Consider the following 423,639-nt stretch of genomic DNA (forward strand, 5'->3'; position numbering starts at 1 on the left):
GTCCAAGCTGCAGCAGTAGCAGCTCTGCTGGAGAGCACTTCCTTTGCATGCAGTAGGTGCCAAGGCCAGTCTCCAGGTGGGGCTGGGAGAGCAATTAACTGCTATTAATTTATTATAGAATCATAAGAACATAGGAAGAGCCTGATGGATCAGATCATCAGACTGTCCAGTCCAGTCGTCTGTTCCCACAGTGGCCAACCATATGCTCCAGAGGAACCCCAAAGGCAGGACCTGAGGGCAACAGCATCCAGTATCCTGAGGCGGGGCTGGCCCAAGATATTTTAGCACCTGAGGCAAACCACAAAATGGCCCTCTCCACCCGACAGGGAAGAACAGGTGAGTGAAGACCTACATCAGGAACAGGGGGTTGGGGATAAATATGTACTTTGGGAACAAGGGCGGAGTAAAGCAATGACAACAGTGGACAGTGCATTCCTTGGAGGCAAGATACGCTGCCCTTGTAGATCTTGTGGCCTGAAGCAGCTGCCTCGCTTTGCCTCATGGGTAGGTCGGCCCTGTCCTGAGGTATACTGCCTCTGACTGTGGCAGCAGAACATGGCCATTGTGGATAAGGCTTGTTGATCATAGAGTTGTAGGCTTGTATCCTGGCTAGCCATATCCTCTGCTCCGTGGAGGGAATCCAGAGTCATTGTGTTCCCAAGCTCTTTCCTAGGCCTCCCAGGAGAGAGAGCCCACCATCCTTCCAGGGAAGCGGATCCCTTGGCCAGCCACTCTTACTCTCATGAAGTTTCACCTAATGTTCAACCCAAATCTACCCAAGCTCTTAGATCTCATCTTGCCCTCTGGAGCAACAGTAGAAAATAAATACGGATGACGGAAATTGTAGTTATGTATTTCAGCCCCTCCAAGTATTCCTATTTTTCAGGGACAGTCGGGTTTACAGAAGCTGTCCCGTTTTCTGATTTGATCCCAGAATGCCCCACTTTTCCTTAGGATGTGGAATTATGTGACCCCTGAGCCAAGGAGATAAGTAACTATAGAACCTTTAGAAGACATCTGAAGGCAGCTCTGTATAGGGAAGTTTTTTGACGTTCAATGTTTTATAATGTTTTTATATATGTTGAAAGCCACCCAGAGTGACTGGGGCAACCCAGTCAGATGGGTGGGGTATAAATAATAAAATCATCATCATGATGGAATAAGCTGTCTCTGTTTCATTGGTGAAAGGTTGGAGGACTTTATTTATACACACACACACACACACACACACACACACAGGGCTGTACCCCTGCTCACTCAACTCTCCAACCCTCTCAGCCATTTCTCCCACATTAACCCCTAGAGTTTCCCTTTCCCACCCCAAGCAACTACTAAGCTCACTTTTCCTGGCCTCTTGGGTTTTTCTTCATGGAAATCCAAGATTGTGGTGAGGCACTGCAAATCGTCCAATGGGGGCTTCCTTCAATATGGGCAGTTCCAGGCTGGGGAAGGGAGTTCTATGGGGCTTCTGTTTCCTCTGACCACAACAGGCTGGCAAGTATTGTGTCTGCCTGATAAAGAAGCAGTAGTGTGTCCAGGAGTTATGAATAGCAACACTGCTGCTGTTTACATGTTGTGTGCAGAGAGTGCTGCTTTACATGTTGTCCTCCTTCTCGTCCTGCATCGCTCCATTCTTTCAATTTGTCTTCAGAGGCTTGACGTTTTTCATCTTCAAAAACTGGACGCAATACTCCAGATGAGCCCTGACTAATCCGAAATAAAGGACAACTCTGACTTTCAAGTTAAACTTTTATTAATGCTGCTGAAAATCCCATCCCATAAACCATTTTTTGCAGCCACATCATACTACCGTCTCCTGTTCAGCCACTGATAAGACAGTCCCAGAACATTGCTCATATAGACTATTGCCAAGTAGTACTTGTAAAATAAATAATAAATTATTATTATTACTAGAAGCTTTTATTCCACTAAAAAAAAGTCCCTGATTGATCAGGTGAAAGTACCCTGACTGATCCAGCTTTTACAAATATTATTTTTATCTCAGTTGTTTATTTTAAAAACCACTGCATAAAAAGAAGCATTCCCTTTCCTCTGTCAAAGGAGCAAATGCCTCTTCTATCACAATGCAAGCAGGTTTGTTTGTTTGTTTCTTTGGCTTTCGAACTCTTGACTTACAAAATTAATCACTCAGTTAATCCCCGTTGGCTTCACTCATCTGCATATACTTACATGTGAGTGAGGCTCATTTAATAAAGTAGGACTTGATTCTGAGTAAAGTGACATTGTCTCTCCAGCTGCTTGGGACTACAACTCCCATCAGCTCCAGTCAGCATAGCTGAGCTGGCTGGGGCTGATGGGAATTGCAGTCCAAAACACCTGGAAGGCACCAGGTTAACAAGGACTGAGGCATAGAATTGCTTTAGGAGATTTATTTATTGGGTTGACGACCCTATTCATCCCCACCCACCCCCAATCCCTCAGGCACTCTAATTTAAATTGGGTTTCAAATTGTAATAAATCTCAATGCAATTATTTTGTCCAACAGGGTGGACATTGAGACTCCTTGCTGATATTAATTGGTTGCTTGTTCTGTTTGATGTTGTTTCAATCATTTTTATTGCACCCAGGATTGGTTGTTTTATGCTGTTTTTATTGCATTGCCTTCCACATTTTATTAAAGAAATGGGACAAATAAATTTCATTTTATATTCATTTTTGGACCAGTGCTACTGTATATCACAAAATACATGTTTATTTGTACAATCTTTTTGACTTTCAGCTCCTCAAGAGCTTCAACCATAGCCCTATCAAAATTGTATCCATTTTACAGCTAGGGGTTAGAAGACAAAGGCAAGGTGAAGGGAGTGCACATGAACCCAGGGCAAAACTTAACGCTCTGTCTAGTGCTCTGTGTACCTGCTTGAGCTTGCTTTGGCCCAGCCCACAGGCATGCCTTGGCTTTTGAAATTTTGGAAATATCATTCCTTTGCAAGTGGCTGAGGTGTTTGAGAAATTGAGAAATAAATGAAAATAAACAGTTGCTGCCTAAGGAAAAGCCTTGGGAACTGAATATTCCATTTGGCTTCCTCATACCAAATTATAAGCATCTTGTTCATTTCTTTTAACTTAAGGTAGGGCTCCTTTCCCCATCAAAAAAATTTGAAAGTGGCTATATAAAAGAGGACACTAACAGCGTTTGCTTTGCATTGGCCAGGCCACTACATCTTCATAAGGCCTCCGTGACATGCACATGAGCACACAGACCAGGGTTGCCAATCCCCAATTTAGGGTCCTGATATGGGCCCCAAGTAATGTTTTTCCAGACCACCAATTTTGGCAACCACAGCAAGAGGAGAGAGGTAGCGCTAGGTGATTAACTCCTCTCCTCAGCTTATCTGAACCCATCTGCTTGGGGGTGGGCTGTGTGCCTGTGTGTCTGTGCATGTGAAAGTGTGAGATGACTACACTCGCCTTGGGACACAGCCAGTTTGCCATAATGAATGTGATCCTCAAGCAAAAAGGTTTAGCCATCCCTGACCTCTTGTAACCATGAGGTCTAGCAACATAGCACAGTCTTGCACTCTAGTTCACAAAAGCCTTGTTGGCCTAATCAGCTTAATTGTCTTGTAGGTGCCACAGGACCTTGTTTCCACTGCCACAGACTAACACAGCAATCCCACTAGAAATGCATTTTTTAAAAATGAAAGTCTCCTAGATTGCATTTGTGGTCAAAGAGGCACACACACAGGTGATGTGACAGGTCGGTCCCAAGGGGCCTGTGTTAGTAAAAAGATGCTCCCATATGCTTGGGCAGTCAAAAGCAACAGACTGTGAAAGGTTGTGCTAGGGTTAGGGCAGGGATCCATCCTTGACTCCACTTCCTCTCCCCCTCTCTCCCATCAGTCATGATTTATACTTAGCCTTTGGCTCTCTCCAGCCTCAGCCCGGGGTGTGGGGTTGCTTCAGAAATGCTTATTCATGAACTTCCTGCAAAATTATGTCCCAACGCAGCTGAGAATAAGAGAGCTTGCATCAGCAGCAAGAGAAAAAGAGTACAGCGCTTCAAGATCCCCAGATTAGAGTCCTAAGAGGTCCAACCAGGAGATCTATTACCCCAAGTCCCGTGTTTTGAAACATACCTTAAGAAGCAGCTGGCAGCAGCCATGTTCAGAATTATGCCTGCTAATTTTTAAAAAAATGCATACACTGCGTGATTGCAAATATAGTATCTAAGCAGGTTACAAAAATATTTGTCCTGACAGTGTGGCCAAGATGTTCTGAGCTACAAAGAACTGCAACCAGGTGTAAAGGGGGTGGGCATGTGTGCACCCCCGTCAGTGGAAGCTCCCATAAAATCTCACCATCACAGTCTCCCCTGTTAGACTGGGACTCTAAGCCCTTAATGTAGTTACCACAAAGGTTCATCCAGCCCTGTTGCAGTTAAAAGGTACCTGCTGGAGAAAAGGTACCTGCAGGATTTTTGTTGAGGGGGCAGAACCGCAGATTTGTACTGATTTGGGGGGGCAGCTGCCCCCTTGGGCTAAGCCCATGGTTGGATGATGGGAGGTTGGCAAGAAAGAACCCATGGGCAGCTGCCCCCTAGATCCACAAAGCATTGAAAGTACTCAATTATCTGAGGTTCTGCCCCCCAACTTTGGCTGCCCCCGCCTAAAAGAAATCCCCGCCCATGCCCCCACCCCCGCTGCCCTGGTCCTGTGCAATTATGCAAGAAAGAGGTCCCATGTTTGATACCCATCACCCCAGGGCTGGGAGAGACTCCTGGACGAATCCCTGGAGACCCAGTGCCGGTTCCTGGACTCGACGGACCATCAGCCTGACTCGGGATCAGCTTGCTTAGACCAGGCAGAAGAGATATTCCAGGGGGAGGGTTATTTATGAATGTATCCTTGAGAAGGAAAGGTGGCGGCGGCGCGGGGGTGGCGGCAATGAGAGGTTCAACAGGGAGGAGGAGAGAGAAGGGGGGGAAACACAGGCAGAAAGGGGAGGGGGAGACACTTCAAGGGTGGGGAGACGTAAGCTAAGAACTGCCAATTCCAATTTGAGCGGAAAAGCTGGTGGTCGCCTGGCAGGCAATCCCCTCTGCGCCCTCGCCGCGCCCATTCCCGGTCCCACTCGCTATCACAGTGTTATGAAGCTCCTGGTTGCATCCAGTTTGCGTCTGCGCCCCTAGCTCTCCCTCCCCCAGCCATCCTTGCCAGGCGCCCCGAGACAGGAAGAAGCGCTTCCAAAGCGCTGACACGAGCAGCTGGGGAGGCGCCAGCAGCAGAGTTGCTGTCCAGTTGCTGAGAGCTGGTGAAGAGCTGCTGCTCCCTCGCTGACAAAGGCGCCATCAGCCAAAGCAAGGGCAGCTTTGCCTTGGTACCAAGGCGCGCGTGGCAGCCAGAGGGGAGCTGTCCAGTAGGAGGAGGAGGAGGAAAGAGAAAGGAGAAACCCCCGAATCCAAGGATGCCAGGACACTGGCGGGCAGCCAGGGCTCAGACAGGTTCTCTCCGAGGTTGTCAGTGTCAGGAAAAGGGTGTGGCCAAGAATTCGTGCCATCTTTCAGTCTCGCGAATTTTCACTCTTCCGTGAAAGCAAACGCCCAACTCCGATGTTTGGCACGAAATATTACTTCCTCCTTGGGAATATAAGGACACATGGAGGGACCATCTGGATCAGATCCCCAAAGACCCAGCTGGTTTAAGACCCTCTTTCTAACACCTGCCTGTCAAAGCTTCCCATAAGACCAATAAGCAGGACATGAAGATAATTGCCTTCCCTCTTATTTTTTTCCACCCCCCCCCAACAGATAGTCACTGCCTCTGAACAATAAACTAGCATATTAGCCATGAAGATTAGTAGTCACTGACAGGCCTCTCCTCTTCTCCCAAGAATGGCTTGAATCCCTTTTCAAAGTCAACTTGGCCAGCGGCCACCACTCCCTTACAATTATGCTAAGTGGGTTTTACATGCAGAATCCTTTGGAAGATCAAGGTTTCTACAGGTTTGGATGAAGCGACAGAGCTGGGGCTGGATGCTGTGCCACCCAACTGAGGCAGAGCACCAAATGAAGCTGTCTGGCCACACCTGCAAGCCCAGCTGCACAGTCCTGGTCATGCATGGAGCCGGCTTTCAAGAACCATCTGGTGACAGCTCAGTGGGTAGATCAGAGGCCATCCACCCCACTGCCACCTGAATCGTCTTCCCAGAGAACTGAAGCAGGGCCAGAGATGAATATTTGCCACAAAGGTGTGGTGTGGCATCCTCATGGATTGATGCCGGCTTTGTCTATTCCAATCCTACTTTTCTCTTTTGATGGGTTTGCTGAATTTACATCCACAGCCTGATTTTAATAATAATAATATTTTTATTTATTTATACCCTACCCTCCGCGGCCAGAGCCAGGCTCAGGGCAGCTAACACCAATAAAATTACAATAAAACATATGGGGGGGGGGGACAAACAAAAATAACAAAAAAACCAGTTTATTAAAATACAATTTAAAATGCAGCCTTATTTTAATAGTAGCCCATAAATCAAAACCATAAGGGGAGGGAAACAAAAGGGTCAGACTGAGTCCAAACCAAAGGCCTGGCGGAACAGCTCTGTCTTGCAGGCCCTGTGGAAAGATGTCAAGTCCTGCAGGGCCCTAGCCTCTTGTGACAGAGTGCTCCACCAAGTTGGGGCCAGTACTGAAAAGTCCCTGGCCCTAGTTGAGACCCTAGTTTTACCCATACTGGGGGAGCAGAGGGTGAAAGGTCAGTGGGGGCTGCTACAGCTGCTGTCACCCCCCACCATCTACTGCTTCACTTGGGCTGGCCCTGTTGGTAGGGCCAGCCCTGGGAACAAGTGCACCAAGACCCCGTTTCCCTGACCCAGCTCCATCATCCCTTCCCCTGAACCCCCACTTGCATTGATTGTGAATCTCCACTACTCTTTTGCAAGTGGCTGAGTCGCTTGGGATGGGTAGCCCCCAGTTCTTTTCCAAACCACCACCCATTCTATCCAGTGCAACCTGAACCTTGCCAGGACTTTAGCTCCTAGCACTTCACCAAGTCCTACCTTCAAAGCAAGAATTAAAACCAATAGGTGGCTTTTCCACTGCACCAACGCTAGACTGAGACAGGAGCTTTTGGCTGCAGAGGTCCATTTCATCACCAACACATCCTGTGCCCACTCCATCCATGCAAAGGAGGTATCAGATAGTTAGCAGAGGTAGCTGCTATTGGAAACATGCAGGCCCCAGATCTTTGCTGTACCCTCAAAAAGCAACAACTGTGACTTGGCACAGGAGACAGATTCTTAAAGAAAGGGAATAAATTTCTTTTGCCTGGTGGAACATGCGTGTAGGGCCAGCCTGAGTGCACAATAACATCAAGAGACTGTTTTGAATTACTGTTTTTTAAGGCGGGGGCATTGCAACTGTACATCTAGCAAAGGTGCTGCTGAGTGTTGCAGTGTCAGATATGCAAGTGCCACAGTCGGCTTGGTTCACATGCTGGCATTGCAAAAAATTGTGGGATGTGCCTCTCAGATCATGCAAAGCAGCTACCCGGGTCTGCAGGTAACTTGCTTTTTCTACCCATGGAATGAGAAGGTGGTTACGCTGAACATGCTATGTAAGTCCCTAGCCAATTCAGGACCATAGCTCAGTGGTAGGGCACCAGCAGAAGCTTCTGAGTCTAATTCATATTAAGCATCCCTAGTTTAAAAAAAAAGATCTAGGGGCAAGGTGATGGAAAAGACCCTCCTCTCTCCCATGATCCCTGTGGAGAGTTGCCACCAATCAGAGGAGACAATGCTGGGCAAGGTGGATGAATAATCTGACCTTTAATAAGGCACCATTGAGCAGGTTTTAAACAAAGGTTGCAATTTTTAACTGCAAAATGCACATTTTGTAATAAGTCAAAGCTTTCCACTGCCTCAAACCCAGAGATCGAAGGCAGTTTGTGAACTTTACATTGGAAACGGTTCAAACATTTCCCATTACTGCAATGAGCTAAACTCCTTTGCAATGCAGATTGCATTGATTTGGTTTATGTAGCTGCTGAATGCTGAATGATCTCCTGTACAATTAATCTCAAGTGATGCTACGCATGTTAAAATCACTGATGCAGGGGATCAAGATTACGGTGCCAAGCTTAATGTAATACCATGCACACAATTTCCCCTTTCTGCATTATGACCAGCTGAACATAGCAAACCTGAGCTTTATTTCCTGCATTATCTATCCTTTAAGTGTCCTTTGCAGATGGAAGTAGGTGCAGTTCTTCTATGTTAGTAGGAGTGAACAACTGCAACTTGCTTCCATGGAGTGGATGAGCTCCAGAATTAATGAATCTTCTGCAAATCAGTTCTTTTTTTTTAACCTTCTGTATATTCTTCAATATGTACTACAGATCTAATGCCCAAATACAGTACAGTGGAACCTCTACTTATGGACATAATCCATTCCAGAGGTCCGTTTGTAAGTCGATTCGGGTCACTGGTAGAAGCACCATTGTGCGCAGGCGCATTCAGCGGCAGCGCACTTCTGCGTGTGTGTAAATGGCAGAAGCCGCTTCTGCATGTGCACAAATCACAACAAATCCAGTATTTACTTCCAGGTTTGCTGTGGTCGCAACTTGGATCAGGCCCAAGTAGAGGCAGTCGTAAGTAGAGGTTCTACTGTATCAAGTTTAGAATTTTTAACTCATTATCTCCTAACAAAGCAAATATGTAACTGTTTTATTCTGGAAAATGTTCCTCAGGATAAGAGGGGCGGTACATTTGGTATACAGCTGATAACAGAACACAACATGAGAAAAGCAGGTAATGAGGTACAAATGTTGCAATGTGATGATATCGGATTGGGGGGAAACTGTGCCTTGAGGACAAAAGGAATGGCAGCTTCAAAACGGAAGAGCAGGCAAGGAAAAGAGCGTCCTTGTCTGAATCAGATTGCATTAGCGTTTCTTCTGGTGAAAGCTGAGATTTAACATGTCCTGGAGTACTTTACTCCCCCCCGCCCCCCGCAGATGTGATAGATCACAGGTCTTGCCTCTTGGATAATTTGCTACATCAAAATGAATGTAAGAAGTTGCCCTCAAACATTTAACTCACTGGTGTTTTGTCTTTGGAGAGGGCAATTCCAACAAACGCACATTGGAAATTTTTGCAACACACACAAAAAACAAAAACACAGCATACATCATGGTGAATATCAAAACCCAAAATACAAGTGCATAAGCAAAATGCTGACCATAATGAGGTTTGAAAATATATACCCACACACAACCCTTGAGTAAGAAACATGGAGATCTGGGCCGAACATGGAGATCTGGGCCAAAGGACCAAAGGACCACAAGGTAGTATAAAAGCACAGCAGAGTGATTTTTCAACATGATACAACTAACTTAACTGAAGAGTACATTTCCAAAATAATGTTGAATATGTTGGTGGAAACAGCAGTATGGCTTATAACTCACTGGGAGCAAAGTACTGTCCCCCCTTTTCCCTTTAATAATATATGAAAAGACATCTAAAGCTGTCCCAGCAGGCTTGTCTTCGTTCCAGGCAGGTGATGAAGGCAGGGAAGAAGAAGGGAGGAGGAGAAACCAAGAATTAGGAACATAAATTTTGAGAACAGAGCCTCCATAGGCCTATCCCAACAGGACTCAGGAAGCAGAAACATGTGGTGGATGGGATGAAATATATTGGAATGGAATAAATCGCACAGGGGAGGCGGAAGAACATCAGGAATTACAGCACAAGTTTGACCATATTGACTCAAAGGACAACAGATGACTCATTTTCTAGAAGTCTTGAAATCTCTATAGTTTGCCCTTCCTTTTTTCCTAGAAACCAGGATGCATTTTCCCTGAGGTGGGTTCCTCTCAGATCAGGTAATCCCGGCATAATAGGTGAATGACAATGTTAAAGAATCCGCTATCCAAATGGCAAATGCAAAATGTGAAAACTTTGCAAAGAGACTTAGGCTTGTCTCTGGTTGTGCAGGAGCTGATGTTTATGTGTGTCAGGAATTCACTTGACCAAACAATGGTATATATGTCTACTTCAGAAGCAAATCTCTTTGTGTTTAAATGGGGCTTAGTCCCCAGTAACTGTGTCCAGGATGGCAACCTAGGCTTTGGTTTAGGGCCATCACAGGGGAAAACAGGGTTATTGTGCCTTTAACAGCTGTATCTCTGCCAGCAGAACAAATCTGATTTCCCATCGTAAGCATGAGCTTGGCTAGAGCAGGGGAGGGGGAGCAGCAGTATTGACTGCACTCTCAAACTTTTGAGTTATGCCTGCTGCCCACGGCAACCATGTTTGGCCTGCCATCTCTACCTGCCGCAGGGCAGCCATTTTGTCACTCTCTCTAAATCTGAAATGTGCCCCCTGCTGAAAACATTCCTTTTAGACAAACCTACCTAGATGCTTTACAAGGGACGGGGGTGGCGCTGTGGTCTAAACCACAGAGCCTAGGGCTTGCCAATCAGAAGGTTGGCGGTTCGAATCCCTGCAACTGGGTGAGCTCCTCTTGCTTGGTCCCTGCTCCTGCCAACCTAGCAGTTCAAAAGCATGTCAAAGTGCAAGTAGATAAATAGGTACCGCTCCGGCGGGAAGGTAAACAGCGTTCTGGTTTGTCAGAAGCGGTTTAGTCATGCTGGCCACATGACCCGGAAGCTGTACACCGGCTCCCTCGGCCAATAAAGCGAGATGAGCGCCGCAACCCCAGAGTCGGTCACGACTGGACCTAACGGTCAGGGGTCCCTTTACCTTTACCTAGATGCTTAGAAACTTGAGGTCATTTTAAACTGTTTCAGTATTTTTTAACTTTTTGTATGTTTTTAAAGTAGGGCTATTCATTTTTCTAGATTTTGCTGTTTGCTCAAACCGCTTTGAGGGTTTTCTTTTAAAAATCAAGCAGTTTATAAATGTTGTGAAATAAATAAATAAATTGACTGCTCCCCTCTGGGCTAAGGTGTCCTGCTACCGGAGGGGGGGGGTGGCCAGAAGAGCCCAGGGGTGCCATTGACTAAGTCGCTTTGATCCTTGAGAGGGGCAAGGCAGGGGAGGCAGGATGTGTTTGCAGAAGGACGATGCAGCAGGTGCCAAGGAAAGGAGGCTTCTTCCTCTGGCCTTCGCCAGGAGATGAGGGCTGCTGCCCAATCACTACATTTAACTGATTAGGATCAAATGTTTGCCAAATGCACCCAACTCTGCAGGAGAACAGAGACTGGTGGGAAATGTAGCTTGTCAAAAAGGAACACCCTGCAGCCTGCTTTTGCTTTTCCTGTCCGCTGCCCATGATAGAAACAATCTTGTGTCTCTTTGCAAGAAAGATCTGGGGGCTGGGTTGCCCTCAAGGGCTTCGAAGAAGAAGGGGGAGGTTGCTCTCACCTACACAGCGCCCAAGATCAGCTGGCTGCCTGGGTGCACCTGGAATGGACACCATCCCTACCTTATCATCCTACTCCTGCTCCAACACCTCAGTTTCCTGCCCAGCTCTTTCCCCTGGATCACCAGCTCTGCACACACTGGTCTAACTTCTTATCTGCAGTTAAAATACTAATGGAGTCAATTTTTTTCCTCTAGAAATGACACCTCATATCCCACAGTCCACTCCTATCTTGGCTTGTACGTGACAATTTATAGTGCACCAAACGCGTCTGGGACTTCATTGTGGCTTCTTCCTGACTTCGGAGGATCCAGAGTCACCAAGCAGCTACACGAGCCTTTCTGGTCTGTGCTTGCGTATACGTTGGGGGTAGAAAGAGCCCCCGAGACAAAGTGTTCAGTTGTGCAAGAGCTGCGCTGTTAGGCACGTGGAAATCTCAGTCCGACTCCCGTTTCTGTTTGGTGAAGTTAAGATATACTGCTCCTCCTCCTCAAGAGATGGTGAGGTGCCGGCCGGCTGGGAAGATCTTCCTCGTGGTCACTTTCACAATTGCGCTGGAACAAAGGAGAAACTAGGTGATGTTTCAGGCAGGGCTCAGCATCTGCAGACTTTTCCTTGCCCCTCTTTTTATAGACACAATTATTATTATTATTATTATTATTATTATTATTATTATTATTAACAACCATCTGAGGAACACAGGGCAGTTTAAAATATAAAAAGACCTAACATAGTAATAAACAGTAACAATAACCCTGTCCACCAATGGAGGAACCAACACTCCTGGAGAGGAGCACTGGGCCCCTCTGGGGGTACTGGCATGGGGGGGCATGCTCTCCCCCCGGGGCAGGTGGCACAGCACATGTTTTTTGTGTGCTACCATCCCTGGATCCCAGCCTTGCAAGGCTAAGGGGGGGATGCGACAACCTTGCGCCCTTCGATCCCAGCATTGTGCAAGGCTAGGATCAAGGGGTGCATGGCTGCCACATCCCCCCTGCAGATCTGGGGAGGGTGGCATGTGGAGGGTGCAACAGCCATGGCTGCCAGGGCTGGTGTCACTCCAGCTCCAACAGGGGCTGGACAGGTGCAGTAGGGTCCATTTGTCCTCAGCCCCTCAAGCCGCCTCTGGAATGGGGACATATGCCTGGGTGCACCCACCCAACCTAGGCAACATGGAGACACGCTCCACTGCTGGGTGGGCAGACTTCCAGCTTGCACGATCAACTTTGTTTTTCATTACAAAACCCAAGGTCCAGCAAACAGAGAAGGTACAAAATAGTCACTTAAGGGGATGAGCATTGAATTGCAGATCCCGGTGCCTTTGCACACACACTCAGCTCAGGAATCTCAATCTCTCTCTTTCTCTCTCTCTCTCTCTCTCTCTCCCTCACACACACACACACACACACACCCTACATCAGCTCCTTTTTCATCCCTGGTTGTCTTGAAAGAATTGATGCTTTTGAATTATGGTGCTGGAGGAGACTCTTGAGAGTCCCATGGACTGCAAGAAGATGAAACGTATCCATTCTTAAGGAAATCAGCCCTCAGTGCTCACTGGAAGGGAAGGACAGATCCGGAAGTTGAGGCTCCAATACTTTGGCCACCTCATGAGAAGAGAAGACTCCCTGGAAAAGACCCTGATGCTGGGAAAGATGGAGGGCACAAGGAGAAGGGGACGACAGAGGACGAGATGGTTGGACAGTGTTCTCAAAGCTATAAACATGAGTTTGACCAAACTGCGGGAGGCAGTGGGAGATAGGAGTGCTTGGCGTGCTCTGGTCCATGGGGTCACGAAGAGTCGGACACGACTAAACGACTAAACAACAATCTAGAAGGGGAAAAGCCTTCTCGTTACTATGGTTAAGCTACTGAGAGTGGAGAACTTTTGCTGCTCTACTGCAAATCACTCTGTCATCTTCCAGCAGATCCCCATCTGTCTTCTGTCTGCCCCTGCACTGAACAACCCAAGCAACAAAGACGTTCCCAAGTGGGGAGATGGAGGAGTGGGTGAGAGGTAACTCTTAAATGGCTCGGGAGTGCAGTACCTCAAGGACTGCCTCTCCTCAGTCACCTGCGTGGGGGCGCCTGCTTTGTGCCCCCTCAAAAATCCACGCACAGGGCCACAGCCCCTCTGGCACCCCCCACGCTATGCCCCTGTACCCACCACTTGGAGAATCTAGAGCTCTGCTCAAAGCTCTTTAACTTTGCTTTGCATAGCTAACCATGATGTTCAGGATCCGTAGCAGCAGTGCCGAGGTAGCATTTCTGTATTCCTCAGCATTCGCGAGAGAGCATGCCAATATCAACCTCTTGTTCCTCAGCAGCCCTGTTTTGGCTCTATTTCGGGTGGCGCTCACCTCCTGGTGTCATTATTAGGGGGAGCGATGGCTCTATGCAGCCTCCAGGCACAGGGACATAAGGCCCCTGAATGACAAATGCTAAGAAGCAGCAACGGGAGAAGGGCTATTGCATTGCATAGGTGTCTCAGGGGTTGGTTGGCCAGCCAGCTGCTGAAGGAAGCAAAATGCTGAGCTAGGTGATCCTTTGCCTGATAGAACAGGGCTCTCCAGCAACATTTGGAAGGCATCGCATTGGCTGCCCCTCCTCTGTCGCAAACAACTGGACACGTCGACTTTCCACTTCCTTTGCCCCCATGTACTTACCAAGCTTTCATCTTGCATTAGGCGAACCTTTCTCACCAAGGTGCGAGATAAATGGTTGCACAGTGCAACAATACTGTAAGTAAGCTGGAGGAACAACAAGGATATTGTGGTTATACTCTTGAAAGGCAGAAGGTGACCCTGCAGAGCCACTGATGGGATGTCCCCACAACCCCCAGTGCATTTAATGGGCACAACCAAGGGGCACCTTCAAGAACTGCCCTGCCATCAGCCTCCAATACACAGATGAGGTTTGGAAGCAGCACCAGGGAGACCTTAAAAAGCTGCAGGGGGGATTTAGTGAGCTAACAAAACCAGGAAAATGTTATACGTTAAAATGCAGCAATACAGAAAAGATTCAGATGGACCCTATTGTCTCTGGTTGACCCAGTTCACTGTGAGCTCACCAGGGTGAGAAGAAGGCAGATCTCAGTGCTTAGACAAAGTGCTCAGTATAGCTGAAATGATTATCGGGGACTAAATGGGGCTGACCCTTGAAGACAGTCTGAACTGGGACAGGCAGCTGTGTTCCTCAGCAATAAGAGAGGGTTGGGAAGCCACCCATCCCCTGCTCCTGAGAGCTGCTTACCTCTGTGGGGAAGGTGACCAGAGGCCAGTAGTGGGCAGGATCAAAGCATGCACACACGTTATCTATCCTGTTCTGGGCTGAGTCATACTTCCCCCAAAGGAGCAGGTACACAGTGTCAAGGTGTTCCTGTGTCCATTTCGGTCATTATAGGCTCAGCTTTGATATCAAGGAGTGCTTATTTCCTGCTCTGGCTGACTTGCCAGCTATGGCCATTCCTGGTTTGATGTAGCCTCCCATCTTGATTACTTAGGGACTACCCTTGGATACGGTTTGAAAACTTCAGCTTGTGAAGAACAGGCCTGGTGAGAGCTGTAGTCCAACAAGATCAGGAAGGGTGGCCTAGGCACCTATCCTAATAACACATTAATGTGTAGTTTTATGTTGAGCTGCAAATTGTTTTACTGCAAGCTGCTTGGAGAACTTTATCAATGGGTAATCATATAAATTTAAAATAATAATCAATAATGTTGATGTTAACAAGACCGGCCTGCACTTACTAGCTAGCTTCTAGAGAGAGAGAAGCCAGCTCTGCAGATAGCTCTGAAAGGTATAATTTATGTCACTTTAAAAAAATAATGTTGTTTCTTTAAAATGGCGGTTGGGGAACCTGTGGCTCTCCAGAAGTTGCTGGAGTAAACAACCACCAGCTCCAATATCATTTGGAAGACCAAAGGCTGTCCATCCCTGCTTTAAAAGAAAACAAAACAAAACAGAAGTCTTGCTTCTTTGTAGAGAGCACCACACATGCATCAGCAACCACACTCCAAGTACAGTACCTTCCACCGCCTCCGGGCATATTGCTTTTTGAAGTTTTCCAAGTTAATGACCGACTCTCGCCTCACCAATGCCTGGCATTTGTCCTTCGGCTGGGAAAGACAAGAGAGAACAAGGTCAGTGCTTCACAAAGCCTGGGCCATTAAATATACATTATGTGGGTTGTGCACTTTAAGTACAGGGCGGGGGGGGGGGCAATTGCAGTGCCATCCAGATGTTGCTGGACTTCCATTCCCATCCATCCCAGGCAGCACGGCCATGTATCAGGGAGCTGTAACTCAACAGCCAGGGGCGCCGACTTATAAAAAATATTGGGGGGGCCCATACCGGGGTCCTGCCCCGGGAAGTTTTCTAAATTTTAGATGAAAATTAGTGAGTTTTAAAGTTTTTAAAAAGTATTTTAGAGTCATATGATCAACATTAGAACCCCGAAAACTTGACTCTCTATAACTCCACACTCCGGGAAACTTGACAAGCCTGAAACACTTTTTGGCTTTGAAAAAAGAAACAAAACATAAACACGCACGGTATTTTCGTAAAAAGCTAATTTAATTTACAGTAACAATTATGCTTATAGACTATTACAGAGCAGTGAATATATAGCTCTGAAAAGACTGAAATGATATTTAAATAAATCCTAAACTATCATTAAAAGAATAAAACATAAAATATTGCTGTCGCACAGTAATAGCACTTTGATTAATAAGTGAAATAGCTAATTTAAGCTTACTTTGAATAAGGCTGAGGGTTCATTAAATAAATATAATATCTCAAAGTTAATGCTTTAATACAGTTAATAAAGTTAATACAGTATGCCTAATACTGTATGTAAATACTGTAATACTGTATGTAAATAACGGGCTTTAATTGGGTCTTACACCCTAAAAATATTTAAGTATTTGAAAATAACTAATACAGTACTATAGTAATATAGAAATACAGTACTAAACTAGTACTAATATTTCAAAACTGAAAATTTAACATTCTGTATGTATTTAATTCTCTATTTTATAAAGATTTTTAATATCTGACAGTGAGTTTGGAGTAGCCCAATGCAAAAATCCCAAGGATCCATGTGGATCCATGCTTTGTAACCACGTTTTTGCACCACTGTGACCCTAGGCAACAGTGGGTGCGTGATTTTTTTGGTGCAAGATGTAGCCATGGACATGCTATGTGATCTGATGGTGAATTTGGGGTGACCCAATGCAAAGATCCTGAGGATCCATGTGGATCCGTGCTTTGTAACCACGTTTTTGTAACCACTGTGACCCTAGGCAACAGTGGGTGCGTGATTTTTTTGGTGCAAGATGTAGCCATGGACATGCTATGTGATCTGATGGTGAATTTGGGGTGACCCAATGCAAAAATCCTGAGGATCCATGTGGATCCGTGCTTTGTCACCACGTTTTAAATGGGGAGGGAAGGAAAAACACAGAAGGGACAAGAAGCACAAGAGGGGTGTGCGGAGAAGCAGCTGGCTAAGAATGCAGGGGAGGAGTTTAACGGGGTGGGGGGGAGGAAAGGAAGGCAAAAGTCCCCCCCCCCAAGCCAGCCCTCTCTCTCTCTCTCCCACCTGCATCCCTAGAGCAGGGAGAGGAGGAGGTGGTGGGCTGGAGCCTGCACGCAGTGTGACTAGGAAAGAATTAGAAGCAAGGACTCGATCCTTTCCTTAACCCTCTGCTTGCCAGGAGGGCAGGGGATTCCCTGCTCTTTGTTGAGTTTGAGCAAACGCAGCAACACAAGCGGGTGGGCAGTAAGACCCTGAGGCAGAATGCAGGAAAGCAGCAGCTTCCGCCTTCCCTCCACCCGACCGACCAATCTTATTTTTGCCTGATTTTTGCTCTTTTTGCCCCTGCGCTCCTTCGAGTCAGCTCCAGGGACCACACATTCGCTCAATAGCACGCACAGACATTTCCCCTTACTTTTTAGGAGAAAAAATCTGTGTGTTATAGAGCGAAATTTACGGTAATAATTTTCTTAAATTATTGGGGGGGGCTCTGCCCCCCCAAACGAATTTTTGAGGGGGCTCGGGCCCCCTCAGGCCCCATGGAGTCGGCGCCTATGTCAACAGCATCAATCAGGCAGGCCACAGGCTCTCCATCTGGACCTCAAGTCTTTGACGTTATCATCCTCTCTGTCTGAAGTTTGACAGTGATGAGACTGGCACAACTAAGTGTAACAGCAATCAAATGGTAGCAAATAATTTACATCTTAGGACTTAGCTGGCTCCAATGGGACACCAGTTATGCAAAATTCAGACAGGCCTCAGGGTACCTACCTTATCTCACACGAGTGAGAGCTTCCAAGCATATCCAAAGCCGACCCACGTGTCAGTTTGGAAGCTACTTTCTTCAAACCTTGGAAAAGGCTGGACTTGCTGGACTTCCCTGGCTTGAACCCAAACCAGTACTTAGCACACCCCCTCCATCAAGTGACAGCCTCACCTTGCTGAGACCATCACTAGAAACAAATCAATAGCCAATGGGCAAACACTATTCACTCAACCAATCCTAGGGTGCAGGGTTTGGGACCATCAAGAAAAGGTGAGTAAGGGGCAACATGACAGAAGGGCAGAACATTATGCATGGGATAGCGAAAGTAGTTAGAGAATTCCGTGCCTCCCACCCCACCCCGGCCCCGCCAATAATACTAGAATTTGTGGGCTTTCAACTGCAACTGAATAATAATAATAAGTATTTCTTCACACAGCACATAGTTAAACAATTATGGAACTCCCTCCCACAAGAGGCAGTGGTGGCCCCGAATTTGGATGGCTTTAAAAGAGGATTAGGCCAATTAATGGAGGATAAAACTAGGGATGCGTGTGGCACTGTGGGTTAAACCACAGAGCCTAGGACTTGTCGAACCGAAGGTCGGCGGTTCGAATCCCTGTGACGGGGTGAGCTCCCGTTGCTCAGTCCCTGCTCCTGCCAACCTAGCAGTTCAAAAGCACGTCAAAGTGCAAGTAGATAAATAGGTACCGCTCCAGTGGGAAGGTAAACGGCGTTTCCGTGCGCTGCTCTGGTTTGCCAGAAGTGGCTTAGTCATGCTGGCCACATGACCCGGAAGCTGTATGCCGGCTCCCTTGGCCAGTAAAGCAAGATGAGTGCCACAACCCCAGAGTCGGCCACAACTGGACCTAATGGTCAGGGGCACCTTTACCTTTAAAACTAGCCACAAAGTCTATGATCTGCTTCCACAATCAGAGGCAGTAATGCTTCTGAATACCAGTTGCTGGAAACCACAGGAGGAGAGAATGGCTCTTGTGTTCAAATCCTGCTTGCAGGCATCTGGGTAGCTGCTCTGAGAAGGACCAGACAGGCCATTGACCTCATCCAGCAAGCTCTTATTATGTTCTTTTGTGTAGCATACGGACAGATGGTGCTGCAAGTAACCACACTGTATTAAATAAATATTTATTGTCTCTATAAGTGTGGAATTAGTTACACATTTGAGAAGATCATTGCTGCCCAGGCAATGCTCTTCTCTTTCAGAGGCAGGAACAAAAATGTGCATAATTCAATTATAACTCACCCCCCCACACTTTCCCCTTCTAATAATCTGAATCAAAACAGCAACAAAAACAAAGTCTCAGGTTCCACAATAGGAGTCTTCAGTCCTCTGGTTCCTCCACTGGACCATGTTCTTTGCTTGAGGTGGGGTAGACTGTCAAGTCTCTTGACAATGCCTTACGCATCACCCCAGTCAATATGCTGAGCGTAGAGTTGATGTTAGAGCTCTCCATTCACTCCGTAACACATTCACAATTCTGGTTTTCAACTGAAATGCCTGCCACTGTTTGAAGTAGACTGCGGTCAGGATTGCAGAGGGTGCTGTGGGCAAGAAAGAGCTTCTCCATCTGAATCCATCACTATTAAAAGCACCAGTCATACTGAGTTTCAAATCAATGCATTCTTACTGCTGACTCTTTCACAGGACAGCAATAAAGGCTGTTAAGGATGCTTAACTATCTACAATCAGGTATTTAGGAGGTATCTCATGGTAACAGTAAGCTGCTTCCATCTTCCAAAGTACAATGACAGCAAAGGCTTTCACTTCTAAATGCAAAGTATGCTCCAAAAAGAGAACAGGGTGTTATTCAAAGTAATTTCAATTCATTTCTCACTGGCAAAATTCACAGCCTCCCTGTTAAAAAGGGTAAAACAATGGCAAGAGTTCATATGCCCTGTGTCGTGGAACATATATTTTCAGAGTTCCAAAAGTCAACTGCGACAGTGACTGTCAATTATGTTTTTCAGAAATAAAGTGAACAAGTGGGGTGTCACCATTAGTATGCAGGAATCTTGAGGTGGCATGAATAGATAAATCTGAAACTCCATTTTAGACAGAGTTACTGACTTGATTTTGCAACACCTGGGTTCAAGGCAGCTAGGAATTCTTCACAGCAGGATCTATTTAGCAGCTCCCTAAGAGAGTCATTTATATCTTTGTTAAAGACGGAGCCAAAATTTCCAGTCATGTAGGCGTCACTTCCATCTTCCAGCTGAGAGCTGCCTGTAAATTCCTGAATCCACTTGAGTTCTTCGGACAATTCCTTACTCAAGGACTCGTAATGTGACTGCCGGTTCATGTACTTGCTGGCAACCCCAGTGAGGCTGCTGCCCACAAGTCTGATGTCCTCCTGCAGGTGCTTCTTCAGAGATTCAATCTTGCGATACTCGTACTTCAGCTGGGAAAGTTCATGTCTCACGTTTTCATGTTCTTCTTTGTACCAAGCTTCTTTCTCGTTGTAGATGGAAACGAGGGCGTCAATGTCCTCCTGCAAAGCATCATGGGACACAGCCAGAGCACTGAAGTTCTGCTCCATCCTGGAGATGTCTTCCACCACATAGGCAAAGCGCTCAAAGTTGATGTAGGTGTTGTTGGGTGGCATGCTGGAGTGGCACTTGATGGTGTACTCCTTCAGGCGCTTGGTCTTCAGTTGCTGGTTCTCAGCCCTTTTGCTTTCTGGGACCTTCGCTTCTTCCTTGGGCTGGTGAGTCTTCAGACAGAAGTAGTAGGGCATGGTTATTACTGATCCGCAGAATCATGCAAACTGCTTCTATAGACACCACAGCATCAACCACAACACAGCAGGCAAAAGAAAGGCAAACACACAACACATATCCATGGTGCTGGGTGAAAACAGGATTCCTTCATGCATGTCACAGACATTATTTTATTTTCACACAAAAAAAGGTTGGTGGAGCAAAAACATCCCTGTGAGCACTATGACTGACTGCATGCTGGCATCTGTGCATTTACACTTTCAAAAGTGGTCAATTTTTGTAAAAAATTGAAAATATTTCAGAAAATACACTATTGAGCATTCTCTCTCTCTGTGTGTGTGTGTGTGTGTGTGTGTGTGTGTGTGCGTGTGTGCGTGTACTGGGGTCACCGAAGTCTGTAGCCCTCCTGGAAAGCAAGTTATGGGACAAAACGAACAGGTCCTTTCTAAGTCATTTCTGTGAAATGAGTGCGAGTGTTGTGTGGCTATTTTTCCTGTTACTGAGGAATGCTCCCTGTTGCCATTCGAAAGCAAGAGTGTCAGTGTGTTTGTGTGTATTTATATATATAATCAATATTGTGTGATCTCAACAATCACAGCCAGAAGTACATGGCTGACTTCCCACAGTAAGCGTAAGGTTGATGGGGCTGGCCGACTCTCTAATTTTGTGCTATGCCCCCCACAGCAGCTATTTGCGACTGGCGCCCCAGCACTCTCTCAAAATGTGCCCACTGATCCAAAAAGGTTGGTAGCCCCTGATTCATTGTGATGTGAAAAAAAAATCTTAAGGGTCCAGCACTTCAGATTCCAGCATGCAAAGACAAGCTGCATATATTCCAAATTACAATGGACGTCCAGCACTGAATGAATGTTTTGAGTTTCACCTGTAAATAATTGGCTATTCCAGATGAACTTAATGGATGCCCCATATTAATATTGCATATCACTGTGTTCTCAATTCTTCACAAAATTTGTCTGGAGTCTTCGACATTCAGATGTGAGTATTGGCACTGGGCAAATGTAGGACATCCACTGTATCTTCTACACAGCAGAACACCACAAACACAACACAAAGAAAGACACAGAGAGGCGTGTGGTCCACTGGGTTCTTCTAGGCTATAGCCACCCTTGAAAAGTTCTACAAATGCAATGGAGTGTCTTTTGCAACCTCCTATAGATTTCAAGGTGGACTGGATGGAGCAAATTCATACCAGATAGAGCCCAGCCAAACACAGTTGGAACGTGATTTATGTCTGTCCATGCAAACAGTAGGCAGATGTATCACCATCACACAACACATTCCATGATGGGAAATTGTATGCTTGTCAACACGTATCTCAGCATTGCATATTTTTTATCTCTTGCTTAAGACAAGAAAGCATTAAAAAAGGCAACATGTATTATTGTTTTATTTTGCAAAGATTCTGACAATGTTTGGCAAAAATTAATCTCTCTCCCCCAGTGAGGTTAAAACTGTGAGAAACCAAACTAGAAGGTCATTGTCATGCTGCCATAATGTTTAAAGTCAGATATGCAAAAGCAAATGAGAATTATGTCAGGTGACATTTCAGTGCCAAAATGCAGAACTCCATACAAAGCTCTGTCCGAATTAAAAAACACCCGCTTCACCACATGCCCCATTTCCAGGCTTACCGTGATCCAGGGGTGAGTGAGAGCTTCTTGGATGGTGAGGCGTTTCCTACAAAGGGAGAAAATTCGTTAAGTATGCAAGCCCCCCTTGCAGGGAAGAGCTGCTGGTCACAACTGTTCTTGAAGCGTGTTGCATACTGGCTGCAGAGACAGACCTGTCTGTCTCCCTCTTTAAAAGCATCCTTAGTCTAAAGCTACCACAAGAGAGGTCGGAGGATGAGTTGAAGATGAAGGAGACATGGAAAGAGAGCAGATCTGTGCCCGTGAACTGCCTGGATGGGAGACCACCTGAGAAGAAGATGGGGAGCACTCTCTGGAGGAAGTGCCCTTGGGCTGTGGTTCTCAGGCACCCAACAACCAGCTGTCTGCTGGGGCACTTGAGACTTTGACAACTGGGCGTGACAACCCACTTGTCAATCATCTAATGCCATAATGATGTCAGGTGATTGACAGGTGGGTTGTCCCACCCACCTGCCACAATTCGGCCCACAGAGGTGCTGACAGATAAGGATTTAGCCTGCTGGGCCCAAAGAGGTCCCCATCCCCTGCCCCTTTACAATGGTCCACAAACTACAGCTGGCCTGGAACAGAGGCACAAGATTATTAACTGGGACAATATTTCACTGTGCTCTGTAATATAATAATAATAATAATAATAATAATAATAATAATAATAATAATAATAATAATAATAATAATAATTTATTATTTATACCCCGCCCATCTGGCTGAGTTTCCCCAGCCACTCTGGGCGGCTCCCAATCAAGTGTTAAAAACAGTACAGCATTAAATATTAAAAACTTCCCTGAACAGGGCTGCCTTCAGGTGTCTTTTAAAGATAGGATAGCTGCTTATTTCCTTCACATCTGAAGGGAGGGCGTTCCACAGGGTGGAATTTCTCGCCACTACAGAGAAGGCCCTCTGCCTCGTTCCCTGTAACCTCACTTCTCACAATGAGGGAACCACCAGAAAGCCCTCGGTGCTGGATCTTAGTGTTCGGGCTGCACGATGAGGGTGGAGACGCTCCTTCAGGTATACAGGACCAAGGCCGTTTAGGGCTTTAAAGGTCAGCACCAACATTTTGAATTGTGCTTGGAAACGTACTGGGAGCCAATGCAGATCTGTCAAGACCAGTGTTATGGGGTCTCGGCAGCCACTCCCAGTCACCAGTCTAGCTGCCGCATTCTGGATTAGTTGTAGTTTCTGGGTCACCTTCAAAGGTAACCCCATGTAGAGCGCGTTGCAGTAGTCCAAGCGGGAGATAACTAGAGCATGCGCCACTCTGGCGAGACAGTCCGCGGGCAGGTAGGGTCTTAGCCTGCATACCAGGTGGAGCTGGTAGACAGCCGCCCTGGACACAGAATTAACCTGCACCTCCATGGACAGCTGTGAGTCCAAAATGACTCCCAGGCTGCATACCTGGTCCTTCAGGGGCACAGTTACCCCATTCAGGACCAGGGAATCCCCCACACCCACCCGCCCCCGTCCCCCAAAACAGTACTTCTGTCTTGCCAGGATTCAACCTCAATCTGTTAGCCGCCATCCATCCTCCAACCGCCTCCAGGCACTCACACAGGACCTTCACCACCTTCACTGGTTCTGATTTAAAGGAGAGGTAGAGCTGGGTGTCATCTGCATACTGATGAACACCCAGCCCACGCGACATTGGCTCCCAGGTTCATTTCCAGACATAATTTACCTTCAAATTACATTTTAAAACATCTTAGGACTAGGTTACCTGAAAGACTGCCTTCTCCAATATGCACCCTGCCAAAGCTTAGCTCTCTTTCGCAGGCCGTGTCCTGAGTGTTCCCTGTGGCCCATGCAACCAGCAGGGAGACAGCCTTTTTGGTAGTGACCATTCCTCTCAGCTTATGGAACAATCTTCCCAGGGAGGCTTTCCTGGCACCATCCTTGTGGTCATCTTGGCTCCAGAAGAGCTTTCTGATCACTCAGCCCTTCTAAACAACTATGTAGTAGTTGTGGCTTTTAATTTTTGGGTTCAGTCTGCTTTGGGTCGCATTTTATGTACTTAGGACATTTGTGGTTTCATGGTGAACTTCATATTTACTTTTATTCCTGCTATTTACTGTAAGCTGCCTGGATAAGTTTATGCTATGAGGCATAAACCAATCAACCCAACCATGGTGGGCAGGACCAGGAAGCTGGAGGGCCTATCTGTACCTCAGTTTAATCCCTCTCGCCTCCTCGTCCATGCGGCTTACAGCTTTCGCAGCACTCCCCTCCAACTACTGCTGCCCCACATTTTCTCCTCCCTAAATCCACAGATACCCTTTGCTTTGAGGGTTAGAGTTATGCTTTCAGGGGGGTTTTTTTGCTGTTGTATTCTCAAAAATTAATAAACATATATTAAAAGAGAAGAAAAAGAAGATGCAAATATGAGAGCGACATTGATTACATAGGGGATCTGTGGGCTAAGGGAGCAGAGAGTATGAGATGGCAGTAGTTGGAGGAGAATTCACTGTGGAAGAAGGGGAATGAAGGCGGCATGAGGGGATCACCATCCACGCTAAGCCAAGGTATGGGTCAGCTCTGAGATTGGCCTTCCTCTCATCCTCCTCCTGGCGGGTCATTTGGGGCTCACCGGGTATCTTTTACCAGGAGCTTGCGAATGAAATCTTTGGCGAGGTCACTGGTGTGGCTGAAGAACTCTTCGTCAAATTCATAGTTCACAGCTGTGATGTTAGCCAGCGTCTCCTGTTTGGTATCTCCAAGGAATGGCGAAGCCCCGCTAAGCCTAGAGGGACCATAGGGAGAGAGAAGGGTCATTAGCCTGCAGGGAAAAACAGGGGAAATTGGTCTCATTCTTGACCCCATAGCAGAGAATGCTATGCCTGCAGTTTTTCTGCCTGCTTTAAAACGGACCATGGGGGGGTGTGAATGGTACAGTGGTACCTCGGGTTACATACGCTTCAGGTTACATACGCTTCAGGTTACAGACCCCGCTAACCCAGAAATAGTGCTTCAGGTTAAGAACTTTGCTTCAGGATAAGAACAGAAATTGGACTCTAGCGGTGCAGCGGCAGCAGGAGGCCCCATTAGCTAAAGTGGTGCTTCAGGTTAAGAACAGTTTCAGGTTAAGAACGGACCTCCAGAACGAATTAAGTTCTTAACTCGAGGTACCACTGTATTGACAGCTTCTGAAGGAAGGGAGAGGGCAGGCTGAGCCCATCAAGCTCTTAGAGGCAGACTCCATCGTGGATTAAATCTAGGGTTTTATGAAGAGCTACGAAATAGGAGACAGAATGATCTGATCTTATAGGGCACAACACCCAGGGAATTTCTCCTGTGAAATAAATGGGAGCTCCCCAAGAGCAAAACATTCACTTGTGGGGCTCCCATTTATTACTGAGAGCCAGTGTGGTGCACTAGCTAGAGTGTTGAACTCGGGCCTGGGAGACCAGGCTTTGAATCCCTACTCAGCCATGAAGCTCAGTGCGTGACTTTGGGCCTAACCTACCTTGCAAAGTTGTTGTGAGGATAAAAGTGGAAAGAAGGAGAAGCATGTATGCAGCCTTGAGCTCCTTGGTGGAAAGGCAGGATTTAAATGTAAAAATAAATATATAAAATAAATAATGGGGTTTGCACGGAAATAAATCACCAGGGGATTGTGCCCTATGTAAGTTAGTGCCATTTGGACTTCCTATTTCGGGACAAAAATGTCTTGGGCTCCTCCTACCCAAAATTCGCTCAAGACAAGGGGTAGGAAAGATGCAGTGAAATCAAATCCGGGAAGCCCCTGGTGCAGGGAGGAAGTTATTTTTCTGAAGGTTCAGCAGCTGGCCTTGTTTGCAAGGAAAGAAGGCCTGCCTGCCAATAATGCAGAGGGTGCTCAGCAGTCTTTATTTAGCCTGGGAGAGGAGCCTGGCTTCTTTCTCAAACGCCCTTCACTGTAAGCGACGTCCTTTGCTTACCTTCTTTTTTAAATAAAATGTGTCATAGCACTTTCTTGTCTGTCTTTGAAGAGGGATGCTGAGTTGTGAAATCAAGAGACAGGGAAATGCTGCTCCTGTCCCAGGGGCTGAAACAGTCTCCCACTTCCAGGTCTATAACAGTCACCTTCCATATTTAGGCTGTGCGGCTTAAATGCTATTTATAGGGACGGACCTTAGCTCAGAGGTGGAGCGTCTGTTTTGCATGCAGAAGGTCTCAGGTTCAGGCCCCACAACATCTCCAGGTAGGTATGGGAACATCCCCTGCCTGAAACCCTGGAGAGCTGCTGCCAGTCAGTGTAGACAACACTGAGTGAGAGAAACCAATGGGTTGGCTCTGTATAAGGCTGTTTCCTACATCCCAACATGTTTGTGGCAGCATTTCCTGACCATAATGTAGGAATAATGTCCCTTTTAAAGGAAAGGAGGTCAATGTGGAGGAGTGGACAGAGGCTTCATCTGGAACCAGGGAGACCTACTCATTATTATAATAATAATAGTTTATTATTTATACCCCGCCCATCTGGCTGGGTTTCCCCAGCCACTCTGGGCAGCTTCCAAAAGAATATTAAAATACTGTGATACATCAAACACTGAGGAGAGGGATGCTTAACCCTTCCCCACTGAGTCATATTCTCACTCTGCATCAATACAGAGCTTTGAATACATTCTCAATAATTCGGAAGGATTTTTGTGCTGGTCGGTGTAATTAATGGGAGTCTATTTTACTTTCTGCATTGCAATGCATTATTTCCAGGGGCATACCTGAAGTTATTCACTATTTTGCATAGAACTGAGCTGTTGTTACACTTAAAAAACTGTCCTGCATTTGAGATTTTGGAAGACTTTATGGTATATTGTTGGTCTTATTTCTGGTCAGTTGTCCATAATAAACTGGTGTGGATGACGCTATCATAATTCTTCTTTACTTTATGTGCTGTTTTACTGCAGTTGCTTAAGTGCATCAATTGTTCTTTTTCTGATTATGTAATTTGCTTTGTAGGGTAGGCCAGTCTCGGTATCTGCATATTGCAGCTGTTGGAGAAGGAGGCAGAGAAGCAGACACATGGTTCAGCTAAGGTCTCAGGGCTTTGTGGCAGAGGCAAGATTTGAGTTGAGGACTTTCTTACCACTAACCAACACTAGTTCCATTTGAGCAAGGTTTTTTTTGTGGGAGGGGGGGGATTTGGGAGATGATAGGAAAAGAACTCGCAGGAAAAGACTAGACACCGGGGACACACAACTTCATTGAGACTGAGGAGCATCCCAATAACACAGACCCGCTTTCTGCAGACTCCCCCACAGTGACTTTGCACAAATTCTACATCCAGCCCAAGGACAAGGGTAACAACAGCTTGCATCAAAGTGTTCAAAGCACTCAAGAACCTAGTGCTGATTTTGGGGGTGGGGGTGGGGGCACAGAGCTCAGGATAGGAAGACACTGCACTGCCACCTAGCAAGCAGCCTTGGCAACTGCATTGTGGAACTGGAATTTGCCAGAGGTGGCAGGCAGGCAGCTGTGGCTCAAGCAGATTCTGAACTGGGGACTAGAGAGATGCTGGGCTAACAAGGGGGGTGGGGTGGGGGTGGCTTCCCCTTGCCCCATGGAATCCCTGCCAATGGCCTGATCTTGGATATGAACTTGGGGTGGAGGAGAAGGGGTGATTCCAGGGAGGGACTGCTCTTTATCAAGGGTAAAATCGACTGAGTTCTACCTAGCGTTCTCTGCAACAAATCCAGTAACTGGGAGTGACTTCTACTTTAATTTGCTGGGGGCCAATTTGTGCGGATAAAATGATGGGGTGGGAATCATGTATGTCAAATTGAGCTCCCTGGAGGAAAAGCAGGGCATAATAGCAATACAAAAACAGAGATATAATCTAGTGAAGTACTTACAGAATGTAAGTGATAACTCCTATACTCCTGAAACAAAGCAAAAGAAAAAAGATGGAAATATTTAAATTAACACCCACTATTGTGTAATCTGCTGGCATATGCAGATGGAAAGTGGGAAAAAGAAAGCCACATTGGGACCTAACTTTGACACATAAACACATTTTATACCATGTTTGGTTGTTTTTAATAATAATGTAAGAGAGTGTTGCCATTGCTGGTGTTTTTCCATAGAACTTGGCCAAACTAGTTAAGAAGGTCTTGAATATTTACCAACTTATAAAATCCCAGCAGTGGCTCTTTCACTTGACGCAACCAAAGCTTTAGATAAAGTTAATTGGGATTTTCATAAAGAATTATTAAAATTTCAAGAATTTGGCACCCAAATTTTATAGGCATTATTGATCAGTGTTATAATAGCAATTTAGCACATATTTGAATTAGTGGTAGAGATTCTAATCAATTTTCAGTCTATAAGAGAACAAAACAAGGTTGTCCACTTTCACCCTTTTTATTTGGAACCACTGGCTGAACTAATTAGAAATGACCCGATAATAACTGGAGTTCAAAGCAGTGACATGCAACACAGTATAAGAGTGTTTGCAGATGGTATCTTGCCTTTATTGACTGATCTCGAACCATCAGACAAGAAGTGATGCTATACTGGAAGGGAATGGAAAGAGGGAAATCCTTACCACATATCTGCAGCCAGCCCAAGAGGCTCGTAGTTCACTATTTCTGGTGCTGAAAGGAACAGCAAGAATCAGCAAGAGGGTGCACCAAGGATTTTAAAGGCAAGCACAGAACCACAAACCTAGAAGACAGGCACACTCACACACACACACACACACACACACACACACACCCTCTGGAGCCCCCATAACACAATTCCCCTCCTCCTTCCCAACCCGCACTCTCAGCGCCACTGCTCATGCCCCACCTCCACAAACAACAAGAAATTCCTGGGGCATAACTCACACCAAAGGCTGGTCTCCTTTGGAAGGAGGTCATGGGAGGGCTTGCTGGCTTTTCATAACATTTGAGAACATTTTCAGACTTGCAGGTGGATCTAGGTGAAGGGGGCAAAGCTTAACCTAGGAACGGAAAATGTGTGGCCTTCCAGGTGTTGTTGGACTTGGGGTAGCCTCAGCCAGCAGAGCCAATAAGCAGGGAGAATGGGAACTGTAGTCCGCCAGCATCTGGAGGGCCACAGCATCTCGACCCCTCCAGTGTAGGGACCCCCACAGACCAGTTTCCATGAAGCACAGACCAGTTTCCATGAAGCACACATACTTTTCAGTCTAAACAAGTGGCAGCCATAAGGAATGCCAGAGACTGTAGTATAAACTTGGACTGACTGGTTAAACAATCAACAACTAACAGTGAAATGGCTGAGACTTACCCACAAATTCTGGTGTCCCAAAAATATTTTTAAACTCAACGCCATCTTCTATTTCATGAGCCAGACCAAAATCAATCAGTTTTATGTGCGGGATGGGGATATTCTTTTCTAGCAGCATAATATTCTCAGGCTTATTGGATAACAGGGAAGACACACATACAAAGAAATAATAAAGTCAGGTTTGTGGATTGATCCAGCCCTATTTTTTAACAGGAATATAAGAATCTGCCTCAGTATTTTCTACACTGATGTGCGGATTGCTTTCAGACACATACTCCACCCACCCCCACCCTGGAAATGCCAGGGATTCAACCTGTGACCACCTGCTTACAAAACAGATGCTAAACCACTAAGCTACAGCCCTTCCCTAACCTAGATTCAGGTGGGCCTATAGAAAAGGGCTCCTCTGATTGCCCTAAAACAGATGCAAAATGCAATTGAATGCACCAAAGCAAATGTCGCTGTGTCATGCTGAGTCATGGTCTGCAGCTCTAGCAAAGGACTCAGATGACAGCTCCAGGATCATATATTAAGAGACTTATATTTTGACAGCTGTCGTAATTTCAGTTTACACTTTCCCCCTCAACTGCACAAGACAATGGCAATACAAAATCTGGCAGCTGCAGAGTTTCATAAACGGAACTTAGAGACAGGACACCTGCTTTGTATACAGAAGGTCCCAGGCTCCATCTCTGGCAGCATCTCCAGTTAATAAAGGCTCGGTTGCCCAGAGATGGAGAAGACTCTCTTCTGCCTGAGACAAGCATGGAAAGCCCCTTGCCAGTTGGGGTAGATTAGCAAACAGACCAACCAGCTGCCAAAAGGCAGCTTAAGGTTCTTAATGATCTTTTCCCAATTGGTAGTTATGTTATTCATGTTACAGGCCTCTCTCTTGAATGCTTAAGACTTGGGGTTTGTTTGTTTCATTTTCTAGTACATGCAAAACCATTCCCCACCACTCTTTTTGATCAAGTACCCCACTAGCTTTTCCAGTCTGAAACAACTGCCACCACTTGAAAATTCCCAGTCCTACATGAAAAATTCCCAGTCCTACATTCCCTAACGAAGGTACTGGTGGTTCCTTTCTCCTTTAAAAATAGAAAAGGGTGGGGAGAGATTTGATCCTCAGTCCTAAACACAAATCCCATTTAAGAGGGATAAAAGTGGTTGGATAAATCAAGCCCCCTGATTCTCCTCTTGAGGAGGTGAGTTGCAGACTCTTAACCTCTGTGAAAAGATTCTACGTGCTCAGTCAGAGATACTGAATCACAGAGGGAAACCTGGGTGCACAGTGGTGGAAACTGCAGTGGAGCATTGTGTGTGCGCACATGCAGAGTTACCCTATTCACCTGCCCCTTCTTACTTCTTACTCTGAGAGCTGCAATCAGGATTCCCTGCCTCCCTGCCATTTAACCTGACTTTTCTCTTCCTGAAATGCAAAGGCACTGCAAGGTCCAGGTGAGGGAAATGCCAGAGGTGAGACAGAAGCAAATCACATTAGCTACCTTTGTCCTTTTCCTAGTTCAGTTTACAGGGTGGAGGGTTGCTACACAAGAGGCAGGTCAGTCCCCAAAGAGGAATCTTCCACCATTCACAGCACAGCAAAGGGTGGGAGGAACTCAGATTTTGAGATTAGATTACAGGCTGTGCTTGCTGTGACAGTGAGCACAGTTCCAGTGTATACAAATCAGCTGAGCTCTGGTTTATTTGTTTATAGAATTTCTTACTTGCCCTTTCCCCAGAAGGTTGCAAAGGCTTACACGTCCACATGGCACAGGACAGGAGCCACAAAAACCAAGCATGTTTAAACCACACCCCAGCCTTGCCTTTCCCAACCTGGTGCCCTCCAAATGTTCTGAACTGCAACTCCCACTAGACTCAGCTAGCACAGCTAAAAAAGGCTGAGGGCTGACTGGGAATTATAGCCCCCAAATATGGAGGGCACCAGGCAGCTGAAAGCTGGTCTACAGTCAGCTGCCAACAGGGTCGCCGACTTGGGACCCAGATTATGGGTGCCCAGAGGCACATGTGACATAATGTGACATCATGATGTCACGGTGCGCTGTGACATCATGACATCACATTACGTCACATGTGTTGTAGAGCTGCCTGGGAATCTTGGAAGTTCTGTCCAAGGCCCTGTGGTGTGGGTGCCAAGCATCCACAACAATTTTTTTGTGGGTGCCCGGTCTCCCAGGGCCCCCTAGAGCTGGCATCAGTGGCTGCCAAGCCCATTCTGCTTACCTTTAAATCAAAATGGGCTATTTTCTTGTCGTGCAAGTAGCTGACACCATCTAGGATCTGCTTAATGAACTGTGTGGCTTCCTCTTCACTCAGCGACTCCTTCTGGGCCAGGAAATCAAAAAGTTCTCCTCCAGACACACTACAAAGCCAACAAGAAAGTATTGTGATAGCTGCATTAACACAAAAGGATGCAGATTCATTGTACTATTCTGCTTCCGGTTCCCTGGATTAGTCTAATGGATGTTTCTAACAAATTACTACTGCTGTTTGTTGAATAGAGTATTCATCCTGAATTCTTTGCACAAAGCTTATGAGGTGGTTAGACTGTGTCCAATCTTTATTTTTATTTTGGAAAGTCTCTGGTCTTTATTGAGCATTTGTTCCAATTTGTTTAAGCAGTGATTATATGATAATGAGCACTAATCCTGCATTCCTCCTGAATTACTTGCTGAGCATTTATACATAATCTGGTTAATCATTTATTCACCCCACATTTTTAAATGCATTTGCCCATCACTTTCCAAACTGCAAAAAGTCCATTTTTAAAAAATAAGATTTGTTGCCCTAGGGCAATGCAGCATTTTAATCTGCTTTAAATGTACAGTCCTAACATTCTGGTAGGCTCTTGAATACCTCTCACAAATTACTGACAGTCTGGATGCAACCCTGGGGAGCCAACAGCTGCACTTTGTGGATAAGGCTGGGGGGGGGGGGAGATTTACAACACTCTTTTTATTTTTTGCTTTGTCACATAGTTAAATATATTTTGATATACTACATATGCATATCACTTATGCATTTATTTAATTTATAATCCTCACCTTCTATCCCATATGAGACCTTTCTGGAAATGAATGGTCAATGGCATCAGCAGCATAATAAAATCCTCAAACCAATTACTGCACAGAAAGGACAACTGGGATGTACCTGAGCATGCTATCAAGACTGCTGCCCCTCCACCCTAAATTGGCACCTTGCCAATTATAAGTTTGTTCCTTTAAGGATCTAACTTTCTTAAAATCCAATTTGATTTATGTCTTATGCTGCAAGTGTTTCCTATTGCAGCTCAATTCTTGGTTTAGAATAGATGAACAAACTGATTCTATAGCCCCTGTGGTCCACGAACCTGGATATAAGGCATATAACGAAGCAGTTTACTGCCCTGAACAATGAGCCAGGAATGAGGTGTGTATGAGACTCATCCACACACCAACACTGATATATATGAACTTTGCCTTTGCAGTTACTCAAAATCCAACGTGCCACCAAAGCTGGTCACTGAACCTTGAAATTCTGATGGACAGCTAACATGTTGCACACAAGTTCTCCACAAGGTGGCCCTCAGCACCAACACAGTTTTCTACACAAAATCCCAAGAATCTGAGATTGCTGGCAGGGAAAACAAGAACAGAAGAGTCCAATCCCAGTTGTGGTTTTAAGGGCTAGAGGGCTTGGAATTCTGCACTTGATGAGCTCAAATTTGCACACAAACAAAGGAATAGACGGAGCTGACTGGATTGCTTTGCAATTATTCAAATAATTTGCACACTTTCTCTCTCTTATTAAGCATAATTTAGTCTGGTTTTACTCTTCACGGGGAAACCCTTACTCTCTGCCCACGATACTTTATTCAGCTCCCCAGTGGGCTTCTGATATTTCAACAGACATTGCTTGTGCATATTCTAGCTTATCTTAAGAACTAGAAACTTTATCTATTCATTTGTTTTAAAAGTGCATTCCTGTGCATCTCAGCACATACGCAGCCTCTCCTACTCACAGCTCGAGGATAAGGACCACATCAGTCTTGTTCTCATACACGTCATGCAGCTTGATTATATTGGCGTGAAGGATCTGCTGCAGGATGTTGACCTCCCTTTCGATCTCCTCTCGCCGGACTCCACGGCGGCTGGCACGGCTCTGTCGTTTCTTGATAAATTTGGCGGCGTATTCCACCCCCGTGACCTTCTCCCGGCATTTCTTCACGATAGCAAACTGGCCACTGCAAAGAAGAAAGAGGAGCTGAAGGCAATTCTCCCACACCAGGGAAACTGGCGATCCTTTGGAAAGTCAGGAGTGGGTGCAGGAGACGGGTTCAAATTCCTGGAGTAGCCCCACTTCTGGCTACAGACACAACAAAGATAGTTGGATGCCAAGCTAATATGCTAAAATGCATTAAAATGTCAACAGAACCCTAATATTAATATTAATAAATTATTTATATCCAACCCACTCTGGGCGGCTTCCAACAAAGTATTAAAATATAGTAGTCTGTTAAACATTAAAAGCTTCTCTAAACAGGGCTGCCTTCAGATGTCTTCTAAAAGTCTGGTAGTTGTTTTTCTCTTTGACATCTGGAGGGAGGGAGTTCCACAGGGCGGGTGCCACTACCAAGAAGGCCCACTGCCTGGTTCCCTGTAACTTGGCTTCTCACAGTGAGGGCACCACTAGAAGGCCCTTGGTTCTGGACTTCAGTGTCCGGGCAGAACGGTGGGGGTGGAGACGCTCCTTCAGATATACTGGACCGAGGCCATTTAGGGCTTTAAAGGTCAGCACCAACACTTTGAATTGTGCTCGGAAGCATACTGGGAGCCAGTGTAGGTCTTTCAAGACAGGTGTTATATGGTCTCGGCGGCCGCTCCCAGTCACCAGTCTAGCTGCCGCATTCTGGACTTGTTGTAGTTTCCGGGTCACCTTCAAAGGTAGCCCCACGTAGAGCGCATTGCAGTAGTCCAAGCAGGACTAGACATAAGAATGTAAGAAGAGCCTTGCTGGATCAGGCAATGGCCCAACTGGTCCAGCATCCTGTTCTCACAGCAGTCAACCAGATGTACCAGTGGGAAACCCGGAAGCAGGACCTGAACACAAGAGCCCTCTCCCCTCCTGTGTTTCCCAGCTATTTGTATTCAAGCATCACTGCCTCTGAGCTTGGGGGGCAGAGCACCCACAAAGCACCAGGAAAAGATTTAAAGCTTTGAGTCTGCTTTCGAATAATGCTTATTTGGTTTGTCTAAAAAAAGAAATCAGAGCATAAAAAGGGTTTTCTTAGCTCAGAGTTTCAGGGCTCCAAGAAGTTAGCCTTGGGTTAATGTACCCTTTTGGCTCTAGGCAAACTTATTTAAAAAATAAAAATAAAAAATCTCCAAGGCTTTTAAAGTATTAACTTGTAAACTGTCCAGATTTGCTATGCATTTCTGGCTAGTTTTTGCTATTATGTTTGTGTTATTTATTACACTATATAGAAATTTATAAAACCTTCACAAACCAGTGAAAAATCTTTATGAAATCCTGATATGGCGGGAGGGGGAGACCTCCTAATACAATTTTTTAAAAAACTGATTGCAGAGTTATGAAGTCTACAAATGCAATTTTTTAAAAAACCTTAAAAGTTACAGGAGGGATTATCCCACCTCCCAGTCAAACGCCTTTATTTACTGTAAATGTTTTAGTATGCTACAAACTTTTACAACTTGAGACTATTCTTAAATGTCAGCTGGCCTGACCTGACCGCAGCTGCTGCATTTCAAGGTTATTCTTCAACCACCAATTTTAGTATTTCCTCCATAGCTCAGAAAAAGGAAACAAGTGCTGCATCCTCTAGTATTTTAGTGTGATGGAAGCCCCCCCCCCCCAGATCCAGGTATGAAGTAATTAGTCAGCAGAGGAAGGAAGCAGAGAATTCCACATAAAGTACAGTGTGGATGAGATCACTTTGCTGCTTCCTGTCTTCCTCTCGTACATTCAACACAAGGTATGATTTGAATGCAGAGCAGGTGTTGGAGGGGAGAGAGAGAGATGGCCTTCTCACGATTTCCAGGCAATAAACCCAAGACAGGCGAGGAAAAGAGGCCTAATTCACATGATGCTTTACAGCAGACTTTCCCAAAACTGGTGCCCTCCAAATGTTTTGGACTACACCTCCCATCAGACCCAGCTTGGGGAAAGCCGATTATTATTTTGCATTTATACCGCACAAAACACATTGAATGTTGCACTGGAGAGATACCGACTCCTCTTTGACTGGGAAGTCAAGGAAGAGGAGGTCACTGCATCAATGATAAAGTGGTCACAGGACTTTGGATACGTTATATCAATGTCCCAATGGGAAAATCTCTGGAAGAAGAATTGGAAATTTACTACCTGTTATGCCATCAGGGAGAACTTCCTAAAAATGCAACACCAATGGTATCTAACACCTCAGAAACTAGCCAAAATGTATAAAGGAGTAAAAAGTAACTGTTGGAGATGTGGAGTACAATAGGATCCTTTTATCATGTATGGTGGCAATGCAATAAAATCAAAACGTTCTGGGAGGATATCCACTTAGAACTCAAAAAGATGTTAAGAATCTCCTTTAACTTCAAGCCAGGGGCATACTTACTGGGTATTCTTGATATGGACTTTCCTAAAAAATAATAATGATATTTTCCTCTACGCAACGGTGGCAGCGAGGGTTCTTATAGCTACAATGTGGAACAGTGAAAAAGTTCCCTCAAGACAAGAGTGGGTCAAAAAAATGATTTACTATGCTGAATTAGACAGCCTATCCGAAAAATTAAAGAACAAACCAAGGAAAGAATTCATTTCAAAATGGGAAGTATTTAAAATATATTTGAAAATTAATAATACTGACTTAAAGTCCATAGCGGCATTTGAATAATTCCAGCAATATCGTTCACTAGTTATATGACGTAACATATTTTGAATTGATTTGAGATGACAGTAATAACATGTACTGGCAACAAAGAACGGTAATTTGATTTATGTAGAAGATGGGAAGTCAGGTTTAAAAAGAAGAGGCCATTACAGTATATGGATTATGAAATTTATATTAATTCTCTATGTAAGGCGCAACTGATGGTTTATTTTGTCCTTTTTGTTATGTGTTGAGCAAATAAAATAAAATAAAAATTAAAAAGGGGGGAAAGAATGTTGCATTGGAGAGTAACATAAGCAAAACAGAGGGGCCCAGATGATTTTACAATCTAAATGTTCACAGTGGGGAAGAAAACTGCAATGGGGCATAGATGCAGCGGAGATATGTGTCCTTAGATTTTGTTTCTTTTGTGGTTGGGGACATGGGTTTGAAGCCAAAGGCTTTGTGAAAGGTGTAGCAGGTACCATGGAGGGAGAATGCAGGACAGGGCAGCTCTGTGAAAGAGTCATGGCACTGTGTGCCAGAGAAGAAGAAGAAGAGGATTTGATATCCTGCTTTATCACTATCCTAAGGAGTCTCAAAGCGGCTAACATTCTCCTTTCCCTTCCTCCCTCACAACAAACACTCTGTGAGGTGAGTGAGGCTGAGAGATTTCAGAGAAGCGTGACTGGCCCAAGGTCACCCAGCAGCTGCATGTGGAGGAGCGGAGACGCGAACCCAGTTCCCCAGATTACGAGACTACCGCTCTTAACCACTACACCACACTGGTGGAGGAGCAGCAGCAGCAGGGCAGTCAATGAGCTCCACCTGCTCTGAGAAGGAAATAAGGAGGCTTCCAAGCTTTACTACTGCTTTACTACTGTTTATGATCCAGCGCACTGGCCTTCAACTGGTGGTGGTAGGGTGTGGGGACCCACAAGTAGGTTGTGGCCTGGTGCAAGGTGGGTCGCAACAGGAGCATTACTATCAAGATTACGAAATGGATCTAATAATAATAATAATAATAATAATAATAATTTATTTGTACCCCGCCGATCTGGCTGGGTTTCCCCAGCCACTCTGGGCGGCTTCTAACAAAGATTAAAAATACATTAAAATGCATGTTTGGGTCAAAAGCAGGTCCTGGCTCTGAAAAAAAGGTGGAAGATACTTGACCTAGAGAAAGTTAGGGGATGGGTCAACACAGCTTCCTGCATAATGGGACACTGTGGGTGTAAGTACCAGGGTGGGGGTGGGGGTGGGGCTGTCACGACAATAATTTACCATTCCACTACTGGGAAGAGGCCAGCCTGGAGAAAGAATTTGAAGAAAGATATAACTGTGCTTAATTGATTGATTGATTGATTGATTGATTGATTGTTACTTATTTATTATGCATTTATATCCCATCTTTGCTCCCGACAGCTCACAGTGGTATGTGTGGTTCTTCACCCTACCTTTTTTCCTTTAAAAAAAAAAAATCTCACAGCAATCCTGTGAGGTTGCACCACAGAAGCAATTCTGCGACAGTTTCAGGTGAATGGATGCATGAAAATATGAAGGGTTTCCTCCTTTTGCATCCATAACTCGACTCACAGGCAGACATTCTACATGTTGTTTGGAATAATCCACATATTCAGATCTGCAGGTAGAAAATCTGCTCATCAAGAAGATGAAGCAGCCTGAGGAGAGCTTTCTCCAAGTTCAGGGAATGGTTTTTTTGTCCTCCTCCTGTCACTTAGTGCCAGCAGGGGCTGTACCATTCAGGATGCAGAAAATCCCCCCTAGGGCCCCTCTCAACAGAATCCCATTCAGAATTCCAGACTGATTAAAATTACAGGGTTTTGTTTACACAGCAGAACCTCTGAGCTATAAACTTTCCCTCTGTCATTAAACACATTACAAGTATAGTAATTATAGTCTATGTATGCAGAGGGCATACATTATGTGGCATATCCTGCAATTAAATGCCATATTTCCCAATGTAATACTAAGAGTATTATATAATTAACAGAGAGACCACAGCCAAAGTCAGGTCTAAAGTCTCTCACACGTCCATAAAAGCCCAGAAATCCAGAGATAAGGCTCACACTTGACCTTCACATGGCCTGGAATGCCTTAGGATTGCGGTACGGACCCTCAACCACTAATTTTAGTTCTGTGATTGCTAGCCTGATCTACACACAAAGATGGGTTATAATCTGCAGTGTCATTCCAAACCATTTCATCGAGTGCTGGGGGGATTATGGACCAGGCGAGGGATCTGCCTATACATCTTGGGATCTGGGTATTTAAAGAATTGTATGATCCCATACAATTGCCAAGATCTTCCACTGAGGGTCTTCCCTGAGTACCTCCATTCTCCAGTTTTAGGAACACATGAAGTTTCCTTACATCAATTCAGATTGTGTGGATAATGTCATTATATGATTTAGGCACTAGGTGGCAGTGGACCTAAGTGTATTTGGGTGGAGTTGGGTTTTCAGTGCTATGCTGTTCTTCTTGGAGACAACAAAGTGCTTCTTTAGCTTCCCAGCATGGCAAAGGGTTATGGGAAACAAAATCTAAGATTTGTTTTTAAGACTGAGGTAGGCTTGATGTTTGGTGTGAATTGGAAATCGTCATTTGATGCCAAATTGTCAACTAGGGGCACAGCTTCAAAGCATCACCCACATCTCCCAGCTGGCTGGAGAATGTGGCAGAGCAGCTCCACCTGAAACCAACACACCTGGCTTAGCCTATCTGGATGAAGCCAGAATACTTGAGAGGTATTAGTATGGTAATATTACAACTGCAACAGAAGGTTCCAAGAATTTCTGTGTTTGATCAGGCGCTTCCATAGGACTTTGGAACTTGCAGCAATTTTGTTCCCTTCCATATCTTCAATTTTGTTTAAGGATGAGACAGGAATTTGATCCCCACAATTGTTTGTGCAGCAGCTGAAATGTTGGACTCCAGTGTGGGAAGCCCACTCAGCTATGATCCCTCACGAGGCTCTTCTGGGGCAGACCATAACTTCTCAGTCTAGCTAGTGCAGCTGCACAGTCCTGCCTCCAAGTGTAACAGGACTCAGAAAAACATTCATCCATACACACACACTACAAGGAGCCTTGTAAAATGTCAAGGCCGCAGCTGCACTATGGATTTAATGTAGTATCATACCACTTTAAACACTTGCGGCTTCCCACAAAGATTCCTGGGAACTGTAGTTTGTTAAGGGTGCTAAGAGCAGTTAGGACATACAATTCTGAAAGTTCCTGGGGAAGAGAGACTGGTTGTTAAACCATTTTGAGAACTGCAGCTCTGCAAAGCAAACAGAGGTCACCTTAACAACTCTCAGCACCCTTAGGTAAAGGTAAAGGGTCCAGTCGTGGCCGACTCTGGAGTTGCGGTGCTCATCTCACTTACTGGCTGTGGGAGCCAGTGTACAGCTTCTGGGTCATGTGGGCAGCATGTCTAAGCCGCTTCTGGTGAACCAGAGCAGCACACGGAAACGCCGTTTACCTTCCCACCAGAGCCTATAACTACTTGCACTTTGACGTGCTTTCGAACTGCTAGGTTGGCAGGAGCAGGGACCGAGCAACAGGAGCTCACCCCGTCGCAGGGATTCAAACCGCCGACCTTCTGATCAGCAAGTCCTAGGCTCTGTGGTAGCAAACTACAATTCTTTGGGAGAAGCTATAACTGTTCAAAGTAGCATGATACTGCTTTAAATGTATAGTGCTGATGGGTCCTCTGATATTATTTTTTTATGTGTTTAATTAATTATTTGCATTTCCTTTTGCATTTGAGTATAAATCAGCATTAATTTGACATTTTGCATCAGTGTAGATAACTTTATTATCACTTTTTATTTCTGTCCATTTTTATATGTATCTATATATGTGTGTATGCATGTACAACTTTTCTAGTTTTTCATCTTGGAATTTATTGGACTATATGAATCATAAAAAGAAACAAACGTTAACAATAAATCATAAATGAGTAATGTATGGATGTGTGAGGGTGAAAACTAAGCTATTTTATAGTTTAACAGACTTCTACAAGTAAAGGAAGGCATTCAGTCCTTTTCCTGCAGAATATTTACCTTGTACATGATTGCTTTTTGAATTATTCCTGTGAAAGGTCCTGTTCAAATGTAATTGTTGGACTCCAACTCCCATCAGCCCCAGCTAACAAGCAGTCAATGGTCAGGAATGATGGGAGTTGAAGTCCAACAATATCTGGAAGTCCATCCTTGCACTCCTGCACCCACAGTAAGTTCAGCTCTACCTTGGGGGAGAAAGTTTGAGACACCCACATACCCAACTCAGCTGATTTGTTGGACTTCTCTCAGAGAACATGCTTATTTCTTTGGCATGCACAGGATCAACAAACAGTGCCTAAGAAGATGACAGCACATCCCTGTTGTGAAGTACGTGGTCCTGCTTTGGTCCTCACCTTTGCAGAAGCCCCCAAATCATAGCAGGACAGAGGAAGGACTGGAGCTGCCTGGAAGATTCCCCTGACACCAAACAGCATCCTGGTTTAATGACTTTCAGAAGCAGCTGCTCAAAGGGAAGAGACGAGAGGGAAGGAGGGAGTGTGTGCATTTGCAGGTCAATCCTTAAAGAACTTGTCAAATTATTCTCAGCTTGGAAGCTGATAAAATATGATGCGCAGGGCAGGAACTTTGGGAATTTTCTTACACTCCTCTTGTGGGCCCTCCTTCCTCTTCGCTTGCAGATAAATGGACAAAGGGCATGTTCAGCTGCTCCACCACACGCTGGGGGGGGGGGGGACGGGGACTCACCAATCTCCATTTAGTGATCTAAAAAGGCAACTACCAGGCACTCACCATCTGCAATGGAATCTTTATTTCTTGCTGGTGATCTTTCACTGGTGATCTCAGCAAAATGCCCAAGGGGCAAACAAATAAATATTCTGGTTACTCACTCACACACTAGAAAACTGCCCTGCTCATCTTCACTGCTTTCCCTCCTAGTCCTGGAGACAGAGCACAGTCAAACTAGGCTACTGGCTGAACTCTAACTGGGATGAGACCAAACAGAAGCAAGCAGGCTGTTGGGACACTTAAGGTGGCTGAGGAAGCAGAAACGGAGGGTGAAGCGTCCAATATATACAGGTCCAGCACTGGAGCAGCATGGAAAGGTTTGGGGAAGAAGAGAGAGCAGGCTCTGTAATGCTTACTCTGAAAGCAATATGCCCACCTCCATATCCTGGCTTCCTGGACAGGGTGCACTTTCTCCATCTAACTGAGGCAAAAAGTCTGTAGAAAAACACATCATGAGCTGGAGGCAGAAGCAACTGATCCACCATCAAGGGTGGGAGGAAGGGAGTGGCTTTCAGAAGTGGCTTCAGCTCCCCTCCTCATCTGGACTTTAGGAAGCAGAAATGTTGAGCATGTGAACATTGTGGGATATTAGCAGCCAAACCCAACAAATGCATATTATGGCTACTTAGCATGAGAAGGGGCTAATACCACAGAGCTGATACAACTACGCTGACCCAAGAGAAGTCCTTTAAGTCACAGCCCAGCTACAACAAAAATGGCCGCCTAACCCCGACGCTCTGAAGAAAGCCATCAATCAACAATGCCTGTACAACTCTATAATGCCACAACATCCAAGAACCACCACACCAAAACACCGAACCACAACATCCCCCCACTTCAAAAATACACAGACTGGACCACCAAGACAATTGAAATGGCACCAACCAAGGAGATGGCGAACGACAAAGAGATCGCAACATCCTCCATGATGACAACTGCCCAACATCAAAAAGGGACCTGAGGGAAATTGAACTGAGAATAGCAGAACTTTTGAAGAAAACAGTGACTCCCCTGAAGACAATAATCAGCTACCTGACCTCCAAAGTGGAAACCCTCACTGTCACCATCTCCACTCTAGGAAAAGAAAACCAGATGCAACTTAAACAAGTATAGCAACTCTGAGAGGAAAACACATGTCTGAAGAACAAATTAGCTGATATGGACAACCGCCAAGAAAGAGAAAGCATGGAAGTGAGAATTAAACTAGCAGGCCTAGAAGACTGCAGCAGACGCTGCAACATCCGCTTCCGCAATTTCCCTGAGAAACTCATGTAAAAACATGCTGATTCCCAGACCATCCGCGGGCTGGATTTAGAAGGCGATTGGGCTGGATCCAGCCCCCGGGCCTTAGTTTGCGAACCCATGAACTAAAACAACAGCCCCCACCCCAATACAACAACTAGCAAACAGGCTAAAATCTGACAAGTAACTAACATTATGGTGGTGCCAGAGCATGCCAATACTCACGTCCCTACCTTATACCTCAACAAACCAATAATGCTATTAATGAAACTGACAACATTGTTTATAAATCTTGTGCCACAAAGGCACTTGACACGGTCTCACTGACTGACCCCTATCGCAAGTGAAAGGGGGAGTGGCCTGTTCTCAAAAAAGGCCCTCCATGCCAGCTGAGACACAGGACCAACCCGCTGGGAGCCAAATGGTCCAAGCTACTCCAAACAAACACCTCTACAACTACATATAGGTGACCCTCTATAACCTACACCCCAATCCTCAGCCCATCTCTAACTCTAACCCCCCTTCCCCCACCCACCACATTATATGTCAGCACAACACACTGTGTTCGATAGACAATACAAGGTGAGAGACACAGGGCAACCCAGACGGGTTGGCAGGGAATCATCCTATAAGGTAGATAAGTAAGATGGCGAGCTTCAAAGCAATTACACTAAATGTGAGGGGCTTAGGAAGCCCTATCAAAAGAAAACACATCACCTCGTACATAAACACCATGAAAACACACATTGCCTTCCTACAGGAAATACACAACCCGCCCAAAGGAAGCAAACTCCTGAGCGAACCCCGCTTCAGTCATCAATGGGTGGTACCTGGCTCAGGAAAGGCACACGGAGTAGCCATAGTACTCAGTAGAGACCTACATTATAAAGCCACAACGGTGCAAAAAGACAAAAGAGGCAGATTCGTTTTCGCCAAAGGGATACTAGATGGCAAACTAAATTGACAATTGGCTCCATCTATGCTCCAAACAAGAAGACACTAAACAGTCTCCTTTCCTTCTCCAAAGGGAAAGCAATCCTAGGAGGTGACCTCAACCTAAATATGAGAGGCACCTCCCTAAAAGACATGTATCCTACAACCCCCTGGGCAACCTTCCTCAGAGGGACAACTAGAGACTCTTACAAACTACTGAAAATGCTAAGAAATGGAGGCCTTTATGGTATCTGGGAAGAAAAGAACCCAGGAGATACCAGCCACACATTACAGTTTAGATGCCACAGCACAATATCCAGACTGGGCAGTATTCTGCTCACACAAGGCCTGATCCCCCTGGTAGAAACAGCAAACATTAGTAACATTAAAATCACAGACCATGCCCCAGTAGAAGTTACCCTCAAAATAGGAGAGGAAACAGAAACTACACCATCATGGTCCTTCAGCCCCATCCTAATCACAACCAACTAGCTAGAAAGGGTCTCTTGAAAACTCTCCAAAACTACTTTAAGGACAATGATGTGGGCAACATAACAACTCCCCTCCTCTGGGACACAATGAAAGCAGTCACCAGAGGAGCCTTCATCAAGGAGACAGCATCCCTTAAAAAACAAACCTCCTCAAAAATTGGTAAATTAGAACAATAAATTATTACCCTCTATACACTATAAACAAACAGGAGCCAAAAAACTCCTTAAACTCATGAACAAAAAAGAAGGGAAATTGACTCTCTAGAAATCAATAAAACAATGATTAACATCCTATACTCTAAACAACACTTTTACGAATAAGGAGGGAAGAACTCCAGACTATCAGCAAACAGACGCAGGAAAAAATCACTCAAAACAGGTCACACCTTTATTCCCAGTCTTTCTACTATTACAAACTGGAAAAATGCTCATCTCAGCCTCCTGCACGAGGTTGCCAACTTTTTAACCAGCCCTTGCAGCTATGCCTTTAACAGCAGAGTACATAGATCAACGAAATTGACTTTTAGTGGTACTTGTGCTTAATGGTTCTATTGTATGATGGCATGAATTTTCTGTATCCTGCTCTTAGTACAAGCAGAATAAAAATAAATGTTCAGCATCATGTACACACACACGTGCATACACAGAGGGAGCTGCAGAGCACAGCTGCAGAAGTCACTTGAAAAGTTGGCAGCCCAAGCTATTTAGGTGTTCAGCTACAGTGTCACAGCCTGGCTTGCTCTGGCTTCTGAAGGAGAATGTGCCACTAAACAACTAAGCTGGTAGTAATAAACTAATACTCAAAGATGAAGCTGTGGAGCACCATGTAAGGCAGAACTTTCCAAACTGTGTGTGTGTGACACATTAGTGTGTCAGCTGCAGTGTGTAGGTCACACAAATGTTCCTGACCCTCCTCCTGGGTCTGGAAAGGAGTTAGCTTAACCTCTGGTTTGCTAGTATAACTGTGTCACAAAATTATGCATGTCTAAAGATTGTGTCACCAACATTAGAAGTTTGGAAAGCTCTGGTGTAAGGAAAACCAGCCCAGCCTAAGGTATTCCTAAAAGGAACAGAGTGGGGTCCTGCCTTCCTGAGCATTCCCTGGTCAATGAGGGCTGTTGGAGGACATGAGCTTGTCACTGCAGCTGTCAGGAGCAAGGTGTCAGGAGCAGGTCAGCAATAAATCACACAGCATCAATGAGGTTAACTCTTTATTCAAGGAAATGAGTTCGACTCAGGAGGCCAGGCTTAGTGAGCACAGCAACTCGTCTTAATAGAACTTGCTGCTATGATGCAGTTGCCCAAGTCTACACATCCTTTGGGTCCTTCCCAAGCAATTGGAGACTCTATTGTCTTATCTCTCTTTGCTCCTCCCTCTTCATACCTTTTAGGGTTCTAGAAGACTAGGGGGATGAGGAGCTGGTCTCAGCAGGAAGGAGAGACCCCCTCTGGCTTCTTCAGCAGCCTGCTTCATCTCTGCCTCTTGACCCCCTCCCCCTCTAAGCCTCCACTTCTGCCTCTGATTCTGGACTGCCCTCTGGCACAGCCTCTACCTGATCACTAAACCATGTTACCTCTCCAGCTTCTGACACTTCTTCCTCCCAGTCTGCTCCCTCTTCTCCCTCTGATCACTCGTCATCCCACCACCCCTCCCTGGGCTCTGGGCCTTCTTCCCTTGGGGGTTCCCCAGCTGGTGCCCCCCATCGCTCCTCTGCAGCCAGCCAGTCCATGATAGCAGCTGTAATGCACACACACACTCCTAAAGTGGCCTGCCATGTCATCTGCACACACCCTCCCACCTGCTGTGTTCAAGCACCGGCTTCCAGCAACAACAGATTTGTGCCCTCTGACTGAGAAAGTGAGTGCGTGGAAAGTGCAGCTTGCTAGCAGCTGCCTTTTAGAGACAGACTAGGTGACACCTCCCTCCCCGGTGGCCACTGGTTTTTGTTGTTTGGGGTTTTCCTCAGCAAAGCCAGAGTTAATTTCCTCTTGTCCCGTGGTAGTTCCTGTTTCACTGCATAGCTTTCCTAAAGATAGAAAGGGAGCCAGAGCAATTATGCCTGGAATGACAAGCAGCTGCCTTTGACGCCACACAGATACAAGGGGGGGGTGCAGCTGTGTGTGTGTGTGTGTGTGTGTGTGCGCGCGCAGAAGTGACATTTAAGTCCTGGAGAAAACTGGAAAGTGGATGCCGCTTGGAAGCGGGTGGCAGAATTTGAAGGGGTGGCTGGTGCCAAGAGGGGGGGTTCCCTTGAGGTGCAAACAAGAAGCTTCAGAAAGGCGGATCTTTTGCAGCTGGAGGGGCAGAGAAAGAGTTGTGCCCCCACCCCACTCCCACCCCTCCAGTCCCAAGGGCACTCAGAGGCTTTGCTACATCTTCTGTATCCATTCAAGCAGAATATTTACATTAATTTCAATTATTTTGGAGGCTTCTGCCCCGCCCTTAATTAATAGATTCCAGGGTGGGGTTCAGTACACCATTATAAAAGACTAGCTATTATAAAAAGAAGTTCAAACAATCAAAAGTCATCATACAACAAAGAGGCACCAAAGGGGCCTCAGACACCCTAACTAACCCTGGTGACCACCAAGGCCTTCCATTCAAAACCAAACCAAACTAAATGTTCAATTTTTTAACTTGCTTTCCCCCCTTTTTGTTTTTTGGTGGTAGTGGGGGGCTTGTCTGATTGTGTCTGTTTTATTCATTTGGGAGTGTGTAGAAGTGTTTTCTCTGTTTGGGGGAAACAGGAGGTTCTGAGCACCACTAGTTTTTTTTCTCTGGTGAAATGGGTATTTTGTACCACCTATGACCATTTCTTAAGGTTTCCGAATGTGCCCTCTGGCCCAAAAGGTTAATGAAGGCAACTAAGATAACAAGGAGCCTGGAGAACTGTTAGAACGGCAGGGCCGGCTATGGATCATCCAACAGAATAAAATCTTATGACCTGGAAAGGGCCTGGGCAAACAGATACATTTTTGCTCAGCGCCAAATGCTATAAGTGGGATTGCACTCACGTCATTCATGACAGCCCTGACTATTTTATCAAACAGTTCAGTCCCCCAGAGCCTTTGGCCCAAGATATCACAGGCGCGCTGAACTATTTCTAAAAGCAGCAGTCATTCAGAGGATCATAGACCCACCATGGAGGTGGGAGGAGAGGTTCGTGCTTGTGGTAGATCATGACACTGGGGGGGGGGGGGCTTCCATTCAGTCCTACTGAAAGCAATGTTTTCAGTTTGCTCACTTGTGGCACCATTCTTTTAAGCCCTGCAAGGCTCAGAAGGCTGCTTGGAGGAACTGTCCTTTTCCTCCTCTCCTGATGTGGCTTCTGAGCAGACAGGGAGCTAAAATAAATGACCAAAAGACCAACCATTTGCATAGGGACATGCAACAATTGCTTTCCTTTGTTGTGATGATGCTACTGCCCGGAGGCACTTGCACACTTGCAAGTGACCTCGAACAGCGCTGCCCATTCTGTGTCTCAAAGGCTGCCTTTCGCTGCCCATTCTGTGTCTCAAAGGCTGCCTTTCCTTTCAACAAAAAACGCTTCTGTGACAAAAACAGCCCCACCCAGCACCTGTGGGGCAGGAAAACAGCTCCCAGGAGAGCTGATGGATGTGGATTTTTTTGCTGAAAGGTCCAGGCAACAGTCTGGATTCCTATTGTTATTATTTTTAAAGATACAAATGTAGAAGTGCAAAACATTCAGCTTGCCCTAGCAACATGATGGATAAGGCTCTGCGCACACTGTCCTCTATCAGAGAATCCTTCTACCCAGAGACATGACCATTTTCAAAAAGCACTTCTACAGATTTGTCCTCTGCAATAACTGCTGATTCAACGAAACCTTTGGGCCAGTATCCTTTTGCCCTTGCCTCTCCCATGAATATCACACCCTGCCAATCCACTCAGCCTCAGCCACAGATGCTTCCTCAATATGAGACAGATTTTTCTTGACTGTGGATGACTGACTAGCTATTGAGAGGAGGGACTTGAAGTCTTGGAATGTCAGCTGTTTCAAAACCCTAGTATGAAGGTCTGGCACAAACCATACTTTGTTGGCTTGGATGAAATGGAAGATTAGGTTTCTATGGAAGTGGAAGTAGCTCATAAAAGCAGTGCACACAAATGGGATGGTGGAAGAGCATATGAGCACAGGACAGCCAGAAATGCCAAATCAGCTTGTGTGGAATCGCATTGACTCACATCCATCCCAGGCCCACTTTTTTTATTATTGTCAAGAGCAGTGATATTGTCATTTTTCGCTCATGCTGTTCTGCAAGGGAGGGGGGAGGCAAATGCAGCTCATCAAGCTTATCGTGCCCTCAGGATTCCCTTCAGAATCACGCCCTCACTGGTCCTGCTCCACAGCCTCCTAAACTGCACTTGCATGACTGCAAATGTGTCACTGAACCGTGACAATGTCTCCTGAAGGGGACACCTGAAGGCAGCCCTGTATAGGGAAGCTTCTTAAGGTTTAATGTTTTACTATGTCTTTATATGTTCTGGAAGCCGCCAAGAGTGGCTGGGGCAACCCCGTCAGATGGGCGGGGTACAAATAAATTATTATCATCCTGCATGCCTGGAGTGTAAGTGTTTGAACTTTTGCATGGCTGGAATGTAGCCTACTGTGCAAAGGTGAGGAGTCACACAACTGATGCTCCACCCACTTTTACTTTTGGCCCCGCCCACCATTGGCCTGAGGTCCCTGTAAGGGCCCATGAGGGAGTGCAGCCCTTGGGCTGAAAAGTGTTCCCCACCCCACTGCTGTAAAGCTTTGTGTTTGTTGGCAATCATTTGAATGGATTCTTCATCCAAGCAAAGGACCCATAAAGTCGAGCTGTGATTGTACATTTCACAGTAACTTTCTCTCGCTGCTTTCACATTCTCTGATCCCCAGCAGGGAAACTGTGTTCTAACATGGCCTCATGCCTTATCTTCCCTCAGTCAGTTCCTCCCTTCAGCAATATGTCACACTTATCTCCACTTTTGGTTTGCCAGGTCAATATTTACCCAACAATCTCACTTGTGCGTGTATTACACATCGTTGGTCAAAGTTTCATTCGCTCCCCTTCAACAGCACTGAAGATCACCAAGTTGATTTATATTATCATCCAAAGAGTGAAGCCACGCAAAAGGGATCCCAGTGAATTCAGCATCAGTTACTGTGTGGGAGCAGGAGAAGAAGGAACCTGGTGTCTTCCAAATGTGGATGGACTACAGATCTCATCATCTCCGAGCATTGCCCAGGCTGGCTGATGAGAACTGGAATCCAACATCTTCCGGAGATTCACATGTTTTCCAAGTCAGCTCTGCACCATCCAAGATCCAGCAAATGCAGCAATCAGAAGCACTGAATTAGAATATGATTTCCACACACAAAGGTTTTGCTTTACTGCAGATGTACCGGAGTTGGGATGATATCCCCATCTATGCATGGTGTGGCTTATTAGGCTGAAAATAGGGATCTCATTTTAGTTACAGGTGAACGCCTAGTTGAGAGATATGAAGATCATGTACTGCAGAGAACAACTTATTACTTAATATGGGACTCCTGGCTGAACAGGCGTGAGAAAACTTAAACACAGATAATAAATGCCCTGCATGATGCATTAATCTTGTTGTAAAGTAATTATGTTTTGTGTATTAACTTGGAAAATATGTAGAGTAAAACAACAACAGCTCCTTCTCTTATTACATATTATTAATCACTTCTAACTGATAACAGCACTATGCAGCAATTTAGTTATGTATTACATATTTAAATAAGCAATGTATGTATTATCTACCAGGTCCCGATCCATACAGGTGCTTCCCTTTCTCTCAAACAGCCTCACAGGCAGCTAGCCGGGTACTTTGGCTGAAGCTCCTGTCTCACTCACTGTCCCCCTCTGCTCCCAAGGCCTGTGCAAGCCCAGAGTCCCACATGCAAGGCACACAGTCCATTAACTCTCTACTGACACTAAGTAGGTTTTGGGACAGTCAATATCTAGACGGGAACTCCCATGTTTTATTATGTTTTTATATTCTACTGGAAGCTGCCCAGAGTGGTTGGGGAAACCCAGACAGATGAGTGGGGTTATTATTATCATCGTCGTCGTCGTCGTCATCACCATCCTGAGCTCCATCGTAGAAGAAAGATGGGCTACAAATTAATTATACAAGTAAATTAATCTCTCTCTCTCTCTGTGTGTGTGTGAGAGAGAGAGAGGGGGGGGGGGTATCCCATTACAATTTACCAACTCAGGCGCCAAAATGTCTGAACTGGCCATGGAGCAAGTTTTATCCTGTAATAGGATTTCTGCTTTTCAGAGATGAGGGAACATCAATTTGTCAAACATAGGACACAATGCTTATGACAGCAACTGACACACCCTCCCTTTTACCGCAAACAACTCGTCAGCAGAAGCTTAACCCCCCAAAAGTATTACAGAACCTCTGGGTGTCTGCCACTGGCATGGCTGCCAAATAAGGACTTCTAGGTAGACGGGACTTGATGACGGGGCTGGAAGATGATTTTAGATCCCAAGGCATTAGTCCTGTCCAGAGCTGACAAATCATGTCAAGCTCCCAGGCACAAGCATCAGTCATTTCAATGCTGCTGCGGCTGCCACCGCTATTCACAGCCCTCCTGACTTTTCGTTCCAGACACTGTAAAAATCAGCTATTAGCTACTCAGAGAAGTTGTCAATATTTCCAAAATATTAGTGCAATGGCAAAAGCAATTATTCCATAAACATTGGGCCTCAAGAAGCCATGCCGCTGGAATATTTTTTTATTTACGGGCTGAGTGGCAAAAGAGGATGCTTTGATTCCTCTTTCTGCTGCTTTATAGGACATCAGAAAAGCCCTGAATTAGCTGGATCAGGGCCAAGAGACTCCATCTAACCCCGCAGGACTCAAGTCTGAAACATGTGAAGGGCACCAGGTTGACAAAGGCTGCTGCTGAAATGGAACGAGAATCAAATCTTTATTGTTGTTTCTTGCTTTAGACATTTTTAGAAAACTTGTTGTAAAAAATCCTATTATTGGAAAGAAATTAAATATGGCTCATGCCACCTTCCAAATCAAATTAAGGCAATCATCTCTCCTGGCTAGCCCTCTGCTTTGTCGGGGAGTGCATACTTTTATTTAATTAAGTTTATTGTGCTTAAGTGAGCAGATTCTACAACAGTTTAATTGACAACCACCACCTTGGGTGCTTTTAGCAGAAAACTCAGAAGCAAAAAAGCAAACAATTAAGCCATTTCATTTCTGATAGGCTGATTCACTTGGCTGAATCAGATGCTGACAGACATCTCAGCAAGATTACAAGTTGAAAGGGCACTTCCTGCCACAGCTTCAGCAGTGATGTCCTGTGCAGAATACATGGCTGAGAGGATGAAGCTTAGAGGGACCAGGATCTGATCTAAGGCTGGCCTGGAACATGAAGCTGCCACAGGCAGAGAAGCATCAGAACAACTCCAGCCCCCTGCCCAAGATCTCAGGGCTCACTTGCCCAGAGTAGTAGCAGTAGTAGTAGCAGCAGCAGCAGCAGCAGCAGCAGCAGCAGCAGCAGTAGTAGTAGTAGTAGTAGTAGTAGTAGTAGTAGTAATACAGAATCAATGACAGAGAAGCTGCTTCTGTGACCTGGCATCTTGGCCATCCGTCAGCCCTAGTTAAACCCAGTGGCCACAGGGTCACATCCACATCTGTTCTCTTGGTTGCACAAACCACATGATTTCAACCTTTCGGAGTCCACGGTTCACTTGACAAACTACATTTTTTCTGCAGCACTCCTGTGGGGCTCAGGAGCCCAGTTATGTCACCCATTTTTGAACACCCTCCCTTGTGGAGTGTTTCCTCAGTCATCTCTCCCATCCCCTCTCCTTGGGAGTTATCCCAGCAGCCCCCCACCAAGAGAAGTGCCTTCTCACACTGCCCCAGAGGGGCCTGGCAGAGGATGCCCCCATCCTTAGTGGCCCAACGGTGACTGGCCCAAGGTGAATGTGAAGCCAGCACCTTATTCACCTTGGGAGGCAGCAGTGACAGCAGCGGGCACTGCTGGGTCTGCATGGCGGAAGGGCTCCCCTTTGGCACCAGGCACTCAACTCCCAGGCAGGCCTTGCACACAGCAAGCACAAGAAAGGCCAGAGCAGCACCCGCTTGCCTGCCTGGCCTCCCACTTGTCTGTCCATTCCCAACAGCAAGGGCTGGTGGACTGACTTGCTTGCTTCCCTCACCCGCTCACTTGCTTCCTCCAAGCCCGCCTCAGCTCCTGGAAACCAGCACCTCCTGGTATCATTCGCCTGGGGATCTTGTAGCCAGGGCTGCTGCAAGAAACAGTCGCACAAGCCTTTGCGAGGCAGAGATGCGAGAGGCATCAGAGGAGAGAGGAAAGGAAAGAGGGACAGAGGCCAGTGTTGACCGTGGCACCCCAACCATCATTCAAGGCACCCCAGGGTTCCACGGCACACTGGTTGAAAACCACTGGCATAGAGCTATAAACATCTCCACCCACACCAGAGCAGTGTCTTTTTTTTTTTTTAAGGAATCTTCTTGCAGCGGTGTCTTGGGGGAGACAGGGGAAAATAACTGAAGGCCACATCAGCCCCCCCCCCCGCCTCAAAGTGAGGTTTCAGCATCCCTGATGCAAGCTTACTAGGGAGGAGCCATGTCACATCTATACAGTAGCCAACACATAACTGGCCTTAAGTAAATCTTAAATAAGCAGCATGAAAAAGGAAAGCTGCAGCCCTTCCCTTCCTGCAAGTGGCGGCAGATCAGTAGGGTAGCAGTTTAGTTCTGCCTGTAGAACAACAAGATGAAGCGGGTTTTTATAATCCCTGACAACTGTTTTACCAAAAACCTGTTTTGTTCCGTGCAAGTGATGCATATTCTGAAGGTATCTTGACATAAGTCTCCTTAACCACCAGACACACCTGTCAGCACCTTGAATAGTTTCAGATGCAGAGTGAAGAGGCTGTGACCTGACAACAACGTAAAACAATCTTGTTTACAGAACTGAAAGTATGAATGAAGCAAGCGACTGCTTGCCTCAGTCACGCCCTGTACCCTCACAGCGCGTCTCAAAGTGGACCTTTGTGACTGGGTCCCTGCGCATCGGGAGAGGAAACATGGGGCTAGTTCACACAGGCATTCCCTACTGCTTGACGCCAAAGTTATATCACAGGTTGTGAATGAGAGATGGGAAACCAAAGAGCCAGAATTCCAGTCCCCTCAAATGTAGTTGATTCAGTGGAGTGCATTCCCACAGGTGAGATATCAAGCGATACCTCTTGTCCCACAGAGTTTGCTTGTTGGGACCCAAAGATTCTTAAATTATGACTAATTTACTCTACGTTTATGCATTCATATTCTGCCATGCTCAAGTCTACTTCAGAAGATAAAGCCACCACAAACCTTGATGAAATATGTCTGACTGTGGCTTCAGAGAAAAGCTGGGCAGACTAAAATCAGTTTATCCATCCTGACTTTTTAAACAGGTAAGCAGGAGTGAACGGGAGCTTCCACACACCTGGCCCCATACAGATAGCAGGCAGTGGGTCCCTGATGCAGAATAGGACTGCAGCAGGGGGCAAAGGGTTGAAGCCCCCTCCCCTTCACACCATGGTCCCAACCCAATTTGTTCTCTCTCTCTCTCTCTCTCTCTCTCTCTCTCTCTCTCTCTCACACACACACACACACACACACAGCCTCCATGTGACTAAAGTAACATATTCTTTGGCCCTCATGCATAAACCAACTGGTGTTTAACCAGAAATTGAAATGGAGTATAAACGGTACACCTCTATGCAATGTATTTTACTGACACTGCCACAAACTTTGTCTAATGTTAGAACAGCACAGTTTGCATCTGTTTGTGAACATTCCATGACATCTCAGCAGTGCAGCCAATGGCTAAGGGAGCTCGCATGTGACATTTGCACAGGAGTAGGAAAAGTTCAGGCTTACCTTCCTAGCTCTTCGCCAATTTCATAAATGTCCTCTACTTTCTGTTGTTTAAACACAGACATGCCTGGACTCCTCATTGATGTACGCTGGTTAATTTAGCTGGGAAATGAAATAGAAACAGTCAGAGAACAGCTCTGTATACGTACTGTGGTCAAAGACTGCTAACCACAATTTCTAAGAAAAGAATGATTATGCACCACATTGCTCTCAGTGCCCCCCAAATATTTCCAGTCAAAAAGATGTTGCAACATATAACCAGAATCAAAGCACAGTATTGTATACCAGTTAATTAAAATGCCTTTTACACACACACACACACACACACACACACACACACACACACACACAGAGTGTTTTCTAGATCTTGTGTAAAAAAAAAAAAAGGTAAACGACCCCTGACAGTTAAGTCCAGTCATGAACGACTCTGGGGTTGTGGCGCTCATCTCGCTTTACTGGCTGAGGGAGCCGGACTTTGTCCGCAGATAGTTTTTCCGGGTCATGTGGCCAACATGACTAAGCCGCTTCTGGCGAACCAGAGCAGCGCACAAAAACGCCGTTTACCTTCCCGCCGGAGCGGTACCTATTTATCTACTTGCACTGCGTACTTTCGAACTGCTAGGTTGGCAGGAGCAGGGACAGAGCAACGGGAGCTCACACCATTGCAGGGTTTCAAACCACCGACCTTCCGATCGGCAAGCCTTAGGCTCAGTGGTTTAGACCACAGCGCTGTTGTAGCTCAGTTAGACAGAGTTCATGATCTATCAGCTGTTCATTCCTAGGTTGTTTCATTTCAGTAGTTAAAGATCTCAGGGTTTAGAGGAAAGGCTGGGCTGGGCCTTCCTTGCACCTTGAGGGTGTACAATTGAGTGGTTTATATGGTTGCATCCCACTCTCTGAGCAGGGGTTCTGGGCACTTACCCGGGGTTCCTGTTTCCTTTTGGAAGGAGGCACAACAGAGACTGTAGTGTCTTTATGATATAGGGTTTGTTTTCACATATACACAACCTGAGCCTACAATGGAGGGGCTCACAGCATCAAGCCCCCAAAACGGTCCTGCTTCTCGTACAGCCCCAGCTTTGGATTCCAGCAGAAATCTGGCTCTCTGTCTGACTTTGCAGCCAGCAGCTTTTGCATCAGGCTTCCAGCTCACATAACTCCACTCTGAACTCTGACCTTTTGTCTTTCTAACTGGCCAGAGAGGGAAGCCCACCCATTTGTCCTCTGGCACAGAGCCACTCCCTTTGTTCCCTTAAGGACTCATATTCAGCAGACCATTACCAGGCAGGGCTGGCTATTCCAGCAACTGAATCCATGCTGGATCCAGGCATTCAGCCTCACCCCTCTTCCCCACCCCAGCTCATAACAAGATCATTCTTATGAAATAAATAAATAAATTGCAGCCACAGTTCCTTTTGCAGAAATACTCTCAGGACCACGTCATGTTTAGATGGATAGATCAGCAGGAAAGTGCCTCCACTTTTGCAAGGCATTGTTCTGCAACAGATGCTGCTGCCACCAACACACCTGTGGACTTGGCTTCCTCATTAGGGAAAGGTGTGGATCTTTAAAAGTTGGGGGCCGGGCAGAGAACGCCTCTGAAAGAATGTACCACATCATCCTGGAAGGGAATATATGTTTTTTTTAAAAAAAACAAGAGAGTGGTTTATAAGCCTCCTGGGAAGTTGGCTGATTGCTCTGTTGACTCACTTCTCTAGGGCTTTTTGGAGGAGAATGAAAGGATTCCCGTTTGTCATATTTGCATAAACCTCACACATAACAATGCTTAGCATTTATATAATGTGTCTTGGTTTTTTGAGTCAGATTATTCCACTTCTGTGCCAATTTTGGGTTGCAAGAATACACATAGGAGGGAGTTGTTTGTGATGGGCTGCCGCACCACCGTGGAGCTCCCTCCTCTTAGGGTCACTACAAAGTCTTGTCTAATCAGCTGGGCTTCTGGGGGCTGGGAGAAGGCTTTTCACTAGGCGGGGGGGGGGGGCTTTTCGCATGTCTGGATTAAAATTTTGATATGCATTTTCATATTGTGACCCACCACAAGTCCCAGGAATTGAAGAAGTCTAAATAAAAATAAACTAAGGATTGTATCCAGCATTAGTCATAAATGAAACTGAAATTATTAATCAACATGGTTAAGTTAGGTCCATTAATTTTAACCAAATCAGCCTGAGTAGAACATAGCTGGGTTCTGTGCACCTTTTGGATCACTGCATTGTACAATGCAACCACATAAGAACTAGGAACTTAACTAAAACAAGGGTCTCTTTTTTCTGAGAAAAGCACAAGTAGCCAGGGAATATGGAGCACACAAAACACGAAGTCTTAGGTTCCCAATCCATAATCTATAAAGTGGCCATTTGCCTGACTTTGGAGAGGACAGTCCTCTATTTGAAAGGCTGTCAATGAACAGTTCTCTGTTTGAAAGGGTTTTGCATAAGGAAGGTAGGGAAAGCCTTGAAGTGGCCCCTCCTTGGACAGCAGACTAAGTAGGTCCCTAATGCCTAATGTCTTCTCCACGAGGGTGAGATGGATTGTATGTCTATTTTAAATTATAGCAATTACCGTATTTTTCGCTCTATAGGACGCACTGGACCATAGGAGGGGGAGAATAGGGGGGAAAAATCTCCCCCCTCTGCTGAGGGCCCCTTCAGGAAAGCGGCAGGAGAAACAGAGCCCCTTCCATTTCTCCTCCCGCTTCACTGAAGGGGCGCTGCGCAGCTCTCCCTCTCTGCCGAAGCCAGGAGAGTCTTGCTCTCCCGGCTGCAGCAAAAGGAACCCAAAGCCTTCGGAGAGCAGCGCGAGTTCCCGCTGTGCAAAATATGCAAATTTATGCAGTGATGTATTTCCCCATTTTTGGCCACACGTAAATCTATTCAGCAGTATTTTTCAAAGCTGATGAGGCTCAGTTCCAGGAAGAGAGCGCCATCAGCTCAGGCACTGTTCAAATCTACTTCCTTTCCCAAGGACTTTATAATCTAATATCTAACCCTTGATATGCTTCCCTTGGCTATAAAAAAGCAACTGCGAACATTCTTTATGGCTCTCTCTCTCTCTCCACATAATCCTCCCCAACAGAATATTGAAGATTTTAGCCAGGATCTGCTCTCATTCACCTGACACCCCCAAAACAGTTCAGATTGGACAAAGTAAGTTTCTAAGGCTGCAACCCTATGCCAAGTTACCTGGGAGTGAGCCCAACTGGATTCAATGGAATGTATTTCTGAATAGGCCTATATAGTATTGCATGGGATTCATTGCATAGGATTGCATTGTAAGAAAGTGCAACGATGCTTTGTTTTCGACTCCTTTGGAATCAAATTTCTCATGGGAGACATGAACTTGCTTAAAGGGAATTATTTACAATAGGAATAGGAAATTATGACCCTTATATCTATATGTCAAAAAATATCAGACACAGAAATTGAAAAGAGCAATATATTTTAGTGCAGGCATGTCCAACAGGTAGATCGTGATCTACCGGTAGATCACTGGACGCCTGTGGTAGATCACTGACTCCCCCCAAAAAAGCTCAACAAGATTGCCCTGCACCCCTAAAAAACAGGGCTTTCCTTCTCCCTAAAAAAAGCTCAACACTGCCAGTTTTTAGGTCTGTGAGTAGATCGCAGTCTCTTGTTTTAGTGGACTGACAATACAAAATCTTCCAGTCGCAGAGGGTTATTTATACCAGATATCTTCAACCTTTTCAGGACCCATGTTTAACCCAAACATGGACCCATTTCTTAAGCATTTACCATATATTTGCATGGTGGTAGCGCTCCTCTTGCAACCCACCTTGGATCAGGCTAGTTGAAGACCGATTTATACCACCTAATGGGAATAAATCCGGGACCTAATTTTCTCAGCCTCACTTGCCCAATCTGCAAAATGGGAGTGGTTTCATAGCCCAGTCTTACCCAATCTAACACCCTCCAGATGCTTTGGAGTGGACTAAACTCCCATTAGCCCCAGTCAGTCAATGTGGGAGTCTATGGGAGTTTTATTCCCAAACATTGTGAAGGCTGTACCCACTTTATAAAACTATTTTAAGGATTATGGTCTGAGGTGCAGAAGGTCACATCTGCCCATAAATGTAGACATTAGCTTTGGAAGCACAATCCTATACATCTCTTCGCAGAAGTAAGCTCACTGAATTCAGTGGGGATTATTTCCATGTACAGGACTGCAGCTGAAAATGTTTTTTCAGAATTTTCAAAATGTTTCGTCAGAGCTGGGTGAGATTCTGGCAGCTAGGAATACAAGGAGTCCTGTGGCACCTGAAAAACTAACACACTGATTACAGCAGAAGCTTTTGTGGACCCCGTTTTGTCAGACAAAGTGGGCTCAAGTCCAGGAAAGTTTGTGCCATGGTAGAATTATGTGGTTTTAGCCTAAAACAAGTAACCACATAAGCTAAATGGGAGGGAATTGCATCCCCAATAATTGTTTATTTAATTTCTAATACTTGTTAAGTCTCCCTTCTGCAAGAATATTCAGAGTTGCATACAGTAAAGCAATGAATATATCTGTTGAAAATAAAAATACTTTTTCAAACAACAATAAACTATCAATTATTATTATTATTTAAATCTAAACTTTCCCCATTAGATGTGCCATCTCTTTCTTATTCTCTCTCTCTTATTAAAAATGTATTTTACTAAGATTTGGGTGTTTATTAAGATAAACACCAGGTATTTAAAAAAAGGTAAAGGACCCCTGACACTTAAGTCCAGTCACAGACGACTCTGGGGTCGTGGTGCTCATCTCGCTTTACAGGCCCAGGGAGCCAACATTTGTCCACAGATAGTTTTTCCGGGTCATGTGGCCAGCATGACTAAGCTGCTTCTGGCAAACCAGAGCAGCGCACGGAAACGCTGTTTACCTTCCCGCCAGAGCGGTACCTATTTATCTACTTGCACTTTGATGTTATTTTGCTTTTGAACTGCTAGGTTGGCAGGAGCTGGGACCGAGCAATGGGAGCTCACTCCATCGCGGGGATTCGAACTGCTGACCTTCTGACTGGCAAGCCCAAGAGACTCAGTAGTTTAGACCACAGTGCCACCCACGTCCCAGGTATACATACATTCAAAGAAGATTTAATCTAGAGAATCATCACACCTTCAGCAACATAATTACTGCATCTACCAAAACACATCTGGCTTTCTGGTGCCTTTCACCCAGCAATTTTAGGGCCTTTCACAACTGTGTTGTGTTCATCAAACTGGAAGGCAAGCAGAAGACCCAAGGAGTAAAATTTAAGTTACTTCCCCTTTTGCCCACTGGTTCCTAAAAATGTTATGTTCAGTAGTTATTTTGCGAGTGTGCCCCTCAAAGCAGGGCGGCATTGCCCAGCCAAGCTCCCCACTGTCGGCCAGGCAAGTGGCACACTGCAGCCCCATTTAGCTTGAGTGGCTGGGGGTCGTTCTGACAGTGCACCCCATGGTGCAACGTGCCCCATTTGTGCACCAGCAAGGAAAGCTTTGCCAAAGCCCCCCACAGCAGCCATTTTCTACCTGGCGCCCACAGCACTCTCTGAAATACACTAACTGGTCCAAAAATGATCAATTATGGGATGCTAGGAACCATGTCCTCAGATGTGGGTGGCCAGGTTGGGTAGGAAGAGAAAACACCCATCATGGAGCTGATAGGATCTCCTAAGAAGGCTTGGGAAGGCTGCCCATCTGCACGTTCCTCAGTAAACTCTTCAGCACCGTCACATAAATCCTTTAGTAATCATGCAAACATTGAGGAGATTACTGCAAGTCAAGGCACAATGAAATTAATTAAGGCTTCACATACTATGAGGTCACTCCAGGTAAGCAAAGAGGTGCCAAGGCAAGTACTTGATTGCAAGTGAGGAACTCTATCTGCTGCATCACCATGTGAAACTTCTAGCCCCAGTTAAGTTCAGCAGATGATATTGCTTCATATAGGAACACAAGGAAGCTGCTTTATACCACGCAGGGCCATTGGTCCATCAAGTCCAGCATGATCTGTTTTGAGGGTGCTTCCAAATTGAAGGGATCAGCCCTCAGGCATACATGTTTTCTGAAGCGTCTACGCATTGTTGGCATCGAAATGCCATCCCATTTCCCCTTCCAACACCACTGCTTTTAATATGGATTGGAGATTCCAGGGACTTTTTATACAAGCTGAGCCTAAGCAGCTGTTGAAAAGTAATGTCACTCCAAAAGCAACAATAACCCTTACATTCGTTGAAAAAGACAAGCATCTCATTCTCTAGTCAGATTTGCACCAAAAAATTCTCCTTCAGCAAGTCAGGTATGTGAGAGACACATTTCCACCAACTTTCACTCAAATTCCCAATAGCCACCAACTATCAGAGATTTTAAAGCAACCACCTTCCGTTATAAAAGCTTTAGTTGAGTCAGTCCAGTGCTTATCATTGGGCCTGATCCAATAACTGCATGCCATATTTAATTTTTCAAGAAGAGCTATTTTATTGATTCATTTTACTGTTTCATTTTCAGAAGACAGATTTGTTCTAATTTACTGAAAGGCTGAAATAGTCTCTCATGTGTTGTTTTACTGTAGTTTTTAATAATAATAATAATAATAATAATAATAATAATAATAATAATAATAAAAAATTTATTATTTATACCCCGCTCATCTGGCTGGGCTTCCCCAGCCACTCTGGGCGGCTTCCCAAAAAATATTAAAATACTATAATCAAACATTAAAAGCTTCCCTAAACAGGGCTGCCTTCAGATGTCTTCTAAAAGTCTGGTAGTTGTTGTTCTCTGTGACATCTGGTGGGAGGGCGTTCCACAGGGCAGGCGCCACTACCGAGAAGGCCCTCTTGCCTGGTTCCCTGTAACTTGGCTTCTCGCAGTGAGGGAACCGCCAGAAGAGGGAACCGCCAGAAGGGGGTTGGAGAATGCCTAATATATCCTCTCTTATGATAAAGTATCCTGGCCAATCCTTAGAGACCCTTCTAAGTAATTTCCTTGAGGAGACCAATTATTTGATGACCAAAATATCTGTATCTTCTCTTGTTTCCTGGACCTGCTTTGATCATTAATTTTTAGCTTGTTTCTTTTTTAAAAATTGGTTTTATTGAGGTTGTTATTTTGTATTTTATACTTTGTATTTTGCCTCATTGGCCAGCTGGCTGTAATCAACACAGGACTGATAATAAAAGTGAGCAAAAAAAGCCTATCAAGGAAAAAATTACATTTTGCCTAACAAGGAGACTCTGCTGTGGCTTAGTTTCATCTTGAGAACTCTCACTGCACTGTTGTATTTATAAAACCATTTTAACACCACCATATCATAAAATATAAAGATGGTATAATATGTCAAAACATAAAACACAATTTTAAATATAAAGATACAGATAATCACTAAGATGACTGGCCAGTCAAAAATAAAAATTAAACAGGTGCAAAAGTCCTGTCCACATAAGAAGGTCTTCAAGAGACACTTGGAAGGCCAAAGGGAGGCTTGTGTCTGTGACAAGTCTCTGCTGGAGGACAGTTCCACACAGCATAGGACTGGCAACACTAAGCCCCCAACTTCTAGCTGAATTCGGGCAGACATCTGAGGCATGGGAAACAACAAAGCTCCTCTGGATGATCTCAGATGATCAGGCTTGGATATAAGGGTGGTCCTTAGGGCATCCTGGACCAAAGTTGTTCAGGGCTCTGTATATCAGCACAAGAGCCTTGAACCAGGCACTGACTACTGCCAGGTGGAGCTTCTGGATCAGGTCCAGGGATGGTCCTACACAGACCACATTGCAGTCATCCAGTCTCAAGGTTACCACTGCATGAACTACATTGGCTAAGCCATCCTGATCCAGATATGGCTATAGCTAGCATTCTTGGAAACATGTATCAAGGTCGATTCCACTGAAGTTCACATAACACCACTTTATGGCAGAGTGTCCTTTATTGCCAAAGCATTTTCAAGTGGCCCTAGTTTTCAAGCATTCCACTCCCAGATTCCTGTATGCAGGCTACGCATCTGCTTTTGCAGCCACACCTCTTTCTAAAGAACATTTGCTGTGCTCAGCATCAATCTCACAACAGGTACGCTTGGGCCAGGGCCAAGTATGCTTGGGTCAGTCAACTTGGGTCAGGGCCATCAACTGCTGCCCCCTATTAAATGCCTCAGAATGTTATCTTACACAAGTTCCCAGCCCTCAAGATTACATATCAAAACCTGGAAATTTGATTTGCCTGTCTACTATTTTTTTTAAGTTTATATCCCAGTTCTGCAGCGTTAAAACTACAGATCTGAAACAGTTACTGATGGCAGTGCCAAAATTGTGGAATACCCTTGCTGAGGAGATTCATAATTTTAAATGGCAGCAAAACAAAATATTAAACTCCTGTATGAATCAAAATGTTTTCCCACAACAAACACTCTGTGAGGTGAGTGGGGCTGAGAGACTTCAGAGAAGCGTGACTGGCCCAAGGTCACCCAGCAGATGCAGGTGGAGGAGAGGAGACGCAAACCCGGTTCACCAGATTACGAATCTACCGCTCTTAACCACTACACCACACTGGATCTGGACAGGCCAGCTACCACCAAAAGCCCTTCCACTGTGCACAGAGCTGTAGTGCAGGGGGAATGCAGAGCAAGGATGCTCTGGTGAAAAACGAGGCTTTTGAGCATTGATTGTAGCAGATCAGCATAAGGGAGACCAGAGAATCTAGTGGGGCTGCATTTTAGATTCTCCAGGGGCAGAGGGCACCGTTATGGAGAACTCATACGTTTCAAAACTTACCACAAATACTTGCCACCCATAATGGAGAGAAAAAGAAAAAGGTAAACTCTGGGTCAAGCAAGGCTGGGTTGGACATGACGCTTACCCAAAGATATGCATCACATCAAAGACTGGGAATTCCTCAGACAGACAATTTACTTAATGTGCCGTGTCAAGGATTCTTGTGGCTTTGGTGTGGAATGTGAGGTCACCAAGGGGCAGCCTTTGTCAACATGATGCCCTGCAGATGTTTTGGACTTACGGCTTCCAATCACTTGGTCCAACAAAAACATCTGGAGGGCACCAGGTTAGGGGCATATTCTCTGAGGTTACTCTTCAGAGTCAAGGTCAGGCAGGCAGGAAGCTTTTGTTCAGTTGCTCAGGGAAGCCATCTTTGTTAAGGGCAACCTAGTCCTCCTCTCCTTTGACTCTTCTCTGCAACTAATTCTCAGCCAGGGGGACCAACTATTTGCTGGGGTTGCCACTATAAGCGATACCCAGGCCTTCAGAGGCCACAGGCTCTGGTGGGGATTAAAAGCATGTGTTCCTGGGATAGAGGGAGAGGGACAGCCCAAACAAAAGAAAGCTCAGGAATGTCTCCCACGCTCTCAGAGTGGGCCTCCCTAAATCATTCCAGTCTCCTCAGCTGCAGCCAACTTGCCATTGTACCATGGAAGCTTTTGGACATGGTACAATGGCAAAGTGAAGTGGCATAAGCCATCTTTCTCTCTGCCAGGAATCCACCAGGAACTAATGCTGTGCGAGGAGAGCTAAGGACCCCCACTGGAGAATTTTCAGCAACCCCAGCAAACTATGGTTTCCAGGATTCTCTAAGGGAAACCATGACAGTTAAACTGGTACAAAAATGATGTGAGTTTGTGGTGTAGTCCTCATGGCAATTAATTATGATACTAGGCAATTAAGCTTAGAATAATGTCGGGAAATAGCTAATTGGTCTCTCCCTGTAGCACAGATTACCCCACTGTTGTAAAAATGACATATTTCCAGACACCTGAAATTATGCTTGACCTCCTTCTCCTTGTTCATAAACTGCGGCATTGAAAATAGTTTAAATAATAAATGCCTTTTCAAAAAAGGGCACAGGGGGCCGTGAGCTGTAGTGTCCTTTTCAAGGTGTCCTACAGCTGGAGGGCAGCGTGAGAAGGACACAACAGGGCAAGGCGCAAAGGGAAGACGAGGATGAGAAAATGGTGATTAACGGAGTGAAGGAAATTTCTACCTTTCCCTTGTCATGATCAGATGATTACTGGTGGGGGTTTAGATTCTTTGGAACTGAGAACCTCTCCAGGGGTGGGGGACCAGTTAAGATGGTCTGCCCCAGAAGTTTCCTATTGCCTTGGCAGGTGATTCTGTCAAAGCCCTGGTGGATCTCTGGAATGGTGGTTGACATGATCACTCCTCAGCATCCCCTCTCATGAAGTGAAGATGAGAGAAGTTGTCTGGAGTTTTGGGGTTTGGTGTCACCAGGAAGCTGTCTCAGGAATGGATTGGATGAGGTTGAACAAATTGAAAGTTAGTTCAGACAAGACAGAGGTACTTTTGGTCATTTGGAAAGGAGAACAATGACTAAGAATTCAGTCTGTGCTGGGTGGGGTAACTCTCCCTGTGAAGGCACAGGTTTGCAGTTTGGGGCATGCTACCGGACTCCACCCTAAACAGGGGTGTCCAGGTCTCTGCAGTGGCCAGGAGTACATTTGCACAGTCAAAGCTAGAGTATGTCTGCACTGGGAAAGTGAGTGGCTCCCTCCTTTCTATCCTTGCACTGGCAGGTGAAGTCTTTCTTGTTCTAACAGGCTTTTGGGAACTGACTGCTCTTAATGAAAGGGCAGGTGCTGTGCTCTTTTTATTGTAATTATTTGTATGTTTTAAACAGGACTTTAAATATACGTGTGTAGTTTTCATTCTATCAATGTTTTTTAATTACTGCTTTTTCTATTATTGTTTAGCGGTTCTTTTCTATAAACTGCCTTGAGTCCCGTCAGGGAAAAAGGCGGGGTATAAATAAATGTATAACAATAGTAATAATGAGATGGCAAGGGGAAGAAATGGGTAACAGAGAAAGACAGACATAAAAGATAGGGGGGAAGAGAGGGCAGTTGGTTGGAGAGAAAGATGGGCAGAAAGAACTCAGCAGGCTTCAGCATCCCTAGCTGTGCAGAGAATCTTGCTCCTTCACAGCCACGAGTGACCCACTGGCCCCCCACTCCCCTTATTCTGAAAGTCAGGTTCAAAACACTTACAATGGATTTCTCTGTTTGCCGAAAAGTATTGTTTGATCCACCCACACTCCTCTTGAACAATAATGAAAAAGGAGAGCAATGAAAAATGGACAATATGCAGGAGTAACAGTTGCTCAGCAGATTGGCAAAATGACAGTGTAATTAACTTACATCATGCCTACTTGAACCAGTCTCTAACATAGCATTATTCTTTAACTTCATTCATTTTGATTTGCTGCACACTTATCATTCTACTGTGACCAAGCTGGTAATTTTATTGATGTCAACTAAATCACACACAGAGAGATATACTGTATATATAACGATGGTTGATGATGATGTTTGTGCTGCGAGTCCGAATAATCCCATGTTTCTGAATGTCTGAAAATTCATAGTCTGTTACGTCAACAAACACAAAAATGCAGGTCCCTGCCCACAAGAAGCTTACAATCCAGACACCACTGAATGGTACAGCAAACTGTCACAAAATGAATGACAGCAATAAATAAATTCCTTCCTTTTCATCATAAGACAGCAGGTCTTATTAAATATAATTACCGATGTTCATAAACCATCAGTAAGCCAACCAGACCTAAGCAGTATTTTCTCATTACCTCACTAACACTAACACACACACACACACACAAATGGATATAACAAGCTCAGTCTGGTGCCTTTCAGCCATTTTGAACCACAACTCCCATCAGGGGTGATATTAGTAGTTATAGTAGTTATTTTAATTTCTTGCTCATCCTTCACTCCCATTACATTAATTAAAGCATATTGATAAAAGCAGTTAAAAACAACGTACAGTAATACTTAGAGGGCTCCAGGCTGGGGCAGAATGGTTTATTTCTTTACTGTCCTACTGTTTACTTAAAAAGAGAAGCAGCACCATTCTGTGACTGCACTCCTCCTTGGAAATTCGCAATCAGTGGGTCTCCTAGGCTCATGTTACAAGGACTCCAAACGCAAGGAATGATCTTCAGTCAGTAACAAGAGCCAGAGCAACTGTGGCTTAGTGGCGGAGCACCTGCTCTGCGTGCAGAAGACCCCCTTTTCCCATCTCTGACATCTCCAGGTAGGGCTGGGTATGCCGCCGGCATGAAACCTCATGACAGCTGCTGCCAGTCAGTGTAGACAATGCTGAACGAGATGAACCAACAGTCCAACTCAGTATGAGGCAGCTGAGTTCCTATGGAGCCCACTCAAGCTTTGGCCCGAGAGATAGGAAAAGATTCCCTTCAAACATTAAGGTAAAGAATCTCTAATAACACCCCCATCCCCGTTTACTTTGAAACACCACCAAAAGAAAGAGCAGGTCTCTTTGCTGTGCATCCCGTTATTGGGTAATCTTTTTTGCAAGCTAAGAATAAATTGATCTGCTTTATGCTGGCTCAAACCTTTAGCCCACCTAGCCCAGGCCCAGCTGCTGTGACGGTTCTTTCTGAGCTCTGGGGTGCCAGGATTGAGCCTGGCATACCAGCACTCCAAGCCTGTGCTCTGCTAGTAGGGAACTCCAGGAAGGAATCACAGTTGCTGGTGCCGCCAATCAACTGGAAAGTGCTCCTAAAATGGAATTCGTCTAGAATCAGGGTTAATAAGATTCAGTTTTCAGAAGTCAATTTATCTCTGGTGTACATTTTATAAGCATGTACATGAAATCAGGATTCCTGTTCTTATTGTTGCTCCTTTTCCCCACAAGGGACAAAGAAAATGTAATCAGAACTTTGTGTAAACAAGGGTGCTCTTTACACTGACAAGGGCAAGAGTATTTCCTGCTTCCTGTTCCAGCATTCTTCAACCCGGTGTCCTCCAGATGTTCTGGACTACAGCTCCCATCAGACCCAGTCAGCACAGCTGTAGATGCCAGGGCTGACAGAAGCAAAGGTTGAGCTTTTGGGGGGAAAGTTGTTTTGGGGGGAGGGGGCTGGACGGGCTTGGGCAAAGTTGTTGAGCTTTGCTGGCACAGTTGTGCTTCTGTTAGGGTTGCCATATGTCTCGATTTTCCTGGATATTTTTGTGATTTCCGCCTGGACACCGCGGCTGAGCACGGAATTCTGAATATGTCTGGGAAATTCCATACGTATGGCAACCCTAACAGATGTACAACTGTGTCAGCTGAGACTGATGGGAGTGGAAGTCCCAAACATCTGGAGAGCAGCAGCTTGGTGAAGCCTGCCCTATTCCAACCCACAGACTTCCAAGAAGATGGCAACAGGAACAGATGGGTGGATCCCAGGCCCACCTCAGGATAAGATCCAGTTCACATAACTGTGGTGTCTGCTAGCTTAAGTTAGCCAGATTGATTTATATGTTGTCAGGGGTGGAGTGGGGGGTCGGTCATTGTCTTGGCAACCATTCCCTTGGCCCTCTGATCTCTCAGTCTGCCTGCAAAAATAAGACACCCATCCACATGACACTGACAAAAAAAAGCACCACTCATACTTTGCAAAGAAGGAAAGTTTATGGTCTCTCTCTTTTTTAAAAAAATAATTTTTATTAACTGGCCAATCACATCAAATTAAATCACATCACATAAATTCCAAATTAGAAAGCCAAATTTTGAATTTTGTTGGGGGGACCCATACTTCAAGATCCAAAGGGGGATTCTAATCAGTTTATGGTCTCTCTCACCCCTTTCTACTTTTTCTCCCCTCCATCTCCCCATTTCTCTTACCCCACCTCAAACCCCACATTGCCTACAACAAAAATGTCCTAAGTTGACTGTAATTGGCCTGTAACAGGAGACCAACTCCTGGGGGCTGAGTTGTTTTGCCCTCCAATATATTTTGGGATGGAGCCAGGGCCCCCCAGTGTTGAGGGGGTGGAGAAGGCTGAGCACAGGGCCCAGCATAGTGTGGTTCCAGTGGCTGCTCCTTCTCTTCTTCCTGCTGCTGAGGAGGAGAAGGAGGCTTTGAAGCCGGGCAGCCACCACATTTGGCTCTGCCCCAGGGCTTCTTCTGACAGTCCTGACGTTAGGTGTGTGACGTGGCCCCCCTAATCACCCTTGCAAGCTGGTGCCTCTGACCTCTACAATCTACAATTTGAAATTAGAGATGCTGAATGTACTCTTTCTACTGACGGAAAATCTTTTAATAAAATATTGTTTTTAAAAAATCAGTGGCATTTGCCATTCGTATATTATCTATTTAAAGAAGATCAGGTCATGAGTTAAGTCCCACAATTCATGGTGAAGTGGACGACTCGGCATGCAGTGCAAACAACACCAGCTCCTCATGCAAGAAACTATGCCTCATGTGTACATCAAGGCTACAATCCCAAGCACATGTGCCTGAGGGAAAGCACAACTTAATTTTGAGTCAACCTATACGGGACTGTAGTGCAGATTTCTTTCCACTAATCTGCTAATCTCCAGTGCATTTTCAGGCAGCCTGGTGCATCTGAGAGTAGGGTTGCCAAAAAACTGAATTTTAACAAGTCTATTACATTTCTGCCTCATATTTGCTTATCAACAACAAGGGAACGGAGCATTCTCGCTAACAAACCTCTGTTAAAGCCAGTGCCCTAAAACTCAAGCATCCAATATCTAGATATAAATACCCAGTTGATCACTAACTGAAGATGCAGTAATTATCAAGGTCCCTGAGAGAACAAAAATTCCAATACATAGAAAAATATCTGATATATACATTTACCTTGGAACCCAAAGGAGAGTTAGGCAGTGCTCCGAAATGCCTCCCTGGGCTAAGGATGGCTAGGGAGCTGGATGCACTGAAAAGGATTTGACGTGAAGAAAGAGCAGAAGGCGAAGATGCCCATTACTCTTAGTGGATGGGGGGAAGTTAGGAGGCATCTATTAAAGCACCCATATTGATAGCTAAAGTATAGCCAGAAGTGCAGGCTAAGGACCCCCCCCTTTTTAGAAAACCCTCCCCACTGAAATACACTTTACAAGTCCTTTTGCAGTCATAATTAGAGTTATGAAGGCATTAAAAGGGGCAAACACACCCACACCAAGTATTGATGAGTGAAACGGAAATCCACATTAGAGATCAGCTAATTAACTAGTGGACATGGGATCACCGTTAGAAAACGGGAATTGCAAGAGCACAATCAATGCCATAGCTGGATCAGATCAAACAAGGCCCGCCAAGTTCATCCTTTTTCCTCCCTCAATGGCCACAACCAGATGCCCCGGGATGCCCCCCTGTAGGTCTCCATTGCTCCTCCTCAACAACTGATACGAAGGTGTGCTGCCTCTGATACGGGATGCTCCACACAATATCCATGTGTAACCTTCTCCACCTCCAGGACATGGCCAGATCCTTTTTTAAAGCTGCCCAACTCTACCAGTGGCGTAGCGTGGGTTGTCAGCACCCGGGGCAAGGCAAGTAATTTGCACCCTCTAACCCGTGGATTTGCGCCCCGTAACCCGTGGATTTGCGCCCCCTAACCCGTGGATTTGCGCCCCCTAACCCGTGGATTTGCGCCCCCTAACCCTAACCCCCAGATGTTGCGCCCGTGCGGCCGGCCCCCCCTGCACACCCCACGCTACGCCACTGAATTCTACAGCTCTGGCGGCAGCAATTTCCATAGTTCAACTGGACCCCGCATGAAGGAGGTTTGCCGCTTTTCTGCCCTCCATCTCCCACCCTTTGGAGAGGGCGAAGAAAAGCTTCTCTCCAGCCATTTTCTCCGCACCGGGCATCGCTCTCGTCCCGTCGCGTGGAGAAGAGGCTGGGAGCGCGGCGCCCGGAGGGGCTGGCGAGGAAGGGAAGCCGCCTGGGCTCGAGGGGGCTGATCCTGCCTGGGGCGGAGGAGCAGGGCAAGCGGGCGCGCGGCTGGAGGAAAGGGGCTACTCACCGGGGGAAGCGGCGACAGGGCGCGCAGCTGAACGGACGATCGGGCAGGCAGGCAAGGGCGCACGGCGAGGCTGCCTCCGGGACAGGAGATCGTGCGCCGGGCAGGCGGGGAGGAGGCGGATCCGCCGTTCCCGGCTGCTGGTCCTGTGCTGCTGCCCAGTCCGGGGCGCCTCCTGCCGGCTTTTGGCGGAACAATCCCGGGCGGCCGCTGCCAGCTTCGCGCTCCCACCGCTCTCCTCGGCAGACGGCAGGCTGCAAGTCTCCGCCCGCTGACCTGGAACCAAGAGGCCCGGTGGACAGCGCAATGGGTGGCGATCCCGAGGATGCCCTAGAAATAATATAGAAGTGCGTTTTCCTTCTGGGCATCCTGCAGGAGCCTAAGCTAAGAAACCAGGGAGAGGCTCATCTTTGGAAAGGGTGAAGAAAGTGATCAGGGGCGGGTGGGTGGGAGGCTGCGACTCCCCTATGAAGAGAATTTGCAGCGTCTGGGGTTTTTTAGTTTACAGAAAAGGCGAGTAAGAGGCGACGCGATATAAGTTTGTAAAATTACACATGCCATGTGGAAAGTGGATAGAGAAAAGTCCGTGTCTCTCCTAACACTGGGACTCCTGGGCACCCAATGAAGCTGAAGGTTGAAAGATTCAGGACAGAGAAAAGAAAGTCCGTCACACAGCACTTAGTTTTACTCTGGGCCTTCCTCCCCAAGGATGAGACAGATTCATGGAGGGGCATAGCTGTCAAGCGTCCCTTATTTGAAGGGACAGTCCCTTATTCCAGCGCCATGTCCCGCTGCTGTCCCTTATTGATGGATGTCCCTTAAATGTCCCTTAAATTTCAAAGGAAGCAGCTCCTCTCCCTCCCTCCCTGCCAGCCAGGGAGGAGGGAGGCTCCAACTGTGTTGCTTGACTGTGTTGCTCACCCAATAAGAAGTCTAAGAACGACTGGGGGGTGGAGCTTGCATGCCTTGTGCTGATCAATTCGGCTGCGTTGCCTGGGGATTCGCCTTTGCTCAGCGCTTCCCAGTGGAGAGGTGACGTGGTTTTCCTTGAGGCTTCGTTTGGCTGTTGGCTGGGCTTTCTGCCTCTGGCTCAGAGGGGCTCAGAAGTTGAACATACCTGTGCTGAGTGCTCGGATCAGAATTGGATGGATATGTCATCGACGGCCCACTCACCCTTGCCGGCGAAAAGGTCTGTCTGGAGTGGGGGCACATGGTGGGGGAAAAGGAAAGGAGATCTCGTGGGAGGGGGGGCTTTTGAATTTGTTTTGGAGGCTCCTTCAATTGACTTATGAGGGAAAAGAAAGGATCTGGTTGACTAAAATGGTGGGTGACTGGCGATCTCGTGGTGAGGGGGGGAGGCTGTGTGTGTGTGGCTAGTTAATGCAAGCTGAGGATTTTTTTGGATGCTGGACGTCATTTTGTTGCATGTGCTGCTGCAAACTTTGCAGTGTAAAGCCAGGCCGGGGAGCCATCTTAAGTTGAGGCTGCATAGGCCTTGTGGTGCATGTGATTCAGATTCTATTCAGCTGAACCTCTGGTTACAAAGTTGGTTGGACAGTGTTCTCGAAGCTACCAGCATGAGTTTGACCAGACTGCAGGAGGACAGGAAGACTGGAGTGCCTGGAACAGGTGAGGCCGCAGGTCCCTTATTCTGGCTGCTGGTCCCTTATTTTCAAATCTGTAAGTTGACAGCTATGTGGAGGGGGCGGCTACTGGCCTTGATGGCCCTGCCCGGCCTCCACCGCTGGAGGCAGCAGTGCTTTTGAATAGCAGTTGCTGGAAACCAGAGGTAGGGCGAGAGCTCTTGTGGTTCCCACAGACTGCGAGAAGAGGATGCCGAACTGGATGGGCCTTCTTTGGCCTGATCCAGAAGGTTCTTCGTATGCTCTTATGTTCATCAATTTGTCTAATTCGTTTAGGAAGCCACCTAAGCTAAGGGTCACCCATTTTAAAGGATGTCCTCACAAATTCCACCTAAGTACAGAATCTCTCTCTATCCACCGTCCCCCAGGCCTTTGGTTGCTATTTTTTCCAAATTATCTGCCTCCCATAAAAACTGCTCCAGTGCCCGGAAATGACTGGCAGAATCCGAGACCTGGGAGAAGAGGTGGTGGAAGAAGACTGGAAGAAATTTAAAGACTATTTGCGGAAACACTGTAAAATTAATGAATGTTAAAATGATGTTGGATTGAAAATAAGTGGCATTAGCAACAAAGTTATTAAGAATATGCAAAAATGAATCGATAATGGATGGAAATATAGAGTTATAATATGTTAAGATATAGAGTTAAGATAAATGAATGAGGGTAAGGATTTGCTGATTTGATTATGTAAATGGGATACAAAAAGGGGAGGTGAGAGGAGGTCAACGAAATAAGCAAATGAGTTTAAAGTTATAAAAAATGGATTTGTTTTTAATTTTTTCTTATTTTCTTTTTGTCTTTTGTATGTTGTATGTTGTATTTTTATTTTTTATTTTTTCATGTATTTTTGTACTTATGTTTTTGTAAAACTTTAATAAATATTTCTTTTTAAAAAAAACTGCTCCAGTGCCCAATCATCTTGATCAGACTGTTTTCAACATAATAAAAGTTGCTTCTTGCTTCAGAGCAATGCTTATTTACCTGTGTGCAAATTTAAGCTATTAGCGGTGCAATTCTAGACACGTCTTCTCAGAAGTCAGACCCATTAGTTTAGACTTCTTTCACATTTACATTATAAATTTGCATTTATTTTTACTGTTGTTGTTGGCATGTCCCAGCCACCTTTGCTGTGCTGGCTCCGAAGTGTGCCTCTCACCTACCCAGTGATAATAAAACCTGCATTGCTCATAAGGAGGAAGCCTCTTCATGAACTCTGAGTTGAGTCCACCTGGCAGATTCTCCTAATTCAAAAGGAAGAATCACAATATGACCATCATTTGTTACCAGCGGCGCAATGTAGTCTGCCATTGTGCTGGTGTGTGGGCACCTGGTGGGGCACGGAGGGTGAACGGAGCCCGCCGCGTGAGCCCAGCTCTTGCTGCTGATGCAGCCGGAGGGGACACCCCCCCCCCCCGAACCAAGCAGGGCCATGTTGTGCCACCCACACAGGTGGGAGCCCAGCGGGCAATGCAGCCCTTGGCAGGCAAATCTCAACCCCCCCCCACGCCCGTGGAAGGAAGTACCAAGTCTGGGGCCTTGCCTGCCTCCCTCCTTTCACGCTTGCTTACTGCCCAGGGAGCGTGTCCAACGAGGAGCAAGCAGTGAGGCCAGGCTGGGCTCTGGGGCCAAAGACCCCTGGCAGCAGGCTGGGAAGGACATGGGGATGGGGCCCGTTAGGATACACCTGGGTGGGGCTGGGATCCCTGTGGAAGCCACACCTACATGGGGGCACCTGGTTTGCGCCTGGTCAAAACTGTGCACCCGGAGTCATGGCTCCACCGCATGCTATGTCCCTGTTTGTCACAGTAGGAAAGTCTCAAAAAGCTTGTGGTCACCTGGAAAAGGAATTCACCTTACAGAAGCCAGAAAAAATAGGGTCTCCCCACAGCACTCTAGCACAGCCATCCTACCATAAAAGTAAGATATGGCAGCTCTGGGCACCACAAATAGTGGCAGAGTGTATAAAACCATGATATTCTCCCGGCAGCCCCCAGTGAAATGAGTGGGCCTCTGTCTGTCCTATTGCAATTGGGCAGGGGGTGGCTGAGGGTTTGTGGCTTGGATGATGCCACACAGCAGGTGAAAGGCTCAGGTGATGCCTCAAGTGGGGTTTTCGCCACCCAACACAGCCTCACAGCAGCTGTTGTGGATAGAGCATACAGATCAGCCCCATAACCTTCTGGCATCATTAAATTTCCTCTCAGTTAAAAATGTCAATGTTCACTGCTCTGCTAGACCAAACAGCTGAATTGTGCAGTCAATTCCATTAAGAAAAGTCATCCAGTTCCACAAAACTGTTCTCACTTTAAAGGATGAACAGCAGCACACACACACACCCCCGCACCAGTTATGGGATAGCAATTATACTGAGGTTTTCCAGTGCAGCAAAACTTTATTTCATATTGATAACACAAAGGAAGTGTGTGACTGCCCTCAAGTATTTTTCCCACAGAATAAGCAGAAAGGTTAATCAAGGGCAGCCAAGCCACTGAAGTAAAATTTCAGCAAGGGAAGATGACTTACAAAATCACATTTTAATTTTCCAACGTAACAGGCACAATTAGTGTGCATCTGTACGTAACAGCAAAAGCACACATCTTTGGCATATGCTGCGAAGAGATCCTGAATTTTGGAAACTGGCTGAGACACCTTGATGCCCTCTTAATTACTTCATCCCATTTCACTGTCTGCTTCACTCATCTAAGGAGTGAGCTGGCTGCATGGACAGAGCCAGGGGGGCCCAGGAGGGGCACCTGCCCCCCAAAAAACTTAGTAATAAAAAATACATAACTAACTGAGGTTCTGCCCCCCCCCAAAAAAAATCCGGGCTATGCCTTTAGTTGGCTGGCTGATTAACGTTAACATGCATATAAAAGTCAGGAACAATGTATAGGATAGCAAATCATGTAACCAATCAGACATATGAAAAATAATACATTTTTACCTAAGTTTCTTTTATATAATAGGAACATAAGAAGCTGCCTTATACTGAGTGAAACCATTAGTCCATCTAGCTCTGTACTGTCTACACTGACTGGCAGCAGCTCTTCAGGATTTCAGGCAGAAGTCTCTCCCAACCCTACCTAGAGATGCTGCGGATTGAACCTGGGGCCTTCTGCTGGCAAGGCTGGCCCTTCCCATAATCACTTCTTTCTTTCTTTCTTTCTTTCTTTCTTTCTTTCTTTCTTTCTTTCTTTCTTTCTTTCTTTCTCTCTCTCTCTCTCTCTCTCTCTCTCTCTCTCTTGTTTGTTATAAATTGCTTCTAAACTGGTCTACAATAAGATAAAATACAAAAGATTACCAACTCAATAAACTGAAAGCGCTAAAATAATTTCTACAGCTGCCCGATTAATATTCCAGGGGAACCTTCTTAAAGAAAAATGTATTTAATAGCTACCTACAAGACTTACACAATTATATTCTTATTATAAGGCAGGGAGTAAAGGTCTAATCATTAAAGTACACAATGATCAGCCATAAGGGTCTCTTCTTCTGTGGCTTATGAGTAACCATGGATTTCATATTAATGTTCCTATCCTGAAATGTATTTTCTCCCAAGAAAGTATTTTCACTTTGATAGGGTTAATTTTCAAATAAGCTTGATTAGGATCACATCCTTATATTAATCTTCAGACACCCACCCACCCAGAGATAGATAGAGAGAGAGAGAGAGAGAGAGAGAGAGAGAGAGAGAGAGGAGAGAAAGAGAATTACAGTTATAATTTATAAGTGAAAACTGCCTTTTTTAAGCAAACCACACAGGGCAAGCAACAAGGAAGGTGGGGAGGACAGAGTAGCTGCTCCTTTGGGAGGCCCTTAACCCTTCCTGTCACCAATTGGGTGAGATTAAGAGACAAAACAATACATCCTGATGGCAGAGATAAATCAAGTGCGTTCTATATCTTTTGATCTTGCTTTGCAAAACAGCTTCTCAATCTGTGTACATCTTTGTGTAGGAAGCATGTTTAGCATGGGAAACTGTTGGATAGTGTCACACCCAGCCATTAAAATGCCAGAGGGTTTTTTAAATACTCACTGCCCCACCTTTCTTTACTTACCTGGTTGAAGAGGAATGTTTCGCCTGGCACCTAAAATATATAATGAAGGTGCCAGGTGAACTTCTCTGGGGAGAGCCTTACATGGTTTCCAGATATCTTCTCCTCTCCACAGAAAGGGCATCATCACACAGCTCAGTGGTAAAACATCTGCTCTGCCTGGGGAAGCCCCCACCTTCAATCACCAGCATCTCCAGGTAGGGCAGGAAAAAGGCTCCCATCAGAGACCCATTGCCAGACAGTGAAGACCATTCTGATCCACCATTGTTGGACTCAGGATAACTAAGCTGCTTCTGTCCATGCGTTTCCCATAGGTTGCCCATCCCTATTTTAAATTCACTCAGCTTTGTCACAGTAGGGTTGTTTTGTATTTGCTGCTAAGAAACTAGTCCTCTGAAACAAGCTAGCTTCAAAAAAAGTTTTTTTTTTTAAATCCAGCCAGCTTTATTCAAGTATATTATGAGTTACATATGGTATTGTGCTCTGCTTCTATTTAACCTAAAAATTCTCATGAGGCCGCTCACAACATATAAAAATTACAACCAGATAGTAATAATAGTGAATGTCTAGGTGCTGCTAATTGTTGACAGGAAACTCTAAGTCCCTTCCTGTTCTTCCTTCTTTTTTAATATTTGTGTAGAATTTTTTCTTACAAAATATGTCCACCCTAAGACACAAAAACTTGAATACAGCCAGTTACAGCTACAAAGGCATGAGGCATAAAAGGCCAGATTCTTGCATTTCATAGTCACGGTTTGGGTGGCAAAGGGAGGGCTTGAATATCCAGGTTGGTGAGAGTGCCTTAAAAACAAAACCACATTTTTTCTTTAGAAGACTATGCATGCAGCTTGCATGTTTCAGCCTGGCAGGAGGTGATGGCAATTATTGCATAAGAATCTTGTGTTGGGAAGTCTGCCTCCCTCCCCTCCCCAAATTAACCTCCGTCTCTAGAGCTCAGCGGTGAGAGGGACTGCAGAGGAAGAATCACCAGGGACCACCTTCTTGGGATGCTCCTGACCTGAAAACCCTAGTGCAGGAAGAAGCGCTGTTGCTAAGCCACAAAGTACTTCCTTGTGCTAATGGAAGTACGGTACTTTGTTGGCTACCATTTCTTAAACTGGGCTTGAACCAGAGAGGGCTGTTCTCTGTAAAGTCGGGAACAATAGGCAGCCTATTGCTTTGCATCTTGGACAAGCTCTCATAAGCCCTCCCTTCAGGGCCTTTTTTGTGGTGGCATGAAAACTTAGCAAAACTTCCTTCAGAAGGAGTCTTGCCAGCCTTGTTCTACTAGTTTTTTAAAGAACTAAGTGAAAGGCCTGGGGAATATGTCTCGGCCTGAAACTCCAAAGTCACCAGAAGGCTGGAACGAAAATCCCAGTGTCTTAGCATCAAGAAAATGCTGGGCTGGAGACCCCACTTGGCATATCTTTTAAAATGGTCCACCAGCCCCACCAAATTAACTGGCGCTACTGAAAAACAAGGCGTGTCAATCATGATGGGAAGTAAAATGGCAACGTTACTGCCATCACTGAGATGGCAACCCTACTGCTCTAGGGTTTCCGGGGCACCCTGACCATCACCAGCATTTAGATTGGATCACTCCTTCCCGAGTCTCCTCTCAATGGCAGCAGGTAACATTCTGGCACTGGGCAGAGAAGTTTAATGTCAGGGACTGGCTGGACAAGGAAGAGTGGTGACAGCCAGTGGTCCAGGAGGCACCTGAGGGGGAAGGGGATTCTGAACCAGGTTCAGACTGGTGGGAAAGGGAGGAATCATCGGCAGAGAGTGAGTGTGAAGGGGAGAAGTTTGAGGTAGCCACAGACACTGGTAAGAGAAGGAGCAGGGGTTGCATCTCCTGCTCTGCAACAGAGTCCTGATTCCGCTCCTTCCCTCCCCCACTCTCAGCACAGGAAAGAAGGGTCGAGAAAATGCTAGAACATGGCTGTGTGAAGAATCTCAGGCTTCCTCCAAAAGGATGTATATGCTGGTCTTCCGCCCACTGTCATCACCACCGGCCACATCAACTGCTGCTCTTCAGACCAAGCTCTTCCCAGGCAGAGTAATATTTTGCTCCTATTGGTACTAAATGAGGCTTAACTACCCCCCAGAACCTTCCAGCCTGAAGGCCCTGGAAAGAGTCCCAGAACACCCACGCAGGATTTAAAATCGCTATTAGTCTCAATTTTAGCAACAAAGTCAAACTAAAGCATTACAAAATTACTGATTTTTATTGTTTTTGGCAAAGATTTCCAGTACAGAACCAGGTTACATTTCAAGGATGCAACCCATTCATTGTGCCGCATCCCTGGTTGTTTCTAATACATAATACTTCCCAAGGGATGAGTTAAGAGCTGTACAAAAGTTTAACAACACCAAAAGAGAAACCAAAAGAGAATTTCTTCATGAGGGACTGAAGCAAAGCATGATTATGAATGTGTTTGTCAAATTGACTACGTAGTGGTTTGTAATGGCTCGGACAAATGACAAGCCTAATTCCTCGTGCTAATGTGGAAGACAACTACAATGTAGCTGTAGGAAGAGGAAAGAGTTGTTCAAGTTCAATGTTTAACAAGGGACTTTCCACTAGGAACATATTCCATGTAAGCCCCACTCAAAAGAGGAAGGCTCATCCACACTTCCTATTCATTTTAGCCAAGCTTGCACGAAAGATGCTCCAGATCAGCCCTGGCCAACTCAGCGCTCTCCAGATGTTTTGGACCACAACTCTCATGAGCCCCAGCATTGTATGGGTGCGCTGGCTGGGGCTCATGCGAGTTGTAGTCCAACACACATGAAAGGCTCCAGGTTGGCAAATGCTGTTCCAGGGCACTGGGCACTGGGCACGATCAGTTTCTGCCTACTGAGTAGCACTTGACAACTATAGAGAAAATCTGCCTACTGTGCAGTACAGGGCTACGCATGTACTGCTTGATCCCAATTCTCTCTGCCTCTAGTGTAATAGAAAATTGGTCTGGGATTTGGAAACTTGCACAAACGGCTTCAGAGGTGTGGATTATACAATACTTATAAGAGAAATCATGCATAAGATACTTTGCATATATAATATGTAACACATTTTGAAATTCTTTACAAAAAAAGAAAGAGTAACAGAAAAACCTCATTGCAGTAAATGAGACCTGAAAAAGATGGCACATATTGGACGGCGGTGGGCAGGGGGGTGGGGAGGTTGTTCAAACTTTCTTTGTTGAACTCTGCTCTTAGGTTATCAAATATTCTTGCCTTGTTCTATCCTACTGTTTGAGGCTTGGAATCATCTCACAGAACTGTGGTCTATCTCACGGGTTTGATTTCTAGGCCAGAATACAAATGTCAGGCAGCAGGAGCTTGTCATCCAGTTTCCAAAGTGGGTCCACACCTCCCCCCCAGGGGACGACGACAACAACTCTTTCACATGTGAGTTCAGGTGCACTGAACATAACCGTCTTTGCAGTGGGAATAACAGCATTTGCAACAATCCTTTTTCTGTTTAACTAGTCGAACATCCTTAACAATCTGGTACTAGTAGACTCAAAGATGCTACAAAACTGAGGAGGATTTGCAGCAGCCTACAAAATAACATTGGCACAATGGGTGCTGTCTTCACTCTCCACCATCATCTATGTTTAGTTGCTTGTGAGAATTCTTCAAGCATATAAAAGTCAGGTGTCTCAACTACTATTCACTATCCAAATTAGGAGTTTCAAAGAACACAGATGGATCCCCTTTAACAAGCAAGTGCTAAGAAAACAAAAATATTCTACCCCACATTTGGTTTGAGACTCTTTCAGCCCTATCAGAAGACAGTTAAGAGAATCTGACAGCTTGGCATAAATTCAAGTGGTTCCATCTGTGGATTTCAACACTCCTTACAACAGGAATTGGAGATACAGTACCTGTAATACTACACAGAGGAATCTTAGTATTATTCAGGTACAATGTATTTAAAAACGGTAAGTGGCATTAATGTATTCCGAGGCCCATCTGTTCAGCTTGCACTGTATCTATCTCCTGTGTCCTCCCTTCCTTGCCCCACAGATGGTTCTGATCCTGCCATCAAAGGAGAGTGTTGGCCTGATAGTACCAAGCTGACATGCCACATAAAACGAAGAGTGAAATAAAATGGTACACTTTTGCACTGCTATCAGCACAGGTGAAAATTTCATGGCCAAAATATTCCCTAGCTCCAACAACCTCACAATGAAATTGTCAATTAATGATACATTTTAGAAACCATCAGAAAGAAGATGGCAACAGTCTGGAAAAAGAGGCTTTATAACATGCTCACAGATTCTTGAACTTAAGTAGAGAGGTGCTCTTTCTCTCCGCATTCCCTGCACGCCACTCCTGCAAACAATCTCTAAGCCTTTGCTGTCAAGAGCAGCTTACAAGGTGGCAGGGGAGGAAACTGTTCTTCAGAGAAAGGAATCTTGACTGGAGGCCACTTGTTGGATGAAGGTAAACATTCTCAGGGCTGAAAAGGCCATGGTAACTTTTGGAAGGGCAGCATGTAAGCAAGGAATTCTTTTTTACAGGAATAATAAAATTATTATTATTATTGCATTCATATCCGTGTCTTCTAATGAGGACAAGGTGGGGTATTACTTTTCCCTTCTCCCCACTGTAGTCTACCATTTTTTCTTGAGAATTATACTGCCTAATAAAAAGGCACATCAAGTGTGGGAAAGATGAAGGGGAGGGTCTCAGCACAGTCATATTTAATAATGAAAAAGAACACCCATCCCTCAAAGTAAAGAACCGTCTGCCTTCATTTTCTCCAGGTTCATCAACTGTATCTAAGATAACACATATTTCTGCAAAGGTCAGAATAATACAATAGAAGGAATCCACCTGCAATTTCACTGGCGTTAAGTTTCAGCAAAATGACAGGAGCCAAGCACCTAAAAATGTGCAACAGAAAGAAGTACAGAGGTGCAAAAAGAAAAAAACAAGTTTAAATATTATCAGAAATTAAACCTTTCATAAGACAAAGCAAATACACAATTCACATTGTTTGATTCTTCTAGGGTTAATCTATGCCAAACCTCTCTGTGGCAGAAAAATCAGGTGAATTTATAGCACTTTCACAGGTCATTAAGTCAAACCAACATGCTTGCTTAGTTGAGCAATCTGCCACTGATTTTTTTTAAAAAATGTTTCTCAATATAAATCTCCAAGGTCTAAGGGCTCATTGGGATTACATGGAGGGGCAAGAGCACCCTCACCTGGCCAGAACAGGTAGGTGCCGGCAAAACACAACATATCCTTCTGCCATCCTGGAGAGGGCTCCTATGCGTTTAAGGGTATTATGTAAGCGAGAAAGCACCATTTCCTTCATTCCTGTAGTACCCAGAGAAAACTTTTCCAGCAGAACTACTTCTTGCCTTCCAGTTCTTAAAGAGATAGACCAATGGTGTCCAGGGCAGCCTTATTAATAGTCCTCAAGGTGCTCACTTAGCACTATGTGAAAACAGACTTCAGCAATTCTTCTTACTAAAAACAGAGCCATTAGGACCAATGGAATGATGTCTTCAGAGGACTTTGCTTCCTGGCAAAAGCACTGAAAGGCTTTTGACTGGCCCCATACGGCCTCTTCACATTTTAATAGTTTTGAAGTACGTGCACAGGTATGCTGAAGATCTGTCAATATTTGGGCTGATTTTAAACAAACAGATGGACTGCCAATGCTAGTTGGCAAATGAAAAATGCCAGCTTAGTTCAATATACTCAAGGCTAATGAGGAGTGATTCTCCCAAATGGATTTTGGGGCAGGGGAAAGAGTGGGGAAAGCAACTGGGAAATAAGTGTAAGATGGTGGATATTAAAAAGATTAAGGACTTTGTGCTACTGCTTCCTATGTGTAGGCACTTCAAAAATGAGTCCTTCAAAGAAGGGGGAAAGCGGCAGCTCAGATGCAAGGTGCAAGAAAAAGTGCTCTTTAACACTCTGGCAAAAAAGGTAAACAAAGAGAAATTTGGGTGGGGGTGGAGATTTCTGCAACGGCATGCTAAAGACTTGGAAATCTGTCCTGCAAATTTCCAGCTGACGTTGCTTAGTTTTGCTGGATCCGTAAGGAAGAGGCCACTCCACAAAACTTTGGTCAAGCTTCCAGAAAGAGTCTTGGCCCCTGGGGGTTCCTCAACCATCTTCTTCATCATCACTAATGAGGTCCCTTTTATCTGGGTTAGTTTCCCGCTCACGCAAGAAGTCTTCCCGAATGGCTTCAAGTTCCATGAGCTCCAGGCGGACTTTCTCCAGGTGGTAGGCCCTCCGATTTCTTATCTGGCGCAATGGAAAGGGATTCAGATCCCCAAAAGCAATACTGATGAGTTTCCTGGAATAAAAAAATAAAAAAATAGAAAATGCAGATGACCAACCAAATTCCTTTAAAAAGGGTTTGTTGTGTAATCCACCAAGGTTCAGTCCCAAACAGATTTCAGCAGTTGCAAGACAATCCTAAAACTCTTCTCTCAAGGTCAAGAGCACAAAACTCATGAACAAATGATAACCAGGGATGGGGGAGCCTGGCACAGGAACGAAACAAGGTTGGAATGTGGCCATGGTTGGGAAAAGGTTGAGAAACACTGGGCTAGACTGTAGGAGGAGAGCCTCATCTTTCCCACATATTGAAACAATATGGAATAGATGAGGTCTTAAAGTTTCTGCTTCTCATGGAGCTGAAAAGGTACACAGAACCCTTTCTAAAGGGCAACAAAGTATAAACCCGCTAAAGATGTGGAAGGAGTGTGCAAAAGAGATGCTTTCCCCCCTGCTGCCTAAGTTTGTCTAGTTATATCATAGGTGGCATTAAGTAGATTGGGAGTGATCTGCAGTAGATTAGCAAGGATTTCTGACTCCCACAAAGCAGATTCTGTTGACCTCAAATGTGTATCATTCAGTGCAAGCCCACAAACCTACTTGGGTAGCTTTGCTAAACAAAACAAAAACCTCTCTCACGTTCCTAAATTTAACTGGACACACAATTTGCAGATTCAGAATTGCTCAAATGCTCCCAGCTTGTAGAAATTAGCTGCAGATCCAAGTCTAGATGCAGTTTACAAAGCGAGGAAGTCTCATGTTTCTGAGAAGCATGAAGCCATGCTTGGTCTACTCAAGCAGTTCTGCAGGTTCCAGCTGTTTCTCATCATTCTGTCTCCTTTGTTTATAATGAAACATTTCATCTGTCATGGCAGAGAGAAACTGGATGCTGTTTGCTTATTTCCCCCTCAAAATCTGCCTAGAAGTATACAGCATTTTCTAAGGTAAAAAACAAACAGAGAACTACAACTTGAAAAAAGAAACAAGGCATGTACTTTTGTAAACAAAGAAAATATTCTATCTATCTCTGCCTAGAAAAAACCTATTGCTGTTTCAGTGTAACTTCACTGTACTCAATGAACCTAAATACACATTTATCAGGAAGATGAGCTCCGGCAGCATTTCCCCATAATTCTCCCATTACTTACACATCACAAAAATCTTAAAGAACTCATACTACTTTGTGTGTAAAATGGGCACGGCTAGTGTCTGTATTATAGTAAAAGTTTTGTATTTGCGTTAGTACTGTAATGTATGATTGGGGTCCTCATAGTAGAGGCAGGAACAGCATAAACAATGACATCAAGTCTATGAAGAGTTCAGAAACCTGGCTGTAGCTAATTGAATTTAGTCGGCCAGGGGGTGCTGTATTCCAGCACCAGAGATAGTGCTTGAAAAGAACCGACTGCTTTAATTGGGAATGGGAGCTTTCCAGAGAACTTTGCTAGGTCAACAATGCAAAAGTCAGGTCAGGTTTCTAAGCCCTGGCCTTCAGGAACAAACATAGCACATTGAGCTTGACACCTACAACTTAGGAACACGGCTATCACTGGAATTTTTGAGATCTTGTTGGACTGCTTAGTGGTTAGCAACCTCAAGTACCTGGGCCTGTACAATTCAAAACAAGAAAGAACATGATGCAATGTATGTTGGCTGAAAGTCTCCTGAGAAGAGGAGAAGGCAGTTCATCTGTTTCTGATGAAAACCGAAAACCTGAAGTGTCACTCCTGGGGCGGGGGGGAATCTGGGACAAAGCTATTCCTGTGTTGAGTTGCCTTTTAAACACTCACCACTCCACTTGCCAGAATTATCAGGACATAATCAGACATGTACCTTCAAGAAGTGACTAGGAATGTATCCCTTTTCACTGGGGTCACAATGCACTACTCCAAATATCTATTCCCAACATCAACAATGCACTACTCCCAACATCAACTTGCCTAATGTTCAAATGGTTTTCTGAAGTCCTTCTCCAAGTGCCCCCACAGGGGGTGAAAATAAGAGAGAGAGCCTGTTTGGTCATGGCACCGTCTGTGGAATGTTCTCCGCACTGCCAAATCTTATGTCTTCCCAGCCCCAGGTGAGTGGAACACTTATCACCTTACTAGGCATTTAATAATGTTGGATTTATCTATTTAATGCTGCTTTTAAGGTTTTAATTGTATTTATAAGCTGTCCTGCCCGCTGTAGAATACAGTAGTACCTTAGAAGTTGAACAGAATCCATTCTGAAAGTCCGTTCGACTTCCAAAACATTTAAAAACCAAATCGCAGCTTCTGATTGGCTGCAGGAAGCTCCTGCAGCCAATCAGAAGCCGCGGAAGCCCTGTTGGACATTTGGCTTCTAAAAATAGTTCGCAAACCGGAACAGTCACTTCCAGGCTTGCGACATTCAGTAGCCAAAACGTCTGAGTTCCAGGGCGTTTGACAACTAAGGTACAACTGTAGAAGGATGGAGAAGATGAAAAATAAATACTGTTTATATTTCCATTTGCCTGCTTATAGTTTAATATAAATGCTAATTTAAAGCTTTTTAAAGCCCAGGTTGTTCAAATTAGACCTAAAATTTTCCCCTCCTTTTTCTTAAGGCCTTTTCCTGTTTGTGGCACCCATCTGTGGAAAAGCAAGCCATGTCAGGCCCCATCATTATACTGCTTTAGGTAGTTGTAAGAGTTTGGGTTTTTTAGGTAGCCAGCCAGATACCTGTTTAATTTGCTAGCTTTGGAGCTCCTTTTGGGTTAATATTGTTTTATAGATTATAAATGTTATATATCATGTGTTAATATGACATCTGCTGTAATTGTGATGTTTAGCTTATGTCAAGGTGGGAACTGGGAGCCGGTCAGCAATAACTCACTAGGTGTCAGTAAAGTTAACTCTTTATTCAAAGAAGAAGCAAAATGGCTCAGGTCTAGTGAGCACAGCAACTCTTCCTGTATTTCTGAAACAATGCCTGTAAGTCGTGTCTCCTGATCTCGAGGTAATTGCAGCAGTAACACTTTATATATCTACCTGTAATGTAGTGGCAGTGGCAGAAAGCAACCGCTAGCTGGTGTGCTTGCTTCCAATGCAGCTTTGCTATATATAATGAGGGCTTCTGATATACAATTTATAATGAGCACTTAGCGCTAGATGCCACTATAAATCTATCAATATAATGAAGAAGACTATAAATCTACTTGCATAATTAGACGCTGACATCAACCAGAGGCTAGCCAGCTGGCCTGATAAGGAAAGGAGTCAACTGTGCGACAAGCCTACCTTAACCCAGCCATGAAGCTGGCACCCAGACATGAACTTGGTTTCCCCCCCCCAAAAAAAAATGAAGGAAGGAAAATGTACATCATTAAGAGCACCTGCACAGCCAGCTATTGAGCCTGTCCAGTGTCTATAAATGCTACCCATCTCAGCAAAGGAGGGAGTTCCAGAAGAAGCACTGAAGAACCAAGGAACCAGAAGGAGAAGAACTGAAGGCAAACTGAAGAGGGACTGAAGAATCAGCAGTGCAGGGACCAGCTCACTTACCACCTGTGTGACCTGCCCACCAGCCTGAAGGGTCGGCAGCAGTCTCTTAGCAGCTGGCAGGGCATGCAGTTGAACTTATATGATTATTTGTCTTTATCTGTCTCTATAACTGTTTGTATTTGTGCTTATAGTCTAGCGTATAGTGTCATATTATTAATATTTATCAATTAATAAACTGCCTCCTTCTTTACCTGGTGCCCTATTGGTTCTCCATCTGCTGTGATTGAAAAGAACCTGTTGCCTGCACTTTGCTCTAAGAACTAGGCTAGGCAGCTGGTAATGCACTTCCCAGTAGGTCTTGCCCGAATGAGGAAGTTGCAAGGACTGAAGGTCCTTGCCTTCCCACTGCTCTCTAAGTCTCCTCCTCCCCCAGATTCTTCTGAAGCAACCTGAGACTTCTTCTCCTTGTCTGTCTTTGCTTTGACCTTTTCATAACTCTTCAGGTTCTGGGAGATATGAGGGGAGGGGAGCTGGTCTCAGCAGATAGGCCTGATCTCTGCCCTTTGCCCCCTACCTTCTAGCCTCCACTTCTGCCTCTGATTCTGGACTGCCCTCTGCCACCACCTCTTCCTACTCACTAAACCCTGTTGCCTCTTCAGCTTCTGACACCTCCTCCACCCAGTCTTCCCCTCTGACCACTCATGGTCATCCCACCAACAATCCCCTGGCTCTGGGTCTTCTTCCCTTGGGGGTTCCCCAGCTGGTGCTTCCCACCACTCCTCTGCATCCAGCCGGTCAATGACAGCTTATTTTTCAGTTGCTGCTTTGCTAAGAGTATTTTATAGGTTGTAATTGTTTTATTGCTTATTTGTTAATTGTTTTACATTATTTATGCTGGATTTGTGATGTTATTGCTATTTATTGTTTATAAGCTGCTTTGGGATTCATTTGAATAAAGAGCAGCATAGAAATACAATAAATCAAATCAAACGAATCACTTTTGATGGCTGTTCTGGAACTGTTGTTTGTTTTCAGTTTGTTAATGTTCAGTTGAATTATAGGGCTTCAAATGAGGATTATTGTTTGTTTTATACTATTTTGTTACCAATTTGTTAGTTGCCTTGAGTTTCTTTGGAAAATTAGGCAGCACAGAAAACTTTACACTAAATTGTTTTAATGTGAGCTCATGGAATGAAGGTCAAGTCAGAGACTTGAATAAAACCAAAACAGAACATAGATATTCTTTTTAAGTTTCCAACTTTCAAAAAGGCCCTTACCTAGCATCAAGGACTGTGCGAGTGAAGTATCTGAGGTACTTGAATATGGACATCGAGTCTTGCTGTTTTAAGATTTCCTCCTCTTTGTATTTAAAGAGCGCCAAAGCAAACCGGAACATTACCTAAATGTTTGACAAACATCAGGTTACAAGAGAATGAGCAGTGTTAAAATTCCCTGCCACTTCAGTTAACTGCATGGAAGAGATCACTAACTATGTAGGCCACAAAAGCCTCATCCCCTCAACTACTAGAAAATTATGATTAGTCTCGTTTCCCACTCTGTTGGCTTCAGAAACTCCATGAGGCACTGCCCACATGCATTCAAGGCACAAGGACTAGAACCCTGGTTTTCACAAGGAAAGCAGAGATTGATGAGATGTTTAATTATTGTGCAACAACAGAGTCTCATGGAATTCACACAAAACTATTTGTCAATATCCTTCCAGAGGTAAATTTAGTTCATCCTATCAAATTCTCTAAGCAGTATGAAACATAGTCTTCAGAAAACATTAACACTTAATAGTCTGGTTTGGACATAACACTCAACTATTGTGAACAAGACTCAGGCTGTTCATTCATTCCCCTTCCTCTCCTCTCCTCTCCTCCCCTTCCCCTGGCTTGGCTGCAGTTTAGCATTATGTCTAAACCCTAAACAGTGATTAATTTGAACTACATTATATTGAAACAAGTCAACTTCATAAACCAAGGTTTGAAGATGTTTTCAGTAAGTCATAGTTGACTGGACACAGCTGGCCAGGGTGCAGCCATAACATTAAACTGCAGTTAGTTAAAACAGAAACCAAAACTTCCTATCTCCTCACGGCTGTACTGGAGGAGGGAACTAGCAAGTTTAAGGCTCATTCACATTATGCTAAATCAGGGGTCAGCAAACTTTTTCAGCAGGGAGCCAGTCCCTCAGACCTTGTGGGGGACTGGACTATATATTTTTTTTGGGGGGGGGGAATGAACGAATTCCTTTGCCCCACAAATAACCCAGAGATGCATTTTAAATAGAAGCACACATTCTACTCATGTAAAAACACCAGGCAGGCCCCACAAATAGCCCAGAGATGCATTTTAAATAAAGGGCACATTCTACTCATGCAAAAACATGCTGATTCCTGGATTGTCCGCGGGCCGGATTTAGAAGGCGATTGGGCCTGATCCGGCCCCTGAGCCTTAGTTTGCCTACCCATGTGCTAAATCATAGCTTAGTCTGAACATTGTCAGCAATTCAATTTCTTTCCTCAAGCAATTGTTTCATCAGCAGTCATGAGCGATACAGGGCACAACCAACAGAAAATTCTCCTACCCAAGGCACATGGAAATGAATGGGACAACTGAGCTATTGCACAGCTTCTATTCATTTCACTAATGTTTGGCAGGAGAACATCCCACTGGGTGGCATCTCAGCTCAGCTTTACCCACAGGTTTTACAAACTTCAGGAAACATTCAGGGTTACGCCATGTACCTTTGGCCCCTCGTACAAAAAAGAGTCCCATATCTTGAAGAGTATGTCGCTGACCACACTGTCTACAAACACAACAAGGAACCAGTTGAAGGTGATGAGCGAGTAGTCCACTCTATATTGCTCAAAGTGGGCATGCAGCCGAGGGAGTTTCTCACTCATCAAGTCCTTGAAGACTCTCTGGTCAACCTAAAGGAGTGCAAGACAAAGGAAAACTCATTCAGAAAAAAATGGAACAAACAGTACTATCTTTAAAAAAATAAAAAATGGCAGCCTCACAAGGCCTTAAAGGAGGGTAACTGAATCTCTAATGCCAGAGCAAAATGGTATCTGATTAAAAAGGTAGCACTTAAAAGTAGGGATAATTTCTATAGAACAAGAACCCCATATGCAGAAATATAATATACACTGGCAGAAGGGACATTTATCAGTGTGAAAGAGCAAAAATCTAAATACATACAAGCTGACTAGTATGTCTAATTCTCAAAAAAAGCATGTGGCTCATAACCAAAAGAGCCAGATTGCAGCTGGAGATTCACGTGACTGGATGTTTTATACATGAAAAACAAAAGGAAAGACTTCCTGTGTGTAATAATCTACCAAGGCAGGGCAACAGGTTCTAGCCTAACTTCCATTTCAGTATGTGTGTTTTCTATATGCAGGGATGTGTATTTGTTGCATGTATGGAGAAAGAGCTTATCACTTATCTGGCGTTTGAGAGAACTAGGCCTTTAGGGGCTGAATTTGCATGCCAGCACACTCCATACCTGGGAACCTAGTAAGGTTTTAGTATAATAGTCCCGAGGCATGAAGACCTCCACTATTGTAACTAGGCACCAAAAGGCATCTTCCTGCTCCAAGTAGAGAAGCGCAATTGCCACCAGCCTGAAAGACAGAAGATAAAACAGAACAATCTCATATTGCAAAACTGCAAGAGTCTGGGTGCCATTAAAACTGATGCTGGAAAGTGATTGGCACTAATATATGCATCGACCACAGAGAAGGGCTAAAACGAGCACTGCTTGGCTTGTTTAAACATATATGCATACGTATTTCACCAGCTTCATCTGGTTCACCAGCGGCAGCAATAGAGGCTTTAGCTACAAATCTAAGAGATATCCAAATTCAGGGAACTGAACATAAATTAAATCCATTTGCACACGATCTGCTAAAATGTTCTATGATCCTAAAAGAGCTCTCTTGCCTCTACAGCAGACTCTTAGTATGTCTGCTAAGGTTGCTGGGTGTGTGGGGGTGTGGACTAGATGACCTTCTCCAATTCTATGAAAAATTAATTAAAACAAATCAGTGATGTTTCCTATTTCGATGATTTCAGAATACAACTGGTTACACTCTAATTCTGGTTTTAAATTGCTATGTGGTGGATTCAGATATCTCAAAGTAGTAAAATCATGGAGTTATGTCAACTTTACTGAAGGAATTTTGGGGATCTTGACAAAAGGCTACAGAAACATTTAAATTTAAGTTGGTTAGGCCAAATTGCAGCTGTGAAGGTGTGCATTCTTCATAAATCTCTATTTTTCTTTCAGGTCCTGTCCATAACTATCCCTCTTTCTCAATTGGCTCAATGGCAACACTTGATTAATAATTTTATTTCAGGAGATAAAGAAAGCAGGGTGTGCTGTCTAACCCTGTATTGACCAAGAACTAAGGGAGGTCTTGGTGCCCCAAATCTTAAGTTGTATTACGAGGCTTTCCAATTAAAACAGTTGACACATATGATTAACAACTCAGCTTCAACTCTATGGGCCAAAATGGAACTGGAACCTTTGCAACCCTCGCTTAACACCTTACCCATCCTGAAAACTTCATGGGCTCACATTAGCAAAATAAGTAATCTGTTTCTACAGCTGACCCTTTGAATATGGCATAAATGGCAATCACATTTAGCTCATTTGCCATCACCTTTAACTCCTATTTTAGATCACCCAGCCTTTTGCTTTACAATAAATATCACCAGTTCCTATTGTGGTGATAAAGGGGAATCTCTGTGTAATTTATGTTTCTCCTCTCATAACAAAATGACAATAAATATTTATTTTTTAAAAAATAAATAAAAGTGAGACATGCCAAATGACTACAGAAAATGAAGAAAACAGATTCTACCTGTTGAGACCCTGGCAATATCCTATGTCTGGGTTCCGCCAAGAAAATGCAAGCAAGACATTCCGCAGCTTCTGCACTCCTTCAGATGTCAGAGAAGAGTAATGCTTGTTGTTGGGCAAAGTCCGCAGAAGATCTAGCTCTATCTGCTTTGAAGCCGGGTTCTGCTTCTTCAGGGCATTCTGAAGCAGTGATTGGAAGTAGCCGGGGTCCATGTGCTCTCTGAACTTCTTTACGTGAAGGCCAATGCACCATTTCCACATCTGGGAGCGGTGGGCATGCGGAATCCCATACCGAATGAGGTTCTTGAGTTCCACAGAGCGCACCATCTCCCTGTTCATGGTGCTAGCCAGATAGTTCTCCCACTTCACCCCTGTGGACATCTCCTGGTTTTCAGTAAGAGAGAGGGATTTCAGATCCAAGGCCCGAACCTTCGCTACCAGCTTCTCTTCCTCATCATCCTCTGGGACTGTCTGAAACCCATAAATATCATATTCACTGTAAAGGAGAGAGAAATCTGATTAACCGGGAATCTTTAGGAATGAAAAAAACTCAAGCAAGAGAAAGGTGATATTCTGGAAGTTTGCTATATCTTTTGTGAGCTCAGAAAAATGCACCAAGTCCCGTCCCCCCCCTCATTCTGTTAACTCATTCATTTTAGTAAGGGAGCAGATGGTGCTGTGGTCTAAAACACTGAGTGTCTTGGGCTTGCTGATCAGAAGGTCAGCAGTTTGAGTCCACATGATGGGATGAGTTCTTGTTGCTCTGTCCCAGCTCCTGCCAACCTAGCAGTGTGAAAGCATATCAGCGCAAGTAGATAAATAGGTACCCCTGTGGCAGGGAGGCAAATAGCGTTTCCGTGTGCTCTGGCACTCGTCACAGTGCCCTGTTGCACCAGAAGCGGTTTAGTCATGCTGGCCTCATGACCCAGAAATCTATCTGTAGACAAATGCCTTGGCCTGAAGTGAGATGAGTACTGCACCCCATAGTCAAGTTTGACTATGTTAGCCCAGGAGTCCTTTACCCTTTAGGTATGTGTTGTTGTTGTTGTTGTTGTTTTGTTTGTTTGTTGTTAATTTATCAATCATCTTTTAAGCCCCTGTCTCAAAGCAATTTGCATATAAGGTAATTATGAACAGTGAAAAATACAAAGCCTACAAATACATTTAAAACAAGACAAAAACCCTAGCAAATGGACAGTCATGGGAAAGACCTGGGAAAGCCTGTCAGAACACAAATATCTTCAATTGTTTCTGGAAAGTGTAAATAGTGGGAGTCTGTCATATCTCAACAAGAATACTATTCCATAGAGCAGGGGTGACCACCCTGAAAGTCTTGCTCTAAGATCTTTCGGTTTTGCATGAGAAATTCTTCTGCAGACTACAGCAATCTACTGGATGTATAAGGTGGTCTCTTACACTGATTTAACACTTCAAAGCATATGTGACAGATTTAATAGCAAAATAATTGCCAATGACAATCCTAAGGATTTAATTACACCTGTGCTCACCAAAATTATTGAATGGTAATGCCATCGCACTGTGAAATTAAAAGTTTCCAATCTCAAACATTTTAACCATTATTTTGGCAAGGGATAAGACTTGGAGCCTGGAGCTTCTCCATCCTCCCCTTTCCCAACAGAAGTCAGTGATCTTCCTTCACCTCCAGTTTCCAGTCTCCTGTTTTAGAGAATATTTCCAAATATCTTGTGAACCATCCTGAAATCTTTTGGTGAAGGATGGTATATTACATTACATTACATTACATTACATTACATTACATTACATTACATTATTATAATTATTAAGTTAAATACTTCTTATAAGTGTTCAGACAAAAAAAATTCTCAAGTTAGAAAACATGCTGATTATACTTGAGTTAATTAAGTTAATCCAGGCTTTGCAACAAGGGATGGTACACCCCTCTTTCACACACACATTGAACCCACAAAATGTTTAAAAATATTTAAGGGGTCATCTTGCCAGGGAGGTTGCAGAAGTTCTGGCTCAGAGCAGCTCACCCTAAAAAGGTGTTAAATTCAGTCCCACTGTTCCCCAAAGAAAATACAATGCTACTGGCACCCATTCCAAATGCAAAAGTAAAGAAAGTATTTGGCACTGGTGTCTTAACATCACACAACAACACTTCACACAAGAACATAGGAAACTGCCTTCTACCAAGTCAGACAAATGACCAGCTAGCACAGATCTAAGGCACATGCTTTGCATGCAGAAGGTCTTAGGTTATGCCTACAGCATCTCCATGTAGAGAAGGGAAGGTCTAGAATTCTGGAGTCATTGCCAGTCAATTTTCCCCCCTGGTAATTGCTTTTATGTTCACTTTCTAGCACACAAAATGCAGTAATAATAAAGAAAGAGAATAAATCAAAACAAGAAAGGAAAAGGAAGAAGGCTATGAGGAGAGAAGAGGGAGTGGTTAGTATACTAAAAATAGTACAAATCCAGATAATTGTCCTTCATAAACATATTATCCAAGAACTGCTGCCAGTCAGTGTTGACAATACTGAGCTAGATGGATTAATCATCTCACTCAGTGTATGGCATCTAAAGTCTACTCTACACCAATTCAGAACAACCTCTCCAGGATTTCAGGCAGGGGATTCTCTCCTGGAAACTGAGGGACCGAACCACTGAGGTACATCCATAACTCTTACAACAGTCCTAACAACATGAGTCCTGTATTATCCTAGTACAGGTGGCAACCATTTCGCACAGAGGGCCCAGCCCCAGCCCCCAAGTGTGCTGGTGGAGCATGCATATGTGCGCCCCGTTTCACCCCACCCCAATTCTGCCCTCTTTTGGGTCCAAAAGGACTGCCAAAGGGCAACCAGGCAAAGACATAGTTGCAGTTAAGAGATTTAAAACTGTGAGTGCCAGCTTAGTCCCTCAGCTGCTAGACTGCACTAGCTCTCAGAAAAGGCTGTGGTGTTTTTAAATTTTACTTTATTTATATAGTTGTATCAAATGTGAAGTTATCAAGAGTCTTCTGTTTACCTGACCATGTGAGGTTTGAAGTATGTCTGCTCCAGGTGCTCACTGCTGTCCACTTTCAAGGCATCTTCCAGGAGCTGGGTCACCACATCATGACAAGGACCCTGCTCCTCTGAGCAAACTGGGGTCTTCATCTCTTGAAGCAAGATAAGATACTTACTTTCCACTTGGCAGAGCTTGGCTTCAAGGCTTGTATACTGCAGAGAATACACCAAAAATTCTTTCAAATTGGCACTTGCAGAAACATTTCAGTGATGCATGGGAATCCATTTCAATAAGCGAGCGAGTGAGTGAATAAGTGAATGTATGCACAAGTTGTCCCTCTCCCATGAAGATAAAACAGGGTTGAGAAACCTTAGTCCCAAAGGCCAAATGCAGCTACCCTACACCTCTTTAACTTTATGCCTGGGATTCTTCCCAGACCATAACACCTCCTCAAGTGCTTTTGCTTGGCCAGAATGCACGCCTCTTGGTTGTGTGGAAGCAGGATGTAGAGATGCGTATGTGCAGTAACCGATGATTTTTTGCATGGCTACAATCTCCTGCACAAAGGTAAGAGTCACATCCACGTGCATCTGCCTTGCCCACAACTGGTGTGTGTCACCTGGAAGGCTGCCCATGAAGGAATGCTGCAAACCTAAGACTGAAAAAGGGTTCCCCACCTCTGAGATAAAGCAAGGATGTTGCAATTCCAGAAAAAGACAGAGGGTTCTGCAAATCAGCATAACAATAAGTTTTAAGTTCCTCTTTCTATATATTGCTTGAAATTTTCACTTCTGGCAATGAAAGCTAGCAGGATATTACTTTCAGTGTCAAGTGAAAGATTTACAATGAGCATCTGTGTTAAGCTGACCTTTGTCATCAAGTCTCTTTCTCTGTTTTCAGCAGTTCTCCGTAAAGCAGACAGTTCTAGGATCTCTTTATTTAAAAATTTGTTCTGGTTTTTATAACCCTGAAGACTATCCTGTGAACAAAAGATATGGATAAATATAGGTTATTAAAAAATATATATTATGAGGAATACAAGCAGTAAGGACTAGTGAAGCTTGACCCAAGAAGCTCTACTTTTCTTGTGTTTTTAAAACAGTATATTGACACAGGGGGAGGCACTCCAGAATTACAAAGAAAGTGCTCAAGTGGGGAGGTAGATAGTCAAAGAACTCAAAGGCGTGCTATAAATTCCACTCATTAGAACTTGACACGGTGGACCATTTTAGGGCTAGACCACTAATAAAACTGTACTCTCCAATTTTATACAACTATAGGGAAAATGAAACTCTAATGACAAAACAATGATCTGACTCACTGACCTCCAACCGTTGCTCAATCACTCAAGATCATGCTAAGTTTCTTGAGAAGCTCTACTTTAAAAATCAAATGTGTCTCAAGCATTAAGAAATAGGGAAGCAATGAAAGTTTATAAAAGAGTTCTATTCTATACTTTCAAATCATTAAGCTGTGACTGTTTCTGCTGGGCTCAGTCTTCCCTTAAGACTCTTCAGGTCTGAAGGTTGTCAAATAAGGCAGCATATTGCCACATATATTGTCACTCTCTCTTTAATCTGTAATTGTATCATGCTATATGTGTTCTCATGTTGTTGCTCTTATGGCATTTTGTTACTTATTCATGGATGTGACCCCATTCCTTAAACCTTGTTTGCAACACCTGTTGTGATCTGAGAATTGGGTCCCCTGCAGCTCAACTCAGATAGATGCAATGCCAAAACATAGTTTGGCAAGTCAGGGCCACCTTCAAATGATCCTCATTCCACCTCTCTTCCATTCACATTCTCTACTTGATAGTTTTTACCAACCAAACTTAGCCCTTGTGTCCAAAATTAGTGAAATGTGGTAAGTGCCTTGCTTCCAAACCAAGGTTCAAACTATTTCCTGAAAATATTCAGCCTACAGAAGGACACATCACATGGAATTCTCAGGGCCTCCACTACTGAAACAAAAATGTTCCTTACTTTCAGCCTGTCAAGCTCCTGCAGTTCTTTGTTGATGGAAGAAGACATGGGAGAATGGACTGATCCTCCACTCTGGCCAGATGACTGGCCCTCACATTCACTCAGCTCCCTGGAAAGTTTCATGATCACTTCATCTTTGGCTTGAATGGTCTCCATAAGCATGCCCAGCTGCTCATTGAGCTCGCCCACCTTGCATTTCAAATTCTTTACTTCCTGCCGCAAACTGTCCTTCTCCAGATTAAGCTTTTCAAGCTGGTTGTTGAGACCCAATATCTGATTGTCTTTTTCATGAAGCAGCTCTAACTTATCTTTGGGGACTCCATCACAAAGATGCCCTACAAAATATTTGTCATACTGTGAAGATCTGACAGTCTGCTGCAGAAGCCGCACAAGTTCCTTTAAGGAGAAGGAAAAAAAGGATATTGGTGAACATGGTGGCATGCGCAAGTTAGATGTGCTTTACCTCTTAGCTACTGTTGATTTTAATTCCTCCTTTGACAGCTTTTATATGCTTGTGCTTAATTATTTTTACTGAGAATACTTTTGTTTTCTTCCTATATACATCATGTTGCATCACACTGCATGGCTTTGCATGGCTACCATGCCAACTCCAGTGTGACAAATGGCAGCCAGGAGGAAGGAGAGGTGCTTCACAGACTGGTTTAGTAAGCTACTCTGAAGCACCTGCCTCCATTAAATGAAGTTGCAACAAGCTTTAACCAAGCAATTCACAGAGGTTTAGCACAGCAGCTCTATTCTGAAGCAGGAGCAGGCTGGTGGGGGAGGGGGGCTTTGGAAAGGGGTTAGCAGATAGACATGGTTGGTAAGTGGAGTGAGCAGAAGCATTGGTCCCAATATTTTATATTTTTGTAAACTGCTTAGAGGTTTGCTTTACAATAAATAATAAACCAAATTAAAAAAAACTATTTGGTTAAATAAAAGATAAACTAGGTCTGTGCAGCCAAGACGGCTCTTAACTTCCATCACTTGTGCATCTACCCCTCGTGACAGACGTTACACCAATTTTTAAATTGAGGAAAGTTTTAAAACCACTGCAACATGAAACTGAATTCTGTTTAAAGAAAAGAATCAAACCTCTGGGTAGATGCCAGCCTTTGGCCATACCTACAGTAGATCTTCAAAATGAACAATTAGGGTAGTAACTGGAAGCATTTTTAAACCAAGCACATCAAAATTCTGCTGCAAGTTAATCTCTCTCCCCACACCTACAATCATTAAAAAAAAAATTCTGGACAGCTTAGGGCTTTGAACTGGGGACAATTACAGGTAAGTAGATAACAGGTAGCCTTCCCCAACATAGTACTCTCCAGATGCTGTCAGATTCTAGCCCTAGCTAGCATGGACAGGGATGATGGGAACTGAAACACAGCAACATCTAGAACAGGGATGGGGAATTCGCCCCAGCAGATGCTGCAGAACTGCAACTCCCATCATCCATAGCCATTGGGCATGCTTGTTGGGGCTGATGAGAGTCACAGTTCAGCAGCATTGTGTGGGGGAGGACAAATGTCACCCACTCAAGATCTAGAGGAATGAGGGTAGAAAAGGCTGCACCAAGGCACAAGAACCATGTTGGGCTGGACAGAGTTTCTATTCGGTTCCTGTGCATGACAAAAAACAAACAACCCCTCCCCCCAAAGTTCATAGCAGCAGTGAGGTCTCTGAATTTTTTTAAAATGTATTTAAGAGGTCAGCAAGCTATTTTTTAAAATGAAGAATGCACACTAGTTACTGTCTTCACATAGGATACAGAGGGAAAACCTGGCCCGTCCCTGGGTCTGGTATAAAGAACTCAGGGCAGGTGTAGAATGCCTGGGGCTGGGTCCCAGAAGATGCACATACAAAAATTTGGGAATGTTTCATTACACCCTCCCTCTAACATGCCTCTAAGGAAAAGGACCCCTGGACAGTTACGTCCAGTCAAAGGCAACTACGGGGTTGCAGTGCTCATCTCATTTTCTGGTCAAGGGATCTGGCGTTTGCTGGGTCATGTGGCAAGCTTCTGGTGCAACAGGAAACCGTGATGGAAACCAGAGCACACGGAAACGCCATTTGCCTTCCCACCACAGCGGTACCTTGCACTGATGTGCTTTCCAAATGCTAGGCTGGCAGAACCTGGGACAGAGCAACAGGAGCTCACCCTGTCAAGCGGATTCAAACCATCAACCTTCTGACTGGCAGGCCCAAGAGGAGCTGTACTGTAGTCTAAACCACCCGCCTCTAATGTGTGCGCCAGGCAGGTTTTCCTGCACTGCTTGGCAAAACCTGCCATATATGATGCCAATGCTGACTCCAGCTCCAGCTACTGTTCCTCTCTAGCTTGTAGACCAGTTACCTTTTGACTCAACAGCTCCTTCTCGAGACTCTCCAACTCTTCCTGTTGGCTCTGGAACTTCAACTGCATCTCGGAAGCCAGCTTGTTTCCATTACACTCATCAGGAGAAGACTCCGTGCTATTCCGGTTTTTGCTGCCTGCAATCATTTCCTTTAAAGGACGCCTTGTTCTGTGTGGAATGCGGCCAAAATCAAATGGAAAGGCTGGACCAGACACGCCTGCACAAGGAGATATATTTTTTCCTCATTCAGTCTAAAATGTATTTGGACACATTCCTCACTTTGTTAAAAGAACACAACTGTACTCAATCACCAAATCTGGAACAAAGACTGAAGCAAGCACTTCCAAGTTGATTAATTAACTGTATGTCATCTGTTTCCTTCAGTTCTCTTCTCCCTGTCCCTTTAATTCTAAGCAGTGAGACCATCACAATGAAGAAATCATAAACCAGGACAAAATTAGAACTGAAAAAAGAAGTGCCTGCTACTTCAGTGGATGTTAGTTTTAACTCTTTTTGTCATTACAAGGAAGTGAGCCCATAGTATGCACTCTCATTTATCCTCTGTGGTTTGTGTTAGAACTAGGGTTACATTTGGAGACTTAGCCTCAGAATCCATTGTCTGTAGTGAGCTCCAACTCAATACAATAGTAAAGGAAACTGAGCAGTGAAGCACGTATTTCCTTCATCAGACTAACCACAAGTCACCACAAACAACTCTGATCAGATGGAAGACCTTCCCAATTTAAAGTTGAAAACATCTGTGCAGAAACAAACTCCTACCATTTTTAAAATCATCACATTTGTATCCTATCCATCTTCCTCCTCAGACTTCAGACTGACCTACCTGTAACTGAGGTTTGGCCACAATTGCCATGGCTGAGTGTGGATTTTAACTCAACTTTCCCCAACCCCCACAACCTCTCTACTTGAATCTAAACTCCTATCAACTGCACCAAAATGCTGTACTCCTTACTCTCTTCGCTCTTGCATATAGTACAATATAACCAATTTGCAACATATTGTTTAATAAAGAGGTACTTTGTACACTCAAGAAAAATGCCTTGACAACAGCATGGGTCTGATGGAAATAAGTCACAGCAGTGCAAGTTTGAGTCCAGGTATCCCGGTAGCTAAGACAGAAAAATGCAAAGGCAAATTATAAAAATCAGTTTCCAATAAGAGATATTATCAGAATTCTTTATCAATGGAGAACCCATTTTCATGGTGTGCCTTTAGAGTGGACTGCATTTTCATCAGCTCCTAAGAGTCAATGGTACAGAAATACAAAGAATCTTAGAAAGTACAATAGTAGAAAAGATGGGGATGGGAGATGTGGGGAGAAGGAACACTGGAGTACCTTTGCTCTGCTCTCCTGAAAACCTCTTCCGATCTTGAACTATCGACTCCTCCAAATCCTTCGTATCTAGAAATTCCCACTCCTCTGTGTAAAAAATACTCTTACGGTTGTCATTGCTTCCTTTTCCAGTTCTTAGTGAAGACACAGAGTTCCTGGCAAGTACAGAAATTAAGAAGTAGTTATACAAACAGAGAGAAGTGTAATTTTTAAAATAAAGGATACACAACTGTAGAAATAAAAAGCAAGCAAAACTACTGTTTTGTTCAATTTCTCTTGGTTCCAAATTTACTCCAAAGCAGTGAACTTGGTTGATGCAGATGCCTACACTGCAAAAATTTGTCAAATGTGCATTTAAATATCAAGGGCTAGGAGTTTAATTTATACTCTTCAGATTAAAAATTATTCCCAGGAAGATATAGAAAGGTGCTCAGCTGACATGCACTGGCTATGGCTGATGAGAGTTGCAATCCGAAACATCAAGTGGGGAAGGCTGGACTACGCTTCAGACGTTTCCCACCCTGTCAATGACAGCCTGCTCCAAATAAGTCTCAGAATGCCATTTGTAGCATATGGCAATGCAATAAGTGACTCTGCTACAATCTATGACAGCAACAATGGATCACTCAAGGAATCCCTGAGGCGTTCCACTTAAAATAGTAAATCATTTCCTACTACACTTAAATTCAAAGTACAGTGGTACCTCGGGTTACGAACACTTCGAATTACGTTTTTTCGGATTACGAATGATTTTAACCCAGAAGTGAGTTTTCCGAGCTCTCAGAGGCGTCGCCACTGCCCAGAGCCAAGCCCGGACATCTGCGGGGCCTGCGGAGGGTCCGCGACTGGGCTGCAGCCATGGGAGCTCTCTGAGGCCTCCGTGAATGGTGGGAGCCAAGCAGATTGTGATTGTGGAAGAGGACCCTGAGCCCCCATCCAAGCAATGACTATCATCAGCGCAGGCAAGAAAAAAAATCACATTTTCATTTTGTACTGTTTTATTGATTTCATTTTATGGATCAATGGCCTCGTTAGATAGCAAAATCCATGTAAAATTGCCATTTTAGGGGTCGCTTTTCACCGTCTGGTTTCTGTTGAGTGTGTTTCGTTTGTTAATTGAGTCCCTCGCTGCTAATCAGAGGCTTCCTGTTGAGTCTGCCAGCTGTGGAGTCCCAAGCACCCACGCAACACAGAAGTTATATTTGGAGGTTTTGTTTTTGATTTTTTTGCATTTCGGTGTTGCTTTTTTTCTTTTTTTGACTGTGGCTTGTTGTTCATTTTCTGGGACTGACTTGTGACTTCGCTTTTGTGACTGTGTGGAACCCAGTTCAGCTACTGGTTGATTGTGTGACCTTAGAAATGGATAAAAGCCCCCCATCCAAACTGACTATCATCAGTGCACATAAGAAAATTGAAAATGATAAGTAAAATATATTTTTAAAAAACAAAGCAAGGCATGTAAAGCAACTTTATAAACACTATGAGGAAATGTATAAAGAGTGAAAACTGCCATTTGTTAGTTTGATATAATAATTCCGGTTGCAAAATCTCGCCATATGATTACACCACTCAAGGGTTACTACAGTACATGCATTTAAGATACACTAATCTGCACCGAGCTTCAGGAAGTTTACCAGAACAGATGTATTTCAAGCAATCATGTTTGCCAAGAAATGAAGTTGTAAGTACAGTCTTGAATTTGTGTAACACAATCTTGGTAACGGCAACCACGCTTTACTATGGATCTGCAACAACTGTATTAAAATTGCTTAGTAGCTGTTAAAACACATGAACACATATTGGCTAATTTTGCAAAGAGAAACATTCAAAGCACGTGATAAAACTGCTGTATTTCTGAAAGAGAAAGCCTGGCAATTGTGGTTAAGCAATCAACAAGGGGGAACTTGGTAAAGTTAATGTTATTTCCCTTGGCTGACTCTACAATTTCCGCAAGATCTTGGAACTTCCTTCATATGTTTGGGGAGGGAGTTAGTGGTAAAGTGCTTGTGAGAGATGCTAGACCAGCCTTTGTCAACCTGGTGCCCTCCAGTTGTTGGATTACAGCTCCCACAGCTCCAGACATAAAATCTGGAGGACACCATGAGGCAAGGTGAGGCAGTGGTTATGGGCGGCAGGCTCCACACAGCTGCGAGGAGCAACAGTTCCACCTCCTGCACTTGATTGCACTCCTCGGCTGCACACCCTTCCCCTTGCTTTCTGGCTTTCCTCTTTTTCCCTCCTCACCCCCATTTTTCTTCTCCATTTAGTCCCCCTTGCTTCACCACAATGTTTCTCCTCCCCATTTCAGAGTCTTACTTCCCCTCCCTTTCTGTACCTCTATCAAACCTCTAGCCCACAGAGTCCCACTCAGCTGCTGTGCTGTGTGCACAGCTCCCTCCCGACATGCAGGCTTCCTGCTTTGCAAGAGAGCAGCTTCAGTCTCCAGCCAGTAAGCCATGGTGCAAAGGCAAAAGACAGGTCAGTCAGTGGAATGGAAAGAGGACGCAGGAGGGGTTGCAAGGGACGGGGTGCTCTTCTACCACCCCAGTACTGTCCTCCATCCAAAGAACCGTTTCAGTCAGTAAACAAAACAAAACCTGAGGGTGCAAAGCAGGACTGGAGAGGGGTGGTCTGACCCCCACCACAGAGGCTTGGAAGGCTGCATTGGTCCCTTAGCCTGATATTCCCTATAGTTGCTGTAACCCAGCACCCTTAACAAACTACAATTCCCAAGGAGAGCACCATTTTCTGGTTCTCTTCAGGCAGCAAAGTATCTTGGGCCAGCCCTGGAACCAAGTTGGTAAAAGTTACACTAGACCATACAACAGTGGTGGGAAGCCTGTGCGCCTCCAGATCTTGAGGCATCAACCCTATCATGTAGGTGTGGTCAGAGAGGATGGGAGTTGTAGTCCAGCAACATGTGGAGGGCTGCAGGTTCCACATAATGTCCACAAAAGCTTGATGCAGCCAAGAAAAATGTTCATTTGATTCCCTAAGTAAGGAGCACCATACAACCATGCTGGCTGTGGCTGATGGGAGCTGTAGTTCAGGACATCTGGAGGACACCAGGTTGGCGAAGGCTACTTTATGCACAACCAGTTTGCCACATAGAAACACAATCTGATAAGTAACACAAAACAGATGATGGTTGAAGTTCTGTGCAGGGCTGATATTTCCCTATGTTATCCCCAAAGCAAAAGTTAACATTATACACTAGGAGCTAAAAGATCACATGGAGGAAGGAGCAGGAGCAGGCATCCCAACCTGCGGCCCTCCAGATGCTTTGGCCTACAACTCCCATGATCCCTAGCTAACAGGACCAGTGGTCAGGGATGATGGGAACTGTAGTCCAAAACATTTGGAGGGCCGAAGGTTGGGGATGCCTGATCTGGAGTAATTCAGAAATGCCTTAGTTTTCCTACAAACAGTATGCAAGATTCAGAATTCCATTATGGACATTTTTGTGGTCAAACTGACAAGCAGAGAAAAATTCTTAGACCATATTCAGAATTGCACATCCAACATTTTCCTTTCAAAAGCCTTTTTGTGCAACTAAATAGCATAGGGGTGGGGGTATCAATCACACTCATTGAAATCACAAGAAGGATGTGGTTTAATTTTTCCAGCGCAACCAAGGCAACAGTTGCCACATGTGCCCTGCTCCATAACCATCTGGAAAAGGAACCAGGAGAGGACAATCCTCCAAGTACTGAAGCTTCGCCCCCTAGAAATTGATGGGAGCTTGTGCTGCAGAAGTACTTTAAAGACTTACTCCCCTGGGCAGCCTTTCAGCATTAATGAAAGGGTGCGAGTGGGGATGGTAAGAAGAGAAGTGATCGGACGTCAGTTGCCACAAAACTGTTGCCAGAAGTTGGCCAAGGTCAAAACAGTGACTTCAGCAGCAGCACAAGCCTTATAAATGGTTACTTCTTAGATATTCAGTGTGCCTTTCCCACTATTTAAAAAGAGAACACAAAGGCAGAGAGATATTTATGGGGTGTTTTTCTTTACAATGTTTCAAGACTTTTGTTTTAAAGATGTATCAATCAATCTCTTTGTTATGTTCAATGACCAATCTTGTTTCAAAGATAAATGATCTAGAACTTTTTAAACAGGAGTAACAGTGTATTATGCGAACAGGGTACTATGTCCTTTTCAAAGGGCAAGCGAAAGAGAGCTGGTGCAGCATGGTGAGTAAGACGCTACATTTCATCAATGCTAGAACTTTCTCCTTACCAGAAAGCTGAAAGGTACCAATGTGTTTTTTATGATGAAATTACAGATCTGCCAACTAAATTCTGCTTCATGTAAACTGGTGGAAAGCATCAGTGAGGAAAAAATTGTTCAACGAACGAACCACCATTTGCTCATAACAGAAACATGGTGTAGAAAATAATCACATCATGGACAAAATTTCCTATGAGAAGAGATTTTTACTCAGAGATGCAGCTTGTGCGGCAGGTTCTAGTACGTTCTAATCACTCCATTTCCACACCCTTGAGATGCTTTAGGTAGCAAACTGACATGGGAACTGGACTCCCATATGGATTTTCACAGGTCCCCACTGGTTTTAACTTTGTCTTAAAGTCCTGTTCCCTGATCACTGGCACCCCTAGTCAGCTTAACTCCATCTCCACAGCCTTGCTTAGATTTAGCCTACATGTTTCCCCTGAAACATAATAAAGTTATTATGGAAGCCAGTGGGCTGCAAATTGAATGTTGCTGCTGGAAATCTAGGTCCAAATGTTACCTCTGCTAAATCATGAAGAGCTTCACTTCCAACTGTATTATTTTTGGGGAGGGGAAGAAATATCATCTGCTCCACAGGCTTAATCTGAACATAAACATTTTTGCAATCACATGGTAGTATTTATGCCAACCCCATTAGTTGAACACTGTCAAGTAACACAACACACAATACTCACTTGATATCTGTACCCAGTTGCTTCAAAGAAAAGTTAATGGCACTTGGCTGGCCTGGGGCTGGCTGGCACGCTGCCTGTTCTCCCACCAGTTCTGTGCGCGCTGCCTCCACCATTAGGACATTTCTAGCTTTCTCTGCTGATGCATTTGAAAAAATGGTAGTCCAATCTAAGAAGGGCAAAAAACACCACCAGTACTTAATAATGCAGCTGACACCCCAGCAGTCCACATCAAGGCTCATGGAGGGCAAATTCAGAGGACTTCTAACATGTCATGAAGGAAGGTATTGAGCTCCCCTCATAAGTACCCCAGGAAACTATCACAGTCCAACAACTATGGTGCTGAAGAGTTAATACTCCCCTCAAGGCCAGCTAAGAAAGTCATGCAAATTGGCTAGAACTCACAGCATCTCATGCAGTTCTTAAAGCAGAGCTTTCCAAACTTTTCATGTTGGTGACAGACTTTTTATACATGCGTCGTTTTGTGACACAGTAATTCAGTTTTACTAGCAAACTGGAGGTTAAACTAACCCATTGCCAGCCCTGGGAGGAGCACAGGGAGCATTTGAGTGACACACCTGCACACTGCAGCTGACACACTAATGTTTAAAAAGCTCTGCATTAAAGTTTAGACAATAAAACTGGAATTCAGAATGAGTGTAGGGAAGGGTAGCAGAAACCAACCAAGATAAACCAACAATTATGTCAGTCTCTCACAACAGATTCTAGCACATGCGGGTATTCTAATGCTTCAGGTACCTAAGGATTAGGCCAAACATTATTTATGTGTAATTGTGTAGCCCCCTCACCACTAAATACACACCGGTATTTAAAGGTACAAATTCAAGAGTTTGAATGAGTACATACTATCTCAGGAAGTACAAGAGGTACACTCATAATGGGCTCAATACACTCAATATTCCTCCTCTGCTCTGTCAAAGGACCCATAGCATGGAGAGGAGCTGGCAATCATTGGGCAGTCTAACAGTATCTTTATATACACCTTGAAGCTTCCTCACTTAACATGCAACCAGAAGTGGGAAAGCCCACCTCCAAAGTTCTGCAGGCACATGAAAGCCACAGGGCCCAGTTTTCTAAGCAAGGAGGCCCTTGCTTCCTTCACCTCCCACTAGCCCTCAGCAACATCAAGAGTGATAGATTAACAGGTAGTCCTTCCTAGTACTCTTCCCTCTGTCAGCAGCATTACACAAGAATAGAGCAAGAAAGAGAGAGAAAAGATTATTGACGTTTTCCTCCTCCTTGCACCAAATTGCATACATTTGATGACTGCACCATATCAGGCTTTGTCTCCGTTAACAAGGGATATGTTCTGCTATCTGGATCTAAAGCATACAATGATTTACAAGTTTCAAGAAAACCACTGCTCCAAGGTGAGCCAAGTTTAGAGCTGCAGGCACACCTTCAACCATTTCCACTACAGTACAAAGTTGTCAGCACTCTGCTAAAATGAGTACTGTGTGAAAACCAGCAGGATGAAGCAAAGCAAAGCAATTCCCCTCTCCGACCAACACGGCCCCAGGAAAGAATGCTCATGCCCAGTCAGTGGCGTAGCGTGGGTTGTCAGCACCCGGGGCAAGGCAAGTAATTTGTGCCCCCTAACCCGTGGATTTGCGCCCCCTAACCCTAACCCCCAGATGTTGCGCCCGGTGCGGCCGGCCCCCCTGCACCCCCCACGCTACGCCACTGTGCCCAGTTAACAAGACAGTTTGCAGAATGCCCACACTTCTTGCTGTTTTATGACAGAAATGCATATACAGTAATGTAAAACCACATCACATTTGTATGGATTCTCTTCTCCAGATCACAACCAGTATGAAATCCACAGGAATGCTGGAGTGTTGTGAGGACATTTACATAACCTACAATCAAGGACACAGTCTTTCAGCTTGGATGAAGCCAAAGATCTGCTTAACACTCAGTTATTAAAATTACATAAAACAGACTACAACCATCAACGATTAGGCAGGAAAAGCTATCAGCCAAATAAAATGCTACATCAGTGGAAGACAACCAATAGAACCTTTCTAAGTTAAGTGAGCTCTGCATGTTCCCAAATATTCATCATGTAATGTGTCCCCACAACATGAAATTTCCTCACCTTCATTCTTGGGGGTGCTAAGATCAGCAAGGGAGGAGAGACTCCCAGGTTCAGACATGGCTTAGTGACATGTGAATGGGTTGATCCTTCCTCCTCCTGGAACTATGTGCTCACCTTCTCTTTCCACAAAATGGCTATGAGGGGTTTGGGAGCTTTCACTTTTTGTTGTTTATGGTTTCACCTGAACTGGGAAACTTGGATGTTTCAAACAGGCTAGCTTGTTTACAGTGGGCTTATTTTGAAAGAGACTATTGTCAGGGTCAAGCCAAGATGACATGTGAAATCATAGTTAACTGAGAGTAAAGGCTTCCAAAGCCTTCCCCCCAACCACACAGGAGGAAGAGCACAGGAGCAGGATAGGCTTATTCACTTAGTGAAAAACCATGGTTTAGCATGATGTCGGAAGAGATCAACCCCCAAACTCTCAGCCTGAGAGTGCTTGCAACTGTGGTCTGGGCAGGGTAATTATGGGCTAGAAGGCAATTAATATTAAGTGGCATTCCCTACTGGTGACCATAGAAAAACAGTATGATGAGGCAACAAGTTAATCAACTGCTAGGAAATTTATGTTCCATTTACTCTTAATACAAACACTGGAAGGGAGTGGCTCGTGTTGGAGCACAGACTTACTTTGAGCTGTTCATGCCCCATATCATCTGTCCATTGCCGGTTTAATCATGACTAGGACACCTGCGGCATTCTACTAGAACAACAGGCTGTTGACTGGCATGAAACCTTGCTTGGGTTCTCATCTGGGTTTTTTAAAAAACATCTACTCAAAAGGATGGTTTTGGTGTGACCTTACATAAAACTTTTACCAGCATGGAAGCTGTTTCAACAAAAGATACCTCCCCTGCTTATTTTATATCAATTATAAATAGAATTTAACCTAAATGAAAATGATGCAGTCAGAAATGTACTATTTAAATTACCTTATAATCTGATAACAGCACTCAATGAATAAATACAATTTCCTCAGTTATCTGTAATACTGCAAAGTTATTTATTGCTTATATTCACTCACACATAAATATAGGAACGAAGCCAGAAAGACAAGACTGCACACAAAATCTACCATAAATCAGAGAAAGCTCAAAGCAGTTTTCAATTAGAATAATTTCCCAAATGCTGGTAGTACAATGGTCCCCATACACAACATTGCACTATATTTTATGCTCACTGCCCACTTCTTTGTAAACATGAACATTAGGAAGAAAACTACCATGAATGCCTTCTTGTTTCAGCTGGATGACAAACAGTACTGCAATATCACACTTATTGTAAATTGTAATATAAAGTTTTCATTTAAAATATTTAAAGTATCTATATCTTGACTTATAAACATGGCAGTGCTGTCGACAAAAATTCAGTTAACAATAAATAACTGCCTTGAAATACAATCCCTGAAAATATAATCCATAGAAAAAGCAGCAAAAAACCCAGCAATAGTAGATTGCCAACATATCTGATTTTATTTATCTCAAAGTTTTTTGGTCTAGAAAGGTACAATCGTCATAACTGAATAACTATCATAAAATCAACAAGGTTTCTAAAAATGCTATTTCTCAAGTCAGCTTCAAAAAAGTTGTACAGTTGTACCTCGGCTCCTCAACGCCTTGGGAGTAGAATGTTCCGGCTCCCAAACAGAAACCGGAAATGAGTGTTCTGGTTTTCAAAAGGATTTCCGGAATGGATTCTGTTCGACTTCCAAGGTACGACTGTACTTATTCTGCAGCAGATTTATGAAATTTCGGGAGCAATGAAATTAAAAAGATTGCCTATTAAGTAGAAAATCCCACTTCCCAGATCAATTGTGTTAAAAATAAAACTGCTGAGTAACTTTCAGAAGCTGAATGTTCAAAGCATGATACTAGTTAGGAAGAGAAAAGCAAGCACACCCACAAATAATTGGATTTTGGGTAAGGATATTACTAAGATACCTATTTTGTCTCAACAAAATTTGACCAATTATAATTTGGCCTACTGGTCAGAACACAGGCATTTGGCAATGCACTTACAGAATTATTTTGGCCCAATTTGCATGTACTTTCTTTACCTGATCTTAAAGATCCAATTCATGACTTGTGTGAGGAAACCTCACATTCTTATGGGGAAATTTCACTCAAGTTCAGTATTCAAAACCTGGGACAATGAAATGCGACCATTTCTGATAAGATAACTCATAAGTTAACTCTTGAAAGGCACGGAGGACCTAGAAGCTCTCCCTGCTACAGTGGTGCCCTGCAAGACGAATGCCTCGCAAGACGAAAAACTCGCTAGACGAAAGGGTTTTCCATCTTTTGAGGTGCTTCGCATGACGAATTTCCCTATGGGCTTGCTTCGCAAGACGAAACGTCGGACGAGTTCTTGCGAGTTTTTCCCCTTTCCCCACCCCTTCTTCTAAGCCGCTAAGCCGCTAATAGCGCTAATCCACTAAGCCGCTAATAGCCGTGCTTCGCAAGACGAAGAGACTCGCGGAACGAATTAATTTCGTCTTGCGAGGCACCACTGTACTTGGTGGGGTTTTATTGCTTATGCCAATAATGCTGATCTACAAAGTCTATTGCCAATACCGGCAGATAAAATTTGGAACTCTTAAAAAAAATGTTACATGCTAGATACTTTCTGTTTTCTGTCACAATGTATGCTGCTGCTTAGAAGTCAGAATAGCATTTTATAGCTTTTCTAAATCTTGGTTTCCACATAGTTGATATGGTTTTCTTTTGTATTGTTTTTAAAATAAAAATCTAATTAAAGAACAGAAATTGTGAAAATGCAGTATTTTCTTCAGAAGACAACCTTCATCGCTACTGCAATGGTCTGAATGTGGCTGGATTATTGGCACAACTCCACTATTTCCATAGCTTTTTTATAATAAAAAAACACCACATTTTGGAGGCTCTGTGCTCTACCTAATGTTCATGTACTTATATATATCTTTAACAAAAATGTGCAGGGGAACCAGTATTACTATTCCCACCCATCTATAACATACACATATTACACTACCAGCATTGAACATCACTCAAAGGTTAAGACATATCTGGGGCAGCTTTGATGGATTGCGTAAATAACACTGAGACTTACAGGGCAATCCTATAAAAACCAACAAGCAACTAGGATGACCTTTGAATTGTTTACTATCCTAAGATTTCCTGTTCCAAATGTTATTTACATGAGACCGATAGATTTATTTATTTCTTCTTTATTTATTTCTTCTCAGGATAAGAGAATCTAATGAACTTCACAAATCTTGACATCTGTGATGGGTCTAACATGTCAGATTTTATGTTTTAGCATATAGTGATGCCGGTGTCATGCCGGTGACAAATTAAATTTTTATATTGCATTTTATGCCACCAGTGGCTGAAATGTTCCAACTCACCCTGAGAATTTGGAGCAGGACAGGAAATCAAATTGAATATTAAAGAAAGAAGCCACTAAAACTGAATAAGCAGTTACAGCACAATCCATTAAACATTATCAAGCACCCTCTCTACACTTCAGCTAACTGTGCCCACAATCTACCTTTCACGGAAACTAAGTTGAGCTATGTGTAGAGTTGGCAGTTGCACTTAGAATTTGAAAAATATTATGATACTGCCACCAACAAAGTTATATGAATCACATTCTCGACCAGTCTCAACATTAGCTTACCAGTATTATCTTTGGCAACAAGCCCTTTGGAGGAATCACATGGTGTCGGTGAAATTTGACTGACTCTCTTAGTTGCATCATGGCTGTTACAATACTCCCATCTCCTTTGCTGAAGCTCCTGAAGCCAGTACTTCATATCCTGGTGGGTTGGTGCCTGTTACACACACAAGCAGAAATGTTGAAAACATTACAAGAGGAATACTGCACAAGGAATAGAAGGTGCCTGCATATGCATGGACACACAAAAAGGTGCCTGTCATCTGTTTGAAAATACAGAAAGGCTGCTACATTATGGCTGGTCGTCCATAAGCTGCACTAAAATGGAAATAACCCAACAACTGTGTTCAGGGATTTGCATCCTTCTATGCTAAGTATTTGTTTACAAGATAAAAGATGCAGTTCTGATGTGTGTATGTGGATCATGCAGTCCAAATTTCATCTATGTTGGGGACCTGTCAAGCAAGCCTAGCTATTGCATTTTTTGCAATGGCTTTGTGTCCCATTTACATGTCTACCTCTCTCTGTAGTTGACAACAGGGATCTTTAACTTGGACTACTTTTACCATGTTGTTATTGCAAGGCATCAGCACAATGCTCTATGTGCCACACTTTATCCATGCTTGCCACTACTTTCTTCAAACTAATCTAGATTGGCCTACAATAAGAATAAGAATAATATTTATTATAGGATCATGTTCAGTAACAGAATGAATACTTTCAGAATAATGAATCTCCTATACAGAGCAACTTGGGGAAGATGGTGAGACCACAATGGACTCTTGATTATTGGGGAGTCCATTTTTTATGATGTGGTTTACATTTTTCAGACTGCCTTTCCAAAACTTAAAATATTTGTCTAATGATGAATGTTTACAGTTTGTCTTCCCTATAAAGAAAACATGTTACATATCGATAAGATCGAGGAACAGGAAAGGAAGCTGAAACTTCAAAGAAACAGGCAACCACAACATATGCTGTGAGTTAATTCATCTTCCTGTCACAGCGAAAGCAATAAAGGTCAGCATCGCTCAGGCAAATAAGCCTACAGCATCTTAAATACTAATGAATTGATTGTGACATTAGCTTTCATAGGAAAGAGCTCACTTTGTCAAAGGCTTTAAATTATCTGGAAGAGACAGTGCTTGACTGCTAGTTAAAGGAAGGGATGTTCTGACTCAATAGGGAAAACCCACAAGAGGAAGCCAATTGTCAAGAAACTGCATTGCATCATGTTTGAATAACAGCACCATTCTCAGAAGTCCCGCTGTAACCCCATCTCAGGGAGGCCTAACAGGATTGGAGTTCAGTGGGGTGCATGTCTGGGTAAACAAGTATTCAATTAGGATGTACAATATTTACTTGGAAGCAACTCCCACCAACCAGTGACACTGCAATAGACACAGCTTTTGTGCAAAAAAATTCTTACTGTGCAACTTTTCAGTCACAACTATCTAGCAAGGTTACCTTCATTTTCTCCAGGTTATAAAGAGCCTGTGGGTTAGGATTCAGGTTATGACAGGCCTAAAACCATTTTGCTCTTTTCCTATGGCTTTCACAACCTCCAGCTTAAGCCAATATGGTTCAGAAAACATCATCACATCATTACCTACATCACAGGAATAGCAAAAGCATTTTGCACACTTAACATTTCTGACCTTGGAACAGGAGGCTGCCAAAATGAATAGCATCCCAATGCAGCCAGAAGCCACATTGCACTAGTACAACAGGCCTGAAGTTGCATTACATGAGCACAGCACAACTGCTAGCTATAAAGTGGTGACTTGGAAAAACTCCGCAAAGGGCACAGATTTAATATTTCCAAGTCATTTCTTAGTGCTCCTATAATATTAAGAATAATGGATGGGAGAGTCCATCTCATGATACATTCAGAAACTGTGAATCAGCCACAAGTTTAGGAATATTAAAGCATGTGAGCATGAAGAAGCTAATGTTTGATTTGACTTTCTTCCTTGAAAATATTGTTCTGCTGTTATACGGAGTTTTTCCTTGAAAGGATAAATCCAGTAAGCTTGAAATGTAAAGCACAAATTCAGTAATGGGCTCCATTTAATCCTGAAATAAATACTTAGGAACACCAATGCCTAAACTAAACATTTGGCAGCAAAATTATTATTCTTTTAATAGGCTTTAGGAATCCTCTTCACACCCAAACCCTAAGAGCCAATGTAGTAGGACAAGATGCTTGGATAATCCAGGATGTTCTTTCCACAGAGCCATCACTGGAGTTTTTGCAAGATAAAAGAGGTTATTACTATCGCGAACAGCTACAGAACATGAAACCATGTTTCATCAACTATAGTTTCCCAGCTTGGACAAACCAGGGAGCTATGGCTTGTTTGATCACTCCTATGTAGAAAAGAATGAAGCAGCAGCACATGAGTGAATAAGGTTTGTTCATTTAGCAGAATGTTAAGATGAAATACAGTGGCCTGAACACAGCTAAAGAATAAGTGTAACAAGTCACAGAAGGTGGCTCAAAGCCAGATCAGCAACATCAGAGCAAAAGGGATCAGAGCAAAAATGATAGAACTAACAATTAAGGATGAGCCAATTGTCCACCTTATTCTTTTGTCACTCCACCCCACCAAACATTAGTGCCACCTGATAGTGTGAAATTACTGCATTGATACTCAACTAGAAAAGGGAAAGGTATGCCTCTTGCAGTCACAGGTCAAGGCTACTGGCAAGGGAACATTCAAATGTTGGAAGCAGGTACATCCAGGGTGCATTTTAACATACTCCTCCTGGCTACTGAAGCAATTTATCATTTTACAGTCCCACTGTAAGTATGTTTCCTCAGAAATTAACCCCACAATGTTCACCAGGACTTAATTCCAAATATATGTGCAAAGGATTGCTGCCAGCTATTATACCACATTTTGCCTTCATGCTGTATACAGATTGCTGTTCAGACCCTCAGCTCCAACCTACTGGGCAAGATGCTATAATTTTCAGAATTATTTTGTAAGAGAGCACCTAATATCTACAAGAGAAAATTACTTATGGAAACTTAACACTGAAGAGCACAGCTCTCTCAGAACTGGTTAAATCAGAGAAACATTTTCATTTACAGTTTTAAATGCATTGTTTATTACATTATTTGTACATGGATAGCAATACCAAAGGCAGAGCAGTAACTGCAATTTCTATTTTTTATTACTGTTTGGACATGTTTTGGTATTGCAGTTACACGTGGCATGTGGCTTTAGGCACAGACAGCACTGGAATACTGTTTTATTAGCTTGTGGGGCTAGACTACTCTGCTGAAGAAATAATTCTGGTATGAACTGTGGAGTAAAAGGTCTAGCTCTGTTCTGCAACTCAGTTGTTTCACCTTGCTTTTCTTGCTTTATAACTAACAGGGAAGTGAGTTGTTCCAGCTCTTCCTCCAATGATGACTGATGGTTTCTTGGCTTACCCCACAGACTATCTTGACAGAGGTTCCATGTGGTCTTTGCCACCATCCCAGCTCAGCAGCTCTCTAGGTCCTGCCCACAATGCCACTGATAAGTGTGTACTTTAGCCCTGCTTTAGGATAGGTACTTTTGGATATGAAAGTGGAAGGTTTTCCTTCCCTCAGTCTTTATTGCTTGGGTGAAAGAGATTCAAAACAGAACCAAAAGTAATCAAAGGGGAAAGAGAACAGGTGCTCCAGATTAGTTAACGCTGATTTGTGTGTGTTTTAGTGTAATCATCTTGGTAACACAAATACATGGTTAGGCAAACCAAATTAAATTCTCCGACAATCTCTTCCTCTGATCCTGCATACAGATGGATAAGGATTTCCAAGGAAGTGACAGACGATATGCCCAGACAGGTTAACCTATCTGGAAAGAATATCTCTGTGCCAGAGAACATGCTTTGCATACAACAGTAACAGGTATATCCAGGCAGGGCTGGGAAATACCCATTTGAAATCCTGGAGAACCCCTGCTAAGCAGAGTAGTCAACACTAAGCTGGATGGAGGAATGGTCTGACTCTGCTGAAGCCACTTGCGCAAACCTATATGTAGAAGCAAGCTCTGCTTGAGCCCGGAGGGTTTTGGGATCTGGGTCCTTCAGACAGGGCAGTTGGTGGAGGAGCAAAGATTTGAGGGTTTGCTTTTTCCAACAATCAAGCTGTATGTAAACTTTATGAAATAAATACTGTAAATAACGTGTAACGGGACTCAGTGACAGGCTAAAGGGGGGGGGGAGCGCGCATGGTGGTAGCCTTGAGGGAGCGACCTTACCTGAGGAAGTTACCTGAGAGCAAGCCCCGCCCCACAAGCCTAAGCGGGCTGGCTTGGAGGTCCATCCCCGCCTCGGGGAGTTCCCTGCCCCGCTTGACCCTCCCTCAGGACCCCTTGATATACGGTATCTTTATTGTCATTGTCCCATGCAGAACAATGAAATTGAAAAACTACATAAAACATTCAACCCCCCCTAAAAACTCTGAAACCCCATTTTAAAATACACTAGAGAGCTATAGTAGGGAGCTCCCAACGACGGGAGCGCGGCGGGGCCGGCGAAGCGGGGCAGCTACCCCGGACCCACCCCGGGGTAGGCCCCGTTCTACCTTGAGGACGGTGACGCCGCCGCCGGGGCTGTGGATCTCGAATGTGCTGCCGAGGGCGGCCTCGACATCCCCGACACCGCCGCCGCCGCTGCTGCCGCCGGAAAAGGAGCAGGAGGACGAGGCGGCGGAGAAGGAGGCGGAGGCCGGGGCGGCGGCGGCGCTGGGGGCGGCCGCGCCGGGGGCCTCGGCCGGCTGGTGGTAGCTGAAGGAGGCTCCGGCGATGTCGAGGCGTCCGAGGGGCACCGCCTCCTGGGAGCCCTTGAAGTAGTAGAGGGCGCAGCAGCGCGGGTCGAAGGCGAACCAGCGGCTGCGGAAGCCCCGCAGCGGGCCCTTCCCCGTCAGCTTCTGCAGGTAGCCGCACAGCCGGGGCCGCTCCGAGGCCGAGGGGGGCGCCGCCGCCGGAGGACCTTCCCCAGGCGCGGCGGCGCCGCCTTCTGCCTCCTCGCAGCAGCCCGCAGAAGGCATCGCGGCGGCAAGAGCAGCAGCAGCAGCAGCGCCGCCGCCGCCTCTCAGCGCTCCTGAGAGGGTGTGAGGCTACAGGGCTGGGCGGCCTCCGCAGCGCCCCCTCCCAGACCTGGCTTTGCCCCCCAGTGCATGCTGGGACTTGTAGTCCGCTCTTTCTGAGGGGAAGGGCCTGGCCGCCTCCGCCTCCGCCCTTCTCCCGGCCTCGGTAGGAGGGAAGGGCGAGGGTTGCCACATAGGCCAGGAGGCGCGAGAGGTGGTGTTAATTTAAATTAGTTATAAGCATTCTTGCTGGCTTTTTAGTGGTTTATTTCCTGAAATCATTTTCCATACCGCCTTTCTTCCAAGGAGCTCATGGCGGCGTTCAGGGTTCTTGCAGTTCCCTTTTAATTTCCTCACATCGCTCCTGTGAGGAAGAGTAACTGGCCCAAGGTCACATGCAGCGAGCTTCATGTGGTAAATATATTTATTTAATTTGTATATCACCCATCCTTTGAAGATTTGAACCCTGGAGTTTCCAGGTCTGACCCTCTTACTGCTGGCTCCTGCTATACGGTATACTGCGATGTATCGCTTGATTGTTTTAAAAAACAAAATAAAACTCAAAGTGGCATACAAAAATATTAAGAAAGTTATTAGTAAAGGCAATTAACAACAACATACATTTAAAGTACATTCAGAGCACCGTGCTTCCCCCAAATCCTGGGAACTAGTTTTCCCTATGGCTACAATTCCCAGCACCCTGAACAGACTACTGGTCCCAGGATTGGGGGGGGGGGCAGGTAAGTAATGTATGGTGTGGAAGCAGGAGCTTCCAAACCAGAATCTCAAACTGTGTTTTGAAGATGATTTGGAAACCACAGTTTGGGCAAACTGTTGTTTAGTGTTACTTCTGGACCCACAAAAAATGGTTTCAAACATTGCCCTGCCCTCAGTGACTTTTGTTGGTAGAATCCAGGGATTATTAGGAAGGGCGAACAAAGAACCCATGGTTTACTTGTACCTCTGGAATACAATTTGTGCTCTGTGGTTTTATCTCAGTAAACCATGGTTTGCTGTTAACACCTGCATATTTATTTATTGCATTTGGGTCATTCCATGTCAAGTCATACAGGAACTTTTACCTTACCATTTTAATTTACTCCCATTTTCAGTTTTCTAAAAATAGTATAAAAGAAGGTTCCAGATCTCTCTTTTTAATTTTGTTAACTCATCCCGTTTTTGAGTTATTAGGGTTTGAAATTTCAAATAATTGACAATTTTGGCCTTGCCCCCTACCTTAAAAGCTCAACCCAGACTTCAAACCATAATATCTGTTACTTCAGGCATTTCTTTTAAAAAGTTACTCAATTAGAAAGTATATGAAAAGCTAGTCAGGCTTTGCTTTTAAAAATGTATTCAAAAGTAGTTTCAGCTTGTTTGAACCAGCACTTACTGGCTTTTATATGTATGGACAAGCTGTGGCTTGTTGTACAGGGCTCAGCAGTGAGTTGGGAGTCTTATCTCAGCTCTTGGGTTGATCGGTTTATTAAATTTTACTGTGACTCTGACATGTACTAATAGATTTTCACTAAAGACTCTCTGCAAAAGAAAGAAATGTGATGTCTAATATGATATATTGCTGTAATCCTTTTAGTAAAATTAGTCACTAGCATCATCATTTGTTGACCCATTTAGTTGGGATATACTCACCTTGTCATGGTGAGTGGGCTTGAACGTTCCTATGATCCTAGTGAGCAAAGCCGTCGGGAGTCTCGTACTCCCAATAGGGTCATGCAAGGCGGTAAGGTCCGGGGGGAGAAGCTAGACAAATAATGATCCAAGAAGACCTCAATGGCAGAACAGGCAGAAGATAACAAGCGGCATGTTATCACGGCTGTGAAGGTGGATGAAGGCTGCAGCATATAAGAATCTACTGGATGTTGTGATACTCATGCTATTGGAAAAGAGCCTTACTGCAAATAGTCCCATGGTGATTGGCAAATGGTAACAAGGGCAGGACTGTGAAATCTGGAAGCACCTGGTCATGAACCGTCACATGGGTGGTGGATACAGATTCAGTCATTCTGACTCAAGAAATGAGGCAGTTGAATAGCTTGGCAGCTGTATCCATGACTGAGCAGTCCTATTTTGGATCCACTTTGCTCACCTCTAAAAGGAGGAAGGGCTAGAAAAGGTGCCCTAAACATAGTCTGCCTGCCTTTTTCCCTGACTGCATTACTACACCCAGGGGGTCACCACCCATAAAATACAATTGAACTTTGGAGCATCGAATAGACAGATTACACAAATAACGAGCGGCCCGAGCACAGGAATGCCATCATTGCAAGAGAGTTGCGATGTTTTAAGATAGATATTGCAGCTCTTAAAGAAACTTGAAGAGCAGGAGAGGGACAACTGAAGGAAGAAAAAGGAGGCTACGCATTCTTCTGGAAAGGTCTACCTGAACAAGAAAGTCAAATATAGTCATACCTCGTGTTACGTTTGCTTCACATTGTGACTTTTCAGGTTACAAACGCAGCAACCCCAGAAGTGTTTACTTCTGAGTTCGCCACGCACTCACACGCAGAAGCGATCTGCGCATTTCTCACATGCACAGAAGCGCTCTATTGCGTTTTGGTCACGCGCAGTAGTAGCGCTCTACTTACGGACTTTTCAGGGTGCGAATGGCACCTCGAAACTGATCATGTTCATAAGTAGAGGTACCACTGTACATGGAGTAGGCTTTGCTATCAAAAACAATATTGTGAAGCTTGTGGTAATAATTTACCTCTACACTACCTTGCTTGTTACCCAGGTGAGGAAAAACCACCTTTTGAATAAACCACAGAACCAAGGAAACTATTTTCAAGTCCAGCACCTGGATTTAGGGACCCAGCAATTATTATAGCTATTGCAATAGGACAGAGCTCACTCAACATGCCAGTTAAGAAAGTCTGCCACCAGGCACTTCAGAAAAAAAAGCTCATATAGTAGTTCAAGAAAGTCTGCCACCAGGCACTTCAGAAAAAAAAGCTCATATAGTAGTTCAAACACAGCAAACAAAGAGTCATAAAACATCTTCACATACGTCAGGAAAGTCATGAGAAGTAAAGCACATATGGCTCCATACTGGTATCTTCACCCCTGCATCACCTTGGAGTGGCCCTGATGTGCCCAGGCCATTTGACCATCTTAGGCAGGGGTCGGCAAGGTTTACCTCGCCTGGGCCAGTTCACTGGAGATCCTTTCATGGGCTGGATCATGCGCACACATAAGCTTGCGCGACTGTGATTTCTGGCGGCGGCATCTGTGCAGACATGATTTCCAGTGTCTGCGCAGATGAAATTTTCAGCGTCTGCATGTGCAGACGCGATTTCTGGCAACGCAGAAGCGTGTCCCTGCACCACGCTGCGCTGGTTTAGCACAGCAGGCGGGACTCGCCAAGTGGGCAGCTCAGTTCGGAGGCGGCTCGTGGGCCGGTTAAATGACCCCCGTGGGCCACTTGTGGCCCATGGGCCTTGGGTTGCCTATCCCTGATCTTAGGTCTCTGATTTCTAGCATTACCTTGGCAAACTAGCCTTCATTGAAGAAAGCGCATTATAAAATCCTCTTCCTGGGTCTCAGATAACTTTGGTTGCTGATTTACACTCTGGAGCTATAAAATCCTGCCATTTGTATCACTTTCTGGGGTAGATAAGGAGAGATGGAATGCCGTGTAGGAGGGGGAAGATTCACAAATGCAGAACACACAAAAATCAAGCCTAATACATTCTAAAATATTTTAACAATTAAAGTAAAACATTTAAACATTATTAAAATAATAAAAATATACACCCGGGGTCTCTAATTCTTATACCAGTCCCCCTTTGATTCTAACCTTATCAAGGATTATAATCATACTTTATCAAAGTTATCAATCTACCAATTGGACTTCTTTACAAAACACACTTTTACAAGCATTGAATACCACAACATAGCAATATAATACAGAGAATGACTGAGAGGAAAACTAATAACACCCCCCCCCCTCTTTTAAGGCTTTATTGATCCAACTAATCTGAGGGAGACCAACCTCTTGGATTCCAATATGAGATTCCTTTTAAGCATTTATGGACTTTTAAGAACCTTGGGAGAAGTATTCTCCCTTGCTATAAACATGTTTGTCTATGTTTTACACTCAGCAGGAAGGTTTATTCATAAAGAAACATGAAGTTTTATTTCTTTAGCTTTATTTTGTGCCCAATGTCAAATTAGTCTTCGGGAACCCATCTCTTTGTTATTCCACAACAACACCCCATTAATGGATTCTTGTTAAAGAAGGGTGAATCGCTTTCTCACATTCCAGAGGGACACGAAAAGGCTAATTGCACCTTGGGTTCACTTGTCCAATCCAAAAGCAAAATCCAATTAGAATTTTTCTATAGGCCCAAAATTTCCAGAAACTAATTTGTTAAACAATTCCAATAGGTGCATTTGTGCAAATTACCGTATTTTTCGCTCTATAGGACGCACTTTTTCCCCTCCAAAAATTAAGGGGAAATGTGTGTGCGTCCTATGGAGCGAATGCTGGCTCCTTGGCTTCAGCGATAGCAACGCGAAGCCTCCGAAGCGCAGAGGGAGTGCTCCCAGTCCCACCAGGAGATGCTGGGGACTGAACCTGATGCCTTCTGCATGCTAAGCAGTTGTTCTACCACTGAGCTATGGCCCTAGCTCACAATATTGCTGTCAGGATAAAATGGAGAAGGTGGAGGCTGAAGTGCGTATGCTCTGTGGAGGAAAGGTGGGATAGAAGTATAAGAAGGAATAAAGTATGTAAACTAGCCTATAAGTGAATAAACTACAGTATATTTTTAACATACTCTCTTAATAATTTGTATATAAATTATAAGAGTGGTATATAAATTTTGTTAAATAAAAAAATAGGAAATGTTCAGACTTTCAAACAGTATGTTATGCCTGAGCCTCCATTGCTGAAACTCCCAACAGCATTTTCATGCTCACAGACACCTGATGAAGGAACCATTGTGACATAACCCATTCAAGCAGAGTGAAGGGGCAACAGGCTGTCAACAGTGGCAGTAGTTGGGGGCTCCCATCTATTAAAAAGCCACAGAAAGCCTTTTCATACTGCCTGAGGAATTAATCCCTTATTTAACGTTCATAATTGCTGGATCAATTTAACAGGACTGGAGCTAACATTTGCTTGGATTTGGCACCATTGATAGGGAACTGCCTGCTGCATCCTCCACTTTGAAGTCACCCTGGTCTTTGGGCCTCCAGCCCCTTCTTCAGCATGTCCAACCCATCTAAGAGGCATATGATACTGGTGTTCTACTGGGTTAGGAAGAAGCCCCTGACAGAGAAGCCGTGCTCTACCATCTCGGCCAGACCTTCTGCCTCTGCACCGGCTTGCAACACTCCTCACATTTCACCCTACTTCACGAGGAGCAAAACACAACCCGCTCCGCTCAGGAGGTCCAGCAGGCGCAAGGTGCTGCGATTGCTGAATCTCACTCACCGCAAGTTTTTAAGATCTGTCATTGGCAGTATTGGCCGGAAGAGAGCCCGCAGGCGTGGCAAGCAAAAGAAGACTCCAGAGGGAACAGGAAAAGGGGTGAGGGCTAGGCTACAGGCAAGAAGGCTCCAAAGCTATTTGCGGGGTGGGATTGCTTTGGAAGATGCCTTCTCACAATCTCTACCCTTGAACCACGTAAGGACATAAGAAGTGCCTGCTGGATGAGGCCACATTGGCCTGTCTAGTCCAGCATCCTGTTCTCACAGTGGCCAACCAGAGGCCTGTGGAAATAAGAGCATTCTGTATTCCCTTCTTGCATCTTCCAGCAACTACTATTCACAAACGTTACTGCCACTGACTGTGGGGATAGAGCATAGCCATTGTGCCTAGTGGCCATTAATAGCCTTTCCTGCATAAAACCATCCAAGTTGGTGGCCGTCACAGCTTTCTGTGGGATTGAGCTTCCAGAGGGGTAGCTGAGCATGCCTGCTGCAGGAAAAACAGGCATTAAAAGCACATTTCTCCCAAAGAATCCTGGGAATTGCAGTTTGTAAAGGGTGCTACAAATTGTAGCTATGCGGTAGAAGGGTAATCTACAGTTCCCAGGATTCTTACAGGGGAGAAGCGATAATGCTTTTAATGTATGGTGTGTACACAGCCTCAAATTAGCTCCACCAGCTCTGTAATACTAGAGCAAATATTATAATGCATATTGTTGTTGTTGTACTTTTATAAATATTATAAAACCCATTCCTGCAAGCCATGTAGTCTGGCATAAACTCAGTCACCTCTCCCATCATTAATTGTTTCTACTAGGTGGGGAGGGGTGTTGGATCTGCTTCCCTGCCTTGAAGAAAGGCGCGGGTCAGATGTGTGCCCAGACCTGGCCACGCTTCGCAAGAGAGGTGTGTTGGTTCTAGGTGGCCACGCTGCCTGCAACTTGCACTCCTTCCTGACGTGTCTTCCCCAAACCCCTTCTTCCAGAGGCTGTGTTGAAGTTTTCCATCACGTGGAACACAAACTCGCGGAACTACCTCGAGGCTCAGGCATTGGTGGAAACTCTCCTCAAGCATGAGATGCCAGAGAGCCTCTTGCAATACGAAGGGATCAAAGCAGCTGCGGAGTCTCTCCTACCATACACGGCACTTCCAGAGGCTGGACTGGTTGCTGCAGGCCTCCATGTTCCTTGATTTCATGTGACAAAACATGAAGTTGCCTGACGCCGCCAAGTGGGACGAGGAGATGGACACGTGATGAGCTTTATTTATTTATTATTAATTTTATTGAGTACAAATTAGAAAAAAAAACAAATATACAAAAAAAGGAAAATACATGTAACCAAAAGAAAATTAGAAAACATTTTACCTCTTCTCATATTTACAATTATTTGCACCTCTACAAAACAATATTCACAATAAAGAAAAGAAATGAAAGGTAAAATATAAAAGAAAAGAACAGGAAGATAAAGAAAAGGAAGAAATAATATCAAGAATGAGAATTTTTAAAGTAGATAAGTATTCACTATACACAGCCATTTCCAATCTATATTTATATTCAATTATGTATTTTCATCTTATCCTTATCTATCTTAATTAAAATATTTTTAAAAGACTTCCACCGTTTAAATTAATTCAACTCAAAATGATGGCAACCATTAGGCTAAAGTTCTGTGAAGATTGTCAAAGGAGGGAGTCAGGCTGTGCCTTGGTTAAAGGCCTGGTGGAACAGCTCTGTCTTGCAGGCCCTGCGGAAGGATGTCAAGTCCCGCAGGGCCCTAGTCTCTTATGCGTTCCACCAGATTGGAGCCACAGGCGAAAAGCCCTGGCTCTAGTTGAGGCAATCTGCGCTTCCATGGAAAGCGAGGTGTCAGAGATTACACCCAAACGCTTAACGGACAGTGCTGGCACTAATTGCACCCCTGCAAGAGATGGGAGTTGCCTCCCCAATCCCATATTGTCCCTTCCAAACCAAAGGACCTCTGTTTTCAAAGGATTTAACTTCAACCGGCTCCCACATAACCATCCAGCCACAGCTTCCAAACATCTGATCAGTGTGTCTGATGATCCTTTTTTTGTAAGCTGTAAACCATATAAAGTTTTTAAGTTAGAAAATTTATTCAGCCTAGTTTATTTATAACTGTTCCTCTTATCTGCTTAATTTCCTTTACCTAGTTGGCAGTGGGAGGGAAGAGAAAGAAAATCTTTTTGTTAATTCAAATACAATAGAAAACATTCTGCTATAGGGAGCAGTAAGAGTTTCCAGACGCCCCCATTACCTGTAGAAAGCAAAATTATTATGGAAGAAAAAACTGTTACAGTTATGGGCAGTTATTTTTACACCAGGATAACTTATTTCCATCATGGGTTTATTCATACAAATTTTAGCAGTTACAGGTTTATTAGAAACATAGTTTATTATTTATTCTCACATAATTAATCCAAACCATGTGGGTTCAAAATTAGAATTGAAAATTAATACTTTTTTTTTTTTAATCAACTCTCCCTTACTGAGTTGATGCACATGTTATTTACATGTACATGTTTGGATGTTGAACCAACTTCCAGGCTTTCTGCCATATAAACACAAGAGTTCTAAAGTTGGAGTCTCAAGTCCCATGACTTCAAGCACATAATTAAATGAATTATTTACCATTTCTGTATTGAGATTTCCGTTTTGAATTTTCAGTTTTCAAACGTTTTGGAACTTGAACGGTCTTCTGCAATCAGGATCCTTAGATTTTGACAGACGTTGCAAAACAGCGGCCCTTAGTGTCTGGAACATGCACTAAGCAGGGAAGTTACTGCAATGCCCTTGCAGGACAGCCAGCTCAGCCTTGCACAGTTCACTAGGTGCCTCCCATGCTGTGCATGACAAATCAACAATGGGAGTAGAGTTCATAAAATGTATCCATTCTGGTTTTGATTGCTTAAAAGTGATAGAATGTCTGTTTTGAACTTGGCTAAGTAGAAAATACATACAAACCTTCAGAAATTAATAGAAAATCAATGGTTTAACCCATGGGTAGGCAAACTAAGGCCCACGGGCCGGATCAGGCCCAATTGCCCTCTGGATTCAGCTCGCGGACAGTCTGGGAATCGCTGCATGGATCGCTACTGAGCGTGTTCTTTCCCTCTCCCTCTTCCTCACACAGCGGCAGCGGCGCCTCCTCCCTCCCTCCTCCTGGCTTCTCCTCGCCCTGCCTAGAGGAGGAAAGGGGCTGGGTTTTATTAGTGCTAGCAGCAGCAGTGGCTGCCATTTTAAGCAGCCCCACTCCAGAGCCCTTTCGTGCGCCGCTCATTGTCCCTCTGCTGCCACCGCCAGCCCCTGCTGCTCGCAAGACACAGGTAAGAAGTCACTGGGGCTTGTGGTGCTCTTGCATCATCCCCCCCCCACAAGGTCTAAGGGACAGTGGACCGGCCCCCTGCTGAAAAGGTTTGCTGACCCCTGGTTTAACCAATCCCCTCTGTTCCAAAGCGCACAGTCACGTACTCCCTACCCCTATATAGACAATAACACAATAGGAGACAGGAGGTTACTCCCAATGACCCAGACAGAAACCCATTGGTAGAGTGGATTGAGACCAGGTACTTTCAAAGCCTGAAAACAGGAAAGTCCAGAGTCCAGAGGAAAAGTGTAAATAGTTTAATTGTTCTTAGGGAATCGGGTACTAAGAAGGTGTGGGGAATAGGGGTGATTGAGGGTGGGGGGTGACAGGCTCATGTTTCCACATGCCAACCACTCCTTCTTTATGACTAATTTGTGATGTACTGATAATGCTGTGGGAAGTGTATGATGGGAAAGGGGGGAGAAGTTTTTAAAGTCTGTGCAACCTCTTGCTTGGGGTTCTTACTCGCTGTGTGTTTTGAACCTTGTTGCAACAATAAAGATTGGCCGCCGTTTTGCTTCTTCTAACTTGACTGACCGGAGGGACCTGTGGAGAGTGGCACCCTGACAAGCTGGGCAGCGAAGCCATCCCACATCCCAGGTTTTGTTTTTCCTTATCCCCAGAAACATGCCTCTGAGCTGTCACAGCATCATGTGAATTTTACTTCTGCAGGTTAGTTCTTCTGTGGGAGAAATACACACGTTCAGGCACAGATCTGGACCACACTTGTTTTCTCCTACAAGGCAGAGGTCCAGCACCCAAGAGCAAAAATAAAAACTTAAGGAAAAGGAGGGAGAATAACGAAACAGGGCACCTCTCAGTTTATCTTAGCCTGGGAATTTGTTTTTAGTTCCATAACTGATGTCACATTCCTTTCATACATAAATCTATTCCTGGTTTCCCTTAAAGTTGCTTCCTTTAAGCAGCCTAATTTGGATTGAGGGGGTGGGGAGTTATTACTGTTGTTAAACAATTGAGAATCAGGAACCTTGATGATTCTACTGCAAATCACTAAAAGATATACCAAGAGCATGATCTACCTTCTGCCTGCCCCTGAGTATATTATATTGTGCCATTTTTTGTTTTACTGCATTGCTATATTTAATCTTGCTGATTGCTTTGTTGTGCTTTTTAAAAGTTGCAAAAGTTTTAAATAAATGTTAACAACAGCACACGGTCCTGTTGAAGGTCCTGGGGTTGGCAGATTGACACATATATAAAAAACATATTCTTTCTCTCCTTAAAGTACATCCAAGATTCTGGGTTTGCAGAACAGAAGGTTTCTCATCAACAATTCCACAACTTACCATTCATATTCTGATTTAAATTACTATTTGTTGAGACAGGAAAAAATACAGAGTATAACGTATAGCATGAAAATGTCAATTTTATTCAGATTTAAACGATTTTTAAAATATATAATTCAAAAACGCAAAAACCAGGTAACCAACTGGAATGTCTTAAGTTGTATCTAATTGTCTGTGCAAAGTTTTACAGGAAAAATTATTCAAATCTATACATATTTGTTGTTTTCCTCCATTTGTCCTCTCACAGTTATAGTTTTTACAATACCAATAAACTGTATTTTATTGTTTATAAAACGCTAAATGGACTTTCTCCTAATATTTATGGCTGCATATTTGTTAGATTGATAACTAAAATACATGTATTTCTTTCCCCTCACAATTCTGTTGAAGAAATACCTGGAAATGCTTATTCATTATCATTAGCTTTGTGTAAACAGGATGAGATTTAGCTGCCATTTGATTTTGAATTTTACAGCAGTTATACTTCATTAACAAAGTTAAGTCAAAAGAGCCTCAAATAAGCTCTTTTGCAAGATGTTGCAAATCAAGGTGCACAGCTGGTGGGTAAACACTGTCGCTTGATAACAGCAGTTTATTATTTTTCTTATAATGGAACTTTATTATCACTGAAGGAAAAAAAATGCTCAGCTCTAGTTTTGTGACGTGTTTCCTCTGCAATGCTTTCTTCACAACCTGATGGTATAACACGATTCTACCTTCTGTATTATCAGGGGCCCACTCTGCTCTCCAGATAATGATCCTGAACGGTGTGTTCTACTGCACAAACAAGGACATAAACTGGGCTGTAAGGTACTTGTAGTGTTTTCTGGGCTGCTGCAGGACTGGATTGCACCAACAACAGGACAGGGCAGTCTCAAAGCGCTGTAGCAAAGAGCTTTTCATTTGACTGGGCCCCACTGAGAAGTAAGCTGGTTTTAAAATCTGCATATGCAGAGTGTAAGAGCAGTTTATGCATTCCAATCCATGGATATGAGCCAATTCTTCAACAAGCACCATTGAAAGTAATGGGGGTCCCAGACAACTGTCCCTCTGCAGCTCATGTCTCTCTCCTAGAGAATCCATAGCATAGATACTGTTGGTGGGACTTGCCTGTTTCCTTAAAAGGAACCAAGTTTCTCAAGTGAGAGCTCAGGCCATAGCCAATTGCGGAGAATGGTTGGTACCTTTTGATTTCCCCTGCGAGAGTAAAACAGAGCAAGTCAGACTGCTCTGTGCCATCCTGCTGGTGCAAGGAGGAAGCAAAATGAAGGGGCAGCCACGGGCAGAGCGGCCCATGGCCCCCAACCAGTTGTGATGGCTCTCATATTCTTCCAAGTGCCTGGTGGGTTGCAAGCTGGAGGTGAAAGTTGTGGGCAGAGCGGAGTTTGGTGCATAAGCAGTGAGACTGCAAATACACACTTGGATTGTGGGAAGGTGCTGCCCTCTGAGACTCACTGGCTCTGTGCTGCCAGCCCTCCCTCCCTTCTAGGGGTTGGCCAGATTGTCCTCTACCAAGGGTGCAGGCCCAGTAGGGTGAAAAAATCAAAGCTTTCCACTGTAGCTCAGAGTGGCTAGGAGCCTGCCTGCACATGCACACACTCCCATGACTGCTCCTAGTCTGGAGGAAGGCACAAGGGGTAAGGGCGGGTGTGTGTGTGTCTGTGTGTGGTGATACAGCTCCCTGCCAAGGGTGCAAGGGAGCCTAGGTATGCCTCTGCTTCTGGAGCAAGTGTTTCATGCATTTTGATGACTCCATCACTGGAATCTAAAAGGAATAGAACGAAACTTGTATGAATGCTCACCCACTGAGCTCCGCCGTGCTTGCAGGAATTTAAAGTCACCCAGTGACTGTGGTAAATAATGAGGTGCTGCCGATACTCACAGCTCAGTAGAAGTGTTGTGGCTGCCAGCGCACAATGGCTGCCATGGGAGCAAGAAAAGAAGGGTCAGTCAAGTGTAGTCCAAGAGTATATCAAAAGTGGCTTATTTTAGTCCTTTAAAATAGTTGTTAAGTGTAGGACTTGTTCTGGAGATAGTAATTTGGACTATGAAAAGTGTCAAAGCAGGTCTGAGAAATTTGTTACTAACAGTAAATTAATTAGCCAACCATAACATCCCTAAGACTCAGATGAAGGGCAGTATACAAATTTAATAAATGAATGAAAGAATGCATTTGATGCCATGAAACATTGTCCTGCATGGCTTCTTCCCACCGCCAGCTAAACCATCAAAGTAGAAACTGCAGATGAGCAAGCCTATCAGCCTTTGCTGTTGACCAGCCTACACGCATTCCAAGTCCAGTGCAGGTGGGATTATTGCACAAGGAGTCCCCCAAATTAGGCAAGCAACGCGACAGAAGCCCATAGCCAGAAATAGGGAATATGGGGGGGGGGGAGTCACAGTACATCATGCAATACAGGAAAGCCCTATGTTGCAATTAACTTAATATGTCTAAAGTTGTTTACCCATGCAAGATTGTAATAAAATCACATTTTAATAGAATTATGAAATAAACATCAAACATGTCAGTCAAACCAGTGCCTTTGTGCTCATTGGCCAAAACAATGGGAGGTGGGAGCAAGTCTGTGACTTAACAGAGCCTCTGATAGAATTCTGCCTGCATATTTTTTACTTTAAAAGGGCTAAAGGTTTAATTTTTAAGAAATTAAAGCTGAAAATCAGGAATATAGGAAACTGTCATATACTGTACATGAGTCGGGCTATTGATCTATCTATCTCAGTATTACCCACACTGACTGACAGCAGCAGCTGTCCAGGGCCTCAGAAAGTGGGTGGGTGGGGAGACTTTTTCAGGCCTACCTGGAGATGCTGGGGATTGAATCTACTCTTCCACCGAGCTGTGGCCCTTCCCTGAATCTCCATGAGTGGGGCAGACCCACCAACATATTCCCTGTCTCTGAAATGGCTATGATACTGCCACAACCAATATACACTACAGTTCTGCATTTTCTATTCACTTGGCGTATCTCTTCATTATACTCTTATAAATCAGAAGGAAATGTTGCACAATATACAGCAGCACCATGCAATATTACAAAAAATTGACCCTTAATCTTAATGAAACACAAGGGGGGGTGAAATAAAGTGAAAGGTCATTTTGTCAAAATACTTGCTTGCCAAAGCACCTGTACAGAGTCACCTGCTGTTCTGGCTGAAAACAGCAGGGAAAGGGTCCTGTAGAAAGGCTCAAACACAAATTAAACGGAAGGTTTGCAGCGACAGTGCAGTGTTAAGTATCTCTGATTTCAGTGGGAAACAGCTGCAGGCAGGGCTGGCCCAAGACATGTTTGCCTTGAGGCAAACCACAAAATGGTTCCCTCACCCCTTCCAGGGAAGAAGGGGTGAGTGAAGATTTACATCAGGAACAGGGGTGGCAATAAACATCTACATTGGCCCAGCCCTGGTTGCAGGTGTGTTTAATTCCTCAGTGAAAAATAAATGGGGCTTCAAAATGCATAGATTTGGTCTCGGCATTAAAAAAACAGGCTCTGGTTTCTCCAGCAGTGATTATCCATGGCTATATATAAATTTTACATGCTTGGGTATAGAAGCCCATTGCTGCATTAGCCCTAGACTCCCCTCCCACTGAACAGAGACCCCTATTGCTGAAAACAGCCCCCACAATAAAATTAGGCTTAGAAAAAAGTCTTCTGCTGGCTCCTGTCTTCTGTCCCTCACCCACCAAGCCCAATTGTTGCAGGATGGATGGAGCAACCTGCTTCCTGCAATGTCCAGGAAGAACACCTCTGCCTCCTCCAGCAGTTTGGCTTGAAAGCGGCCAAAATACCCTTTTTCAGCCTAATTGCTGGGGGGAGGGGAGGGAATGCATAATTAGTGTGCATGCTCTTTGCATGCAAGTACATGTGTGTTGTACATGTGCGGTTTGGCCATGCCCACTGTGGCCTCTGTCCCTTGGAGGGTTGGCCAAGAGGGAATTCAGCTCTCAGGCCAAGAGGTTTCCTCACTCTGTCCGAGAGAAACTAAGGCAGGAGATTGATAATGTGGGCTAGATGGCTTGGCGAGCTGTTGAGGAGCAGCGGGGTCTCATAACAGACGAGCGGATTTGTTGGCAGTGGACATACACAGCTGCCTCTAGGCCAGTGTTGTCCTTTCTGAGAAGCTTATGGTTCTCCAGAGTTTCTGAGAGCAAAAAGTCTTCCCTTTGACTTGTGAACTTGGGGAAGGGATAGCAGCAGAGCACCTGCTCTGCTTGCAGGAGGTCTCGGGTCCTCATGGAGGTCCAGTTGGACTGAGTTTCTGCCTGAAACCCCTGGAAAGTCGCTGCTTATCATCCTATTATCTGATACTTTTTTAATCAACGAGGTTTCTGGGAACTGGCCCTGGCGTTTCCTGTGTGGAAAGCATGTGGCCATGAAGCCTGTGGCAGTGATTGGATGAGGTAGCCTACCATGACAGAGGGGCCTGGCAGGAGGATGGCAAAGACCTGAGCAGATCAGCCAGGGAGAAAGGCAAAAGCTCTGAAGGCAGGAATAAGAGACTGAAGAAGGCATAAGACACAAGAAGATGCAAGAGAGAGCAGCCCAGAAGGGGAGGAGGGGGAAATTAAGGATCCCGGGAACAGTCAGGGATTATCCATGCTTACCTTTTGCTCTGCCCCTTCCAGGCAGAGGTCGAGGCTTTAACGCTCCCTGTCCGAATGTTTTGTTCTTGTTTTGCCTTGAGCTTTCCCCATGAAAACCTGCTCTTTAAAGCTGAATTGGAGCAAATGTCAATTCAGGTTCTCTGTGGATTGAGCTTTAAGAGAGGATTTTCATGGGGAAAGCTGCAAACCTTTTGCAATAATACTGTAACCTTCTCAATACCTTGCATGGAAAATGGACAGAGCAGTTTGGGCAATCACCTCATCATGCCTTGCAAGCTGAGGTGGCCTCTCTTTCCCTCAAGAACCGCCTACAGAAGGCTGGCCAAGAACTATCCTGTCCAGAGGCAAGGAGAGATCTCACATTCAAAAAGTTTTCTTTACCTGTAGCTTGTCTCTTTTACTTGTACGTGATTTTAACTAATACTTATTGTTTTAACATTTTTGTGTAAAGCTGCTTTCTGAGGTTTGCTGAGAAGCGGTACGTAAATAAAGAGATGGGCCCTCTACTCCCAGCAGCCAGCCTGGCCAGTGATCAGGGATTGGGGGGGGGGCACGTTGAAGTCCCACAATATCTGGAAGGACGCCACAGGTTTCCCATCCCTGTCTTAAATAAATAAATTAAACAAGGCAGGATATACATCTGTGAAACCAACGGAGGACCATAACATACAATAGAACATTAGACCTTCAGCAGAAGGCTGTGTTGCAAACATCTGGCCTGGGGGATCCTCACAATGGCTGCCAGCTGACTGATTCTGGATGTTCTCTGGTGGATTTTTGTTCTTGAATTTAGTGGAATATAGATTAGCAATTTTATGTCTCACAACAGAACTCAATGATGGCCAAAGTGCACAGATTTAAACCCAATTCAGTCCCATGGTAGTGAATGAAACTGATTGAATTGACCTGAATTGCAGACTAGAGATCTTGCATCCTTCAACATGTTGGAATACATGGCTCTGCTCAAGCATTTGGAGGCCCTGACAAAAATCTGTGACCCAGGTTATGTGAGACAGCTCTTTTGGAGTCAATGGAGCTTAGATCTGGAGTTACAGGGCAGTGGTCCTCACAGGTCTTCCGTAAAAAGTATTTTTGATAGCAATGCTGTCTTTTTACTATTTACAGTAACCATACAGCTCCACAAGATTGGGAGCACCTAGCTCTGTCCATGCATCAGATTTATATCGCAGCCTGGATCAACATTATAGGCAGGCCAGATCCATTTTTCTTCCAGCTGCTCAGGTGAGCTGCATTCAGATGCCTTTACTTCATTTGCTGAATCTGCTTCTGCAGCTCTTCCTTATCCAGTTTCATTTTGGCTTCAAGAACCTGCCGCAGAGATCCAATGCTCTCGTAGATGGTCGCAAATCCTAAACAGGGGAAGAATTGAAACAACGTTTGCTATCTTTTTATTTTTAAACAAACTATGCTGACACTAAAAGCAAGTCTCATCTTCAGTTTAGCTTTCTCAATCAATCAGTAAATTATTGTATATAGCCAAAGGCCTTTACAATGTACAGCAGGGGATAAGATCAAGGCTGAAATCACACAACATGACCTATAAAAGTTAAAACATAAAAAATTACAGTTTGAGGTTTTAAAGTTAGGAAGCATTCACATATCTAGAACTTCTTAGCTGCCAGAGTGAACTTGGCTACCAAATGTGCAATCTGGAGATCTTTATCAGCTAGGACAGTGTTTCCCAACCTTGGGTCTCCAGCTGTTTTTGGACTACAACTCCCATCATCCCTTGCTAGCAAGACCAATGGTCAGGGATGATGGGAATTGTAGTCCAACAGCAGCTGGAGACCCAAGGTTGGGAAACACTGAGCTAGGAGCTCAACTGTCACCTGCTGGGGGGATTGGCCTGAGAAACAGTCAAGAACCAATGATAAAATAAATTCTCCGGGCATTGAATTTAAAGAGAAATGCAGCAGGAAATGCACGACATCCCCAGCTTGATTGTATCCATAAATGCACCTGCATTCCACATGGGGAATTCCCAGGTATCTCCCCTCTAAATACTCTGAGGGCATCTGCTGGAACCTTAGTTCAACAAACGCCCTACATACACAGCTGCAGGAAAATCAGTGTCTCAAGGTAATGGGGCCTTGAGTGGTTGATCTTGATTTGGGGGCACCAAATAGAATAATGGGCAACCATAATGGATCTTGGTTGGCATCCTGATCAAAGATCCAATTTCTTAGGTCACATGGACTGAGGACTAAATATTTATCCATTTGGAGATTGTAAGCCCTAAGCTTATCATGACACTTTTGCGCCCAGCCACCTGTCCTTAGTTGCTCTAACCAACAGAGCTTGGTAAGGATATGGTCCTCAAAGGCATTTAGCCTGCACCAGTATCTGAGATGGGCTGGATCGATTCTGGCTGTCATTGAGGGGAGACCCAACTGGGCTCTGGGGTGAGTTGCCAGCGTCGCTGGTGGAAGCCCCAAGATCTGCCTCATGAATTTATTTTGTTGGGCTTCTAGTTCTGATTTGATACTGCTTCCCAAATCTTAGCCCCATAAAGCATTTGTGCAATGATCTTTGACATGTAGATCTTGATGGCCCCCTTTCGAGTAAAGGAACCTGTATAGCTGTCCAGAAGAGCGGGCAGATAATAGCTTGATTGCATCCAGATAGGGTTTCCATGAAAACTTTTCATCAGTAAGTAATCCCAATTTATTTATTGGCATGGAAGATTTTTCAGAAAAAGGCTGCCTAACAGGGCCGGTGGAAATTTTAATTTATATATTTATTTGGACACCTTAACTTTGGCCCTGATAATCGCTCTTTCTCCAATGCTGAGTTGGCACCATTCGTCTGCTATAGAAACGTTCACTTCTTTACTTCCAATAAAATGCCCGTCTTGTCATTTTTGAGTGGGAGCTACAATGCTGGCCAGGTTATTACATCAATAAACACATTCTTACCAGCATTAACCTCGGCTTTCACTTCTTTTATATCTTCATTAATATCCATCTGAAGTTTGCTGAGCTGGATGCTAATTCTGTCTTCGGTCTTCTTTGCTCCGTGTTCTTCCGTGGTGATCTTTTGCCCGTCTTCCATTTTATTAAGTTTCCCTTGGATCTCGCTGAATTGCATCTCTAAGGCCCTGCTGTCCATTTCCTGGGATCAGTCAAACAATTTAAGACTTGCAATGATAAGATAAAACTGCCACATGGTTAATTTCTAGGCTAAGTCATTCAGGAAGTGCAACCCTCCTTGGGACCCCACATGAACCAAGGCCTGTGGTCTGCAAGGGTTTTTTGCAGGATTTCCCTGGCACAAATAAAGGTGAGATGGCTTGGCTCAGGAGGCATTAAGGCAGCACAGCAGGAGGCTGGAACTCAGTTCAAATATAATGGGGAACTGGCTTCCTCTTATGAGAATAAATCTCAGGCTTGCATGCTCCTTTCATTCTCCTTGGAAAATGGAAGCTTCAGATTGGGTTTAGGATGAGCTACCTATAGTTTTCTATTACATCTGAAATCAGGGAACTGTGTTTTATTCTAACCATGCTTAGTTAAAACAAACTAGGATCAAATATGTATAGTGAGGGGCCTCAGAACAATTTTATAGAGGGCATAGGAAGATTGGGGAGGTGTTGAAGTAACAATATATTTCCAGAGCCCATAGCAGTGGTGTGGCTAAGCAATTTTAGACCTTGGACTCAGTGGTCTTACAGAGGCCCCCTTTAGGCACCATGTATATTTATTAAGTTGTGAAGTTTCACATTCTTGATATACTGGAGCAGAAAACAAAAAACAGTTGGCAACTCTGATCTTTTTATAAAAAGAATACCCTGAGCAGAAGTAGTTTCTCAGTTTAAACTCACAACTCAAAGTCTACATTACATCTGCAGGAATAGAGTGGAGTTTGCTTTTGCTGCTAAACATCTGGCTTATGAATAAACATCCTTGTTGTTGCATTAAAGGATAACCTATTTATTTAAAGTAAAAATAATTAAAACAAGTATCTGTAACCATGCACATCCCATTAACTCAAAAATGTTTTAATAATTATGAGGAAAGCAAGGCTACCATGTGACCAGCACCGGTCCCTGGTGGACCCAGGTGCTGAAGGTGAGTCTGTTTGCTGCTGCCTCCTGGATGGTCATTTGGGGGGGGGGCGGGGCTGGGCTGAGTGGCCCTGGATATCAGGCATGAGGTCCAGCCCTAATTTCACATAGCAAGATCTGGAAGTGGGGTTGTGAAGGTCTTTCCAGGTTTGTTTGTGTGGGGGGTGGTGGTGGCCAGGATTGTAAAATTACTTTTCAGGAGCTTTTGGAAGACAGGAAACGTACACTTTTTTCCTTAATGGCCAGGGACAGCTGATCAATCTTCTCCAGAAACTCTTTCTCAAACCGGTCATGCTCCTGTTCCATCCAGCTTCGTGCAGATGAGATCTGGTTACTGAGGTAATCAATAGCATCCTGTAATCTAGGGGAATAAAATGCATTAAGAGGAAATATTTTTTAAACATGACCTCTGAATGAATTTTTGGGGGGAGGGAAATCTTAACTTGACCTGAATTTCCTTGCAAATGTTTAAATTTATATTGTGTGGCTTTTTGTGCAACACTCCTCATTAGGAAAAAGTGTAAAATACCAAATTTTGGCAAGTTAATCAGTTAGTGATTTAAAATCTGAGACAATGTTAATGTTTAATTATGGGACGCGGGTGGCGCTGTGGGTTAGACCACAGAGCCTAGGACTTGCCGATCAGAAGGTCGTGTTTTGAATCCCCAGAAGCCAGAAGCGGCTGAGTCATGCTGGCCACATGACCCGGAAGCTGTATGCCGGCTCCCTCAGCCAATAAAGCGAGATGAGCGCCGCAACCCCAGAGTCAGTCACAACTGGACCTAATGGTCAGGGGTCCCTTTACCTTTCCCTTACATCAAAATTGAATTTTAAAACAATTGTTTTGGATTCATAAGACTCTGACCTGAAGAAAATGAATGAGCTCATGTTGCAACATGCAAGGTTAAAGAGGCAAGAACTGTCCCATTGCTGCATTATAGCTCAGCATTCCACTTTCATTTGTGGTCAGCAGTGAACAGTAGCCTGGGGAATATGGAGATCACACGGAAGCAGCCCTCCTCTCCACTGCTGTCCATCCCCTGACATCTGGTACTTAGAAGTACACTGCCTTTTAACAAAGAGGCTCCATTTATTTAACTAACAGCCTTCAATAGGCTTATCCCCAATTAAGTTGTCCAATTTTTAAAAAAAGGTTTTGTAGCATGAGGCCTTTTTCCTGATTGATTTTTTTTCCCATTATGCAAATATAGACAACTGTGGTTTGCAAACAAGCCTCTTATTTTAGTTCTCAGAAAGTTGCTTCCCCAAAAGTCTTCTGTGGTTTCACACCAAACTTTCGCAAATTTAGAAAACTGGATTTTGAAATATATGGTGACACTCACTTTGTGTCCAGAAGGTGGAGCTGTTGGTTGCTCTCTTTATATGTGAGCTTCAGTTTGGCTTCCTGTTGCATGATTGACTGCTCTATTCTGCTCAAAAGGTGAGAAATCTGAAAGGGAGGAAAGAACATTTCTTCTGCTACCTGTTTACTTAATCCTGGTTTCAAAGGATAAAACACCTCTGAAATGCGTGAAAACTGATAAAACTGAAAGAAGCTGAAACAGGAAGAGTATTTAAAACAGCTTCTTTCATTTTGGTTTTAGGCACAACATCCTTCAAGAAAACAAAAGGCCACCCAGTGAATGAGAATCATCCTGTAAGAGTGATCCACTGTGAGAGATCCCTCATTTCCCCCAAAGAATAGAGACCCTTTGAATGGAGATGATCTGCCATCTTGGCCCTTTCTGCAAGGGAGGAGACACCTGAGCTTACACCTTTGGTTGCATGGAATGAAACCCACTTGAACGATCACGCAGAAAGTGGCTGTTTCGGAGGCTAGACAGATGTCTTGTCTATGAAGGCTGAAGTTTGGATCTTGTCACTATGGTGAGCTTTTGCTAAGGACTAGCAGAAGCACTGTGCTGTATAGAAAAACACCCAGCAGAAGCGGGGACAAGAGGAGAGGGAAGCACTGACCACCCACACATTCCTAGCTAGAGAGAGAGAGGAGAGATCAGAAATAGATGCCACAGATGCCTGTTCCCAAACCCAGGTAACCAACCATGGGGTTATATATAAATATATGTACACATTCACTTACGCTGATTGCATTTTCTTGCACACTGGGGACTTTAAGTGCTGCTGAGGTGTTCCTTTGATGCAGACTTTCAGTCACCAAATTAAAGCTCTCATTCCACACAGCACTTGAGAGTGTGTGCTCCCTTATCCAGCAGTACCCTTGCCCCACAACTAAGATGTTTTTGTAATGTTTACTCCAAAGTAAGCCAAGATCAGCAAAGGTCACTTCCAGTGTTGATTAAAAGTTTTCTGCTTGCAGGACCCTTGTCCCCTTTCGCTGCCCCTAGCAGGGAATCGCTTCCTCCAAAAGCAAGTTGAGGAGACTGAGTACTGACACGACTGGAGTTGAGACAGGTTCGTTGGGACACAAGAGCTTGGCATACGGTAAACCCCGATATTTGCAGTAGTTGGGGTTTTTTTAAGTTTCAAAGAAAAAACTAAGCCCTCCCCACCTGCTGCTGCCTAAAACACTCCAGCTGAAAGTGGACCAAGCATGTTCATCCGTCAGTGATGAATGTCAGAAAAGGAAAATGGAAAGGAGGGAGGGTCAGGAGGGCGGAATGGAATAGTCCACTAGGGGAGAGCCTGGCTGGCTGGCAGGACCACTCCTGAGAGGATATAAAGAATGCACTGCAACATTTTGTTTCAGGTCCCACTTTTTACTCATGAGTAGCCTGTTAGGGACGTGGGTGGCGCTGTGGGTTAAACCACAGAGCCTAGGACTTGCTGATCAGAAGGTCAGTGGTTCGAATCCCCACGATGGAGTGAGCTCCCGTTGCTCGGTCCCAGCTCCTGCCCACCTAGCAGTTTGAAAGCACATCAAAGTGCAAGTAGATAAATAGGTACTGCTCCAGCGGGAAGGTAAACAGCGTTTCCGTGCACTGCTCTGTTCGCCAGAAACGGCTTAGTCATGCTGGCCACATGACCCGGAAGCTGTACGCCAGCTCCCTTGGCCAATAAAGCGAGATGAGCGCCGCAACCCCAGAGTCGGTCATGACTGGACCTAATGGTCAGGGGTCCCTTTACCTTTACCTAGCCTGTTACTTGCTCCTTGATGAGCCTCTCTGAATTCCTCTTTCATGTTGTACATCCTTGTTTCTCCACTGGGGTGGGGGATTCGGGGGGGGGTGTTAATTATTGGTTTCTTGTCATTCTGCTTCTTTTCTTTTTAACAAATAGCACTATATATACAGAAAACAGCAAGATAAAATGGGCTGACTGGATTCCATGTAAATAAGGAGTGAACCAAGGATGGCAGTCTCAAGCTAAACTGCTGGTTGCAGGGAGCAACTGAAAACTCATCTCAAGCTCCATGAAACCAGTAGCATGAAACTGTCTCATTCCAGAAAATGTGTATTTATTTATATATTCTGCCTTTGAGGGCAAGGGTAGCCTTTTTCTATTGCTTGTTGCAGGCTACCCTGGAAGCAGTGAAACAATAACAATTTTATTTATTAAATATATATATACATATCTCTAGCCACACTTTTTGGCCACACTCAAAATGTAGCAAAAAGGAACATATCTGGTTAATTTCATTGCAGCCTCACACAGCTTCTCCCACTCCTGGCTGGTGTGCTTAGTACTACAGTGTAAGTGTGATGGGAGGTTGTTTGGCATTTCAGGAGCAAAAGAGGCCCACCATCCCTGATGCTGAACCTTAAGACTGCACAGCATTTGGAAGATAAAAACCAAAATGTGTCAACTGGAGGGTAATTTCCCAGTTTAGAATCTGAATGCCTAGCCAGCCTGCTGGACTCAGGAGGACCACCTTCTTCCCCTACTGAGGAAAACCACAGATGTCTAAATACAGCTGTTTTGGATGTCATGGGATTGTGTTTCCACCGTGACTAATAGACAGAAAGCGCTGCAGAGTAATGCAGGCTGGGTGTGTTGGGGGGGAGAGAGATGATGACTTTACACATTTTTATGGAACAAATTTCCTTGCAAATGACTTTCCAGATTGTGAGTGGGCCTTGGCAAGGCAGGATAACAAACACGCGCTTTCTTCAAGAAGACAGATGGGTCAGAAGACATTTCCAGGACCTGTTTGCAGTTTTCCCAAAGGCATCCGGCAGAACGCAGCGGGAAATAAATGCAGGATTGTGGTGCACAAAACTCTAGATGGAGTTGGGAGTTATTTCAAAGTTCATCTAGTCCATTGGTCTTCAACTGGTGTGTCCAGACCCACTGGTAGGCTGTGGCCTGATCCAAGGTGGGTTGCATCAGGGGCACCACCATGCAAATATATGGCAAACGATTAACAAAATGGGTCCCCAATTGCACATTTGGATTAAAAGTGGATCCTGGGTCTGAGAAGGTAGGAGATTGCTGATGTAATTCATCCACCTCAGCTAATACAGGAGATCCGCTGCAACAGCATGCCTGGCAGGTGGCTCATTTACATTTTCTGTTTGTGACATTTTCTTCCTGCTGCCTTCCATTCCCAAAAGAATCCCCCAACTCCCCAATTCGAACAAGGATTTCAAAGGATATAAGGCAGTTAATAAAAATTATGAAACAAGGCAAAAGCATCAGAACGGCATAACCTCAACTACTATATTTGCCCATATCTACAAACAACATGAGATTCATCTGCCACAAAGACTTTCACGAACTGTCACGGTAGAAGGTGAGGAATGATGAAGCCAGGTGGGCCTCCAGCAGAGGGCATTCCAGAATTGCATTGGCACTGTGAGCGGCTTTGTGGGCCACCTCAAACAGAATGCCGGTAAAGCAGGTGTACTATCTGAATTTGGGTTTCCTCTGGAGGACCTGATGTGTTTTTGTAACATTTGGTTTTCATATTCACATATACCAGCAGAGCATAAGTGGAGGGGAAACAGGTGGCACTCCTAGAAAGCAACAGAACCACTAACCCAAATCAGCTTCCAGGAGAGAAGCCTCTCAGCTTCCAGGTGTCTTCAGCTGTCTAACAGCTTTCTTTGTCTCTCATTCTCCACTGCCAACCATTTTGCACATGTACAGTTGGCATCAGGCTCTGTCTCCCACAACCCTTTAACTGGAGGTGAAGTGTGTCACCTTCTCCAAACTGTGGCAGCGCTCTCTCTTCAAAACACTCAGCAGAGACTGCCAGCTCTCAAAAGACCCTCCCTGGACAATCAGATCCCACCTTTGTCAGTTATTGCTCTTCTGAATGGTCAATGCACATCTCTTGTTTACATGGAATTGTCACAGACTCTTGTCTTTTGCATTTTGTGACCATCTGGACACACAGCCTACAATTTCCCCGCTCTGTACTAATATGTGTGTGTGTGGGTGGTTCATATGCATCAATAAGCCAAATCATGGTTTAGTGTGGGTGTGTGGACCCAGACAGATCACAGCCACTTTGCTCATCTTCTGGTCCTGCTGCTGTTGAACAGCTGGCTGCACTAAACTATGGCTTGGCTTAGCATGCTGTCAGATCCTGAGCTCATGGTTTGTCTCACTCCAGTTTGCTTTCCATCCTTGATGTCAGTCCTGCTCCTCTGGCCCGAGAGAGAACAAATGCCTGCTCCATCTTTTGTGTGTGAGACATCCCATCAGATAGCTAAAAACTTCCATCACATCTCCCCTTCATCTGTTCTTCTCCGGGCTAAGCAGACCCAGATTGTTCAGCCATTCCTTATAGGACTTGGTTTCCATCCTGATCACTCTTCTCTGGACACACTCCCATTGGTCTACACTCTTCTTAAATGTGGTACCCAGAACTGGACAGAGTACCCCAGGGGCAATCTGTCCAGCATGGAATAAAGAGGAAATGTGACTTTTCAAGATCTGGACACTATGCTCTCGTTCATGGAGCTGAGGGTTGTGTTCACTTTTTCAGCTGTGGCTGCCCTATGCCGAGAATTTTTTTAGAAGCGGAAAATATTCCAGTTTTCTGTGATATTCATAACTGAAAAGCAGATACATCTAAAACAGTAACTAAGAATTATGTGGGATCCATTTTTTTTTATATCTTACCTGTATTTCTGCTTCTTTTATTTTAGACTCCAATATCAACTTGGTCGCCTGCTGATCTTTGCTTAGGTTCTGTAGTCTTTCGTAGGTAACTTTGTGTTCAGCAGACAATCTGGCTAACCCAGTATCACACCTATTCAGGAACAACAGGGATTATTTGGAGTTGTCATAGGCACTTTTTCGCTTGCCTCCCAGCAGCTTATTCCAAAAATACTCACCTTACCTGCCACACAATCACAGACTAGAATGTCATTTAATTGTTGATAATTTTATTACTCTTTAAAAAAGAAGTTTGAATTCAGACACACTTCTGGCACATGGAGGTTTTCAAACTCGCACTCTGAACCTATGCCAACTTACTCATAAGAAAGGCAGAAGGTTTGGCAGTAGACACAGCACAGATTTTAAAAAGAATTTCTGCACATAATACATTTACAGAATCTGCTGCCACAGAATGTGGCAATCAAAGAGAAGTTCACGGAGGTAGGTGGCAATGGCAGGAAGCTGCCTTCTGCTGAGGCAGACCATTGGTCCATCTAGTTTGGTGTTGTCTACACTGACTGGCAGCAGCTCTCCAGGATTTCAGGCTGGAGTTTTCCCTCAGCCCCACCTGGAGATGGAACCCGGGACCTTCTGCATGCAAAAGAGATGCTCTGCCATTGAAGCCAGCCACAAAGGTGTCAGAGCTGATTCAGTGTTGATCCTCTCTGTGGAGGGTCCATCGTGCAGTGTCCACATAGAGCCAAACTATTTTGAAAATGGGTTCTTGTGTGAATACCCTAGAACAGTGTTTCCCAACCTTGGGCCTCCAGATGTTTTTGGCCTACAACTCCCATCATCCCTAGCTAGCAAGACCAGTGGTCAGGGATGATGGGAATTGTAGTTCAAAAACAGCTGGAGGCCCAAGGTTGGGAAACACTGCCCTAGAACCCAGGTCTCCACTTCCTTTTGATCCTGCAACTTCTACACATGTGTAATCACCTCCTCGTTTGCTGACCTCCCTGCCTGGCCTGTTTCTGTTCATAATACCAACGGCTGTTCTCTTCTGGCGCATCTGTGTTACAGCTGGCAGCCACTGGCTTAGTTACGCACATGTCAGAGAGAGATGCCGGACAAAATTGTATTTGGTAACTGAGTTATATGATAAATATGGGGAATGGATTTCCATGTGCACAATTAACAGTTGTTGAATATAGAAACTGCTGAGATAATGGACCTAGGTCCTGTGTTTTATATAAAATTTTGGCAGAGTTGGAACACCTGTGGGTCTTAAAATGTTGTTGGACACACACACACCAGCTACAACTTAGTTAGCCTCCATTCTTCAAATAGAAAACCTCCCTGGAATAGCTCAGTCAGTAGAACATGAGACACTTAATCTCAGGGCCATGTGTGCGAGCCAGGCATGATGTCACACACATGATGCCCCCCCCCCCCAATTTGGCCATCCCTGCCAGGACACTGGCAATTGCAGCAGGGCCACATGGAGCGAAAATCACCCTCCAAACCTCCCGCCCCCACCTGCCATGCGGGGGCAGCGGGGGAGAGTGGTGCCCTCAGTATGGGGAGGGTCAGCACCCTGCCTCAAAATATTGAGGGGGCTGTAGCTCCTTGCACTTGCTATACCCAGTGCCCCTGGTTCAAGCCTTGGATTGGGGCGGAAGATTCCTGCGTTGCGGGAGGTTGGACTAGATGACCCTCGTGGTCCCTCCCAACGCCACAATTCTATTATTTTGTGGCCTTTCTGTATTATTCTGTAACTAGAAATCACAATGGCTATATAGAACTCCTGTCTCAAGAAACAATGTGCCATTGTGGAAAGTAAATTTGAAATTTACAAACTCTTCTCTTTTGAAAGAAAATTACATGAAAATGATATATTACACCAGTACAGATAGCAAAAATGTATAAAACCAGGTCAAACATATGTTGGAAATGTAAAGAAAAAGAAGGGGCTTTTTATCATATGTGGTGGGAATGTAGAGAAGTTAAAAAAAATTAGGAAATGATATACAATGAATTGAAAAAAATGTTTAAAATGACATTTGTAAAAAAACCCAGAAGCATTTTTGTGAGGGATTGTAGAACAAGACCAGCCAAGAAAAACAAAGATTTTATTTATGTATGTGACAACAGTGGCAAGAGTCTTGATAGCACAAGGATGGAAGAATGAGGAAATCCCAACGAAAGAACAGTGGCAAGAAAAATTGATGAGTTATGCAGAGTTGGCTAAACTGACATACAAACTGCGGGACAAGGACAACTGTGACTTTAAGGAAGAATGGGAGCTTTTTATAAATTATCTAAAAAGACAACAAAATGAACTGGACTCCTTGGCAGGTTTTGAATAAACATACACAAATTTATTGGTTGATAACATGATAGATAGACAGGGCATGGATAGGTATAGTTTTATAACATGCAGAGAATAATATGTGCAGAGAAATCAGAGAGAGGAGCTGAGGGAAGTCCCTGGTGGTTGGGGGAGGGAGTGATGGAAGGGGGGGGGAGGGGAAAAATAATGTATGTGATTACGTGGTTTGATAATTTGTTAAGTTGAAATTGCTTAATAAAAATATTTTTTTTAAAGAAAGAAAGAAACAATGTGCCATGGAATAGCAGTTTCTGTGAATTAACAATGGGTGAGGGCTGAAGCTAAATGGACTAAATTGCTGGGCTAAATGGACTTGACCAGGGCAGGTTACAACAATGTAAAAATTAGAACCAGTGAGAACAATTTACAATAAAAAGAATAGGGTGGGTGCTAAAGCCATACCTCTCTGGGGTCAAAGGCCAGGGTCAAGACATGGGCATAGCCAGGACTTTTCTTGGGGGGACAGGCAGTGGCATTTTGGGGAGGATCCATGTCAGGAGGTGGTGTGAGACACACCTCTGTGAAAAGGGAATTCCATAGCTTTTGAGTGCCACAGAGAAGGCCCTCTCCCAGCCCCCCAGCCCCACACCCTGAACCTCTGAGGGCAAGAGAGCTGAAAGAGGACCCCTCTCTGCTGATGTTTCATCCATGGAGATCATGGTGGTGGATCTGGTTCCCTCATGCCTCATTTTTTCCTTAGCAAAAGCCCTGTGAGGGAAGTTGGGCTGAGAGACAGGAAGTGGCCCAAGTTCACTCAGTGAGCTTCATCAGCTGAGTGGGGAATTCAGAGTAAACCAAAAGGAGGAGTTCCCTCCATAACGCACACAAAATATACAAGCCACAGACCAATCAATGACAAAAATGATAAATAGGTGATAAAGCTCATATACAACAGTGGACTCAAGTCTCCAGCATAATATGATATAATGTAATACAGATATGGATAACAACCAATAAACAACTGAAGACCCACGTATCAATGAAAATGCAACATGATACAAAATTTAAGTTTTATTGAAGTTGGACAATCAATATGAAGGCTATCTAAAACAGAAATAACAGTCCATGAAAACTGTATGTAACATAAATAATAGTCCAATGAATTCCACATGTGTGAAGACAGGTAGCATGTCTGATGCATCAAATAAAGCTGATGTACAAATTCCATGCGGCAGCAAATTTAATAGGATGAAAATTCCAGAATATGTTTTCATTTTGGTGCTTCCTCAGAAACTACTGTGATGGATGGCAGCCAAGCTTGACTCTTACCAAGAGATTCCTAGCTGCACAAGAATATAAAAATCCATAGGTAACATAAAATGGTGAGCTTCATGGCAGGGTGTGGATTTCCATGGAATTCCATGTTCCAGTCCAACACTGACCATCACATGAAACTCAAAGACGTCTTCCACATAGGCACTGAGCGGACCCAGGCCTGCTTAGCTTCAACAAGTACCTGCATTGTGTATCCTCAGATCATTCTGTTTCATATAAATATATTATATTTGTGTGTGTGTTTCAAGAGAGGGGGAAACAGCTTGCCAGAGACTGCGCTTTCCATGATGTATAGAGATTCTTCTTTCTGTCCTACAGCAAAGTTTCCCCAGCCTGGTGCTCTCCAGATGTTCTGGCCTACAAATCCCATCAGCCTCAGCCAGCAAGGTTATATGATACTGGGACTGATGGGAGCTGTAATCCAAAACTTTTGGAGGACATCAGGTCAAGGAAGGCTTCTGTTCAAGAAACATCCAAATCTGTCTAGTAAAAAGTGAATTTGGGGTACACAGTCCCTCTTTTGAACTGGCTTTAGCTGCCTGCACAAAAGCCACCAGCTCTTCCCATCTTTCAGGAAAAAATGGTTTCTGAAAGGGTTTCTCTGCCTGCTACCCAGAAATAAACCCCATGTATGCTCCAGATAAGCATGCTGGTATAGGGCAGTATACAAATTTGATAGCTAGACAGCTAGATAATTGTCTGGCTTTAGCAATCAATACCTTTCTTACAGACACTCTTTTGCCATAAAACCTATCATAATCGTCTCCTCTGCGTGGCATTTGGGCCACAACATTCTCCATACAGCTTAGGCCAATGGCCCATCTAGTCCAGCATTCAGTTCTCACAGTGGATAGAGAAGTCCCTGTGGGATGCTGACAAGCTGGACATGAGCACAAGAGCACTCCCCCCCCCCCCGTGGCTTCCAGAAACTAGTATTCAGATGCCTGCAAATGACTAACCTGCTAGTGTTCCCTCTACTAGCTTAATTTGTTGCACTGGGAGGGGGCCTACTAGGGAAGATCTGTCATTACACCCTCTCTTATCCCAAGAGTGAGGGAGTCCCAGAGTTAATTGCAGCTCTGTGCCCTAGTGTTAACTTTCCTGCGCCTTTTCCAGCACGGGTGGCGCTGTGGTCTAAACCACTGAGCCTAGGGCTTGCCAGTCAGAAGGTCAGCGATTCGAATCCCTGCGACGGGGTGATCTCCCATTGCTCGGTCCCTGCTCCTGCCAACCTACCAGTTTGAAAGAATGTTAAAGTGCAAGTAGATAAATAGGTACCACTCTGGCGGGAAGGTAAATGGCACTGCTCTGGTTCGCTGGTTCATGCTGGCCACATGACCCAGAAGCTGTTTGCAGACAAACGCCAGCTCCCTCGGCCAGTAAAGTGAGTTGAGCACCACAACCCCAGAGTCGCCTGCGACTGGACCTGACAGTCAGGGGTCCCTTTACCTTTACCTATCCCAAGAGTGAGGGAGTCCCAGAGATAACTGCAGCTCTGTGCCTTAGCATTAACTTTCCTGCCCCTTTTCCAGCCAGGGGCTCATTCACACTTCCATTTGTCTAGGCACAGGTTGGCATTTGTTCTGAATCAGCAGTAAACAACAAGTTTTCCCTGTGAAAGCGGTAGGACAAAAGAAAAACCTATTGGACTCATGCCTAGGAATCGCAGTACAAACGGAAGTGTAGATGTGCCTTAGGTGCTGCTGCATCAGCAGCTGATGCTCTCGGTTCTTCCCCTCCTCCCTGCAGAAAACCTGCTTGCCAGAAGGGCTGCTGTCACTTAAATGCAGGTCTAATTTCACCACTGCAGCGTCAACACGGTGCACACACAGAGAAATGGATTTATGAAATATACGGCTGAGCCCACACACCATTGTGGTGGAAAGGATTTCTGCTCCAGGAAATAACTTTTTCCAACCAATAGGGGTTTTTTGCAGGAAGGCCAAATAAGAAATATATTTTTTGGCATAGGCTAACTTGAAATTAGGTCATTTCTAAAACATAGTGCACTATTTAAGGGCACAAATTAGGAATAATAAAAAACTTTCCCCCAGATAAAATAATAACCCCTTTTCTTTAGTTGGAAAAGGGTCAAGTGTTAACATGTGCTAAGCAATATACTTCACAAATGATTTTTTTGTTTTGTTACCTGATTTTTTTCATGGGTACAGCAGTCAGCAAATCAAAACAGTTAAGTGTGTTGGCTTATAATCTCATGCACTCTTACTAGGAAATAAGTCCTACGGAACTCAGTAGGACTTGCTTATGAGTAGATGTGTATCGGATTGCACTGTGTGCAAAGTTTTAGGCAACGTGAAAGGTTGAATTACAATAAATCAAGAGATTCAGTGGACTGTGAGCTGAATTAAGGTAACTTTTTTGAGAATGGCCCCTCTTAATAATGTAATTACACCAGGCTTCCTCAACCTTGGCCCTCCAGATGTTTTTGGCCTAAAAGTCCCATGATCCCTAGCTATGATGGGAATTGTAGTCTCAAAACTTCTGGAGGGCCAAGGTTGAGGAAGCTGGACTGCAAGAAGATCAAACCTCTCCATTCTTAAGGAAATCAGCCCTGAGTGCTCACTGGAAGGACAGAATCTGAAGCTGAGGCTCCAATACTTTGGCCACCTGGTGAGAAGAGAAGACTCCCTGGAGAAAGACTCTGATGTTCGGAAAGATGGAGGGCACAAGGAGAAGGGGACGGCAGAGGACGAGATGGTGGACAGTGTTCTCAAAGCTACGAGCATGAGTTTGACCAAACTGCGGGAGGAAGTGGAAGACAGGAGTGCCTGGCGTGCTCTGGTCCAGGGGGTCACAAAGAGTTGGACATGACTAAATGACTAAACAACAACAACAACAACACTTTTGCCATAATAAATTTGTGAGCATCCACAAAACACTCTTTTGTTTTTGCTGCAACAGACTAGCATGGCTACTGCCATCCTAAACACACTTAGCCCCACTGAGCACAGTGGAGCTTACTTCTGAGTAAACAGATGTAGGATTGTGCTACACACATTAAGGTTTGCCTGTTCTATTCCTACAAGTAAAAAAATGTGAATTAAAAAAAAAATACTCAAGCACTTTTTAACACCTCCTGTTTTGGATATGTTTCCCAACATCTGATTTGGACTCATAGAAAGAATGATCAATTTGCAAATCTTTGAAAGGATCTGGATTTGAAAAACAGCAGCGGCAGGCAGGCTCAGCAGCAACAAAAGCAATCGGAAAGAGCTGGTTTTTAGTGCTAGTTTGCTTTGCTAGTAAACAGTATAATCTTGACAAACCAGAGTGAGTGTCTAAAATAAACTATAAAATTATGGCACAGTGCTGTCTTCCAGATCTCAAAGGGGTAAAGGGAGGGCTTCTTCCACTGTGTAGCTGAAAAGCCTTTTTTAAATCTCTGACAGTTCTAAGAAGCGGCTGCATAATGTGAAAAAACTCACTGTTCTATTACTCCTGCCAAAGCTGTGCCAAACAACACGCCTCACGCTCTCTGAGGAAGGCACAGAAAAGATGTTTTGAAGTAAGGTGGGTTCTCCCTGGCCTCCATCGCAGCATGATGTGCCTCTTTGAACAGCCTGTTCCAGTGCAACAGAAGATGGTCAGTGTGATCCTCCAGAGTTCCTGGCACAGCTCTGAAAGGGGGTTAGTCAGATTTGTGGGGGATCAGTCAGTCCATCCATGGCTAGTAATGAGAGCTGCATGAAACTTCCACATTCAGAAGCACTCTAACATTCAGAGCTAGTTATAGGGGATAGAATGCAATAGCATGAGAATGTGACCTCCCTCTGCCCACAGCTCAGCTGTGTTACACACACTGGTGTCAGTGGCAGGACATACTGCAAGAGCAACCAAAGTGGCAAATGTTTTTAGGGTGCCAATGAAGCAGCATGCAGCTCAAGAGGTGTGGCTCAGCATCCTCTGCTAAGCTGCAGATTCAGGATTGGGGGGGTGGGTAGCCCTGAGCTAGGAACCCTTTGCCTGTGGGGCATGCAAGCTGAAATGCCTCTCACGGGGCATTGCAGGGTGTGCTGTGCAATGTGAGAATTGTGTTGTTGGGACATTGGATGTCTTGAGGGTCTTGGGCTCCCAGTGAATGCTCTGCAACTGGTCCCACCTGCAAAGGATCCTGGACTATGCTCCTCAGGTCTTACACTGCCATTATTCGGAGCAACAAAACATCCTGAGAGTGGTCACGTGGCTAGCCTTTGGTCATGTTCACACAACAATGTAAGCCGTAAACCGTGCCCATTTGATTTCCTCCTGGCTTGTGCTGGGAGTAAACAAACCATTATCCCTGGCTTGGTCTTACATCCCAGCCTTGACAGTGTGAGGAAGCTCTAAAGAGACTCATCAACCATTTTGCCCAAGCCTGCATGGAGTTTGGCCTTATGCCCCACAAGCTCAGTGTTGCTTTGCAAGACTCGCAAAAACGATGCAGGGTGCCCCAAGTAGGTGTGCACCCTGGCCCCTGCAAGCTCAGCACTGCTTTTGTGAGTGATATTGGGCTTGCAGGAGCCAGGGTGCTTGCCTGTTGCATTCTTCTCAGCTGGAGGGCAGCTGAGAAGGATGCAACAGCTCAAAACGGGGCAGGGCGCTGTGATGTGCCCCCCCCAAAGTGCACCCAGAGTGACGGCCCCCTCAGCCCCTCCCCACACTATGCCACTGAGCACTCCACACAAATCAACATTGATTACCACATTCTTTAGGTGGTAGATGATTTTGTCTACTTTGAGCTCCACCATAACTAGCAACCTCTCAATTGACACTGAGCAGGACAAGTGCATTGGCAATGCAGTTGTGGCACTGACTCAGCTCTCCAAAAGAGTAAGTGAGAATGTGAAGCTAACAACCAATACCAAGATGAAGATCTACCAGGTTTGTGTGTTGAACATGCTGCTTTATGGAAGTGAGTTGTGGGTAACTTACAACACTCAGGAGTGATGCCTAAACACTTTCCACATGTGCTGCGTCAGAAAGATTTTGGGTGTCAAATGTCAGGACAGAGTCTCAAACAAAGATCTGCTCTCTCAAGCCCACATTCCCAGCATGTTCACACTCCTGTCTCAGCAACATCTACATTGACTTGGTCATGTCCACAACTTGAAGATGGCAGGATCCCCAAGGATGCGCTCTATGGGGAGTTGGCTTCAAGTACCAGGCCCATTGGCAGACCAATTTTGCATTACAAAGATGTCTGCACATATAACATGAAGGCTGGCAACATTATCATGCCATGTGGGAATCCCTTGCAGATAACTGCAGCACCTAGAGATAGTCTGATTGTGTATCCACAGCAGTGACCAAAGGAGGAATGGGAGGAGCAAAGGGGAAAAATGCCATCATGCACCTGAATCAGTACAACTGGATGCCTTCAACTGCCCCAGCAGCAACAAAACATGTCACTCTCATATTGGTCTCTATAGCCACAGCAGGTGCTATAACTCTCCAATGGTCTGACCTCACCCCCAAAGGCACACTCTTCCATTGTCTCCCGAGACAGGCAGATGCCAACAACAACACTGACTTACATTACAAATGAGCAGCAGCAGCAACTGAGTCACAGGGAAACACAGAAAAAGCAAGAGTAGAATGGAAGGAGAAATCATAGCTAGATGTTTCAGATCCCTCAACAAAAGAAAATAGACTGGTGGTGGCTCATAGGTTGAATGGAGTCCACCAAGACTCTCTATCAAACTCCCAGGACTTTCTCCAGGCCACAATCGACATCAACCCTGCTTCACACTCTGCTTAATTGCCATTGCCAAGCTAGACTTTACATTTTAATAATGCCTCTTGTGCCCTGGATGGAGGATGGAGATGGGGGGGGGCACTAAGTCCCTGAAAGAGCTGTTTCCAGTCAGAGTAGACCAGCCTCCCCCTAACATCTGGTGCCCTACAAATGCTGCTGGGCCACCAGTTCCAGCCAGCATGGCCACTGGTCAGGGATGATGGGGGTATCTGGAGCATGCCAGGTCAGAGAAGGCTGGAGTAAGCAATTCTGGGGTAGACTGACATGTGGTCTTGCTTAGTCTGTGAATGCAACTTCATGTATGTTACCATGGGTGTCATTAGGGACCACTGGGGCTGAAAAATGATCTGCCAAGGAGCTATGATCCCTCCCCATAGGAGTTCCCAGGCTCAGTCCCTGGAATCTCCAGGTAGAAGGTTCAAGTATCAGGTGAATGGAGGAGGCAATGCAAGGCTGGATGGACAAATAGCCCACCTTGTTGTAAGACGTTTCTTCATTCTCAAGAATGCATGTGTATGCATATAATGTGCATGCCAAGGATTAATTTAATTGGTGATTGAATACAGTCAAAATTATAGGAATAAACATGGCATGGATGTATCTGCCAATTTTGGTTCCCCCTCATTGTTCCAGTCTCAAATTTGGTTTAATGCACCTAGGCCATCATTTGCAATTAAAAAAGACAGTCCTCCCAAACAGTTGTCAGTATTTTAGTCACTAACGTTTTCATTTAGGATGCAATTTTGCCTAACACACACATTTTTGCAAGCAATTTTCCTTAATAAAATGCATGTTTTGTGTTGTTTTCACAAATATATGTGTTTTCTGCACACTTTCCCCTAGCATGTTCAGAGGTGTGCCTTGCTTTGTGTATTGATTTCAGTAAGGGCAATTTTAGAAGGTTCACATAGAAAGTTTTGCAACCATAATCAAATCTCTCTCTCTGCCCCATCCCTGTTATAAACAGATCTGAAACTGGCCTTGAGCAAGGCAGTGGAGAGCCAGTGAATGGCTCGGACCCCCCAGGTGGGTGTGTTTTTGGTCCACAACCGTGTTTTCACAGAATCTTGTACAAAGGAGGATCATCTGCCATGCTGCAAGATACCCCAAGTTCTACCTCCAAAGGGCAGCCTCCTGCTTTTTCTGACTCACAACAATACACATCCCTGATCACTGGTACAATTACACCTACAATTTTTCAAAGAATATGATGACACCAATAAGGAAGAAAACAATAACTAGATTTCAGAAACACCTGACAGTTCAATGTGCAGAAGCAGTATGCTTCAGTATGCTATTTTTGCTTTCCTTGTGTGGGAGAGCAAATGATCAACAAATTGTCATGCACAGGGAATTTTGCCGATTGCTCCCTTCAGTCAACTGGTCTTCAGCTGCTGAGCTGTGACCCAAAGGCAGTCATTCCCCATCAGTATTGCCACCATTTTCTCATTGTCCTCTTTAAAGTGGGGGAGGCAAAAAGATAGTGGAGAGAAAACGAGAAACAGACCTCCACTAAAGACTTTGCCTGAGTCATTGTTTTGAAAATGCTGGTCTTTTTCTGTGAAGAACTGAATGTTTTAGGCTGGGATGAAGTCTTTGCAAAACACCTTGTTGATTACTATGGGTGTTGTGTGTGACTGGAGAGGAACCATAACACAGTGCGTAGAATCTGCAGCAGCCTTCCCCAGGCTGCGGTCCTCCAGATATTTTGGACTATAACTCCCATCAGCACCAGTCAGCACATCTGTATGATGTGAGAGCTGATGGGACTTATAGTCCAAAACGTTTGGAGGTCCTCAGGCTGGGTAAGGCTGATCTACATATTATATTCAGTCCCAAAGTGTACAAAGCTTTGCAGAAGCAGCTGCTTCTCTGGTTTGCTTCAGTGCCAGATAATGTTGTTCACTCTCTTACTTGCTGCGGTTGCAAGTATGGCTGATTCTGCCTGCCCACCTCCCCACAAACCCCCAGAAATCTGCTTTAGCTGCTAGAGAAATAACAACAACAAAGAAAAAATTACCTTGTAACCCGACCTCTGAGATCTCCCAGACCAGATAACTGACGCATCTCCAGGCTCTTCAGTGTCGAATTCGTTCCGTAACTGAGGTTATCCCTGACACGGATCTGTTCCTGTAGAGCCTATAATTGCAGAGGAGTGAAATGGGCGACTCCCCTCTTAAGTGTGTGGTGCAGAGAGGCTGATGGAGTGCGTCAACTGTCAAGAGTTCTTCGCACATGCTCCAGTTGCCCTGGGGTTTGCCCTCAGGACCCATAATCCCCATGCACATTCATGCATCTCCCCAAATCTCTTATCATAGACCATGCTGGCTGGGGCTGATGGGAACTGTAATCCAAAAACTACTGAAGGGCACCAAGGTTAGATGGAAGGCATGGAGAATGGATCTATCACTGGCAGTTTTGTTCATATTCAGAGGCACTCTGCTGCTACATACCAACTGCAAGGGGAGGGTGCTCCCTTCATGTTGAGCTTGTGGGCTACTCAGAGGTATCTGGTTGGCCACTGTGGCAAGGAAGATGCTGGATGAGAGACGCCTTTAGTATGCCTCTTATTATGTGCTGACTGTGTATACATGTTGTTGACACATGGAGAAGGACATGCATGATCAATCCCATCAGCCTGGCTTGTAAAAGAACCACACAATCAACCCCACCAATGTGATTGCATTATTTGCCCATATACCACAGCCAGTTGGGGTTGCTTCACCGACAAGTGGTGTGTTTAAGGGGGGGGGGGGTGTCCTTTGTGATTGTGGGTGAAAAACCAGAAGGTGGTAATTATGCATCTCAGATATTTTGATTAATTAAAAACAAATAGACTGCAATGTACCTTAGTGGGGATGGTAATTAGCCCAGACTAATTAACACTGTGTGTAAATGTGTGATCTTAGGTGTGTGGTACTCGTGTGCTCTCAAATAGAACTGTAAAGAATTTGTCCCAATTCTTCCTGTAAATAAGCCTGCACCAAAGCCTAAGGGCAAGTACATGAAACAATTGCATGTTTCTTCCCTGTTTATGTCCTAAGTACATAGCAGGAGCCCCCCTGGATCAGACCAATGGCCCATCTAATCCAGCACCCTGATCTCACAGAGGCCAAGCAGATGCCCATTATGGGATGCCCACAAGCAGGTCCCAAGTGCAACAGCAGTGCTCTCCCCACCTCTGCATCAGTCTCTACTTTCCTCTGTGCAGAAATTGAGACTGTAGGTTCTTTGGCGGCAGCAAACTGTCTACGTGTACACCATAAAGCATTAGGCACATGGATGGCACTAAACAAGCAATAAATAATAATTTATTTCCAACATTTGTTTTCTCTTGATTAAAAGGGAAACATGAAGAAGGGCTGCAGATTCTTAGGTTTGAACCATCTGTGTGGTGTAACTGTTAGTGTTGGATAATGACCTGTAAGGCCTGGGTTCAAATTTCCATGAAGCTCACAGGGTGACAATGAGCTGTCTTTCAGCCTAGCCTACCTCACAGGGCTGTTGTGAGGATAAAAATGGGGAGGGGAGAACCATCTATGCCACACAGAGCTCCTTGGAGGGAAAGGTGGTATATAAACATAATAAATTTTAAAAAGAGAAAGAAACCACGCACCTTCAGAAATTTTAAAATGTGAAGACTGGGTACACCATACCACCAGAAAATTACCACTGACCTCAATGTCCCGGTTCAGCTGCCTGACGATGGCTGTGATGTTGCGGATGTGCTCCTCCAAGAGCTGCCTGGCCAGCCGGTCCCCTCCACCTTTGTTCTGCATCCTATGCAGCGTGCAAACAATGTCTTCCTTGATGCGAAAAGCGTGTTCCACAAGGGCGGCTGTCGTCTTCTCATGGCTGAGAATCCTGTCTTCTAGCTGGTCCACGAGTCTCGCTGACCCAAGAGGAATGGCCGTCAGAGCTTGGCTGTGGAGGGGGATGTTCCGGATTCGTCTAAAAGGAGGAAGTGATGGAGATGCTTGGTTTGATGGAGCAAGTACTTATCCAACACCCCGCTTATTTCTACAATATCTTATCCTCCCCCTCCTCCAAGGAGGTCAATAGAATACCTTCTGCCAATGACACTATGAGGCAGGTCAGCCTGAGAGACAGTGACTGGCCCAGGGTCACCCAGTGAACACAGAGTGAGTGAGGATTTGAACCTGGCTCTTGCCATACTTAGCACAGCACTCTAACCATTACACTACACTGCTCAAGCCATTATAATTAACTGTTTATTGTGCACCAGAATCAGCCAGGAATGTCATTGGTCTGTGTATTGTGCAGCATTGTTGTGAGCCATGAGAGGAGCAGGATTATGCTCCCAAGGACCAGAAGGGATCCACACACCTGGTAGTGAATCAGTTCCCCTCAAATTGATTTTGGGTCAGGCTCAGATCTTCACCTCAGCAAGAGCCAAATTCTGGCCCTGCCTATGTGGCTTTTAGTCTCTCCAAGCATCAGTGCTTGTTCCTCTTCTGTCTCCATGTGTGCCAGCCAGTTGTAAGAACCTAAGAAGAGCCTCCTGGGTCTGGCAGAAAGTGGCCCATGTAGTCCAGCATCCTGTTCTCACAGTGACCAACCAGATGCCACTGAAAAAGTCACAAACAGTACCTGAGCACATGAGCATCTGCTCCTCCCAGGGTTTCCAGCAACTGGATTCAGAAGCATATCGCCTCTGACAATGGAGGCAGAGCATAACCAGGATGGCTAGTAGCCAATAATAGCTTTCTCCAACATGAATTTGTCTAATCCTCTATTATACACATCTATCATGTCACCTCTTACTTGCCTTTTCTCTAAACCAAAACCCCCCAAATACTGCAACCTTTCCTCATATGGGAGTTGTTCCATCCCCTTGATCACTTTGGCTGCTTTTGTCCCATGTTTCCTATCCACTTGTTCTGCAGCCAAATGCATCCTTGGCCTAGTCCTCCTTCAAATACACCTCTGTGCTCAGATCTTGGCCTGCTACTGATTCCACTGCCAGATGGGCATTGGTGCTTTCGTGGCTCTTAGGAAGTGTCAGAGACAAGATTAGGGCTGGGCAATATCTGGTTTTCAACATCGTGATACATCACCAACTAAACATTTGATATACAGTGGTACCTCGAGTTAAGTACTTAATTCGTTCCGAAGGTCCGTACTTAACCTGAAACTGTTCTTAACCTGAACCACCACTTTAGCTAATGGGGCCTCCTGCTGCTGCCGCACCGCTGGAGCACAATTTCTGTTCTCATCCTGAATCAAAGTTCTTAATCTGAAGCACTATTTCTGGGTTAGCGGAGTCTGTAACCTGAAACGTATGTAACCTGAAGCGTATGTAACCCGAGGTACCACTGTATCACGATGTCTGAAATAAGGATGGAGCTATGTAGAGGCATTGGCTAGCAGCACGGTATCCCCCACATTGTAATTCCTGCATAGGACATACACAAACACACACATCATGATTTGCGATGTATTGCCAGGTCAAAAATTATGAAACCGATATCATGATATGGACTTCAAACCAGTTTTGGATGATATATCAGCCCTAAACAAGATCCATTGAAGCCAGCATCCTCCTTCCCACATCAGCCAATCAGACGTTATCAGGAAGAAGCCTACAAGGAGAGCTGGAAGGCAAGAGGTCCCCTCTCATGGCTGCTCCCTAGAAATGGGCAAAAGTCTTTGGGTCCAAACAGGCAAATCCTCTTTTGGCCCCTCTCACACTCAGCTGAGCTAAACCTGAAAATGCACCATAGTGGGGAAACATTAACCCTGTGTGTTTCCTGACATGCACTGAACCTGAGATGTTCTGCAAGCAAAGCACCTGTCCTTTTGCCCCTGAGATTTGTCCTGACCCTGTAAGAGTTCCATGGAAGGATGGGCATAGAGTAAATGGGCCTTCGTCACCAAATGTTATTTGACCTCCAACTCCCATCATTCCCAGCAAGTACATTCAATGGTTGGCAGTGATACAGGCTGGAGCCCAGCAACATATGGAGGGGGCTACCGGGTCTGGGAAGCCTTCAATAAATAAATATTTCAAATCACACACACACACCCCACACACCCTCTGCCACCCCATCAAAGCAGTTCCCTCACATGCCTCAGGATACCTTTCAGTTGGGCCGAGTGTGGAGAATATCGGGCTTCGCTGTGCCATCCTCTCTTTCCAAGAATTTATGCCTGTTGGGGAAACAGCAACACAATATGACTGAAGCAGTTAAATTATTCATCTGTTTATAGCTGGCACAGAACAGCCACTTCATGCCAGCAATGCCATTGTTGGAGGGCACTTTTGGAATCTGCACAGCCAAGATAGCACAAAGCTTCCCCATGGAGCACAAAGCTTCCCCATGGAGAAGGCGGTGGCTTGTGGAGGCTCCCAGGATTATCTGCAATGTGGGTTGGGCAGAAGCAAAACACATGGGAGTAACACATGGGCCAAGACCCCTGCCATTGCACCAAGGAGCCTAAGGCCTACGCTATCAGGAGCACATGAGGACGCTGTTCCCATCTTGAACATGCAGGTAAGGTTTACCTGTGTGCAGAGGTCCAAAAGAGGATGTGTTAGGCCCTGGCACTCTGATGGAATACAGGAAGGCCTGCTAATATTGAGTCAGGAGCAGGCCCATGTCCTGATGGGCAGCCCTGGTTCTCTAGGATTTTGGGGTTGGGTATCTCCCAGCCCTAGCTGGAGGTGCTGCTAGGGACTGAAATGAGGAGCTTCTGCCTGCAAAGAAGTATGCTTCCCCCTGAGCAACAGCCCATTTATTGGGAAATAGATTGAGCTAGGACTATAACATGGCCAGTCCACTTCCAGAATCTCAGCCAGAGCAATTGCAGAATCATTGCAGGACCTCATAGTTTGGGCTGGTGTCCCAGGACAGAGAGTCTGAGAGATCCAGAGGGTGGCAACGCACAAACGGGCCTTTTCTGCAGTGGCTCCCCGCCTGTCGAATGTTCTCCCCAGGCAGGTTCACCTGGAGCCTTCATTATACACCTTTAAGCGCCAGGCAAAAATGTTCCTCTTCAACCAGGCCTTTGGTTGATTTGCTTGACATATTATGCCCTTTTAAAATGTGTTGGGTGGTGGTGATGATGATTGTTTTTTAATTATTTGATTATGCATTTTGTATAGGGCAGTATATAACTTCAGTAAATAAAACAACAAAAAACATACTGGGGAATGTCTTGTGTAGCTATCCTTGCAGTGTTTGCCTCTATTTTTAAAAAAAATCTATATGCTTTAGAGCTGTCACCAGATGAAATAAACCTTAGTTAATTGCTTGTATGAGTTTGATTCATCGATTGGTTACAATAAACACAATTATTTTGGAGGCAAGACACACGTTTCCTTTGTTTTTTGAGGATGCTGAGAGGCCTTGAAAGGAAGGGAGAAGATGGTGGTGGCAGAGGTGGGCCCAGCCAGGCCCGCGGCAGAGGAGACACCTAAGTTGCCCCTGCCTCACCTTCCCCCTCCGCCACCACCAACTTCTCCTTCCTCTGTGCCTCTGGGACCACCTTCACACCACACATTTAAAGTGCTATGAATACCATTGAAACAGTCATGGCTTCCCTCAAAGAATTCTGGGAGCTGTAGTCTGTTAAGAATGCTGAGAGTTGTTCAGAGTCCCCTATTCCCCCCACAGAGCTACAATTCTCAGAGTGGCTTAACTGTCAATCTCTCTTCACAGGGAACTCTAGAACTGGAACTCTGTAAGGGAAGTATGGGCCTCCTCACAACTCTCAGAACGCTTAACAAACTACAGCTCCCAGAATTCTTGAGGGGAAGCCATGTTGATTCAAAGTAGTATCATTGTGCTTTAAATGTATGGTGTGAATTTGGCCAGAGTTGAGGTGCCCAGTAGCAGGGGAGGGGGGGGGAGAGAACAGCTCCAGTACTGCTCTACAGCGCTGTGTGATTAAGAAGTTTAAAATAATATATACATTTTAGCCTATATACATAGGCTGATGTCAAGCCTTTTGAAGGTGACTTCTGACCCTTTTCTATCTCTTTGGCTTTTGATTTGATTTTGCACCCCTTTCTCAAGCCCATGTTCCTTTCTTGCCCGCTGGTCAGAAGCTACTGCCCAGATACCTTCCTGGAAAATGTCCAGATCTTACTCTGATGGACCATAGGTTCCCATTCCAGCCTACTTTCTTTCATGTGACTGTGGAGAAGGAAAGCGAGAAAGAGAAATAAATGGGAGGGGAGCTGATGGAGCAACAGAAGGAGGGAGAGCCCTCTGCAAGTGACCAGCTTGGACCCCTGGAGACAGACTCCTGGCTGTCCCCCAGCAGCCTGCTGGGTGGGGAAGAGAGGGAGGGAAAAGGAGGTAGCTCAAACCACTTTTTGTCCTGGCCCATCTACCACCTAAACACCAAACACCTCACATTGTTCCCCTGTATCTGCTTTAGACAGGGACCTTTCACACCCATTCATTGTAAAGCACACAGACGGCACTATGCAAACCATCATAATCAAAGGCTCATTTCATTCCAGCACAATAACCTGCAATATAAAATTAAACCAGACTCTGGCCCTCACCGCTTTGCTTTCTGAATGGAATTCACAAAGATTAGATAGTCACCAAGGCCTACTACCAAAAAAGAAAAGAAAAGCCAGACTGGAGTCCCACTTGCCACCTCAGAGGCCATTTGCTCTGAGGCTGATCTCACATGCTCTGAAAACACTGAAACACCCACTGAAACCTGGCAGGATGTGCCATCAGGAGGACTGCTTGGGGATTACTGATTAAACATGATGCAATATGGTGCGCAGATGGAAAGGGAACAGAGGGGTTATTTCGATGGAAGTGTCAGCTTTGCAGAGAAAAAAAACCCACAAGGGATATCCTGCAAAACATCACAAGATACTGCTTGTCTATTAACCAAGGCCACGTTTCCCAAGCGCTGCATAGAAAAGAGAGACTTGCTCAAAATTATACCACCTCTCTTGGAGAGAGCTTTTGAAAATAGGGCTGCTCCCATGTCTGTAGGAACACCATATACATTAGATGAAATTGCCTGTTGCCTGTCAGCCCCCATCCCACAAGCTGTTGACTAAGATTCTGGGGATGCCATGGAATTCTCCAGATGCTTAGGGGAGAGGTATCAGCAACAGACTGCCAACAGGCAGTGCTGCTTATGAGAGATGAGTGAGAGGTCCTTTGCTAGACAGGAGGAAAAGATAGCTAGCCTATTGAACTTGGAGCGGTTTAACTTAAGATACGGTTGGCATGCGTACTTATGGTATGACAAAGTTAAAGTACATACAGCATGGTCAGGTAAACTAAGGCCCAGGGGCCAGATCTGGTCCAATCGCCTTCTAAATCTGGCCCACGGACGGTCCAGGGATCAGCATGTTTTTACATGAGTAGAATGTGTCCTTTTATTTAAAATGCATCTCTGGGTTTTTTTTGTGGGGCATAGGAATTCATTCATCCCCCCCAAAAAAAATATAGTCCGGCCCCCCACAAGGTCTGAGGGACAGTGGACTGACCCCCTGCTGAAAAGGTTTGCTGACCCCTGACATCCTGACATAGAGGGTTCCTAAATTATATAGTAAGGAGGAGTTTATACTGTTTGGATAAGGTATAAGGACCTTTTAGAAAGGAAAACACCATGATGGTTATCATCTGTGGAATTATATATTTTTAATTTTCCTGGCTAATAAATTAAAAATAGCCTCACAAAAGAAGAATCTGGCATTGACACCTGGCCAATCAAGGAAAGGCTTTATCGAAGAGGGAGAACCAAAGATGGACCTTGTGGAGGTAATGATGGAAATGCAGAAAGATCTTCAAAGCCACACCAAAGTGGTAGGTGAATTATCAACAGAAATAAAGGCTCTTGCAAGTAACTTGGAGAAAACAGTGCAAACTCTTCAAGATGCAGTCCAAATAAATAAAGAGGAAAATAAAGAAATAAGGAAGGAACAGGAAAAGATGCTAGAGGAAGTTGCGGCAGCCAGAGAAACTCAGGAATTAATGGTGGATAATTTGGCGTTAATTGAATTAAGGCAAACAGCAATTTTTTTGAGATTCAGATCTATTCCTCAGCAATCAGATGTAGTAATAATGGATAAAATAACCATTAAAATGGGGCAAGAGTTTATCTCTTCTGATAAAACCAAAAAGGGAGGAGTAATTATGTATGTTAACCCCAAACTAGACCCTAAATTCACCATTAAAGATGAGGAAGGCAGAATGATGGTTATTGAAGTGAGACTAGATGGAGAACCAATTACTGTAGTGGGAATTTATGCCCCCAATGAATGGAAAACTGATTAAAAAACAAACAAATTGGAAGAGAAATTTTTGATTTGTGTGATAGTAAAATAATAATGATGGGCGATTTTAATTGTGTCATTTCCCTTGACCTAGATAGAACGGTACGGAAAACAGATTCAAAATAAGGGAAATTGCCAAATGCCTTTTTTGATATGGTGTCCAATTTTGACTTAACTGATCTATGGTGACTTAAGCATCCATTAGAACACAAATTTACTTTTTTTCTCAAATACAAACAATTATTCCAGCAGAATACAGCTTTTATTGGCTTTGAAAGAGTTAACAACTAGGGTAAAAAAGGTAGAAATTCAACCTAAGATATTATCCAATCACAATGGCATCTTTATGACAATAACAGGAGGGAAATGTTCTTCATTTAGGTGGAAGATAAATGATGTGGTATTGAAAAATGAACAAATTATGAGTAAGGGGCAACACTCCCTTACAAGATTTTTTTTTACCTCAATCTAAATAACTGCCTTGCCGTGGCAAAGGGGCTTGAATAACTCAGAGAAGCTATGAGCTATGCTGTGCAGGGCCACCCAAGATGGACAGGTCATAGTGGAGAGTTTTGACCAAACGTGATCCACCTGGAGCAGGAACCGGCAAGCCACTCCAGTATCCCTGCCAAGAAAACTCCATGGACAAAGGCAACAGGCATATAAAAGTTATGACGCTGGAAGATGAGCCCCTCAGGTCGGAAGGCGTCCAACATGCTACTGAGGAAGCTACAAACTAGAAAATTACAGACCTATTTCATTATTGAATTGTGACTACAAACAATTTGCTACAATATTGGCTAATAGATTGAAACGGACATTGACTGAGTCAGTCCACAGAGACCAGGCTGGGTTTTTACCAGGCCAACAAATGAAAGAAAATATAGGAAATGTAATTAATTTAATAGCGTACGTGGAAGTAAGAAATGAAAAACAGGCTGCGTTAATCTTCCTAGATGCAGATAAAGCTTTTGACAACATTTCATGGTCATTTATGATTAAGGTTTTAGAGAAAATGGAAATAGGTAATTCTTTCCTAGGAGGAATTAAAACAATCTATACTGATCAATCTGCAAATATAGTAATAAATTATATTATTTCAGACAAATGCCAAATATAAAAAGAAACGAGGCAAGGCTGTCCCTGTTTGTTATGACATTAGAAATACTGCTTCAGAATATAATAAGAAAAGGGGAAATTAAAGGTTTTGAGGAGGGACGTAGAGTCTATAAATTAAGGGCATTTGCTGATGATGTGGTGTTGACACTAGAACAACCTTTGGAGAGTGTTCTCTAAGCATTAGAATAAATTAAAAGGTTTGGAGAGGTGGTGGGTTTCAAAATAAACTCAGATAAAACCAAAATGTTGGTTAAAACATGGATGAGCAGTCAAAAATTTTTTTAGAAAGGGTGTCTGGTTTAAAAATAGGCAATAAAATTAAGTATTTAGGAATTTGGCTGACAGTAAGAAAGCTCAACCTATTTGAAAATAATTATATTAAATTGTGGAAAGAGGTTAAGAAAGAGTTGGAGATATGGGGGAGAATGAAACTCTCCCTGTTAGATAGAATTTCAGCCATTAAAATGAATTTACTCCCTAGGACGCTGTTTTTATTCCAATCAATCCCGATTGTAAATCATTCAAGCTGCTTCAAAGAATGGAAAAAAGATGTCTCTAAATTTATCTGGCAAGGGGAGAAGCCAAGAATAAAATATTTTGTATCCTGATACATACAAAAGAAAGAGGAGGCTTTGCCCTGCCAGATTTGCAATTGTATTATGAGGGAGGTTGTTTGCGTAGGTTAAAAGAATGGATTGTATTGGACAATGCAAACATCTTAGATTTAGAGGGTCATGATTTAAAATTTGGCTGACATGCATGTCTTTGGTATGGGAAGGCTAAAACTTATGAGTTTAATGAACCACATTATTAGGAAGAATCTATATAGAGTCTGGGGAAAATATATAAATATGCTGGAAAGAAAAACACCTTTATGGCTATCTCACATCAAAGCAATTACAATTAATAGAGTTAATATGAATAGACAATGGGAATCTTATAGGGAACTGCTGGATTTTACGGGGGGGGGGGGGTGGAACCCAAACTGAAATCAATGGAAAACCTAAGGAGCCAAGTTATAGATTGGTTGCAATATCACCAAATACACAACATGTTTAAATTAGATAGAAAGAATGGATTTATGGACTAAAGTTCACAATTCAAAAAAGAACATTTACAAAATGATAAACTTCTGTCTAAAATGTATAATTTTTTTATTAGAATGGGAAACAAAAGACGAGCTTGTTAAAGTTTCAGTGACACACTGGGCAATAGATATAGGACACAATATACATCTTAACCTCTGGGAGAAACTTTGGGAAAGTGACCTGAAATTTACTGCATGTTATTAATTGAAAAAGAATTGTTTGAAAATGATCCATAGATTGTATTTAACTCTGAGTAGGTTGGCTAAGATTTATAAAACAGAATCAGATCCATGTTGGAAGAGTAAAGAAGTGGAGGGAACCTTTTTTCACATGTGGTGGACATGTAAAAAGGTAAAAGGGTATTGGGAAATGATTTATAATGAATTGAAAAAAATATGTTTAAAATTACTTTCCTCCACAACTCTCCCCCAAGTTCTTTTTATTGGGAATAGCCCAAACAAATTCCTAGGTGTCAGAAAGCTTATTTATGTATGCAACGACTGCAGCCCGTGTTTTGTTAGCCCCCAAATTGAAAGTGAGTGAGGTCCCAACCAAAGAGGACTGGCAATTTAAGTTGACAGAATATGCAGAATTTGCAGATTTAACACACAGAATAAGAGAGCAAGAAAAACATATAATTAAAGAAGAGTGGAAAACATTTATTGAAAATATGGAAAATAAATGTGTAAAGCTGAAAACAGTGGCATCAATAAGATAAATTCAACAGAGTAAATAATTTTTGCTGTAAAAGTGGAAAACTGATTTGAATGGTTAGAGTAAAATATGCAGGAATGTATGATAAGTAAAATGAACCATGGAAGGAGAAGAAGGGAAGTCATTATAAATTTATAATTTAAAATTTATATATAAGTCCCGCAAAAATAGACTGGCAGAATAAGCTAATATAATACGCAGAGCTAGCAATGTTGATTGCAAAGATAATAAATCAAGATGAGTCTGATATAAAAGAAGACTGGGAATACTTTGGCGAATATTTAAATAAATATAACAATCAGATAAACTTCCAAGTGGGGTTAAATATATGAGCAGCAGTTAAAATAAGCAGAAGAGGGGTGGTAATTAAGGAGATGCAATTTAACAAGGACTAAATAAGACCCCATGGAGGAATGTGTGTGAAAGTCAGAGTGTAAGATAAACAATGACAATTGTATAACTGATGTACTAAGATATGTAAAATGCATACATTTTAAAAAGGAGAAAAAGATATTGGGGCTGGCAGACGGGAGTGACTATTAGCAGGAAAGGGGTGCTGAGAAATAGCCAAGAGGTTGGGCAGATGAGATACAGAGTACCTAGCAGAAGAGGGTTGAGAGACCTGAAAAGAATAGGCCACATGCTCCCAATTTTCCAGAGAGGGCCTCTCTTCTTTGTCCCCTCCTATCTTTGCTACATCTGTCATGTACTGAAGTTCTCACCCTGGGCCAGCAGGGGGATCCTGTACTTTTCACTCAGGTCCACATATGCAAATAAGGGATTGAAAGTGACGTTCAGTGATTGGATAGTTACAGAAAATGGTTACTGTTGCGTTCTAGTGGAGCTCTATATAAGCAGGCTGGCTGAACCCTTCAGTTCAGTTCTGTTCTGGCCTGTGAATAAACAAGAGCTGTTTGAAGAATCGCTGTGTCGTCTGATATGTTCACCCACAACTTAACAACATCCCTGCCACCATTATTGCCTTTGAGAGAGGGATGCCTTGTGGCAATGTTGTTACTGTGCATCATCACTCTTTAGGGCCCAGACTGGTTGGGAGAGCAAATATGCATTTATTCCTCAATTCAAATAGAAATAAAACGAGAGGCATTAATGTGGGGGGGGGGGGTCCCATGCTGTGTGCAGTTTCAGACCTTCCAAGTGTCCCTGTTTTCCAGGGACAGACCTGGATTTACAGAAGCTGTCCCGGTTTCTGATTTGATCCTGGAATGTCCTGCTTTTCCTTAGGGCATCCCTAATTCCATCAGAGAAATGTTGGAAGGTATGCAGTTTGCCAGTTCACACACACTGCCATTACTCAGGTGTATTTTGAAAGTCTGAGAACGTGATGTGTGGCAATTACAGTTGTCTAATATATCTGGTCAAAAGAGCTCCTAGCTTTCGAGACAGGCTGTTGAAGAGCAAATGCGTTCAGCTCACAGCCTTCAGCACTGGGCAGGGCTGGAGGGGAAGACTTGGTGGAGTTTGGGAAGGTGGGTGCAGGAGGCAGAGGGGTGGAGGAGATGAACTTCAGAGAGCCCAGCACAAAACCCTCACTGCAGACCCCAAAAGAAGAAGTATTTTGTGGCATCCTCATGGCTAGTTTACCTGCAAGGCACAATATGTGGGCCTGCCTTGGAAGATGATATACAGCACATGCCAAGTGATGTGCGTTAGAAAATTTTCCCTTTTGTCATCAGGTCATTAGTAACAATAAATGGGGGTCAACAGCAAATACAATATTAGGGAAGCTTGGAAAGTTCCCCCCTTTATGCTTTGTTTACAAGTAAAACGAACACTATCGCTCTTCAAGAAATTTCGCAGTGCAAATTAGGCTAATTTGCATTGGAAATTTTTCCAGTACAATTTATTTCCTGAGAAGTCACATTACTAGCACAAGCTTTGCATGCAGAAGGTCTAAGATTTAATAATTATTAAAGGCAACCACGTTAGTTATGGCATGAACTTCCATGGACTAGTAGAATCTGCTTCATCAGAAGCATGATGAGTTGCATCAGAGGAAGTGGCATCAATGAAGGCTTCTGCTAAATTTGTTAGGCTTTATGATGCTGCAATACCTTTGGTTATTTTTGCTCCAACAGAATAACACAGCCTTCTCTCTGGAAGCTGGTAGAAAAGCCTCAGGAACAGAAGAGGGTTCTAAGCACCAGGGAGGCAGGCTTCCTTTGAAATGCTAATAGGTGTCACAAAAATGTGGTTTTTTATTTGAATAGTGACAGGGACAGAGAGTAAAACCCCTCCCTCCCAGCAGTTCTGGGGCTCCTCAGGCATTTGCTATTTGCTCAGCAAGAAAAGATGCATGTTAACTGTATCCACTTCACACAACATAAGAAGAGCCTGCTGGACTAGTCCAATGGCCCATTTAGTCCAGCATCCTGGGGAGAGTGTTAAAAGGCCTTTCAAAGTGTGATAGCTTTATGGATGGGCTCTGTAGCTAGAAGGAGTCTCTCTTTGCTCATCACAGCTGTCAGTGGTGGAGCAAGGTGACAGGAGGTATTTTGCAAATCACCAGAGGTTCAGTTGCGGAACCAAAAGGCTGGACATAAATAGTTCAAGAAATTATTTAATAAATAAGCTTCTCTCCAAGTGACAGCGGGAATAGTTGAGAACTTGGGAACTTCCCACCCACGTGTACAGATGCCTTCACAAACAGCTGTCTGGGTGAAGGTGTTGGGCATCATTCAAGGTAGTCTAGCAGCAGAACGGAGAGAGCTGACCCACAGACCCACAGACTAAAGGAGGAGGAGGAGGAGGAGGAGGAGGAGGAGGGGTGATGAAGAGAGCACCTGTTGCTGAAAAATGTTAAGTGATGGACAGTAGAGCACCTGTTCCTTTCATGCAGAAGGTTCAAGTTTCAATCCATCTCCATGGAGGGGAGAGAGATTCTGTGTTGGCCAGCAAGTAATGGCTTTTCCTACCTGCCTTGCCCCACCCTCCAGCCCTAGGAGATCTTACAGGGGAGCTGTTTCCAGAGGAACAACTGTGAGGGGAGAGAGACTCTGTTTTCCATCAGGTGGCTGGTTTCACCTGTGCTGCCCCAAGAACTTAACAGTGCTTAGTGTAACTGACCTGTAGAAAGGACTCTATGAATTGAAAAGAGAGATGCTTTGTACCCTTGTTAACTATGAAAATCCTTTTTAAAAAACAATTATTTATAAAAAAACAATGCTTAGTGTATTTTTTGGCTGCTATTTTGTTAATGTTGCTTTGTAAGCTACGAATGTTGCATTGATTTGTTAATCATATAATATGACTTTTGCTTTAATTGTGACGTATAGCTTATTTTTTAGTTGCTGCTTTGCTAACAGTGCTTTATAGATTGTAATTGTTTCACTGATGATTTGTTAATTATTCTATATGATCTATGCTGCATTTGTGATGTTCTATGATGTTTCATAATATTATTATTTATTTTTTGCAAGTCGCTTTGGGATTCATTTGAATGAAAAGCAGTGTAGAGTTATAATAAATCGAATCAAATCTCCAGGTAAGACTCCCTGCCTGAAATTCTGGAGAGCCGCTGCCAGTCAGTGTAGACAATACTGAGCTAGATGGACCAATGGCCTGACGTGTTTTCTATGTTCTATTTCTAATGATGGGAGGAGGGGAAAACCTGCTCCTAGCTGATGGAATGGCAAACCCCAGGGATGGCTGTGCTCTGCCTCCAACTGGTATCCACGGTCTGGATACCAGTTGCTGGGAACTGCAAAAATGGAAGAGTGCTCTTGCGCTCAGGTCCTGCTTGTGGACTAATAATAATAATAATAATAATAATAATAATAATAATAAATTTATTATTTATACCCACCCATCTGGCTAGGTCTCCCCAGCCACTCTGGGCACTGTGAGAAGAGGATGGGGGACCATGAAGGCCCTTTGCCTGGATCCTGCAGGGCTCTTATGTTGTTATGAAAAGACAGAGGTTGCAACTCTTCCTGCTTTGGCAGGGCCAGCTATTGACCCGGCTACCAACAACTGATCCCCCTGCTGCTGGGAAGGTGAACTTTGGATAACACTGTACAAACAAGCATGTTGGAGATGGAGAGTAATAATTAAGCAGAGATTCCTGCTACCCACCCTCAGACATTGCAGAAATCCCTCCCCACTGTAAGAATAATGTCAAGCAAGTCAGATGTCTCCCTCTTACCTTGACAGTGTGTGGGGTGCCTCAACAGAGGGCTGCATCCCTGGGTCCGACTTGCAGACTTCCACTGTCAAGTTCTCCTGCCCAAGCCTCATGGAAACAAACGAGAGATGAGCAAGAGAGCCCTCTCTCATTCATTTCTAGGAAACTTGTGCAGGAGAACTTCTCAGTCCATGCCTCATTAGGAATGGGGGAAGAGGAGGTGCTATTTGGATTTCCCACCTCAGGCACCAAAATAAGCCTTGGCCCATCTCATCCCAGCCTGAAAAGTCATCAGCCCTTTACAATTAATACAACGGCAAACATACCCAAAGAAAGAAGCCCCATCAAAAACTGCTTGTCACAAGGTGCACCGCCACCATCTCCAACCACACAATGCACAGATCTCCCTGCTGTCGATTTGTTTGTTTCAAGTCACCCACTGAAATGCTCCCTCTCAGATACCAGTTTATTTTGGATCTTCAAAGGAACATTTCTTCATCCTCCACCCCACCATACGCTGACTATTTTGAGAGAAGTCACAAATGTACAACACATCCCCTCCCTAGGGAGACCCCCCCCCAGCAGCATCCCCCCAACAGCCTAAGAAACTCACAACAGAACATGCCACAGCTGCATCCAGGGCCCCGCTGACAGCATTCAACATGGCTTTGTTCCCGTCGCCTCAAACTCGTGTCTTCGGAAAACCAAAAGTCGTCAGGATCCTGGCATGGTGGAAGGAGGTGGCATGCAGTGTCTCCACTGGTCTTGACAGCGAAGGCTTCCCTCATTCCCCGCCCCCACTCTGCATCCCCACCCTCATGCGAGAGACGTGTGGTCTCAGTGCCAACACACCTGAAAATATGGAGGTGGTTGGAAGCAATGGTGACAGAAATGAGCCGAAGGTCAACACCAGGAGCCTCCCCACATCCGAATGCAAGTTAAATGTCTGAATGGAAGCAAGTTGTCTCCTAAGGCTGCTTACCTGGGTCTGGTTAGGGCAGGGCTGGAGTGCCCCAAATCTGCTTCTGAGTATCATAGCAGCATATTCGACTACACTTCTTGTTTGGGGGGTGTAGGTATTTTTCAGGTCAGCAGCCACACCTAAAGGCTTGCCAGGATGAAGCTGGGATGTACTGGTGCCCCTCTGTTGCTGATTTCCTGCCTCCACCGCGGCAACCGAGGAGCCCCCTCGGCTCTTCTTGGCTGGGCCTGGGAGAAGAAGCAGCAAAGCAGCAGCTGGGAGTTGTTGCCAGGACGCTGTCGCTATAGCAACATGCATCTCAACCTCCGTGAAGCAAGGCCCTCCTCAAGAGGAGAGAGAGAGAAGGAACTTATTTATAGGGAACAAAATATCAGCACATACAAATCCTCTTTGAAGAGGCTTAACCCCACAATTATTTCCTAGCGTGGTCAGTTTCTCTCAGAAGATTGGCAGGGGGAAGAACAGTTTCTTCCCTTTTTCAAAAGCACATTGCCAGCTGTGACGAATTCTAATCCAGGCAAAGCACAGACACAGAAAGAACACTTTGGCTTCCCATAGCTCAAGCTTATATCCTGTTCAATGTGCGCCACAGAATTCCTGCAGGCACACAATGCTCGGCTGTAAGGAAATGAAGTTGGTACACATAAAAGGTCCTGGTGACATTTCTCTGGGCTGTCATTCATAGAAATTAATTACCCCCTCTCCCCCCCCCCCCACCTCCAGTAAGAGAGAGTTTGGCCTGGTGGCAAAGCAACACGGTTGCCAACCAAAGTCAAGACAGGCAGTTTTGTTTTTTTACAGAGAACAAAAGGAACCCCATGCAGGGCCATTGAGGCAAACTTCCCACAAAGAGGATGTTGGGCTCCATGAAATGCTACAAACCTCAGCCATGTAGCATCATCCCTTGGGAAGTTCTCCTGCACAAGCCCCCCTCCCCCATGGAAAAGCACACACAAGAGTCCTTACGCAGGATAATTTCTGGCAGGTTGTGCCTCCAGTGGGAAAACTGGAAGGAACTGTCACTTGGGGTTTCACCCCAGCACCTCAAGGCTATAGCAAGTGGCCTGCTCCAGGCAGTCGGGTCCTGGGACTGGCTGCCTATCCAAGTAGGCTGAAAGACATCATTCACACTTGAGGTTCAAAACAGGCAGAGATCAAGTTTCAGAGCAGCAAATGTGAGAGGCTGAAGGCAGGTGCTTAGGCAAAGCCGGTGGGGCTCAAGAAAACCCACTGGAAAAGTGGAAAAATGGGAGGTTGGCAACAAGGTTTTCACATCAAAGATGAGAATTATTATTATTATTATAAATTTCTGTACCGGCTTTTATCCGAATATCACAGGGTGATTTACAATATCAAAACACAAAAATACATACCATAATAACAAGCAAAAACTTACTCCAGTTTAAAAGGCCAAATATTGTTTAATTAGCCATAGGCCTTGGAGCAGAGGCATGATATAGCTTGTAATGAAGGTACCAGCTGAGCCTCTCTGGGGAGAGCATTCCACAAGTGGGGGGCCACTGCAGAAAAGGCCCATTATTGTCTTGCCACCCGCTGGACTTTTCATCACAGAGGAGGCACACGAAGAAGGACCTGAGGGTTTATATGGGGTTTATATGGGAAACGGCATTGAGGAATTGTGGTCCTGAGCCATTTTAAGACTTTATAGGTCAAAACCAGCACTTTGAACTGGGCCTGGAAACTAATTGGCAGACAGTGCAGTCAGGCCAGGATTGGTGTAAAATGCTCAAACCGTCTTGCCCTGGTGAGCAACCTGGCTGCCAAATTTGGCATCAGCTGAAGTTTCTAAACCATCTTCAGAGGCAGCTCCACATATAATGCGTTGCAATAATCTAACCTAGAGGTTACCAGAGCACAGACAACAGAACTTAGGCTAACCCTGTCCGGATAGGGGCACAGCTGGGCCACTGGCCAAAGTTAATGGGAGGCACTCTGCACCAGCATGGTGTAGGGCTTAAGAGCAGTGGACTTGTAATCTGGTGAACCATGTTCGCTCCTCCGCTCCTCCACATGCAGCTGCTGGGTGACCTTGGGCTAATCACACTTTTCTGAAGTCTCTCAGCCTCACTCACCTCACAGAGTGTTTGTTGTAATATACAGTAATACCTCATGTTGCATTCGCTTCAGGTTGCATTTTTTCGGGTTGTGGACTGCCGAAACCTGGAAGTACTGGAACGGGTTACTTCCGGGTTTTGGCAGTCATACATGTGCAGAAATACCAAATCGCAACCCATGCGTGCACAGACGCAGGTTGCAAACGCTGCGGGTTGCAAACGTGCATCCCACATGGATCACATCCCACATGGATCCCACATGGATCACATTCGCAACCCAAGCGTAATAATGAAACAACAACACAAGACTCGGAACCACCACAAATTAATGAAAACATCAGAGAAAAACATCTAATTTTGCAGCAGCACATGAAATGGTGGCATATGACAGCAGGAAAATAACAAATTACCCATCAGTCTCAGAAGATAAAACTCAAAATTACCATTAAAATATCAGGCTGTACCTGGCCCCTAAAGCTTTAAGGGTGACGGGTGGGTGTCTAATAAAGGGGAGCCACAACTGAAAAGGGCACTTGCTTCTCCCCTGAAGGAGGGTGAGGTCAGTATATCTGAAGGAGCGTCTCCACCCCCATCTTTCTACCCAGGCACTGAGGTTCAGCACTGAGGGCCTTCTGGCGGTTCCCTCACTGCGAAAAGCCAAGTTACAGGGAACCAGGCAGAGGGCCTTCTCAGTAGTGGCACCCTCCCTGTCGAACACCAGATGTCAAAGAGAAGAACAACTGCCAGACTTTTAGAAGACACTTGAAGGCCTGTTTAGGGAAGCTTTTAATGTTTGATGTATTACGGTATTTTAATATTTTATTGGAAGCTGCCCAGAGTGGCTGGGGAAGCCCAGCCAGATGGGCGGGGTATAATTAATAAATTATTATTATTATTAGGCGGCACCCACAGGAAGACTTCTGGCATAATGTTTTGGCAGGTTCATATAAGAGTAGCAAATTCTTCAGAGTTGTCAAAAGCCTGGAACTGTCCAGGAAGAGATATGTCTATAAAAAAGGAGCTAAATAAATACACATTTACAGTCACATCCCCAGCTCCCTGCCTAGCCAAGAGCTTCAAATTCAGAGTAAGATCTCCCTCCCCCTGCCTACAGGTATTGGGGCAGATTACAGGTTAGGACATCTCCGTGGCTGTCCTAGCAGCCATGAAGTTATTGAAAAAGCAGTGGGAATATTGAGGTCCCCAAGAATGAGCGTGGGGTACTCAACAGCAAGCCTCACCTTTCTGAGACCACTTCTGTTAGCTGAAGATGCCTAGTCTGTCCTGATTAGCCAATATCAGATGCAAACACTGGTAGCCAGGTTTCCTGGAAGAGATGGGACCATGATGTCCTACAGTAGAAAGCCCTCCTGCCCCTTCTGCAAGCATGAGAGCTAGTGTGGCACAGTGGTTATGGGACTAGGACCTGGGAGAGACGGGAGTTGAAATCCCCACTTGGCCAGTCACTCACTCTCAGCCTAACCTACCTTGTTATGAGGATAAAATGGGGAAAAGGAGAACCATGTATGCCACCTTGAGCTCCTTGTAGTGAAGGTAGGATATAAATTAAACAAACAAACAAACACAGTAATTCAGTTTTACTAGCAAACCAGAGGTTAAACTAACTCCTTTCCAGCTCTGGAAGCAGCAAGAGGAGCGTTCGTGCGACCCACCTACACACTACAACTGACACACTAATGTGTCGCAACACACAGTTTGGAAAGTTCTGCTCTATTCTGTTATTGCTGTAAATAGGACTGTCAAAGGTAGAAGGGAACATTGCTCGGTAGTTATGAACTTCTGTCCAGCGTGGCAGCAGGCTGTTTTTGGACAATAAATACAATCAGACTGAAAAGGAAGCTTTGACTTATTTGGAACATGGAGGAAACAAGACGTTCTCAGAAAAGAAAAAAGAGCAGAGCGAGAATAGCAGACTAGGGGCAGAGCTAAGGGAAACATGCCTCCCAAAACCCATATTATGTATACTTTAGATTTTCCATACATTTTAAACTAAAACAGTTTGGAAAAACAAATCTTGAGTTTCACTCAGTGCTGAAAAGCATGATTTGTTTGGGCTTCATCTGATTGAGGTGAAACATGTGACTCAAGGGAAGGCAATGTCACGAGAAGCACCTGGGGTCTGGCTTGAGCCAGCGAGAGGCCTAGAGATTCTGCTCATCACAAGGGGAATTTCATGTTGGCGTAAGTTGTTTCCCACTCACAGTCCTGGCCCAATTGCTAGCTTGTTGCTTAGAATGACAACAGTTATCCTTTGTTAATGCTAGGTGTTGTTGGCGTTAGGCGTATGAAACTCACTACATGGTGGGCAGGATGAACCATTAGCAACATGGCTGGAGTGTGGCCAACTCAGCCCCAGAGAAGTACTGAAACCCTGTTAGGCCAGCTCTGGGTCGCTTGGTTCCTCAAAAAGTTGATGATTCATAGCTGAACTGTGTGAACTGTCTCTAATGGAATGGAAACCACTATGTCTGAGGGTCAGATAAGACCCAGATGGGCTTACCACCTTAAAACAAAAATCACATGCCTAGCTTGTTCATTAATAGGGTTGTTGGGGTGGAAGTCTAATTTTAATTTTAGACAGGGGCGAGATCTTAACCCCATACCTGCCTTTCCTCCCTTGGATCCATCACTACAAGCACTTTAAACCCAGCTCACGCTGGGGAAAAAGCACAACTGGGGAAGTAAGGGGAAGCTTTTTTTATTTATTGTGATTCAGCAACCATGGCTGGCCTTCTCTCGTCAGTCATCACATCTAGTTTGGCCCTGATGTAATGTGAGGTGGGGACACAGAAGCCCTCTCCATTGGGTCTTGTGGTTTCTGCTGACCCGTTCACACGTCTAAGTTATCCACTTGCTGTTGCAGACATTAAGAAAGACAAACATCTTTCTTGGGAAAGAGAATCAGAGAATTGTAGGCTTGAAAGGGACACCAAGGTTCATCTTGTTCAGAGCTTTACGTTGCATGTTGGTGACACACTTTTGAGACACACATCATTTCACGGCACAGTAATTCAGTTTTAATAGCAAACCGGAGGTTCAACTAACCCCTTTCCAGCCGTGGAAGCATTTGCCTGACACACCTACACATTGCAGTTACACAGTTTGGGTAACTCTGGCCTGGAGTCTGTTGTTTGACTTGCCTGCTATTCTGGTTCATGCCCACTAGAGTCCACTGACAGGTTGGAACATCCATTCCCCCAGATTTCTGCTCCACTGAAAAAGTGCCCACTAACTTTACAAACAAACTGGACGCTTACTTTTAAGCAGACCTTTGGGAGGTGGGGTGAGGGTGTTAGAGGAAAGCTACTCACTAGAGAAGATGATTTATGAGTCTATGGTGATTGTGTAGGGCGTGTAGGCGTAAATGCAACCATTCTCTCTCAATCCCAACAACCTAAGTTTCAAGTATGTATAAACCACGCTGCCTCCTGTGTTCCTTGAAAGCAGGTTGTTTCCTTTCTTAAATTTCTTTATGAAATTGGATCAAATACCATAAACAAAACCTAGCCATATCTAGCACAAGTGGGTGAAGGAGGCAACTACCCTGTGAGTATAGGTCCAACCAAAAAATCCTATTAGGCTTCCTCAAGGTGGAGTTAGATAGAGAATCATAGAATCTTACAGCTGGAAGGGACCCCAAGGGTCATCTAGTCCAACCCCCCCAATGCAGGAATCTGTTTAAAACTCTGTTTAAAAACCTCCAAGGAAGGCGAGTCCACCACCTCTTGTGGGAGTCTGTTCCACTGTTGAACAGCTGTTACTGCCAGAAAGTTTTTCCAAATGTTTAGTCGGAATCTCCTTTCTTGCAACTTGAAGCCATTGGTTTGAGTCCTACCCTCCAGAGCAAGAGAAAACAAGCATGCTTCCTCCTCCATGTGACAGCCCTTAAGATACTTGAAGATGGCTATCTCAGTCTCCTCTTTTCCAGGCTAAACCCAGCTCCTTCAAGCGCTCTTCATAAGGCTTTGTTTCCAGACCCTTGATCATCTTGATTGTCCTCCTCTGCATGCATTGCACCTTGTCAATATCCTTCTTAAACCGTGGTGTCCAGAACACAGTATTCCAGATGTGGTCTGTCCAAGGCAGAACAGAGTGGTAATTTTACGTCCCTTGATCTGAACACTATGCCTAGAATAAAAGGTAAAGGTAAAGGTACCCCTGCCCGTACGGGCCAGTCTTGCCAGACTCTAGGGTTGTGCGCTCATCTCACTCTATAGGCCGGGAGCCAGCGCTGTCCGCAGACACTTCTGGGTCACGTGGCCAGCGTGACAAGTTGCATCTGGCGAGCCAGCGCAGCACACGGAAACACCGTTTACCTTCTCGCTGGTAAGCGGTGCCTATTTATCTACTTGCACCCAGAGGTGCTTTCGAACTGCTAGGTTGGCAGGCACTGGGACCGAATGACGGGAGCGCACCCCGCTGCGAGGATTCGAATCGCCGACCTGACGATCGGCAAGTCCTAGGCGCTGTGGCTTTAACCCACAGCGCCACCCGCGTCCCCTATGCCTAGAATAGCATTAGCTTTTTTTGCTGCTGTATCACTTTTGACTCATGTTAAGCTTGTGGTCCACCAAGACCCCTATATATCCTTTTCACATGTACTGCTAGTAAGCCAGGTGTCTCCCATCTATATAGTTGTGGTTGAAATTTTTAAAAAGGGGTTAGTTAAATTAACAATGGTTGATAGGTTACTAGGGAGAGGGATACTGCCTTCATGCCATCCTTCCAGGGGCTTTCCACAGACATCAAAGTGGACATCATGGGAAAAGAGGATGTGGGACTAGAAGCCTTTAGCGCCTTACGATGTTAGCCACAATAGCTGATGGAGCCTCTATTTCCAGAGCCCGTCTGGCTATCTGATATTGGAGATAAACAGCTGGGGAACATTGTTGCCTTCAGTTTCTTGTGAGTGCCCTGGAGGTGTCTGGATGGTGGGCCTTTGGTCTCATCCAGAAGGGCCCTTCTTAGGTTCCTATAGAAAGTGGCTATCACCAGCTATTACTGGATTATTTGCCATGGTAGATAGATAAAACCTGTGTACAGAGACGGTTCACCTCTGAAAATGAGTTTTAGCTTCCTGGAGGCATCTGATGTATATGCTGGACTGAGGTCTCCTGGTCTAATTCAACAGAGCTTAAATTGCAGGGGGCGGGGGATACAGTGTACTTTAGAAGCTGTTGCTGTGGTTACCTTTTTAATACACATCTGTTACTCTTGCATGTCAACCCCTCGTTTCTCTATTTGTAGAGATGCTCCGACTCTGGAAGTTGCCATCAGCCACTTCCTCCTTCCTTGAGAGCTTGCAAAAGAAGTCTCCTTGGACTCCAGATCTGCCCCAAATGCTACAAAACTCCTGTTCTTAAGCAGAGCCGTAGCTAGGTGATCTTGCACCCCTGGCAGAACTGTCCAGATTGCGCCCCCTAGCCACAGACAACTTAGCTCTTCTTTCTGCCTCTCCCCCAACCCCCCTCCCATTCAATTCACCCTCTATTTAAAACCTTTTCTTATGAGGCAATAATCAATATTTTTATTTATAGACATATTTATGGACATGTTTTTTAAGCCGATTTTGCACACACACACCCCGCCTGCATCCTTGGTGGGGGCCCACCTCGCCACCCCCTAGCTATGGCCCTGCTTGCTGTCAGCCATGGCCAGGAAAGCGTTCTTCTTGAGACTGGTCATAACCTGTAAAAGGTTATAATTAGGGTCTTCAGCCTGATACATCTGTTTGAGGATGCACATGTTGTGTCACATTAGATGTGACAAGTCCAAGCACATTTTTATAAAAAATGTTGTGCTTTAAAAAGTAAAATGGATTAAATGTTCTGGAGAGATTGTAGTTCTTTTGTGGCAATGAGAGAATGTGAGGAGTGGGGGCGCTCTCTTTTCTAGAGGCCCTGCTTTTGGTGTATGGAAATTTACAACTGAAGCTTTTCCCTTCATGGATATAAATGGTGGGGAAAACTTCACGTGTCTGAAGTTAATGTAAAGGAATGCTCCTCAATACTGAAGGCCCTTCCAGGGAGGAACTGAAATCAAGATAGACTGAAATCAAGATACATTATGTCGACAGCATCCCCTTAATCCACCAAGCTTGTAACTCCGTCAGCAAAGGAAATGAGATTTGTCTTTTTTTTTTAAAGTAATCTTTATTACTTTTCAAACTTACAACAGACAAGAAAAAAGAACAAAAGAAAAAAACAATACAATAAACAATACAAAACACAGCCTTAACACTAAATTAAACAAAACAAAACAACAACAATTTAAAAAACATATAGCATACCATTTCATTAGTCTATCTTTCATTCCCTTATTTCATCGACTTCCTCTCACCTCCCTTTTTGTTTTCCACTTCTGTTACTTGTTTCAGCAAATCCTTTCCATCTTTCTCTATTTTTATCATTATGAATGTCTTAACATATTTTTAACCTTATTTTCCATTAATACTAAAATACTTATTTATACTTAACTCCTTATAGCATTTCTGCTAAAGCCATAAAGTTTCATTCCAACAATTTTCAAACACTCATTAATTTTACAATATTTCTATGTACAAACTTTAGACTTTCCCAATCTTCTACCACCATCTCTTCTCCCTGGTCTCGGATTCTGCCAATCATTTCCGTCCATTCCATATAGTTCATCAACCTTGAGATCTTCTGTCCGAGGCTCTTAAATCTTTTCCAAGTCCCTTCTGCAATTCTTCTTCATATTCTTTGATGCTGAAAATGCTGAAGAGCAAGTCTCGGGGAGGCCCCAACCCAACCACGCCCCCATTCCCTCTCGACAGGCCAGCCAACTCTCCACAGCTAGAACCAAGGTCCACACAATATCTCAAATCATGTTTCAAGACTCCTCCAGATCCAAAGACCCCCACAACTCCAATCACCTCCTGACCCAGATTCAGAACCCAAAGGTCAATAAATCCCTGCATGAAAGAGTCTATCCAACCTTCCTTCTCCAGTGCAGGCAGGGCTCCAATCTTCAAATTCTGACTTTTTCTATATTCTATATTCATTCATAAGAGGCCTCTGAAAGGCTGGGGCTTCCACTTGTATTACTTTAGGTTCAACAACCACAACTTTCTCCTTCTCCCCAGTTTGTCCTGTCAAAGTAGTTTCCTGTATCAAATCCTGAGCAATTTCTGTATTAATGGTCACTTTTTATCCCAAATTTATCACTTTTTGTTCCAGGTTCTCAAGTTTGGAATTCATAAAAGGTAAAAGTAAAGGTACCCCTGCCCGTACGGGCCAGTCTTGACAGACTCTGGGGTTGTGCGCCCATCTCACTTAAGAGGCCAGGGGCCAGCGCTGTTCAGAGACACTTCCGGGTCACGTGGCCAGTGTGACAAAGCTGCATCTGGCGAGCTAAACACCGTTTAGCTTCCCGCTGGTAAGCGGTCCCTATTTATCTACTTGCACCCGGAAGTGCTTTCGAACTGCTAGGTTGGCAGGCGCTGGGACCGAGCAGCGGGAGCGCACCCCGCCGCAAGGATTCGAACCGCCAACCTTTTGATCGGCAAGTCCTAGGCGCTGAGGCTTTAACCCACAGCGCCACCTGCGTCCCTTGGAATTCATAACATCCGTCTTTTTATGAAGCTGTTCCAGTGAGTAGCTTATCTTACATAAAACAGTCACTAAAGCTCCTTCTGTCAACATTCTTAAAGTCCAAGGTCAATCTCTGATTCTCACAGCTCTTATCTTGCAGCTGGAAAGAACCCACTCTTGTAACAGTTTCAAAAGCTCCCTCTAGAGGGAAACAGTCTCCACTAGTATCGATCCTTTCATGCGCATTTTAAAATATAAAGTTAGTTTCAATTTTCAATTACTTTTCCTCCTTTTTGAACACAGAAGAGGACAATGGAAACAATATATTTCTCTTATTTAGCCATCTGTCAACATGCTATCCGTTCACAGTCAATGAACTCTCCCAAAACGTTAATTCTTCTGGCAGCCCTTTTCCAGGTTCAGAGCAGTGGTAATTTAATTTTTCATTCTCTCCTGCAGGCTCACTAAGTCCAAAATTTCCCCCCTCATCTCCTGCTTCCAAGGGGGGTTTTTAACAGTTTTAACCGATGGAGATTTAATCCTTTACAAAATACTTTCCAAGGCTTTAACTTGCAACGTCTTTGCTTCAATCTATTTACAAAAGAGGAAGGCGGACTTCCTGTTTAAAACCTTCCCGCTTCGATGCCAAATTAATGAATTTAAAGATCCAATTTTCCGTTCTACTCACGGGTAGTTGTTTAAAGTCAAATTGTCCACAGGAAAAAGTCAGCGCTCTCCGGCAACAGCAATGCGGCTTCACTCCGTGAAAGAAGCAGTTGATTCAAAGCACCGCGCCGCTCACCCCACTTCGCTCCGGATCCCCAAATCAGGGTTTCCCTGCGAGTAGGGGAGGCGCAAAAGGTGCCAGCCGAATCCCAAGTTCACAAGCTCCTCCCGCCTGTGATTTCAACGGGTCTCCGCCTTCGCCGTGGCAGTCAGACCCTAATTTACACGGAGCAAATTCCTCCCGATCGGAGGAACTCCGCCATTGCCTGGAGGCGCCAACCCGGAAGTCAGGAAATGAGATTTGTCTGTGTGGTGTTCCTACAGAGCCCCCGGTCGTTTCACAGACTATTGACCTGTATACCACTGCTTTATTCTTCCGCTGCCACCAACCAGGTTTCTTCTGGTGAAATACTGAGTCTCAGTCAGGTTGTAAAGTCAACAACGAAGATTAAAGTTTATTGAAGAACAAACAAGTTTTTAAAATATTCAGAAAGGTTTCTCAAATGCACACCCTTAACTAGATGTGGCACTATCTCACACTGTCACACTCTTCTCTCTCAGTTCTATCCCTGTCTCTCACTCTAGCTGTCACAACCGCTATGTTCGTCTTACTGGCTCTGTCTGTCTCTGACTCCTCTATCTCCCCATGGTAAAACCCCTGGGCTGAGCCTCAAAACCAGGTAGGCTCCGCCTCTGAGCTTTCTCATGGGTCAATCTACATTAACCATTTCCACACCCCCCCCCCGTACAAACAAAATCACAAGGAATGGGCAAATGCCACAGTCTGGAATTACTTGTCTTTGAGAAACCCATGTTGGGTCTTAGGAATCACAGCATTCTTTTCTAAATGCTCACAAACTGTGGTGTTTGCCCGTTCTTTTTAAAATGTCTGTACAGGGGGAGAGAAAGAGTTAATAGGTAGACCAATAGAAAAGCCAAAGGCGGAGCCTACCTGTTCATAAAAGGGCTAAGCCCGAGGTTTGGGTTGGTTGGTTTTAGTTGGCTGGGAAAGGCAGTTGAGAAAGCAGTTGGCAGACAGTTGGAAATAGACAGTTAGTGTGGTTGGTTCTTGTGTGAGGGGAGGTAGAAGAGTTAGAGACAGGATAAAATAAGACTAAGAAGGTAAAGAGTAACAATGTTTTGAATGTAGTTGAAGTTTATTTGTGTTTGCAATAAACTACACTCTTCTTTGTTAACTTAAGAACCTGACTGAGACTACCATATTTTTCGCTCCATAAGACGCACTTTTTTCTTCCTAAAAAGTAAGGGGAAATGTCTGTACGTCTTATGGAGCGAATGTGTGCTCCCTGGAGCCAAATTGCCCAGGGACGAACATGGTTTTTTTTTTTTTTTTTTTTTTTTTAAGAGGGAAGTGGGAGTTTAAAGGAAGCAGCTGATCGGAAAGCGATCGGGGAGGGAGTTAATGGACGCTAGAGATAAAGCAGGCTGCCTGGGAGGGGGGAGGTAAAAGCCCATGGATCCTCAGGATTTTTGCACTGGGTCACCCCAAATTCACCATCAGATCACATAGCATGTCCATGGCTACAGCCTGCACCACAAAAATCATACATCCACTGTTTTGTTCAGATTTTTTTTTTCTTGTTTTCCTCCTCTAAAAACTAGGTGCGTCTTATGGTCAGGAGCGTCTTATGGAGCGAAAAATATGCTGAGTGATTTCCTTGGGGAGGACCTGGTTGGTGGCAGCGGATTAGTGGTGTACGGGTCAATAGTCCGTGAGACGACCAAGGGCTTTGTACGAATGCCACACAGACTGACTGGGCTGCTGCTGCGCCACTTTTGGGACAAGGGAGGTTTGAGAGGGTGGGATGGGGTGACCCCCTTCTCTTACAGAAAGGGTGGGGGCTGCCCCCTATCTTGGGTTGGGTGGACTGGGCAGCAGGCTGCTGCTTCTCTTGGTGTGAAGAGGGTTTGGGGACGGCCCTTTTTATTAGGGTGGCATGAGGGCTGCTCCTTCTGTTGAGGGGGTGCTCCTGGTGGAATCTGCCCCCTTATCCCCTAGGGTGGGGCTGTGGTGTTAGCTGGCCTTTCCCTCGTGGGGAGGGGGGATGTGGGAAAGGGAGGGAGTAGGGAGGAGCTGCTTGCCCTCAGGGTCTTCCAGACACCCTCTGGGCTGAAAGGGAAAGAAAAAGAGAGGGCAGTGGCATAGCGTGGGGGGGGTGCAGGGGGTGCCGGCCGCACCGGGCGCAACATCTGGGGGTTAGGGTTAGGGGGCGCAAATCCCACGCTACGCCACTGAGAGAGGGACATTTCATTCATTCATAAAATTATTTCTGTACTGCTTTGTCTCTCTCTCACACACATATTCATTCATGGAAGCTGTTTACAGCATTCCAAGCCATAGAAGGATTAAAGACAGGCATGCATTAACCCTTTGTGGAGGGCTGTGTCATCCTCTTGTCATGAATATAATACATGGGGATAAGTGCATGCTTGCAAGTATACAGAAGCACAAACACAGCCCCATATGCCAAGAAAGCACTACAGAAAAATGGCAGTTGCTCTTTGAATTTTAAATCCCCTTAGGAAACAGCAGCCTCTATAGGAAAAACAGTGTCAGTAGGAGGCTGGGCTCTGCAAAAGGGCTTGTCAACACCTCATCCATCAAACAGCAGGGGGCAAAGCAGAGAAACACACCTTGTGGAAGTTATTAAATGTATTTACTAAAGGTACATACTGCCCTTAATCCACAGATCACAGTGTCAATGACATAAAAATGCAATATAAAAGCACAAAATACATGACAAGAACAAAAAATAAACAAACCTATAACCCACCCCCATATTATAACATTATTAATTAAAGCCTATAAACTCTCTTTTATGAATAAAAAAAACACCGTAAATGTTTGAATAAAATGTTTTGTGCTGGCCAGATGAGGGGCAGCCACAATCCCCTGAGTGTAACAGCACATGCTTGACCTTTCCAGCAAACTGTCAATGGGGAATACTAGACCTAACAAAATACCTAAATAAAGCTATCTACCCAAAAATATACTACCATTGGCCCCAGAGGTGAAAGAGACACTTTGACTGGTCAGGGACTTGAACTAGTCAAGAAAGTTGTGATTCCTCACCGGCACTTTAAAAAAGTAAGGTCTTCCTACCTTCCTTTTGAACAGCAGCAAAGATCTATCACAAACTCAGGAGCGGAGAAGAGTCAAATAAGCCTAATCAGGTGATGATTTAACCCAAGAAAAGCAGAACCACCATAAAAAAATTAAGGTGTCTACTCAAACAATTTAAGTGACTCCCTACCAGAATAAGCCAATCCCCAAACAGCTGGCCCCAGACCAATGTGACTGGGTGGAACCAGCAGAAGAAGAATTGATATCCTCCTTCCTCAAACCCCCTGATGAAGAACAACACAGGATTATGGACAAATTAGAGCTACCATTTAAATTGAGACATTTACGGACATTTACCCAGCCCAATTTTGAAGGAACAGATTCAATTGCCACAATTCAAAATCTGATTTTAAGATCACTGTTGAGGCAGAGGCTGAAAATATCCCTGTTAGACACAGAATAAAAATCCTTGCTCTGGCAAAGAATTACTAGCCAACAAATATCTAGAACGACACGAACTGGGTAGCCCATTGGAATCAGCATAAGACATGGAGGCTGAAGAGCATGAGAAGATGCAAGCTGCCCAATTTCGCAATAGCAGCGTTTTTTTGGGCACCACAGGTTGTTTAGATCAGACAGATTAGAAGTAAAGCACACGAAGAGTCGGACACGACTAAACGACTAAACAACAACAAAAGCACACTGAGCATTCACTACATTTCTTGTCATGGAACTTGGCAGGGTGGATAAACAGATTTGTTGATCCTGAATTTATTACTTATATGCAATCATTTGATTTACTGTGCCTACAAGAAACTTGGCGAACAGGTACCACCAGCATCCATTTACAAGGCTTTAAAATAGTGTTCTGCCCAGCAGTTAAAACAGGTAAATACGGATGTGGAAGTGGCGGTGTGGCTGTCCTCTCTCTTGCAACACACAAATGGATATAAAGGAGCTGAAATTAACAAATAATGGTTATATCCGGACAGTATTAGTAAACCTTCCTAAAATGAATTCATGTATCTGCTTAAATGTATACAGTGGTACCTTAGGTTAAGAACTTTATTTGTTCTGGAGGTCTGTTCTTAACCTGAAACTGTTCTTAACCTGAGGTACCACTTTAGCTAATGGGGCCTCTCGCTGCTGCTGCCGCCGTGCAATTTCTGTTCTGATCCTGAAGCAAAGTTCTTAACCCGAGGTACTATTTTTGGGTTAGCGGAGTCTGTAACCTGAAGCGTCTATAACCTGAAGCGTCTGTAACCCGAGGTACCACTATATATCCCTCCTAAACACAGTGCTTTTTTCTGGGGGTACGCAGGGGTACGCATACCCCTAAACATTTTCTGAATCTTTATACTTTTGTCCATTTACTGCAATTATTTCCCCCGATTTGAACTATAAAATGGTGATTTTCTTGAGTCAAAATGAGAGTACCCCTAAACATTTTTTTAAGAAAAAAAGCACTGCCTAAACACATAAACCACGATGCAAAACAACTCTGGCAGGATCTAGAACAAGTTCTACAATGTACTGAGACAAAATTCCCAACAATAGAGGTATTGTTATGTGGGGATTTTAATATGAGAGTGGGGGGGGGGGATAATGACCTAATAAATAAAGCTGTTGCCCTAGATGAGGACAATATTAACACCACAGACATATCCTCACAAAATAGGATCATCTATCAATTTGGGCAATATGCTTATATATTCCAGAATAGGGGCAGTATGGTAGATTACATATTTGTGTCATATGCTGTTTATTCAAAAATCCAATTATTTTAAGTGGAAGATAGGGCAGATAGTGATCCCCTTTCATTGGTGGCCCAGGTAGGTCACTTAAAGAGTAGCAAAGGCCCCACTGTCATTCATCCAATGCAGGGAGTAAACTGCGGTCCTCTATTGGACACCAGATGCTGCAGCAGGTGTGCAGCCAAAACACCTCCCTCAAGAAGAGGTCTCCTGTTTCTCTGGCCAAGGGAAGGCCAGTGCAAGGGACAAAATGCACCATCTTGGTCAAGGTATCCACCACTACCAAAATGGTAGTGGCCCTGGGATGGAGGCAGGTCCGTGATAAAGTCCAGTCCGCCAGAGCTGTTCAGGAATTGGTAGAGGTAGAAGGTGTCCTGCCAGCTTGCCAGAACCGTCTTTAGCCCGACGACAGACTGGACAGGAGGCCACATATTGCTCCACCTTGACCCAAAGATGAGGCCACCAAAAGTCCCAGCAAATGAAGTTTTGAAATGTCCGAAGTGACTTGCCAGAAGACTGTCATGGCACAACCACAGAAGAATTCCCTGCAGTGGACCAGGAGGCACATAATAACGGTACCAAAAAAGAAGCACATCCTGGTACAGAGTCCAATGGCAAGGAGTGTGTCCAGCCCATTCAGGCAATTCTTGCTGCTGGTGCTGCAAATAGGCATCCTGCTGTTGTTGCTCATGCAGCTCCCACAGAAAGTCCCCAGGAACTTGGGCCATAGCAAAGCTGGCAGGAGGCAAGACCGTGGCTGTATGTGATGCATCATCAGACCGCTCATACTCCGGCTTCCTAGACAGGGTATCAGCCTGCTGGTTCTGGCTGCGGGGAATATAGATGACATTGAAACTGAAGAACTGGGACCACCGGATCTGGCGCTGATTCAGCTTCTTGGGTGACTGGAGACGTTCTAGGTTCCGATGGTCTGTCTGATCTTCAACCAGATAACGGGCCCCCTCTAACAAATGATGCCACATCTCAAAGGCCACTTCGACAGCCAATAGTTCCTCATCCCAAATGTCATAATTCCACTCTGCCGGTTGAAGTTTTCAGGAGTAGTACCCACAGGTGTAGAACACCGAAGGCTGTCGGTCGGCCTGCAGTAGCACCACCCCTACCGTAACATCCGAAGCATCGGTTTCCACCACAAACGGCAGTGTTGGGTCCGGTTGCCTAAGGATGGGTTGTGAAGCGAACACAGCCTTCAAGGCATCTAATGCCTCCTGAGCTGCACCATCCCAGACAAACACAGCCTTTTTCCAAAGGAGGACGGTCAGAGATGCTGTTACCTGAGTGAAGTGCAGGATGAACGAATAATAGTAGTTCACAAATCCCAGTAGGTTCTGCACCTCCTTGGGGTTATGGGGAGACTGCCAGGACAAAATAGTCTCCACCTTCCCAGGGTCCATGGCAATGCCATTGGCTGAGATGCAATGGCCCAGGAAGTTGATGGTGGGCTTGTCAAACTCGCACTTCGAGAGCTTAGCGAACAGGCAATGCTCTTGTAATCTCTGCAGCAGGGTGTATACATGCTGCTCATGGTCAGTGGCCAAAGAGTAGTTGTTCAGGATGTTGTCCAGGTAAACAAAGCAGTCAAGGAGGTCCTGGAACACATCATTCATGAAATGTTGGAAGACCAGGCAAGTTGGTCAAGCTGAAGGGAATTACGGTGTACTCAAAGTGCCCATATCGTGTCCGAAATGCTGTCTTCCATCCATTACCCTCACAGATGTGCACCAGATCCATATACATGGCCTGGAGATGTTGCCTAAGATGTCAAAATTGGCCAGCAATGGACTCTCTTGTGGCAGCTTTTGGACAGCAGGCTGATGATGAACCCCACTTTATGCCCATATGCCGGAAAGTGCTCAGCCTGCAAACTGCGGACAACTGGAACGGACCTCAAAAGGCTGGGAACTTTGCTGGACCCATCCAACTTGTCAGGGCCAGCATGGGAAAAGAGCCCGCCAGGGACAGTGGCCAGCCAGCAGCTGAGAAGGCCCCTTTCATGAACTCAACCTCCTCTTCACACATAGCTTACCTGGATGATACGCCGGAACCGAGCATCCCTCTGCTGCTTCATTTTAAGAATCTCCAGGGCATTGGCCTGTTGCAAGCTGCTTTTGAGGATGGCCTGCCAGAGCTCCTCGCTTGCAGCCACCCCAAACTGGGGGGAAGGAAGCGGGCAGGGGAGAGGAAACATGCCTGGTGAGCATCAGGAAATCAAGGGCCCCAGTCCACTGGAGACCCACAGGCAGCCCCTTCCCAGCTGCCGCCAGCCTCTCCACCCTGCTCTGGGATCCTTACCTGGGAAAGGAGGAGGTCCCCGAACTCCTCAATGAGGGGTCCTTTCTCCAGCAGATCCCTCATCTTCCCCGACAGAGAACCTGGGAGGGGAGGGGAGAAACACGGGAGGGGAGGTTGAGCAAGGCAATGAGAGTGGGGGAATAAAGAATAACCCCAGCAGGGACAGGAGGGGGACGGAGACGGCCTGCTCTTTTTAAAATGCCACTTTCTCAGTGGTGGAGAGACAAGGTGTCTCATTTGTTTATGTCATTTACCTTACCCTCCAAGGAACTTAAGAGGGTATCCATGGATTCCGTCCTCATTTAATCCTCACAACAACCCTGTGAGGTAGGTTAGGCTTAGAGGCAGCAACTGGCTGCCCCCTCCATCCTCCCCTGTCCAAGGCAGTGGATGCCTCTGAACAACCCTCGTTCCTGGGGGGGGGGCATTGCGCTCGAACTCCTGCCCTGCAGCTTGTGGCCCCCCCTGAAAACTGGCTGCAGGTGTGGCTGGGCCCCTTGGGCCTGATCCTGCTGCAGAGCTCTTTGGGTGCTGTGTTTTTCTTTTAGTCCCTTCTCCCTCTGCCCCTGACCCATCCAGGAAGAAGCGGAGGCCTGGGCCAGCCACAGAATGGGGACCGGTCTGGAGGGGAAGCAGACTTACCATGGATCTTAAGCAGTTCTCTTAGGTCAGGGAAGACAAGGGTCAGCTCCTCCTGCGAAAGGAGCTTTTCTGTATGGAGCCGCTGATAGAAGAGCACGGCCACAATACGAAGGGAGCTCAGGTGGGAGGCCTCCGTCATAAACAGCTCTGTGCAAAGAGGGTAGACGGGGAAGAAGGTCAGGTAGAGGCCGCATCCCAGCAGGGTCTGGAAAAAAGGCAGCTAAAACGGGCTGTTCTTTCAAAAAAGACTTGGGCTCTGCCTGACAAGGAGAGATGGATCCTGCTCTCCTCCGGAACTGGGAGCAAAGCCCAAAGAGTGGCCATTGGTGGGGTGCCAAGGAGTTGGGTCCTCCTGGCCCAAAGTGACCTCCATGCTGACCAGCAGGTGGCTGTCCAGCACCTCAGCCAGGGGTCCCTCCTTCCCAGGCCTTCCTGGAGATGCCACTGCACTTGGGGCTCATGCAGGCAAGGCAAGGGCTCCACCGCCGAGCTGTGGCCATTTGCCAGCCTGGACACCAGGAAGCACCCCATGGCTCTAGCGGTTTTAGGGCAGCGTGACTGGTGTGGCTGCACTGGGCACCACACTGCAGGGGGTGCCAAATCAGTGCTTTGGTACAGAGCACGAGAAGCGGCAGTGGGCCTTGTGGGTGGGAGTTGCACAGGATGGCACTGGAATTTGAGAGCCCAAAGTCCACCACTGTCATTCTGGGTCTTGTTTGGAGAAAATTTATCTCCTGACCATTTTTGAGAACTCAAATGTTCCAGGCTACCCTTGGGAGGGAGAAGGACCCACTTCCCAGCCGATCTCCCAGGCACTCCCTCCCTCCCCATGCTTTACGAAAGTGAAGATCCCCCTGGACTCCCTTGCCTAATATTTCTGAGGGAGACCTGAGGTAAGAGCTACAGAAAGACCCTCCTCACCATGAATGGCTTCCTGCCGGAGGACCTCCCTTGCCAGAAGAGAACCAGCGATGTTGCGGCCGGCCGTCTCTCCACAGGCTCCCCTCGTATTGAAAGACTTCCTCCAGCTCCGAGGGGAGGGAGGGGCCCGGCTTGGCTCTCCCATCTGAGACTCTGGCTGTTCTGTGGAAGAAGGGAGAAGCAAAGATCAGTTAGACTGTAACAATAAAGTAATGACTAAAATGCATAAGATGTTATTGGAATGGGAAACAAAAGCTGAACAAGTGCAATCTTCAACAATACGTTGGGCAATAGATATTGGTCATAACATTGAAAAGGAGGCATGAGAATGATTGTGGAATATGGATATAAAATTTACAACTTGCTATGGTATAAGAGAAAATTATATGAAAAATGTTATATAGATGGTATTTAACACTTAGTAGACTGGCAAAAATGTATGAATCAAAAGTGAATAAGTGTTGGAAGTGTAAAGAGAAAGAAGGTTTGTTTTTTTCACATGTGGTGGTGTGGTCTTGTAATAAGGTCAAAGCTTACTGGCAAATGATATATAATGAATTGAAAAAATGTTTAAGGTAACATTTGTAAGAAAACCAGAAGCTTTTCTCTTGGGAATTATAGGATCAGAACTACCTAAACAGTATAGAAAGTTATTTATATATGCAGCTACAGCTGCAAGAATGGAAAGAAGTAGATGTCCCGGTGAAAGAAGAATAGATAGTAAAACTAATGGATGCAGAAATGGCAAAGCTTACCAGAAGAATAAGAAACTAAAGAATAAGAATAAGACACAAAACTTTTTATAATGGAATGGAAATGGTTTATTGAATATTTACAAACAAACTGTAAATGGATTAAAACGTTGGCGGGATTATTGCAAAAACCTGCAGTTTCAAAAATATATGTGAGAACAGATGATTAAAAGAATGAGTTAAGATAATTTGGAGTATGCAGAATGTGAAAATAAATATAAGTAACCACAGAAACAGCAGGAAGGAAGTCAAGGTTCAAAATGTTAGAATTATAGTTGAACTATTGTTGTAATATAAATGAAAATTATATAAAAAAAATTAAAAACCTAACTCTGTGCCAAGTCACAACAACCTTTTAAACTGACAAAAGGCACTGCCAGTTACAGTACTTCTTATTTTGCAAAGAGTGCAGAGCTAATCCCCAGGGCTGCTCTCCTGCAGATGACTAACAAGGTTCTCTGATCCACTTTCCACATTGGACAGCAAGTGGCTGATTCTGGCTACTCCTGTTCAGAGTCAGGATAAACCCCTGGCCGTGTTATGATGCTAAATTACCCTGATGTTTTCTCCATCAAGCCTCCCCAAACCTGGTTCCCTCCAGATGTTGCAACGGGACTCCAACTTTTGCAATTTGGATGGTGACAAAAAAGGAAACTCAGAGAATTCATCAGAAAACTCCCTGGGAAAATTGCTGGCTCATGTAACACAGCATGGGAGTTAGAAAGGTCAAATAACCAAGGAGCATCTTTAAAAACTAGGCATGTGGTGGGGGCATAAATCTTCAGGATGCCTCCTCCCTTTCCCATGACTTTACCTTCTACGCCACCAGCGGCACATTATGAAAAAGATCTTCAGAGCCAGAAAGACCACAAAAGGTTTTCAAGACCACAAAAGAAGGATCGCTGCTTTATGGGCTGCTAACTGATCCAACTGGCTTTCAACTGACCCAAGCCTCCTAGAACTCACCTCCTAGGAACAAAAAATTCCGCAGGATTCCCCAGCTGGTTGTGAGGTCAGAGCCTGGCCAGGGACTGGAGCCAATGGGCTCTGGGCTCCAGGAACGCTCTCTCTGCCAGGCCCATGGCACCACTGGGCGACTTCAGGCAGCTGCCAAGCATCTGGCCCAGCCCTGCATTTACCCCCAAGCAGAAGGCTCAGGCAGCTGGATCTAGGCTCTCTTTAAGACTTTCCCCAAACCCTCCCAGCTTTGCATCCCTCTGAATAATCGATAAAATAAGGCAGGCCAGGACTGTGGTCCAGTTTCTGGCACCTCCTTAAAACTCACCTGTTTGCCCAGGTGTTGTTGGCTGGCTAGTGGTCCATCATTTGGTCACAGTGTATTAGATCTTATTAAAAAAAGGGGGGGGGCTTCATTGTATTATGGAGCCACCTTCTCTCTGCCTGGGTGCTCACCCACATTTGCCACCTCCAGGCATCTTTTTAAAACATGTTTGTGCACCTATATGCCTTTCTTGGTGCTTTATTGTATATTCTTTTTAAATAATATTTATTAAAAATTTAAGAATTACAAAAAGAAAAGAAAAAGAATTAGAGCCAGTGTGGTGTAGTGGTTAAGAGCAGTTGTCTCGTAATCTGGGGAACCGGGTTCGCGTCCCCGCTCCTCCACATGCAGCTGCTGGGTGACCTTGGGCCAGTCACACTTCTCTGAAGTCTCTCAGCCCCACTCACCTCACAGAGTGTTTGTTGTGGGGGAGGAAGGGAAAGGAGAATGTGAGCCGCTTTGAGACTCCTTAAAGGGAGTGAAAGGCGGGATATCAAATCCAAACTCTTCTTCTTCTTCTTAAACATAACAATACAATACAATACAATACAGAAACAAAAACACTCCATATACATAACAAAACAAGACAAAAGCAATTAAAAACACATCCAATACTTTCAATATTATTATCTTCCATTTACAGTGGTGCCTCGCAAGACAAAATTAATTCGTTCCGCGAGTCTTTTCGTCCTGCGATGTTTTTCGTCTTGCGAAGCACGGTCCGTCGCAACTGGTGCCTCTTCAAGCGGCTTTAGGAAAAAAGCGAACATACTCGCAAGACGTTTTCGTCTTGCAAAGCAAGCCCATAGGGAAATTCGTCTTGCGAAGCGACGCAAAAACTGAAAAACCCTTTCGTCTTGCGCGTTTTTCGTTTTGCGAGGCATTCGTCTTGAGGGGCACCACTGTACTTGTTTCAGCGACCTCCTTGCACCTCCCTTTTGTGTATTCCACTTTAATTGATTGTTTCAGCAAATCCTTTCCATCTTCCTCAATTTTCTGTCCTATAATTTATCTTAACACATTCGAACCTTATTTTCCCCTTTAATCCATTTACCATCTATTGTACTTAGTCCTTTATAATATTTCTGCTAAAGCCACATAATGTCATTCCAGCCTCCTTCTAACATTCCTTAATTTTACAATGTTTCTGTAAATAAGCTTTAAATTTCTTCCAATCTTCTTCCACCGACTCTTCTCCCTGGTCTCGGATTCTGCCAGTCATTTCTGCCAATTCCATATAGTCCATCAACTTCATCTGCCATTCTTCCCGGGTGGGTAAATCTTGTGTTCTTGGTGCTTTATTGTATTATTACACGAAAACTCCGTATTTTCTCCAAGGAACTCAAAGTGGTGTACAAGATGCAATTCCTCTCTCCAAATTATCCTCACAACAACCCTGTGAGGTAGGCTAGGCTGAGAGCCCGAAACCTGGTCCAAGGTCAGCCAGGGAGCTTGATAGCCAAGAGGGGACTTGAACCCTGGACACCTGGGTCCTACTCTGGTCTGGACACCGCAGTGTATTAACAACTTGGATGGGTTTAAAGGAGGATCAGACAATGAAGGAGAAGGCAAACAGCGACTACTAGCCATGGTTGCAAAGTTTTGCCTTCACAATCGCAATCAGTAACGCTTCAGAAGAGGGCCAAATTATTCAGGGGTGTTACCTATGGCAGAACCAATCAACAGTGTGGGGAAATACAGTGGTACCTCAGGTTACAGACGCTTCAGGTTACAGACTCCGCTAACCCAGAAATAGTGCTTCAGGTTAAGAACTTTGCTTCAGGATGAGAACAGAAATCGTGCTCCGGCGGTGCAGCAGCCATTAGCTAAAGTGGTGCTTCAGGTTAAGAACAGTTTCAGGTTAAGTACGGACCTCCGGAACGAATTAAGTACTTAACCCGAGGTACCACTGTATTTCAAGCGAGAGGGCTTTATATTAAGGAACACTTTTATTTTTGGCTGGGGAGGGGGGGACTTTTCTATCCCTCTGTAAGTTGTCTTAAATCTTTTTGCTTGGGGGGTGGTCTTCCTTTCCTTGCCCAACAGCACCTTCCTGGAAGCAATGCTGGCTTAGAAGATGGAGAGTGGAAGGCCCTGGCGCCCGGCCTACCTCACAGGGTCGTTGTGAGGAAAACGTAACGAAACAATACCAGCCAGCCAAAACCTGCACCAAACCAGCTCGTCTGAGAGAGGGAGGGCAGGACTGTAATGCGCGGACTGGGCAGTAGGCTCCCGCCTAGCGCTCGAGGAGCGCGGAGCCGTCTCCCTCAGCGGAGCCGCCCGCTCGCCTGCGCTGGCTCCACGCCGGGCTCCCCCTCAGGAAAGGGCGCGCAGGCTGGGCGGGCCGGCGCCGGTTCGGCCTTGTATGGGAAACGAGGCGCGGCCGGCGGGCCCGCGGGAGGAGCCCGGAGGGGAGGCGCCGCCCAGCTCCACTCGCGCCGGCTCCAAAGTTCCCTCAGGACTCGGCGGCGGCGGCTGGCTGTGTGATGGCGCGGGCGCCCCGCCGGCCTCCTCACCGCCGCGCTCGGGCCGGAGCCCCTTGAGCCCAGCCTGCCAGTGAGCGAGACAGCAGCCGGAGCCGGAGCGCAGCCGGCCAGCCAGCGAGCCATGGTGAGTGAGGCGTCCCGAGAGCGCCGGCCTCGCTGGGCCTCGGCCGCGGGGTACCAGGGGCGCTCGGCTCGTAGCGCACGCGGCCTCTTCGTGCCCGGAGGACCCAAGCCTCCCCTGCCGCCTTCGCCGCTCGGTTTGGGGGCCAAATCGGAAAGTCGCGGGCGGCGAAGTTCGCTTGGTTCTGCAAGAGCGGAGAAGCTCCGAAGCTCTGTTTGTAGCCGGGGCGGAGGGAAAGCCAGAGAAATATAGGCATCACACGCCCACCGAATATATTATTGTCTTTTGCTCTTTGCAATTAACCCCCCCCCCCAAAAAAAAAAAAACAACCCCGGGCAGTTAGTTACTCAGGAAAAAGCCTCCTCGGATTTGCGCACATTTGTCTCTCCCTCTTGGTTGGAGTGGATTCTGGCCCATGGAAGCTTTTGTGCCGCGGTGTAGTTTTGTGTCTGTAACGTCATTGACGTATTTCGCTGTCTAGAGCTCCGCGAGCCGGAGTGAAGGTTGGCCAGGCCCTCCTCGCGAGGAGCTGACCGTGTAAAATCAGCAGGGGGCGAAGGAGCTGCTGGCTACCCCTTGGCGGTGGTGCAGTAGGAAAACTGCTAGCACATGGGGCAAGCTAAGCAGGGTTCTGTATGGTTTCAAACTGGATGAAGGATCGCATGTTGAGATTGCAGGGGGTTGGACTAGATGATGCTTTGGGGTCCCTTCCAACACTACAATTCTATGATTGCCTCTTGAGAATCGGTGTCCACCTTAGGAAGCAGGCCCTTGGTCTTGTGCTCTGGCATTCCAAAACTCCCATCAGTTCCTGGCAGCATGGCCCGGGGCTGGAGTTAGCGCTGCTGCGCTGGCTGGGCTGATGCAAGTTGTAGTCCAACAACACCTTTTCTTCATTGTGACCTGATCCATCATATACCTTCCAAAATTTCTGCAGTGAAAATAGGGACATCCCATTCCATAATGATAATTTTACTATTTATATCCCACACATCTTATTGGGTTGCCCCAGCACTCTGGACAGCTTCCAACATATATTTAAAACATAATAAAACATTAAACATTTTTTTTAAAAAAAACCTTCTGTATACAGGATTGCCTTCAGACGGCTCACAGGTTGGATAACTCTTTACTCCAATATTTCTCTAATGAAAATAGGGACATCCTGAGAAAAAGCGAGACATTCCGGGATCAAATCAGAACTTCCCTGGAAAATAGGGACACTTGGAGGGTTTGCCATTAGATTTCTTTTGTTGACTGTGGTCAATCCCCCCTGCAGCCTGGTGTCCTGGTTTGTGAAGACTGGGCTAGGAGTTTCTGGAGCTACTTTTGTGCTTTTTTGAAGGAGGAGGGGTGTCAGTGTGTGGGAGGGTGCTGGGGAACATCTGCTCTGAATTTCCATGGGGGGTGGTTAGCCTGGCATGAGAAGGAAGCGGAGAGCTGCTTTACCACCCAAATTACTCATGCTACAACTTATTCAGCAGATGTGTGGGCCTCTGCTGCCATCCTCCTTCAATGCCTTGCTGGATCCTTTCCAGAAAGGAGATCCTTGTTCACATGCTGTGCTTTCTTGGGTTGCTTCTCCTTTGTTGCTGCTTATCATGAGGATTTTGGCCATATGTAAGTGTCTCAGAATGGGAGAGATGCGTAAGATCCAGTCTTACTATGGAAAGTTCTCCTGCACAAGTTCCATTGTGCTGCAACTCCGATTCATTTCAATGGGGCTTGTGCAGGAGAATTTTCTGCAGAATTGCGTCTAGAGGGGCGGTGATGGAGAAGTGCCCCTTGGATTTCTCAGCTCTTGGCATCAAAATGTTCGGGGCAGACACATGAGCTCCAGAACATGCTCTCCTGGCTCTTGGCTTCCTCTTTGGTGTTCTCTTGCATTGCTTCTCTCCATCCTCTGCTCAATACTTCTTGAAGGATGTCCCCAAATTTTCTTTGGTTTTTGCAGTCTGACTCTCTTCTGGGTGTTCTGCTGATTTGCAAGGCTTTTAAAACTGTTGGTCTTCCCAGTGACTTCTGGGTTTTTGATGACCACCCACTAGTGGAATGGATACCTCTGCCTGCCTTTTCATTGTCCTTTAGAAATTGATGATGGTGCCTTTTCAGAGCTGTCCATTCTATTTCCTCTCCTTTCTCTGAGCCAGTGCCAGTTTCTTAAGCATGTAGAAGTCTCTACCTCTTCTCTCCAAAGGTACTGAACTTGGAGGCCAGGGGGTAAGCCACATGTTGGTGATGATAGCCCAGCTTTTGGTGAGGCAACTGTCACTAATTTTTGTCCCTATTTTGGCTCTGGTTTGCTTGCAGCTTCTCCTCCTTATAGCACAAGGTGGGTGGAAAGGAGGAAGGAAGCACAATTCACTAGTTGGATGGGTTACCTAGAGAGCTCTTTGTTTACCACATGAAAGCAAAAGTCAGAGAGCCTGGAGGTGGAGCTGGCAGGATTCCTGCATATGTAAGAAGGTGCTTGGTGTCCTCAAGGCTCAAATGAATGCCTTCCTTGAATGCTGGGCGTTGGCATAGTTACAAGGTTAGCTGGACTGTCTTGGCTTGAGGTGGAGGGTGCATGACGTGAAGGCATAGAAGCTGTTCTGTCTATATGCTCATTCAGGAATTTGGTCCCCCCTCCTACCCTTTGCTGGCAAATGAGGAAAAGTAAACACCTACCTCACAAGACCCGTTGAGTCTTCTAGGGAGATCAAGAAGCCACTAAAGCCTGTCTGCCTTTTCAAAGCTGAAGCAAACACTTGTGACCGACCCAACTGAGCAAGGAAGTCAAGTGGTTGCTTGACTTGGATTTTAAGGGGTGAAGCAGCATGCTACCCAAGAGGTGCAGCCGACAATACTTTGCAGTGGATTCTGGGGTGCGGCTCCTGTTTTGCACAGTGCAGCTGGTCTGAAAAAGGCATCTGACAATGTCTTTGAGGCTTCAAACAATGTCTCTTAGGCAGGGGTCAGCAACCTTTTTCAGCCGTGGGCCGGTCCATCGTCGCTCAGACCATGTGGTGGGCCGGACTATGTTTTGGAAAAAAATATGAACAAATTCCTAGGCCACACAAATGCCCCAGAGATGCATTTTAAATAAAAGGACACATTCTACTCATGTAAAAACACGCTGATTCCTGGACCATCCGCTGGCCAGATTGAGAAGGCGATTGGGCCACATCCAGCCCCTGGGCCTTAGGTTGCCTGCCCCTGTTCTTAGGCATCACATTTCTTACCAAAGCCCATCCCTCAAGTACAGTGTGTGGCCTGCTGCCAAGCTAAGCCCACTGTGCCAGCAGATCACTAGAGGCTTGATGACCATCTTGTCATTGCTGGCTTCTGTGAAACAGTCAGGCCTGCCACCTGGGCCTCATTTGTTGGGCAGCAGTGGTGAGGTGGCAGTGTGTTTTGGAACTTAGGGACTTCTGTGGCCTTATGTAGGGGCAAAGCTAGGCTTTATTTCACATGGGTCAAAGACCCAGTTTAGCACCATGTGCATTTGCACACACATGCACAGACACAGGCTGGGAGCTTCAATGGTGCCCTTCTGGAAGCCCCACCCGGGACAAAAACACTGGCTAGCCCTCCTCTCCCCACTCCCCTACACCCGTAGCTAGGGCTCTGCCTTACACAAAGGGTTATGTTTCAGTTCCCTCACCTAAGCAGTGTAGATAGGAGCACTGGACTGCCTTGTCAGATGGTTGTAAGGACAGCCAGAACAATATATTTGCCATTCTTTTACTGTACTTGGGCTTCCCCCCAACTCTTTTAAAACTGGGGATTAGACAGATCAATGGCGGTGGAGATCTCTCCTCTTCACAGGCTAAATAGAGGCAGATGCTGGGGGCAAATAGCGGGGGGGGGGGAGAGAAGACTCCTGAGTTGGTGCCCTGCTCATGGGATTCCCAGAGGCACCTGGTAGGAAACCAGGATGCTGGGAAAAGATGGAACTTTCTGTGCTGTTCCAGCAGATTCCTCTAATTGACTATGGCTGCCTGTTTTATCTGTTGAAGAGACTGGAAGCTTTTCTCTTGTTTTCTTTGGCCAGCCATCACTGGTGACTTTTTCCTAACCTTGAGGCTTGACTTAGGAGTGCTTTTGGAGTCTGCTCTGATACCATAATGATGCCCTGCACTAGTGTTTCCCAAAGTGTGGTAGTCATACCTCCAGGGGTATGTGAAAGGATTTCAAAGGATATAGGGCAGACTTTTATTTTTATTTTTTAAAATACCACATTTATAGTATTTGCTCTAGTCTGGATAAAATATTATTATTAAAAATGTCCCCTAAATGTCTTTGCCTGGGAAGGGGTAAGACTAAACTCTCAAAAGGGGTATGCAATTATTATAAGTTTTGGGAACACTGCCCTGCATGAACCTTCTTTCCTCACAAGGTGACCCATTGGGAATGCTTTGCACCCATGCCCCACATGTGCTGCTTCATGACCCTTCAAGGATGGTTTAAACCCCACACAGAGGCCGGTCGCTCGCTTTGAGAGTAAACAGCTTCTAGGTGGTTAGATTGTTAGACACGCTTAACTTATAGGTGTCTGCAGGACGGCTGGTTTGAAAATAGTACTGCAGGCTGATAACCTCTATCTTTTTTAAACACTTGAAGACAGAGAGAACATGATATTCTGAAAAAGAAGAGAGAAAATACAACACATCTATTGCAAAAACTTGTAGACCTTTTTCTCATCCCTCCTTGCCTTATGAGTTGATCCATCAGATTTCTTTTGCTTATCGAAGACAGCCATCTTCAATCTAATGTCCAGCAGGTGTTTTTGACCATTATTCCCATCACCTCCAGCCCAGGTTGTATGATGGTTGGTTGATGGGAAAACAGCTGTACTAGCTAGTCCAAAACATCTGGAGGGCCAAAGATTGGCACAGTTGACTTGTGGAGGCTTGTATTGGATTACTGTTTTAAAGCATACAGTCCTGTCATGGTGGTGTCTAATAGCTGAGTCTGTAATTAACCCTTATCCACCAAGGCATGTGGTTGCTTCCACACCTCCAGCTGTCACATGCCCCCACCTCTGACTTGGTGGTGCCAGGGGCAGGTGATGCAAGAGGCCAGTGGGGGTTCACAGGCCTCTGTGAAGCCATAGCCTCTGAACATAAGAAAAAAAGATGAATCTGCTGGATCAGGCCAATGGTCCATCTAGTCCAGCATTCTGTTCTCACTGTGGGAAGCCTGCAAGCTGCACATGAGCGAAGCCACACTCTGCCCGCTTGTGATTCCCAGCAACTAGTCATAGTGGCTAGTAGCCATTGGTAGCCTTGTCCTCTACAAATTCATTCAACTCGCGAACAATTCTGGAAGTAAATACTGGGTTTGCCGCGATTCGCGCATGCACAGAAGCGGATTCTGCTGTTAGTGCATGCACAGAAGCGGCTTCTGCCATCTGCACATGCGCAGAATGACGCTGCCTCCGAATGCCCACACGCAGAACCGTGCTTCTACTAGCGACCCGGATCGACTCACGAACGTACTTCCGGAACGGATTCCATATGTGAGAATAATCCGCCTGTCTGGATGGAGGGCTCCTTAACCTGAGCCATGAAGCACAAGATGCTACCAGACTCTTCTGGGTGAGATGCTTGTGCTCCATCCTCCACTTGGATCAGAGTCCATGGCTGCTTCTCAGTCCACCTCAAGTCTCAGTAGAGGCTGGATGTCGCTGGACACACTGGTTACTGGTGTTTGTGGGATTTTACCAGCCCCACTAAACAAGCTCCTCTGAAGTCAGTAAGAGGCAAAGCCGTGTTCAGGACACACAGGTGTGATTGCTTTTGGTTGTTTTGGCCCTGGGGCTGTTGGCAGGCAGGCAGGGGAGTCAGGTGGACGCCTTGAATGCATCTTATTTCAACCATAGGACTGATAGAGAAAAATGTTGTGCTGCAGGTTAAACTGGTAATCCAGGTTGACCCAAGACATTTTGACACTTGAGGTCGAAAATCTGAATCTCTCACTCTTTCTTTTTCCTTTGCCTTGCTCCTAAATTAAGATTAAATACAATCTACTGCAAAATTTGTTATTGTGATTGTGTCACTTTCAACCATGGGTAGGCAAACTAAGGCCCGGGGGCTGGATCCGGCCCAATTGCCTTGTAAATGTGGCCCGCGGACGATCCGGGAATCAGCGTGTTTTTACAAGAGTAGAATGTGCCCTTTTATTTAAAATGCATCTCTGGGTTATTTGTGGGGCATAGGAATTCATTCACCCCCCCAATATAGTCCTGCCCCCCACAAGGTCTGAGGGACAGTGGAGTGGCCCCCTGCTGAAAAGGTTTGCTGACCCCTGAACCATCCCTTCATAGATAGCTCAACGATGGAGCCTGCTTTGCATGGAAAATGTTTCCAGCTTCAGTAGCCTCTGGCATCTCCAGTTAGGGCTGTGTAAGACTCTTGTCTGAAATAGTAGAGAGCCTGACAAATATCTGTACTTCTGAAGACATTTTTTATTATTCTGTACCTAGATATTATTAATAAAAATAGGCCAAAAACATAGAATCAGAAGAACCTTTATTTTCATCAGCCACTAGTCATAGCAATAAAATAAAATACAGTGTACTGAAAATAGAGGTAAAAACCTAACTATACAAAATACATTCTGGAGGTTTACATCAATAATCAAATAATAGATCTTTTTCTAATTTTCCCAGCTAAATTTTTTGCAGTTTTTGCTGTCACCTGAATACCTTGATTTGCTAGAAGGACACAGTAGCAATGGTTGGGCGACCTGGTATGGATAGTAGTAGAGGGGTAATAACCTCACTCCTCAAATCTTTATGAAGAGTCGAAGCCAGAAGCACGTGAGCTACTTATTCAATACTGTCATCTTCACATGGACATAACTGTTTTTCCAGCAGATTTTTTAAAAAATTGACTTTCAAGTACAGCTAAAGACAGTATATTTAATCTTGTGTAAGTCAAAGCGCATCTGTACTTTGGAATTGTTAAATTTTGCAAATAGGGTGCTACTGTATCAAAATGACAAGGTGGAAAATAATCATACCATGGACAAAATTTCCTTATCGTGGCGAAATTATTCTGTCACTAAATTATTTGCTTTACTGAAACCCAGTGTTAATAACTGTTCTGGTGATAAACCAGAAAAGTAAAGCTTTAGGTTGACAATTTTAGTCCAAGTGCTCTCATGGCAATCTTGTGATACTAAGGGTAGTAGACTGGTGAGGTTTAAATTTAGCTGAAGCCAATAATTAAATGTCCTGCACCAAATCTGTAATTCAACAGGGGGGAGATTAGCCTCCAAGCGCAATGAAGCATTTGAAACACAGAATGGAACAGAAAAAAAATGCCTTAGGAACTTAGACCGAACAGCTTCTGTAGATCCAAGGTGAGCACCTGCCCAAATCTGAGCCCTATATAAGAAAGCATAGTGGATAGGCACTGCTGACATAAATGGGAGGATGGTTTGACTTGTAGGCTGCTTATTCTGATTCTATATTGGTGATAGGTGCCTTGAGGAATTATACTCCAGGGGGCCAGATGTATTCATCTCCCAGTCTGCCACTGCGAAAAACACCCCAAAACTGAGACAATTGCCTCTATTGGTAATCTTTTCCCACAGTCTGTCAAGTCTTCCAAAGTTGTTTTGTATGGCTGAAGAAATCTTGAGCTGATGGATCTAGTCTGTGCAGCATATGAGATTGTTGGCACTGGTCCCTTTTTGCACTTCTGAAAAGTGCACTGGCCCACTCTTGTCCTAAACCAACCTAAAAGTGGAAACCAACGATTCTCTTTTGGGCTGCTGTGTCTTCTCTAAGTGTTTGTGCTGTCATTGCATCCTGCACAGTGGTGCCCCAACACAGCAGTCTGAGCACCGCAGCACCACTTTTAATTTGCTGATGCAACATATCTGTCCGTGTTTTTTATCCACTGCAATAGATCTTCCATTGCAGAATAAAATGTGAAGTGCTTGCTTTTCTTTTCCAACACATTGCCCTTTTAGGGTGAAACCATCTGGCAAACTACCAGTTACCTGTGAAGTGGGTTGTTAATAATAATAATAGAAATAATAATATTCTTCCCATCCGGCTGGGACTCCCATCCGGCTTACAACATATATAAAAACATAGTAAAACATCAAACATTAAAAACTTCTTGATACAGATGCCTACAGGTGTCTTCTAAAAGTTATGGCTTGGTTCCCAAACAAATTGGCTTCCGAACGTCACAAACCCGGAAGTAAGTGTTCCAGTTTGCGAATGTTTTTTGGAAGCTGAGCATCCATTTCAGCTGTAGGCATTGTTTCCGGGGCTAGCAGCCAATCAGAAGCCGTGCCTTGGTTTGTGAACATTTTGGAATTTGAACAGACTTCCAGAACAGATTGAGTTTGGGAACCAAGGTACCACTGTAGTTCTTTATCTTCTTGACATCTGAAGGGAGGGTGTTCCACAGGGCGTCACTATCAAGAAGGATGCAAGGAGGTTCCCTGACAGAGCTGTTAAGGGCAGGAAGTGGAAAAGGAATCCACACTGGGCAGATCAAGACAATGTCTGCAGCCTTCCAGTGCCAAGGGTTCAGCTCCACATTATGTTTAATGCATACTGTGCAGCTCTGGCTCTTGTTTTTCATTAATTAATTGCAGGCATATCTCCCTCCAAATTACTGTCAGGATCACAGCACAGAGGGAGGGAGGAGAGATTTATTCCCTTCCCTCCCTAGTCACCACCCCATCCTAAAAAACAACAACAACCAAACACACCTGACCAACTGTGCAGCTACAAGGCTTAGAGAGAGAAGAATCCTGTTGGAAACAATGGGAATATTTCTAAGCCTGTGGAGGGGAGGTATAAACTTCCCATTTCTCTGTGCACTGTGATCCCAATTCCTGCCCCCTGTGCATGCAATTAATTGAAGAAAAACAGGAAACAGTTACCAAAAGGTTTAGTTAGGCCCAGAGGTGTTATAATATTTCCTTTACAGCAGTGACTTGCAAATAGTGTTTTCAGCAGCCCTGGGCTACCTTGGGAGCTAATTGGTGGATTTTGAACTAGACCAGTGATGGCCAAACTTGGCCCTCCAGCTGTTTTGGGACTACAACTCCCATCATCCCTAGCTAACAGGATCAGTGGTCAGGGATGATGGGAATTGTAGTCCCCAAACAGCTGGAGGGCCAGGTTTGGCTATCACTGAACTAGACAATCAGAATGGTAACAGTGGACATGTTTCTGCTGTATTTGAACTCATGTTTGCAGATGTTCCTGAGTTCAGTCCCCACCATCCCCAGTAAAAATAAGAAAAATTGATTGTAGACCTAGGAAAAGTCTAGAGAACTGTTACGAGTCAGATGAACAGGACTGGGCTAGATGGCTACTGGTGTCCTACCCCGGTGCAAGGCAGTTTCTTATGGCAGCTGTATTGGATGTCTTACGAGCTCCTCACATCAATTGGACTGATGCCTCTTGCAGCTTTGACTCTGATGGTGGCGCCTGGCTGGCCATTTGTGAACTAGGTATATGGAATGTTCCAGGCTCCACGTCCAAGATGCAGCTGTTCTGCAGCAGATGGATTGATCAGTGAAAGGTTCCCCAGAGGCAGAAATTGTGAAAACATCTCCTTTGCAGTACTGATCCTACAGAACTGTTGCATTAAAAAAAGCAAACCTTGACATGTTTGTGTGAAATATATTTGTTTCATAAAGTTCTGTGCACATAAATGTGTAGCCTGGTCTCTTCTTTCTAAAACTCTTGCCACACTGATCCTATCTCCTGCACCCTTCCCTGCATGCTGTGTAGGAGACCTGGGGTCTCACTTTTGTAGTACACAAGATAAAACAGGTCCCAGGAGCTACCGCTGCTGTCTCCTCTGATCCAGATATGGATTTGAAGCTTACAGGAAGAATCTCTGGATTGGCAGCTGGAAAGCTCTATGGAGTTTGGAACTGGGTCCCTTGAAATCATTGGGACCTATTTCTGAGAATCCATCAGCAGAACTTTGGGTTCCATGTCCCCTATAGACATGCAGGACAGTTAGGTTGGATCTTGCAGTCTTTGTGGAGTTAACTTGGCTGGGGCTGTTTGGGTGGGTGGATTGCTCAGCACTGAGACTCCCTTTGCAAATGAAGCATGAATTACTGCTCAACAGTACATTGGAAGCTTCATGTAAATAAGCTTGCATAAGGGTCTTTTCTTTCTCTCCCCCCGTTCCCTGATCATGGTGGGTGCCAAGCCACAGCCACAAATGCCTTTGCTGTGCTACAGTTATGAAACTGATGCCCTTAAATGCAAGTCTATGAACTTTGCCCCTTTAATGCCTTGATGTCTGGATCAGGTGGGGTGTTGTATAAACATATTCAACTTTAGCTCATTTCCTTTTAGGTCAGAGGCCAAACTAGATGATGTAATTAGCAAAGTGTGGAGTGATTATTTAATGTATAAATTGCAGGCTCAGAGAACCCAACATGGATCAGAACTCTGGTGGGGTGGGGGATTTAACTCTCTGTCCACACAGTGGTCCTGAATTGGATTGGGGGTCCCTGCGCCTGCTGTTTGCATGAAGAAGAAAGCTCCCATTGGCACCAATGGGATTTTCCCTCCCTAGTTCAAATCACAGGTGCAGCGGAAAAGGGTTAATGCCCCTTACCTTCGTGGGGCACAATCTATAACAGTCCCTTTGCATCTGTTTCCAAACTTGCAGCATTTACTGTTGAGGTATCAAGCACTTGCAGCCCACTGCATTTAAGCAACAATTTTTTGAATACTTTCTGGTGGTGTAGTGGTTAGAGTGTTGAACTAGAACCTGGGAGACTAGGGTTCAAATCCCCACTCAGCCATGAAGCTCACTGGGTGACCTTGGGCCAGTCATTGTCCCTGAGCCTTACCTACGTCACAGGATTGTTTGGGGGATTAAATTAGAGGGAGAGAATTGTGTACGCCATTTTTGAGCCCTTTGGGAGAAAAATATGGGATATAAATGCATTAAACAAATAAATAATGTTCTAATTCTAATATAATACAATGGTACCTCAAGTTGCAAACGCCCCAGGTTACAGAAGCTTCAGGTTACAAACTCCGCTAACTTGGAAGAGTTACCTCAAGTTGAGAACTTTGCCCCAGGATGAGAATGGAAATCGTATGCCGGTGGTGCAGTGGCAGCAAGAGACCCCATTAGCGAAAGGACGCCTCTAGTTAAGAACAGTTTCAGGTTAAGAACGGACCTCCGGAACGAATTAAGTTCATAACTAGAGGTACCACTGTAATCTCCTACAGTAACTTTTCTAGCAGAAACTCTTTGACATTCCAGGGTTGCAGCCTCTTCAATGCAGTGTCCATCTAACACACATTTTAGAGCGTGGGTAGGCAAACTAAGGCCCAGAAGCGAGATCCGGCCCAATCGCTTTCTAAATCTGGCCTACGGACGGGCCAGGAATCAGTGTGTTTTCACATGAGTAGAATGTGTGCTTTTATTTAAAATGCATCTCTGGGTTATTTGTGGGGCATAGGAATTCATTCACCCCCCCCCAAAAAAATATAATCTGGTCCCTCACAAGGTCTGAGGGACAATGGAGTGGCCCCCTGCTGAAAAAGTTTGCTGACCCCTGGTTTAGATCCTAGTTTTCATAATAGCATGTGAAAGTGCTGCAGAGTGTGGCTCTTGGGAGAGCACTATGCCTGTGTGCTTATGTACTCATTATAAAGGGTTTTCTCATCTCTCTGCCATCCATTTTGGTACCTATTAATGCTTCCTTTGTCAGGGTTACCTTTTCAGATGGTGTTTCTCTTGCCTTATTGATTTTGATGACAGGTGTGACATTTCGGCAACTCAGCTGTGGCAGCTCATGAAGGTTAGACTGCCTTTCTGGAAACAGAGGAATATTCTTTGTTTGTCAGCCACTGAATAGTTTAGGAAGGCAACAATTTAGGCTATGCTGGGGACACCATTCCCACTCTTGGAGAGCTGTGTTGCGGACATTGCAGTTACTGAGCAAACATGGACACTTCAGCCTTGATGTCCACAGAAGTTCATCCCAAGAATGCAAGGGGAGAACACCTCCTGCAGCCAATCAGAAGTTGCACTTTGGTTTCTGAACATTTTGGAAGTTGAATGGACATCTGGAATGGATTCCGTTTGACTTCCAAGGTACGACTGTACACCTGTTTGGAAGCCACTGCAGCCAGATGTTTATTCTCCCAGAGACTCCAGAAGGTTCTTCCTGCAGCACATAGCTAAACTTTGGAACTCACTCCCACTGGATGCAGTGATGGCCAGCAACTTGGAGGGCTTTAAAAGAGGATTAGACATTCATGGAGGAGAAAACCATCAGGGGCTACTAGCGATTATAGCTACCGTATGCTCTGCCCCCATAGTTGAATACCTAGTTGCTGAAAGCCATGGGACGGGAGAGTGTTCTTGAGCTCTGGTCCTGCATGCTGGTTTCCCAGAGGCATCTGGTTGGCCAGTATGAGAAGAGGCTCTCCCCCTGCTATTCTTATTTGTCTGCAGTCCATCAGTCAAAGTGGGACAACTTGTACTGCTTTTTTTTTATCTGAGGCTTCATGTCAACTTTTAATTTAGATGATCCAAGAATGCAGGTGGCTGAACAGTTAAATGCTTCCTATTACGTACCTGCTTGAATGTGGTGCTATGCTGGCCACAGTCTTAAAACCACAGAACTGTAAATGCAATAAGATGAGTTTGCATGTTGGTGGCTTTGTGGTTATAGGCTTTGGTTGAAACCCTGAATACAGAGCTTTGGTTTGCAGTCCCCAGAGACTTAGCGACACAAAGCTTTGGGGAAGATCACAACCGATAGGGGCACCACCAGCACTACTCTCCTTCTTTCCATGGACTAATCCTTAACTTTATCCTCTCCTCCAATAAAGTCATCTTGTTAAAATAAAACTAGAGTATCTTTTTGCTGTAAACGTATCTTCAAGACCTTGTAAGCACTGATGTGTAAGTAAATGGAAAATAGGAAGGGCAGAGAAGGGGACCTAATCCTTTCCCTCTGGTTATCTATAGATATATTTGCTCCAATTGTCATGGGACTTACTTCACTTTCCTCTGCATACCATGGGGGTTTCAAATGCTGTGTAGAGGTGGGTATGAAGGAAGCAGCTGGAATGGTAATTGGTAGAAGAAAAGTAGGCAGTTTTCCCTCTGTACCCCCACTCTGTTCCTGGATTGCATCTACTGTATGTTCAGTGGTAATTTTCCTTAAGGGTGCCTGACTTTTCCCTTTGCCTTGCATAAGGTACGGTAATCTATGCACATAACTGTCTTGGAACCATGGTGGAAATATAGCCCAGTGCACACAGACGGAGATTTCTAGTGAGGGTAAAAGGAGAAAAAAGTGATTTGTGTGTGCAGCAATAACTGGAGCTTAACTAAAGAGTGTTGACAGATAGTATTATCCATTTGATGTGTCTTCATGGGACAGAAGATTGCGCCTCACCGATGCAGCTTGTTTCTCTCTCTGTCAGTATGAGGGCAGAGTGGGATGGTGGCTTCACTCAGTGGTATATCGCTGGTGGAACCGCCACTGCTCCTGGGTCCCTTTGCTACCAACGCCAGCTGGAGGGAGCCAAGAGTGGTGGTGGTTTCACCTGTGATATACTGCCGAGTGAAGCTGTCATTGCGGTCTGCCCCTCATCCCAGTCCTGGGTGATGTATCGATACATCATCCAGGTCTATTTATTGTAAAAGGCAGCCTGCATGAATGTTGTTTTCTTGTTTTCTCTGGGAAGCTGTGTGGCTACATTTGGGGGTGGGAGGAAAGAGATGTATGGCAGAATCCTAATAAATTAAAAAGCTGGTTGTTCCTATTGGGTAATCAGCAAGAATAAAAACCTCACTCCAAATAAGTACCGTATATAACTAATTAATCTCTTTAAGCCAGGGGATGAAACTTGGGCACAGGAGGACTAAATAATAATAATAAAAAATACTACTACAAAATTTTAGCTGTTTTCTACTCAGCCTTCACCAATACTTTATCAAGCCCTGACCAAGCCTTCACCTATGTCTTGAATGTGCAAGTTAGCAGGACCAGATGCTGCAAAGTTTTGCTAAGATGTACCACCTCAGGTTACAAGTAAGGAATAGCATATTTGAATACTTTCTCATATAAAAAGCATTTTGCATATAGAACACTTGCAAGTTAGGGACACAAATTATTCAGTTGCAGTGGAGCAATGGAGACAAGTTTTTCCTACTGTGGGGATAGGCAATTTGTGGTAATATCACAAATTTTATGGTCTTTTTTTTAGTATACCTAAAATCCTTTGCTTATTAGGGTCTATCCCTCATTTTCTTCAAAAAATTGCTTTGCACAGGAGCTATCATAGAGTTATCTAAATTTTCAAAAGTAGGGGGTCCGTGGCTTGAGTTTTGAAAAATAGGGGGTCCTCAGTAAATAGCCAATTGGAAACCACTGCCCTAGAGATCTGATATGGGAGCAGTGGACTTCGGTGGTCTCTTTGAGTACTTGAGCTATGTGTCTCCCTCTACTTTCAACGTGTGTGTGTGTGTGTGTGTGTGTGTGTGTGTAAATCAACTCACATGTTTCACTAAGCCTCTAGTGACCTCCTTCCAAAGGTAATCTGACCTCAGAGAAGTCAGATGAGCACAACAATATTGAATGCACTTCAAAATGCTTGGCTATCATGGTATATGACAAAGCAGACTCTTGAGCCCTTCATCCTGACTTCCTGTCTATAACGCAGCTCCCATTACCTGTGGCCAGTGACCATGCTTGCTGGGGCTGATGGGAGCTGTCGTTCAGCAACATCTGGAGGGCCAAAGGTTCTTCCCCCCAATGTGAACAGTTTCTCTAACTCCATTAAACCAGGGACCTGAACTTCTTGGTCTGCTTGTATTATTTTTTGGCAGCCTCAGCAATTGAGAACGACTGTGAGGCATTGCTGCTCCACTTTGTTCCACCTCTGTCAAATTAGAGCCAGAGGCTTAATTTCTAGCAGATTCTGTTGTGTTGGCTCGTGGTGGAGAGCTTACCGTCGACCTACATTGATGTGTTTCTTTAACCTAGTTTTTGCTGACAAAATTGGCTGAATTGAAAGAAAAAACCCCAGTCCTTGTTCCTCCAGAAGTTAATTTGGAACTTAGATCAGCCGCCTTCTTCCTCAGCTACGAGACGTTTTGGCACCCCAGGCATTGGCCTGAGAGGCCTCCTTGCAACTGGCTGCGAGCATCTCCACACAGGAAGCTAGAGGCGGCTCTCAAAGCCCTCTTGCACTCGTCAGCTGAATCACCTGGTCTGCTGAACCCAACATCTATAAATTGTTTGCTGCTGTCACCCTTGTGACTAATCTGTATGTCTGAGGCTGGTTGCCGTCTGGAGGCTGCAGCCTTGATTTATGGCTCTTACAAAGCAGGGCCTCAGTTTTGGCAAATGCTTTGTTGCACTTGGGTGGAGTTGCAGCCTCAGTAGTGCTAAAAGAGGCGGGGGAACTCTTTAGAAAATGAGTGGTATGTGCTAGCATGGGAGAGCAAGAGAGTCCTTTTTATTGAGTGACATCTGTTGTCATGTAAAAGATTCTGGTTGTTGAGTTGTACCAGGCTTGGGAATAAATTTACAAGCACTACTAGCGCACCTAACTTTTTATTTGCTTGCCTCTTCACAAGTCACAGTCCAGTGATTTAACAGCCAAAAACCTTACCTTTTTGGTGCAAACTTTTAAGTTTGGCCCTTATATTTTTATCTAACAGATGGTTGAGATGTTGCTGCAAGAAGTGAGGTTACAGGGAACCAGACAGAGGGCCTTCTCAGTAGTAGCGCCTGCCCTGTGGAACGCCCTCTCTTCAGATGTAAAGGAAATAAGCAGCTGTCTTCTTTTTAAAAGACATCTGAAGGCAGCCCTGTTTAGGGAAGTTTTTAATATTTAATGCTGTATTGTTTTTAACACTTGATTGGAAGCCGCCCAGAGTGGCTGGGGAAACTCAGCCAGATGGGCAGGGTATAAATAATAAATTATGATTATTATGATTATTATGATTATTATGATTATTATGATTATTATTGTCGTATTTATACTTGTAACCTGCTCTGGGGTCTTAGGAAGAAGGGTGGAGTATAAGTCTGAGAGTAAACAGATCAGTCACTTGTGGCAGTGCAGCAGGTTAATAACAAGGAATTGGTGTTTTTTCCCCAGTTTACAAAAATGTCTGTAATTGTTCATCTTTTAAAAATATGTGACCAATGACTGGCTATCTTCAAGCCTGGGCTACAAGAGCATAGGAAGCTTTGAGTGACTACCCTTGGGTCAGTAGTCTGTGCCACCCTTCCCCAGATGATGTCCTCCAATGATCAGGGATGATTGGAGTTGTAGTACAGCAACACCTGGAGGGCACCAGTTTGAAGAATGCTGTTTGTTTGTTGCAGCTCTCCAAGAGTTTGGACAACAGGGGGATATCAGTGGGGACTGAACCTGGGACCCTTTGTGTGCATTGAAGAAACTCCAGCATAGAACCTCAGCCTTTCCATCTCTGGATCTGCTCTCCTTGACCTGAGAGGGTTTGTGGGGGCTTATCTTGCAAGGTGCCAGAAGAACCGCAGCAAAAGGCAGCAGATCTGAGTAGAAAACCCATACAGTGGTACCTCGGGTTACAGACGCTTGAGGTTACAAACTCCGCTAACCCAGAAATAGTATTTCGGGTTAAGAACTTTGCTTCAGGATGAGAAGAGAAATTGCACGGCGGCGGCGCAGCAGCAGTGTGAGGCCCCATTAGCTAAAGTGGTACCTTAGGTTAAGAACAGTTTCAGGTTAAGAACGGACCTCCTGAACGAATTAAGTTCTTAACCCGAGGTACCACTGTATTAGAAAGTGTCTTGCTCTGCTCTCCTGGCAGAGCGTGGAATCAAAGTAACATGGCTACTGCTAATTGCCACTGAAAACCCTTAACTGGATATGGAGATACTTAGAAACAGGGACTTGCCTGCCAGGTTGACGCAGTGGCATAACCTGCTTTAGGGATGGTTGTCAGGTTTAGGCTGTTAGGCAGGAGTACAACAAAGCCAAAGCCAATGGCAAGGCAGCTGCCAGATTTCCTGACTCTAAACCTGCTACATTCTTAATTCTCTGTGTCAATTCCCCATGTTGAGTTAACTTGAGATGTTATGGTTTCATCTTTGTAAGGGATGTGTCATTGAACCATATTGGTGACAGGCAAGACAATACCAACTGCATTCTGAGTTATTTCTTGTTAGGGACTGCCAGGAGTCTTTGATGTGGTGCTTTGTTCCTTCCCTGTGTTGAATCCTGCTAATAAAACAACCATGAAAGTCAGCGCAGAGTGTAGACTTGGGAGGGGAAGGGAGAATAATCCAAATGAGCACATTCATAGCCCCTCCCTCATTTCCAAATGTAACCAAGCTTTAAGTATGTGTTATTGAAAATGAGCACATTTCCACCTCCCCCTGTTTCCTCCTGTCTATTTTAGTTTGTAAGCGCTAGGGCAGCATAGAGCTTCCTAGGCTTTCTGGGTAACCCTGTAAGGTGTTGCATTATATACCAGCTTTCCCAAATGCTCTCCAAATGCTTTGGACTAAAATGCCCATCAGCCCAGTTAGTTCAGCCTGGCCCAGGGATCAGGGTTGACTGGAGTTGCAGCCAAAATATCTGGATGGCAGCAGGTTTGGGGAAAGACAATATGGATGTGCCCCAATGGAACTAATTTGTACATTATATAATGCACTTTGTGGTTGATGTGGTGGAAGATGCACAAGCATTCACAATCCCTTCATGTGAGTATGGCAACCCTAAATGTGTGAAGAGACTCAGAGAGGCAGTGGCTCACTGGGAAACAGACGTTCATATGTTCCGTTTTTCTTTCCTCCATTTAATTCTAGAAAGGAACAATGTCCTGAATCTAGGGAATGTGAAAAATGATCGGGTGTTGCCTCCCTTTCTAAAACTTGACCCATGGAAAGGACCATAGGGCAGAGGTAGAGCATCTGCTTTGCATGCAGAAAGCCTCATGTTTAATCTCCACAAAGGGCTGGGGGTGTTCCCTGCCACCAGCCATGTGATCAAAACATCTGGAGGTCACCAGGTTGGCAATGGCAGATGGCTAGCTGTCCACAGCTGAGCTAGGATTTGACTGTGAAGCTATGCCTTCCTGCCCTAGCTGTTGTTTCCATTGGCTTGCCATCAATGGCCTTGGTTTTGCTTCTCTGCAAGAAAAACAGCATGCCTATGCTAGCTATTTAAAAAAAAAACAAAAAGCCTCCGGGCTTCAAAGATAACTAGTGTTGTGGACAGAGCTAATTGTATTTATTCTTGGATTTCTTGACTTGTTCATTTTTACAAGGTACATATTTGAGTGCCCCAGACTTAACAGCTGCAGTCAGTGTGAGCCACTGCCACATTCTTTCTTCCCCTATTGCTGTTCCAGAGGCAGGAACTGACCTATAAATGTGTTTATCCTCTGTTGTCCCAGAGTATTTTTCCTAGGGTTGCATTCCATTAGTTTTGAAGCCAGTGAGGTGGGCAGATTTGAGGCTTCAGCATCTCTATGTAATGAGCCAATTCAATAGTATTCCTCAAAGCAGTGGAGGGGAAATACATAGTCTGGGCTGATGGGAATAGTCTGAAGACCAGAATGCATATTTCTCAAAACACACTCGAGGAATTTTGTCCTTCTCTTCCCTTTTGCTAAAACTAAGCTGAGGTTTTCCTGTTGGTTCATAGTTTTAGTCTCATGTGTTACGTATTTAGGTGTGTTCTTGTTCCGCTAGGGTAACTTTGGGTCACTTTCTACTTTTTGGATAATCTACCTCACAGGATTGTTGTGAAGAGAGAGGTCAGTGATTGCTGCTCTGAGTTGAGCTCCATGGGAGGAAGGGTGCAGTAAAAATGAAAGGTTGTATCTAATAGTCCTTACTTTAACATATTAAGCTGTAATTCATTTGCTTGTGAAATACATGTTCCCTTCCAACTCACTATTCTATATTTTTTGAACGGCCCTAAATACCTGAAGGAGTGTCTCCACCCCCATCATTCTGCCTCGGACACTAAGGTCCAGCGCCGAGGGCCTTCTGGCAGTTCCCTTCCTGTGAGAAATGAAGCTACAGGGAACCTGGCAGAGGGCCTTCTTGGTAGTGGCGCCCGCCCTGTGGAATGCCCTCCCATCAGATGTCAAAGAGATAAACAACTACCTCACATTTAGAAGACATCTGAAGGCAGCCCTGTTTAGGGATGTTTTTAATGTGTGACATTTTAATGTATTTTTAATCTTTATTGGAAGCCACCCAGAGTGGTTGGGGAAACCCGGCCATATGGGCGGGGTACAAATAAATTATTATTATTATTATTATTATTATTATTATTATTATTATTATTATTTATTAAAAGCTAGAATTCCAAAACCAATTGTCATTCTTCATTTTTGTTTCTTTTCAATGCACACAGTACAGTCTCTCTCTTTTTCATACTGGACTGAATACTCTTGAGATCCGTATCATGATACAGTTTAAACATGACTTGTATGTTCCTTGTGGGTTTATTTCTCAGAAGAATGTTTGTGATTCAGTTTTTCCTCTAGATAAATGTTCTGGCTTCTGTTGCTTATTAACCCTCTTTGCATCTGGCTCCGCAGCAGACAGAAATGAATAGTATTTCAGATCCCTTTTAAATTTCAGGACTGAAATTCATCCTGAAAATATGTGGTTGAGTTGCAAGAGCTTATTTAATGTGCAAAAGCTGGGTGGGATCCTCTTCCTCCATGTAGATCAGTTCTTCAATTCATGTGTTTAAAAATGAGCCAATTCTTTGGGAACCTACCGTGAAATAAAAATTACCACCCTAAAATATGCTGGTAATAGTGGTTGGATTTCTGTAGCCATTATGGAAGAAAATGGCTTAGTCCTGTGAGGAAGAGTTGGGGCATGCTGAGCCTGGAGAAGAGGATGGATTGATTTTTAAAGTATGGATATTGTCCTAAGGAAGGGGCAGAACTAGGCTTTATTTCACTCAGGTCAAAGACCTAGTTTGGCACCCCGCCATGCGCATTTGTGTACACACACACACACACACACACACACAGAGAGAGAGAGAGAGTCTGGGAGCCTCAATGGCACCCTTTTGGAAGCTTCACCTGGAGCAAAAAACCTGGCTGGCACCCCCATAGCTACAGCTCTGCCTAAGGCAGGGTGGGATTCTCTTTTCCAGACCTTAAAAGTTCACATGTTTTACATCTGTCCCTTTTGCCAATACCAAATGGATAATTTTTGTGTGTGGCATCACTGGGTTAGGCATGTATCACAGTAATAAATATAGACACTAATTGCAAGATCGTCTCTATGGTGTGGTCTACTAATGTAACTGAGTATTTACTGCTCTGGAGTCCAGATTGGCCAGTTCATTCTTCACTGCAGGATCCATGCTTAGCAAAGAGCCACAGTGATATTTTTTATGTTGTTAAAAGCAGCAGAGAAGGATGGATCCTGGATTGGCTCGAAACTTACTGACTGGATGGGCAGCTGTTGAATCCTAATTCAGCAATGTGAATGGGGCTGTGTCCTGCACTAGAAGGAAACAGGCTAGTTTACTGGGGTTGAGGTGGGGAGGGGAGTGGAAGCAGTTGATTCTTCATCTCTGCAATTACGAAATGCAGCTTTCCCTCTGGTCTGTATCTTTGGGCGAAACACACAGAGGTTCCCTGATAAGTGTAAAACAGGAATAAGGGGAAGCTAGGCAGTTTTCATATGATCAAACAAGGTTTTATATAAATGTAAAAAGGTAAAGGACCCCTGGACAGTTAATCCCAGTCAGAGGTGACTATGGGGTATGGCGCTCATCTCGCTTTTCAGGCTGAGGGTGCCGGCATTTGTCCACAGACAGCTTTCTGTGTCATGCGGCCAGCATGATTAAACTGCTACTGGTGCACGGAAGACCTTGATGAGTGCAAGAGCGCACAGAAACACTGTTTACCTTCCCGCCACAGCAGTACCTATTTGTTTACAGTGGTACCTCTGGTTATGAACTTAATTTGTTCCAGAGGTCCATTCTTATGCTGAAACTGTTCTTATCTTGAGGCGCGCTTTCGCTAATGGGGCCTCCCCTTGCGTGCACTCCTCTGGCACGCAATTTCCGTTCGCATCCTGGGGCAAAGTTCGCAACCAGGAGCAGCTACTTCTGGGTTAGTGGAGCTCATAATCAGAAGTGTTCGTAACCAGAGGTACCACGATACTTGCATTGGTATGCTCTTGAACTGCTAGGGGGCAGAAGCTGGGACTGACCAATGGGAGCTCACCTCGTTGCATGGATTCGAACTCCTGACCTTCCAGTTGGCAAGCCCAAGAGGCTCAGTGGTTTAGACTACAGTGCCACCCGCGTCCCATAGGAATCTGTATATAGCAAGGGCTAAGGAACCTTTTTGCCCCCATGGGCCAAATCATGATGACATCAGATGACTGACAGGTGGGCAGTCCCACCTGCCTTCTTTGCCAGCACATTCCCCACAGCGCCAAACAGCTGATGAATGGAGGGTCTGCTTTCCTTCAGGGAGCATGCTGGCAAAGCAGCACCCAGTAGGATTGAGCCCCACCTATCAGCTAACAGCAACAACAGCTGTGATAATAGAGGGCTGCCATACATCCGGGAGTTCAACAACTTTCGGTGTGTCCTTGTTTTTACTTTTTGAAATATGGCAACCCGAAATAATAATGGTGGTGATGATATTATAATTTATACCCCACCCATCTGGCTGGATTGCCAACTGGAGATGTCAGCTGATTGACAGGTAGGCATCACTTGGGGGATAAAGGGTGGTACATCCAGGGTACATATCTAGTACAAGTCTTCAAAGGACCTGGTGCTGGAAATCCTTACAGTGGACTTTGCCAATCTGGTGCCTTCCAGATGTTTTTTACTCCAGTTTCCCATCAGCCCCAGCAGCCTTGTAAGGCAAACTGACATTATTCCCATAATACAGACCTGTAGATGAGGCTGTGGTATGAGACTTGCTTAACGTCACCTCAGTGCTTCCCCCCCCCCAAAAAAAAATGTTTAGGGGTACTTTGATTTTTCTACTCATACTGAAATACTGCCCCTCAATGAGGCCAAGCTTAGATTCACACAATATTTAGGGGTATGCATACCCCTGTGTACCCCCAGAAAAAAGCCGTGTGTCACCCAATGAGTCGGTTGCAGAAGGAGAGGTTTGTGGCTTTTATCCCCTTATTTTCTCCTAGGAACGCATGCCTGGCACCTACATACCAATTTCTTCTTGGTTCACCGGGAAGCCTTAAGCAAGCGTTTGAGCTGGAGAGTTCTGCACCAGCATTCATTGCCAGGGATTTCTGAGCTGTGCGTCTCCCATTATGCATGGCATCCTCTGTGCCCCTTCATATTTCCTTTCCAAACCGCTGCTTGGGTTACTTATTCAGTCCGGCCAGCTCTGGGTGTAGCCTAACTATTGTGTTTGTTATGCAGGAACAGTTAAGTCACTTGGGAAGGCAAAATACCAAAGATGGTCCTCTGCCAAAACACCATTAGTAACTTCCTTCTTTTCATATGGTCTGAACCTTCTTCACCAACTCCTTCTGTTCCTTTAGAAGAAATGCTGAAGATGAATTTAATTAGTACCAGCAGGAAAGTTTCAACATTAGTAAAACTGATTCTGACAACCTCTGTGATCTGTGAAAAGCATACATTGTTTGGTTTTTTAAAAAAACTTGTGACACCAGGTGAAACTGAATAAAAAATAGGAAGCTGTTGTTTTGATGGGGCTACTTGAGGGGTCTCTCCTCAACACACACTTATCCAGGGTCCCAGAGAAGGGCTTGCATTATTATTATTATTATTAGTAGTAGTAGTAGTAGTAGTAGTAGTAGTAGTATTAGTAGTAAAATTACCCAACTTTTAGGAGACATCTGAAGGCAGCCCTGTATTGGGAAGTTTTTAATGCTTGATGTTTAGATATGCTGTAAGCTACCCAGAGTGGCTGGGGCATAAATGATAAAATTATTGATATTGGTAGTAGTAGTAGTAGTAGTAGTAGTAGTAGTAGGATCCTGCCTACCTGCCTGGGTTGCCCCAGCCACTCTGGGTAGCTTCCAACAAAATATAAAAACACAGTAAAACATGCATCAAACATAACTCATCTCTGCAGTAACCGGAAAGTTTTTTAAAAAACAATAATTGATTTACAATTTTGTTAGCCCACACTCATTTGTTTTGTTATTCTAATTGTTTTACATTTATGTACATTATATATGATGTAAAAATGTAATAAAGACTTTTTTTTAAAAAAAGCAATAAACTTTTACACAAGTCTCCCTCCACATTTGTAAACGTCTTTTGCATGCTATATTGTTATTATTATTTTTCACTGTAGTCCTATTTTGTGAAACTACAAATGTGCAGAAATTATTCCAAATGTTAACAAATTATGGTTTGACGCGAACAAGAAGAGTGTTTGTGCCCTTTGTTAGCAAAGCCCTTGCTTCACTCCTCCTCTGCACCTGCTCTTGCTATCCCAGGGAAGAAACAAACCAGAGGCTGGGTTCGTCTTACCTTTGAACCAGTGCTTGAAGTTTGTTTCCTGCAAACAAACTATGGATAAGCCAAGAACAAATATTTGCTTTAATTTGTACTTTGGAGAAAAGCAAACCTTGAGCACTAGTTCTTGCACAATGGTTTGGGCCTGCAACAGCCTCTGGTTTGGGACTGCAGCGGGCGTCAGCACACTAGTGCTTGTTCGTGTTAAACCATGGTTTATTTTTGACTGCTATGTCCAACTCAGACCAATATGCTGTAAATAAAGTTTTCCCCTGGAACAACTTAAAACCAGTGCTGTGTGTAGTGGTTTGAGTGTTGGACCAGGACCTGGGTTCAGCTCCCCACTCAGTCATTCAGCTCGCTGGTTGTGACCTTGGGCCAGTCACGGCTTCTCAGCCTCAATCTTCCTCACAGGGTTGATGTGGAGATTAAATGAAGAGGAGGTGAATGATGTGTGCCACCTTGAGCTGTTTAGTGGAAAAAGTGGGCTATAAAGAAAGCATATAGAAAATATGTTGTTGTTGTTGTTTAGTCGTTTAGTCGTGTCCGACTCTTCGTGACCCCATGGACCAGAGCATGCCAGGCACTTCTGTCTTCCACTGCCTCCCGCAGTTTGGTCAGACTCATGTTTGTAGCTTCGAGAACACTGTCCAACCATCTCATCCTCTGTCATCCCCTTCTCCTTGTGCCCTCCATCTTTCCCAACATCAGGGTCTTTTCCAGGGAGTCTTCTCTTCTCATGAGGTGGCCAAAGTATTGGAGCCTCAGCTTCACGATCTGTCCTTCCAGTGAGCACTCAGGGCTAACTTCCTTCAGAATGGATGCGTTTGATCTTCTTGCAGTCCATGGGACTCTCAAGAGTCTCCTCCAGCACCATAATTCAAAAGCATCAATTCTTCGGTGATCAGCCTTCTTGATGGTCCAGCTCTCACTTCCATACATCACTACTGGGAAACCATGGCTTTAACTATACGGACCAGTTTCGCTCAAGTACAAATCTATATTGTACTTGAAGGGAGGCAGTGAGGGATGGAGGATAAAGGACTAACGTGGTATGTTTCCCTATTGATGTTGGGGTGTGTGTGTGTGAAGAAGAGTGAGATACTGCTATGTTCACATTTGTACCAGTGTTTTTTTTAAAAAATAATAGCTTGACTTCCCATACTCAAAGAAACGGACAAGACTCATAAATATTTTTGCTGTTACTTAAAAAGAAACAAAAAGAACAGAAGCTTTTTCAGGCAGCAGAGCAACTCGTCTGATTATGGAACTTTGCATAAAGTTCCATGTATGTTGATGGCGTTATATGTATAATTTCAGGTGGATTTGCTGAATCCTGGGAAAATAAATTCAGCTGTAGTGGCCCTTTGCTCTCCTTTGCCAAATGCTTTAAACGTACTTCCTTTTATGCAGGTTTGCTGGATTTCCTTCTAGCAGGTGAAGTCATGGAATGAAAAATTATCCCCAGAGCTTTGTTGCTATTGCTGTGAAAATGCAGGTGTGCAAACAAGGAAGAAAACAAAAGGCAAGCTGGCCTCTCTGTTTGCCAGAGCAACAGGCAGGCTGCCTACTCACCACTCACTGCGGAGTGCAGTCCCTGCAGCAGCGATAGCAACTGCAACAGGACATGGCAACAATGCCTTTCTGGTCAAATCCAGTGGTAGCGAGTATGCCCTTTTAAGGGTCTCCTTGCACACTCTCATGGGTCAGTTGCATTGTGCTGGGAGGAAAAGGGAAGTTGTCTCTTGCTATATTTGGATATTGGACTTATATGGGCATAGAGATGAGCCTGTCCCTCAGGAGCAGCGAGTCATGGCTGCACTTAGGGTAGATGCCAACCAGGAGGTCCAGCACCTCCATACTCAGGATGTTCTTACTGGGCCACGGCCCACCCAGCAGGCATAATTTGGACAGGTTGCAGGATTTGGATTCTTTGGAGCCTGATGAGGAGTGTGCCATACTAATGCATACTAATGCAATACAGTCTTCATAGTCTTTGGAGAAGGCAGCATGGGAAACTGCCTTAGACAGAGCCACACCATTACTTGCATCTGGCCCAGTTTTGCTTCAGGCCATGGAAATGCCAGGGAGCAAATGAAGAGGACTCCTATATGATAAGACTAGGAGTGGATTGGTAGGACCACGCACCACAGGGCAGCCTTCGCCGACCTGATGCCCTGCAGATGCTTTGGTCTACAACTGCCATCAGTCTCACCATCATACAGCCATGAGGTCTGTGGCTGATGGGAATTTTAGTCCAAAACATGGAAGTCTGCATGGGATGGGGGTGGAGTTATCATGGTGCCTTCTTGTTTGTGCAGCTCCTTCCTGCCATTCAGTGTAGTGCTATCCGACATAGAGGAGGGCGCTGAATGAAGGCACATGCTCTAAAAACAAATAATTAATCCACACTTGGTGCTGAAAGGCAAAGAGAGAGAGAGAGAGAAGGCAATGTTTGGTTGGGCACGTTAGCTTGGAAGAAGATAATTGCATAGCTGGTTTTTCAGTCAGCACTATGGGTTTAAGGCATCCTGCAGAATTTTGCACACAACTCTGAATTTTACCACATCTGGGCTCTTCCCTGTTGTGTCACCTCTGAAAAAGTGACACTGCCAGCACTTAATGGCACCTGAACTCTCAAGTGGAGCCACTGGTTCAGCAGTGACTCAGTGAACAGAGCCATAATTACTGCATTGCCACTCTTTCTTCCTAAGTTACCACCCGGAGTGCTTCTTGGTCTTGCTCCAGGCCAAGGGCAAGACCCCCAAAGGAAAAGCTGCTGCTGTCATTCAGACAGGGAAGGAACTTGAGGTTCCAGCACATTGTGTGTGTGTGTGTGTGTGTGTGTGTGTGTGTGTGTGTGTGTGTGTTGCTGACCCTGTCGGAGGCCCTGACAATATGCTTGAGTTTGTTTTCGCAGTTTATGTGCTGAACTCTCTCTTCTCTTGTCTTCAGAAATAAAAGTCTTCAAGTTAGCAGAAGCAGTGAAAACAAGAGGGGTTTTTTTTAAGCACTGCTTTTGTAGGTCTGCCTTTTTTCTTTTCCTTTTTTCAAGAAGAGCAGGTGGAGTGAAGTATACTCCCTAAAAGCTGAAATTCTTAACGAGTTTCTTTTATGATGTAGAAACAAAGGCACAAGTCAACCCATAGCTTGGTATTGTCTACATTGACTGACAGCCAGATTTTCATACAGCTCTCCCTGGAGATGCTGAAGACTGTACCTGGAACCTTCTGCATACAAAGCAGGTGTTCTGCTATGGAACTGCAGCCCTTCCCCATGGAGGAAGAGCCTTGTCATCGAACTGTAGAATTGGAAGGGACCACAAGGGTCATCTAGTCCAACTCCCTGCAATGCAGGAATCTTTTTGCCCAACGCAGGGCTTGAACCGATGACCCTGAAATTAAGAGCCTTTTGCTCTCCCAACTGAGCTATCTCAGGTTGTTGCCTCCCACCACATGGGACCAATTCCCTAGATTGTGTGCATATGATTTTAAAATGCATTGGATCCATGTCCAAACCCTGCCTTTCTCTGGAGATCCCTGGTGATTGTGAGCAAACATTTTCATCCCAACCTACTTGACGTGATAGTTGTGTGGAGGCAAGTTATGGCAACTCTGTTGGAACATGGCTGTGCTCCTGCAGATCTTGTGTTCATTTCAGTGAGGCTTGCGCAGGAGACCTTCCCAGTGTGCCTTGTGCTCTGTTCATGTAACGGAAAGACGGGGGTGGGCTCGAAGAGCCTGCTTATGCTCTTCCTTGCACAACTATATTGCAAGGTAGGACAGTCAAGTCCCAGGACTATCCAGCAATCACTGCCACTACCCCTCTCAACACATACAGCGCCCAGGTAATTATGTGTTGCTTGAGGAAATATTTTGAAAAGGCTCTTGCTGTGAGGAGTCACTCAGCAATGGGCAGTGCACCACCCCTCCACATCTGGTAGAGAATAGCTTTTGGGAAACAGTTGCCTATATTCCAAAACATAGGCAAAATATTTATGGAATGTTTCCTACTGCAAATTAACTCTCCCCTCCCCGCAATGAATCACTTTTGTAAGAGTGATCTTAAGTGCTGATTATTTTTCCAGCTGACACAATATGAAGAGTGTCTGTTTATTTTGGCCTCTTTAGGGAATTTCTTTGGAATACAAAATCTCACAAGGGATTTGCTTGATATCCCACCCAGCAGACTTTTCTGGGACCCTGTGCTGTTTATCCTTGTTCTAGTCCTATGTGTGGTTTTTCCTTTGCCTCGGAATAGGATGGCTGGTTAGCAACTGCGTATATGACGAATGCACCTAATGAATGTGGAAATGCAACTTTTGGCAATTGCATTTGAAAACCTCACCTGTCTAGAATGTTGACCTGTGAATGGATGTCTCTGGTTTAGTCAGCCTCTGTAGATAACCTGTCCTGGCTATAGCTTTCTGCAGGCAAACATCACTCTGAGACTTGACCTCCATCCAGCGGTAGACCTACATTTGGGGGCCCTGAAGCTTGAACTGTTATGGAGGCCCTTCACAACCAGCAATGAGGTCTGGATAACCACTATTCTCTTCTTCAATGGGGTTGTTTCATGGAAGATCACCTTTAACAAACTACAGTGCCCAGGATTCTTTGGGGGAAGCCATGACTGCTTAAAGTGGTATGATACTGCTTTAAACATATAGTGCAGATGAGGCCTCCCTCTCTGATGTCAAATTCTATTTAAAGAGCTGCTGGTGACTGTGAGGAGATGAGCCCCAGAAACATGGTGACTTCATTTTCTTTGAAGGTGAGCAAGCTCCTTGTGCCTGATGAGGATGAGGATGCTATTCATCCTGAAGGGCTTCTTTTTGTCCTCAGGAGACCAGCACAGACAAGGAGACTTGAATGGAACTTCTGCCCAACAAAAGGAAGTCACTCCATCAACTTCAAAGAGGATAAGATCAACTACTGAATACCACAACATCTTCAGATCACTTTCTTTTTGTTCTAAAGTTGTGTTTAGACAAAATATTTGCTTTCCTGACTTAAAAAGACTGCTATGGCTTGGATCCAAACTCCCTTTTGTAACATAAAATGTTGGGGAGGAAAATGGGCACCAGCCATCTGAGGCCACCAGTACAGGATGTCAGCAATGTCTAGGTAACCTGATGACCATTGTGTTGCCTAGACATTGCTGATGTTCTCTTTGTAGCACAGGGGTTTGTTTGGTTACACCAGCACAGGATGGCTGCTTTTGGTTTGTTTTTGGTGGTAGTATGAGAAGATTTTGTTCAAACAACCAAATTTGTTCTTGGTGTAGAAGAGATTTCATGTTGGCTCTTCTTATTCATCTGCCAATCAGCTTTCCATCTACACAACTTATTTTTATTGGATATTCCTCTTCTGCAGCAATTCTCAAATGAAGCTTCATGCAAATAGAAAAAAAATATGGAGGTAGCCATGTTGGCCCATAATAAAAAAAACCTAAAGCCACATTGTGTCACCACACCTTTATTAGAACCAACTACAATGTCACCATCATGAACAAGCTTTAGAGTTTTGCAGAGCAGAAGACACTCCTTGGGATGGGGAGATGGTATTTTACATGCAATGTGCAATCACTGAGAAGGTTCTATCCCAAATCACATAAGAACGTAAGAAAAGGCTGATGGATCAGGCCAAAGGCACATCTCGTCCAACATCCTGTTCTCACAGTGGCCAACCAGATGCCTCTGACCATGGAGACAGAGCATAGCCATTCTGTCTAGTACCCACTGATAAGACTTATCTTCCATGAATTTATCCAGTCCTCTTTTCAAGCCATCCATAGCTTAATTAAGCATAGTGTGAATAATTCTGCCTGAGCCTTACAATGCCCCTGAGTTCTAATATTGTGAGAGGAGCGAAGCTTTTACTCTACCCACTTTTCCACACCATGCACAATTTTATACACCTCTATCATGTCCAATACAAGGAAAGGTCTTCTTTGAATAACTGGGTCCAGTTGAATTGTATGTGAACACTAAAATTGGACTCAGTATCACATAGGCCAGCCTCATCCACTCTGGTGCCCTCCAGATGTTTTGACTACAACAACCACAGAGAAGTAGTCTAAAAAACGTGGAAGATACTAGGGGGTTCAACACCGAGACATGTAGCCAGTGCAAACATTTGCTGCTAAAATATCTGGGTCCCGTAACTAGGAATTGAGGCCTGATTCTCGCATGTCTTACGCACTGCTGAAATCAGCTCTGGGCTCTCTGCTCTGCTGCCACAGTTTAAGCTTTAAGCTGTACTTTCCTCAGACAGCTGCAGATCCAGGAAGAATGTGTCTTTATTCCAGCATTATCTTCTAGTTTTAAACACGTTTCTACCAGCAACTGAAAGCCAGAAGGAACTTTGGTGGATGCAAATTGGCTTCCGTTTATGGAAATATAGGCTTGAGCAGAAACAATACTGCAAAAGAAACAGAGGGGATCAAATATTCTCTGGAGCCAAAGTTCAGAGAAGCATGTCAAATGGGTTGGGTGGAGGAAGCAGGAATCAAGGGTGTGCACTGCGATTGTCAGCTCAGTCTCTCTCTCTCTCTCTCTCTCTCTCTCTCTCTCTCTCTCTCTCTTGTTCTAGTTGCTTGGAGGCTTATGATCTGACCCACTTTACCCTCTGACCAAAATAATATTTGTGGGTCACAGATGGCTTCCTGTGAGGCAAAGACCTAGCTGAACTGTTTGTATCTCATTGCGGCAGTAATTATATCCTTCTGGTTTTGAGTCATAGCATGAGAGAGGGAAATTTTTAAACTGTAAAGGAGCAAACGAACTCAGGGGAAATGTACAAATACAGCTGGTGCCTGCTGCCCTCTTTGCTACCAGCTCTCCATGACTGTGAAAACTGACGTAGGCTGAGCTATAGATGAGAGGCTGGATTTCATGTTGGATTTCAGCTTAGCTATGAATGCAGTTGTCAGCTGTAAGCAACTCCCTGCCCTTCTGATTTTCCTTCCCACTCCCAAATATACAGTATTGTGGGGACATAATACTTTATATCAGCCTTCTCTGACATGGCAACCTCTAGATGTTGCTGGACTCAAATTCCCATCGCCCCAGCCAGCATGTGGTCAGGCATGGTGGGAGTTGTTGCCTAAAAAATCTGGAGGGCAATAGGTTGGGGAAGACAGTTCTAAATGTCTGTGTTGACATCATCCTAACATTAGCATTTCTAATAGGTGTTTCTTGAAGTCCTTCAAGGATGGAAATCCTGCTGCATCCTTGAGGAGTGCATACAGGTGGTGCCCAACTTTTTAGTTTGTTGCTTTAGATCCTGTCCTCCAGGCATTTGGTAAGCCCTTATCTTGGTATTGCCCCCTCTGTCCATGGCCACATCTTAAGCAGTGGTTAAAGCTGTATATTGTTATCAGTTTAGCTTCCAAGTTTTGAACTTCTCCTCTCTTCAGTTCTCCCGCTCCAAGTTAGCTAATGTGGTGCCCTTCAGTGATTGCTGGACTACAACTCCTATAATCCTTTATCATTGGCCATGTTGGCTGGGGCTGATGGGAAGTGTCTCATTGGCTACTCCTGTGCTAATCTTATGTCTTAATTCTGCTCTTAACACCATGTTATGTCACTGAGCCCTCCCACTGAAAGAGTCAAAAGCTTATTGAAATACTAGCTGAGTTTGGACATCATGAGAAATCATGCTTTATAATGAAGGGAACATACCTAGTATTGCCATTATGTGTGCCACAAAGAGGAGATTCAAAGCTTTCATGTCTGTTTTTGATTAGCCACAGTTTAGCACTAATTCAAACACTAAACTATGGTCTGTCTTAACTATGGTTTGCTTGAAACAAGTCAACTTCATAGCTGTGGTTTGACGGTTACTTTTAAAAAAGATGTAGTTAGGATAGACCACCATTTTTGGGACTCAAATGACACAACAAACTATGGGTAATAAAAAATGGAAGCAAAAGTTTCCAAGCTCCACCTGGATATGCCAAAGCAGAAGCAGATAGGGAAGGGGTGTGCAAGACCAAAGAGAGGCTAGATAAGCCATTGTTTACTGTGATAGATGAATGTTATCCTTATATATAAGCTCTTAGTTCCTAATGACCTTTATTTATTTTAGTTTTTGTATGCCTGAGAAATGTATTTTTTCTGTTTTGTATTTGTTAATATTTTGAAATTCAGTAAAACTTTGCAACAGTTTTGTGGCATCTTAATGGCTTACCCATTGTGGACTTGAGTCCACTTTATCAGATGTGTGAAGGATTATTCCTGGTTGGGTGCAGAGAGTAAAAAAATAAATGGAAATAGTGAAGTTGGAAGGAGATGAAATGCCCAAATTAGTCTGTCCTTTTGTGGTACAAGATGGGACATATTTGCCAATGGTGGAGGGTGCCATCAGTTGACCTTGGCAGTTTTCCACAGCATGTGATTGGCCACTGTGAGAACAAGATGCTGGGCTAGATGGGCCATTGGCTTGAATTAGGTTTTTATATTGAGACATGCCTTTTCCATCATAGTTTTTCACCCCTCCTTTTCACCCACTCTATTCTGAGGAAACTCCCAGTAGACCATGAAGTTTCTAGCTCTCTCCATCTCTTGCTTAGGCTGCAGGTTGAGTTTGGAATTCAAATGCACACATGGGAAAGACTATTACTGATAGGATAGTGCAAGCGCCTTTGCTAAGTTCTTGTACTACCCCAAAGTGATTTCTAACACTAGGCATCCTGTTTATGTGCTTGTACAGTAAATAACAGCGTGAAGGTGCCTTTACCAACCCAGTGCCCTCCAGATGTTCTGGACTCCATCTGAAGGGCATCAAGTTGACAAAGGCTGTCATGAGGTTTTTTAGGGACTTAAGGCTGTAAACCTTTCCTGTTTTCTTTTAAAAAAATAAAGAATCTCTTGTTTAGTCTTGCCCATTGCAAAAGACAGATTTCCCAGGCTTGAATTTGTCTGGGACACATCCTTTTCAAGCCATCTATTTTCATTTGACTTCTGTCTCTCAATGTTTATTGGGAAACAATCTTCCATGGAGTTAATTCTTCTTCAGGTTAATTGCCTTTTATCATGGGGTGGTGGTGGTGGTTCTTTTTTTTTTTAATAATAATATTTATTAAAGTTTCAAAGCAGTTACAAAAATGAAAAGAAAAAAGAAAATGAAACAAAAAAAATACAAATTATAGAAAAATAAAAACAATTAAAAACATACCAGTCTTTCCATATCTTGTCTTTCATTTGCTTGTTTCCCTGACCTCCTCACACCTCCCTTTTTTGTATTCTAATTCAATAGTTGTTTCAGCAAATCCTTACCATTTTTACTTTTATCTTGATATTTTATCTTAATATATTGTGACTTTACATTTTCACCTATTAACAATCCATTTTTACATACCCCTTTATAACATTATTTACTAAAACCACATAACTTCATTCCAGCATCCTTCTAACATTCCTTAATTTTACAATGTTTCTGTAAGTAATCTTTAAATTTCTTCCAATCTTCTTCTACCAACTCTTCTCCCTGGTCTCGGATTCTGCCAGTCATTTCTGCCAGTTCCATGTAGTCCATCAACTTCATCTGCCATTCTTCCCGGGTGGGTAAATCTTGTGTCTTCCAATACTTCGCGATGAGTATTCTTGCTGCTGTTGTTGCATACATAAAGAAAGTTCTATCCTTCTTTGACACCAATTGGCCGACCATGCCCAGGAGAAAGGCCTCTGGTTTCTTCAGGAAGGTATATTTAAATACCTTTTTCATTTCATTATAGATCATCTTCCAGAAAGCCTTAATCTTTGGGCACATCCACCAAAGGTGAAAGAATGTACCTTCATTCTCTTTACATTTCCAACACTTATTATCGGGCAAATGATATATTTTTGCAAGCTTGACTGGTGTCATGTACCACCTGTATATCATTTTCATAATATTCTCCCTTAAGGCATTACATGCCGTAAATTTCATACCTGTGGTCCATAACTGTTCCCAGTCAGCCAACATAATGTTATGTCCAACATCTTGTGCCCATTGTATCATAGCAGATTTCACCGTTTCATCTTGAGTGTTCCATTTCAACAGCAAGTTATACATTCTTGACAAAATCTTAGTTTTGGGATCTAACAGTTCTGTTTCCAGTTTTGATTTTTCTACCTGGAAGCCACTTTTCTTGTCCTGATTGTAAGCCTCCCTTATTTGATAATAATGAAGCCAATCTCGCACTTTGTATTTTAGTTTCTCAAAGCTCTGCAATTTCAATTTATCTCCTTCTTGTTCTAAAATCTCCCAATATTTCGGCCATTTGGCCTCCATATTGAGCTTTTTCTGAGCCTTCACTTCCATCGGTGACAGGGGTGGTGGTGGTTCTGATCAGCATTTGCCTACTCTGATAACTTTCCTGTTTCTATTCCAGGCAGTGTTTTGGTTCCTGGTTTTTATTGTGGGGAGCAGGGAGTGTATTGGTTCTTTCTTTAAGGAACAAAGGGCCTGGTAATGGTGTGCTTAATAAACTAGCTCTGAGTTTTGTGCTTCCCGAAAACGGCAGTTGCGCCTGTGTTTCTCTACAGGTAATAACACTGTTCTAAGGAGATCACCATTGGCTTCTCATGCGTTTCTGGGTTCAATTCAAAAACAAACAATCTTTATTACGGTCCAGAGACCCAACAAATCGTTACAAAGCAATACACAATTCATACAGCCTATCTCCAGGTTAAACAAGCATTTTGTTCAGAATATAGGGATCATTGGTTCTTGCAACCACTGATAAAAACTTCGCCACTGCTAATGTTCTAGGGTTTGTCCGGTCTTCCAATAGGAACCTGACATAGCGAGCCTCTGATTTTCCCAGGAATGGTGCCAGCAAGGGTAGTATCAGTTCAGCCCTGGCTTGCTCATATTTTGCACAGTGGTTCAATTCAAGGTACAGTGGTACCTCGGGTTAAGAAGTTAATTTGTTCTGGAGGTCTGTTCTTAACCTGAAACTGCTCTTAACCTGAAGCACCCCTTTAGCTAATGGGGCCTCCCGCTGCCACCACGCCGCCGCCGACGCATGATTTCTGTTCTCATCCTGAAGCAAAGTTCTTAACCCAAGGTAATATTTCTGGGTTAGCAGAGTCTGTAACCTAAAGCGTATGTAACCCGAGGTACCACTGTACTTGTTTTAACATTTAAACATCATACAGCTCATTTGTCTACCTAGCTCAGTGCTGTCAATGCTGACTTGCAGCAGCTCTGAAGGGTTCAGGTGGAGGACATTCCCAGCCCTACTTAGAGGTTCTGCTGGGAACTGAACCTGTGGCCTTTTGCATGCAAGACAGCTGCTATGCACACAGCTAGGGACATCTCCTGAAGCAAAGGTGAGGAAGCTGTGGGGGCCCTCCATGTGTTGCTGCACTCTAAGCCCCCCTCCCCCGCATCCTTAACCATGGGCCATGCTGGCTGGGACTGATGCAAGTTAGGGTCTGAAAACATATGGAGGGCTGCAGGCTCCCTATCCAGGCTTTTTTTTGGACTTTTAACAACCTCCCATGCAAACCTGCACCAGATGCCCTTGGCTGGGGTGGGGGGTTTAGGGCAGTAGTGACTGGGGAGAGGGAGTTGAAGGAGGGTATGTCCCATTTGAGAAATGCCCTTCCCTAGTATGTAAAGAAGACAGCAGCCCATTTATCATGCAGGAGGCAAGTTGAAACCTTTCTGCTGGCTGATGCTTTTAGTGGTTTCTATCATTTTACTGCATGTTTTAATTCCTTGATTTATTACAACCTTGGGACCAGTGGCAAAATGCTGCTGCCTCAAGCCCTGCCCATATGTGAGCAGGGCTTGGAGAGCATAAACATCAGCCAGAAAATCCTGGAAGCCACAATGCAGCTCACATGCCCTCCTCCCACAGCCCCTTCTGGGTAAGCTTCATTCCTCAGACTTGTGTGGTATTTGGATTTCAGTGACTGTTTGATGGGCTTGTGTGAGCCTTCCTCCTCCTCCTCCTCCTCCTCCTCCTCAGTGCAAAGGCTCTGCATGTGTAACTTTTCCCCTCTTACCTTTTGGTCACAAATGCTGGAAGAACTTTTTTATGTGTTTATGGCAAAACCTTTATGGGAGACATTTACATAATAAATCAAACATTAAATCCAGAAAACATAGTCTGCACGTTTTACTGTTGTGCACATTATTCAGAGCCATATTTATTAAAACCTGATCTTCAGGACTGGGTACAATGACCAAAGGCAAGTGGGAAAACACCCTCCCCCCCCCCACTCTCAAAAAAGGGTCCCTGGGGATCAAAGGTTGAATATCACCATGATGAGTTAACACATGCAAGAATATGCAAGGACAAATCTTAGATATCTCTTCCAGCCAACCTACATTGCTGCATTTATTAGGGGAGAGCTGTTTGACAAATCCTGTGATACCATTGTTGAGTAGAAAGGCTGTCTTTGCATTTCCAGAACTTGTGATTGAATAGTGGCAAGCATGTCAGGAGCAGAGCTCACACCTTTGGTACACATTTCCTAATGTACACTCCGGACTGGGAGCAGAACACTGAGCTAGGCGTATCATTTGTCTCGTGGAGCAGGCTCTTTTTTATTATTCACTTCATGAAATTTATGTACTGCATGGTTGTAAAAAATAAAGTTCCCAAAACTCTTCTTGACTAAACCAGCACCTCCTGTTTTATGCTGGGAACTGCCCTAAGATCTACAGAGAAAGGGCTTTATACAAATTTAATAAATAATGATAAAATCAAATAATAGTTTTCTTCCTGCAGGGGAGCAAGGGGCATTATCGGTATCACTGGCAGAGCCACAATGTCAAGCACAGTGGGGTGGATGACATGGTCCTTCTCTCCAAGATCTCAGAAGATTCCATTGTGGAGAACCTCAAGAAGAGATACATGGATGATTACATATTTGTATCCTTTGCTGCAGGGCCTGGGGGACATTTATCAGCTCGAAGGTGGCATTTTCTCATAGGCATAATTCTGCAGTCATTTGTGCATGCTTGGATGTGACCAGAGATGGAAGTAGAGCAATGGATGTGATTCTTACCCTTTTGTGTACAGGAGGCTATGTTCTAGCCAGGCAAAAGTTAGGTTTCTATGGGCACGACCCCTTTACCTCCAGACCCAGACAATTAAGAGGCCCTGTCACAGTTCAGGGACACATTCCAACCAGACAAAAACCCTCAGGGAGGATGTCCAGTGGGGTGTGTGGTCCCAAGTTCAATCCCCTTAAATTGAATCTTCTTCTCTGCAGATGGAAAGCGAGCACACCTAGGGCTGATTGGTAGTTACCCTACACAGCAGAATGGGGACTGTTTTTAGCAACAGTTTTCCCCATGCCAAGTCAAGTAGAATAAAGATGTCAAATGACAAGGGCTAGTCTTTTCTCCCATCGTTGCCAGTCTGCCAAGGGAAGCTGCACCTGTTAGATTTTGTTCTGTGATGTCTTGCTGGAGTTGGGGAGAAAAATGTAGTTCTGTGCCTACTGCTGTGCCAGGTGTGGGGCACAAACTAGCCCTCGTTGGCTTGTAAATGTTAGCTGTGTGTTTGAGGATGACGGATCTGCGGGCCTTGAAATGAAGATGGAAGCAGTGGGGATGTTGTGGAGGAGAAAGTGAATTCTCATAAGAGCATCATCATCCCACCCCGGCCCATGCCTGCTGCCAAACCTGCTTTCGTGCTTGAAATATCAGGGACTTATGAAAGGATTCCATTGATGTGAGACACAATGGCTTGCTATTCTGCTCCCCGCTTTCACACTCTCAGGCATAATCTCTGCCGACATAAAATCCAGTTTTGAGCTACTCAGCAGAACGTAGAGTTTCGGAAGAGGAGAGACTATCCTTCTCTCTCTCCCTCCCTCCCTCCCCCCCCAATAGTTGAGTCTTTGCATTCCCCTTGTGTGTTTGAGGGCAGAGCTATATAAGTTACACATGTGATTTGGGTTAGAGCAAAGCAGCTGGGAGGGGGCTGCTATGGAGTGGGAAAGCAGGGGGAAGTGATTAACTTCACAACCTTTCACCACCCTTCACCACCTAACCCTTCACCACCACTCAGGTGCGTGCTGAACCTCACAAATGTGTGAAACCCCCCCCTTCTCACTTTGAAGGTGATAAAGCACTATGTTTTCATCAATTGCCATAGAATACTGGCTGGTGGGAAAAGAGTTGACATCTCAGCCCAGCCATTGCACTCCTTCCCTTGAAGATGCTATGTCTCTATTGCTAGGCCCCTTGCAGAGGGTTACCATATTGGCCTGAATATAAGCCTCACTTTTTACCCAAATTTCAACCGTGAAAAGTTGAAGTGCGGCCTATATATGCGACATTACGGTATGCAGCCAGGAGCGCAGCAAACTGGCACCTGTCCCGTGCCTAGTCCCCTGTCCGCTCCCCTAAGGCTGGGAGGGGAGAGAGCGAGGGAGGGGAAAGCTCCAACCCCACCCCCCATACAGCCAGGAGCAGCAAGGAATGGAGCAGCTTATATTCGGGTATTTTTTTCTTTTTTTTCTTCCTCCCCAATCAATTTTAAAGGTGTGGCTTATATTCAGATGCGGCTTATATTCGGGCCAATACGGTAGTTCATATGCTGCTTTTTCATGCTGGACTGTGCTAGTAAAGCTCAGATATCAAAATAAATATCAAAATACAACACATGTGCTTTGTTACGCAGTTCTACGTTTCACTTACAGTTCTCCCTTGTGAGAAGGTGTTCTTAAGGACTGTAATCTTGTTCTGGAGTCAAACAGACTTGAGCAACCAGGCTGGAGTTTGTGTCCTGTCTCAAGCTGCTTTTCTCACAGGTGGCAAGCTTCAGTTCTGAGGAGAGATCCTTCAGTCTCTTAGTCTGAATGGGTTCTGCCACCATGACTGTCCTGTCAGTGCAGATGGTTGCAGAATTCCAGCAGCAGTCTGGCCTCCCCTCATAAGCTTATTGGGCTTCTAACTTTTTCTGCTGCTCTCCTAGTCTGTAACAGGCATCCCACAATCTCAGTCAGGCCTAAAAAGCTTTGCAAGATCTGGTGCTATTCTCCTGATAGCTAAGAGCAACACTCACTGCTTTCTTTTTTCCACTTCCCAAATTCTGAAAAGGGAGGCCTTTTAGTTTTCATCTGGGCATTGGCTCCTGAATGGCTCAGCTGTCACCGCCATCAATCATAGGGAATTATTTTTTTACAGTGTTCCTCATATTGGAGAAGCTTATTGAATCATTCCATAAATTATTAACACTGAATCAACAAGTTGCTTCAATATATTTTATGTTCACACAAAACACTTCTGGATTTGCCATAGAGATGTCCTGAGTGGTGCCACGGTTCCATGGATATCCTCCAAATGTAGCAATTTCGCACAATATGGAAGTTATGCTTGTTTGCCTTAGTTGCTTTTTTTATTATTAGCAGCATGACATCATCTTGCCGTTATTATCCCAAGACAATGGGCTGCTGTGTGCAACACTGAGTGTTGATTGTGCCTGTGTTGGGTGTGTGTCTGTGTGTTGAATAGCAAAACGTTAAACGTTGCTATCACTCATGCAGCACCAGTCATCCAAACACAATATGCATATCCTGATACTAATGTATAGGGCTGCAATGCTGAATTGCTTACATGAGTCAGTAGAAAAGCATATTGATCAACTAAGGAAGTCGACTTTGAGAGTTGGAAAAACTGCAGATGGCGAGTGTCATCCCAAAAGAGACACTTCATCTTCTGGCTTGCACAGGAGGAGATGCCTCTTCCAAAATGGCAGCTGTTGTGACATATCACATGGGCATCATCTTAAAAACAAAGGAAGTGTGTATTTTGTGCCTGAACTGTTCTGCTCCTATGCAAATTCGTGCATATTTTATTATTTCACTAATTGACTATAATTTCATTTAAAAGAACTGGGGGAAGGGGAAGCATTGTACACAGAAGGCCCCAGGATGAAACCCAAATAGCATCACCAACTGAAAGGGTTGGGAAGCAGCAGGCGATGGAACAGAATCTCCACAGCCCTGAGACCCCCCTCCCCCCAGAGAGATGCAGCTGGTCAGGGCAGAGGGTGGTGGGGACTGGATGGATAAAGGGTTTGATCTGGTTTAGGGCAGCTTCCACATGTACTTCTATAATGTTCCTGTATAATTAAACAGCTAAGATTTATTTTGCTCGGTAACCACTCTACTATCAATGTTTTGAGCCTGCAAGCTGAAATGTGCACACATTCACACATGGGCTGCAATATAGAAAAGCAGAGGGTGGACTAATTGGGTGAAGAGGGAGTTTGCATCATAAATTGATTTTTTTTTAAAGCATTGTGAACCTTGACTGTTCCAAACACAGACATATATTGGATCAGTGCTGATCTCTGTGAACCCGTTCAAGCAGATGCCATATTTTGGAGAGAAAGAAATTGAAATGTATCAAGGAGCTGTAAGTGATGATTTCACTCTTAGCTTATTTCATTCTCAAAAAATGTTTAAAGGTTTGCTGAGGCCAGTTATCTCCTCTCTTTTTTCTTTTTAATTTGTTTTTCTAAACGACAAAAACAGACAATTCACATGAAAAGAAAATGGATGTTAACAAAATAATATAAATACAAAAAAGGAGCTTTTGAGGATAAAGTCCCAAAGAAAGATATTTTTAAAAAGGAATAAATGAACAGGGTACAGGTGTGAAATTATCATTGGCTTCTGTGCACATCCATCCGGGGGTGAAGCCAGACCGCTGCATTAGCAGCACTGAAGTGACCTCCTGGGGCACAATCCTGGGCTGACCAGATGACCAGACCTCCCTCTTGGCCTCACTGAAGCAGTGCAAAGGAAAGCAGAGCAATATGTTTGGCTGCAGGAGTTGCCAGAAGGAGACATACAAGACACCATCCAACGTCTTAGGGCTCTGTTCTGGATTTGTGTAGGGTTTACTCCTTAGCCTTTTCTTCTCCTGAAGATATCCCACAAAGCGGTAGAGGTTTTGGATCAGAGTTTTCCTTCTCTTAGATGGACTACCTTCCATCGAGCCCCATCTGCTCCTCACTCCCCCCTCTACAGCATGTGCAGAAGCCACCTTCTTGACCACTGGACCCACTATTGGTCTCGTCCGCTCAATCCACCTCAGTATCTCATTGCACCAAATTATCTGTTTCTAGAAGTTGGAAGCTGTCTGTCAGTTTCTGGATGCCCTGGGGTGGGGGGGAGGTTAATGCTGTCCTGTTTAATTGACTGAGAAGTTATCTTTTTGTTGTTGATACGACCTTTCTTAGTAACAGTTTTATTTATTGCCTGGCGTATTTCCCTCCCCGTAGGCTCAGTATGAAAATCCACCACATATCTATGCTCTAGCGGACAATATGTACCGAAACATGATAATTGACAGAGAGAACCAATGTGTCATCATCAGGTAAGGACTCGCTCTTTAACCTCATGGTTTGCATTTATGCCTTGGTTTGGATAAGGTGCACTGGACACAGTCTAGAAGCCCATCTTGCTTCTATTGCAAATAACTGTTAATGCCATGCTTGAGCAGACTTGCTTCAAAGTGTTGTATCTGACTCAGTGTAGGCCCACTGAATTAAATGGATATAAGGCAGTCACAGTTAACTTAGTCATGTGTGAGAGGGCGAGTGTGAGTCGCTTTGTGTGTGACAGTGAGTGAGCACTGTGGCTGATGAATAAAGAACATGAGTTTACCACCCAGAAAGCATCTGGCTTTTTGTGTCCCGAGCCTCCAGGTCTGTTCCACAGTCCAGGGCCCACCTCTCCCTTCCCTTGAGCCTCCCTGGTTGTTGTGTCCATCCTGTTAAATGCATCTTGCTCAAGTGTCCACCATTCATTCTCATGTGGTCTTTCCACGTACCCAGTTCCCTTACATCCAGCCTCAATTCTGGGTGACAATGCTAATCTACAAATCTTCGTCAGGGCCCCTTTTCTGGCTGATCTCTGTCAAAGACCCTTTGGATTATTTGGAACAAGTCGTTTTCATTTGTTTTTTGGAAGGCTAATGTGATGCAGGTGGACGCAGGTGGCGCTGTGGGTTAAAGCCTCAGCGCCTAGGACTTGCCGATCGAAAGGTCGGTGGTTCGAATCCCTGCGGCGGGGTGCGCTCCTGCTGCTCGGTCCCAGCACCTGCCAACCTAGCAGTTCGAAAGCACCCCTGGGTGCAAGTAGATAAATAGGGACCGCTTACCAGCGGGAAGGTAAACGGCGTTTCCGTGTGCAGCTCTGGCTCGCAAGATGCAGCGATGTCACGCTGGCCACATGACCCGGAAGTGTCTCCGGACAGCGCTGGCCCCTGGCCTCTTGAGTGAGATGGGCGCACAACCCCAGAGTCTGTCAAGACTGGCCCGTACGGGCAGGGGTACCTTTACCTTTACCTTTAATGTGATGCAAGAAGTACTGGCTGATATGTCATAAACTCCCAAGTACCTTCCTGCCCTTGAGCCACTAGTGGCCGACTCTGCAGTTCAGGATTCTTTTTGTGCTGATCTCTGTATGGGGTGGATATGTTGCTGTGGCAATAAATGAAATGTGGTCATCTTCAGGGTCCTTTTCCCTGCCATGCTCGATTATGCCCCACACATCCTTGGCCTGGGAGCAACCAGCCGTCTTTTATTTCCCAACGTATCATCATTGTGGCTTTTTGAGTCTATTTCTGGAATCTGAAGCTTAAAAATAAATGTACTCTTTACTGCTTACAGGAATTCTCCTTGAGTGCGGCTAGGGGTAAAGAAAAGAAACAGTGACGTGGTTAGAAATGCAGCTTCTTGTTTTGTGCTGTGCAACACACACGCGGCAGCGCTGTGGCCGAAGTGTTCTCCTCCATATCAACTTTATGACAGTCACCACTTAGGTCCCAGAATGACCGTGCTTGAAATAAAATTTTACCTTAAGTCATGGGATTGGTGGTTAGAAACATGGTCCCTACAGCAGATGAAATTACATTGCATATCAATTTGATAATATCTAAATTTATTATTAATAATAATACTAGCCCCTTCATCATAAAGTCCCAGGGTAGACTGCAACAATTAAAAGGCAAGCAGCTCATCCACAGGAGTTGAAGGGGGCAACCAGGGGCACCGACTTATAAAAAATATTGGGGGGGCGGGGGCCCATACCGACTTATAAAAAATATTAGGGGGGCCCAAGACCTCCAAACCGCTGCTGCTGAGGGAACGAAAGGGGGCAGCCCCGACCTTAAGTGAACCTGTGAGGGCCCGCCCTTTGCGGCAGCCGATTGGCTGCCGCCGTGGGCAGTGAATATTAATGAGCTAGTGGGAATCCCCGCTTCTCGCGGGGCTGACGCCAGCCCCGCGAGATTGTTGATGGGTCGAGAGTCCGCAACCCCACCCCCTCTCTAGATCGGGAGTGGCTTTGTTTTAACTCATTACTGAATGTATTTTAAAAGGTAACTATCGTCAAACAAGGAAAATAAAAAATACCAACATAATTTTGTGATTTTACAAAGCATAATATAACTAATAATTTTCTTAAATTATTGGGGGGGCAGAGCCCCCCCCAAACAAATTTTTGAGGGGGCTCGGGCCCCCTCAGGCCCCATGGAGTCAGCGCCTATGGGGGCAACTGCAGCTATTTATAAGATGTTACTGGGCACTCAGGACCCAGATGGAGGAGGACTGTGAACCATTTGGGAAGCAGATCCCATTGTCTGATTTATTGGTTCAGAATGGGTCTGTGGACTAAACCTCATTTAAAGTCCACCTCTGCAAAGATGAGAAGATGAGAAAGGTAGGCTTAAAACTAATACACAAGTGGCACTGAAACCCTGTTAGATGCAGTTACACAAATCCAGACCTCTCTCCACTTTGCTGGAGGGGCTGTCCAGTCAAAGTCTTGGGGTGGCCATGTGGAAAAGTACAGAACTTGTGGGGCACCAACAGCAGCTGCCCAGTGCAGCATTAGGAACACAGAAAGCTGCCTTATATCTAGATCAGTATTGTCTACGATGATGATTAGCAGCAGCTCTCCAGTGTTTCAGGTAGGGACATTCTCTCAGCCCCACCTGGAGATGTCAAGGACTGAAACTGGGACATTCTAGCTTTTCTAGGAAGTAGCAGGCATGAGGCCCTTTGCCTTCTCAGCATTGTCGGGGGGGGGGGTGTTTTGCAAATCAAGAGCTCAAAGGTCTTCCTAGATCCAAAGGTCAGTTCATGTGATAACTGGCTCTACCTTTGTGGATAATGGAGGAGTTCTGAGCCTGGGGGACACGGGTAGTGAACCTGTGGCCCCCCCAGATGTTGTTTCTCCACCTCCCATCAGATCCAGCCAGTGTGGCCAATGGCCAGGGATGATGGCAGGTATAGTCCAGAAAAATCCGGAGTGCCATAGTTCCCCAGCTCTGTTGTAGAGAATAACAGAGGCCCAGACAATCAGGTGTGCTTGCCCTGTTGACCCCTGGAGCTGTGTTACAACAAAGAGGGTGTTGCACTTCATCGAATAACCCTTTAAAAATTAAACATCCAGTTGTTCAGATTTCATTATGGAAACACTTAATTTTACCTAGAAATCAGGGTGCTTGATACTGCATGATTCCTTGGGTTCAGTTTTCAGCTTTTATATTTCAGCATTTAAATGCATCCTCCTCCTTCAGGAATTTTGTAATCCATCTCTTTGTGTGTTTATAGTTTACTTGTCATGGCATTATTTTTTCTAACTTATTCTACTTTCGCTCTTCCAGTGAATATGGTGTTGCATCTTCTAGAACTTATGCATGGTTTGCGTGAATGTAAACAGCAGACTCAATAAAATGGGTTGGGGGTTTTTTTGCAGACCTCTCCACCCTATACAGTGGTACCTCGGGTTAAGAACTTAATTCGTTCCAGAGGTCCGTTCTTAACCTGAAACTGTTCTTAACCTGAAGCACCACTTTATCTAATAGGGCCTCCTGCTGCCGCTGGAGCACGATTTCTGTTCTCATCCTGAAGCAAAGTTCTTAACCTGAAGCACTATTTCTGGGTTAGCGGAGTCTGTAACCTGAAGCGTATGTAACCTGAAGCGTATGTAACCTGAGGTATCACTGCACATGTGTCTGATGGTGGCACTGGAACAGGGCACAGTGGACTGAGCCTGTTCAATGCAACCTCCACCAGCTAAACTCCTACTTTGTTCTGGCACCAAATCCTGCTTTGATTTTTCATTTAATTGCAATAGTACTAATGCATGGACTTTGTAATTTATTTAAGCATATAGTTGAGTCTGGCTTCTCAGAGGCTGCTGAGCTGCCTGTGGCTGTTTCTCTTCTCCCTACAAATCTCTCCAAATGGAATGCAGACTAATAATCATAGAATTGCAGAGTTGGAAGGGACCCCCAAGGATCACCTAGTCCAACCCCCCGCAATGCAGGAATCTCAACTAGGTCATAAATAGACAAGTGAGTCCAATTCAGCTCAATGGGACTTGTGTCTGAGTAAACATGACTACTGCCAGTCAGCTTTTGTTTTAACTATTTCACACAAGAATTGTTGCCATACTCAGTGGGCCCCTTTCCCCCCTCCATACCACAGACCCTTTGAATTTGGCACTACATGTAGGCATTATGCCACCTTTGATAGCTCAAATATCCCCTCCCCCTGCTCTCTTGGGATAGAGTCGTTTCTATTAGAAAGCAGGTTTTAAATCTTCTTTGATGAGAATATGGCCGTGTGTTCTTTGAGTCCCCAAATCCTTAATTCTGTAATCGGCCTATTTATGCACTTCCTAACAAAAGCCATGTTTTTAAACATCTTGGAACTTCCTGTCAGCTGGTTGGTTGTTAAGTAATGTGTGTGAGCAGCTGTACTGGTCCCCCCAGAATGATAAAAGCAAGCCAAATGAGTATTTGGAAACAGGATTTACAGAATGCTTTTTGAATTTTCAAAATGGCTTCACAGATGCTGGGAAGGCTCAGACGTAGTATTGAAGTTTAATCCTAAGGAAGCCTGCTTTGCAGCTTCTATAACTGCTGGGGTTTCAGTGTTGTATTTTTAGCTGTTCCTATTGTTCACATTGATTTATAGTTTCAATTGCTTTCAGTTGATTTTATATGAGCTGTGCATTGTAATTTATGCATTATACTCCACCCTGGGATCTATTATGATGAAGGGCAGGCTTCAAATAATAGGCTTGTGGGCTCTCGCCTGCTCAGGAACAGCCACAAACAGAGGTTTAGAAGCATTACTTTCTGTTTTCAACTAACTGTGGCTTCAATACCTCAAGAGCACCTGCTCTGCATGCAGAAGGACCCCCGGATTCAATGACTGACCTCTCCAGTGAAAAGGGCCAGGCAAGAGAAGGACCATTTCCCACCAATAATCTTTCTCACCACTGATGGGCCCCTTTCAGGCATAGTACATGCCTGATTATCGTCTTCCAGAGCAACTACTCTATTCCCAATTTAAGAATGGAAGGCGTAATGTCAGTGGACAGCAAAAGAGGTTTAAGGCAAATCTTAAGGCAAATATTTAAAAAAGTAATACAATCATACCTCATGTTACATCCGCTTCATGTTATGTTCTTTCAGGTTACGTCCCGCGGCGGCCCGGAAGTACCGGAAAGGGTTACTTCCGGGTTTCGCCTCTCACCCATGTGCAGAAGCGCAAAATGACATCACATGCATGCACAGAAGCGGCGAATCGCAACCCGTGTGTGCGCAGACGCGTCACTGCGGGTTGCGCTCTTTTCATGTTGCAAATGGGCCTCCGGAACGGATCCCGTTTGTAACCAGAGGTGCCACTGTATAAACACCGACAACTGGGAAACACTGGCCTGCAAGCACTATGGTTGGAGAACAGCCTTCACTAAGTCATGGACTTTGAAGAAGCACAAACTCAGGACGAAAGGGAGAAATGAGCTAAGAGGAAGGCACATTTGGCAAATCCTCACCAAGATCAACTCCTGCCCATAAACCTTTGTCCCCATTATGGAAGGATGTGCGGATCCAGAATTGCCCTCCATAGTCACATATGGACACACTGTTAAGATCATATTCATAGAAGACAATCTTAACTCGGCTACGAGTGACCACCACAGAAGAAGGGGTGGCCTGGCTCATAGCTCCTGTTCTGATCCACCTCAGCACACCATCTCTTAAAAATAATGATTTTTACTTAGGCCAACCAGTTTTTAAGAGTGCTAGAGAAAGCTTTTGTATTGTTTGGGGCTTTGGGCAAAAGTAGCCTATGGTGTATTATATCAGCTTTCACCAACCAGGTACTCTCCAGATGTTTCACATTACAACTTCCATCTACCCCAGTATCGTACAGCCATGCTGGCTGGGACTGATGGGAACTGTAGTCTGAAACATATGGAGGGCACCAGACTGGGCAAAGATGTATGATATCATGTCTGTTAGTAATCTAACTGGGACGGCACTGTAGTCTAAACCACTGAGCCTCTTGGGCTTGCCAATCGGAATGTCGGCAGTTTGAATCTGCATGACGGGGTGAGCTCCTTTGCTCTGTCCCAGCTTCTGCCAACCTAGCAGTTCAAAAGCATACCAGTGCAAGTAGATAAATAGGTACCACTACTCTAAAACCAGCATCAAACTATGTTTTAACTGTAGCTGTTTTCCACAAGATTTGTTGGAGGCCACCAACATGGGCATCAGTAGCTTCTAGGCATGATGACTATATATGCTCCCTTCCTGGATCAGAGGCAGTATGCAGTTGAATACCAGTTCCACAGGATCATGAGCAGGGAGAGAGATGTTGTGCCTATGCCCTGCTTGGGGGCTTCCCTTAATGGACATGGGCATCCTATGAGGACTAAGTAAGCCTTTGATCTGATCCGACAGCCAGGCTCTTCTTCTGTGAATCAAAATGTATATTATTAACCTATATTTTATTTGTTTCTCTGTTATAATTTTTTGAAAATGTCCACTGAAATGAGGTAGTGCAGAAAACAAAGGCTCTCTGTAAAACTTAGTCATCACTCTTGAGTGCTATACAGGATGCTTTTATTGCCCAAGTTTTTCTCTTTATGTTTTTTTTTTAATGTTCAACACACATTGCAGTTTTTGGTAACTGTACATGGGAACACTTAATAGAGGCATCAAAATTCCCTGAAATGGATATGGGATGCATTGTGTTTCTCTCTCTCTTGTGTTCTGTTACCCCCAACCTTTAGCGGCTTTGAGTCACTTATAACTGCTTTGTTTTTTAAATTTAAGATACATGTTTTTGCAGAGTGCTTCTGGTGAGCAATCCCTAAAGGGGGATGGAATTAGAAAGGAGAGTGCACATTTTTATATGCTTATTGGAAAAGCAATAGAAGAGAGAGGAACTGGTGCACAACCACTCTAGAAAAATCCTTTTGCTGGAATGACCACAGTTCCCTGGAGGGATTTCACTGATATTTAAGAAGGGCTCGGAAAGAGTCAGGCCAGCAGGAATAGGACTCGCTTCTGGTTATTGCAGTTCATAAATATTGTACTGTTGTCTTGCTTAGTTTTACAGTTTTTATATTGAACAAATTTATCAGGTTCCTGATCAATAAAACTAGAATAAAAACATTGTGTGCAGATGTAAAGGAGATCAGATATAATGTGGGCTTGCATGCTTCCTTGTTCCATCACATTTAGAGATTAGAAGCCTCATTTTCTGGTTTCGTGCAAACTGTTGTTGTCTTTGCATCCAAAACTTGAAACTATGGGTTGCCTGCAAAGCAGGATTATACATTCACTTTGAACTGTAGTTTTCAATCCAAGAAGGTGGGCATACAATGCACAGGTAATAGTTCACCGGATGTGAATGAAATGACAAGTCAGAAGGGCTGCTGCAAAGCAAGAATGGAAGGGAAGAACGCATGAGGTTGAGGCTCGAGTCTGCTTGAACTTGTAATGCTAAAACCATGTATTTGGGGACTCTGCCTTTGGATGGCTTCAAATATATCCTACTTCTATTTCCCCCCCCCCCCCCCAGTGGTGAAAGTGGTGCTGGGAAGACTGTGGCAGCTAAGTACATCATGAGTTACATCTCCAAAATATCAGGAGGAGGTCCAAAAGTGCAGGTAAGTGGATACTGCTGGGAGACGTATTTGTACCATTGATTGTCATCAGATGACATTCCCTTTGGACTCCTGTGTAGCTTGTTCATAGGCTCAGTGGGTTAATCTGAGGCTGAAACAAGTTGAAACTTGTTGAAAGGAGCCTTGGGTTAGTTAGGGGCATCTATTCTTGCTTATGGGACGCTGGTGGCACTGTGGGTTAAACCACAGAGCCTAGGACTTGCCAATCAGAAGGTCGGCGGTTCGAATCCCCGCGACGGGGTGAGCTCCCGTTGCTCAGTCCCAGCTCCTGCCAACCTAGCAGTTCGAAAGCACGTCAGAGTGCAAGTAGATAAATAGGTACTGCTCCGGCGGGAAGGTAAACGGTGTTTCCGTGCGCTGCTCTGGTTCGCCAGAAGCGACTTAGTCATGCTGGCCACATGACCCGGAAGCTGTCTGCGGACAAACGCCGGCTCCCTCGGCCCATAGAGCAAGATGAGCGCCGCAACCCCAGAGTAGGTCACGACTGGACCTAATGGTCAGGGGTACCTTTACCTTTACCTATTCTTGCTTGTTCATCTAATGGTATCATTAATCCTGTCAATATCTTAGTTCTACAGGGACTGGTGGGGGCTAATTCCTTCAGTGCTTCCTGATGTTCTTTTGACATAGACCTGTTCAGCTGTGTCACTGTTGCCTCCCAGTCCTCACCCTCCACTCTGTAACGGATGAAGGCCCCTTCTCCATTGCTAACTTACTCCCACTTGCCCTCCCTTGGCTCCACCCATTCAAAGCTGCTGTTTCCTGCTTAACTTGTGGAAGCCCCATCCCGCCAGTATGGTTGGCTCAATGGAGCCTCCATGTTTGGGGGCAGTATAGCTCTGTGTTGCAGTGCTGAGAACAAGCAATGGATTTCGAGGATGAGGTTTTTTTAAAAAAATAATGTGTCCTTTTCAGTAGAGGGCTGTGCTGGAACAGCACCAGTGGACCGCTTCCCCTGCCAATCAGTTTGACTTTGCCTAAAACATTCAAATGCATTCATGTTTGCCCTTCAAAAAATTATTTGTTCTCATTTCTGCCTCCGTTCCCCCATGCTCCCACTAAAATAAAGGAAATCCCAGTTTCCACCACTTCTGTTTGATCACAACCAGGCCCCCCCAGCATAGCGGGATGTGGCAGTCAATGGCAACTAGTCATGATGGCTATATCACCTCCAGCATCAGTGGCAGTATGCTTGAGAGGGAGAGTGCTATTGCTGGTGGGCTTCCTAGAGGCATTGCATTGGGGACTGTAGGAAAAGAATGTTGGGGTTGGTCTGATCCAGCAGGGCTCTTCTTACTTAAGACAGCTCTCCCCTCCCTAATTCTTTCTACTTACTGTATCTGGCTCTCCACTTCCAACGTAAAGAGGCAATGGGTGTGTATGTGACATTTCTAGAACACTGAAATCTGGTGGCCAGCTGCCCACCCTCTAGCCCTCCCATTCCCTATAAATCCACACAGGCTCTCCTCTGTAGGAGGAATTGGACAGGGAGTCTCCTGAAATCCTGTTGTACCTGTACAGGTACAGCAGTGCCAGTTCTGGAGGCTCAGAGCCTTCTCCGTCCTGAATGCCATCTTAAGTCAGAAAAAGGAACAGCCTGAAAATCAACCACTTTGACCCTTGCTGCGTGTGCACTTCCTTTTCAGCCAGAGGTGTAGAGGAGTTGCAGCAACTGAAGGGTAAGGCAGGGAGCTAGCTGTGGCATCTGGCTGACAGGTGTCCATGAGATCACCAGCGGATGGGTAGATGGGCTATTTTAAGAGAACTAGTAGCTGTTTCCTCCTACCAAGCGGCTGCTGTCATTGCTCCTCAACTGCCTGCTGTTTATTTGCTTTACTGTACTCACGTTGATTATGCCCTTCCTGTTTTCTTTCCATGGGAAACAATGATAACTGTCTGCATCGTTTGGTCTCTGTTAGTAGTCAAAGAAACAGTGACTGGACGGAAATATGCACTGTGTTGTTTCTGGAATTGGTTTAATTGCACACTATAAATAGCCTTTTCCGTTATTTTGGGGAAAATTCTACCATTTTCTGCAAAAGCCAAAATGAAAACTGTACTCTTGACAGAAAACAGGTGATGAAATGGGTACAGTTGTCTTTTGATTACTGGATTGGGTGCATGTATCTGTCTGTCTGTGAATATTAAAAGTCCACCTGCAACCTCGTTGGAGGCCCTGTGCACCCATTTGAGGCTGGTGTCTGAAGGTGGATTTAATACCTGAATAAGGTGCCTGAGACGGTCAAGTCACTTGTCCCTCTGCCTCATAACTTTCTTCTCTAAGAATGATCTCTGGTCCAGGCAGAGGCTTCATTCCATCTCTGTTCCACAAGATCCTTCTAATGTTCAGGTGCCTGGGAGCAAACCAGAGGCGTATGCCCTCCATCAGTTTTTCTTATCTTCAAACTTCCTTTTGACCAAGGGAGCAGGATTCGAAGCTACAAGCACACCAGAGCTAAAACTACTGGGAGTGCCAGATCTAGACCATAGCTTTTGTTTACGCTGGATCCCCTCTGCCCAGAGTACGAGTCTGAAGAGCCCACTTGGATTTTGGCTGTAGGTAGAGGGAAAGGGAAGGAAGATGAAAGGCCATTAAATACTTAGCAAGATTTCCCTGGAAGTGGTCTCCTGAGACTGCATTGTTTTCCCAGCTCCTGGTGAAATCAGGTCCCTCCTTCAAAGAGTTGAGAGTAATTTGGGGGGGGTACTGTAGCGTCCTGTCCTCTTTCTCCCTGCACCCCACAAATACAACAAAATTCCCTAATAATTGTGGCAGGTGAGTATCCATGGTTCTTTTGCCAAAACAATCCAGAAGAAGACTCTGCAACTCCCTGTGGGAACCTGTTCCTTGAAGATCATAAGGTTTGCCTTGCTGGGACACATGTAAAGGCCCAACTAGCCTTGCACTGTTTAACAAAAACTTTTGGAAGGTTGTTTTTTTTAAACTAAGGTATTTTTCCTTATATGCAATTAACCCCATTTATTCTTTTGACTCTAGCATGTGAAGGACATAATTCTGCAGTCTAATCCCCTTTTGGAAGCCTTTGGGAATGCCAAAACAGTTCGGAACAACAATTCCAGTAGATTTGTAAGTCCTCCATGGAAACTTGCAAAAGGGCCACCACACTGAGAAAGAGGACACATTGCTTTGGGGGTGGAAAAGGGACATTCTCTCTCTCAGTACTTGGGATGAACTAATTTGGTTTAACTAGTTCAAAGAATTAATTAGAAAATCTCTTAATTGCATCTGAAAGCAGTTCCTTTAATTTCCAGGCAAACTGAACATAAGTTCTTTTTGTGCTGGGACTTTGGGGCATTTTTAATTCAGTTCCATTTTAATTTAAATTCCATTGTTTATCTTCCTGTATACATAAGAATGTAAAATGTTGCCATGCTCTGCAGCTGGTGTGAAAGCCTGATAGGAATGCCAGCCCAGTGAGAAATGCCAGCCTAGGCAAGCTGTTTGCCCTCCCTCTGTTAAACTCATCGGCAGTAGGGTTTAACAGAGGGGTGGGGATACGCTTCATACAGCCTGCAGGAGGGAGAAGGGAAAAGTGCTTCTTGACCCCACTCCATTAAGCCTTGCTTCAGGCAGTGCTGGCTAGCTGATGGAAGGATGGGAGCTTGCATCCACCCCATGACATGAGTGTGTGGTTGGCAAGTGGAGCGAGCAGAGGCAGAGTCCCTAGGGCGGGTGTTGCATTACGCTCTGTGTGCGCACATTTTGATGTTTTCTTAGTCTTCAATATATATTTTACTTTAGCAGAGCAGCCTGTGCAATTCTCTAGGCTTAAAAAAATGCCCAGGGTCACACGAATGAATTGTGAATTGAACTGCAAATTAATCTTTCATAATCCAAATTCATTTTTGGAGTGGGTGAACTGGAACTGGAGCAAATTCATTTGCAAAATGAACTTCCCAAGCACTGCTTCCTCCTTGTGTGAGTGGGAGGGATATTCAAAGAGAAGGAGGCCTGGAGATTCTGTGCAACCTTTTTTTGGAGGGGATTCCCTTCACTCTCTGTGATTCAGATCAGCTTGCTTTTCTAAACTGCTGACTCAGGACTGCTTTCTCTGTGCTGCACATCAACCAAGAAATGGAGTAACAGAATTCCCCCCCCCACCAAATGTGTTGAGGATATTGATAGAACAGTGTGCAAAGAACAAATTTGTGCTTCCTTTCCTGCACTCCTGCCAAGGAGAGGGGGGGGGGGAGTTTGAAGGGGGAAGAGGTGCAAATGTTTGTGCCTTCTTTGTTCTGGAAGTATGAAGGAATATTCCCTCTTTGGGTTAGGACAGACAGAGTCTGCAATGTTGAAGGTGATATAAGTGTCATTGTACATGGTATATACACTCATTTCCCCCCACCCCACCTCATTCTTGTCTCTGGTCTAATAAGTTTTATTTGTTTGTTTTGTCAAGTAAGTTGCAGAAATAAAACAATTACATACTCAATAACATAACACAATAAAATCATGCAGCACAGTTAACTAAAAAGTTGCCTGGACAAAAGGCCTTCTTTGTAGTGGCACCCGCCCAGTAGACTGCCCTCCCATCAGATGTCAAGGAGATATAACTTTGAGGTCTTCTAAATTTGAAGGCAGCCCTGTATAGGGAAGTTTTTATGTTTAATGTATGACTGTGTTTTTATATTTTGTTGAAAGCTGCCCAGCATGGTTGGGGCAACCCAGTCAGATAGGTGGGGTACAAAGATGATGATGATGATGATGATGATGATGATGATGATGATGATAACATACAGGCAAAATCTTTGCATTCAAAGGCCTGCTGAAAGAGGCAAGCCTTTAGCTTTTCAGCACCTTTAGCCATCTTAAATGTTTAGGAAACCTGGAAACCTGTTTGACCACAGTCAGAAAAGCAGTTTCTTCGGGTTCCTCCAGTTAATGAAATAAGGCAGGAGACTACAAGGGAGAGAGACTTTTTGCTAGTGGCCCAAGTTTCTCCTTAGCGGACTATACATTGGTTTTAAATCGTTTTAGCTGTTGTGTCTTAGCCTGATCCTAGTTGCTTGTTTCCTACTATTGTGATATATTTTATTTTAGTTTCTGTGTGCTTCTAATAAATTGAGTTGTGTATTTATTGTTTATGTAAACCACACAAAGAACTTGGTTGGACGGGCGGCATACAGATGAAGTAAATAAATAAGGAGAGAGGGTCTCAAGGGTGTGGAAGAATAAAGGTTTAATGATGCATTTTGAGGGGAATATATATATTGGGGGAACTCAACTGTGTCCTCAACTGTGCTGGGTAAGCAGATGAATCCGGTCTTTCCCTCTATCCCTGTTACTTGTGATTTCCCTGTCCATTGTCATGCCACCTTTAATCCAAAACAAACAAACCCCCCCCCCAGTTCTAGTCCCCCCTCCATTCTAGTTCAAGACCTCACATGGAAAGCTCTTGGAAGAATGCATACCATGCATAAAATTATTATCAGTCCTTCCCCCCCCCCCTAGAAAAATAGGTGCCAGTACTCACCATGAAGTTGTTACAGTAAGTGCCACACTTTTTAACAACAACAAAAGAGGTGCTGGTACTGCGTACCCTTGAATACCCCCTGAAAAAAACCACCGCGCTGATTGTTATTATTATGCAACTTAAACCTTGCCTGCAACCAGTTGGCAAGGCCTAGTGTCATTGAGGCTAGTGTTTACTTCATCCACTTCCAGCAGTCTGCATCCTTTATGTCTTGCAGGGAAAATATTTTGAAATCCAGTTTAGTCCAGGTGGGGAACCAGATGGAGGCAAAATATCCAACTTCCTGCTGGAGAAGTCACGGGTGGTCATGAGGAATCCCGGGGAAAGGAGCTTCCACATTTTCTATCAGGTTAGCTACCTTTCGAGGAGGTTTGCGTTAGGCCTTTGGTTTTCTGTTGGAGTTCCTCTTGGGGGGTGGAGTTGGGGTCCCTCTTTGGAATGTTGGGCACAATCCATGTCACAAGAATCTTCTTTTGAGTAAGCCCCTTTGTAATGAGCAGACCCTGTTTGTTTCTATATGTTAGGGGCCGGGAACCTTTCTTCAGTCTGAAAGCTGTGTTCTTTAGTGCAGCATCTCCTGGGGCAGTGATGTGGCGCCTCCAGCAGAAGTCCTAATTTGGCTGAAGAGGCCAGCTTTCCCCAAGCCACATCCACCTGCCCTACTGGTAAAAGTAGCCACAGGCAGATAAAGATACGGCTCCCAGCTGAAAGTGGGGTTTGCAGGTGCCCCTGACCAGCCCCACCCACCTGTTGGAGGATCCACTTCTCCATCCTCCTTCTAAGGGGCTACATGATTGTGGTGGGTGGGGCCAGAGATAAAGTGGGTGGAGCAATAGATGTGATTCTGACCTTTGTACATTCGGCTTCATTCCAGCCACACAAAGGTCAGAAGCTTCTCTGCTGACTTGGGACTATTTTCTGCTCTTTGTCCTGCAGATGATTGAAGGTGCCTCCACTGAGCAGAAATCCAGCCTCGGCATCACCAGCATGGACTATTACCACTACTTAAGCCTCTCAGGATCCTACAAAGTGGAGGATATTAATGACAAATCTGATTTCCAGGAAACTTTGGTAAATTATTCACCATCTTACTACCTCTCCCCTCAATAACATTTCAGTTTAAGTAAAAACAATAACATTTCTGCTTGTACAACAATTACAATGTGTGTGAGATTGAAAACTATTTTGCACATTTTTTCCATATAAAACCTTAGAGGCCCCCAACAGATTATGGGCTATTGACAAGCAGTAGCTGAAGACCAAGGGAAGTGGGGGCACCAGCATCCTTGGGGAGTTGTGAAGGCTGGGGGAGCCCCATTCCTCAGCCACTGGAAACCCTTTTTCAGGCTCTTCAGCCAAGGATAGTAGCAATTTGCTTTTTTATTTAAAAAACAGGGGAAAGAGGTGTGCATTCCTTTATTATGTGCAGTGGTCTGTTTGACTCTCACTGTTTCTTCATGTGAAGAAGACACCAGAATCTCCCCTGTGGGTTGCCCGTGGCAGGCAAAGATTGGTAATGGTAGAGAAACTGCAATTTCACGGAAGGTAGTTTTTGGGGTCTTCCCATTGACTGGATACACACTGAGGAACTCCCCCTGAAGCACAGCCCCCAAATTATCTGACATATGGCACACAAAAGGAATATGCCACTGGCAGGAAATTGCAATATAAACCTGGTTTTAACTATAACAAAACAGACAAGCTTTTGCCAAGAGGCAGTAAAAAATATTGGCCTGTAAAGTTTACAGTTAGTGGGACTCTTGAGTAGGGGAGGCAGGACAGCGGATTTATTATTCCAGTTTCAAGGGCGATTCAGAATTGACTCAGATGCGAGGAAAAGCACACAAGTGAACTGTGGTTTACCTTTCTCCATTTTAGATATAATATGGGGAGGAGGGATTTGGATTTTGGCTTGCTGTGAGATCCCTGAGCCCCAGATGACTTCCAAAGTTTATGGATCTTGCAAGAGGCAAATTCAGCAGATTCTGCTTTATAAGAGATGTATGAGTTGATGTTTGTACTGTGCTGTGCATGTACATTTTGACACTTGAGACATACAATTTTAGGACCCACCTTATTTCTGTGATTGTAAGTTGTTTCAAACTGTTTTTATTACTGTGTTTTAATGCTGTAGCTTGCCTTGGTATCTTAGAGTGATACTGCCCTTCATCTGCGGATTTCAGGGTAGTTTACAACATGAAAATACAGTATAAAAATACAAATACATGATAAAAACAAGAACAAAACAAAGCAATAGCCCCCCCCCTCGCCCTCCCTCAACCCCCCTCCCCCCTCCCACAAACACATTTAAAGGGGGCATAGAATACTAATTCTCATCCTAGGCTTTTCTAGCTGAATCCTGCTCCCCTTCCTACCCCATTCTCTGGACTGCCATTGCTCCTACAAATTTCTGTGCTGTTTGCAAAGCCTGCACTGTTTCCTCCTCCTGGTAGTCTACATGACAGATGTGCATTGTTGCACTATGACAACCTTTGCTAATAATAATAGTAATTGATAATGCATTATGCTTTCTAGTGGCCAAGGTTATTTTGGCAAACAAAGCAGGTCTCTCCTCCAAGGGGCTTATAAGAGCCCAGGAGGCAGTGGCAGCTGTAGAGGTGAGAAAGCAAAAACGGAAGGGTTCTTCCTTTGTCCTATCCCACTCTAGAAGAGAGGGCTGTTGGGAGCTCCTTGCCAGGGGCCCTTCTAGACCAAGGGTAGCAAATTGTCATTACATGTGAACTTGGGCTGTGTTTAAGTTGGGATTTAACATGAAGGGTTTGTGGGAAAGGTGAGTTCTGAGGAGGGATTTGAAGGCTAAAAGAGGGGTACCATTCCATTAGTTGCTATAGCATGGTGGTTAATGGAAGACAGTTCAAATGTCACCTCTGTGAAGAGGTGCAAGCTCACCTCTCCCTCAGCCTCTGCTAGGATAATGATACCAGGCTACCTCACAGGGCTGTTGCAAGGATTGCTGCAAGATAACATTTTGAATGCTATAAAAGTGATGCAGAAATACTACTGGAATTTTGCACAAAAGGTATTTGGTTATTAAGGTGGGCTTTTAATTCACCCACTGCTTTAATTTTTCCAGCATGCCATGAATGTGATTGGGATCTTTGCTGAGGAGCAGGCTTTGGTGCTGCAGATCGTGGCTGGAGTCCTTCACCTGGGCAACATCAGCTTCAAAGAAGTTGGCAACTATGCAGCTGTGGAGAGCGAGGAGTGTAGGTGGTTCCTGTGGATTCCCAGACCATTGAGATTTGAATGTGAGGCAGAGATGGCAAGGGGGGAAAGCTAGTTGGGTCAGGGCATGCTCAGGCACTTTGATATAAGGGTCATGGTGGCACATCCCATTTCGCTGCTTGAGGCAAAGTGGGAAGTGCCGCCCTGCCTCTACAGTGCCCCGTTGCCCCTGCCAAAGCATCCCTTACCTAGGTTGCATGGCACTGCAGAAAAGTAATGATGGCGACAGCTCACGAGATTTTGCTGATAGTGGGGCCACTTCTCCACCAGTGGAAGCAGAGGTTCAGGCAGGGTGCCCATGGGGGGGGGTGTCGCCCAAGGCAGCTGCTTCACCCTACCTCATGGGTGGGCTGGCCCTGGGAAGGATGGACCCAGGGGACATGATGGGTGATTAATTTGGGGAAATAAATTAATTTAAGGTGTCTTTATTTACGGATGATTTCGGGATTAATGAATGGGGGAATTGGATTGATGTGGAACAGGATCTGTTGGGAAATTAAATGGGGGTAAATGAATAAAAGGTGTGGTACAAATTAATTGAAGGAATTACTTAGGGCAATTTGGATAGGAAGTTCTCCTGATGCCTGTGGCTCTAAATATGCATCTGTACATATAAACTAGCATTTGCAAATTTGTGCCTGTTTTCCTTTTCCAGATCAAGTGTGTAGGCTGTGATCTAGAGGTGCCTCCATGCTCACAGGAGACTCATGAACACTTAGTGATTTTCCCATTCTCCTAACCTGACCCCCAAAGCATTGTGCCCAGAATAAATGGAAAGCCTGATGCTTGGGCTGCAAATACTGGAAAGTTTTCATATGCAAGCCCCAGTGATGGTCCTGGGGTTTGGATTTGAGGGCGTCCTTGGGCAAGGTGTTGTCATTGGACCCCCTCCTTTGTGCCACCTGATAGTTTGCTGGCCTCTCCCTCTGGGCCCTATCCATACCGTCTCCCAGAGGGAAAGGTCTGCTTCTGGCCTTGCGTTGGCTTGCTCCCTTCGACAGGCCAGGTGAACTGCCAGGAACATTTAAGAATAAGGGAAAGTAAAGCCAGGAGGCTGCAGGGGTTCAGCTGTGGGCCCCCATTGAAACAGCTCCACTCTTGTGCAGCACCCTATCTTTTTCCATGTGGCTTTTGTAGGAAGATTCCCACCTCTTTTGTTAAACCATGTACGAAGGTTTTGTAAGAGGATTCTCCACCTTGCCAGTGTGGTGTAGTGGTTAAGAGCGGTAGATTTGTAATCCGGGGAACCGGGTTTGCGTCTCCGCTCCTCCACATGCAGCTGCTGGGTGACATTGGGCTAGTCACACTTCTTTGAAGTCTCTCAGCCCCACTCACCTCACAGAGTGTTTGTTGTGGGGGAGGAAGGGAAAGGAGAATGTGAGCCGCTTTGAGACTCCTGAAGGGGAGTGAAAGGCGGGATATCAAATCCAAACTCCTCTTCTTCTTCTTGCCTGATGAGCCACTGCCACCATCTCTATTCTTTCTTGGGAAACCTGATCAGAACAAGCTCACTAGTTCAGGAGTGGAAGAGGAGACCCTACAAGAATGTAAAGCCTATTTTCTCAGCAGAAGGCTCTCCAGAATTTTAGAGAATCGGTTGATAAGCATGTTTTACTACTACACCTCTGTGGGCTGCGTCACTTATTTTGATTCTGCTTTGGGGTTGGCTAACCTTGCCGTCATTGTAAATGTTCTATTTATGTGTTTGTTATTTCTTGCAGTCTTAGCATTCCCGGCTTTCCTCCTGGGAATTAACCAGGGCCGACTCAAGGAGAAGCTGACCAGCAGGCAGATGGACAGCAAGTGGGGGGGCAAATCGGAATCCATCAACGTGACCCTCAATGTAGAGCAGGCCTGCTACACCAGGGATGCCTTAGCCAAAGCCCTTCACGCCAGAGTGTTTGATTACTTGGTGGATGTAGGTGTGACAATTCAAGTTTTTTTGGGGGGGGGGCGGGGTTGTTGTTTTTGGTTTTGGTACCATACTCAGGTGGTTGACTTGAATCAAAAATTTTGTTCTTTATCATAAACATAGGCACCAACTCATGGGGGGCCGGTGTCTTCAGCCCTCTCAATAATTGTTGGCAGGGGGCTGAGCTCCCCCAATGTTGCGCGGCCATAGGAGGCCAAGTGTGGAGCCATGCGCAGCACAGCATCAGTGGCCAGCTCCTGAGCATCAGAGAGGAGCTGCCAGCAATTGAGGCTGCGATGTGCTGGGTTCTGGGCTCCTAGCCTCCTCCTGATGCAAACGCTTACATAACGGAAGAGGAGCGCTGTCACAGAGCCGACAGGCAGAGCAGGTCATTCACAGGTCAGAGAGAAATGAGGCGAACTTGCAGTTAGTTTCTTTATTAAGGAAATTAAAAAATACAATGAGGCTCATAAAGGCAAAATCCTCTAATGAAGCAGTTGTGTGAACTGGCATGAAGCCCCTGCTTTGCTCTCTAGCCTTCTGAGTCAGGGCTCCTCCCTTTGTGGTCCAGAGGTCTCTCTCTCTGTGCCTGCCTGGCTTGTTGCTCGGCAACATGTAACATTTGTTGCGTACTAGGAGTAAGAGGTTGGAGAGCCGCTAACAGAGAAGCTGTCAGGATGGATCACCCTTCGATCACCTCTGTCAAATCTGCATCCAAACTGGAAGCCTCATCACCTTGCCCTGTGCCGGACCACCTGCCTCTTTGGCCTCTTCATTATCCCTCGAGCTTCCTGCTTCTAGTACCTCCCGGCTTGTCCCCTCCTCTGAGGTGTGACAGGTACCCCCCACCAGGATCCAGGATCTTAGCCATCATCTTCTGTGCCTTCCTCGGGGGGTGGGGAGTTCATTTGGTGTGTGTCTTCTACCACTCTTCGTCGTCCGGCCAGTCCCTGACACACACGTGTGATGTCGCACATTGGGCCCCCTCAGTCTTGGGCCCAAGTCAGTGCCTCTGATCCTAAGGACTACCTTTGTTGCAAAACTTCCCCAAATCTGAAAATACTGTTCAGGACTGCAGCCTGTTCCACATACTACTAGAAGTGGCTAACCTGTGGTCTTCCAGATGTTGTTGGACTCCAGCTCCTTCCTGAAAATTAAAAAAAATATTTTAAGATCTTGGCAGCTCCTATCAGCCCCATCCAGCATGGCTGATCAGCAATGATAGGGCCACAGTCCATATTGAAGGCCACAGGTTAGCTGCTCATGATGAACACACAGAGACACTTGAAAAAACAAAAGAAAAAAAGTTTTCCTCATAGAATAATAGAGTTGGAAGGGACCAAGGGTCATCTAGTCCAACCCCCTGCAATGCAGGAATCTTAGGTAAAGCATCCATGACAGGTGGCCATCCAACCTCTGCTTAAAAACCTCCAAGGAAGGAGAGTCCACAACCTCCCGAGGGAGATCATTCCACTGCCAAACAGCTCTTACTGTAACAGAAAGTTTTTCCAAATGTTTAGTCTAAATCTCCTTTCTTGTAACCTGAAGCCATGGGTTCGAGTCCTACCCACCAGAGCAGGAGAAGACAAGCATGCGCCCTCTTCCACGTGACAGCCCTTAAGATATTTGAAGATGGTTATCATATCTCTCAGTCTCCTCTTTTCCAGGCTAAACATACCCAGCTCCTTCAAGTGCTCCTCATAAGGCTTTGTTTCCAGAACTTGATCATCTTGGTTGCCTTCTTCTGCACACTTTCCAGCTTGTCAATATCCTTCTTAAATTGTGGTGCCCAGAATTGGACACAGTAGTCCAGGTGTGCATCTTATATTTGTACATCTGTTTCTTCCTGCCTAAGTGCAGAACCTTACCATTGTCCCTACTGGAATTTATTTATTTAGTTTGGGCCCAACTCCAGTCTGTTAAAATCATCTCAATTCCTTCATCCGTTTATAAAAATGTTGAACAACAGGCCCAGGACAAAGCCCTGCGGCACCCCACTTACCACTTTTTTCCAGGATGACGACGAACCATTAATGAGAACTCTTTGGGTTTGGTCAATCAACCAGCTACAAATTCACCTAGCAGTTACCTTGTTCAGCCCACATTTTGCCAGCTTCCTCGCAAAAATATCATGGGAGGCTTTGTCAAAAGCCTTACAGAAATAAAGATACACTATGTCCACAGCATCCCCCCGACCTGAAAAGCTTGTAATTCAGTCAGAAAAAGAAATCAGCTTCGTCTGACGTGACTTGTTTTTGAGAAACCCATCTTAGTAATCACAGTGATCACAGGCCAACTTTTGAATTGTCTGTTCTAGGACCTTCTTGGTATCAGTCTCTAGCTCACCAGCTGGTAATTACCTGGGTCTTCCTTTCCCCCCTTTTTGAACATGGGGACATTTGCCTGTCTTCAAAGATCATAGATAGGATCTATGAGATTACATCCACAAGCTCCTTTAGTACCCTTGGATGCAGTTTGTCAGGCCCTGGAGATTTTAATTCATTTAAAGTAGCTAGGTGTTTCCTTACTACCTCTTTTCCTGTCTTGGGAAAGATCCCAAGCTCCCTCCTTACATCATTTATTCTGTTACCACCAGATTGGGCATCACTTTCCTTTGGGATGAAGACAGAGGCAAAGTAGGTGTTGCGTAGTTCTGCCTTCTCTCTATCACCCAATAGCATTTCTCCGTCTTCTGCATGCAGAGAACCTCCCACTTGCTTGTTCTTCCTCTTACTTCGGACATAGCCAAAGAAACATCATCATCATCATCATCATCATCATCATCATCATCATCATTAATAACCTCTCTTGCAAGCCTGAGCTCATTCTGAAACAGAAGTGGGGAACATTTTTCAGTCCAAGGGCCACATTTCCATTTGGGTAGCTTTCCAGATGCCACACATTAGTAAGGGGGGTGGGCAGAGGCAACTGGGCAAAGCAGCAGATGTGATTCTGTTCTTTGTACACTTGACTACATTCCAGCCACATAAAAGCCAAAGGTTTACACAGGCAACACATTTACACACCTCCACCCAGGCAAGCAGCAGGCATCACCCCAAATCAAAGACACATTTCAGCCAAGGGAAAGCCTTTGGGGAGGATGGGTCAGTTGGGGTGTGGCTTGAGGAGAGTCCCAAGGGGTGGACAGAGAGCTGCATTCAGCTCTGAAGGCTGAACTCCTCTAGCCCTGTGCTAAAACCTTAAAGCTGGCATGAGGTGTGTGTGTGTGCAAAGCAGGAGAAGCTGAAAGAAAAACATTTAAAAGAACAGAACTGCAGGAGAGGAATATGCCAGCACCTGTCTTTTAAAAGGCCAGAATGTTCTGCTGAATCCCATGTGGAAGGATTTCTAATGAGCATGGCTCACGGCTGCTATCATGTGGCTTTTCTGTAATGCGTGTTTTGAAGCTGGTAATTTTCTCCCTTCTGCCTCTGCTTCCCTGTCTATTTGTGGATCTCTATTCCTCTTCTTGTCTTGGGGAAGCTCCCTGAGTCAGAGAGTCTGCCCACTCACGTGTGTGTGTGTGTGTAGCGAGGCCAGGCCCTCACTGTATGGCAGGTGCTACTTTGCATGCTGATGATCCAGGTTCAGTCCTGGTACCTCCAGTTTCAAAAAGCACCTCAGGTCACAAGTGACCACCTCCTGAGACCTAGGAGATTTATAACATAGGAAAAATCCAAATTTGTTTATTTGGTACATTTATATCTGGCCTTTATTCTGAGCAGCTCAAGATGGCATGCATCAATTCTCCCACTGCCCCATGCATTTTATCTTCACAACAGCCATGTTGGGTAAGTCAGACTCAGAGACAGTGACTGGGCCAAAGACTCAGTGAGTTTGTGCCTGTGTGAGGATTTGAACCCAAGTCTGCTCAGTCCTAGTCTGATGTTCTTGTTGTCTCTTGTTAATGCACATACAGATGTACTTCCTTCCAATCTGGCCTGTAGTGGGTGGCCTTCCTATTGTATGGTGGTTTCAAAAAGAACAATAATCCTAACACACCAAGAAGCAACACAATTTATGTAGGATTGCCTCTGTTTTCACTTTTTGCTTTACCAGATTGTTTCCTGGGCCTTTTTTTTATAGCAGTTCGGTTTACAAGCATCACTGGGTGATAATAGCCATCTCGGTGCCATGAAATCCTCACCTGCTGACCCATAGATGAAGTTGTTGTTCAAAGTTCAAGAACATGCTAGGCTGCTTTTTTCCTCTTCCCTTTTTCTGGTTGCTTGGCAACCATTAATATACTGTGTCCAGGATGTGGGTTTCTGCAATTGCTTTTCACGAATCTGTTCAATGAATTTATCTTATTACTTGCTTTAATGCAAAAGGCTAAAAGCATGTTCTAAAGAGGGGGCAGCGCCATTTTTGCCACAGGGCAAAAGCATCACAACTCCCATATTCTGTAGTGGCTGCAGTGGCCATTTCAGGCAGCCATGCGGCTCTAGCCCTGTGACCTTCCAGACGTTGCTGATTTCATCACCCTTGAATCATTGACCAGGCTGACTGGGATTAATGGGAACTGGAGTCCAACAGTATATGGAGGGCCCTTGACTCTCCAGCCCTGGTCCACAGGGTCCTCCTTCCAACCACCTTCTTGTTCCAGCATCCAGACTAAGAGACAGCTGCTGCTTAACTGCAGTGCCTTTACTGTCTAGGCCAGAGAGGTGACCTTGTCTCTTTTCCTTCCTTGTTCCTTCTGGTGTTTAATTTATTAGAGAAAGAGAAAGACGGATTCCTACTCTCCAGTAACAGAGTTAACACAAAGGTGATTGCTCCAAGCACATTCAAACTTGCTTAGATTTACATCTGCCCTCATCCACCTTTAGACAAATGTTCACCACAAAAATGCTTAGACTAGAAAAAATTGCAGACACTTAGCTTTGCAAATAAGTGAATATTTTACTCACAACTCTCCATCCCCGGCAATGAAGGAAAAAGTTCCACACAACTTTTAAAAAGATCATTCAATCTTTGGGTTAGCAAAGATGCTGGCTATAAAATATCATTTTAGATTCAGTTCATTTGTTGCATTTGTGAGCCAAGCCGCATGGCTCCTTCTTGCTTGTTTTAGGAAGCACAAAGAGGAAGATACAAGAAAGTAGAGAGCGGAGACATTGAAGAAATCTTTTTTAAAAATTAAACCTCTCTTTCTCATTCTGAGCTTTAGCCAGCCTGACTTCCCCCCTACAACTGTTGGCTACTAGTGTATACTCATCCTTTCTTCCATTTTTCCTTTCTTCCATTTCTTATACATGCCCTTCTTAACTCTCAGCTCATCTGTAAGCTCCTTATGCAGGCACACTAGTTTCCTTAGATTCCTCCCACTTTTCTTGTTGGAATTGTCTGCATTTGGACCTTCAATATTTTTCCTTTTAAAATCTCCCATCCATGGATTCGGTTCTCTTTTGAGTATTTCTGACCATGGCATCACACCCAGTAGCTCCTTAAGCTTTTTGAAATTGGCCTTCTTAAAGTCCAGAGTGCATGTCCACCATGCTCAGTTTTCCCTTGCCTCTATAGCCTGAAACCCAGGAGAACATGATCACTTCCTCCCACATTTCCTAGTACTTCCACTGTTGGTCAGTTCCTTCCTAATGGTGAGGACCAGGTCCAAGATAGATGATCCCCTTCTGGGGATAGATGATCCCTTTCTGAGGATAGACAATTCCACCTTCTGGGAAATGAAATTTTCTTGCTAGAGTTTGAGTCCCAACAGATATCAGGGAAGTTGAAGTCCCCCATGATTACTATATCTCTCCTTTTTCAGTGTTTGGTTATCTGCTCTAGTAAGGCATCATCCAAGTCTTTAGTCTGGCTTGGCGGTCTATAGCAGACACCCACAATAAGGTCACTGTTGTTTCTCTCTCCTACAGTTTCCCCCCATATACTCTCAATCGCCTTTCTATGCTCCAGGTCATGGATTTCTTCACAAGTATATACATCCTTTACATATAATGCCACTCCTCCTCCCTTCCTGTTTGGTCTATTCCTTTTGAACAAGTTATACCCCTCAATTCCTACATTTCAGTCATGAGTCTCATCCCACCAGGTTTCAGCAATGCCTAGCAGGTCATATTTGCCATCCTGTACTAAAAGCTCCAATTCTTCTTGCTTGCTTCCCATACTCTGCATTTGTGTAGAGACAAATGAGTTGTCCCCTCCAGATGCTTCCTTCTGTAGTTTTTTGCCCTTTAGCAGGTTTCTAAAGCACCACCTCAGTTTCCTGTGCATCAATGAAGCTATTATCCCCAGTGCCAGGTGCTCTTCTGTCATCTGTAATGTTGTCTCCCTTTCCCTCGAGATTTAGTTTAAAGCTCTCCTAATCAGGTTCTTGAGACTTTTAGCAAGCAGAATCTTGCCAACTGCTGTGACATGCAGCCTAACTTTTGCTAGACGTCCTTCCTCAAGGAAGTAGAGACCGTGATCCAAGAAGTCAAATCCTTCCTTATGACACCACCTGCACTGCCAGTGGTTTATCTCAAGTATTTTCCTCTCCCTGGACCACGACCTTCAACAGGAAGGAATGATGAAAAGACTACCTGTGCCCCAGTTATCTTCAGCTCCCTTCCCAGTGTCTCATAGTTCATTGCTATGTGTTGCAGGCTGTGTGTGGCAGTATTATTTGTACCCATATGAATCAGAAGGAAGGGGTAGTGGTCAGTGGTTACTCTGGTAACTTGATGCCAGGGCTCAGGTTAACCCTTTCATGCATGCAAGTGTAAGTCAGTATTACAACATACTTATCTTTTTTTCTCTCCTGCTGTCCAGCAAAGAATAATCCTGATGCCAGAGAGAGGGAGGGAGGGGGCTGGGGCAGAGGTTTCTTTGTTTCTTCTGGTGAGACAACCAGCTGCATGCTGTTTGTGCTGCTGAGAGACTGGACAAGTGGAGATGCCCCAGAGAGTCCCCTTCTTGCCTTTCAGTGCAATATCACAGCAGAAGATGAAGCAGATGGGGTTCAGATACTAGCCTTCCCCAATCGGTTGCACACCTTGGGTTTGGCACTGCAGCTACCATCAGCTCCAGCATGATATGGCTGTGGTGGTTGGGACAGGTGGAAGTTGTCATTCAAAACATCTGGAGGGGACCAGGCTGGAGAAGGCTGCCTTAAATGTTTTTTAATTTATGTAACTCATTCATTCATTTATTCATTAAATTCTTAGTCCTTTTTTCATCAAATACTTAGTCCTTTAGACAAGTCTGTATTTTTCTGTTTTTGTTTTATTAGTCAATTAATAAGGCTATGGAGAAGGATCACGAAGAATATAATATTGGTGTCTTGGACATCTACGGCTTTGAAATATTTCAGGTAACGACTTAAAGCATTATTTCAGTGACAGCAAAAATACCCCTGTTTTTCTGCCTGGTTTGGGCAACCTGTGGTGCTCCAGGTGTTGCTGGACTCCCAGCACCCAATACCTTCAGCGTCCAACATGGCCAGTGGCCAGAGGTTGATGCGAGTTGCAGTCCAGCAGCACCTGGAGAGCCATGGCTTCCCAGCCACTGTACAAAGGAGAAGGAAATTCACCTCCTTTGGCATCGTGGCTCTGTCATTTTATACATGGCAATGACGATAATATTGCACAAATTAAATTCTACTGCATACTGCCCTGCAATCCATTTTTGGATGAAAGATAGGTGTGTGTGTGTGTGTGTGTGTGTGTGATTAAATTAAAGCAGTTTTATCTCACTCTCGCTCCCAGAGTGACTTACAGATGGAATTAATTAGAGGGCCCCTTGTCATTAGCCTTACAATTTAAAGGCTGTGACACAAAAGGAAATTATTTGGAGGGAAGAGGAAAGAGGCAAACTCAGGCATTATTTCTCAGTTACAGAGTTCTGAAATGGGAAGAGTTCAGGAAGTGGAGCCAAAATTTGCTGGTTTTTAGCAGAGTGGGAAGAGTGGCCACACAGTCCCATTTCTCTCTCTCCTATAGTCAGGTGGAAAGGCTGCCACAATTTTTAAATTTAGTTTAATTTTCATAAAGTTGCAAAATTTATGCCCTGCACCCAGAGTACATGAATGGAAACCTTTGGGGATAAAGTTGGGACATACATATTACTTCCTATAATTGGAAACAAATATAATGTAAAACAAAAATGTGTAATGTAGGGTTTGAATGAACTTGTGTAAGTTGTTCCTTTGTGTAACATTCCTTGTGTAACGGTTCCTTTAATGAAAACTCAAGTCTTGGAAAGAGCTTTGGAGAATCTAGGCTACTGTCTTCTCTGCTGAGGTTCACAGTGCAAATGTAAAAACCAGCTGTTAAACTTACTGAAAATATATTGCAAAAATAATCAGGATTGACCTAATTGGTAAAATGGGTGTTTTTATGAAGCTAATGTTTTGATAGCTTGTTTTCTCTCCCAGAAAAATGGGTTCGAACAGTTTTGCATCAATTTTGTTAATGAAAAGCTGCAGCAGATCTTCATTGAATTGACGCTGAAGGCAGAGCAGGTAAAAAAAAATACCAGTTTGTGTTGTTTTTTTGTACAGATATCCACAAAACTGCCTTCCCCTTGTCAAATGTGGCCTGGCTTTTTGGGTGATGACTATTTATAATTTGTCTGGCAAGTATATTTGAGTGAAAACAGTTGTGGGTTTGCTAGTACAATTTTGGAAAGTAATGCAACCACAGTTGTAAGCAGATTTTATCATCTGACATGGTGACCCAAGAGTGAGTCATCTCAGCAGAGAGAACAACCATCCTGTCAGCTGACTGCCTCCTGGATGCTGACTTGCTGCCACAGATTTGTGGCTTACATTTGTGTTGGATAGGGCTGTCAAGTGAAAATGGGGGAATTTCTGCTTTCACCAACCTGTCTCTTTGAAAGAGAAGGGGAAGAGGTTTGTATTTCCTCTGCTACCAGCTAATCTGAAGAGCCGCTACATTTGTTTGTTTGTTTTGTTTTGTTTTGTTTTGTTATATTTCTATGCCACTTTTCATTCAAATGAATCCCAAAGTGGCTTACAAACAATAAATAAGAATAACATGATAGACAATAATAGAACATCACAAATACAACATAAATTATATAGAATAATTAACAAATAATCAGTGAAACAATTACAATTTGTAAAACACTATTAACAAAGCAACAACAAAAATAAGTTAAACATCACAATTAAAGCAAAAGTCATACTATATGAATAACAAATCAATACAACATTTATAATCTATAAAACAGTACTGTATTAACAATATTAACAAAATAGGAGTCAAAAAATAAACTAAGCACTGTTAAGTTCTTGCACACACTCCCATGACTCCTAATCTTTCAGTCTATTTAGCTCATACTATTTCAATCTATTTAGCTTGGAATACACATGTGTGTAATGCCTGTGGCAGCAACTCTCTTCTGAAGGTTCCTTGGGCAGGAGCTGGGACAGCACAGGTGAAACCAGCCACCCTGTGATGGCAAACAGAGTATTTTGCCCCCTAAGTACTACAGGGAAGCAACAGAGCTCATTTATCCCTTCGAATATTTGGACTGTGATACTGAGTGGGGCAACTGAACTTAGACCTCAAAGTGTGTGGTCTGCTTGGTTACTTGGAACAACTTTGTCAAGTAGTTTTCTAAAGTGGGGCTGACTAACCCAAGAGTCTTCATCACACGCAGGAAATTTATCTCCCTTGCTCCTGGACCCCACAAATTTTGGTAGATGTTGGTGAAAAGAAACGTTTATTAATAGCAGAAATGGGTGGAATGATTTTAAAAAAGCCACGTCCAGTGTCTTAATGGGGTGGGGGAGAGAGGAAAGTCACTCCCTCCCCGATCACCAGATTTATCAGTTGATGATAACCTCAGCTGGTCTGTATGTAAGTGCAAAGGTGGACTCACCCACTTTTGGCCACACACACTCCTGGATGGTTGGCCAAGGGTGAACGTGGCCTTTGAGCCAAAGAGAAAGGCTAGCCACCCCTGAAGTAAAGGAACTTTGAGTAAGAACCCTATGAAATGTATAATTTAACATCCTCCACTTAAAATTAGTAATTGTTGAATCAGGGCTTAGACTTGTAGGTTGTTTCCAGCGTCAGTGGTGACTCAGCCTGGTTTTCCTTCCTCTGAATAGCACCCATGATCTATGATTTATGGAAAGGTCTCTAGGACAAGCCAGCTCCAGCTCCAGCCCCTCATATTTTAGAAATTAAGCTCTGTCATGCAAACACACACCAGCATCTTCACCTTCCTTGTTTTGAAAGACTTGGAGTGACAACTGCTTTGGTATCAAAATTCGCAACAACTAGGCAGGACCCTGGTGTCTTATCTCACAAAGATCATAATTTTAATTACAGTAGGCCAAAAACATATGTGGGAGTTACTTCCCCCCTCTCCGGTGCACTGAGCAGGCGAGATCTCAGGAGCCTTGCAGGGCCTTCCAGAGTCCTCATGCAACCTTCACAGAGTCTGGAAAAGACTTAAAAACACTTTCTGCAGCAGAAAACCTGGCACTGAAAGAGCTTTTTAAGCTCTCTGAGCTCTGGGAAGGTTATATGAGGGCAGTCTCCCACCCTCTTTCTATTCATTCATTCATCTGTTGATGACGCATGCAAAGCTGTGATCATGTAGGTTTGGGGCCTAGTCTTCAAAGCTACCACAGTGTCATGGGCTGGCCAAATCAGGACAATACAGATGAAGGGTTTGTCAAGCACCAGGGGGGGAGGGCTCTAACTTGTTGTGAAGGTCTTTGCTGGAATTGGGGCAGCCTGATAGTAAGGATCCAGGTGGGGGTCATTCCTTCAAACTGCTCTCTCGCCTTACTCATCTCTGCAATGAGAGCTGAAGCCCACCTTTCTCTCCATCTACATCTCCACCTCCCTCTCCACAGCGGTTAGAGCCCTTCTCTGGCACTTCCACAGTGCCTGCCGCACCACCTACCCAGGCGCCGTCAGACACTGAAAGGAGCCCTGCCTCTCCAGAGGGGGATGTTCTGCTGGTGCTATCTGCCTCTCAAGGGGCAGAGACACTTCCCCCATCACCTAGATCCAGGAGGCGCCAGAGGAGGAGAGAACAGATGGTTCTGCCAACTAGGCTTACTGAGAGATCGCAGAAACGCTCGCTGTACTAAGATGAGCCCACCCCTGTTCCTATATATAGGATAGCAAGGGGGTGTATCCGTGGCAGATCAGCATCCAAAGCTTTGGATGTTACTTTGCCTGACTTTGTTGTAGATGAATCTAGGATTAATTATGTGGCTTAAGACAGCAATTTGCTTATGTACCACAGAGAAATCTGCCTGTTCCCATAGGGAACAGGCAGCTTTTCGACACCTGTCACTTTGGGAGTTTTGTAAATGAGACAGTTTCTACAGGTACTGCTTCTACAGCACAAAAATGTGACAAGCTGCTGTCAGTGAAATCAATAAATTCTCTTACCTCTGTAGCTATCTCTGGAGCAGAAGCCCTAATTCAGTGTTTCCCAACCTTTTTCCAGCCGTGGCCACCTTCCAACCCTGTTTCCTTCCTGTGGCCCCCCCATAGGCATAGCCAAGTGGGGCAGGGGAGCAGCTGCCCCCCAAATAAGTAAAAATCAATACAAATGTGAGGTTCTGCCCCCCCAAAGCCTTCCCCCTAACAAAACTCCTGGCTATGCCCCCCCTTCGTAGAAAGGTAGCTATTTAAATGTTTTGTTTGTAAAGAGAACAGGTTTTATTCATAATTTTTATAATTACATAATTTTATAATTACATAAAATGATAGGAACATAATGAAATATTGTTGAAGCAGAAAAACATAGAATCACCTTTCTAGTGCAACCCCCTGCGATGTAGGAAACTCAGCTAAAGCATCCATGACTGATAGCCATCCAACTTCAGCTTAGAAACCTCCAAGGATGGAGAGTCCAGCACCTCCAGAGGGAGATCCATCTTCCATCAAAACTATCAAACTGAAGTCTCTGAAATTCCTTGAATAAGTCAAGGTGCCGGACTTTACCCAGCGGAGATCAAGCTTGTAAAGCTTTGTATAATCGGCAAATGTCCAACTCTGATGTCCAACTCTGAACTTCAGTTTGATAATTTTGATGTTTTGCATTATTCCATAAAGTTTTCTATACTGGCCATTGTGTTGCTTTCGATATTGCTAATGTCAAAAGCTGGCTGGACATTCGTTGTTTAGATGCTACTTGCTATTGGATCTGTTTCACAGACATTTTGATACTGCAGAGTTTTGTGTCAAAAATGCCCAAAATATGCACCTGAATCTCTGTATGTCTGTTTCTAAGCTCTTATTTCTGTACTGCAGGAGGAATATGTGCAAGAAGGAATACGCTGGACACCCATAGATTACTTCAACAATAAAATTGTGTGTGACCTCATAGAAAACAAAGTGGTATGTGTCCTGAGGGCCTCCCAGGTCTCATGCAGAGAGAAGGGACCCCTGTCTCTGTTGGGGATTGAACTTGGAATGTTGTGTATGCAAAGCGGGTGCTCCCTCAGTCTACCGTGGCCTGTCTCCACACGTTCAGCAGCTTCTGGCTGGATAGCTCCCAGTGGGCCACAATGATAGTCCTATGACACATGGAGAAAACTGGGGAAAAATCCATGCTAATTCCACTTTTGAGAACTAAACACGAATGGATGCCAGGAGGAGCAACCACACCTCCTGCAGAAAGCAGCCAACCCCACAAACTTCACTGGTAGCTGATTGACTTAGTCTCTGACCAGTTGGAAACAACCCTTTTCTTTAAAATTCTACAAAGAAAAATTGAAAGTGAGGTCCTAATTTATGGCACCTCAGGGTATCTGAACAAGCATCACCTTGTCTTAATTGTACCAAAAGCTGCTTCTGTTTTGTGCAGGTTTCACAGGGGGACATTCTGGTAAACATGGCTGGATCAAAGAAGGGTCAATAAGTGTGAATAAACAGAAGTTTTCTGAAGTGCAGTGGCAGTGTGTGTGCTCATCACTGCCCTGAGCCTTTGATCTATAGGTGTTTGGGGAGGGTACTAAAAGCTGAGATGACATTTATTTATAGTATATATAGATATCCTTTCTGTCAAAAGGCACCCAGTGACCTTATTTGTTTAAAAATGACTAAAATCCAATTAAGCACCTTGAGTGCCTGGCCTAGAGATAGGGGCAAGAAGCCTCGAAGGTTTTGCTGGAGAGAGGTTTGTACACCACCTGTTTCTTCTTGGTACACCAGAATCCTCCAGGCATCATGAGCATCCTGGATGATGTATGTGCCACGATGCACGCTGTGGGTGAAGGGGCAGACCAGACCCTGCTGCAAAAGCTCCAGATGCAGATTGGGACTCATGAGCACTTCAACAGCTGGAACCAGGGATTCATCATACACCATTATGCTGGAAAGGTGACTCTCAAAATGCATTGGTGAAAGGGGGGGGGCGCTGATTCAATTTCTAACTGATCTGAGATTTGATTTAGCTAGCATATACCATGCAAGGTTGTGGGGAGCAGCCAGGGTGGGGGGCTCCTTGGCACGGTGCTGTCATATCCTCAGTGTCAGTAAACAGGCTTCCACTGGCCCATTTTAAAGGCTTGTTTACATTTTTATTGAGAGGTAACATTTGTTTTAACCCTGCATGGGGAAAGCTTCCTGGGTAAGAATGTGTAGGGTTTGGAGCAGGGAAACAGAACAAGAAAATATCCAGCCTCTCACTGGATCTTCTGTGCTCTCAATCACTCCCTTTCCAAAGCAAGCAGCACCAGATGATTTTAAGAGAGAGCATGCATTTAGCCCCCTAATTTCTCCAGATTGTGCCTTAACAGATTGCATTATTTTCCAAAACTGCATTGGGAATTACAAGAACTATTTTCCGCATGTGAAGTGCATTTCACTGCCATATCCCTTGCAAATGGAATAAAAATTCACTCCTTTCCCCAGGTGTCCTACGACATGGATGGATTCTGTGAGAGGAACCGGGATGTTCTTTTCATGGACCTGATTGAACTCATGCAAAGCAGTGAACAGTACGTAAGACATGTTTCCCCCCACTTAGGGTGGGCATTGCACATGTGTCCCAGATGTAACAGTTCGTATTTCACCCCTCTCCCCCAATCTCTCCCCATTTGTGCTTTTGGGTACAGTTTCTGCTTGCCTGCTCTAAATTTAATAACATAATCCAGGCAGCAGCTCAGATACCAGCCTTCACCAACCTGGTCCCCTCCAGGTGCTCTGGGTTTTACTGCCCATGAGCCTCAGCATCATGACCATGCTTGCTGGTGCTGATGGAAGTTGTAGCAGAACACATATGGAGGGCCCCAGGTTAGCGAAGGCTGAGATAACCTTACACTGCACTCTTCTGGCTAGACAGGAGGAGAATTAATTGGTTCCATATAACAGTCCAGGAATTCCAAAATAGGGAAAGTGACCACTTGGAACTAACTTTTGATGGTATAAGCCAGGGGTCAGCAAACTTTTTCAGCAGGGGGCCGGCCCACTGTCCCTCAGACCTTGTGGGGGGCCGGACTATATTTTTTTGGGGGGGGGGAAGATGAATGAATTCCTATGCTCCACAATTAACCCAGAGATGCATTTTAAATAAAAGCACACATTCTACTCATGTAAAACATGCTGATTGCCGGACCGTCCGCAGGCGATTGGGCTGGATCTGGGCCCCGGGCCTTAGTTTGCCTACCCATGGTATAAGCAGTGCTTAATTTCTAACATTTAATAAAGATCTGGGCTATTTCTTAAATATGAAAAATGCTGTTTGGAATAATGTCATCTTGAATCAGGATTCAGAAATACTCAATTTCTCTTCAACGAAAGAAGGTTCAATCTGGAACTTGAGGAACATCTGCAGCATCCCTTGCTTCCTGTCAGGGCATTACTCTGTTGGACATTAAAGCCATAATGAGAGGACTGCTTTTGTATTTAAAATAATAATAGCACCTAATATAATATTATTAAGAGGAGTGAGACCTTGTCACCGTGTATCACCTGTGTTGGAGATCTCCAGTGGTTGCCCCTTTGCTATTGGGCCAGGTTCATGGTGTTACTATTAGTATCTAAAGCTCTTAACAACTTGGGACCAGTTTACCTGTGAGATCGCCTTACCCCATATGCCCCCTTCTGACCAGTTTGATCTGCAGAACTGGCACTGTTGCAGGTGCCACATGGTATTTGTTCTGAGTTTGTAAGAAATTGGTCTTCTTGTATGGCAGCACCAACACTTAGGAACTCCCTCCCAGTGGAGCTGTTCTCCTTTCAATGCCTACTAAAAACATTTTTGTTTAGACTAGTCTACCTAGACACGTAGAATGCTGGTGTATGTTTTAATCTGTTTTTATTTTATTTGTTTTGAATAGTTCCGTTTTCCCCTGATAATTTTATTGTTTTATTCTTTTTGCAAACCACTTTGAAGTTTGATTATTTTTATAATCAAGTGTTGTATAATTTTTATGAAACAAACAGGTCAGGATGGCCCAACTGACTGATGGAGGAAATGATCATATACAGTGATGCCCCGCAAGACGAACGCCTCACAAGACGAAAAACCCGCTAGACGAAAGGGTTTTCCGTTTTGGAGGCGCTTCGCAAAACGAATTTCCCTATGGGGTTGCTTCGCAAGACGAAAAAAATCTTGCATCCCCCCCGCGGGTTTTTTCCGCTTTTTCCGCCCTTTTCTTAAGCCGCTAAAATGCTTATCAGCTGTTCCGCTGATAAGCCGCTTAACAGCTGATCGCTGGAAGCCGCTTGACAGCTGTAGCGCTAATCGGCTAAGCTGTCAATGGGCTTGCTTCGCAAGACGAAAAAACCGCTAGACGAAGAGAATCGCGGAACAAATTCTTTTCGTCTAGCGAGGCACCACTGTATTCACCTGCTTCTCCATCAGCCTCTTGGTCTTTTGTATTATCACTATGTGCTGACCTGTGTTTTATTTTTCCTCTCCTAGGCCTTTTATAAAGGCTCTGTTTCCTGAGAATCTCCAAGCTGACAAGAAAGGCCGACCCACGACAGCTGGTAGCAAAATCAAGGTGTGCTCCAGTTTTTTGAGAGTCCTGTCCTACAATTGCACACTTCGAAGTGTTATGTGGAAGTTGTTGATAGGTACTGGAAAGTTTCAGGGCATGGGCTCCATAGACACAGATTTGCCTATGCTCATTTATATGTACAGATACACATTTAAAAGTCAAATAAGGCAAGTGAACTAATTTCCCATCCAAATAATAAATTTGTCTGTTAATTTGTCCCCCAAAAATGTTCCTCTCCAGTTCATTTTCTTCCACATAGATCCTTCTCCAAATCAATTCATTTTCCCTTCAGTTGTCTCCATTCATCAACACCCTTCCCAATCATCTCTAGGTAAAGTTATCTTGAATTAATTCGTTTCCCCCAATTACCATCCTGCCAAGTAACCCAGAATCCCCCACCCTCATTGAATTCCCCCATAGTTCATTATTTCCTCCAAAGCACTTGGGCACCTAGGAAAAGATTTTAAGCCCACTCCTATTAGCACTCCTGACACTCTCCCTGTTGGTCCCTGACCGTCAGCCGTGCCAGGCAAACTGTATACCAGTGTGAAGGGATTCTTGGAACCTGCTGATCTTGGCGGGAAGATTGCCCATGCAGTAATAGTTCTTCTGAAGGGCGATTTCAGGAGAGACTGTTGTTATCAATCAGACATCCTTCTTTTCTCAGAGACCAGGGTCAGTAGCATTATCACTTACAGTGCATTAGTTTTCTGGCTTCAGTAAATTCTCTTGGGATCCTGTTTCTGATATAGTGAAATTACCATCTAATTAAAAAATAAAAAGGAGCAAAAGTATTATCGGTAGCAGTTCTAAGCAGCAGCTAGTATCTAAATATGCCATTATTATTATTATTATTATTATTATTATTATTATTATTATTATTATTATTTGCAGAAACAAGCCAATGACCTTGTTGGCACCCTGATGAAATGCACGCCCCACTACATCCGTTGCATCAAGCCGAATGAAACAAAAAAGCCTCGAGACTGGGAGGAAAGCAGGTACAGAGGAGACCGTTCCCACTGCTAATGCATATTAGATTTTTCGCCCAAGATGGTGAAAACGTCACTTCCGTGGCATGTAGTATACTTGATGTGTGGCTTCATGAGCAAGAGTAGAATCATCTACAGATGTAGGTTGCCTGTTAACTGAGACCACAGCAGAGACCACCCATGGAGAAACAGCAGGCAGGCAAGACAAATGCAGATATGTTTTGTTCTGGCTTTATAGGCCTTCCCCCATGACTCATTCCCTTTACACCTCACCTACCTCCTCGACTATCCCCCACTGCTCTGCCCACCCCTCTCCCCAAAGCTTGCCCCAAGCCCCTTCACTCACAGCTCAGCCCAACCTCTTTTAAAGGAGGAAGAGGGTTCTTCAGACAGGTGCCTCCCCCTCCTTGGTTAAGCAGCTCATCTGGGCTGCCTGCCACTTACACTCCTTGCTCTCTGCCTACCTGCCATTCTGTCGTCTACATTTTAATGTATATAGGAAGAAATTATAAACACAGCGGTACCTCAGTTCTCGAATGTCTCCATTGACGAACGTTTCAGAACCCGAATGCCGAAAACCTGGGAGTAAATGCTTCTGTTTTTGAAAGTGCCTCCGAGGTCAAACAGCTTCCGTTTCTTGTTTTTCAATTTTCTCGACTGAATTTGCAGACAGCCCTTTGCGCCTCCGTTTTCAAACGTTTCGGAACTCGAATGGTCTTCCGGAATGGATTACGTTCAAGAATCGTGGTACCACTGTACATTATTTTGAATGCACTTTTGCAGTCAAGTGTTAATGGTGGTTAGGGTGGGCAGGAGTTACATAAATGTTCTGGTCAGTCTAAAGGAGGGCTGTGCATTTCCTTGTAGGCAATACTGTCATAGGCCTCTGAATACCAGTTGCTGGAAGCTACAGGAAGGGAGAGTGCTCTTGTGCTCAACTCCTGCTCGTGGGTTTTCCCCAAGCATCTGGTTGGCCACTGTAAGGTACAGATGCTGGATGGGCCATTCGCAGGATCCAGCTGGACTCTTCTTATGGCCTTAGCCTTCTGAGTTGGGCCAGAAGCAACAGTGGATGGGATCAAAGGGGAAAGTGGGTGGAGCAGTGGATGTGACTCTTACCTTTGTAGACTACACTCCAACCACACAGTAGTCAGGTGTGTGTGTGTGTGTGTAGATAGGTACATAAACATGCGCATGCACACACAAACAAACAAACAAACAAACAAACAAACAAACAAACAAACAGGGTATTCTATCCTCCTTCCATCCAGTCAAGCAAGCACTGAGGATTGTCACAGTTCAAGGATACATTCCAGGCAAGCAAAAGTCCTTGAGGCGTTTCTGGAGCAGGGCTGATGTGAGGAGTAGCCTGGGGAAGGGGCAGGACCTAGGGCCACTTAAAGAAGCACATTTGATCCACAAACATGTATCTTTAAATGGCATGCAAAGCAAAACTCAGAACACTTTTTCAGCAAGCTTGTCAAATCCTTATTTTTTCCAATTAATATTTAAGAAATTGGTTATCCTCAAACCTAATATATTTTTCCTAATTTTATTCCCATGCTGTATTTTGCTATTTTTCCAGACTGCAGTGTTACCAACTTGGAGAATTCTTTTCCAAGCTGAACTTTTAAAAAAGCTGTCTAAGTACAAGATGCGTTGCCAGTTAGGGTGTGTAGCTTTTTTTTCTAAAATCAAGACATTCCTTTTGCATTTTTCACTGCACAAAACCAGTGAAAAATGTAGTTGGGGTGATGTAGAAAGTGATTAAATCTCTACAACCAATTCTAAATCTCCATGTTGCAACTGGCACTGCCCTCTAGTTCTTTCAAATTTTGAAAAATGCCTTCCATTACAGTTGTTCTGCCCCCATCCCATCCCATCATACAAGTTTGCTGTTCCTCCACCAGTTGGGAGTGGGGAGGGGAGAGAGGAGGAAAATCAAAATGTTCACTTTACTGTTATGTTCGGAGAATTGGAGTCCAGAATTTTGTTCCCCTTCCAAAGCCTTCTGGTGGAGTAGCCATAAAAAGAGCTGATCAGCCAAAGTATGTTTTCCTGTTTATAGATTCCCGCCTGCTGACATATGGAATAATGCAATGGGGGGGGGGGGGACAAAGTTAGTCCTTGTTTCTTACTGCTTCACCAATGCCAATCAAGCTACAAATAATTTTAAGTCTCAAGCTACAAATAATTTTAAGACTGTTAAAAAAAGGTTTTGGGAAAAGGCAGTTCTGAAGCATTCTCTCTCTCAGAGCCAAAGCCTTTCAGGTCAATGTCTGGGTATCAAGCTAATGAGAAGCATTATTGTAATTCTGGGGGAAACTGTTATTTTTAAAGCACACACACCATTTTCATATTTTCACGAGGTAGACTAGCAAAATTATAGGTCTGGCTTGGTTCAAAACTAAAGAACTTAATTGTTCTTACGATATCCTGAAACAAAAGTTTGCTTACTGCTGACCTGGGATGGAAAGTTCTTTATTTTTTGTTAATATTCAAATGTCCGTATTCTTGAAATGTGGAATTTGTTAACTTAAAATCAAGGAAATAATGCTGCCACACAAATTTGTTCTCCTATAAATGCTGTTCCTGAAGCTACTTAACATTAGAAGATATTGCTTTCCAAAAGTGGATTCAATATGACTCAGAGGGCTGTAGCCAGTGCTATTCCCTGTGGAAGGGTGTACAGATCCAGAATTGGCCTCCACAGTCACTTATGGACACGCTGTTAAGACAATATTCATGGAAGAAAATCTTACTCAGCTACGAGTGATCGCCAAAGAAGAAGAAGACGATGCATTGATTTCTATGGGTCTTCTCTGAGTAGGACTAGTGTTGAATGCAATTCTGAAGGAAGGACCCTAGTCCAATGAGCAAGCTGCTTTGCATGGTCCAATTCTCCAGTGGGATCCCCAAGTGGTGCCAGGAGAGATCCCTGTCTGCAACCCTGGAGGACTGCTGCCAGTCAGTGTAGACAATACTGAGCTACATGGACCAATGATCTGACTAACTCTGCGAAAACTGCCATGGATATAATTCCAACTGGTCGATTTGTGCCTTTCTTGCACATGCAAACATTGCAACATGTTATGTCACAAGAGTTTCCTTCAGCATAATCCTCCACTGTTGTAATCCAAAGTGTTGTTCGGGGGTATGTGTCCCCTGCATCTTTTTCCCAGCACAAACATAGCAACATAGCCAGATTTTATCTTGACAGCTGTGTATACTAACTCAGGCCAACATTAGTTGGATTCCCCCTGACTTAAATCATACCCACAGACACACATGGGGGGGGGGTCCTCTTGCTATTTACACATTTTACTGAGTTTCTTCAGATTACTACATAATGAAAGAGGCAATGCTTTAACCCTCCTCCATTTCCCATATCCATGCATGTTACATTCTCCTGGCTGCCAGGGCTGTTGGAAGTTGATGTCTGGCAACGTCTGGAGGTCACCATGTTTATCATCTTTATTTTGGAGGACCAGATAACTGGGGTCAAGACTGAACAGGGAGTTTGCAGTGCTTGTTAGGAACATCCAGAGACAAGAGCTATCTGGTGGCACTTGTTTTCAGTGTCTAAGAAAGATAAGAAGGTCCCAATATCTGTTTTGAACATTACAAACAAGTGCAGCAAGCTATCCACATGAGAAAAACCACCCCTAACCTGGGTAACGGCAGCCTTTCTTGTTACCCAGGCTAGGTGTGCTTTGCTGTCACTTGAAACTGCTGCTTCTTTCCCTTCAGTCCGTGACTGTAAGGGCCGTGAGTTGTTCTCCATGTAGACCTTCTGTAGAGACACTTGAAAGCTGATTCCCACCTACCTCTTCAACTAATCATGCTTCTTTTTTGACCCTTTCCCTGCAGGGTAAAGCACCAAGTGGAATATCTTGGGCTCAAAGAAAACATCCGAGTGCGGCGAGCGGGTTATGCCTATAGGCGAGTGTTCCAGAAATTCTTACAGAGGTACGGTATTCCTCTGTGTTGCTTTCTTCTCTTCAGGGAGATTTTGAAAAGGGAGGGAAGATCACATTCCACAAAAAACATACCCAAGTTTTTCTCTCCATTACTGCATAGAGTAGATAGGAGCCTAAAGAAGCCCAGGTGTTTTCAATTTTGGCTCTTGTTTGCTTGTCAACAAATCTAAAAAATAATGTTTCTGAAGGCAGACCTAAGATTTGAGGAGAAGCTGAAATGCTCTTGCACCAGATCCCCCGTCTTACTCCTGTCCTTGTGTGTCAAGGCTGCCTGCCTTTTAAAAAGTATTATTATTACTAACATGGCACAAATACTTAAAAATACACCACCTTATGAATAGAGAGTTGCAAAAGCTGCCCTGACAACTGCTTTGTTGGTGACACTTCCCAGTCGATGTCTCCCTTCTGTGTTTGTCCTCTCCCACCCAGCGCCTCGTTCAAACTGACCATGCTTGAAACTTGCTACTGTATTTTGTGTTATGGTGGAATAAGGAAGCCTTCCCCAACCTGGTGCCCACTAGATAAAACTCATGGAAGCTGTAGGCTAAAACGTCTGGAGGACCCCAGGTTGGGTAAGGCTGGAATAAGGTATGTCATTTTTTTCAAACGAGCCATACTGCTTTAAGGAACAACAGCTTTGTCTTCTCCACCTTTACTCTCTGTACTGTTTTCGCTGTGATGGAGTAGCAAAAATAACAGCTGCTGCCTGATGAAAGGAATCTTAGTTGATTAATCATTTAAGTTTACATTAGTTAATCAGTTGATTGTTCAGGGACCTCCTGCATTGCGTTTTTGAGTTGTGTGTTCCTCTGCAGTGTGTTATATGAAAGTGCGGTTTATACATATTTAAATAATTGTGAATGGGTAATTTAAATTCACACTTTAGGAAATTGTTCTAAAGAAAATAAAGCATACTTTCTTTTGATTTTCGATTATACAAACATACATCCTAGATCATACACAGAGCATTCTTCTCCTCCTTCTCTCTCTCTCTCTCTCTCTCTCTCTCTCTCTCTCTCTCTCTCTCTCACACACACACACACACCCCTTCACCTTCTAATATGTTCCCCTGCCATCTGTAGTTTTTATCACTATAAAGAAATAAATTATAACCAGGAGCACCCTTTATCAAAATGTTTTAAAGTCGTCCAGGCGTTGCAGCCCTAGCTGCTAAAACTCCTCCTGGGCTCTTCTTCCTTCCTTCCTCCCTTGCTCTGCTTTCTCATAACAATGGCTTGCTTTTGCTTCTGTTTTGATTTTGTGTGTGCTGCAAATTCTTTCAAGCTGGAAATGCCCCACATTTCTGCTATGTCTAAGGGAGGATGGAAGCTGATGCGGTTTAATAAAGAAGCGTCAGGCAGTTGTTAGGGAGGGAGAGAGGAAGTGGGAAAAGGATCCCACACCAGAACTGCAAGATTGGCTCCCTGGGGCAGCAGGCAATGCTCTTTGTGCACTGCCAGAGAGACAACTGAATGACAACATCTTGCCATCTAAACTGTTTGGTCAGCCCTTGTTTTGTTTTGATGATTACATGACCCTCCTGTCTTTGCTCACATATTAATTATGATTTCCAAGGTTGTTTTCCTGTTGTAACTGAGCCTTGTGGTGGTGTAGCGGAGAGGTCGGGGGAAGACAAATCTTAGTCCAGCAGTAAAGCTCCCTGGTGACCTTGAGTTCTCTGCACCACAAGGCTTAGGATACAATAAGGGAATCCCCAGGTAAACAACCTTGATCATACTGGAGGAATGGTTAGGGTACAAGACAGTAAATATGTTAGACTACACCGCTGTGATTATCCAAACTCGATAAGTTGACTTTTATATATTATCTTTCTTCAGCTAGATATGATGCCTTGGGAAGAAATTTAAAAAGCTAGAAAATGTAAGGAAATACCTTATACCGAGTCAGTCCACTGTTGTCTCTGATCAATTACAGTTCTTCATGGTTTGGGGGCCTGTTCCAACTCTTGACTCGAGTGGGATAGTTCTGAGTTAGAGGCCAGATTTTAATTTCTCATGCTTCAATTGCTTCATTAACCCAGAAACTTTGGTGTAGAACATTTCTGTAGCACCTGGGGGAGAGAGGCTGACCTCCATCTTGGAATTTCCAAGTTCTGTACTTCTTTGCTTCTTGTTTTTCCTCCCCTGGCCCCCCCCTCCTGACAACCCCCCTCCCCCCTTTGTGTAACATCTTGCCTGATGAACAGTTCTGGAGAACTTGAAAACTTATCTCACTTTTATGACATTTTGGTCAGTCTCAAGTGTGGATTTTGGAATAACAATAATACTCTTCTATTCCTTGAACTGCATTAATCCATTATTGAACAAACTGAAGTCTGGGTGGCTTTGGATGGTGCTTATATTAGAGCAGGAATTTCAACTGGTGTATCCCAACAACTGATTTTAAATTTGTCCTGGAATTGCCCATAGATGAAATCTATCACTGAGTGGAATGGCAGAATCTCACCATCATCTGATGATGATGATGATTAAAATTTAAATACCACCCTTTATCTGAAGATCACAGGACAGTTTACAATATAAAAACAAACATAACATAGTAACACACAAAAACAAGAACTGCCCCCAACAGTTTAAAAGCCCATAGATGGTTTAATAAGCCAAAGGCCTGGGAGAAGCGGGATGTTTTTCCTGGCACCTAAAGATCTGTAACAAAGGCGCCAGGCAGGCCTTTCTGGGGAGCACATTCCACAAGCAGGGAGCCACCACAGAAAAGACCCCTCCTCGTGTTGCCACCCCCTTCCCCCAGGCCTCTTGTGGAGGAGGCACATGAAGAAGGATCTCAGGTGATGATTTCAGGGTCTGGGTCAGTTCATATAGGAAGAGGTGGACCTTGAGGTATTTTATTTGTGTTTGTATTTTATTTTTAACCGTGGGGCAACCCAGCTAGATAGAGTGTTAATGATGATGATGATGATGATGATGATGATGGTGATTATGCTTTTCTGCAGGTACGCCATCCTGACCAAAGCAACCTGGCCTTCCTGGAAAGGGGACGAAAAACAGGGGGTTCTCCACCTCCTCCATTCTGTCAATGTGGATCCTGACCAATATCAGCTTGGGAGAACAAAAATCTTCATCAAGGCACCAGAGTCTGTGAGTAGAAGGGCAAAGTCATGACTCCAAAGAGTGAGACAACCTGCTAGAACTGAATTGTAGAATTGGGAGGGGAAAAGGGGAGGTCACTTGTCAGTTCTGCAATGTGTTGTGTAGACCAAATGGATAGAATTTGCACTTGTTCCTGGACTGCAAGTCTTTATCAAGCCATCCTCTTCTCCTTTATTTTCCATTTTGTGACACAGCAGTGCTGGGGGGAGGTTACCTGTTCTCCAGAAGAGGATTCACCAGACGAAAGGAAAGCAGGTGGTGTTTCTCTCTACTGTGGCACTGGACTAGGCTGAGAGGCTTAAACCTCTTCTCCCAGGGTAGTGTCACAATGAGGAGAGAAATGTCTCACTCTTCTGATGATCTGCACAGGTTGGCTAAAAAATGGTGGGCAGGGGAGCAGCATGTCTGCTTGTGTGTGGTATGTGTGTGCTTTGGTGGGTGGGAGAGAGTGCATCACCTGGTATCACAGACAGTGTTTCCTAGATGTTGCTGGGACTCCAACTCCCATCAGCCCCTGCCAACATAGCCAGTGTCAAGGATGAAGGGAGTTGCAGTTCTATTATATCTGGAGGGCCCTTGCAGTTTCCTCTGCCCTGCCCTAAAGAATCCTAAGAATTGTAGTTCGGTGATGGGGACGATTCACTCCAACCCTATAGAGCTAGATTTGATAGAGTTCCCTGGCAATAGGTAATGACTGTTAATTAAACCAGTTTAAATTGGTGGTGTAGACATCCATTGAAATATCTGATTCAGGTCAAGTGTAGATGTCTCATGAGCCATGTTCTTGCAACGTAACTGGGGTGAGTAAACTGTCCCCATGGGGCTCTCTTCACACAGTTAGGAAGCCTGGAAGGAATGTACAGTTTCCAATCAGAAGTGGACAGCCCACTACTGAGACAGTTGGGTGCATATAGACACCATGCAGTCATTCACCTGAACACGCATAGACTGGTGGTGGAGCCCACTGCTGCTGTGATCTTGCTTCCTCTTGGGTGTGTGTTGAGAGGACTGGACTTCTGCTCCCCTGTGAACTGCAGCTACCTGCCTCAGCAGTGCAGGCCTTCTTGAGTGAGAGAGTGCATATTTTCTGGAGGTAGTTCCCAGTTTGCCACCAGGGTTTAAAGGCAACTGGGTTAAGTATGGATCAGACCTAGGCCTTCTGTAGTGCTAATTGCATCTCTCTCTTGGGTGCACCAAGATAAAGTGTTTTTAAGAAGGAACAGTGAAGGAAATAGAAGATCATTCTTTATAAAACGTCTCTTATATGTTTGTGTTGAAAATTTCTTGCAAGTCATTAAGGTGTTGTTGTTTTTTAAAAGAGGGATGCTGGTTTTTCTTTCTGGGCACAGGAAGTGTGTCTGATGCAAACTTTAATTACATCTGATGGGTTGCTCTGCTTTGATAGATGTGCTGCAATTAGTACAACTTTCTGGGAGTCAGCCATGCAAGTAAAGTTGCTATGAGCAGCTTGTTCTGCCAGCTCCCTTTTCCATGTTTTAAAAAAAAATAAGGCAGAGAGGCTTGCTAATTATTTCAGGAGAGAAAGGTTGGCCGCAGCATGCTGAAAACTGTAAGCTGTTTACGTATGTGTGAGGACACATGTAGAAACTCGAGAACAGACTTTGCTACCACCACAGCAGACGAGAGTTGTAGTCCAAAATATCTGAAGGGCTCCAGGCTGGTGAAGGCTGCTGTTTGTGGAGGCAGAAGGATCAGACCCAGAGGGTGCAAATGACGCAGGGGAGTTCCTCTACGCAAGCTGTTCCACAACTCCTGTTCACTTCCATGGAGCTTGTGGAGGAAAACATCCCAGTGGATTATGCCACATGCTAATTAGTGGGAAGGCAATGGGCACCATCTCACTTCAGACACCAGAAGAACTTGGTGGAGTTGTAGCCACCATCCTTTGCTTTGTCAGCTATGTTGTCATGTAAGCAGAAAGAATGGAGAGTCACAGACTTGGGGATGCCAATCCTGGAAGATCTGCTTCCTTACCTTGCAGGCCTTTTCCCACATGGCTTGGGCCTGACTGACTCCAGCTACAAAAGCTGAGGCTGCTGAACAGAGGGTATTTGTTGGGATGGTTGCTGTTGTTGGCTTTTTGTATATTTATTATAGATCTCCTTGTGATTTATGTGGAAATGGTTCGGTTTGGTTGTACATTTTTAAATGTTTTATTTATTGTTTATGACTACCTTTTTTACCTTGTAGTTATGTATTTTTTCATGTTGAGAATGGCTTGAACTATGGAAAGGCAGCATACAAATAAAATTATCTATGCATGTGGACGCTGGGGTTGTCCCTTCCTGCTCTACTGAGCTACTGCAGTCCTGGAGTGGCAGGATTGAACCCTGGTGGAATCTTGCCAGCTAGACAAGGAGGACTAGAGAGGCTGTCAATTTAAAAGTCCCACTGCACCTGCTCTGTGTGCAGGTTTGTGTTCAACCTCAGGAACCTCCACTTCAAGAGATTCAGGTTGCAGGTGATGAGAAAGTTCTCTTCTCTGCCTGAGGCTCTGGAGAGCTGCCTGCTCACCAGAGCAGGATAGATGGGCCAGAAGTCTGACTTGGCATGAACCAGTTTCATAAATCGCTCCCACCCTAGCAAAAAATCTGGCCAGACTGGAGGATCGTGCCGCACACCTTGGAAGCCAGAGGCTCTTGGCAACAGCCCAGGGAGCTGAGGAGCGTTCAGGGTTAGGGGTGCATCTGTGAAGGGTTGCAGGACCCAGCCCTGCACAGGGCACCCTGAAAGATGTCAGCATTGTATCTCTGCATTGCTTTCCTCTCTGTGGGCATCGCACTGTGTGCAGGAACTCTGCCAAGACTCCAGCAATCAGAACGTCAAGCAGATGCTGCTAAATCCCTCGTCGGCAGCCATCATGCGCTGCTGTCTCTCTCCCGTCATCTGCCTGAAAGCAGATGTGAAATGTGTGAGATAGACCAGATCCCCTTTTGACTTTAAGATGAACTTCTCTTTGTTTCCCAAAATATCCTCCTTTCATCCGCTGCTGGTTGATTGGAGACATACATGTCTTGGAGGAAGGTGAATCTCTGCATTGTCTGTCTGCGGGACTTCCTGAATCATTTCACATTTCCCACACCTGGGCTTTTCTTGCAGTGCTGGAATTTCTACCTCTAAAGCAGGGGAAACTGACCCACACTGACCTGTTTGTGCCAGTGGCATATTTGTGGCACACTCCACATATTTTTGGAGGTTCTGTCTGTTGATCCAAGTGGGTGGCACCCACTGAAAGTCAACTTCAGTATGCAATTTGTTAATGAGGCGTTTGCAATACCCAAATGCCTCATTAACAATAGCGGGCGATTTTAATCCTAGGGTGGGAATTGACAATGAACAATTAAGCAGCGCTTTAAATTGGAATATGGATGATATTGCACATTCAGTGAAAATAATTCTCTAGAGACAAGGTTATAAACAGGGAAAGTATATGCTTGCTCAAACTGTGTAATAATTTTACTAATTGTAAATGGCTCAATAGATGGGGATAGAAATGGGGAATTTACATACTTCCCCTCCAATGTAGTGTCACTGATTATAGTGTCTCTTTTGACGCTGTAAATCTGATAGTGGACTTTAGAATTGGGACGCGCACAGAAAGCGATCACCAACCATTGTTGATGTCTATAAATGTAAACTTTGATTTAGAAATAACTAATCGTAACAACACAAAATTTTGTCAATACAAGCAAATGAGCCAACTAAAATGGTCCCAGGAAATGAGTGTAGTAGTGGGGCAAAAACTCATTGTTGATTTTAGAAACCAGGTTCTCTCTAAAGAATATCAATTCTCATAGTGACATTCTGGAAGTATATAGTGAAATCTTCAAAACATTTGAAGAGCTTAACACTCCACCAAAAGTCAGGGCACTTAAAAACAGAACTGGTCCCTGGTTCAACGATGAATGTCTTCAGCTTAAAAGAAAATGGCGCCAAATTTCAAAGATAACCATAGCAAACTAGAACCCCCTACAGGTGGTTAACCCTTGTGAGACTTCCTGCATGGTGGGCAGGAGTCAGGTATAGTCATTTCAGGTCCAATGCCTAAAGCCAATACCACTCACATTTTGTAACCAATAAAGTTGTGGCCTTTTTTCGCCCATTAACCAAAAATACTGGTGTCCACGTGTTTTATTCATCAAAGGAGGGGTGTGGTGCCTTGACGCCCAAGCACCTTTTACTTAGATTAGTTACCAGGATAAAAATATCTAAACTTGCCAGGGAAAGAACAAATAGGTTTTTCCAAAGGCTACTCTATCTTCCAAAGGCTACGCTATCTCTATCTGTCTCACACATTTGGTTGAAAAATATAGACTTCAAAATCATTCCAAAATTTATGCATCTTTCATAGATTTTCGTGGTGCCTCTGATTCAGTTGATTGTGTGATATTGTGGAGGAAGCTTGTAGAGTTAGGAGTTGATTAACGCTTGCTGATCCTAATACAGAATTTATATGCTTTTAGCATCTGCCAAATCAAACTCAATGCCAAAGGTCCCCTCTCTTCCAACATCCCTAATATGAAAGGTGTAAAACACGGGTGTATTCTTGCCCCTTTTCTTTTTAATTTATTTTTTATCAGATCTCCCAGAGCACTTTAAAAAAACAGAATCACATGCCCCCCCAAATAAATCAAAACCCAGTTGCACTGCTACTGTATGTGGATGATGCAGCCTTATTATCACTGACGAGGGTAGGTCTGGAATGTATTTTACTCTCCCTGATTTCCTATTGTGAAACCAATAAATTTTCAATAAAATATGAGAAGAGAACAATTCTGGGAAAATTAGAGAAATGGAAAATAAGAGGACAAGGAATCCAGCTAGTAAAGATGTATAGATATCTCAGAATTTTATTCCAGATGGTTGGTCAAACCATCACACAAGTGCTATAAAACAGGCAAAGTGTACCTCCTCAGCAGTAGCTCGGTTTTCTTTTGAGAAAGGTAACCAATTTATATCAGTTGCTATTTAGATTTATCAAGCTAAAATGTCATCCCAGCTGCTTTTTGGGATCCCAATATGGATACAAGCATATAATAGTGATTTAGATAAGATACACTCAAGTTTCTTGAGACGTATCCTGGAGCTCCCAAGTTCAATCAAGTATGAGATGATGTGTGCAGAACTAGGTATATACACGATGGAATATTGGGCGATTGGGCGTGGTCCAGCACTATAAAATACTTGTTGCGTTGGCCATATTCATTTCCAACATTCGAGTCTGCTTTCTGACTTACTTAAGGACTCTTATGAATCCGGTTGGTTCCAACTCTTACATAGCAAAATCAGATCTATTGGTACAATGGTACCTTGGGTTTCCGAACGGCTTGGCTCCTGAACGCCGGAAACCCAGAAGTAAGTGTTCCGGTTTGTGAATGTTTTTCGGAAGCCGAACATCCGACACGGCTTCCGCTTGAGTCCAGGAAGCTCCTGCAGCCAATCAGAAGCTGCACCTTGGTTTCCAAACAGTTTCGGGAGTCGAACGGACTCCCGGAATGGATTAAGTTTGAGAACCAAGGTTCCACTGTATTGAAACTGGATATTGGAACTCTTGTAAAATTCAAGTGAGCAATATATTTATCACAATATTCAAACCATATTAAGGGACATTTAAAAACAAAATATTGAGTCAGCTGTAAATAAAATTTGCTCCCCTGGGTTCTATAGTTTAAATACAGATAACAGGGTCACTTATATCTCAAAATTAATAATTCCAGTCCAACACAGGGCCTTTATGTTAACCCGACTGAACGTTTCCCCCTCAGCTTTTGTCAATGGCAGATATTTAAACTTCCCCACAAATGATAAACATTGCAGTTGTTCTTTGAATGTGTCAGATACTGTAGAACATATTCTTTTCTACTGTCCATTATACTACCAGCTATGCAAACTCATGCTATCCCCGTTTTTTGGTAGTCTTAACATCACGACACAATAAAAATACCAGATTCTATCTGTCTGACATTAACCTGGAAGTAACTGCAAGGGAGGCTGAGGTTTTGTCAATAGTATCTCTTAGAGTGATGAATGTCTCTATTTAGCGGGAAGAAATCCCAATGAAAATCCTTGTCAATATATATTTTACATGCTGTTTATTTGTATATATTTTAAATTTTTACATATGGATGTGTTATGATGGCCTATATTTGGAATGCCTTACAAAGGTTTGGCAAAGTAAGTAAGCAATTTGTTGCCCAACGCGGTGTGCCTGCTTGGCTTCCGCTTCTCATCCTTCCCTCTCCTCTCTCACTTGCTGAGCTGATGGGTTTTCTTTTTATTGCAGCTGTTTTTGCTGGAAGAGATGCGGGAGCGGAAGTACGATGGCTATGCACGGGCCATCCAGAAGGCATGGCGGAAATACGTGGCCAGGAAGAAATATGTACAGATGAGAGAAGAAGGTATGTCTCAGCTGCTAATAATGCAGTAACTCAGGACTTTGCCCCTGGCTGCTCCCGCCTGTCAGTATTTTTAGCTAGTGGGTGAAGTCAGCACTATGATTGACAAGTGAGTTGTTTGGAGACTAGGCAGTAGGAATTCCTGGAGTCCTGAAGTGATTCTGTTTCTGCCTCCCATTTTGTGCACATTCCTTGCTTCTTGCTTCCTAGGAGTTATTTTCTGCAAGTAGTACTACAGAATAAGAGTGTGTGTGTGTGTGTGTGTGTGTGTGTGTGTGACAGAATCGCCTCACCAAATGGCAAATGCAGATTGTGAAAACTCTGCAAAGTGGCTTAGGCATGTCTGCTGCTGTGCAGGAACTCAGTAGGAATTCACTGCATTGTTAACTTTCCAGAATAATGATATACATGTCTACTTAAGATGTAAGGTTCTTTGTGTTTAATGGGGCCTACTCCCGGGTTAAGTAGGTGCAGGGTGGCAGCCTGTGCATTGGTTTAAGGTTGGCATTGTGAAAAACAGGGGTATTGTGCCTTTTACAACTCTGTTTCCACAATCATAACCTGTAGGACATAGCTTATTTCCCATAATAAGCATGAGGTTCTCTGAGGGCAACCAGTAAAAAATCAGTAATCACTGTAATTTTATGTTATGCACTCCCCCCCCCCCCGAAAAATGTAAATGGAATGGTATCTCTCTGCTTCTCAGAACTGTGAAACTCATCTTTATAATTGGGGCTGCAAAGTAACACTTCTTCCTCTCTCCCCGTTTTAAAGCCTCTGACCTGCTCCTGAACAAGAAGGAGAGAAGGAAAAACAGCATCAATAGGAACTTTGTGGGTGACTACATAGGCATGGAGGACCGCCCAGAGCTGCGGCAATTTGTGGGAAAGCGGGAAAAGATCGATTTTGCTGACACTGTCACCAAATACGACAGGAGGTTTAAGGTAGGAATGGGTCGGGGCAAAAGAACTACACAGTGAATTCTGCCTGGGCTGGCCTGGTCTCTGCACCATCTTACATTTTTCCCTGTGGGCATCAGAATATATTGGGCTGTCTGCTGGAAGCAAGTTCCATCACACCCAGGTGTCTCCTTATTTCTTTCCAGATGATGGAACTTGGAGCCTAAAGCTAAATCAATCCTTATTCCTCATTTTTAAAAATTCTGTTTAAATCATAAGGGTGTAAACACAGGTCTGCTCTTATTTCCAGGGCATCAAGCGAGACCTCATCCTCTCCCCAAAGTGTGTGTACCTGGTTGGGCGTGAAAAGGTGAAGCAAGGCCCAGACAAAGGCCTGGTGAAAGAGGTGCTCAAGCGACGGATCGAGGTGGAAAGGATTCTGTCAGTTTCGCTAAGGTCAGTCCCACCTCCTCTTTTTTTCACAGGAATAGGCCAGTGGGGAAAGGGAGGGAGGAGGGGAGCTAAGTTGAGTGGGAGGCAGGGTCAGTGGGCAGTCACAAGCTTTAAAGTCCCAGAGCAGGACCTGTGGAGCCCCCCAGGTGTTGCTGCCTTCCAGCTCCTATCAGCCCCAGCCAGCATGGCCAATGCCTGGAGGAGGACCACAGGTTCCTCCTGTTCTGCTTCATGACATGTATTAAATTTGCCCACTTCCTGGAGGTATCTGCTTGGCCAGTATGGAAGGAAGCTGGATCCTGGGACTGGATCTGGTCTGATTTAGCAAGGAGGTCCTTCCTACTGATATTAGTGATAATAGCTCAGGAGCATACCATTGAATACTAAATTCTAGAGATGGCAGTTTACCTTCCTGCCCAGCTTGTGGGCTTCCCTGGTTGTCTATTGTGGGAAACGGGATGCTGAACTAGAGAGAGAGAGAGAGAGAGAGAGAGAGAGAGAGAGAGAGAGAGATCTTGACCATCATCTAATAACTAATCTGCATTAAGTGATCCTGAGTGCCGGCTCTTGCTCAACAATTTGAGAAGTGCCTTGCAGGATCAGACCGAAGTCTCCCTCATCCAACATTGTTGTCCAGAATCTAGTCAAGAAACAAACCCTCAGTCACCGTTGGGGAACCTCAGTCTCTCCAGATCTTGCCAGATTACAGCTCCCATCCTCTCTGACCACTGGCCATGTTGACTGCTGGGTGCTGGGAGCCCAACAGCATTTGCAGGGCCTCCCACAGCCTCCCCTCCCCTGACTGGCTGGGGCTGATGGAAGTTGGCAGAGACAGCACACATGCTGCTCCCCATTTCAAAAATTCCACTGTTCTAACACTGATCCTGTAACTATCACAGTACTACGTCATTTTAAAAAAAATAATTCCCCAAATTATTACAAATCAAACCAAATTACTTTAATTTAATACAGTTTCTTACAATCAGGTTTCCCGCTCTTGTTGCAATCATATGTCCAAGATTTTCCCCCATAGCTGCTTTATTTCTTATTTATATCCAGTTGACACCCTTCACTTACCATTAAGCCATTCTTCCAGCTGTCCGCTTTTTCACCTTACAAAACAGCACCTCAGTTTCATCTTGTAAATATATAATCCATTTCACGTGTGTAGCTCTTTATGTACATTTTTGTTCCTGACCTGGAGTGTTGGAAGAGTTCAGTTCTTTTTCTCGTTGTTCAGTTCTTTGCAATGTTTCCATCTCACTGTTATCAAGCTGACTTGCGAACCACAGCCATAAAAAAATCTCACAGAGTGAACTTTCCAGATATCCACCATTAAGTTCCCCTCTGGAGTTCTTTCTCAGCGCAGGATACACAGCAAAATCTTTTCTAAGATTCATCCTCACGTCAACAACTCTCCAGCTGTGGGCCATTCCTCCAACAACACACCCATCCAGTGCTACTCATAAATAAAATCCATTCAGCCTCGGTCAAGGGGGCACATAGCAAAACCTTGTTAAATTCCTTGTAGAGCATAAATCAAAAGCCCCCCCCCCTTTTCGGAGTATTAAACAAAGTAGCAACTGCAGTTGTACCTTGTAAGTTGGACAGAATCTGTTCTGGAAGTCCGTTTGACTTCCAAAACATTCGGAAACCAAAGCGTGGCTTCTGATTGGCTGCAATTCATTCAGTCACCTTCAGAACAGCTTGTATGCTTCTCTCATTCAACCAAGATACAGAGCAGGCAACCTCTTTTCCTCTAGGAGAGTGAGCTGCTTCTACTTCTCCAGCAGAGGACACTGTCAGCTCATTTCTGTCTGAAAGGGGGTTAGAGGAGAGGCTAGTTTTGAATTTCTTATGACCCTGGCTTTTATTTCTGCAGCATGATGCAGGATGACCTCTTTGTCATTCATGAGCAAGAATATGACAGTCTCCTTGAGTCAGTCTTCAAGACGGAGTTTCTCAGCCTTTTGTCGAAGCGCTACGAGGAGAAGACACAAAGGAGGCTACCTCTCAAGTTTAGCAATACGTGAGTGACAGGCTTAACAGCAGCACTTTGCTCCTGTCAGGCTGAATCACATGAGTAGCCACAGCTGTCCCTTTGGGGGCGTCAGCAAAGGAAATTGGAAGTATTGCCCTGAAATAACTCGTGGTAATCACAAAGCACATGGTTGTTATCATTTATTTATTAAATTTATATACCACCCTTCATCTGAGGATCACAGGGTGGTTTACAATATAAAAATACAAATATACATACTGTAAAAAGGTAAAGGACCCCTGACAGTTAAGTCCAGTTGTGAACGGCTCTGGGGTTGCAGCGCTCATCTCGCTTTACTGGCCGAGGGAGCCGTCGTTTGTCCGCAGACAGTTTTTCCGGGTCATGTGGCCAGCATGACTAAGCCGCTTCTGGCAAAACACAGTTTACCTTCCCGCTGGAATGGTACCTATTTATCTACTTGCACTTTGACATGCTTTCAAACTGCTAGGTTGGCAGGAGCTGGGACCGAACAACGGGAGCTCACCCCGTCGCGGGGATTTGAACCGCTGACCTTCTGATTGGCAAATCCTAGGCTCTGTGGTTTAACCCACAGTGCCACCCGCATCCCGAGAAAGAGACCAACCCTGCAGTAAAGATGAACATCAGTGTGAGGAGGGTGTCAGCATTTTCCTTATGACATGCCTGGAATGACCTCCCCAGCTGGCCTTTGGGCCCAGTCATACAGCCCAGCCCTTTCACCAGGCTGAGCAGTCTGTTGAGGGAGGCGGGGATGTAGTGAGCTCACTTCCATTTGGCAGGAAGCACCAGAGTATGGCTTTCAGTTGAGAATACTGGTTTCTGAATGAGGGTGAGACCCTGCTTGGGCCTGGGAGAAGGAGGGCCAACCCGTTTCTCACCTGGGCAGTGCCCTTGGGGGTAGGTGTCTCTTTCCTGGGCTCGTTTTTCCAAGGTAGGCCCCTTCCCCCCAGGCTACTGTGGGGGGAGGAGAGACCACAGCCAGGTCCTTCTGGTTGCAGGAATCCCCCCCCCCCCCACGGTTTCATCCCAGTCCAGCCCCAGGCCTTTTCCAGAAGCATGGGAAGGGATAGCTTTTTCCACAGCTGGGCTTGCAAGAGAATGGCGACCCCATTTATTTTCCTTTGTGGTGATGAGGAGGAGGGGGAACTCGCTCTGCTCTGTAAGAAGGAAGAGGGAGAAATAAATGCTCCGTAAGGAGGAAAAATAAATTCTGACGCAAAGCCCACCATCCCAGAATGTTTGTTTTTTTAGGCAAGTCATTTCCCAGCTTGTGTAGGAGTCTCAAAAAAAAAAGCAAGAAAAAAGGATAGTGAGTGCATTTTGCTGGTGTCATTTCCTGGCTGAGGCAGGGGGCTACGAATAGCTTTTTTGTAGCTCAGAGCTCGCTCTCTGTGTATCAGCTTGTTTGCTTTTTGTGCATGTCATTAAACGCATAATGCAAGGGTGGGCAAGTCTGCCGCCCAAAACACCCAGCAACCACATGACAGCAGCCCTGATGGGAGAGGCATATTCTTGTGCAGTGGGCATACATTTCAGAAGAGCCTGACTTTAAATTTCACAGCAGCAGAGATTTTTCAGAATGTCAACAACTCTGCTCCTCAGAGATGAGACCAAACTTTAGGAAACAGACCCCACCTTTTGGGGTCGAGTGGGAATTCGTTTTCCGTGCCCCCAAATCATACAACGGTGGTGTCAGACCCTAGAGCTGGTTTCTTCAACCTGATGCCCCCCAAATATTTTTGACTACAACTGAAGCTGTGATGCTGAAGCTGATGGGCTGCAATCAATGGCTGCTCTCGGGCATGTGGGTGGTATCCTTCTCATGCACCTAACTGAGTTTTCCTGCCCACTTTGTTTCAGGCTTGAAGTGAAGCTAAAAAAGGAGAACTGGGGGCCCTGGAAGGCTGGTGGGTCCCGCCAGGTGCAGTTCAGCCAAGGCCAGGGAGACGTGGCCATTCTCAAGCCAAGTAATAAAGTGCTGCAGGTCAGCATCGGGCCTGGACTCCCAAAGAACTCCCGTACGTATGAAGTCCCCTGAGGTCGCAAGCGGGGGGGAGGAGGGCCAGCAGCCATGGCCACCTGGCTCCTGCTGGGCAGCTGCCTGAACAGGTGTTGCAACTTGCCTTGCAGGCCCCACCAGAAGGAATGTAACCCAAGGCAGGAGCTGTTCCAACAGGACCACACAGGGCCAGCACTACCCCATGAGGGCCGCACCGCCTCCCCCTGGTTGGTATTTTGGAGCAGATGTTGGCAAATGATGCTCTGGTTAAGGGAACAGACATGGCTAATCATGGAAGACTTCCGAATTCCTTGACTGGGGTGGAGGTGGGGAGGGCACCTTTGGTGGTTGTCTTTTGCCCTCTTCTGGAGAGATTCCCATTTTAGGAGGAGCTTCCCTTTTCCTGGCAGCTGTTTGGGCCCATCAAATTTACATGGCTTTAAGGTTTAGCGCTGGGACGCGGGTGGCGCTGTGGGTAAAACCTCAGTGCCTAGGACTTGCCGATCGTATGGTTGGTGGTTCGAATCCCCGCGGCGGGGTGAGCTCCCGTCGTTCAGTCCCAGCTCCTGCCCACCTAGCAGTTCAAAAGCACCCCTAAGTGCAAGTAAATAAATAGGGACCGCTTTATAGCGGGAAGGTAAACGGCGTTTCCGTGTGCTGCGCTGGTGCTCGTTCACCAGAGCAGCTTCGTCACACTGGCCACGTGACCCGGAAGTGTCTGCGGACAGCGCTGGCTCCTGGCCTCTTAAGTGAGATGGGCGCACAACCCTAGAGTCGGACACGACTGGCACGTACGGGCAGGGGTACCTTTACCTTTAAGGTTCAGCAGTCACACTTCTGTATTGTTTTTCTTAACATGGGGTGGGTGGGTGTATTTGTGTAAAACACATCAGGCCAAGTTCAAGGTGGGACTAATTTGCTTGCGTGATTGCCTTACCCCCCATTTGCCCCCTCAACTGCTTCATGCCGATTAATACTTCTTCCACAGTTGTGAGAAATGACCCTTTTAATGTGGCAGCTCCTACACTTTAGAGCTCCCTGCCTATAAGCATCACACAGGCATCTTTGCCGCACTCTTTTCAGTGCTGCTTGAAACACCTTTGTTTAAGCAAGTCTGTCCAGACATGTAGATATTAAGGCATTTTAATCACTTTTGATTGCTTTAGAAAGAATTAAAGTAATTATCTTTAACTGTTCTTAATGGTAATTTTAATATTGGTTGTATCGTGCTTAGAGGTTTTACAACAATTCAGTGGTATATAGATTTTGTAAAATAAAAATAAAAATAAAATAAGGGCATAAGACCCCTGCTGGATGAAGCCAATGGCCCCTCTAGTCCAGCATCCTTTGTTCACAGTGGCCAACCAGATGCCCGTTATGGGATGCCCACAAGCAAGAGCCTAGGGCAAGAGCAGCCTCCCCATTTGTGGTTCCAAGCTACTTGTATTCAGAGGCATATTGCCTCATGACAGTAGAGGCAGAATATAGCCCCTGTGGCCAGCAGCTGTAGATAGCCTTGCCTTCCATGCATTTGCCTAATCAACTGCATCTTGTAGTAGCAGATTCCATCATTTAACAATGCGCTGTATCCATGGTTTCACTATGTGCCATATGAATAAGGACTTTCTTTTGTATGTCCTGAATCTCCCAACATTCAGCTTGTTGGATTCTAGTGTTAGGAAAGAGGGAGACCAGCCACTTTTTCCACGCCACATGTAATTTTGCACATTTTTGTATGTCTCCCAATTGCTCAGCTTTTTTTCATGTTTAAAAACCCCCACCAATTTGCAGCCTTCTTTCATTTTCCCTGTTTGATACCTCTTCAGTATGTTTTTCAGATGTAGCAATGATAACCAGGTGTGGTATTGACTTCTTCTTTTATGATCAGCTTCCTCAAGCCATTTTTGTTCTTATTTCTAAAGGAAAGGCAGGGTATATATATTTTTAACAAATGAAGTCACAAAGTTTGCCACACTGGTTTTTTCCCCAAACCAACAGCCGTCGCCTATGAATGTTTGGGTGAGGGTTTTATACACTAGCCATGAAAGCTGAGAGAGGCAAAATTTCAAAGATAAAGGAAGGTAGAGCTGGAAAAGCGATTTTAAAAATGCAGCCAGAGATTGGAATACAGTGAGTTGCCTTATCAAGAGTCAAATCCTTGATCTATCTTTCTCATCCTTGATGACGCTTAACTGGCAGCGTCTGCTCCCAGGGTTTCAGACCAGAGCCCTTTCCCCCTCGTGCCTGGAGATGCCACGTCAGGGATTAAACCTGGGTGCTTCTGCATGCCAAGGCTGTGCTCTGCTATGGAGCCACTTTCTTCTTACATAGGAAGAAAAAGCTAAAACATTTAGGGATTGAGCTGCTGTTGCTTTGAAAGACAGCTGGGGGAGGAGAACATGATAGAGGATTCTACAACAGTGCTTGGAGAGATTTTTTTCTCCCTTTCTTTTACATTGCTAGAACTCAAGGCCATCTACTGAAGTTGGCAGTAGATGCAAAAGGCTTGCACCGTACATAGTTAATGAAAGGAGCTGCCTGCTGCGGCTGCAAAATGTGGTGTGATGGTCACTGGCTGACATGGCTTTAAAAGAGGATTAGGCATTGTAATGGAGGAAGAGGTCTGCCAGCAGTTATTGGCCATATTGGTTAAGCTTCCATGTCCAGAGGCGGCGGCAGCGTGACATTTAATACCAGTTAGTGGGAGGAGGAGCAGCAGCAGGAGTTGGTTTCCCCAAAACATCTGGTTGTCCACCGCAGGAAGCAAGGTGTTGGGTGAGAGGGTTCTATGCTGGCCTAAAGGGGCAAGGCCTGCTTTGGGTGGCAGAATTTAACTGGGAGAATTTTCAAATGGGTAGCCCTTGTGCTAGTCTCTTGAAGCAAAAGCAACAAAGAGTCCTGTGGCACCTTAAAGACTAACAAAGAAGCATCAGTAGACATGCCATAATCCACAAGTCTTGTGCCACAAGACTCTTTGTTGTAACTGGGACAGATGTTATCCAGACTTAGAAAGGTATTCTGAGGGGGTTCCCTGTGAATGGAGGGTGTGGGCTCCCCCAGACTCACGTCTTGAACTATTTCTAGGTCTTCATCAGAACGGGGTGATAAAAATCCCACAGCACACACCCCACCCTCAAGGCCTCGCGAGCCAGCGAGCCAGCCAGAGAAGCCTGTACACCAGTATGGCGCAGCCCCCATTGCCTCAGGTCTTGGGTGGATCAGATCGAATTTCCCAGCAGCCAGACAGCTTGGACTTCCTCAAGGTCCCAGACCAAGGGGCAGCCGGGTAAGTGCACCATCCAATACATTTAAGTGGATAGCTTGCTTGTCTGAAGTCAGGCAGCTGATTGGCTGAAGGGTTGTTCCTGGGTTCATGAAGTAGGTCTTCTGTGCCTGGCAGTTTCTGTGAACTGCAGTGGAGAATCTGGTGTCCTGGCTCCCCAGCTCTCTGTACCTGTTTGGGCAGCAACAAACTTGATGCATGCATTACTCCTATGTAGGGTATCTTTGAGGTTTTGTTTTTTTTAACATCTGTATGTTGAGTCTAGTTGCCTATGTAGGAAGGCCAGCACACAGGTGCCTCTTCACATGTAGGGGCTCCATGACTAGAAAACCATGTGTTTCTTTAAAAGGGCAAAGCTAAAATGCAGGCCCCCGCCCTGGGTCTGTAGGTAGCTGTGCCTTACACACAGATAACACATCCACAGGGCTAGAATCTCTCTCTATATAGAGGTTTCAAGATGTATGAGAAATCTGGCTTAGGGTAGATAACTTCATCTCATTTCGCTGCAAAATGGAACATGGGAAGCTGCCTTTATAACAAGTGGTGCACCTACATTGAGCATTATTACTTGGCAATGACTCTTGATGGTTTCAGAGAGGGGTCTTTGCCAGCTACACCTGGGAATGTGAGAGATTGAACCAGGGACCTTCTGCATGAATAGCATGTTTCCTATCACTGAGCTATGATTCACTCCTAAATATTAACATTTCCTAGCAATGTTCCTTGCCATCCTTTTCCCCGCAAAGTGAACATGGGCTATGTCAGGGAGCTACGACTCATTCTCTCATACATGTGTATTTTTCTGTCTTTGATTTTTTTTTAAAAAAAATCATTTGCAGGGAAATAATTTCAGTGTACAGAACTCAGTAGGTTGGAGATGAATGTGATTAGAGGTGGTGCAGGTCCCTGCAGCTATTCTTCCTGGCTCAGATGATCAATGTGTCTCTTATCTGATTTACAGATGTGGAAGGCACAAATACTGTTTTGAAACCATCTGTTGGGAGGGCAGCAGGAAATGCTGTTTGTGCTGTGATGGGGTTAACTTTGTACAGTGGCCAGCAGTGCCACCTGCTGTTTATTCAGAATGACTGCATGCTTTCTGATGGGAATCCACTCATTCCATCTTTAATTCATGGGTTCACATTTAATAAATTAGTAGATTGTATATTTTTATAAGAAGGTGTGGAGTTCAAAGAGTCCTATTAGATGAGACCAAAAGTTCTTAGTCTAGAACAGGCATAGGCAAACTCGGCCCTCCAGATGTTTTGGGACTACAACTCTCATCATCCCTGACCACTTGTCCTGTTAGCTAGGGATGTTGGGAACTGTAGTCCCAAAACATCTGGAGGGCCGAGTTTGCCTATGCCTGGTCCAGAATCTTCTTTCTCACCCCTTGGGTGCTTCTTATTCTAAGTGCCCAGGTGTGGCAATGAATCGTGGCTGCCAAGCCTAATGACTTTCCTGTGTGTGTCTGCAGCGTTCGCAGGCAGACTACAAACCGGCCCCCACCTGCAGGGGGCAGACCCAAGCCACAGCCGAAACCAAAGCCTCAGGTACCCCAGTGCAGGGCGCTGTATGCCTACGATGCTCAGGACACAGATGAACTCAGCTTTAATGCCAATGATGTTATTGATATCATCAAAGAAGGTAAGACCTCTTTGTTTTTACATTTTCTATGACCAGTGGTGAGAATACTGAAAATATGTTCCATCTTTCCGTCTTCTAGAACAGGCATAGGCAAACTCGGCCCTCCTGATATTTGGGACTACAACTCCCATCATCCCTGACCACTGGTCCTGTTAGCCAGGGATGATGGGAGTTGTAGTCCCAAAATATCAGGAGGGCCGAGTTTGCCTATGCCTGTTCTAGAAAGACCCTCCCCCCACCTCTGCTCCAGAGAAGCATCTGGAAGCATTGTGCCTCTGCCTCTGCTTCTAGTTAAGCAGTTTGGTTAACCATCCAAACAGGGAAATGTGATTTAACCTTAACCATGGTTAGTTGTAGGGCTGTTTTATAGCCAACTTCATAAACCATGGTTTGAAGCAGACCTAGTATCCAGCCAGTTAATATTAAACTACAATCCTAGTTGGACTACATGGGAAATGGTTTAACTAAAATCTAAAGCTTTTAAAATCTTCTTTGGCTCTGTGGGAGAAGGGAAGAGACCAGGAAGACTCATTCACGTGCACAGTGCACGGGTGGGGAACCTTTGGCCCTCCAGATGTTGCTGAACTACAACTCCCATTATCCCTAACCATTGGTCATACTTGCTGCAGCTGGTGGGAGTTATAGTTTAGCAACACCTGTTTTATTTATCTGATAAGTTCATTCTCACAAAGGTTAATGGCAGCATTTTGCTCCCACCCCTAGTTTTCTTTTAAACCAAATCACTCCTGACATAGACGTTTCCACAGCGGCAGGTTTAGAGAAGTGTATGTTGGGACAACCCACAGATTTGCTTCTAAACTCACTCCCTTTCTTTTCCAGATCCCTCAGGCTGGTGGACAGGCCGGTTAAGAGGGAAAAAAGGACTCTTCCCAAACAATTATGTGACCAAAGTATAATCCTGCAGCCCCCTCAAGAGGCCCTTGCGACCGTAAAGGTGCTGCCGGTTGTGCTTTTCCAGCTGCTGTGGTCTCCTTGTAAAGCTACAGTTCTGTGCAGCATTGATAATAGACAGCAGTCGCTCCATCAGTGAAACTGAAAGGCAAAAGATGGAAGAGGGGGAAGTCCCCACGTTTACTCTCCAAAAAGCCAAAGCCGATGTGTCAGCTGCCCACGATACCAAACCAAGGAATTATTTATTTTATTGAATGCTTTTTTCTCATGAAGGAAGAAGAGTGTGTTTAAATTCCATTCTTTTTTAAAAAAATGCCTGAAAATAGCAAGGTGCTCTGTGAGGACTTTGGAAGAGTTACACACTTTTTACAAGTGCCTTTAGTTGCTCTGGTGACTTTCTTCTAAATTATGTAACAAAATAATGGCATTATTATGCACATTTCCTCTGTTGATGACTTTGCGGAGGATCGCAGTAATAAGTTATGCTGCTACCTGCCTTAGACTAGTAGGATTCTATTTCTTCTTGGACTCTTGTCATTCTCTTCCCCCAAGCATGTATTTTAAAAGGCCTCACAGCAAGCTTGACCAGGTTTACTTGAGAGCTACAATGATTCTGCAAGGGCACTGCGACCAAAGAAAGGCAGCCTTGTATGCTGTAAATGGTTTGTGTTTATGTTGACTTGTTAATGTGGCTGGCCCATGTTGGTTTTTATTATTGATGCATCTGTTTGGGTGGGGGACGGGACCTTCCCAAGGAAGCTTTGTGCATTTAACGAATAGAACTTATGAAATATACATTTTAAAAAATCAAATAACAGGCAAACCTGTATGAATGTACACAGCAGTAACCCACTGTACTTAAAGGTAGCTCAGTTAGCATTTTTGGGGCCGGGTACTTCTACCTATGCACTATTCTTTAAGGATAAAGTCAGTGTTACAAAACCTTGATTAAGCCCAGCTGCCTTTCCCATCAGCCACAAAAGCTGTTGCTTACCCAATGCATGTTAATTTATCCATTCTCATCTCAACCATGATCAATAAAAGCATAGGAACTACTGCAGCAGTGTGGGGGGCTTTTATTGCAAGTGGGAATTATGCTCTTGTTAGTGGGAAGTACTGTTTAACAGTACAGATTGCAGCTGAAGCATAAAAGGTGTTCCGAGAATGGGACCGCAGCCCTAGTGGCAGAGTATCTGCTCTGCACACAGGGGGACCAAGACACATTCAACCCCTGGATGTCTCATCAAGGTGGTCGGTAGGATGTGGCAGGTTCTGCTTGCTCTGCATCTTATGGCTGCTGGCCCATCCTCCGTGGCCAAGAGCTGCCAGACTCTGCACCAACCTTCCCTTGTCCTGAGGGGCCTGCAGATGGAGCCAGCTCCAGCCACCCTTCTCTCTGTACAGCATTAGGTCCTTCCACCATGACAGATGCCTTGAGAATAAAAACATTTGTGCTGCTTTCATGCATATTTAGTTGCTTCTGCTCCAGAACAAATCTAAGCAACGTCAGGAAGTTCTGTGTCATAGGACCTCTGCTCTGTCAAATGTAGTAGAAGAATGGAGCTCAGAAGCACGTAATCTCAAATCTAGCTGCAGCAAAGCACTGGAGCAAGAAGACAGAAGTGTTTTCAAGTGGCTTCCAGAAACGCTAAACTTTTAAAAGTAGCTGCTACCACCAGAAATTCAACACACTCTGCCACAATACAAGATTTAAATGCTACAGTCAGAAATACTAAGGATGGTACGAACAAGCTTACAGAGAAAGAACAGCTACCCCCCCTTCCCACAGCACCCTACAATCAAGGCTCAGGCTGTATTTAGACACCAAGGGTGGTAGGACTAGGAGTGATTGGGCACCTTCTTGTTTATGAGGGTTTGTTAAACTCTAATTGTCCCATTTTACCTAAACCTTCACACACATGGAACAATCCCCCCCCCCCCCCCCGCAAACCAGGATTTCAGGCCATGGGTTTGACAAGACTGAAAATGATGGCTTAACCAGCCTCCGGCCTCAGCAGTAAGGCTGCTTAAACTTATTTGTAAATGGTAGAGTAAAGCTAAGGCTTTGCCCAGAGCTTCTCATTTTCAAGAAGCAAAATATTTCAAATATTATCCTTTAGTAAGGTACAGTGGAATTCTTACTGATGCACAAACACAAAACCAGCAGTAACTTACAGGTATTTTAACACTGTCAGTTTTAGATCTCCTAAACTGTATAGAAAGCAAATTGTAACAAGGTGTGATTTATTCCAGATGTTTAAATTTGGTTCCAAAAAATGCTGAAAATGACCAAAAACATTTTCTCTTGGCCTGTGAATGCCATTCTGGCTCACTGCATCATTTTCATTTTGGGGGGGGGGGGCAGCAGAAGAAGGTTGCTTCACCCTGAAGTTTTAAGCAGTGTCTGGCCAAGAACAGCAAATCATTGTTGGCCAAGAAAACACACCGCAGTGAGGGGACCGCTTCTGGCTCCTGCGCATAAGGAGATGTGCAACATTTTCAAGGCATGGAAATGCTGTGGAGCAGAAACAAGAAAGGAAACTGCCTCCTGGCCCTCTTGGGCTTTCACTTACCCTGGTAAGCCCAAGCAGCACAGTGAGAAGGACAGCTAGAAAGAAGGGATGGACTTGCAAGACTGCCAGACTAGCAAAGTGTTGCTCTGCCTTGGTGACTCCTGCTTTTTGTTTTTGTAAAAGGACATTTTTTATTTTTTTACAATATCTTTATTATGTACAAGAATATGGAATATTTGTTTAAGAGCAACTCTAAAGCATTCACCTTAAAAAGACCTCCAGAAGGCCACATCCAAAAACCGCATATTTTCTTCCATGTAATGATTGGGCTGTGCTCACATCAGCTGCCTGGCTTCACCCAGCAAAGGTGCTGCAAAGTCTTTAATGCTGCTGGAGTTCAGCTGAGGGATAGTGCTGATACTCAGGAATTTGCTGCTAGAATATTTGTTCTTGACAGCCTGTCAGAGGTGTGAGGCGGGAGAAGGTTAGGTTGCAGAGAATATGTTTACCTTGCTGCAGGAATTAAGCTGCTGGTTTTCTTCCTGAGAAACTCATCACTTACACTTGACTACTTGCAGGAGAATGTCAAATTCTCTCAACAACTTTTATTTTTGATGGCAAAGAAACCAAGGTCTCCTGGCACCCTGCTGCTCTACTTTCTTTGGCCTAAGGGGAAAGGTTTGTGCTCATCTGATTCCAGCATCCCAAAACAAGAGCACCCAGAAAGGAGCCTTTGCAAACATGGTGCGCTCCAGGTGTGTTGGCTTGGGCTCATTGGAGCTTTAGCCTAAAACATCTGGAGGCCAACAGCTTGGTGCAGTAAGATATTGATGCAAGTGCTCCTTGCTTGTGTTATCGAAAAGAGGCAATCAGAAAAGGAAAGAACAGTAACATTCAGACTATACAGGCTCGAGTGTCAGATGTTTCAAGCTAAAAGGGGCTTCCAGCAAAGGAAGCACACCAATACCCAGGAGTAGGGTGTGTGTAAATTTTTGCCCTTGTTTTCTATATTCCTCTTGTGAGCATGCAGAACAGTCAGCACGCTCACCAGAAGCAAGTGGACAAAGTGGTCTCCTCCCTTCCCCCTTTGGGGTAAGGAGCACAATTCAATGCTAGAGCACCTGGTTTAGTACCAGGTTCAAGCCATAAAAGCTTTTGCCAGTCAGTGTAGAAAGTAATGAACTAGGCGGGCTAATTTGGTCTAAATATATAAAGCAGCTCCTTGGGACTTCAGCTGTCCCCCCCCCCCCCATGATCACAGATGGTGGGGTGGCAGCTGTGGTAGAGGGGTTCTAACCCCCAATATTGAAGGCAAATAGAGCCAGGACCCAAATCTCAAAGCATCTGAATTTGCCTTATTTTAAGAGAGTGGCAGTTTGCATGCCAGGCTCCCTCCCTCTTGCCCTGTTCTTTTTCCTGGGGTGAACACACCCACCCATGCCCCACAGTAGTTGCCTATAACAGGAACATTAAGCCTAATAGCAGCCAAGGCTGCTAAAATAGGATCAGATACTTACAAGATGTTTTGTTAGATTCCTGTTGACTCTGACAACATTCTTGGCCATGTGCTCCATAACAGGGGTAAGACCCTCCTCTTCATATCCAGTATAATAGCACAGCTTGGGGTTCTACAAGGGAGAGGCGGTGGTGGCTGTCAAAGCCTGTCCCAAGAGCACTGTAAACCCCCACCTGCCAGGGCCACCCATAGTAGCTAGGCAGGACCCAGCAAATCCTTTTAGGCTGTCGGTGGACCTCACAAGCAGACTTGCTCAAACATTTGTGAGTCAGTAACTTGTCTGTAGGTTTGCAGGACTTAGAGCAAATTGGTTTCTGACTGGGTTATGATGCTGGTAGGGCCTGAAAGCACCTGTGGCCAGCACCTTGCTCATGCTAAGAAGGTCCGGGTCAGCGCCAGGAGGCAAGGAATGCCAGGTATTCTCTTCACAGACTCTCCGCAGGGGCCTCTAGTCCAGTTACTTGGGGGGAGGATGTGGTCTCTGCCCCCTTCCATACCGCTTTCACTCAACCAAGACTCACCCACTGGCCTTCTGAGAAGACCTTCCGAGACAGGCAAATTGCTGCAGCTGCAACCTCTGAAGGATTATAATGCACCATATTGTAGTCCAAAAGGGTCAGTTCCATCAGGTACTTTGCTAGCAGGTACGATTCAGCAGATGCCTGGCAAAACAGGAAGAGCACTTGCAGCCTGCCTCTAGTTTTAATGCCTACCCAGAGAAGCTCGTGTATCTTTGATTTTACTGGAACTTGTAACTAGATCTAGAGCAACCCCCACAACCCTGATACTCTCCAGGGTTCTGGACTACAATTCCCATCAGTTGTGGTCCAAAATATCTGGAGGATGCCAGGTTGGCAGGGGTGGTGGCTTAAGTCAAAGGAGAGTTCTTAACTCCCTTCCTAGCTGCTGTGCCCCTCTTTGCTTCGTGACTAGGTGCACTTGCCTTCTCTAAGAGCCCATGCTTCAGGCCTGGATCATCATAGGCACAAGTACAGTCAGCTCTTATTCATCCTGTGGGTCCCTTTTCTTTCATCTAGCCTCTCCCTTAATAGCTGCTTTGTCTATGCTCACTTAGCCACTTGCCAGAGGCCTTGAACCTGTGTTCCTCCCCAGCCCCTTGCACATTTGTGTACTTCAAGAGCAGAAACAAAAAATGGCTTTCATGGGAACAGAGGGCTTGCACAAATTAGTGCATTCACCTCTGGAATCTACACACAGCACCAGGAGACTCTATTTGGCTTGCACATGCTCCTTCCCCTCATTACCAGATACTGTAGTGCCCAAATCAAGTGATGCCATGGTTGGGTCCCAGAACTCCTTCCCGCTCACTCCAACACACAGGTGGACACTCCTTTCAGAAGAGGCTGGTCAGCACCCCCACCCCTCAACCATACTCAACATCCTATTACCAGGCTACCCAAGCTCAAGGTACTGGCAGATGGACCTACATCAGAAACTTTGGCTATTCGCCTCAGGAAGTGGAGTGGTAGCGGTCTTCCTAAGGCAAAGTTAAGCTCCTTAAGGATCTTCTGCTCCGTTGCCCGGATCTGAGTCGGTGTGTATGCTCGGTCGGTCATGTAGACAAAATCCAAAATACTTGGTGGATAGATCTCTTCATATTTTGCAGCCAGAAGCATTGCAGTAACACCGACCAACTGGAGTTCCTTGCGGGAGACAGGCTGAGCCTAGTTTGACACACACAATACTGGTTGTATTACACAAATGTTGAGATATTGAGACACTGCCTTGCTCCTCACTTTTGCACAGGAACAGCTCTCGGGAACTGACAAAGAGGTTGCTTAATAGGACCTACTTTATAGTTCTCAATAGTTTGGGTTTCAAGTGTGATGGTGTTTTGGAATCAAGATAGACAGAGGCCTCCCTGCCCTCTGCAAAATCAGCTGCACCATGGTCTCAGAGGGCTGTGTTCTGCTACCTACAGCTCCTAAAAGCACTTTGGAGAAGCGAACACCTCACGTTTTAAAATGGGGATTGTTCCAGAGTATGTCCACCACCTAGTTGAAGCTAAGTTGGTTTGAGTCTGATGAGTGCCTAGAGGGTTGTCATGCACACGCATGACACTTTGGGTCTCATGTAGGAAGGGGGGGATATAAGCATAAGGGGACCAAAGTTTGGCTGACTGGAATGTAGTGAGTGCCAACAACAAATTCCCAATATACCTTAATTCAAAGCATGGGGAAGATTCCAGTCACTGCTTTTACATCCCAGTGTGAGAGATTAAGCCCATGCTTAAACCTCCCTACTTGACAGTGTCCACTGTTTCAATATCAATCTCCCACCCCCAGTGTGATGATGCCTTCCGTGCCCTGATAGGAGTTGTGGTCCAAAACATCTGGAAAACACCACACTGCAGAAGGCTACTCCACAGCTCAGTCTATGCAACTAGGAACCCCACATCCATCCACCAAGCCCCCACCCAGCAAAAGCGGCATCTCAGAGCTCAAAACAGGAGTTTTGTGCACAGCACCACCGTTCAAGCTTCATATGTGCTATAAACGCCAAGCTTACTTGCAAGAAGCGATCTATGATGGCCACACACATGTAGAGAGTGTCCTGCATAAGTTGGAACCTTGCATGGAGCTGGATCAGCCAGTCAACAAGAATGGCCCGCATCCGCCCATTGATCTCTGTGCCATCAAGGTAGAAGGGAAAGACACGCTGCTGGACCTGTTGGAGAGGATCAACTAGATCAGAGGCTTGTCCCATGTTTAGATAGCTGGCAAGGGGGGAGCAGCTAGAAGGGTCAGACCCAAAATGCATTTGTCAGGGTTCAGGTCCCAAGGACTCCGGGGCATGCCTGCTTAGTTGTTAGCAGAATAGCAGCTCCAAGTAGGTGTGTGGTTCTAGGAAGAACTCATGATGCAGTAGATTCATTAGTAAAAATTTACTAAGGCAAAAATAAGCTTGACAGTTCAATACCAGATCCCTGGAATGGTAATCTCTTTACAATCCAGATGCAGCAAAATATAACAGTAAAAAACTTAAATGTACTATATACACTAAGCAAGTAAAAATCAATTCAGAAAGAGAGTGAAGGAACAGCAGAGAGAGTGAAAGCAAGAATAACATGAGATACTGTTGGACTGCATTCATAGGCAGACCTTGAAACACAATGAGCTCATTCCAGCTGCATGTCTGTTCCCTTGGAAATCTTCCAGACAATCTGGAAAATGCTAGAACATTTCTGTTAGCTTCTACAAGCTTCCACGAGTTCTGTACCTCAGAAACGTCATCATAGCTGACAGGATTCCCCATCCAACAGCAGCAGCCCAAACACCACACACCAAGTGGGAAGGAGGAGGTTTCGCTGCCAGGTATAAATACCTCCAGTTGCCTCAGGTACCGGTAAATATCCTTGACGTAGTCACTGCACATCTGGGGGTCCTCCCTGTCACCAGCATCAATATCTTCTATATTGCCCCGCAGCATCTCAGAAAAGGCTTGGCACAATTCCACTTCCATAGAGAATGAATTGGGATCCTAGTTTAAGAAGCAACCCCACCCCCCCACCCCAGTTGAAATTATTTTTAACTGGTACTTTGTTTGATTTTCTTGATATTTCACCCTGCCCCTTTTTGTATTAATATTGTTAACCACCTGGTGACCATTTGGTAGAAAGGCAGGATGCATAACATCTAAGAAAAAGAGATAGCAGAAGTGAAGCCACAACACCAAATGGGAGATTTTGGAGGCCCACCAATGCTCTTGTAATAAGCTACAGAAAGAGAGGATGGGAGAGGGTGTTCTGATCACTTCCTGCTCAAGGTCCCTTGCACGCTTGTACTCGCTCACCATTTGCCAAGCACCTGGCCTTTGCTTTCTTCCAAATAATTATCTGGCAAGGTGGGTTATACTTGCTCAAGGGCACACAGGTCAACATCAAGTCTCAAGAGGAGACTGAACCCACATGTGCCTTTCACCAAATGAGGATAGAAAAACTTGCATATCACTTGCAACAGCCACATTCCAAGAGAAGTGGTATAACTTGAATCTCACTTAGGAAGAATAAGCCTCCCCCATGCCCTCTTCATCCCCTGTCCTGCAAAGCAATGCTGGTGAAACCAAGGTACTTGAAACTTTAGGGATGAAGAAAGCAACTGGATCCATTCGCCTGTAGCACCAGACACCTGCCTGAAAAGGTCGAAGGATTAAACTAGGACCAAGCAGATTCCAGCAGCACCAGTAGAGCCGGCTAGTCCTCCTCCACTTTGGTCCAAACATGCTTGTAAAAAATAGTAATTATTAATTGGGTTGGGAGAGCCAAGTTAGATGAACTGTAGGAGCACAGTTGGCCGTGAGAACATGGGAAAATGTTTGGGTATCAGACACTGAATTTCTTGTACTGAAGACAATGAATTAATTAATTAACAGGCCTCTTTACTAAACATCTGTAAACTACACTGCAACTTGTGGAGGTAGGAAGCAGAAAAGGGGAGAACATTTAGAGAGGCAGCCAGTGCTGTGGTGGAAAGAGTCAGGAAGAGAATTTTTTTTGGCTTCTAAAAATCCCCAGGCAGCACCAGCCACTCCCGGCTAGACAAAACAAAATAAAAGCAGTACGCCACTAATATGTGGTCTTCGCCATGGGACCATATATCACCTGCACTGGCTCCCAGTTGAGCACAGGGTCAGGTTTACGGTGCTGGTTCTAACCTTTAAAGCCCTATACGACCTGGGACCCTCATAACTACGGGACTGCCTCTCCTAGTACACCCCGCGGAGGACCTTATGGTCCGCAAACAATAACATCTTGGAGGTCCCGGGCCTCAAGGAGATTAGACTGGCCTCGACCAGAGCCAGGGCCTTTTCGGCCCTGGCCCCAGTCTGGTAGAATGCTCTGTCGCAAGAGACCAGGGCCCTGCAGGACTTGACATCTTTCTGCAGGGCCTGCAAGACGGAACTGTTCCGCCAGGCCTTTGGTTGAGGCTCAGTCTGACCCAGTGGCGGAGCTTCATGCTCTGGCACCGGGGGTGGGGTGGGGGTGGGGGGTGGAGAGCAGGCGGGGACGGGGCTGGCACATGTCCCGGGGGCGTGGCAAAGGCAGAAATGCAAGAGGCAACGCCCCCCCACAGCTAAAGGGCTAAAGTTACCTTGAATCCTTTGGGTCTTTGGGGCACCATCCTGTTGCTGATTTCTTGCAAAGGTCCCCGTGGACCATTCAACAGGCTGCGGGTCTTGCCATGATCTACTGTCATGTCTTTCTTCAGATGGTTTAGCATCTAGAAAGTGAGGACCAGGCATTACTTCTTCAAGGGGCTGTGCCCGCTCCCAGAACCCACTGATTAAGACTTAGCCACTATGTGGGCCAGCATACTAGATTCTAAAAAAGGCCCAGAACATTATGCAAGGTCATCTACTCTCGAGACTCTGCAAGCTAAATTATGTAGTTGTAGGCACTGCATGTCTTCTTGCTTAAGCAACACTACCAAAATACTGTGAAGATTTCTGCAAGTTCAGCCATAGAAAAGGTGTGACATCAGACAGGATGATGAATAAGCCCACAATTTACATGCCGGTTACGCTCCAGGGGCCACACCTAAAGCCAAAATCACATGTAGTCAAAACCCATTCAGTTCAATGGTGGGTGAGATTGCCAAAGTCATTTTTTCACAGAACCCCACCCCCTTTCCTCCTGTTTATATTATTACTGTATTTAAGTATCACACACACAAAACTGAAGTTAAATGTGTGTAAATTGTGGGATTACTGTACGCACACACATGGATTTTGATTGTCATTTCCCACACACTTCCAAGAATATATGTGTAGCCTTAGAGTTTTGATGCCAATAGGAATGAATTCTGTACCAGCTAGTAAAGCTTATGCTTTATCCACTCCTGGGATGGAATAAGAGAATTGTACAGTTTGAAGGCGTCAAAGATCATCTATGGGCCAATAAATCATGGCATATGCCCCCTATGCTCAGTACCACACTTCTACAAGATAAAGAAGCTATTGCACTGCACTGGAAAGAACATTACCAGCATCTTCTTAACCGCAACTCCCCCCATCCTCTCACAAATCCCACAAAAACAAATTAAAGATGAGCTTGCAGTAACTCCAAAACTGAGAGAGTTGTGTACAGCTATTAACCAAATGAAAAACAACAAAGCCAGAAGACCTAATGGGATACCTGCTGAAGTCTTCAAAGTGGGTGGAATCAAACTTACACAACTTCACAAGCTCATCGGAAAAATCTGGGAGAGAAAGGAGATCCCAGCAAACTTTAGGGTTGCCAAAATTATCAATCTCTTTAAAAAAAGACAACAGAACAGATTGCAGAAACTATCGAGGTATCTTTTTATTAGCTGCAGCCAGCAAAATTCTTGCAAGGATCTTAGCAAACCGTCTCTTAACAATATCCAAGGCTACCCTTCCTAAATCCCAAAATGTTTTAGACCTTCTAGGGGGACAGTGGACATGATTTTCACTGCTTGACAGCTTCAAGAAAAATGCAGAGAGCAAAACCAACTCCTGTATATGGCATTTATTGACCTTACTAAGGACTTTGACACTGTAAATCGTAATGCCCTGTGGACTGTCCTTCTGAAAATTGGATGCCCAGATAAATTTGTGAACATCGTTCTGCTCCTGCATGACACTATGACAGCAACAATCTCAGATAACAATGGTTCTCAAAGTGAACCATTCATAGTGGGATCAGATGTTAAACAGGGTTGTGTTATCGCCCCAATTCTATTCATTATTTTCATTGCCATGATCCTACACTTGGTCAAAGGGAAACTCCCCACCAGAGTAGAAATCATATATCAAACAGATGGAAAGCTCTTTAATCTGAGTAGGCTGAAAGCAAAGAGTAAAGTTACCGTAACTTCCACCTTAGAGCTCCAGTATGATGACAATGTAGTGTGTGCACACTCAGAGGATGACCTCCAAGCCATCCTAAATATCTTCACAGAAGCTTACGAAAAGCTTGGCCTATGGCTCAACATCCAAAAAACCAAAGTGCTGCACCAACAAGTACAAAATAACCCCTCTGCAGCACCACAAATCCAACTCAATGCTGTAACATTGGAAAGTGTTGATCACTTTTCCTACCTGGGCAGTTATCTTTCTCCCAATTGAAGTGCAGAGTGTACGAGAATCAGGACATTTGCAGGGAAAGCAAAATGCTTGTTTGCAAAGCTATTGTACTAGCAACTTTACTGTACACTTGTGAAACATGGACCACTTAAAAATGCCATCTCCAACTACTTGAAAGATTTCATCAGTGGTGTCTGAAAAAAATTACACTTCACTTGGGAAAACAGGTGAACTAATGCCAGTGTACTGGAAGAAGCAAAGATCACCAGTGTTGAAGCAATGATTCTTCAACATCAACTTCTTTGGACTAGTCATGTTGTTCAGATGCCTGATTATTGCCTTCCAAAGCAACTACTCTATTCCGAACTTAGAAATGGAAAGCGTAATGCTGGTAGTCAACAAAAGAGCCTTAAAGATGCTCTCAAGGCAAATCTTTTAAAAACGCAGAATAAGCACAGGTGACTGAGAAACACTGGCCTGCGAGCGCCTCAGTTGGAGAACAGCCTTTATCAAAAGTGTCATGGACTAGAACTCTGGATGAAAGGGAGAAACAAGCTCAGAGGAAGGCAAACCCTCATTGTGATCAACTCTTGCCCAGAAACCTATGTCCCCCTGTGGAAGGATGTGTGGATCCAGAACTGGCCTCCACAGTCACTTATGGACTCACTGTTAAAACCGTGTTCATGGAAGACAATCTTACTTGGCTATGAGGGATCTCCAAAGAAGGAGGAGGGGTGGAAGAGAGAACAGTGGAAACCACGTTTTACTCAGAGTAAACCCACTTAAATTTATGAGCATGACTATGCTGGGTCCTCTAATTTTAATGCCTCTGTTTTGAGAAAGACTTTGCAGCAGAGCACCATATTCACCCCCTTGGAATCATTTATAAGCAGCTAGATATTACAGAAGGCCCCAGGGGTTTACAAGGAAAATGCCACTAGTGGGCCCAGAGAAAGTGGAGCCAGTCCTAGAGGGAAACTTGACCTTCTGCGAAAGTCTGTCAAATGGAAATTTCTCTACACCCAACAACAATACGTGACCGGCGCCGGTAGCTCTTCAAGGGGCAGCGCGTTCCGAAGGCACAAAAAGGACAGTCAGGCCAAGGGCGGCTTCTTGGCCCACCCAGGGGCGGAACCACCCCTCGCTCCGGCCTTTAAACCCCAACGAAGCTTTCCCCCTAGACCCCAAACCTGGCCGTGGGGCGGCAACAAGAAGCCCCGCGGCGGGTCAGTCTCGGAGCACCCAAGCGACCCTCGGACCAAGATACGCGTCACGGACCTCATGCACACGTGCAGCTGGAGCCGCACACGAGTGGAGCACAAGCCCAAGAAGGAGGAAAGCCGGTTCGTCACACGTTGCCACTCAGCCAGTGGCGGGGAGTTTCACAGGCCACGACTCAACAGACCCCTTCGTAGCTGCGCCGCCATGGCCAGCACAGCCGCCTCCTCGCGCTTTTTCAAGGCCGCCGCCACCGCCTCGCCCTTCTGAGGGGATCCTAGCGGCGTCGCCATTGGCTCTTCGCGTCGAGCCCGCCTCGCACAATTGGCTGCCACTCTCTTGTGCCCGCCCCTTATGCCTGTGTTGCCAAGGCGACTGCGGCCTTCAGCTGCGGGCTCCGACGCTCGAGAAGGGCGAGAGGCGACACATTCTCTCAGGGGCCGCTAAAAGCGCGCAAAGCGACATGGGAGTTGTAGTCCTGCCTGGCAAGAGGGCAACATCTTTAGCAGTTTTTGCAAGTCGTCGGCTCGAAACCTGCCGTTTCCTTTGCGCGGAAAGTAAACAATGGCTGCTCACAAAGATCAGTAATGAGACAGCCCCTGTCTTCAGCTTTCGAGACGCAAAGACAAAACACAAAAGAAACGGGGACTGAGAGGGAGGAGGGGAAAAGTAAACCTGGGCATTTGCTACAAAGTTCTTCTAACGATCAGCTGGAATGGAAACGGTTCAAAGGAGAGAAGCCCACAGTTGCTGGTCTCTCAGATGAGTTGATGGAGAGGCCCTGCAACCCCATCTCAGGCCCTTTACAGTAACCTCATGCACATTGGAATGACCCACGAGAATTGCCCTGCTGGGTTCCTCTTTTACTCGCTTGCAAGTGATGCTTGGTCTGCCCCATGGTAGCAATATTTAAGAAAAATAGTTTTGTGACCTGGTATTTGGGCCATGAATAATTATTTTAGGGTGTGGTGTGGTCCTATGGATAAAATTGCTGTTACTTTTTACATTTTATTTCTGATATTTTTCCGTTCTTCTTACATATGGTTATCTTCTTACTGCTGTTTGCTGCGCTGTGGTCCAGAGGAAGAGCGGGGTACAAAATATTGAATGAACGTCCAGTCCAAAGTGGGATTACTTTTAAAGGGTTATGAAACAGATTCCTCTAATAAGATACGTCTACTTAATCAAGTGCAGCTACCTGACAAAATGCAAACTGGTTTGTAAGGCCATCTGCTAGGAAAAGCTGTGCTTCTAACAGTTTCAAACCATCTGATATTCTAATAATTTAGAAAGTTGTGATACAGTTGAAACCCTCAACTACTCCCTTCATGCAGCTGTTCTGCTTTTATTCTTAAATAGCCCATGTAAAGATTGACATCTTTTGTCAGATTATTTGTTTAAACAGAAAGGAATTATATTCACAGAAGGCAAAAACAAAACACAATTTTATCACTCTTGTTATTTTTATTTCATACAAAAAATAGTTTTGAGCAAGTTTTTAAAAAGGGATTCAATGTAGACTATTGAGTGTTATGTTCCAGCTCAGTGATTATACTTTGAAATGTATGGTGATGGATCCAGGCTAGTTTACTCTGTGTTTTGATTCTCTTACTGCATGCCTAGCTGTAACTTTCAAAACACAACTGCTCCTGCACGCCCACTTTTGACAATACTATGCCAGGAAATGCAACCAGCTTCTCTACTGCTCCTTTACCCACCTATGGGAGACAGGGGTGCCCAGGATATCGGTGGTGGCATGTAAGGGAGCCTAGAAGACAAAGGCAAGGGTCCTTGAAGGACAATGTGCCAGACCTGCCTTCAGGCTTACACCCCAAAAGTCAAAACCTTCAGCTGATCTCCCTCAACCCCGCATTATGACCTCACAGGTTAGTAATGTCAGCCTTTCATCTTTTATGTCTATCATTTTAGTGTGAGGATTGCAACATCCCTCTAGGATGAAGAGCTGTTTGACACTGGAATAGACTTTTTCAAAAGGTGGTGCACTCTCCTTCATTGGAGGCAGTGGAGTGCAGTAAAATTTATGGGAGTATCGCATCTCCCTAAGCCAGCCAAGAGCTTCCCAAGCTTTGGGAAGGAGGTGCCAGAGAACACTTAAGGGACTTAGTCCCCTAGTCCAGTGTTTCCCAACCTTGGGCCTCCAGCTGTTTTTGGACTACAACTCCCATCAACCTTAGCTAGCAAGACCAGTGGTCAGGGATGATGGGAATTGTAGTCCGAAAACAGCTGGAGGCCCAAGGTTGGGAAACACTGCGGGCCTAGTCCACTACCTGGAGGTTATTAAAGAGCAGTTGGATGACCATCTGTCAGGGATTCTTTCCTGAACTGCAGGAAGTTGATGACCTTTGGGGTTCCTTCCAACCTTTCAATTCTATGCGTCTATGAGGAAAGCCTGGATATCACTGTCCCTTAGCAAAAAAACCCAACCCAAGTTATATGAATCTCTAGACCATGGGTAGGCAAACTAAGGCCCAGGGGCCATATCCAGCCCAATTGCCTTCTAAATCCAGCCCGCGGATGGTCCGGGAATCAGTGTGTTTTTACATGAGTAGAATGTGTTCTTTTATTTAAAATGCATATCTGGGTTATTTGTGGGGCATAGAATTTCATTCATTTCCCCCCAAAAATATAGTCCGGCCCCCCACAAAGTCTGAGAGACAGTGGACCGGCCCCCTGCTGAAAAAGTCTGCTGACCCCTGCTCTAGACCTTCCAAAAAGGAATTAGCCATGTCTATCAAACAATTGGAATTGCATTCAGGTTTCAAAAAACACCCACACCAAAGCCAAAAGGTGTTCTTAGCATCACTCAAGAATCCATAATCTGCTCTCTCTTTGAATCCTAAATAGCTGCAGTGAATTTTGCTGGAATCATCTCTTCATTACATTGCATTGTGTTCCTTTTGTGATGCTACTATAGGCCTTGAAAAAAATTAGCTATATGTTGCCAGCTTCCTAACATACTGTACTAGAAAAAAATCAGTCCCCATTAGAACTTGATTAAGAAAGCACAGTATGCCCACAGTAATTAACAGCTTGAAGATATCTTGATTGAGGCATAATGAATGTACACAATAGCACTCCCTTGTTCACCACAATTGGAGAGTGATATTGAAACTATAACCAGGATTGGGGGTGGGGTGGGGGGATGCTTTGGCTAGCCTTAGTCCAGTAGCATTTTTTCTTTTCCTGTACTTCTCTATTCTGCCCCCCACCAGTGGGCACAGACATGTGAGTCTCCAGGTTCAGAGGTAGCATGTCATGCATCATTGGTGGGTAGGAAGTGCTGTTCAAGGAAAAGAAAGTTCAAAACCCAGCCTTTTGGGCTAGTTTTATACTAATTTGGATCAGGGCTTAATTTTGCAGCCAACATCACTGTATATAATAAAGATTTATAACCTGTGTCTTTATGGATTTTATTGGACTCCAGCTCCCCTCAGGCCCAGCCATCATGGCCTGCGGTCAGGCACAATGGGAATTAGGTCATTCATCCCTTGTACCTGGGGGTGGCTGCCTGATCTTAGGGCAGTCAGTACAAAGCTAGCAACAGCATTAACAGTCTGATTCCTAAACCCCCCCCCCCAAATTATGCAAATTGAACCTTAGAAACAACACAGGAGACAGGTGGATTCAGCTAACTTTATTAACTGTAAAACTAAATTAAAAAAAAAAAAAACACCACCCAGTTCCCATGACAGGGCAAGGGACCTTTCAAAGTTCTATGAAGTCATGGATATTTGCTTTAGGAAGTTAAATTCAAAGTCTTGGTTTAATCTTTGTGGCTGTTACCCCAACCCCCAACCCCAATTTTTGTATTTTTTTTTTTTTTACAAAACCAGCTTGTGCAGATCTTTAGATGAATTTAGCATTAAGACTGAGGAGCAAACAAACAAATAAAAACAGCCTGTCTTTCCCCCCTGTTTTCCTGCAAACTTATTTTATTCAATCTGCATGTATCTACAACCCAGCTAGTTGAAATCAAATATTTAGTGTTCATTAGAGCTGTTTCACAGCAGCAAAATATTACGTTAGAGAAATTCAAATTGCTAGACATAAGAAAATGGTACATACAATCGGACAGCAGTCTAAATGTTTTTAATATTGACATTCAAATATATCTGCATTGTGCTGAAGGTTTAAGAACATGAACATTTGATCTGAAAAGGATGATCCAATAATGGGTTATGCCATTTGAAATCAAAGGATCTGAAGGTTATGTTCCCAGTTATTTATTATGGATGGTGCAACTTGGAACGAACAGCGCCTGCAGAGCTCTCACAAGGCTCCCATTCACTTTCAGGAGGCTTGTGCAGGAGAAGTGCTTGGCGTCTCTCCCCAACACAAGTATACAGCAGCTTTTCCCCCTAATTAAGGAATGTCTTAAAAACACAATAATATCCTTTTTGATCTTTATACATTTAGAACTAAAATACATGATTAAATTAAGGACTCTGAGGTTAGTATTGAGTGAAATCATACTCTGAATAAGCCTGACTCTATGTAAAAAAAAACCAAAACAAAAAAACCACACAATTCTATTTTCTAAAGCAGATAATCTTGCCTGCAAGTTTGGAGAGGTCACTAAGCCCATAACATGTGCAAAGAAATGCAATACAAGGAACCATGCAAAATGTACAGGAAAATGTGTTAAGAGTAGGGAAAACTGTACGGTCTAAACAAACAAAAGAAAAGCTTTATAAATACACTGAACTGTAGGTTTAGCATTAGGTATACCATAGAGCAGACAAACAGCACTCTAGCAGGTTCAAATGCTTCCAACATCTGCACAGGTAAGTCATGCCATCTTTGGTTGACTGCAGTACCAGGAAGGATGAGCGTGAAGGAGGAGAGCAAGAGGTTTTAGGCAAAAGGGTGTCAACTTTCGCTTGGCAGCTGAGCCTCAATGTCCACTCTGCAAATGGGGCACTTCTTGTTTGTGATCAACCACTGATCTACACACACTTGATGGAAGAGATGCATACATGGAAGACGCCTATGAACAAGAAAAATGGAAGGAGAGAGGTCAGCACTTCACAGGCAAGAATGGCTACCTGAAAACATACATGATAAAAAAGGTCCTCCATTAAAAACAACAACCCTACTTTATTTTATCTCACATTTTAACATACTGATTAGGAGATCTGACTGTCAGCAAGGCTGTGGCATTTCTTTCCAACATGATGGGCCTTGTATCATAGGGCACCTATATTTTATAAAAGGATCTTTAGTGCATAGTGCACCATCTAGTTTCTGAGTCTCTACTTGGGCCTTGCAAGCTTCTCTCTGCAACCATGAAAGTCAGAACTTTTTCCCCCAAAGGTTTGCAATTCCCTGGGTATTATATGGTGATCTGAGGGTGTACTAAAAGCACACGGCCACAATAATGCTAGTACCCCAAACACACTAAATTAGATGGTTCAAGATGCTGAACTGAAACAGTACAGCAGAGCTTGTCCTAAGGTCTGTCAGTGCAGAAGAGTTGACACTGTCTGTGGCAAGGAAAGACTGTCACTGACAAAAGGGGATGTAGGGGATTTTATTTTTATCAATAGCAGAAGTATGCAGAAGTATGCAGTCTTGAAGATGGCCAAAGGCATGGGTGAGCCATGCCCACTCCTTCCTACTAAGCACTGCTCTAATCACATGCAGTGCACGCACCCTAGTTCTGACATAATCCTGGCAGCAGCAGTGCAGGCATGCATTGGCTTCCAAGCATGGGAAAAGCACAAAGGAAGTCGCCTTAAACCAAGTCATACCACTGGTCCGTCTAGCTCAGTACTGCCTACACTGTCTGGCAGCAGCTCTGCAGGGTTTCAGGCAGGGGTCACTCCCAGCTTTACCACCTGGGACCTTTTGCAAAGCAGGTGCTCTACCACCTGTCCACATCATGTTTAGGAAGTGTTTAACCATTTATGATTCCAGGTGAAGCACTACAGCAAGGAAGAGCTTTTCAACAACACTCAATGTGAAGGTGGCTACATGAAACTCAGCCTTTTCTCAGTTTTGGGACTACTATTGTGTTAAATGTTATTTTTCTGTTTTAAGTATGTTTTGATGATATGTTCCTTCTTATTGAAACATTATAAATATTTCAGTTTTTTCACTTCAGGCCCTATAAATGTCAAAAGGGCAATACACTACAGTCCTGTTAACTGATGACCTCTAAAAATCTTGTTAACAGTAATTTCTGATGACAGTTCATTATGGCACTTCCAGTGTACTGATGACAACTAACTGGGACTGGAACAGACTGAATTTCCAAATGCATCTAGTAACCCTCAATTTTGAGAAATATAACATTTCCAAAATGGTTTTTAGAATGCCAGGGATTTGGTCCTGGCTTGGGGTTTTGTTTTGTTTTTAATTATTTACCTGACATCTTCACCTTCCTCTAATATAGATAAACAAATGGTACATTTTTCCTCTGTATCTTCCTCAGTTCCTTCCTCCCCATCTTGTTTGCAGTGCAGTTTCCTCTGTGAGAACCAATCAGTTGTTACCTTATTAGCAGAGATGACATTATTGGCAAACTGAGTAAGATTTGTTTTATGCACATTTATCAGTTCTGTTATGACTGCATTGGAAGTACACACATGAAGGTTTCAACAAAATGCAACAAGCAGGCTAAGCAACCCATCCATTTCTAGCCTCCCCACAATCATTTTAACAACATATTAAACTTCAGTGATTAAATTGGCATAGACATTTGCAACAACCTTAACAAGTTAAGAAAGCTAAAGAATCTAAAATTAAAGGGAAAGCAGTCCTGGACAACATTACATTAGAAAACTAAACCAATAGTGATGATGATGTCTGGGGCGCCAATCCTAAAATATGCTTTGGTGTATAATCCTGGAAAAATAGTGCAACAAGCTGGCACAAACTCATGTGGTGCAATAGGCAGGCCTGATAATTGGGCTGAAAAGCTGAGATTTCAGATCAGCTGACATTGGTGGCTTTAGGCAACTCTTATTCCCCAACTCAATTTCAGCACTATAATATAAACTAAAACTCCACTGATAGGATTGCTGAGATTGAAATTACTACAAATCACTTTTGCATGCTACACGATCAGCAGACTTGTATTACATGTCTGTTTTTGTGGCTCTACCTTTTGGGTGATCAAATGTCCCTACAAATACAAAGAGCACATCAGGGAAAAGGAGAGGCTGGACTTTCCTGACATGCTAGTTTGTATGTGTTGACATTTGATGGAACTTGTCCCTCTCACCTATTTATTAACAATTCTGAACTTTTAAAAGACAAAACAATGTAAGGCTCCAGAACTGTGGATTGAGTAAGAACTGCATTTTCAGCTCCTTAAGGAGAAGCATCCAGTAGCAGTCCTAGGCCAGCTACACTTACAAAACATGTCATTTGTCACTTTCTATAAAAGAGCAATCTAGTCACGATCTGAGGAGTACATTCTTAAAAGGGTGTGTGTGTTCTATTATTTACAGATAGGTAAATAAGAATTTGTGGAACTAATATTTGCAAGTTTAGTTGTCCAAAATGTATTCCCACCCCTCCACATGGCCCTAAAACAGCCCCTAAGACATGCTCACCTTCTTGTATTTGTGTGGATATGTGCACCTTTCAATTGTCCCTTGCGAAGCTCCACGATTCACATTTCCTAAACGTTCTTCCAGATGAATTAATTCCTGGAATCAAGGAGGAACCGAGAGAATTCAATATCTTGGTCCTCTCACTTAATCATTTATTCATTCTTCAAATGGCAAAACAGTTGTCTCAACTACTTAATTTACATGCATGTTATTTGGAAAGTAGTATGTAAGCAGTTTTCTATTTCTGATCTCCTCTAATACCACAGGGGTCCTTGTCAATCACCAGCCCCTCTTGCTGCGAATGGCTTACCTGCTCTGATGTCATAAAGAGGCTCAGCATGAGGTGGTTTAGTGCTTAAGGGGGTTCTTGAGTCCCTACATGGATAGGGAACCTGTAACTCTCCAGATGTTGATGGACTCCAACTCCTCTCAGCCCCAGCCTGCTTGGCCAATGATCAGGTATGCTGGGAGTTGTAGTCCAGCAATATCTGTGGAGGGCACAGGTTCCCCATCATTGCCTTAAGACTCTGCAATCCAAGGTCTGCAAATAACCTTCATGAAACAGACCCCCTCAATTCCCTTGTCAGGGCTCCACAGGCTTTTGGAAGATACCTAGTTGGTTCAAATAATGCCAGCTCAGCTTGCTGGTGAGCAGTCGGCTTTACTCTTGTGCTTATGCACAGGATGGTTTGTTGCATGTTTAATAATGATGGTAGGATGACAATAAAATGCACTGAAAAGGCTGCGCTTCCTGATTCTACAACAAGAAGAGCACCAAGGCTTTTGGCTGAAACACAGTAATCAGTTTTTGGCCCCAAGAACACAACTTAAATTGAAAGCACTTCCTGAACATGTTTCCAATGTACTAGAACAGTCTTCCCCAACCTGGCACCCACAGGATGTTTTGGACTGCAACTCCCATGAGCCCCAGAATCATACAGCCGTGCTAGCTGAGGCTGATGGGAGTTGTAGCCCACAACATCCAGAGGGCAACTACGCTGGGAAAGACTGAACTAGAACATTAAGAGTTCATTAACTCTCTGCATCCGATGTCTTAATTTCTCTGATGTGCATAACAAACTTCAGCTGCAAACGTGGCCCAGCTTCACTTAAGCAAGAGGATTGACAGTTTAACACCAACTATCCTCCTCTTCAGCAAGCCACCTCAAGCAGCACCGCATCCTCTCAACATAAACATTTATTGCAGTACATAGTCCATTAACTGCCACCTACTGCTGCATAATAATAATAAAAAGTATTCTATGTTTTTTAAACACCAGCTTTGTTCCCAAGACATAATTAAAAGGCCAGAGGTCATTTAAAAAATATAATCTAAAACCAGATTAGTTTACATTTAACTCTGCAATGTACCCCTCCCCCGTGTCCCCTCAAGCAAAAATCCTGCCACATAGCCAGGTTTATTCTATTACAAACCTCAAAATTGCCCCTGAAAGGGCCTCTGAATGAAGTTCCATCCAATCCCGATGAAATGTAACGAATGTGAGGGTAGCCCGCCATGTCAGGAACCTATTCAAATAGCAGAATGGAGTTAAATCTAATTGCAGAACAGTTTCGAGTATTTTACTGTCCATGTTGCAAAAATACAGAACCCTGCTGCTTTGATTCTCATCAGCAATTGACAGAATCCTGGAAGATGGTGACCCTGCCATCCCTTCTCTTTTTGTAAGGGCTCCCAGAAACAAACTCTTTCAAAGAAGGAAACTATTCTGAACATGGTCTGAACTGGTCCAGAGGATGACTTGTTTTCACCCAACCAAGACTTAAGGTGTGAGTATTTCAGAAACATTTTGGCAAATTATGTGCCTCAAACATAGTAGACATGAAATCTAACATGATGATGGTTATTATAACAAAACTTGCAAGTTATCTAAGAACAAGTCAAGGTAGTTCCTTAGCTAGCGAGCTTCATGCATTGTTCGCATATAATTATGGTCTTAAAAGGGCAGGGACTCCTTCCAACAATGATACAACACTTAGAATAAACTGTTGGTGTATGCCTCCCCATACACAACCTCACCATGTTATTTCAGAACCTACACACACACACACACACACACACACACACACACACACCCCCCGTTAGAAATTCCAACACTTTTTTATGGAAAGGTGAGAACAAAAAACAAACCCCAAAGGGAACACAGCAGAGAAATCCCAATGCACACTGTAAAGTCAGTAAGAACGCAGCAAGCAACCCCACTTCCAAGAATGCTGGCCTAACATTTGGGGAGCAGTATTCACCAGCCTGGTACTTTCCAGATGTTTTGGGCATACTGGCTGGTCTGATAAAATATATGGTCCAAAACATATTGAGTGGCAGCATTGCTGGCTCCAGAATATCATGTCCCCTAAAAGGCCACAGAGATCTCGAGTTAAAGTCATCCCACCAACAAAGCAAAAATGAAACAACGGACATTCGAGTATCCCTTCATTCCTAAAACAAGGAAGTAGTCAAAAGAACTGTAGGTTCAGAGAGTTTTCACCACAGCTAGATGCCTATCAGATGGATTCCACATTCTGCACTTCCTCACAAGTTCAAGCAAACCCCAGGTCCTCAGATCCTTTAATGCAATAGAGGTCACTGGATAGGAAAGTGGGGACTAAATCTTTAAAACAGTAAATGCTCAAATCAGGGTGATTTTCTGTCCTTCCAATGACCTGGAACTAACCTTAGCAGAAATGACACCTTCCCACTTGGCTGACTAACTAGAGCACTTCTAGCCTACTCTTATGCATAGTAAAGAAAGCCATCAACTCACAAATCCAGAAATTTCCTGGAGACCAGCCATTACCGGTGCAACTCTACTTACACAGACCATCCTTCAGGACTTTGTAAGAAAGGCACAAATAAAAACTTTAATTCCTTTGTCAACCATCATCTGATCGCACCTCTTTTGCTTTTCCAACAGAAATTTTCTAACTATTTCGTTTAGGTAAGTGGTAGTCTCTGACATTGACAAGTTGCACAGGGTCAAAGATAGTGATGCATAAGCCACTTGCACAGTTATGCTAAGTGCTGTACGACATTCACAACATTCTCTGCAAACCGGGATGAAGACCCTGTGGCCCTAGATGTTGCTACATTACAACTCCCATCATCCCTGACCACTGGTCATGCTAGCTGGGTTGAGGGATGTTGGGAGTCCAACAACATGGGGCCATAAGCTCCTGTTGTAAGAGAACCTGACAATCCAGGGGCTATCATTTTAACTAGCATTTCATCTAGCACATGAAGAAGAAAAGCCAGCAACAATTTCCTTTCTAATTCAGGAGCCTAAACAGTCAAGTAATGCCATTGGAAACAGTTATTCAGGTACAAAGCTAGGCAAGAACTGCCAGAATTCATCAAAAGTGGTCTCTTCCTTTTGCATAAACTGTCTTTTTATTCTGGAGTCTGTGATCAATCTCAGATTCTGCCAAATTGCACATACAAATTGCAGGCAGACCAGCAGCAAATAACCATCCTTGCTTCCAATATGCCCTTCCTGTAATCTCAAACCCCAATATTTGCATTAAAATAGAGGGGGTGCTAGAATTCAAAACTACTTCCACCAACCACATCAAATGTGAAATTAAACAGTAGCAAAAGTAACTAGAAGATAATCTTCTTAGCACTTTCCAGTTAATCAAGGAGTGCTGTAACTTAGCCTTGCAAAGTGAGTTATAAACTAACAGCAACAACAAAATCAGATGCAGAGTGTCAATGTACTACTGGCTAATTTAATTTAGGTTATATTCTGATTTCCAAGTGAGAAATGTGGGCGAATTAAACCCAATACAAGTTAGGACTGCCAGTTAGGACAGAGATGCAGAACAGATGCTGCGGGACTAGAACTCCTGCCATCCCATGCTGGCTGGGGTTGATAGGAGTTGGGAGTCCAACAACATATGGAGAACAACAGGTTTCCTAGCCCTGGGTTAGGAAGCCCACCTTTTTCTTTTTTCACAAAAATCTTTGTATATGTCAATGTTCCCATGAACAAAATTTCAAATGAAATGGAAGCAGGGACCACCTGCCATGGACTCTGTGACACAATCCTCACTCTTTTCAGAAGGGAGGAGCTGCGCCCAGTGGCTGTTGTGCAGCAGCAAATGTCAAATACTGGCAGTGGCTTCAGAGCTGTTCTCCTTACCATTAAAGGAAGAGCACCTATTTGCAAGTGGTGAAGTCGAGGAGGTGCGTGGTAGTGAGCCAAGTGAGGATGCAGCGGGCCTGGTGGGTAGGTAGCTGCAGTCACTCCTGCTTCGATTCCCAGCTCCCTATTGGGGAAAGGAGAGAGTTCACTTTTAGTCAGGCTAGTTCCTGTCTTCTAGGCAGTGAAGGCAGCAACACCTTCCTTATTCAGGGAATGAAAGACTCATGCAGTTTTCTGGAGATACTGTACATAAACATTGGAACTAAGAGTTCTGTGTTGATTAGCTGTTTATTTCTAGGCCTGGATCAAAATACCTGTTTTCATTCAGGTTTGTTAGATGCTTTCTAAAGCAAAGCCTTCTCAAGGAGGCTTTCATAAAACGTAAATGAAACATACCAGCCTTTCCCTACTTGGTGCTGTTGGAGGCTGTTGTCCAAAACACGTGAAGGGGCTGAGAAAGGCTGCAATATGCAATATGCCTACTCATAAAATACAATTACTAATTTACCAAACAACCATTGTGTAATGCAATATAACCCCTGCACAGACAAAAACAATAAAACAAAAACAAAATTAGTAGCACAAGACTTGTAGCACACTTGTGAGGATAAAATGAGAAATCTCTCACAGTTGCTTTGAGAAAAAAATAGGACACAGATGCAATAGATTAAAAACAAAGCCCGTTTAAGGAGGAACTCAAAAACAACTCAAAGAAGCATTTGCAGTCTTTATAAAAAGAACTGATCTACAATAAACTAAGAATTTATTCTTGATCAGTTGTCTTTGCAAGTATGATGAACAGGGATGCTTTGCTATAACTTCTAAAAGCAAAGGTTGCTATGACATGTTTTGCTGATGTAAATCAAGAGAAGGTAAGAGCTTACTAACCAGGCAGATCTCTCTGGTGCTTGACGTGGGTGGGAAGACATTGTCTGTGGTACATGAATGTGATGTCCATGGCCATAGTTGGGATGCATCCGGTGAGGATGTGGCGGTGGTCGTTCATGTGCTCTCCTGGGGGGGGAGGGGGAGCAGGAGTATTGAAACCTTAGGAATGCAAAGCTTTTCTCCTTTGTATATTACCTCACACTGCAGCCTAAGGGTGATAGGTTTCTCGGCTTCCATTTCTGAGCAGCCTGCTTCATTCACAATCTCCCCACCCTGTCTCAACCAAAGTTCAATCTGGTGAAGGCGAGGAGAGACATTCCTCAATGAGAAGTACATGGCTGGGGGGGGGGGGGGAGAGATGCTTGTGGACAAATAGTCCTTTGATGTTTGTTTTTGATTTTCCCCCCCTTTTAACAAGTTTTTAACTTTCTATAATTTTATTGTCTGGTTTTATGTTTATATTGTTGTAAACTGCTGACATATATTTTATTATACAGTGATACAGAATAGTTTAAATAAATAAGTGTGAGAAAGGCTGTATACAGTGGTACCTCGGGTTAAGAACTTAATTCGTTCTGGAGGTCTGTTCTTAACCTGAAACTGTTCTTAACCTGAAGCACCATTTTAGCTAATGGGGCCTCCCACTGCCGCTGTGCTGCCGGAGCACCATTTCTGTTCTCATCCTGAAGCAAAGTTCTTAACCCGAGGTATTATTTCTGGGTTAGCTGAGTCTGTAACCTGAAGCGTATGTAACCTGAAGCGTACGTAACCAGAGGTACCACTGTACATGCTTGACACAGGATATTTTTACTATATAAAAATGGCATATTTCTAAAATGATTCAGATGTATTGAACTTCTAGACTTTAGGTGGCCTTTGCCTATTTCCCATTTCCTAATAACTAAGCCTCAGTTACTCGAGCTTTTTAATGAATATCAAGTGAAAAGCCCTATCTCAATTAGCATTCCTTTTTAAAATCCAGAAACTGGATGGAGTTGCTGTGATGTAATTATTCAAAATGACAGAGGCTGACATTTCAATTAATAGCAGTTCCATTACAGCTAAACATTTGAGAGCAGATGATAGGTTCCTGTTCTTAATGAGATTTGCTCCCAAGTAGAAGTGAGTCAACTATTTACATCCATTCATGTCTTGAGCTTTCTGCTCAAATTAGAGCCCAGGGAGAAGGAGAAGGATGGTGCAGCTTTTAGACCTTACATCACAGCAAATACCAGTTAACCTCCCCCTCTCCCCAATGCTTTCTCCTGAGTTTCCTAAGAGTCAGTGTAGTGTCCTGATTATAGCACTAGCCTAAGGTTGAGGAGACACTGGTCCAACTTGTCGCTCAGCCATAAATCCACTGGATGACCCTGGGCCAATCAACCACTAGATGCACAGTCTCATTCACAGGTTGTTGTGAGGGGAAAAATGGGTGGGGGGAGAAGCAGGTCTACCAGCCTGAGATCATAGGAAGAAAGATGGCATTAAAAGAAAAAGGTAACTAGTTTACTGTCAGCTGCTATTCAGAGGCAGACTTACAGCTCCTTAGTTACCTCTTGGCAATTGCAACTAAGTGGGTGAACAGTCTTCCTCAACCTGGTGCCCCCCAGAAGCTTTGGACGACAGCGTGGGGAATCTTTGGCCTGCCAGATGTTGCTGAACTACAAATCCAATCAGCCCCAGCAAGCATAGCCAATGACCAAGGATGATGTGAGTTGTAGTTCAGTAAAATCTGGAGGGCTCAAGCTTTCCCTGCTGTCAGCCCCTAACCAGCACAGCTGATGAGAGCTGCTGCAGTCCCAAGCATCTGGAGGGTGCCAGGATGGGGAATGCAGAGAAAAAAGATCAGGTGATCTGCCTGTATTCTAAAGGATTCAGAAAGAACCCTCATTGAAGCTGTTCCGGGTATAAGCTTTCTTATATCTGAAGAAGTATGCATGCACACGAAAAGCTTATACCCAGAACCTTACCGTATTTTTTGCTCTATAAGACTCACTTTTTGCCTCCTAAAAAGTAAGGGGAAGTGTGTGTGCGTCTTATGGAGCGAATGCAGGCTGTGCAGCTATCACAGAAGCCAGAACAGCAAGAGGGATTGCTGCTTTCACTACGCAGCAATCCCTCTTGCTGTTCTGGCTTCTGAGATTCTGTATATTTTTTTTCCTCTTGTTTTCCTCCTCCAAAAACTAGGTGCGTCTTGTGGTCTGGTGCATCTTATAGAGCGAAAAATATGGTAGTTGGTCTCCAAGGTGCTACTGGACAATTTTTTATTTATTTCCTCATTGAAGCTGACACTCCTCCATGCCACTATCCACCGCTAGGTAGCAGCAGCCACTGCCCTGTTCCTCCTCCAGGCTAAAGCCTGACTTACGTTGGATGCTGCATCATTCTTCTCCTTTGGACCTCCATCCTCTGGATCACCTCGTGAGGATGCAGCCTTTGGGCCGGAGATGCCGTGGCAGGGATGTGATGGGAAATAGACTGGTGGGTGGCTGGGAGGGGCTGGGGGATTGGGGCAGCAGCGTTGGCCAACGGGTGTGGGGGCGGCGGAGGTGGGACAGGGTGGGAAGAGGCATGCGAGGATATGGAAGGGTGGAAGGGGTGGACGGGGTGAGGGATGACATAGTCCACTTGCGAAGTGGGTTGTGGCGGCTGAGGGGGGACAGGGGGAGGGGGGTTTCCATGGGAATGGGGACATGCAGCAGTTTGATGATGAAGCGGCCGAGTCAAAGAGGCATCTGAAAAGGGGTAGCAGAGAACAACAAACCCGGTTAGTTCATTACAACTGTCTGCTAAACTAATATCATCTGCTGCTCTTGACAGCACCCCACCCCCAAAAAAAAAGAAAATCAGATGCCCATGGCAGACACTTCGCTTTACCCTGCCACAAGGTAAGGCGGCACCACTCAAGTAGGGTGAGCATCCTGCCAACTGCACCACTTTGCAGAGACCCTGCCAGCTGCCAATATGAAGCAGGGTATCCTTGGGGGGCCTCCCCCACCCAACTCATATACGGACTGCAGTCATTCTTACATGACATATAATGCCGGCAGGATGCCAGGGAAGCCTGGGGTGGCGGCTGAGGCTGGGGCTGGGCAACCATGTTCGCACTGTATCCATCTATGGCAATGGGCTGGCTGGGAGTAGCACCCGCCTGGTGCCCGTATATGGCTGTTCGGGAAGAGGCTCCTGGACAGCAGGGGTCAAAGGCTGATGCTCCGTGGAAAGAGCTGCTTCCGTGGTTCCTTATGCCATTGTTGCTTAAGTCCACTGGGAGCGCCTGCTGCAAGGAGGGAGAGCAAAACAAAAAGATTATTTGAATATTCGTGGGACTGTGATCAAAAGGCTACTATAGGACAAGTCGCACAAAAACACATATGCACAATGCTGTCCATTAGCAAAATACTAAATAAGCTTTTGTCTCTGAATGGTATGATTAACGTTTGCCATTAGTAAATTTAACAAGAGGGCAGCAACTAGTTTTTCACCATGAAATTGGCATCTTCCTTGTAAACCTGCTAGTTAGCAGGTATAAGGAAACCCATTTGATCTCCACAAAGAGAGGAACCCAAAGAGCTACTTTAGGATTCAGAAATAAGAAGTTCCTCCTTGGGTCCAACCAAGGGCTATATTGGCCAACATTCCAGTTCAAGTCAGGGCACACATGTAGTGCTGGGGAAAAGCCATGACTGAGGCCTGTCAGCAGCAAGAGGCAGGAGGGAAATCTGAGTTTCCCTAGCCAGATACCCTAACTTCAAACTCTCCCTAATCCCATTTTCATCTCCACCAGCCTTTGCACTCCAGATGTTTTTGGGGTAACGGGTTGAGTGCATACATTTACGTTTAAAGCCTGGGGCCCAAATATCTGAGAGAATGTCTGCCCTCATATAGACCTTTCCTTGCCTTGAGACCTGCAGAGGATGCCCTGAGCAGCAGCCCTGAGGCAGCATGTAGTGCATTAGTATGTCAGAACATCAGAAAAGCCTGCCTGCTAGCTCAGGCCAAAGGCCCAACTAGTCCAGCACCCAGTTCTCACAGGGGCCTCCCAGGTGCCTGCAAGAAGCACACAAGCAGAACATCAGCGCAGCAACACACTCTTCACTTGTGATTCCCAGCAACTGCTATTCAGAGGCATACTGCTTCTGACAGTTGAGGCTAGCGGCCTAGAACCCTAGAAAATGCACTCTGCACAGCACAGCACATGGAGAAACTATTATCCATAACTCTTCACCATGACCACAGTGAAGCATTCTCAACCAAACCTGCCTGCTCATGGTACGTGGTGCCAGAACTGCTACTTGATCCTGCAGGTGCCGGCACTGGGGGAGGCCTTTCCACAGGGCAGCTGGATTCACTGAAGGATGGTGAGAGAGGGACGCTTGCATGGGGGTTGTGGTGGTGGTGATGGTGGAAATGATGGCTGTGCTGTTGAAAACAGCTGGCGTGAGGGTGCCCCAGGATGTGGTGGTTCTGCGAGGAGCCGCCGCATGGAGAATGCTGGGGGCAGCATGACGGCAGCCTTGGCATTGCAGGAGGGCCAGATTCCAGTGTTGTACTTGAGGTATTTCCTCTTGAGTCATCTTAAATTGGGAGAGAAAGAAACATGTGAGCTCAGCTGATAACACAGGTACAGTAAAAGCGAAACCTGAAAACTCTGCAGGATGTACAACTGGATTAGTCATTTGCTTATTAAAGTGAGACCACTGTGACCTGCAACAAAATGTTGCAGTGTGAAACGCTCCTGTTCACGGTACCAGTTCGTCATGCCCTGCTCCACGATACTCCCCCTCCTCCACCCCTCTTGTTTTGCATGCAGAAGGTCCTAGATTCAAATTCTCAGCATCTGCAAGTAGCAGATGATGGGGAGGACCCAGAGAGCCACTGCAAGAAGATAGCCAGTCTTTGGCTAGACTTAGGCCAAGGTTTCAGTCTCCCTGGTATGGGATTCCTCTGCAAAAGCTGCATTACAGGGCATTCTGAGGCACTCTGTTTGCACTGGGCACCAGAGAAAATTGTTAAGACTCACCAGCAGCCCCTACAAACTGGATGCCCTGGAATGTGCTTCAAACTTTCCTGGGGCTGCACACTGTGAGTTTAGGTACAAGTAGTCACTCAACGTTTTCAGTAAGAAACCCCAGCATTCCCAGGAACACATGCTCCCCTACTAGGATTACAACACTGTCCAGCTGACCTCAAGAGCCTGTGGAGTCTACCATTTGCTATCCCAGTACAACAGATTGACCCCAAACTGGGTAACACTCAGATAAAAAAAATTCACCGCAACTCCCTGTAGTACACTCATGTCATCAATAAAAAAAATACACAGGAAGGAAACACTGGCCCCAGAAATTCTTTGCCTCTCCAGCAAAGGCATGCAATACATTTTCAAAGTAGTAAGCACACCAACTTTGTGGTAATCCAGCATTTTCACCTACTGCAGAACAGTAAAAAAATAAAATAAATCATACCTCCTGCCGGATTCCCTGCAGCCCCACTATTGGTGAGGACAACCAAAGGCTCTGGGGCCAAGGAGGACTGGCTGTTGGAGAGGCTAGAAATTACGTCAGAGACCTGCTCTGAGGTCGTGACACTAGGGCCGCCATCGGACGTGGAATTTGCAGTCTGAGATTCCACTCTAGATGAAGTTGTTGGCACAACAGTGGGCTCTGTATAAAAATGACAAACAACATAAAGAAATTTAAGCACCTGCAGCCTGTTTAAGTGGGTTATGACTAAGAACTCATTTGACACACATCTTGGGCAAACACAAGGCAGACAACGTGGGGTTACTATGTGGCTGGCTGTGCCCAAACAGTACCCTTTGGTGCATAGAACCAGTGTAACAGTGATATATTTACAGCACCAACCTCAATAGTTCCACAGTTATTCATATCAGGATCAGTTTAACATTGTTGTGTCAAATGTGCCCATGGGCCGCAAAAAGGCTGGAAACCCCTGATTTATTCTGATCGCATCTGTGTTGGGTGGTAGGCCTGCAAAAGTTCAGAGTACCAACAGTAACATCTGAGGATGCATGTATGCAAACATAGGAGTGATCCAGAGAGACTTTCCCATGTCTGAAACATCATGAAAGGCAGCCCTGAGCCTGGCCAGACCACAAAGTATCATGTCTGCACTCCCTTATGTGATGCAAGCAGCTTTTAACATGGCAATCCAAAAGTCAAGAGTTTCAATGGCCAGCTAACACATCTTGTTTCTTTTCAGAACACTAATCGGCTTCTCACTGATGGGAGGGTCAAGGCTCTGTCACTGCTGCAACCTACCATCCTCATCCACTGTGAGGTCCACTACTTCTGCTGCATTCTGTCTCAGGGGCTGAATGACTGTGGAGATTCTACTACGGTTCCGCTGCTCCTGTGGCCGTGAAGCATGCGAGTTTGAACTGTGGCCCCAGTGGGATCGAGAATGCCCAAGTGACGATCGAGACCTGGAAGCATAAAGTACAAATGCCTGAAAACTCAAAACAAAGGTTCTCTTTTTTTACCATGACAGGTCTGGTAAGATGATCACTTCTCCAATCTGTACCACCAACAGTTTCAGATAATTCAATTCAAAACTGAGTTTTGTTTTAAGTGGTATTTTGTTTTCCAGATCAATTGTGGGCCACCTTCAGTAACATGTGCTCTATTTAGGGTCCAAGGTTCAATCCCTGGCATCCCCAGGTAGGTCTGGGGGCAGGGGCAGGCGGAGGAGACTCTTGTTTGAAGCCAAACTTAACGACTGGTTTGTGTACAGCCTTGGCTACCTGTTACACCTGAAGCAGAGGTCATGGTTTACTGCTCCACAACAAGTCACAAACCCTGGCTTGGACATAATGGGAAGTCAGGACACCCTGGTTTGTTTATCCCACTCGTGCCGGGGAACCGTGAAACCAGAGTGATTAGGCATTGTACACCTACATGCTACTTGTTCACATTAGAAAGTCTGGCTCCTCAAGAGAAATGTGTAACAAATTTGAAGTTTGAAATTAATTAAATAACAATAACAATAAAAAACTTAATAATAATAATAAAAAAGAAAGCCCGGCTTCTCATTACATGTGACCGCTTTAGTGTGGAGACAATTCTTAGCTAGATAGCTCAGCCAGGGCCAGCTGACCCAGGATGCATGGTGAGACAACTGCCTCAGGTGGCAGGATCCACAGGGTCAGCAGATCTGGCCTCCCAGGGGCACACGGTTTACTGCCGCAGCAGTGGTTGAGGTGCACTCCTTGGAGGATGGATCTGCCTCCACTCCACACCCCACCCCCCTGCCACAGCAACCTCTTGGCCCTGGCGTAGTGTTTGTGTGCTCACCATTTCGTGGTTCGCATCAGGAGCCAAAATGTCTGGCACGAGCCCTGTGGATCAACGGTCTGAATAGAAAGCTAAGGCAGTTTTCTGTGTCCACAAGACTCTGAACGATAGTGGCACTAACTAGTCTGTGTCAACTAATCTTGAGTTTGCATTCTCTTAAGAACGTACCATGCAATAGCACCTGGGCTATCTTTGCAAAATGTTAGCCCCAAGTAGGTATAGGGAGGTCCACCACATACTGACCATGATGACCTGTCACAATCCAGTCTCATTGCCCCAAGAATATGTAAACAGATTTTCTACTGCAGTGTAGCTTTGGAGAGTATTGAATTACAGAGTGGGAGAGATTCAAAAGGACAAGGCTTAGACTGGACCTAGCTTAACTGTTAAACTGCAGGTGTGAATGCACATTACAATAAGAGTAAAAAATGGCACAAATGCTACCTTCTACATCACTAATGTACAGATCTAATGAGCAAGTGTAGTGTCATTATACGCAAGAGCCTCAAATCTAAATTCATACTTTTATTATGTTTATATATCCTTTGATATATATGAATGCTATTTTAACCTCATTACACAAAAATAGGAAGCCACTGTAACAAAACTGAATACTCAAACCCTTTACTACATAGCCTATTCAGAAAAAGCATGATGTGAATCTCAAGTTTGCCAGAGCATCTTCACTATCCTTCATCCAATCAAAGATCAAATTATAGGTACCCATTTTAACAGTAATGTTAGACTGTTAAACTGAGTATTCATAACTGCATCCTTGACTGGATCAAGAGTTTTGCCAACACAGAATTAAAATTAAAAAATCTGTATTAGGAAAATTAAGAAGCCAAAGATCAGGAAACCAAAATAACTCTGACAAGGCATAGACTGCATGGCTTTAACAACAGTCAAAATACCTTCCCCCCTCTCTCCTCACTATCTAGCCTGATGGTGTGTGCTAGAAAATTCCAAAGCGTACACACTATTTTGTGACATTTTGATTGGCCTAATAAAGGTATTGCCCTATTACGTATTTGCAACTTTTCTTAGAGGCCAAAATAAGCTACCTTTATTTTTTGAATTAAAATTAGAGCATTCTGCAAAAGATCCCAAGTACAGTGGTACTTCAGGTTACAGACTTTGCTATCCCAGAAATAGTACCTCGGGTTAAGAACTTTGCTTCAGGATGAGAACAGAAATCATGTGGCAGCAGCAGGAGGCCCCATTAGCTAAAGTGGTACCTCAGGTTAAGAACAGTTTCAGGTTAAGAACAGACCTCCAGAATGAATTAAGTTCTTAACACGAGGTACCACTGTATACAGTCATGGGGAAAAGAAGACACCCTCTTTGAATTTTGTTTTTTTTAACATATGAGGACATAATAACATTCACTTGTTCTTTAGCAGGTTTTAAATTAGGTAAATACAACCTCAAATGAACAGCACATGACATATTACACCGTGTCATGATTTATTTAACAGAAATGAAGCAAAAATGGAGAAGGCATGTGTGAAAAACTAAGTACACCTTATGATTCACTAGCTTGTAGAACCACCTTTAGCAGCAATAACTTGAAGTATACATTTTCTGTATGACTTTTAGTCTCTCACATCGTTGTGGAGGAATTCTGTCCCACTCTTCTTTACATTATTGCTTCAGTTCACTGAGGTTTACTGGCACAGCACTTTTAAGGTCCCGCCGCAGCATTTCAATTAGGTTGAACTGGGCCATTTGACTAGGCCATTGCAACACCTTGATTCTTCTCTTTTTCAGCCATTCTGTTGTATTTTTGCTGGTGTGTTTGGGATCATTGTCTTGTTTTATGACCCAATTTTGCCCAAGTTTCAATTGTTGGGCAGATGCCTCACATTTTACTCTAGAATACTTTGGTATACTGAGGAGTTCATGGTCGACTCAATGACTGCAAGGTTTCCAGGTACTGTGGCTGCAAAACAAGCCCAAATCATCACCCCTCCACCACCGTTCTTGACAGTTGGTATGAGGTGTTTGTGCTGACATGCTGTGTAGGGTTTTTGCTAAACATTGTGCTGTGCATTATGGTCAAACATCTCCACTCATCTGTCAAAAAGACACCATTCCAGAAGTCTGGTGGTCTGTTCAGATGCAACTTTGCAAACTGAAGTCATGCTGCCATGTTCTTCTTAGAGAGAAGAGGCTTTCTCCTTGGCAACCCTTCCAAACAAACCATACTTGTTCAGTCTTTTTCTAATTGCACTGTCATGAACATTAACATTTAACATGCTAACTGAGGCCTGTAGAGCCTGAGATGTCTCTTTTGGGTTTTTTGCAATTTCTCTGAGCATTGCACGGTCTGCCCTTGGGATGAATTTGCTGGGACGTCCACTCCTGCGAAGATTGGCAACTGTCTTGAATGTTTTCCACTTTTGAATAACCCTTCTTGCTGTAAAATGATGGACTTAAAATTGGTTGGAGATAGCCTTATAATGCTTCCCAGTTTCATGGGCAGCAACAATTGCTTCTCTAAGAGCATTGTGTCATTTTTCCTCCTTGGCATTGTGTTAAAACATACCTGAATGCTCCAAACCAGCAAACTGCTAAAATTTCAGCTCTTATAGAAGTGGACACACTTGTAGATGATCAAATTAAGCAAGGGCATTTGCTTAGCAGCACCTCTCTGCTACTTAGTCCCTTAATTCCTAGGAAAGCAGTAAGGGTGTACTTAATTTTTCACACATGGCTTCTCCATTTTGGCTTTGTTTTTGTTAAATACATCATGACGGTGTAATATGTAATGTGTTGTTGTTCATCTGAGGTTGTATTTACCTAATTTTAAGACCTGCTAAGGAACAGGTGATTGTTATTATGTCCTGATATGCAAAACCACAGAATTCAAAGAGGGTGTACTTTCTTTTTTCCATGACTGTGTATCAGTATTTTACAACAATGTCAATAAAGTAACCAGGTACACATTAAAGTTGCTGTTTCAGCATTTCCAAGTCTTTAGTTCATTCAATGCCTAGGTCAGAGCTTTCCAAACCTTTCATGTTTGTGACACACTTTTTAGACATGCGTCGTTTCGCGACACAGTAATTCAGTTTAACTAGCAAACCGAAGGTTAAACTAACCCCTTTCCGGCCCTGGGAGGAGCGTGGGGAGCCTTCACGTGACACACACTGCAGCCAACACACTAATGTGTCGTGCAGGGTGGATATGATTTAAATCAGTTTGAATCACTAGTCAGTAAGACTTGATTTAAATCATTTTTTCACAGAAAGACTCATTCTTGCTGGTATAATCTTAATATTGACAACCAGATGAAGGTTTCATTTTTGGAATAATAAATTCTCAGAGTAGTTTTCACAGTTATATCAAAAATTACTGATTTGGTTAAACTATCAGAAATACATAGACAGATAACTATAAAATTATGGTGAGGTTTAATAAGTTAACTGTTTATATTTGGACAACTTTTCTGCTGCACTTTTATTGGAAGGAGAAAAATAATCACTTCCTTAATAACAATTTATTTAACTGAAACAATAACATTATAGCATATGTATCCATGTTTGTTAACTGATGTGGTTAAACGGTTTTTAAAAAAATAAACTTAGACTGAGTTTAAGCACACATGAAAATCTTAAAACAAATCCTTATTTCCTGATGAATAGCCTTTGGACTATAATGTAACTTAAATAAAAAACTATCTTTAGAAAGATTTTTCCTCCAAAAGCATTTTATTTTAAAAATCTGATTTAAATCAAAAAAATCTGATTTAAATTTTTAAAAATCCGATTTAAATTAAAAATAAAATAGAAATCATTGATTTTTATCCACCCTGGTGTTGTGATACACAGTTTGAAAAGCTCTGGCCTAGGCTGACCATGGCCTCATGCAAGTTCCTTTTGATTTCTCTCTCCTACTTTAAAACTGATTCAAACTGACTGAACCAGTAGGATATCGGACTCCTTGAGGAATCCATGGACAAATGGGTGATACTCATGCTGGGCATAAAACTGGGGTGAAAACTCCAGCTAAAATAATCTTTAATAACAAACGTGATCCCATGATTTTAGACAGGCGACAAGCTGGATATTATCAGCTGTGATCAGGAATCTCTGCATGCTGAGGGAAGGGGCTTAGGGTGGCAGAATAATTTTAGACTAGGGAGGGATTGGGATTTGTTTTTTTTAATGTACATATTGTTAGAACTAACGGCAAAGCTCCCATCAGTTCTACTGGGTGAGGGATCCATACATTTTGAGAGTCTGAAAAGGGAGGAGACTTTGCTTAGGTCTCTTCTCATTTGCTGAGGAGACTGAATTCAGAAGGTTTGTTCATTTATCTTTGATCAAGGCATCACGGCATCTATCAGCAGAGTTTCATCCAGGATGACACTTTAAAGCACTGCTGCAAGATGAAAGACCAAAATAATTGACAACTTGAGAACTATCTGCATATCTCTCCCCAGTACAACTACAGATTATTCCTGCCGTTAGATGGAAAGAGGCTTTCATGTGCAGCACAAATAAAATAATAATATATGGTTTAATGAAGCAGGAGCAAGGAAGAAGGTGAGGCCTAGAGTAAAATGAGAGAGAAAAGGAAAAAGGAACCATGTATTAAAAGTAAACTCACATTTCTTGACTTACTTTACATTCCTATACAATGGCAGGACCAACTTTTCATAGGCCTGAGGCACAGGAAGGACCCAGACTGGAAAGCTATGAAGTAATCCTATTAAATGGATTGTGTGGTAACTGGTTGCCTGTGTTGAGGCAGATATATTATGAGGTAGCTGTAAATATATTTGAGAGTAACCATAGAGCGAATAAATTGTGTTTTCAGCCTGAAGTCATGCACTGCCTTATTTAGCAAAGCTCCATTTTGAACCCAGGATGGCAGCTAGAGAAACTCAAGACCCGGAGACGTAGCAGCCAAAATTAACAAAATATTGAGGTAAATAACTGAAAGGACAAACTTCTGCTGCTTCGCCAGTAGAAAGCAATGTTCTAGTTTAAAGGTAGCTGACATAAGCAGCTGCTATAAACCATGTTAGGCCACTGGCCCACCTTGCTCAGTGGGATTTAAACTGATTGGCGGCGTCAGATAGGAGTCCTTTCCAGCCTTATCTAGAGATGCCAGGAATTAAACTTTGCAAAGCAGCTGGTTCTCTGTGGAGAAACAGTTCCCCCTCCCAAATTCTCTTTTTTTTAAAAAAAATGTTTTTTTATTATGTTTTTCACAAACAAAAATAAAACAATCTTTTACAGTCAGCATTTTATGTCATCTTATTTACACTGCGTATATTCACGCCCTGACTTCCTTCCTTGCTTCAGTTTTCTTAATATATATCTTCTCTTGCAGATTCTTATTCACCTTCTATAAACATCACAGGATTTATGTTAACCCTGCTAGTTTTTAAACTTCTACAGTTAATTCTTATGTATGCAACCCACTCTTCTTCAAACTTTGTCCCTTTTTGGTCTCGAATTTTATAAGTCATTTTAGCTAATTCTGTATACTCAAAAAAATTATCCTGCCATTCCATTACCGTTGGGATCTCCTGTAATTTCCACTTTTGAGCCTCCCAAATTCTATTTCTAAGGCAAAGCCTTGTTTTAACAGAATGCGTAACAGCATTCACACTACTGAACGTAAAGCGAAATCTGTACAATATATAAATGGTCCTCACTTTCATATACAAGGTATACAAGGGTGGCTGGCTGTTTAACACTGCACTAACTCAAAATAGCAGTGACTCTGGGAGAAGGTACATGAGGGAACGAAAACTGGTCAAATCTGATTTTGTCAAGCATTGCATCTCATCCCACTTAGTGGCCTGTTGAGCACCGCCGACTCCACGCAAATCTTACTAGTTGGGAAGATACCCTGGTTGGAAAGAAAAGGGGTGTCTCAAGGAAGAGGCAGTTAATGGCTGGGCGGGGTATAAATATTATTATTATTATTATTATTATTATTATTATTATTATTATTATTATTATGTAGATCAGTTAGAAGAAGTCAGTTGGGGGGAGTGGTCAGCCAGTAATCAAGATGGCTGCAAAACTCAGAGTTCCTGCCCTCAAGTACATAATTTCTTTTCAAAACAGCCAATTAACTGGGAAAACTTGAAAACTTTTACCCCAGTTCAAGAAATATGCTGAGATAAAAATAAGGGGGTATAATTAACTTTCTCATGCCACGGGGACACCAAGAAGCCAGGGCAATGAGCCAGCAAAGAGAGGACATGGCGCCCGAACCAGTTAAGACGGCAGAAGCTGCGGCAGAAAAGGGTACCAATGCAGTGCTGAGAAGGGACAACATGAAGAAAAGCTTTGAAAACTGCTCACGAGATATAAAATCAAAGCTGGAGGATTCTCAAAACAGACTTAAAGGGTTAACTTTGCAGGGGCTTTGTAGAAGGGGCAGAAAGTGACAAGATAGTGGTTTAAATTGCTAATACCTGCCTTGGAACTATCTCCAGAGGATATTGGGTGAGCCCATGGAGCCCTATCAACTCGTCCATGTGTTTCAGCCCCTCCAAGAGACATTATTTACATATATTTACATAGATTTTAGGAAAAAAAGATATGGAGAACGCTTAGGAATGTGGAAAATATAACTTTTGAAAATCAACCAATTATGGTTCTCCAGAATCTATCTCAGGACACCTTGAAAAAAGGAGAGGATTTCACCTAGTAACATCTAGATCAGGGGTAGTCAACCTTTTTATACCTACTGCCCACTAATGCATCTTTTTGATGGTAAAAGTTCCTTACCGCCCACCAGTGCTCAATGGAAAGAGGAACCCCCTACCACCCACCTAGAATCCTGAAACACCCACTAGTGGACGGTAGGGACCAGGTTGACAATCCCCGATCTTGATTATCAGAAGTGGTAATCAGATTATCACTGAGCATTCACTTTCTGTCTAATATTCAACAGAGGAAATTCAGTTTTTTTGGCTGCAAACCTCTGGGAAGTAGCAGAGCTTTTGCAACTTCTGGAGTTGGAATGACTCTCTGAATTGCTGAGCTTTTTACAACAAGAAGGCACTGACCCAGGAGAAGAGAACCCAGTGGAGTCTACCTGTAGTAGATCTTGTAGCACAAAGATAGCACAAGGAAAAGGACACCAGACTTCTCTACTCTCAAGCAACTAGAAAATGAACAATTAAGACCCTTCTCTGAGGTGTTAAAAATAATTTATTCAAGATGAAGCCATACAATTGGCTAGACAAAGCAGTAATTATAGCACATGTACCCCTTGAAGTTAAGATCTAAGCTAATATTTAAAATGTACTCATCATGTGTACAGTGGTGCCCCGCAAGACGAATGCCTCGCAAGACGAAAAACTCGCTAAACGAAAGGGTTTTCCATTTTTCGAGGCGCTTCGCAAGACGAATTTCCCTATGGGCTTCCTTCGCAAGAAGAAAACGTCTTGCGAGTTTCCCCCCCTTTTTCTAAGCCGCTAAGCCGCTAATAGCCGCTAATAGCGCTAATCCGCTAAGCCGCTAATGGCCGTGCTTCGCAAGACGAAAAAACCGCTAGACGAAGAGATTCGCGGAACGAATTATTTTCGTCTTGCGAGGCACCACTGTACTTATGGTATGTTCTATACCCCAATGGTGCAGGAGTGCCCTCTAGTGTCTATAGAGGACACATACAGAGTTGTATTTTACTGTTTTAAGTTGAATGTTGAATTGTTTTTCAGTTGTGGGGAAGGGAGGGTGTATATACAAATAAGAAAGCAAGATGGCATCAAATAAAAAGAGTGGAAGTATAACTACGATTACCTGGAATTTAAAAGGGATGGGAGATCCAATAAAACATGTTCAACTGGCAAAATATCTTTATAATAGGTAACCAAATATAGTTTGTTTAAGGGAATTCATGTGGATTAGAAAAACACCTTATTTAATCAATCTTGGGTAAGATGATTCATAGCAATAGGGTCAAATAAAAGAAGGCAAGTTGTGATCTTAGTTCATTCTCAACTTAATTTTCAGGTCATTAAAATACTAAGAGATCCAAATGGTAGATCTATTGTTACAGAAGAAACCCTCAGTGGGATATGTTAAGTAACTTTGGATTCAGTTTATGTGCTGAATACTGGCCAAATGTCATTTTTACAAAAACCTGTGTCACGCCTCAATGATTTTTTCTTCTTATGATTTAATAATTGGAGGAAGATTTAAATTGGAGCGCAAGTAGCCTTTCACATAAAGACCTAACTGATTCTGCATGGGAAAAGCAATGTAAACAACAACAGTGGAGTTTAAAAAGGGCAAGGAACAACTGAAATTGTTGAGAACATTGTAAGAGTGGGGTCTATGGGATATATGGAGTGAGTGGAATCCAGTGGATACAACTCACATGTTTGTCTCCCCTGTTCATAGCTCACAATCTTTAGACTTTATATTAACCTCTGCCCTGTTTCAGAATCTCAGCTATATAACCTGGGTGCCAAATGGATCCTTAAACCAAGGTTACAATCGCCAAAACAGAATGTCTAGTTGCCATTTTAGGGCAATACGGCTCTAATTTTTCAAATGAAGGACTGTGATTGATTGTTAAACATCTGGTTAGTTCAGATTGCAACCCTGAGCTAGGTTAAGATTGAGGACAGTCCACATATATATAGACATTCCTACCTCTTTTTCTTAATGGTGACATGGGCCACTGATATCATAAGAATATTCTTCACAACTGAGAGCAGGACAGTAAAGGCAAGCTACAACAATTAACTATAATGTTGTTCATCGCTCCTTCTCAGGCTGCACAGAAAAAGCATTTTGGTTCCTGAAATCCATTCTGATTGTGCAGAATGATTGAATTATACAGTCCTGATCCAATGATCCCCAGACATGCACCTCCAGATGGTGGAGATGTCAGGCACCATCCTGGGGCCCAGGCAACTTCACTTGGTCACAAGTAGCCAACAGCTTAGTGCAAAATGCACCTGGCACCTGGCTAATTTCAAACTCTGCCTTCATTTTTAAAGGAAGTGCAGACAGCTCATATTGGTGAAATTAACATAACAGAACACACTCCAGTGAGCGCACACTTCCTATTAATTCTGTCAGAAAATGTGACCTATATTTGGTCTTTTAGTCCTGTCCTTGTAACCAATCAAATGGTAAAAGAAAAACTTTATGCATCATTGGAACAAAAACGAAGAAAAATAATAGAAGGATTGCTGTGGGAAACAATAAAGGCAGTGTTTAGAGGAGTATGTTTCAAGAAAAATCAGGACTGAATAAAATCTACAGGACACAAAAGATGCAATTAGAACAGGAAGTCTTTTCCCTAGAACAAAAGCACAGGACAAGAACTTCAAAACAAGTTTACTATTACAAATTAAGCAAAAATAACTAGAAGCAATAGAAATAGATAAAACAATGGTACAATTATTTTATTTAAAACAAAAATATTATTACTATTTTTGCTGCCAAGTTGCAAAAAGAGAAACAAAGCAATAACTACAGGTATAAAACTAAAGGCAGGAGAAAGGGTTTATAGTACAAAATATGTGCAGAATTTAAAAAGCTTTTCTCCTTTCTGTACACCTCCACCTCTCTCTAGAAGAAATTAAGAAATTTTTAGACACTATAGCTGGGATAGGCAACCTAAGGACCGTGGGCCAGATCCGGCCCAATTGCCTTCTCAATCCAGCCCGCAGACGGTCCAGGAATCAGTGTGTTTTTACATGAGTAGAATGTATCCTTTTATTTAAAATGCATCCCTGGGCTATTTGTGGGGCACAGGAATTCGTTCTTTTTTATCTTTTAGAAAAAATAGTCCGGCCCCCCACATGAGCTGAGGGATGGTGGACTGGCCAACAGCTGAAAAAGGTTGTTGACCCCTGCACTATAGCGATACCTATAACTAAAGGAGGAGGACAGTAAATGTATGGGAAAGGAGGAGATAAAGGAAGTAATTAACAATGATATTGTAATGATATTTTAGCTGATAACAGACTTCCTGCAACCTGGAGACATTCAAAAATAGTAGTTATTCCCAAGCCTCACAGGGACCATCCAATTTTGAGTCACACAGACCAATCTCTTTATTCTTGACAATTATAAATACCTAGACTCTTAAGAAGAGGGGAGAGGAGAGGAGACTGAGGGAACCCTCCACAACGGAGGGTGTTTGGAAAAGGGTGGGGGGCTGCCAGCTCTGCGGGCAAGGGGTGCCATAACTGGGCTCCTGAGCCCCACAGGGGTGTCGCAGAAAGAATGTATTTGGTCAAGGGAGCAATGGACTCAAAAAGGTTGAAAACCTGTGCTGTATGTAATTAAATGCATACATCTGAAGAGAAGGGTTCTCTTGTTCTAAATTTAGAATCAGCATCCAACTGTTGCAGAGGCAGAAGGACAGGGACTAGAGAATATCTGTACCATCAGATGGTGAAAAGGAAAGAGCACAGCTAGGCAGAAGATTTAACACATGACAAAAATGGCAATGATCTGGCTCCTACCAGGGGCTGCCTATAGCTAACTTGGAAGTTCCAACTACAAGAGGGTGAGAGAAATCAATACAATGAAGTTTAAGCAGTGTTAGAAATTGAGAGAGAAAAGCTAGGGCCAAATGCCTTCTGGAATCTGGGTTATAGGCACAAAATCAGAATGGCTAGTTGCCATTTTCCCCCCAGTGCAGCAGCACATTCCATTTATTTTTGCGAAATAGGTCTATGACATCAAAATTCTTGGAAGAACGGGTCCAACAGCATAATCCTAGCCATTTCTACACAGAAATAGATCCTGCTGAATGAATTCAAAAGGGTTTACACCAAGGCAAATGGGAATGAGATTTTACATGTGAAGAATTCTTCTGAATTCCTGGCAAACTGAGATCAACATTTGCAATCACCTAGAAAACTTTCCTTATCCATCAATTTTCATTAGACAAATTTCTGTTTCACAATATGGAATTCTGTACAGACCAATTCACCCCATGAGAAAAATGCATGCATTTAGAATGCATTTTACATTAAGTCTTTAAGAAAATGTTACATGGGGGAAATATAATAATTATTTCTTTTTTAAAAAAAAACAGATATTCTACTAACACTATAGGTTTTCTGTTTTAAAAACCAAATTTCGGCAAAAAACTAAATCAGCCGTGTTTAATAACATGAAATAAATGACAATTTAGAAGAAATTTTTAATACAACTATGTGAACGTCATAGCTTTCTGGCAAGAACAACACAAGGGCGGGGGAATCCCATAAGGAAGGCTCTGCTAATTCCAACTGCAAACAGTCTATCCACCAATTTCCCTATAGGAAATTGGTTCCTGAAACCAATTTCCAACCAACAAAGACAGCCTGCCAGGGGAAGTTCACCTGGAACCTTCACCTTTAGGTGCCAGGCAAAAAATGGTTCCTCTTTAACCAGGCCTTAGGCTGATTGACATCCAATGCCCTTTTAAAATGTGTTGGGTTGTTTCTATTTTTAATTTGTTTGAGTATTAGCATACTTGAGCACTGCTGTCTATGGCTTCTTTAAAGTGCTGAATACAGAAAACAAGTGTGGTTTTTAAAAAGGCGGGTGCATATGTAGCCCGGAGAAAACATGTTGGAGTTGTAGCTAGGGGTTGAAGTCAGGCCAATTAAGAAAGGGGATTGTTTTAAACTTTTATCTTTTTATTTAAAATAAACAAAAAATATCCAGTAGCAGCAAAAATGTAATGTGTTTTTTAAATCAACTGTGATGTCTTAGCATTCTAAGATCAGCAGTTAATAATGTTTTATATAAATTGGTATAAATTAGGGAGAAATGAACATGTGAAAAGCCCTAACCTACAATGAACACAGGAATTCTGAAGCTCACCATCCGTAATAATATTTCCCCCATTGAAAACATAAGCTCTCTTTCTCATTACGTCATATATAATACACAGCTCTTAATACAAAAAGAAACATAAAATGGAGCTTATGTAGTAACTTGGTTATATTTTGAAGTTCGAATTAAGTGCATTGTAAAAAATATTCTCCTTCTAATCATTTCAACAAAAAATATAGCACCCAAAGTAGAAAGCCACAGTTATACATCTCTGAATTATTTCAAAAGCAAAATACCAAGCCTATGGAAGTACACATATACTTTGGGCAGGAATTTTTTTTAAGGTGAACATACTGTGTGTGCTATTACTTAATCTAAAACAGAAGGACTCAGTGTTCATACCAAATTATATAAAGAAACTAACGTGTAGTAATTTTGTCTCTTGATCACACTCCACATTTATCAACATGATTTGCCCTGAAAAGAAATAGCTGACTAACTCTCCAGACATTCATTAGACCTCATACTGTTTTGAAGAGACTTCAAACATTAAACTCTAACCTGCCTGGCCGAGAGGGGACTCCTGCTACTATGTGGGAAGGGCAGGGAGCCATCTAAGTTATGTTTATCCTGGATGGCTCCCACATCCCTTTGCATTTGAAAAAAGCTTTATAACCAAGACTTTTGAGTACTCTGACTTGTTGCCACTGTCCTGTGTCCTCCACTGATAGCAGCACCAGCTTACCTGTGTGGGGAGAAGGTGACAGTCCGAAGTCACCTTCCAGTCCCTTCCAGCAGCAACAAAGTCAGATCACTAATGTGTTGATTAGAATGTTCTTTTCAAATGCAAAGGGTTGTGAGATCCCTAGTTGTGTTTCTGTTGTGCTATTGGCTGGGAGGCATTTTTCCTCCTGTGCTCTCAGTGGTCAGTTGCACCATTTGAATGGTTCAGCAGCCGAATACTAGAACTATGCATCAGGACCGTGATCTCATTCAGGGAATTCTTAGTTGCAAAATGCATTCTGCACCCGCTTATTATGAACCCTGACTTTAAGGAACAGCTGTTCAATGAAGTCCAACCCTTATTCACAAAGTTATTATCATATTCCAAAAGAAAAGAACATTGGCCTTACCGGTAACTTTCTCCAACTGTTACAATCTCTACTTCACTGTCTGTTGAGGTAACATTGATTTCTTCATTGGCAGTGACTTGGGGAGTGGAGGATGCTTCGATGACCACCACATCTTCATCAATACTCCCTGAAAGGCAGAACGCAAAGGAAACAGAAGATTGAAATAAGTTGCATTAGATTTGAATTCCACAAGGTATTAACTACATATGGTGCAAAATGGAGGCAGTCAGTAAGTGTTGCAGAAGATGTACAGTGGTGCCTCGCAAGACGAAAAGAATCCGTTCCGCGAGTCTCTTCGTCTTGCGGTTTTTTCGTCTTGCGAAGCAACCCTATTAGCGGCTTAGCGGCTATTAGCAGCAAAGCGGCTATTAGCGGCTTAGAAAAAGGGGGGGAAAGCGAAAAAAATCGCAAGAAGCAAGCCCATAGAGAAATTCGTCTTGCAAAGCGCCTCAAAAAACGGAAAACCCTTTCGTCTAGCGGGCTTTTCGTCTTTCGAGGCATTCGTCTTGCAGGGCACCACTGTAACTTACAAAAAGTAATAATACACCTCTTCTGCGCCAGTTACATTTAGTTTTAATAAGACTGCAGCCACTTTCAATGGTGCCTGGAAGCAGCTTTGGCCCAAAATAGACCAGGAGCTATTTGATGGGTCAGGAGCAGATTAGAGCTACCAAATTGTTGTTCTCAGATCAGAGTAACTCAGCATTGTTTAATTTATATCCTGCTTTTCTGTGAAGTTCAAGGAAAGACACATGTGAGATTGGAGCACAACCTCTCATCCAGGCACCAACTGACTCAGTGTCAGCAAATGCTTACCTCATGTGCCTTCATACACAGGGAATCTGCAGCCCTTCAGATGATGCTGGACTTTCTCACTGGATCCAGACATAAGAAGATAAGATGATCCCTGCTTGACCAAGCCAAAGGCACATCTAGTACAGCTTCCTGTACTCACAGTAGCCAACCAGATGAGCCAAATGAGCAAGAGCAGGAGCACAACAGCATCTTGTGACCTGCAATTTCCAGCAAGTGGTATTTAGAGGCATTATGCCTCTGACAGTGAAGGCAAAGCTGGTAGCATGGTCAGTGGTCATTAACATCATGGTCAATGGTCAGGAGTTGGAAGTCTAGAAATATCTGAATGGCTGAACATTCCCTGCCATACAGTTTCAATGGAAAGCAGATAATTGAGAATGAATTTGTAACCTCGGAAACTGTATTTATTTTCAAAGCTGTGACTAAGCATGCCCTGAAAAACATTTCTAATTCCTAAGCATGCCCCAACACAGGAGGCTTTTACAGACTTTCCTGGATTGTGTCGTATTTCAGTTTAAACTCAAGAGTCACTGAACACGTAAAATAAAGCTTTGTCTTACAAGTGAAGTCAGGTCCTACGACTGTCTAATTTCTGCATGTACAAAGAGAGAAGCCATACAGTGCAAATGAATGGTCAGCAATACACACAACACATAGTTAAGCTATGGAATAACACATAGTTAAGCTATGGAATTTGCTATCTCAAGATGTAGCAACATAGATAGCTTTAAAGGGGATCAGACAATTTCAGTGGCTGCTAGTCATGAGAATTGTGTATTACCTCCAGGATCAGACACACCATACCAATATCTGTCACAAAGAAGCATTGGGCTTCCCATTAGGCCATTTGGTTGGGTCCCAGAGGAAAAAATATGCCAGCCTATGCCTCTGAACTGATCAAGCAGAGAACTCTTCTTATGCTGAGGCATCCAAAAGATGAAACGCTGTAGTAAGGTGCCTTTTACTACCCTCACATAGACTGAGTGCAAGTGCGTTGCAGTCATGACAAAAAAGTACCATTTCTAAATGCCTGCCCTCTAGAACAACAATCATGGAACCAACCGGAGGGGCAGCAGGAACTCTGGATTTAATCTTAAGCAATGTAGAGGTGTTAGATACAAATGTTATTGAACTGACTGGAAACTGTGGCTATAGTGCTATCCAATTCAATATATATGTAAATGGAACAATTTCCAAACAAAAACAAAACAATCACATTTGACTTCAAAAGAGGTAACTGCTTTTCAGCTTCCTTTTCAGCAAACTCAAGAGGATCAAACTCTCCAAAAAAGATTGGGAGTTGTTTAGAATCACAACATGAGAAGCTCAGCTGGAACATACACCAGATAAAGAAAGGTGTACACACACACACACACACACACACACACACACGTGTGTGTGTAAATATAAGATATAGAGGAAAAACAGAGGTGGAATTGAGAAAGAAACAGTTTATTAAGTATAGAAATGGACCTGCGTTGAGGCGGAAGGAAGTCAAATACAAATGAATAAGAACTGAAATAGGGATGTATGTGCATTATTTGTTGTGTGTGTGTAGTTATATCTTTTTGTAAGTTTGTCTTGTGAGTGACATCTGTGTTGGTGTTGGTGTTGGTATAATAACCTAAGAAAAGCATTTTAAAAATTAAAAAAGAAAGAAAAGAACAACAGATAAAGAAAGGCACCACCAAAGCCTAGAGGATGCTAGTGTCCTTAACAAGCAAAGAAACTATTAGAGACATGAGGGCTTCCTTTAGAAAATGGAAGTCTTGTCCAAACGAGGCGAACAAAAAGGAACACAAACTTTGGAAAAATAAATGCAAGCAGACAATATAGGATGCTGAAAAAGAATTTGAGGATCACACTGCTAAAAACATTAAGACCATCATCAACAAAAAATATTTAAATAGTTGCAGGGAACCAGGGAGGAAGGTGGACACTTTCAAGACCAATGGAGTCAAAAGTCTGATCTAGCAGTCTCTCTTTGTGCTCTTAAGCCAAGACTGGCTAAAAACTATACTGTACAGAAATTACTCCCATGAAAGAGTTTGGTCATTTGTGGTCCCTTGTGGATGGGTTACCAATGTGAGTTTTGAAAGAGGGAACACCAGCCATGAGTGGGAGAGTTAATGTCTGCATCCCAATTGCTGATTCATACAGTTTTCATATCTATGTTTCATAGTAACAACTTCTTGCATCTTAAAGACTAACAGATCTACTGTTAAAACGAAGTTTTAATGGACTAGAGTCCATTTCATCAGGTGCATCAAGAGTTATCTTCAGTGGACAGCTATATACAGGAACAGAGATGTATATACACGTACCCAATGCTTTTTTAATTAGAAAAAAAATGTGCTGGTACTCACCATGAGTTGTTACAGTAAGTGCCACACTTTTAACCTTGGGGTGGGGAGGCACTGGTACTGTATACCCTTGGGTACCCCCAGGGAAAAAAGCACTGCATGTACCTGTCAAATGAAAGTAAACCTTTGTGCATCTGATGAAGTGGACTCTATTCCACAAAAATTTAGGTACAATACAAAGAGATCTAAGGTACTATGAATTATTTGGTGTGTGCATTGAATTCATATCCTATTATTCAGATTTTACAGAAAACCTCCATGGGATCTTCCTGCTGATATGAAAAAGCATATTTACAATGACTGTCCACCCAAAGATGAGAAATATCAAAAACACATGGGCTCACTGGATACACGCATCAACTTTTGTTCTAGTCATGTGAGCCGTTTCATATCTTTGTAAGCAAGAGGCAAAGAGAGACACCCAAACAAAGGCAACAGGAGTGTGCAGGTAGAACACAACAACTCATGGAGCAACTTGTTATGGAAGGGGCAGAACCTCCACCCCATCAACCCAGGAGTCTTTTGCAGGCAGTGTTCACACACTTTCAAAACCACAGGTGAACTGGTACTATTACAGGTGCCACACAATATTTGTTCTGAACATGTAAGAATTTTACTTTTTCTTATAGACCACAGTGCCACATGCGTCCCTAAACAAAGTTAATGGAAAATTGGTGTATTACATCCATACATCATGGGCTCATTTTACGCTCATTCATGGAATGTTTCTACAGACTATAGTACAGCAAAGGCTAGTAGAAAGTGAGCAGTCACAAGAGTAACCTATGCTGAATTTTTAGAAACAATACTGCATAGGCTTAGCATGTTGTGTGAACTAGGCCATTGTGGTTCTGATTATACTGGAGATCAGGGATGGACACAGGAGATTATGTTCTTTTGGCTACTTGCAACCCTGTGACATTCTGTCTATGCTGACTATGTGACACTTCTAGGGTTATCAGAAGTTTGAAACAAGACTGTTAGAAGTGTGTCTCTTTGTCTGTGCTTCTGCATGGCCAGATATAATCCAGGATCTCTCACACCTAATTCCTGGTACATGCAAGAGATGTTCTGCAAGAGGTACATAACTGTTTGAAGACCCTATAGATTAAGGGAAATGAACTGGACCCAGGCCAATGCTCACCCTTCTGAGATGGGTGTGTGTGTGTGTGTGTGTGTGTAGTGGGAGGTTGACTGCTGTAGTAACAGGACTTGTTGGCAGGCCACTTTGGGCAACTAAAAATTTGGCACACCAACTCGCACTCCCTTCTCATAGAAGCCTTTTGCTGAAATCAGGCAAAGTCTCTTCCCTCCCAAGACTGAGTCACTTTGCCCAGCCGTGAAAAAAGAACTCAAGAATCTGGGCTGCAGCCTCCTCTTCAATCATCTCCAAAATCCCAGCACCCCAATAAATGGATGGTTGGATCCCACATAGAAACATATGAACCATCTTCTACTGAATCAGAGTTCTGGTCCATCTGGCCAACATTGCCTCCCTGACCAGCAGTGGCTCTCCGAAGTCTCTTGCCCCGCAGCCCTGAGAGCCTTTAGCTGAAATCCCTGCAGCCTGAACTGAGAATCCTCCACTCACAAAGTGCATGCACTATGTCTTAGCTATGGGCCCTCCAGCTAAGCGACCAGAGCTGCAGATAAACTATTTGAAAAACTCTATGAAGAGGAGCAGGATAACACAGTTATTTGACAGCAAGGTGGTTTTACCTGAAGGAACAGCAGTACTGTTTGGGTGGTTATCGCCAGTCGACACAAAGATATCTTCCTCTCCTTCAGTGGATGAGCTGGAAGAGGAATCACTACTGATGTCATTCTCACTAGAACTGCTGGAGCTGGGCAGCAGAGCATACTTCCGCCGAGCCAATACCTCCCTTTTCTTCCGCTGCATTAAAATCCGCTCTTTTTGGTTTTGCGTCCGCTGGGAGGAGCTGGTTTTCACAAACCGCTTCCTATAAGGGAGCCTCCTCAGAGTACTGCTGCTATGGAAACAGGGCCTTTTCATCAAGAGCCCTGGAACAGACTCTGTCTCTGTCCGGGGCCACTTTTGGGGCCGAGTACCATGAGTTCTGCTTGAAGCATTCAGCACCGGCCGAGCATGCCTCACAGGGGCCGCCTCCTTGTCCTCCTCCTCAGACGTTACCGTGTCAGAGTCTCCAAAATGCAAACTAGATGAAGGGGAAGAGACACAGTCACTAAAAGATGAGTCATTGTCTTCGCTTTGCGGATCGAGGTGCTGCCTTAACCCTAAAATCCGGGGGTTCTCTTTTCCACCACAGTTCTGAGCATAGGAAGGACCAGCCTGCTGGTTTTTACGTTTCTTGCGCATGACTATGGTTTCTTGCTCCGGGCGATTTCCGTTGAGGTCCTTCTGCTTCTGAGAGTCACCACAAAGGTGAGAGAATTCATCCCCGACTTTGTTGGCAATCATCTCAACTTCTTCAGGGAAACTTTTGGCTGCCTCAATGGGCTGAGGAGGGTTCAAAAGGATCCCTTTCAGGCTCTCCTGGCTCTTTGGTGCACCAGAAGAAACGTCACTCTTCATATCCGCTTCGAGGGTATAGACTGTATTACATTTAGGAGTCCATTGAGACATGGGAAAACGGCAGGGAGGGCCTGGCAGAAATAAAAACAGAAATATTAGAATAATGAACAATGCAAACACTAGCTGTCAGAAGAACTTCCCAATAACTAAATAATTCATTTCTTCCCCCTTTGTAAGTTGCAGGAAAGTCTGTGGAAATCCAGTGTTTGGCATCGGCCATCACAGGAAGTCATGCTGTGTTTTAAAACTCTATACTTCACAAGCTTTTGAAACTAACCGGGCGCCAGCAGCGCCCCCTAGCAACCAAGTGGAGATTTCTGGTCGCAGGAAATGCAACTTGAAATCTCCACCACTCACAAAAGCTGAAAAGCTGTTAGCAGTTATTGAGCTTCTGGCATTCCCTTGTTACTCCTCATCAGGCCTTTTGCATAAGTAAACAAGTACTGTAAGCTCCTCTTTCACCATCCCAGAAACAATGCCATTTGGAAAGCTGTAGCAGCTACTTTTTCAGCCCCACCTCCCCTCCAGAGCAGCCTGTTTTTAAGCCTTTGCCTGTTTTTAATACAGGTTTCAGCTTTGCTTTAGGTTTCTGATGAATAGGAGAGGGATGAATTGGTACTACTGGAGAGATACTACTCAAAAGTAACAAATCAGGTTGCAATCACATTTGCCTGTGTGGGTTAAACCACAGAGCCTAGAACTTGCCAATCAGAAGGTCGGCGGTTCGAATTCCCACGATGGGGTGAGCTCCCATTTCTCGGTCCCTGCTCCTGCCAACCTAGCAGTTTGAAAACACGTCTAAGTGCAAGTAGATAAATAGGTACCACTCCAGCGGGTAGGTAAATGGCATTTTTGTGCACTGCTATGGTTTGCCAGAAGCGGCTTAGTCATGCTGGCCACATGACCCAGAAGCTCCCTCGGCCAATAAAATGAGATGAGTGCCGCAACCCCAGAGTCGGCCACGACTGGACCTAATGGTCAGGGGTCCCTTTACCTTTACGCCCTTTTGAATTCAGTAGGAACTATTTCTGTATAGAAATGGTTAGGACTGTGTCTCTCTTTCAAGAATTTTGATATAATTATTCACTGTCTGTTAGTGGCTTGGTAAAGGGGGCTTTATGGTGGGGAATAGATACGTAAATCTCATTGATTTCAATGGGAGCATTTCAGCCTGATTCAGTACATGTTTTCAGTACATATTTTCTCTGAAGTAATTTCCAGTTTATTAAATAGAATTTACTCTCAAGAAATCCTGTGATAAGGATTACAGCCCTAAGCATGTCCTTGACTCTTGCCCATTGAAAACAACACAACCAAAAAGTACTTAACTTCAGCTGGCTGGTGCCCAGGAACTAGAATGTTCTCTTATCCTATATAGTATCATAGTTCATTTAGCATTTATCGATAATTGCTGTGTTATTGTAAATGAGATACCACATTCTGTGAGAATGAGCGTTAGTACACCTGTTCTGTTGGAAAAACTGAAATATCTTGCAGCTAGTTGTTTTCTTTCTCAAGAAAATGGTGTGGAAGATGTAGTTTTGGTTTTTAAATACTGTAATTAATTTCCAGGTCCGTAATTTTCTATGCCATTGTAATCTTTGGTTTCTCGATGCATAATTCTGGGCATGAACGAAGCCCAAAAAAGATGCTTGCATTTCTCTTTATTTAAAAAAATTTTTTTTAAAGTACATAAAAAAAAATTATCTGTAAAAAAAAATTATACCAACATTCTACACAATGCGTCTCAATAGATATATCATTGGTTTACCTACACAGTTTCATTTTGTGACATTTCCTGAAGGCTCCAAGATGTAATAATTATAAGAGGACAATTGGGTGTGGTGGCTTTTTTAAAATCCCATGTCATTTTCCAAACAAGGAGCTTCTGAATGAAGCACTGGAAATCACTGTTTCATTGTGAAATTTCTCACAGAATATGAAATGACGACAGCTGATCCTGAGCACCCTAAGATGTAGTGTGAAGCTTTTTAGTATAAATAGTTCATATTTTAAGATGCATTGTTTATACTGGGATTGCCTTAGACAATACTTATCATCTTCCTACCTGTTTGCCTTCCCAGTGTAAAAATAACAAAATAAACATATGAATGTGGATTGCAGAAAAGGCTTTCATGTATTCGATATAATACCAGTTTTCATATTTATTTTATAAAATCTCAAGTATAAAACTGGACTTCTCTAATCCTAGCTTTCATTGCAGTTTGAAGAAATCTAGCTAGTCATAGAATCATAGTTGGAAGGGACACAAAAGGTCATGTAGTCCAAACCACTTGCAATGTCAGACGTGTGTGTGTGTGTGTGTGTGTGTGTGTGTGTGTGAAGCTGGTACAATTGAATGACTGCAATTTATGAAGAACTGCAATGTGGTGGGGGTTATTTCTTTAACCCAGTAGTGTAGCTCCAGTGGTTCCAGCAAGAGGTGTGGGTGTAACTTAACAGCCTTTGAGTGTGTTCAGAAAGCAGTACAAAAATCAAACTGAACAAAAAATGGCAACTAGCCATTGTGTTTTTGCGCCTGCAACCTAGGTTCCAGGAGCCATGTGGCGAATAGCTTTTCTAACCCAGTTTCTAATACTGCTTGCAACAACCCACAAATTGCCGTGTCTCAAATAAAATGAAGCAGAAGTAGAAGACACACCCAGGGAGATGACTGGACCAGAAAAAGTTTAACAAGAATTTAAGTTAACTCAAGTTGGAAGATATTAATGATTAGAAAGGCAAAATAATAAAATCCAAGCTATATTAAAATGTTATTTGTTAGGAAAGCAGCAGTATTCCCTTTCACATAGTTCTAAACTCTTGCAGACAAGGACTAGCGTCTGATGAGCTTTAAAGGATACCAGGACTACTTTCTCAACCGAGTGCAGATAATCTGCGGAACTTCCTGCAATCACAGGAAACAATGACCCACAGAGCACAACTAAATTGTGCGATTTTTTGGAGAGAGTTTGGACTTGCTTGTTTGAAAACAAAATATATGCAGGGAGAGGGATGAAGATTTAAGAGAGCTGCGGTTTGCTATCAAGTGCTCACCTCCCTCTCACCCTCAGTTATGAAAAACACAGGTGCACACTTCACTGCTTTGCCATTTAATAGTATTTGTACACACATTTCCAAGTTTTAGCAATAATCATGTGGCCTGGAAGCTTGCTATTTATTTTTATCTATTTTGAATGCTCAGAACCTGAGAATTCTGACTTAACCATTCTGTATTGTCATCAAGAAGGGAACCAGCTGAGGTCAAGAAGCTATGCAGGGTCTGTCTAGGATGCTGTGCTTTAAACACCCTTGCTCTCAAGATAACGAATGCTTTTGCTGTTGCTCATCACTTTTCCAATTAGTAGCTGATAGTTTAATAGCCTCTCAGAACCTGGGCAACAGCAGAGAGAACTGGAGAGCAAGAAGTAGCAATTTGCACATTGCAACTGCTGTGAAAACTGGGAGGGCTAGCAAACTCTAATTCACTAAGCAATTAGGTTCTGAATATGTTAACAAGTTACCTTCATTTCTTATGCCCTTGTTGGGATTTTGTCAGCTTGAACAAAAGTTTCCCTACAACCAAAAAACCCCACTCCTGTGATAAATATTCTCTTCTTACAGCTATACGACAAGGAAGACTTCGCCAACCTGGTGCTCTCCTGGGCTTCGTAGGGCTCTACTGGTTAGGCCTGATGGCAAGTGTTAGAAACTGGGATAGGAATGCTAGGAGCTATGTGGCTCCTGGGACCTAGGTTGTGGCGCCAAAACAAAATGTCTAGGTGTGTGTGTTGCTGCCCTGTTACCAGTCCAGGCAGCCTCAAAGCAAAATATAGATTTTTTTTTTTTTTAAATGCTGCCAGGTGAATTGGGGTCTGCAGGGTATCTTTTGCTGCCACTCTACCCCACCAAACACCTGATTCACCCAACAGCAAAAAAAAAAAAGGACACATCTTTTGCTGCTGGGCAAATCAAGTGCTGGACGGGGTAGTAAAAGACGCAGCCAAGCAGGTGGAGATGCTATGCACCAAGGCTATCTCCTGGACAGCTCCATCCAGTTGAAAAGGCTGATTGCCAGTCGCAAAATACGCCTGGCGCCTGACTAATTTCGAACCCTGCCTGATGGGAGTTGCAGTTCAAAATATCTGAAGGGCCCCAGGTTGCAGAAGGCTGTCCTGAGGGATCTGGTGTATTTGTCTTGGCTGTAAAAAAAAAAAAAGAGGGGGTGAAAGTACAGATGTAGCTCCATGTACATTTCCTTTCACATAAATAGCTCAATAAAGCTATGTGAACAGCTTCTTTATGGCCAAGCATTTTCACATTCGAAAACTAAAGAGGGAGTGCAGAGAACTGTGTATTAACTAACGACACAATTGAAACTGGCCTCCAAGCAAACACAGTTCTAGGAGGCCCATGTTTAGAAGCATGCTTATCAGCAAGACAATGCTCCACGTTCCCCTAACATGCAGAAAACTGGCAGGGATGGTTGTGGTTATTGCACTGCTTGACACAACCAGGAAAACTGTATGATCCTGGCTGTTTACAGACAAGCAAGGAAGGAGAAGCATTTTGAGAAAGAGCAGCACTAAAGGAACTAGGGAAAGGCAGAGGCAGAAGAATAGCTGGGGGTGGGGGGCACTGGGCGGCACTTACCACACCCGAGCCACGAGTCTCTCCTGGGAGTGACATGGTGGCTTGGGCGCCTGTAGGCTCTGCATGCAGCACTGCTGTGCTGAGGGACAAACTCCTACATAGGGTGACTTCTTACTTTCTTTGTCAACAAACAGTGGGAGAATCACAATCAACCTTGGTGTTGCTATGTTTTATTTTGTACATTTCTACCTTGTCAACAGATTATTTCTAAGGTGGCTCACAAAATTGCAATACTTAAAAAAATACAAATATTAAATACATCATCACCATAAATGTTTAAGCAGCAGGGATGTAAAAATTACTTATTATTGCATCATTTATAATTTATTATCCATCTTTCCACAAAGGAGGTAAAGGCATCATTGTATATGGCTCTCCCACTCCACATTTTACCCTCACAACCTGGTGATTGGCCAGGTCAAAATCACCCAGTAAGCATCATGACTGAATGGGAATTCAAACACTGATATTTCAAGTCCTAGTCTACCACCCTTACCACTGTGAAAAGGTAAAGGGACTCCTGACCATTAGGTCCAGTCGCAGATGACTCTGGGGTTGCGACGCTCATCTTGCTTTATTGGCCGAGGGAGCTGGTGTACAGCTTCCGGGTCATGTGGCCAGCATGACTAAGCTGCTTCTGGCGAGGCAGAGCAGCCCCATTTACCTTCCTGCTGGAGCGGTACCTATCTATCTACTTGCACTTTGACGTGCTTTTGAACTGCTAGGTTTGCAGGAGACCACTGTACTAGACATCAAAGCAACACAACGAGTAGGCAGAACTAAGAACACCACAATCATGGGCAGATGTGCAAGTAGCACTATTATGACCTGGCCCTAGCAAATTCTGAGGACCTAAACCTCAGAAGCACTGAAAAACAGAGTCACCACACCCTTGACCACAGTAGGTAGGGATTTCCAAAGGGTCACCCCTGACCAAAGGGTGGAAGGTTCATGCAGGACTAGGTGGCCCTCAAGACATTCTGGTCCTGAGCTGTGGGGCTTTTGTAAGCTAATGCCAACAGTCTTGAATTGAGCCCAAAACCATTGAAGGAGCCAGTGAACCTTTTCCAATACCTCCACCCCAATCTTCTAAACATCAGGAGCTGACTGAGCCTGACACTCCAGAGAACATCCTACATGAGGTATGACAACTCTCCTAAGCAGACATAGAAACATACTCCACTCTGCAGCCAAGGCTCAGATTCTCTTCTCTCTATCATGCCCCCTCCTATCAGCATGGGTGGGAGACCTATTTCAGCCCCAAGGCCACATCCTCTCATGCATAACCTTCTGGAAAGCTGCTGCATATGAATGGTGGGCAGGGCACAAAAGCGGGTGTGGGCAGAACAATGGACATTGCTCTTCCCTTTATACCAGGGATGGGCAGCTGATGCTTGCTGACCTACAACTCCCATTATCCCGGGCTGGGCTGATGGGAGTCCAACCAAATATGGCTCCCAATCTTCCCTACTTTATTCATTATGCTATATTCCAGGCAAGCAAAAGTCAGAGGTTTCTACACCTACCCTCATTTCTCCATCCAGATAAGCAAGAGGCGTCATTACAGTTCAAAGACACATTTCAGCCAGGCAAAAGCACTCAAAGAGGACACAGAGCAGGGCCAGTGAGAGGTATGGTCTGGGTAGGCCAACCAATTTAAAGTGCTGGTATGACAATTTTAGAGGACCAAATTGTATGAAACCTACCTGAGCCCCAATATCAGCTTTGGAGTTTAAGATGTGACTGGCAGATAATAGGGAAAGGGCCTTTACTGGGGGCAGTACAGATGCATAACTCCCTCCCTAGTGATATCGGTCAAACCCCTTTCTTGCCCACTTATTGTAAAGACCTTTCTGTTCAACAATGTATGACCCACTCCTTCCCAAACTGGGCAGCAGAGATCCGGAGACTCGTTCAATGATGTGAGGTGGCAGAGGCCCAGGAAAGTCTCGGATGACAAACCATGCACACTGGTAGTGATACTGGGTGGTATTTGAGCTTTACTCAGAATAGACCCAATGAAATTAATGAACATGAAGTCAGTGCCATTAATTTCAGGTCTACTTTGAGTAAAATGCTTTGGATGCCAAAGCAGAGAGTAAAAACACTGCGAAGTTAAATAACTAACACTGGAGACTACAGGATGTATTGCATAAGCCAGACTTGCAAGTCAGTTGTTAGCAAGGGGTCTTTATAGGCCTTTCCATGGGCAATGCCTTCGTAGAGATTCATTCCACAGAACAGCTGCAACCTCTAGAACAGTACCATCCCCTAGTAGGGCATGGGATTGCCTGGGGGGCAGTAAGAGGCAAGGGGGTGTCAGGGGGCGTGCTGGAGGTAACTAAGGCCAAATCTGTCACCTCTATATTTACTTCAGAGTTAACTCTATTCAAGTGCAATGTAAGGTGTTGCATGCTGTCTGAGCTAGAACCTGTCTGAGCTAGAAGAGAAAAGTGGGATGTTGTTGACAGACAATGGAGTGCGCCTCTGGGGGTGAAGTCAAACCACTGTAAGCACTGAAGTGACCTCTCTGGGATGCAAGCCTGGGCAGTATGTATGCAGATCCTGGGCTGCCCAAACGACAAGACCCCCCTCTTGGCCTCACTGATGCGGTTCAAAGGAAAGCAGAGCAATATGTTTACAAGCTTTTTGTCACCATTTGGATATGCTGTTTAAGATATGTCTAAGTGATTTGGGGGATGTTCTTTTGATAGAAATTCCATATTAGAAATCCATTTTCAGATATATTGAGGAAGTTGAGGGAGTGGAGAAAGAACTACCTGAGCTACAAAATGACTGATCTAGTTTTAACTAGATTTTGAATAAATGTGCAATTAATTGTTACTGTGTTGAATTTTATTGTGTTTTCATCTTCCTTAGTGGGTCATGCACACTGCTATTCTGAATAATACTGTTTATATGGTAGGGAACACAGAGTTTATGGAACCAAGGGGGGGCGGTGGCCCCAAAACCACTGATCTATAAAGTTGCAAGGACATGTGTGGGAAAGACTCCTGCAATCAGCCCTGGCCAATGGCCATGCAATTCCAAGCCTTCAAGTATTACAGCTGTGCTGTGGAATGAACCCATAGAAAAGCAGTTTCTACAGCAGTGTAAAATACCGTATTTATTGCTCTATAAGACTCACCTTATAGAGCGAAAAATACGGTATGTTAGGAAGGCACCGCATATTCATGCCACTGTGTGATGGGGACTACCTCTGAAAATTTATTCTGGACACGGATTTACCGTTTTTTAAAAAGCTTATTTTAAAGGGCACCAATAAGCAGAAATGAAAGGAAAGTCTTACCGTGAATTTCTGTTCCCAGAGGCACCTGAAGGACAGCCCTTCCATCTGGGAAAACTCTTCTCTCTCACTGGTAGGCCAGTGAGAGGGAAGAGTCATCCCAGATGGAAGGGCTGTCCTTCAGGAGCCTCTGGGGAACATAGCTTTCTACTGGTATGGAAGAAATCAGCATACAACAAGAGTTAAAGATAAGGAAGAAGTGGCAGCATCTACCAGGGTTTCCATTTGAACTCAGACTTTTATAGTTTGTATTGCAGCAATTCAGAGTATCAGCCTACAGCAGGGATGGGGAATACGTGATCCCCCACATGTTGCTGGACTATAACTCACATTATCCCTGACCAATGGTCACATACTGGTTGGGACTGATGGGAGTTTGGAGTCAAGCATGTGGAGTGGCACAGGTTGCTCACATTATTGGTGCTAACGTCACAGATGAGGTTGATGCTCCCGCTTCCTACACCCTCAATGGGCATATTGAAGAGGAAGGGAAGTGGACTAATTGTTACTGACTAGCACCACAGTAATTGGTGCTTCTATTGTGCTGTATAGTAGCTTGTTGCTGGGTAAGAGACATTATGATCAGGGTGGTGGAGTTCACAATTGCTGCAAACTCTGTAGTGGGCAAGTCACAATCCCTGTGCTTGGGACTTCTGGCAGCATTCCTATGATTGCATGGCTGGCTAAGTTCAGGATATTGAATGCAGATCACAACAATATCAGAGGCTCCATGTTAGCCATCTTGGCTGCTCATTCAGACACAAAAACAGTTTTAATGGTTTGCCACCCCCCCCCTTCCTATTGCCTTTCTTTCTGTTTCAGGTTGGTGTGTTGGCTAGGTTGGTGTGTTGGCTGCTATCCAACTGATGCTTTTATTAGTATTCATGGATAATCCGTTTTGCTTTTCTGTGTTATGTTTCTATTATACTGCTGTTTTTAGAAGACTTGCCATGTCAACTCTGGTAGAAATGTGGCATGCACAATTTTGAAATTAAAAAAATATATTTTTTAAGGACAGCCCAATTTTCTGGTCTCACTGCTACCCCAGTTGTTTCTCCCCTACTGCCATTCTAATAGTAGCAGTATTCAGAGTGGTATATTAACAAGTACTTTCATTAATGTACTGAAGACCAAGCACCACAGCAATCCTCATCAGTTCACATTGGAGAGAGCTGCTCATATATCACCAGGATTACAGTAGTTAGTAGCACTGCAACAGTGTTAGAAATTATGAGATAGATAAATACCACCAAATGGCACCTTAAACCTGGGTTATGGTTGCCACAATGGAATGGCTAGGTGCCGTTTTTGTTCATTTGTTTTTGTTTTGCAGTGGACTTCATTATCATCATCATTCCTTTCATTTCTACACCACTTTATGTTTTAAAGACCAAATCTCAAAGCCATTTACAACACATCAAAACATCAAATAAAACAATCCAGAAAAAAACAAAGTCAAGCTTCAATGACATATTTCAGATCCTTCTCTAAGTGACTTTTTGCTTTCCCCAGCCGCCATCCAGAGATTTCCACCTGGTCACAACTGGATCTGTGCCAGTCGCAAAACATACCTGGCACCTGGCTAATTTTGAACACTCCTGTACAAATTATACCAGCCTTCCCTAAATATTTTGGGCTACAGGGGAAAAGGTCGGGTATAAAAAATATATAACAACAACAACTTCACTCAGCCCTAACAAGCATGACCATTCTGTGAGCCAAAACATCTGGACAGTGGAAGGCTGGTCTACAGTCGTATATCTCCTGCTATGGATCCCTTAGGATCCTGGGGTGTTAGTGGTGTGGGGAGAAGCGGATCGCCACCAGCCATTCCAGTTAGCATCAGCGGATCTCTTAATATCATGTGCAAGATACAACTAGACTATCATGTAACCCGGGGAGGGGGGAAGCTTACAACTTGGGAGATTCATTCACATGAATGACACCCCACTCAACTCTGTAAAGAGAGACACAATACATTAAGTCCTTGTTAACATGATTTCCTCACCACTGTGACCCACCATTTCAGGACAGACCAGTTGGCATATAGCCAAAGTGTGTTTAACTAACAGCAGATCCACAACCAGACACTGTAGTTCTCTCATCCCACTCTATGCATATACGGTATATGTTGTGTATATAAACACAATGCTAGCTATTGTACTTTTGCCCTCCATAATCTTCTCACCACCTTCACTCCCCCAATCACATGTAAAAGTTGAACCTCGATTTACATTAAATTTACCTGCAACCTGCCTGGTAAACAGATTTCACAGTACAGTTAACAAGTGATTCCACAAAATATATACCCTGGGAGGACAACAAAGCTTGCCAAGGTTCAGAGTTGCCACATAATCCAACTTGCTACATGGCCTTTGACAATGTACAAAGATACCACCAGATATTTTATTTTGAGAGGGGAGGAGTTAAGATTGAAATGCTCTTATCCTCTCCCTGTCCTACTGCATTTAGATTTCTGATTCCCGCCCTGTTCCCATGCTGAAGTTGAGGCTTTCCATGTAGTCCAGGCACTGACCCACCCCAGACCAGCTCAGATTCAGCAGGGTAGGGCCATTGCCATTTGTTCAAATCAAATTTCAAGCATTAATAGAAGGGCTACACATTGATAAAATAAGGACTCCAGGTCACAAGAGTACTTCACTCCTCTCCAAGCTGCAGACAAATTGTGAACAACATTTGGTTTGTTAATTTAGTCTGCCAACCATGGTACAAAAAAACCTTAAAACAAATTGCAGAGCAATCTTCAACCACTGCAAATATGGTCTTCCATCTTAGTCCTACTAGAACCCCATACAACCTCCCCAAGTCACAAATCCTCTTCTCCTTTTCCTCAGACTCTCTTCACATCAGGGCCATATACTTAAGCTTTTACTGTCCATTCATCTGAAGTCCAATGCCACATCCCTACTCTGTTTCAGAATCCATACCATTCACAAGCAAACACTTAGGTAGGGGGGGAGAGTCCACTCTGAACATGTGACAGAAATAAAAGGGGCTGTGTTGAAAGTGTGTTAAGAGATAATGAATCCACATTAAGGCACCTTGGGCATATTTTCTCTAGGGATAGCATACAGCAAGTGATCACCCTACGTTTTGCCCTTGGGTCATTCCATATCAATTGATGCATTTTTTCCTCTCATGTCATCCAATTTTTGTCATATTTTGTACACTTGTTGAATGATCAAAACTAAGTTTAAATCTTTTTTTTAAATCTCATCCTGTTTTTGAGTTATGAGGGTTTGAAATTTCAAAAAACAGCAATTTTGGCCTTGTGGGACTACACAAAAACCTTTAAAATCTCTTCAAAACTCATAGGCTTTAATGTGATATGTCACATGATAGGCTTACTTTAAATTTTAAAGTTACAAAATTGTAAATTTTAAAAGGTGATTAAAATCAATATGATTAAAAAATTCCAAAAATTGTATTTAATATTTCTTAGAGCTACCTGCAAAATTTCATATTGGTATCTCAATGGGATCACATTTAAAAAATGTTTTGTACATACATGTCTGCCTTATGGGGTTCTATTTCAGATAAATGTGTCTTCTTGGAGTAAAATATAACAGAATAAACAAGATTTCAAACTATAATATCAGCTACTTCAGGCATTTCTTTAGAAAGTTATTCAGTTAAAAGGTATCTGAAAACTAATCAAGTTTTTCTTTTAAAAATGTGTTCCAAAGCGGAGTGATAGCTTGTTGTTGCATGATAGAATTAACACTTTAAAAGAATTCTTCTGAGTGCTTCATTTCATGAACATTACAACAAAATACATGGAGGGGATATATCCAATGCTGTATTGAAACTTTTGAATATTTTTTTTATTAAATAAAAAATAAATGCTTCTGATCAAGGAGAAATGTCAACTGAAGAGAGGCATTTATCCTGCTAAACATACTCATTCGTTTGAATGAATGAAAGACTAATAGCCTTATATAGTGATCCCCTACACACTCAGAAACAAGTGACTTCCAACAGGTATTTTCATAAGTAAACCTGCACAGAATTGAGCTGCATGCATGTTTTGTTTGCTTCAGCCACTTTCAAGCAGATTCCCTCTTGCCACCTTTTTATGCCATCATATTCTGTTACCTTTGCAACTCATCTCCCCATTCCAACCACATTCTAGCTGTAAAGGCTGCCTTTTGTTTGGGTTCCCATATAAAGAGCCATGTGCACCGATGGTGCTGTATTATTAATTAATCGATCATCACACGTCATTATGGAAAGGACATAAAAGACAACAATCCAGGACCCATTTCTAAAGCTGCATTTCGTTTCTTCACCCACCACTTCAAGCTTCCACCCCCTTAAGGTGCTGGAAGGGGAGGGGCTGCTGTGGCCCTTACACCTCCCCCTCTTTCCACGCCCCTCCAACACATGCAGTAAAAGAGTCTAAATTTAGATTATTAACTTCTCAATGCAGGCACTTGCAGTGTTTTTTACTCATATCGCCGACGTTCACCAGACCCTCGGGGGTGCTGGACCAGGGCATAGTGATTACCAATAATAATTCCATTTCTTTATCCAAGATCGCACAGGCCCAGCGCGGGGAGGAGGAAAGCGAGGCGCAAGAGGCCGGCCAAGCCCGAGCTGCCCATATTTTGCCTTCCCTCCCACCCCACAAGCTCTCACGCTGCGGGAAGCTGCCACCCTTCCGTCTCCCCCACCCAACCAACCCAAACTGTACGCCTCTCGGGACAGAGATCTGCCGGGAAGGCGGACGGCGCTGCACCAGTCGGGGCCCTCAGCCCACCGCCGCCTATTCCTCTGCGGTCTCCCACCTTCCCTTCCGCCGTGAAGCGGGAGGAAGCGAGCGGAGGCGGCGGCGGGCAGCCCCGGGCCAGCGGAGCCCCACACGCAGGGCGGCCTTTGGCCCTCCTCCCACTCCCGGGGCCCACGGAAGCCTCCAGCGCGTACCTGAGGGCGCTGAGGGGGGCGAGGGCGAAGCGGCCTAGCCCGGCCCAGCTGGCGCCGGACCCTCCTCACGGTTCTCTCGGCGCGACGTCCTTCCTCTCGCCCGGTCCCCTCCTTCCCTCCCCGGTTCGGGGCCGAGGGCGCAACCCCGAGCGGGGGCAGTTGGCTGTGCTGCGCGGCCCCCGCCCCCCGGTCCTGCTTCTCCTGCCGCCGCCGCCGCCACCTCCCTCGTCTCCTTCTTCTGCTTCTTCTTCTCCTCTGCCAGCCGCTCCCTCCCTCTCCCTTTCCCCCTCTCTCTCCCTCCGCGGACGCAAAAACACGACACTCGGCGGCGCTTTACGGCCAAGCCGCCAAGCGCCACCGGGCAGCTGCCTAAAGAGGGTGCGGGGCTCTCCTCGCAGCGCGCACTTCGGGAGTGCGATGGGCGACTCCACGTGCGGGTGCAGGGCGGGGAAAGACAGGGAGGGGTGGTTGGTGGGGTTGGTTTTTTTTTTGTTTAGTTTTAAATAAGCCTAGTTAAAGGGTGGTGGTCTTGTTTATTTTAATGAGTTAAAACAAAAGGGAATCCTTACAAGATCCTTATTTCATCAGCAAACCTGCGCCCGCAGGCGGAAGGCCACGCTCTCCTCGAGCAAACATGAAGCAGCGGAATGAATGCACACCTTAGTTTTTTTTGCGTGCGCGTTTTTAAAACGACTGAATAAACGCGAAACGTATTTGCCACCACTTTCTACGCCCCGCACATGGAGTCCAGCCGAGGCACATTAGCGAGCCGGAAGTGATTGTAGGGAAAGCCGTTAAGATTGCAGCCGCTTTGTCATCACCAGAGAGACGCACTAACGTCCCTCCCCACCCCCGCTGCCGCTCCTATCACCGCTGTTCCTCATTATGGGCGGCGCGCCACCTACTGGCCGGAGGACTACGCAGCGCCTTGCTGCAGAGGATCAGGCTGCAGGAAGGGATCCTGTTTGCGCCTCGTTGCTGCTGCAGGACTGCGAAATGGGTGGCGAAGGGCCATTGTAGCGTCACTCTGGGCGCCCCACACGCTTCTCAGAGCCGGCTTCCCAGCAGAGAGCTGCCTTGGGTCCATGAATGGGTCTTGCTGGTAGCCCCTGGTAGCTCCCCCGACCAAAGCAGCCTCGCCTTTCCTCCAGATGCGGGGCGGAGTAATGCTACCTAACCCACCTCGCGGGGTTGTTGGGACGGTCCCAAACGATCCAAGAATTGTAGATATGGAAGGGGCCACCAGGATCATCTAGTCCAACCCCCTGCAATGCAGGAACCTTCTGCGCAGGCTGAGGAAGCCATTTGCAGACTTAAAATGAACCCCTGAACTAAGTCGAGTCGACAGGTTCTGACAGCTGGATGCTAGAAGTAAACACGTGTACGTGTTCAGTGGGACTCTCAAGTCAACAAAGCGTACCCCACAATGGAAATGTTATTTTCTAAGACGCCTCAAAACCCTTCGGGGATTTGGATCGAGAGGGCTGCAGCCCTGCGCTGCCTCGGGGGGGGGGGGGCAAAGAAAAGTGAAAGTATCCCCAAGTTTCAAAACTTAGGAATTAAAATAATCGAAAGTGGGCCCGTACAGGGGGAAAGAGGGACGTGTAGAAACTATTTTAACTATTAATTTCGGAGCTAGCGAACTTAATAACCTGCACTTCCATTATCCCCACGTACCGAAGCTTTCCCCCCGACTGCGTAGCCTTTTCGCACACGGCTCCATGGAGTTGGGCACAGCTAAACCTGCGGAGAGGAGTCCGAAATCTGCGCCACTTGAACTGCCAGCTTTCCCCAGAAGAATCCTGGGCGTTGTAGTTCGTTGCATGTCCGGGGAACCGAGTTCTTCCAACCCCCGCACAGAACAAACCATGACAACAGCTCATCCAACTGTGCATACTGAGAAAAATGCGCAGCCTTCCTTAACAACCCTAATTCCCACCCCACGTCAGCTCTGAAGCACTAGTGAATTTAGAGGGGGTTACTCTCAGGAACTGGAGTTAGGATTTCCACTTTAGGTTTTTTTGTTTTTTTTAAAAAATGCTTTATTGGTTGTTCTTTTTTAAACAAACCCATAACAAAACAGAAAAACAGATCAAACAGTATATAACTATCAACAAAAAAAATCCAAAAGTAACACTCCTTGCATACCAAAAAGAAAGACACAAAATTAAGTTCATCCTTTACTAATTCTAATGTGACTTCCGGTCCCCCCACTGTGGTTCCTAAGTTCCCTTTCAATGCACACTTAATTTTCTCTCTCCTAAATTCTCTTTCACTCAAATTCTTTAACAATCTCTTGTTTTTAAGGATTTCCACTTCAGGAGTAAACAAAAGGGGGTTGTTTTTGGCAATGTAGTTCACATTTATTTGGAAGATTGTTAAAACATATGTAGTATTTGTGTGGGGACACAGGTGGCGCTGTGGGTTAAAGCCTCAGCGCCTAGGACTTCCCAGATCGAAAGGTCGGCGGTTCGAATCCCTGCGGCGAGGTGCGCTCCCGCTGCTCGGTCCCAGCACCTGCCAACCTAGCAGTTTGAAAGCACCTCCGGGTGCAAGTAGATAAATAGGGACCGCTTACCAGCGGGAAGGTAAACGGCGTTTCCGTGTGCGGCTCTGGCCAGAGCAGCGATGTCACGCTGGCCACGTGACCCGGAAGTGTCTCCGGACAGCGCTGGCCCCTGGCCTCTTAAGTGAGATGGGCGCACAACCCCAGAGTCTGTCAAGACTGGCCCGTACGGGCAGGGGTACCTTTACCTTTACCTTTAGTATTTGTGTGTGCATTTGTGTATACACACACACACACAATTCTTACAGCAAAAGGTTTCGGCTACTGCCTCCTTCAGGTGCTCTGAAGTGAACCCAAGGGTTCTTTAGCCAAGGTGGCAGTTCAAGGAATATTTGCAAGCGCGCCCTTTGCTGTATCTTAGCAGTGCTGAGCTGGGGAGGTTTTCCTCGTAGGGCCATCAGTAAGGGAAAGTGCAAGGAGCCATCTTCCAGAGTGACCCATCTCACCTGTAGCACCCCAGTTATGGAACACCAGACCCTTCAAGTGTCCCTATTTCCCAGGGACAGTCCTGGAATTTCAGAAGCCATCCTGGTTTCTGATTTGATCCCAAAATGTCCTACTTTTCTTAGGATATCCCTATTTTCATTGGAGAAATGTTGAAGGGTATGGAGTCATGCGACCCCTGAGCCAAGGAAGTAACTATACAACTTTAAGAAGACATCTGAATGCAGCCTTGTACAGTATAGGGAAGTTTTTACATGTTTAATGTTTTGTTATGTCTCTATAGATGTTGGAAGCCGCTCAGAGTGATGGTATAAATATCATCATCATCATCATTATGGTTAAAACAAAAAAAAATCCTTCCAGTAGCACCTTAAAGACCAACTAAGTTAGTTCTTGGTATGAGCTTTCGTGTGCATGCACACTTCTTCAGATACACTGAACACACTCCTCTCCTCCTTAGAAATTCAGTTGGCACAAACTTTGCTTTGTTTTAGGTCCCAGCTGAAAACGTGTCTTTTTGCCTGTGCACAGAATGCAGTGATTTGACAGTTAAACTGATTTTAATATTGATTGTTGTCATTGTTTTCCCTTTGTGCAATCCACCCTAAAGTCTATAAACCAAACCAGGTTGTTGAAAAGTTGTTTAGATTTACTAAACAAGTATTAATTCACTTACACAATGTATTAGTACATAATCATACAGCATCATAACACTGATTATATTTTAATTGCAAGCCTTGTCACTATTATGGTTTATAGAAATAATTATCACCTATGAAAATTACAATGGCTCAGCCAATCTGCTATCACACAAGCAGGAGATTTTTCATAAAGAAAAGACTATATGCATATCAACAATTGGCCCTTTTAAAATCCTCCTATAATAATAAGGTGCAGTATATTCCTAATCACTATCGCCTCTCTTTCATGTTGTCTTGATTACAATTGATATAAAAAATGCAAGCTTCATCAAAATTATCTTCAAAGCGAAATGAATATTGTTAACAAATAACTGGGATTAAATTACTTGGTTTTCAGATGTGGATTAAGGCCTACTACTGGGTCATGGCCTGTTCTAAGGTGACAGCAGTTCTACCACCATACAAACATATGATAAAAAATTAAGAAATGGGTCCCCACTTTAAAGTTGTACATCAGCTGGAGATCAAATACAAATAATTGCCATTAAAAACATATCTGGATAGGAATTATTTAGACACCTATTAAAATCTACATTATCATGTAGAAGAATAAATAATATATACTTTCTTGTTAGTGGTTTTTATAACAGTGATATTTTAATTTATTTTTGCTTTTAAAAAAAGGAGTTAAAATGTATATGGCTCACTTAGGATTTAAGTTGTGCAAGGCTTTATCCCGTATGCTTACGTACAGCTCTCACTAAATTTGAAAGTGGTGTCATAGTGCTTTAAAAATGCGGTGAGACTGTGGCCTTGCTCCACACCTTATTTGAGTGCTTTAGTTTGGCAGGAATGTGGCCTTAGTCTGTGATAATGTCTCTTCCTTGCCTTGAAGGATGAGGAGAAATAAGGGAGTGATACAGAGATCCTACCCCCAGGGCTGAAAAAGATCCCCCAGGGCAGAGGATCTCAGGGTTCTTATAGATCCCACAATCCTGAAGTCTGCCCCTCCTTGGTGTAATGAGCGTGTGCCTGCTTGTATCTATGGATTCACACATTACATACCTGCATATATTATTTGTTCTATCATTTGTGTTCTGCTTCTAGCCAAAAAAAGGCTTCCAGCTTATACACAGTTTGATCAATTCAAACAATAGATTGATCATCCATACCTGCAGGGTTTATACTCCTATAAACCTATTGAAATCAAGCACTGTACTCTTTTCGGCACCTGCTGAAAACAATATTCTTTAGACAAGCCTACACAGATGCTTAGAAAGTTGAGGTAATTTAAATCTGTTTTAGTATTTTAATTTTTGTATATTTTAAAGTATGGCTGTGAATTTTTCTCATTGTTATTGCTCTCTCTTTTCATCAACCGCATTGATGTTTGTTTGTTTTTGCAATCAAGCAGCCCATAAATTTTATGAAATAAATGAGCAATAAATGATAAAAGTCAAGGCACAAGAGGGGGGGAGAAGCACAGAGAAGGATAAAACAAAAGCAAACTCAATTCTTAAAGTTATGTAGTAATAGTTCTTATAATACGCTGCTGAAATGGAAGCAGCCTGATGGAATTAGCCGAGGTGGGAGACCTGTGGCGGCAGTCATGATGCAGAACTACAACTCCCATCACTCCATGCTGCCTGGGTCTAATGGGAACCAACAGCATTTTTGAACGCTCAAACGCCCCCCCCCCCAACGCCCTTTCTCTCTCTTCCAATAAAGTTCAAGCTCCTGCCTTCCGGCAATCGAACTAACCAATCCGCATGCTTGGAAGACGAAAAAGAGGCGGAGCCGAGCGCCCCTCGCGGCGTGCGAGAGAAAAGGCGCTGAGGAAGACAAGGCTCCATCCAGTTACACGCATGCGCTCAGACTCGTGCACGGCCCGCCCGCCCCGCATGTCCGCCCGCTACGCAGCCTCGGCGTCTCTTGCATCCGGGTCCTTCCTGAGCGCGACTCGCCAATAGGCGAGGAGGCGAGAGGCGTGCGCGTGCGCGCTGGAGGGCCGGCCTGGCTGGTTCCGAGGCTGAGGGGGAGGGGCGCTGCATTGTGCGAGCTGCAGAAGCGGCAGCAAAATGGCCGCTGCGCCGTCTGGGGCCGCCGCCGCTTTCGCCTCCCCCGCCGCCTCGGCTACTGCTGCCTCGTCTTCCTCCTCCTCTTCTTCGGCCAGCGGCGCCCCGGGCCCCAACCAGACGCCGACGGAAAGCAAGAAAATCACGGAGCTGCGTGTTATCGACCTCAAGTCCGAGCTGAAGCGCCGCAACCTGGACGTGGCCGGCGTCAAGACCGTCCTCATCGCTCGCCTCAAGCAGGTGAGGAGAAGGAGCGGGGTAGGCCGCGGGCCCTGCAGCCAAGCGCCGACCTGGCCTCGGGAGGGAGCGGGGAGGAGGACGCGGGGCCTCCGGGAGCGTCCGGCTCGCCTTGCCTCCGCGGCCTCGGCCTCTCTCCGCCGCTCAGCCTCCTTCCTCTTAACCGCCTTCCAACGAAGAAGCGCTGCCGGCGGCGGGCGGAAGGCTTTCCTGCGTCCCGCGAAGGCTTTTCTTCTTCGTTGGCCCCCGCAATTCGCAGGCTGGTAGCGCATACGGAGACGCCGTGGGGTTTGATAGGGCTTAAAAAACAGAAAACTATTTCGAGAGAACTATTTGTAGGCGGTTCTGTGGCAATGGCTGTTCTGTATCCTTGCCCTGAGATCTGCTATAGGGCAGCCGATAAAAAATGTGCTTAATAAAACTAATGGGCGAGGTTGAAAGTGAAGGAAGGAGGCGGGAAACGCTCACCAGTCAGCGAAGGAGGGCATGTGTGGAGTTGAGCTTGTGCTCAGCTAAGTCACGATGCACCTTCGTTTTTATTCTTTCCTCCAAGGAGCTCCGGGTGGTCTGCATAGTGGTTGTCTCTCTCACACCCCCCTCCCAAAAAAGTATTTGCTCCGCACAACAACCCTGTGAATCAGACCAGCAGTTAATGACTGTCTCAAGCTCTTCCAGTGAACTTCATGGCTAAGTGAGGATTTGAACCTGGCTAGTCTGACTGGTCAAACCATTATTCCATGTTGTCTCCTGAGAATCATTGCATATGGCTGGGCATTTACCATTCAGTAAATGTCTGTGAAGTTGTCTTGGATCTCGGCTTCTAGGGGCGGGGGGGGGGGGGGTTGGGTTCATACTACACTTATTTTGAAAGTTCTGCATTGGCTGCCTTATCGCTTCTGGGTTTAGCTTAAGGTGTTCATGGTGTTTAACTTTTAAAACTTTAAAAAATCTGGGATGCAAATTCATGAAACAGCATCTTTTCCCATACCAGCCTACCCATATCTTAAGATCTTCTGAAGAGGCCTGCTCCAAGTTCCTGCTTTTATACTATGCTTCTACAAATGAGATTCACAAACGAGAGTGATATTTTCTCTGGTGGTATTCCAGATTTGTAATGCTCTTCCTATGGTTCCAACGTTACAGGTTTTTAGACACCATGTGAAAACATTTCTATATGCTTGGGCATTTTAGATTAGATTTTTAAAAAATCATGTCCAGGTCTGTTTTGGGGTATTTTGTTTTGTTTTGTTAGATATTATTAGGTTTTCTTTTAGTTTTAAAATTGATTTTTATATTGAATGAAATTTATTTACTCTTTCTACACCACTATGGAATTTTTAATGAAGGGTTGCTAAATATTTTAAAGAAAGTAAAATCTTGTTTGTTAGGTTTTCAAAGGCCTATTGTAGTTTAATGTTTGTACAGCACTTATAAATGTTGGGGGCTTCCTAAATAACAGGATTATATCTGGAACCCTTGGCATATTTAAGAAAATCACAGGTTTGTACTGAGATCCATGACAGTTACCCTGCTATAAGTTGTTTCTGGTACCTGCAGGCATACGTAGTGAAAGTTCTGTTAATCACTAATTGCTGTTAATGTGTTCGTGACCGACTTTTAATTTGCAAACTGTTGAATCCTGTACTGCTGCACCCCCATTTCTTCACGGTTGTTACCCTATTTGCAGATGTCATAATTCCCGAGTCTCCGTTCTTTTGCCCAAGGCACAGAACAAGGGCAGCTCCATAGGTTGAGTGTTAGATTTATTGATTTATTTAAGAACACTTTTAACCCATTCTTCATTGATAGGCAAACTCAGAGTGATGTACAGTAAAACAAATTAAAACTGCAGATAAACAGCTTAGTTTATCACAGGGTAGGTAAAGCCAACACCTAGCAAAACAAGAATTAAAAGAAAGAGAAATAACCCTCCTACTTAACAAAACCTGTGCAAACAAATAATACTTTTAGCTGGCAATGAAAATGAATTGGTGCCAGCCATAACCATGGATTCCACAACCATGGCACCACTACAGAAAAGGTCCTTGTATGCTGTCTGTATGGCATAATCAACATGTGACAGAAGTGAGCTGAAACTCAGTGGCTTGCCCCTCACCTTTGAACACAGATCATATATTGCTTTCAAGATGAACATGAATAAACTGTGATTAAAATGCCAGATTAAATGTGTTGGGTATGGCTAGGAGATTTAGTCCGCCTCCCCCCTGCTCCTCCCATGCATTTATTGTTTTCTGCCCAGGACTACAGTTGTTTCAAGTACATACTAGATTGGTTTAACTTTGTGGGCACAGGTGTCTAATGATGCATATATTGTTTGCATGTCATCATTTAGTGTGGAGGACTGCTGCATGACGTGTGCAGCTATCATGTACCTGTGGAATTGCTTGGACTGTACCTGCGTCTCATATCCATGCATAACAGACTCTCAGAACAATTATATTAGGTAGTCGGTCTGCTCAGTCTTGTTCATGTTCATTCAGAAGTCTCACTTCTAAGCAGGGATGTGGGTGGAACATTTTCTCAAAGGAGTAATTTCCAGAGCTTTATTTTTCCACGGTAAAATAATACTTAATAAGTTCTTTGGTAACAATGAATGGTTGCCATTTGCAAATAAATTTTAGGCAACCTTGGCAATTCCAAAGTTTTTAGTTTGAGTACAAAATGCAAGTAAAATATCCAAATACTACGGGGGGGGGAGGCTGTGACCATTGTTCTTGATGATTGGCCATGCAGACTGGAGCTTTAAGGGGAAACATGCTGTGCTTGTATTATTTAATTATCATAATTATTGTCATTCTGTGCTACTTCTCCTCTCATAGGAGGAAGTGCAGTATAGGGTAGTTTACAGCATAATAAAATTTGATCTTAAGAAATCATATTAGATATTAAAGCTACATAGCTAAACAAAAAAACCTAACTCATCCCAGGGACATTTAAATTTCTTGTGATGATGCTGGTATGATCCTGTTCGATTAAAATTTCTGTGGCAGTCAATCAGTGAGGTCTCTCAATTATCCCTCTATATATTTTCATTGGAATGAAATCCAAGGATACTTTGCAGGAGAAACTAGAGAAGGAGAGAAACCTGCACATGGTTAGGCAGCTTAAGTCACATTGAACTCAGTGACAAAGGTGTATCTAGGGTCCTTTGCGCCCTTGCCAAGGAGTGATATCTGCACACACACACCCCCGCCAATAACTTATTCTGTGTTTGATCTCACCACTTATTGAACATACATTTAAGCTGTAATTATCACTGACTGGGGAAGGGACCCCAAGGGTCATTTAGTCCAGTGTTTCCCAATTTTTTTTTGGCCTACAACTCCCATCATCCCTAGCTAGCAAGACCAGTGGTCAGGGATGATAGGAATTGTAGTTCAAAAACAGCTGGAGGCCCAAGGTTGGGAAACACTGGTTTAGTCCAACCCCCTGCAATGCAGGATTTTTTATTTTTGTATCTCATTGCCATTCAACTCCCATCTTATAATTTTCTCCTTTGTATGCCTGTTGGAGGGGTGTGAGGAGGTGATGAATATTTCCACCCATACTGTCTGAAAATGTGATATTGAAAAGTAAGGACAACAGGGTTGAGGTTTTATGACCTTAGTTTAAAAAAATCAGCATGATGATATTCTTTAAGATATGTGGTGACAATAATTATACACAATATTCCAGGATCAGTTGCAGAATAGACTTCTATAAGGCCATTACGATATCTCCATTTTTCCCCAATCTTTTTCCTAATGGTCATCCATTTTACTGCTGCCACAACCTGGATCAACTTCTTGAGCTTTCCACTATAAACCTAAGATCTCATTCTTGGTCAGTCACCGCAAGCTCAGACCTCAATAGCATATATGTAATGTTAGAATATTTTGCCCCAGCATGCATCACTTTACATTTGTTAACACTGGACCAGATTAAACCATTCACCCAGTTTGAAGAAATCCTTTTGGAGTGCCTTACAGCCTCTTTTAGTTTAAACTACCTCAAACAACTTGGTGTCATCTCCAAGAAGGGTTAGAAAGATGCTCTGTCTCATGCTGCAGACTTAGGTTCAAAAAGCAGACGACAACACATCCGGTAAATCTCACTGTCACAAATGGGCAGGACCGGAACAACGAATTAGACCAGAATGGGTTTCTTATCTATTTCAAAATAGAAGCACTTACACTGCTCCCTCCATACCAGGTACACAAAATCAAACACAGGAAGGACGGCCCACCCCCCGCAAAAAGCCTCCTTTTTGTCATAATTTCCAGTTTGCTCTCCCCACCCCCATGCTCAACCTGCATTCCTAGAAAAAAAAGATGCAGCAGAATCCAAATAAATCGATCAAACCTTTGTTTTTCCAGGGAAGCCAGCAAAAATAATACTATGAGAATAAATGAAAGGCAACATGAGAAAAGCGGCATTGCTTTACTGCAAGGTGGATTTGATTTGATTTAAATCAAATCGATTTCAATTACGATTAAAATCACTAGTCAGTAAGGCTTGATTTAAATCACTAGTCTGTAAGGCTTGATTTAAATCACTAGTCAGTAAGGCTTGATTTAAATCATTTTTTTACAGAGAGACTGATTGCTGGTATAATGCTTAATATTGACAACCATATGAAGGTTTCATTTTTGGAGTAATAAATTTTCAGAGTAGTTTTCACAGTTACAGTATATCAAAAATTACTGATACGGTTATACTATTAGAAATACATAGAGAATTATGAAATTACGGTGAGGTTTAATAAGTTAACTGTTTATATTTGGATAACTTTTCTGCTGTACTTTATTGGAAGGAAAAATAATTATTTCCTTAATAACAATTTAAACAATCTATTTAACTAAAACAGGAACATTAGAGCATATGTATCCATGTTTGTTAACTGATGTGGTTAAACTTTTTTTTTTAAAAAAACCCACCTTAGACTGAGTTTTAGCACGCATGAAAAACTTAAAGCAAATCCTTATTTCCTGATGAAGAGCCGTTGGACTATAATGTAACTTAAATAGAAGATTATATTTAGAAAGATTTTTCCTCCAAAAGCATTTTATTTTAAAAATCCAATTTAAATTTAAAAAATCTGATTTAATTTTTTTTAAAAACCGATTTTTATTTTATTTTTAAATCATTGATTTTTATCCACCCAGCTTTACAGCTAGATAGGGCTGGGCCACGTCAACTTTTCAATGTTGTGATGCATCATCAGCCAAACATCACGATATGGCAATACATCACAGTGTTGAGATGAAGGGGATGCAACCCCCTCCCCCCAAGTTAGGAGAGGGGAGGGATGAGCGCCATCTTCCTGCTTTGCATTGCTTGCTAGCCTCCCCAGCACCACAATCCCTTCCCCTAGGATAGCTGCTTTCCCAAGGAGCCAAATTCTGCTTTAGGTTCTGCTGTGCTCCTGTCTGATTTCAAGCATCCTTCACCGCATACCCAGTCCTCTGTGTCCCATCACCCCCCCTCCCCGATTTCAAACATCCTTCACCAGACTCCTGATTCTCCATGCCCCACAGGGGCTTAGGAAGAGGATGCCCCCAGCCTTAGTGGCCTAATGGAGACTGGCCAAACGTGAGGCCTGTACCTTACCATGGGCATTGCTGGGCCTGCATGGCAGAAAGGCTCCCCTTCACCAGGCACTCTGCTCCCAGGCAGGCATTGCACACAGCAAGCACAAGAAAGGCCAGAGCAGTGCTTGCCTGCATGCCCGGCTTCCTACTTGTCTGTCCAATCCCAACGGCAAGGGCTGGTGGACTGGCTGGCTAGGTAGGCTCCCTCTCCCAGTTGTTTGCTTATTCCAAGGCTGCCTCTGTTGCTGGCAATCAGCACCCACTGGCCAGCCCCAGAGGCACCATTCGCCTGCGGAGCTTGTAGCCAGGGCTGCTACAACAAACAGCTACACAAGTCTTTGGGAGGCAGAGAGATGAGAGGGCATCAGACGGAAGGAAAGAGGGACTGAGGCTGGTGTTGCCACCCAGGGGTGCCTTCTCATTATTATAAAGTGTTATTAGGATCTTCCTCAAGCACCTCACCAGATCTATGCAATATGAATTACACTTTGTCCTTTGCAAAATGCCCTTAACTTGAAGTTTATTGTATCAGTGCAAAAACTAAATTGTACTTCATGAGTAAAATGTTTGTATAACCCAGTCCTGTGTTTCGTTTTGTTAGGCTATTGAAGAAGAAGGAGGGGACCCAGATAATATTGAAATAGCTGTCTCAGCTGATACTCCAAACAAGAAACCAACCAAAGGAAAAGGTCAGAACTTCTGAAAGTAAACTTTATTAAAATGGTGATGTTAGTTAAAGAATCTGCTATTGAATTTTAAACCCTTTTCTGCAAGTAGAAGGTATCCTGGTATTTATTGAGATACTAATTAACTGATAACTTTATCTTGATCACACCAGTTTGTTTGAAGCCTTCGACTACACTGCCCTTTGTTCCTTTATAGTACAAATGTCTAATTTGCTAATCTCCAGATGTTACCAGACTCCAACTCCAGTTTTTGCCATCCTGGCCGTAATTGGGGCTTCTGGGAGTTCATGTCCAGCAACATATGGTAGCCACTCTTGCTTTCTTGGCTCAGTCAACATTTTAAATTTATGCCCTATTTTTCTTAACTTAAAAAGCACAGCTATCGGTATAGTTAGTGGTTCAGCTGGAAATTTTGACTGAAATTAGTCTTCTAAATGCATTTGATTTGTCATCGTAAGTTTATTGTTCTAGTCAAAGGCCATGACAAACTTGTAAAATCATACAGAACATAAATCTATAATATAAGAGAGAAAAGATACCAGAGGCACCGACAAGCTTGAATCTAACTTAATTTCAGATTGCACCTCTGAATCACCAAAACAACTTATAGCAATTTTATCTAAAACACATTTTTCCTGAACTTTTTAGCTGCCAGTGTGTAGAGGGCCCCTCCATTATTGTCATTCAAAAGAAACGCTTTTCTGCCAGGGTGTAACTGCTTGCTTGGGAGAACAAAAGTTTCCGAAAGTGATCTCCTGGATCTCTATACAAAAGAGCAATCTAACAGATAATGAGTGATGCCTTCCACCACAAAGTATTTCTGCATACGGCACCTTGTTATGGTAATGGCCATCCAAGGTTGCAGTTGGCATCAGATCAATAAAGGCATTTCTTAAGAAACTGGTGAGAGTTTGGTCAAATAACTAGCTCTGAAATGCTTTGTTGTCAGGAGTGGGTACTAAGGAGGAAATATGGTGTTCCTAATTAGTTACAAGTCCCTTCTGGATTCTAGCCAGAAGAGCCAATCTCTTAATTGACACCAGTGTTCGAAATTAACCAGTCGCTAGTTTGTTTGTTTTTTGCAACTCAAGACCACCACCTAGCGACCAAGTTCAGCTTTTTGGTCGTGTGCTCTGCAACTGGCTGTACAGGAGAGCTATGGGGAACATCTTTGACTGAATTTGCTCCGAGGACTGCTAGGAAGCTCCAATACACACACACACACACACACACACACACACACACACACACAGGCTGCCAAGCCAGCCAGCCTTCCTCCAGGTCTTAGAGAAGGCTGCTGGATGCTTATCACAGGCAGCACAGAGGAGACCAAGTGCTGCTCCTAGTTGCAAAAGGAAGCATCTTTTACCTCAATAAGCCAAACCAATCCCACAAGCCAAAGACCACAAGGGTCTCTCTACCCAAGAGAAGAAAGTCGCCCACTAATGTTTCCCATTTTTTTATGTCAGAAGACAACCCTCCCGATACCACAAATTGCAAAAAGAACCAATTATTTTTTTTACAAAAAAATAAATAGAAAGTGCTGTTGCATTGGGGGTGGGGAAATGGTGACTAACCATTCTGGTTTTGTGCCCACAACCCAGCTTCTAGGAGACATTTGGTGAATAGTTTTTGCATCTCAGTTTCTAACACTGATTGACAGTTATTCAAGGTCAATTTAGAGTTCAGTTCTGGAAAATAATAATAGTCTAAAACATCTTGACAGAGTTGGTTATCACCCAATTCCGTATAGCACAGCACAGGAAAACACTCAATTGGTATAGTAGTGATTCTTTTAATATATTTTAACTAGATGCAGTCCGCTCTTGCCTCACAGGTTGACCACCTGTATTCTATATATGGATATTGTGCACATTTCCCAAAACTTTAATGGAGTTCAAACAGACCCACAAATTTCAATTCCACAGGGCACTGCTACCAAATAACTTTAGGGCAGGTTCAGTCAGCTTTCCTCCCTTATTGTAATAGAACATTTATCAATGCCCCTCTGGTTTTCTAGGGTTGGACTTTCCATTTGACACTTCCATGAGCCAGTTTCACTAAAGAGTACACCCAAGTATCTAAATGAGGCAATTTGTTCTATAGCTTGCTTCTCTAAACACCATTTATACCAAGGTCTGTCTTTGGTATAAATCATAATCCTGGTCTTATAGCAATTTATAGATAGGCTTTCCTGGTTACAGTATTTAGTGAGCACCTCCAGGAGATTTTTGAGTTCCAGTCAGGAAACTGAGAGGAGCACTAAATCATCTACTTACATCAAGATTGAGATCATTCTGTTCCTAATTACCAGAAAGTTAAAAGGCATGGGGGCCAGTATGCAACCTTGCTTTTACTCCTCATGACATTTTAAAGGCATCAGTCATACTACCATTTAAGCCTACTATGACCCTCATTTTTGTGTTTCTGCCTAGTTCTTGAATCAATAGCAGAAGTCTACAGTCGATGTTAGCAATTTGAAATTTCTTGCACAGTCTATTGCAATTAATAGAATTGAATGTAGCAGACAGATCAATAAAGGTTGCATAGATTATTCTTAATGTTCTTAGTATATTTCTTTATAATATGGTTCCGAGTAAAACATTGATCAATGGTACTGCGTCCTCTGAACCCTGCTTATCCTTCATGAATAATGTTACTTTGCAGCCAGTTTGATAACAACCTAATTGGCTGGGTCCACCGTGTGTAAGTGGAGAACACCCTGGAGAGTCCTCATGGCTCCTGAAGAGACCTTTCCCAGAGCCCAAAGAGGACTTCCTCTTCAGGCTCTGGAAAAGGTCTCTTCATAAGTCATGAAGACTTCGGAGCTCTGTGGTTTCCTTGCAGCAGGGCTTTGTTGAGACTGCTCCGCCTCCCACCTAACATCTGATGTGCAGGGTACTACAGCAGCAGCTGCTTCCCTACACATCAGCGTAGCAGCTCCAGAAAGTCCCACTGGCCCTCCAGCTCGTGAGGACACCCTTTCCAGAGCTCGAAGAGGACATTGGGGAGTTGCCTGTATTTAAAGAGTGGAAAAAATTGTTCCCTTATTTCCAGGAAGTTGTACCATAAATTATGCAAAATTTCAGCTTTTCCCATCACAAGTTCTCTAACAACGAAAGTTTAAATATAATTTAACATAAAGAGCATGCTGTCATGCAAGAGGCTTATGTTGTGCAGTAAAAGATAAAACTTTGCTCAGTAAATTTACTGAAGATTTTGTTTTGTAGTATTTGAGGGGGAAACCAAAAAAGTTTTTTTTTAAAAAGAACTTTCAGTTGAAAAATTACAGGCCAAGCTATGAATTTGTGGAAGCACAGCTGCTGAAAAATAAATCACCCATTGCTAAATCAAATTGAGTGATGTGATTCTCTGCTCAGCTGAGCTAAATAAAGATATTCAAACACTATTTTTTGCACAAATTGAGTGCTTTTCAAGGTGGGCATCTTGAGTTCCAAGGAATAGTGTTCAACAAAGTGGCCTTTCTGGAAAAATCTGAAACTGCCACATTTCCTTAATATTGTGCCTGCATGTAGGAGCCATCCATTCATTGTTACTAATTTACTTGTGAAGTAAAAAAATTTCCATAGAAAAACTAAGCATTGGGATTTTTTCACTTTTGGAAACATTTATTCCAATCATCATTAGTAGTATGGGTATTCTAACCCCACAGGAGCAGTGACTACTGGGGCATGTGAATACTACCTCTTCTTATTTTTTAGTGGTGTACATTAAATTTACAAACACCTTAGAATATTTGGCTGTGGTAGTTGTTTGGTTAGTAAAAAAATTGAAAGCATTAAGTTGGTTGAGATGCATTTATTTATTTATTTATTTATTTATGCATTTATTTATGCATTTATTTATGCATTTATTTATTTATTTGGGAGCATATTCACCCAGTGCTTTTCAAGCTGCACTGGCTCCCGGTGGAGTACAGGGTCAGATTTAAGGTGCTGCTTTTGACCTTTAAAGCCCTTCACGGCCTAGGACCCTCGTACCTCCGGGACCGCCTCTCCTGGTATGCCCCACGGAGAGCCTCAAGGTCCATAAATAACAACACCCTAGTGGTCCCGGGCCCTAAGGAAGTTAGATTGGCTTCGACCAGAGCCAGGGCCTTTTCAACTCTGGCTCCGGCCTGGTGGAACGCTCTGCCTCATGAGACCAGGGCCCTGCAGGATCTGATTTCTTTCCGCAGGGCCTGTAAGACAGAGTTGTTCCGCCTGGCCTTTGGCTTGGAGCCAGTTTGATTCCCTCCCTCTCTCCCCCCCCCTTCTTTTCCTTCTCCTCCTGCGATGAGGCTACATTTTAATATTTTAATGTTCCATTATTTTAATTGTTGTGTTTTATTTTTGTTTTTAAGTTTGTAATCATTCATCTTGTTTTTATTATTGCTTGTAAGCCGCTCTGAGCCCGGCCTTGGCTGGGGAGGGTGGGGTATAAATAAAAAATTATTATTATTATTATTATTATTATTATTATTATTATTATTATTATTATTTATTTTAAAGGGTCATTCCATATCATGTCATCCAATTTTCTTAATATATTGTACACTTGTTGAATGACCAAAACTAAGTTTAAATCTAAAATGTTTATTTTTTATATCATCCCTTTTTTTTTTAGTTATGAAGGTTTGAAGTTTTTCTTTTTTTTAAATGGCAATTTTGGCCTTGCCAGACTACACAAAATCATTAAATGCTCAACCCAGAATTAAGACATTTCAAAACTCAAAATACCAACCTATTCAGAACTGCATGGGCTGTACTATGATATGTCATATGATGGGCTTTAAATTTTAAAGTACTTCATTTCATGGAAATTACAACAAAACATATCAAACAAAATTATGACACCTCTGTAACTCTTTAACTGGTGCTAAAAATTGGATCACTTGATATGGAATGACCCAATGTCAATTTATTATTATTACATTTATATTCCACCTTCCTTCCCAGAAACTCAGTATCAGTACAGTGGTACCTCGGGTTACATACACTTCAGGTTACACACTCCGCTAACCTAGAAATAGTGCTTCAGGTTAAGAACTTTGCTTCAGGATAAGAACAGAAATCAGGCTCCAGCAGCGCGGCGGCAGCAGGAGGCCCCATTAGCTAAAGTGGCGCTTCAGGTTAAGAACAGCTTCAGGTTAAGTACGGACCTCCAGAACGAATTAAGTACTTAACCTGAGGTACCACTGTACATGGTTCCTCCACTCTCTGTATAATCCTCTAGATTAGGCTGAGAGTTGGTGACTGGCCCAAGGTGAGATTCATGGCCAAGTGGGCATTTAGATCCTGGTCTCCCAGGTCCTAGTCCAACTAACCACTGCACCATGCTGGCTCTCAGACAGATCAGGATATGTTGTTGTGGATGATGATAAAATGGTATTATAGTTAAACCCCGTCCATCTGACTGGGCTTCCCCATCCACTCTGAGTGGCACTCACATGGCACTCAAATATATCTATTGAGGGACATGAATGCTCTACTCATGTGGAAGCCTTAACCTCTAGTAGAATTTACAGATTAATTTGTCTGATGTTGACGTCACATCTTAACCTGGGGCAGCAAATGTACCCCTCAGTTGTTGTGAACTCTTAACTCCTTGAACACAAATGTGTTACTTTATGATACCTGTTTGGAAGATTTCTTTGGCTAACAAGGAGAGTTGTATAGATACGCAAGTGACAATGTGATATGAGAATATGAGTTCAAGCCATGTGTTTCTTACAAGAAGGGGGTATTCTGTGATTCCTGTGGAGCAGGGCCCAGTAGCACTGCATGATCCTAGGACCAGTAATGCAGCTGCACTACGCGGTGGAATAACACATGAAGGGGATGTTAATGATGAATTTCCATAACTGAGAGGCAGAGATGCTCACCAATTCAAATCTTTTACTTGATAGCAGGCAGTTGCAGAAGACTATCAATCTAGATTGTCACAGTATAGATTTAAATTAAATTGATTAAGTTCTGTCTGTACCACAAGCTGTCCCCCAAAATGTAATATGAATAAGGCTTCCTACAGCATTCAATGTATTGTTGCTATGGCTTGTTTCTACTTGGGGTAAGCGGCTAGGTGATTGATTGTATGTTTTTTGGTTAGATTGTTTTTCTGGAGTGCCTTATTCGTTGAGGGCTTTCCTGAGTCTTGTGGTGAGAGAGACACTTGAAACGGAGCAGATACAAGCTTGTCATTGGCATATCATGTCTTTTAGGTAAAAAGCAGGAAACTGATGAATTAAGTGGTGATACTTCAGTGGAAGATGATTCCATGGTCAAGGTAATTCTGCTATGAAAAATAAAACTGGGGATCCAGTCCTACGTTTTGCCAATTCATTCTCACTTCTAAACAATTTTGACTGTAAACCATCTTTGATACTGAAATTGCAGTTTATTGTTATTCAGACTAAGTTAGATGCTCTTGGTTCCCTTTGATTTCAGTGGGAGTTAAGTCATCACTAACACATCCCATTGAGCTCAGCTTCCTTCATCTGCATACAGTTCTATGAGACCTTGCATACCAACTGTAATAAAGTATTGTTGGGCAAGTTATCTGTCAAGGAAGCATAAACGCTTTGTAATTTGATGAAGAGACCTTATGTTTAGTTAGAATCCTAGGTTTTAAGGCTACTGAATTCAAGGTACAAGAAATTTCCTTCTGATATATTAAGTTTAAGTGTTGCTCCTATTGAAAGGAGAGTGAACTGGAAGCTCAAGATGCAAGTGACCAGGATGGAAATGATGAATTGAAAGAGTCGGAAGAATCCGCAGAAAACGGAGAGGAATCCTTGAATTCTAAAGCGGTGCCTCGTGTAGACAAGAAGAAAACTCATTCAAAGCAGACAGAGAAGGACTTGGAAATCCAGGTATACTGCAATATAAGCAAATTATTAGGATGGCGTCTACAACTTTCCTTTCAAAATTTGTCCCATTAAGATTCCATAAATTCACCTCCTTCCTTGCCCATGGTGATTGCCTGTCTCGTCTTGGGTCAGTGCCCCTTCTTCCACGGCAACATCCACCTCGTTGGTGTTGCTGCCTCATACAAAAGTCAGGCCAAGAGATAGAAATTGCACCGCCTTTCCTCCATGAACAAAGTGGAGAGGGAAAAGGGGGTACAAATTCCCTCAGGAAGGAACAATGATGGAAGCAACAGAAATAAGTGCTTTGTTACCATTTGTGTATGTGCTAATCTGTTGCCTCCTCTCATCCTCTATGCAATATGAATGTTTAAACCAATGGAGCTCTTATGCACCAACCTGAACCTCCTCTGCAGCTATGCTGGCCTGGTCCAATACTGGGAATATAATTCTGGCTTGCAAAGCAGAGCCTTTGGAAGACAAGTATGAAGCGCAGTCTGGCCGCTGGTCTGTGATTGCTAGTTTTATTTTCAGTGAATTGACAGATTCACAGGAGGTAAACAAGTCCTGGGAGGATTGCATCCAAGGATGGGTGGGTAAATTGGTTTAACCCTTGCCTTGCTTCTCCCTTCTACCATGCAGTCCTAATTATCCCCACCTTAATCCCAAATGCACTCTTCAGAGAGAGAAAACAAAGGCAACATAAATGGAGAAAGTGCCATTTTAGAAACCCAAGCTTAAGTGAGCAGCAAGATGTAATTTCTCCTCTCCTCCAGTTTAATTGTGATATTGGAAAGAGGTGTCATCTGAATTACTCATGGTTGCTTCAGGTTCTGTGCGGCAAAACACACTTCGTTTCTATTTATCTGTCTTTCAAGGCCCCTTCTGTGTGATGCCATCACACTCATTGGACATGAGAAGAGCTGGCATTTATGAAGTTGTTGGTGGGATCAAGATGTCAGTGTGAACCTTTCCCCAACCTATTCCCACTTACTTGGGAGTAAGTGCCATGGAACTCTGAGACTTACATATAACTAAGCCTGCTTAGAATCAAGCTGTTAAGAACACTTTCCTTAGCTAAATATAGTAAGGGAGAACAGTAGTAAAATAAATAATTCCATTGATCTGCTCATGCAAGAAGATAAAAGTCCTGAATAGGATTTACTGCCATGGGAAACAATTAATTGTCCAAATTTTGATACAGCTACAGAACTTGTAGTTCTTTGTGCTGAACAATCATAACAACCAGCATATATTTGATTAGACACAATCTCTCTGTTTGTCATCTTCCCTAAATCTTCTTTTGGCAGGAATGTTTGTTTGCAAATGATGCTGGGATGAGTACATTGCTAAAAAATGATTGGCCATCAATTCCAGACTCAGTTGATGCTAAGATCTAATTTCCCTTTGCTTCTTGCCTCTTGCTGCAACTGTGTAGTGTAAAAAGTGCATTAACTGCCAGCGAGAGTGTTTACCATTTGTGACAGTTTTTCTGGGGGAACGGAGCTCCTTGCTTCCCCATATGTCTCCAGAGATTGGAGTGGGGAAGAGAAGCCTTTCTGTCCTGTTGCAAGGTATTGTGATGCTCTCTGGTTAATGGAAGAACCTTATTAAGGCAAAACCTTCGCATGGCACTGTTGACAGTAGCTCAATTTATGGACAGTTTGTGACTTGTCAAATAATATTGTTCAGTAACTTTAATATTTGGAAATGGAGACTGCCCTTTGTAAGCTCAAGAAAAGACTTGGTGTGGTTTTCATGGGTCTGAAATTTTGGTTGCCCAGCCACAACTGTGCAGAAGATGAAACAAAGAGCACTCAATGAGCTTTGTTCAGCTGGTCAGCATTCTGTTAGACAGGTCTGCTCCACTGCAGGAAATTATGGCAAGGTAGAGAAACTTGCTTAAGCAGAGGGTTGCAACATTACCAGCTGTCCCTTAGAAGGCATCTTCTTGTTACTGCTCACCTCCCCAGTGGGAGTGAACCACACCCAAGGCAACTTGTAAAAAGCAGTTGTCATTCAAAGTGCAAGTTCTTGGTTAGTGCATTTGCTTGCTTCTGAAGTAAGCCAACTTACGTAGGCTGTCTTTGTTTATTTCCTCATGTTAGGCCAGCAATATTCGAGATACAGAAGATGAAAGCTTTTCCGCTAGTCATGTAAGTTTCTAAATTGCCTTCTTAAACCTGATTAGAAAGCTGATTATATTTGAATTCAGCTAGAAGGGATCTATAGGGACCACCTCTAAAGTGTCAGGTTTAGTTGCATTGTATACCTTAATCTGTCATCTAATTCCACAAAACTACTGAAATAAATACCATGTGTTGTGGACTATTGATGAGATTATGGTTTGCACCTTACTGTCTCAAACCAGACTACTTAACTGTTCCCAGAATATTCCAGGATATCCCTGGGTAGCACATTGTGCAAACTAGTGCCTATGCCCCCACCCCCATTTTATTTTATTTTTAAAATATTGCCCTGCATTGGCTTTGCTTAACAGTCACCACTGCCAGATATGGATTCTTCCTCCTTGTGTAGTGAAAGAGCAGCCTTCACTAGAGTTAGTTAATTGCTCTGAACCAAATTTTAATGACATCTGCAGGAAGGTGAACTTGCCTTGAAACAAGGGTTTGGGGTGCTATTTAAGGGGCACCACAAAGGAGGGAGATGAACCATTAGCAAGTTTGACTGTACTAGTTCTGTTGAAATGTGTGGGAGCAGGATAATTTCATAAATGAGAAGGATGTCTCTTGGGTTGCTGTACCTCAGTCACCAAAATCTTGCAGAGTTGTGTGGTCTTGGATTACATATATAAGACATTTAAAAGGCTTCCACTGGAAATTTTAGGACTTCCTGAATAATAGTCAAAAGGGAAATGGCAGTTCCTTCCCTAGATCTCATAGTATGTTTTTGGAGTTTCCATGTTGTAGACAAATCATTCTTTGAAACTGGAAGCTGCGAACCATCCACTAGTACTAGCTTAGAATGTAAAGCTTAATAGATTTCAGCTGGGCAGATATCTGTTAATTGAGTCTTTGCCTTATTAGAACAGGCACCTCAGTTTGTTCCTCTAGATTGCCATTAGTTTACTGGCTCTGTTTAAATTGAATCCTAATCTGGAATGCTTATTCAATTTTTATTTTATTTTACAGGATGGAGATGAAGAGAATGAGAGAGGTATGTTAGACGTTCAGTAGAGTTTTGAGTGTTCTAATATGCTTCAAGTTGCCTTTTGTAAATGGCAGGTGCACCAGTTGATTCTCTATCAGGCATTTCAGCTATATCTGTGCCTTTGCAATGAAGAGTGGTTGGATCCATGCTCTCTGTTGGCTTTTCTGCTTTTAAATTGTGCATGTGCCTATCAGTTACTTCAGTGGATGTTGTTACATGCATATGACCACCACATGCCTTTAATGGAACAAAGATCCCAGACTCCGTAGATCTGAATCCTTTTTTCTCTTTTTTGGGGGAGTGGTCGGTACGGTAAGTCTTTATGTCTATACATTCTCTTGCACTGCAGTAACAGATAGGTGCCAGTTGAATATTACATATTCTGCAGTTTGCAAGCCATTTGAACTACAGGCCACATTCTGCTTCCACACATTGGCAATTGCCACATCATGCTTTACAGCCTCACATGACATTTTGGAACAAGTAACAATGGAATCATCTAATCAGCATTGCCTTTAAAAGCTACAGAAACCCACCCTGTCTTCACATTCTTGCTAAAGAAGACTTCTAGAGAGCATGCTAAGGACCTTGCATGCTGTGGACTAAAGGACATGGAATCATTGTGACTCAAGCAATAACAGTGGAAATCTTGAATGGGCACTTGTGGGTGTAAGCCCACAGACTTGGTGTTTGGAAGAGATCCGAAGGCAGAAGCTTTTGTGGAACGTAAGAATGCTGATGGAAACACTGTTAACAGAACTGAGAGTATTGACCCCATGTACACAGGATGAAGACTCCGCATCCTTTCTGAACTTTGGCCTAAGTTGGTGCATGAACAAGAACAGCCGACACCTGCGACTTCACCATGGCTGACAGCAAGAGTTGGAACGCAGAGGACAGTGGTTATGCAGCTATGAAGGATTCGTCTATAGAACTGTGAGCCATTAGAAGGATATTGGAAGACAAAAAGACTTGTCAGTGGAAGTGTAGATATACTGACAAGCAGTCACTATTTGGTCATGAAGAAAAACTTCTTTGTACATTAATGCCAACGTTGGAAGCCAGATACTTGTATTGAAGAACAGGTATCTGCTGGATGGAACCTTTGTCTAACTTCTGTTCTATTTTGGTATTTATGTCTAGAGAATTTGTTTGCCATGAAGAATGAGTGATCCTGGGTAAAGGATTGGTTTATATGTTAATGCCCCTTATGCTTTCCTTCCCCCCCTAACCTTCCATCAGTTCTAATAACTGGCTTTGTATTTTCTAGGTCCTCTCTTCTAGCTTATACATATGCAAATGTTTAAACTTCTTGTTTTGCCATATTTATTCCTGTTAAATCCTCTTAGATAAAGCAGGTTCTGGTGATGGTACACAAGAAGTATCTAAGCCTCTTCCTTCAGAAGAGAGCCTAGCTGAGGCTGATCACTCTGCTCAGGAAGAGATGGAAGCTAACGTGTCTGTGAAAGAAGCTGAGGATGATAACATATCGGTTACAGTCCAGGCCGAAGATGCCATCACTCTGGATTTTGATGGGGATGACCTTCTAGAAACAGGTAAAAATCTGAAAATTACAGATTCAGAAGCAAATAAGCCAAAAGACGGACAAGATGCCAGTGCACCGAACCTGGAGAAGGAAAGCAAGGATTATGAGATGACAGAGAACCATAAAGATGGTAAGAAGGAAGACTGCGTGAAGGGGGATCCTGTCAAGAAGGAAGCCCGAGAAAGCTCGAAGAAAGCAGAATCTGGAGACAAAGACAAGGATACTTCGAAGAAAGGTCTCTCGTCTACTGGGGCCTCAGGTCAAGCAAAGAGGTTTGTCTTTCTATGTCAGTTCTTTAAGATACTGCCAGCATTCGATAAGATCACTCTGCATTAAGGGGGTAGCAGCAAGAAACTTATAATTAGTATCTTATGCTCCTGCCTATAAAATGTTTTGACGGCTATAAGTTACCTGTGTGTTCCTTAAAAAAAAAAAATCGGGATCTTCGTATATGCTTTGTCCTGCTGGCTGCATTGGCGAATTGACAGCATTTTATTTTTTATTTTTTCAAATAGTCAAGTTTTATGTATCCTTGTGATGGTAATGAACAACTCTCAGTTCTGAGAAACACCAGTATGAAGTCAAGTCCCAGTCCTGAAAGGTGGAGAAGATTACCATATCCACTGAATAAAATTGTCAGAAAATCTAGATCTTCGGGCATCTTGGGGAAAATCAGTGCAAGAAAACCATGATGAGGGAAAATCACTTTTCCTCAAATAACAGTCCAGCCCTCCTTTTTTTTTGTTTTGGTTTCCTTTTTTGAAATGACTTGCTTAATAATGTAAGATTCTGGACAAGCAAATTCTGCATGTTCAATTTTCTTTGATTTGTTCCTCCTTTTAGCTCTACTAAGGAATCTAAAGAAAGCAAGGCTTCATCAAAGGATGAAAAAGGTAATGTGTCCTTTGTGATATGTTGCTATCTTGGATCTGGTAGCAAGGCCATGAGACTAGAACGCTTCAGGGATGTTTCTGCCTGTCCTGGGGGGGCGATGCTTATGCCCTCCTCACCTTCAGGTTTTTTCCTTTCCGCTATACAGCCTGGCTTCAATTAGCTGATTTGAAAGGTTTTTTTTTTTACACAGCAGGCTACTTCTAAGTGGGGTGGTATGACTAAAGTTACTTTAGATGACCAGATGTCAATCTTGCTCCACTGCTACTTTTTATGCTATTGAGTGAGTGGGGAAACATTGTAGAAGCAAATGTGTTCCTTCCATTGCTACTAACTTGTGCCTGTGTCTTAACAAACGTTTCCCCAAACATCTTAGTGGAGTAGGAGAATCCTACTGAATATACAGTGGTGCCCCGCAAGACGAATGCCTCGCAAGACGGAAAACTTGCTAGACAAAAGAGTTTTCCGTTTTGGAGGTGCTTCGCAAAACGAATTTCCTATGGGCTTGCTTCGCAAGACGAAAATGTCTTGCGAGTTCCTGCGGGGTTTTTTTCCTTTCCCCCCTTTTTCTAAGCCGCTTATCCGCTAAACCGATAAGCCGCTAAAAGCCGCTAATAGCGCTAATCCACTAAGCCGTCAATGGGCTTGCTTCGCAAGACGAAAAAACCGCTAGACGAAGAGACTCGCAGAACGGATTCTTTTCATCTTGCGAGGCACCACTGTATCCTTAGTTGTATTCCAAATATTGTTTGTTACTCGAAAAATGTGTCATACATCCAGTTGATGATTACCTTGCTCTGTTGTATTCTCATCCTAGAAAGAATCTATAGATTGTTCATGCTAGGTAGTAAAGTTAATTGTAAATGAATTTTTAAATAGAAGACATCTTCATTTGAGACAATGGTCTCCTTACAAGATGGCATCTGAAATGAGGTGAGAAATCCTAGGCTTGGGCATTTGACTGGTCAGGTACAGTCAGCAAATAAGTTAACTTCTTTAAATTTAGTGGATTACTATAACTTAACAGTTTTTGGTAAGGTTTTTGTAACTGAACAATTTCAGTGGGCAGTGTCTTTAGTTTTTCCCCTGGAATACTTAGGGCAGCCTATCATTATACTTTTTAAAAATGAATTTCAAATAAGTAAAACAAAATAACAGCACAATAAAAAAAATAATCAGTTGTGCTAAGAGAGCCAATTCTTCAAGCATGAGCTTCATTATGAAGGAGATGCTGCCTGGTTTCTGGAGTAAGCAGGATTGAGACATGGGCTATCCTTGGCGAGGGGATTTGCTGCTAACTGCTTATATTCCTATTTGGAGGAGCCTGCAGTTACTGCAGCCGGTTCATAGAAGCAGCTTTGCACTGCTCCTGTGTGTTTGCCCCGACTACTGCAAGGCTTGGCTGCAAACTGCCTTTTCTGCCTCCCTTGCTAACAAATGGCACCATCATGAAATAAATGCAATATAGTGGCATTCTGAGTTGCATGGAATATTTGACACGTCTGCTGACTATCCTGCAAACCTAATAGATCAGGGGTCAGCAACCCTTTTCAGCCGTGGGCCGGTCCACTGTCCCTCAGACCATGTGGTGGGACGGACTATATTTTTTGGGGGGGGGGGAATGAATGAATTCCTATGCCCCACAAATAACCCAGAGATGCACTTTAAATAAAAGGACACATTCTACACATGTAAAAACATGCTGATTCTCGGACTGCCCACGGGCCGGGTTGAGAAGGTGCTTGGACCACATCTAGCCCCCAGGCCTAAGGTTGCCTACCCCTGTAATAGATCCTAGCTTGAAATATGTCCTCAGCCAACATAACTTGATGCAAGAATGCTAACTAATGGGTATTTAAAACAACACCACCACCATGAAGTTTGTAAGGTGTAATTTTTTAAAAATGGAGGCACATACCTGTCATTGTCTTCTCAATGGTATCTTAGAATAGTCTGCTTGTTGGGACCATAGAATAATAGAGTGTTGACTAATCTGAGCTGTGGCAGTTCTCTAGGAGCTTGTGAGAAAAGGGTCTTTCTCGTCACCTGCTATTTGAGTGGTTTCTGGATGTGCTTGCTTTAGAAAATCTTTAAAAGCGCATCGTAAGTGTCTTTGCTGCTGTAAAATTGGTGGCACAGATTGCATACCCTCCAAATCTCCCCTCTTGCTCTCTGATCTTGGTCTTTGTGCACCGTTTGCTTATTAAAAGAAAATTGTGGGTAGAAGTCATCTTCCAAAACTGCACTTTACCACTTGAATGCTAGTTTTTAATATTGATACTGAAATGTTCTGTGAAATTTGTTTTAGGAAGTGCAAGCAGTGGCAGCAGCAGCAGCTCTACTAAGAACTTATGGGTTAGTGGCTTGTCTTCTAACACAAAAGCCGCTGACTTGAAAAATCTCTTCGGCAAATATGGGAAGGTATGGTTCCGTTTAACAGTATCAGTTAATGAATATGACATTGACTGAGGTTGCAAACAGTGTTCACACACTTGGGAGTGGTATGGCTTTAAACACAAACAAACAAATAATAGTTTCACTTAAAATAGCCTAGATTTGAATGTATTACTTAAAGTCTGCACATCTCAGAACCGAATCTTGACTGTTGAGCTAAAACCTATTTTTCTATACAAAAGAACAAGCCAGAAGCAAAAAAATAAAGACTTTAAGATTAGACTTCATACAATAACCTATTATGTGCAAACTATGAGTACTTGGACATTCAGCCAAAGAGTGTGAAGACCTAATTTTCCATCTTCAGGAGATAAATGCTATTTTGTCCAGCTACCAGTCTTTTCTTCTGGAATGTATTTGGCACTTACTCTTTAAGAAACTGATCTTACGTAGTGTCCTTGCATGTGAACAGGAAGCCGGGCCAAAATATTTTAACTTAAAATTGTTCCCCTGCACAGTGTAGTAGGCACTAAAAGCTTGTGGGCTATATAACCAGAGGACTTGAGAGCATAAGAGCCCTTCTGGTCCAACATCCTGTTTTCACAGGGTGTAGTGGACTCACCCCACTAACTGCCCCCAATTCAATACAGCAGGCCCATCGCACAGTACGCCAACGAATTTCTTCCATTTACCACAGGCTATCTTGGGGGGGGGGGCGTTGTGTGAGGGGAACTTTGTTTCAGGGAGTCTCAGGCAGGAGTTGATCAAACAAGGAAAGTTTTATTTACAAAAAGAGATTGGTGAAACAAAGTTGGGCTAGGAAGAAGTTAACTTTTACTTAAACTAAATATAAAGATGTCACAGGCTTAAACAGTAGTATATGCACATCTTTTCTTAAACTTCAGTTGCTAAATATTGATTGCTGCACTTCAGGTAAATGTTCCAGTTTCTAGAATAGGTGGTGAAATGCTTAACTCAGTTTCTCTTGTTCCTTTACTTGGTTATGACAGGTCTTTTAGTTAAATACTTTGGACACGGCACAGCTTCCTTCACGGCTTAATGCTCTGTTTCGTGATCTGTTTCATCCTTTTCCCCCTCTCTTAGCAATCCCACTTCTGAGGTATAAGAGACTCTGGGATCCCCTCTTAACTGGCTTGGGAGTCTTCTTTTCCTAGAAGAGCTCTCCCCGCCTGGCAGGAAGGAGACGCAGGGGGTCTGTAGTCCCACAGCTTCTCCCTCCCCTGCTCAGACTCAGCCCTCCAGGCAACTCCTGTCTCCTCACACGGTCCTCATCTCTTCAATATGAGGCTCCTTCCTCTAGCTACAGATATTCTCCTAAGAGCGGATGCTAAACTCACATTTGAACCCACTCTCTTGGACAAACCCATTCCTAATCCCTTTCTCCCATCTCAAACCAAACTCAACCCTGTCTCGCTCCAGCTCTTTCCCTTCCCTATCCCTATCTCAAGGCTTCCTCAGAAGCTGCTCCTTTTATGTGCCCCCCCCATTCTGCTCCTCCCCCCTCTGTGGCCAGCTGACTTTGTAGCCAATCAGAAAGAGGCTCCAACCCTCTGGTGGAACTCTGAGGGACCTCCCATGACATAGGGGCCAACCAAAAGCCTATATGGGAAGCCTGCAAGCAGAATCTGAGTGCAACTGTGTTTGCCTCAGTTATGCTTGCCAGCAACTGATGTAGTGGATTGCATCCAGTTAAATTCTACTCAGAGTAGACCTATTGAAATGGACACACCCAAGTTAGTCATGCCCATTAATTTCATTTAGTCTACTTGGCGTATGACTAACATTGGATACAACTTGCTGCCTCCAAAATGCTCCTGGGGAATAGAAAGTCTCTAGTTGCAGGTGGATCTTTAATTTTGTTAAAGTAACAGGTAAGTGTGCATGCTTGTCTTGCTCAGAAAATACAGAAATTACAGTGGTACCTCAGGTTACATACGCTTCAGGTTACAGACTCCGCTAACCCAGAAATAGTGCTTCAGGTTAAGAACTTTGCTTCCAGATGAGAACAGAAATCTTGCTCCGGCGGCGCGGCGGCATCAGGAGGCCCCATTAGCTAAAGTGGTGCTTCAGGTTAAGAACGGACCTCCAGAACGAATTAAGTACTTAACCCGAGGTACCACTGTAGTTTGGAGTCCATCACTGTCTGGAGGCCCACCAGTTCCCCATTCTGACTTTAATACTACCTCAGGGAATGTTACTAGCTAAGAAGCATATTTTCTTCCCTTCCTTTTAAAAAACTGTTTGCCCCATGTTCTTCCATGTACACTTACCTTCAATTGAAGAGACTGGCAGGCCGGGTTAGCAAAAACTGAGTTCCAAGCCTGGCTCCTAATGGTTGAAAGTAAAGCAGATGCCACACTAAGTGGTGGCAGCAATTGATGCTAAAGTAAATTTTGAGAGCCAGCAACGCTAACCTGTTGAAGTTTCAGGGAAGGAGACAGAGAGATGCCAGTGCTCTTTTCTTCTCTACCCACTTTCCAGTAAGGGGCATAAACTACTATTCATGCCCAGCCTTTTCAGGTTATGACAGTCAAAAATAGCAGGCTATCATAACACTAGATACAGGAGGAAGAGGATATGGGTTTGTATGTTGGGACAAAGATCGTACATCTTGATGTAAACAAGAGCAGCAGTTAAGCAAAGGGATGAAAATAGTGACCTCTTTAGTTTAGTAATGCTAGAGGATCTCACACTTGTCAAAGTGTATCTCACCATTTATCTAGAATACAATTTCTAAACTGCCAAGTCATCTAAAATATAATGGCATTGTACAATATTATAATTAATACATAAGATCAGTATTTACAGTGCAAATAGCCAATTCTGCATTCAATTAATCTCTAAAAATGCTTGGCAAAACCGACAGTTTCAGCAAACAACAGACTATCACAATCCTCAAGTTTCAGTAGAATGTCCTGGAGCCACTTTGCTTTATTTTTTTTTAAAAAGTATTGGTTCACAAAAAATAAACAAGTGATAACTGTGAGACAGTCGGTAGGGCTTCTCCAGATGATGGTGGTGTATAAAGGACAATTTGGTCCTTCAAGTAACCTGGTCCTAGGGTTTTTAGGACTTTACACACAAACAGTGGTATAGGCATAGGAATTGTGCGCATGTGCACAGTGCTGAACCCAGAAGTGACCCGAAAAGTCACTCAGCACGTCACAGAAAGGGTGGGGTGGGCTTATACACGCATGGGTGCTGGGAATGGAACCTCTGTGCAAAATGCTTGTCTACTGTACTTTGAATGTAGCGCCATAATATACTGGAAGCCAGTGCAGAGCTTTCACCACTGGTGTAATGCAGCTGATGCAGGGCTAGTGTAACCAGAAGCCACACCCAACATTCTGCACTTGCTGCAATTTCTGAGCCAGCCTCCAGCGTAGCCCCACATAGGGCATAATGCAATAGAGGTTACCAAAGCCCACATCACTGTGACCTTAGTATCCATGTCTGGGAATGGTCATAACTCAATCTGAGGAAAAGCACTTGGCCACTGAGGCTGTGCTTTTTGCCATATAAACTGCCTAAAATGGGCTCGTAAGAAAGGTACATTTTAGCAGGGCTGTTCCCCTACCAGCATCATGCCCAAGCTTGCATGTATCATTCATGCATTCTGACCACTTTCTTGGTGCAACAGTAATGTTCACTTGTTTTTCTTTGCAAGAACAGGTGTCATCATCACACACACACACCCCGACTAAAAAGCTGCTTTTCTCCTGGCCAGCAAACCTGATGTTGAGGCATACAAATTGCCAGGTCTAATGTAGCATCAGATCATAATGACATAACTGTTGTCTGTGAATTTTTCTCTGGCTGTCCCAGTGCATGAGATGTATGCAACCTAGTTGCTTACTGATATTTAGGTATTGCCTCTGGATGTAGAGTAGCAAATGATGAAGATGTCAGTTTAAAACCATGACTGTTTCCATTTCTTTTTCTTACAGGTTCTTGCTGCAAAAGTAGTCACTAGTGCCCGAAGCCCTGGAGCCAAGTGCTATGGCATTGTGACCATGTCATCGAGCACAGAAGTGGCAAGGTGTATAAGCCATCTTCACCGTACAGAGCTGCATGGGCAACAAATTTCCGTTGAGAAAGTAGGTGTGACATGCGCTTTCTTAACAGACAGGGGCAATATCTGTGGAGGGGAAGATGCATCTCTTCAAGAAACTGGGAGGGAAGAACTTATCCCTTCAGAAGAGGGATGCCACCTCCTTGACTCTGCTCATTGGGTCTTGCTAACCTTGAGGAAATGGGCTGGGTTTAAAGTAGATGCTGTTGGAAGTGATCTCAACCTGAAACTAAGCCAGGCTGCACATTTCATATCTAGACCAACAAACAGTTGGTCTGGAGTTAATTTGGGAAGGGAAATGCTTTAGCAGTTAGGCCGGCATCCTACTGAATTATAACAGTGTTAAATAATTTGGAGAAAGTTCTTATGTGACTCTCCTCCTACAATGTATGTATGTATGTATGTATGTATGTATGTATATGTATGTGATGGGCTTCCAAAAATCAAAAGAAGAGCTGTATTGGAATTAGTTATCCATGGTTTCTCTAGGGTGCTGTCCTGTGATCTTCTGTTTCCTCCTCCGCCTCATACTCAGAGTAGCAGTTGGCTGGATATATAACAGAAAACGATGACTGATAGCAAAAAGGAATGCATCCCTTTTAAAGTTTATTTTAGTCCATTGAGAAATGGCTCTATGCTACACGTCCTGGTTGGCAGTCAATGTGTAACGTACTTACTTTTAAAAAATAAATTGCAGGTAAAAGGTGATCCTTCCAAGAAAGAACTGAAGAAAGACAATGATGAGAAATCTGGCTCTGGTAGAAATCCTGGAGAAAAGAAGATGACTTCAAGCGACAAAGCCAGCAAGTAAGAGCCTGATCCTGCAACTTTTGTGTAACCAGAATTTGTTTGGAAAAAACATGAGCCCAAGTGCTGCTTCCTAGCATGACTATGTGTTCCCTCTTTTTAAAACAAAAATTAAAAAATGGTTTATTAGCAAAAGCTGGATTCGGCAACCTATATAAAGTTTGCTGACTGAGGAGGAGATATGCATAATACTGCTCTTGCTAGACAAAACAAGGGGCAAGGAGCTGTGTAGCATTATAAATACTCACTCCCACCTACTCAAAAACTTCCTTAGTCACCTCTCTGGTTTGAGATTTCAACCTATTCTGCCCATGTGCATTCCAACGTATTTGATAGCCATCTATCAATAATCCATCAGAACCAAAAACTTGCTTTTTCTTCAAATTATAGTTATACAGGCAACCCCCGATTTTCTCAAGGGTTGTGTTCTTGCTCCCCATGCACATTAGCAGCACACATAATCCTGCCCCGTTCCACTTCCATTCTGCCCTCTTCCAGGTCCAAAAGGACCCACACGTCAGTCGCCGCCTGTATATAAAACATGCAGTAACAAAGTTATTGTGAATTTTACTTTGCTCACTAACTCAGTCCATAACTCATAAATACAATCCATTTGGTAACTTTAATGGCTATCCAAAGTCCTTCCCACTACTAAACAAAAATTTAGTTTCTCAGAAAGTGAATTCTGTACCACCCCTGTTTGTTACCTTTTTTAGGACCCTCTCCAAAAAGGAGGATAAGAAATCTGACAAATCTGAGAAGAAAGAAAGCAAGGATGGGAAGAAACCTGAAGGCAAAGAAGAGAAGAGTGACTATGGATCCAGTTGTCCTGCTCAAGACCCTGTGAAAACGGCAGAGGAAAAAAAGCGAATAAGTATGCATTGCAGCTGCTCTCCTTACAAACAAATCTCAACCATGTACTTGGGCCCCTACTATATTATGCTATTGCTTTTTATGCTAATGCTTTGAAAAGGATTAGGCTGCATAGTCATACATTTTTGAGGCAGTGCGCTGGCATTTTAACAGGTATCACCTAGAGTTTCTCTTAATGTTAACAAATCTGCTTTGAATATTTTAGAGTGGAGTAGTGTTAGGCTCACTTGACACAAAATGGTGGTGCAGGGGCAGCGCCAGTCAGAAAATGGTGGCATATGAAGGCAGAATTTGGCAGTCAGTTGAAAATGACTGGTGTCACTTTCTAATCTTACACGCCTTTGGAAATTGCTAAATTCTTTGTCACAGTGTTTTCCTTGTAGCAAGGAGTTCTATGGTTCAGCTTTCCTCAAGCTAAGAACAGACATTATTTGCACTGGAGGTATTGTGATTTAGCCTCCCCCTTTTCAGCAGAATTTGCTGATCCAGAAGTTCTAAATGGGGAAGGCCTTTTCTTTTCCATCCTCACGTGCTCTTCAACGTGTTTTTACCAATCTCCTGTAAATTCTTCTCCCATTGCCCCCTTTCTCTTGTACTTTATCCACATGCATACTGTAGTGCCAGTTTCTTTCATCCGTCCTCCCTGATTTTTTACTTTCACTTCTTCCTTCTATAGCAGCTTCCCTATCACACCCTCTTCCATTCTTATTCCCGGTTTATTTGCTATTATTTAATAGCAAACTTTGCTCTCACTTTCTAATTTCCTTCAGCACTTCCTCTGGCTCTTTCTTCCCTCTTCTTCCTGCACTCCAAACACTTCTGTCTCTTGGCCACTTTTACTCAGCATGCAAAGAGTTGGTGGTACTGTCCTTGTTCCAGCCAAAAAGCTGTGGCAGGACTGGGAGGCAGGAGAGGCAAATAAAGAGGTGTTGGGCAGGCTGTGGCCCTTAGGGCCAACCTGAAGATATTCCAAGGCCCACTATTTAAGAACCATGGATCTAGAACAATTAGCATGGCTTCTTGTAAAATCCAAATCCAAATTAGTTGGCCTTTACATCAGAAAAATTACCTTTAAAATCTTTTTTTTACATGTTCCTGGAACATGTGCAGACTTAGCAAAATGGCTTTTGTGTTTTTTCTTATGTGAATAATTAAGCATGTAATTTATCTTCCAAAGGTGTAAAAAGTCCAAGTCATATGGTAGTCCTAGACCAAACCAAAGGAGACCAAGTTCACACCAGGACAATAAGAAGGGGACGGTTTGAAAAAGTAAGTATTGCTCAAAACATTAGTCTGTTTAGGCCCTAATTCAGTTTATGTGAGAGTCGGTATTAGCTGAGACAAAGGAGTGATGGGGTGCTGTGTCACAAAGGAGATTATCTAACCACAATTTGACTTCTTTCTGAAGCCCAAGCAACTATAAGGCAGCAGCTTTAACAGCAGAGTTTGGAAGTTCATTTGCAAACAGTGAATTTTTGCAAAAGTCTTGATTAAATGCTGCAGTCAAGATTGCTATGCAAGCATCACTCCTACCTCCTATGAGCTTGGCTCTTCTGGAGAAAGATTTGATGGGGGTCTGGAGTAGGAGGCACTTCCCACTTCCTCTTAGAGCCAGTCTTTCTCTTACTGCCTCTGTAAGCAAACTTCCGTTTCACCTAAGACCCTGTCGTAAACTGTTCTTAGTGGGAGTTTGTTCTTTATTTTACAGAGAAAGGGAGCTCTTGGGCATTGGGACCCTTCATAGTCCACAAGACGCCAGATGACTCTTGGCATGCTGTAAACATGTAAAAGTGTCCCTAATTCTCATATTTATATAAAAACACTTGTCTCCAGCCACCTATGTTAAGGAACAAAGAGCGTTTTCTTCAAGACAAAATGAAGTTCAGAGACTACCGGGGCAGAAAGGACATATTGCCTTTTGAGAAGATGAAGGAGCAGAGAATGAGGGAGCACATTGTTCGGCTAGAGCGAATTCGCCGTGCTGTAGAGTTACGAAGGTAGGAGGGATGCTCGACACTTTGTTGCCATCCAGCTTCTCAGGTGCTTGGGGAAAACAACACCTTGAGGCCAAAACTAGACTCTGGCAGTTGGACTCCTGTTTCCAGGCATCTCCTTGGCACTGAGAGAGGCAGGGATGATCCGCAGGATGGAAGTGGCGAATGGGAGGAGGGGTGCTTAACCTTTTTGTCCTCCCGAGTTCTAGACAGCAGAGTTCATGGCAAGCATGTAGTCCTATGTAGCTCCACCCTAATATGATGGTTGCTAGTGGAAGAGGAGAAGAACAAAAGGTGACACCAGTGAAGTGCAAGATGCTTCAGAAATCATTACTCACAATGATGTGGGAGAGAAGAGAGAAATTGCAAAGTGCTAAACTGTTTTCTGCACAAGTGCAGTTACCCCCACCCCAAATTGCACACTCTGGAGGAACCCCATGCCCCGTTATAACAAACCCCAGAGCATCCCTCAGAGCAGGTTGATGTTACTGCCATTGTCTGTAGAGAGTTCTCCACCCATCTTGCTCGCCAAAGCACAAGAACCTGGCAAGTGTATTCTGCAGTAACTTTTTCAGCATTGCCGTAACCATCAGTCGTGTGACTAACGAAGGAAGTCAAGTCCCAAAGGAGCACCTTGTTCACTTGTTGGCCTTGGGCCTAAAAAGGCTGCCTGCAGCTGCCCCACCTTTGAAGCTCCCGCTTTTTGCAGGCGAAGAGAAATTGCCGAGCGAGAGAGAAGAGAGAGGGAGCGCGTCAGACTCCTCCGTGAGCGTGAAGAGCGTGAGCGTTTGCAGAGGGAGAGGGAGAGGCTGGAAATTGAGCGGCAGAAGCTGGAGAGGGAACGGATGGAACGAGAGCGCTTGGAGAGGGAGCGTATCCGTATTGAGCAGGTGGGTTTCCCTCGCCTTTATTTTCTGTTGCTTGCAGTCTGTCCAGCCCTTCTTTGAAGGCTGTTAGCACTAGTTCCCTGGTAACAGAGACTCCCGCCAGGTGCTTTCTCTGTCACGTAGAACCCAGGAACTTGTCTGCTTCTTTACATAGTTGAACTTTCTGGGATACGTTTTGGTGCTAAGGTCCAGTTTCTGCCATTGCAACAAAATATGCAAATTGAGCCAAGTCTGCCTAGTCTTAATTAGCACAACTTGGTCCATCAGTAATGACATGATGGGAGGAACCGGTGGGAACCATGAAGAAAGATATGAGTGCAGCTGGATACTTTTTAGTCTTGGATTGTTAGGTTATGTGGTTTCTGAGGAGGGCTGGTAACATCAGCATTGCACTTTGTGTTGAAACCCTTTCAAAACACCAGGCACATCCACTTCGCTGCTCCTTTGGATTTCTTTGAGCTCTTGTACAGTGGTCAGTGCTAATTCTGCTACTTCCCCAATTGTAGCTGAAGGTCAATGGCAGGGATGGGGCACCTGTGGCTCTCCAGATGCTGCTGTACTACAACTCCCATCAGCCTCTGCCAGCATGGCCAATGGTCAGGGATGATGGGAGTTGCAGTCCAACCTCTGGAGGGTCACAGGTGTTCCCCATCTATGTCCTCTGGCCTTCCCAACGGGTTAACTTCTTCCAGTGCTCTTTAGAGATTCTTTCTCTTCTCCTGGCTAGGAGCGCCGCAAGGAAGCAGAGCGGATTGCTCGCGAAAGAGAAGAGCTTCGGCGCCAGCAGCAGCAGCTTCGTTACGAGCAGGAGAAGAGGAATTCCCTGAAACGGCCTCGGGATGTTGATCACAGGTAGTGCTTTTTTCCTTTTCAGGCTGGATGCCTGCTCCTCTGTCCCATCGGCCCTGACAAAGCACAAAACGAATAAATGTGTGTGGCAGCTTGGAGTCCTAACAGCCGTGTGTCTCTTCCCCACCCCATTAGGAGAGAGGAGCCCTACTGGAATGAAAGCAAAAAGATTTCCTTGGACACAGATGCACGTTTTAGCCATGGGTCTGATTACAGCCGGCAGCAGAACCGCTTTAGTGATTTTGACCACCGAGACAGAGGGCGATACCCAGAGGGTTCCGCAGTGCAGACATCCTTTGACAGGTATGCTTGGGGATGATGGTCGCAAAAGTATAGTCTGATGTTGTCATGATTCAGTAATGGAAGGGTGGCCTCAAGTGGAGCAGACTTCCTCAGGAAGTTGTGGACTCTCCTTCATTGGAGGTTTCTAAGCAGAGATTGGATAGCCATCTGCCATGGATGCTTTAGTTGAGATTCCTGCATTGCACTGGGTTAAAGTAGATGACCCTTCTATATCTATGATTCTAAGTGCCCCACAATCATTTTCATCCTGGGATACAGATTCCACCATTCAAATGTGTGTTTCCTTAGTTAGAGAGGACAAGGTATTCTGATTCTTGAAGTGTGATCTCAGAAATAAGTTATTATTACAGCTGGGGAGTCGCTGTTTGTTACACTAGTGCCGGGGTTGGCAACCTAAGGCCCATGGGCCACAAGCGGCCCATGGGGGTCATTTAACTGGCCCATGTACCCCCTCCGCCCACTCGGTCGGCTCCCATGCATGGCAGGGACCGCCTTCCGCAACGATGGCCAGCTTCCCATTGGCTGCATAAAGCTCCTGCAGCCAGTGGGAAGCTGCGCACGCCTCCTCCACACCAGAAGGAGCGCAGGAAATAGCATTTGCACATGCACACACACACTGACCCACCGCAGCGTCTGCGGGACTGTGAACTTTGCCAACCCCTGCACTAGTGTGTTCTTGGGTAATGGGAAGTGTAGTCCAACAATATCTATAGCAGAGATGGGGAATCTGGTGCCTTCCAGCATTGCTGGATAACAGTTCCCATGAGTGCAGCTAGCCTGGCCAGTGGTCAAAGAGGATGGGAGTTGTGCTCCAACAGCATATGAAGGGCACCAGATTCCACATCCCTGATCTTGGGTAAGAAATAGAAATCAACATTCTCTGAATAGTGACTGCCTTGGAATCTTTCCCCTGTATTTCTGCTGTCTTTTGTTTTCAAAACTGTTTTTATGGGTCTTTCAACCGTAATAAAGAATGTGTGTGTGATCTTGGGGGCACCATATTGGCTACCTGTGCTAGGCTCTGATTTTCAAGATGATAAGTTTGCAGTGTGATCTGAAGCATGTTTACTCAAGTGGCAATGGGATTTACTCTGGGACAGAGGAGAGGATCTGGTAGATTTCTGCATGGATTGGTGAAAGTGACTCTCAACTGTTAAACAATAGTAGCAACACAAAAGCTCCCCCCTTCTAAATTAGCTTAGTTCTGCTAGTATCAATTCTGTGATTCTGTGATACTGAAAATAAATTTCTGGGCTGAGCATGTGCTTACATTGCTCCTAAATACTAGCTCTTAAACACCCCCCTCCCGAGCCCTGGTTGGTGGATTTCCGCTTGCAGGCTCAACTTTGTGCTTTACTAGAAGCCCTAGAAGTCTGCCCACCTTCAGGCTACTCCAGTTAGTTGCAGCTGTATCCCTAATATCCTCATAATGCAGCCCTCATAATGATAAATTAAGCAGAAAAGCACCTTGGGGTATGGCAGGCAGATGCTGTGCCAAACAGAGAACCAGTTTAGGGAGTGACCCTTAATCTGAAAAAAACTTGCTTTTCTGAACAGGCGGGAACGATTTGTCAACCAAAGTGATGGGAAAAAAGCTCGGCCAACCACCAGAAGGGAGGAACCTGGGTTTGAAAGATACCCAAAAAGCTTCAGTGAATCCAGAAGAAATGAGCCCCCTCAGCCCCGAAATGAACTCCGTGACAGTGACCGGCGGGAAGTGAGAGGAGACCGCGATGAGAGGAGGACTGTGATAATCCAGGACAGACCTGAGATCCCTCATGGCCGTCACCCACGAGAGGCTGGAACCAACTCATCCCGGCAGAGTTCTTGGAAGGGTGAAGGAGGCATCAACCCTGACAAGCGAGATGCCAGGTGATTCTTCAACCTGGGTTAATAGCTGGGATGTGCAGGTTCATTCCTGCCCAAAACCTGGGGTGGGGATATGTATATGTGGCTGTGATTCACCAAGACAGAACAGGTATGGTTCTGTTGCCCTTTCTTCAACTGGAAATTCTTCAGAGTGTGGGATGTGCTGGGTAGAGAGGGAAGATCTTGCTACTTTGCCCTGGCCCATTTGCAGCCTGTCACTTGTGCATCAGCCTGGCTGTGTAAGAATCGGAGTGCTCTTCCTCAATATGTTGGGTCTGTGCCTGTTCTATAAGAGGCCTTCAGGCTCATTATATTTTGATCCTTGATATGCTCCAACGCATTAATACTTAATTTCTAACCTAGATTTCTTTTAACACACTTCTTTGGGTGCCATTCTTGGCAGTGAACAGCATGACTTGCATGTGCCTAAACTGAGCAAATGCCATGTTAAATGACTGGGATTCCATGCCATCTTCTATTTTGCATACTGGTGAGCAAATGGACAATATAGGCCCTTCAATCACAGTTAGAAAGAACCCTCTTGAGTGAGGTGATGCTTGCTAGGTCTGCAGATTTCCTTGCCAAGCAGGGGCGATTTTCTAAACCTAGTTGGGACAGGCCAAGAGTTACTTTCCTTCCCCAGTCAGCAGGAGGCAAACTAGATTGCTTTATATTTTTTGGCACATTTAGACTGCAGCCAGTCAGCTAATGGAAACACATATGGGATTGGCTGGAAGTGCACAGATAGTAGGAGAGAATTGTTTGCACTTCCACAATTTGAGGAAGGCAACTTCAGCCCTTTATTCTAAGGTGTTAAGAGCGATGAGTAAAACGGAGCCCCCCAATTCAAGGTGTGAATTATTACTTACTGTACCGTGTTGACTGTTTCCTTCCGCAGAGAGAGGCCAGAAAGATCAGGCCGAGAAGTCTCTGGACATTCTGGGAGTCGTAGCAGCACATCTGGCTACGGAAGCCGGGAAGCAGAACGCAGTGTGATGGAGCGTGGAAGTGGGGGCCAGGTAAAAGGAAGGGGGCCTTTGCTCACTTGGTGGAATGTGGCAGGGGGCCATAATTAACATGCATATTCTGGGTAGGAATGTGGTGATTGGTCTTTGTTGCATTTTCTGTAAGGTCACTTGCGCAGAGGGAAAGGCAAGGTAGTTTTCGTCTGCTAATTTGGGGTCTAGTTTCACTTCATTTGTATACCACCTTCTGGCCAAAATATTTGACCCTTTAGGCAACTGATACTATATTGCTGCTACATTCTTTAAAAACCCATCGAAATAATGAAAATGATGAATCACTAAGAGAAGCAGAAAACTGTTCACTTAGTAGCATGACAAAAACAGAAGTGTCAAAGCAAAGCAGTGAGGTAGCCAAGTGGGTTGATGATACCAAATGGTTTGAGATAGCTGAAATAAAAAGGGATTGTGAGGCGTTCAGAAAGGCCCTCTCTAAACTGGCTGAATGGACAGTAAAATGGTTAGCATAATTCAGCATAATCAAGTGTAAATTGACAGGCGGTGGGGGGGGGATCTTAACTCTGAATTAATGGAGACTCTTGAGGAATGAATCCCTGGGATCAACACTGTGTGGCAGCTGGAAAAAGTGGATTTCCTGCTACGTGTCATTAGGGAAAGAATTAAAAATAGAACTGCCACTATCATACTGCTATCATACAAATCTGGTGTGACCACATATGGAGTACTGTGTACTGTTCTGATCGCCTCACTTCAAAAAGGATATTGTAGAGCTGCAAAAGTTTCAGAAAAAGAGCAACCAAAATGATCGTGAGGATGGAGCAACTCCTTTATGAGTAAAGGTTACAACAAGACAAAAGAAAGTACTTCATATAGTGCATAGTTAACTGTTGCAGTGATGGACACCAATTTGGATGGCTTTTAAAAAGAGACGTAGACAAATTATTTTTGTGTTCTGCCTCCCCTGCCAAAAGCAGTATGATTCTAAATGCCAGTTGCTGAGAATCGCAAGTGGGGAGAGCACTGCTGCACTGAGGTTCTGCTTGCTTATAGGCCGCTATGAGAACAGGTGGCTGGACTAGATGGGCTTTGGGTCTAATCTAGCAAGGCTCTTCTTATGTTCTGTGCACCTGGTGAGTGAATGGCAACCAGGCTGGACAGACTTCGTAGGGAAGGACATTGAGAGGATGGACCACCAATGAGGGAGCCCTGCTTGACGCAGCCACAAGGGCAGCCTCTAAAAGCTGTTCTGACTCAGAGTCTCCTGGGGTGACCCCCACAAATGGGGAAGTCATCTTATGGGAAAGGCTTTTCCAACTTGCTGTGCCACCAGATTCTTTAGGGCTGAAAAGTCAAGAAGCAGCATTGCAAAGTTTTTGTCCGGCAACCAGTACAGAACACACTGTTTCTAACAGCCAAGCTGCTGCCTTTTCACAGGCTGGTGCATTGGGGTGGTCATTGAGCCCAAGTTGGTGACTGCTGTATGATCGTATGATTGGTCGATTGTATTTATATCCTACCTGCTTCTCCGAGGAGCTCAAGGTGGTGTACATGGTTTGCCCCCACTTCAATTAATCGTCACACAAAAATCATGTGAGGTAGGTTAAGGCTGAGAGGCAGGTCACCCAGGGAGCTTCGTGGCCAAGTGGGGATTTGAACCCTAGTCTCCAAGGTCTAGGTCTGACATTCTAACTACTACACCACACTAGCTCTCATTTTTTTGTGAGTAAAACCTTGTCTTGCCAGGCCGATGTTGTCTGCTCTGTGCTTCCTGCCTTCACTTGATTTTGGGAAGAGTGATTATTGTACAGTAGAGTCAGAGCAGATGGAGGGGAATGCTTCACCTTTTCCCTGGAGAGCCACCTTAGGCATCACACTCTGATGAGAAATCCTCAGCAAAAGAAGCCCTCTTTTCCCATCTCCCCACCCACCATAGTCCCTTTTTTTTCTTCAGAGAAAAAGCAAGAACAAAAATGTGCATTCCTCCTAATGGGCTGTGCAAAGTACTTTGCATGCTAACCTCTCGTTATATCCAAATTTGAGGTTTTCTTAGTGCAACATCCAAGACACAATGCATGCAAACTCAGAATATCGGTGCAAAAAGTGTACCTATGTGGGTGTTGTCCTTTATAGTCCAAGGGCTGAACTTGAGACAAATTGAAAGTCCCTGATGTAGAACATGATTTGCAGAACATTTCCTGCTTTTGTTGGCGCTGCTCCTCTGAAGTTCTTCCGAAAGAGCTGTGAACCTTCCCAGGATGTGCATCTAGAGAAGGCTGTACTGGAGCCAAGTGTGTGCAGCTGTTCTTCCTTTGGGTCCGTTTAGGAAACACAAGTCAAAAGGTGGTGGCACTAGCAGAGTAACCTCCCGTTTCCCTTTCTAGCATTATAATGAAGATCGCCACGTGGTTGAGCGGCATAGCCGTGATGCTGGACCAAGGAAAGAATGGCACGGGCCCAGTTCACAGGGCAGCAGCTATCATGACACAAGGCGGATGGGAGATGGCCGAGCAGGAGGTGGCATGATGTCTCCCCACTCAAGGTACCTGTGACGCTTCTTGCTTCCCCACACCCTAAAATATCACACTTCTGAGGTTGCTTCTAAAACTCAGCTTTACATATAAGGCTGAAAAAGGTCGTATTCAGATTCAAGGAGCACCCACTTGATCGGTGTGCTGGGATGCCCAAGTTTCCATTAGGATGGTGTATCCCACCGCCTCCCCATAACTGATTCGGAGCCCACTTTGAATTGGCCCTGAGCTCTGGATTTCAGTCTAAAAAAGAAAGCTTCAGAAACCCCCGCAACTTGCATTGGGACACCAAAATCGCCATTTTCTTGACATGGGTGTGAGGAATTTGGAGACATGGTAGCCCCTATAAGAGGGGTGTAACTCTGCCACATTTCAGGCAGGTGGTTTACTTTTTTACTCTGGATCACCCCGGATCTCTGAGGCAATGCAGGATTGGGTACTCTGCCCCCACTGCTGGCACCAATCTGAGTTGCCCTGATTGAGGATGGGATTCAGTGCAGACTTTGGAACTCTGTTCCTAGAGAGATTGGACTGGCTCCCTCCTTGCCCTTCTGTCAGCAGGTGAATACATTTTTATTCCAGCAGATCTTTAGGAACTGGCTCTTGAAGGAATGGTTGGTGCTGTGGAGTTTTTAATGTCATCATCTGTATTTTTAATAGTTTTTATATTGGGTTTTTCTATTTGTGTTCAATTACTGTTAAATCTTGCCAATGTTTTTAGCTTTTTAACTTTAAGCCACTTGAGTCCCAGTCTAGGAAAAAGATGGGATAGAAATAAATGTAATAACAATAATTCCTATGACTCAGTGGAAGCTTGGCAGTACAGTTGAGTAAGCTTTGCAGAGAGTTTCACGACCGCATACAATATTGTCTGAATCTAGTTGGGCTTTGGAAACACATGAAACATAACTACTCATATTGTTAGTTTGTAAGCATGATGTGCTCTGGATAAGGAGAAATCCCCTTGGACCTGAGCAGATAACGCTTGACCAGTGAGGAAATTGGACAGAGGCCCTGGGCCTGGGCAGCATCTGTGTAGGTTACAGTATAAGATCCAGGAGTTCGGTTGGGCATCTATTTAAAGCTCTCTGCAGCTGAACATGATTACGCTGAATGTTGTCCAGCATGGGTTGCTAGCTCCCTGATGCACACTAAGGAGTGTTCTGTCCCCAGTCTCAAAAAAAGTAGCTGCTGTTCTCTCAGTAGCCTGCCAGTCTCAGCGCATGGTTGAGTGGGAACTCCCCAATGTGTCAGCCTGTAACAAGATCAGGTTGTGAGAACTTTGCCTTGCTCAGCACTCTGGATAGTGAGATGTTAATTCCTCTGAAACTTCTTTTTAAACCTGCTTCTTTTTCAACTTTTATTCCAGTAATTCTTCGCCCATTAATAGAGTTGTACAGATTACGGGCAATTCCATGCAGAGGGGAAGTGGTTCAGGATTTAAACCGTTTAAGAGTGGACCACCACGAAGATTCTAAGCCCGCTGACCTGCTTGCTCCCCCCCTTGGTTTCAAGATAACTTATTGGAAATCTTTTATGAACGAAGAAGCCTTGGCTAAGAGAACTTGTCTTTTTTTAATTTTACCATAATTACTTTTTCCTCTTTTTTGGAGGCATTTTAAATAAGTTAGGCTGTTTGGATTTTGGATAGTTCATTGTACTTTTTTGACGAGCATTTCCCCCTGTAACACTAGGATCTCTGAAATTAATTGGAACCAAACATGTGAACCGCTGTACAAAGAGATGATTTGTTTTGCACCCAGTAGTTTAATTTACAATTTAGCTCTGTGATGTCAGGCTTGAAAATTAGGTACTTACCACAAAACACACAGATAACCCAGTTGTACATTAGAATGGGTAGAGAATAAGGGTTGGGTTGGTTGTTTGATTTCTGGGTATTACGTAACCTATTTTTGGAGAGTTGTTAAACTGAGTGGATCTGTATCCTGGCCACTGTATCCTTTTGAAATAAAGCTTCATAATCTGTATTGCCACTTGTACAGTCTGGTTTGTTTGTCTGGGAAGCTGAAATTGGCTGGTCCTATGCAGTAAGTCATTCTAGGAATAACTCCTTTCTCTGTTCCTGTCACTGAGGTAAGATGACAGTAAAAACAGACACTTTTAATTAAGCAACGTTGTAGTGACATCTGGAAACTTTGTGTGAAAAGTGCAGAATAAGAGTCTTCCTCTTACTTGGCCCCTGCCCCGTTTCCCTTCCAGCAGCCCCACTCATGGCCTGCAGTAATGGAAACGGCCAGACCCAGATGACATTGCTAAAAAAGATTAAGACTCCATTTGCAGCAGAGCATAGTGGCCGTAAGATTTGGCTGTGTTCTGCTCTTGGCCTTCAGCAGCCAAGCTGGGGGAGTGACTGTTCACATATGTCCTCTTGAAATCTGCCTCATTCTTAAGGTACATCCCATTTTATCTAAAAGATTTACTTGGGTGATATACAGAAAAGTACCCATAGTCTACATTTTTCAGTATTCAGTGCTGCAATGTCCATTGTCAAGGAAAGCTGGATTACCTACCCTGTGTAAATTACACATATTGGCACTTTTGTCCAATTTTACATTTGTTTTTACTCTTTTGCATAAAAGCACAATGATTCTGGAGGAAGGGAACAAGGAACGCGACAAAGCACCATTGCTGACTTCTGGCCTAGAGTGTTCAAGCGTTTATTTAATTTTAACATTTTATATACTGCCCATAACAAGAGCTCTTTGGGCAGCTTAGAATTTTAAAAAAGTACAATCAAAGCATAAAAATAGAAATACAGCATCAAATTTAATTTATATAGTATAACAGCAAAGGCATTGTTCAAACTTTTGAACAAATTTTAACCATGAACACTAGAAACTTGAGCTTAAAGTTAAATGAAAACTGGAATGTGAACTATCTAATCAGTATCCTTTTCTCTCATTTGTCTGTACTTCTTTGATACCATGGCATGTACAGCCTTACCCTGATTGCCATTTTTCCAGAAATTAAAAAATATATATCACATGTTTCCATTGGATGACATTCAAGCAGGCTAGCGACAATAAAACAACTTAAGCAACAGCAAAATAGTGCTAACAGAGTCAATACAAACAGCAATTTAATTACACCATCTCACATTCCTTTAAAGTGCTGAGTTCTTGCTGTTTGTGTGTTTAAAACTAGTCAGGTGAACACCTGTAGGCGCTATTGTAAAAACCAGAACCTGTCTTGTGTTCCACTTCTGCAGCCATGTGGATTTTATATAGGAAATGATGTAGGTGGGCCACTCTGTGTGGAAGGAGATGGTTTTTAAAGAGCTCCTACTTGCAAATGTTTAAGGCCTAATTATGCTACGGAAAAAGCAATCCACCTGTTTTCATTCAGGCCCAAGTTCTTGCATACCAGTATGCTGCTTGTAAACAGTGTAAAATACCTATGTAACATCCGGGGGGGGGGGGACAAATGTACTATACACTCGGCCATTTTCATTCCTAAATGCGACTCAGGTAGACCAGACAGCTGCAAAAAAAAGTGTCCTGTGATATAAACATCAGCCCACATCAGAGGCATGTCAGGTTTGTGTCCATTTATTCTTAAAAATTATTCCATGAACCAAGTGTGTTCCAACTTTACAATAACCCCACATTTGGCATGTTTAGCTGTGGCCTCTGCCCTGCACAAAAACCAGCAAACACTGTGTTGACCATATCTTCAGTTGCACAATAAAGGGGCTATCAAGCTTAAGGCAAATAAGATAGCTGTTGAAGTGCTTACATATTTAAAATAAACTTTATCAACTCCAGCAGCTTTCCCATAGTGGCAAGCTCACAGGAAGGCAGGGGCCCTTTCCAGTAGCTGAAACATTGCCTCTGCCCCTGAACCTTTGTTGTTTCAACATGAAAGGTGGAATGTAACTATTTGATAAAATACATCCTTTATGAATTGGTTTGGATCCATTTTTAAACCCTTCTAAGATGGCAGACATTATCACACACATCTTGTGGCAGCAAACACCATAAAGCAGCCTTCTCCAATAATTATAGACACAATTTCCTACATTCTGATGGGAATTGTAGTCTGAAAGGAGAGACCAGGTTGGTGGTGTCTGTAATTATGTTATTGAGGCATTAAGGAAGGTTAAATTTCCTAAGTGATCCAAGTTTCAACAGAATATGTATACACACACATCCCTACTGCTTTCTCTACCTCATCCATAATTTTATAAACCTGTTATGAGCTTACTTACTTTTTCTCAACAAGAGTTTTGGTAAAGGTAAAGGACCCCTGGACAGTTAAGTCCAGTCAAAGGCGACTATGGGGTGTGGCATTCATCTCGCCTTTAGGCCGAGGGAGCTGGCGTTTGTCCAAAGACAGCTTTCCAGGTGACCAGCAGGACTAAACAGCTGGTGCAGCGGAACACCATGACGGAAGCCAGAGTGCATGGAAACACCGTTTACCTTCCCAACGCAGCAGTACCTATTTATCTTGCTTGTACTGGCGTGCTTTTGAACTGCTAGGTTGGCAGGAGCTGGAACAGGGCAACGGGAGCTCACTCCATCGCAGGGATTCAAACCGCCAACCTTCCAATCGGCAAACCCAAGAGGCTCAGTGGTTTAGACCACAGCACCCCCCACGTCCCATTAGTTTTTTTTAGAAACAACACCACCAAACACCATCTAGTGATGGAAAACACAGTGGCTCTTCAGTTGTTGGAGTCTCTCATCCACAGGAATCACTCCTAGTAGCCAGGGATTAGTAAAGAGGCATAGCTTGCTCATCCCTTCTCTAATAATTTTGGCTGGTATCTATGCCTGCTTCAGTTTTCTGTCTTTTGGCATGTCTATGTCTTTTCAGTGGAATGTGTATCAAGGAAAAGCCTACTGATAACTGAATATGAACACAGCATTCAGCATCCTGCAAATTACAGCTTTGCCTTTTTAGAAAAATATTAAGGCTCTTGCCAGACTTTGGGCCAGCAAGGGAAACTGCTTTCAAGGAATGTTTCTACATGCTGTAGATGCAGATTTTCAGCTGGAGATCTATCCCTCTGCTCTGTAACACATGTGGCTATAATTGGGAAATTAATCCTGAAGGCAGACCTGTATTGTGAACTTTTTGATGTTTGACTTTCCCCCCTTTTTTTGCTGGAAGCCTTGTAGAGTGGCTGGGGAAACCCAGCCAGATGGGCGGGGTCATTGGCGTAGCGTGGGTTGTCAGCACCCAGGGCAAAGCAAGTAATTTGCACCCCCTAACCCGTGGATTTGCACCCCCTAACCCTAACCCCCAGATGTTGCGCCCGGTGCGGCCGGCCCCCCCTGCACCCCCCACGCTATGCCACTGGGCGGGGTATACCGGTAAATAATAATATCCTGCACCTTCTGGCAGCTACCTCAATCTAGAGCTGGATTGCATGGTGGGCAAGGTCTTGTTTATGGCTACAAATTGCCTGTAAGGGAAGCTTGATTGCTTTTGAAGCTACAGCACCCAGCCCTTGAAGCTACCTTTTAGATCATAGGATTTACATTGTTCCACAGGTGTCTCTGACCTTGTTTGTGTAGGTTCTCTTTGGTTTTTAATAGTTCCATTGAGGAGGATGCAGGCTGAAGCAATAAAACACACAATTAGCAGGATGCTACAGTACAAGTTCAGCAAGGGCAAACCAGACTGTCCCCCTATGGGTTTTGTTCTTTGCTTAAATACTCCATGAGTCATTTCAGCAGTTGAATCAATTTTTATTACATGAGGAAGTCACTTTTAAGACTATTAAAAATTATAAATATATATATATTTAAAAATTAGAAAGAAAACAGTGAGAATGCCAACAGTTGTCAGCTCAATACATCAAAGTAGGTTGACAAGATCCAACAGAAAACAGCTAGCTGCTGATCACAGTGTAAATCCATGCAAAGTATCTGATCAACTAGAAGCCAGCCTGTGGCTGAGATATGTGGGTTGGAATCTAAAGATGGACAGAAGCCAGGAAGTGCTGCTGTATTTGCTGCCTGAAGGTTGCACATACGTGTATTTACGGAGTAAGACAGATACTGCCCCCCGCAACACACTAACTGAGCAAGCCATATGGGAAACCAGCTTTCAGTGGTTCTACCCCACGCAGTGGGAGCTTGTGTTTCTGAATACTGCCATTGCAGGCAGAGGTGGACTTGTGTGCTATTTCCCAGCCAGTAATAAAGAGAAAAATCCATACGATTGGCCCCAGCCACAATGGTTGCACAACATTCACTCCCGCTCTACAGCCATAAGCCAAAAACAAAAAGAAACAGCTGCAGTGAAAGAGAACTAAGACATTCTAATTGTTAAAGGATGCCATTTAGGACAACTGTCATGATTTTTTTCAAAAGCAACGTCTTACACATAAGTGCCTTTTACAAAATTATAAAAGTATTTGGCAGTGCTTTAAGTGGTGACATTGATGAATCTCTGCATTTATAACATCAATTACATAGCCACAGCAAAAAAAGAAAAGATCCTACACTCCTGCTCTACATTATTAAGCTTTGATAAGGCAAAAGCCTGTGTTCATTAAGGGCCTTAAGTCTTTCCACACCCTTCACTCTCTACATAATCAAGTCTTCTGGAAGTAATGTGATGTTTTGTTTTTAAGAGGCAGCCGGAGGGAAATACATGACAAGCATGTGTTTTTGTGTTAAACTTGATTTTGCTTGCAAGTTAAAAGCCTAGGCTAAGTCTTTGCAGGAATGATCAGGAACCCCATCAATGGCAGCAACCTTAGGGAGAGGTATGCAGCCTTGAGCACCAACAACACAGCATGGCCCCTATTACTATGCCCACCAGCTACTCACAAATACAAGCAAATAGACCTGAGGCTAAAAATTGGGTTGTTAGGGCTAGAAGACATAGATACTCCATCTTTCCTCTCCGCAGCTTCTAAGAGGCTACTATGAGGCTCTCAGAACACCACCACCAACCACACAAGTCTGCCAAAAACCTAAATGGTAAGATCATGCTGTTAGGGCAAATCCACATCTTGAAAAGGTTCTGCATGCTGCACCAAAGTATGAGATTGTCAACGTAAGGCCAGGCATGACCTCAGAGCTAGCCCTCCTAGAAACTACCTCTTGCCTAATGGGAGGAAGTCATAGCTCATTGCACACAGCAGGCCCTCCATCTGCTGGAGCTTTCTGACTCCACAACACCAGCCACATCATAGAAATCTAACTTCCTTGATATTCAGATAAAAGCAAGAGAGTCATACCCTACTGTAAATGAAGAGAGAACAATGAATAGGAGCATCAGGCATTTCTTTCACTATGACTGACTATTGCAATTGCCAATGTAAAAACAGACTGGAAATGGAACAAACGTACACTTAATGTAAACACCTTCGCATTTTTTCTGCAAAAAGAAAAGCCTTGATACAGCTTTGTGCTAACGTATGTGTTAAAATCTCATCCATAATGTAAGATGGCACTATTGTCTAACAGAGGGTTAGGGTAATGTGCATATGTGAAATAAGATACTCTGAAGTAGTACAAGAAGAGATACTCTTTAAAATGTTATGCAATACAAGGGTAAATTCAGTTCTGAATAAAGCCATTCTGTTTGTTCGCAAATTTGCCAGAAATGTTTACCTTTCAGACCAATAGTTGAAGGCCAATATTTTAGACTTAAGTTAAAGGGGACAAATGCACGCACCCTGTCAAGCAGTAGGCCTCTCTCCTGGAAATGACTTTGGCTAGAACTAACTTCAGGGCACGGCCTCCCCCTCATCTGAGACTTAAGGTATTTTGGTGCTGCTGCAAAATGGAAGTTAGAAACAGGGTATCTAATTATTAGACTGGACTCTCTGCTCCTAAAGGAACTTCAGGGAGGAAAGCATCCAACCCTCCCATTTCAATGGCACCTTGTTACCAACCACCTCAGTAGAAAGATTGCCACACTGAATGTTAGGCAGGGATGAGGTTTGTCTATAGATGCGATTATCCAGGCTTTGTGATTGTAGCAAGTAGCCTCTACGGACTGACATATAAAGTTATCAAAAGGATGAAGGCCAACGCCTTCCTGGTGAGGATGGCCTGGAATTTCCTCCCTCTGACAGTAACATTCAATACTATCAGTACTATGAGAAGTAGCATGTTCATTTGTATGCTGTCCTCTATAAAATGTGATTCCCCAAAGTTCTACTTTAAGTGTTTACAGCCAAGAATCTTTTCCAAATATTCAATGCTCCTTCCCTCCATAACTGCCTTGTAAGTCCCACCAAAATCCAGGAGATTCGTTCGCATATGCAGTTAGGACCACAGCCCCAGAGCATAGTGGAACAATTTTCATACTCTGTGGAAGTGTGCTTTAGAGCTGCATGGACATGATACAGATTATCTACCTACAGTACACTTGATAAGGCATATAATCACACACATCCTCATATTACTCATCCAAGGTACTTTGGGCGAGGGGGGGGGGCGAGGCAAGTATCAAGCAATTTTAATTCCACAGATTACAGCACATCAGCTTTTCCTTCCAGTCACCTACTCCTGCATAGAGGAGATCAATAAATAATAGAACAGCTCTGGTCTCACTCATCTGTATTGAACAGAAAAGGGCCAAGTACAATGGTGAGCTTGACTCAAATATGGTACAAGCCTCCATTTCTCTTGCCATTTCTGAGTAATCTTAACCAATACTTTTCAGACCCAGGTCTCACCTAGGTTGAAGACAGCTCAGGGGACACCTACCCAAAAGCCAATAAAACAGGTGAGCTACAAGCTGCGAGATGCCCAGAAGCCTGAAAGATTGCTTTCACACCATAAATGGTCCTCTTGTGGCAACTGATGTACAGACCTCAGGCAGAAGCCCAATATGAGAACCACTTAACTCCTTTCATCACAGAGACAAGCAGATTTACTAACAAATATTTTGAGTTAGTTATGTTCCAACAGGTCAAAACCTGTGGCAGTGTGGACTCCCCCTCCACAAAGGTGGTTATTTTCTCACAATGCATTGAAGGTAGAGGCAGCCTCATTCAAATCCCTTTGAAAGAGAGCGTGCATGACTTCAATGGGCTTGGGGGCACCATCCTCTGTGGGGCTATCAGGCACAGGCGGCATGTGGAGCTTGGAGTCCTTAGAATTCCTTGTTTGTGTTTCAAGGATATGTGCTTGGGTCCAGGTAGAGTCCCCCTCCTGTTATAGAATGGCACAGCTGTTCTTCTCTTTCTCTCGCTCTTTTTCTTTCTCCCGAGGTTCTTTTCTTTTCCGCTCACTACTCCCAGATTGTCTTCCAGTTGATGGAGACGCAGCTCCTTGCACTTGCTATCAATAGGAAAGGGGAGGGGGAAAGGCAAGCTTATTTATTTGAAGTATTTTCATCCACTGCTCAGGCAAAGAAAGGCTCAGAACAGATCAGCCAGGCATCATTTATGCTTAGAAACACTCATTAAGGCCAACTAAGATACTGTCCACTTTGGGCCAAGCACTGCCGAACATCAAATGGTGACCAGCCAGCCAAGTTCATCATTGGAGGGGGGGGAAATTCCCCATTAGGAATTTTCACATTTCCTTTTCTGGAAGATGGAGGCCCACCACTCACTTCAGAATTCACTCCGGGTGAACTTGTTGCAAAGAAAGTGATTCTTGTGCCACCATAAAGACAAAGAAAGATAGCCTAACAACTTTGTGTTCCATTCCTAGGAAAGGTGGCTTGTCAGCTTCAGGCAGGCCTTCATGAAGCAGATTATCTAGATCCATTTCATGAAGTTGCCTTTACTCTTTTGTCTGTTGCCTCGCATCTTTGTTTGCAGCACCATTGCCACACCTGTGAGCTATTTGCTGAGTTTCTGTGGGATAAATGGCTCTTAGCAGTTTGTATGCAGCTGGACAAGTGAACTTTGCTGTTTTTGTTCTGTTTTGTAATTCCCAAATGTACTCTTAACTGTATTTTCTAACTGCATTTTCAGAATATGCAGGTTTGATTTTATGCTATTATTTTTAATTACCAGTACTTTAATAAATCTACCATTTCAACCCTGATGTAGCTTTTTTGGAAGCCTTATTACTGAATCCAGTTTTCATAGCTACTGAACAATTTTTGTGGACCAGAGGTACAAGAACAGACAGTCTGGTTTTTTGCTCTTGTCCCAGTGTATGTCATGCGATATCTGGTAATGTTATGGGAGTTTCCTGGTCCAGCCTAGTTGGACCAGTGTCATGGTGGCAGCTGCACTACCTTGCAGGGTTGGTTTTTCAACTGTGGTTGCTTGGCACCTGCTAAGCCAACAAGGGCTGGTTCCCGGGGTTTTAGGAGTCCCGTGCTTGACACTAACTATAAAAAATAGTACCTTAATCCCCCAAGATGGTACCAAACACCCCATGTTAAAGTCCATGCCATTGAAAGAAAATATGCCAATAGATGAAAAGGGAGGGGAAGCATTAGTTTACATTAGGTTACCTCAATAGATATGTGATCAGTGTCAGATAGCAGGCTAAATTAGGAATATATTGGTGTATAACATGCAGAAGACAGACCAATCCTCAGCCTCTAAGAAACAATTTCATCCATAAGTGAAATCTAAAAAATAAAAATTTCCCTTGCATTATTTACAGATTTTGCACTGTGTGTTCCGCATTTGTTCAGTAATCGTGTATGTTTTTCAGGGTGTGAAACCTACAGCTACCAACTGAATTTTACATATTGTCAATTATTTTTGATGTAATTAAGGATTTATTTATTTTTATTGAAAATTACTCATTGCCAGGCAACATGGCTGATCATATTACCAGGGTCACCGCTTCAGGCCTATGCAGGCATACCAGGCTCCCCCCAACATTGTGGAAGCCCGGAACGTGCAATGTCACACCGTGGGAGGAGGCCTGTCGCGCCCAACAGGGCTTGCTGTGGCTGCAATGCACTCTCTGTTGGGCCCTCCCACTACTGCGATGGGCTCCAGTGGAGCTCGCCACTGCAGTGGGATGGCACAACAGAGCCTGCTGCTGCCACTACCGCAGCACATTCCATTGGGCCTTTCAGAGGGCGCAACAGGCCCCATTTACTCCCAAGGGAGAAAACAACCCCTGAGTGTCCACTGATTTGCGATGTGTGCATTTGCTGGAGACAATTGCAAATGGGCCTTGGGGATACAGGTTCTAGCAACTCACTTTTATGCCAAACAATGGCAGGCAGGCCTGGTCCCTCAAGTCCTCAGAAGGCCTCTCAAAGCAGACCCTAATGTATGTTCTAAGGACTTCTGCCCCAGATGGAGCCATACCTCACATCAGCTGCCCAGCTACAGAATTCTTTGGATAAATTTATACCTCGCCTTTCAGCATTACACTTCCAGAACTGTTAACAGTTAAAGTCAGATCACTGGCCCAGTGAACTCAGTATTGTCTACAACAACTGGCAGGGGCTCTCCGGGGTTTCAGACAGAAGTCTTTCCCAGCACTACTTTCCCAGCTCTGTCGCTGAGCTACAGCCCCAACCAACTCAACAGGGAAAGCTTCCATGCAAGCATGCAGAAGACAGGACTACAAGGGCCACCAGGAGCCAAACTTCCGTACCTGAACCTGAGCAGCAGTGGCAGCAGCGGTGGCAGCGGCAGCTTGCTCCTGCTCCTGATAGTACTGAGAAGCCCGTCTGTCCTCCTCTTCCTGAAGTTTCTTGGCAAGTTCAAGATCACTGATTCCTTCTGGTATCTGCTCCCAATTAATGTCTTGGCTTTGCTGCTCTTGTTGCAAGGATAATGCCATCAGATAATCCTATTATGTAAATCCATGGTGAACACTGCTTTAGTTGGCACAATACAATCAACCAGTGAGATTGTATCCACCATCCAAATTTTCAGCTTTCCTCCATAAACAAAAGAAATATCACTTTCAGCAGCTGCATGAAAGCTGATGTGTGAAGCCTCCTTCCACAATGAACTGGGTAAAAAATTACTGGGCACCATGCAGCCCTGACTTGGTTACAAGTTGTAACTGCTGGATCACTCAGCAGCTTTTAGTGTACAGAATCTAGCAGGCTTTTTGTCCATCCTCAACTCATGCTTCCGGATATCATGGACAAAAGGCATCCCTCAGATACTTCCTGCCTGCCCTCAAGATCTCAAGGACAGAGAATGATATTTCAAATAATCCAGTGTCCTTATAGATGTCTTTAAAAGGGCATTAGACAAAGTCATGGATAGGGCTCTCAATGGCTAAATGTTACTGCATGCTTCTGGGTATCGCCAAATGTTGGAAGACAGCAGTGCAGAGGCCAGCCTATGGCTGACAAACCAGTAGACCTACAGCTTGCCTGGGTTCTTCAAGATGTGGATCCTTATATTACCCTACAGGTTGCTAAATTCCTAACAGCCGTCCTCTCGTACAAGAGACGGAATGGAATGTTAACTGATTATTGATAGTTATAAGAATTTTCTATAATGACATCAGATATTGACTTTAATGTAGTGCCTAAAATTTTTAATCTTAATCTTAATCTTTTCTTATGAATGGCTAATATCTGCCCTTGTGAGTTGTGAATTGCATTATATTATTTGTGGTTTGTACGAGTCCGCTGTTTTTTGTTTTTGTGTGTGTGTGTGTGTGTGTGTTTCATGATGGGCGTAAAGCCGAATAAAACATTTTGACTTTGACTTTGAGCAGTGCAGAGGGCTGTTGCCCTCTTCATGAGCTTCCCGGGGACATCGGGTTCACTGTTGTGGGGAACAGGATACTGGAAAAGGAAGGGCTTTCTGTCTGATTCAGCATGACTCTACTGAGGTTCTTAAGAAACGTAATGTTATGCTACATGACTACATAATTGAAGCAGACATTGAGTTCTGCCTAGTTTATTCTGCTTTCAGAGAATCAAGAGGGAAAAGGAGGCTGACACAAGGCACGATTTACATACAGCGCTAGTGGGGAAATTGCATCCATCCCAAGTACTGAAAAGGCAAAGCAAATCTACCTGGTCTATCTGATCTTGCTGTCCTCTGTATACTGTTTCTGGATCAGATGGAGGTCGTAGATAGAATTCAGAATCACAGAAGTTTCCATCCCCATCTACATTGTGTAAGCTTTCCCAAACAACTTTGTCTTCTGTAAGGAAACCCTGATCTGTCACCAGGAGATAAAGCTGGCCCTAAACGAAAAGGAAATTCTTTTACACATGTGCTGTTGGAAACTAATTTGGATGGGGGAGGGAGCGCTGATTCCTGCTAATACCATGTCCATTGTTTGGGATGAAGTTAGTGACCATCTCCTGAGTATTTTTAGCTTTAGGAGCCATACTTGTGGAGTCTGCAACCTTGCTGCACAGTTATGCAACTTTCCATAGTCAATCATCAGTTTATAGCTATCAGCTAAAATTTCACATGTGTGACTATTTCATGCATTATTATACTTCCTCCAGAAGCGCAGCTTGCCATAAGTTGTTGGATTCCAACTCCCATCAGCATGGCGAAAGGCCAGGGATGATGGGAGTTGTATAGTCTAACAACTGGAGGGCTGCAGGTTCTCCACACTATAGTCTCTGAATGTACCCAGCAGAGATTCAAGGAGACATGGCACTATCTAATGGCATAACAGTGTGCAGATGTCAATATCAACTTAATTCACTGGCTGTACATTTTGATACACAGGATTCTAGTAAAAGAAGGCTGATCATCAAGTCATAGCTACAACCCTAGAGAGAAGAATTAAATCTGAACTACTTGAGCATACATGTATGTGGAGTTTGAAAATGTGCCAAAGGAAACACATTTAGAAGCCAACACACATTCCTCAATAGAAAAAGATTGGGGATGCCAGCATAGTCAGTGACATGGGACAATGGGACTAGTAGTTAACATATTGAAGGCCACAGGTTCCTTATCCCTGTTCTTGGGCAAAGCAGCCACATGACACTTTAGGGGCAAATGGACATCAACTAGGAGCAGGCCACAAACTCATGAGCTTCATTAGTTAACAAGCTCAGATAAAATACAGAAACTGTTCACAGCCATATACCTTATGTTTGGTCATGGTGCTAAAGTGGTTGTTTCTAAAGAACACACATAGTTCTCCTTCTTGAACAGTGGAAGTCAACTCACATAACCCATGGTAGGTCAACTGAGTGGCTGTGTTGTTTAGGAACTGTTCTGCTATGGAACCTGCGAAGAAAGGTGGGTTACTGAAATTTAAAAATCAGTTTAAAACAATTACAGTCAAGAAAATAGGGTAGGTAGATACACACACACACACACACACACACACAGGCCTGTGTAAAAAGGTGCTTCTTCAGCATATGGCTAAAACTATACAATGCCAGAGACACCTCTTATAAACTGCCACAGAAAAGACCCTCTCCCAGGCCACACCCCCCCCAAAATTATGAAGGGTAGTGGAAATACCAAATACCTGTTTATCTTCAGTACAGACTCTTGGGTATTAAGGAGGCATATTTCAGATATTTGGGGCCTAGACCTGCTGTACTGTAGTACCCAGCTAAGCATGACATTTATCTGAAAACTGGAGAGTGTCAGCTTAGAACCGCATGGAGGACAAGACAATTTCAGTGTAAAACAGCTGAGTTAAGGATGGTTTGCTGGTAAAATAAAAAGGAATTCAATTACTACAAAGCCTGCTAGACTCAAATGAGATGAAGAGGTTGATTGTGAAGCAGAGTTACAGGCTTGCTTCTAGGTTAAGTGGCCACTGGATTGCAGTCACAGACTATTCAATGCTAGTCCGACTCAGAGCACACCCATTTAAGTTACTGGACATTAATTGTTCATTAATCTCAGTGGGTCTACTCTGAGCAGGACTTAGTTGAATTCTACTCAATAGGTCTATGCTTAAAATCAGAGATTTCCCCCCAATACGTCTCATTCATGCATGTGACCAAGATGGCTTTGTAACTGTGGAAGCTGCTAAACAACCGGGTGGTGCCATTGCCTTCATGCTCTGCTTGTGGGCCTCCCAGAGACATTTAGTTAGTTACAATGGGAAACAGGATGTTTGGTTGGATTGGCCTTTAGTCTGCCCCAGCAGGGTCCTTAAGTTCTTATGGATTCTATTCATGTCAGCTACCAGTTGCTGAAGAATGACAGCATTGTCTTAATGCTTCTGACTGGTCCATGTTTGAAAAAAGGATGTTGAATTAGTTGGACATTTGATATGATCAAATAGTGTTTTTCTAACATTCTTAAGCAATTCACCCACCTTCATCAACTAGCTTAGTGTTGTCTGACTGCTTACAACAAATTATTTTCTCCACCAGCTGATTGTAGCTGCAGTTACCAACTGCTTTCACAATGTCAGCAGTCTGTGGGGGAGAGAAAAGGTACACCAAGCTTGACTGATATTTTGTGTCTATTATGAGAAAGACAAGTTAATGCTACCAATAGTTAAAAACACACTACTGTGATGGCACACACAGGTGGAATGATATAACATTGTATTTTCCAGTACACAATGATGACTAAAACAATATGCAACTGCCCATCCACCAGTATCATTCTTTCTATGATTCTTTTTTAGGAAGGGAGCTGGGTGACTACTGGAAAGCTTTTTGCTGTGGTGGCACCCACACTCTGCAATTCCTCAAAGCCACATTTTGGACCTTCCATGCTATTTCTTAATTACAAGAAGGCAGCTGTACTGATGCACTTTTAGTGGTGTTTAGGATCTGTAAAAAATTTAGTTGCTATATTTATCTTTGTGTTTATCCGTTGTAGCTTTTAAATGTTCACTTAAGTTCTTATATGAACTTGTTTTACAGGCCATCCTCTGAGCTGGGGACAAATTCCATAAACCACACCCATAGGATTAACACATCCCCTCTCCTTGCTTACCTGGGGATCTACTAGCCATCCATGGTATAATGGAATATCAAGAAGGTCAAACACTATGCATTCAGGTGTGTACTCAAACACTCGTACACCAGTGAACCTCACATTCACATCAAGACCTGTCTGAAGCTTATGCAAGATTGCCATTGCATCACTCATATTCTGCCAAAAAAAGGAAAACTTAACTGTTTGCATCAGTCAACACACAATACCAGTATTAATAACAGTATTTTAAAAGCAGATTACAGAAAAAATCTGAAGCTGTTGAGTTCTTAATGCTGTATGAAGACAGTAGAAAGTATAAAAAATTATCATTTACAGTAGGATGAGACTTGACCAATAATCAGATTATAACCTCATTTACCAATATGTTAAAACATTGCCAAAGGACATAAAGTGTCCAAATCTTATAACCATAGTTTCTGAGAGCAATAATATCCACGAGCTTTTAACAAATAAATAACATTTAACACATTTTACTGATTCATATTGAAATCTACCAAGGGTTAGCAAATGCCCATCATTAAAAAATTAACTGCTTCAGGTTTTTCAGGAGAATCAGGAAATTCTCAACTCACTGCAAATTTCTTATTGGTAATTTACTCCCTTCAAGTTTTTTATTACTTAAAAACTCTATGAAAGTAATGGAAAACAAACTTATTACAGAGAAAAATTAAGCCATCCTATCATTTGTTAACTAGACTTTAGCAGAAAGAAGAACTGTAGGTTAATTCACTAAATAATTTCATCTCACAAACAAGATAAAGAGTGTAGCTCATGTTGCTATATGTAATGCATAATTCTTTCTTTAATGTAGCAGTCTGTCTTCCATTGATTTACTCTTGCTTTTAATATGATTAAACAGATGCTTTAACTTTACAATATGAATGGGGAGGGGGAGAGAGATTAAGTGGTTTAATTCACTACTAGAAAATGCCACTTACTCTTAAGAAGAGCTTGTTATTTATTACCTGCTCATAGTTTAAGCGCTGAATTTCAGATATTTCTTTTGGTTTTGCATCAAGGATATAGTCCCCTATAAGAAAACAAAAGATTCTAATTTGAAAGCTGGAACTTTATAATCAAAAGCAATCTAATCTTGTTAAAGCTTTATTGGTTCTTTCACAGGAAAAAAAACTATCAATTAGAGGAGATTAGTTGTGAGAGGCTGTAAAGATGCAAGCAAATACCCAAAATTAGAAAGCTGCTGCTTACTAGCATGAGTCAGCTTCCTTTCAGGTATGCCCTGAAAGACAAAGCTGGAATTTATGAGACAAATCAAGGAGTGTATTTATATGCTGAATAATCTGTTGCAATAAAATTAGTTTTTCTAAAAACCTGTACTTTGACCTGCCAATTTCAACTTTTGATTCATTCTGGTAACTGGAATGTTGAGCCTTTTGTTATTAAATGGTGTGGTTAGATACAAGAAGAGTGTCCAATACTTGTCCTCCAAAGGTGTGCAAAAGTGATTATTTCTGCCTTGATCAGATCACACCTGGAGTACTGTGTCCAGTTCTGGGCAACACAATTTAAGAAGGATATTGACAAGCTGGAATGGGTGCAGAGGAGGGTGGCCAATACGATAAAGGGTCTGGAAACCAAACCTTCTGAGGACTGCTGCAGGGAGCTGGGTAAGAGGAGACTGAGAGGAGTGAATATAGCCACCTTCAAATATCTTAAAGGCTGCCAGAACCAATGGCTTCAAGTTACAAGAAAAGAAATTCAAGTTAAACATCAGGAATACCTTTCTGACCTCTTTTGACAGTGGAATGGACTCCCTCAGAAGGTGGCAGACTCTTGTTCAGCGGAGACTTTTTAAGCAAAGCTTGGGTGGCCATCTGTCATGGATGCTCTAATTCAGGCATCCCCAACCTTCGGCCCTCCAGATGTTTTGGCCTACAACTCCCATGATCCCTAGCTAACAGGGCCAGTGGTCAGGGATGATGGGGATTGTAGTCCAAAACATCTGGAGGGCCGAAGGTCGGTGGTGCCTGCTCTAGTTGATATTCCTGCTTTTGGGGAGGGGTTGGACTAGATGATCCTCAGTGTACCTTCCAACTCTACAGTTCTATGGTTCTATGATTAACTCAAACAGAGAGAGAGAAATGAAGTGGGGAAAACATTAAGATTTAAGCTAACCTTCATTAGCCTGGAGCCCTCTAGATGTTTTGCACTATAACTCCCATCAGCCCCACCCAACCTCAACATGGCTCTGCTGGCTGCAGCTGATGAGAGTTGCCCTCCAGATGTTTGGGACTGCACCAGGTTGGTGAAGCCTGGATTAAGCTTTGGCAAGAGAGTCATTCTCCCTGAATCATGCTTGCCTGAGCTTTACATTCCCCACTCAACTTGAGTGGCTTCTTCTTGTTTATATCAGCTTTAACATCTATTTTAACACTTCAAACTGTTATATTCTTCAGTAACATAAAATATTTTAAATTGTGCATTCAAGATTTTGCTTCCAGCGTATCAACCTTTTATCACCAATTAGCAACCACAAAAACAAATGCTACCTAAAGAGCAACCAATAGATTACTTCTTCTGTAACAAGTGTGGAGAGCTGCCAAAGCATCTGGCCCATGGTGCATTCCCTTTCCGCTTTTAGTCTCTCCTCCTCAGACCCCTCCCCAAAGCCCACTGTGCTGCCTTGCAGGGAAGCAAAGAAGACACCTCTCTTCCTCCTCCAGTACAGAAATACAGTGAGCTACTTGAAAGAAGTGACTGATCTTCCCCTTTTCTGGCAGCTCACTTCTTCCTTCCACTTCTTTTCCTCCACATTCACCACATAAGCCAGGAGAGAATGGGTGGCCCCACTTTCTTTTGGCTCTGGACCAGCCCATGGCTAGCATGCAGCCCAAAAGGAATTCCCACTCCCATCCCATTAAAGGGAGCAGAAAAGGTTCCCTGACCCTTGCTATAATATTCCTACAGTATATATCAATCAGTGTATCCTATATTACTGAGTAGCATCCCTCAATTTTTAGCTGTTAAATTATTCCCTGGAGAGGCAACCAAACAAGTCTATAGTATTCTGAAGTATTTAAGGGCAGAATGAGTCATGGCCCCTGCAAATCCATTCTATGAAATTAAAGTGGAGCCGCTGAACTCCCTCTGCAGAATGAACCAATACATTTCAGGACTGCTGGACTGTGAATGCTGCTTCTAGCCTACTCAGTTCCATTTTAACTAAAGAAAAATCTTTCCCATAGAAATCATGCCAATTGTAGCAAGTGTTGGAGATATTTTCCTTTTCAAATTTAAAGAGACAAAATGCAAGAACAGAAATAACATTTGAAGTCTTACATCACCCAAACTAACCAAATCAGTGAGAAGGGTAGGGTACAAATCCCCAGGCCCTTGTTTCCCAACCATGTGCCAAGATCCAAAGTGAAGGGCCAGTGGGAGGGGAGAGAAATAATAGTCCTTAGTAAGCAAAGGTGAGCTAGTTAGTATAAGGTAAAGGAACCCCTGACCATTAGGTCCAGTCATGACTGACTCTGGGGTTGTGGTGCTCATCTTGCTTTATTGGCCGAGGGAGCTGGCGTACAGCTTCCGGGTCATGTGGCCAGCATGACTAAGCCGCTTCTGGAGAACCAGAGCAGTGCACGGAAACGCCGTTTACCTTCCCGCCGGAGCGGTACCTATTTATCTACTTGCACTTTGACGTGCTTTCGAACTGCTAGGTAGACAAGAGCTAGTTAGGGCCCCAATAATTAGAAGCTATGTATAGTTTCTAGAGGAGTCCTTCAGTGTCCAAGGATCATCTCACTCTAGCATGGCCAGGCTTCTCCAACCCACAAGCTGACTACACCCATGATATTTTATAAGTTAACAACAGGCTCAAGGCTAATTTAAACGTTCAACTACTGCCATTCAACTATAAGCAGGCTATCCTGCCAGATTCTAAACAATCCTTGCTTAGGAATTAACCATTTTTCTCAATACAAATTACACATGCAGTGTTATTAGTACTAACCTAAGTATTCCATCAACTGCTCAGCAGTTATGATTTCCATCATTGGTGGCAGTTTCACCTGTGAGAGAAGAGAATTTAAGCTCAATTGTTTCCCACAGTACTTAAAAGACAATAAAAGTTTGTAAGAGTTAAACATCCAAATTTGCACTGTAGATGTACAAGAGCCACAGATATTTTTGTTACATGTAGAAATAAGCCTGCCTATCAACTATTGGAAACCATATTAAAAATCACCAAGAAGTACAAAGGTCAACTCCCCAAGTGAGAGAGACACATTTCTCTGTGCTTCCAAATTCCTACATCTAGGAAAAGCTGAAGATATTATTCTTTTGATGACTTCTCTTTTCATGGATTGTTTTTACTACTACAACTTAAGAGTTCTATATACTTCAGAAAACCAGTATTAGTGTTTAGTTGTCCTTGATATTGAAGCACCTCACAAGTTTAGGCTCCAAAATAAGTCCCTTGGTGTTTCAGTCGACAGAGGTTACTCATTTATATAGAACTATGTAAGCATACTGCAAGTGGTCAGCAGCATTAGCACTGCATACCTGTTTTTTGTTTTTTATGTGATTGCAAAGAAACATAAATGTCTCCTCGAATGAAGAAGCTACTGAAATCATTCTAATGTGCAACTTTCAGCAATTTATATAAAGTCTGCATCAACACCTGGTACACAATGAGTCCCAAAGAGCCTTACCAGACTGGAATAGAGTGTGTGGCTAGTTCACTGTGCAAGTGATATTATGGCAACATATGCATAGGACTGTCTTTCAGGAAGACTAGAATTTCATTGGGTCTCTTGGTGGAAACAAATCCCAGCATCACTTAAGATTCTGAATGCTGGGCTACAGATGAAATTATCTGAGCTGCTGAACTGCTATGCTTCTCAGAGCTGTTAATGTATGTTTGAACTACTGTTCAAAGCTACATTAACAACGCTAAGAAGAATAGTGAGGACACAGATTGCAAATGGAATGTTTCAGGCAGCAGTAAGGTTAAAGAAGATGCATTAGTTGACAAAGTAATTCTCTCTTCCATGGAAACTTTCAAAATGGAGAAGTTAATGTTCAACATAAAAGGATGCCATATGTACACATTCCTTTACTGTATATGGAGACCATAATTATTTCCATTTCTGTAAGATGCTGAATGCATTTCCAGAATGAGATTTGTTTGGCAAATAACTTGGTTTCCAAGATGGAATATATCACATTTTGTATCACATTGTTTGTAACAATGTTGTTTGCAACGGTTCTCTGTGTTCTGAACAGTGCTGTCTGAGAAACAAGCTTGATTTAGGTTTCCAGCACCTTGCAAATAGATATACAGAGGTGAAAGGAATTTGCACACTCTTGCCCCATGCACTAGCCAGGGGACTAAAAGTCAGTAGGTTCCGTGGGTTTAGTATGTGTTTTCCTACTATACTACACCTGCAACGTTTTGTGCAACACTACCCCCCTAACTCGGCAGGTAACAAATGCATTATTCTTGAAAACAATATCCCAACAGGAAGCCAATGTTCAATAGTTCATGTTTTACTTAATGAGAAAGTGTAGATGCAAAGAAACTGTGTGAGGCTTGTAACAGCAAAAAAATGAAATTTCTCCCTGCTGGAATTCTACTGCCAAATCCCCAGCAAAACATGTGATTTTTACCACTAGGATAATAAACCCTTTTCAGACCAACCCAAGTTAATCTAATAGTAGTTGATCAAATTGGAGATAACATGAAAAAATCCTTCCCAAATGAAGAGCTTATCATTTGCTCCCAGTTTACCACTCCTTTCAGGATCTTTGGCCAAAGGAATTCACAGCCCTTCTCAAAACTAGCTTCTCTCTTGTCCCCAAAATAGTCATACTAGATTACTTTATTTTGAGAACACTTTGTAAGCTACTTGTAAAGCCTCTTGGGTCTAAAAAGCAGAATATAAAATAAATGTTAGCTTCCTTCTGTACATAGACAGCCACCTAGCAAGAATACTGTTAGCATATTCAACAAAAAATTAAAATTCAGCTAAATATTTGGAGTTTATTATGTATTGGTATAATTTGGAATTAATGTGATATGATTGGTTTGTCAATTGGAAATTAAATAAAAATTATTTTAAAAAAATTCTGTTAGCATATTCTAACTGGCTGTCAGTGTCTTGGGTATTAAGGAAGCAGACAAAATTCTTTGTAGAGCCCGGCTTCAGCTGGGGAGGGCAGGATATAAATAAAAATTATTATTATTATTATTATTATTATTATTATTATTATTATTATTATTATTATTTTAATGGGAGGTCAACCTGGAACCTTCTGTAATCACAGCATGGAATCAAAAGCTGAGCTATGGCTTCTAAAACAGAAGGAGAGGTGAGAAAACAGTAATGGTGTCATTTCACACCTCCCAGCACCAGATTTAGGGTGGTACAGGTGGCTCCCCACAACAGTGCACCAAACCAAGGGAGCACAAAAACGAGGAAATCCATAATTGAGAAGATCCATTTGGGGTGCCAAATGTTAGCCTTGCACAGGGTGCCACATTAAGAAAGATTACCAAAGTCCATCCCTGCGCCTCCACAGAACCTATAGAAGAAGAGTTTGGATTTGATATCCCGCTTTATTACTACCCTAAGGAGTCTCAAAGCTGCTAACAATCTCCTTTTCCTTTCCTCCCCCACAACAAACACTCTGTGAGGTGAGTGAGGGTGAGAGATTTCAGAGAAGTGTGACTAGCTCAAGGTCACCCAGCAGCTGCATGTGGAGGAGCAGGGATGTGAACCCGGTTCACCAGATTACAAGTCCACCGCTCTTAACCACTGCACCACGCTGGCTCTCTCATTGCTTGCCTTAGACGGAGTCAGCCTGTTGGACCACTACCTGCTATTAGCTCCTCCAAGTGGCAGCAACATTCGGAGTCATCATGTCAGGGGCTGGCTGGCTACAATTATGTTGCAGAACACATACATACATGCTCTTCTGCTTTTAGCTACAGGGGCATAGTTTATAGATCTCTGTCAGATGAAATTGCCCAGGACTATAGATGGACAACGGGTGTGACTGTGCCTAAGACTACTTGCTTCATATGTTCTTTGTATGGCTTTCTGTCAGTCAGGACTCACAGAAACTCAGTTCCAGCACCTCAGGAACTCAGGCATCTCTCAGGTGGGCACCACTGCTATTATTAGAGAAGAAGGGAGGTGTTCATGGTGAGTTCCAGCATCTCTTTTTCTAGAAAAATAGCACTGGTTCTTTTCAACATACTGTATGGGGGGAAACCTCACCTCAACAGCAAATACAGCTTTGCAAACAAAAGGTCCCACTTTCAGCTTCCTACACCACAGGTTAAAAAGGGTCGGATGGTGGGAATAAACCTTCTACCATGTCTGAGAGGCTGGAGTAGGCATAGGCAAACTCCGGCCCTCCAGATGTTTGGGACTACAATTCCCATCATCCCTAGCTAACAGGACCAGTGGTTGGAGATGATGGGAATTGTAGTCCCAAACATCTGGAGGGTCGGAGTTTGACTATGCCTGGGCTGGAGGGTAGCTACCAGTCACAGCAAACAATACTGGGCTAGATGGTATAGAATGCATTCACATGTAATGCTATGGGCTTAGAATGAATGTGTGGGCTGCCATGGAGGAGATTACAGCTGCCTTGCTCCCCCTCCCAGTCTTCAGCTCAGTGAGGTGCATGTCACACCTAAACTTATGTTTGGCTTAACACATTGTCCAAACCCAGACTCAGAGTGAAGTTTTCTTGATACAACTTTGAGGTTAAGAAGAGAGCTTAACTGTGAGCCTGGGTTTAGATGATATAACAAGCCAAACCTTGGCTTAGCAGCACACTGTACTGAACTAAGAGAACCAGGGAAAAACAAAGTGGGTCTGAGCTCCTTTCTGATAGCACACTTGTGCAGGCTCAATAAACCATAGCTTGGTTAACCATGTGCAAACTAGATCCTATTTAGTATGAGACTGAACCTGGGACTCTCTACCTTCCCAAGACGAACTGTGGAGCTGTAGAGGCACGCTGCCAGGGCTTGCAGCCTGAGGCAAAGGGAAAGACCCCTGCTATGTACAGAAACAACTAGCAAGACTGAAGTAAGCTGCACCTTACTTCAATTCTGGCAATGAGGCAGTGTCATTCCAGAGCTGCATCGCAGGGTAGGTCCCAGGTTGTGCCTCCAACCTCACAGCATCAGCCTCTTAAAGTGGCTATCTCACCTGCATTCTGCCCATACCCAGAGAGAAATTCACCTAGGCAGTTGTGCCAACTCCAGGAGGCCCACTCAGTATTTGTGGGCAGGGTGTCCTGCTCGTTGAATGTTGAGGGGGCATTCGCACTAACCCGTCTCTTTGATTGCTAACAATCTCAAAGGAACATGCCAAAGTGATGTCACGCATGTGCAACCCGCACTCCCCAAATGATGTTGGGTGCAACTGCTCCTCTGCACCTAGGGTGATCAGTTCCTGGGCAGGCAGACAAGGGAAGACATCCACACATGTAACAGAGGAAGCTGCCTTACAAGAGGGATCACACTCATCCCTCTAGCTCAACAGTTCTCCAGGATGCCACTGCGAAAGTGCTTCCCAGCTCTACCTGGAGGTACCTGGGATTGAACCTGCATTTTGCATTCAATAAGATCGTGCTCTGCCCCTACCAGCGGGCCCTTCCCCTGAAAGGATAAGGAAAGAGGACAGCCCTCCTGGCCAGTTTATCTAGGAAGCTGCCTGTCCCTCGGGAGGCCAGCGAGGCGTGCAGCTGGCCTGGTCCTTCTCCCCCAGCCCCGCCACGCACCTTCCAGGCCAGGAGCAGTACGTTCATGATGGCCAGGAGCGGGCAGGGCCCGTTCTCGTTCTGGGTGATAATGGGCGTGTTCTCCTCCTTCCAGCGCACCCACTTGATGTGGTAGACCGACTGACCCGGGAAGCGCTCCTTGGCGCCCGGCGGGAGGAGCAGGAGCGGCGATGGCGAGGCGGAGGACGACGACGAAGAGGCAGCGGCGGCGGCGGCGGCAGTTCCTGCCGCAGCCCCCTTGCTAGGGCTGACTCCATCCTCGTCGTCTTCTCCGCCGGCGACAGGGGCTCTCCTGGGCGCCGCCGTCGCCTCCTCGGAGTCGTCGTCGTCGTCGTCCTCGCAGCCGCCGTTGAGGTCGGAGATGCTGGCCCCGTCGCAGGACGGCAGGTTGGAGAAGGAGCCGAGCGAGTCGGCCAGGCTCGCCGACTCCTCGCCGCCCGCCGGGCTCAGCGAGCCGGGCCCCGACACCCCGCTGCTGCCGCTGCCTGGGGACGGAGCCGCGGTCGCCTCAGCCTGGGAGGGGCTTTCGGGCGTCGTCGCATCTCGGGCGGCCACCGGCGGCGGCTCTTCCAGGCGGGAAGCGAGGGACGCGGCCGCCTCTGAGAGGACCGTCGAAGAGCTTCCCGCCCCTCGCTGCTGCTGCTTCTCCGCCTCCTCCCGCGTCTCCTCAGATGCCGCCGCCGCCGCCGCCGCCGCCTCGTCAGGCTCTGAGGCGATTCCCGCCTCTTCCTGAGGGGAGACGCGACTCGCCTCAGGGGCGCCGCCGCCGCCCCGCTCGAGCGCGCCCAGGGGGGCGGGAGGAAGCAAAGCTGGCGGCGGCGGAAGCTCCGCCAGGCCCTCCATTGCCCTCGGCGGACAGCTCCCCTCCCTCGGTCAGCGAGGCGTTTCCGCTAGGGGCGGCGGCAGCATGAGCAGCGCCGCCGCCGCCGCCGCGACCGAGACGGCTGCTTCTGGCCCAAGCGGCCTTCGGACGCCATGACAGGCAGAGGCCACGCCCCTTCCCCGCCCTGCCCGGGGGAGGGGCTGGCTGCGGGGCGCATGCGCGTGACGCGTGCGAAAAAGGGCGCGGTTTGGTGGGGAGTCCTCTGTCAAGGGGGCTGATAGTCAGACAGGGGGGTCGTTTGGGGGGAACAGACAGACACCCCAACATACACACACAAGGCCGCAGCTTCAGCCCCCTCTGTTAGAGTTGCTGTGAGTGAGTTCCCTGATCTGGACCTTGTGCAGAATAGAATAGAAATCAATTTGTTCTCCACCTCAATAATGTATGTCAAAGCTTTACTGGAAAAACAGTCTTAAGGTAGTTACAAATAAAAGTTGCAAAACACAAAGCAACGCATTGGTTTTTAAACAAACTAGCGATGCTGTCCAAGTCTTCTTTGTAATCCTTAATGCAGTTTGAAATTAAAAATTGAAGGTCTTATATATTTCATAAATGTTCCAACCAAACACATACATAAATATATAAACCACATGTCTGAAGCAGCACAGGAAAACAGTCCTGAAATCATCTTGACTCCCAAGCTGACCAAGTGTTTCTCTGCAAGGAGAGAGGGGGTGAGGGAACCTTCCCATTGTCTCAGGAATTAAGAAATCACCATCTCAAAGGAATAGACAGACTACCAGGAAAGGCAATCAGATAAG

General features: G+C 44.2%; 8 protein-coding genes and 2 long non-coding RNA genes across 42 annotated transcripts; 4 read left to right on the forward strand and 6 right to left on the reverse strand.

Annotated features, from left to right (window-relative positions):
• Positions 1–7,769: 7,769 nt before the first annotated feature.
• DAPK2 (death associated protein kinase 2) lies at positions 7,770–69,752 on the reverse strand. 6 transcript variants are annotated; one of them, XM_083712753.1, is made up of 13 exons: positions 69,431–69,731; positions 59,177–59,353; positions 53,615–53,713; positions 33,304–33,525; positions 31,527–31,665; positions 29,283–29,412; positions 28,576–28,624; positions 27,884–27,910; positions 24,640–24,792; positions 22,038–22,083; positions 15,376–15,465; positions 14,014–14,097; positions 7,770–11,901 (listed from the first exon to the last, which is right to left on the reverse strand). In XM_083712753.1, exons 3-13 carry the CDS (start codon positions 53,689–53,691, stop codon positions 11,815–11,817), a joined length of 1,104 nt encoding a protein of 367 aa, XP_083568879.1. In that variant the 5' UTR covers positions 53,692–53,713; positions 59,177–59,353; positions 69,431–69,731; the 3' UTR covers positions 7,770–11,814. The 6 variants fall into 6 exon arrangements, with proteins under 6 accessions (XP_083568879.1, XP_083568878.1, XP_083568877.1 ...); XM_083712752.1 differs by lacking the exon at positions 59,177–59,353 and having other exon boundaries at positions 69,431–69,752; XM_083712751.1 differs by lacking the exons at positions 7,770–11,901; positions 14,014–14,097; positions 15,376–15,465 and adding exons at positions 18,777–20,378; positions 67,916–68,007 and having other exon boundaries at positions 69,431–69,572.
• Positions 69,753–77,334: 7,582 nt separating this feature from the next.
• TBC1D2B (TBC1 domain family member 2B) lies at positions 77,335–114,314 on the reverse strand. 3 transcript variants are annotated; one of them, XR_014557923.1, is made up of 14 exons: positions 113,744–114,314; positions 109,165–109,318; positions 103,392–103,557; positions 98,470–98,621; positions 97,112–97,329; positions 94,756–95,151; positions 93,639–93,749; positions 92,789–92,982; positions 89,778–90,272; positions 88,418–88,535; positions 87,654–87,839; positions 86,182–86,303; positions 78,809–81,456; positions 77,335–78,670 (listed from the first exon to the last, which is right to left on the reverse strand). XR_014557923.1 is itself a non-coding variant. In XM_083712559.1 (13 exons), the coding sequence occupies exons 1-13, from the start codon at positions 114,206–114,208 to the stop codon at positions 81,261–81,263; spliced, it is 2,973 nt and encodes a 990-aa protein (XP_083568685.1). In that variant the 5' UTR covers positions 114,209–114,314; the 3' UTR covers positions 77,335–81,260. The 3 variants fall into 3 exon arrangements, 1 of the variants encoding a protein (XP_083568685.1); XR_014557924.1 differs by having other exon boundaries at positions 77,335–78,568; positions 78,692–81,456; XM_083712559.1 differs by having other exon boundaries at positions 77,335–81,456.
• Positions 114,315–119,124: 4,810 nt separating this feature from the next.
• LOC310831848 lies at positions 119,125–121,064 on the forward strand. Its single transcript, XR_014558022.1, has 2 exons — positions 119,125–119,801; positions 120,687–121,064. It is a non-coding gene; the product is annotated as an uncharacterized lncRNA (long non-coding RNA).
• Positions 121,065–128,678: 7,614 nt separating this feature from the next.
• On the reverse strand, positions 128,679–167,534 carry FAM81A (family with sequence similarity 81 member A). 5 transcript variants are annotated; one of them, XM_083712804.1, is made up of 9 exons: positions 166,878–167,534; positions 154,653–154,722; positions 152,229–152,502; positions 150,572–150,690; positions 139,151–139,280; positions 134,446–134,552; positions 133,328–133,463; positions 131,955–132,150; positions 128,679–130,388 (listed from the first exon to the last, which is right to left on the reverse strand). In XM_083712804.1, the coding sequence occupies exons 2-9, from the start codon at positions 154,697–154,699 to the stop codon at positions 130,282–130,284; spliced, it is 1,116 nt and encodes a 371-aa protein (XP_083568930.1). In that variant the 5' UTR covers positions 154,700–154,722; positions 166,878–167,534; the 3' UTR covers positions 128,679–130,281. The 5 variants fall into 5 exon arrangements, with proteins under 5 accessions (XP_083568930.1, XP_083568933.1, XP_083568929.1 ...); XM_083712807.1 differs by lacking the exon at positions 166,878–167,534 and adding an exon at positions 166,748–166,844; XM_083712803.1 differs by lacking the exon at positions 166,878–167,534 and adding an exon at positions 166,509–166,722.
• Positions 167,535–177,579: 10,045 nt separating this feature from the next.
• LOC310831849 lies at positions 177,580–179,387 on the forward strand. The gene is made up of 3 exons (XR_014558023.1): positions 177,580–178,374; positions 178,876–179,083; positions 179,216–179,387. It is a non-coding gene; the product is annotated as an uncharacterized lncRNA (long non-coding RNA).
• A 10,894-nt stretch (positions 179,388–190,281) lies between these two features.
• On the forward strand, positions 190,282–292,432 carry MYO1E (myosin IE). The gene is made up of 28 exons (XM_083712534.1): positions 190,282–190,611; positions 226,817–226,960; positions 230,371–230,460; positions 231,332–231,426; positions 238,943–239,030; positions 242,047–242,136; positions 244,761–244,892; positions 245,480–245,614; positions 247,638–247,770; positions 249,511–249,707; positions 256,933–257,013; positions 258,076–258,162; positions 261,950–262,036; positions 262,853–263,020; positions 263,555–263,640; positions 265,569–265,650; positions 266,542–266,648; positions 270,510–270,608; positions 273,591–273,735; positions 280,052–280,166; positions 280,938–281,107; positions 281,373–281,518; positions 283,398–283,544; positions 285,396–285,553; positions 285,666–285,761; positions 288,619–288,820; positions 290,295–290,464; positions 291,305–292,432. The coding sequence occupies exons 1-28, from the start codon at positions 190,609–190,611 to the stop codon at positions 291,379–291,381; spliced, it is 3,330 nt and encodes a 1,109-aa protein (XP_083568660.1). The 5' UTR covers positions 190,282–190,608; the 3' UTR covers positions 291,382–292,432.
• Positions 283,689–303,996, reverse strand: CCNB2 (cyclin B2). 12 transcript variants are annotated; one of them, XR_014557943.1, is made up of 9 exons: positions 303,749–303,996; positions 301,560–301,623; positions 300,517–300,645; positions 297,935–298,093; positions 296,854–297,090; positions 295,927–296,067; positions 295,407–295,517; positions 294,155–294,347; positions 283,689–284,692 (listed from the first exon to the last, which is right to left on the reverse strand). XR_014557943.1 is itself a non-coding variant. In XM_083712861.1 (9 exons), exons 3-9 carry the CDS (start codon positions 300,643–300,645, stop codon positions 294,225–294,227), a joined length of 1,056 nt encoding a protein of 351 aa, XP_083568987.1. In that variant the 5' UTR covers positions 301,560–301,623; positions 303,749–303,990; the 3' UTR covers positions 294,077–294,224. The 12 variants fall into 12 exon arrangements, 4 of the variants coding, with proteins under 4 accessions (XP_083568987.1, XP_083568986.1, XP_083568988.1 ...); XR_014557944.1 differs by lacking the exon at positions 301,560–301,623 and adding an exon at positions 298,751–298,906 and having other exon boundaries at positions 303,749–303,990; XR_014557946.1 differs by lacking the exons at positions 283,689–284,692; positions 301,560–301,623 and adding exons at positions 292,437–292,808; positions 302,477–303,082 and having other exon boundaries at positions 300,517–300,704; positions 303,687–303,996.
• A 3,332-nt stretch (positions 303,997–307,328) lies between these two features.
• Positions 307,329–357,112, reverse strand: RNF111 (ring finger protein 111). 8 transcript variants are annotated; one of them, XM_083712546.1, is made up of 14 exons: positions 356,842–357,111; positions 341,426–342,331; positions 336,528–336,654; positions 322,595–322,758; positions 321,779–321,976; positions 320,577–320,890; positions 319,344–319,593; positions 318,682–319,048; positions 316,314–316,439; positions 315,423–315,549; positions 312,703–312,795; positions 311,269–311,364; positions 310,076–310,203; positions 307,329–308,696 (listed from the first exon to the last, which is right to left on the reverse strand). In XM_083712546.1, exons 1-14 carry the CDS (start codon positions 357,032–357,034, stop codon positions 308,579–308,581), a joined length of 3,207 nt encoding a protein of 1,068 aa, XP_083568672.1. In that variant the 5' UTR covers positions 357,035–357,111; the 3' UTR covers positions 307,329–308,578. The 8 variants fall into 8 exon arrangements, with proteins under 8 accessions (XP_083568672.1, XP_083568673.1, XP_083568677.1 ...); XM_083712547.1 differs by having other exon boundaries at positions 310,076–310,179; positions 356,842–357,110; XM_083712551.1 differs by lacking the exon at positions 356,842–357,111 and adding an exon at positions 355,165–355,479 and having other exon boundaries at positions 310,076–310,179.
• A 3,563-nt stretch (positions 357,113–360,675) lies between these two features.
• Positions 360,676–399,445, forward strand: SLTM (SAFB like transcription modulator). The gene is made up of 21 exons (XM_083712558.1): positions 360,676–361,130; positions 367,320–367,407; positions 373,625–373,689; positions 374,105–374,275; positions 376,378–376,425; positions 377,422–377,446; positions 378,790–379,258; positions 379,830–379,879; positions 382,186–382,298; positions 386,240–386,389; positions 387,062–387,171; positions 387,888–388,045; positions 389,222–389,313; positions 389,878–390,041; positions 390,748–390,928; positions 391,653–391,777; positions 391,910–392,077; positions 393,635–393,949; positions 394,845–394,965; positions 397,311–397,468; positions 398,827–399,445. Exons 1-21 carry the CDS (start codon positions 360,894–360,896, stop codon positions 398,933–398,935), a joined length of 3,117 nt encoding a protein of 1,038 aa, XP_083568684.1. The 5' UTR covers positions 360,676–360,893; the 3' UTR covers positions 398,936–399,445.
• Positions 399,446–403,150: 3,705 nt separating this feature from the next.
• MINDY2 (MINDY lysine 48 deubiquitinase 2) lies at positions 403,151–423,020 on the reverse strand. Of its 4 annotated transcripts, none has more exons than XR_014557707.1 (10): positions 421,996–423,020; positions 417,206–417,263; positions 414,198–414,262; positions 413,230–413,388; positions 412,598–412,700; positions 411,404–411,546; positions 410,364–410,537; positions 408,974–409,171; positions 407,865–407,984; positions 403,151–406,729 (listed from the first exon to the last, which is right to left on the reverse strand). XR_014557707.1 is itself a non-coding variant. In XM_083710784.1 (9 exons), exons 1-9 carry the CDS (start codon positions 422,836–422,838, stop codon positions 406,604–406,606), a joined length of 1,869 nt encoding a protein of 622 aa, XP_083566910.1. In that variant the 5' UTR covers positions 422,839–423,020; the 3' UTR covers positions 403,151–406,603. The 4 variants fall into 4 exon arrangements, 2 of the variants coding, with proteins under 2 accessions (XP_083566910.1, XP_083566909.1); XR_014557708.1 differs by having other exon boundaries at positions 414,171–414,262; positions 421,996–423,008; XM_083710784.1 differs by lacking the exon at positions 407,865–407,984.
• Positions 423,021–423,639: the final 619 nt, after the last annotated feature.

Source organism: Podarcis gaigeae, assembly GCF_964106915.1.
Source record: "Podarcis gaigeae genome assembly, chromosome: 14".
NCBI lineage: Eukaryota > Metazoa > Chordata > Lepidosauria > Squamata > Lacertidae > Podarcis > Podarcis gaigeae.

What these genes read in the sequence shown, in the direction of transcription:
- MINDY2 (XM_083710783.1), bottom strand. Translation starts at nt 422,838, where the DNA reads ATGGAGGGCCTGGCGGAGCTTCCGCCGCCGCCAGCTTTGCTTCCTCCC. An exon ending in TACTGCTCCTGGCCTGGAAG is followed by an intron (nt 417,264 to 421,995) that starts GTGCGTGGCGGG and finishes CTTCTCTCACAG; the next exon opens with GTGAAACTGCCACCAATGAT. An exon ending in ATAACAAGCTCTTCTTAAGA is followed by an intron (nt 413,389 to 414,170) that starts GTAAGTGGCATT and finishes TTTTTTTGGCAG; the next exon opens with AATATGAGTGATGCAATGGC.
- DAPK2 (XM_083712750.1), bottom strand. Translation starts at nt 53,691, where the DNA reads ATGAGGAGTCCAGGCATGTCTGTGTTTAAACAACAGAAAGTAGAGGAC. An exon ending in TAGCCCATTTTGATTTAAAG is followed by an intron (nt 29,413 to 31,526) that starts GTAAGCAGAATG and finishes TTATCCAATAAG; the next exon opens with CCTGAGAATATTATGCTGCT. An exon ending in GGAGTTATCACTTACATTCT is followed by an intron (nt 24,793 to 27,883) that starts GTAAGTACTTCA and finishes TGGTCCCTCTAG; the next exon opens with GCTTAGCGGGGCTTCGCCAT.
- SLTM (XM_083712558.1), top strand. Translation starts at nt 360,894, where the DNA reads ATGGCCGCTGCGCCGTCTGGGGCCGCCGCCGCTTTCGCCTCCCCCGCC. An exon ending in GAAACCAACCAAAGGAAAAG is followed by an intron (nt 367,408 to 373,624) that starts GTCAGAACTTCT and finishes CATGTCTTTTAG; the next exon opens with GTAAAAAGCAGGAAACTGAT. An exon ending in AGAAGGACTTGGAAATCCAG is followed by an intron (nt 374,276 to 376,377) that starts GTATACTGCAAT and finishes TCCTCATGTTAG; the next exon opens with GCCAGCAATATTCGAGATAC.
- RNF111 (XM_083712546.1), bottom strand. Translation starts at nt 357,034, where the DNA reads ATGGTTTGTTCTGTGCGGGGGTTGGAAGAACTCGGTTCCCCGGACATG. An exon ending in CAGTCGGGGGGAAAGCTTCG is followed by an intron (nt 342,332 to 356,841) that starts GTACGTGGGGAT and finishes TATTTCTGCCAG; the next exon opens with GCCCTCCCTGCCGTTTTCCC. An exon ending in AGAATGATGCAGCATCCAAC is followed by an intron (nt 316,440 to 318,681) that starts GTAAGTCAGGCT and finishes CTCCCCCCCCAG; the next exon opens with GAGAGCACATGAACGACCAC.
- TBC1D2B (XM_083712559.1), bottom strand. Translation starts at nt 114,208, where the DNA reads ATGCCTTCTGCGGGCTGCTGCGAGGAGGCAGAAGGCGGCGCCGCCGCG. An exon ending in AGGAGCTTGACAGGCTGAAA is followed by an intron (nt 93,750 to 94,755) that starts GTAAGGAACATT and finishes TTTTGTTCACAG; the next exon opens with GATAGTCTTCAGGGTTATAA. An exon ending in TTCAAACCTCACATGGTCAG is followed by an intron (nt 90,273 to 92,788) that starts GTAAACAGAAGA and finishes TCTCCTTTACAG; the next exon opens with TGAATATGATATTTATGGGT.
- MYO1E (XM_083712534.1), top strand. An exon ending in TTGAAATGTATCAAGGAGCT is followed by an intron (nt 230,461 to 231,331) that starts GTAAGTGATGAT and finishes CCCTCCCCGTAG; the next exon opens with GCTCAGTATGAAAATCCACC. An exon ending in ACCTCATAGAAAACAAAGTG is followed by an intron (nt 262,037 to 262,852) that starts GTATGTGTCCTG and finishes TTGGTACACCAG; the next exon opens with AATCCTCCAGGCATCATGAG.
- CCNB2 (XM_083712860.1), bottom strand. Translation starts at nt 300,645, where the DNA reads ATGCTAAACCATCTGAAGAAAGACATGACAGTAGATCATGGCAAGACC. An exon ending in TCATAGATCGCTTCTTGCAA is followed by an intron (nt 297,091 to 297,934) that starts GTAAGCTTGGCG and finishes GTGTCAAACTAG; the next exon opens with GCTCAGCCTGTCTCCCGCAA. An exon ending in GGAATCTAACAAAACATCTT is followed by an intron (nt 294,348 to 295,406) that starts GTAAGTATCTGA and finishes CACCTCTGACAG; the next exon opens with GCTGTCAAGAACAAATATTC.
- FAM81A (XM_083712803.1), bottom strand. Translation starts at nt 166,683, where the DNA reads ATGAGGGAAGCCTTCGCTGTCAAGACCAGTGGAGACACTGCATGCCAC. An exon ending in AGCTGAACCGGGACATTGAG is followed by an intron (nt 150,691 to 152,228) that starts GTCAGTGGTAAT and finishes CTGCAATTATAG; the next exon opens with GCTCTACAGGAACAGATCCG. An exon ending in CTCCACCTTCTGGACACAAA is followed by an intron (nt 133,464 to 134,445) that starts GTGAGTGTCACC and finishes TTATTCCCCTAG; the next exon opens with ATTACAGGATGCTATTGATT.